The sequence below is a fragment of the Mustela erminea genome, chromosome 14, assembly GCF_009829155.1.
Source record: "Mustela erminea isolate mMusErm1 chromosome 14, mMusErm1.Pri, whole genome shotgun sequence".
In the NCBI taxonomy this organism is placed as follows: Eukaryota; Metazoa; Chordata; class Mammalia; order Carnivora; family Mustelidae; genus Mustela; species Mustela erminea.
In genome coordinates this window covers 66,216,425-66,783,454 of record NC_045627.1, presented here as the reverse complement: position 1 = coordinate 66,783,454, position 567,030 = coordinate 66,216,425, and the positions used below count along the sequence as shown (strand labels likewise).

General features: G+C 42.5%; 10 protein-coding genes, 2 long non-coding RNA genes and 2 pseudogenes across 35 annotated transcripts; 6 read left to right on the top strand and 8 right to left on the bottom strand.

Moving 5' to 3' along the window:
- The first annotated feature begins 16,606 nt into the window (after positions 1-16,606).
- On the top strand, positions 16,607-47,928 carry PCGF6 (polycomb group ring finger 6). Of its 5 annotated transcripts, XM_032311881.1 has the most exons (10): positions 16,609-17,200; positions 17,979-18,078; positions 18,169-18,265; positions 19,085-19,140; positions 19,241-19,300; positions 20,177-20,285; positions 25,153-25,180; positions 33,904-34,002; positions 41,560-41,646; positions 46,720-47,928. In XM_032311881.1, the coding sequence occupies exons 1-10, from the start codon at positions 16,670-16,672 to the stop codon at positions 46,774-46,776; spliced, it is 1,224 nt and encodes a 407-aa protein (XP_032167772.1). In that variant the 5' UTR covers positions 16,609-16,669; the 3' UTR covers positions 46,777-47,928. The 5 variants fall into 5 exon arrangements, with proteins under 5 accessions (XP_032167777.1, XP_032167776.1, XP_032167773.1 ...); XM_032311886.1 differs by lacking the exons at positions 41,560-41,646; positions 46,720-47,928 and adding an exon at positions 30,899-30,948 and having other exon boundaries at positions 16,607-17,200; positions 33,904-33,982; XM_032311882.1 differs by lacking the exon at positions 33,904-34,002 and having other exon boundaries at positions 16,608-17,200.
- LOC116573573 lies at positions 21,160-25,140 on the top strand (annotated as a pseudogene).
- A 9,183-nt stretch (positions 47,929-57,111) lies between the features above and the next one.
- Positions 57,112-70,135, bottom strand: INA (internexin neuronal intermediate filament protein alpha). The gene is made up of 3 exons (XM_032313341.1): positions 68,937-70,135; positions 60,497-60,621; positions 57,112-59,147 (listed from the first exon to the last, which is right to left on the bottom strand). The coding sequence occupies exons 1-3, from the start codon at positions 69,999-70,001 to the stop codon at positions 58,835-58,837; spliced, it is 1,503 nt and encodes a 500-aa protein (XP_032169232.1). The 5' UTR covers positions 70,002-70,135; the 3' UTR covers positions 57,112-58,834.
- Positions 70,136-81,464: 11,329 nt separating this feature from the next.
- Positions 81,465-103,271, top strand: LOC116573711. The gene is made up of 3 exons (XR_004278946.1): positions 81,465-81,499; positions 88,658-88,660; positions 103,203-103,271. It is a non-coding gene; the product is annotated as an uncharacterized LOC116573711 (long non-coding RNA).
- A 15,459-nt stretch (positions 103,272-118,730) lies between these two features.
- Positions 118,731-205,503, top strand: NT5C2 (5'-nucleotidase, cytosolic II). Of its 6 annotated transcripts, XM_032313649.1 has the most exons (19): positions 118,731-118,834; positions 132,317-132,441; positions 163,802-163,875; positions 188,195-188,312; positions 189,123-189,218; positions 189,548-189,571; positions 193,990-194,081; positions 194,222-194,279; positions 195,333-195,426; positions 196,380-196,433; positions 198,398-198,481; positions 199,522-199,563; positions 200,621-200,728; positions 201,017-201,083; positions 201,945-202,115; positions 203,485-203,536; positions 203,661-203,721; positions 203,851-204,027; positions 204,759-205,503. In XM_032313649.1, exons 2-19 carry the CDS (start codon positions 132,341-132,343, stop codon positions 204,993-204,995), a joined length of 1,710 nt encoding a protein of 569 aa, XP_032169540.1. In that variant the 5' UTR covers positions 118,731-118,834; positions 132,317-132,340; the 3' UTR covers positions 204,996-205,503. The 6 variants fall into 6 exon arrangements, with proteins under 6 accessions (XP_032169540.1, XP_032169541.1, XP_032169542.1 ...); XM_032313650.1 differs by lacking the exon at positions 189,548-189,571; XM_032313651.1 differs by lacking the exons at positions 118,731-118,834; positions 132,317-132,441 and adding an exon at positions 150,036-150,322.
- On the bottom strand, positions 204,184-359,104 carry CNNM2 (cyclin and CBS domain divalent metal cation transport mediator 2). 6 transcript variants are annotated; one of them, XR_004278842.1, is made up of 9 exons: positions 357,260-359,097; positions 241,091-241,234; positions 238,145-238,282; positions 236,002-236,171; positions 225,013-225,106; positions 221,812-221,877; positions 218,099-218,283; positions 215,591-217,433; positions 204,184-204,676 (listed from the first exon to the last, which is right to left on the bottom strand). XR_004278842.1 is itself a non-coding variant. In XM_032313646.1 (8 exons), the coding sequence occupies exons 1-8, from the start codon at positions 358,878-358,880 to the stop codon at positions 204,650-204,652; spliced, it is 2,445 nt and encodes an 814-aa protein (XP_032169537.1). In that variant the 5' UTR covers positions 358,881-359,100; the 3' UTR covers positions 204,184-204,649. The 6 variants fall into 6 exon arrangements, 3 of the variants coding, with proteins under 3 accessions (XP_032169537.1, XP_032169535.1, XP_032169536.1); XM_032313646.1 differs by lacking the exon at positions 215,591-217,433 and having other exon boundaries at positions 357,260-359,100; XM_032313644.1 differs by lacking the exon at positions 204,184-204,676 and having other exon boundaries at positions 206,602-217,433.
- Positions 359,105-363,063: 3,959 nt separating this feature from the next.
- On the bottom strand, positions 363,064-392,306 carry AS3MT (arsenite methyltransferase). 5 transcript variants are annotated; one of them, XR_004278619.1, is made up of 12 exons: positions 391,401-392,306; positions 391,067-391,107; positions 390,653-390,780; positions 389,139-389,289; positions 388,039-388,175; positions 387,228-387,297; positions 385,805-385,886; positions 384,120-384,251; positions 383,626-383,768; positions 381,049-381,183; positions 374,138-374,244; positions 373,961-374,040 (listed from the first exon to the last, which is right to left on the bottom strand). XR_004278619.1 is itself a non-coding variant. In XM_032313005.1 (11 exons), exons 1-11 carry the CDS (start codon positions 391,666-391,668, stop codon positions 364,330-364,332), a joined length of 1,293 nt encoding a protein of 430 aa, XP_032168896.1. In that variant the 5' UTR covers positions 391,669-392,306; the 3' UTR covers positions 363,064-364,329. The 5 variants fall into 5 exon arrangements, 4 of the variants coding, with proteins under 4 accessions (XP_032168896.1, XP_032168894.1, XP_032168897.1 ...); XM_032313005.1 differs by lacking the exons at positions 373,961-374,040; positions 374,138-374,244 and adding an exon at positions 363,064-364,335; XM_032313003.1 differs by lacking the exon at positions 374,138-374,244 and having other exon boundaries at positions 372,996-374,040.
- Positions 392,307-398,248: 5,942 nt separating this feature from the next.
- Positions 398,249-427,359, bottom strand: BORCS7 (BLOC-1 related complex subunit 7). 3 transcript variants are annotated; one of them, XM_032312712.1, is made up of 6 exons: positions 427,317-427,359; positions 425,443-425,528; positions 422,293-422,373; positions 422,093-422,173; positions 401,701-401,763; positions 401,565-401,585 (listed from the first exon to the last, which is right to left on the bottom strand). In XM_032312712.1, coding segments are annotated over exons 2-6 (255 nt in total). In that variant the 5' UTR covers positions 425,471-425,528; positions 427,317-427,359; the 3' UTR covers positions 401,565-401,583. The 3 variants fall into 3 exon arrangements, with proteins under 3 accessions (XP_032168601.1, XP_032168603.1, XP_032168602.1); XM_032312711.1 differs by lacking the exons at positions 401,565-401,585; positions 401,701-401,763; positions 422,093-422,173; positions 422,293-422,373 and adding exons at positions 409,064-409,224; positions 409,439-409,472; positions 409,738-409,785; positions 425,200-425,332; XM_032312710.1 differs by lacking the exons at positions 422,093-422,173; positions 422,293-422,373; positions 425,443-425,528; positions 427,317-427,359 and adding exons at positions 398,249-399,498; positions 400,573-400,593; positions 408,903-409,210 and having other exon boundaries at positions 401,542-401,585.
- LOC116573069 (steroid 17-alpha-hydroxylase/17,20 lyase) lies at positions 424,406-430,766 on the top strand. 2 transcript variants are annotated; one of them, XM_032312709.1, is made up of 9 exons: positions 424,406-424,794; positions 426,158-426,296; positions 426,523-426,752; positions 427,414-427,500; positions 428,095-428,310; positions 428,642-428,811; positions 428,973-429,061; positions 429,353-429,456; positions 429,977-430,111. In XM_032312709.1, exons 1-9 carry the CDS (start codon positions 424,498-424,500, stop codon positions 430,022-430,024), a joined length of 1,380 nt encoding a protein of 459 aa, XP_032168600.1. In that variant the 5' UTR covers positions 424,406-424,497; the 3' UTR covers positions 430,025-430,111. The 2 variants fall into 2 exon arrangements, with proteins under 2 accessions (XP_032168600.1, XP_032168599.1); XM_032312708.1 differs by lacking the exon at positions 428,973-429,061 and having other exon boundaries at positions 424,410-424,794; positions 429,977-430,766.
- Positions 430,767-431,068: 302 nt separating this feature from the next.
- On the bottom strand, positions 431,069-436,435 carry LOC116573411. The gene is made up of 3 exons (XR_004278783.1): positions 435,133-436,435; positions 432,778-433,574; positions 431,069-431,869 (listed from the first exon to the last, which is right to left on the bottom strand). It is a non-coding gene; the product is annotated as an uncharacterized LOC116573411 (long non-coding RNA).
- Positions 436,436-439,885: 3,450 nt separating this feature from the next.
- Positions 439,886-499,033, bottom strand: WBP1L (WW domain binding protein 1 like). Of its 2 annotated transcripts, none has more exons than XM_032313934.1 (4): positions 498,870-499,033; positions 454,116-454,218; positions 442,983-443,144; positions 439,886-441,667 (listed from the first exon to the last, which is right to left on the bottom strand). In XM_032313934.1, exons 1-4 carry the CDS (start codon positions 498,957-498,959, stop codon positions 440,928-440,930), a joined length of 1,095 nt encoding a protein of 364 aa, XP_032169825.1. In that variant the 5' UTR covers positions 498,960-499,033; the 3' UTR covers positions 439,886-440,927. The 2 variants fall into 2 exon arrangements, with proteins under 2 accessions (XP_032169825.1, XP_032169826.1); XM_032313935.1 differs by lacking the exon at positions 498,870-499,033 and adding an exon at positions 476,190-478,616.
- A 5,003-nt stretch (positions 499,034-504,036) lies between these two features.
- SFXN2 (sideroflexin 2) lies at positions 504,037-528,340 on the bottom strand. Of its 2 annotated transcripts, XM_032313937.1 has the most exons (13): positions 528,211-528,327; positions 515,836-516,007; positions 514,243-514,427; positions 513,903-514,073; positions 512,152-512,250; positions 511,114-511,189; positions 510,727-510,812; positions 509,366-509,426; positions 508,928-508,994; positions 508,134-508,183; positions 507,749-507,798; positions 506,027-506,074; positions 504,037-505,285 (listed from the first exon to the last, which is right to left on the bottom strand). In XM_032313937.1, the coding sequence occupies exons 3-13, from the start codon at positions 514,401-514,403 to the stop codon at positions 505,186-505,188; spliced, it is 969 nt and encodes a 322-aa protein (XP_032169828.1). In that variant the 5' UTR covers positions 514,404-514,427; positions 515,836-516,007; positions 528,211-528,327; the 3' UTR covers positions 504,037-505,185. The 2 variants fall into 2 exon arrangements, with proteins under 2 accessions (XP_032169828.1, XP_032169827.1); XM_032313936.1 differs by lacking the exon at positions 515,836-516,007 and having other exon boundaries at positions 528,211-528,340.
- A 64-nt stretch (positions 528,341-528,404) lies between these two features.
- Positions 528,405-564,602, top strand: ARL3 (ADP ribosylation factor like GTPase 3). Its single transcript, XM_032313938.1, has 6 exons — positions 528,405-528,637; positions 535,232-535,375; positions 541,474-541,590; positions 553,774-553,824; positions 555,357-555,542; positions 564,292-564,602. Exons 1-6 carry the CDS (start codon positions 528,635-528,637, stop codon positions 564,337-564,339), a joined length of 549 nt encoding a protein of 182 aa, XP_032169829.1. The 5' UTR covers positions 528,405-528,634; the 3' UTR covers positions 564,340-564,602.
- LOC116573692 lies at positions 548,052-549,230 on the bottom strand (annotated as a pseudogene).
- Positions 564,603-567,030: the final 2,428 nt, after the last annotated feature.

Below are 567,030 nucleotides of genomic sequence, written 5' to 3'. Positions count from 1 at the left end.
GTGTGTGTGTGTGCAGGTTTTACCTTAGTAAAAATAAACCAAGCTACACGCTTGAGTCTTGTGAACTTCACAGCATGCATGTTACAATTCAATAAAAAGTAAGTACCTCACAGACCTGTACCCCTGGGGATAAAAATATATGTTTATAGGGGCGCCTGGGTGGCTCAGTGGGTTAAGCCGCTGCCTTCAGCTCAGGTCATGATCTCAGGGTCCTGGGATCGAGCCCCGCATCGGGCTCTCTGCTCAGCAGGGAGCCTGCTTCCTCCTCTCTCTGTGCCTGCCTCTCTGCCTGCTTGTCATCTCTCTCTGTCAAATAAATAAATAAAATCTTTAAAATATATATATATATGTTTATAAAAAATAAAAAATTTAAAAAAAAGTAAGTACCTACATTTTGTCATTATGAAATGTGTAAGTTCTGTATTTGTGCTGTGTTATCCTTTATTACAAATAAACTGCGTTTTAATTGTATATTTTAAAATAGCATGTGCCATTTTGGAATACGCTTCATAGGTTATAAAACCTTGCTGCATATTATATTGCATTTGGATCTCAAAATTCTGGGGATGGGTGCAGACAAGAGAAGTGAGCCTGGGGAGTTGGGAAGATCTAACATAGTTATTCCTGTTGTTGGTTTTTAAGTCCCACTGGTTTCTTTCAACTCTGTTTAGTAGCTGAATGACGTGGATCAAGTTACTTAACTCCAGTTGCCCAATTTCTAAAATGGAGATAATAATAGTAACAACCTCACTGAGGTGTGTAAGGATTAAGCGAGATAATGTATGTATGATATACCTAACACAAATTAAATAGCTGTTGGTTGTTTTTCCTTCACCATAAAAGCTGTTCTGTAAATGTTTGATAAAGTCCAGTTATGATGTTCAAGGTGATCACAAGACTGGAATATGAAGCTAATCTAACTGGATAACTAAAGTAAAATTATGGAACATGGTGGAAGTGGGGGAGAGTGGAAGATGACTAAGAATTGGTTAACATCTTTTTTAAAGATTTTATTTTTTTTAAAGCTTTTATTTTTTTTTTTTTTTTTTTTTTTTTTTTAATATTTTATTTATTTATTTGACAGAGAGAGATCACAAGTAGGCAGAGAGGCAGGCAGAGAGAGAGAGAGAGAGAGAGAGGAGGAAGCAGGCTCCCTGCTGAGCAGAGAGCCCGATGCGGGACTCGATCCCAGGACCCTGAGATCATGACCTGAGCCGAAGGCAGCGGCTTAACCCACTGAGCCACCCAGGCGCCCCAAAGCTTTTATTTTTTTATTTGACGAGCACAAGTAGGCAGAGCAGCAGGCAGAGGGAGAGGGAGAAGCAGGCTCTCCACTGAGCAGGGAGCCCGATGTGGGGCTCGATCCCCAAACCCTGGGATCATGACCTGAGCCAAAGGCAACTGCTTAACCGACTGAGCCACCCGGGCACCCCCAAGATTTTATTTTTTTAAAATAATTTCTACACCCAATGTGGGGTCTCAAACTCACAACCCCAAGATCAAAGAGTTTCTTGCTCCATCAGGTAAGCAAGCCAGGCAACTTTTTTTGTTTGTTTGTTTTAAGAGGACTTGTTTAGCATTTACCCAGCTGTGATCAATAGAGAACCTGAATCTCATGTGCACGCTTATGAGGTGGGGAGCATTTGTCCTTTTCCTTAGGATCATTGCACTGATTTTTCTGATTCAGTATTTACTAAATAACTTGATAATTAATTGGTAAATAATTGAGCACCTAGTTGAGAGAAGCCATGGTTAGCAAGCTTGGGCACGCTTATTATTCCCTGGAAGGTTGTTTTATGCCCTTACAAAAGTATAGGATCTACCTTTCCTTCTGTAGGGTCTACCTTTCACCTACCTTTGTTTAAGTTCCAAAAAGTCTGGGTTGGTATGTCAGTTACTTACTCCAGGTAGAATGATTTTCCTGTTATACCATGTAGAGATAAGTATATTGAGTAACTGCAAGGCCAACTTTTTAATTTTTGTTTCTCTTTTCCTCTTCCTTTCTTTTTTTTTTTTTTAAGACTTTTTCTTTGTTCATTGGACAGACAGAGATCACAAGTAGGCAGAGAGCAGGCAGAGAGAGGTAAGCAGGCTCCCCGATTAGCAGAGAACCCAATGAGGGGCTCGATCCCAGGACTCTGGGATCATGACCTGAGCCAAAGGCAGAGGCTTTAAACCACCAAACCACTCTGGCACCCCTTCCTCTTCCTTTCTAATCCCTACTCCCATTCTCCTTCTACTCTCTTCTTAGGATGTTTTAAGAAATCTAGTATCAGTCTGTATCTTATTCCTTTACAGGAGAGCTACTCTTTCTCTCTGGATATTTCTCTTTCTCTTCAATGTTCTTTCATTTTGCTCTAATGTATCTAGGATTAGATTTTTCTTATCTTTCCTGATTGGCCCTTTATACACCCATTCAATCTGAGATGTTTTTTAATTCTGGAAATTTAGAAGCATTATATCTACAGATATTTTCTCCCTTTTATTTTTCCTTTTCTTCTTATATTCTTGGGATTTTTTAAAAAGATTTTTACTTAATTATTGAGAGACAGAGAGAGCATGAGCAGGGAGGGATGGGGAGAGGAGAAACAGACTCCCCAGTGAGCAGGAAGCCCATGTGGGACTCAATCCCAGGGCCCTGAACTCATGACCTAAGCCGAAGGCAGATACTTAACAGACTGAGCCACCCAGGCACAACTCTTCTTGTATTCTTATAATACAGATATTGATATTTACACTTCTATCTTCTAGGTTTGCTTTCATATTTTCATTCTTACCTCTTCCTAATACATTCTAGCAGGGTTCCTCTATCTGATTTTTCAGTGAAATCATTCATTCTCAGCTTACATCCATATTGCTACATAACCTATTTATTAAGTTACTTACTTCAACCATTATATTTTCCATAGTATTTTTATTTAAGATTTTATTTATTTAGTTGACAGACAGAGATCACAGGTAGGCAGAGAAGCAGGCAGAGAGCAAGGAGGAAGCAGGCTTGCCACTGAGCAGAGAGCCTGATGCGGGGCTCGATCCCAGGACCCTGGGATCACAACCTGAGCAGAAGGCAGAGGCTTTAACCCACTGAGCCACCCAGGCGCCCCTTCCATAATACTTTGAATTGGTTCTTCATGATTTATTATCTTGCTTCAATCCAGTTGGGAGATTTTTGTCCCCCCCTAGGGACATTTGGCAATATCTAGAGACACTTCTGGTTGTTACATCTCAGGGTAGTGCTTCTGGCATCTAACTGATAGAAGCTTGGAATGCTACTAAACTTCCTACAATGCACAGGACAGCCCCGTCCTACCACAGCAAAGAACTATCTGGCCCAAAATGTCAATAGTGCCCAAATCGAGAACCCCTGATAAAACCAATATGAATTCTTTTCTTTTTGAGGATGTGTATTTATTTAAATTCTATTTCATTGGATGTATTTAATCTGTTATCTCATCCCTCCTATATCTCATTACTTTTCTCTATGAGTTTGTATTTCACTGAAGGTATTAGCTCCTTGGCTAGTATGTATACCCAGAGGGAGAGGCAGAAGCCCAGCATTGAGAAAAGGTGAAGGATGCACCAAAAGGTGGAAAGTCTGTAGTGTCACTGTCTGGGCTCCATCACTCCCTATTTGCCAACTCCCATACACGCATGTGCACCCACACGTATCCTCAAGATTTCCACAGTTTTTACAGCTCTATCAATTTTGGTGCCTTCTCAGGTTTGGTATAATGGGGCGCCAGACACCAGTGTGATTTTACCATCTTGTTTGGTTCCAAAATTAAAAGTCACGTGGGGCTGGGGTGCATGAGGCTGAAAGTTCTAACCATCCCATGGTTGGTTCCAGACCTTATCCTGAGGCTATCCTGGTGTCCTCAGCCACCAATCATCTCATTAGCATTAGAAAAGACACTACTTAGGAGACTCCGTGGGTTTTAAGAGTCCCATGCTGGGAGAGGGAGGGGTCAGAGACCAAATGCATATTTCTCATCACATCACAGTTTCATTCTGTCCTTTCCAATCATGTGCCTCTTATTTCTTTTTCTTGTCGTATTGCATTAGCATTTTATATTATATATGCATTAGCATATTATAGCAATATGGTGTTGAATATGAGTGGTGAGGTGAAAGTGGACATTCTTCATTTCTTATCTTAGGGAGAAAGTACTTAGTTTTTTATTGTTAAGTGTGATGTTCACTGTGGGATTTTTATAAATGCCCTTTATCAAATTAAGGAAATTTCTAGGCTGTGGTATAGCTTGTATACCAAGTACCTCAATTCTTAAAACCTGTGGAATATTGATTAGGCTCAGATCATGCATATGCAGCTTGAGGATAAACCCAACTTTATGGGATCATTTTATTGATCTCCTTAATCTCCCTAACACTTCCCTTTCTGGTCCTTTAGCTAGAAAAGGGCTTTAGTTTTCTCTGTTGTGTACCCTGAAAATCCAACTGTTGTGGAACCAAGAAGCAAGAAGATATACAATGAAAACTGTAGCAGAGATAACCCCTTGCTCTTAGCATCAGTGTTTTCCCCTCAGAGTTTTAGGTGCCTACTTGGACTCCACTGCCATACCCTGTCCTTTGCTACTATGGATGAGCCTATGGACTGGTGTGGGAGAGAATGGAAAAACAGAAACAAACTTTGGATTTCCATCACACATTATGACCTATAGAGGCCCCCTTTCCTGGTCCTCAAACCATGATAGAGGATTTCTCTTGGAGTTCTCTCTGACCACACTAGGTATACAGTTCTGGGTTTCAGCTTATGTTTGAATCCGGGCCAGGAGATACCACAGGAAAAACAAAATGGGAAATGTATTGATGAGTCAATTTTAGTTGAGTTCTGGTTGCCTTCCCCAACCTGCCTCTTACCATTTGCATTCTAGAGTCTGTAGATAGTTATTCCATGCATTCTGTCCAGAATTTTTACCTGTATTAAGTGGAAAATACAGAGTAAAGCACTAATTATCTTGACCTGAACCCCAGTAACCTCAGCCACCTTGGTCAATATGTATTTTAGTTTATGTTTTGTCTTATCATTAGAGAGTTTGAACATCTTTTCACATTTTGGCTGTTTTTATATTACTGTGGGGGGATTAAATGTTATCTTTTTCCTCTAATTTTTTAAGTTTTTTTAATCTGTTTAGCATATTAGTTCTTTATCTGAGACATGTGTTGCAAATACTTTTTCCTAGTTTGGTCAAGTTCGGCCATTGTCTTTTGATATTGTTTATATTTTGGGGGCCATGCACATGTTTATTTTTTAGATTTATTTATATATTTGAGTGAGAGAGCACAAGCAGGAGGGGCAGAGGGAGAGGAAGACAAAATCTGAAGCAGACTCCGTGCACAATACAGAGCCCAAGATGGAGCTCCATCTCATGACCCTGAGATCACAACCTGAGCTGAAACCAAGAGTTGGATGCTTAACCAACTGTGCCACTCAGGTGCCCCCAGAAGTGTTTTTTAATGAAGTCAAAGTTACAAACTTTTATTTTATTGCATCTGGATTTGAAACCATAGCAAGATTTTCCTCTCATCTAAAGAGGAATTCACCCATGTTTTCCTCTAGAGCTTGAATAATTTCCAGTGAGCTCTCTAATTGCTTTGGGATTGAATCTTGAATATGAGGTGAGGTATAAATCTATTTTTTTTCAAAAGTGATTCAGAAATCCTACAAGTAGATAAAGAAAATCTTTAAGGAGAAAAATAAAGGGGGGGATTCCTAGGTGGCTCAGTTGGTTGAATGTCTGCCTTCTGTTCAGGTCGTGATCCCAGGGTCCTGGGCTTGATTCCCACATCGGGTTCCCTGCTCATCGTGGAGCCTGCCTCTCCCTCTCCCTCTGCCTGCTGCTCACCTTGCTTGTGCTCTCTCTTTCTCTCTCTGACAAATAAATAAATAAAATCTGGAAGGAATAAAGGAAGGAAGGGAATAAGGAAAAAGGAAAGAGAAAGAAGGAAAGAAATCCCATAACTGGAGTGCCTGGCTGGCTCAGTTGGTAAAACATGTGACTCTTGATCTTGGGGCTGTGAGTTCCAGCCCCACATTGGGGGGTATAAAGATTACTTAAAAATTAAAAAAATATATTTTTTTTAAAATTCCAAAACTTTCTCAAGTTTGACAATTCACTAAAGGCATTCATAAGACTCAATTACAGGTTAGACTCAAGGCTGAGGTTTATTACAGCAAAGGATGCAGAGCAAAGGCGGCAGGAAGATAATGTATTGGCAGAGTCCAGAGTCCAATGCCAAACCCAGGCTTTTGCATCTTTCCCATCCAAGCCCACACAGACATGCTTTCTTTCTACCATCAAATTAAAGAGACAAATGTGATATGTTGTGCCCAAGAAATCTTGTTTGAGTTTTGAGATCTGAGTCATTGGTGGGAGGGCTAGTCATATGAGAGGTCTATCCTGCCAGCCCTGGCAACCCACATTCAGGACCCCACCAGTGAAATCAGATGCATGCAAATCATCAGTCTTGATGTCGTTGAAAGTAATCTGACAATCTGGGACAGCAGCGTCCATTGCTTTGGGTGTACACAACAAAATCATCAGTCACTGACACACACACATACACAAAAATATTCTGAGGGCCATATTCCCAGAGGTTGACCAAGGGTCAATCATGGTTCTGGGTTCCCACGAAGACAGGAGACAATGAACAACAGACCTGCTATTTTAACTCTTTCCTCACAAAATCACTTACTAATTTTCCTAAGCACCTTCATGGAAAAAAATCTAACTTTGCCCCAGTGATTTGAGATGCCACTTTTATCATATACTGAGGTTCTATATGGACTTGCATCTATTTCTGGATTTTCTATTCTATCTCTGGTTTATTTATTTGTGTAGTAGTTAGTAATGCAATGTTTTCATTAGAAGGGTTTATATTGTGCTTAATATTGTAGAGCTTGTCTATCCTTGTAGCTTTTCTAGTCTTTTCCTGACTATTCCTGCATGTTTATTTTTCCATATGAAGTTTAGCATCAACATGTCAATCTCCATGAAAGCTTGTTTCTACCCAACTTTTCTTCCTTTAATAAGGAAATATCAAAATATCATTTTTTTCTACAAAAATAAACACGTTACAGAAAGATGACAAAAACTACATTAATCCCAATACTCTAACATAACATGGATATCATTGTGTTTCTGTTTCTTTTTATACAATTGTAATTTTATATATATAGATATATATTTTACTATGTTATTACAGTCTTCATAACCGTCATTTTAATGACTGTATAGTATTCTAATGGAGACTGTCATAATTTTTTTCATGACTTATTTAATCATTCCCTCACCAAAGAATATTTAAGTTATGCCCCAGTCATACCATAAGCAATGCTAAATACTACTTTTATGTTTATTTATCTTCTTAGGTAGTGACTCCCAGAGTAGGACTGCTAAAAGGTAAAAGGTATATACATTTTTTAGTATCTTGATATATGTTAACAAATTGCTTTGTTTAAAGTTGTACTAATTAAACTGTCACCAGCAATAAGAGGGCCTATTTTCACAGCATCCTTATATTTCATTGTTTACCATGACTTAAAATAAAATAAGAACCACAAGTGTGACTAAAATGTAACTGTATATACCTTCTGACTCACTAATTCCACTGTTAGAATTATGGAAATAACCATGGGGCACCTGGGTGGCTCTGTGGGTTAAAGCCTCTGCCTTTGGCTCAGGTCATGATCTCAGGGTTCTGGGATCAAGCCCCACATTGGTCTCTCTGCTCAGCAGGGAGCCTGCTTCTCCCCCTCTGTCGGCCTGCCTCTCTGCCTACTTGTGAGCTCTATCAAATAAATAATTAAAATTTTTTTTAAAAAGAATTATGGAAATAACCATCTGCTGTGCATGTGCAAGGTTGTCCACTATAGAATATGGCAGTGTGATATCAGGCATTTTTATTTTTTAAGATTTATTTATTTATTTGAGAGAAGGAAAAAGAGGGAAAGAGTGTGCATGGGGAGGGAAGGGCAGAGGGAGAGGGAGAGAATCTCAAGCAGATTCCATGCTGAGTGTGGAGCCTGATGCAGGGCTCCATCCCAAGACTCTGAGATCATGACTTGAGCCAAACTCAAGAGTTGGATGCTCAACTGACTGAGCCACCCAGGTACCTCTCTACATTTCTTTTGATGATTCTCCAGCATCTTAAACACAGTAGTTCCATAAGTGAACTCTACACTGGCTCCTTCCCTGTTACAGGAATTAGCAATACCATCATCCTGGTTTCTTAGGCCAGAAACCCAGGCCTCATTAGCTCATGTTCATTCTGCTCCAAGTCCTTTTGAAACAGCCCTTGATTCTGACAACCTGTCTCCCTCTTCACTGCTATCATCCTAGGCCAAACTATGAGCATCAATCATCTGGATTATTGCAGTGGGCTCCTACTAAAGGGTCTCCTTACTTCTTTTCTTATGCTATGTATTCATTTCCTGAAACCGTTATAACAAATTATCTTACAATTGGTGGCTTTAAGCAACAGTAATGTATTTTCTCAGAGTTCTAGAGGCTAGAAACCTGAAGTCAAGTTGTCAGAAGGGCAGTGTTCACTCTCAAGGCTCCAGGGAGTGAATGCGATCCTTGTGTCTTCTACCTTCTAATCATTGTTGACATTCTTTGGTGTTCCTTGGCTTGTGACCACACCATTACAATGTCTATCTTCACACCACCTTCTTTGTGTGTTTGTGTCTGTATCTTTTTCTTTTATATGTATACCTATGTGTGTGTACATATATGTATGTGTGCATGTACATATATATGTGTACGTATATATACATATATGTATACACACACATATATATATTTTAAGATTTTATTTATTTTAGAGAGAGAGAGAGAAACAGCACGAGTGGGAGGCACAGAGGGAGAGGAAGAGAAAATCTCAAGCAAACTCCATACTGAGTGTGGAGCCTGATGTGGAGCTCCATCCCAAGACCCTGAGAGCACGACCTGAGCCGAAACAAAGAGTCAGACACTTAACTGACTGCACCAACCAGGCGCCCTAACCTCTGCCTTTTTCTTTTGAGAACACTTGTCTTTGGATTTAGGGCCTACCTCAACAATACAGGATTCTCTCCTCATCTCAAGATCCTTATTTTAAGGGTGTCTGAGTAGCTCAGTCAGTTAAGCATCTGCTTTTGGCTCAGGTCGTGATCCCAGAGTCCTGGGCTCAAGTTCCATGTCGGGCTCCCTGCTGAGTGGGGAGTCTGCTTCTCTGCCCCCCACCCCGGTTCATGCTCACTCTCTCTCTCTCATATTAACTAAGTAATTAACTTAAAAAATCCTTATTTTAATTGCATCTGCAAAGGTCCTTTTTCTGAATAGGTGCATTCACAGAATGCAAATTTGATGTGGATATCCTTTGGGGTGAGCCTTTTTCAGCCTACCACCTCCCCTTTTTCACCTAGTAGCCACAGTGACCTTTTGAAATATAAATTTATTTAAAATCTTACATGCATGGGGCACCTGGCTGGCTCAGTCTGTCGAACATACAACTCTTGATCTTGGGGTCCTGAGTTGAAGCCCCACATTGCAGGTAGAGATTACATTAAAATATTAAAAAATAAAATCTTTAAAATTTTACATGCCTCAGTGTCTTCCTACTTCAATCATCATAATATGTAAATTCTTTCCCTTGGTTCACATCTCCTGCCTGAACTGAAGCCTATCTCTTCAACCTCAGCTCCCATTCATCAGTGGCACACTTTGCCTAAGCAGCTGTTCCCATCCACTAACACCTGCTATACCTTTTCTTTTTGCAGGTTTGACTACCAGCTGGTATGGTAGTTCATCTCTAATGCTAAGACATTAGTTGTTCTATGGCTGGGGTCAGCACACTATAGTCAGTGGGCCAAACTTGGCCCACTGCCCTTTTTATAAATAAACTTTTATTGGCACAAGGTCAGTTATTTGCCTGTGTATTACCTCTGGCTGTTTCTGTGCTAGAGCAGCAGAGTTGAGTGGCTACAACAGAGGCTAAATGGCCCACAAAGCCAAATATATTTACTATATGCAACTTTCCAGAAAAAAAATTTGCCAGCCTCTATTTAGGCTATTGGTTTCCTGTTTAGTGCTCTCAGATCCACTATTTGGTTTCCTCTTTTCTCTAGATAGTCAACTTCTTCCAGGTGCTATTGCTATCTCCTCTAGTAAATTCTCTAAATTTTCAATGATCTGTAGTTGTAATAGACTGCATTGTCTGGTCTATTAAGTGTAATAGGACATGGTGTGACTTATGGAATAGGTAGCAGACATCAGGCAGCAATTGGTCTTCAGTCAGGCCAAATGAGCCTCTCCTAATGAAGAAAAGGAATAACCTCCTCCATTTTGAGGGAATTTAAATGACTATCACATTTTTATTTTATGAATATTTATTTCCCCACTCCTCCAGCTCCTGTGTCTGGGCCAGTGACAAGCCTTGACATATGAACATGAATTTTCTTGTTCATGATACTCAGCAGGTGCCTATGCCCAGTGATAATTACAGACTGGCTAACTTACATCAGCCTCTCTCCCTCCCTCTCTCTCTCTTTCTCTTCTCTGCTCTACCCTTCTCTCCCTGTCCAAATATGCTGTTCTTCGTGGAACAAGATGAGTATGATCCATTTTGACAACACTGGACCCCTGACCTGTCTCTCCTGTGGGAGACTGTGCTTCCTGGGGTGTGTGGTTGGCTGATGCTTTATCCCCTCCTGTGTGAATAACCTGTAGGTCATGACCACTATACTCCAAATTGCAAAGCCCTTCTGCCACCTGTGAGCATTTGCAGGACTTGACTTGAAAAGCTCATAGCCTCCTTTCAGACATGGCTTTGGCCTTTTCTGACCCTACCAGGTAGAGGGTTTGCCTCAGAATTCCAGTATTTCCAGTGGAAAAGCATATTATTTCTCACAGGGAAAAAGTGAAACAAAAACAGCCAACTCTCAGGTCTGAGAAATTGTTGCCTGAAGGACTTAGACAGGATATGCAAACGTATTCACTTTTCAGCTATTGGCTAAATGGTTCTCTACCTCTGTGGACCCACACTGATCTTAGGGAGATTGTTGCTCTATTTCAGTATCTTCCAGTGGTTTGCCACAGGCTGGTTCCTTTTCTTTCTTCTGTGGGTACTCCTCATAGTAGTCTCAACCAAGAAGAAATGGGTTGCCTCATTGTGCAGAATATCTGGTCTGAATTAAGCTAAACCAGCACTTAGGGCCTACTGATATATCCATACCCTTATCCCAAGTGACAAAATTTGCCTTATATACTTTAAAAGATTCAGAGTGCCTGGGTGGCTCAAGTCAATTAAACATCTGACTCGATTTTGGCTCAGGTCATGAGATCAGGGTCATGAGATCAGGCCCTGTGGAGCCTACTTAAGATCCTTTTTCTCCCTCTCTGTCTATTCCTCCCCTACTCTCTCTTAAAAAAAAAAAAAAAAAAATTTCAGGGCCCCTGGTGGCTCAGATTGTTAAGCATCTGCCTTCAGCTTGGGTCATGATCTCTGGATCCCGGGATCAAGCCCCACCTGGGGCTCCCTGCTTGGCAGGGAATCTGCTTCTCTCTCCCCTTCTGCCTCTCCCCCGTTCATGTTCACTCTCTATTTCTATCTCTTTGTCTCAAATGAATAAATAACATCTTAAAATATAATTTGGATCTGAGAACTATCAATCAGGACATTGCATTAGCACAATAACACATATAAAAAACTCTTTAATTATTATTTCTTTTTAATTTTTTAAGGACAGGAAGGACTTTTTTAAGGACTATCTAACATTCATTACACATAATGGTGATGTGCACCAGACATGTATCTGTGGGTTCACGAAAGCATATCAGAAAAACTGTGCTTAATCTTATTTAGTGTTTCTTGGGTCCAGTGTCATTTTACATGAAGACTTATTATTATTATTATTCAGGAATTATTTCCATTATACAATTTTATGACCTCTTTTTTTTTAACTTCCGGGTCTTTGAACTGAAAAGAAAAAATAATGGAATCATTTTCCATAACCATAATATACTATTTTCATGTCTGCTAATGTACTCTCACTTTTTTAAGCTATTACATTTAAGTCTGCGATCCATTTAAGCTAATTTTTGTAGATGGTAAGAGGTAGAGGCCCAGCTTCATTCTTTTGCATGTGGATATCCAGTTATCCCTGCATCATTTGTTGAAATTCTTGCTCCTTTAGATGTTTTGGGAAATTTGTGAAGAACCTATTAGCTACAAATGTGAGGGTTTATTTCTGCACTCTCAATTCTATTCTGTTTGATCTGTATGTCTGTCCTTATGCTAGCACCACAGTGTTTTGATTACTGTAGCTTTGTAGTAAGTTCCCAAATCAGGATGTGTGTGTCCTCTACCTTCATTCTTCTCTTTCAAGATGGTTTTGGCTATCCTTGGTCAATTTTTTGTAGCAACAACAAGAAAAAAATGGATGTATTGATCCATTGCCTTTAATCAGATTTAGTATCATTCCTACAAACCTCTATAATGGAATTCTAAGGAGGGTGTTTTGGCATGAGGTGTTTGGGAAAACATGTTTTAATTTGGGAAAGGGACCATGATACTTTAAATCTTTGGAATCTGACTTGTTTCAGAGGGCTCTAAAGTTTTATTTTCTTTCACAAATACAATTGTATAACATCAGAACACAGACGGTAGGACTTGAGCAGTAGTACAGAATTTTAGATCATTAACCATGTGATCCTTGAAATCAAGACAAAGCTGTGTTTCAGGAACCCTCATTATGTTAGCAAATCAGCACAAGAAATAGCACAAGGTCAAGTCTTGACCTTGATTGGAGTCTGTATTTTGCTCAGTATTAGTAATTATATATATATATTATATATATATAATATATATATATTATATATATAAAACATATGCATTCGATGATTTGAAACTGTTTTCTTTTTAAAGATTTTTATTTATTTATTTGACAGAGAGAGATCACAAGTAGGCAGAGAGGCAGGCAGAGAGAGGAAGGGAAGCAGGCTCCCCGCCGAGCAGAGAGCCCGATGCGGGGCTCGATCCCAGGACCCTGGGATCATGACCTGAGCTGAAGGCAGAGGCCTTAACCCACTGAGCCACCCAGGCGCCCCTGAAACTGTTTTAATAATATTTTTTGAAGTGCATATTGATACCATAAAGTCGTTTGTTGGTTTTTTTGTTGTTGTTGTTAGTTTTTTTTATTTAAGTAATCTATTTAGTTGGGTAAATGTACTTGGGTACATGGGGCTTAAACTCACAACTCTGAAATCAAGAGTCACATGCTCTTCTGACTGAGCCAGCCAGGTGCCTCAGCCCTTTGGTTTTTTTTTTTTTTTTTTTTTTTTTTTTAAAGATTTTTTATTTTATTTATTTGACAGAGAGAAATCACAAGTAGGCAGAGAGGCAGGCAGAGAGAGAGGAAGGGAAGCAGGCCCCCTGTTGAGCAGAGAGCCCGATGTGGGACTCGATCCCAGGACCCTGGAATCATGACCTGAGCCGAAGGCAGCGGCTTAACCCACTGAGCCACCCAGGCGTCCCAGCCCTTTGGTTTTTAATCTGCTTTTAAAAATTAAGGTTTTGGGGCGCCTGCGTGGCTCAGTGGGTTAAGCCTCTGCCTTCAGCTCAGGTCATGATCTCAGGGTACCGGGATCGATCCCCTCATTGGGCTCTCTGCTCTTCAGGGAGACTGCTTCCCTCTCTCTCTCTCTCTCTGCCTACTTGTGATCTCTGTCTATCAAGTAAATAAATAAAATCTTTTTAAAAAATTAAGGTCTTCAGTGAATTATTTACTTACATCAAAGAGTACCAGGAAATCACTCCAAGTCCCAAGGAACATTTATGATTTCTTGATTCCCCAGCTTGTCCCACAATATGTTCATGGATCTGCTTTAAAAATTTCATACCCAGGGACGCCTGGGTGGCTCAGTTGGTTAAGCAGCTGCCTTCGGCTCAGGTCATGATCCCAGCGTCCTGGGATCGAGTCCCACATCGGGCTCCTTGCTCGGCAGGGAGCCTGCTTCTCCCTCTGCCTCTGCCTGCCACTCTGTCTGCCTGTGCTCGCTCTCTCCCCCCTCTCTCTCTGATAAATAAATAAAATCTTAAAAAAAAAAAAATTTCATACCCAGAAACTCACTATCCTTCACAATCAACCAACCTCTGCCATCTCCCTGTGAATTAATGTGTGAAACTTTCGTAAGTTTTTAGATATGATTTTTTTTTCTAAGTAGGCTGTACACTCAAGGTGGGGCTCAAATTCACAACTCCCAGAACAAGAGTCACATGCTCCACCAGTTGAACCAACCAGGCACCCCTAGATATGATTTCTGTTTGAAATGTCAAAGCAACACCTCCTCCCTTCAAAAAACCAACTCTATAGCATCTCTCTTGGTCTAATAATCATACAAGGAGTACAAATACTGTTTGTGTTAGATCCACTTTTGCTGTTTTACATTTACACAATTTTAACTAGTTAGCATCCAGGGTAAGAGTGAAGTTCTAGCTCAGTCTAGAATATGATTCAGTTCTGATGCTTTGTCAAAATGTAAAGTCCCTGATAAGTGCTAAAATATAACTCTGATGTGGAAACACACTTGGATCACAATGGAGATGCAAGAAATTCTCATTTTATGAAATAGATACATCCCGGAAGTCCTTACATATTTTTAAATACCACATAATTTAGCCATTTACCGTATGGGTTAGTTGGTCTACCATAGAAATATAACCAGTAGGATATATATATATTTACTAATATACTTATTACAAGGAACTGTTTTACACAATTATGGTAGGTCTGAAATCTTGTAGGGCAGGCCAACATGCTGGAAACTCCTGGGAAGGATTAATGCTGCAGGCCTCAGGAAAAATTTCTCTTCCAGGAGAATCTCTCAGTTTTACTTCTCAGGCCATTCAACTGATTGAATAAAATCTGTTCAGATTATACAGGATATCTCTTACTTAAAATCAACTGATTGCAGCGTTAATTATATCTACAAATACCTTCACAGAACACCTAGGTAAGTGTTTGAATCATTGGGCAGTATAGCCTAGCCAAGATGACACATAAAACTACCTTTTATACCATAGGACTAACAAAGCCTGCAGATATTTCTGTTTACCAGCTAAACTGACACGACCCGGTAGCAGTAATACAAATTTCCTAATTCCTCAGCTTGCCAGCTTTGAAAATGTGCAATTCTTGACTGTATTTTTTTAAGTTTGGGGATTCTCAATATTTTACATTTTTGTATTATACATAAAGTAAAACTTTGTTACTATTAATAATATTTCATATCATACTACAAAATTTTATAATTAAAGCTCATGGCACAAGTAATTCTTTTTCATCAGGTAGCTCTTAACAATGCTGAAAGGTTAGAAGCTATATTCCTTTATCCAATGTAACCATGTGGAAGCGCTTACAGTTTTAGAGCCCGGTAAGGAGAGTATCTCAGGTATTGTGTATGTTTGTCTCTTTCAATCTCTCTCTCTTCAGTGTCCTCTTTCAATATCCTGGTCTAAGTTCTCATTCCCCTCCCTTGAGGCTTTATACTCCTCCGTGTAGAAGGAGACATTTCCTTTCTTCCACTTTTTGGATCTTGCAAATTTCAGTATCTTAGGCTTGACCAGAGTTTGGGAACTGCAGAGAGAAAGGTAGAGGCTAGTGCAGGAGCAATGGGGACACATTAAATCTGATTGTTTTTCCCAAACAAGCATAGTGACTTCATTTCCTCACCATTCCCTAAGAAAAATGTACACCACTCCCACATGAGCATTAATTTTACTCAGTGACAACCCAGTCTCTCTCAGATATTTTTCCCCCAGCATTTTTTCTTGATTTCTTTCTGAATCCAGCTTGCAAGCATCATGACATTAGCTGGCACTATGTTAGTCAGCAATTCCAAATATCTTTCCTAAAAAAATTGGGGGTGGGGGTGGGAGTGCCTGAATGCGTCTCAGTTCCTGCTACAATAGACCTTCCATAAATGTTTGTTGAATTAAATATAATGGACTTTCCTCTATGTGTTGGGAACTCACGGATGGTCTTCCAACGGCGATTAAGTTTCCATCCTGTGGCAATACAAGATTTAATTGCTCTAAGTAAGTAAACATATATTTCAAAAATAGAGACGTCATACTTCCTAATGGAAATAATCTTGGATGAAAGAAACGCACAATGGCTCTTTAAATTTAAGTCGTTATTGTTCATAATACGACATTACTTTAAAGCCCATTTAAGTGCTCCGCGCATCAACTGATGCAGACAGAATACTGCTGTCTGGAACGGTACCAATTTTTTCATTTTTGAAAGGGAGTGAAGAGACGGGCGGGTTGGCTCAGTCTGTAGAACCTGCGGCTCTTGATCTCAGGATGGGGAGATCGAGCCCCACGCTGGGTACACAGATTACTTTAAAAAATTAAATCTTAAAAAAATAAACAAAGGGAAAAATAATGAATACTGTTATGCTGGAAATAAAAAAAAATCATTAAAAAAAAAAAAGGATTGCATGGAGCACGGGGTGTGGTGCAAAAATAATGAATACTGTTATGCTGGAAATAAAAAAAAATATCATAAAATAAAAAAATAAATAAAAAATAAACAAAGGGGAGTAAAGACAGCGTCAGCCTTACAAATAAAAAATTCTAATACGACCCTCAGGCCCCACCCTATATGCAAAGAGGCTCAGTGCACGCCCGTCCAGGTTTAGGTGAGGGGCAGCGAACCACATTTCCCAGCGGGCCCTGCAGGTCTCCCGCGCCTGCGCACTGGCCGCCTAGGCAGGTAGGCAGAACTCCCGCGCTATCCAGCCGCCGGGTCTCGTCTCCCTCGGTCTCTGCCCCCGGCATGGAGAGGGTCTCGGTGGCCGCAGGGAGCGCGGGCGTCGACAAGGCCGAGGGAGCTGCAGCCATGCGGCCGCCGCCTGCTGTCTCCCCGCCTGCTCTCACCCCGGCACCCGCAGCGGGTGAGGAGGGCCCGCCGCCTTTGCCCGAGGCGGGGGCTCCAGGCTGCTCGGGCTCCCGGCCCCCAGAGTTGGAGCCCGAGCGCAGCCTGGGCCGCATGAGGGGCCGCTTCGAGGACGAGGACGACGAGTTGGAAGAGGATGAGGAGCTGGAGGAAGAGGAGGAGGAGGAGGAGGAAGAGATGAGCCACTTCTCGCTGAGGCTGGAGGGGGGTCGGCCGGACTCAGAGGACGAGGAGGAGGTATTTATAGCCGGTGCCCGACCACGCGGGGCCGGAGGGGCCTGAGGGTCCAAGCCAGCCCTCCCCAGTAAGAGCCGGGCCGCGTCCCCAGCTCGCCGCTGCAGCCTTTGGCACTCGCGTCGACCTCCACCCCTCCCTCTCAACCTGCCTAGGCATGTGGCGCGGACTGGTCCGCACCCGATTCCTTGCCGACTCTTTTTGTGAGCTTCCTGCCAATCACTTAGGCTCTCCTGGTCCGACTCTGTTATTCTGTAAATAATTATTAAATTATGCCAGGCGGGTAGGGGCCAAGGGTACAGTGCTCCTGCTTTCCAAGAGCTTACGGTCGGACAGGGAAACAGTCCCTTTCTACAGGGTGTTCAGAGGATGGTAAACCCCTACCTCATAAGTTTAATTGGGAAGGGGTTTTGTTCGTTTTTTTTAATGTGGTAGCGCATACTTTATAAAGTTGGTAAGACCTAGCCAGTCGGAATTGATATATTAAACGTAAACACCAGTATCTGGAAAGTTTGCCCATTTTGTAATTAATTCATAAAGTAAGATGCCCCTCATCTGGTAATATAAAGTATATCTAAAAGAATGAGATCTTTTTGAAACATTGGTTTATATTGTGTTATTGTAACTTCGATTAGGATTTTGAAGGGTTGGAGGTACTGTAACATGTTTCCGTGTTGCAAATTAAGTTACACATTGTTTATAATGAAATGTGGGGATTATGGTTTAAGAATTTGGGAAGACAAGTACTTGTATTTTACAACTATTTGCATTGCATTTCCAGCGCCTGATTAATCTCTCTGAGCTGACACCATACATCTTGTGTTCCATTTGCAAAGGTTACTTAATAGATGCAACTACCATTACAGAATGTCTTCATACGTGTAAGCATATAGTTCACATTTCAAACTAATGCATTGAATTTTTGAAATGTCTCTAAAGCATCCTAATTTAAACATTTTCTTTTTCAACAGTTTGTAAAAGCTGCATTGTAAGACATTTTTACTATAGCAACAGATGTCCAAAATGCAACATAGTAGTACATCAGACACAACCTCTTTATAACATAAGGTAAGACAAATATATAAGTAAAATTTGTATTTTAAATATACTTTTTCTGAAGGCTTCTAGTTGTATAGTTGGGAATAAACTCTTGACCTCTTTTGAAAAGGGAACTATGTATTCTCTAAAATACATATAGAACACTTACTCTGTACCAGGCACTGTGATATCTGCTGGGGACAAAAAAAAATTTAAAAAGCACAGGCCTCTCTTTTTGAGGATTTTAATTCAGTCACTCAAGTTAATGAAACTAGTTTAGGCTTGTCATTTTGGGGATATTTAGAATACTTTTTAAAAAGGAATTTTTAAAAATTTATTTTGAAATTACTTTTTTAAAGTAATGCCTGAGACAGCTGTCCTCTTTAGAAAAACCTGTTTCTCATAGGTCATTTTGGGTTTTTTTTTCTTTTTTTTTTTTTTCCAAATTTTCCATTCATACTCCGTCTCCTAAGGGAAGAAAAATACTAAAGGTGGATTACTTTCATGTGTTCAGCAAATACTATTACGTTTTTACTCCTTCATAGAAGAATGCTTTGTAGATGATGCACAGAAGTTCAAAATACAGTCTCTGCAAGGGAGTAAGACCAGTACACATGGAATAATTGAGCAAACTATTCAAGAGTCTATGATTACTTATGATTACTTAGAATTAATTACTTGAGGTCATCTCAGTGAGAGCCAGTGCTACCTAAAAGTAATTCACCTCTGAAAAAGGAGATAATCCACTCCCAAGAGAAAACAGTTACAAAGAGCATCATTCACTCTCACTCTGTACCATAATGCGTTTTGCTGAATTCTGAGGTATTCTCCATCCTTTCCTTTTATTAGGTTGGACCGACAGTTACAAGACATAGTGTACAAATTAGTGATCAATCTAGAGGAAAGTAAGTTTGTTTTATTACATAGTTGTGAATCCCAGAATCTCTGCTGACTCTACTAGTTACATTTTAAGTGTAATTTAGTCTGTGTTTTATCATTTTTTAGGAGAAAAAAAGCAAATGCATGATTTCTATAAAGAAAGAGGTCTAGAAGTACCTAAACCTGGTAAGTTTGGGTGTATATCATATATATTTGTAGCTTTAAGAATACTAAATAAAATTTACTCCCTTTGAGGTTCTTTTTGGTGATAGCCAGTTATTTTATGATCAAAGAGGGAGAAAGATTATGAAGGTAAAGATGTAGTATAATCCAATTTGATTATTTGTAAAAATTAAAGGACACAGGTTCTGTAGCTAGACTGTCTGAGTTTGATCCTAGCTCTGCCCCTTCACTATCTGTGAGACTTCAATATCTCAGTTTCCTCATCTATAAAGTAGGGATAATGATAGCGCTTCATAAAAGTGTTGTAAGTATAATACAAAGCACTTAAAACAGTGCCTGGAACATAGTAACTGTTCAGATAGTTTTTGTGATGATGGTAATGTCAGAGTATAGAAGTTAGATAAATTTCTGTTTAAATCCTGGTTCTTCCACTTACTACATATTGCCTAATCTCACTTAAACAGTAATCTCAGTTTCTTTGTAGTTTTAACTGTTAAAAAAAAAAAGAGTAGCGGTATACTTAGGGGATTATAATAAGATTAAACAAGAACGTGCATGTACAGGGCTGAGTATGAGCCCTGAACTCTGGCACGCAGTAGTGCTTGTTAAAGATTACGTGTATCTCTTGTGTAGTGATGAGCTCTCTCTGTGACCCTGATAAACCAGCCACATATGTCTGCTTTCCATTGTGAAGTGGTCCCCAGGTGCAATTTCACTGGCTTTGACAGATTAGTTAATGTTATTAGAGAAAGGGAGTTTGAGTGTTTTATGATCTTTTAAATAGTCAACATAGTTATAATATGTGTAATTATTTTTCAAAGATCTCAATTCATGAAATTTTTATTCTAACTCAGCTTTTTTCCTTTGGCTGTTAAATAGCTGTTCCACAGCCAGTCCCTTCAAGCAAAGGAAGATCTAAGAAAGTCTTAGAATCCGTGTTTCGTATTCCACCTGAACTTGATATGTCTTTATTACTAGAGTTCATTGGGTGAGTACCCTAAAACTCTACCTCTTAACTGTAAAATAAAGAACTTGTTAAGTCCCAGCAGTTACAAAATCATCCTGAACTCAGGTATAATCAAGTTCTTCTGATATCCTTTTAAAAAAATTAATCTTGAAATATTCACGACTTAAAGAATAGTACTATAATCACTTGTATCACTATCATCTGGCTTAAGAAATAACCCATGCTAGTATGCCGGAAGCCCTTCGGCTACCTCTTCCTGTTCACCGTCCCTTCTCCCCCGCTTAGAGGTTAATAACCACTCTCCTAAAAGTAATGATTGGTATTCCCATGATTTTTAAAATATGTTTATCTCATGTATCAATGCTTAAGTAATATGTAGAATTGCTTTTGTCCATTAAAAATTTCATATAGTATCATATGTTGTAAGTGTTCATAAGTTGTGTTTTACAACTTGCTTTTTTTTTCCCAACTTATTTTTTTCACTCAGCATTCTGTGATTTATCTGTGTGGAAATGTGTAGCTCTAGTTCATTCATTTTCACCATTGCCATACCATAATTTATCTTTTCTTGTACTGTTGAACATTTAACTTGTTTCCAGGTTTTTTTTTTGTTATTATTAACAATGTTACTTTATGTATTTGTATACATATCTCCATATATATGTTATATATATACACATATACATATACAAGATAGTTATCTAAGAGTATATGTTTGCAGAGTCTTAGCATATGTTTGTTTTTAACTTTTCTTGGTTTTGCCAAATTGTTTTTTAAAGTAGTTGGATATCCTTTTAATTCGTATAAATTGCTTCTTTCAAAAGATATATGTAGCATATGGTGTACTCTGTTATATTGCAACGCTGTTAAACACTGTCCTGATCACAGAGTTGGCATGTATCAAACTGCAGTTTTCAGAATACTTAGTTTGCAGAATAAAGTAAAGTGCTTTTCTTTTGAAAATATGGATTTCCCATTTTATGTCACTGATGATTACTTTTTAATTATTTCCACCTTATAATGCTAGGTTGCCTATATCACTTACTAGTATTCAGCTTGTACTGTATTGTATTTATCTTTTTATGTAGTCACTCTGTCATCAGCTGATATTAAGGACCTCTAAGAGGCCAGAAACGTTTCTCCTGCCTACATAAATCCCACGTAGTAATGGTTGATAATGAAATAAACATCCATTTGGAAGAATGAACAGAAACTATGTAATACCAGACTTTAAACCAGCAATTTCTGATAATAAGGAGTGTGTTTCAATCTAAATGTCCAAAAGGGACCTGGTTAAATAATGGTATATAGCACATGAGTGTTAGCGTGTGTTAGCTAACACTGTGTGTTAGCCTGATAGTGTACGTGCTAATATGGACGAGTCTCCAAAAGAGACTACATAGTGTGTTTCTGCTTACTTATTTATTTTAAAGAGAGTGATGGAAAAGATGTGTGTAGACATATGTTTTGCATGCACAGACCATTCCTGAAAGGATATATAAGAAAATGTTAATGGCAGTTAGTTGCCAGAAACTAGTATGTGAGTCTACGATGGGAAAGAGTCTTTCTTTTCATTGTATTTGAATTTTTACAATGTAACTTGATTTTTAATAAGTAAAATTAAAATTTGAAACCTGAAAGGAATTTATATTTCCAAAAAATATTTTGGGAAATGTAACATTTCCTACAATGCACGGTAAGAACTGATGGTTGGGTTTTTTAATACATTTTTTGAAAAGTGGCAAGGATGCAAAGATAGCAGATATGTGATGGATGTGCCACCATTGCCTCTTCTTTTACCCACCTGCAGAAATCAATAATTAATCATGGCAGGCTCTCCTAATGAGTGAGACTTGACCATAGTATTCAAGGCTGTCATTACCACTTACCAAACTTACTATATTATTAGTACATCCCGTCCTATAGAAAAAAGAGCCCTCATGCTCTTTCCCTGCTGCCAGTCGCCAGGAGGCTGAGGATTAGGTGGACTCAGTTTAGCTTCACCTGAAACCCACCGCCAAGGCTGAGAAAAGCATTGCTGCTGGAAGTATAATGGACATTAATACTGCTTTACAAGAGGTGCTGAAGACCGCCCTCACCCATACTGGCCTAAGCATGTGGAATTTACAAAACTGCCAAAACCTTAGACAAGCACCAAACCCATCTTTTTGTGTTTGCATCCAACTGTGATGGCCTATGTATGTCAAGTTGATGGAGGCCCCTTATGCCAAAAACTAAATCAGCCTAACTAAGGCTGATGACAGAAAGAAGCTAGGGGAATGGATGGGCCTCTATAAAATTGACAGAGAAGGAAAACCCCATAAGTGGTTCGTTGCAGTTGTGTGGTGGTTAAAGGCTATGGCAAAGAGTCTTGGGCCAGGATGTCATTGACGAATACTTCAAATATAAGAAATGAACAAATAAAAAACTTGGTTCTTGTTCCAAAAAAAGAAAAAAAAAAAAAAGAGCCCTCACTTGGAATAAAGGATCTAGATTTAAATCCTCGCTTCTCTATTATCTAGCTTTGTAATCACTAACAAGTTGCTTTTTGTTTATTCATAAGATGTTTGTTAAGGTCCTGCTATATGTACCAGCACAGTCTTCTGCTAGTTGTTGAGAATACAGTTTGAATAAGTCAGCCATGGCCTTGGCTCTCATGGAACTTTTAGTTTTAACTTCTCAGAGCTTCAGCTTCCCTATCTGTAAAAAGCAAGAATTGAGCCTTTTATGTGGCTGATTATGATGAGTAGTCTAACTTATAATATAGCTCTTTATCTGTTTTCAACTGGTTGAGGGGAAGAAAGCTTCCAGTGTGGCAAGGAGTCCTTTTGAAAGAAAGCTTCCAGAGGCAAAGAATCCTTTTGAAGTCACCAGTCCCCCGAGTTCACTACATGGAAGAGCTTTTATGTTACCACAAAGTCAGGCTCCTGAGGGTAGCCCATAGACAGCTCTTTCACGGCAGGGCAAGTGGCAGAGGAGTTTTAACCTGATGCGAGTACAAAAGCAAATTTGGTCCAGCTTTTGAGCCCACTTAAGTTGGAAGAGCAAAAAAACTGAGGTAGGTTCAGCCTGTGAACAGTGTTTTTTCAACTATTGGAATGTGAAGTTAGATTCCCCACCCCCCCCAAACTGGGTATGCTGTGTTTTGTGATCTTTAGATAGTCTTGTACTTGTCCTTTTTTGTTCTTTAGTTTCTGTGAGAAAAGTAGAAGATGATCAGTTTCTGAATTTCTGAATTGAAGATTATAATAGCAACTAACAAGATTGTTCTAAGTATCAACTTATGGTATTCCTACCATGTCTAAACTATTATCAATATGTGAATATTGAAATAATGCAGGGTCATTCAAAAATAAAAGTTAAAGTAGTCTGTGGTACTGTAATTTGTACATGTGTCTAGTGTGGAAAATGGACTCACATGACATACATGTGATAGAGCAGAAATTTCATGCAGTCTTAAACTCAGTAGCATTTAGTGAACCAGGGAGGTGATAGCCAACTGTATGCTGTATTAATCCAGCTAGAGTATTATGTTCAACTCTGTGCACTACATTTTAAGAGAGATGGTAAGCCAAGGTGTAACCAGAACAGTAAAAGTTTTGAAAACCATGGCATACGTGGTAAGGGAAGGAACAAAAATAATCTGAAAAAGAGAAAACAGTCATAAGCCCCTTAAGTTCATTTCAGATCTTTAGAGGGTTATCATATAAAAGAAAGATTGAGTCTAGTTCATAAGACTACCAAAAGGCAGAACTAGGATTAGCGGGCGTAAGTTACAGGGAGAAACATATTTGCTTCAGTGCAAGCAAGCAATTCTAACAAAGTTGCCCACAAATGGAACGGACTGACTTGTCAGATAAACTCTCTATCTCTTTAGATGCCTAAGCAGAAGCCAGATGACCATATATCATGGATTCTATAGAGATAATTCTTGTAAAAAAATAGAATATTACAACTCTAAGCTTATATATTTTAGGTTTCTAGTATATCCACATATATAACATTTATCTTAATGTAATATTTTATAATATAGCTTCTATGTTATATTTTAATATATTTCTTTATTTGTATTATAAGAATATGCCATAGCTGATGCAATTGTGATCTGGCCTCCTCTTCACAACATGATAGGGAAGAGAGAATGCGGGTTTTGTTGCTAGATAAACCTGAGTTGGAAGCTTTATCACTTAATAGCTCTGTGACCTTAAGCAAGTTATTAAACCTCTCTGAGCTTTATTCTCTTCTATAGAAGGGGAATACTAATACCTGATATGCAGGGCTTTATGAGGACTAAATGAAAAACATGCATCCTATTATGAAGACCTACTATAATGCCTGGTACATAGTAGATGCCCAACAAAAATTAGTGCCCCTTGTCTCCTCATGACATAAACATAATTGATTTAACCAAGAAATATCTTTGTACTTCAAGGTAAAGAGCAAACTGAGTAAATCATGCCCATTATTGCTATAAGTAAAACAATAGGCAATCTAGCAGACTTCTTGTAAGAAATCTATTTTGTAAGGGTTACTGTAAAGAAAAAGACACATTAATTATAATAGAAAGAAGTTTTACTTTAAATTGGAAAATGTTAGAATGCCACATGTGTGGAAAATCTAAATATTAAGGATATACTTTTAACTCCTGGAAGTATACAAAGTAGTGTAACTCCTGGAAGTATACAAAGTAGTGTAAAATAGTAGGTAACACTGCCTTTGCCTTACCAGTAGATGGCAGAAATGACAACTACATTTATTTGTTTCGTAAAGTGTTAGGTTTTAAAATTAAACTGATGTTCCTCAAATATTTATATTGATGTTATTTTTCTGTGTTATATGATTTAATGTATAGTTTAAAATGTTGATTAATTTTGCTTTCGTTTTTCAGTGCTAATGAAGGCACGGGACATTTTAAGGTATTTTATTTTTATTTACTTCACAGGAGGACCCTGTAGTCCACAATTACAGAGTCAGATTAGCAATCATGTGGAGAATGTTTTCGATTACAATACAGTTTTGTAAATAAAAGTTGTAGAAATGTGAAGTACATTTAATAATGCTCTCATAATAAGTTTATGAGAAAAGAGTTATTAAGTAGGGATTTGTTATTAATTCAGGACAGTGGTCTAAGTAAACAAGTGAGAAATTTTAAGAACTCTAAAACCAAATACTGTGATAATTTGGTGACTTTAAAAAATATTTCAAAGTGGGCGCCTTGGTGGCTCAGTTGTTAAGCATCTGCCTTCTGCTCAGATCATGATCCCAGGATCCTGGGATCAAGCCCTGCACTGGGCTCCCTGGTCAGCTGGAAGCCTACTTCTCCCTCTCCCAGTCCCCCTGCTTGTGTTCCTTTTCTCACTGTGTCTCTCTCTGTCAAATAAATAAATGAAATATTAAAAAAATATTTCAAAGCATTTTTTGCATAGTTGGCATTTAGAGTTAAATATGAGCTTAAATTTTTACTTGCATGTAACATTTTGGGCTCAAGGTAAACCTGCCCGAACTTGTTGCTTCAATCATTTACTAAAATTTTAGAGGTAAGAATGAAGTCCTTTGTTAATGTACCTAAGTTCAGAGTTTGTCTTAAAGCCTCTATTATCACAGGCCCCATTATACCCAGTGTTGCTCCTGTAGTACGAGTCATTCAGGAAGAGGTAACGTTTCCTTTTTTTTTTTTTTTAAGGTAACTTTTTGAAAAGGGCTAAATCAGGCCTTACAGTTACTTGGGTCTGTAAATATATAGGAAATAGCTGGCTTTGATCTGTATAGATTTTTTGACACTTTTTCAAAGTCTGTACTAATATTTGGGTGAATTATACCTGGGTGGGTATACTGTTTTATGAATACAATATTGGCTTAGAGATGTGGATTAAAATGTAGGAATAGATGGGTACTTCTGTGGATGAAGTATATTATAGAGGTTTCCCAGAGATCAGTGGGATGGAGGGAATGCAGTGTTAAGTTTGGTAACTTTGAATTTATTCTAAGTTGTCAAATATCAGATTTATGGTGATAAGGGAGTTCTTTCCCTAGTAGTATGGTGGGTGGGAAAATAGCATATAAATTTCTCGTATGGGACAAGTACAGTGTCATAGGATCCTAGAGTTTGCCAAAGATGTTTGTCAAATGACCTGTAGTAGCCACACAGACCAACAGAGTATAAAAACTTCGTGAAGAAAGAACTAGACATTAATTTGAAATATTAACCTGTTGCTTCCACAAAAGCACATATGGACCTAGAATATTTATGTAGTTCTAATAGTCACACATTAGAAAAATATGACAATACCACCTGTGAAGTATTCTTGCCAAAACAAATGTGCGGCTGATCATACTCCCTAGATTTAATTACTAATTTACAAGAAATCCAGGGGACAAAGGAACATGTTAAATGACACCGTAGGAATATAATAAGCCAAATCTAAACAGTGGGAAGCTACAGCACAAACAGTTGTTTTTTTGGAATAAAAGGGAGAGGTGAAGAGGAAACATAAGTAGAACATATTAAAAGAGACTCAAGGGACATAACTCACTACAGTGTATGGTGTTTATTTGGATTCAAGTTGAAAAATAAACATTTATGAGAGAATAACCCCAAATTGGAAACAACCCAAATATCCATCAATTGGTAAATGGATGAACACAGTATGATATTGCCACACAGTGGAGTATTATTTGGCAATAAAAAGGAGTGGAGTACGCTAAATGCTAAAAAATGGATGAATTTTGAAAATATTATGTTAAGTGAAAGAAACCAGGTGCCAAGAGACCACATAATGCATGATTCCATTTATGTTAAATGTCTAGAGCAGGTAAATTCACAGAAGCAGTAAATACTATAGATGATGGTTGCCAGCGTCTTTGGGGAGTGGGGGAAATTGGGAGTGATTGCTCTTTGGTGTGGAGTTTCTTTTTGGGTGATGAAGATGTTCTGAAATTAGGTAGTGGTGATGAGTTGTACAACCCTGCTTAAATAAACTAAAGCCATTGAATTGTATACTTTAAAATGATGAATTTAATGATACATGACTTCTATCCCAGTAAAGCTATTAAATTTTTTAAAAGTAACTAAACTAAGATCCAGTGGGAACTTTTTTTTTTTTTTTAAAGATTTTATTTATTGGGGCACCTGGGTGGCTCAGTAGGTTAAAGCCTCTGCCTTCGGCTCAGGTCATGATCCCAGGGTCCTGGGATCGAGTCCCACATCGGGCTCTCTGTTCAGCAGGGAGCCTGCTTCCCTCCCCTCTCTCTCTCTGCCTGCCTCTCTGCCTACTTGTGATCTCTGTCTGTCAAATAAATAAATAAAATCTTTAAAAAAAAAAAAAAAAGAGCTATAACTAGAATTGTTAAAATGACAGAATAAAAAGAAAAACAGTAATATTGCCAGTCTATTAACTAAGAAAGTTTAAGACTGTTTCAGCAAAGTAAAAATCATCACAAAATGCAGAATTAATAGAACCATTTGTTTCTGAAAGAGGTTCATCTCACAGATATAAGGCCTTCAAATTAATAGCTGTATCATCCATTAAAACTGAAAACTTCATGTCTCAAAACTATGGGAGAATAGTATAATCAAACTCCTATATACCTATCACCTAGCTTTATCAACTCAAGACCAAACTTGTTTTAAATATACCACACCCATTTCCCACTGCAACTACTTCCTAGCGGCCATTCCCCAGATTTGTTTTGGCGCAAACTCCAGACATATTTCATTTGTAAACACTTCAGTATATAGCCCTAGAAGATAAGAGATCTTTTTAAAAAACATGATACCATTATCATACTTTGAAATTCCTTGATACCAGAAAATATCTAGTAAATCTTCAAATTTCACGAATTGCCTCCATTTTCTTACCCAGCAGAAAATGATTTCATTGTTTTTAGGGCTGTCATTAAAGAAAGAAAAATAAAACAAAGTTTTTGTGGAAAAAATAAAATAGAGGGAGAAAGAATCCTAAGCAGGCCCCTCATGAGCTGGATCTCATGACCCTGAGATCATGATCTGAGCCAAAATCAAGGGTTAAGTGCTTAAACTGACTGAGCTACCCAGTCACCCCATTAATTGTGAAAAATTTTAAACATAGTGAAAAGTAGAACCTCCCTGTGTCCCATCACCCAGCTCTCCCAATTAACTAATGGCCAATTTTATTTCTTCTATACCTCTGTCCATTTCCCTTCTAGTATTTTTCTGAAATAAATCCCCAGCATTTGCCACTCCATTTGTAAATATTGCAGTATTCTTAAAAGACGAGTCTCTTTTTTTATGACAAAGTGTCATAACCAAAAAAAAAAAAAGTTACTTAAGTGTCAGTAGATAATAAAGTGATAATAAAGTGGCAGAGATAATAAAGTGGAGAGATCAGAGATAATAAAGTGGCAGAGCTATTCTAGATTAAAGGAGATTACAGAAACATGACAACAAAATGCAGTGTGTGAGCCTTCAGGACATAAGAACAATTTTTAAAGGATATTACTAGGGCAATTTATAAAGGAATTTGGACTTTTTAGATGATTGCGTTGTATTAATGTTAAATTGCCTGAATACTCCTTATACTTCCTGTTAATTATATTGTAGTTATATAGGAGAATCCCTTTATTCTGAAAAGATAATTGCGAATATGTTTGGGGTAAAATACCTGTCTTCAAATAATTCTCATGTGGTCCAACAAAACATTAACATGCACTTATACATACATACATATAAATTCAAAGAGATAAAATGAATATAGCAATATACTAACAGTTCACAAACTAGGTGAAAGCTATCTGGGTTTTCCTGGTACTCTTACAATGTTGTAAGTTAGTCATTTTTCAAAAGGTTGGGGATGGTGAATGAAAAAGTTTTAATGATTTCTTACTGTCCAATATCTACCCAGTGTTCAGAATTTTAAATTGTCTCAATCACAGTGGGTGTTTTCTCTCCCTTTTTTCTCTAACACTTTAAATCAGGATCCAGGTAAAGTTCACATATTGTGATTGGTTGATAAGTCTTCAAATCTATAGGTTTTCCATTTCTTTTTTCTTTTAATTCATTGTTGAAATTGAGTCTTTTTGCTACAGTTTTCTACAGATTAGGTTTTTGTTTTTTTTTTTTTTTCAGATTGGGTTTTGATGTTGCATTGCCCCAGTATAATTTAGCATGCATTTCTGTCTTCTGTATTTCCCATAAACTAACTGGTAGTTAAGTCTGAGTGTTGATCAGAAAGGTTTGATTTCAGGGGAGCAAGGCTGCTTCATAGCCTTCACCAGCCCAACTGGTGGTGTTTCTTTCCATCTAGAGTCACAGAATATCTGGTTGTCTGGGCGTTTTTATAATGTTAGCAGCCATTGGTGCTCAATGACTAAGCCCATTAACTAAATAGGGTTTGGAAAATGATGCTATCATTCCTTCTTTTTTATTTTTAAGATTTTTTAAAAATATATATTTTTTTAAGATTTTATTTACTTATTTGACAGAGAGAGACACAGTGAGAACACAAGCGGGGGGAGTGGGAGAGGGAGAAACAAGCTTCCTACGGAGCAGGGAGCCCTATGTGGGGCTTGATCCCAGGACCCTGGGATCATGACCTGAGCTAAAGGCAGATGCTTAACGACTGAGCCACCCAGGCCCCCCAGATTTTATTTTTAACTAATCTCTACACCCAATGTGGGGCTTGAATTTACAACCCCAAAATCAAGGATCACATGCTCCACCAACAGAGCCAGCCAGGCGCCCCTATCATTCTTTCTTTTATTAGTTGAAATACTTCTATAAAGAGAAACTTCCCTTTGTCTGTTTGGTTAGTCAGTGGTATAGTTTATATAGGAAAAGCAGGATAGATGCTTGATTCTTTCCCTTTACTTACCAAGTCCAAAGTAGTGAGTTGGTTCATTAGCATACTGTAGTCATGACCACGAATAGGTTTTGTTGTTTTTGCTTTTACTTTAATATGAACTCATGAATTTAAAGATATTTGTGATTTAAACCCATTTCATTAAGCCTTTCATCGACTCCCTGCTCAGTGGGGAGCCTGCTTCTCCCTCTCCTGGCTCCTGTTCTCTGTCGCTATCTCTGTCTCTCTCACTCTCAAAAAGACTTTAAAAATCTTTAAAAAAATTTTTACTTCTAAAAAAAATAAATAAGCCCATTTCAGTTTTTTCCTTTATTGATGTTCAAATTGTCTTTCTTCGATATCATAGTCTGTAATATTTTCTTGCTATCTGATATGACGAGGTGTTCCATGCTCAACTTGTACCTCTGTTGACCCCCAGACATGGAATTAGTCCTTTCTCCAAGGTGTCCTGGTTCCTTTTGGTGGTTTTTAAAAATCAAAGTCTGGCTACCAAGGGTTCATCCAGCTACTGGGTTCTTAACTGTTTCTAGGCCTTTTCAGTTGACAGAGATGGAATTTTTTCAAAGTAAAATGTAATTATGAGTTGATACCATCTTTTTAAAAGCTCTTTTTAGGAGTATGCATTATCTAAAGCAAGAAAATAACCAGATGTCTTTTAAATCTCCCTACAGATCCTAAACTATCTTACTCAACTTTATCAACTTGACCTTTTGTGCTATAGATGGCAGGGAAGACTGCTGTCAGTTAATTTCAAAGAAGTGTAATTCTGTGGATTTTTTTTTTCTTATTTATTTGCAGATGGTAGGAGGCTGTTAGGTGTAGCAGAAAAAAATAAGTTGACTATGTAGGTAAGAACTGGTTTTAGAGCCTTTTTTTTTTAAGAGTTTATTTATTTATTTGACAGAGATCACAAGTAGGCAGAGAGGCAGGAGAAAGAGAGGAAGGGAAGCAGGCTCCCCACCAAGCCGAAGGTGGAGGTCAATCCCAGCACCCCGGGACCATGACCCAAGCCAAAGGCAGAGGCATTAACCCACTGAGCCACAAAGGCACCCCTGGTTTTAGAGCTTTAAATGAAAAACAAAGCAAAAGACAAATTATTTTCTTAAAAACTGGATGTGAATTATATGGGGGGAAAATCCAGTTACCTTCTGAACCTGGGGCATGAGGACTAAGGTTAGCCACCCTAGCTTTGAAAGCCCAGACCAGTTTTTTTTTCCAGGTATTGGCACATGTCATACTTCTGTTCTGGATTATATAAACAGTACAGTATTTATAACTTTAGCTAAGATGGATTAATTTTAACGAACACCTGGGGTAAGGTGCTCACCAGGAATTTAGAAATAAGGGAAAATGGACTGTCCTCTGCTGGTATACCAGAGGTAAGCCCAGGAAATTAACCTTCAGAAATGCACCGGTTGCCAGACAGACGTAGTTAGATAATTCAGTAGCGGCTTCCTAAGGAACTTGATGGGATTCTCATTCTCATCAGGCACTGCCACCTGCAATGAGGTATTTTCTTGGGGACTGCACCGGTGGGATGGCTCTTCCTCCTCCTCAGTGAGACTGCCTTAGCTTTGTGAGATGATTCCTGTACCTCCATTAAAAGAACATGAAACTTGGCCATTTTTGTCTAGTTTATATCAATATCCCATGGTGATTATTAAGCCCTCTATAAGAGTCCAGTTCTTTTACATTAAGAGTAAAATGGTCACAGTACGCAGGTAGTAACTACATGTCAGGAATTAATAGGTATCTGCATCCATTAACTCACTTTCCTCTTGATAAATATAAGAGATGTAATAGATGCTATTATCTCTTTTACAAATGGGGACAGAAAGGTTCCGCAGTTTGCATACAGACTTATAGCTAGAAAATGGCAGAACCCCAAGACCTATAGCCAAGCAGTCTGTTTCTGGAATGTCTGCACTAAACACTCAGGCTATCTGCTACATACACTGTGGTAAGAAGGGATAGCTTTATTGTTTATTTGTTTGTTTGTTTGTTTTTGAGATAGCTTTATTGTAAGGAAAGATCTTCAGAAACCAAACTACGTGTAGGAAAGCTGAGCGCTGTTATATGGAGCAAGTGTTTGCCTGACCTGTCTAGGTCCTCTGGTAGTCATTCTGGGCTCCATCTCCTTCAGTTTTGAAAAACACTGCTCATGTTTTCCTAAAAGGTAGCCTTTTAGTTCTGATTACATCAGCTTTTTGTTTGTATTAGATAGTAGGCTCCTTAAAAATTGCCTCAGAGACAGAAGTAGCTGGGTAAGCATTAGTTTCTGCTCTAAAACCCCGATGCCTCTCTACCTATCACGTTAGACCATTGAATCAGACTCCAGCCACATATGTCTCGATATTAATCTTTTTATTTTCCACTTAAAAAAAGAAAACCCTTGGCGCATGGGTGGCTCAGTGGGTTAAAGCCTCTGCTTTCGGCTCAGGTCATGATCCCAGGGTTCTGGGATCGAGCCCCACATCGGGCTCTCTGCTCAGCAGGCAGCCTGCTTCCTCCTCTCTCTGTCTGCCTCTCTGCCTACTTGTGATCTCTGTCTGTCAAATAAATAAATAAATCTTTAAAAAAAAAAAAAACCCTTTACTAAAAAAAAGAAAACCCTTTATTATGGAAAATTTCGTACTTATACAAAACTAGACAGAATAGTAAAATGAATGCCCATGTATACAACTCTGCTTCAGTAATTATAAACTGATAGCCAATCTCATTTCATCTCTATCTTCACCACTTCTCATGCTTTTATTTTTTATTTTTTTTTTTAAAGATTTTATTTATTTATTTGACAGACAGAGGTCACAAGTAGGCAGAGAGGCAGGCAGAGAGAGAAGAGGAAGCAGGCTCCCCGCTGAGCAGAGAGCCCGATATGGGGCTCGATCCCAGGATCCTGAGATCATGACCCGAGCCGAAGGCAGCGGCTTAACCCACTGAGCCACCCAGGCGCCCCACTTCTCATGCTTTTAAATCAAACCCCAGACTCTGTATCATTTTTGTCAGTAAATAGATTTATTTCTAAAAGATATGGACTTTTTACAAATATAATAATGATACTCCAATTTTAAAAATGAACTTAATCAAATTCCTTAATCAAATATGTGCATACTACTTAAATTTCCAAGATTATCTCATGAAAATTGTTCTATAGATTTGTTTTTTTTGGTTTTTTTTTTAAGATTTTATTTATTTGACAGACAGAGATCACAAGTAGGCAGACAGGCAGGCAGTGAGAGAGGAGGAAGCAGGCTCCCTGCTAAGCCCCAATGTGGGGTTTGACTCCAGGACCCTGGGATCATGACCTGAGCTGAAGGCAGAGGCTTAACCCACTGAGCCACCAGGCGCCCCTATAGATTTGTTTAAATCAGGACCCACGTAAGATGCATACATTGTAATTGGTTGACATATCTCTTAGTTATATTCCTTGTATCTTTTTTAGTCTAGAAGTTTGTCCTCCTTTTTTTTTTTTCTTTGAAGTTTTTTTGTTGAAGAAACTAGATTGTTTCAGACATAATTTAGTCTTAGGTATTCTTTCTCTGTCACTAAATTTTATTCTAAGTTTTATTTTTGATGAGGTATTAAAATAAACCAGTAAGCCTTTCTATTAAAAAGTATTTATGTACTTTTCAGAGAGGGGAAGCTAAGCAAAAATTCTTTTTTTCTTTGATAGGTAAATTAGCTCAAATTTCATAGTAGTTTTTCTCATAAATCTGTTAAACATCTTTGCTATAAAATTTGTTTTATTTATATGTTTTATGCATATTTATTCTGAAAATATTTATTTATGTTTATTTATGTAGCCCTTGGAGAAGAAGTTTGTCCGAGTTTCAGGAGAAGCAACTATTGGGCATGTAGAAAAATTCCTCAGAAGAAAAATGGGTCTTGATCCAGCTTGTCAGGTAGAGTACATGTGTGTGAAGGGACAGATAAAGTTGTGAGATCACCTGTAGCATATTGAAGAAAGAGCTGTCTCTAGGATTTCATGCCAAGGCTTTTGTTTTAGGATATGTAGATATTGTAAATGTTCATCAAATATTGGTACAGTGATTCTAGCCCCTATTGAATCACATTTGACTGCTTCTCGCTGCTACTGATAACCACCTGTAAGTGTCAGAGAAAAGCTGAAGATAGGAGCCTCAGTTCCCCTCTTTGGTACTTGCATAACAGATTATCTGTTAGTCATCCACTTCTCTTTAGAGGGCATCTTTTTTTTTTTTTTTTTTTTTTTTAACGATTTTATTTATTTATTTATTTATTTTTTAAAGATTTTATTCATTTATTTGACAGACAGAGATCACAAGCAGGCAGAGAGGCAGGCAGACAGAGAGGAGGAAGCAGGGTCCCCGCTAAGCAGAGAGCCCAATGTGGGGCTCGATCCCAGGACCCTAGGATCATGACCTGAGCTGAAAGCAGAGGCTTTAACCCACTGAGCCACCCAGGTGCCCCAGATTTTATTTATTTATTTGACAGACAGAGATCACAAGTAGGCAGAGAGGCAGGCAGAGAGATGTGGAGGAAGCAGGCTCCCTGCTGAGCATAGAGCCCGATGCCGGGCTCAATCCGAGGACACTGGGATCATGACCCGAGCCCAAGGCAGAGGGTCAATCCACTGAGCCGCCCAGGTGCCCCATCTTTAGAGGACATCTTTACAGAAACTGGCTCCAAGACACCTAGAAAAGTGAAATAGCTGTCTAATATGAGCCCTATTTGGTTTTTGAGCAATGGAAAATAAGCTCCCTACCCACCCAAAAAAAAAAAAAGAAAGAAAGAAAAGAAAAGAAAATAACCTCCCATTCTGGCTATGTAATTTGTTCTTGTTTTAAGGTGGGAACTCAAACCTCATGTATTGTTGAACATAACATAGAATGAGGGCCAATAACAATGCACATAGTTTTCCTTTTTTTTTTTTTTTTTAAGATTTTATTTATTTATTTGTCAGAGGGAGAGAGCAAGCACAGGCAGACAAAGTGGCAGGCAGAGGCAGAGGGAGAAGCAGGTTCCCCGATGAGCAAGGAGCCCGACTCGGGACTCGATCCCAGGATGCCGGGATCATGACCTGAGCCGATGGCAGCCGCTTAACCAACTGAGCCACCCAGGTGTCCCTAGTTTTCCTTTTATTTATTTATTTTTTTAAAAATTTTATTTCTTTATTTGACAGAAAGAGATCACAAGTAGACAGAGAGGCAGACAGAGAAAGGTGGGGAAGCAGGCTGTGGCTGAGCAGAGAGCCTGATGCGGGGCTTGATCCCAGGATACTGAGATCATGACCTGAGCTGAAGGCAGAGGCTTAACCCATTGAGCCACCCAGGCGCCCCCCTTTTTTATTACTTAAATTTTAAAGGGGTTTTTCTTATTATCCATTATGTGTAAAATTTCATAAAATAATTTTTATTTAAAACCCCTATTTGCTGTTAATTCAACTAACATATTTTAAAATTGGCTGAAAATTTGATAGTGTTTTTAGTACTGGTATTTGTAGGTACGAAATAAATGTCTAATCCAGAGAAATATGACTTCTCTTACTGAGTTTGACATAATGCTGACAGTATCTCCTGGCAACTAAAAACTGGAATGACTTATCTGTAACTTTGTAGCCGTAACTTGCTTGATTATTCCTCATCTTTTAGACAGAGAAAGGTAGCTGCTTAGAGACCTCTGGACAAAGAACTGTGAGTGATCCCATAATAGTCTATTATTTCTAAAAACAGAAGTCAGAAGACTTGCACCTGATTATATAGAATATCTAAGAAGAACTACTCAAGAGGGCTTTATTAGGATATAGATGATTTCTTCTATGGCTAGATACTGATCAGTACACAATTAGCATTTAGAAAAGTTTCACATTGGTGTTTTAAGAAATGCAGTTGCAGGGCGCCTGGGTGGCTCAGTGGGTTAAGCCGCTGCCTTCGGCTCAGGTCATGATCTCAGGGTCCTGGGATCGAGTCCCGCATCGGGCTCTCTGCTCAGCGGGGAGCCTGCTTCCCTCTCTCTCTCTCTCTGCCTGCCTCTCCATCTACTTGTGATTTCTCTCTGTCAAATAAATAAATAAAATCTTAAAAAAAAAAAAAATGCAGTTGCAGGACACCTGAGTGACTTAGTTAAGTGTCTGACTCTGATTTTGTCTCAGGTCACAATCTCAGGCTGTGGGATGAGCTCAGTGCTGGGCATGGAGCCTGCTCTGTGGGCTCATTGCTGGGCTCTGTGCTGGGCGTGGAGCCTGCTTAAGATTCTCCTTTGAGGAGCCTGGGTGGCTCAATTGGTTAAGCATATGCCTTCAGCTCAGATCATGATCCCAGGGTCCTGGGATTGAGTTGGGCCCTGGGCTCCCTGCTCAGCAGGGAGCTACTTCTCCCTCTACCTGCCACTCCCCCTGCTTGTGCTCTCCCTCTATCTGTCAAATTAAAAAAAGAATAAAATATTTTAAAAAGAAAAAAAAAAATTCTCTCTCCCTCCCCTGCCCCTCCCCTTCACCCCCTCTAAATTGCCAAATTGGCTTTACTATGTAAAAATGTGGGGTTTTTTTTTCATATCATAGAATTCAAGGCTTTTAGCATTTTGAGATAAAATTATATGAAATCTGTTTCAACATTTAATTTTTTCTGTCAGTTCTTAGCTCTCTAGGTAAATATTTCTTTCCTATTCAGGTAATCTACTAGCTGATAACATTCATAATTTACTGTTTCACCAAAATGTTGAAATAATGGAACAGAGAATTATCAGATATGCAGATATTGTGAATAAAGTTGTTTAGACTTTCCAAATCCAAGAGAGAATAAACAAGAGTTGAACTTCTAATATGAGCAGAACATTGAACTAGTTAGCCGTTAATCAAAATAAAATGCTCGGCCAACCCAGTCACTTGAGCCTGCTGTGCTGACCTTCTTTATTATTCCCAAGTAGGAAATGTGTGCTTTGTTTACAGATATGTGACATTCACTTATGGTTATTCACCAGTGGGTATGGATGGGACTATAGAACTGTTAAATGCTAAACTACCTTTAAAGTTATTTGTGGCACATCAGAATTAAAAAGGAAGATAATTCTGAAAAATAATAAAATACAGATCATGTATTCTTAAGAGATTTAAGTTAGTTCAAAATTACAAATCAGTTATTGTCTGAATAGATTGCATCACTTAGAGATCTCAGTGCCTCTGGATTAACTGTGGTTGAGGTAGTGGTGTTTTGAACTCATTTATGTCTTTTTTTTTTTTAAGATTTTTTATCTATTTGACAGGGAGAGACACAGCTAGAGAGGGAACACAAGCAGGGAGAGTGGGAGAGAGAGAAGCAGGCTTCCCGCTGAGCAGGAGAGCCCAGTGCAGGGCTCGATCCCAAGACCCTGAGACCATGACCTGAGCCAAAGGCAGAGGCTTAACCCACTGAGCCATCCAGGCACCCTTATTTTTATTTTGTTTTATAATTATTCTTGTGTTCCTTTGTACATTGTTTGGTCTTAGATCTTACTTTGCTTTTATGAAATGAGACTTAGAGAATAAACATCATATTGATCACTAAAAATTCTTTATATAAAGGAAGTGATACTAGATTTTGTTTTTAATCCTGCCATAATTAATTATATCTTAAAAGATAGGTTATTATTATTATTACTTATTTACTATATGACTTTAACCTTGCTATTAAACTGTTTCCAAATCAATTTTCGAACAGACTGTAATGTATCATATGGTGTATCCCTGCCATTTACTTATTACCTATTGATATTAAACTGAGCATCAATGTACTTGGCCGTAAGAATACAAAGATGAGACAGAAAATTGATGCCACCTAGGGGTTCGGTTGTGTGGGAAAGATGTACAGTACAACAACTGAAAGAGAGTAGGATATGGTGAGTGCAACGAGAGCACAACAAGAGTGAACGATTTAACTCTGGAGGAGTCAAAGAATGGACTTGAAGGGTACATAGGAATTTACTAGACAACGAAAAAAGAACTTTCTAGAAAAGAAAAGAACAAGTGTGGTACTAGCTTATTCAGTGAAAAATCCTATTCTGAAACCTGTAGTGTGATCTTGCTTATAAAAACAAAACAAAAAACAAACGAACAAAAAACAGGTTTTAAAAATAAATAAATAAAAAGATACAGGTTTTTCTTGCCTTAAGACTACCCTCACATTCTGATTTCTGCTCTGAGATTCAGAAATATTATAGTTATCCTTTCTGAGAGTTGATATGCCTGAGGGTAGAAAGATTGTACAGGAAAAGAGTTAATAAAGCCAGCTTGAAGCTGCTGTCTATAGAAGGACCTGCTTACACATTAGCCCTTGCCTGGCATCTAGGAACTTGGCCTGCAAAAAGTTCACTACAATAACAGGGAAAGTGCCCTAACTGATAAGGGTGTTACTCTGTGCCTAGACTGTATAAACAGTGGTCTGTGATGAATACGAGCTTTCCTTTGGGGAGTCTGGTTGCTAGGCAGAGAATGCCAACATGAACAGCTCTCAGTAAAAATCTATACTCCAAGCTTCAAATGGGCTTCCCTGGGTAGAAACGTTGTACAAGTTGCTTGCATTTCTAGTGCTGGAGGAGTGCTGTGGATGTATCTTTTCCTAAACTGAGGTGACAGTGGGGTGTGCATAGCAAGCCTGTGCATGAATGTGCCCAGACTCCACCTACATCATTCACCCTTACTGATCTGGCCATGTACCCTTGCTGTGTTTCATGAGTCCATCTAGCAGATTACCAAAAATGTGGATCATGTTTGTGGGTACTTCAGAGATCCAACTGTTTGAGAGTGGTAATTTATGAAATATTTACAGTCAGGTGACTTTTAAAAATCAGTCTGTAAAAAAAAAAATCAGGGGTGCCTGGGTGGCTCAGTGGGTTAAGCCGCTGCCTTCGGCTTGGGTCATGATCTCGGGGTCCTGGGATCGAGTCCCGCATCGGGCTCTCTGCTCGGCAGGGAGCCTGCTTCCTCCTCTCTCTCTCTCTGCCTGCCTCTCTGCCTACTTGTGATCTCTCTCTGTCAAATAAATAAATAAAATCTTTAAAAAAAAATCAGTTTGTAAAATTGGAATCAATTTAAATGTTTATCTAGGGAATGGGTACATAAAATATGATATATTCATACAGTGTAACACTATGTGGCTATTTTTTTTTTAATTTTATTTATTTATTTGAGAGAGAAAGAGAGCACAAGCCAGGAGGAGAGGCCGAGGGAGAAGCAGACTCCCCACTGAGCAGGCAGCCCAACACAGGACTCGATCCCAGAACCCTGGGATCATGACTTGAGCCAAAGGCAGGTGCTTAACCAACTGAGCCATCCAGGTGCCCCCACTGTGTAGGTATTAAAGAGAGAGCTAACTGTGTACTTCAAAGATATCCATGGCATATGAAGGGTTTTTGTTTTGTTTTTTAAATAAGTTGTAGAACAATCTGTGTGGTATAATCCCATTAAAAAAAGAAAAAAAAAACCCACATGGTCACATAGATCTAGGGCTGTGCACATCAAAATGTTAGTAACTGGCCAACTTCTGGGGGTTAAGATTAAGTTGAAAAATATAGTAACCAAACCATTAATGTGGTTTGACCATATGGTGAAGCTCACGAAGAGTGATGGCCCCTGGGTTGCTGAATACTAAATCAGAACATGGCGATCGTTTCCAAGTTCTTTAATTTTTCGTGGACCTAAGTTCTGTGCTCAAGCTACACTATCACTGCTTTTAAGTCATTTTGCAAACAAGTATTGCTCAGCCAATTTTGAAACTACTGAGTGTGAAACACAAAAGTTGATACTAACTGGTGTTTATGCATTATGATATATAGCTTGGGTGTTGACAAACTATAACCCGTGGGTCAAATGTAGCCTGCCATCTGTTTTTATAAATAAAATTTCACTGAACACAGCCCAAATAAGCTGTTGTCTTGCTGTATAGTGGCAGATCAAGTAGATACGACAGAGATCCTACAGCCTACAGAGCCAAAATATTTATTATCTAGCCTTTTATAGAAAAAGTTCACCAACCCCTGATACGCACGTAGGCTTTAGAGAAGAATAGACCGGGGACAGACCTGGGTTTAGATCCGGACTTTCCTAGTTGCTAGCTTTGTGACCTTAGGGAAGTTAAATGTCTTCACCTCTTAGTATTCCTGTCTGTAAAATGGGAATTATAATACCTAGCGCATAAGAATGAAGATTAAATGAGATCACATGTCAGGTTATGTGGTATAATATACGGTATACATAGTGGCTTCTCAGTGAAATGCAACTGCTTTCACTGCTCTTGCCATCCATGCTTAAGGTTTTAGGAAGATTAACGTGTTGGCAGTATGTGCGATTTTTAGAGTAAACAGAATTTGAAAGTAGAAAATCTGGTTAGGAGGTGGTGTGGTTTCTGCTTTAAGCCTCGGGGCAGCAGCTGAAAGGATAATATGAACTCTAAGAGGTGTTGGAGGGTGGGGAGCCGTAAGGACTTGGTGACTGATCGCATGTAAGAAGAAAGGGAAAGAAATAAAAGGCAGAGGTGATACTCTATTCAGGGTTAGAGGACAAGGAGAAATGTCATGTCATAAACTAAACAGGGGTATTAGGAGATGCAGCCAGTGAAGGGATCTATGCTAATAAGACATTGAGGACCTGACCCCATTTTAAGGCAATAGCAGGACAAAGAAAGACTGAAAATTGCATTTTTGCCTTAGGAAGTAAGTATACTAGAATCTTTCTAACATATAGCATATAACTATACAACAACATTATTTCTAGAACATCCAGTGTAAAAATAGATTTATCTTGGGGCGCCTGGGTGGCTCAGTGGGTTAAGCCGCTGCCTTCAGCTCAGGTCATGATCTCAGAGTCCTGGGATCGAGCTCCACATCGGGCTCTCTGCTCAGCAGGGAGCCTGCTTCCTCTTCTCTCTCTGCCTGCCTCTCTGCCTGCTTGTGATCTCTGTCAAATAAATAAATAAAATCTTAAAAAAAAAAATAGATTTATCTTAGAGCTTTGATATTACTAAAGGACTAAAACAATCCTAAGATATTGCATCCATAAGATAGATCCCTCAGTGTGTACTTAATGTTAAGGTTAGACTCTCCATTGTTGGAAAATTAGATATTCCTTATAAGGGAATTATTCAAATAACTAGAGATTTTCTTTTTAAGTATTGTATACCTATTTAATCATTTTATCATAGAACTTTAAAAAAATGTATCTTCCTGTGCCACCTTTATGCTGAATATATCAAATGTGATTTTACTTGTTCTCAGAGTCAAGGAAATCATTTTGAGTATCTGCTGTACTGTGCTATTGTCCTGCAATGTCTCCTAATGCTCCTTCCATTTTATTTTTGTAGCAAGTTTCTAAAATCTGTCTTGAGAGTGTTTTATCAGTCTAAAATAAAATAGCAAAATCTAGTCTGGAAATAATTACATTGGTTTTTCTTAATTTTTTCATGCAGTTTTTTGAAGCAGGAAAGCAATTTGATACTCTTATTTGCCCATAGGTAGATATCATCTGTGGTGATCACTTGTTGGAGCAGTATCAGACTCTAAGGGAAATTCGACGTGCAATTGGTGATGCAGCTATGCAGGTAGCCCTTCCACTTTATCATGCCTATGCCCGCAGAGAAGCTATTCAATGAAAAATATGTTAACAGCATTGCTTGGACTGTAAATAGTAAAGCTAATATTTATCAAATGCTTCCTGTGTGTCAGGCACTTTTCTAAACAATTTATATGGTTTAGCTCTTTTGTTCCTCCTATTTCTACCTTTTTGCGTGGCCATGTTTTTATCTCTCTTTGGTGTTCATCTAGGAGTGGAATCACTGGGTTGTATGGTAACTCTGTGTTTAACCTTTCAAGGAACTGTTAAGACTGTTTCCAAGCAACGTCACCATTTTATAATCCCACCAGCAGCGTATATGGGTTCCAGTTTCCCTCGATCCTTGCCAGCACTTACTACCTATTTTTTTTATTACAGCCATCCTGTTGGGTGTGCAGTGATGTCTCATTGTAGTTTTGATTTCATTCCCTGGTGACTAATCATGTTGAGGATCTTTTCATTGTTTATTGGCCATTTTTCTATCTTCTTTAGAGAAATTTCTATTTAGATCCTTTGTCCATTTTTAAAAACTGGGGTTTTTGTCTTTTTATATCGAGTTTTAAGAGTTCTTCATATGTCCTAAGTACTAGTCCATCACTATCAGATATGATTTGTAAAACTTTTCTCCCATTCAGTGGGTAGTCCTTTCATTTCCATTGTGGTGACCTTTGAAACACAAAAGTTTTTATTTTTTTATTTTATTTTTTTTAACACAAAAGTTTTAAATTAGAATGAAGTCCATTTTATCTATTTTTCCTTTCGTTTCTTCTGTGTTTGTTGTCATATCTAAAAACCATTGCCTAACCCCAAATCATAAATATTTGCAGCTATGTTTACCATAGATTAATTTTTTTTATTCTAGAATGTCATATAAGTGGAATCCTAGAACATGAACTCTTTTGTGTCTGGCATCTTTCATTCACCATACATTTTTTTTTTTTTTTAAGATTTTATTTATTTATTTGACAGAGACAGAGAGAGAAGGAATCCAAGCAGGGGTAGTGGGAGAGGGAGAAGCAAGCCTACTGCCAAGCAGGGAGCCCGATGCAGGGCTTGATCCCAGGACCCCAGGATCATGACCCGAGCTGAAGGCAGACGCCTAACGACTGAGCCACCCAGGCACCCCTCATTCACCATGCATTTTTTTTTTTAATATTTTATTTATTTATTTGACAGAGAGAGAGATCACAAGTAGGTAGAGAGGCAGGCAGAGAGAGAGGGGAGAAGCAGGGTCCTGGCTGAGCAGAGAGCCTGATGCGGGGCTCGATCCCAGGACCCTGAGATCATGACCTGAGCCGAAGGCAGAGGCTTAACCCACTGAGCCACCCAGGTGCCCCTCACCATGCATTTTGAAACTTATCCTGTGTCGTTGCATGTAGCAATCATACTACATGCTACTTGTTCCTTTTTATTGTTGCAAAGTATTTCAGTGTATAATATGCCATATTTTATTATTTTCCTATTCATGGACATGTGGGCTATTTCCAGCTTTGGGCTAATACAAAGGAAGTAGCTATAAACAGTCTTATACAAGTATATAATTTTTTTCTTTTCTTCCTCCTTGTCATCTTTTTTTTTTTTTTTTAATAAACATATATTTTTATCCCCAGGGGTACAGGCCTGTGAATCGCCAGGTTTACACACTTCACAGCACTCTCTTGTCGTCTTTTTTAACTAGTTTTTTTTTTTAAGAATATATGCTTTCACTTATTTTGAACAAATAATTAGAAGTGAAATTACTGGATCATAGGAAAGGTGTATGTTTTTTTGGTTTTTTTTTTGTTAGGCAGAGGGGCTGGCAGAGGCAGAGAGAGAAGCAGGCTCCCCGCCGAGCAAGGAGCCCATGTGGGACTCGATCCCAGGACTCTGGGATCATGACCCGAGCCAAAGGCAGTGGCTTAACCCACTGAGCCACCCAGGCGTCCCTGAAAGGTGTATGTTTTGTTTACAAGGAAACAACTGTTGTTTTTTTAAGATTTTATTTATTTATTTGACAGACAGTGATCACAAGTAGGCAGAGAGGCAGGCAGAGAGAGACGGGGAGGCAGGCTCCCTACTGAGCAGAGAGCCTGATGTGGGGCTCAATCCCAGGACCCAGAGATCATGACCTGAGCCAAAGGCAGAGGCTTAACCCACTGAGCCACCCAGGCGCCCCCTTTTTTATGTTTTGTTGTTGTTGTTTTAAGATTTATTTATTTATTTATTTGACAGACAGTGATCACAAGTAGGCAGAGAGGCAGGCAGAGAGAGAGAGGAGGAAGCAGGCTGCCCACTGAGCAGAGAGCCCAATGCAGGGTTCGATCCCAGAACCCTGGGATTGTGACCTGAGCCGAAGGCAGAGGCCCCAACCGACTGAGCCACCCAGGTGCCCTACTTTTTTTAATGCTTTTTAAAATATTTTATTTATTTATTTGACAGGAGAGAGAGAGAGTGTATTTGCACATGCAGGGGGAGTGGCAGTGGAAGAAGCAGGCTCCGCCTGATTCAGGGCTCAATCCCAGGACCTAGGATCATGACTTGAGATGAAGGCAGACACCTAACCAACTGAGCCACTCAGGCGTCCCTATTATATTTCATTTTTTAAAGATTTTATTTATTTATTTATTTATTGAGAGAGTGTGTGTGTGCAAGGGGGGAGGGAGAGAGGGCACCTCAAGCAGACTGTGCTGGCACAGAGCCTGATGCAGGGGTCGATCTCACAACCCTGAGATCACGTCCTGAGCTGAAATCAAAGGGGGGACACTTAACCAGCTGAGCCACCCAGACATCTGGAAAATTTTTATCATTTTAAAAAGAGATTTGAAACAAGACAAAGTGTTAATACTCAATAAAACTGAGTACTGGTTACAAAGGTGTTACATTAATCTTTGTACTTTGAAAATTTTTAAACTTTCAGAGAAGTCAGGAATAGTACAGTGAACATCCATCTGTGCTTTACCCAGATTCACCTGTTTTAACAGTTAGGATTGAATCTGGGAAACAGAGCCAGTATGAATGGGATAAGGAATTATATCTTAAAACATTTGTAGGGGCTGGTGAAGAAGTGTGTGAAAAGATAACTGCCTGTGCATTAGTAGTCATTGTATATCAAGAGGGCAGCAGTTTGTAGAAAAGATAGACAGAAAGTGGGGAATAGTGAGAATAAATTGGAGCCTGGAAGGAGAAATGGGCATGTGTGTCTCATCATTTCCATCTTCAGTGATATGTGGGATCTGAAGACAAAGCTGGTGGTTTGGGCCCAAAATTCAGAGAGGCTGAAGCTGGAGCTCTTGTGGGAGCAAGAGGAGTTAGCTGCAGGCGTGGCTACTGCCCTCTACCTACAATTCGAGCCAGTGTACCCCGAACGCTGTGTGTAAGCTGGACAGGCATCTGGTGCCCTGTGTTGACCTGAACGTAATGGCTTCTGCCTCCTTCCACTCTGCAAGTCTTGTTCAAATCTCTGCTGGCTAACTCAAAAGGGAAGGGAATTCTGGGACATATAGTTCCAGTTTGGCTAAATTGGCATACCAAAATGCAAAAGAACCAGCTAAAATGAAAAAAAGACTCAGAGTTAAGTCAGTGTAGATGTGGAGTGACTAGAATTTATATACGTTGGTAGTGGGATTGTGAACTGACCTCATCACTTTCGAATTCTGCTGGTAATATCTACTAAAGCCCACTCCCCCAGCAATTTGATTCCTGAGTATAGATCTAATAGAAATGAATATAGGGGTGCCAGGGTGGCTCTGTGGGTTAAGCCTCTGCCTTTGGCTCAGGTCATGATCTCTGGATCCTGGGATTGAGCCCCACATCAGGCTCTCTGCTCAGCAGGCAGCCTGCTTCCCCTCTCTCTGCCTGCCTCTCTGCCTACTTGTGATCTCTGTCAAATACGTAAATAAAAATTTTTCTAAAAAAAAAAAAGAATATTATGTCTACCACAAGACATGTACAAGATACTTTATAATACCTTTATTTGTGATAGCCACAAACTAGAAGCAACCCAGATGTGCAACAAAGAATGAGTAAAAAATTGTGGCATATACACGCAATTGAATACAGCTATCATATGCAGCAACAGGGAGGAATTGTACAGACTTAACAGTGAGCGAAAGAATATACAGTTGGTAATTATTATTCATGGATTCCATATTTGTAAGTTTGCTTACTTATTAATGTTTTATTTTAACCCCCAAATTAATACTAATAGCCATTTCATGGCCACTCACTAAGTTTTTCATAACTTTTTTTAATGGTATTTGGATTTTTTAAAGAAATTGCAAGTCTTATAATTTTGCTAATAAAATTTATATGTAATTGAGTATTGGAAAGATGCTCCAAGGCTGATTGTTCTATGTTGCAATATTACAGGTTATAATTATCCTTCCGTTATATAGGTACACTATAGGTGTGGAAAGTTTGTCAGAGTAGCAAAAGTAATTGGCAATACAATGATTAGGGACCATTAGTTTTTCAAACGGCTATCATTATTAACTTGAATTTTATGTGTGATTTACAAAGAAGGAAGAGGACTTAGTCACCTTTCTGTTTCTTTGAAAAAGTAACTGGCTTTTCCTTGAGCAACAGTTCTCTTATTTCCAAAAAGAAGATGAAGATGTATGAAATGTAATTATTTTTGCAATACAGCCAGCTTAGTGATGGAACGAAATGGTGTTAGGAATCAGTGGGGAAAAAAGTCTTGAAGTGGTTTGGATTGGAAAGTGAGAAGAAAAAAGGAAATCCATTAATCAGCCTGCCAGGGTTGTTGAGGAACAATACATATATGATGTAGAATCTCAGAAAAAGACAGTAACATTTCTCAAGCCCTTACTCAAAGCTACTGTATTCTAGGTGCAAAAGAGCATGTGTTACATACTGAAAAATCATTAAAAAGGCACACTGACAGGGAATGTTTGGTGATGAGGTGAATATGAATGAGCAGGTTTATTTATCTTGGACCCTTTATTTTTTTTAAACCAAAGAATTTCACATTAGTGTTGGGCTATGAAAAATAAGCCATATCTGACTTAATCATTTACAGACCTGGTTTTCAACTAACTGCAAAACATTTTTTTTTTCTTTTCAGGATGGTCTGCTGGTCCTTCATTATGGTCTTGTAGTTTCTCCCTTAAAAATTACTTGAAGATTCTAGCAGCATTAGGAGGAGGGAAACAAAATAAGGAGGCTTCTGCAGGATTGCATTTCACCAAAGATTTCCACAGAACATGTAATTGCGACCACTTTGTGCTGTTGGAGACATAACTTACTTATTTTCAGCACCAAGGTTCATAACATTTATAAGTACAATTTGGAATGACAGAATGCATCTGTTTTACTAGAGACTATATATAAAAAAGCATCCATAGCTCAGGGGGAAATTTTCAAAGCATTAAATTTTTAAATTCCTTGTGATTTCAAATACTTTGATGTTGATTTTGCTTCCTAATCTTTGAGGTAAATCGGTTACTGTTTTCTTCTTTGTTGAGCCATATTCCTTTCAAGTTGGTGGTTAGGATTTTGCCCTCTGGAATGGTATCGGTTGGATGGATGGATGGTCATCCTTTCGTACTGAAGACTCAAAGCCAGTCTTTGCTGAACTACAGAGTTTACCTCTCAGACAAAGACCAAAACTGTTGACCACTTTTGTATGTTACCATCATATTTTGAACTTGTATCTTTCATTTACCAGCAATACTACTACAGAGATGATATTTACTTCTAAAAGGGATGAATTATCATTCTGTGTGAAGAGACTATCTCCTGCAGGGTTTATTACCATAAGCCTTCAGTGTGCTAGAGACTTCTTTAACAGATCTTACAACAAGGGGTGCCTCTTTGAAACATTATTTTTATTCTTTGAATGTTAACTTGATTAACATTCATTTTATTTGAGTACATAGTTTGGTTGTCAGTACCTTGTAATGCCACTGCTTCTGAAAGTAATAAACTTGAGTGAATTTGCAAGTTTACAGAATACTTATTCATTGTTTCCTCAGTCAATTTAATGTTCATTTTCCCATTACTTTGTCACTGGGATAAAAAATACGGGTGCTTGAGAGTTCACTCACATGCAAAGATTTCAGTTTTAAATGTTATTTTGCCTAAAACTAGCATTGTGATGCTTTCTAAAAAATATATTTTATAGACCCTATTTCACTATAAAATTTCCAAGTCTGCACAGAAACAATTACAAATGAATAAGGTTTGGCAATTGTTTTGTAAAGAATTTGTGAATTGTATATAAATCTCTTCTAACATTTAATAAAAATTTTTAATAAAAATTTATTTTAACCTATTCTGAAATGTTTATATTTATTGTGGATTGAAGGAAAAATAACCAAAATTCTTTAAGAGGTGAGGCATCCAAATTAAAGTTAAACTGCCATCAAACAGATATTTTATAAACATCTTCACTGATTTGTTCCCTGAGAGTGGACAGAATAGCAACCATGGAGTTCATTGCCTCTTAAATGTTTCTTGCCCAAATTACTTACTATTTTTATTCTTGTCCCGCGTTAACATATCTGTGTCAGGGATCCCCAAGACTACCTTCAGGTTTAGTGGTTCACTGGAAGGACTCATTATATTTATCCTTATGGTTTATTACAGTGAAAGGATAGAGATTAAAATCAGCAAAGGGGAAAAGATGTATACTGCAGAGTCCAGGAAAAACCAGGCACAGGCTTTCAGTTGTCTTTTCCCCGTGGAGACACGGGGATGGTGTTTAATTCTTTCAGCAGTGATGTGTGACGGGATAAACTGTTGCCAACCAGAGAAGCTTACCTGAGCCTTAGTGTCCAGGGTTTTTCTTGGGAATCCTGCAGTGTCCATGATTGACTCAGCTTTTGAGAGTCCAGCACCCACTCAGTGGTCAAACCGATACAGCATATCCGGGGGCCCCAGGTATACAAAAATAGTCATTCACCATAAGTCACATTGTTAGGATAAACCGGTGTGGCCCAAGGTTTCAGGCATACAGACAGGATATTCCAAGGGCTCAGTAACATGGGAAAATACTATATATATATATATACATATAAAAATTTGTTTTTGGTAGATGAGTTTTTCTAGTAAAGTAGAATATTAAATGTAATTATTTGATAAACACTTATGCAATGAACAAAAAGAATTGATAAATTCTTGTTAGATGTGTGGATAAGATTAAAATTAAAGGGGTGGTCTGCTTCAAGGAAATCACAGCTTATGGCTACACACAGTTCTCAGAATCTTAGTAAAAGACAGTTACTGGTAAAATACTATAGGAGTCAAAAGAGGCACACCTGGGTGGCTTGGCTGAACATCTAGCTTCAGCTCAGGCCATGATCCCAAGGTCCTAGGATCAACTCCTGCATTGGGCTCCCTGCTCCTGGGGTCCAGCCCCATATGGAGGGCAGTGGGGTGCTCAGCAGGGAGCCTGCTTCTCCCTCTCCCTCTGCCATTCCTCCTGCTTGTGCTCTCACTCTGTCAAATAAATGAAATCTTAAAAAAAAAAAAAAAATTCACAAAAGAGCTCTACCTCTTCTAATTTTGCTCCCTCCAGACTTGACCTCCAAAACCCCAGAGAATTAAGTCATACATGGTTATGTCTATTTGACTTATTGCTACTACTAGGCAGTAAACCAAGATTGCTGATTGATTGGCTTTCAAATCTGTACTCCCTAAAATCAGTACAATCTTGGGCTTCCATCAACAAAAATACAGTTTCAGATCAAGGGAGTTAATACTTTAAATATCCACTTAGTGTCGTGTCCAGTTCTGGGTAGCATACCCAACTACAGAGAGATGGGAGGGTAATGGGACAGAGAATCAAGAGAGAGACCTAGGGCAGAAACAAGAGTGAGGGTTAAGCAATTGCTTAGGGTTAACTCAGAGAAGCTAAAACTTATGGATAAGACAAGACAAGGTCTCTGTCTGCAGATGACCGAGGGCCAAAGACTTAGATGTGGGAAAAACACAAACAAGGGCTGACTTGTTGCCTTGGGTTAGCTTGGCTGCCATCACTGGCAGCATGCACTTAGTTTAGATGAAATAAGGTCAAAGTTTTTTTTCAAAAGTAATTTTTATTAGGAACAAGATTAAATTCCCAAATCTGCGTGAGTAAGGTATATGAAGGACAGATTCGAGAGCCCAACTTCAGTGGCTAAAAATAGATTCATTTGGCATAGCTGCAGGTCCCTTTGATTTTGCCTACACCCTGAGCTGACACTAAGCAAAGATGCCCAGATGGATAATTTGTGGTGGTTGTAGTTTGGCAGAACATGTGCTTGGCAGGTTTCCCAGTTTCTCCCTTAATTGCCATCCCAATCTTTTCTTTCTAGGATAGGCCAAAGTCGTTTCCGATGACCTTGGGTGTCACTGAGCTTCCCCTCTGTTTCTACTGCATTGCCCTTCCCTCTTTTTTTTTTTTCTTTTTAAGATTTTATTTATTTATTTGGCAGATAGCGATCACAAATAGGCAGACAGAGAGGAAGCAGGCTCCCCACCAAGCAGAGAGCTTGATGCGGGACTTGATCCCAGGACCCTGAGATCATGACCTGAGCCTAAGGAAGAGGCTTAACCTACTGAGCCACCCGGGCGCCCTTGCCCTTCCCTTTTGATTGAGATACATTCTTATCTCTTCTCTGACAATTCCTTCTCTCGACTTCAGACTAACACAGATCTTGCATACACACACACACACACACACCTCTTCTCTGACAATTCCTTCTCTCGACTTCAGACTAACACAGATCTTGCATACACACACACACACACACACACACACGCGCGCGCGCGCGCGCGCGCGCGCGCGCGCATGCGCACACACAATGACTCTCCTGCAATGACTTTGAATTCTTAAAATTAATACCTCTGACCCATTTATCTGTCCTATATTTCTTGCTCAAAGTATATCCTCTGTGATTCAATCCTAGATGAATATTCTTGTAGGATCACCAAGTTATAACCGACTTATCAAATGTATGTGTGACTAATTTTACATTTTAAAATTTTCTCTTTAGAATTCTAATAGTTGCAACCTCTGTGAAGAGAGAAGTTTCAAGCAGATTCTGATTCTGAATGTTTACCTTTGTTTTCTTTAAGAGACCATGACCGGAGTGGGTCCTCATTTTTATCCCTTTTCAGTATGTTGTGCACATGAGTTTGATTATTGGCCTCTCTTCAAAACTGGACTGGTGAAATATTTTATCATCTATTGAGCTTAATAGTCATTTCATAAATGAAATGTCATATTGATCTCCTGAAAGCTTGCCAAACATTTACTTACATGGAATGGAAATTATGGTTTAATCTTTACTACATTTTGATTTTGTTCTGATGGTGTCTGTGGTTTCCCAGAGGTTCTTATTGTGATGCTATTTTCATTTAAATGAGAACAGATTCTTTGTTTCCTTCAGAGGTTTCTTTTTTTTTCTTTTTTTTTTTTTAAGATTTTATTTATTTATTTGACAGACAGAGATCACAAGTAGGCAGAGGCAGGCAGAGAGAGAGAGAGAGAGGGAAGCAGGCTCCCTGCTGAGCAGAGAACCTGATGTGGGACTCGATCCCAGGACCCTGAGATCATGACCTGAGTCGAAGGCAGAAGCTTAAACCACTGAGCCACTCAGGCGCCCCCTTCAGAGGTTTCTAAGAAAATGTTTTCCCAAGATTAAATAATATTTAATTAAGATTAAATAATATTTCAATTTAGAGGTTAAGGAAGCCAAAGTTTTGCCAGGACAAACAGAGTGGTTAAGGACATGAAATTTGAAGTCAGACTGCATGGTTTTGATTCCCAGCTTTGCTCCTTGCAAGTTATATGATCTCAGACATGTATAATTTCTCTGAGCTGTAGTTTTTCTTACCTGTAAATAGGGGCAAAGGAACCTAACTCACAGAGCTGTTATGAGAATTAATGAATATGTAAAGCATTCAGGACCACAGCTGGTATAAGCCTACTACCAAGTTCAAATGTGGTCCCTATGTAATCACTTCTTTGATTACTTTGCTGAATTACTTCCTTTCTAATGAGTAAGGGGGTCCACTAATATTAAAAGATTGTTGTTGAACCATTTATTTTCCCATCTTCTTTCCTTACATATTTTCTTTCTTCACATCCTTCTACAGATAACTGGCTCAGGGGTAGGGGGGACACAGGCTCTGAAGTCAGACGTGGATTCTGCTTTCACCCTAACTCTAGACTTGGCTCTGCTGCTTATACTTTGCAGACTAGGTTAGTCCATAGACAGTTTCAGTTGCCAGGAGTTCCTTTTGTTGAGCTCCAGGCTGACTTGAGGTGAAGCTCAAAGATTGTCTAGCCCTGAAGGACATCAGGAATTGTATATCCCATGTATGAATCCTTATGCCAGGAAATCATGGGAAATGGAAGTTACACTTCTCATTTATTCATACTCCCAGCATAAGAGATGAACCTAAGTGTGTTAAATTTGTTTTGTTTTGTTTTAATTTTAAGTAGGCTCCACGCCCAATGTGGAGCTTGAACTCACAATCCTGAGATTAGGAGTCATATGCTCTACTGACTGAGCCAGCTGGGACCCCTTAGGTTTGTTTTAGGGACACCTAGGTGGCTGGCTCAGTCGGTAGAGTGTGCAACTCTTGATCACGGGGTCTTGAATTTGAGCCCCACATTGGGCATAGAGATTACTTTAAAAAATATGTAATGAACACTTCCAAGAAAAAATACCTTTTTGCCCAGCACAATAATTAGCAATTAACTAGACCTGCTACTGATTGTATTCAAAACTCCAGCCCTTATGCTAATGACTCTGGCTATGCTCTGCTGGCATTCTATACCCCTATTAATAAGAGATATGATAGAGCAGGAATGAAGTGTCTCAGACCTACCCAGCAGAGACCACTTACCTCACCAGGGAGAGAGTAGCCATGGAGTGATTCACGATAATTAATCGATGAGGAAGGGGGCCTGGAGACCCCTCCAAGATCAATCTCCATTTTCCTTTGTATCCTGAGCTTTCTCTATTTCCTATTATTTGGAATCATTGAAGAATTGTAGAATCATACATGTTTAAACATCTGCAGTGTGACTCACTGTGTCTTATTACAATCTTGGGATATGTGTGTGTGTGTGTGTGTCTGAGTGTTCCAAGGGATTGTAAGAAAGAATTTATACATTTTAGCTACTCACAACCCCTACCTAGTATGCTTCTGGAACATAAAAACATGAGCTCAAAGCATCTAAGAGATCAATAGAGGAGGAGAGAAGTCATTTGATCTACATAGTAACTGTTTTTTCTCATCTTTTGATGATTTGCAGCAGGGGATGGTAATTTAATAAAAACAATCCTTTGGCAGGATTCAGGAGCATACACCCCCTTTTTTTAAATGGCATATCCATTTAAGATATTTGAAAATAGTAAAGGCATGATGACCAATCTAAACTGTACATTAAATTTGAACATGCTTCCAAGCCAGTAGTAGTGTATGTTCTATAAAGAAAAATAAAATTTCTGATATGAGCTCTATTTTAAGATCTTACAAAGCCCCTCTCAGGTTTTTTTCCATTTTAACTTACTGTGCTTTCAGGCACACCAGCTTATTTGGTTCTCAGGGGGAAAAAATGTATTCTTATGAGTCAGATGTTTTCCAGGACTTTAGAAATTTCTGATGATATAATAATAAAAAAAATCTCAACTGGAAATCAATGATGGGTGCTCATAAACAAGCAGCCTTTCTAGCTATTCTTTCTTTTGTTTACATCCAGCCATTTCTGGTGTTTTTCTCTAGGTCCCATTTTGGAATCAATACTCTTATTAGATCTGGCTTATGTTGTCCTAATAGAATTCCTTCTCACTGAGATTGAACCAGCTTGGCTGTACATAGTGGTCTCAGCTGGAGCAGAAGGTATAGTAGACTTTGTAATTATATTTTTCTGCTCCATAAATTCTCTATCAGTGGATTTTTTAAATTGAGGTGAAATTTACATGTTATAAAATTAGTCATTTTAAAGTGAACAATTCAGTGGCATGTGCAGTGTTCACAATGCTGGGCATTGTGTCCAAAACAAAACCCCAAGCCCCCTGAAGAGTTACCCCCTATCGCCCCCTCTCTTTAGCCCTGGCAACTGCCAATCTGCTTTCTGTTCCAATGAATTTTTTTTAAGATTTATTTATTGGGGCGCCTGGGTGGCTCAGTGGATTAAGCCGCTGCCTTCGGCTCAGGTCATGATCCCAGGGTCCTGGGATCGAGTCCCGCATCGGGCTCTCTGCTCAGCAGGGAGCCTGCTTCCCTCTCTCTCTCTCAGCCTGCCTCTCTGTCTACTGTGACCTCTCTCTGTCAAATAAATAAATAAAATCTTAAAAAAAAAATTCTTTAAAAAAAAAGATTTATTTACTTATTTTATTTTAAAAGATTTTATTTATTTATTTGACAGACAGAGATCACAAGTAGGCAGAGAGGCAGGCAGAGAGAGAGGAGGAAGCAGGCTCCCTGCAGAGCAGAAAGCCCGATGTGGGGCTTGATCCCAGGACCCTGAGATCATGACCTGAGCTGAAGGCAGAGGCTTAAACCACTGAGCCACCGAGACACCCCTAGATTTATTTACTTATTTTAGAGAGAGAACATGCACACACAAGGTGGGGGGCAGAGGCAGAGGGAGAGAGAGAGAGACTCGAGCAGACACCAGCACTGAGTGGGGAGCCCAACACGGGCCTCAATCTCAAGACCCTGAGACCATGACCTGAGCCAAAACCAAGAGTCAAATGCCCAACTGACTGCTTCATTCAGACACCGCCCAGTGAGTTTAAAAAAAACATTTTCAAACTATTTCATGTTTGCCTTTAGAGTCATGAATGGTGGTTCTGGACTCCCTAGTTGGGTTCACAAGTAAGTTCTAGAAGTTTACCTGCAGGACTATATGTGACTTGCATCGAGTCTGGAGCTAAAATTTGGACTCTGGTTTCTAGACAGTTGCTCAGATCTTGCCCCCCTCTGTAGCCAGTGCAGTAAAACGAATTCTAACTATCCTGGATTTATTACCTCCTGAGGAATTGTCCCTTCTGCAACATCCCATCATTTCCAGGCCCTTTGATACTGAGCTGCAGAGTTCCTTTGCAAAATTATTTTTTAAAACTCATTTTTAGGGGCACCTGGGTGGCTCAGTGGGTTAAAGCCTCTGCCTTCAGCTCAGGTCATGATCCCAGGGTCCTGGGATTGAGCCCCACGGGCTCTCTGCTCAGCAAGGAGTCTGTTTCCCTGGCTCGCTCTCTGCCTGCCTCTCTGCCTATTCGTGTTCTCTGTCAAATAAATAAATAAAATATATTTTAAAAAACCCTCCTTTTTAAAAATTAGGTAAAAGCACACAATTCTATTTTGTTTTTACTAGGAGGTGACTCAGTTAGATGGGCTCAGAACCCAGGTTTGAGCTGTCACGACCTCATGGCAATGCAGGAAGCTAATAGGTTCAGGAAGTCTGTAAAGTGTAGCAATTTGCCTGTGGGACTTGGTGTTGTCAAAGGTTTCCAGGGCAGAAAAACCATAAGTAAAACCCAGTGGGGAAGAGGGGAAAAAGAGGAGAAAAATAAATATTTTTACTCCCTCGAGTGAGAGAACTTTCTTTTATGTAGAGAGGCAATATAGGAAAGAGAAGCAGGCACTGCAGTCTGAAGACGAGGGTTCAAATCCCAGCTCTCTTATTCTGTGACATTAGACAAAGGGTTTTAACTTCGTCATTCCCAGGCTCTATATCTTTATTTGTAAAATGGATCTACAAATACTAACTAAAGAGTGGTTGTGAGGTTTCAATGAGATAATTCTGTTTACTGCCTACTACAGTGTCTGACACATAGTAGACAGGCACTGAAGAAATTAAAGCTGTTATTAGTCTCAGGATGCAGGAGAACCTCATTGTCTAAAGAATCTGAAAGTCGTCTTCGGTTATCACTAATGTGCTTTATGGACAGGCTTCCCCACAATCGCACAGACTCACTGTGGTGTCCTGTTCTGTCATTAACCGATGGGGTTGCTTCCTTCCCCCCTCCCTTCTCTTCCCTGCCTTATGATTCTGAATGCTATGTTTCCTTGTTACGGAAATTGTCCCGATTTAATGATTCATCAACTCCTTAAGATGCTTTTAATCCTTTATAAATGAGCTCATGGCAATTAGTGGCAACTCACTGAAAATAGGAGATGCCAATTAGAGCTAGAAATTATATAAATGTAATAAAAGCCTGGCAGTTTTGCATCCAGAAGAACCCATTAATGAAATAGTATTCTTAGAAGTGGCAACCAATATCTGTATTTCAAACCCATGTATTGATGAGACTATTATCATTCCTTAAGAGGTCCTCAAAGATGTTTAATTGTTATAAAACTCTCATTGTGGGACTAACATCCCTTTTCCCAAAGCAGTACGATCCATGTATCTTTGCAAGGCATGCAAGCACTCTTAGCCAGATGCACTGAGAATGACGGTATCGATCAGGATTCAGCAAGCTCCGCTTCATACCTGCATCAGTGTATTCCCCTCATTTAGTCTCTATCCCGGAACCTAACATGACATTAGGGGATCCCAACATGGTAGTCCATGGACTTCTGGACACCAGAGGCAGATGGTTCAACAAGAAACCCCAAGCCCCTTGATATTACAGAGCTTTGTGTGTGGATTTTTCTGGGAGAAATGTCCATAGCTTTCTACAAGGGGTCTGTAATCCATAAAGGGTTAAGAATCATTACAGTAGAGGAAAATTCTATTACTGCTGCCAATGGGCTAATTAAACATATGGGTTCTGCAGAAATATAAACCCATCTTCAAAAAAAGAGACAAGATACTGTTTTGAATTACCTTTTACCATATGTGTTCTGCCACTTCATTCTCAGAAATGTTCAAGTTAAGCTAGTTGAATCATTATCCAGGCACAGAACGTATTGTCTTGCATCATTTGTTTGATTTCTCCACTCCTTGCCATAAACTGACCGCTTAGTGCATTATGTGTTTGAGACAGTGTGAACACACACAGACTATAGAACTCCAAAGCCTTGGCAAGGGAAAAAAAACCAAAACTGTAAATGTGGATGCTTAACCGACTGAGCCACCCAGGCTTCCCATGTAAATGCAGATGCAAAAGCAGAGAATATACAATTCCAAAATTATTTGGGGTCCAGCTGTCTTACTGAACCAGAACAGTGCTTCTCTCTCTCTCTTAAAGATTTTGAGAGAGAGAGAGCATGAGCAGGGGCAGGGGCAGAGGGAGAGGGAGCAACAGACTCCCCACTGAGCAGGGTGCCCATCACAGAGCTCAACCCCAGGACCACGAGATCATGATTTGAGCCAAAGGTAGATGCTTAACTGACGGAGCCACCCAGGCATCCCTCTCTCTTTTTTAAGTAAGCTCTAGGCCCAATATGGGGCTTGAACTCACGACCCTGAGATTGAGTCACATGCTCTACCAACTAAGCCAGCCAGGAGCCCCCAAAACAGCACTTTTCTCTACTGTAGCCGCAAAAACCACAGAACACATGTTGGTGGGATTCGTGTGACTTTTAATTCTTATCTTACTAACGTGTTACAGTAAGTGTGGGGAGTAAAGACAGGGATGGAGTGAGGGAAAGGAGGAAGAGAAAGTATCTTTCCAGTTCCTTGAACTGCTGAAGCAGGTCCTAGGATAAGAAAGTTCAGGAACAGCATCACGCCCTATCACAGCAGCACTTGCAGCAGAGGTGCGTGACAGACACGGCAACTCTTAGGTCTGGCGGAAGGGACTGCAGGACAGACTTAGCCCTACATCAAACTTGGCACATGTGGAAGGTGGGGCAATGCGGCTGCTACACGGTCGGGCAGGTGAAAAGCGGACTCTCCAGAGTGTCCTTTCTCGCACACGAGTAGGAGCACGTGTGCCCTTCTCTAGCCTGAGCGTCACTGCCTCTCCAGCAGGGAAAGGAGACCCCACCAGCCATGCAGCAATGGGAAAACCGTGGGGGCAGGGCTCTTTTAGAAAAGAGAAGGATTTCATTTTTATGTTTGCTGGTGGTGGTGATTGACCAGAAGCGATTCCTGTTACTTTTGGGCAGTAGCATTGCGTTCTGGTGATAAAGTAATTACACTCAGCACTCTTACAAGGCAAAGGAGAGTGAAAGCAAGGCCTCTTTAGGACCGAGACAGTGAGAAAGGGGCTATGTGTGTTCTAAGGGTAAGGGCCTGAAACAGCTAATTCTAGATCACCACAAATGAACTCACACAGATCAATGAGACCTCAACTTTTTCCATTCACACAAATATTCACCTCTTCTAGCTTCTACTACTAAATCTAAGGTCAGCTTAATCACAGCTTGGGGCACTATGACCGTGTTTCTAAAGTTAAAGTGAACAACTACATTCTTCATACTTTTTTTCTCCCTAAATTAAGTGGATTTGAAGAAGTTGAAAGCCTAAAATCTAGGGACTCTTTTCATTATTTGTTAGGGACAACCCTTAAAACTCATCACTGCCATTTTTCTTCACTTACAGAATTGGAAGGACGTGAAATGGGTAGGGAGAAGTCATTACACGAATCACAGAAATGGTCAACATGCATCTAATTTTACCCATTGAACAAAGAGACCTAAAGGGGGTAAATTAAGTTCTTTTGAGAAGAACCTAACTGTTTTTAAGGGGGAAGAATACTACACTAGCTTTTTTTTTTTTTCTTCCTGAATGGAATAAAAGGATAGATGGAATTTCGAGGGGAGGGAGGAAGTTTCTATTAAACAAACACCTATCACTTGTGAAGCAGTTTCGTCGGAGTGCTGTTGTTGGATGTGGACCATTGGTTTATCTTTGGCAGTGATCTTATGTTTTAGGTACCTAGAATGAGACTATAGGGCCGGGTGAGGTCTGGGTATAGTGAGTGAATGTAAGTTTTAATTTCAATTCACAGCAAATGACGATGATCACAGATTTAGCACCTTAGTTTGTACTTCCTCTGTACCTGAATCATCTAACGCTGTGAAGCCTGAGCTTTAAGTGAGAAAGCTGAGTTCTTAGATAACTCCTCTGTTATTGGCGCTAGGACTGCACTTTGCTCCAACCTAAGGGGTGGTTGTCTTATTAGAGAAAGTGGAGTGTTCGATGCTAGGTAGGAGACTGAAGCCTTGAAGACATTTTCTAGTGGTGACAGGTGTTTTGGTTCAGGAATAGGCTCTTTAACAAGTCAAATGCATATTATCCCCTCTTAAGCATTAACTTTTTTTTTTTTTTTTAAGCGACAGAATTATATTTTTTGGCTTGAAGTGGTGCTTTCTTCTATAATTGATTTCTCGGTTTTCTTAGTAGATATTACGGTCTCCTCTAGTATTTCTTCAAAACTTTCCCCTATCTGGGAGGTTTTCTTAGAGGTTGCCTTAGAAGCCTCCTCCTCCTCCTCCTCCTCTTTCTTAAAGGACAGCCCAGTGGATGAGACTTTGGAGGTTGTAGAACTGAGGATTCTAGGTGGGAGCAGATAAGCCGGATTGGGGGGTGGATTCAGCCCTGAAATGCTTAATCCACTGGTGCTAAAACGTGTCTCCTCACCTTCCAGCAGTTTCCTGTAAATCCAACAGAGAAAAAGTCTTAGGAAGTCAACTTGTAATTAAAAAAAAAAAAAAAGAAAGAAAAAAGAAAAACAAAAAACAACTTAACCCTCCAGCCCCTATTCATTTTAGAAAGATTCCAAAAGACTCTGCAGTTTCTTTGTGAGGTTGAGACCAATAAATATTGTCTTCCAAGGTTCAAAGACTTGGGAGTTGATCTAGCACATGCATACATATGTTCACATACATGCACACGTGCATGTGCACACATACACACACTCACACACCTTTAGCATCAGCTGTGTTTAAAGCACCATCAAAGGGAAACCTACCCTATTCATGAATACATTCAAAAGGGAATTTTTGTACAATTCCCCTTGGCCTCATCACACCCATTTCCGGCACTTTAGAGTTTACAAAGCTCTAAGGAGAAGTAATTTTACTAATTAGAACCTTAAGTGCAACAGGGATAAGGAGGTGAGAAGCCCACAGAGGAAGAAGGAGATGCCTCATTTAGCCTGAACTTGAGATTTGTACTTTTTTTTCAATGTAGAGGAGTACAAAGAAAAGGGAAACAGCAACTTCAAAAACCAGTGAATTCAACTGTTTCAGATACCAGATTTTTTCTCAGCTTAGCCTAATGAGCATCATAGCAATGGGCCCAATGCCTTTTTTTCTTATCTCTAATACTGCTTATCATCTTTTCTTTAAAACCAGAAACTCAAGACACTATCACATACTCTTGGAGTTTTGTTTTGAAGAAGTATATATAATGTAAAAGAAAAATAATTCTCAGATCAGGGTTGAAGCTGAGCTCTTCCTTTTACCAGCACCATGACTCAGAACGAGTTACATGGTCAGTCTGTGGTTCAATTTTCCTTGTCTGCAAAATGGAAATAATATGACCGGATACTAGATCATTTAAATACAGTATCTAATAGTGCCTGGAACATAGTAGCCATTCAGAAAATAGTAGCTACTGTTATTACCTTTTTTTAAAGGCAAATGTTTGCTTGAACATTGAGAAGAAATTCAGAGCGATACTTCACCTGTTAGGATGTTCTATGTTGTGTAAGCCCTATTTTTTTAAAAAGTTAGAATCTTTAAAAATGAATACTCAACATTATCTCCTTCAATCCTAGCAGAGGCAGGTAGACCACTCCAGGACTAGTAGGGTGGAGTTGGGATATAAACAAGTTGAGGGACAGAGGAGTTAGCTCCCCTGCAAGGGGCCGGAGATGACTTTCCTCATCCCTTCTCACCCATTAGAAATTGGAGAGACTATAAAACCACTTATCCACTTATTTGGGGGGTGTTGCCCCAGGTGGCTGGATCTGCTTGGGGGCGCATGCTCTTTGAAATACCTGTAAGCGGCTATCTCAATATCAAGAGCCATTTTGACATTGAGCAAATCCTGGTATTCCCGAAGGTGGCGGGCCATCTCACTCTTGGTGTTCCGCAGGTCATTCTCCAGCTGCCCGATGCTATCCTGAAAAGTGACATATCCAGCATCTTTGAATCAGCTGCAATGCAGTGAGATTTCCACAAAACAAGGATTCTCAACCCTGATGACACATTAAAAATCTAGGCCTGTCCCCCGGCCCAGATTCTGATTTGCTTGTTCTGGGGTGAGGTCCCTGCCTCTGCATTGTTTCACAAGGTCCCCAGGAGACTCAGATGCATGGTAAGGGTTGGCAACTTCTACTGCATTTGTGCTTCTCAAAGGCACACCAGGGAGGTATTTTCTCTCTCTCTCTTGTTAAACAGGCACCTGAAACTGATACCAGGCTGTATATTAACTGACTGGAATTTAAGTAAAAACTTAGAAAAAAAAAAAAACCCAAACCCATAACTTACTTCTCCTCCCTCCCTTGCTTATTGTATTGCTACTGAATAATTCAGCTGTTGTATGTCCTTTCCAAAACCCAAAGCTTCAGGTTAGGAGTTTAGACTCCGAAAATTCCAACTGTGAAAAGCACAGAGAAGATAGCAAGTCTTCTCTGCCTCCATTCCGTCTGGATGGTTTCCTGGAAGTCTGCTGCTAGATCACCTTACTGAAAGCATTTTATGCAGCAGGCAAGGAGGAAGCAGAAATACTCCACAGAATTTAAAAAATCCAAATGGCAGGCTGAAATTAGAAATTTTTTAATTTCTGAAATTTCTTAAATTCTTTTAAGAAAGAAACTAGGGGGCACTTGGGTGGGGTCAGTCGGTTGGGCAGCCAGCTCTCCATTTCGGCTGAGGTCATGATCTCGGTGTGGTTAAGTCTACCCCTGGACTGGGCTCTGCACTCAATGCAGAGTCTGCTTGGGATCTGCTCCATCTGCCTCTCCCCCCACTTGCCGTTTCTCTCTCTCTCCCAAATATATAAAATCTTTGAAAATAAATTAAAAAGAAACTAGGTCCATATAATAGTTTTGCTCCAAATTCTTTCAGGTGCAAACCCAGAAGAAAAATAGCTTAAAATTTTTTTTCTTAAATTTTATTTATTTGAGAGAGAAAGAGAGAGACTACAAGCAGGAAGGGGAGGGGAGAAGGAGAGAGAAACTCAAAGCAGACTCCCCTCGGAGCCCAGTGTAAGGCTCTGTCACATGATCCTGGCTGAGCTCACCACCTAAGTGGAAACCAGAAGTCTGAGGCTTAACTGACTGCACCACCTGGGTACCCAAAAAATAACTTTTTTTTTTTTTAAAGATTTTATTTATTTAACAGACAGAGATCACAAGTAGGCGGAGAGGCAGACAGAGAGAGAGGAGGAAGCAGGTTCCCTGCTGAGCAGAGAGCCCGATGTGGGGCTCGATCCCAGGACCCTGAGATCATGACCTGAGCCGAAGGCAGAGGCTTTAACCCACTGAGCCACCCAGGCGCTCCCAACTTTTTTTTTTTTAAAGATTTTATTTATTTACTTGACAGAGATCACAAGCAGGCAGAGAGGCAGGCAGAGAGAGAGAGGAAGAAGCAGGCTCCCCACCGAGCAGAGGGCTAGACTGGATGTGGGGCTCCATCCCAGGACCCCGGGACCATGACCTGAGCCGGAGGCAGAGGCTTTAACCCACTGAGCCACCCAGGCGCCCCCCCAAAAAATAACTTTAATCTTTGATCCTTGAGCAGCCAGAGGGTCTTTTAAACTTTTTTTTTTTTTTAAGATTTATTTATTTGAGAGAGCGTGAGAGAGAGAGAGAGAGCACACATGCGTGCACACTCGGTGTGGGGGTGGGGGGTGCAGCAGGAGAGAATCTTCAAGCAAGCTCCCCACTGAGCACAGAGCCCAGCTCTGGGCTTGATTCCATGACCCATGAGATCACAACCTGAGCTAAAACCAGGAGTCCGCTGCTTAACTAAATGAGCCACCTAGGCGCCCCCAAAGGGTCTTTTGAAAACACAGCAGATCTAGTCGCTCACCTGTCTGAAACCCTCTAAAAGCTTTACAATAAAGTCCCAACTCCTCAGCATGGCCTGTACTATTCCCCTGGCTCAAAGGGTTTCAGCGACCTTGGCTTTCTCTTTTACTTCTTATGCTAAATTCAATTCTGCTCCAGGCCCCTCTTTAAGCTAGCTGTTTCATCTGTTTGGAATGTTCTGTAGTGGGTCTTCTGTGGCCGACTCTCAGTCACTGAAGATTCAGTTCAAATGCCCTCTAGTCAGTCTTCCTTTGTGTCCAAATTAAGCAGCCCAGTTTACCTCAAGCCAGGGCAGTGGCTAGCATGGGAAAGGACATAATGAAAATGAGAAAAAGGCACCTCCAGTGGGAGGACAAATTAAAAGAAAGCACATACTTGAACTGGCCGCTCTGCTTTATCATTATCTGAAATTCTTTCATTTATTTATTACTTTACTAATTTATTTTCTGTCACCTTCCTCTATCTCATGGTTTTTCCACCTAGACACTGTTGACATTTGGGGCTGGATTGTTCTTTGCTCTCGGGGGCTGTCCTGTGAATTGGAGGGTGTTTAGCAAGTACTCTCCCTCCTGGTTGTGATAACCAACAATGTTCCCAGACACTGCTAAATGTCCCCCGGAAGGCAAGTCACTCCTATCAGAGAACGACTGCTCTAGAATGTACTCGATGTGGAAATGGGGGCTGATTCTGTATGGTTCACCACTGAAAGCCCAGAGCCTAGCGCAATGCACATTGTAGATGGCCTGTGAGTCATCATCGTTAAATGAATGAACCGTGCTACACCAGCGCCTCTTTTCCTCTGCCCTGAAAAGATGTGAGCAAATAACCCATATAATTCAGTTGCAACTTTGTCGGCATGAAGAACACAGCAATTCAGAGTAAATTCTGTGAAACAGTGATGCAGATAAACATGAGAAACCTCAAGAGGTAAGTGGTGAGGGATCCTTGTAACTTCCTGTGTGGGGATGACGAAGTGATGGTGGAAAGCAGGGCTGGTAACATTGGGAGGTGCAAACTTCCAAATCAAAAGAATCTGCAGAAAGAATGAAAATTCATACCTCCTACCTCTTCTCTAAATATTGATGGGAATGCCACAAGGGAGAAACTCAATTAACCAATAGGTACAGAGCAAGGAATGACAAGCAGTGGGGAAAATATATATTATACGGACAGTGATGGAAATATTCCAAAGTGTGTTAAGAGATCATAAGGGCTTAAAATGATTTTTACCAAACAGTTTACTTGATGGTTGTTAGTTGAGGTTAAACTAACCTACAAGCAAGTCTGCTAGTGCTGCACTGGGGTGGGGGGTAAGAGAAGCGATATTACTGTGGGAAAGGGGAGAGGGAGGAAGACCTCTCATTAGGCAAGGGACAGGAGAAATGAAATCTGAGGAAAAGAGGAGGATTTCATCAGGATCTTGGGGTTGCGTTTCTTGCCCTGCCTCAAATAGCCAACACGCCCCAGTCAGTTTTCTATATTCTAGTCTCTTCAAAATTTCCATTTCTATATATGGAAAATTATAACATTCTTTTCTGAGGTGTTCTGAGATCCTCAAGTTGGGAGTTCAAATTAAGCACCTCACATTGTTATATGAGTCCATTATCTGTTAAATTAGGTAACAGGTATTAAAACAGAACTTGTCACGTAAAAATTGGTCAATAAATTATTGTTAGTATCATACCATGCGAGTCTATACCCTTTTAAATCACATGGATGAATTAATCATGAGGCCTCCCTGCAACCTCCTGGATTACCAAGGAAAACAATGTATAATAAGATGTTAATATTAGATAGTTGAAGGCATATTCCTTAAAGCACCAGATTTTTTAAAAATAATGATTTTGGGGAAAAAAAGCCTTCCTAAAGGGGTTTGTACCATTTTTAAAAATATTTTTTTATTAAAGTACTGTCTACACCCAACATGGGGCTCAAACTCAGGACCCTGAGATCCAGAGTAGCATGCTCCTCCGACCGAGCCAGCCAGGTGCCCCATAGGGGAGGTACCGTTCTTAATGAGGACATAAACATAATGCAGCCTTTCTTAGCAACTACAGGTTATGATAATGAGCAATTATTTTTCTATAATTCTATGATATCTTTTTCAACTGAGGTCAGATTATTTGGGCCCTAAATGGCCCCAAAGAGCAGTGTTTGAATTAGTGCTTGCTATTTATTGGTTTTCTTTGTTCTGAAAGTTGAACTAAGCTACTCTTTCTCCATGATGGCTGACTCCATTGGTCCCTCTTCTCTATCTTGCAGCATGCTTCAAATTCAAAAGACAACATCCTTTAGAATCATGAAAAGTAAGAATTAGTAAGTTAGGAGCATCAGAGGGGTCAGCTTCCCAATATGTGATTTGAACATGGACGTTTTGTCTCATCAGCAGATTAGTAAGGTCCTTTCTAAAAACAACATTTTTGTTTCAGAGCTGTGTTTGCTGAATAAAAGGTTGTTGGGAGCTGAGTTCTAGATAGAGATTTTCTTGAATTTTTATGTTACACATTTCACATGTCTATTTTATGGATCAGAGTAGACAAAAAGCATGACTCTGCTCCTTTCAGAAGGAACTGGGCTGACTGCTGACCATTGCTCTTCAACATCTAGTCCCTTTGTTTGTGCTGTCTTCAGCCCACACCAGACTGTCTTGCATTGCCCTTCAAAAGCCCTGCCAAAGATGGCCTCCAGCTGGAAATCTGAGCCGAGCAGCGCTGCAGTCTGCCCCCTCCCCCAACAACGCAGCTGCTGTTGGCTTAGCCTGAGGAAATGGCAGAGGCACTCCCAGTTCCAGCTGGGGTCTCTCCTGGAGTAGTAGCTAAAACAAGTGCTGAGCATCTTCCCAAGGACTGGAAGGATGCAAGGCCTGGAATAAGAGAAAGAATCACGCCATACACACATCTGCAGTGGAGGAATGGAACCACAAATAGTGCTATGGATTTCATCACTTTTGGGAGCCCTCAGCCAGGTGAGCAGTAGTAGTGAGCGCAGCAGCACAGTCTGAATGAAAGAGCCCCTCCAGAATCACTGGGCAAGGAGAGAGGATTTTTATAGGTGGACTACCCATATGCCTTCTTCTCCCTCCTGTCTTGGCTTGCTTGCTTGCTTCCTTTCTTTTTCCCTATCATACTTTGAAATCTTGCTTTCTATGAGCTGGTTTATATTGTGAAGTGTGGTTTAGGTTAGTGCACTGCCAAATCAGCCCAAGGACAATAGGGTGCATGGCTTTTACTGAAAATGCATATTCCTGGGCCGTACCTGTGAACCACTGAATCCAAATCTTTGGGAGTAGGCCTGAAAATCTTTTTGTTAAGCCCCCAAGTGACCTTGGTGGATCAATGGGTTTAGGAACTGCAAGTTTAAATTTATTTCTGTAGAGGAGCTATCAAGGTGGCTTGGTTACAGTAATACAATGAGGCAGGGAGGGGCAAAAACAAAACTAAAAACACATGGAAGAGTTAAAAGGAAAAACAGGAACAAATATAGTTTCTTCTTGGATTCTAGTTTCAGAGATAAATCTATCAAGCCACAGATTTATAAGCAGCCAGTGGCACGCCCAACCTCCAAGGGGCCAACCCCTTTTTGCTATTTCATTAGGCTGTATTCCAATCTCATACTAAAGAGAAGAGGGCAGACTTGGCTTTTCTCCCTGGGGAGCATTAACTAATGGTGAGTTTGACTGTTCTACAAGGTCTTTCAAGGAAAGCTCCAGCTTTCCAAGACTGACCAGAGTACAGGGCCAGGGCCTCCTGCAAAAATATCCTTACGCATCTTTGGGAGAGCAGGGCCTCTAATGGTGGTAAAGCAGCTATGCAGGAACCAGATTCACCCTGGGTCAGAAATGGAAAAGGGTTCAAGCTATAGAGGGTGGCTACATTTGGCTTTTGAAGACAATGGCCCTAGCTCTTCATAATTTCTCCTGTCACCTGATTTGGACAATCTCATATATCATTGTGTACTTACTATGTCACCTTGAATCATTCTTTACCCTTTCAAAACTGTAATAAGCTTTCTATCCTTGAATAGCCTGTCAGCATTCTAGGCAGGGAAAATGTCACTTTAATGGGGCTTTCCTCTGCCTCTTAGAGGGTGGTAAGCTTGCAAAGGAAAATGGGCCTATCACTAATCTCTGAAGCAGAAGAAAGAGAACAGCCTCCCATTACTGCAGCGGAAGGGGAGGGGGGAGAGGGCAAGAAAACAATGGCTGAATTTCACTGTGGAGAAGGAGGCTTTTCATCTTGGCCGGCACTGCTAAAATTGTTAGAGAAAACAGCCAAAGGATACCCTTGTGACTTCAGGCCTTCAGGTTCGGCAGGTGAGGATGTGAGCCCCTCCTCAGCCTGAAGTCCCAAGGGGTAGGAAATAGCTTTCTGTTGTCTCAGCTGGTCTTCTATTCCACCAGCAGGTCCACTGAGGCTCTGAAGACCAACGCGGACAGGGGCACACTGCAGAGACGCAGATGCTGCAGTTTCTGGAGGGTTTTTGTTTGCTTCCTGCAGACCGTGTCTGGATGACCCTCCTATTGTCTGACACTGAAAGTCATTTAAAGGAAACAAAACAAGTCAGACAATACTGTCACTATTTCTTAGGGGGTAGGGCTAGACCAAGCAAACAGAGGGCATGGCAAAGACCAATTCAGATGGCAGTTGTAGTTGCAGGTAAGTTAGCCTTTTTGTAGAAAGACTGGGCTAGCCCTTCAGAAGACCCCCTAGCTCATCTTTTGAGGCTTCTAGAAGAATACATGAAATCTCAGTTAACTAAATGTGATTAATTCAGGCCATGCAGGAGCTAGGCCATACAGTGAAAAATTCAAGTTACAGCTTTTGAAGCAGAATAGAAGTATTTACTTGAATAGTACTGTAATTCCAAATGACTCAAACAAATGCTCCAGACAAGCTTTCTTCTTTTAGCAAATGGAGCAGTTTTAATAGACAATAAATACCTGCACGCCAATAATAATTCTTCAGCTATAGACTAAAACAGTACTTTTGAGGTTTTACTCCTCTCTTTGTTCTTTTTTATTAATGTTTCCAAGCCCTATTAATTTCATCAAATGTAAACTTCGATTTCGGCCAGAATGAGTTATTGCAAATTTCTGAATTAGTACCATTCCACCCAATGGAGCTTTAATTGGACCTCGAAACTGAAATACTATTTAGATTCCTTTCTTTTCTCCTGTCTCTGTACTCTTTGTGGTCATAAGATGCTGTGGTCTTTGTTTGGAGAGAAAAGGAAGAAAGATCCAATTAACACCTTCAAAGGAGCTTAGGAGACATGGAAAGATGGAAAAAAAATAAGTGGCCTATAACAAAGATAGAATCAACCATCTCTGTGATTTATCACATACATTGAGGATGGAAAATTGTTAAGGAGATGTGAATTTTCAAGTGGGACCTCACTGCTGCTGAGCAGATTATGTGTTTTTTGCTAAGTTGTAAGCCATCCATGACAGTGAAAATTGATGCTATGAGGTAACCTTTGATTGCAGGTAGCTAAGACTGATGTGATGGTGTTGCAGAAGAAAAAAAAGAACCCAACAAAGCAGTTAATTACCTAGAGAGTCATAACTAGGGCATGATACGGGAGACACATCATTTCTGAGATGGAAAGCACTCTAGATCAGCACCTCGGACAGCGCCCATGCCATTCCTATTTGCTAACTGGTATAAATAAAGCTTTCTTTAGGAAGAAATACCAGCAGCACATCGACAAGGAAACTCGTGTGTGTGTGTGTGTGTGTGTGTGTGTCTGTCTGTCTGTCTTGGAAGGAGAAGAGGGTAGAGAAGGGCGGTTGTAACTAGCTCAATCTCTCAGCTCCTTGGTTCCCAATCCCTACTCTTTTGAAGGCAAAACTCAAGAAAATGATTGGGCAGAAACCCTCCCGAGAAGGATCCAGCATTCTTCTCCCTAGTACATACCATAGTCAGTCCAGCATTCTTCTCTCTAGCGCAATTCCGGGCACACAGAAAGCCTTCCAAAGTCTACCTAACAATCCAGACAGCCGAAACAGCACTGCCAACATGAGAGACTGTATCCCAACCGCATTGGGTTCACCTCTACTTTGGATGGGGGACTGTTCTTCAGGTCACCAGGGTGTTTATGTCCACTTGCGGACAGAGAGGAATAAATTAGATTTCTGGATTCTGAAAAACATAAGCTTAAGGGTTTTTTCTAAAAGGGCTCGGACAGGGACTTGACGGGCAAGGAAAGAGAGTGACCGGGACTCTAGAATGAATAGTGTAGACTCCTGGGCTTTTGTTTGTCAGCACCTCCAGTTGGGGTCCCCAACTGGAGTTGGAGTAGTTCCCGTTCCTCTCAGTTCCTGGGCCCCAATTGTGTGGGAAGGCATAGGTAGGTGGGGGGAGAGGTCAGGGCGCCCCTCCCTTTGCAGCGTTTCAGCCCTTACCTGGTAGCTAGCCACCTCTGCACTGTGCCGCTCCTCCAGCTCCAGGATCTGCCTCTCCAAGGACTCATTGGCCCCACGCAGCCCCTCAATCTCGATAGTGCGTGCCTGCAGCTGACGCCTGTACTCGTGAATCTCCTCGCGGCTTGCCCGGATGGCCTCCGTGCTGCGCGCTGCCTGCTCATTCAGGTTGGCAAACTTGGACTTGTACCACTCCTCGGCTGACTGGAGGTTCTTGGCAGCCAGGGACTCATACTGGGCGCGGATCTCCCTCAGCGCCGAACTCAGGTCTGGTTTGGCCACAGCCACGTCCACCTCGGCCGCGGCCTGCGACGATGCCTGAAGCGTGGCCAGCAGCTCAGCCACCTCCTCGTCGTGCACCTGGCGCACAAAGGCCAACTCGTCTAGCAGCGACTCCACCTTCTTCTCCAGGTCCAGGCGGGCGAGGGTGGCACCGTCCACGTCGCGCTGCTGCGCCTTCAGCGCGCGCTCGGCGCCTTCTCGCCCTCGACTCTCCTCCTCGCACCGAGCCCGAAGCCGCTGCACCTCCTCCGCCAACCCATCGCGCTCCAGCAGGGCCTGCGCGCGCGCCGAGCTCGCCTCCTCCAGCTGCGCGCGCAGGTCGCGCAGCTCGCGCTGGAAGAGCTCGCCGACGCGCGACGGTTCGGCGTGGCGCTGCCGCAGCGCCGCCAGCTCGGCCTCGAGCGCGCGGTTCTGCGTCTCCAGCTGATGCACCTTCTCGATGAACACGGCGAAGCGGTCGTTGAGGCCCTGCAGCTGTTCCTTCTCGTTGGTGCGGATGATCTTGTACTCGTTGGTGCGCGCCGCCGCCTGACTCAGGTCGAGCCCGTCGGACGCGGGGGGCCGACGGTAGGCCAGGCCCAGGCCAAGCGACGAGGCCGAAGAGCAGGCGGCCGAGGAGGCCACATTGCAGCGGGACAGCGACTGCGAGCGGAAGCTACCCGCGCCACCGGCGCTGGAGAGGCGCGAGGACAGACGAGAGCCATCTCCAAACACCTTGCGGTAGGAGGAGGAGGCGCATAGGTAGTGCTCCGAGCCGAAGCTCATGGTGCCGGGACGAGGGCCGGGAGAGCGGCTGCGACTGAAGATACAGAGGAGAGGAGAGGTGCGCCAGACGGGGCGCGGCTGGGCGGTGTGCACCGGGTTTTAAAGCGCCGGGGCTGGGGCGGCGCGTTGGGGGCGGAGCTCCTGCTCCGGGTCTGGTGGAGAGAGGAAAGGGGGGCATCCAGAAGCGGGGGCGGGGAAGCGCAGTGACAACTGCAGCTGCGCGCGCGGCGGACCTAGGACGCGGAGACAAAGCGATTTGCTTAGAAGCCGCTCCCTGCCCGCGGCACCCCTCCCCAAGAATTGTCTGGTTTGGGAGTGACTTGAGCGGAGGGGTGCCTAAACGACTGGGGTTTCCCATCCGCAGATCACCCGGCTCTGTCGCTGCCCTTGACCCTGTTCTCCTTGCCACCTTTAGCCCACCCAGAGCTAGGGTTTTCTGGGAGGGGTCCCGTACGCCCGCCCATCCCTCCCCGGGAGCTCCTGAGGGTGAGGCCCTGTTTTTTCAGTTAGAATGGGGACTTTGTCTCCTCCCTCAGGCTTTGTCCCTTTCCTCAGCCAGTTCGGGGTTCCCAGGGGGTAGAGTGGGTCTACGTCAGAGAGCATCTCATCAGCTATTCCTCTGCAGCTCGCGGAAGCGCCCAGGGCGGGTGGCTGGGCGGAATGTTTGTGACGCCCTGGAAAAGATGGGAGATAGATAAAGAACACGAGCCTGAGTTGCGGATAGTAGAGGGACGCGCGGGAAAGAGCTGGAACGCTGTAGTGGGCAAAACTGAAGTGCTAACGACATTTGTATAAGTAAACGGCTTTCCCATCCGCAGACCACGCGGCTCTGTCGCTTGTCTTGACCCTGTCCTCCTTGCCTTCACCCTGAGTTAGGGTTTTTCTGGGAGGTGGCCTGTATGCTCATACCCGCCCCGGGAGCTCCGGATGAGGATGGGTTCGCCACAGACCCCAGCACTCTCCATTTAATAACGCCCACCACCACCTTCTTCTTCTTCTTCTTCTTCCTTCTTCCTTCTTCCTTCTTCCTCCTCCTCCTCCTCCTTCTCTTCTTCTCCTCCTCCTCCTCCTTTTTAAAGATTATTTATTTGTCAGAGAGAGAGAGCGAGAGCGCAAGAGATCACACAAGCAGGCAGAGTGGCAGGCAGAGGCGGAGAGAGAAGCAGGCTCCCTAGTGAGGAAGGAGCCCGATGCGGGACTGGATCCCAGCACGCTGGGATCATGACCTGAGCGGAAGGCAGCGGCTTAACTGACTGAGCCACCCAGGCGTCCTTAACACCCACCTTCTTTTTTTTTTTTTTTTTTAAAGATTTTATTTATTTATTTGTTTTTTTTTTTTTTTTTTAATATTTTTTTTCTTTTTTTTTTTTTTTTTTATTGACAGAGAGAAATCACAAGTAGATGGAGAGGCAGGCAGAGAGAGAGAGAGAGGGAAGCAGGCTCCCTGCTGAGCAGAGAGCCCGATGCGGGACTCGATCCCAGGACCCCGAGATCATGACCTGAGCCGAAGGCAGCGGCTTAACCCACTGAGCCACCCAGGCGCCCCTTATTTATTTATTTGACAGAGAGAGATCACAAGTAGGCAGAGAGACAGGCAGAGAGAGAGGAGGAAGCAGGCTCCCTGCTGAGCAGAGAGCCCGATGCGGGACTCGATCCCAGGACCCTGAGATCATGACCTGAGCCGAAGGCAGCGGCTTAACCCACTGAGCCACCCAGGCGCCCCAACACCCACCTTCTTAATTCATTTAGTTTACCTATGTGGTCCTGTAGGTATTAGCGATTTCAGGTTGTGTAAATCCTGGTCTGGTTTAGGGGTGCCCTTCCTGTGGACATTTCTCTTTGAACAAAAGAGGCGTTAAACTCCAGGAGTGGAGAAGAGTGCTGGCCACAGGGCAGGCCTCGTTGGAAACACAGGGTGGAGGTGGGGGTTGTCAAAGACCGGGATCTGGAGAGATGAAGGCTTGGAGGAATCAGTGTAGGCTCTGTAGTGTGCACTCACCTTCTAGCTTATCCTATCTCTCCGGATGTGGCTATGGCTTAGGAGAGGGAGTTAGGAAGAACTTTTTAGTAGACTCCAGAATTCCAGACTGAAGTCCTTTTTGATTTGGATGTAGTTCTAGGACAAGGTTTTTTGTTTTTGCTTTGTTTTTTAAGATTTTATTTATTTATTTGACAGATGGAGATCACAAGTAGGGAGAGAAGCAGGCAGAGAGAGAGAGGAGGAAGCAGGCTCCCTGCGAGCAGAGAGCCTGATAGGGGGCTCCATCCCAGGACCCTGAGATTATGATCTAGGACAAGTTTTAACTTCACACAGGGAAATAGTACCTGAGACAGGCCACTAGAGGAAGGGAGAATAGGAGTCCTATGGGACTTTGGAATATAATTCTTGGCTTTATGCTTGATGTCGTGGAAGATGGTCAGGCCATGCCACAGCCTGTACCCCCGGTTCCTTATCACAGACCAAGACCTGAGCTTAATTCTATGTTCACGGGGCTCAGAAATACCTGGTGAGGTGAAGGACGGAAGAGTGCTCGCTAACACTCCTGAGTGATTACTCTCTGCTGGCCATTGTGCCAGGACTTTTGTATATAGGTTTGCTTCCTTCTGGCCACTCTTCAGGGTGTCCCTTTACCCCCATCTTAAAGATCAAACACCAGGGCTCAGCTGCAGCACTCTGCATAAGGTACTAGCAAGCAAACATACATTGTTTCCTCACTACATAATTCTACTTCTTACAGCAATGAGGCTCTTGTCTCATTAATTTCCATGTGGTCAGTGTAATGGTAATAGTGGTAATAGTGGGCTTCCGAAGAGTTTTGGCCAATAACAAAGTAGCAGCTTGTTTTATAATTCAAAGAATCAGGGTGATGGGTTTGAATTGTGGCTTCTGCACTTACCAAGCTTGTAGGAATAACAACACCTACTTCCCAAGGTCATGAAAGATTGAGCTGATGCGTGTGAAGGTGCTTTGTAAGCTGTATGGGTATAAGGGATTCTCGTCATCATTGTCCTCTTTCAAATAAAGGGACATTGCTTCCCATCTTCCATCAAAAGGGTATGAATTGGGGTTAGTGATGGGATTGCAGAAAACTGTCCACCATTTCGTTGCACAGGCCTTGAGGCTGCCCCTTGGCAAAGACAATACATCCAACCTTGTTTGGGGTAACTGAGGCCAGCATGACTGCGTGGTGAGTAGAAATAGCTGCAGAAAACTAGATCTTCTGGGCTCTAGTTCCAGTCCCATTTCAACTGAGAATAACTCATGAGTATAACTCCTCTATTATTCAGGACTGAATAACTAAGTATCAGCAAAATGTCCTAGTTGGAGTTTTACCTTTCTTTCTCTTTCCATCCTCCAATAGAAGTAGTACCCCAAAGGTTAAACACACCCAAAGCAGAGGTGAGGCAAAAGGCCTGAATAATCCAACAAAGGGTTAATGGTCTGGAAAATCTAGAGTGGGCTGCATTTTGTAATTTCTAAACAGTCGATCTTTGATTCCAAATTGAGATTTCCCCATGGAGCTTGTGTACCTCCCCTTTCTTGGCATACTACCCCATAGCCCAGATGTTTGGCTTTAATATTTTTAGCACAAAGCTCTATTACCAAGAAGTGATCTTGGCTGAGCCTCAAATGACAATTTCTTTCAGCTGGCCAGGTTTCTTGAGGGAGTGCCCTGCCCTATGCAAAGGCCATATCTTGATCTTCCTGTAATGGCAGACCCAGGCGCTGCAGACGCATGGACTAGGCATCCCCCGGTCCTCCCCCATGCCACATCCTCTGTGGCCTCTCGGTGGCATTTGGCAGTGCTCACTACTCACCTTGGTTTCAAAGAGCCAGTTTCTGGCCTTCTGCTCTTCCCTCACAAACTCTTTTTTCCAGATCTTATGTCTCACAGAGGCAAGGAAGCTTGTGGTAAAATTCTCTCCCTAAGGGATCTACTTTTGTATCACGGCTCTTTCCAGCCATGGGACTTTGAATCAATCACTGTTACTTGCTGAACCTTAGTTTCTTTATCTGTACCATTTCAATGGAACTACGCACCTGAGTGGTTTCCAAGCCTGACTGCTCATTAGAAGTCACTGGGAGCTTCAATTCAGATCCTTGGGCCTTCCCTCAGACCCTGGAATTTAGTTCTGAGAAGCCTTGACCTGCCTCTCATAAAATTTCTGTGAGGTTTCAATGAGATTATGTATACAGAATTGGTATACTGTGTCTGCCATGTGCCTGCTCAATAAATGGTGGCTATTCGAGCTATCTCTGTATTCTTTCAGCAAATATTTCTCTAAGTGCAAGGCACTGGACTAGGTCCAACGTATAAGGTAGATATGGACTCTCTCCTTGAGACTGGAATCCTAACAAGACAAATAGAGATTAAACAACTAATTACACAGTGAATTATTAATTATCACTGGGACAGGTGCTTTGAAGGAGAGTACGGATTGCTGTGGGGTGTATAACAGAAGGCCTGACCTGTGCTGATGATGCTCAAATCCTTATTTCCAATGTCCAACTTAATGTTTTTTTAAGGTTTTCTTTATTTACTTGACAGAGAGCGATCACAAGTAGGCAGAGAGGCAGGCGGGGTTGGGGAGCAAGCAGACTCCCTGCTGAGTGGAGGGCCCAATGCGGAGTTTGATTCCGGGACCCTGAGACCATGACCTGAGCTGAAGGCAGAGGCTTAACCCACTGAGCCACCCAGGTGCCCCTCCACTGTACAAATTTAATCTCACATCTCCACCTGCCTGTTGGACATCTCCTCATCAATCTTGCTGGTCTTCAAGTCTTGTATATCTAAAAGTGAACTCATCTAGCCTTTAGCCTTCCCACCCCTGCCCACTTCTTGATGTTGACTTTTCTGTCCTACCCCTGTTTTGCTTCACGTATGTAATTCTTTCTTCTTGGTATTTTCTCCTCTGCCTCTATTTCAACTCTTCAAATCCTTAAGGCTCAAATGCCACCTCCTCCATGAAGACTTCCCTGCTATTTCAAATGTAAGATGATGGTTCCCTCCCATGAACTCAACTCCTCCTACCCATATCCTTTTCTTTTCTTTTTTTTTTTGGAAGAATTTTATTTATTTATTTATTTGACAGCGAGCGAGAGAGAGAGATCACAAGTAGGCAGAGAAGCAGACAGAGAGAGAGGGGGAAGCAGGCTCCCCACTGAGCAGAGAACCTGATGCGGGCCTCGATCCCAGGACCCTGGGATCATGGCCTGAGCCGAAGGCAGAGGCTTAACCCACTGAGCTACCCAGGTGCCCACGCATAGCCTTTTCAATACTCACATGACTCATAATGACCTACCATCTTCTGCTTTTAACTGTTTGCTTGTCTAAACTTAACTGAAAATCCCTTGAGCACAACTCTTCTATATCTGTGAATCTCTCTCAGCCTCTAACACAGTATTAAACACATGTAAGGTGAAAAAAATGGCTGAAAATTCTTTTCTGGGTGTTGCCTGGTTGCCTCAGTTGGTTAAGCCTTTGCCTTTGACTCAGGTCATGATCTCAGGGTCCTGAGACTGAGTCCCTCATCAGGCTCTCTGCTCAGCGGGGAGTCTGCTTCTCCCTATTCCTCTCCCTCTGACCCTAACCCTGCTTGTACTCTCTCAAATAAGTAAATAAATAAAATCTTTTTTAAAAATTCTTTTTTATACAACCACTTGGGAAGAATCTTCAGCATGACACCATGGGTGCAACCCACAAAAGAAATCAATAGATTTGACTTCATCAAAATTAAAAAATGTTTGGAAAAGACCTTATTAAGAAGATAAGAAAATGATGATGATGAAAAGATAGACCGTAGACTGGGAGAAAATGTTTGTAAATCATATATCTCACAAAGGATTTGTATCCGTAATATATAAAGAACTCCAAACACAGCAGTAGGAATCATTCCAGTTAGAAAATGGACAAAAGGGCGCTTGGGTGGCTCTGTCATTAATTGTCTGCCTTTGGCTTTGATCATGATTCCAGGATCCTGGGATCATGCCCTGCATCAGCCTCCCTGCTTGGCGGGAAGCCTGCTTCTCCCTCTCCCATTCCTCCTGCTTGCATTCCTTCTCTCGCTTTGTCTGTCTCTGTCAAGTAAATATATAAAATCTTAAAAAAAAAAAAAGATATAAAATGGGCAAAAGATTTGAATAGACTTTTTCCCAAAGGGAATATACAGATGGTAAATAAGTGTATGAAAATATGTTCAAATCACTAGCCATTAAAGAAATGCAAGTGAAAACCACAATAATATATATTATCCACCTCCTAGAGTGGCTGAAACAAAATATTGACAATACAAACTGCTTACAAGAATTCAGAACATCTGGATCTCTTATCTGTAGAATTGTAAAATGGTACAGCCCCTCTGGAAGACACTTTAGCTGTTTTTTATAAAGTTAAACATATACTTACCATATGACCCAGCAATCTCATTCCAGAGTATTTAGCCTAGAATAAAATGAAAACTGGGCACCTGGATGGCTCAGCCAGTTAAGCAGCTGCCTTAGGCTCAGGTCATGACCTCAGGGTCCTGGGATTGAGACACACATCAGGCTCTCTGCTCAGCAGGGAGTGTGCTTCTCCTCCTGCCCCTCCCCACCCAATGCATGCTCTCTCTTTCTCAAATAAATAAAATCTGAATAAAAAAGAAAAATGAAAACCTACAAAAAATCTGTACATGAATATTCATAGCAGCTTTCTTGATAGTAGACAAAAATAGGAAACAACCCAAATGTCCTTCAACAGGTGAGTGAATAAGCCAACTGTCCAATGTAATACTACTCAGTATTGAAAAGAATCAACTATTAAAACAATTAAAATAAAAAAATGAATCAACTATTGATGAATAATTCTCAACAACTTGGATGAATCACAGGGCATTGTGCTAATCTCAAAATGTTACATAATACGTGACTCCATTTGTGAAACATTCTCAAAGTGACAAAATTATAGTGAAGGAGAACAGATTGGTGGTTGGTGGATTAGGGTTTGAGGGAGGATGTCACTATAAAGGGGTAACAAGGTTGCTGTTTTTTTCATGGTAATGGAGCAGTTGACACTCAAATCTATACATGTGAAAATTTCATAAATGAGAGAAAGAGAGAAACTGGGAAACCTAGTGAAATCCAAATAAGATCTGTAGTTGAATAAATTTGCTGTGTCAGTGTCATTTTCCTAGTTTTGATAATGTACTATAGTTATATAAGATGTTATCATGGAGAGCAAGCTGAGTGAGTGATACCTGGGAACTTTCTGTACTATTTTTGCAACTTCTTGTGAGTCTTAAACTATTTCAAAGTATGTAATAGTTCTTTGGGAAAAAATATATAAATAGGCAAATGTTCTTTGGAGATACATGCTGAAGTATTTTGGGTTGCAGTGTCATGGTTTATATAACTTACTCTCAGATGATTTAGCAAACACACACACACACACAGGGGAGATAAAGCAAATGTGACAAAAAGTTAACAGTTGGTGAATACAGGTGTTTATTTTATTAGCCTTGCAACTTTTCTCTCGGTTTGAAATTTTTCAAAATAAAAAGTTAGGAAGAGGGGTGCCTGGGTGGCTCAGTCATTTAAGTGGCTGCCTTCGGCTCAGGTCATGATCCCAGGGTCCTGGGATTGAGCCCCGCATTGGGCTTCCTGCTGAGCAGGGAGCCTGCTTCTCTGTCTCCCTCTGCCTGCTACTTTGCCTACTTGTGATCTCTCTCTCTCTGTCAAATAAATAAATAAAATCTTTAAAAAAAAAGTTAGGAAGATTGGTTAATATATAGATGGATAGGCATATAAAGTAGGAAAAAAATGGAGGGGGGCACCTGGGTGACTCAGTTTGTTAAACATCCTGATTTTGGCCCAGGTCATGGTCTCAGGGTTATGGGATCAGGCCCCACATCCAGTTCTGCACTGGTTGTGGAACCTGCTTAAGATTCTCTTTCTCGGGATGCCTGGTTGGCTCAGTCAGTTGAGTGTCTATGTTTGGCTCAGGTCATGATCCCAGGGTCCTGGGATCAAATCTTGAATCAGGCTCCTTGCTCAGTGGGGAGCCTGCTTCTCCCTCTTCCCCCCTGCTCCCCCTGCTTGTTTCTCTCTCTCTCTCTCTCTGACAAATAAATAAAATCTTAAAAAATAAAAATAAAAAAGATTCTCTCTCTCCCTCCCTGTCTGCCCCGCTACCCTTCTCAAATAAGAAATTAAAAAAGAGAAAGTGTCACCCAAATCTAGGATTGAACTGATGACCTTCAATCTGATGCTCTCCCAGCTTCATCTAATTTGAAGTCTTCTCCTCCCTCCTTTTGCCCAACAATAGGAAAATCCTGCTTTTTCTAGTGTAACAGAAAAAGATCAGAATTCACACTTTGTTGGGAGTATTTTAAGTGCTACTCTGAGTGCTTGGCGCTATCCTAGTCATTTAACAAACATTAACTGAACCTTGGCCCTATGCCAGCTGCTAGAATTATAGCAATGAATATAGAAGTGATAAAAAGTAGTCACTATTCTTAGATTAAATTTTTATAAGTATAGAATCATATGCATCTTATATACTGTTCTGGAGCTTTTTAAAATGTCATTAATTGTGGCCATTTTCCCATAGCAGGTGTCCGGATCTATTTACATCTTTCTACAATTCAGTGTAGTGCATGGATGTGCCATAATTTGTTTACTCAGTGTCTTGTTGGACTTTTATGTTGTTTTTAGTTTTTCCCTATTAAAAACACTTTAATTTTTCAAAAGAAAGAAAAACAAAATACATCACCTGAATAAAATCCAGCTTCCATTTCTACTTTGCCTTAAGCAGTCAAACTGACCAACATTTATTGAGAACCTACTATGTGTCCGGCTGCATGTTTGGTGCTGTTTGGGTCTGTGTAGAAGACGTGAGACATGGTCGCTACTCCTAACGAACTTGCGATTAGTTGGAAAGTTATGTCTAACTTCAGTTCCTAACCCAAGGACTAACATTAGGCAGTATGTATTTGACTGCAGACCATAAGTGCTGGGTACTCAGAGGGAAACCCATCCTCTCTCTGTGTCTGGTTTTAGACTAGTTATTTTTTTCAGCAAAGTTTCTTTAGCCTTGATGAAAAGATGCTTGCTTGAGCATATAGTTAAGGCAGGTAAGGAGGATCATGCTTCAAACTTCTGGAGAAGGGTGTATGTTTTTAGCAAAGACCCTTGAAATAATGTGACATCAGGATAGGTCATACTTCCAGTTGTCTTCTTTTCATAAAAATACAACTTTTTCCATCTATAGAAGATAAAAATAAAGAGCTATGTGTCCACTGGTATGGCTCAGTTGATGGCAACACATCAATCTATGTGGTTGTAGTTTTGTTTATAAATTTGTGTTTAGATGGCTTTGTGTTGCGTTTTTTTGACACAGTTTTCTTTTTCCTTATCATTTGTGCCATATTTCTGCTTAAGACATTTGGCCTATCTTGGTAACCATTCTTTTTTTTTTTTTTTTTAAGATTTTATTTATTTATTTGACAGACAGAGATCACAAGTAGGCAGAGAGGCAGGCAGAGAGAGAGAGAGAGAAAGAGGGAAGCAGGCTTCCTGCGGAGCAGAGAGCCTGATGCGGGGCTCGATCCCAGGACCCTGAGATCATGACCCGAGCCGAAGGCAGCAGCCAAAACCACTGAGCCACCCAGGCGCCCTGGTAACCATTCTTATTTAAAAATAAAATGAAAATAAAAGTTTCTAGGTTAAAAAAAAAGTTTTCTATATTTTGACCTCATCAGTCTCTCTGTGCTTAAACCTATCTGAAAGTATGTGAATTTGTGTAATTCTCTCTCTCTTCTCCTTTCCCCTTCCCAGAATTATCTGTTCATCCACCTCTTCTAAATCTGAGTTAAAGACGAACCAGTGTTGCCAAGGGCCCCCAGAGCCTACAATTGCTGCTCAGTTACACTTCAGCACCGTGGACAGCTCTTCAGCCTTCCTAGTGTGCGTGCCTACTTACTAGACTTCTTACAATGTCAGAACGGAATCAAATTTGAGAAACATTTAGTCCACCGCTGCCTTTTGCTGATGCCCAGAGAAAACATCCCAGTCAGCAAATATTTCAGGATTATTAACAGCCTGGCTGTGGGAGATACAAAGGGCTTGAAGGCCTCTCTTTATTCCAGCATTTCTTACACCTAAATGTCCCTGATGCCTAAAAAAAATTTTTCAGTTCAAGTCAGCAAACTTAAACAGATTAAGTTTTTCCCTCTGTGGAAAGAGATATGACCTAAACACAGGAATACTCTGGGAAGGAGAATAAAGGGACTTCAGTTTGAATGAAAAGAAAATTCTTCCTAAGGGCTGGTCTCCATAGGGATTGGAGGAAGGGAGACCAGCAGAGCAGTGGGGACCCAAAAGGGGCTAGAGAGGAAGCAGAAGAATGAAGTGGAGAAGAGGGACATTCAGTGAAGTCTGGTCCTTGAAGGCAGACATGGTGAGCTTCACAATGTTCACACCAGTGTGCCCTGAGCATATAAAGGAGAAGCCTCACTCTTTCCTAAAATGAGAATACACTTTCTTAAAATGAGAATACAGAGACCTGTTGTCTCCACTTCAAATATGCATCGCAAGTAACTAGACCGTTTTCAAAAGATGTTTCTGTAATGATTTAATACATTTTTCTTCATTGTTCCTCATAACAAATTTAGAAAGGGTTTTATTATCTGTTTTTCAAATGAATATACTAAGAAGATGGGTAACTTGACTAAAGTGACCCAGGTAGAAAATGGCAGAACTGAGTCTTGAACCCAGTTTCTCTGACTCTATTCTGCTGTTCCTTCCATCATACTGCATCCCTAATGGATTTGTGTATGTGTGTGTGTGTGTGTGGTAAAATATGCATTACATGAATTTTACTATTTAAACAATTTTAAAATATACAATTCAGTGGTGTTAAGTACTTTCACAATGTCGTGTAGTCATTACCACTAGATAGTAGCCACTATTTCTAAAACTTTTTCATCATTCATCATTCAACAAAAACTTTCTAAACATTAAGTAATAACTCTCCAATTCCCCCAGACCCCAGCCCTTGGTAACTTCTATCCTACATTCTGTCTCTTTGATTTTGGTTATTCTACGTACCTCATGTAAGTGAGATGATACCATATTTATTCTTTTGTGTCTGAATTATTCTATTTGGCATAATGTTTTCAAGATTCATCCATGTCATAGCCCGTATTAGAACTTCATTTCTTACTATGGCCTAACAGAGTCTTGTGACTGCAAAGGACAGATTCACTCAGGCCACCCAAGTAATGAAGGGTGATTGTAAGCAACCTTAGAGAATTAAGGAAGACAGAAATCTCAGCAACAGGGCTAGAAGTTCAGGAATAGCTCTATGACTGAGCTTATTGGGGACTTAAAAGCAGTTTGGAATCCAATAGTTTGCATTTTTTAAAAAGATTTATTTATTTGACAGAAATCACAAGTAGATGGAGAGGCAGGCAGAGAGAGAGAGAAGGAAGCAGGCTCCCTGCTGAGCAGAGAGCCTGATGTGGGACTCGATCCCAGGACCCTGAGATCATGACCTGAGCCAAAGGCAGCGGCTTAACCCACTGAGCCACCCAGGCGGCCCTAGCAGTTTGGAATCTAATCAGCACAACTCTAGGGACCCAAATATCTCATTGCCCCCTTAAGAGCAGGAATTTGCTCGTTTTCTGATACTCAGCCATTTTGCCAACTCAATGATATTCTGCTTCCACAGCTTCTGTGTGGTCTGGCACTATGAACTACCTACTTCTCTCACTCTTTGAGAAGCAGCAACACTCAGGCTTTTGTTGACTTCATATTTCTACTACTTCAAGGACATGCTATCTTTCCCCTGTGCCCTTCATTTCCAGACTATCTTCAAAAATCTCTTTTTCTGATTGGCCTGGTTAATCTCCAATCATCTCCTCTCATACCACCTCATAAGCCACTGGCCTGCCTAAGAAATTAGCTGCCCTCGAGTCAAGCATCTTCCTCTTCTCTAATCAGTGGTGGCCAGAGTGATAAGTCCTATGCTATTGAATCTGGCTTTTAATGGTAAAGGCCTTCTTCTCTCAGAAAGAGGTTGGGATCATGACAGGGTGGTGCCCAGGGAGTCATTGACTTCATCCTTCTAGATCAGCTCTCCTGTGCTTTGTGGTGAGGCTGTCCATTGTCTATTATGGCCTGTCTCTACTTCTGTGACTTCACAAGTCATGGAGCACAGGTATATATTCTGAGTTGATGTGTACTATGCAGATATTTCTGCACATATTTTTTAAATTGTGTGAATAATTGCCATATGGTGATATGTAGTTTGGAGTTGCTTGAAATATCCCCAGCTTATTTCAAGCTGCCTACTTACAGTTTCTGAATGAGGTTGTTTCTCTCAAGACTGAAAATCTGTTTTCAGTTCTCTTGCCAAGTCTACAGTAACAAGAAGATAGAACACAGGTGTGAGCAAATGTATGCAGTGGGTTCCCCTTACCATAAACTGTCATAAAAAGGACTGGATTATGGGGATAAGGCCATTCCTACTTCTGTGACTGTGACAGAGACTGTAGTGCTCACCAAACAGCATGTAAGTATCTCATGCCCACTTTCTTCCCACTACATTTCTCAAACTCTTTTGCAGTTAGGCTGGGACATGTGTCTAATTCTGGCCAAAGGTTGTGAGAGGAAGTGATACATATCCTACTTTCTCATCCTGGAAGGTATGAGTTCAGTTGGCAGAACCTACAAGAGCAGACTGGATCCCTGAATCATTGTTCAGAATGGTGCTACTCTGGGGAGCCTTCGGGCTCACAGTGAAATTTTTGTGAGTTGGAAATAAACTTCTGTGGTTTTGGCCTTGGAGACTGGGGATTGACTGTTAGTGCAGCATAACCTAGAGTTACCTTGACTAGTACAGTTGCTAATAACAGTGTGAGCTTGGGCAAGTTAACAGTGTTCTCAGTTCTCATCTTCCTCTTCTAAAACATAAGAGTTGTCCCAGATAATCTCAAAGGTCACCCTCTAAGATTCTCTGATTCCCAATTGATCATGTCCTGTTGCAAGGTTTTCTGTCTACTTCTTTACATTCTTACTGCCATTGATGTTTATTATTTCTCATGTGATCATTCTAGAAGCCTTCTGATTGCCCCCATGTACCTAGGCTCATGCATTTCATCCCTTCCGCTTCCTCCGTATGGATTACGTCACCTTCCTCCTCAAAGGCCTTTCTTTGTCTGATATTTGTCTGATTTGTCTGATATTTGAATTCCTTGATAGGAACGCTTGGGTGGCTCAGTTGGTTAAGCATCTGCCTTTGGCACAGGTCATGATCCCAAGGTCCTGAGACTGAGTCCCACCTTGGGACCCCTGCTCAGCAGGGAGCCTGCTTCTCCATCTGCCTGCTGCTCCCTCCACTGTGTGCTTTCTCTCTCACTGACAAATAAATAAATAAATAAAAACTTGAAGTCCTTGATAATCTATGGTTGTTTAATCTGTGCAGAGCTCTCTTCCCTCACCTGTGCTGTGGGTTCCTGGAGGTCCAGTGCCATGCCTTCCTGATTTAGTTTAGAGCCTCCCACACAGCTAGTTCCTATCTCCAAACCAGGAATGAGGCTCTAACAAAATGATAGAAACCATCAAATGAATTTCATTGATGACGTTTGCCAGTAGTATGCCTGTTCTGCACAGTGGTAACAAGCAGAATATGTGTATGTTAAAATGCAGAATATGTGTTAAAATCCACATCCAAAGATGATTGAGGACTATCTGAAGGGCATTGTGCAATAAGGGAGGTGAGGGAGTTACAAAGATTAAGGCAAGCTCCCTGTCCTCCAGGCAATGAGAGCTGGGGAAATGTGTGCTGGAAGCAGACTTCTTTGAACCGCAAAGAAGTCCTTAAAGTGGCTTCTAGGGGTAGTGGCAGAAGGAGACTGGTTATTTGGGTTGGCCCTAGAAACAGCCCTTCTTCAAAGAAGTGCTGTGACTCAGACCCTACTGTTTTCACCCCTATGGTGCCATGGAGGACATCTGCTGGGCCTATGTCACAGGCAGAGGAGAAAACAAGTGGACTCAGAATGGAGGAAAGAAAGAGGAAGAGAAGAAAAGTGAAGAGGAAATTCACTACCGAAGAATCTAACATCTACATCCTTCTTCTCAGTTCAAACAGCATTTTCATGAGAAGACTGTGAGGTGGCTGTTGGTATTTTTATTCTGCTGATGAGAAAAAAGTGTGAGAGGTCAAGGGACTTGCTCAAGGTCACAAATTGAGGTTTCTAACTCAAAACCTTGTACTGTGTTCTCATTTGTCTCTCCAACAAGAGAAAGTACCACAATTCCCATACCATGAAGTAAATGATGATGGTTATGATACATAAATAAAATTATAATACATAAATATGATAGTGCTGGATTATGATCCAAAGAATAAATAAATATCTGTGAACCCATACTTAGTTTTTTATTTAAATTCAGTTAATTAACATACAACATATTATTAGTTTCAGAGATAAAGTTCAGTGATCCATCAGTCTTATATAATACCCAATTATGAGCCAATACTTGCATAATTAAAAGATTGAATAAATAAATGGGAAAGAAGGGACAAATCTCCCTTATAGAAAGATTTCAATTAATACATGTAAAAGAGATGAGAGAAACAAAATCACTATTAGAACACCACAGTAATGTGAACCATGAGAGACTATGGACTCTGAAAAACAATCTGAGGGTTTTGAAGGGACGGGGGGTGGGAGGTTGGGGTACCAGGTGGTGGGTATTATAGAGGGCACGGATTGCATGGAGCACGGGGTGTGGTGCAAAAATAATGAATACTGTTATGCTGGAAATAAAAAAATAATAATAAATTAAATATTAAAAAAAAAAAAAAAGAAACTGGTAAAAAAAAAAAAAAAAAAAAGAACACCACAGTAATAATTGCTGCAAGCAAGATCTGCTGATGAAGCTAATATTAGTGGGCAAAACTTTGAGAAACAGGATATTTGCATAGCTTTAAAATAGAGTCCCCCAAATATTTATTATCTTTTTAAAACATGTGTCTAAAAATGCTTTGATATTCCTTTCTCCACAACCTAGACCTTAATTCCCCTCCCCTTACACGTGGGCTAAGTTTAGTGATATGCTTCTAATGAATATAATTGGAGTCAACAAAGAGCCAGGTAGGATCTGTATAAGTCTCTGTGAGCCACACAGTCTCTTTTGTAACAGTTCACCTCTGCTATTGTAACATGAAAGCAGTCACAGAAAATATGTAAGCAAATGAGTGGCTGTGTACTTTATTTAAATAAATAAAGTTAAACAAAATTTATTTACAAAAACGGGCAGTGGGGTAGATTTGGCCTTCCAGCCATAGTTTGCTGACCTTTGGAATAGCATAGGGAAAAAGAAAAAAAATAACTTTGCAGTGGAGAAACCTTGCAGACACTACCTTCACTAAGTGACCAGGTTAATATTGCCAATAATAACTCATATTGAAGTCCCATCAGCGAAACAGTAGAGTAAGGATCTCCAAAAGTTCATCCCTTCATAATAGCAACAAAAAAGATGGCAAAACTGTCAGAATCAACTTTTTCAGAACACTGGACACTAATAGACTTATAATAAGTAATGAGATTAAATCAATAATAAAAAACTTTGAACAAAAACGACAAAAGTCCAAGATAAGTTGCTTTCACTGGTAAATTCTATCAGATATTTGAAGAAGAATCAGCAGTAATCCTTCTCAAACTCTCACAAAAAAAAAATACAAGAAGAGAAAACACTTTTTTAAAAGATTTAATTTCTCAAACTCTCACCAAAAAAAAAAAAAAAAAACCAAGAAGAGAAAACACTTTTTAAAAAGATTTTATTTATTCATTTGACAGAAAGAACAGGTAGGGGGAGCGGCAGAGGGAGAGGGAGAAGCAGGCTCCCCTCTGAGCAGAAAGCCCAATGTGGGGCTTGATCCCAGGACCCCAGGATCATGACCTGAGCCAAAGGCAAACACTCAATCAACTGAGCCACCCAGGTGCCCCAAAAGAACACTTTCTTAATTCATTATATGAGGCCAGTATTGTCCTGATACGAAAGTCAGACAAAGATAACACATATAAAGAAAACTACAGGGCGCCTGGGTGGCTCAGTGGGTTAAGCCGCTGCCTTCGGCTCAGGTCATGATCTCAGGGTCCTGGGATCGAGTCCCGCATCGGGCTCTCTGCTCAGCGGGGAGCCTGCTTCCTCCTCTCTCTCTGCCTGCCTCTCTGCCTGCTTGTGTTCTCTGTCAAATAAATAAATAAAATCTTTTAAAAAAAGAAAAGAAAAGAAAAGAAAACTACAGGACCAATATCCCTTATGAATACAGATGCAAAAATCCTTAACGAAATAAGAGGATTACACCTCTTGACTCAGTGAAATTTACCCTAACAATGCATTGGTGGCTCAGCATGTGAAAATCAACACAACACACCATCTTAATAGAACAAAGTGTGAAATTACACATGGTTTCATTTCTATCAATGCAGAAATATTGCTCAACAAAATTGAACACCCTTTCATGATAAAAACACCCAACAAACTAGAAATAGAAAGGAACTTTCTCAGGACCCTTGGGTGGCTTGTGGTTAAGCATGTGTCTGTTGATCTCAGCTCAGGGCTTGAACTCAGGGTCTTGTTTTTTTTTTTTTTTTTTTTTTTTTAAATAAAAGAAAGTAACTTTCTCAACCTGATAAAAAGCATGTACAACAAACCCATAGTTAATATCCTAATGGTAAAAAATGGAAAGCTTTCTTCCTAAGATCAGGAACAAGGCAAAGATATCCACTCTTTCCGTATGTATCTAACATTGTATTGGAAGTTCTAGCCAAAGAATTAGGCAACAAAAGGAAGTTAGAAGGAAATAAAACCATTTCTGTTCACAGATGACATGATTTTATATAGAGAAAACCTAGAGAATCTGGAAAAACCTATTGATGTCAAGTTCATCAAGGTTGCAAGATACAAGATTAGTGTACCCAAACCAGGTGTACTTCTATAAACTAATGATGAATGATCTGAAAATTAAAATTTAGAAATTCCACTTATGGGGCTCCTGACTGGCTCCGCCAGTAGAATGTGTGAATCTTGATCTCAAAGTAGTGAGTTCAAGCCCCACGTTGGGCATGGAGCCTACTTAAAATAAAAACTAAAAAAAATAAGTAAAATGAAAATTCTACTTATATTAGCATTAAAAAGAATGAATACTTAGAAATAAATTTAACAAAAGAAATTCAAGACTTATACACTGAAAACTACAAAATATCACTGAAAGAAATTAAATATCTAAATAAATAGAAATATGTCCCATTGTTCATGTATCAGAAGACTTAATCTGATGGCAGCACTCCCCCAAATTGATCTGTAGATTCAGTGCAATAATTACCAAAATCTCAGTGGCTTTTTTTTTTTTAATAGCTGGACACAGACCAACTGATTCTAAAATTCATATGGAATTACAAGGTACCTTGAATAGCCAAACAATCCCGAAAAAGAAGAACAAAGTTGGAGGACTCACAGTTCTTGATTTCAAAACTTAACTACAAAGTTATGCTAATCAAAACAGTGTTGCGCTGGCAGGAGGATAGACCTGTAAATCAATGGGATAGAATTAAGAGTACAGAAATAATCCTGTACATTTTAGGTGACTTGATTTTTGACAAGGGTGCCAAGAACATTCCATGGGGGAAAGAATAGTCTTTCCAACACATGATTTAGAGACAACTGGAGAGATGACTGCAAAAGAATGAAGTTGACCCTGTATTAATTTGCTAGGGTTACCATCATACTATAGACTGAAATGACAGTATTGACTGTCATTGACATGACAGAAGTTAATTTGCTCACAGTTTTGGAGGTTAAGCATCTAAGATCAAGGCATTTAGCAGAGTTCATTTCTTCTGAAACCTCTCTCCTTCGCTTGTTGTTGGTCATTTTCTCCCTCTGTTTTCACATGGTCCTTCCTCTGTGCATGTCTGTGTCCTTATCTCCTCTTCCTACAACGAGACTGGCATGTGATGGTCAAGTATGTGGGAGTCACCTCAGAGCTGGGAGGTCCAGCTCAGAGCATCAGAGAGATCTAGAACAGCAAGCTACCTGCAGGGAGGGACAGAATGTTTCGGACTGTGCATGGAGGGTTTTCATCAGCTGCATGTGTGGCAGAGAGAGAGGCAACAGCTCCCCGAAACTGGTTCTCTGGTGAATGGAAATGTGTCTTCAGTTCTCTGTCCTTAAATTACTCAGAGATAATATTGGCCCCTTTGGTTTGAGTAAAACTGGGGGTGTTGGACAAATTAAGGGGAGAAACAGATACTGGGCTTTCTCTGCTAATCCGGCGTATTAGGTGATAAGCTGATTTTGTTTTGAAAAGTAGAAGAGATGTGACCATATTTATCCCCTAGGCTAGTGGTTCTGGCTGTTTCTGGTCAAGCTGGTCACATAGATTAAAACTGGGCTTCTGAGAAACAGTTGCTTCATATCTTGTCATTACAGGTATCTCCTACTTTTCCAAAGTTTGCATTATTACCGCTTTGTTTTTAGGAAAGACCTATATTAATTTCTGGTCTCCCTAACCAGAAGGAATCCAAAGAGGATTTTGGCTTTTATGGGAAAAAGGCGAGATTCGAAAGTAACATGCAGGGTTTGTTCTGCAGCGAGCCCCAGAGAGGCAGTGTGCATTCTGGGCAACAGGCATGGCCCACGTGAACTCCTTCCTGGGGAACCACACTCAGCAACTGAGCGTCAAGCTGTCTATGAGCATGCATGCTTTATCACAACTCCTTTTGTGCATCATTGGCAAGATGTGTCCTAAGGTATCAGAAAAGCCTAAGAGAGGTTATTTTGGGGGTCTGAGAACTCTAAAAAAATTTCCATATAAATGAATGGCAATTGCTTCTTCACTCTATACCATTTAAAATCTTTTTTTTAAAGATTTTATTTATTTATTTGATGGAGAGAGATCACAAGTAGGCAGAGAGGCAGGCAGAGAGAGTGAGAAGGAAGCAGGCTCCCCGCTAAGCAGAGAGCCTGACGCAGGACTCGATCTCAGGACCCTGAGATCATGACCTGAGCCGAAGGCAGCAGCTTAAACCACTGAGCCACCCTGGCACCCCGACTCTATACCATTTTAAAAGGTTTCATAAGGATGCTCTAATTTTTGATACTGGGAAAAATCTGTATATCTTTCCCTGTTTCTTTGGAGAGCAGGATAAGGATAGTGGAAAACAGGAATCCTGAAGTGAACAGAAGGACCCTTATCCTTCAGAGAAGGCTGTCTTGGCACCAGTCTCCTACCCTCTACCCCCCACCCCTGTGTCTTAGTGTTCTCTGAAACAGGACCATACCCCCTTCCTGCTCATCAGAGCTACATGATTTTCTCATCATTTGAGACAATTTGCTTCCCAGCCTTTCCATTCTTGTTGCTGCCTCTCTGTCCCCTCAGGTGGAAAAATGCTAGTGTTCCGTTATGGCTATTTACTGACCCATCATTGCTCAAGTAAGTTCATTTTTCAGAAGATTTTATTTATTTATTTATTTGATAGCGAGAAAGAGAGAGTGAGCGTGTGCATAAGCAGGGGGAGTGGCAGGCAGGGGTTGAGGGAGAAGCAGATTCCCCTGCAGAGTAGGGAACCCAACAATGTGGGGCTGGAGGCTGATGTGGGGAGCTCGATCCCAGGACCCTGGGATCATGACCGGAGCTGAAGGCAGATGCTTAACCGACTGAGCCACCCAGGTGCCCCAAGTAAACACATTTTTAAGAAATTAATTAGGTTAGGTTATTCCTGCTATAAGAGCTTGTGATTAATGATTGACTTGGTGCTTCGGAATGTTTCCTGGACATGCAGGCACTGTCAGGACCTAATCTGAAGGCTTCTTTTTTTCCCCCTCTGTTTCCTGATTTAGACGGATATATTCTCTCTCTCATAAAAATAGGTTCAAAGTAACAGGTAGCTTGCAGCAACTCCTTCAGAGATTCTCTTGGAATTAAGGCTCTTGTGAAAAAGAAAAATTAAAAGTTCTTGTGATAATTAGAGAAATAAGTCTCAGAGCTTCTGTTCAGCCGTGTGAAAAGAAAAAAAGGTTTATTTTTTCCTCCCAATTTTTTGTTATAATTCTGTATTCTGCTTCTTAAAAATTTAATTTTTATCATGTATTTATTGTGTTCATATAGTCTTCAAATATTTTTAAAATTATTCACAAATTTTACTTTTTTTTTTTTGTAATCTCTGCATTCAGCATTGGGGCTCAAACTCATGACCCTGAGATCAGGAGTCACATGCTTTCTTGACTGAGCCAGCCATCAAAATTTTTTACTTTTTTTTTTTAATTGATTTATATCTTTGAGAGAGAGCACCTGCAGCTGCACCCGCACAGTGGGGAAAGGCAGAGGGAGAGAGTGTCTGAAGCAGACTCCATGGTGAGCACAGAGCGTGACACAGGGCTCTATCTCATGACCTTGAGATCAAGACCTGAGCTGAAACCAAGAGGTGGACGCTTAACTGACTGAGCTGCACAGGCGCCCCATCAATGCTCTAATATATATCCATATTCAGATTTCCCAGTTGTCTTTTTAGCTGTTTTCGTGTTTTGTTTTTGGATCACACACTGCATTTGGTTGTATCTCAGTTTTGTTCTCTACGAATTGAAATATGTAATGTGCAGTAGCGTTGCATCACAGTTACCATGAAAAACAAAAGCATGTTTATAAAAGTACCCAGTGCCGTATATCGAAGCATGTACCTAGGCTCTCAGAAATGTACGGCTTTTAAGAAATCCAGTTCATCCCTTCAGTTCATGTTCTGAAAACCCGGGAAACATTAAGAAAACCAGGAAATTATAACAAGGAACCAAAGTGTGGAGAGAACTACACACCAGCATATAATCAAGTATAGACTATGAGTTCTGCAGAGGTTTAAAAATAGGGTTGGGGGAGGAGGTCTTGGGTGGCTCAGTCCCTTAAGTCCAAACTCTTGATTTTTTTTTTTTAAGATTTTATTTATTTATTTGACAGAGATCACAAGCAGGTAGAGAGGCAGGCAGAGAGAGAGAGAGGAGGAAGCAGGCTCCCCGCTGAGCAGAGAGCCCGACGCGGGACTCGATCCCAGGACCCTGAGATCATGACCCGAGCCGAAGGCAGAGGCTTAACCCTCTGAGCCACCCAGGCGCCCCCAAACTCTTGATTTTGGCTCACATCATGATCTTAGGGTTGTGAGATTCCAGCCCTGTATGGGGCTCAGTGCTGGGCATGGAGCCTGCTTAAGATTCTCTCTCTCTGGCCTTCTTCTCTCTCTGTCTCCCCACCTCCTCTCTTAAAAAACAAAACAAAACTAAACAATAAAGGATTGAGGGAGAGGACTCCAGGGAGGCCTTCTGGAGGAGGCAATGTTTAAGCTGGTCTGAAGATTCAGGATTTGGGTGAGCCACTGGTGGGGAAGTGTAATAGCATGAGCAAAAGCAGTAAGAGAAAGTTAGGAGTATGGAAAGAAGACCAGCCCTTTTGGAATGGAGAGTGGAACCTGGGGAATGTCTGGGAATAATGTGTGTGTCTAGGCGAAAAGGAAAGGCCCTTTGGGCATGGAACCTTGGGTTTCCCTCCAGTTCCCAGTCCGCCCCTGATCTTACCCAATCAGCCCCAAGAGTACCCGCGAGGCCAGAGACGCTGCACCTTTCTTGGATACCACCAGGGGGCAGTATGACCCAACACCTCGGAATTTACCTGGTTCCTTAAGAACTTTTTTCTGAGTTCCTATTACGTGCTAGGAGCTGAGCTAGGAGCTTAAAAGTAGGATCTATCCACCAATCTAAAGACCGTATGTTGTGGAGTGCTTTGCATGGAGGATGCAACGTACTTTTCCTCTGATCTCTTCCGATACTAACCACAACACTGTGTGGGCTCCCTATATGCAAGGAGGAACTGGTGTTCATAGATTTACCGCGATTATTCAAGTTCAAACGGACAGTGAGGGAATCTGAATCTGAACCCAGGGTTGTAATCTCCATCCCGCGGTTAAGAAGATAGGAGCATAAAAATATTTAACGTAAGAGTTATGTGAGTAGTTACTGAAAGCTGATGGCAGAATTTAAGTTTGAGAAGACGTCAAAGTTCTGGAGATGGTTGGTGTGATGGTTTAACAACAGTGTGAATATGCTTGATGCCACTGAGCGGTACACTTAAAAGTGATTAAAATGGTAAATTTTATGTATATGTTACACAATTTTTTTAAAAAGATTATTTATTTATTTATTTGACAGAGAGAGATGACAAGCAGGCAGAGAGGGGGGAGGAAGCAGGCTCCCCGCCGAGCAGAGAGCCCGATGCTGGGCTCGACCCCAGGACCCTGGGACCATGACCCGATCGGAAGGCAGCGGCTCAACCCACTGAGCCACCCAGGCGCCTATGTTACACAATTTAAAAATGGTGACTACTGGGGTACCGGGGTGGCTCAGTCAGTTAAGCTTTGGACGTTTGGCTTCAGCTCTGGTCATGATCTCAGGGTTGTGAGATTGAGCCCCACATGGGGCTCCGGGCCTAGCAGGGAGTCTGCTTGATATTCTCTTTCTCCCTCTTCCTCTGCCCCACCACCACCCCAGCCCCCGGCTCTGCCTCACGCTCTCTAAAACAAATAAATTTTAAAAAATGGCCACTACTAACAAAACAAAAAAAACCCAAAAAACAAAAACAGCAAAAGGACCAAGGCAATGCTCAATTCTCTAAACCAAGAGAAACCAGGGGTATAATAAAAGGATATATAAGGGAAAAAAAAACAAATAATAAATAAAAATGGCAACTGCTGGGGTGCCTGGGTGGCTCAGTGGGTTAAACCTCTGCCTTCGGCTCAGGTCATGGTCTCGGGGTCCTGAGATCGAGCCCTGCATCGGGCTCTCTGCTTTAGCAGGGAGCCTGCTTCCCCTCTTTCTCTGCCTGCTTCTCTGCCTACTTGTGATCTCTCTGTGTCAAATAAATAAATAAAATCTTTTTTTTAAATGGCAACTACTATATAACATTCATTAACAATAGTAAGTTTTTATTTACTTTATTGATTTTTTTAAGATTTTTTTCTTTAGTTATTTGACAGACAGAGATCTCAAGTAGGCAGAGAGGCAGACAGAGAGAGGAGGAAGCAGGCTCCCTGAGGAGCAGAGAGTCCGATACGGGGCTCGATCCCAGGACCCTGGGATCATGATCCGAGCCGAAGGCAGAGGCTTAGCCCACTGAGCCACCCAGGCACCCCTACTTTATTGATTTTTAAAAAGGTTTTATTTAATTTGACAGACAGCGAGAAAGCACACAAGCAGGAGCAGAGGCAGAGAGAGGGAGAAGCAGGTCAGTCAGGTGCAGATCACGGCCTATACTGGAGTTGTTGGGCTAGGGAGGGGGGAGTCAAGACAGACCAAAGGACAAAACGACTTTTAAGGTTTATGTTTTTTTTTTAAAGATTTTATTTATTTATTTGACATAGGGAGTGTGCATTAGCAGGGAGCACTGCAGAGAGAGAGGGCAAAGCAGGTTCCCCACTTACCAGGAATGATGCAGGGCTCGATCCCAGGACTCCGAGATCACAACCCAAGCCGAAGGCAGATGCTTAACTGACTGAGCCACCCAGGCATCCCATTAGTAGCTGTTTTTAAAGCATTTATGGATTTTTAAATTATTTAATTGAATCCTCACAACCACCAGTTGAGGTAGGTACTATCATTATTCCCATTTAACAAGTCATTTCGAGCCATCTGGGTGACTCAGTGGGTTAAGCGTCTGCCTTTGGCTCAGCTCATGATCCCAGGGTCCTGGTATCCAGCCCCACGTAGGGCTCCCAGCTCAGTGGGGAGTCAGCTTCTCCCTCGCTTTCTGCAATGCCCCCTGCTTGTGTGTGCAAGCACACACACACACACTCTCTCTCTGTGTGTCAAATAAGTTAATAAAATCAAAAAAACAAAAGGCCAGGGGCGCCTTGGTGGCTCAGTGGGTTAAAGCCTCTGCCTTCAGCTCAGGTCATGATCTCAAGGTCCTGGGATTGAGCCCCACATCGGGCTCTCGGCTCAGCAGGGAGCCTGCTTCCCCCTCTCTCTCTGTCTGCCTCTCTGCCTACTTGTGGCCTCTCTGCCTACTTGTGATCTCTCTCTCTCTGTCAAATAAATAAATAAAATCTTAAACAAAACAAAACAAAAAGCCCAACAAGTTGTTTTGTCCTTTGGTCTGACACCCTAGTCCCGGCCCCAACAACTCAAGTATAGGCTGTGATTTGCACTTGGCTGACCCTTGGTCGACCAGCACTGTGAAGTGTAATGGACCCAGGTCTTTGGCCCTAGAGCTGATGAGGACTCCACAGCTTTACCAGCTGAATGTTCTGGGGCAACTTACTTAATCTCTCTGGCCTCGCTTTTTTCATTTGTGAAATAGATATAATAGTGCCCATGTCATAGGGTTGTTGTGGTGAGCAAATAAGCCCTCAGAAAATAATAAATTAAATAGATGGGTTCTTCTGGAGAGTACCCGAAGCAGCTCCCTGGGTGCTGGAGGGCAACCAGCAGACGGTATTTGGTCTGGTCAGCTCAGCTCAGGGAAGGCTAGGACTGGCTGAAGTTCTTTGAGTCCAACTCCGTCATTTTACAGAAGGAGCTGAAGCTGAAGAGAGAGAGTTGTTTTGTGTCAGGTCCCTGCCATTGGCGCCAGTCAACCAGGAAGTTCCCCTAAAAAGCCGTGTGGTGTGGTGCGAGCCTCTGGGAGCCAGGCCTGGGTGGTGAAGGGAGCTTCAAGTCAGCCAGGGGCCCTCCCAGGGAAACAGGTTGTCTGCCCTCACGTCCCTCCCAGCCCCAGATCCGAGAGCTGCTCACCTTTGCCCTTTTGCGGCAGAGTGGCCAAGAGGATTGTGAAACTGGGCAATCAGCAGCTAATTCTAGCATGGGGAGGGGTCCTGGGCACCCAGCTCTAGAAGTACCTTTGGTTAATATTTATTTTTTCTCCTTGCTTGGCCTGGAAACCACAGGGAAGCCAAGCAGCAGCTTGTGAAGCAAGATCTCAGGGGCCCCCGAGAAACTCGTTCCTGTGAGGGATGACTCAGCACAAGCCTCAGCACCGCAGGGAGCGTCCGTCAGCCGGTCCTGGAGTGGGCCCCTGTGCAGTTATGTGGGCCACGGTTGCTGTTACTGCTCTCTGCTCAGGGGAGATTGTTGTCCCCTAGGAGCCTGATGATGTCCCTGCAGCCCCCTGCTAATGAGTGGTATCAGGATCCTGGTTGTGGTTTGATCTCTGATTAATGCATGTTTCCTGAAGAAACCCCTCATGTCTTGCTGGGTGTAGTGACCCTCCTTCCCTCCAGGTTCTAGTCAGTACTGCCTGGGACTCTCTGTTCCTTCATCAGGGTTCACCTCATATATCAGCTCTTCTGTGCTGCTTCCCCCAAATCTAGGTCCCTTTCTTTGTGTTTACATAATCCCCCTGCACTTTCTACCTACCTCTGCTCTAGAATTTTCATGTTGGCTTAGGGTTGGCGCCCATACTTGTTTGTAAGCTCCATAAAGATCACCGATGACTCATTTTTGCATCCCCAGGGCTTAGCAAAAGTACCTGGCAGAAAGAAGGCACAGTTGTTGGATGCATGCGTAAATGAGTGAGTGAATGAGTAGAGACCGGTCCTTAGTCTAACTCAGAAAGGTAGATTTAACTCATTTTGTAGCTGGTGGAGCCGTGATTTGTCCCGTAGATTCCTGCTTCGCAGGAATCCCGTAGATTCAGGCTTCGCAGCCTGAATGTTTGGTCTACCCTTGATGAAGCTATCCATTTACATTTTGGCAAGAGGTAGTTAGATCAGCCATAACTGAGGTCTTGGAATTATGTTTTTAAATCTCTACATGTGATTCTGTGTCAGGCTGAGGAATTGCTTTCTCTTGATCTCTTTGAGAATAGAACCCAACAGGCTTTTTCTTTTCTTTTTTCTATCTCAGATCTGTTCCTGAGGATAAGCCAACTCATAATTCTTGACCTTTTAACTCCAGGACACAACTGCCACCTCAGCCAGCCACACCCTGGACATTGTCACGACTGTTCCAGCTCAGAAATGCTCACCTACAGTTCTCTGGCCAGACTCCATCGCCCTCAGTTTACTCACTTGCCCCACTCCCAGTGCACTTGCTCTCTGACTGACATCATGGTTCCCTGGATCTCTGTTCTCAGGCCCAGCCCAGGAGTGGCCTCCCTACTTCTTCCCCTTCAACCAAACGTGCCCCTCCTCCTCCGGTCCTCCAGACAATGCCCTCAGCACCACCTGCACCGTCAGGATCCCCTCCCTTTCCTCCACCCTCAGTCTCTCTTCTGGTTCTCCTCCTGCAACACAAACACAGTCAGGTGTCTTTCATCTTTATGGCTGCCTTCCTCTAGTACTGGTGTGTTCGGGTTCTAGGACCAGTCCAAGGGGAGGGGGTCTCCTCACCCCATCAAGCAATTCTTGGATACCAGCTGGGGATCTTACATTTCAACTCAATTCTGATGGTGTCTACACAGAGACAGCATCAAATGCCACAGGTCCCTATACCCCCATCCCCCAGCTTCAGATGCAACTCACCAGTCCAGGTCCCTTCCTGTGCTTCTGACCAGCTGGCTGTTGATCAGAGCTTCCCACAATCCTCTCCTTCCTCAGGTTTGATTAATTTGCTAAAGTGGTGCACAACTCAGAGAAATGTTTTACTTGCTAGATTACCAGTTTATTACAAAAGGATAAAACTTAGGAACAGCCAGATGGAAGAGAGGCATAGGGCCAGGCATGGAGAAGGGGAGTGAGGAGCTTCTGCATCCTCTTTGAGGGTGTCCCCGTGTCTCCTTTGGGAGGGACTCCCCAAGTTTCCACGTTTGCTAACCTGGAAAGAAGCTCTTTGAAACCCTGTCCTTGTGGGTTTTTATGAAAGCTTAAGTAAAAGGCACAATTGATTCAGTCACGGGCTGTTGCTGATTGATTGAATCTGTAGCCCCCTTCTACACCCCAGAGACCAGTGGGGTGGGACTCACAAGGTTGGTTCCCCGACAACCAACCTCCAGTTAAGCATGGTCCAAAAGTCACCTCATTAACATAGCAAAGGACACCTAGGAAATTCCAAGGGTTTTAAGACCTCAGTGCCAGAAAGGGATAAACTTTTTTTTAATTGTTTTTTTAGTGTTAATTCCAGTTATATTAGTTTCAGGTGTACAATATAGTGACAACAATTCTATTTATTTATTTATTCTGAGAGAGAGAAAGAGTGACAGCTTGTGAGGAGACAGAGGAGCAGAAGGAGAGGGAGAGAATCTCAAGCAGACTCCATGCTGAGTGTGGAGCCCCACATTGGGCTCGATTTCATGACCCTGATAATGACCTGAGCCAAAACCAAGAGTCAGACACTTAATCCACTGAGCCACCAAGTGCCTTGAATCAACAATTCTGTACATTACTCAGTTCTTGTCATGATAAATGGGCTCTTAATCCCCATCTCCCCACCTAGCTCCTCTCTGGTACCCATCAGTTTGTTCTCTATAGTTAAGGTTCTGTTTCTAGATTTGCCTTTTTTTTAAAAATATTTATTTTAGAGTGCCTGGGTGGCTCAGTTGATTAAGCAACTGCCTTCGGCTCAGGTCATGATCCTGGAGTCCGAGGATTGAGTCCTGCATCCGGCTTCCTTCTCAGCAGGGAGTCTGCTTCTCCCTCTGACCCTCCCTCCCCTTTTGTGCTCTCTCTCTCTCTCTCAAATAAATAAAATCTTAAAAAAGGATTTACTTATTTATTTTAGAGAGAGGTAAAAGAAGGGGCAGAGGCAGAGAGGGAATCCTGAAGCAGACTTCCTGCTGAGTGACGAACCCACTGTGCAATTCAGTCCTAGGACCCTGAGGTCATGACCCGAGCCCAGATCAAGAGTCAGCTGCTTAGCCAACTGAGCCACCCAGGTGTCCCTCTCTCTATCTTTTTTTTCCCCTTTTGCTCATTTGTTTTGTTTCTTAAATTCCATATATGAGTGAAATCATATGGTATTTGTCTTTTTCTGACTGGCTTATTACACTTAGCATAATACTCTAGCTCTGTCCATGTCATTACAAATGGCAAGATTTCATTCTTTATTTGGTTGAATAATGTTCCATTGTGTATACATACAACACATGTTCTTTATCCATTCATCAATCATTGGATGATTGGGCTGCTTCCCTGATTTGACTATTTTAAATAATGCTATAAATGTAAGGGTGCATGTATCCCTTTGAATTAGTGTTTTTGTGTTCTTTGGGTAAATACCCAGTAGTACAAATGCTGGATTATAGGGTACTTCTATTTCTAACTCTTTGAAGAAGCTCCCTACAGTTTTCCACACTGATTGCACTAGTTTGCATTGCCACCAACAGTGAATGACAGATCCTTTCTCTCCACATCCTCTCCAACATCTGTTGCTTCTTGTGTTTTTTTATTTTAGCCATTCTGACACGTGAGGTGGTATCTCATAGTTTTGATTTGCCTTTCCCTGATGATGAGTGATGTTGAGAATCTTTATGTGTCTACTGGCCATCTGTTTGTCTTCTTTGGAGAAAAGTCTGCTAATCTCTTTTGCCCTTTTTTAAATTGGATTATTTGTTTTGGGGGTGTTGAGTTGTATCCATTCTTTATATATTTTGGATACTAATCCTTTATCAGACGTCATTTGCAAATATCTTCTCCCATTCAGTGGATTGCCTTTCAGTCTTATTGATTATTTCCTTCATTGTACAGAAACTTTTTATTTTTGTGTAGTTCTAAAGTTTCTTTTTGCTTTCATTTCCCTTGCCTCAGAAGACCTATCTAGAAAAATGTTGCTACAGCCAATGTCAGAAACATTACTGCCTGTCTTCTCTTCCAGGATTTTTTATGGTTTCAGGTCTCATATTTAGGTTTTTTGTTTGTTTGTTGTTTAAGTAAGCTCTATGCCCAATCTTGGGCTTGAATTCACAGCCCTGAGATCAAAAGTCACATGTCTTATCCACTGAGTCAGCCAGGCAGATGTTTAGGTTTTTAATCCACGTTGAATTAAGAAAGTAGTCCAGTTCCATTCTTTTGAATGTATCTGTCCAGTTTTCCCAACACGGTTTGCTGAAGACTGTCTTTTTCCCATTGCATATTCTTTTCTCCTTTGTCAAAGATAAATTGACCATATAATTGTGGGTTTATTTCTAAGTTTTCTATTCTATTCCATTGATCTGTATGTTTATTTTTGTGCCAGTACCATACTGTTTTGATTAGTACAGATTTGTAATACAGCTTAAAGTCTGGAATTGTGATACCTGCAGTTTTGTTTTCCTTTTTTCAAGATTGTTTTGGCTGTTCGGGGTCTTCTGTGGTTCTATACAAACTTTAGGATTGTTCTAATTCTGTGAAAAATGCTGGTGGTATTTGATAGGGATTGCACTAAATCTGTAGATTGCATTAAATCTGTAGTATGAACATTTCAACAATATTTATTCTTCAAATTCATGAGCAGGGAATGTCTTACCATTTCTTTGTGTCATCTTCCAATTTCTTTCATCAGTGTTTTATAGTTTTCAGAGTACAGGTCTTTCATCTCTTTGGTTAAGTTTATTCCTAGGTATTTTATTATTTTGGGTGCAAGTGTAAATGGGCTTGTTGTCTTAATTTCTCTCTCTGCTGCTTCATTATTAGTGTATGGAAATGCAACAGAATTAGTGTTTTTGTATTTTGGCTGGCTCAGTTGGCAGAGCATCCAATTCTTGATCTTGGGATTGTGAGTTTGAGCCCCATGCTGGATGTAGAGATTACTTAAAAAAAATAAAATCTTAAAAAAAAAAAGAAATGCAACAGATCTCTGTACATTGATTTTATATCCAATGACCTTACTTTAAAAAAAAAAGATTTTATTTACTTATTTATTTGATAGGGAGAGACACAGCAAGAGAGGGAACACAAGCAGGGAGAGGGTTAGGGGGAGAAGAAGAAGTAGGCTTCATGCTGAGCAGGGAGCCCGATGCGGGGCTTGATCCCAGGACCCTGAGATCATGACCTGAGCTGAAGGCAGACACTTAATGCCCGAGTCACCTAGGCACCCCTCCAATGACCTTACTGAAGGTCATTTATCAGTTCTAATAGTTTTTTGGCAGAGTCCTTCTGGTTTTCTATATATAGTAGTATCATGTCATTTGCAAATAGTAGAAATTTAACTTCTTCCTTACCAGCTGGATGCTTTTTTTTTTTTTTTTCCTGATTGTTGTTGTCTTACTGCTGTGGGTAGGACTTCTAGTACAATGTTGAATGAAAGTGGTGACAGTGGACATCCTTGTCTTTTTCCTGACCTCAGGGTAAAAGCTTTCAGTTCCTCCCCATTCAGGATGATGTTCGCTGTGGGTTTTTCATGAAAGGCCTCAATTATGTTGAGGTATATTCCCTCTAAACCTACTTTTTTGGGGATTTTTGTCATGAATGGATGTTATACTTTGTCACGTGCTTTTTCTGCATCTATTGAAATGATCATATGTTTGTTATCCTTTCTCTTATTGATGTGATGTATCATGTTGATTGATTTGTGAATATCGAACCACCCTTGAATACTGAGAATAAATCCCACTTGGTCGTAGTAAATGATTTTTTTTAATGTATTGTTGCATTCTGTTTGATAGTATTTTGTTGAGGATTTTTGTGTCTATGTTCATGAGAGATATTTCTCTTTTTTTTGTTGTGTCTTTGTCTGGTTTTGTTGTCGCGGTAATGTTGCTCTCATAGAATTAATTTGGAAGTTTTCCTTTCTCTTCTATTTTTTGGAATAGTTTGAGAAGAATGGTTATTAACTCTTCTTCAAATGTTTGGTAGAATTCACCTGTGAAGCCCACAGTTCCCAGATTTTTGTTTGTTGGGAGCTTTTTAAGTAGTGATTTAGTTTCATTGCTGGTAATTAGTCTGCTCAAATTTTCTATTTCTCCCTGATTTCGTTTTCGTAGCTTGTATGTTTCTAGGAATTTATCCATTTCTTCCAGATTGTCAGATTTTCTGGCATATAATTTTTCATAATATTCTCTTACAATTGTTTGTATTTCTGTGATGTTGGATTTTGTTTGTGATTTTTTAAAAGATTTTATTTATTTATTTGACAGATAGAGATCACAGTGAAGCAGGCAGAGAGAGAGGAAGGGAAGTAGGCTCCCTGCTGAGCAGAGAGCCCGATGCGGGGCTTGATCCCAGGACCCTGAGACCATGACCTGAGCCGAAGGCAGAGGCTTAACCCACTGAGCCACCCAGGTGCCCCTTGTTTGTGATTTTCATTTGTGATTTTGGATTTTGTTTGAGTTCTCTCTCTCTCTTTTTATTTATTTATTTGTTTTTGATCAGTCTGGCTAGAGGTATATCAATTTTGTTGAGCTTTTCAAAGAATCGCTTCCTGGTTTCATTGATCTGTTCTATTAGCTTTTTTAGTTTCTTTATCATTAATTTCTACTCTAATCTTTATTATTTCCTTCCTTCTCCTGGTTCAGGGTTTTATTTGTTTTTCTCTTTCTAGCTTCTTTAGGTGTAAGGTTAGATGGTTTATTTGAGATTTTTCCTGCTTCTTGAGTCAGGTGTGTATTGCTATAAACTTCCCTCTTAAAACCATTTTTGCTGCATCCCAAAGATTTTTGACCATTTTTATTTGTTTCCATGCAATTTTTAATTTCTTCTTTGATTTCTTGGTTGACCCATTCATCGTTTAATAGCATATTATTTAACCTCCATGTATCTGTAATCTTTCCAGATTTTTTCTTGTGGCTGATTTCTAGTTTCATAGCATTGTGGTCAGAAAAGATCCATGCTACGACTTCGATCTTTTTGAATTTGTTGAGGTTTTTTTGGGGGTCTGATATGTGATCTATTCTGGAGAATATTCCATGTACACTTGAAAAGAATGTGTATTCTGCTGTTTTAGGAAGGAATGTTCTGAATATATCTGTTAAATCCTTCTGTCCAGTGTGTCATTCAAAGATACTACTGTGGGGTGCCTCGGTGGCTCAGTGGGTTAAGCCCCTGCCTTTAGTTCAGGTCATGATCTCAGGGTCCTGGGATCGAGTCCCGCGTCGGGCTGTCTGCTCAGCAGGGAGAATGCTTCCCCTTCTCTCTCTGCCTGCCTCTCTGCCTACTCATGATCTGTCAAATAAATAAAACCTTTAAAAAGAAAAAAAAGACACTGCTCCCTTATTGATTTTCTGTTTGGATCATCTGTCCATTGATGAAAGTGGGGTGTTAAAGTTCCTTACTGTTATTGTGTTACTACCGGTTAGTTCTTTTATTTTTGTTATTGTTTTATGTATTTAGGTATACCCATGTTGGGTGCATAAATATTTACAATTACTATATCTTCTTAGATTTCTCTGTTTATTATTATTACTTTTAAAGATTTTATTTATTTATTTATTTGTCAGAGAGAGAGAGAGAGACAGAGAGAGCACAAGCAGGGGGAGCAGCAGGCAGGGAGAAGCAGGCTCCCCGCTGAGCAAGGAGCCCAGTGGGGGACTCAATTCTAGGATCCTGGGATCATGACCTGAGCCAAAGGCAGATGCTTAACCAACTGAGCCATCCAAGTGTCCCCATTATTATTTTTGTTAAGATTGTATGTATGTATGTATGTATGTATGTATGTATGTATTTAGAGTGTACAAGTGCAAGTGTGGTGGGATGTGAGGGAGATGGGGAGAATCCCAAGCAGATTCCCTGCCCATCATAGAGTCCAGAGTGGGGTTTGATCTCATGACCCGAGATCACGACCTGAGCCAAAATCAAGAGTTGGGCACTTAACTGACTAAGCCACCCAGGAATCTTGTCCCTTTATATATTTTTTATTTTTAAAATACATATTTTTAACATTTTATTTATTTGACACAGAGAGAGAGAGACAGTGAGAGAGGGTACAGAAGCAGGGGGACTGGGGGAGGAAGAAGCAGGCTTCCCGCTGGGCACAGAGAGCTGGATCCAGGGCTTGATCCCAGGACCCCTAGGGATCATGACCTAATTTGAAGGCAGCCGCTTAATGACAGAGCCACGCAGGTGCCCCTTGTCCCCTTTATTATTATATAGTGTCCTTCTTTGTCTCTCGTTATAGTCTTTATTTTAAATTTTCTTTTGTCTATGTAAATTTTTTTTTAAAGATTTTATTTATTTATTAGAGAGAGAGAGAGCAAGCGAGCATGAACAGGGGAGAGGCAGAGGGAGAGGGAGATGCAGACTCCCCATTCAGCAGAGACCCCAACGCAGGGGCTCGGTTCCAGGACCTGAAGATCACGACCTGAGCTGAAGGCTGATGCTTAATTGACTGAGCCACTAGGCACCTCTGATGTGAATATTGTTACCAGAGCTTTCTTTTGACATCTGTTTGAATGATAAATGTTTCTCCATCCCCTCACTTTGAATCTGCAGGTATATATATATATTTTAAGATTTTATTTATTTATTTGACAGACAGAGATCATAAGAAGGCAGAGAGGCAGGCAGAGAGAGAAGGGGGGAAGCAGGCTCTCTGTGGGGCTCGATCCCAGGACCTGGAGATCATGACCTGAGCCAAAGGCAGGGGCTTAACCCACTGAGCCACCCAGGCGCCCCTGCAGGTATCTTTAGGTCTGAAACGAGTCTGTTGTAGAAATATATAAATGGTCTTGGGTTTTTGGAGTGTGTAGTCTGTTTACATTTAAAATAGTTATTGAGAGATATGTCTTTATTGCCATTTTGTTACTTGTTTTGTAGTTTTTCTCTGATCCTTTCATGGTTTGCTGGCTTTCTTTAGTGATATACTTGGATTCCTTTTTCTTTATTCTTCGCCTATCATTGGTTTTTGATTTGTGGTTACCGTTGGGTTTGTATATAATATCTTCTGCATAGAGCAGTCTATGCTGTATGGTTTGAACTTATTCTTTACGTCTCCCCATGTTTTAGGTATATGGTGTCAAAGTTTACATTATTTTATTTTGTGAATCCCTTGACTAATTTTTAGAGATATACTTACTGCTTTTGTGTTTCTACTTGGTATGTATATATGTGTGTTTCCTAGTTTTTCTACTCACTTGTGGTCTTTTTCTTTTTCCCTCTCAAAGAGTCCCTCTTAGTATTTCTTGTAGGGCTGGTTTAGTGAGCATGAACTCCTTCAGTTTTTGTTTGTTTGAGAAACTCTTTATCTCTCCTTCTATTCTAAATGATAGCTTTGCTGGTTAGTGTATTCTTGGCTGCAGAGTTCAGCACTTTGAATGTATCATTCTACTCTTTTCTGGACTGCAAAGTTTTTGCTGAAAAATTTGCTCATAGACTTTTGGGGCTTCCCCTGTGTGTAAATGTCTTCTTTTTCTCTTGCTGCTTTTAAACTCTTTTCTTTCTTTCTTTCTTTCTTTCTTTCTTTCTTTCTTTCTTTCTTTCATCTCTATACAGGGTGCTTGGGTGGCTCAGTCAGTTGAGTGTCTGACTCTTGATTTTGGCTCAGATGATGATCTCAGGGTCCTGGAATAGAGCTCTGTGTCAGCCTCCACACTCAGGGGGAGTTTGCTTAGGGATTTCCATTTCCCTTTGCCCTTCCCCTTCCTTCTCTCCCTTTCTCTCCCTCCCTCTCTCTCCCCCCCTCTCTCTAAAGTAAATAAATAAATCCTTAAAAAAGAAAAAGTAATCTCTACACCAAACATGGCGCTTAAACTCACAAGCCTGAGATCAAGAGTCAGATACTATATCACTTAGGCTATCCAGGCACTCCTCCATATTTTTTTTAAGTAATCTCTCTACCCATGGTGGCTTAGACTCATGACCCCAAGATCAAGAGTCACATGCACCATCAACTGGCTAGCTAGGTGCCCCTCTGTTGTTGCTTTAGAATTTTTTTTTTCTTTATCGCTGCTTTTTGCCGTTTACTTTTTTTAATTTTTAATTTTTTTTAAGATTTTATTTATTTAACAGAGAGTGATCACAAGTAGACAGAGAGGCAGGCAGAGAGAGAGAGAGAGAGAGGGAAGCAGGCTCCCTGCTGAGCAGAGAGCCTGACGCGGGACTTGATCCCAGGACCCTGAGATCATGACCTGAGCCAAAGGCAGCGGCCTAACCCACTGAGCCACCCAGGCACCCCGCCATTTTAATTACTTTGTGTCTTTGTATGGACTTCCTTGGGCTGATTTTGTTGGGGGAGCTCTGTGCTTTCTAGGTTTGGATATCTGTTTTCTTCCCCAGATTAGGATGTTTTCAGCTTTTATTTCTTCAAATAAATTATCTGTTCCCTTTCTCTCTTCTTCTTCTTCTAGGATCTCTGTTATTATATTTGATGGGGTCACTGAGTTCCATAAGTCTGTTCTCATTTTGCATATTTTTTCCCTCTCTTTTGTTGGCTTGATTACTTTCCTTAACTCTGTCATCAATGACCTTAACTCCAGGTCATTAATTCATTCTACTGCTTCTTCTAGCATGCTATTTACGCCATCAAGTGTATTTTTTTTTTAAGATTTTATTTATTTATTTGTCAGAGAGATAGAATGAGCACAGGCAGGCAGAGAAGCAGGCAGAGTCAGAGGGAGAAGCAGGCTCCCTGCGGAGCAAGGAGCCCGATGTGCGACTCGATCCCAGGACACTGGGATCATGACCTGAGCCGAAAGCAGCTGCTTAACCAACTGAGCCACCCAGGCGTCCCATCAAGTGTATTTTTAATTTAAGTTATTGTGTTCTTCATCTCTGATTAGTCCTTTTTTTTTTTAAAGATTTTTTTAAATTAATTAATTTATTTGACAGAGAGAGATCACAAGTAGGCAGAGAGGCAGGCAGAGAGAGAGAGAGAAGGAAGCAGGCTCCCCGCTGAGCAGAGAGCCTGATGCGGGACTCGATCCCAGGACCCTGAGATCATGACCTGAGCCAAAGGCAGAGGCTTAACCCATTGAGCCACCCAGGAGCCCTACTTTAAATTTTCTATCAGGCATATTACTTATCTCTGTTTTGTGTAGGTATCTTGCTGTGGTTAGGTATCTTGCTTTCATTTGGGACATATTTGTCTGTCTCCTTGTTTTGCCTAATTCTCTGTATCTGTTTCTCTGTGTTAGGAAAGTTAGCTGCTCTCTTGCTCTTGAAAGTATTGGGTGAGGTGCACACTTTTAACAAGGTGGCACTGGTTCTTTTCCACAGACATGTAGCAGCCACTGTGGAGACTGGGCCAGCTGGGCCTGCTCTGTAAAGCACATGCTGGCTCGGTGAACAGTTTTAAGAAGGTGCCTGTCTCCTCCACAGGAGGTTGGGAAATGTAGTGTTGACAGTGTTTGCATCATTCTTCTGGGGGAGGCACCCACAGTGCTGGGACTGAGATAGGCCCAGCTGGAGGGGGTGGGGTGTGGTGTAACCAAGTTAGGAAGTCAGTGCCAGGTGCTGCACTGGTTCCAGCAGGTGGCCATGTGATTATGCTGGGGGCAGAGGGAGGAGGAGGGAAATGGCACCTGCTAGGTCTTTTATTCCTGGAGGAGTCCCTCAGGGAACTCTGAGATTAGTAACTAACTCTCCCTCCCACATGCTGTAGGCATTTTTCAAACTTATTTCCAAACTGTATCTCTAGATTATTGTGCTATCTTTTTAAGGACAGAGATTCAGTTTCTAATGTAGGCTTTAACATCTCCAATCCTGAGGTTGTGGGCTTTGGGAGACAAATTCTTGCACATAAACCTGTGTAGGTGCAGGGCTGGAGAACAGGTCCTGGGGCTCAGACACTGAGTCTCTATGCACTTGCTCTGCAGTCTGTGCCAAGATTCCCCACTTGGACAGCGGGGAGGAAGATGATATCCCTTTTCACAGAAGGGTAGGGAGATGTGAATCTATTTCAAGAAGTTATTATTTTTTTTTTAAAGATTTTATTTATTGGGGCGCCTGGGTGGCTCAGTGGGTTAAAGCCTCTGAGCTTTAAAGCCTGAGCCTTTGGCTCAGGTCATGATCCCAGGGTCCTGGGATCGAGCCCCACATCAGGCTCTCTGCTCAGCAGGGAGGCTGCTTCCTCCTCTCTCTCTCAGCCTCTCTGCCTACTTGTGATCTCTGCCTGTCAAATAAATAAATTTAAAAAAAGGATTTTATTTATTTATTTATTTATTATTTGAGAAAGAGCTTGAGCAAGGGTGGGTGGTAGAGAGGTAGAGGGAGAAGGAGAAGAGTTTTTTTTTGTTTGTTTGTTTGTTTTTAAAGATTTTCCTTATTTATTTGAGAGAGAGCACGAGCAGGGGGTAGGAGTTGAGGGTGGGGGAGAAACAGGCTCCATGCTAAGCTGGACCCTGGAACCATTACCCAAACTGAAGGCAGACACTTAACCGACTGAGCCACCCAGGTGCCCCAAGGGAGAGAGAGAGAATCTTAAGCAGGCTCCACTCCTGACCTGAGCTGAAATCAAGAGTCAGACGCTTAAATGACTGAGCCACCCAGGCACCCCTGAAGAAAAGATTTTTTAAAATCATGGTCACACACAAAAATAATAATAATAATAAAATAAAATAAAATCACGTTCACTTTTTTCCTAGAACTTCTTTTTAATTAAAAACATTTTTTTTAGGGGCACCTGGATGGCTCAGTCGTTATGCAGCTGCCTTCGCTCCAGTCATGATCCCAGAGTCCTGGGATCGAGTCCAACATTGGGCTCCTTGCTTGGCGGGAAGCCTGCTTCTCCCTCTGCCACTCCCCCTGCTTGTGTTCCTTCTCTCTGTGTTTCTCTCTGTCAAATAAAATCTTAAAAAAAATGTTTTCTTTTAATATTTAGTTTATTTTTTCCCTAAAACTTCTCATGTTAAAAATGAGACATGTTCATTCTAGAAAGCTTGTAAAATATGGAGGGGTGTAATAAGGAAAATAAAACTTACCTGTAATGTCATAATATGTTAAATTTTGTATGGCAAAAAAAAGAACTTCATTGCTTCTGTCTTTTTTTTTTTTTAAGATTTTATTTATTTGAGAGAGAGTGAGAGAGAAAGCATAAGCTGGTGGGACAGGGCAGAAGGAGAAGCAGGCTCTCTGCTGAGCAGGGAGGCTGATGCAGGACTCGATCCCAGGACCCTGGGATCATGACCCAAGCTGAAGGCAGATGCTTAACCCACTGAGCCACCCAGGTGCCCCTGAACTATATTACCTCTTGAGAGATCGAGTAACCTTTTATTCTTCCTCCATTTTCATGTTTCTGGCTGACACAATGGGGTATTACTGAACAACTAATATTTAAATAATAATATTTTAAAAAATAATAATATTTTTACCTTTTTTTTTTTTTTTTTTTAAAGTAAACTCCACACCCAGCATGGAGCCCAATGCAGGGCTTGAACTCAAGACTGAGTTGAAAGCAAGACTTGACCTGAGATCAAGAGTTGGACACCTAAAACTAACTGAACCACCCAGGCACCCCAATAACAATAATAAAAATTAAAAAAATAATAATAATGATAATAAAGTTTTAGGCTTTAAGTCCCACTGATTGTGAAAACTCACAAAATTCAGCACCTCTGATTTTCAAAGCCAGATCCTGCGGGAACTCATCTTCCCCAGGCAGATAGACTACTGGGTGCGGCAATCTGTTTCTTATTCTTCTCAGCACCCAATGGCTCCCTCCCCCTGGCAGCCAGGCCTGCTGGGTTTAGCTCCCCACTGTGTCTCTGCTCTTCCTACCCTCTTCAGTGTGGCCTCATGTCTACATTTTTTTTTAAAGTTTATTTATTAATTTTTTTTTTAGTAATCTCTACACCCAGTGTGAGGCTCAAACTCACAACCCCATGATCAAGAGTCCCATGGTCTACTGACTGAGCCAGTCAGGTGCCCCTTGTCTCTATATTAGATGTGGAGTTTGTTCTGCCAGTCTTCAGGTAGTTTTCTGGGTTATTTGCCCTTACGTGAGTGTTATCTAGTTGTATCCAAGGGGTGAGGTGAGTTTAGGGGCTTCCTACTTGCCATTTTCCCTCAGAAGTTTTTAGTTTTGATATAGGCCACTTTTTTTCTTCTGTTGCCTGGGCTTTTGATGTCTTATCCTTCAGTAATCTTTTAAACACATTTATATCCTTTCATTGAGTAATTTATAATCATTTGATGGTTCCATTTTTCAGACTTCTGAATGATCTGGTCTCTGTACTTCTTCAATCTCACCGCTTACTCTTATCTCTACCCAAATGGACTTACCAGGTCATTCTGAATCACTACAGAGTTCTGAGCATCCATGGAGCACCATGCTCTCTCACGTGTCATGTCTTTGCACTTGCTACTCCCACTTCTCTCCTTTCTTTCTTTCATAAACTACTTTTCATTCACCTTTTAAGACTTCTGCAGGTAACTCCTCCTCTGAGAAGACTTCCTTGACTTTTCCCAGAGTTCGATGGGAACAATGGCCTTCCATTGTTTACTTTTACTATCATGCTTATTAAACTGTTTTAAGCGTTGACTCACCTTTTTCCTCTTCCTCCAGATAGACTATAAGTTCCTTAAAGGCAAAGGCCCTACCCCTGTCTTGTCATCGCCTCTCAAATTTGGTTCAGCAGTTGAACAGGGATCTCTGCTGCTTTAGTTGCTTTGACTCTGAGCAAACTAAACCTTTTGGGCTTCAGTTTTCTCATAAGATGATTGTGCTGGCAAACTGAGATTATGTTTGCAAAGTGAAGGTTGCTTGCCAGTAAATGCTCCACAAAAATTAGCTGTTATTATCATCAGCCTATTGAATTGACATTTCAGGCTCCAATCTGTTGTATGAATTTGGACAAAATTATTTTTTTTAAAGATTTTATTTATTTATTTGACAGATAGAGATCACTGGTAGGCAGAGAGAGAGGAAGGGAAGCAGGCTTCCTGCTGAGCAGAGAGCCTGATTTGGGGCTCGATCCCAGGATCCTGGGATCAGGACCTGAGCCAAAGGCAGAGGCTTTAACCCACTGGCCACCCAGGCACCCCTGGACAAAATTCTTAAACGCCCAGTAAAATGAGCTGTTTGACCTGGATTATCAATAGCAGTGGTTCTCAAACAAGGCTGCATATTTCACTCGTCTGGGGAGCTTTAAAAATACTGATGTCTAGGTCCCTCCCCAAAAGATTCTGATCTAGTTGGTATGAGTTTACAGCCTGGCATGGTATTTTTTAAACGCTCCCCTGGTGATTCTAATGTTCAGCCAGAATAGAGAACCACCGATCTAAAGTTTCTTCCAGATATAACACACGAGGAAGTCCAGCTGCCAGGATTCCGTGGAGGCAGGGGAATGGAATGTCTCCCGGCATTCTCCTGCCATCACCCTTTGTTAGTTTAGCAGGAAGCATTCTTGGACAGGCTCACTAAGCTGGAACTCCAAGAGTATTTGTGGACTCCTGGAGTGTTTAATACTTAGGAGCTCATTCCCTCCTGGAGAGACCTGGTAGACCAGGGCTCTGAGAAAAAACAAATCAGCTCTTCCCTACCACACTGCTCTAACCTCAGAGTCTCCCCTGGAGTGTTGTGCTATGGAGTCCTAGTCAAGCCAAAGAAGAGGGTGGAGGGGAGGATCCTTGGTATCCTCCCCTCAGTAGATTCCCTAAACTCAGTAGGGAATCTTGGGGCCCTGACCAGAAGGGGTGGGGCCCGAGAGTTAGCAAACACCCATTCCTTTATAATGCTTTAACACCATATCCGTAGCCATTATTTATTTCATTCCCAAGACAAGCTTGAGGAATGCAAAACAGGTATTACTGCCTCCATTTTGAAGAAGAGTAAATTAGGTCTCTGAACGGTTGAGGGCCGCACCAAAATTACACAGTAGATTCGCAGCAGCATCAGCATGCCAGCCCCTGCCCCTGACTCTCCTTCCTGGACACTCTCATTGTGTCTGGGAAGAAAAACTGCACACCCAGCGTGAGATAGTAGAAAATAGACATGGTCTCTTTCCCTGGTTCCTGGTAGAGAGCTCCTGAAATCCTTGGCACTCCCTGGGTGACAGGCATGTCTTTCGTTCTAATGAGGTGACTCTTGTCGAGTCATAGATGAGGGCTGGTCACTGGAAAGAGCAAGCCGTGATTAGAAGCTCAGCATTTTCAGTCCTCCCCTCACCCCATTCTCTTAAGAAGGGCAAGGGGCTGAAAATGGAGTTAATGATCAATCACGAGTGATGGCAGAACAAATCACGTGTTGAAGCCAAAATCGCGTGATGAAGCCTTCATGAAAGTGTGTGGGGTTCAGAGAGCTTCCAGGTTGGTGAACACATCCACATCCTGGGAGGGTGGCCCTCCAGCTTGGTAAGGACAAAAACTCCTGTGCTTGGGACCCTCCCAGACCTCACCCTCTGTATCTCTCCATCTGGCTGCTGACTTTTATCTTGTCCTTTACTGAGCTGGTGAAGTCAAGTAGGTGTTTCCCTGAGTTCTGTGAGTGGCTGTAAACAAACAATCAAATCCAAGGGGGAGGTCATGGGGACCTCTGATTTGTAGCCAAGTCAGACAGAAGTTGTGGGAAACCTGGGCATCTGTTACTTTTGACCTCTGTCTGTAGTGAGGGACAATCTCGTGGGACTGAGCCCGTACCCTTGGGGATCTGACCAGACAGTGTCAGAATTAAGCTCAACTGTTAGCACTCAGTTGTCCCAGAGAATTGCTCTGTGTGGGAAAACCCTCACGCATTTGATTTCAGAAGTGTTATTGAGTGTGGGAAAGGTATGAGAGTAAAGAAGGCACAGAAGTTCGGGGAGGTTTTTCTGAAACACCCGGGTAGCTCAGAGTCCTTGACTCCTTGGAATTAGAGCCAAGGTTCTAAATTGCCCCATTAAGTGCTACAGGGAACAACTGAAAAAGCTCCTCCAGTTGCGGCCCCTCTACCTCTGAGCACAGCAGTATTCTCTGGGATTATTAGCAAATGCCTTCAGTTTTGTTAAGTGTGGGGTGTTCAGGACTGCCTTTGAGAGGTGGAGAGGTGTTTCACTATAATGTCCAGTGTGCCCAGGAACACTCAGAAAGGCTAGGTAGAGTGTTAGCCAACTGCTGGGTCTTAGACAGGGGTCAGCTCTTAGGTCCTGGCTCAAGATGAAATGGAAAAAAACAGAAAAGGGCATCAGTTTTTTACCAAGTTCAGTTTAATTTAAGGCCCGCCTTTTATTCTGAGATTATGTTTTCCCTACCTTTTTTGGTGTTAAAATTGTTTTTCAAAAAATAGTAATGGCGGGGCACCTGGGTGGCTCAGTCAGGCTTAATTCTGACACTGTCTGCCTGGAGACAGTGTCAGATCCCCAAGGGTACGGGCTCAGTCCCACGAGATTGCCCCCCACTACAGACAGCGGTCACAAGTAGGCCTCAAAAGAGATCATTGACAGCAGCTCAGTACAGATCAGGCCTCTGCCTTCAGCTCAGGTCATGATCCCAGAGTCCTGGGATCAAGCCCCACATCGGGCTCTCTGCTCGGCAGGGAGCCTGCTTCCTCCTCTCTCTCTGCCTGCCTCTCTGCCTACTTGTGATCTCTGTCAAATAAATAAATAAACAAAATCTTAAAAAAAAAAAAAAGAAATAGTAATGGCAGTAGATGGCAGTTTATTTTATTATTATTTTTATTTTTAAAAAGATTTTACTTATTTGCAGGGGGTGCACACAAGGAGGGAGGGGCAGAGGAGAGGGACAAGCAGACCGCCACTGAACAGGGAGTCCCATGTGGAGCCAGATCCCAGGACCCCGGGATCATGACCCGAGCCTAAGGCAGACGCTTGACCCACAGAGCCACCCAGGCATCCCAATGGCAGTTTATTTTAACGTCCTGAATGGTATAGTCCAAAGATGGCCACCCTACATGAATGCCCACATGTGCTATTGAAATATCACTGAGTGAAGGAATCCCGAATCTGGTAACCACTTACCATTTCAGAGGGCCTTGTGACCCCAATTCCTCAGAGGTGGGGGAGGCCACAGAGAGCCTCCCTTGACAGCAGTGGTAAAACATCAAATAGTAGAAGACTTAAAATGCCTGGATTTGGGCTTTGCCACCCATAAATTCATAAAAAATGAAATGCACTGTTGCCACTTTGGTTTGATTTAACCAGTTTATTTATATAGTGCTTACTGGATGCCCAGCCCTATCTCAAATGCTGTACAAATGTGATCTCATTTGATCCTTATCAAGCATATGAGGTAGATACTATTATTATCCTCATCTCCATTTTAAAGATGGGGAAACTAAGACATGAGGGCATTGAGACACCTGTCTCGGGTCACAACTAGTTAGCTGCGGAGCCAGAAGTTGAAGCCAGAGAGTCTGGCTCTGGAATCCATTTTCTTAATCCCTACAGCATGCTGCCTGGTTAGAAGCAATTTAGAACTTTAGTGGCATGTAATGATCTATTTTCAGCCTCTGATTCCATAGACAGAAGCTGCCTGTGGACTAAGCTGCCTGATCTGTACTGAGCTGCTGTCAATGATCTCTTTTGAGGCCTTTCCACACCACCACTGGGAGAGTCAGAGTGGGAAGATGGCCCTTTGAAAGAGCCTGGCAAGACAACAGTGGCAAAATCAATGAACTTTGGTTAAGATCAGCAAGCCCTTGTAGCATGGAGCCTTGAGTCCATGCAAAGGTCTTCTGAGAGGTCCTCCAGAGCTTAGAATGCTAAGTGTGCTTTCAAACACACTTAAAAAAAAATTTTATTTGTGAGAGAAAGAGAGGGAGAGAGCACACACACTAGCTTAGGGAGGGGCAGAGGGATAGGGAGAGAAGCAGACTCCTTGCTGAGCTGATGTGGGGCTCAATCGCATGACCCCAAGACATGACCTGAGCCAAAATGAAGAGTCAGATGTTTAACCAACTGAGTCACCCAGGTGCCCCTATTTCTTTTGTTTTTATTTTTATTTATTTTCATTTTTTGGAATCTTTTTTTAAAACAGGTAAAAGTAGAGTTGTGTTGAAACAGAAGTGGGGATCCGGGGGTGCCTGGGTGGCTCAGTGGGTTAAGCCGCTGCCTTCGGCTCAGGTCATGATCTCAGGGTCCTGGGATCAAGTCCCATATCGGGCTCTCTGCTCAGCAGGGAGCCTGCTTCCCTCTCTCTCTCTCTCTGCCTGCCTCTCTGCCTGCTTGTGATCTCTGTCTATCAAATAAATAAATAAAATCTTAAAAAAAAAAAAAAAAGAGAAGTGGGGATCCGGCTTACCTTATTCTTAGCCTTTATGCAGTATTGAGTCACTATCAGATAGTGACTCATTTCCGGCCTTTGTACCTACTGGTCCCCCTTTCAGGACTCTTCCAATCATCCAAGCAAGCCCATCTCTTTCGCTTAAGTCCTACTCATCCTTCAGGGCTCAGCTGAGATGTTATTTCCATAGGGAAATGTTCCCTGAGCCTCTCCCTACCCCAAAACCTAGCCCCTATTTTGTTTTCTCTCACAGCATCTTTCACTTTTCCTGCATTTCTCTTTCCTAAAATTGTAGTTAAATAATTGTTTATTTATCTAAAGCTCATCTTCCCAAGCAGTTGGAAACATCCAAAAGGGCAGAAACCCATGTCTCTGTTGATGAGTGTTGGGCACAAGGTAGGAGCTCACTGCATAATTTTGAAGAAATGTCCGTGCTCCTGAGTCTTACATGGATATCCTGTCTCTCAAGTTGGAGTGGACATTTCTAACTAGACTAAACATTTTCTCATTGTCTCCTTTCATAGTGCCTGTGCTGGCACTAATCACCCAAGTGCTGACCCTGTGCTATCAGAGAAAGAAGGACGAAAAACAGAGGAGACACCTGAGAAGGCGGATTGGATCTAACACTGAACACTTCCTGGGAGAAAGAGTTTTGGGCAGCCGGAGGCTGTTTCTAGGCCCCAGGCCAGGGTGTTGAGCAATGTTTTCATTTCTCTGAGAGCTTCTGCCAACGAGAAGAAAACTGATGAGTGACCTGTGAATGCTGCTTACATTCTGGGTGACTCACAGTTTATGGTATTCTGGGGGAAAAATCATGTTGATCAGAGGAGTAGGACAGCCATGTGGGTACTGGGCAGAAAGTTTGGTGAGAGGCCATCCAGTGCCTCGGTAAGATGGCCTCTCTTGCTAAGCACTCACTGCCCAGGCCTTTCAGCCAATGCCAAATCAGAGACCCCAGGCAAGCCACATAAGGCCCATTGCTTCCTTGGGCTCCCCAGTCTTCTGTTGGAAGGTTCTTTCATAGTTGATATGGCTTCTCTTTCTCCAGAAAGTCATAAATCCAAATGTCCTGCCCTTTTCCTTTCTATTGTAATTAAAACATTAATTTCTGGTTACAAAAATAATATATGAATACATTTATCTTCAGAAACAATAAAATAGGGGCATGTAGGTGGCTGTCAGTTAAGCAGTTAAGTGTCTGACTCTTTGATTTCAGCTCAGGTTGTGATCTTAAGAGGTCATGAGATGAGCCCCAGAGCTCCGCCTTGGGTTGGGTACTGGGTATGGAGCCTGCTTAAGATTCTCTCGCTCTCTCTTCCTCTGCCCCTCCACCCTACCTCCACATACATGCTCTCTCTTTCTCTAAGAAAAAGAAAAAAAAAAAAAGGAACAAAAAACTGCAGTAAAATGAAGCTAAACTCCCTTTTACCCTCGCACTTGGCCCTTTACCTCATCTTCAGAGATAGCTTTTTTTTTTTAATAACTTCTAATAAACATTTGGGATGTCGCCTTATGATCTGTTTTAAAAATCTTTTACAAACAATGTGTGGTTTTCTTAGTTTGGGCAGCTATAGTGGTATACCAGAGACTTGGTATAAGAAAATTTTCACAGTTCCAGAGGCTGGGAAGTCCAAGGGCAAGGCACGAACAGATTTGGTGAAGGCCTGTTTCCTGGTTCAGAGAAAGCTATCTTCTTGCTGTGTCCTTACAAGGTGGAAGGGGTAGGAGGATTTCAGGGTTCTCTTTTATAAGGGCACTCATTCCACTTATGAGGGCTCTGCCCTCATGACCGAATTATCTCTCAAAGGCCCTACCTCCAAATACCATCACGTTGGGCATTAGGTTTCAACACATGAATTTAGAATTTGTCTATAGCAGTGTTGATAAGAAAAAAATGGTATTTATGTCTGTGTTTTAACATTTTATTTTGAAAATAATTTTAGATTTACAGAAGAGTTGCAAAGTGCCTTACCATTTTATTTTGAAATAATTTTAGATAGAAGAACTGCAAAAATAGTAACGGGCACCTGGGTGGCTCAGTCATTAAGCATCTGCCTTAGGCTCCGTCATGATCCCAGGGTCCTGGGATTGAGCTCTCTGCTCAGCGGGGAGCCTGCTTCTCCCTCTTCCACTCCCCTGCTTGTGTTCCCTCTCTCACTGTCTCTCTGTCAAATAGATAAATAAAATCTTAAAAAAAAAAAGTCACAGAAAATTCCAGTATACCCTTACTCAGCCTCTCCTAATGTTAATGGGTCCCATAACTCTGGTTCAGTGATCAAAACTAAGAAATGAACACTGGTGCAATGTGCTGATAATTAAACTATAAACTTTATTAGAACTTCACCAGTTTTCCCACTAATGTACTTTAACTGTTCCAGGATCCTCTGTTACATTTAGTTGTCTTGTCCGTTTAGTCTCGTCCAATCTATGTTTTCCTTGGCTTTCATGACCTTAACACTTTTTTTTTTTTGAAGGCTTCCAGTTTTTAAAAAATAGTCCACTTATTTATTTATTTTTAAGTAATCTCTCCACCCAACATGAAACTCAGACTCATGACCCCAAGATCAAGAGTCACATACTCTCCCAACTGAGCCAGCCAGGTGCCCTGACCATAACACTTTTGAAGAATCCAGGTCAGGTATTTTATAGAATAGCCCTTAATTTGGGTTTGTCTGAAGTTAAGCATTTTGAGGAAGATTTTAAAAAATATATCAATTATATATATATATATAATATTTGCATGTTATATATTATACTGCAACTTGGGTTTTATATTCAACTATATTGTGTATTTTTTTAAGCGAGAGGGAGCAAGTGAGGGGGGGGCAAAGGGAGGAGGGGGAGAGAGAGAATCTTAATCAGGCACCACACCCAGCATGGAGCCTGAGGCAGGGTTTGATCTTAGGACCCTGAGATCAGGACCTGAGCCAAGGCACCTAACCAACTGAGCCATCTCGGTGCCTCTCAACTATAGGACTATAGATCAAGGTCACTTCTCTTAAATTCTCTACAGAATTGCATTATGAGTATTGTGCATTTTCTTTTAATTTAATTTTTTAATTAATCAATTTATTTGACAGACAGAGATCACAAGGAGGCAGAGAGAGGCAGGCGGAGAGAGAGGGGGAAGCAGGCTCTCCGCCAAGCAGAGAGCCCAACACGGGGCTCGATCCCAGGACCCTGGGACCACGACCCCAGCCGAAGGCAGAGGCTTCAACCCACTGAGCCACCCAGGCGCCCCGAGTATTGTGCATTTTATTTATCTATTCCCCTATTGGTGGGTACTTAGGCTGATTCCAAAATTTATTAACAACATCATAGGAATTATCCTTATATACATTTCCATATGCACATGGAGTACGGTAGATAACTAGAAGTGGCACTGATGAAACATGGATTTAATAGATGTTGTCCTATTGCCCTCTAAAGTGGCTGTGCCAATTTATATTCTTTTGATATTATGAAGATTGAAAATTGTTGCCAATCTCAGTTTCAATTTCCATTTCCCTGGTTACTATTGAGATTGCATGTTTTTGTGTGCTTATTAGCAATTTGGGATTAGCAACTTCCTTCTGTGAACTGCCAATTTATATTATTTGCCCATTTTCCACTAGATTTTTTTCTTATTGATTCGTTGAGTCCTTTGTATGTTCTAGATACAAATCTTTATTTTATGTATTACAGATATATTCTCTTCATCTGTTATTTCTTAAGTTTATTTCCCAATTTTTTAAAAAGGTTTTATTTATTTGTGACAGAGAAAGGGGGAGAGAGAGAGAAAGAGAGAGAGAGAGGGCATAAGCAGGGAGGAGGGTCAGAGGGAGAGGGAGAGGGAGAAGCATTCTTCCGGATAAGCAGGGATCCCAATGCTGAGCTCAATTCCAGGACCCTGAGATCATGACCCCAGCTGAATGAGGTCCTTGTTCCCCAATATTTTAAGTTATTACATGTCCCTGATTTTTATTTTTTTAAGAATTTTATTTATTTGACAGACAGAGATCACAAGTAGGCAGAGAGAGGGAGGAAGCAGGCTCTCTGCCGAGCAGAGAGCCCACTGCGGGGCTCGATCCCACAAGCCTGGGATCATGACCTGAGCAGAAGGTAGAGGCCTCAACCCACTGAGCCACCCAGGCACCCCACATGTCCCAGATTTTTTAAATTATTTTTTCTGACTTTTGGAGACAAAGTTCTTGATTATACAAGTAGTATAAATGATGTAGAAAATCTGGGAAATTTATGGACAAGTATAAAGAAGAAAAGAAACTACCCCGAATCTTATCACTGAGGAAAAAAACAAAACAAAACACTCCTAAAATATTCAATTACAGGGGCACCTGGGTGGCTCAGTGTGTCCCTTCTGAACCAGAAGGGATCTAAGGTCTGTTTGACCAGGAGATAAAGGATGCCCCATCCCCTTAAGGGAAAGTGTTGGTGTATAGACACAGGCAAGGTGGTGGGGCCTTGCTGAGGGGCCAGACACAAAGCCAAGGGATGGAGACCTAAATGACATGTAAGGGTTGTCAATGTACCTTATCCCACAGGTCGTCAACGACTGCTGTTCTGTTATTTGTGGGTCTCGAAAACCCGCGCTAGGGCCCCAGGCGCACGCCCGCAACCGGGCTCCTCTCAGTCTGTGCTGCTAGGGAGCGTCGCGGCGGCCTGGTTCTTCGGCGGAGCTGCGGAAAGAACAGCACGCCGGTCCCTGGCCGGGCGCGAGCTGGGGGCGGCGCCGGGGCGGCGGGGGCGGGGAAGGAGCGCGCCCCGGCGGCTGCGGCAGTTGCGCGTTGGGATTGCTGCCGAGCGGCGGACCGGTGAGTGCGGCGGGACTCGCGGGAGGGCGGGGAGGGAGCGGGCGAGCGAGAGAGAGAGCGAGCGAGAGAGGCAGGGAGGGTGCGCGGCAGAGCGCGCGACTTGGGACCGGGAGACGCCGCCTGCCCCTGCCCCGGCCCCACCCGGGCCGGTGCACCCCTCTGGCCCCTCTCCTCCATCCCAGCGCCCGCGGACTCGACACCCTCGTGGCCGCACGTCGCCCCCCACCCCCAAACCTATCCCCAGCTGGCCCCCGCCTCAGAGCAGCCCCAGCCACCGCGGCGACGCCCCCAGCCCCACGTCACGCTCGCGCCATTGTTTCTGCCGTCGGCTCGCGGGGACCCGCCTTCCCCTCGGAGCGCGGCCCTTGGTCTCCTCAGAGCCAGCCTCGCCGTGTCCTGTCCCCCCGCTTTTCTCACGCCCGTGGCAGCCCCCATCTCGCCTCAGGCGGACCCTTCTTTACTGAGTTCCGGTTATTTTTTTCCGGAGGACGCCGCCTTCCTCCCGTAGGCAGCGGAGGCCAGTCTTTCCGTCCCCCTTCCAGGGCTTCACCCCCTGCGCGTTCCGGGTGGCCCCCAAGGAACTAGCGGACCGCCGTGGTAGGAGGCGAGGCTGACAACGTTTTCGCCAGAGCCGCAGGAAATTGCCGGCCTGATAGACCACATTCCAGTTGTTTTGTCGTTTGCAGCACTTCCTGGAAAGCTCACGTTGAATCGCGAGCCGCCACAAAAACCAAGCTCGTTATTTCTAAACGGCTCCCAAGTCAGGCGTCAGCTGTCTGGGGGCGGACCGTCCCCCCCGCTTTTTTTTTTCTTGGGGTCTCCTGAAGCTGGTGAAAGCCGAGGGGAGATGCAGATCTGAGGCCTGAACCATTCGTTGTAAGCAAAACGTTTGGAGGTTTTGACGCCAGTAGGCCTCAGCTTTTAAAAGCAGTGGGTAGAGCTGTGGGCGTTGGGGCCGTTATGTTTGACGATGTAAAGTACAGTGATCCGCAGCGACTGGTCACCTTTGTAGGGTTGTGTGCGTGCGTGCGCCCTTGCGTGTCCGGGTGCAGACAGGTTCTTGATTGAACTGTGCTTGTTTTGTAATGTCTGCACACTGTTCATTTTGCCTCTTAAGACAGCGGATGCAAATTCTAAGTGTAATCCACAAGGAAGAATGTTGAAACAGTACCGTTTACCGTGGAGACTTAATGTGATTGAAGTCCTTTTAAATAGTTACCACGACACACTTTTTTTCCTTAATTTTCTTTTAGTAGGCTTCACGCCCAAATGTGGGGCTCCAACTCACAACCTTGAGATCAAGAGTCGCCTGCTCTACCCCTGAGCCATCTAGGAGTCCTTACTGGGACACTTCTCAACCATGGTTAGAATTTATCCAGATGAAGACATCCAGGCCTCTGCATGATGGCTTGATGGTAGCACACACGGACTACTTCTGAAATGCATTTCTTTTGCAGTATAAGCTGCTACAATTTCAGCTCTTATAGGTTGTTGCTGCATTTAGATTTAAGAATTTAGCAAATCAGTCTGTAAAATGAGAGGGCTGAAGGAGAGTTCTGCAAGGTTTTTTCCAGTATTTTGGTTTGTTTTTGAGGATTTTATTTATTTGTCAGCACACAAGCTGGGGAAGAGGCAGACAGAGAAGTAGGCTCCCGCTGAGCAAGGACCTAGATGGAGGGCTTGCTCCCAGGACCCTGGGATCAGAATTTGAGCAGAAGGCAGAGGGTTAAGGGACTGAGCCACCCAGACACCCGGGTTTCTTTCAGTACTAAAATTTGATTCCATGGTATGAAAATTTACAATTAGCTACAGGTTTCCAAAAGTTTATTATTGTAGGAAGATTTGTATAGAGAGATATTTACTGATGGTATCTGCAAGCCTTAGTACTGACAATAGGTTTATCTTCCTAAAGAAAGCCAGATTATAGTGGAACGTTAGGGATGTTCATTTGTCTGTCTCTAGGCTGTTTTTTTTTTTTTTTTTAAGATTTTATTTACTTATTTGACACAGAGAGAGAGGGATCACAAGTCAGCAGAGAGGCAGGCAGAGGAAGAGGGGGAAGCAGGCTCCCCGTTGAGCAGAGAGCCCAATGTGGGGCTCGATTCCAGGACCCTGAGATCACGACCTGAGCCGAAGGCAGGGGCTTAACCCACTGAGCCACCCAGGCGCCCCTGTTTTTGCTGTTTTATGGAAGAAAGCACTTAAGCCTTTTTTCTTTAAATACATCTTTTCATTGCTTAGCTTTTTTAACAAAAAGCTTAATTCAATGAAAGAGCAGAACAGGAAACAGATCCCAACTTTATCATATGATGTATAACTAAGTTCTTTTCCAATTCCTATTTAAACATAGTTTTTATGTAGTTTCACTTGCTATGTACATATTTTTAATTTTCATTTACCCACTTTCTGGGATGTCCACGTATCTGAAGAATTCATCTACTTTTCATTTGTAAAGGCTCTGTAACATATTTTTATACCCAGTGGTCAACATTGCCTGGCGTACAGGCTCTCAGTAAATTTTTGTTGAAGGAATGTAGTATTTTGAGCCACTTGGACAACATTTGGGAACACAACATGTTAAATATCACAGGGCATATGCTCAGTGACATTTGAGCAATAAAGCCCTTCAATACTTTGAGCCAGGAGGTAGCATCACGTATGTTTAAGAGTGTGGTTTTTGGAGTCTGGGTTTGAGATCTGGCTTGCAACTTAACCAGCCATGCAACCTTGGAGAAGATGGAAGACCTCACTTAGTTTGTCTCACCACGAAAAACGGGAAAATAGAACAAATTTCACAAGGTTGTATGGATTAAGTGGGATAATTCCATTGAAGCAATACTGGCATACATTAAATTATAAATGTTAACTCTCACTTTTTTGTTCAGAGTGGGGATGTTACTGCATGTTGGTGGGATCAGAAAAGCACGAGTGATGATGACAGGAGAGTAAGAAGATGCGAAGGTGGATATATTGAGGGTTTAATTAATAGGTTGCTCTCACTAAAAGTATGTGGTAGAGTAATAGTATGAGATAAAGCTAGAGATAGAATTTCTGATAAGCTGCTTACAAGATAGGCTATGTAGATTTTTGGAAGATACAGCACAATGAAGTAAGATAATTTTTTTTTTTTAAATAAAGGTTTTATTTATTATTCTAAGAGAGAGAGAGAGAGAGAACAGGAGCAAGAGTTGGGGAGAGGGAAAAGCAGGCTCTCTAATGAGCAGGGAGCCTGGCTTTGGGGCTCTATCCCAGGATCCCGGGATCATGACCTGAGTTGAAGGCAGATGCTTAACCCACTGAGCCATCCAGGTGCCCCAAGATAATTTTTTGTAATGAGTGGTAGGTGTTTGTGTTGTTTTTTAGGTTCAGAACTAAAAAAGTTCTTTCCTTTAAAGATTGATTTATCCTAGAGAGAGAGGAAAAAAAAAAATATGTGAGTGGGGGGAGGGGCAGAGGGAGAAGATGAGAGAATCTTGAGTAGACTCCCTGCGGAGCTGGTAGCCCAATTCAGGGCTCAGTCTCACAACCCTGAGATCCTGACCTGAAGCCAAGAGTCAGATGGTCAATGGACAGAGTAACCCAGATGCCCCTAAAAGTTCTTTGCTTTAAGGATGTTGATTGCAAATTGTTATAGATTACTGAATTTCTTGTCACCTGACACAGTAAATCTTTTTTTTTTTTTTTTTAAAGATTTTATTTATTTATTTGACAGAGAGAGATCACAAGTAGGCAGAGAGGCAGGCAGAGAGAGAGGAGGAAGCAGCCTCCCTGCTGAGCAGAGAGCCCGATGCGGAGCTCGATCCCAGAACCCTGAGATCATGACCTGAGCCGAAGGCAGCGGCTTAACCCACTGAGCCACCCAGGCGCCCCCTGACACAGTAAATCTTATATGACTTTTTATTATTTGAAATTTGGTTGTGTTCTGTGATTGGTTACCAGAGTTTGCAGTGGCTTTTTGTTCATTTTTTTTTCAAAAAAGATTTTAGTTATTCATTTGACAGAGAGAGTGTGTGTGTGTGCATGCACAAGCGAGGGGAGGGGCAGAGGGGGAAGCAGACTCCCCACTGAATAGGGAGTTCCAGGTGGAACTCTGGGAATATGACCTGAGGTGAAGGCAGACACTTAACCGACTGAGCCACCCATGTGTGTCTCATTCTTTCTTAAATGGAAAACAACTTTAGCAATAAGCCAATGAAAAACAATAAAAATAGCAAAATTGTCAGCAGAGCAGCAAAGCTGCCTTCTTTTTAGGTGGAATACAGAATCAGAAGGATTAAATTGACTTGGAGAGTGTTGAACTATTAGTTCCTACCGTGTGTGTGTGTGTGTGTGTGTGTGTGTGTGTGTGTGTGTGTTTTAAGTAGGCTCCATGCCGAGCTTGGAGCCCAGCGTGAGGCTTGAACTCACAACCCTGAGATCGGGATCTGAGCTGAGATCGAGTTGGATGCTTTACTGACTGAGCCACCCAGCCACCACTAGTACATATACTCTTCTTATTTAATACATTATACATATGATTTTGCAACTTTTTTTTTTTGCTTAGACATTTTAAAAAAGATTTTATTGGAGAGTGAGTGAGCAAGAGAGAGCATGAAGCAGGAGAGATAGAGGGAGAGGCAGACTCCTGGGGAGCCCAACACGGGGCTCAATCCTAGGACCCTGAGATCATGACCTGAGCCGAAATCAGGAGTCAAGTATTTAACTGACTGAGCCACCTGGGCACCCCAGTGTTGTTTATAATATGTGTCCATGTTGATAAGACTTTAGTTCATTCATTTTAATCACTTTGTAGTGTTGCATTATATGAATAAACCAATTTGTTTATGGTGTTTTAGGTGTTTCTGATTTTTTTTTAAAAGATGTTATTTTTACTTATTTATTTGATAGAGAAAGAGAGATCAAAAGTAGGTAGAGAGGCAGGCAGAGAAAGAGGGGGAAGCAGGCTCCCTGGTGAGCAGAGAGCCCAATATGGGATTATGACCTGAGCTGAACGCAGAGGCTCAACCCACTGAGCCACCCAGGCGCCACCCGCCCCTTTTTAAAATATTTTATTTTTAGTCTGATTTTTTTTTTTTTAAGTAGGTCTGGTATGGACCTCAATGCAGGGCTTGAACTCACCATTCTGAGATCAAGAGTCAGACACTTAACCGACTAAGTTCTCCAAGCCCCCCCGTCTCCTGCCCCAAATGAACTTTATAGTTATTCTCCACTCTAACCCTTGGTCCTGGATCTAGTGAAAGATCATGAATTGCATTTAGTTGTCATGTCCCTGTAATTACTTTTAATCCACATCAGGTCCAGCTTTTTGTTTGTTTCCATAATATTAATATATTTGAAGAGCCCTGGTCAGTTTTGTGGAACAAAACTATAATAAAAGTTATGTGAATGTAATGTCTTCTAAATTATCTTCTTGTACTGCCCTCACCCTTCTTGTGATGACACGAGATGATAAAATATCTACGTAATAAGATGAAGTGAATGACGTAGGCATTGTGACATAACCTTAAGCTACTATTGACCTTCTGCCTATATGGGCAGAAGGAGGATCATCTGCTTCTGGGGACTGCAGCTGACCATGGGTAACTGAAACCGTGGAAAGGGAAACCATGGATAAGGGGCCGGAACTACTGTTCTACATTGTGCAGAAGCTGCAATGTAGAATGTTGCAGAACATTGTAGAACATTGCAGCCTCTACCATTATAAATAATAAATGATTAAGCACTATGTATCAGCCATTGTTCTTAGTACCTTGCACTTATTAATGGATTGAATCCTTGTTCCAACTCTCACCATTTTGGAGTGGAAGAAGCTGAAGGGATTGTGTAATTTGCTCAGTCATAGAGCTAATTAGTGTTGGAGTTACGTTTTGAACCCAGGCAGTGTGGCTTTAGAATCTGTACTCTTCATCACAAGTATAATTCTATGACATAGGTCAAATTATTTAATTTCAGTATGCTCTTTTCTTCTTTGTATGACAGAATAGCACCTAACTCACATGGTTGTGAGAAGTCAGAAAAATATGTATAGTGCTTAAAATAATATGTGAAAAAGGTGAACACTTAGTAAATGTTAAATGTTAGCTGTTAAGTTAGGGTTATTAAGGCATTGAACTTACACATCTCTGAATTTTTACCAAATAAGCAGACTAATCCATAAATGTGAATTTATAAACCAAGAAGTAGAAATACTGTGATTATTTCTGACTTTCTGATTTTTATTTTTATTTTTTTATTTTGTGAGAGGAAAGGTAATAGGTACAACAGTGTAATTGTGAGCCAGGAAATCATCAGTAAAAATTCATTCATTTTGAAATTAGACTTTCTTTTTTTGCCTCCTTTTTAAAAGAGTATTTAAGAATCATTACTGAAGGTGAAAAATATTTTATATTGGCTGATTGTAAAAACTGTTAGGCTTCATTACCTTTATGCTTTTGAAAGACCATAGTTAATTATAGCAATATTTTGAAGAAATAGATGGCATACTACATATCCTCCTGCCCATTCATTTAAAATGTTTTCTTTACATACTTGTTCTTTGTGTCAATGACCATTATTGTAGAAGGTCTTATATTACTCAAAACATTTAGTTAGAATCAGCCTTCAGGGGCGCCTGGGTGGCTCAGTGGGTTAAGCCTCTGCCTTTGGCTCGGGTCATGGTCTCGGGGTCCTGGGATCAAGCCTCACATTGGGCTCCCTGCTCAGCGGGGAGCCTGCTTCCTCCTCTCTCTCTCTGCCTGCTTGTGATCTCTCTCTGTCAAAAAAAACAGCCTTCATATGCTGATATAGAACAGATAGATAGCCTTCTGTGTGATAGGGCTGAGGTAACAATTCTAGGAGTAGCAGCAGTAGAATGGTGAAGAGAACATTAACAAAATTCAGGTCTTGTTTGTATATATTTAGGAACTTTAGGAATAGATGAAATAAATTTTTACTTTCCAGTTTCAGACTAGAGATTGGAGCATGTTATTGCTTGAAGAAAAACCAATTGTCAAGGCAACAGGTACTGCATTTCTCACTTGACAAGATCTCCTCTCAGTTTTGTTATTTTCCATCAGAGAACAAGGAACCTTTTGTTCCAAGGCCCGATGTCGAAATGTTAGCAAAATATTACGTTAATCAAGCCAAGAATCTTGTGTTTCTGAACCAAAAGATTTCACAAAGACTCATTTAGAGCATTAAAAGGAACTTGTGCAGTATTCTTGTATTTTCAGACTTATACAAGAATTAACTTCTAAAAAGCAAAGACTTCCAAGTGTAGAGGTTTAGGAGTTCCATTTGTTTCTGCCTGTCTGTATCAAGTCTACTGTTAAAGGAACTGGGGTTACAGCAACAAATGAAACAAATCTCACCCTTACAGAGCTTACATTTTAGAGAAAGGGTCTGACTCTAACTGTCAAAATATATCATGTCTGGAAGTGTTAATGTGCAAAAAAAAAAAAAAGAAAGAAAAAGAAAGCAAGGTAAGAGGATAGCAAATAATACGCATGGATAGGTGTGAGTTTATTAGTTGAAATTTGTTAGCTGTGTATATCACTTGGCGTGCAAACTATGAATGCTTGCCTTTTCCTGAAATGTATAGTCCAGGGCAAAAGTCCATTCAGATAGAACTGAATGAAACTAATGGAATGAAAAATGAACAAAAAACTGTCATGAACTATTCAAAAGGCAAGAAGTTAATGAAACATTTAACACAGTTTATATACAGCAGTTTTAAGAAGTCTCACTTTGGGGGAAAAATTGACTACTACATCTTAAAATACTTTATGTGATTATTTTCTTCCGTGTATTACTTTTAGTATTATTAGAAGGAGCAAAAGTTACAAAAATACTTTTAGAGCTATAGTTTCTTTCAAAGCGCAATTCTTTGGATTATAGATGACACCATTTTCAGGAAGGAAGAATTTTCTTTGCCCTTTAGAGTCCTAGCTGGATGAAGAATCAGATTGACATGAGACAAATTAACAGGAGGAAATCAAACTTAATAGCATACATAGGGACAATCCACACAGACATACAGATTCCAGAGACAGGCAACGTGATGCTTGTGTGAGCTGAGGAGGGGGCTAAGGGCCTGAGGATACAAAGGGCAGAAAGACTCTTAGCAAGGACTTGAGAGAAAATGGCTGGGAAACAAAGATTGCCTTATGTATCTAAGCGTCTTAGGGGAATCTCTGTTAATAGCTCTTCTCTTGGTGCAAGTAGGCAGTTGAGGGAGAGGTAAAGAGCTTTCCTGAACCTGCTGGGTTTTGATTGCTTTTTTTTTTTTTTCCCCAATTTTTAAAAAATGTATTTATTTGACAGACAGAGATTACAAGTAGGTGGAGAGGCAGGCAAGAGGAGGAGGAAGCAGGCTCCCTGCTGAGCAGAGAGCCCAATGTGGGGCTTCACCCCAGAACCCTGAGATCATGACCTGAGCCGAAGTCAGAGGCATTAACCTACTGAGCCACCCAGGCGCCCCTTGACTGCTTTTAAATCAAAATAATGTTCATGTCAAAGAGGCCCATCTTGGGGCAGCCAGCCCTTGGTCTCTATGCTATTAATTATAGATACTATGATTTAGATTTTTAGTATTTTTAGATGAATTAATCTAAACCTGGATCTGACTTCCCTTGTTTTCTAGGGAATGTATTTGTAAGTTAGTTTATTTGCGGTCATGTTACAGAGGGGATGCTAAGCCACACATACTGTTATAAATAACTGACCACGGGGGCTCCTGGGTGGCTCAGTGGGTTAAAGCCTCTGCCTTCGGCTCAGGTCATGATCCTGGGGTCCTGGGATAGAGCCCCGAGTCAGGCTCTCTGCTCAGCAGGGAGCCTGCTTCCCTTCCTCTCTCTGCCTGCCTCTCTGCCTACTTGTGATCTGTCAAATAAATAAATAAAATCTTAAAAAAAAAAAAAAACTGACCACTATACTTCCTTGGTTTTACTTGCTCATTGGTCAAGGGATAGGGTTTTCAAGGGCTATGTGTAAAATGTGCCTCTTTACCAAACAGATGTCCATAGTAGAGACTTATCAAGGATTGTCAGCAGCAGCTTGTAAAGCTGACTGTACATATGTGCATTTTCCTCTTGGTAGAAATGGTCCATAGCACTAATTGGTAAGGCTTACTGTATAGTCAGTATTCTCAGTATCTTTCAGCTCAACATACCTTATAGTTCGTATATAACCTGTGTTAATTATATGGATTGTACATTTAAAGCTGTTAACAAGTTGCTGGAACATAAGAGCAGAAATAAGGTCATATCAGTTATTCTGTTAAGTATCCTTTGTATCACAACAAAGGAAATGTTTTCATTTGTTTTTTTAAAGATTATTTGAGAGAGAGTGAGAGAGTGCTCTTAAGTGGGGCTGGGGGTGCGTAGAGGTAGTGGGGGAGGGAAAAGCAGACTCCCCATGAGCAGGAAGCTCCATGTGGGGGTCCATTCCAGGATCTTGGGATCATGACCCGAGCCGAAGGCAGACACTTAACTGATGGAGCTATCCAGGTACCCCACAAAGGAAATGTTTTTATTTATTTATTTAAACAAAATTTTTTTTGATTTTTTTTTTTTTTTTTTTTACTTTGTTTGAGAGAGAGAGAGAACGAGATAGTGAACAAGAAGCAGACTCCTTGTGGAGCAGGGAGCCTGACATGGGACTCTGTCCCAGGCCCCTGGGATCATGACCTGAGCCGAAGGGAAATGCTTAACCAGCTGAGCCGCTCAGATGCCTGAAAATGTTTTTAAAAAGTCAACTATAATAAAGTGATTTTATTACTTTATACACGTGTGCGCACACGTACACAAACACATGTGCCTACTTAGTTCAGAACCAGGCGTACAAATGGAGGATGTGACTTTAACTCTTCTTTTTCTATAAACTAGTTTAATATGCAACTCAGTTTGTATTTTTGAAGCTTAAAATAAATTTCAAGCTGGTGAGAAAATTTTAAGAAACCATTCAAAGTGATCCTTTTTACTCAAGTTTCAAAGCAGTGTTCTTAGAATGGTTGATTATAAAACTTAGCAATCTCAAGTTTTATATTTCAAACAGAATAAATTCCAGTCAAGTTTAGTAAAACTCTGAGAGTTCATATTTATGTACTGTTATCATTACCTATTATCTGTTGAAAAATAAGTATTTGGTTCAATATGCAGTGTAAAACACTTTGCCGAATAGGCTTGTGCTACGTAATGTGTTTAAGTGCTGCTACTTTTTTTTTTTTTTTTAAAGATTTTATTTATTGTGAGAAAGCATGGGGGGTGGGGAGGGGCAGTGGGCTAGGGAGAACCAGACTCATCCCTTAGCAGTGAGCCCAAAGCGGTGCTTAATCCCAGGACTCCGAGATCATGACCCAAGCCAAAGGCAGATGCTTAACTGACTGAACCACCCAGGTTCTCCTCAAGTGCAGCTCCTTTCTGAGTGAATTACTGATGTGATCTGAAACATTTAAAATGGTTTTGCTACCCAGGTTTATCCTGCAGTTTCAGTTACTCTTTGCTTCCTGTTTTTCGCAGTTGCCTGGAGCTGTTGGGGCAGCTGGTTTCCCTTTTGGTGGGGAGGGTGGTATTAGTGGTGAAAGGAGTATGTTTTGCCTGAAATATTTTTAAAGCGTGAAACTCTTGTATTTCAAATGCTTGAAAGTTTATTTCTCTTGTTGCTATTCAGATTGTTTATTTTATGTTGAAACAAAGAATATTTCTAACTACCATATTTTTTGAAAGGAATTAAAATTTGAGGTTTTTATTTGGTATTAGTCATTGCTGTACCTTAGTGAAAGAAACTACTCGAGCTTGACACTGTAAACAGGTGACAAATGTATATTTACTTAATGTATCTTACTTAATAGAAATCTCTCTTTTTTTTTTTGGCCAGTTGATAAAGCATCTTCATCTTTACTTTTAATATTACTATGAAAAATAGTTAAGCATTAGATAGATTGATTCTGTGGATAGAGTTCAAAAGTCTGTCATGTAATGTTAAGATGTATGATAAGATCATAGTAAAATTGTCATATGTGAGGAATTGTTTGAAGATGATGATTTAAGACAATCTTACCCCCTTACCTTCACGTAACTGTATAGACCATGGCAGATTTTATCCCATATTAATGATAGTCATTTTATGTTTACACTTTAGTTTTATGTTTTTTTTTTTTAAGATTTTATTTATTTATTTGACAGAGAGAGATCACAAGTAGGCAGAGAGGCAGGCAGAGAGAGAGAGAGAGGAGGAAGCAGGCTCCCTGCTGAGCAGAGAGCCCGATGCGGGACTCGATCCCAGGACCCTGAGACCATGACCTGAGCCAAAGGCAGCGACTTAACCCACTGAGCCACCCAGGCGCCCTAGTTTTATGTTTTTTTTTAAAGATTTTATTTGAGAGAGAGTGCACTCACAGCAGGTGCAGAGGAAGAGGGAGAAGCAGACTCTCCACTGAGCAGAGAAGGCCAATGTAAGGCTCGATCCCAGGACGCTGAGATCATGACCTGAGCCAAAGGCAGCGACTTAACTCACTGAGCCACCCAGGCGCCCTAGTTTTATGTTTTTTTTTAAAGATTTTATTTGAGAGAGAGTGCACTCACAGCAGGTGCAGAGGAAGAGGGAGAAGCAGACTCTCCACTGAGCAGAGAAGGCCAATGTAGGGCTCGATCCCAGGACGCTGAGATCATGACCCAAGCTGAAGGCAGAGGCTTAACAGACTGAGCCACCCAGGCACCCCTGAAGTTGGATGTTACCTTTGCTGAGAGTGTGTAACTTGAATTCTTAAAATAAAATATATTTTGTTTAGTCCATGATTGACCTGAGAGTGCTTTGAATTTTTGCTACAAATAATTTGAAGAAAGTAATAAAATAGTTAAAATACTTGGGAGATATCTTTCTTAGTGTAATTACAACCTTTAATTTTTAAGGAAAGGAAAAAAAAAAAACCCCGAATTTTAAAAAAGTTTCACTGAGGTATAAATACATACAGTAGGGGCACCTGGATGGCTCAGATGGCTGGGTGTCTGCCGTTGGCCCAGGTCATGATCCTAACGTCCTTGTGGGACCTGGCTCCACTTCAGGCTCCTGGCTCAGTGGGGAGTCTGCTTCTCCCTCTTCCTCTGCTCCTCCCCCTGCTCATGCTCTTTCTCTCCGTATCTGTCTCAAATAAATAGAATCCTTTAAAAAAATGTATTAAAAATATATACAGTAAACTTCACAAATTTAGAGTATACAGTAAGTTTTGACATATATACACTCATGAAACAGTCACCATAATTAATATAATGAACATATCCCTCCCAAATGTTTCCCTGGGTCCCTCTTTGGCCTTATTGCTTGCCCTAGGGAACCACTGATCTTATTTCTGTCACTGTAGATTAGTTTGCACTCTCTAGAATTTTATGTAAATAGGATCATATTATATGTCTTGTCTGCTTTCACTCAGCATAATTTTGAAATTTATTCATGTTTTCAGTAGTTCATTTCTTTTTATTGCAAAGTAGTATGAGCATACTACAGTTTATTCTTTCACCTGTATAGATATTTGAGTTGTTTTTAGTTTATGGGTATTACAGACAAAGCTGCTGTGAATATTTGTGTATAAGTCTTTACGTGATACATGCTTTCATTTCTCTTGGATAATTACTTAGAAGGGTTGGGACATAAGTAGATGCGTGTTTAACTTTTAAAGAGATAGGAAACTTTTCCAAAGTGCTTGTACCATTTTTATAGTCTTAGTGGTGGTGTATAAAAGTACTAGTTGCTCTGTTTCCTCACCCAAGTTTGTCATGGTCAGTCTTTTTAAAATTTTAAATATTCTAACAGGCATGTAGTGGAATCTTTTTTTTCTTTAAGATTTTATTTATTTATTTGACAGAGCACAAGTAAGGGGGGCAGCAAGCTGAGCAAGAAACAGACTCCTCGCTGAGCAGGGAGCCCTATATAGGGCTTGATCCCAGGACCATGGGATCATGATCTGAGTTGAAGGCAGACGCTTAACTGACTGGGCCACCCAGTACTACACTATACCACACTACTACTGTACACCAGTACTACTATACCCCCATGTAGTAGAAACTTATTGTGGTGGTAATTTGCATTTCCTTGATGATAAATGGTGTTGAGCATCATTTCATGTGCTTATTTGCCATCTGTATATCTTTATTGATGAAACATCAGTTCGGATCTTTTGCATATATATATATGTGTGTGTGTATATATATATATATATATATATATATATATATATATATATATATATATTTTAGAGAGAGTGCGCGAGTGTGAGGGAGTGGGTGCTGAGGGAGAACAAAGAGAATCTTAAGCAGGCTTCTTGCTCAGCACAGAGCCTGATGTGGGGCTCAAGCTCATTACCCTGAAATCATGACCTGAGCTGAAATCAAGAGTCAGATGCTTAACCAACTGAGCCACCTGGTGCCCCTAGAATTTTTCTAATTAAAACAGCACAACAGTAAATAGATACTAACATTAAGCCACTAAATTACTGATTTTCTTTTCTAGAATTCAGCATACAATTGAAATAAAATGACAACCTCCTGGAGTGATCGGTTACAGAATGCAGCGGATATGCCTGCTAACATGGATAAACATGCCCTGAAAAAGTATCGGCGAGAAGCCTATCATCGGTAAGTATTTTGTCTATTTAATCCTCAAAACATCTCTATAAAGTGGGCACATATTATCTTCATTTTACAGATGATGAAGTTTTAATGTGTAGAGAAGTTAGGCAGTTTAATGATCATATAGCTAGTTCATGGTTCAAACCCAGTCCAGAGTCTGGACCTTTTTTTTTTTTTTTTTTTGATATTTATTTATTTAAATAATCTCTACACTCACTGTGACCTTGAACTCACAACCCTGAGATAAAGAGTTGTACGCTCTACTCTTCCAACCGAGCCAGTTAGTGCCCCCAAGAGTCTAGACTTTTAACCACTAGTATATCAAACTGCTGCATTTTAAGAGGAGATTTCTTATTTCTTACATCTACTAATAAAAGTCCTTGGGGCACCTGGGTGGCTCAGTGGGTTAAAGCCTCTGCCTTTGGCTCACGTCATGATCCCGGGGTCCTGGGATCGAGCCCTGCATCGGGCTCTCTCTGCTGGTCAGAGAGCCTGCTTCCCTTCCTCTCTCTCTGCCTGTCTCTCTGCCTACTTGTGAGCTCTCTCTGTGTCAAATAAATAAATAAAACCTTAAAAAAAAAAAAAAAGTCCTTAACTGAAGAAAGTCTTCAGATGCTGAAAAATTGTACCTTAATTGTAAGAATGAAATTCTTTTTTTTATTTTTAAGAATAAGCTTATTTGACATTTTCCACAAACTGATAATAGTGTTTTGTTTGTTTTTTAAAGATTTTATTTATTTGATGGAGAGAGAGAGCATAAGCAGGGGGAGCTGCAGAGGGAGAGGGAGAAGCAGACTCCCCACTGAGCAGGGAGCCTGACACAGGGCTTGATCCCAGAACCCTGGGATCATGTCCTGAGCCAAAGGTAGATGGTTAACTGAGTGACCCAGGAGCCCCGCGATTATAGTTCGTAAATAGATTTTTAAAATTGTGTCTCCTGGCTACTTAATTAGATTGAATATGGGTAATACTAGGTATTAGCAATATTTTCTTATATTAAGACTTCAACATTTTCTCTGAATCATTTTTAAAGTTTAAAATGTGGGCAACCCTCTTGGGTCCCCTCCCTCTTTGGGAGCTTTGTGGCCATTATTCTGTAATTTTACTATTGCTCAAAACCTTGCTTTGCTGTCCACCAAAAAAAAGTTTAAAATGTGACTCAGTCATGGGCGCCTGGGTGGCTCAGATGGTCAGGCATCTGCCTTCAGTTCAGGTCATGATCCCAGCATCCTGGGATCGAGCCCCACATCAGGCTTCCTGCTCAGTGGAAATCCTGCTTTCCCTCTCCCTTTTCCCCTGCTTGTGTTCCTGCTCTTGCTTTCATTCTCTCTGTCAAATAAATAAATAAAATCTTAAAAGAAAATGTGGCTCAGTTAGTTAAACACCTTATTCTTGGTTTTGGCTCAGGTCATGATCTCATTGATGGTAAGATCAAGCACCACTTCAGGCTCCATGCTCAGGTCTGCTTGAGGATTCTCTCCTGCCCCTTCCCCTGCTCACGCTCAGTCTCTCAAATAAATAAATATTTAAAAGCTTAAAATGTAAATATTTTAAATTTATTTGTCACTTTTTTTTTTTTTTTAAAGATTTTATTTATTTAGAGAGCACAAGAGAGGGGAGGATCAGAAGGAGAAACAGACTCCCTGATGAGCAGGGAGCTGTATTCGGGACTGCAGGATCATGACCCGAGCCAAAGGCAGTTGCTTAACCAGCTAAGCCACCAGGCACCCCTATTTGTCATTTTAAAAAATATTAATGTTAAAATGCCCATATTTTAAACTTTAAAAATGATTCAGAGAAAATGTTAAAGAAAATGTTAATACAAGAAAATATTGCTAATACCCAGTATTACCCACATTCAATCTAATTAAGTAGCCAGTAGACACAATATAAATTTTTTAAAAAAAGTTTATTTACTTTTTAGAGAGAGAGAGAGAGAGAGAGAGAGCGCGAGCTGTGGGGGTGAAGCAGGGACAGGGGAGGAACAGGGACAGAGGAGGAAGCAGATTCATCAGGGGATGAGCATCTAAGGCAGATGCTTAACTGACTGAGCCACCCAGGTGCCCCTTATTTGTCACTTCTAATAGTTTGAATTAAATGTCTATTTCTGCCTAATCTTAAGTAGCTAAGATTTGTGGAAGTAGGTACTGCATTTAGAAGTCACTTGTTTTTGGACAGAAATTAGAGGCTTACACTTCCCATAAGTTAATAAGATAGAAAGACCTGGGCCCTATTAAATATTTCTGCTTCCCATGTTGGGAAAGCAAGGGATAAGTAGAAATGCTGGTGTACTGGTAGTGCTAAAAAGTTGCATGGGAACTCCAGGAATCTACAGCAACTTACAATTACTCATTTGTTTCTAAGCTAGAGGAAGGAGAAAATATTTGGTATTTTATACTCATTCAGTTATTTGTTTTTATGCTACATACATTTGGCTATGATGTAACATATTTATCAATGGAAACAAGGGCTAGAATTATGCAATGAGGAGAGATCATCTAGTACACATCAGGTATCCTAGTTGCATTTAATATGTCATAACCGGAGTCCTTCTGACTCATTTAGAATGATATTTCCTGGAAGACTGGCTCTGCACCCTACATTCTTTATATAGTAGAGTACACTCTGAAATCATAGAAACGGTGGGAAAAACACCTCCAAGGTTTAAATTTTTAGATCATTTGAAACTTTTTTCTTTTTTCTTACTGTGGTAAAGTATATATAACATAGAATTGCTATCTTAACTGTTTTTAAGTGTACACTTCTGTAGTATTAAGTATATTCATACTGTTGTGCAGCCATCACTGGTATCCATCCCTATAACTTCATTTTGTACAGTTGATACTATATTTGTTAAAGAGTAAGTCCCTGTTCTCTCTTCCCCAGCTCCTGACAACCAACCACCATTATACTGTGACTTTATAATTTTGGCTACTCTAAGAACTTCATAGAAGTGGAATTATACAGTATTTTTCTTTTTGTGACAAACTTGTATCTGTTAGCATAATGTTCTCAAGGTTCATTCATGTCATAGTGTATTGCAGAATTTCCTTTTAATGTAAAATTTGGGTTCTTGAATTCTTGCAAGTATTAGCTTTTGTTAATTAAAAAATTTTAATAGAAGCCATTTAAAAAGCATTTATCTTAGTTTTTCAGTTAAGTCAGTTTGTAGAATATTCTGTTTCTGGGGTTTTTTATTAAAGGCATTTACTGGAGTGGGTAATTAAACATTGGGTAAATTAGGCAGCCTATGATGATCATTTATCATAAACTACCTTGTATGTGATGCTTTAGAATTTCCTTTTTAGAAGAAGCTAAATATTTTTAGTTAAGTAAATAAACATCTAACTTCCGGCTTTTTTCTTGCTAATGTTAGTCTTTTAAAAATGATGGTCATGAGTCATTATTAAGAAACTGGTCTCCAGAAGGTATGCCTGTTGATCTTCTTCTATTTCCTTATAATGGTTGTTGAGTCTTCTAGGCTGAGGATAATCATCAGGCCAAACCCTTTGGAATAGTTTTACTGTGTGGTCAGAAGATAGGCTGAGCTGCTCAGATGTTACAGTGGCTTGAAGGAGGCAAATTAGATAATTACCTCTTAAATAGTCTCTTATTTAACACCTAGAATCTGAGAAGGGATCAAAATAGATAAGAATTTGTATCTACTATATCCAACAATGGAGCAATTCGATTTTTCATCTGCTCTCCATGTTTGTGCTCAAGATGCTGAAATCAGGTATTTGTTTTTTTCTTTTAAAATTTTGATGATTAGAGGTGCCTGGGTGGCTCAGTGGGTTAAAGCCTCTGCTTTGGCTCAGGTAGTGATCCTGGGGTCCTGGGATTGAGCCCCGCATCGGGCTTTCAGCGGGGAGCCTGCTTCTCCCTCTCTCTATGCCTGCCTCTCTGCCTCCTTGTGATCTCTGCCAAATAAATAAATAAAACCTTTAAAAAAAATAAAATTTTGATGATTATAGTATAGAAGATTTCTGTAATTATAGTATGGAAGAAATTCTGTAAGTGAATTATGAAGACAGCTTATGAATTCAGCAGTGGTTTTATCACATTGAACTGTAATTTAGTAAGCAGTTGAGCATGTGAATTTTTGGTTAATCAGTCTTTTGCCTTATTTTAAAAGACATTGCAATCACTTTTTCTTTGAATTTCTTTATGTATATTTATGGCCCCAAAAATTTTAATTGAAATTTACACTTCCAAAGCCATACCAGTAATTATTTAAACTTGTTGAAAAATAGTTTCTTCTTCAATCAAAGCTTTAAAATTATTATGTATGTTTAAAGAATAAAAAGGAATTTGTACATATATAAAATCATTTTGTAGTACCTGTAGCTTGGCACACTGATAGAATTAGAAGTGGTTATGATTTTTTTTTTTAACTTCAAATAAAAAAACAGGTATGAGGTTTTATACAGAGAGAGACTGCCAGCTTGATAAATTTTAATTTCTTTGTCACTTAACCACTATGGATATCACATGAATGTCATTCAGCTTTTTAGTTGTATCATTGATTAAGCTGAATTAACTTGTCATTTTGGTTTGGATTCTCACATTCAAATGGCTAAGTTAAGATTTTAGTAGCCATCTTACGAATTCAAAATCACATGGAAAATACAGGTCCTTGGGAATGTCAAGGAGCTGTGTTCCTTAAATAATGTGTAGATGGCATATATCTTGTCAAAATAAGAGTGAGGTAGAGTTATCGGAACTGTGTTAAACTTCTTTTGCTATTATTTCATTCTAATGTTTTGATTAGTATTTCATGTTCCTAAGGAGTGACAAATGAAGATTCAGGGGCTGGTAAGTTTTTTGTTTGTTTGTTTGTTTGTTTGTTTTTTAGCCTATTTGTTTTGCTTAAAACATTAGATTTATAGAATACTATTCAACAATAAAAAGGAATGAACTCTCGATACATACAACTTTGCTATACCAAGAAAATTATGCTTAGTTAATAAGGCCAGTCTCAAAAGGTTACCTAGTATATGATTCCGTCTCTGTAACATTATTGAAATGAGAACATTCTGGAGATTGAGAGCAGAGTAATGGTGGCAAGGGTTTAGGGGTTGGGGTGGGTGGAGGATGGTGGGCGTAGCTGTAGAACAATGGCACAAGGAATCCTTGTGATTGAAACTGTTTTGTCTTGACTCTAGTGATAATTACATGAAGGCTATACACACATGACTGCATGTAAAATTGGTGAAATCTAAATAAAGTTGGTGAACTAGGTCAATGTCAGTTCCTGGTTGTGATACTGTACTATATTTATGCAGGATATTTTCATTGGGGGAAACTAGATAAACAGTAAGGGGGAATCTTTCTGTATTATTTCTTATTACTGCATATGAATCTGTAATTATTTAACATAAGATAAATTCAGTCACACAACTTTTTTTTTTTTAACATCATAGGTATTCCTTGCATCTTCTAAATATAAGTGCTTTTTGTAATTCAAGGTGATATTACTTTATGGAATACAAATTCTCTAAACCTTGTTGATCAGAAGAAGATACTGGATCCTAAATTCTTTGTTTGTTTCTCTGCCACCATTCCCTATATGCTCCTTCCAAATACCTGCCTTAAAGTAAAATAGAAAAGGGGTGGTCGTGACAAGGGAGAGAGAAAAAAAGAGATAGCAGATCTTTGATTTAATGAAATCCTGTGATATGAAACTATATTTGAGGAAATATTACTCAAATTTAGATAGCATATTTCACCTTCAAAGACTCTTGTGTATAGCTTCTTTTATTCAAAGTAATGTCTGAGAGGTAGATTCATCCATATTTTTGTGTGTATCAGTAATTTGTTCTTTTTTATTACTATGTGGCATTTCATGGTACCAGCATACCACAATTTATTCATCCATTTTCTGTTTATGAACCTTTGGGCTTTTTTTCAGATTTTAGCTAAGTATAAGGCTGCTACAGACTGAGAAAATATTTGTAAATTATAAAATGATAAATGATAAAAGACTTGTATCCAGAATGTGTAAAGGAGTTTAAATTCAACCCAGTGAGGAAATGGGCAGAAGACTGATTCTTCCCTGTAGAGATATGTGGATGGTGTAAAAACACATGTGTAATAATATCAGTAGCCATTAGAGAAATGCATTAAAGCTACAGTGTATATGCCTATTACAGCGGTTAAAATAAAACAGTACTTGATATTACCAAGGATGTGGAGCAACTAGAACTCTGATACATTGCTGGTAGAAGGACAAAATAGTATAGCCATTTGCAAAACAGTTTGGTAGTTTATTTTGAAGTCAGAGACACATATGACCCAGAAATCTTACTCCTAGATGTTTGGCCTAGACAAATGAAAACTTATGTTCACACACAAAAAACTATGTGAATAATGTTTATAGTATCTCTATTTATAACTACCCCAAACTAGAAACAATCAAATATTCTTTAGCAGGTGAATATATAAATAAAATGCAGTATATCTGTAGTGAAATATAACTGAGGGAAAAGGAAGAGACTGTTGATGACACAGCAACTTCGATGATTCTCAAGGACATAATGCTGATTCTAAGAAGCCAGTCCTGGGACACCTAGGTGGCTCAGTAGGTTAAACGTCTGCCTTCTGCTTGGGTCATGATCCCAGAGTCCTGGGATTGAGTCCCACATCCATTTTACAGATGTATCACATTTTGTTTCCTTAGTGGACATTTGGGTTGTTTCTGTTTTTTTACTTTAATGAATAATGCTGCTGTGAGCATTTGTATACGAGTTTTTTGTACATACTTTTTTGACATGAGATATTTGTGATTGTCCCAGTTTTTGTCTTGGCTTTTATTCTCAATTATCTTTTGATGAACAGATGTTCTTTACTTTAAAAATGTAGTTTTTTATTGAGCTAAAATTCACATACCATAATATTTACACTTGTAAAGTATACAAGTTATTGGTTTTGGTATATTCACAAGAATGTGCGATCATCACCACTAATTCCAGAACATCAATCAATCAAAAAAAAAAAGGGGGGGGGGACGCCTGGGTGGCTCAGTTGGTTAGATGACTGCCTTCGGCTCAGGTCATGATCCGGGAGTCTCGGGATCGAGTACCGCATCAGGCTCCCAGCTCCATGGGGAGTCTGCTTCTCCCTCTGACCTTCTCCTCGCTCATGCTCTCTCTCACTGTTCTCTCTCAAATAAATAAATAAAATCTTTAAAAAAAAAAAAAAAGAATCCCTTACCTGCTGGAAATAACTCTTCATTTCCTCCTTCCTTAGCCCTTGGCAACCACTAATCTACTTTCTGTCTGGAATTGACTGTTCTGTATGCTTCATATAAGTGGAATCATATATGGTCATTTTCGTATCTGGCTTGTTCACTTAATGTCTTCAAGATTCATCCATGTGCTGCATGACTCAGTACTTAATTCCTTTAATGGCTGTGTAATACTCCATTGTATGCATATACCACATTTTGTTTATTCATCTGTTGCTTAATATTTGGATTGTTTCCATTTTTTGGCTGTTATGAATAATGCTACTGTGACCATTGTGTACAAGTTCTGCATGAACATAATTTCAGTTTTTTAGGCTGTATTATCTAGCAGCGGGATCTGATGGATCATGTGGTAACTTTAACTTATTTTGAAGGATTGTCAAACTGTTTTCCAATGTAGGTGCTTCATTTTACATTCCTTCCAGCAGTTGGTGAGCATTCTAATTTCTCCACATCCTCACAGTGACACTTGTTATTTGCTATTTTTTAGAGCTGTCCTAGCATGTGTGAGAAGTGGTAGCTCATTGTGATTTTTTTTTTTTAAAGATTTTATTTATTATTTGACAGAGAAGAGAGCACAGTAGACAGCAACAGGCAGAGGGAGATGGAGAAGCAGGCTTTCCACTGAGCAGGGAGCCCAATGCCAGGGATCACGACCTGAGCCGAAGGCAGCCACTTAACCAACTGAGCCACCCAGGCGCCCCCTCATTGTGATTCTGATTTCCATTTTCCTTATGATTAATGTCGTTGAGCATTTTTTAGTGTTTTTATCATTTGCATATCTTCTTTTGAGAAATGTCTATTTAGATCTTTTGTCCATTTCTTAGTTTTTTTTTTAAATTTCTGAGTTTTATATGTTCTTTTTTTCTTTCTTTCTTTCTTTTCTAAGATTTTATTCATTCATTTGACAGAGAGAGATCACAAGTAGGCAGAAAGGCAGGCAGAGAGAGAGGAAGGGAAGCAGGCTCCCCGCAGAGCAGGGAGCCCGATGTGGGACTCGATCCCAGGACCCCGAGATCATGACCCGAGCCGAAGGCAGTGGCTTAACCCACTGAGCCACCCAGGTGTCTGAGTTTTATATGTTCTTCATGAATTCTAGATACCAAACCTATGTCTGCTACATGATTTTCAAATATTTTCTCCTTCTGTGGATTGTCTTTTCACTTCCCGGGTAGAGTCATTTGAAGCACAAATTTTTTTTAATATTGATGAAGTCCAGTTTATATTTTCTTTTGTTGCTTGTGCTTTTAATGTTATATTTAAGAACCATTGCTTAAGCTTAGGTCACAAAGATTTACACTTATGTTTTCTTATGAGAGTTTTATAGGTTTTTTTTTTGAAAGATTTAATTTATTTTTTTGGCATAGAGAGAGAACAAGCACACACAGGAGGAGCGGCAGGCAGGGAAGAAGCAGGCTCCCCGCCGAGCAAGAAGCCTGATGCAGGGCTTGATCCCCGGACCCCGAGATCATGACCCGAGCCAAAGACCACCCAGATGCCCCGAGAGTTTTATAGTTTTATGTTTTATATTTAGGTTTTTGACCAGTTTTTTTGGGTACAAGATGGGGGTCCAAAATCATTCTTTTGCATGTTAATATCCAGCTATCCTGGCACTATTTATTGAAAAGACTATTCTTTCCACATTAAATGATCTCGATACCCTTGTCAAAAATCATTTGGTCATAGATGTGTATGTTTATTTCTGGATTCCCACTTGTATTCCATTGATCTATTTGTCTATCCTCAGGTCAGTACTATAGTCTTTATTGTTGCGGCTTTGTGTTAAATTTTGAAATGATCATGTGAGTCCTTCAGTTTTGTGTTTCTTTTTCAAGATTGTTTTGGCTGTTCTGTGGCCCACCTATGTACATAAGAATTTTAGGATGATCTTGTCAATTTCTATAAAAAAGCTAGCTGGGATTTTGATAGGGATTATATTGAATCTATATATCAGTTTGGGGAGTATTGCCATCTCAACAGTATTAAGTCTTCTGATTGATGAATATGGGCTATCTTTCCATTTATTTAGATCTTCTTTAATCACTTTAAACAATATTTTGTAGCTTTCAGTGTGGAAGTCTTCTATTTGTTGTTACATTTATCACTAAGTATTTTATGATTTCAGGTGCTATAGTAAATGGAATTGTTTTTTTAATGTCATTTTTGGGTTATTCTTTGCTACTTTATGGGAGTATGACTAGTTTTTATATACGGATTTTGTATTCTTCAACTTGGTTTATTGCCTCTAATAGTTTTTTTGGGTTCTTTAGTGATACTACAGATAAGATCATGTCACTTGCAGATAAGGATAGCTTTACTTCTTTACCAGTTTGAAGGCCTTTTTTCTTGCCTAATTTTGGATAGACTGTCCAGTACAGTGCTGATTAAAACTATTAAGAGTACATCCTTTTCTTTTCTTTCTTTCCTTTTTTTTTTTAGGATTTTGCATATTTTATTTTATTTTGTAAAAATTTAAGTTCAGTTAACATAATGTATTATTTGTTTCAGGGATACAGGTGTGTGATTCATCAGTCTTATAGAATACCCAATGCTCATTACAACACATACTCTCCCTAGTGTGCATCACCCAGTTATTCCATCCCCCCATGGCCCCTTCCAGCAGCCTTCTGTTTGTTTCCTAAGATTAAGAGTCTCTTGTGGTTTGTCTCCCTCTCTGGTTTCATCTTGTTTCATTTTTTCCTTTTTTCCCTATAATCCTCTGCTTGTTTCTTAAATTTCACAGGTGAGTGAGAAAATGATAGTTGTCTTTCTCTCATTGACTTACTTTGCTTGGCATAATACCCTCTAGTTCCATCCAAGTTGTTGCAAATGGCAAGATTTCAGATTCCTGATGGCCATGTAATAATATTCCATTGTGTATATATATATATATATATATACACCACATCTTCTATATCCATTCATCTGTCTGTGGACATCTAGGCTCTCTCCATAGTTTGGCTATTGTGGACCTTGCTGCTATACACATTGAGGTACAGGTGCCCCTTTAGATCACTACATTTGTATCTTTGGGGTAAATACCCAGTAGTGCAATTGCTGGGTCATAGATATCTTTCTCTTTTGCCTCATCTTGGGAAGAAATCTTCCAGTCTTTCATCATTAAGTATGATGTTAACTGAAGGTTTTTCATAGCTGTCCTTTATCAGGTTGTGGAAATTCCTTTTTATTGTTAATTTGAGATTTCTTTCTATTCCTAGTCTGTTGACTGTCTTTATCCTGAAAGGGTATTGGATTTTGTCACATGTCCTTTTGTGTCTATTGAAATGATCATGTAGTTTTGTACTTCATTGGATTTGGTTTGCTAGTATTTTGTTGAGGATTTTTTGTATCTGCAAAAAGGATATTTTCTTGTAATGTTCTATCTGGCTTTGGTATCAAGATGTAATACTGTCTTGGGGTACCTGGGTGGCTCAGTCGGTTGAGCATCAGACTCGCGGTCTCAGCTCAGATCTTGATCTCAGGGTTTTGAGTTTGAGGCCCTTGTTGGGTTCCAGGCTGGGCATGGAGCCTACTTTAAAAAAAAAAAAAAAAGATGTAATACTGGCTTCATAGAATGATGTGGGAAGTGATCCCTCTTCTTCCATTTTGGGAAGAGTTTGATAAGGATTGGTGTTACTTTAAACATTCGATAGAGTTCACCAGTGAAGCTATCAGTTTTCATATTTGTTGGAAGATTTTTTTATTACTGACTTAATCTTTTTACTTAATTATTGGTCTGTTCAGATTTTCTATTTCTTTTCGAGTCAGTATGGCTGGTTTGTGTGTTTCTAGGTAGTTGTCCATTTTATTTGTTACCTATTTTGTTGGCATACCCTTATATTTGTTTTTATTTCTTTAAGGTCAGTAGTAATGTCTCTGTTTTCATTTCTGATTTTAGTAATTTGAGTCTTTTTTTCTTCATTATAGTAGCCAAATATTGTTAAATTGTTGAAAGCAGCCTTTGTTTCACTGATGTTATTTGCCAGTGTTTTTCTGTTTTATTTATCTCTGCTCCAATCTTTATTGTTTACTTCCTTCTGCTCATTTTGAGTTTAATTTGCTCTTTCCTAATTTCTGAAGGATTAAGGTTAGGTCATTGCTTTGCGATGTTTCTTCTCCTTCTTCTTCTTTTTTTTTTAATAAAGATTTTTATTTATTTATTTGTTTGACAGAGATCACAAGTAGGCAGAGAGGGAGGCAGAGAGAGAGGAGGAAGCAGGCTCCCTGCTGAGCAGAGAGCCTATGTGGGGCTCGATCCCAGAACCCTGGGATCACGACCGGAGCCAAAGGCAGAGGCTTTAACCCACTGAGCCACCCAGGCGCACCCCCCCCCTTTTTTAAGATTTATTATTTATTTTAGAGGGCATCTTTGAGCAGGGCGGTCGGCAAAGGGAGGGAGAGTATCTTCAAGTAGACTCCTCATTAAGCTCAGAGCCTGACGTGGGGCTCAGTCCCAGGACTTTGAGATGAGGACCTGAACTAAAATCAAGAGCTGGCTGTTTAACTGACTGAGCCACCCAGGTGCCTCTCTTCTTTTTTAATAAATGCATTTTAAAGCTATAAATTTAGCTATCAGTAAGCTTTTGCTCTATCCCCTAAATTTTGATAGGCTTTGTTTTTGTTTTGAGTGGTCTCTTCGTATTTTCTATTTCCTCTTGTGATTTCTTTTTGATCCATTGGTTATTTAGAAATGTGTTGTTGAATTTCCACCTATTTGTGAATGTCCCAGATGCTTTTTGCTATTGATTTGTACCTAATTCTATTATAGTTTGGAGAACATATTTTGTATGATTCAGTCCTCTTAAATTTATTGAGGTTTGGTTTATGGGCTAACATGTGGTCTATCTTGTATAATCTTCTGTATGTACTTGACAAGAAAGTATGTTCTGCTTATTTTGGGTGGGGTATCATAGAGATGTCCTCACCCCACACATAAGATTTTATTTCCAGAGAGAGAGAGAGATAGCACAAGCAGGGGGAACGGCAGGCAGAGGGAGGAGTAGGCTCCCTGCTGAGCAAAGAACCGCAGGATGTACTTGGTCCCAGGACACTGGGATCATGACCTGAGCTGAAGGCAGACTCTTAACTAACTGAGCCACCCAGGCATCCCCATAGAGATATGTTTACCTTTGTCAGTTATTTTTACTGAATACACGTTCTTACACATATTTTTGGAATCATAAGTTCATGCTATTGCTTCTAATTCCAGTTTATCCCAAGATTCTTTCTTGTTTACTTTAATTCCATGAAATTACCTGTTCTTCAGCAAGAACCCTGGCTCTTCACGACATCAACATATTTACTCATTTGCTCAATCTAATAATACATCTACAGTAGTTTCATAATTGCTTTGCTCATACCATAACAAAACAGGATTTTTTTGCAGTACTTCTTCTTCCTTACTTACCTTGCCCATAAATAACAGTATATAATCAAGTAGTTTGTCTGTTTGTTCGTTTTTAGTTATTTGGATTATTTTTTGCTGTTTTTCTATACAGTGTGGTTAGAGTTGTTGTATGCAGTATAATTAGGTTCATTTGTTTGCTTTGTAATTGTTTTTTTTCTTTCCATTACTGATTTAATTGTATTATAATTTAGTATATATAATATTACATAATAATATATCCTGTTTCATCACATTATATATGTTATTAAATAAACTAGTAGTGAGCTTTCAAAGTTAAAATGAAGCAAAAGACATATCGAAAGTATCACTCTCATACACATTCCTTCTCAAGTTAGAGACTAATAAACTTTAGATTTGTTTTATATATCTTGCTTGGGATTCATTTGAGTTCTTGATTCTGTACTTGTCTTTAATTGGTTTTCTAAATTTTCAGTCATTATCTTTTCATATATTGTCCTTCCTCTATTGTCTTAGCCTCTCCCTCTGAACTCTAATAAACATATGTTAGACTTTAGCACTGTCCTCTCTTCTCTCATTCTTTCTCTTGTATTTTCTATCCTTTTTTCTCTCCATGTTACATTCTGTAAGGTATTTCAGACCTGCCTTTCAGTTCACTAATTCTCTTTTTAGTTGGGTCTGACCTGAATCTATCACATTTTAAATTTTGGTTTTTATAATTTTTTTGTTTCAGAGTTTCATTTTGGAATCTTTTATCAAATATGCTGTGTTACTTTTTATAGTTTCCAGTTATATAGTAAACATTTAAATCTTTTTTTTTTTTTTAAAGATTTTATTTATTTATTTGACAGAGAGAAATCACAAGTAGATGGAGAGGCAGGCAGAGAGAGAGAGAGGGAAGCCGGCTCCCCGCTGAGCAGAGAGCCCGATGCGGGACTTGATCCCAGGACCCTGAGATCATGACCTGAGCCGAAGGCAGCGGCTTAACCCACTGAAGCCACCCAGGCGCCCCGTAAACATTTAAATCTTAAAAGAACTTTGGTTTAAGAGTCAAAAGATCTGAAGTATATCCTGGCTCTGTTTCCAACCCCCTCCTTTCAGTACTTTTTAAAAGAGAATTTTTATTGTTAATGTATCATTCAGAAGTTAAACCATTTTAGTTCAAAACGATAATCCCAACTTTTAATCTCTTAATTATTATTATTATTTTAAAAGATTTTATTTATTTGACACAGAGAGAGGGAGTGACAGCAAGAGAGGGGATACAAGCAGGGGGACTGGGAGAGGGAGAAGCAGGCTTCCTGCCAAGCAGGGAGCCGGATCAGGGCTTGATCCAGGACCCTGAGATCATGACCTGAGCCAAAGGCAGAGGCTTAATGACTGAGCCACCCAAGCGCCCCTCTCTTAATTATTATTTTTATTTTTTAAAGATTTTATTTATTTATTTGACAGACAAAGACCACAAGTAGGCAGAGAGGCAGGCAGAGAGAGAGGAGGAAGCAGGCTCCCCGCTGAGCAGAGAGCCCGATGTGGGGCTTGATCCCAGGACCCTGGGATCATGACCTGGGCGGAAGGCAGAGGCTTAACCCACTGAGCCACCCAGGTGCCCCTCTTAATTATTTTTTAACGGTATTTAAAAATATTTAGATGACATCCAAATAAATTCTTATTGTATAATATTCAGGAGTATAGAGGTACAGACTGAAATGTGAAAATTCCCCTTCACTTTCCGTTTCACCCTCACTCCTCTCTCATAGGTGAGCACCATTGGTAGTTTGGCGATCATCTTTGTAGTCCCTACTCAATACGTTTTTATTTATTTATTTGCTCATTTATTTTTATTTCTTTTTTTAAAGATTTTATTTACTTATTTGACAGATCACAAGTAGAGAGGCAGGCAGAGAGAGAGGGGGAAGCAGGCTCCCCGCTGAGCAGAGAGCCTGATGTGGGGCTCGATCCCAGGACTCTGAGTTTATGACCGGAGCCAAAGGCAAAGGCTTAACCCACTGAGCCACCCAGGCGCCCCTATTCATTTATTTTTAAAGATTTTATTTCTTTATTTGAGAAGAGACTGAGAGCGTGTGCCCTGTAAGATTTGATTCTTTTCTTTCCATTTCATTTTGACCAGTTCCCTTCCTCAACTCTGTATTTCATTACCTCTGAACTGAGTCTAGATTTTTTTCATACGTCATAATGTCTGCTGTGCTGCTTTTCATTCATAGTTACTCCTTGTTGAAATGTTCTCCCCCTCACTCTTTTCCCTTTAGCCTGATTAACACTTGCTAATCCTTTACCTTGGTGAAGAGCCTGGGCCTTAGGTTAGCATTATTCCATTTAATTTCTTCTTCTTCTTCTTCTTTTTTTAAGATTTATTTATTTATCAGAGAGACAGTGGGAGAAAGTGAGCAGGGGGAGGGGCATAGGGAGAGAGAGAAGCAGACTCCCTGCTGAGCAGGGATATGGTCATGAGGCTCCATCCCAGGACCCTGGGATCATGACCCAAGGTGAAGGCAAATGCTTAACTGACTGAGCCACGGGGGCACCCTCGGTTTAAAAAAACCCAGTTTTTTGTCAGTTTAAAAAAACAACTTGGGGGGTGCCTGGGTGGCTCAGTTGGTTAAGCCGCTGCCTTCAGCTCAGGTCATGATCTCAGGGTCCTGGGATCGAGTCCCGCATCGGGCTCTCTGCTCAGCAGGGAGCCTGCTTCCTCCTCTCTCTCTCTCTGCCTGCCTCTCTGCCTACTTGTGATCTCTCTCTGTCGAATAAATAAATAAAATCTTAAAAAAAAAAAACAAAAAAAAAACAACTTGGGAGGCACCTGGGTGGCTCAGTGGGTTAGAGCCTCTGCCTTCGGCTGGGGTCATGATCCCAGGGTCCTGGGATCGAGCCCCGCATCGGGCTCTCTGCTCAGCGGGGAGCCTGCTTCCTCATCTCTCTGTCTGCCTCTCTGCCTACTTGTGATCTCTGTATGTCAAATAAATAAATAAAATCTTAAAAACAAAAAAAAACCCAACTTGGGTACTTTGCCCTTCAGTAAGACTCAGCCAAGAGAATATAGATACATCTCTCTGTTGTGTATATCTCTAATACTATAATTCCACACTGCTTTTAAGCTTTGTGAGTGGGGGGGCAGCTGGGTGGCTCAGTGGGTTAAAGCCTCTGCCTTTGGCTCAGGTCATGATCCCAGGTCCTGGGATCGAGCCCCGCAGAGGCTCTCTGCTCGGTGGGGAGCCTGCTTCCTCCTCTCTATCTGTCTGCCTCTCTGCCTACTTGTGATCTTTGTCTGTCAAATAAATAAATAAATAAAATCTTAAAAAAAAAAAAAAAAAAGCTTTGTGAGTGGGTCTACTCCATTAGACTTCAAACTCCTTAAAACCAAGGACTGCCATGTTCATCTTTGTATTATAGGTACCAGGCACATACAGATTCAGTGAATATTTCTTGACTATATGAATGGAGTTTGAAAGATCTAATCATCTCAGATAGTGCATTATCATTTGCATAGGAGACTTGGTAAATGTGTATACCCTTTTGTTCAAGTGAGAATTGTTGTTTTCCTTTCTTTTTGCAAGTGGTAAAGCCTTAAACTAGCCTTAAACTGCTAATTACATTTATTTCCACAACACTGAGCCACATGCTGAAAATCCCAGGAAGCCATGGGAAATTGGCAGTTTTCAGGATTAGATTATTTTTCCATATTGTTTGTATTCTTATATTTATGGAATTTGGGTTGAGGAGAGTATGTGAAAGTCCTTCATTTTCATGTAGAATTTGAGAATGGGGTTTAAAAAAAAAAATATTTCCCAAGAGATATTTTGGTGAGATAATGCTTGACAAGCCACCCAGTTGCTTTCCTGTATCCCCCACACCTGAAGTTAAAACAGTTCTTTGAATGCTCAAAAATGACAGACAACAACCTTACCAGATGTAACCTGTCATCTGTAGATAAAAAATCTGAGGTTTAGAATAAGTAAGTTTTTCAAGGATCCAGAGCTAGAAAGTGAGGAAGCTAGAATTTAAACCTAGTTGATCCAAGGTTCATTCTCCTTCCATTATGCCCAACTGCTTTTCTAAATAAACTGAAAAAAATTCTAGCTTGAAATTTATACCATTTAAGAGGGCTTTATTTAAAAATTTTTTTATTCAGGTATACTTAACATACAGTGTTATTTTAATTTCAGATATACTAAAATATACTTTCAGTTATTGATGACTACACATATTAATAACTAATAGAAACCTTATTAGTAAGATATTTAGGTAATACTTAAAGAGAGAATTTTTTTAATTAAAAGTTTTAATTCATGTAGTATTTCTTTAAGGTATGTATATTTTTAATTTGAATCACCAGTAGGAGGATATACTTGTCATTTCAGTGTTCTTGGAGGTTAGCACACTTGTTTATTTATCCCCTTGTTGCATAATCCCTATACATTATATTAGTCAGGAGGTAGGAATGTTGCACATGTTTTTCTTTAAACATTCCAATTTGCTCTAATATTTGGAATTAACCTTTAGAATGTTCTGGATTTATCCCGGATATGCCAGAGATCTGTAAATTTCTTTCCACATGAGCTGAAATTTTCAGGCAGTCGAGTAAAATATTTGTGAACACAGATTTTTTCCTTAAACGCAGTTAATGATCAGAAAAAAAGACCTCAGTTTGAAAATACTTTATGTTCCTCCCGTAATATGATCGGTATATAAATACTCCCCTTTTTTGTAGTTCACATTGTTCATTTTCTAAGGGAGGAAATAACTAAATTGAGAATTAAAACATAGTATTATTTATCCTGTTAATTTTTTTTCCTCTCCCAGAGTAAACTAAAAATGATTTGGACTGACTAGGGCCGCTCCATTCTGTGAAACTCACATTGTTTGCGTACTATTGGCAGGCCTCATTAGGGGGTAAATTTGCTTTTTCTGTGTGTTTGCCAGTAATGATTTCTGTCTCTTAGGGGAACTTGCCATTTGGATTGTCGCCTTTCTAAACTGGGCAGTCTTAAACATTTCAGACCATTAGTTATTTTTTCTGCCCTCCAGTTTTTTTTTCTATTATTCTTAGGTTTTCAAGTATTTAAAGCTGAGGTTACTGGTCACTGAGATATTGCCTGGTTAGGGTTCGGCATTGTGCCCGAATCTGTTGGGCCTCTCAGGGCCCGAGTTCTCTGTGCTTTAACAAATGAGCTACAGTTCTCAAGAGATCAGTGAAGCTTGTTTGTTGATCCTGTATTCTCATCCAGAGGAAGTAGATCTTTGGGAATGTCTAAGGAAGGGTAAGTGAGTTTATTATTCTTTTTCCTTCATTTTTTTCCAGCAAAGAGATGTTCTAGTCAGTCGTCTGTGAATTGGAAGATTAATAAGCAGTGTTACCAGTCCACCAGGGAAGGTAGAGGGAGAGAGTAAAAGAAATTTAGCTGAAAGCTTTGATTGTTCATGTTTTACCTGTAATCTACTGTAAAGTTACTATTTGCTGTTTTTTGAAAGACAGCTTTGGGGATGGATACTCTTTGTAGGAATTTAATGAGCTTTAAGCATCCTGTTTGTGGTAAACTCATTTTGTTTTTCTGTAGAACGTGTTTATGAAGATTGGAAACAAATAGTGATGTCTTACCAAAGAATTTTACATAGAAATGAGTGAAATTAAAACTCAAAGGCATTTTCAAATAATTTGTACCTTTGGAAAATGGTGTGAAAGATTGAGTGAAACACAGCTTGTGATTTTGTTTCTTTCGGGGAAGTGTAAGCAAAAAGTAATTTTGAGTAGAATCCTGTATTCTTCTTACTTTGCAGTATAGAATAGTTTTTTATTAAGGTTTTTATTGTTTCTATATTACTGTCTTTTTAAGAAAATTATTATTGTCTCTTATGCCTGAGTTTGAATTGTTACGGAAATTCTTTTTTTTTACCACTAATTGGTGACATGTAAGTTAATGATTGAATAGTAACTATCTCGTTCCTAACCTTCAAGCATAACTAGACCTGGTTAGTTTCAGAGAGCCATTCCCTTTGATTAAGTAGTACAGAGATCTCAAAAATTTTTTCAGAAGTCAGTAAAATTTTAATTTTTATTTTCTGGAAGCTCTAACTTCTTTTTCTAGTCCTTGGTTCTATTAGAAGTTTTGAAATAGTTTCAGAGTCCATTTATTTATTTATTTATAAATTGACATATAAGGTTTTATTTGCCCCAGGGCTAAAGGTCTGTGAATCGTCAGACTTAACACATTTCACAGCGCTTACCATAGCACATACCCTCCCGTATGTCCATAACCCAGCCACCCTATCCCTACCCACCCGTCGCCCCCCAGCAACCCTCAGTTTGTTTTGTGAGATTGAGTGTCTCAGAGCCACATTTTTAGGATTTATTTTAATCTAATTATTGATTGTGAACAAAACAAAATTGGCCATTTTCCTGCTATTTTAAATCTCATTATTGAATGAAGAGAACAACCATGGACATAATAATTCTGTATTATTTTTAAACCTCTCATGATAGCACTAGAATCTTGAGCTTTCTTTAAATGTAAACGTCATGAAAGGGCTCTCTCTTTAGGGTTTGTATGTTTTCTTTCCTTCTGGCACTGGCTATAAACCTGTAGTTGTTGAACAGTTTTTTTCAAAAGGTTATCACACATGCTGGTAATATTTGTCAGTCTTGTACACATGATTGTTTATTTTTTAAATTTATTTTTATTTTTACTTATTCATTTAACAGAGAGCCAGTGAGTACAAGCAGGGGAAGTGGCAGAGGGAGAGAGAAAAGCAGCTGCTGAGCAGGGAGCCCAATGTGGGGGTTGATCCCAGGACGCTGGGACCATGACCTGAGCCGAAGGCAGCTGCTTAACTGACTGAGCCACCCAGGCGCCCCCACATGATTGTTTATAAAGCTGGTTTGTAGATTTAGGAACTATATTTCTAGGTGCAGTCAAAATTCTTAGAAAGTAATTAGTATTAGTTTTTCCCCTGTGGTAAAGTATGTGTTAGAATTGGTTATTTAGAAAGAGATATGTATAAACCAAAGGATACTGTAAGGGCTAAGATACTCTTTTAGCTTTATTTTTAGGAGCAACTGGGACAATTCCCATACTGTCTGAATAGATAAGTGAGCAAGTTAAATTTTTTTTAAGATGTGCATTTATTTTTTTTATTTTTTTATTATTTTTAAAAGATTTTATTTATTTTATTTGACAGAGAGAGAGAGATCACAAGTAGGCAGAGAGGCAGGCAGAGACAGAGGGGGAAGCAGGCTTCCTGCTGAGCAGAGAGCCCGATGCGGGGCTGGATCCCAGGACACTGAGATGGTGACCTGAGCCGAAGGCCGCAGCTTAATCCACTGAGCCACCCAGGCGCCCCAAGATGTGCGTTTATATTTGCATTTATAATGGCCCATGCATTTATTTTTAAAAAAAAATTTTTTTTTTTTTTAAGAATGAATTTATTTATTTGACAGAGAGAGATCACAAGTAGGCAGAGAGGCAGGCAGAGAGAGAGGAGGAAGCAGGCTGTCCGCCGAGCAGAGAGCCCGATATAGGACTCGATCCCAGGACCCCGGGATCATGACCCGAGCCGAAGGCAGTGGCCCAACCCACTGAGCCACCCAGGCGCCACCATCCATGCATTTATTTTTTAAAAGTAAGCTCTACCCCTGCTGTGGGGCTTGAACTCACAACCCTGATCAAGAGTTCCATGCTTCACTGACTGAGCCAGCCAGGTACCCCTGAGCAAGTTCATTTGAGATGCATGGGTCATATACATGAAGTCAGTTAGATTTCATTTTCCTTTGCTAGCTTTAGAAATAAATGGATACATTTTGTACTTTGTATGAAAAGAATTCTAATATTCACAATTTTTATATGTGTGGTATTTGGACATGTAGATAGTCTTTCATTTGATATCTATGAAATATTTTTCTAATAGTAATAGGAAAAGTTTGTTATTACAGTTAAACTACCAAAAACTATACTTGAATATAATGTAAACCAATGGTAATGGTGACAGTGTGTGGTATTACTGTAAGGAGAGACATATGTGGATCGTGAAACCTAATAGTGAATTCATAGACCCATATATATATATAGTCAATTGATTCTCAGCAGTGAGGCCAAGGTATTTCAATGGCTGGAAAAACTGAATATTCATATAGGAAAAAAATGCACCTCAACCCTTACCTCAAACTATATATAAAAAATAACACAAATAGATCCTAGACCTAAATATAAAAAGTAAAAAGTAAAGTATAGGTGAAAATCTTTGTGACCTTGAATTAGGTAAAATACATAACATGAAAGTCAAAATTGATCAATTGTTTGTTTTCATCAAAACAACAACAGCAATAATAACAAAAGCAAAACAACTCTATTTGAAAGACACCATTAAGAAAATGAAAAGGCAAGCCACAGACTTCTCAGTGGCTTCTCAGTATTCTCAGTACATATATATCTCAGGTATTCTCAGTACATATATATCCTAGTAAAGGACTTACATCCAAAATATATAAAGAATTTGTACAGCATAATAATAAGACAAACAAACCCAGTTTAAAATGGGCAAAAAGAGGGACACCTGGGTGGCTCAGTGGGTTAGAGCCTCTGCCTTCAGTTCAGGTCATGATCCCAGGGTCCTGGGATCAGGTCCTGCATTGGGCTCCTTGCTCAGCTGGGAGCCTGTTTCTTCCTCTGCCTACCAATCCCTCTGCTTGCACTTTTTCTCTCTCTCTCTCACAAATAAATAAATAAAATCTTTAAGAAAAAAATGGACAAAAGATTTGAATGGATATTTCACACAGAAAAAGATGGCCAATAAGCACTTGAAAAGATGCTCTACCTCCTTCTCTTTAGTCATTAGGGAAATAGGAATTAAAATCACAACAAGAGGGGCGTCTGATGGCTCAGTGGGTTAAAGCCTCTCCCTTTGACTTGGGTCGTGATATCAAGCCCTGCATCAGGCTCACTGCTCAGCAGGGAGCCTGCTTCCTCCTCTCTCTCTGCCTGCCTCTGCCTACTTGTGGTCTCTATCTGTCAAATAAATAAATAAGTCTTTAAAAAAAAATAAACACCACCACAACAAGATACCATTGCAGACCCACTAGAATGACTAAAATTAAAAACACAGACAATATTGAGCAACCTCGTACTACTATTGCTGATGAGAATGCAAAAGAGAAAGGAGTTTGGCTAGTACTTTTTTTTTTTTTTTTAAGATTTTATTTATTTGAGAGAGAGTGTGAACCCCGGGGGCAGAGTGGAGTGGGGGGAGGAGGAGCAAGGGGAGGGAGAGACTTAAGCAGATTCCACACCCAGTGTGGAGCTCCAGACAGGGCTCAGTCTCAGGACCCTGAGATCCTGACTTGAGCTGAAATCAAGTATTTAAGGCTTAACCAACTGTGCGACCAAGGTGCCCATGTTATTGTTTATACTTATTCAAGGGAAGGTATTTGGGGAAATACAGATGCTTTAGGTTATGAGTTTTATCATTAGCTTTTATTTTAAATTCTAGATTTAAAAAAATTATTTATTTTAGGGGTGCCTAGGCAGCTCAGTTGGTTAAGCATCTCCCTTCAGCTCAGGTCATGATCCCAGGGTTCTGGGATGGAGCTCCATGTCGGGCTTCCTGCTCAGTGGGGAGCCTGCTTCTCCCTCTTCCTCTGCTGCTCCCCCTGCTTGTGCACAGTCTCTCTCTCAAATAAATAAAATCTTAAAAAGATTCCTTAATTTTGTATGTAGAGAGAGAGTACATGAGCCCTGAGGAGAAGGAGAGAAGCATAGAAACTGACTCCCTGCTTAGTGCAGAGCTTGTCTGTCTCAGCGCTGGATCCCAGGATCCCTGGGATCATGACCTGAGCTGAAACTGAGGGGTGGAGCCTTAATGAACTGAGCCACCCAGGCTCCCCTAAATTCTAGATTTTGACCTGTCTTTTCCATTAAGGGCACAGTCAGTACAGTTGTTAAGTTGGCCTAATGATAACATTGGATAATCATACTTTCTTTTCACTTTTATTCTGCAAAATTCAGCTTTTGTGTTTTGTTGCATTTTATAAATTATCCTCTATACACTGGTACCATTGGTCTTTACTTTAAAAATTTGTGGCTCAGTTGGTTAGGCTCCAACTCTTGGTTTTGGCTCAGGTTATGGTCTCAGGATCCTGAATTATAGACCCACATTGCATAGGGCTTGGTGCTCAGCAGGGAGTCTGCTTGTCTGTTCCAGTCCAGTTCTACCTCCCTCTTGAATAAATAAATAAAATCTTTTAAAAAAATTGTGGAGAAAAAATGAAAAAGAACTTATTGGAAAACAGGAAAAAAGGGTTTGGAAAAACCTGTATTTAATTAGACCAGGATTCTAGAACAGTAAATTTATATTCAGAGTACTGATACTGTCTTTAGTTTCTCTCTTAATTTGTGTATTTTTCATTTGCTAGTCTTTTCTTTTATTCCCTGCCATCCTGCTCTCATTACTGCAGTTCCTTCATTTGGGAAAGAAGGTGAAAGGAATTTTAATGTCTTCTTCCTTAAAGTCTGCTTTAAAAGCTTGAGTGGGAAGATAGTGTAATCAGTACTTTTCGTATTTTATATACATTTTTAAACACTTAAACATTTCTGAAATGGGGCTGCATCTAGCAGAATACCACCTAGAATTAAGACGAGTTCTTCCAAATAATTGTATTTCTTTTAGTCACCTAGTGGCGATATTAACTATCCTAGTAGTGTAAATTCAGATCACAAGCCAACTACATGACTCCTCAGATCCTCAAGGGGAGGTTTTCCCCCCGTCCTTGACCATGCCAGGGCTGAGATGTACAAATTTTATGTGTTTCTTCTATGTTGCAGATTTATTTATTCTTTTTCTTCATGTTATGGGTAGCCCTGTGAGATTCTAGCTTTATGAGGCCCTAAATTTTCTTGGGCATCACCCCCTTTTAGTGGCATATAATATGGGTGAATGACAAGTGATGGTATCTCAAATTTTAATCGTCTTTTATTTTCTGTGTATGTCATCATAGTCACATCTTTTCACCAGAAGATTTTTATATTGAATATTTGAGAAAAGTGAATATTATAATTAATTCATGTTTTATTTTAGAAATGATAACGTGCTTATTGTTCAGACTTTTATTTATTTATTCATTAAAAATATATATATTTTTTTTTTTGGAGAGAGAAAGAAATCATGAGCTGGGGGAGGGTCAGATGAAGAGGGAGTAGCAAACTCCTCACTGAGCATGGAGCCTGACTCTAGGCTCCACGCAGGGGTGGATCTTAGGATTCTGAGATCATGACCTGAGCCGAAGCCCCATGCTTAACCCACTAAGCCACCCAGGTGCCCCTGGTGTTCAGGCTCTAAAAGCACAGGCTGCTGTTCTCTTGGCACAATGTGATAAATTGTATCCCTCCTGAGGGTGTTCTTCAGAGAAAATATTCAGACTTATTAGTAAATTATTGGCTGAAGTTTATGAAAACAAAAACTAATGCTACTTAAATCATTTTTTCTTTTATAAAATCTAGTCCAGAATGTTTTATTGTGTCTGTATATCCATGGTATTTGAATTTCAATTTTTAGGAATCCATTTCATAAATTAGAAAGTTCTTACCTATATATTTTTATATCACCAAGCATACGTTTTCCTGAAGAATAGGGACATAAAGGCAGAATGAGGTCTTGCAATTATGCTTTTTAAATAACAACTTTATAGAAATATAGTTTCCATACCACCTAATTCACTTTTTAAAGTGTCCAGGTCAGTGGTTTTAGTATATTCACAGAGTTGTGCAACCAATACCACTGTTTAATTTTAGAACATTTTTACTACCTCCAAAAGAAACCCAGTACTCAACTAAATGTTGTGTCTGCTCTATATAAGTCATTATGGTAAGTTTTGGGAAGGCAGTAAATCCTGGCCTCGAAGTTTATAATCCAGTAAAGAATAAAAGAACTACCTGTGTATTTTATGTATGTGACAAAATATACCACAAGCCAACATAAAGGATTTTGAATATTCAAACTTCTCAGATGGATCACAACTCTATAATACTCTTTCATTAAGTAGAAAAGTAATCTGAGACCCAGAGGCATCTCTGCCTGTAGTTATGTGGCACAGCCAGAGTGGTTTCTTGAAGAAGTCAGGTGAGATTGCTGTGTCTTGAAAAATATAACTAAGGAGATAGCTTAGTATAACTGAGATAACTGAGGAGAACATGTCAGGTATAGGGAACAGTGTAAACGAAGCCTCAGGGTACCTTTAGGAAATAGTGAGTAGTTCATTTTGATTATTGGAGCAAAAGGTGCATGATATGGAGCAATATGAGATAAAACTGATATTGGAAAGATGGTGAAAAGCTTTGAACTCCTTGAGTTACAAAAACTTGTATAATTTGGGTAGGTAGTGGGGAATGTCTACAGGTTATTAAGTAGGAGAGTGGCATGGCTGGAGCTGGGCTTCAGGACGGTTCTTCTCAAACTATCAGTGATGGGAGATTATTTGTTTTGTTTCATCCCAGTCTTTTCAAATTGATGCATTTACAAAATATAGTAAAAATGAATTACTAGGAAAATGAAGAGACCTGGGTGTCTCTATATTTTTTTAAGTTTATTTAATCTCTACACCCAACATGGGGCTCAAACTCATGACGCTGAGATCAAAAGTTGCTTGCTCCTTGGACTGAGCCAGCCAGGCACCCCTGCATTTTTTTTTTTTTTTATTCCAGTCAACAAATGTAAAGTTTCACAATTGCTATGAGAGTTTCTGAATACTTGCAGTTTCTCTATGTATCATGTTATGGATTTGTCACAACCATTCACAGAACAGTATTGGTCTGTGGACCACACACCACACTCTGAGTAGCAGTACTTCAAAACAATCAGTTTGGCTGTTAGTGCACAGGCAGAACAATTGGAAGGTGATTGCTGAAGAGTTAATGAGTTAACAAGGACCTGGACAAGTTGATAGCAGTATGAATTAAATGGAAGATTTGGTTTTGATAGACATTTGGAAATGTATTTTTTTTTTAAGATTTTATTTATTTATTTGAGAGAGAGTGAGAGAAAGCATGAGCAGAGGGAGGGATAGAAGGAGAAGCAGGCTCCTTGCTCCCCAGGACCCTGGGATCATGCATGACTTGAGCAGAAGGCAGACGCTTGACTAACTGAGCCACCCAGGCACCCTTGACATTTGGAAATTTAAATGAAGGCAAATGAGATGATGTGGATTTGAGGGAGAGGAACAATATTTACGTCAATTTTAGGGTTGAGTGGTAAAATGAGAGTGTCAAAAGTAGAAATAGAAACTTCTAGTTTGGGGAGAAAGATACTAAATTAGATATTCAACAGAGATCCACATTATGGCATATTTTTATTAAGTAAACACACATACATACAAAGAGACATTGTTTGGTTCATAATCTAAATTTGTACTCTCGATCTGATCTCGAAACAGCACTTGTAACTTTTCTTTCATTGCAACAAGCTTTGAGTATATTATTACACAAACCCATAACCAAAACATGCCTAAGAAGATTTTATACTTGCATCTTTAGTCTCATTTGTTGTTGCAGTAACTGTTGCTGGGCTCTTGGCCAGGAAATTGTGACTCTAGGCAGGGGGAGGAGCTAGGGATAAAGTTCACCATCGCCAAAGAAACTCTATTCCAAATGGATTTGTGTGGAGCAACAGTGATATCCAATGACAAGTTAAATTAGACACAGAAGTGTTTTCTCCAACAGTCTCAGAGATACATGCTGTTGAGGGGCTTGGTTCAGACTAAAGCAGTCTTTTTGAAGTGAGGTTAAAGTTACACAGAAGCAAATTATACTAGGAGCTTAAAGAAGAATTTTGTTATGTGACTTCAAGAACTCATTGACTCAGATAGTTTCACACACTGCAGAACGGCAACCAGTGACAGATGAGGTAATGCTGCTTTGAATTACGATTTAAATCTCAAAACCACTAAGAGTTTGCTACTTACAAAATTCCAAATTTAGTAAATTGCATGTTCATGTGCCTTAAATATGAAGATATTAGATCCCTATTCTTAAAACACATAGTCTTACTTCTTATGGTTAATATGTGTATTTACTTGGATAGAATTTCTTTAAATTTCATGCCTTACTGTGGTAGGATATGATTGTAAAAGCTGTTATATTTTTCTCTGTCTAAATCTGTGCCTGGTTTTATAGTGCCAGGTTTTATGTGTTGTTTCCTAAAGATTGTTTCTCTTGTTAATGCTTAAATCTGTATCAAATGCCTTAATATGTAGGAATTTCTGGCTGATAATTGCATTTTAAGGTTGGATGCTTAGATCAGTCATGCTTTTGGAGACTTCGTGCTTTATTTAAAGTAAGTTTTGGAAAGTTAATTTCACAAATGTATTCAGATTCTTTTGAAGTGGAGCTCTATAGTGGAGTGTGTTCCGCTGGTTAATAATTTAGAAAAGTGACACAAGTAAATTGGCATTGGCAAAGACAGAGTCAAGGCCCTGGGACCAACAGAAATTTTTGAACTCTCCAAGCAGATATGATCTTTTGTTTTAAATGTATGGTGGGACAGTGAGTCAGCCTTTTAACCGATAGAGTGCCTAATACTCTCTTTTGTTATAACAGGAAAGAATAGTGATTAGTTTGAGGCCAAGAGATTGTTTCTCTTGAAGACTGTATCCTGGAGACATGATATTTCTGGCCCCAGGCTGCCTCTCTCCTGAAGTCAATGCACACTTTCAGCCTTTGGATGTTTATTATCTTTGTAAATCTTCGAGTATGTATTATTGCAGTTATCTATGATCCAGCTGTTCCCTTTTGTCATTATAGGTTTACTTAATACACTTTAGATATTTGCACACAGATTAGATTTAGTTGCCTATTGCCCTTCCCTCCCATGTTTTATAGCAAAAATTAGGGAAAGAAGAGATGAGAAAACATATGTGAGATTTTTCTTGTTGTTTAGTAATAGGAATGAGAAGAGGAGACAGGAGTGATTGCTTCTTTCTTAAATTCAGGAATTGCTTCTGTGGATGAGGTTACTTATTTTGAATGAAAATGAAAAGAATATTTAGTTGAAGGTCTTCATAAGACAACATCTTATTTCCTTAAGTTAGGCATCTAAAGAGTCTTTGCTCACTCAGTCTAATCCCTGAAACAAAGTGGTATGGGCTTTATAGTAGGCTTTCAACAAATGCGTTGATTTAATAAGGTGACAACTTAATCAGAGGGGAAGGAGTGCAATTTGATGGATATTTAGCAGTGATAATTTTGGCAAAAACAATAGATTTTCATAATCCAAACATATGTGATTCCAAGAGTTTCTATGGATAATACACCTAAGGTGCATTATAATCTTCATATCCTTAAAATAATGTGAAAAAGGAGTACAGGCTTAAACTTTCTTTCTGACCAAGAGAGAAACTGGCAAGTTATCTTGCTGGGTCTGTTGATAGTTTCTTTCAGCCTTTAGCACTGATTGATAGATATTAGCAAAGTCTGTTTTTTACCCTGTGATTTGAGCTGTGCCGAAAACCAGCTCACATCATTCTATCAGAAACAAAGCTGTTTCTTTTATCATATGATCCCAGCATATATCCCTCCTGGGTTGTATCACAAGAATCTTCCCAGTCATTCCTGCCTGAATTCCCATAGAATATTTTAGGCATGTCAGCTGTTTGGGCTCTGATCAAGGATTTGATCCAGTTGGCCTCTAGCCTGAATTGAGAGTGTGTTTGAAAAACATAATCTTCAGTGGCAACATTTGGTTTCCAGAGTTAGAACCATTGCTTTGTGTCTTACCCCTCTTGGCCTTCAAAAGGATTTACGTAACTGAGAAAAGGTTTGATAGTAAAAGTAGATGCTTTTATCAGTGAAAGGAGGGTGAAATTTGATGAAGTGGTAGAAAGATCATGGTGACATATTTGGGTTTGTGGGTGTTTAAAAAGATTTGGGTGGGTGTCACTTAGCTTATAGTTCCTTGTGTCTTTCAGCTATGCATTAGGCTTCTCTCTCCCTCCCATCCATTAAAAAGGACCTATATTAGGGCAACTTAAAATAGGAGACCAACAGGTCTAATTAAGGGAAAAAGAAGTCCCAAGAAAAGGGAAGAAAAAAACATCTATCTGCATAGGAAGCCAAAAATCCTAAGGACTGTTCCTACAGTAATTTGAGGGTAAGAAGAATTATAAATATAAATATATATAATATAAAACATAGTCCACCGTTAGTCGGTGGCAAAGCTAATACACAAGACTCAGTATTACCTGGATTCTAAACATTGACTTTCATATATAGGTCATCTGTACTTAGTAGATAAACTGGTTAAAGCATAATTGATGTACATAATCCCATTAGAAAAATAAAGTGTTAATCTACAGTATTACAGAGATAAGGAGCTAAATACCAATACTGGCATTAATTCTCAGGATTTAGTTCTCAGGAACTAAGGGTTTTATAGAGCTAATCTAGTGTGCATAACACACTAAGATAAGTAGTGATTTTCATATTTTTCAGAAGATTAATCATTCTTAATTTAAGGGTCTATTGATTTTTAGTCCTTGATTAAAATATTTCTAAGCAAATACTTGATTTTTGGTCTGCATTTAAAATTGGTGCATACATTCTGAGATGAGAGGAAAAGTTTTCTGTTAAAATTTGAAATAATAAAAAAAAATTTGAAATAGTAAATGAGTTGCTGAAGAGTCATTACCCAGATTAGTGGTTCCCAAACTCCTCAGTATTCCATCAGTTAAAACGTAGAACATTCATCCCTTCGTGTACTGTTGTCCTTATTTATATATAGTAGAAAACATATACAAATTAGGCGTATTTAAATGATGAAATAAGTATCAGTAAAAGTTCTGATGTCTTCTTTTTGTACCCAGTGACGACATCTGCATCTATTGGTATAGTCACTCCTCTTTGGAGATTAGTGACCTACATCATGAATAGGAGCCCAGCTCAGGCATCTTATTTTTTAAAGAAGTTTTCTAGGTGACCTGTAGCATTCTCATTTCTCATAGTTACTTCTAAAATGAAGGCAAAGAAAAGGTTTGGTAATAAGAGGATAAACCATTCAATAATTCTGGCTGTCGAGCTGAAGATGAGTTGGAAAGGATGTGTGTGAGTGTGTTTTTAAGAGAGGGGTGAGGGTGCAGAGGGAGAGGTTAGGAGGGAGAGAGAATCCCAAGCATGCTCCATGTCCAGCACAGACCCTAATGTGGGACTTGATTTCATGACGCTGAGATCATGACCTGAGACGAAATCAAAAGAGTTGGTCACTTAACTGACTAAGACACCCAGGTACCCCAAAAGGATACTTTTGTTTTCAGAGATGATTAAAACTTAGCCCCAAACATCATCATTTGATGATTTACCATTCTGTTACACATTTAGTTTTCCCTGAATGTATAATGTATCTTCAAAAGTGATCTTTCTGAAATTTGAATCTGATTATTTCATTTCTTCAAAATCTGATAATTTGTCCTTGCTTGCACAATAAAGTCCAGACTCTAATGTGGCATACAGAGTCTTCATGATTTTAACTCCTATTTAGCTCCATAGCTTTTATTGCCCCTTCTCCCTACCCCTGCCTTCTGGAAAACCTCCTTTTGCAGAAACAATCAGAAAATCAAAACCAAAGAAAACTCCTCAGCTCCAGCTGTAGTAAATGTTTTATAGTTCACTGTAAACCTTGTCCTTGCTTGGTTATTCTGCCTGGATTGCCTTTGTCGCTTTGTACAGTTGGAACACCTTTTTTCTACTGATTGCTTAAGATTCAGCTCATACATCTCTTCTAGTCTCTAAGGAAGTGGTATTCTTGCCTCTGTCTTATTTTGTAACATTTATTGAGTTGTTAAAATTATTCGTGTGTGTGTGTGTCTCTCCTACTAGGCTGAATTCCTCAAGGACAGAGATTGTAAATGAAAATAGAAGTTCCATAGCTGGTGCTCTTGTTCATTCACTGCTGTATCATGTACCTTGTCTGGGACATAGTAAGCATTCAGTGTTTGAACAAATCCGTTTATGTTTATGTGTTTAGTATCTGGCATGTTCTAGGCTTTAAATGAACACTGTTTAAATAAATTATAAATGAATGAATATATTATAAAACCTCAAAAATAAGCTTGTCTTGGGGCTCAGACTTAGAAAAAGAGAGCTGATTCTCTGAAGTCTTTAGCACATGGCACAGTAAGAAAATACATATATTTCCATATAATATCTGATTTCATTTATAAGAAGGACTTGAAGAATTCTAGTTATGAATTTCTTTTAAGATTAAAAAAATTTTATTTGTTTATTTGTCAGACACAAGCAGAGGGAACAGCAGCTGGAACAGGCAGAGAGAGAAGCAGGCTCCTCGCTGAGCAAGGAGCTTGATGCAGGACTCTATCCCAGGACCCTGGAATCATGACCTGAGCTTAATGACTGAGCCACCCAGGCGTTCCTTTTTTAAAAATTTCATTTATTTATTTGAGAAGGAGAGAGAGGGCACAAATAGGAAGAGGGGCAAAGGGAGAGGGAGAAGCAGACTCACTGCTGAGCAGGGAGCCAGAGCCCTGATGCGGGAGTGGGGGCTCCATCCCAGGATCCTGAGATCATGACCTGAGCCGAAGGCAGATACATAACCAACTGAGACACCCGGGTGCTCCTGTTATGAATCTTAATATTGGTATTTAAATGAAAAAAATCTAGAAAGATAACCAAATAATTACATTAAACTTAAGAATTTTGTGGAGGATTTGCTTCAGTGTTAATTGAGAGACCATTTTTTGCTTCTTTTTTTAGGGTGTTTGTGAACCGAAGTTTAGCGATGGAAAAAATAAAGTGTTTTGGTTTTGATATGGATTATACACTTGCTGGTGAGTAGCACTTTTTGACTGCTTAAAAACTGCTTTAAGTATAACACAGTGAGTCTACAGGAGGCAATTCAGTAAACATTTATTTAATCTTATACTTAGCTACTAGAAGCTCTTGTTATCAAAGCTCCTTCTATTGATATTTATGAATATTGAGATTACCAGATATCCTTGAGATTTACATAAAATGCGTAAGTGGAACAAGTGCTAAATTATTTTAGGTCCCTAGTAAGAAATAGTATGATGAAATTATACATTAATGTGTATATCAGGGCACTTTTGGCTTTACTCTTTAAAACTGTTCTTCAATGATGGAGTTTTGTATCTTTTGTTCTACCCAAGGAAAACTATTTTTTTTTTTTCCAAAGGAAAACTTTTTTATCAGTTAAAAATTTTAATGTTATTCTTAAGACAAATGGAAAATGTGTTTATTTCCATTGAAATGATTACAAATACACTATGTAAAGACTTTTTAAAAATTAGAGCTATTTGCTTTGTTCATTATCAGATAGACTTTAAACACAACGCATACTGTTTTTCCCTTCCTGTCTCTGAGATATATTTGAAATCATCAATGGGTTAGCTAATATTTGCAAGATCTTTTTAGAACTTATGAAGTTTTTATTAAAAATTCCTCAATTTTGATGTGAAAATGTCACTTAAGTAGTAGAGGTGAAGGACTGAGTTGAGTGCATGTGTATATATGTATGTGCATGCATGTGTGTATTGTCATGACACTTGAAAAAGAATCTTTCAGAAATTTTCTCTAAAAAAATACTGTCTTTACACAAAAATGTTAAAATGTATAAATTTACTTATGTTTAGAAATCTCTTAAAACAATATTAGAAAACTGAGACCATCTCAAATTAGATCTCAATTTGATGTTCAATTTAGGCTAATATAATAATATGCATTATAACATATAAATGTATGTAAATATGTATTATAATAGAATAATGCAAAAATGAACACATGCAGTTTATAGGTCATTGTCACATAGTTGTGGCCATGCTATGTACCAAACAAGTTATATATTAAAAATCTACACTGACTTGGTTTACATTTCCCTTTCTTCCCTCCGTACCCTTTGTTGTTTATTTCATTTTCTATTGCCTTAAAGTTGTTTTTGCTGCATTTTTATTCTTACATATTTTTCTAATTGGACACAGCCACTTTTAGGACCACTTCTCAGAAAGGAACTTGGAAGTACTGTACTTTCTCAGGGTAGATCTTTCCAGATTGGGAGAAAATCCTACAGTCTCTCTCATTTGTAGAATTTTACCTCTCCAGTGAAAGGAATGGTAAGATAATCAGCTGAAAGAGATACTACCTAAAGCAGAAATAGAAGTTAATGGGAAGAATAAGTTAATGGGAAGAAAAATAACCCCTTATTAAGACAATCTCATTATATTGAGGTAGTTGTTAGTATTTACTGAAAACCTGTGGTGTTCAGGCACATTTTGTTACTGAGCATTGAGATAACTACATGTTCCTGCAGAACAATGAAAAAATGAGTTCTCTTGTTTAATGAGAAACTCACTGAAAAAAAGTCTCTAAACTTTAAAGATACCTTATGATTGCTTCTTTTCACTTGTTTTTTAAATCCCACTTCATATTTTAATACTTATTACTCTTAGTGAAGATACTAATATACTTTGCTTAAATATAAATATAATTATTAACATTTATTAAGTGCTTATTATGTGCAAAGGAAGTCCTGTTCTAATAATAGATTATCTCACTTAAAACATGGATTATCTCATTTATGCTACTTAATTAATATTTACAAAAACTCTGTGAAACAGATATTATTGTGGTCTTCGTTTTACAGATGATGCTAGGACACTAAGAACTTTGTCCAAGGGTGTTTAACTTTGATGTAGCTGAACTGAGATTCAAATCTAAGTATACATTTATATGTGTATGTGAGTATATGCACACCTGTATATATTTTATATATATGATATATATATTGAGATTATACCACACTATAAACTGTCATTGTTCAAAATGATAATTTAAACTTACCATAATATATATAATTATGGTAATATTTATAAATATGGTATTATAAATATATAATATTTAGAATTCTGGTAATATGGTAATATATAATATATATTATTATGGTAAGTTTAAATTATCATTTTGAACAGTGACAGTTTATAGTGTGGTATAATTTCAAAGTACTGAGCTCCCTTCCTTAAACAACCAACCAGGACTTAAGCACTCAAAAGGGTAATGCCCTTTAAAGGAGTCCCCCTTGAGAGACTATACATTATTTCCACAAATAGTGTTGGATGAAAAACATTGTTAGTCCTCTTATGGTACTACTTTCACTTTATAAAGCACATAGGGAAACAAGTTTATTGGCTTATACTCTCTCCTGTTTCCTAGAATAGTATTCATTAAATTTATCTGAGAATAACTTTTGTTATTTAAAAAACAAACCACACCCATGAAGTGCTAAGGACTTTTCATCAGAAAATGTGCCGTGAAGTACAGAGACAAGATTAAAAAGTGTTTTTTGAAAGCTTTGAGTATTTGGAATAACCATCCCTGGAATAAATGTAATAGCTTCACAGGATAAGTTCTTGGAAAGAGTCTGTATTTGTTCTGAAGTCTCATGTGAGACATTGTCTTCTCTGCAGTCATGACACCTTGGTACATCATTTCCTGATAGCAATTTATAATTTTTTTTTAATAAACATATAATGTGTTTTTATCCCCAGGGGTTCAGGTCTGTGAATCACCAGATCTACACACTTCACAGCACTCACCATAGCACATACCCTCCCCAATGTCTATAACCCCACCCCCCTCTCCCGACTCCCCTCCTCCCAGCAACCCTCAGTTTGTTTTCTGAGATTGAGTCACTTATGGTTTGTCTCCCTCCCAATCCCATCTTGTTTCATTTATTCTTTTCCTACCCCCCAAACCCCCCATCTTGCATCTCCACTTCCTCATATCAGGGAGATCATATGATAGTTGTCTTTCTCCAATTGACTTATTTCGCTGATAGCAATTTATATATCATTTGCAGCTTTTGTTTGCTTGCCTGTCTCCACATTGGCCTGTGAGTTCTTCAAGGGCAAGGGCTTTCTTTTTCACTTTTATATCCTATGTGTTGCCTAAAGCATGGCATGTAGTAGGTGCTCAGTATATATATATTGAATGAACAGTTTGGGTACCTAAGTTTTAATAAATCAGTGTAAGAATCACTATACTTTATTAAAATAAAAACTTAGATGAATTAGTTAAAAACCGTAAGAAGAATAAAGACTTTAATGTGAGACCTGAAACCATAAAAATCTTAGAAGAGAGCAGAGGCAATAGTTTCTTTGACATCAGGCATAACAACTTTTTTCTAGATAGGTCCCCTGAGGCAAGGGAAACAAAAGCAAATAAACTATAGAAACTACATGAAAATAAACTTACGCACGGGGAGAAAACAGTCAACAAAAGTAGAAGACATTCTACTAAGTGGGAGAAGGTATTTTCAAATGACATCTGAGAAAGGGTTAGTATCTAAAATACATGAAGAATTTCTGAAACTCAACAATCTTATTAAAAATGGGGAGAACAGCCATTTCTCCAAAGTAGACAAAAGATGGCCAGCAGACACTTGAAAACACTTGAAAAGATACTCAGCATCACTCATCATCAAGGAAATGCAAATCAAACTACTATGAGATATCACTTCATGCCTGTCAGAATGGCTAAAATCAAAAACACAGACACAACAGGTGTTGGCGAGGTAGTGGAGAAAAAGGATCCCTTGTGCATTGTTGGGGTCAATGCAGACTGGTGCAGGCAGTGTAGAAAACAGTATGGAGCTTTCTCAAAAAATTAAAAATAGAATCAACCAATGATCTAGGAATTGCATTACTGGGTATTTACCCAAAGACTACAAAAACACTAATTCAAAGGGATACTTGCACCCCTGTGTTTATAGCAGCATTATTTATGATAGCCAAATTAGAGAAGCAGCCTGACTGTCCATTGATCGATGATTGGATAAAGAATATGTGATACACATACATACACACAATGGAATATTATTCAGTCATAAAAAAGAATGAAATCTTGCCGTTTGCAGTGAAAGGGTGGAGCTTGAGAGTACGATGCTAAGTGAAATAAATCAGTCAGAAAAAGACAGATACCATATGATTTCACTTATGTGGAATTTAAGAAACAAATGAGCAAAGGGGAAAAAAAGGAGAAAGAGAGAGAAACCAAAAAACAGACTCTTAACTGTAGAGAACAGACTGCCGGTTACCAGAGGGGAGGTGGGTGAAGGAATGTAAAATAGGGAGTGGGGGTTCAGGATTACACTTATTGTGATGAGCATCAGGTCATGAAAAACTTAAAAATTAATTAAAAACTATTTAAAAAAAGAATCGCTGTATTTGACTTTAGCTTGTATAAAATATGCACTGTTCAAGTGAAATACTTCAAAATATGAACTTATTTTTAAAATTTTAATAAACATTATTGAGGGGTAAGTTACATACAATAAAACATGCATTTTAAGTACATAGTTAGTTGGACAAAATGTATACACGTGTGTAACTACCACCACAATTAAGATAAGAAATATCTGAGGCGCCTGGGTGGCTCAGTGGGTTAAGCCTCTGCCTTCAGCTCAGGTCATGATCTCAGAATCCTGAGATCAAGCTCCGCATCGGGCTCTCTGCTAGGCAGGGAGCCTGCCTCCCTCATGCCTCCCCTCCTCTCCCCCGCCCCCCTGCCCCATCTCTGCTTTGCTTGTGATCTCTCTCTGTCTCTGTCAAATAAATAAATAAAATCTTAAAAAAAAAAAGATAAGGAATATTTCCATCATTCCAAAAAGTTCCCTCATTGCCTCTTTGAAGTCCGTTCTCCCTTTTACTCCACCTTTGCCTCAGGGCTTTTTGTCACTGTGGATTAGTATAGTATGCCCTTTTCAGAATTTCATATAAATGGAATCATCCAGTATGTATGTACTCTTGTGTTTGGCCTCTTTTGCTCAGCGTAATGTTTTTGTGATTCGTTGATGTTGTTCCGTCTGTCAGTAAATAGTTCATTCACTTTTTTTTTTTTACCCCTAACATTTTTAAACTATAAAAAGTTATGAAATAATTTTAGACCTATGGAAGAGCTGCAAAAATAATATTTGGCCTCTATTCTCTTCTAATGGTGACCTTGTACCTGACTGTAGTTGACCACAGTACAATTATAAGAACTAAGAAATTAACATTCGTGTAGAACTACTAACTTAACTACAGATGTTCTTTAGTTTTTACAAATTTTCCCACTAAAGTTCTTAATCTAGGATCCCACATTGCATTTAGTTGTCATATTTCCTTAGTGTCTTCTGTAACAGTCATGTCTTTTCATTGCTTTGACACTTTTGAAGAGTACTAGTTAGATATTTTTGTAAACTCTTCCACAATGTGGATTTGTCTGATACTTTTTCACATGATTGAAGTTTTATGCATATTTTTGAAGAGCACCACAAAGATGGTATACTCTTCTCAGAGCATAATACCAGAGGTACATAATGTTGGTAAGTCTTATTACTAGTGATGTTAACTGGTCAGCATTATACAATTATCACATTTTTCTTTAAACTATACTTTTTTTGGAGGGGAAGTCAAGCAGTAGTCCATTGTATGGGTACAGGTTTTTCTTTGCCACTATCTGAAAGTAAAGCGTTCCTATGAAACTGTTTGTGAGCTGAAATGTCATAAAGCAAAGAAATAATTACCATTAATTTACATGGAAAAACTTCTGAGGATTTCTAGATTGCCCCTCCCCCTCTTTCTTAGGGTTTTCTGATGCCTTGAAACCCATCTTGCTAATGGATACACAAAATAAGTTGAGGTAAAGCACAGTTGGTTACAGACATAATTTAGAGCCCTGATGGCTTGATGCTGAGATGTTGAGTGTAAGTTCTGGGGAAGGAGTGTGGCAGAGCCACTCTTGGTGCTTGTGGTGCGCACTGCCTTTATAAGGGCTGCTTACAAAACAAATGCTGAATGCCATTTTTGCTTTTCATCTTTTTTTATAAAAGCAAAAATCCTCTTCAGATTTATTTCAGTTAGCAAAAACAAGTACTCATGTAGGTCTTTCATCAGTTAAGTGGTATAACTTGAACTTTCAAAAAGGGGGGGATACTCTTTATATCACAATTTGTTTATGCATTTATCTGTTGATGGATGTTTGAGTTGTTTCCCTTTAGGGCTATTATGAATAAAACTGCTATTGGTCTACGTATTACTTACAAGTCTTTATGTGGATGTATGTTTTTATTTCTCTTGAGTAAATACTTAGGAGTACAATTGCAAGATTTTATATTTACCTTACAGGAGATAGACAAATGGTTTTTCAAAGTACTGATAACATTTTAAAGTCCCACCCACCAAACATAAGAATTGTACTTGATCCAATCCTCACCTATGCTTGATAGCATCAATCCTTTGAATTTTAGTCATTTTAGTAAATGTGTAGTGTTATTGTGATTTTTTTTTTGTACTTCCCTCATAACTAGTGATGTTGAAAATCTTCATGTGGTTATTGGCTATTTATATTTCTTTTGTGGATTGCCTGTTCAAATACCCTTGTTTATTGGCTTGTGTTTTTATTGTTGAGTTGTAGAAGTTCTTTATGTATTCTGAGTACTGGTCCTTTCTCAGATATATGTCTTGTGAATCTGTTGATCAATATGTGTTGGTCTGTATGTTGACATTCTCTTTCATTGGTCAAACTGAATATCACATGGTCTTGATTGATTATTGTAGGTTTCTGTTAATCTTTAAGTCAGGTAGTATAAATCCTTTATTATTTTTTTATAATTGTCTTAATATTCTGTGTCCTTTACATTTCTATATAAATTTTTAAATCAGCTTATTAAATTTTCAAAAATGCCTCCTGGGATTTTGATTAGGATTGCCTTGATTTCTAGATCAATTTGTAGCGAATTCACATTTTTGCTACATTGAGTCTTCCGGGAACATAAAACATTGGGCCATTTACCTGATCTTCTTTAGACTTTCTTAGTGTTTTGTTATTTTTGGTGTAAAGATCTTATATATATTTTGTTTACATTTATCTTTTAATTATTTCCTAATTTTTATGTAGTTGTAAATGCTGTTTGGAATTGCATTTTCTATTTTATTGCTAGCATTTAGAAATAACAGCTCATTTTTGTGGATTCTTGAATCCTGTGAATTTCTAAAATTCGCTTATTCATTCTAGTAGCTCTTTTAGAGACTTACTAGAATTTTGTATGTATGTGATCAGATCATCTGCAAATCACTTTTTTCTTTCCAATCTATAGATCCTTTTTTTTTTCCAATTTGTATATCTTTTTTTTTTTTAAGATTTTTATTTATTTGACAGACAGATATCACAAGTAGGCAGAGAGGCAGGCAGAGAGAGAGGAGGAAGCAGGCTCCCTGCTGAGCAGAGAGTCTGATGCGGGACTCGATCCCAGGACCCTGTGATCACGACCCGAGCCAAAGGCAGAGGCTTTAACCCACTGAGCCACCCAGGCGCCCCTCCAATTTGTATATCTTTATATCTTGTTAGAAAAAACATTTTTTTCTTTTTGCCTTATTGCAGTAAAACCTTAGTACTGGGTTGAATAGCGGTGTTGAGAATGGACCTCTTTGCTGTGTTCTTGATCTTAGGGAGAGAATGTTCAGTTTTTCACTATTGAGTATGATGTTATATGTAGGTTTTTATAAATTTTTTTTTATCAGGTTGGAAAGTTCCCTTTTATTCTTAGTTTTCTGGGAGTTTTCCTTTTAACATGAATGAGTGTTAAATTTTCACTAAATGTTTTCCTGCCTCTATTGAGATGATCCATATGGTTTTTTTTTAGTTTGTTAAAAGGATGAATTACATCCATTGATTGCTGAATGGTAAACCAACTTTACATTCCTAGAGTAAATCCCACTTGGTTATATAGTATTCTTTTTATATATTGGCAAATTTGATTTGCCAGTGTTTTGTTGAGGGTTTTCGCATCATGTTCATCAGATTTGTATGTGTATTACAATGTCTGTTGAATTTTGGTTTTAGAGTAATGCTGATCTCATATAATGAGTTGGGAACTATTCCCCTTTTCTATTTTCTGGAAGTGTGGGTAGAATTGATATTATTTTTTCCTTAAGTATGTGACAGAATTAACAAATGAAGCTATCTGGGCCAGGAGTTACTTTTGTGGAAAGGTTTTAATTTATGCATTCAGCTGTTAAATATAGAGCTAGTCAGACTTTCTGTTTCTTCTTGTATCAGTTTTGATCATTTGTGTCCATTCCACTGAGTTTTAAATTTATTGGCATAATTTTTATAATATTTTAATTATTCTTTTGATGTCTCTAGGATCTGTCGTGCTGTTCTCTTTTTCATTCCTGAAATTAGTAATTTGTGTCTTTTTTTCCCTTCATCAATCTAGCAAGAGGTTAATCAGTTTTCTTGATTTTTTTTGTTTTCACCTGCTAAGAGCCAGCTTTTGGTTTCAGTGAATGAGAATAAGGGGGATTTAAATTTAAAGATGATTTTAGAGTAATTATATGTAAGTATGAAGTTACAACTGGGTTTTATGATAATTGTGGACTATAAAAAATAATTTCTTATAAAATTAATATAATAAATACTACCTAAATACTTCAAGCACCCTTATCTTTATTTGCTTTATATTTTTTAATATAGGTAGTGGCAGTAACCACTTTTACTTCTGATTATAATTTTTAAGTTTGTTTTCCTTCTGTGTTCTTAGTATCATTAACATTATGTTGTGACCTACTTTCTTGCTTCAAGTGTTTATGGAAAATCCAAATTTCTGTGCAGAATGAAATGTGGCACTGTGTACTTTCCTTCATTTTTTTCCTCCCTGTGTATTTTTACTTCAGAATTTGGAGGATACAGAGAGAATTGTTTTCTTAATTTTTTTTGAAAATTAGGTTGTTTTGTATTAGGCGCTTAATAAGTATTAGCTGTTTAAATGGCTGTCTTCTTAGTATACTACTATTTTGAGTGTAGAGAAGACATTTAATAAGCATTTGATTTTTTTATTGAGGGAAGGAATAATTTTATCTGAAATGAAATTATTAGATGTCCTATAAATCTGCATATCTGGCATAATCTGTGAATTGACTGGCAAACATAGATGGATTACTTGTTTTCATAGACTATAGTGAAATTGATAGTGAAGCTAGGATTGATGCTTCTGAAGTGTCTGGATAGGACATCACATTTTGAATGGCAGTCATGTTTTGGAATGGTACATTTGTTGAGAGAAGGTGGCTATTGGTTTAGAGCCTACTTTTTCACACTGTAAACTTCGCCTGAATTCGTTCTGAGAAAAACAGCTATTTAGGTAAAGTTGGTTTTTTTCCCCCACTGTGTTTTCAAATATGGGAAATGTATATGACTTTTTCATGGAAATTGTGGGGGATGGGATTTAATTCTGTCTTTGGTTTACTAGAAAATGTCTGTAGCAGACCTTCTTTGGTGGGAAGGGTGTCATGGTTTTGTTTGGTTTTGATTATTCACCTTTTTTAAAAGTTCATTTTGATAAGAACATTTGTTTGAAATCTGATGTTTTAAAAGTGCTGTTCCTCATGTCAGATGTTGAGATTGATAGATTTAGTGGTAAATAATTTAAAACTTTGATTTGTCACTGATAAATAAGGAAGAGGACAATTAAGGCAAGAATACATACATGCATTCCAACAATGTTAAGCTATATTTATAACAGTTCTAAACTTGTAATTTTCCAAAACTGAACTATATAGATCTTTGGTAGAATGAAGTTAAGTTGAGGGATTGTTGGGGTTTTTTGTTGTTTGCTTGTTAAAAGAGAAATTACTGGCATGACTTGTGTTATTTGTATAAAGAATTTTATGATTTTGCTTACAGTTTGGTACATTCATTCCTCTGAAGTGTGCCACAGTGTTCAGTAACATCATCCATTCTCTAGGGAACCTCAGTATCTTCGTTTCCTCTGAATGCCAGCCTCACACCTCTAAGTTTTTCGGAAAAGATCTTCTTTATCATCAGCTATCACTATAATTAAAGCAAGCTATGTATTTTTTGCTTTTATTAGTTTATTTGCTGGATTTCTATGTAAGATTGTCATTTTTATATAAAATTTTAAAAATTTCAAAATAAAGAACTTGCCTGTTGACATAAACTAATTTTTCCTGATTGTCTTGGACCTAAATCAATTTTAATCCTCAAATCTCTTATGAAACTAATGTCAGTTTTTCTCTGTAATACTGTAGATTAACATTTTATTTCTCTAATGGAAGTATGTACATTAATTATTCTTTAACCAGTTTGTCTACCAAGTATAGATTAGTTATATACATGAAAGTCAATGTTTAGATTCTAGGTAATACTGAGCCACTGACCAGCAGTGGACTGTTTTATATAAAAAATGCACATGAAAAAACATGCACATGATACATATCAGAGAGTGATCCTTTGCACTTTTATCTTCCTCTGCAGATAAATGTTTTTCTTTTCTCTTCTCCTGAGACCACTTTTTCCTTTATTAGACCTGTTAGGTGTCCTGGTTATCTGTTTTACTAAGTTGCTTTAGTGTAGGTGCTTTCTAAACAATGAATTTTGAGTTTGTGGGTCTCTATTAGAGAGCACTCTTTAGCCTTTTTCTGCTTACATGGAACAGGCAGATGGATCAGACTGATAAGTGCATTTCCCAGGACAAATCAAGCCAAAAATCTTGACAGTCCACCTAAGATTAGGTCTTTGGACTTCTGAAAGAGCAAGACAGTTGTTTTTAACCCAGCTACTTCCTCTCCTTAGACTGAAGGGAATAATCTGTACTATTTGTTAATTTCTTGCCTTTTGTTGTGTTAGAGGACTGTTAAAAATGTTACATTGCTGAATTTATTGTTACAGTGTATAGTAGAGTGAAAATGGAAAACAATTGTTGTTTTTTCCGTTGTTTAGTGCTAGTTCATTTTTCAAGTGGCAAATAGGTGTAAAGAGACCTGTTGTTTCCATTACTCTTCTTATATATGTTACTTAGTTTTATAATATTATATCCAGAAATTTATTGCTGAGGTTTCAAATGAGAAATTCTTTTCTGATTCAGTGAGTGGCATAAAGTATTTAAATCACCTCCTCATTATTGTAGTTCAATATCTGACAGACTGGTGATCTGCAAAATGTGGTTTCTTTAATAAGCAAATGTTAGTTAACAGCTAGTAACTTGAGAGTGACTTAAGAGGAAAACCCTGGAATAATCTATTTCTGTTTTGAAGTTTAAGTCCTATACACTCCGAGTTTAGGCCCAGTCTTATTTTTATCTTTACCTTAAAGGTTCTGAGGTTGTAGAAAAAGCAGAACCCTCTGTGTGTGATTGCTCTGGTTTGGATCCCAGCTCTATCTTGTACTGGCTCTTGGCTACCAGCATCTTCAGTTTCTTCATTTAATTAAAAAAAAAAAAAAAGGTGTGTATGTTGGGGGTGGGAGGGTACGGCAGGCAATAAACTATTGGTATAAGGTTTAAATGAAATAATGTATATAAAATGATGAATGCAATGAAAGTAGTTCTCTTGCTCTAACTGGTGGTAAAAGTATTGATACACTGAACTAGAGTTGTAAGGGAAAATCTAAGGAATAAGGAAAAAAATATCAACCTTAAACTCATTTACATTCCTATATGCTGTAGAAAAATCTGGAATACTAGACAATGGACTCTTTCATCACTCTTGTTTTTGAATTTTCTTTTTAAGCACTGCAGATGATCATGAACTTAATAGAAAGTTGAACTTTTTTTCTGAATAGATTTTTTTTTTTTAAAGATTTTATTTATTTATTTGACAGGCAGAGATCACAAGTAGGCAGAGAGGCAGGCAGAGAGAGAGGAAGAAGCAGGCTCCCTGCTGAGCAGAGAGCCCGATGTGGGGCTAGATCCCAGGACCCTGGGATCATGACCTGAGCCGAAGGCAGCGGCTTTAACCCACTGAGCCACCCAGGCGCCCCTTTCTGAATAGATTTTTAATGTCAAGTAATTTGGCTTCAGATTATGTTTCCACAGAAATTACTGTTTTTATTGAAGAGTTATTTATTAGCAGGATCATGGTGAAGGAATGGATTTCTGAGAAAGGGTCCTTATTTAAATTTAAAATTTTTTCTTTATGACAAAGGTATCACTGATAGGTTTCTAATAACTGCAAGGGGGAACAATTTTTTGAAACAATAAAGAACTCTTTTACATGAAAAGAAGTAGTTGACCTTTGTGGTTGCATGAAAGACATAAACATGCAGTAAGTTCCATGGAATTAACATCAAAATTTTATACATACGATTGTTAAATTTTCAGAAGTCTTTATCCCAAGGGGGACAGTAGAGTGGGAAGAGGGTTTGTTAATATTACTTAATGTGTGGTTTAAGGAAATGGTCCAGTTTCATTTTTCTACATGTGGCTCTCCAATTTTCCCAACACCATTTGTTGAAGAGACTGTCTTTTTTCCATTGGACATTCTTTCCTGCTTTGTCGAAGATTAGTTGACCATAGAGTTGAGGGTCTCTTTCTGGGCTCTCTATTCTGTTCCACTGGTCTATGGGTCAGTTTTTGTGCCAGTACCATACTGTCTTGATGATGACAGCTTTGTAATAGAGCTTGAAGTCTGGAATTGTGATGTCCCCAACTTTGGCTTTCTTTTTCAACATTCCTTTGGCTATTCAGGGTCTTTTCTGGTTCCATATAAATTCTAGGATTATTTATTCCATTTCTTTGAAAAAATGGATGGTATTTTGTTAGGCATTGTTTTAAACATGTAGATTGCTTTAGGTAGCATAGACGTTTTCACAATATTTGTTCTTCCAATCCATGAGCATGGAACATTTTCCCCTTACTTTGTGTCTTCCTCAATTTCTCCCATGAGTACTTTATAATTTTCTGATTACAGATTCTTGGCCTCTTTGGTTAGGTTTATTCCTAGGTATCTTATGGTTTTGGGTGCAGCTGTAAATGGGATCAACTTCTTAATTTCTCTTTCTTCTGTCTTGCTGTTGGTGTAGAAATGCAACTGATTTCAGTGCGTTGATTTTATATCCTGACACTTTACTGAATTCCTGTACAAGTTCTAGCAGATTTGGAGTGGAGTCTTTTGGGTTTTCCACATAAGTATCATATTATCTGCAAAGAGTGATAGTTTAACTTCTTTGCCGATTTGGATGCCTTTAATTTCTTTTTGTTGTCTGATTGCTGAGGCTAGGACTTCTAGTACTATGTTGAATAGCAGTGGTGATAGTGGACATCCCTGCAGTGTTCCTGATCTTAGCGGAAAAGCTCTCAGTTTCTTCCCATTGAGAATGATTCTCGTGGTGGGTTTTTCATAGATGACTTTGATTATATTGAGGTATGAACCCTCTATCCGTACACTTTGAAGAGTTTTGGTCAAGAAATGATGCTGTACTTTGTCAAATGCTTTTTCAGCATCTATTGAGAGTATCATGTGGTTTTTGTCCTTTCTTTTATTAATGTATTGTAACACATTGATTGATTTGCAGATGTTGAACCAACCTTGCAGCCCTGGAATAAATCCCACTTGGTCATGGTGAATAATCCTTTTAATGTACTGTTGGATCCTATTGACTAGTATTTTTGTGAGAATTTTTGCATCTGTGTTCATCAAGGATATTGGTCTGTAATTCTCTTTTTTGGTGGGATCTTTGGTTTTGGGATCAAGGTAATGCTGGCCTCATAAAATGAGTTTGGAAGTTTTCATTCCATTTCTATTTTTTGGAACAGTTTCAGGAGAATAGGAATTAATAATTCTTTAAATGTTTGGTAGAATTCCCCTGGGAAGCCATCTGGCCTTGGGCTGTTCTGTTTTGATATAGTCGTCTTTTAGAGAGAAAGAGAGAACTTAGAACTTATTTTGGAATAAATCTACTGATCCTTAGGTCAAAATGCTTGCCTTCTTTATTTGTTTTCTTTAACTGAACTTAGCTTTTTTTTTTTTTTTTTAAAGCTATTGTTGATGGCATCCCCATTTAAAAATTTTTCTTCCATGTTTACACTTCTATTTTCTTTGGCCCAACATATCACCTTATATGTTAACTTTGATTTCCTCAGAGTATTAATATACGATGATACTAATCAGTCCTTTCTTACCAAAAGAGCAATGCTTTTGGTAGAACTGGTTTTCTCATCAAGATTCTAAGATTGGGATGCCTGGGTGGCTCCTGCCTTCAGCTCAGGTCATGATCCCGAGGTCCTGGGTTTGAGCCCCACATCTAGCTCCCTGCTCAGTGAGGGGCCTGTTTCTCCTTCTCCACACCCCCATGCTTGTGTTCTCTATCGTTGTCTCTCTCTCTCAAATAAATAAAATCTTAAAAAAAAAAAAGTCTGTAAAATTGAAAGACTTAGTGTAGTTAAAAGATTTCTGATCACTCCTTAATTTAGAAGGTTCTTATTATAACTACTGGCGATAAAATACTGTTTTAGTATGGCACTGACCTCTAAGTGGGGAGGATATTTAAGCAGTAATTAAAAGATCACCCAAACTAGTTAATAATTTTGCTTGTGCATGTATATGATAACTTGTGTATAATAGTACTATTTCAGTATTCTATGAAAGATCGGTTTAAAAATGATCTGATAAAAGTAATTAAATCGGAAGAGAAATGATTAGGAATGTTAAATGAAACAAGAATTCACAATACTGATGCACCTGTCAGTTGGTGGCTCAGTCAGTTAAGTGTGTGCCTTCAGCTCAGATCATGATCCTAGGAGGTCTGAGATCAAGCCCTGCATGGGACTCCTTGCTCAGCAGGGATCCTGCTTCTCCCTCTCCCTCAGCTTGCCACTCCCCCTGCTTGTCCCTCCCCCTGCTTGTGCTCTCTTTCTCTCTCTGTCAAATAAATACAGTCTTTTTATAAAAGTCCAGAATACTGATAATTGTTAAAGCTTGGGTGATAGTTTTAAAGCAACTGATTTAATATTCTCTGTATTTTTATATATGATTAAAAAATATTCTTAAAGTTAAAAACTAGATAGAGGGGGTTCCTGACTGGCTAAGCTGGTGGAGTCTGCAAGTTTTGGATCTTAGGGTTGTGAGTTCGAGCCCCATGTTGGAAGTGGAGCCTCCTTTTAAAACAATACAGTTCCATAGAGGAAACTGACAAAACGCCAATGAAGTGATTTATTTTTATTTACTTTTATTTTTTAAAGATTTTATTTATTTGACAGAGACAGACACAGTGAGAGAGGCAACACAAGCAAGGGGAGTGGAAGAGGAAGAAGCAGGCTTCCTGCTGAGCACAGAGCCTGAAGTGGGGCTCCATCCCAGGACCCTGGGATCATGACCTGAGCTGAAGGCAGATGCTTAAGAACTGAGCCACCCAGGCGCCCCTGAAGTGATTTTTTTTTAAAAAGGCATTTAAATCTAAAGATTTTTATTCTTTATTTTTATTTTATTTACAATCTTTATTTTTATGTATTCTTAACTGCTTTTTCTTAAACTTAAGGATTTCATACAGAAAACGAAGAACTGTTTCTACAAACCAAGTATGCTTTTGAAGTGGTCTGTGTTAGGAAAGAATTTTAAAAGAAATAGTACTCCACTGCATTATATTACTTGTGGATAAAAGCTTTTTATATTAGCTGAGATATCCTCAAGACTATCATTTTTAGATACATACTTATATTTTATATATATTATTTATATTAAGATATATATTACTTTTAGGCATTCCTATTATAGATATATGGGTCTACACTTAATTTCCAAGCTCTTATTCCATTTATGTCATTTCAGTTTCCCATTTAGGGTTTTCACTGATTTTAAATTCATCTCTCTGATTTGCAATAATGCGTGGTTGGTTCTTCGATCATTAGAAAATTTAAAAGGTTGCTTAATAAAATCCAATTCCATCTCATCCATTACAAGGTGATAGAAATAATCACTTGTCAGTGTTTCTGATCTTTTCATTACCAGTCATAAGAGCATTCAAATGTAAACCAGATTGTTTTTTGGAATAAGTGTCATGTATTAGTTACTTCAGGAAAATTACTGAGATCTTATTTTTTAAAAAAAGATTGCCTGCTATTTTCAACAAGGATGAAGTTGTTTTAAGAGTCTTAACGTTGGGGGTGTCTGGGTGTCTCAGTGGATTAAAGCCTCTGCCTTTGGCTCAGGTCATGATCTCAGGGTCCTGGGATCGGGCCCCACATCAGGCTCTCTGCTCAGCAGGGAGCCTGCTTCCTCCTCTCTCTCTCTGCCTGCCTCTCTGCCTACTTGTGATCTCTGTCAAATAAATAAAATCTTAAAAGAAAAAAAAGTCTTAATATGAACTACAATGGAATTAAGAATTTTTTTAAATTAAAAAATTTAAAGGGTCCCTGGGTGGCTCAGTCGGTTATGCATCCAACTCTTGATTATGGCTCAGGTCATGATCTCAGAGTCATGAGATTGAGTCCCTTGATGCGTGGAGTCTCCTCGAGATTCTCTCTCCCACTGCTCCTCCCCCTGTGCATTCTCTCTCTCTCAAATAATCTTAAAAAAAATATTTTTTAATTTAAAAAGAGTCTTAACATAATACTTATTTTTTTTTAAGATTTTATTTATTTATTTGACAGACAGAGATCACAAGTAGGCAGAGGCAGGCAGAGAAAGAGGGAAGCAGGCTCCCTGCCGAGTAGAGAGCCCAATGTGGGACTCGATCCCAGGACCCTGAGATCATGACCTGAGCCGAAGGCAGCGGCTTAATCCACTGAGCCACCCAGGCTCCCAACATAATAGTTATTTTTGATCTATCATCTCTTTTCTGTGTATACGTTCTCTGAATGTTTGCTTTATCCTGGGGTTAATGGTCACTGAGAAAAGGACAAAATGATAATGGAGTCAAGCTGTGTAATGAAGATTGAAGGTTAAACCTTGTGGATAAAAACCTTCTGGGTCAGGGATCTCTTAACAGTGAGTGTTATCTAGGCAGATCATGAGGTGTTTCTGATTCTTTGAATCTTTGGGAACATTTGTTTGGCTTGACAGTCATACAAAGGAATCAAATTCAGGTAATTACAGTTCTGTTGTAATTGTTATGGCACTGTGGTAGGGGACCACATTAAGTGACTACATAAAGATTCTTATATTTTCCCAAGTTTGTTTTATCTACCCTCTCAGTTTTCTTTGAGATGAATAGAATAACAGGATTATCTAGGATATTCTGTGGTTATTGAAGAATGAATTTACTTCCATCTGGATTTACAATTCAGTAAGTGCCTAAATTCTGTTTACTTCAAGACGCTGAGGAGGCTAGTCAAAACATTTCAATTAGGTGGGAAAACCTATGTGGAAGTATATGACCTAAGTAAGGTCTATGCTAGACTTCGCCTACTGGTGGTTCATGGACCCATTTCAGACCACAGACTATAGTTGGCTCAAATAGAGTTTGTTGGTTTTTTAAATTGAGTCAGTAGTTAAAAATTGAGAGCTAGAAGTAAAAATTTAGGCTGGTTGTTATCACACAATTGCCAACATTTGCCTCTAGTTCCCATAGGGTAGCTGAATATGAGTAGCAAAATAGCTACTTCCCCTTTAGGTAACATGTGCCAATGATTAGCCCATTTTGCATGATAATTAAACACCGATGGAGATGTTTGGAACATATTACTGAATCTGAGTCTCAGAGAGTCTGTTAGGTGAACTTTAAAGTACCTTGAGATACTGGCTATAAAAAGGAACTATCTGTTTAAGGTTGAATAAATCATACATAGGTTATTTTTGTTTTTTTTTGTTTTTAAGATTTTATTTATTCATTTGACAGACAGAGAGCACAAGTAGGCAGAGAGGCAGGCAGAGAGAGGAGGAAGCAGGTTCCCTGCCAAGCAGAGAGCCCGATGCGGGACTCAATCCCAGGACCCTGAGATCATGACCTGAGTCGAAGGCAGAGGCTTAACCCACTGAGTCACCCAGGCGCCCAATCATACATACTTTTTAAGAAGACTTCCTCTGCTGGGTTAATTGGCCCTTTTTTTGGGTCCCTCTGTATCTCCCTAGTCACATTATGGAGTTGGTCTTCTAAAATTTATTATAATTACCTAATTGTATATCCCTGTAGTAACCTTTTAGCCCTGTCAAGCCACTGACCATGGGTTGTTTTTTGTTCTTAGCATCTAGTACCTGGTACACGGTAGGCATCCAAATGTTTGTTGCATTACTGTAACTTCAGTACAGGTGTTTTTGTTTTGTTTTAGTAAAAGCATTTGAGTGTGATCTGTTCTTTTGGTGAAAGAAATTACATAATAGCTCTTTCAATTTTAAAATTACAAGCACCTCCCTTGGTTAAAGAGGATATTTAAAGTTACTGTCTCAATTTTTCAGTTTTTCTACTTTAAATTGAAAACCATACTTTCTGAATGAAAACTACATTTATTGTGGTAAGCACTGGGTAATATATCTGTTGTGCATCTGACACTAATATAACATTGTATGTTTTTTGTTTTATTTTAAAATAGTAATTTTTGAACAAATCCCTTGCTTACCATTTAATTTTACTTTTGCAGTGAATTGAAGTTGGCAGTCTTCCAAATTCCACTTATTTATTTACATTCTTTAACCATTTGGGAGTTGGTTTTACTTTATATTACTCAAAGTGTTGCATGGCATCTAGTTTTTGTATTTTAAGTAAATTAAAATTAAGATCATTTTTAGAAAATTTCAGAATCTTTTTAGGATCATTAGTGATCTCTTGGATTAGAGATAGAAGTTTTTACTATGTCTGTATTATTATGTTAGGGTTTTCAAATAGTTTTGAAAAGTGAGAAAAGGCCTCTGTTGTTTATATGAGAATTGAAAAGGTTTTATTTTAAAATCTTAATGAAAATATGAATCAATTTGCCTTTTCTAGTTACAGTCTCAGAAAACCAACATTGCATAACCTTAAATAGAGAATGTTGATGTTAATCACATGCACAGCATAAAAGCAAGTAACTATTCTTGGGTGGTTGGTTTGGATATTTGTTTTTCATAGTGATCTGTGGTGGTGGTTTTTCCTAGTTGTAATGTTTTAGGACTTTTAGACATTATATTTGGTCATTCTTGCTCTTTTATTTCTTTTATTATTTTATACCACCTTCCTTTCACAAAAAAGTTGGAGAGTCAAACCATGTGTTTTTAAAAACCTAAATGTCTCTAGGGAAAGTGACTCCCTATAAAGTTAAACATAACGCATATCTTAAAAGTGTCAATATCTTCTATGTATCTTCAAGTTTTTTGTTTTACTAGACTAGATAGTTTCTCTAACTTTATGAAAGTAGAAGAGTAAGACCCTGCTTACTGAGCGCAAATACCACTGATAGAATCAAAATAAGTTTTCCTTCTATTCCACATTTAGACATCTGGTTAGATTTTTAGCAGTGAAGTTGGTTCTTGTCTGTATCAAGATGACAAATTTAGGTGTTGGAAGGGTAGAAAAGTAGGTAGTTAGGTACAAGTAGACTTACTTTAAGTGGGTGCTTAACAGCAAGATTTAGACTGCTCTGGTTTATTCTCGTATCCATTATTTAGCCTGTTCCCTTACTGTAGATCAATTTTAAATATTGTTTACCAGCTGCATTTAGTTTCTGTCATATAAACCTGAAATGTGCTAGAGAAAATACACTAAAAAAAGATGAATTTATTTTTCTGTTTATCTAACTTAAGAATTCAGGATTAGACTTGGCTTCTATTCCAGGCTGAGTGTCAGAAAATTTAAATAATGCACAATACTTAGGCTAATCTTCAATACCCTTGTTTTGTTATGGCCGTTTAGACTAATTTTAGTGATGGTCAGAGGCTTCTAAATAGGAGGGCAGTAACTCCTGTAAATGCCAGTATCCAAATGGTGTCTCTCTGTTCCAGCCCATCGCAACAGTTTTAAAACCAGTTTTTGTTTTTGTTTTTGTTTTGTTTTGTTGCTTTGTTTTGTTTTTTTAACAGGAGAGCCAGTGTAACTCCTTCAAGACTGGAGTGACACTCTACATCTGCATCTGCCTCATGTGAGTTCTCATTTTGGCAGCAGCACTCTGCTAGGCTGGAACCTCTGTAGAGGTTTGCCCTTCCTTTTTCTAAAATCTATAAACTACTATACACAGTGTGTCTTGGTGGCAAAGGTAACAAGTGCATGAGAATTTTAAACTTCCCTGCAGAATGATTTTGGCTCATTTCAGAGACGGTCTCCTCTAACTTAGGTTCTATCTTGTGTGAACAACATTTCTCAAAACAGAGCCTGTAACTGTCATCCCCACAACCCATAGTTGATATTTTTTTGGAGAACTGTTTTTTCCTTACAGATTATGGAGGAAAGAATATCTTTAAATGCTCTCAGTAGCTTCAGCTTTCAAAGCTTTGGTTGTTCTCTTTATAGTCTAGTTATGTAACCTGAGAACACCGTGTGCTGCTCTGATGGCTGAAGCACTCCTCTTTTTTGGACTCTGGCCCTTGAAATAACTTCTTCCTTTGTCTTTGAACATTGGGTAAATTAGGTTAGGCCTGAGGACTTTGTTGAAGAAGAAATAAGCAGTGAATGTGTGAGGTTATGTTTACTCTGAATCTTTTGGTTGCGTTTTGGGAAGTCAGTTGTAAGAATTGAGCTTGAAGTTACGCATCATTTACTCACCAGTTTTGCAAGAGAAATTGAATTAGAGCTTTGCAGCTGGGGAGAGGTGTAGAGCTCTACAGTTAGAGGTGATGCATATGGTTCCCCAGAGATCAAGGCTGACTTTGAAGGGCTTGGTAATTTAAAAAAACGGAATTTTACTTTTATTTATTTATTTCTCAAGGGATGGCGATACTTTTTAGGCTTTGGGACTAGTCATTTTTGCTACCAGATCAGAACAAAGTGTGATTATTCAGTTCATTCCCAAGGACATTTAGAACAAAACATCTAAACTTGTGGTCTGTGCAGCTACAGTTGCACTTCTCCAGCCTGGTTGTACTGTACTAGTGGATGATGTAATGACCTGGGAATTCGTGTTACTGAAATGATTATCCGGGAAGCTATGAGAAAATGTCAATAGCTTGTAGGTCTTACTGATTAATAGAGAGCTTAGTGAAATAGATAGTGTTGTCAAAGTGGAATTTGAACTCTCTTTGCTAAATCCATTCCCACCTGTGACTAGAGCAGTTTATTTTGGACTAGGTGAAAGAAATTGGAGGGAGGGTAGTGTATTTCAACACCTAGGCATAAGTTTTGATGGCCGATGTAATCTAGAAATTGATTTTTAACAGTGGGAGTCTATCCCTCCGCAGAGTTTTGGGTGAGACTCAGGGAGACCTAAATTCTGGTTTAAGTTTACATTTGTACTTGCTTATGTAACTTCAGGTCAGCAAATGGGGGAAATACATTGTATTTCTGGAAAGTACCCTAAATTCATTAGGTAAAAGGAAGTTTAAAGTATTTATTTCTGTAGGGGGAATGACTAGAAAGTCACCTGAGTTGAATGCTTGGGAAGTTCTGTCCTGGAATAAAGATAAATATGGCAAGTGTGTAGTGCTTCATTTTCTGCTGTTTTAGGGTTTGTGCTGGCAAAATGGGATTTGAGATATCTACCCCTCTCCTTTTTTTTCTTCACTAAAAATTCTGAAAAATTAGATTTGGGTTTCAATCCAGAGTGTCTCCTAAACACAGGTTTTTAATCACTATTACTCCATCATTATAATGACCTGATCTCTAACCAGGGAAAATGGCTCATTTTGGGGTGAGCTTGGGTGGGGGAGGGTGATTAAGGTTTGTTTGTTTTTGACTCCCATTTTTAAGGTATAAACAGCAAATTACTCTGTTTTATTTTGAAAAAATTAATAATTGAAAACATTTTTATATGGGCCAAATCCTATAATAATGAATGTCAGTGGATTAGCCAGATTGCTTAACAGTACTGGGATTTTGTTTCATTAAATATTGTTTGAAGTAAGTGGGGCTTTGTTAGTTAGGATTGAGAAAATTTTTGTTTAATGGGAATTTGTTAAAAGAGATTTACTTCTCAATTGGAGAGGAAGCACAGTGTTGGGTGAGAGAGATTATTTTATATTCTTAGGATAACTCAGATTGACATCAGTCAGTACTACTTTCCTGGTTTTATTATAATACACCAGCTCTTACTCTTTTAGTATGTGTGAATATACAAGCACTTCCTTTACCACAGCGTATATCATTTAGATTTAAGAATTCCACACTCATGGATTCCAAAAGGTTTTTTTGTTTTGGTTTTTGTTTTTTTGTGGGCGAGGGTAATAGTGGGGATGGAATTGAACAGAGAAAATAAATAGTCAGTATTGAGAATATTAGTATTAGCATTAGCATTAAATTATTTTTACCCCTGAGACGATAAAAGAAATGACAGCTGTTTTTGACACTGTTCTGAGGAGGTAAGACTCAGGGGCCCTCCTTCTCCTAAAGGGCCTTAAAAACTTTAGGCTTTTTAAATATGACACATGTTTATTAAAAGATTTTGAAAGCCCATCCTGCTTTTTATTTTTTTAACATTTCAACTTTAATAATAACAGCTATATACAGATATATATAGTAATATGTTACAAGTTATAGAAGTACAGAAGGTAAACGAAAGTGTACTTCTTCCCTATCTCTTAGCTGCTCAGTTCCCTTCTGTGGAGATGACCAGTATTACTGGTTTCTTTTATGTATTTCTATTTATGTATTCCGGAAGTATTCTAAAAGATTGCTTTTGGCAGGGAAAAGTTGAATAGTACTCATTAATATATTAGCACTAATTTGGGTCAACAGACTGATTGCAGTGAAAAATCAGTTTGAGCCATAGGGTGTTTATTAATTGTGGATGGAAGAACAATAATAATATAACAACAACAAGTGCATTATTGTGAGATAAGAATGAATGGATTTTTTTTTTTTTTGCCTCATTTGGCATTTAGCGAGGTTGAAGGTCTTTTTATTTTTCTTTTTAATACAGCTTACTCACTCCTAGAGACTGATGGAAAGATACCTAAATATTGCATTTGGAGGAGACCTATTTAAAGGAGCACCATTTCCTTTACGCTGAACTGCAATGATGATTCTAAAAAGTTTTCTCATTGTAGGAGCTTTTAGAGATTATAATAGTAGAGAGAAACCCCCATATTCAAAAATCCATTTTATTTCACCTGTAACAAACTCCGTAGGCTTCTTTGGCACTTAACTGTATATAGATAGATAGATAGATACACACACACACACACACACACACACACACACACACACACTTGCATATACCCATCCTCCCATAATCACATCTCATAAAATGAGTCCTAATTCTTTTTTAATGTGTATTTCCAGTTTTATTGAGAAATAATTGATATGTATCACTGTATAAGTCATACAAAGAAAATAAGGCATACAGCATGATGGTTTGATTTACATATATTGGGAAATAATTACCATGATAGCTTTAGCTAACATCCATCTTATGATATAGATAAAATGAAAAGAAAGAATAGAGGGAACATTTTTTTTTCTCCTTGTGATGAGAACTTTTAGGATTTACTCTCTTAACCACATTCCTGTATATCATACAGTGAGTGGTGTTAGCTGAAGTCCTCATGTTGTCCACTATATCCCTAGTACTTACTTATTATAACTGGAACTTTGTACCTTTTGATCACCTTCCTCCAGTTCTCCCTGCCTCTGTGCCCAGTCATAATTCTTTAATATCTAATTCCCAGTCTACATCCAGATTTTCCTAATTGTCCCAGACATGTCGTTTTATGGTTGGTATTGCAACAATAACTTAAAATTCAATTTTGATGGCTTTATATTATTGTTAGCGTTGATAAGAAAAGAAGTTAATCCTGATAAATAGAATTATATGCTAATTAGAGAAGGAGTTTAAAGCAACTACCAAGCCAAATAGGGATTGCAAAAATAGACTGGGTGTTTTTTTTAAGCTTTTTTGAAGAATTCCTACACCAATTGTACACATCAGTGAAACCTTTAAAGTATATAGACCTCTCTACCTGGTTAGTATCACAGCTGTGCATATTAGTTCCTTTTTCTTCCTTTAGATTGTGGGCATGAAAGAACAGATAAAGGGAAAAACATTAAGTTTCCTAAGAAATTAAAGAATTATTCTGAAATGTCTGGTAATTCATCTTGTTGCTCTTACTCCTACGAAAATAATGATCTGTTTTCACAGACCAGCAGTTGAGTTCTGTGGCTTTTTGGGGCAGTACAAAACATGGAGTTTGAGGAGGAAAATGGCTTATTTAGGAAGAGGGAGGAGCTGGGAAAGAGTAGAAATTCACTCGTTTGCCCTTTGTTTTCATTGACTATTATTATAATGAGAACCTCTTCTTTGTACAGTGTACAAGTCCCCGGAGTATGAGTCCCTTGGCTTTGAGCTTACTGTGGAGAGATTAGTTTCTATTGGCTACCCTCAGGAACTGCTCAGCTTTGCTTATGATTCTACATTCCCTACCAGGTAATTTTTAAAAGTTTTTTTGGATTAAAATCCTTCCTTCTATCCCCCAGATTAATAATTCCAAATGCATCTCTGACCATGCCCACCTTCAAAGAAAAGAACCAAAAAAGATTCTTTGGTTTGTTTCTAGTTGTGGTTTTTTTTTTTGGTTGATGTTTATTCTAAAATTACCATGGACTTTTCTTGTGCATCGTATCTTTTGTGTTCTTGAATTGAGCTTAGTTTATTGTTACTGAAGATCTATTTATGGGAAAGGGGAAAGATGATTAAAACTTATGGGCAGTCATCACAGATACTCCTACCTTTTGCTCTTGGAGAGCAGTTACATGCTTTACTATATAATACACTTCACTTGGTCATCAGGAGCCTTCTTGGCAGTTTGTGTTTTTGGATTTGATAGGGAAGATTTACGATTAAGAAAGATGGTGTTTGAGATCCTATCACGTATGTCCCACATATAGCATCTATTAGAGGGAAATATAAGCCAGCTCATTTGTACAAGCCAATTAAAAGACTCTTTTAGAATGGAACCACTGTATTAAGAGGAGCAGTTCAACCTTGTTTAAGCTCTTATTCCTTACAAAAAACACTTGTGATTATTTGGACAGAGTAAATATTTTTTAGTTGCTCTTTGTTTAGTTTATAAGAATTTATTTATTCACTTCAGCCAATGGGAATATATTGTTTTGGGGACATGGTTGTCATAAAGCTTGAATAAGATGACATTGGTTTATAATGATTAATAATACTACATAAGATTGTTGCCTCTGTTATTTTTGGATTACTGATGACATCTTCATTTTCACATAGGGGACTTGTTTTTGACACACTATATGGAAATCTTTTGAAAGTTGATGCCTATGGAAACCTTTTGGTCTGTGCACATGGATTTAACTTCATAAGAGGGTGAGTATAGAGGACCTTTAGCCTCTTTCTAGTGTTTTTATAGTGAAACAATATGAAAATCACCTTGTCTCCCTATATGTAATATACTTTCCTGTTCCCTCATCATTAAAGAACAATTCTTTGCATAAGGATACTTAACATTTATTTGTCAGGCAGTTAGGACCCAAACTGACTTATAAATATAGTTAGCATTGCATTTTGTGTAAATTAAGTGGTTTCTAAATATACAGCATCCAACAAAGCTAATCTTGAAACTTGCCCAAAAAGAACTGTAGTGGCTTTGACTTATTTGAAATTCTAAGATTTTTATTTTCTCCTTTTTAATACAGTTCTCAGGTAGCTGCTCAGAAGAGGTATGTATATAAAAGTGCTTTGAAAAATTTAAAACTACAACAGCGTAAATGACTAAGATTTTTAATAGCTAATATATTATTTTTTAATCTAATGAGTAGCTTCAGATATTTGGTCACATGATTAAAATTTTTGAAAGCATGGGTTAAAAATGAATAAGGGTGATAATATTTAAACAAGTAAGAGTAAGCTTTATTTTAATAACCAGTATATTTCCACTATTCGCACTAATTTGGACTTCCCACGCTAGTAAACAGCAGATAAAATTTGGTGTCTACTGTTCTGGCGAAGCATCCCAAAGTTTTCTTTAAAAACCACAATATTACAGTTTGTCACTCTCTGTCACTGTGGCTTGACAATTGCACATTTTCTCCACTATTATCCTACCTAATTTACTACTGACACTATAATAGGGACAGAGCAACTTTTTTTTTTTTTTTAAGATTTTATTTATTCATTTGACAGACAGAGATCACAAGTAGGCAGAGAAGCAGGCAGAGAGAGGAGGAAGCAGGCTCCCTGCTGAGCAGAGAGCCCGATATGGGGTTCCATCCCAGGACCCTGGGATCATGACCTGAGCTGAGCGCAGAGGCCTTAACCCACTGAGCCACCCAGGCGCCCCTGGACAGAGCAACTCGTAAAACTGTAACAGATTATGTGTCAGTCTCTCATAACTCTTCTATATGTTATTCTCAAAGTAGTAAAAACCACAGGGTCTGCATTGAAATTTTTAAAGAGACAATATCTTTTTTTTTTTTTTTTAAGATTTTATTTATTTATTTGAGAGAGGGAGAGAGAGCATGAGAAGAGAGAAGCAGATTCCCCAAGGAGCTAGGAGCCCGATGTGGGACTCGATGCCAGAACTCCAGGATCATGACCTGAGTGAAGGCAGTGGCTTAACCAACTGAGCCACCCAGGCATCCTGAGACAATATCTTTTTGGTAAATACTTTTAGTGACTGTATCAGAGTATCCTTTAAATCTGAGGTCACAGCAATGCCCTATTTGGAAGTGAAGCATCTGATACAGGACTTTCCAGCTTGAAGATTTCCAAGTATACATAATAATAAGAACAGTGTGAAGTAAACCCCCCACCTTGGCACATTAGCAGGCTAGTGATTATATCTGCCTTTCTTTCTTTCTTTCTTTCTTTCTTTCTTTCTTTCTTTCTTTCTTTTTTTTTAAAGATTTTATTTATTTATTTGACAGAGAGATCACAAGTAGGCAGAAAGGCAGAGAGAGTGGGGGAATCAGGCTCCCTGCTGAGCAGAGTCCAATGTGGGGCTCAATCCCAGGACTCTGAGACCATGACCTGAGTTGAAGGCAGAGCCTTAACCCACTGAGCCACCCAGGCACCCCTCTGCCTTTTTTTCACTATTCCTCTCATGAGGGGTTTGTTCAAGATTCACGAATATTAGGAGACAGGATTTAGAATGTGAAGCTATTGCAAATAATGCTAGCAAGCTAAGCTATTTTATATTTGGATATTGTACCATAATTCAAAATCCCAATGAAGATAAACCGAGGTTGTATTTATTAATGTCTGAAAGGGGTTTTTGTGTTGTGAAGAGGGGTAGAAGAAAAGGAAGAAAAGGAAGGGAAGTTCTATCAATTTGTATTGCAGTTAGATTTACTAACTCAGGATCCACAGACCTTCTTTCTTTCCTCAAATAAACCGATAAAGTTTCCAAATAGTTCCTTTGGAAGTACATTTAGTAGTGTTTCAAAAATAAGTCATTTGTGGGTAATGCAGAATCATTCAAACAACACGCACTGTACTGTCTTCAGAGTCAAAAGGAAAAGCCTGTGGAAAGGGAGAGGTTGAGGATGGACGGAGAAGGAAAGGGAGCCATGAAGCGTACTGGTAGATAAGGCTGGAAGGAAGCTTAGGGCTGCATGAGGCATAGCTTACCTGCCTTGCCAATGAGTTGGGACCTCTTTTTTGGACAAGGCAAAGGCCTTTCAAGTTTTAGAGTAGGTTAATACTGAGATCAAAACTTTACTCTGCAAATCATAGAAAGTTAGCAGTACTCTGTATTGTCACTATGTTCCTTCCATCTTCCTAGTCTAGCATTCCCTCCTTCTTCATTTTAAATATGTGCTAGCCTGATTTGACACTTAATTTAAACAAAATGCAATTGCTAGCTATATTTATAAGTCAGTTTGGGTTCTAATTGCCTAATAAATAACTGTTAACTATCCTTATGTAAAGGAATTACTTTAACAGTGGAGGGAATAGTAAAGGATATCCAGGGAGACAGTGTCATCTTACTAAACCTGACTGAGGAAAGCATATCATTACTATTCCCTTCCACCTTAATTTTCATTATAGAAAATATTAGAAGGCTAGAAAATGAGATATTCTACTAACTTATTCCTTATTGGGAACTCCTATTTCAGAAGGGTGACTAAGCCAGGGAGCTAATATGATTTTATATTTGTAACTAGAGTTTATGCCACTGGTAGTTAACAGACCCAAGTAGGAATTTACCCAGATTGATAGGAACTTTAAAGTTGATGACCTTTATGTAGATTAGTTATATATTCATTGTGAGAAATGTGCATTTTTAAAATATTTTATTTTTAATCACACTCTACACCCAACATGAGACTCGAACTCAAAACCCCAAGATTCAGAGTCGTACACACACTGAACCAGCCAGGCGCCCTGAGAATTGTGCCTTTTTAAATTTTAGTTTTTCTGTTTTTAGGTTTCTTTGTACTGTTTTTGTTTATTAATTCTATCCCCTTCCTCTTCTTAGAGTGTTTCATTTTACTCTCCAAGGTTTTTGGGCATCTCTAACAACTTTTTTCTGTTTTGCTCCTTAATGTTCTCCATGGGTCTATTCTGTCTCCACCCCCGCCCCCCACCACCACTGCACTGCAAGTGGCCTCATCTACTGTAACAGTCTTCATGACTTCATCTGTTACCTGTGTGTAGGTGACCCCAGTTCTCTCTGAAGTCTGAATCTCTGTTTTAAGTTCTTGACCTTTACTACACATTGCCTACAAAAATATGTTTACTTTGAACTTAATGTATTCAAAGTAGAATTCCTCTTGCAGCTACTTCTTACCCAGTTTTCATATTTCTCTTAAGGGTACCACCGCCCTCTCACCCTCTCAGAGGCACCTTCCTATGAGCATCATCATCTTTGACTCCGTGTCGCTCATCTGCCACAGCCAGTTGCCTGGTCTCGTTGATTTACCTTGGCAGTCTCTCTTGACTAATGCTTCCCTTTAAGCTTTAATGTGCTACCACTCTAGGACAGAACCCACCGCTCTCATCTGGACAATTGCAATAACCACTTAACTGATTTCTTTGTGTCAGTTAGCTTTTGGTGCATAGTAAATTATTTCAAAACTTAGTGTCTTAAAACAGTACCCATTTTATTTAGCTCAAAATTCTGAGAGTCATCTGGGCAGTTCTGGGGCTGCTCTGCTGCTCTGACACAGCCTCACTCACATGTGTGGCATTTGGCAGCCTGTGGCTGGTGGGCCTCATTTCTGTGTGTAGTGTTTTAGCTTCTAGCAGGTTATACCACTCATTCACTCAGTAGTCTCAGAGGTGCAAGGGTAGCAAGAGAAGGCAAACCCGAATATGCAGGTGTTTTCCAAGCCTCTGCTTGGATCCCTGTTGCTACTACTCAAGCCTGTATTTGAGGATGGAGAAATAGACCGAGCCTCTTAATCAGAGGAACTGCATTGGGAGACATTACAATGCATAGGAAGAATTTGTAGCCACTTTTGCAGTGTAATCACATTTCTTTCTACTTTTTATCCTAAAATCATTACTAGTTGAATATTTTTATAATTCGGCTCTGATAGTTTTTTCGCTCTGCTTAAAAACTGTCTGTGGCAAAAACCAAACATAGACCAAAAAAACCAAAAAAACCCCATAGCCTATCAGTGGCACTCTGTTGCTCCTGAATGAAAAATAACAATAGCATGATCTGCCTCAATTCATCTTTCTAGTTTTATTTTCCTCTGCTCCCCTCTTTCTTCTCCAGCTGGACTAGTTTTTGAATTGGTCTACCGAGCCTTTAAGGACCAGCTCCTGTTGCCACCTTTTTTATGAATCCTTCCTAGACTTTCCTCTCCTTATTCCCACATTTACTTTTTTCCTACCCCATTAGTTGAAATGATTACCTCTTCCTCCATTTTCTCATAGCTCTCTGCACCTTTCTTGTGGGAGTTGTGATTTTTTTTACCTGGTGATAACTGTGTATGTGACTCACCTCCCTTACCAGACTGAGAACTTAAAGAGCTGGAACCTGAGCTACTCATATATAATATTTAGAACCCTTCCTTGAATATAGCCACCGACATATTTGAATGAAGTTTTGAATGTTGCTTATTTCTCATAGCTATTAACAATGTTCATTTCTTGAATGTCAGTTAATTTAAAGTTTTTTTTCTTTCAGACCAGAAACTAGAGAGCAGTATCCAAACAAATTTATCCAACGAGATGACACTGAAAGATTTTACATTCTGAACACACTTTTCAATCTACCAGGTAGACTCATTCCCTGTGCCTGTGTATTACGGATGCTTTCCCTTCTTTTCGTGATCATTTGTCCTTGTCCAAGGGAAACAATGAGATCACTTCAAATTATCTCACTTATAGCTTATGAATATCTATTCTTCATTTTTCAGAGACCTACCTGTTGGCCTGCCTTGTAGATTTTTTTACTAATTGTCCTAGATATACCAGGTATGTATATGGTATAACTTTATTTTTCCGATTGATTTTTTTGAAATTAATGTACAGGGTTTTAGAGAACTGGCCATTGTAGGTCTTTTCTGCTTTTCTGAAGTGAATTTAGTGCTAGTGAGAGATGCCACATTGCCAGCCCGAGAGATGGGACAGCGGCAGCAGCTCCATGCAGGCTCTCAGCTCCCACACGGCCCCTCTCCTTGCCAGTGTGCTGCAGCCATGTTTGGAAGGGACCACTTCTGATTGGCTTCTCCTGGGAATGAAGACGGCCAGCAGAGGTGCTAATTGTGACAACTGAGTGGGAGGTTTGTGTGATGATTATCTGTCCAAGCAGAATTACACTGAAACCCCCAACTCATTTCACAGCAGCAGCCCAGGAGCCATTCAGGGGTGGTGATTTAGTTTTATTTCTAGGCCCAGTGAGATTTGATTGAGGAGTGAATATGGTGTATCCTCCCTGAAGTAAAATTTTGTTTAAGTCTGGAACAAGTTATCCTCTCCTATTTTAGGGAAATTGTATAACTACTGCTAAAAGTTCAGCCATGTGTGTCAGAGTTTGCTAACTTCTTATCCTGTCCAGGCCTTGTCTGCTTCAAGGCACTAAATCTGGTGGAGCACTAAGTCATAAAGTTAAATAGAAAATATGCCATACCTTTACCTAGAAACAACATCAGAAAAGTCAGGATGAAGAGAACCTAAATTACCGATTTTAAGTTTTAAACGTTTCTTTGATGGGAACCTGTTTCTTGAAAGTGATGAATGAAAGAACATGATATTTTTGGAACTGACCTTTTAGCTTCCACTTCAGTATATTATTCTATCACATTATATTTGTTCACAATTATTGTATTCCATTGAATACAATATACTATATGGTCAATATACTATATGGTCAAAATGGATTTTCTTTAGGGAGTAATTATTTTCCTAATTAGCCGCAGCCTTTATCCATGTGATAATGGAACCTTTGGGTCCCCGGGGCAGTGTTTGGTGTTCATCTTATTTACTCTCTTTTGGAATCCCTGTCATGTTCTTTTCATCTTTGTATAGCTGTGAAACAGGATTTAAAGATGGGGACCTCTTCATGTCTTACCGAAGTATGTTCCAGGATGTAAGAGATGCTGTTGACTGGGTTCATTATAAGGTACCTAGGAGCTACTGTTTCACCTGTTCACTCAATGGTGTGGGTTTTATGGTCTAATGTTACATTTTCAAGTGCAAATACAGCAGAATTTTTCCTCCATTAAAAAGAAAAAATTGGATTTGCCCCCTAGTGACTGCTCTCTAGAATATTTTTGTTCTTGTCTTCTAGTTTTTTTTTTTTTTTTAAAATGATTATTTATTTATTTATTTATTTGACAGAGAGAGAGATCACAAGTAGGCAGAGAGAGAGAGGAGGAAGCAGACTCCCTGCCAAGCAGAGCCCGATGCGGGACTCAATCCCAGGACCCTGGGATCATGACCTGAGCTAACGGCAGATGCTTTAACCCACTCAGCCACCCAGGCGCCCCAACTTAGAAGAGATTTTAGTGTTAAGATTATACTTAACCCTACTCTTTGAGGATGATTAAGGACTTTTTTTCCAGATACCTCCTGCTTGACTAGTAATACTAATATTACATTTACTATAAATTGTACTGAATAAAACAGGAAATTCCTTTAGATTTCTAGTTCAAAATAAAAAGAGTTTTAGATTTTAAACACATTTTGGGGCGCCTGGGTGACTCAGTGGGTTAAGCCGCTGCCTTCGGCTCAGGTCATGATCTCAGGGTCCTGGGATGGAGTCCCGCATCGGGTTCTCTGCTCCGCGGGGAGCCTGCTTCCTCCTCTCTCTCTCTCTCTGCCTGCCTCTCTGCCTACTTGTGATCTCTCTGTGTCAAATGAATAAATAAAATCTTTAAAAAAAAAAATAAAAAAAAATAAACACATTTTGGAGGCAGAGTCCAGCAAATCACATCTGCTGCTTTATCATGGCCCTGTCTAGTTTATCTACTTTTGCCTTTTGGTAAATACTTAAGAAATGCATTTGGTTGATAGTAGACATAATTTTTCTTATAAACTGTTAATAACTGAGTTTTTTTTCTTTCCTTCCCCTAGGGCTCTCTTAAGGAAAAGACAGTTGAAAATCTTGAGAAGTATGTAGTCAAAGATGTAAGTAATAAAGGGGAAAATAGATTTGCAAATCATGGAAATGAATAACAAGCCTATTATAATGAAATGGACAAGGGAAGATACTTCTTTGTCTGCATATAATATGCATCAAGTATAATCACGAGAAATTTTCAGCCAGAACATAGGTCCTAATACAGTTTTTCCTATTTGTTCATAGGCAAAAAGAGCTAGTATTTCATTTATCCTTTTAGCTCTAATGATAAGAGTAGCTAGAGTAGTTACTATGTGCTCATCACTGTACTAAGTGATTATATGCCATTTAATCTTCCATAGAACCCTGAGAGTAAGTATTGTTACCTCTGTTGTATAGTTAAAGAAACTGAGTAACAGAGGTTATATAACTTGCCCAAGTTCATACAGTTGGTAAGGGGTAAGGCCACAGGTCACACCTGAATGTGATCCAAATCAAAATCAGAGCACTAGATAACCTAAAAAATGTACATATATGTGACCATTATTTAAATTAAATCAGTAGGGAATAATGAGGAAAGCTTTAAGATTTCTTGGAAGATTTTAAAAATCTGTAGTTTGTACCAGTGTTAATTTCTTAGTTTTGATCATTGTGCTATGTTTATGTAAGATCTGAATATTAAGGGAAGCTTGATGAAGAATATACTGAATGTACTCTTTTCCTGACTTTTCTTTAAGTCTGGATTATTTTTGAAGATTTTGTTTGTTTGTGGTAGTGAGTGAGAGTTTGTGTCCACAAGCTGGTGGGAGAGCAGAGGAGATGGGAGAAGGAGAGGGAGCCCTGTCTGGGGCTCGATCCCACAACCCTGAGATCATGACCTGAGCCAAAACCAAAAGTCAGCCACATAACCTACTCAGCCACCCAAGCACTAATTATTTTATCTTATTTTTATTTTATAGTTTTAAAAATATTTATTTGTCAGAGAGAGAGCATAAGCAGAGGGAGTGGCACGCAGGTGGAGAAGCAGGCTCCCTGCTGAGCAAGGAGTCTGATGTGTGGGACTCAATCCCAGCACCCTGGGATCATGCCAACCAGGCTCAGGGAATTATTTTAAAATAAAAAGGAAACATACATAGCTCCAAGATGAGATACTTCTTCCTTTTCTCACAGAGTAACACAATGCAATATTTCTTCAAGGTACTTTGGTACAGATTTCTAAATTGTTTTCAGTCTGTACCTCCTATTTACCCTCTACTCCCACTTCCACTCTGTTGTTTCAAGAGAGAACATTGAGGGGTTCAGGAGAGTACATGCGATTGTGCATGCATTCTCTAACATGAATATTTAAAATCAGCTTTTCCTGACCCTTTACATACTTCATTCAGGTACTTTGAGATTACAAGGTAATTTAAACTCTTTGCTGAGGTAGACATGAGGAAGGTAGAGATGTTTTTGTTATTTTTAAAGAAATTTTTAAATTTTTTTTTGTTTTTTGATAATCTCTACACCCAGTGGGGGGCTCAGACTCACATCCCTGAGCGCAAGAGATGGGTGCTCCACTGACTGAGCCAGCCAGGTGCCCCAAGGTGTTTTTAATAAGCATATCATCTGTATAATTTTATAAATAAACCTATACATTATATATACCATGTATACTATATATATTAATACTTAATTCATGCATAGTGATAATGTGGTCTTTTAAGATTTTATTTATTTGACAGAGAGAGAGAGAGATCACAAGTAGGCAGAGAGGCAGGCAGAGAGAGGGGGAAGCAGGCTCCCCGCTAAGCGGAGAGCCCGATGTGGGGCTCGATCCCAGGACCCTGAGATCATGACCTGAGCCAAAGGCAGAGGCTTAATCCACTGAGTCACCCAGGTGCCCCTAATGTGATCTTTTAAATATAAAATTCTGAAACCAACCAACCCTTGAAGGGCATCCTCTGTTCTTATTCCAGTGGACAAAAGTCCAAGTGTAAATGAGTATGTATTTGTGTTTTAGTGTTTCACTCATAATCATATTACATTGCAGGGAAAACTGCCTTTGCTTCTGAGCCGAATGAAGGAAGTAGGGAAAGTGTTTCTTGCCACCAACAGTGACTATAAGTATACAGATGTAAGTGCTTAATATTCCTATTTGTCTTTACAGAAGAATTATTTTGGCCTAAAGAACTGTGAAGATACTGAGGACAGTAGTTTGTTAAGTGAGGGTAGTTTTTTGCCATTTCATTTTGAGAGCAGAGTGAAAAAATTTCTATAGTATAAGGGCTACATCAGAGTGGTTCTCCGATTTTTCTCAATGTTTCATTTGACTATTTTCCCTGATTACAGTTGGCTAACTTAAAGTTTTAATTTGGAGGTTATTTAAAACATTTGTGCTGATTAAAATGGCTTCTCTGTCTCCGTGGTACAGCATTTATATAAATTTGAGAAGTCACACATTTATTTATTGTACATATGTAAATGCCCTCCCTGCTGTTGGGAGCCAGACAGCAGTAGATGGTGCAAAGATGTTTTGACTCTTAGCCATCAAAATTTACTACTATATAACTTAAATTTTTTTTTTTTTACCATGATTAAAGCATGTAGAAAAGCTGCTTTAACTCCTTGCCCTCATCTTATTTTTGCTAAAACTGTCACAAGTTTATAGTACTAGCAGACAGCTCCATGCCGCCTGATTCACTTTATATAAAATCTTGATTTAGAAAAGTGATCTGGAGTAAGCAGTCTTACAAAGCCAACAAATCCAATGGCTCATTGGCTTGGTTAATCTAGGAACAATAGTTAGGCGGCCAAGGTATATTATTCCCATGAGTCAGCAGTTTTCTCAGTGCCTTTACCTCAGATACCATTCCAAATGTATGTTCCAGCCCTCCAGGAGAATATCGGGTAAGAGTATGTGGACGAAGTATACAAAAATACATCCCAGAAGAAGCCTACGTCTTACCGACAATGTCCGTTTTGTTTGATGAAGCAGTAATTTCTGGCTTCAGTTGTTACAGTTTCATAAACTTAGAGGAAACAAGAATGTGATGAGTCCTTTATTGAAAAAGACATGTCTCATGAAAAACTTGGGTTTGATTTTTTTTTTTTAAGGTGCTTTTTATCTTTTGCAAAAGTAGTATATGGACCTTACGTTGGATTTCTTTTTTCCAGAAAATTATGACTTACCTGTTTGATTTCCCACATGGCCCCAAGGTACTATATATAACTTAATAGATCATTGCTTATAGTACTAATACGTTTAGTCATCTTGGAATATTGAGAGTAAGGGAATTCAGAACTCATCTAGAAATCTTGATTAACGTTAGAAATAATGTAGGAGCTAGTATAGTATAACATTGCTAGAGTTTTGAAAACCAGGCAGACAGAAATAAGAGGGAGAGATATTTGTGTTCTTTAGTGGGATGGGAGCAGAATAACATTATGCAGCATTGTTAAGTTTGTGTGGCGAAGATAGGAATTTTCAGGTTGAGGAAGACATCTGATTAAAAGAAACAGAAAATATATATATTCTTGAAAGCTTCTGGATACTGGTCTTAGTTATTGCTGAGTTCTGTGCCAAGAGAACAGTTAGCTTTGATATTTAGCAGAGAAGTCTTTTTTCCTGCAGTAGGACTACACTTAGATTTAAGGAAAACTCATTGCAACTTAGTCACATGCTTGAGGGATTTTACTACTAGGCCTGAGTAAATATCAGTAAATCTGTTTTGAGATCGCCCAAAAGCACAGTATGCACTGCTCTTCAGTTGACCTTAAAAGTTTAATAGCATGGTTCTGTTTCAGGGTGGAAATAAGGTTAATGGGCATAACTTCTAGGTTAGTGCTGTGATAAGCCTGCAATATGAGCCATTATTCTGAGAACATAACCAGTAAAATTTGCTAGTAGTAGTTCCATGTTAGTTTGTATACTTCAGTTCTAATGCTGATCTGCCTCTTTCTTAATCTCTCTTGAGTATTAATTTGCATCTGTCCTTGTCCCCTTTGTGCCTCTGTTAGCCCATTTCAGAGTGTGAGCACTTTCCTTCATATGTTAAGTTGCTGTGAAAAAATTAGTAGATAAAATTTATGTTTTTACCTTGCTTGCTTCCAAAAGAATGTGGCTTATATTAGAACATGCTGTTTTTAACAGAAGAGTGGGATTTTCTGGGTATACTTAATATGTCTACACTCCTTACATCTGAGTGAGATTAAATACTAGTGCCTCAAGGTTAGGAGTGATGTTTTGGCTTCTGCTCTTTCTCATCTTCATCAGCCTGGGAGTTCCCATCGACCGTGGCAGTCCTACTTTGACCTGATCTTGGTAGATGCACGGAAGCCACTCTTTTTTGGAGAAGGCACAGTACTACGCCAGGTGGATACTGTAAGTCGAGGGGGTGATCTGTCTGCTAGCCCCTGTCCTTCGTATTTCTCCTTTCCCTACTCTTATTCTTCCTAAGGAAACAGGTATGTTTAACTGATTAGCCATATCTTTTTTTTTTTTTTTTAATTTAATCTAAGTTTTAAACATCTTAGTTGAGAGAGCCAAATAAATCCCAAAGAATATAATTCAAAAGTGCTGTTCATTTAGCTGCCTATCCAAATCACATTTTGGGTGGCAATTGTGACTGAACAATAAATTATTACAAAGTCCCGTCTTCTCTCCTCACAGAAGACTGGCAAGCTGAAAATTGGTACCTACACAGGCCCGTTACAGCATGGCATCGTCTACTCAGGAGGTGAGTCACAGATTTCCCTTTATTTAGTTTTAAGTCTTTGTTCAGACTCCTTTGTGGAAGCTTTGGTGTCCTCCTGGCATAGTGCGACCCATACTTTTTAGCATCCTTAAGATATTGTCTGCTGGAGGTAAATGCTTTGGTCCCCTACTCATGCAAAAGGAGTCAGGGAGAATGGGTTTGAGCAGCTGTTAGTATGACCTAAGGAGTTTCGTGGGGGTTTTTTTTTGGTTTTAAGATTTATTTGAGAAAGAAGAGTGTGTGTGCACGTGAGCAGGGGCCGAGGGAGCAGCAGACTCCCCCCTGAGCAGGGAGCCCGATGCAGGGCTCCATCCCAGAGACCATGACCTGAGCCAAAGGCAGACACTTAACCAACTGAGCTACCCAGGTGCCCCAACTTAATGAGTCTTTGATTTTCCTAAAAAGATCAATTTTTCTTCATCCTTTTCCCTATTTGAGGCAGTTCTCAAAGGGATCCTCAGGGAGCCCTTATGGACACAGATATGCAGATTTTGTTTCAGTGAGAAATAGTTGAACGAAGCCACATTGTCAGATCTATGATGAGAAAATGGTGGTACTTTTGGAGGGATATAGTCACTAAAACTGAGACGTAGTTGTTGCTCTTGGATTTGGTAACTGAGAGGCCTGGTTCACACAGTGGAACTGAAGGCCTTGCCTTAGAGGCAATAAAAGGAATGATGAAAAAAAATAGTGGTAGGTCTTTAGGAAAAGTGAGCCCTTTTTCTAGTCTGTTCCTTGCATAAGAATAAAATTTGTACAGTATTTAATGGTTATGGTACCTAAAATGCTGGTTTTTAATGTGGAGACATTTTTGTCTTCCCATTGTTCATTCCATCGTTTCAGGTTCATCGGATACAGTCTGCGATCTGTTGGGAGCCAAGGGCAAAGACATTTTATATATTGGAGATCACATTTTTGGAGACATTTTAAAATCAAAGAAACGGCAAGGTTGGCGAACTTTCTTGGTGATTCCTGAACTTGCACAGGAGCTCCATGTCTGGACTGATAAGAGTGGTAAGGAGCCATTACTCTTACTTTTATATCCTGAGGACCAGCTGTGTATCAGGCCTCTTTAATGAACTCATTACTTTTTATGTGGGGAGAAAGGGGCAGAGGTAGTCCTAAGATATTTGAATACTTCCCTCTAGCCAGGTGTGGTGTAGAACTCCAGAATTTGAGGAAATAGGGGAGGTTATCTTGTTCCGCCTTCTTGAATTCCTTCCTAGTTAAGCATAGAATGTTGCTATCCTGAGTTATATTACTGTAGCAACTAAACTGTGAATTCCACTTTCCTCTGTGGTCCCATATTTTCCAACCACACCTTCTAGTTCCAGTCTCTGTCACGAGCCTGTATCAGTGATTTGGGGGCATTGATGGCTCTGAGTGGTAATGTCTTTTTTTTTTTTTCCCCTGCTCTTCTGAGAATGAGGCCAAATTGTATTCTCTGAACTGTATGCTGAATTGAGGTGTAGGTCTAGTTATGTAAAGATGTTTGACATGTAAGCTCTCCAGCTAGTCCTTGCTAGCATCACCCACAGCATGTGGAAAGGTACTGCCTCAGGTCCTGACCCCAGCTTTACTACTTAAGATCTTCACGCCCTTAGAAGTTTCTGAAACACCTTGTGCTTTAGTTTCCTCAGATGTGAAAATGAGGATAATACCTACTTCGTTGAGACTTAACTGGGGTGTAATGTGTGTAGAAAGAAAATACAGGTAACAGCCATGAGTTCCTCATCTGAGCCACAGAACCGAGAAGTTGATTTGCATGATTTTCATTTCTCCCAAAAATGATAAAATTTGTTATATACAGTAAATCCATTAGGGCTTAATTCTCTTTGGAGAAGCCAGGTTGAGAAAGACTGGAACACCTCGAAAGCATGCAACAGATACTGGCTGTTGCTTGTCCTTAGTGGCATTCTTGGGCTAGCTTTTCATCCCCATTTTCAACTTTCCACCTAGGAAATTCTGTAGATCTAGTTGATTTGGTTCTATTTCCTAGACTTGTGACTCCGGACACTTCATTTACTCCTCATTCTTTGATCTGAAAATGGAACGGCTAACAGATGTTTGCTACACACCAGAGATGGCATGTGAATTAGCACTTTGTAAGCTCAGAGTCTGCGTTCACTTGGAGAGTCGTAGCCAGCCGTGTTGAAATAGGAGGAAAGGCAGTTAAAGAAGAAATCATGGCTTTTATCTGCTGCCAGATCCCATACAGGGCAGGAGTGGGTTTTCCTGAAGTAGGAGAAGGAAGTCATTTTGTACACTCACCTGTAGCTTTACTTTTCCATCCTATCTGCAGCCTTTTAATTTAGTTCTAGCAGAAGTTTTAAACTGAATGCTTCTTTCCTTAAAACATTTTTCTTTTCCTTCCAAACTTTAGCACTTTTTGAAGAGCTTCAGAGCTTGGATATTTTCTTGGCTGAACTCTACAAGTAAGTTCTACACTTTCAAGACAAATATTTCTTCCCTAAAACCCCTCTACCTCTTTGGGAGTTAGCTAGGTGTAAGAGACATCTTTTCTAGAGATTTTTAGTGGAGTTTTCTTTTCATCTCCAGGCATCTTGACAGCAGCAGCAACGAGCGCCCAGACATTAGTTCCATCCAGAGACGTATTAAGGTATCCAAATGGAATTTGGGAGAAAACTTGGAAGATCAAGTTTTTCTTTTTATAGTTCTGTTATATATAGGGGTTGGCACATAGCTGGCACTCAGTAAATATTTGAATTCAATCCTTTCTCTCTTTTAGAAAGTAACTCATGACATGGACATGTGCTATGGGATGATGGGAAGCCTGTTTCGCAGTGGCTCCCGGCAGACCCTCTTTGCCAGTCAGGTGATGCGATATGCTGATCTCTATGCAGCGTCTTTCATCAACCTGCTGTATTATCCATTCAGCTACCTCTTCAGAGCTGCCCACGTCTTGGTGAGTTAATAGAGTCTTGGGCCAGTTATAATTAAGATACACTCTTAAGACTGAGATCTGCAGCCGGGTTTGTGGGGTGGCACAGGAGAGTTTGGGTCTTTTTTTTTTAATGTCTTCAAGTTTTATTTGTCAGAGCACAAGTAGGGGGAGCGGCAGGCAGAGGGAGAAGCAGGACCTTGGGATCATGACCTGAGCCGAAGGCAGATGCTTAACCAGCTGAGCCACCCAGTTGTTCCTGGGTCCGTCCTTTCTACTGCACAAAAGCCCATGAATAGGTTACATGGTTGCACAAAAGGCATCTCTGAGAAAGTAGGATCAAGATCAGATGTTAAAGGATATAACTTTACTCTGCAACGTACTACATTAAAAGTTTGAGTAGGGAAGATGTTCCTCTTTCATTAGCATTTATATAAAAACCGTGTTTCTCTTATTAGTGCTACTATATATGTACTGATCTGTAGTTTAGGACTTCTGTTTGCTGTGAATTATGAATCTTCTATCCCATCTTTTCTTGTTTCCGGCTGTAATGATCTGGACAGTTTTAAGGGTGGAAGAGGAGAAGGCGGCAGCTTGAGGTAGTTCTAGGAAGATGCTTCAGTATCGGAATGGGCTGGGCCTTTGATCAGGAGACACGCCTCTGCACAGCCACCTAACACACAGGAGAAGGAGGGGTGAGGATTTAGGAAACTGTTTTACTCCACTGGCTTTCTGAACCTCTGACTTTGTTCTAGATGCCTCATGAGTCAACGGTGGAACACACACATGTAGACATCAATGAAATGGAGTCCCCTCTTGCCACTCGGAACCGCACATCGGTTGATTTCAAAGATACCGACTACAAGCGGCACCAGTTGACGCGGTCAATTAGTGAGATTAAACCCCCCAACCTCTTCCCACTGGCTCCCCAGGAAATTACACACTGCCATGATGAAGATGATGATGAGGAGGAGGAAGAGGAAGAAGAATAAGGAGGAATAAGAACCAAAACTGAGCACCCATTAAACAAGCCTGGCAGGACTCACAGGAGCAAAGGATGGGTTCTAGCGGTGGGTGGGGGAGCTCTGTCAAAGGTACATCTGGAAGGTTTCTGAAGACTTTAAAATATTCTCATCATAGAGAGATACTTTTTAGTTTTGTTTGCACTCTTTGCAGATGGTTCAAATTGTAATGGAGTCTGTATTGAAAGCAAGCGAGGGGAAAGCCGGGCAGAACTGCATGAGGATGGCTCCATCGTGGCTTGTGACACCGTTTCCTTGTCTTGTTTCCTCAGTGTGCGCTGGATACACCTGGGGTGGTGGAGAGTCTCGGAGTGGAGCAAGGGTGATGGGAAGAGGTGATCCAAAATGATGTTGTGTTACAAATTGTGTTCTTACTCCAAAATCCATCCTGAAATTTTCAGTGCATCACATAGTATTGTATATCAGTGGAGAAATATATTGTTTCCATTATCAAATGTAGTCTTCTGTTAAGGCCAAGGTTCCTTTTATAAGCTTTGAAGCGTCCTCTGTGCCTCTGGGCAGACTGGGGGCTTTAGTGGCCTTGTGTAAGTATTTGGTTTGCTGTAGGGCTGGTCTGGAAGGCACTGCAGCGAGTGATTCTGTTTTGAGGTACAAGTCTTCATCTCTTACATTTTTTTTCCTTACATTTTTTTTGATAGCAGAAATGTATCAGAAACTGTCTTTTTCTCATCTGGGATCAATCTATAGAAAAAATTTAGCTGCAAGAGGGCAAAGGAGCAAGCCCTGTGAAAAGAAAAGGAGGAACCTCCTTCCATTATGAGTGAATTCCTTAGTTTGGGCCAGGGTGGACTGCTGAGCTCAAAGTCTAGCTTGAGAGGATGGGAAGAGGGCTCTGTAAGGTTAGAACCTTACTAGAGCACAGGGCACAATCAGTGTGAGTAAATTCCGAATCCCAGGAGAAATCACTTCTTGTTTTGAACCAGAATGGATCACTACTGTGTTCATTAGGGTATTAGTCCCACAGGTGCAGAGTGGCCTACAGCCGTTCCCGCAGTAGTGTAGACTTGTCCTTGACCCTTCAGACCTTCCTTCCGTTCTTACTGGTGAACACAGAGTGTAGATTAGCTGCTCTAGAATTCAATAAAGTATAATATTTCTAATACTGACTTTGACCCCTTCCTGTAGCAGAACTGTAGTAACTGTTGGTCTTCAGGCGGGTTTAGGTTTGGCTAGTGACACCAGGTTTGACATTCTCATAAAGGAAATAGTCTGGCATGCCTCGTAATGGTAACAGTACCTAAAGAGGTCTCAGCTTTTCTGTGGAAAGTTTTTTGGTATAGGACTGAGGTAAGGCTTTTTAAAAATGATTTTATAGGAAGGGAACACAGTTCAGTAACATAGCTAAGACTGTATTACCTTATCACGTTCAGTATATGGGCTTTACATTTAGTTATGTTAAGAAACATTCTAACTACTAGCCCTTAGGAATGTATACTACTTTAAAAGTAAATTCAGTTACTGGGGCACCTGGGCGGCTCAGTCGGTTGAATGGCCGCCTCTTGAGTTCAGCTCAGATCCTGATACCGGGCTGCATGCTCAGTGGGGAGTCCGCTTGAGATTCTCTCCTTCTGCCCCTCCCCTGCACTTGCATTGTACGCCCTCAAATAAGTCCTAAAAATAAAAATAATTAGGTTACAAATGCTATTACAACTAGCACTTAAATACTGTCCCCATTTTAGAGATTATGTTTGTGGTTCCCCCAGCTATTATTCAAGATGGGGTTGTTGCTCAGGGCCTAACTTCTCATAGTACATTTACATATTTTCCCTTTTAGAGCAAGGACCATCATGAGCACTTTGCTTTTAATTTACCACACTTTTCATATTGTGTTATCCACACAAGATCTTATCTTTTAAGAGTTTCTTTTTAGCCACATGTCTGACAGTGGATCCAAAGATCGAGAAGTAAAAAGCACCAAATTGGAAGAATTCTACTGCTGGTCACAGCTTTCTTCAGGACTACCTAAATCTATTTTCAAGAGCTAGGATTCCATAAGTATCTAAGAAATCAGAGCAGGGTGTTGCTTCTCTGCATATTATTCCTGTTAGAAGAGCATGCTAGGAAATTAGGTGGTCCAGGGGCAGGCATTCAGGGCAGTGGTGTCGGGTTTGCTAAAATATGAAAGGGAGTTTCTCTGTTGCCAACAGTTATGGAAGCGGAACTAAATGTCTCTGTTTCAGACTGAGTCCATGTTAGACTATGAGAACACGGATTTTCCAACTCTTCAAAATCTCTTCCCTGGGCATTTGAAAAGCACCAGACACCCCTTCTGGGGTGCTAGACTCAACTCTCAATCTTAGGCAGGTACAGGGTTGACAGGGACCCTGCCATACCCAGCAGGTGGCCACAGCCCTGCTGGGTTCCCTTTGTAAGAGGACTTAATGCCAGTTATCTCTACAAAGATGGTCAGTATATTTAGAAAAACTAAAGCCAAGAAAGTTTAGTATTCTGTTAGACCTTAAATTTTCACCAACTATAAGCATATAGCTCTACTGAGACCTAAAATAAGAAAGCAAGCCCTTTGAGCTACCCTTTCTAAGGTGCTTTTAGAAGTGCTTCTTAATAGAACTAGAATAACTTAGAGCTACAAATCCCTTAGTCCTGTTACTGGTTCCAAGCAGTTACTTTAAAAAGCCACTTGCAGTGACATGTCAGACTTAAAAGTACTTTGTTCATGTTTAGATATTTCTAAATCAGATTTATTTATTCAAGAAATATTTTGTCAACAACTTTAAAGCCCTGAAGTTTTTCCAAGGCTGCCAGAGCATTTAAAAATACTCGTATTCACCACAAATAGCCTGAGATAAGTAAGTGCATATCTAAGTCTGCACAAAGGGTGGGAGCCTTGTACACATTCCGTGTTATGGAAAATATTTAACCTTTCTTTGATGGTGGGAAAAATGTTAACTGTGGTCCAGCTATTGCCTTAACCATCAATGGCTCAATTCCTCACTTGGCTTAGAAGTTTCTGTCTCAGTACTTGGGTTTCTCATGATGTTTTTATCTTGGTGACTGGAGATGAGGGCACTTCTCAGCATTTTTTCTCAAATGGAACAACTTCGAATGATACACAACTTTGGGAGGCCCTTAGAATGAAATCTCTACCATGGAGCTACCAAGCAGCCTTAAAAACAGAAGAGAAATGACACACTCCCACCAAACAGAAGGGGGGACTCGCATAGCAGCCAGGAAGCAGAACCAGGTGACTTCCAGTAAAACCCACAGCAGCCCATCCTCCACCTCCACTAACGTCACCCAGCATTTCACACTGTCCTCTCACTACCGAGCATGTAGGAAAAGAGCAAGTCCTCTAAAAAAAAAAACAACACAGCATTCGTTTAGAGTGAACAACGCATCTTTTTTCTGTAACCGGCAATCTCACCCATTTTTTTCCTGTCATCAGACACAGTAGCTTCATTCCAAAGCCACAGCAGTCTGACTTGTTCCAACAAAGATATGCCATTTCAAAAATATATGCAGTCTTTTAAAGTTCCTCTGAAGACCTCTTGCACAAAAAAGTCCTCCCAATGAAACACAACATTTTATCTCAAGCTTGCTGACTCTGTTACTATAAGTCTAAGTACTTTATATTTTCTAATTTACACCAGTTTTTGGTCTGGTCTGTGTTTCTTCCTACAAAGTAAGATCCCTTTGCCTTATTTTGTTACTAGGAAAAAAAAAAAGATTAGACATTGTTTCATGAATCATATTAGCACAAAGAGGTCCCCAAATGGTCTGCTCTCCCATTAAGCTCTTCCCAAATCCATGCCTGGCGGGGCCTATAAACAGGCCTGAAGAGTCTGGGCCAAGATAAACTTCACCAACAGGCACTGGAGCCCAAGTGGCTGAGTGCACGTTCTTCCCGTGAAAAACAGCAATAGTCCTTCTGAGTCTCACAAGTTCCTGAGATACTTGGAAGTATGTCCAGCAAAACTTTCCAACACCAAAAAAAAAAAAAAAGAAAGAAAGAAAAGTAAAGTTCATCAAGTCTTTCTTTGAGGGAGGGTTCTCACCAGAGGTAATCGGACTTGTGGGTATGGTATTTTGAAGAAAGTGACTTCATTTTTGGACTCACTGCCCTCAAGTCCATGATGCAGCAGAATTGTAGAAAGGAAGCTCACTCAGTCTAAACATTCCCATCCTGTGTTGGCCTACTGTTGAGCACTTCATGATCCCAAATCTCGCAGGAAAAGCACTTTGACAAGTCCTGCAATGTCACCTTGTATCCTTAGGCCTTAGAGTCATCCACTGGGGGGCGGCATGCCACCAGAATGTCAGAGGAAGGGTCCCATAAACCATTCCTTTAGTTTTGGGATATAGGAGCACAAATGTGAGGATCTTGAGGGGAAAATGGTGAAACAGCCTTACGAAAAAAACCAAAAACAAAACGAGTTCATCAGCCATCTAATCTAATTCAATTTTTTTGGTTCTGCTAAAGAACTGTCCCTCTTAAATAAACTGCATTACTTTAAAAATATATAAAAAGTTTTCGGAATTCAACTCCAGGTACCAGTCATTTTCTCTACAAGACTCTGGTCAGTCACACTTCGCATCCTCAGAAGTGTGGAGTTGACAAGAAGTGCCGGGAACACAACTGGTTGTATCAAATAGGAACCCCAGAGCTTTCTTCCTGATAAAGCTTAGTGAAGAACAGACACATGGGCACCCCACAATACAGATGGAAAGCTTAGGAAAATCTCATCTTAAACAGCAGGAAAAATCACCTCTACTTGTCTTGGGGAATTTTCTGATTTGAACTCAGGACTCATCTGGACAAAATGAATAAAGCAGGAAAAACAACAAAAAGAGGCACGGTTAGGACTTGATGTGTTGGACAGAGAATTCCTTCCCTGGCCCTGCTTGCTGCTTTCTTCTCGGCTTCTGAGGAAAGCAAACAGGCTCCTAAGAAGTTAACACTTGACTGGAATACAGATCTCTACTCCATTCTACTTTCAAGAAATGGGGGGTAATGATGGGAGAGGGGGGCGTGATGATTAGGTCAGGCATGTCTCAAAGCCAGTCTTGCCCGCAGTTCTTCACTGAACTGTCTCCATCCACAGGGCAAGTGTAAGTCAACCAGACTGCAGACATCGTGGTTAATCCACACAGCAGGGGAAATAAGGGACCAGTCACCAAGAGCGCGATCCTCTGCGGAATGTAAAATAGAGACAAAGAGTGGAGGGGAAAAAGGATTCCCGAAAGACGTGATCTAGGGCTACATCACAAAGGGGCTGGGAAGCTACACCAGAAGATTTGCAGGGTCTGGTAGCACCGGAGGGATGCAGATAAGAAGGAACCCAGAAGACTTGAAAAGCAGTGCTGACAGAAGAGGAAGGGGACCCCAACACTGGCTCATCGGGGAAGGTGGATGCCCACCGCGTCCTCAAGAGCATCTCAACACGACTCCCCACACCTGGGCCGACGTGTTTAACTTGAGAGTGAACCCACTTTGCCGGCTACCACACCCATCTCCTAGGCTTCACAGAGCAGGGGACCTACAGGGCCGAACTCCTCTTCAGGAGCCAGCGGAGAGGCTGGAAGGAGGCCTCTGGTCTCGCCTAGGAAAAAAACAGCTTGGCTGTTTGCCCAGCTGATCTGTGTGCTGTTAGTGACTGAGCGGCAAATGTGGGACAATTTGAGGGGATGCCCTCAGGGTCCTTAACTAAAATGCTTTGGCAGGACTCTCATTCTTGCAAAGGAGAACACCCCCCAGGGAACTGGTGGTACCAGACTCCAAGGCAGAGGTGGAGGCACAGTGCTAGCTTCCCTCTCTTGCTACAGAAGACTCTATGGTGTGTGTCCGAAGAGACACCCTGCTGTGTTGCCATGCCGACAACCAATCCCAGCCTTGTCACCAGGACAGCCGTGCTATTGGGCAGGGGACTGAGGTCGGTGGGGTGGTGTATAGTGGGAAGGGGGAAGGGAACACACATCCGCTGGCAGGGTGAACAGAAAATCATCCTTTATCTAAATAGAATAATAGAAATGAACAAAAAAACCTTTTAAAACAATCACAAAATTTACAAATAAATTGGTACAAAATAAATAGGAGAGATTGTAAATCTACAACATCATTTGAATTATAAAATGCATTCATTATGACAATCAGCTCATGAAACCTATACATGTCATTTGTGCTTCTTTAGGTTTATGCACACAGCTCTGAATACTGTGTTCGGGAAACTTCACTGCTGAAAAGCATGAAATGTACACTATGACACAGTAAAGGCTGAGGAGGAAGAAAATCAGACACAGAGCGGGGTCTTATCTGAGGGCCAAGGCAATGCTGGCACTGGGCCTCAAAACCATGAAAAGGCCTCTTAGAAGCCCTGATGGGGAGGCAGCTTCCATGGTCCCGAGAGATGGATTCTGTAATCCAAGGTGGGAATTTAGAGGCCATCACTGTTGTGGGGCCAGTTTGCCAACCTGGCTTGGGAGGCTGGGAGTGAGGAAGAAAGGTTCTGGTCTCACAACCATGCTGTACCGTTACAGAGAATAGACCCCGTGACCAGGAAGCAACCTCTAAAGTATTTCACGGAGGTACTTGAGAGCCCTGCCATAACGTAGGAGACCTGCCTCCATCCTCATCCCAAACACTAGTCCGTCGGGAAGAGTGGTGCGCCCAATAAAAAGGGGCCAGGGATGCTAGGATCGACGTAAGAGCAGCAACCTCTTTATGACAAAAACAAAGAAAACCACTGCCTTCTCCCCCACTTTAAGGGACAAGAGAACCCTAGGCTCCATAGATGAGGGGCTCTAGGAAATACCTTCGTCACAATGTACTAACAGTAGAGGCATATGTACATAATAAATAATAATATAAAATAAAGCATATACATTTGTAGATTTAAAAGACTCCAGAAATAAGAGAAGTCAACGGACTGATAACACTCCACCTTCACAGTAGACTTCAGACATGGACACACGGAATAACAAATCAGAAGCTAGGCTGGAGCTCTCGGGGGAATGAGAGTCCTGAGACCTTATTCCTTCTCACTCCTTTCTGCTCTGGGAGCCTGAGACCAGCTCTGGATACCAAGGGGCCTGGACCTTCAGCAAAAAGGGAAGGCACCAAAACCCCACTAGGTCTATATAAGAATTCTCTCCAAGGTAACCCTGAAGAAGAATCTGGCCCCCAAAGCATCACTTCCCAAGGGAATCCGTGCTGGTCAGATGTGGGCAAATGCCAGAAGATACCCTGTCAGGCAAGGCAAGCCATTCTTCCAGTTCATGTTTAAATTCTACCTAAGTGGGTATTCAAACTCAAAGACCTGTACTAACTCAAGTCTTTCTTATAGTACATGTTGGAGCTGTGTACATAAAAACCTTGGTATACAAAGTCCTAGAACTTCACTCTCTTGCTACTAGAACCTTTATGTCTCTGTTGCTTCAAGTACAGTCTGGTATTTCCCATCAAAAGATATTTACAACAATTCTAGTGAAAGGAGGTCAGTGGCTCTAGCACACAGAGATAGAAAGCTTACTTGTGCTGAGCCAACCGCAAAGGTCTAAGAAGCCAAGAAAGTCCCCAGTCCAAGATGGCGGGAGGAAAGCTGTTCCAAGCCCTGCAGTTGCTAAGAACTGCCATCACCTCCTTCTGTCCCTTGGACTGACCAGGGACTCTGGAACCTTCAGACAGGGCAGGACAACCAGCAAGTAAGCATTCACTGCAGGAAAAAGCCTTGAGGGACAGTGACATCAGCAAACTTGGCAAGGGTACACCACTCACCCTCAGATGGAGGCAAATGAACCTCATCTTAGAGTTCTCTGAACTCATCTCTCTTCAGCCCACTTGAATACAAAAGAAATACAAAAAGATAAAACATCTGTAAATGGCCCTGAGATATAAAAATCCACTGAGTAGGTTGCTCATTGATAAATTTACATCGGAAAGTTTCTGACTCATCCCAAACCATTTTCATACTTAATTCTCTAAATCCCTCCTAATTCTGGATTAATCTACAACTCACACCGAGGTCCTTCCTTGCTGGGCAGAAACGCCACTAGCCCAGAGCCTTCAGTGGAACCAAAGCCAACCCAGAAACTGTGTCCTCAGAAACCACATTGGCGCCCCAGAAGCCTCCACACCCTGACTTGCCAGCTCCATCAACCCCCTGCAAGAAAAGCCCGTCTCTGGGGTCAAAACCGACAGGGCAGTTGTTCCTGTTGCTCCCACCGTCAGAGAACCCGGGTCATGCAGTGTGTGCTAAGCCAGGCAACCCTGGCAGCTGCTGCTTTGTTAAGCCCCCTTCTTGCCCCAGCCCAGGTCAGTCTTTTGCTGGGGCTCCCCACTGGCAAACCCTGGAGGAATCTTGGGAGCCTGGCCCAGGACAGGCAAAGAGGGCCACAGATCGCTGGCGGGTTTTCAGAAGATGCGGGCGTTAGGATTTGCTCTGATTTCTGACCACCTAGGACAAAGGCTCCAGCCGCCAGGGCCTCCTTCAGTCTGCTCCTCAACCTGAGAGAGTTTGAGAGCAGAAGTCTGTGGTCCCTGCTTAGCCCAAATTCCTATTACTTCCATTCCTAGCGAAAATGTAGTTCTACTTGTCTCTACCAGTATCTTCCTGGACTTGGAAAAGCTGGTTCTTCAGTCAGATGGTACTGGGGATAGCACAGGTAAGTAGTCTATTCACAGTTCATGTTCCATATTCATGTGGAGTTCTGCATTTAGCCTTTGCACAGAAGTTCCTTAAAATAACATTAGAAGATGGCATGGTGCCCTACTTCCTCCCACGTGGGGAAGGAAGAGAGAGCACCAAGCTCTCCTCCGTTAGGTGAGGGAGGGAGGGAGGGAAGAACAGAGTAAAGTGGTGTGCCCTTTGAAATGCAAATCATGTAAGAGCCAAGACTTAAACTAGTTGACTAGCACCCCAATATCCATGTACATACAAATCTTAATGTTGTTTTCCTAAAAGTTTAAATATATGATTTTTGATTTGCCTGAAGAATACACAGAATAGAAAGAACCTGTAGGGAGTAGGGGGGAAAAAATCCCCTCACTTATAAAGACAGAGCCCACTGTCCTCGGAACGTATGGATACTAGGGACCCAGTTTCCGGTGGAACCTTTGGAATGCTACAGTGGCCGGAAGCAGGAGGAGGCCCTGTCTGGTCCCACAGAGCCAGGGTTCAAAGCAGGGGCCACGGAAGCCACTGCAGACAGGCGCTGGGTGTGATAACGGGGGGGCTCCAGCAGCATTCAAGACCCCAGCACCCGCCTCTGCTCCACAGCCCAGCCGCCTCCACACTTATAGAGCCAGCAGCTCCAGGACAGGATGATGGAGTCATGGTGCAATTTTAAGAACTGGCCACTGCACGTGGAGATCTCAATATTTGATGGGCTTTCTCTGCCGGACCCCACCCCCTTCACAGACACAGGGCTGCACAGAACTTCTAAGCCAAAGTCATCGTGCTGCCCGGTGAAGCCACGAGCCAGCATTTCTCCTTCGACGGCCTGAAGGTAGTTCCAGAGGGAAAGTAGGGCCTGGGAGAAGAATCTGATCAACCTGTTCACTCAAGACAGTGAGTGTGATCTGAAGGGTCTTGAGCTTCCCCCAAAGTGGATGGAATTACAGCCAGGAATTGCTTTCAATTCCCTGTTGTTATAAAATATGAATAATCCAAGGTAAAGAGTGGTGTGGAGAAAATAAATACCATCTTGGGAGGCTAAAATTTCGTCCTCTAGGAGTCCCCCTGCCAGCACTTCTCAGCAGACATCTCCAAAAGCCGCCACATCGAGTGGGTACAAGCGTGGGGACGAGTTCTCGGCTTCGCACTCAGGTCAAGGAGCCAGCAGCTGGAATCCCTGCCTCTCACAGAGCTTTAGGATTCACAAAGGAAAGGGGGAGGGCCTCTGAAAAAGATCCAACACACTAACTCTGATTCCAGAAGCTCCTTCCAGGAGCAAGGCACCGTGAGATGGCCATGTATGGAAAAGCAGATCAGTGGAGAGAGGCTGGGGGCAGGGGGTGTGGAGATCCTGCAAGTCAGAGGAACCACAGTGTGGCAGGCCAGGCTCCACCAAACCACCAGGAAGGCCAGCGTCATCCACACCCGGAGTAGGAGTGTGGTTGTTGGGGATCACTCCTCTTGCGAGACCCAGGGTTCACTTCCTTAGTGGGAACGCTCGTTTCTAAGCGCCCTGGGGATAGTCCCTGTTCCCACGCCGCATGGGGGCTGTGCTCAGCTAGATGCATCTTAGAAGCTGAAAACTTTTAACTTGGATGGATCTGTTTCTAGAAGGGGAAGCTCGCTGTGTGGGGTCTCACTAACATTAAGCCACGGAACAGCAGGGGCTCCATCCAGTGCACGCGGCAGGTGGGGGGCCAGCAGCTTCCCACTCAACACCCTTAGGGGGTGACCCTGTGACCCTCTCTAAGGGGCATGGCACCCGATGAGGAAGATCCTCCAGGATGGACATCCTGGAGCAAATACTGTGGTAAACGTGCCTATGACACTGGAGCCACCAAGCCCGGCATGTTGTTGGTGACTCCCCAACCCCAGCTCCCGTCCGCCCAGAGCCCAACCTGGGGGACACATTCCTACCTTGAGGAGGGAGAAGGAAACTGCTACTTGGTCCGGGGCCTCCCCTCGATGAGTGAGCCCCAGTGGAGAAAATGCTATCTTCTCGGCCAGTGACTAGAGGCGGCACGGAGCAGCCTTCCTACCCGCACAAGGCGGCCAGTATGACCTCAGCTCAGGAATTCAGTGTACCAACGACCGCTGCCAACAGAATGCACATATCCCTCGGGCTAACGCTTCAAACAGGTAAGAGAGTTAAGAACTCGGTCACTCGAGAAGTACCGCCTGACATTAATTTCACTACACGTGATGAACTTGGTATTAAAATAAGGCGGAGACACACACGAAATGGCCACAACACACATTTGGTTTCTGAATCCCTGTTTGGGGCCAAACCGACCCGGGGCTAGACAGGCAGCCTCCCCGGCGTGGGCTGCATCTGAGGTGGGAGGCACAGAGGTCCTCGGGCGAGGAACACAGCACAGCCACCGCTGGGCCCTAGGAGCCCAGGGACAGAGGGGAAGAGGGACAGTGAGCTCCCTGGGAGGAGGGGCAGGGGCTGGCAGTCCCCAAAGTTCCCTCCTTTAAACACCTGGGTCTGGAAACGCCTTCTGGGCTCAGAGCACAGCTGGCCGGGCCCAACTCCTTTCTGGACAATGACAGACTTCCCAGTGGGGAAAGGGAGGAGCTTGAACTCCGTACCACACGGTTACTCAAAGGCCCTGTGGAAGATTTCCATTTGGCATCTGTGTAGCAGCATCCTGGGTCAACAAGAGCAAGGACAGGGAGGTGGGTGGCAGCGCTCTGGAGGCTGGGGCGCTGGGCTGGGGAGGCGGCCTGGCCGGGCCGGAGAATCCAGGCTGGAGGAATTGCGGGATGAAGTCACCTTGCCTCTTGCCAATGATAAACCATGGGTTTCAAATTCATTAACATTCATTTTGGTGATAAAAATTCCTTAGAGTAGGAAGCAAAAAAAAAAAAAAAAAATCACATTCCAAGCCAATGTTAAACCTTTCTGAGGGAAAGGGACACGGTTAGACATTAACTTAAAACAACACTGAGCTCACGGAGGCGACGAGGCCCCACACAGGCTCCGCCCCACAGTGGGACAGACTTGGCAGGTCCGCAGCCACAGTTTTCCTCATTCATCCTTCAAGTTCCACAGCGACACCCACTGGGCACGGAGCAGGCGTGCCCCTCCCGGGGAGGCAGCGAGTCCCTTCAGGTCCCATCACGGAGTCACGGCAGAGTTCAGACAGAACAACGTAAAACTCTGCAAAAGACACTGTTTGAAAACATGATCTCTTGGGGAAAAAAATTAATAAACGGCCACAATTTCCAACTTCATGCAAACTGAGGAAGGAGGAGAGTGAATAAAGATAAAAGGTACAACTGAAAAAATAAACATGATTCTATTTGGGTGGAAGAAGTTCATCTCCAAAAATCTCGAATGCCACGCCCGAGCCGTTGATGTCACACCTCTCGTTTCCGCTCCTGCCCTCACCATCCTCCGCCGCTGCTTCCGGGAAGGGGACAAAGTCTTTGGTCTCAGGATGTTGCGGGAGGCAGCATGGCACACAAGCTCACACTAATGGGATTCACGGTCAGCTGGCCTGGGGCCTTGGGAGTGGGGGGTGAGGGGCTGCGGGGGGGCGCCCTAGATGGCCCCTTCGCTGTGCAGGCTGTGGTTGGCTTTGCTGTGTGTCACACAGTTCTGTTCGTTGAGCAGGTTGGCGGTCTCGTCTGGCAACCCGTCGTGCAGCTCCGTAAGAGTCAATTCAATTTTAGTGTTTTCACTGTCTGAAGACTGAGGAGTTTTGTCCATCCGGGATGCCATCAAGGCATTTTGGTATTGCTGTCTCGAGATCTGGGGCCAGAAGATGGTACGGAAGACAAACCAAGAGAACGCTTATTTTTAGAGGTTCCTGTCTCGACCTCGTATTACATATTAAAGTCCCCCGGAGGGCCTGCTTCGTTTTTCTAGGAAAATTTCACTCTCAAATATAAACTGAGCCACTTTTCAAGTTCGAGTGGACTCTGGCGAACAAGTCAGTTTTCACTGATAGAAGCCATGCCCAAGTTTTCGTCCCGCAATCTCACAGAGACTGGAAGATGGAGATAGGCTTCCATCAGCTGAAGCTGGCTCGTTCTTCGGTTCAGAAGATGTCTCTATTCCAGACTAAGACAAGAACCCTGTCTCGGGGGTCCCCACCTCAGCAAGTCTTCAGGGTCTCGGATCTTAGCCCTTCCGGACTGCCCCGACTCAGGAGAGTCAGAGCTCATGAAGACTTGCTGAAAAGGGTTTATTCTTTTTCTTTCTCCAGCTCTCACACCTGACATGGCAGCCATTCTGACAAAGCCAGAGAGACGAATGTTCTCCCGGGCCTACGTCTCGGTTGGGTGCAGGAGCCGGAGGTGGGACACCCAAGTGACAAAGGGAGAGCCCGGGGCAGGGCTGGGGCGCCGGACAGCTTGCTGTGGAAGGTCACCCCCAGCAGCCAGGCCCAGCCAACCCATGCGCTCTCCTCTTACCTTCACAAACTGAAGGTCGGAAAGGGCCCGCACGGAGTAGTCAGGGATGTAGACTTGGAGGAACGAAGAGTTGAGCTGATTATTGCTGCTCCCCAGGGTCGGCGTTACGGCATCAATCCGGTCACTTCGGCTCAGAGAGTCTGAGTGGTTCAAAGCACAGGGACGAGGAGGCGACTTGTTTTCACCTGGAAAAGGAGAAAGTGAAGCCCAGAACCTATTAAGTGAGGTAGAGAGAACCAACAATGTCGGCTATTAACTTTCCAAATAATAAAAAGTAGTAATTAACAGACCAGTTCAATCAACTTATACCAGACACCCGAGCACCGGACAGCTCACCACCTAGAGGGTTCTGCCCCCCAAAACCTCGTCAGCCCGGGGTCTCTTCAGTTCCTCGGGACACAGAAAGAACTGAAGAGACACAGAAGCTCCCGGAGAGAAAACATGGGGCAAGGGAGGGCAGCACTTTGTTATTTTGCCAGAAGCAAAAGCAAAGTACTCTGGAGAATGTCTGTAAATCATTATGTGTATTAAAGGGATCAAAAGAGTTCTCTAAAGAGTTCTGTCTGCTCATTCCATAACCCACCCGCCAGCTGAACCTATTATCTTTGTCCCCGACCCCCACGAAATCCCCAGCAGGCAGCCCGGGGGTCTCAGCAGATCAGGAACACCAAACTCTTAAAAGCTCTTAAAAGGCTTAAGGGACCATCGGTGCAGGGGGAGTCCTTGACGGGATGGACCGTGTCCGTTTGTCCGTTAAAACAAAGTGCAAGGAAACTCAATGAGTCTAGGGCTGCTGCTCTCAGAGGCAGCTCCTCACACCCATTTTTGTTGAAAATAAAACTCACCCCACCCTCGTCAAAGCATCTTCCATTTTTGCTTTCCCAATTGAATCTATGCCACATATATTAAGGGGGTGTTCACACTGGACAGGCGCTGGCCTGCATAATGTCACAGGACTGGAGGGAACCAGTTCTGATGGAGATCAGGCCCATCCGTCTTCGCAATACGCCCCTGACCGATACACCCACAGAGGAGCTGGCCCTCGGCTGGTCCTGCCCTTCAACTCCTCTACATCGCTCATCATGCCTGTGAAAATCACCGCCTCAGACTGACATGGCTGGCGGTCCCTCCCTCCCCTCAGACTGACATGGCGGTCTCTCCCTCTGCTCCTAGAGTTCCACTGAGGGACCACCACTCCTGCGCTGCTTGAAGGAGCCCTGAAAAGCCTGGAGGTAGCTGTGTTCTCCTTCGGCCTCTTCTTGTCCAGCCAAATACTTTGGCATCCTTCCTGTCATAAATGTCCCTCTTAAAATAGGACGACCAGAACAAAACATGGTAAGTACTCCGTGAACTTCACAGGGAGCGCTCCCTTTCTCCTAAAACTGCCACAGCACAACTTCTACTATCTTGTCTGACTTTCTACTGCTCAGAATTAAACTCAGAGTAGCCATTCCTCTGGTTGCTTCCACTTATCTTCTGAGAGAAAAAGGCAAATGAATAATTTATCACGTTTTCTCTTGGCAGAAGGGAACTTTGATCAGATGACCCAACTCTGTAAAACATCGGTATTAGTTCCCGCCTCATCAAGTCTGAGGAGGATTCCAAAGGGGAGAACGTATAAAGTGCTTAGCACAACACCTGACACCTCACAAATATCCCATCAAGAAGCCTCGTTAACATTGTTCTACTTCCTGTTTGCCTCATCCCCGTCTCTCCACTAGGCGCCCACCCTCAGGTCCGAGCCTTTCTATATGTGTGAGAGCATCACTCTGGTCGACAGATGGAAACGTTCTTTGAAACAAGGACCCCACTGTATCCCTGGGGTCCCCAAATCACATCACCATTTCTATGGACAGTGTTTACTTCTGTGTGTTACAATGTAAAGGTTTAAAAACCCAAACGTTCCAAGGGCTCTCTGCTTACTAATCAGACTACATCTGCACGCAGACGGCAGACGCCTTACTTCTGAGTCTCCTGCTCTTTCCTCCCAAATAGGATTACAGGGTAGTTTCTCTGGTTTCCCCAAGGTATCTAGACTCCTAGTCTGTTTCCTCTCAACCCACTGCCCTCTGGTTTTGCGAGAGGAGCCCCTGCCTTTGCCAGGAACCCACAGCCCAGCATTCCAGCCACAGTCTGGGGAGGCAGACCCTGTTTTCTGGGACCCCCTTCTGCAGCAGTGAGTGTGACAGGGACCTAGTGCGACCAGCCTTTTGTCGACACACAGGAAGACCGAGGAGAATAAAGACTTTAAGTGGCCAGCCCCCCGTTCGGGTCATATTTTGCAGCCAAGTTAATGTGCTAAATTTTAATAATAATTATAATTTTTAAATGTCCAATTTTAATTCCTCTTATGCCTTCTTAGCATGTTTTTTTCCTGCTTTTTAGTTACTTCACCTAGGAATGCTTCTTTTTTATGAGTAAGCCAGAAAGATACTGTAAAGAAACATTCCCAGCCCCCTCCATCGGAACCACCAAGCATCGTTTGGAATAGGCTGGAAATCACCGGTTTTGTTCAACCGCCACTTATTGTAATGCCAGCATCTTGAAGGCCTGGACCTAAAAAATTGTTTATTTATTTATTTATTTGGGGATCAGAAAGAGAAATCTAAGAAATCTCTAGTTCCATGGAAAAAGTAAAACACAAATGACATTTCATGAGTGTCACCCAAAAGCCACTCTTCTTCAGCATCTGTGATGTTTTAAACGGGTAGCAGATACCGGCAAACCGAACGGGGAGAAAAAACACCAACATACCTACGTATACACAAATGCGTATTTCTGTGCATACGTGTGTGTGTTGTGGGCACAGACAGGTCTGCCCCACCAGCTGGTTTGATTCACACAGGCCTATAAATAAGATCTTATCCCCACACCCCGCAAGCTTTTTCAGAGCAAAGACTTGAGGGAACAGTAGCTTCTTTCTAGGGAAAGTCTTGTCTGTTTTACAAAATATCAGCATTCGAGAATTCTGCTGAACCTGGATTAGGAAACGCCAACTTCATGAGATGTGAAGATAGAAGCTGTGTGGAACATAATAAACACAGAAAACCTGTACCACCGAAAGCTCGGCAATTTTAATTAAAGAAAGATTAAACCTTTGCCTTTCTTTCTGGCTGGTGGACGTTATTAGGCAGGCAGGACCCAATCCTCGTGCAGGGTGGGCACCCGACAGCCGGTGGCAGGGAATGTGCACAGCACCAGGTGGGGGGTGCAGGAGGAGTTGGGGGGGCCCCCTGCCTCATGAGGCATGGACGCAAGTACCCCATTCACACGGCTGCTGGGACAAAGACTCAAGGAGCAGAACCAAGAACATCGGGGCCTCTGCAAGTGCTGGACGCCCTGACTTGGTGGAGGTCCAAGAACCTAGAGCAGCCCCCTTGTGCTGCCCTGGAAACCCCGAGCTCAGTGGTATGGGTGCACCGGGGAGGGGGCAGTGACGGCCCAGGTCACCATCGCGTGGGCTTTCTGGGGGGTCGGCGCTGCTCACACCCACAGGCCAGTCGCCTGCCAGGCTCCGGAGTCTGCCCCACGCCTGCTGTGGGCTTCTCCAGACCGCGCACAGCTCAACACCGTGTCTGGGAACGTGCTGCCTGAGCCCTGAGCAGAACTGCAGCCTGGACCACATCAAAGGACCAGATCTGGCCAGCCGGGCTTCTGCGGGGTGACAAGGGAGGCAACCAGAAGAATTACGAAAAGGAAACATGCAGAGTTACCTGGAGAACCTGCTGCTAACAACTCTGTTCTGCTGACAACAAAGGTGCGAGACAGGGACAAAGGAACTGAAAAATGGAGAAGAGCAGGGTGAGACCACGTCGAAAGGCAAGGAAGGAGACCTCTGCCCTCGGGGCACAGGAGTGCATACCTGTTCTACTACTATGAGCATTCAGTTCCGGAAATTCCAGAGCCTATAGGATATCATGGAAATTAAAAAGGAACACACAGTGCTTTCCAGGAAGAGGAATCCAGGGAGCCTGAAATCAGAAGAAATCCTACTCAAATGCTTCTCTACTAACCTAGAAATCTCTTAAGCCATTAATACTCTATGGGGGCTTATGGCTCAAAAACGTGCTCTTCTTAAGGATTTAAATCACAACGAGCCACAGAAAAGGGGGGCTCAATTAGTCAACTAGCCCAAAAGCATGATCCAAGCCACCCGCGCCCACAAGCCGGCAAGCAGTCGGCTGTTCAGCTCGCGGACATCCTTAGTCTCACTGTCATTTTAACTTGTCATTTTGAATTGTCTGGGAATACTTCGGAAGTTCAAAGTATCGGAGGAAAGTAATTAAAGAATGTTATGCACAGGTCTCTCGGGAATGACGGACCAAAGGCATCCTCATCGCTGCCACCCAGAGAGCTGCAGGCCGGTCGGATTGAAAAGTCCAATCAACTCTGCCCTCCCTGGCAGGAGTCCTATTTCCTGGGCAGGTTTTTTGGGGGGGAGGGGGTAGGAGGAGGTTCTTTTTTTTTTTTTAATTTTTAAAAATTTTATTTATTTACTTGAGATAGAGAGAGCACGCATGAGCTGGGGTGGCAGAGGGAGATGCAGACTCCCCACTGAGCAGGGAGCCTGACTCGGGGCTGGATCCCAGGACCTGGAGATCATGCCCTGAGCTGAAAGCAGACGCTTAACCCACTGAGCCACTCAGGCACCCCTCTGCTTTTGTTTCTAAACTGCAGGGTAATTGACTCACAATTGGGCAGGTCTTGAAACTGATTACTGTAGGATTCTTCTAGGCAATCAACATTAATAAACAGAAATACTATCTTGAGATTAAGGCACTAATTGTATCTCTCAATGAATACACCCAAATCCTACTTGTCAAGTAAAATACTGGGCTTTGTAATAAGTACGATGCTATTAATGACATCCTGTTCCTTCCTGGCATTTCCCGAGGCCCGGCTGCTGCAGCCCCACAGCTTTGCTGCAGGGGAGGGTCTGCTCCTCAGCTCCTTTTCTGGATGGGATTTGCCTTTATGTGAACCCACAGGTCAGTATACACTGGGCTAATGTTTAAGTTTCAAGAACCAGTGATTGCTAAGATTGTATCCTTACTCTTCTAACCTTTCTTTCAAAAGTCGCCTTCTAAATCGGACTCTGCTAACCTGGGACTGATTTGAGGTTGGCTGCCACACAGCAGTCCCCAGCTCAACACTCAGCTCTCCCACCGACATTTCCTCTGTGCTCTCAAGCTTACAGAGCACTCGCAGGGGGAAGTATCACCACATTCTCTTCTACCAAGTACACGAGGTAACCTTATTATGTCTTTTCGGTAAGGAGGAAGCCAAGGTCTTCTCTCAAAGGCCGCCGACCACACGCACTGAGACTGCTGCTGAAACCCAGGGCCTCCCGGACCAGTTAGGACCCTCCCTGCCTCCTCACCGGCAGCGAGAACAGATCACCTTCAAGTTTACAGAAGCCACAACTCAGTGGGGTTAGACAGGCCCACGTTCACACCGACGTTAGTCAGCAGCTGACAACAGGGAGGCTGGCGACTGTGGCTGAAAACCCCACAGCAGGACAGTGAGAAGATGCATCTGGGGCAGGGGAGGCTGAGGGACAGGAAGAGAACCCTCGGCATTTCCCTGGCTTCCTCACTGTAGTAACACCTTTGGGTTCCCGGGACACTGTGTGATGTGGCAGATGAAGCCTAAGGTCACAAAACCAGATGTGTCTGGAGGTATCCCCTCCCCTTTTGAGACTGGTTTCCAGAAGCCACCTCGGTTGTTTTAGGATGGGCTTTTTGAAAGTTTGGGTTTTAAGTTTCCCAGCACGGCATGTCATTTGGTATGGTGGCCACAAGGTGGCACTCAAGCACCTCTGTTCACCTGTCGGCACTGCTCCAGCCGGAGGCCGGCAGCGGCACATGCACCCTGCAAAGCAAGCAATGCAGAGGGACCGTGTGGAGTCCGGAGCTAGAGCTCTCGGTGCTCCCCGTTCCTACTAGATAGCACCTGCTGGCCTCTGGTGCTCAGCACACTGTCCATACCCTAGGGCACAGCCATCCTCAGCTGGTAGCCTCACCTGACCGGCCGTCTAGACAAGAACTGGCTATAAGCAATAAATATCCATTAACAACCTTGTGCATCCTCAGAAAAATGCAAATTTAAAAACCTTCAGAACAATGAACATTTAAAAGACTTGACATCATCTAGCAGTGGATGTAGAGCAAGCGGAACCCCTGTCCTCACTGGCAGGAGTGTGAACCCCTCCGGCCTCAGTGGCCTGAGGCAGGGGCGGGAGCTGCCCGGGCCACGCCCACACAGACTCCCGGCAGGAGCAGGTACACACTCACACATGCTCGCACATGCTTGCACACACACACACACTTGCCGGAAGACGTGCATGAGGGCATGCACAGCCACGCAAAGCAGGGTAGCCCCCAAAGGAACACTACCCCCATGTCCATCAGCAACAGACCAAGCACACTGGTACGTATTCATACAACGCAACACTGCACAGCCATGAGAAGTAAGGTGTAAGCACACATAGCAACAGTGACAAATGTGACAAGGACAACACTGGGTGAGAGGAGCCGGGCTCAAGAGAACACATGCTCCTTCAGTCCATTTATACCAAGTTCAAGAACAGCTCAACTAGTCTATTAGAAGCTAAGGCGGAGGTCTGGGGGACAGTGACAGAGTGTGGTGGCGGTGGGGTCTGTGGGATTAGTGACGTTTGTCTCTTAAACTGGGTGCCGCTTCACAGGGGAGCGCTGCCTTTGTGCAAGTTCACAGGGGCACAGGCTTATGATTTGTGCAGGGGTCAGGGAGGTACTGGTATACATGACCAACTTCAATCAAAAGTTCAAGATGAAGATAAACAGGAGAGCTGGCAGGTACAGAAAGGTGACCATGGAAGGGCATTCTGTCCTAAAAGCCAGCCCTTCCCCGAGGGGTGGAGGAGGGCCGCTCACCTGGAGAGGCTGTGAGAGCCATCACACCGTAGTAGGAGAAAGCGCTGGCTTCGAATTTCATACCTTCCTTCCCAGCTTCTACTTCCACTTTCCCCTGTGGGAAGAAAAGGGCAGGGTTGTTTTCAGTCCAGTTACACCAATCCCTCAGCAAACTCTTTTCAAGATTTATCCTCCCTCAGATTGTCTGAATTCCCTTCCCAACCATCCCCAGGAAAGAAAGCCTCTCATACCCTCCCACTTAACAGAGAGGGTTCATCTAACATGGAAACTGGACTTGGCTGGAGATGCACAGAGGACTGTGAATATGTGAGATTTAATTTCTGTAAGTCTGCTTAGTATTTTCCCAGCATCCCTCGTTCATGCATGGATTCTTCGGGAACCCTCCAGTAATAAAAAGACGGGGCTCCCGCCCCATCGATGGGACAAACACTGAAGATGGGGTCTTGCAGGAGCCCGAGCTGGAGCAACATCAGAGTTAAGGGTTAACACGGTTCATGGCCATGGACTAAAAGGGCTCCAGGGACAGAACTCACTCTGGTCTCGCTAACACAGCGTCCCGTGTCTGTAGGTGGGGCCCCTTGTTGCCCAGACCCACCACGGGCACCACAGCTCCTCTGAACTTCCTCCTCGCAGCCTTGCATCAGGACAAAACCTCTCCCTGAAGTCCTCCCTCGCCTTCTCTTCCTCTAACTCGTCCACAGCTTCACGCATTAGTTCCTCGGGGACAGACTACGGACGGATGCCTCATTCACCCTGCTAGCCTCAGGGTCCACCGCCATCCCTGGTGGTCGGTGCCCAACATCCGTTTTCCAGGCAACCAGACTATCCTAGTAAGTTCCGCTTCTGGATTTCCAAGCCGAGCACAAGAATGGCTCTCGTTTTCTGTACCTGGAGCTGCCTCTCCAGTGATGGGGCACCTTCATGGCACATCCTTTAGGATAGGTAAATAAAAATTACGGCACCCCTTGTTGAAGGGGAATGTGCTAACACATCAGTGCTCTTAACTCCATGAAGCAGACACAACTGCCACCCCCTCCACAGGTCAGGAGAGGGGCTCAGAAGGACTAAATAAGCGAAGAACAAGCTTTGGACCACCATGTTTGCCACACCGCCCACTAACGCAAGAGTGAATCATTTCTCATTAAAAAAAAAAAAAGATGATTTTGATCATTTCAAATTCCCTGTTATGGAAAGCTTTCCCCAAATCACTTCTTCAGAAAACCATCTACTGCCTCTCTTTCAGCTTTTCCTTTATTCAAATATCAGTCTGGTCACTCTCCAACCAACTCTCCTCCTGTAGGAAAGGAGGCAACCACCACCACCCCCCCATAAGGTAAAGCCACCCTGCCAACAATCAGGGGCCCAAAACCCTGACTGCACAGCGCACAGGGCCCTAGAGAGGCCGTGGGGTCCTGTGCGGAGACTGTCCTCGCCACCCACAAGTTTCCAACACACGAGACAGATGAGAGCAGGTAGAAGACTGATGGTCCAAAGCAGTCAACAAAAACCCTCCATGAGGAAAAAGATGGTAAGGATCTAAGGAAATGGGAGAAAAAAAAAAATACTTCCTGTTCTCCTACACATTCTGTGCAGGAAGGAAAATCCAAGGAGTAGGATTTGAGCCAAGAGAAGGGAGGGCAGGTCAGAGGTGGGAGAGAGCAGGCAGCCGGGCTCACGGGGTTTGTGCAGGAAGGCAGGGGGAGATGGGGCGGGGCGAGCAGGGCGGAGAGCTGGGGAGACCGTGGAGCTCCTGGGGGGACGGACTCGTGAGGCAGTGCTCGTGCACAGGGCACAGGGGCTCGGCTCTAGGAAGACACAGAGTCTCCCCACTGGGCTAGGAACCACGGGGCTGGAAGAAGGTGGCTCGGGCAGAAGCTATGGATAACGGATCCACACGGTTGGGTGGAAGCAGAAGGGAGAAGGAAGCGTAAGGAGAGCGGGGGAGTCACGCGGCAGAATCTGCTCTGAGTGACCGGAAGACGGGCAGCAGGAGCCCCGACAGGAACACTGGGCAGGCGCTGGTGCATCAGCGCCGGGGACAGGGGGCACAGGACATCTTCCCTTCCAGAAGAGTCCATCAAGAAAGGGTCCATCCAGAAAGACTGAAGCGGAAGAATGAAGGAAGGTGAGGAGGAAGGTCAGGATGGAGATCAAGGAGGGGGAGAAGACGCGGTCACGAAGGGAGCAAAAGCCGGACGCTGGCAGGAAAAGAACAGATGAGAGGCAGCGATCGGCTTCGGAGGCAGGGTCCCTAACAGAGGAGGGAAAGAAGAGGGCGGCAGGGAAATAACACACAGAGTGAGCAATAAAAACCCAGCGCCAGATGGAACCGATCTTTGCAGCTGCTGAACCATTTCTTCCTGCACTAACCCCTGACCTTGTATCGGGTAGTTCTATGTACGCTTGTGGCTTCTCTGGAATCAGAAGCCCAGCAGCGGCTGCAGGACCATCTCATGACTGGGAATTTCTATGCAGAAAGTCAAGAGGAAGCATCGAAGCTGACATCAGGCTCATCCTGACTTCCATCTTTATGGGTCTCCAGTGGATCCGGAGCATTTGTTTTACAAGCTACGAGGCCTTTGTATTCTGTGTCCCTGTAGATGGGCGGCCCTTCCCAGTTCTTTATAATTACCGTCAGAACCAGCAGGGTAACAGCTACTTCCCAAGAGACTGTCCGTAACAATACGGGGTCTGCCTCTTGGGAAGGACCTTCTCCCAGAGCAGGGCACAGACCTCAGCCGCGCTCGGAACCCCTGCCACGTCAACCCAAAGGCAGAGATTCCCAGCTCTTGCTGTGCACTGCGAACACCTGGGGATTTAAAAAACAAACTGAATACCTGATGTCTGGCTCCCACTCCCAGGCATTCTGCTAGAACTCGCGTGGGTGTGACTTGGGCAGGAGGATTTGAATAAAGCTCTCTAGTTGATTCTAGGTTGGGGCAAGTTTGGGATCGTTGCCACGAGGCTCTGTTTGCGAACAATGGCCCCAGCTCCGGAGCCTCTGGGTACCCCAGTCTCTCAGGAAACTCCCCCGGGAGTCACGGTGGCTGTGAGTCCGCCAAGTGAACAAGGACAGCAGCACAAAGACTCAAAGCTCTGGACCCTGGCCACCTTAGTCCATCTCTCTCTGACCCTCGGGACACGCCTGCAGGTGGGGGAGGCTCAGCCTTCTCCAGAAGCCCACCTAGTGAGCGCACATCACCAGGCTGACAGCAGGTTCAAGGGGTCCCCAGCTCCTCGTGCGTGGATTCCCAGAACTAGTAAAATATACCTCCGGCCTCAGAGATGGCATTGCCGAATTTGTGATTCACACCGATATTTTAAAAAACTCAGCCATCTCCTCTAACCACCGTTTCGCATCGGACCAGACATCTCTACCCCCAAAATACAGAAAATATGTAATTTTAGAACAGACAGGTCTTTAAACTGAATATATGTAATTTCAGGAAGTTCTTGCTGCGGCTGTCTTTATTTTTCTCACTTTGTCTCCAACCGGTGAAAACTTTGTTGAGCATCAGCACGAAGGAACCACTGCGCCGCCAGATGCCTTTTCCTTCATTTATAAAACTGCAGCAGATTATGGGATCCTGTGGTTCTTTCGATTCTAACTTTATAGGATTCTTCAGTTCCACATTTTGAAAACTGCCCAGCCCTGTACTTCTCTCTACACAAGTGAAGCTTTTCTGACAGGCAGGTTTTAGAAACATCCAGTAAACGTTTTTTATTCCTGTTTGTGCGTTAATGGCTCCCCAAAGTGACCATGTCCAAAGAAACCTACCAGTCTGAAAATCGAAGCTGTCCCCAGGAGGAAATGGCTTGCATGGCCTCACGACCAATGTCCTTAGATAAGGACTTCTGCCATATAATGAGCTACAAACCAATTTTACCTCTGAAACATCCACAAATTTACTCTATACTCTAACAGCTCTCTCTCTTCACACACACACACACACACACACACACACACACACACACCCCAGCACAGGACATGACAGGGTCCCAAACGAAGAGCCCGGGCTTCAGGTTTAAGCTGACAAACAAGAAGGCAGGCAACCCTGCTTCAAGCAAAGCTGCCTTCCCAAGTCAAGTCACCATCACAATCGCCCTGAACTTTCTCTGGAAGAAGGTCCTTAGGGAACTCTCCTCAAAGCTCCTAAGCATCCAGAAAGCACTAAAAGCAGTCTCGTGCTGTGACTGGCCACGAGGTGGGAGCCTGTGCTAGCCTCACTGGCACAAACAAGATTGAATGGTCAGTCAATGGCACAGACTCAGGAGACCAAAGCCTCCCTCGGGCCATACACGCTGAGCATCGACATGGTCTCCTGTTCACCTTCAAGTTCTTTTTTTCCTTTCCTTTTCTTTCTTTCTTTTCTTTTCTTTTTTTTTTTTAAGTATCACCATCGCAAAGTATTCCATGGGGCTTGGTACCTGAAAGGAGGTGGCTGAATCCCAGAGGTGTGGACGCCAACCCAAGTTCACCAGCACTGCCCCGTAAGAGGGAGAGCACGATCCAGAGAGGGTCTGTTCCCAATCCGGAGTCTAGAGATGTAGTCTGGGCATGGCACGCTCCCTTCATGAATGTTTCGATTTTTTAAAAAAGCTTTGGATGGTGAAAAATTTACACATATTTTGGACCATCTGGTTGACCTTCTTCTAACCAAGTGCCACCAGTAGAGGTCAGCGCCAGGGCCTTAGGGCTCCGGATAGCGGCGGGAAGTTGTGCTCACGACCCAGTCATCATGGCTAAGCCTTGCTGCTCAGTCAACCAGGTGTTGTGAGAAAGAAGCAGCATTTCAGACTCCTCCCCAGCCCTACGGAGCCTACACAGGGACTGCTCTGCGTGTGAAAGCGTGAGGAGCCCTGAACTGGAGAGACGGGGACACAGGACGACCAAACAAGCCAGTCACACCCAGTGGGTGCCAGATAACACAGCATTCTGCACAAACATCCAAAGGAACTTGGATTGAACCAAGGGGTGAGGGGTCAGTCAGGGCTGGGCGCACGGAGACCCAAGAATGCGGAGTGCAAAAGGGCCTGCAGCAGAGCCCCCGGCCCTACTGGGGCCTGCGGCGCCTCCCCAGCAAATGTCCCAGACACATTTAAAATCCCAGGGTCCTGGGATCGAGCCCTGCCTCCGGCTTCCTGCTCAGCGGGAAGCCTGCTTCTCCTTCTCCCACTTGCCCTGCTTGTGCTCGCGGTCTCTCGCTGTCTCTCTCTCTCTTAATAAATCAATCAATAAATTTTTAAATAAATAATTACAAGTCTGGGTTTATACCAATTCTAACTCCCAAGAGCACAAAAGGAGCTTATACCTAGTTTCTATTTATGCATATCTGTGTATAATTTGTTAAAAAAACAGGGTCAACACTGGGTGTCCAAGTAATTTTTTTTTCCTTTAAAACGGGTGCTAGCTGTACTTGACTCGGGATTATAGATCTGTTACTCACTGGGACACACAGACCCTGTAACTCAAAAATCCCCAAGAAAGGATTGGTATGGAAGGCTTCAAGTCCTCTTCCAGTAACAGGTGAAACGGTTTTAAGTAACGTCATGGGACAGGTAAGCTCCAAGATGCTACCTGCCTTGTCCACAAAGGAACAGACTTCATTCTACAGGGAAAAGCCCTTCTGAAGTCCTGTCAGAGGCCTTGACGAGAGAGTGGGTGGAACAGCGGAAAAGCCACCACAAAATCTGAGGCAGGAAATCAAGCAGAAAAATTAACGCCGGGGTGGGGGGGGAAGTGCTCCTTTTACTGACTCTGTAATTGGCAAAGAAAAGAGCTATTTGTTTTCCTAGTATTCTATTTCTTATTTTTCAAAAAGTCAATCTGGCTATGTGCTGTGGAGGAACTATATATATATATAATTATATATATGTCTATACATATGTTTATATATATATGTTTATACATATGTGTATATATATATTTTTTTGCTTAGACATTTTATTCCCCAAAGGACCAAAAAAATCCTTCACTGTAAAATACCAACTCTGAATTAGGAAAATGGTTTATAGTCGTTATAATTATTGTGCACAGACTCCTGACATTTTTCTCTGTGCTTTCCGCTTCTTTCATGACTGTATGACGGCCACATCATATGGAAATACAAGTGGTTGAGACATATGTACTACTGCTACTTTGTAATTAACAGATTTGCTATAAATATGTTTGCATCGATTGCCTGAGCACATAATTTCTTCAGATGTGTGTGCATGAGTGATTTTATGGACTCCCAAAAGGAGGCTGTCAGTTTAAGGATAGGATTGGTTTTGCGGCACTTTTTGTTGTTGTTGTTCACTATTCATCATGGATTTTTACAAAGATTTTTTTTCCTTTTTTTTTTTTTTTTTTGTTTGTTCTCTAAAATTTAAAAAATGGATGCTTAATTTTGTCAGTTGCCTTTCTGCTATCTATTGGTAGGAGCATGAGGGCTTTTTTTCTTTACTACTTTCCTAATTAACACGGCCCATTTTGGTTCTGTTGTTCTTAAACTAGCCCTGCGTTCCTAAATAAACCTAATTTGGTCAGTCACAGTGAACAACTCTTTGGCGACGCTGCTCGTCTCTAACTGCTACCTCTTTAGTTGGGAAATCTGAAGATCGTACCATCTCCGCCCATTTGTATCACAAAGAAAATGAGCTCCTCCAAGTTTCAATTTTTTTTTTCCAAGTAATTTCTTTGAATCTAGCTGTTTTATTTTTTTTATTATATTTATTTATTTATTTTTTTATTTTTTTGACAGAGAGAGAGATCACAAGTAGGCAGAGAGGCAGGCAGAGAGAGAGAGAGGGAAGCAGGCTCCCTGCCGAGCAGAGAGCCCGATGCGGGACTCGATCCCAGGACCCTGAGATCATGACCTGAGCCGAAGGCAGCGGCTTAACCCACTGAGCCACCCAGGCGCCCCTGAATCTAGCTGTTTTAAAGGAGAAGAGAGAACTTCTTGTTTTATTGTTTTTCTCTTTTATCACATTAATTACATCAATAGAATACTGATTTTGTTAATCTCTTAAAAGAACCAAATCTTAATATTATTTATGGGTTTTAAGGCTTTCTCATTAACACTTTTTTCATGACTATCTTTATTATTGAATTTGTTCTTTTCAGATTGGTGCTTTGTTCTTTTTCTAGATAATTACACATTTTTTCCTTGTGTAAGCACTCAGAATAAATTTCTTAAAACTTTGACACTGCTATAAGGCATCATTTTTTTTTTAAAGATTTTATTTATTTATTTGACAGCAAGAGATCACAAGTAGGCAGAGAGGCAGGCAGAGAGAGAGGAAGGGAAGCAGGCTCCCTGCTGAGCAGAGAGCCCGATGTGGGGCTCGATCCCAGGACCCTGAGATCATGACCCGAGCAGGAGGCAGCGGCTTAACCCACTGAGCCACTCAGGCACCCCTAAGGCATCATTTAATAATGTCTCTAATGTGTTCTCTGTATTTTATGATATTCTATATATTTTCTAATTCAGTCACTACTTAGAGTTTATCAGTTTGAATGTTAATTATATTTCTGACATTTCCTTAATAGGTAATCTGTATACATGGTAAGAAATTCAAATTCAAAGGGAGAAGTAAGTCTCCCTTCCACATTATGCCCAGTCCTCCAAGTCTCCCTCCTTAGAGGTGACTCCTGAGTAACCTTCTGGAGAGATTCGTTTATATGAAGACACTCAGGAAACCCATGATAATACATTATAATGCCCTGTTCTGAGCCTTATGTATAAGCCTTTGGAAGAGAACTGGTCACCATTTAAAAGTGGCTTAGTACTTTTCAATGATATATTTTTAGGTCCAATTTCATTTCACTATGAGCTATACAGGTAGTTCTAGAAATTTCTGAGTTTAGTAGAACTTACATATGACATGGCAAGTCATCAGCTTTACGTTGAAGTCACATAAAACTTTCTAAAAAGTATTTCCCTGGCTTTAAATTTTCCTCCAAATTCCTATTAATTGTGTTAGTTAAAACATTTTTTTTTCTTGGTATGTTTACTCTTTTATGATGGTGGAATTATTTTCTATCAAAATTATATTCCTTTCCATTTCCATGGATACACACATCTATGAGTACTCAATAGGTTCTTCAATTTACATGAGTCCAGCAAGGTCCCAAATTATCAAAAGGACAATTGAGGTTTTTTATTTGAAAACAGCTCAATAAAAGGTATGATGTATTTGTTTTGTTATTTAAGACATGCAGAGCCAATAAACTTTTGTGTTGTACTGTTTTTATCACTGTCCTTACTGATTCTCACCCAGTACATTTTAGTTAAAAAATCTAACTTCTTCAGATAAAACTTTAGGTGGCAGCCTTTTTATACTTACGGAGTGGGAGCTATGTGCCCAGTAACTTAAAGAATCATTCTTTTAATTAAGCTTAAATGGCTTACTTCGAATAAATTCGATCTTATTTCATTTAGAGTTTAAACTCAGAGCGATGGGTTTCTATTTATAATTACATTCCAAACATCAATGACTTAATAGAAGAATTTTCTTCCAGTATCTACAGAAGAGGGCTGCTCACTGGCTTTGGGGCCAGGAACAGAAGGCACATAACCGCAGCTCATTTCTGATTTAATGCTCTAGCAGACAGGGAAACATGCCCAATAACCTGGCACCAATTTCCCCAGCTGGGCTGGTGACATTTCAGAGAGGAATATACTTTGTAAAGGTGACAGCTGGATTGACAGGGATCATCCTATTTCATTTTCTTATACTCCAGGTACCTTGGGTAATTGGCTGGCCTACAAGAACCTAATTTTCATTGAACTCCATAGTTCAAACACCTCCATAAATCCTCTTAATCCAATACATACACTATTTATAAAAAAAAAAATCTCCATGACATCATCAGTTCAACAACTCAAAAAAAAAAAAAAAAAGTCCCCATCTCTATAAATACTTAACATGACGTAGGGATTCAAATACAGGTAAAATACAAACAAACCCTTTATCAAAAATTGACTTAAAGGGGCGCCAGGGTGGCTCAGTGGGTTAAACCTCTGCCTTCGGCTCGGGTCATGATCCTAGGGTTCTGGGATGGAGCCCCGAATTGGGCTCTCTGCTCAGCAGGGAGTCTGCTTCCCTTCCTCTCTCTCTCTCTCTACTTTTGATCTCTGTCAAATAAATAAGTAAAATCTTAAAAAAAAAAATCACCTTAAAGATTTACTTGTAAATTAATGGGGAGTATAAAGTCCCTCTTCCACAAAATCTCTCTTTAGATCTTTCAGCCAGGAAACGGCTTTGTCATACACCAACAGAACATTCCCGAATCGCACTTCATACAGGCTAACTACGTAAAAGTCGACAACCGAAAGACACATAGTTTCTACTATTACTCCTGAAATTCACCATGTCAATCCTTTAAGTCTTCCTAAGCAAAGTGTAATCCAAAATTTAGTGTAGTCCCAAGTTTCTCCAGGTTTAAGGAATATTCCCATCTCACTTTTAGAAGAAGCACCAATGTTTTATTCTTTTGCTACAGTACATTAACTCCCTGAAGCCCCCTCAGAGGTTCAAGTGTGTGTATCTCCAGAGAAAAAGAAAACAAACAAACAAACAGTGCAGGACTGAATGAGACTAAAGTTAAGACAAAAATCAGGGTATTGAATTAGAAAACCTGCCAAGAGAGGTTTCCACGAAAGAATATATGAAAGTGGCAGGTGACTAGATAACACACGGTTTTTTTCTATAGTTTCTTCTTTCCTCCTCCAGACATCACGACAGCATCCAAACAGGGACATGAGCACACCACTTTGCAGAGTTTCCCTCATCTGGACATCTGATAAGAGTTGCTTTCAAATAAAAAGAACTTCTTTAATTATCCTTCAGGTAACTGGGACCTTGATGGACTCACGTAAATTGTAGGCCCTACCAAGTCCTCAATATACTTTTTTTTTTTTTTAAGATTTTTATTTATTTGACAGAGATCACAAGTAGGCAGAGAGGCAGGCAGAGAGAGAGAGAGAGGAGGAAGCAGGCTCCCCGCTGAGCAGAGAGCCCGATGTGGGGCTCGATCCCAGGACCCTGAGATCATGACCTGAGGCAAAGGCAGAGCCTTAACCCACTGAGCCACCCAGGCACCCCATCAATATACTTTTCTAATAATCCCTCTAATTCATACCTAGGAAATCACCAGAAAGTAGGAGAATGCGTAAGGGGCTAGGACTCTTTTACAAGAAATCGGTCTTTACTCAGTGTAAGCAATTCTTCAGTAAGGAGGCATAAGCAGTCAATAAAACCAACACTTCGTCCATTGTACTGCTTGGTTTCCATGTCAACGATGGTGTTCTATCAAATGAAACTGGGATAGAATAAGGGCCTCCCCCAACTCAAGCACCAAAACCCCTCAAGGACGGTCCAGAATGGATGGACCTTCTCACCTGATAGAGTGGATTATGTTATTACTGAAAAGGAATGAAGTTTTCATTGCCATGAGAGGCTGTGATGATTACATTAGTTCCTCTGTAGAACAGCCTGGTTAGTAACCAGGAATAAAAACAATAATAAATGGACTGATTTGATGTTGTTAAGGGAAGAGATAGTATGTTACCTCTAGGAAGCTGTAAACGACCAAGTCCTAATGAAGAGTGGAAAAAAGAAAAAGATGATAAGAGAGACCCCAGGAAGTCACCACATTTAAATTTCAAATACCCAATCAAGACTTGGGTGTGTACAGGGACTTCTCCAAGCTCTTCAAAAAAATATAAACAACTGAATTCACCCTTCTTTACATGAATGCCTCCATGCCTCAGCAACCAGTCAGTGCCCTTCAGTATTGGAAATTGAAGTAACTAATGACATTGCTTTATGTTGAAATTATTTTACAGAGAGGAAAACAGGGGGAGGAAATCCTCCCACATATCACGTGACCCCGGAAGTTAGGTATGTGAACCTGGACACCCGTTCACCTAGAGAAAAGTCTCCTCAGAACCGGAAGGACAGGTACGCAGTGAGATCAAACAACGACTGAATAATTCTTCTGACCTGCAAAATGAGAACGAAGTAGTCTACAGGTTTGTTTCGCTGGTAGAGGTAGTATTCTGGGGCCTTCTTGTTCTTCTCATCATACTTCAGTTCCTGGATGACATTGGGGTGCTTTAGCAGCCTTAGAAGGATCTTCTCTGACATCTGGGATGGGCTAAATGCTTCTACTTCTATAGATATAAACACAACTTGATATTACACTTCCAATGGATGGAAAAAAAAAATCATACTAGTGTTTCAGGAGTTTAGAATATAAGAATATTCGGAACCAAAGCAATACAATATGGATTAAAGACACTTCCGTTTGGTGATCCACTTGGGGGGGGAGGTTACCTGAGAGAAATTAGAAAATACCAACGTCTCGTATTTGTTTAAGTAATTCCTTTTCAACCCGTCATTGGTTTCAGTTCTTACAAAATTGCCCTAAATTTTCTGATACCAATCGAAGTCTACCAGAAGCAGGCTCCCGACTGCCAGGACACCCTCTGACAGGCCACCATAGTCGGACCGTCCAACAACAGCCGAAGGAAGAAGCAAAGGTCAGGAAGCATGTAGGTGTGGGTTAGTACCAGGTGCCCCGACGAAAGGCTCCACCTCTCCTTCTCCCACTCCACTACCCTGAGAGAGTCGGGGAACAAAGGCAGGCGGAGATTCAGAGGAGAAGCAAGGCACGTGCACACAGCGACATGCACTCCAACTTGCTAACTAAAAAAAATTAAAAAAAAAAAAAATGTGTATCTGTATCGGCAAAAGGAATCCATTTTATTTCCGGTACCCAAATTCTTCCGGAATTACTGGCTTAGGGCTGCTTGATTGAAACTGGACTTCCCGGCACCTCAGAGGCAGAGTGAGAGAACATTTAAAGTATGGTTCCGCAATGATGAACAACATTACCAGAATTTGAAAAATTAAGTTAAAGATACTGTTTATATGTTTAAAAAACTGCTGTCACGAGGTGAACCATAAATTCGATATTAGCTTCTGTACTAGCTTTCGTAATAACGAAATGAGGTGGTACCCTGTAGAAGTTTTGCAAAATACAGAAGATAAAAGAGGAAAAGAAAATCACCTAGGAACCCACCGCGCCGTCCCTCTCAGCAGCGGACGAGCACATGTGCCTGTGTGATCTCAAAGTTTTATGTGTGGTTTTTTTTTTTTTCTCACCTCAAATTAAATTATGAATAACTTCCCGGCTCATAAATATTGTACTCTGAGCATTTCTAGGTATCTGAAAACAGTGTCTTAAAGAGTATATAACATCCATTGCATGGCTACTGTTAGCCTTCTTTTCGAAATCTTTTAAGTATGCTCCATACAGCTGAAGGGCACTGGTCGCCCATCTTGGACACAGACGTCTTCTACAGGCCACTGGGTACTTTCAGATTTTCTCACGTTTCCCCTGGCCCACAGAGCTCACCCTTCACCTAGACAGCCACTTGGGGATGTGAGAAGGGTTAGTCAGTCTCTTAAGTCCATTCAACCTTGACCTTTCTGGAGCAGTCAGTGCCGGCTGGATTGGTGGTTTTAATAATGTGAACGCTTGCCTCCTGGAATGGGCCCAAGTTAATGTGACTTGAAGAGGCCCCGAGAAATCCACGTCAAAGCGCTTAGAATTTCTGATGTCACGGACATCCTAAGAGACAGATTTAATTCTGAAAATCTATTTTTTCTTCTTTGCAAATCAGAGCACCCGTGTTACCACTGAGGTCCGGCTGTTCTTCCAAGGCAAGCTGGAGAGAGAATTACTCCAGGAGGTGGTGTCTGGTCTGCACGGCCAGTCTACGCCACCAGCGGGCTCTCCCCGGCACTGAGCTGGAAGCAGATGACCTGACCTACTGTTCACATGCAGTGTGCCACTAACATTCATCCTTACCTTTCAGACCAATTTTAAGTTACTGGTCCACCCCTGGTAAATGTCTCAGAGGGTTCATGCCGACACTGAACACAGGAGAGGAGAGAATTTAAAAAGAAAAAAACAAAACAAAACAAAACAAAAACAAAAAAACAAAAAACAAAACACAAAAGTGGCATTACTTATCACCCCATTTCCCCGTCCCCACCCCCAGCCCACCCCAGTCAGCGGTGGGTGAGAAACACGGTCCAGGGTTCGGAGAGATCGCAAACTGTGATAAGCTGCACTTGCCTGTTGCTAGGAAACGGTGCATGGCCAGGAGAAGCTGTGGTGATATTTTAACCTTCATCTCGCTGTCTGTCTGCTTAAAGGCAGAAAAATCTTGTTTTCTTTCCCGATGGGCCACTTTCTTTTTCGTTCTGTTATCAGCTGACCGAAGAACGAGAAAAGAGAAAAGGAAATGCATTCGATTACATCAGGGCACTTTTTGAATGCAAAGGACACAATCCACTGGAAAGGCTAGACTACCTCCAGGTCGCCGGCACTCTAGGCACCAACGCCCCACAGAAAAAGGAGGAGAGAGAATCCTCCACAAATCAGTGCAGCACAGTCATGGCCCAATTCAAAGCAAGGCGACTAGGACCAACGGGAAACATTCTCCACAAAGATCTTCAGAGCCCTTGTGAGTACACGACAGGGACAAAACCCTCACACAAGCCATGTAACCCCACAGTGATGGCATGCATCTCAGGGCCTACACAGTCTCCTGTCACTCGGTGTCACCACACTGCGGGGAAGAACAATCACCGGGTGACAGAAGACACAGCGAAGGGTGCCCTGCCTTGCAGAGGCTTTTAGCCTCCACCGAAACAGGGAAAACAAACATCTGAACAAAACCTCTTCAGAAACAGAAAAGAATGTTTTCATAGAACATTTTAACAATAATATCTGTTAGCTTCATTTCTACCCCAGACCCGGAGACCCTCAAGGTCAAGCAAATACAAAGAAGGTCAACCAGAAGAGAGGTCGGCATACTTCCTCTGTCAAGGGCTAGGTAGTATTTCAGGCTCTGGGGGCCACACGGTGTCTGTTGGATCTGCTCAACCCTACTGCTGAACAAAAGCAACTATATGTGAAAGAGCTAACAGGGCGTGTGCCAACAAAACTTTATTATGGAGATGAAATTCGAATTTCATAGTATTTTCTCATGTCTCTAAGTAATTATTCTTTTCATGTTTTCAATGATTACCCAATGTAAAAAACAAACAAAAATTCTCAGCTTGGGGGCTCTCCAAACACTGGCGGCCACTTGTGGGCTGTAGTTTGTTGTTGTTGTTGTTGTTGTTGCAAACCCCTGATCTAGACGGTGTCTAATACAAAACCCTTTTCCAGTACTTTTCTCAACAGAGAAATGATCAAGAAAAAAGTTGGTTAAAGACAAGACCTGAATCGCTCACTCCTCTCTCAAGAATCCTGAGTCTGTGCGCTATTACCATTTCATGCCTAGGGCCAAGCAGACTTAATTACCAGGCTGGTCCTGGGGTGAGGGCAATCGTAACTTATCATTTTCTTCTGTCTCGAATTCTTTTCAGAATCAGACAGCATAAATCAACACCATATTTCCAAATAATTTTCTAATGGCAAACATAGTCCTCAGAATCCTGATCGCCTCTCGACCTCAAGGATATCCCTAAAACCATGTGGTCAGCATTCCATCCAGCCAGGCAGGCTGGGCAACACTTCTGTGTGAAATCAGTTTAATTGAGGTATAAGAGACTTTAACTGGAAAGCAAACATAAGATCTCCTATCTCCTAAGTACTTTAGTTATCTTTCTTATGATGAGTACCACCCCCGAAAAAACAAACAAAAAATCTATCTCTCTCTATATATAGATATATAAAGAGGCACACTTGGTATTAAATGGTCACTCGAAGGAAGGATGAAAAGACTGTCAACACACAAGTAACAATATTCTTTATTATGTGATCTCTGACTACTCTCCAAGTGTCAAGAAGATAAAACACAAAGGAAATGGTGATTTTAAAGAACACATTAATATATAGATGAGAAAAAAGACACATTTTCAGAAGCAAGTCATTTCCTAAATATCAAGTTTATCCTTCCAAGGGTACATGGAAGACTCTCATTATTAAAATGAGGAACGTTCCCATCTAGCAGGACTAAATAAAAATCGCTCTGTTTTAAGCAAGGCAGGCCCCATCCCAGGGGCCCCAGGCCATGTGAACAATCCATTTCCCTTTTAAGTCATGCTTTAATAAGCCAAACAGAACAAACAGAGCCCAGATACTCTTCTCTGGCCCACCTCTGAGAGCCCCAAACATCTCCGGGCAAACACGCCCCTGTCTCGTTATTAATCTCTTGAAAGAGATTACTAAGATTCTACTAAGAATGAGGCTGAAGAAGGTTTACACCCCACAGTCCAACAATCCAGTTGAGGACTTCAGTGAGACAGGATTCCGCTTCAATACTCAGCCCAGGATTGTTTACCTCACACTCAAAGACCAGCGGATCTTCCCCTCCCTCTACAAACAAGCCAAGAGACTTCTACCCCCTTCACCCATTTCCCCCCTGTCCCCCCAAAGAAGACAGAGTAGCACAGAAAGGGAAAAACACATTCCTATTGTGTACCCTACCCTGTCCTGCTCCCCGTCCCTCCCAGTGAGCACTCCTTACCACAGCAAAGCTATGCTCACAAACCTCACCTCTACCCTGGCCCCTGGGTTCTAGAACAAGGACATTTAAATGGTGGCAATCCATCCATTTAACAAATCCTCCTCACAAGCACTTGAATTTGGACCTTAAGTAGAAAAAGAAATTTATCTGAACACAACTGCCTAGCTGTGGAAAATAAAAATGTAGTGAAGAGCAACTCTTTTACCACACCTACAATAAAAGTAAAAACCAAGAAGGGAGTTTTCTGTTCAGGGCAAGTAATGCCCTCATCCCTTGTTAGAAGAAGTTGGCTTTTCAAAAAAAAAAAAAAGACAAACACAAAAATGAAATACTGCCACTCTACACCACAGGCCCTGCCTCTCCTTTCCCCACTCTGATGAAGGTTCTGGAACACACCGCTAAGTGGTGTGTTCCACATACACATAGACACAGCACGTCATGAGAGACAGAGGCAAGAGGCCACTGGAGACGAGAGCGGACTCACAAACGAGATGACAGAAAACAGCGAAGGTTTTGAAAAAAATCACACTCTGACTACTCACTGTATAAATCTGTTTCGTCTAGAATCTCAGATTTGATGATTTCTTCAATCACGTCTTCTAATGTGACAATTCCCAGAACTTCATAAAACGGGTCCCCTTCTCCCTCATTGTTCACTCGCTGCACAATGGCCAAATGAGATTTACCTTTAAAGAAAAGAAAACAAAGTTGAGGAAGCAATTCTCTGACTCTCCGGAAGGAAGTCTGGCACGGGAGCATGTTAAGAACAGAGGCGAACGCAGAGACCGGATGATCCAAGTCTGCATTTCGGCGTTTAAACACGGGGTGGAAATGGCACAGGCAAATGGAAAAGTTTCCCGAGTCATCGAAAGCAAGACGACTGAACAGGAAGAGCCTCGACTTCTACACATGTCAGCCTGCGCCCCGTTACCATTCGCTTCCTCATGGGGTGGGTCTTCAATCATGTCGGCCCTTCCTCTGTGACCTTATAGCAACCGCCTTTTTTTTTTTTTTTTAGGAGAATGGTTCTCCAAGTGTGGTCTGTGGACCCTTAGGGATGCCCAAGACCCTCTTAGGAGGGCAGCGAGGTCAGACGATTTCCAGTGGAACACTCAACGTTCCCGACCTTTTGCACTGTCCTGGGGTTTGAGCCCATCAGGCAAAGCTGCCCGAGCACAAAGCGAGGCAGTGGGGGCAGACCAGGTTCTCTGCCACCACACATGCTCAGGAAATGGGAGGAAAGTCCATTTCTCTTCAGAATGTCCCTAGTGAAGATGTAAAAATTAATTTCGTTAAATCTTGACCTTGAGTACTTGTCCTTTAATACTGTACGTGGCAAAAGGAGACCCACCCTAAAACACTTGAGTCACATCCTGAGGTATAATCATTGTCTTGAGGAAAGGCACTTACACAACTGTTTGCATGGGCAGGTTGCACTAGCCACGTTTTTCACTGGACGACATTTTTATCTGAAGGGTAAGTACCCAATGGATGGTGTTTAGACTTGTATATCTGGCAAATATTTCCTTGAAAATGAACAAAATGAGCCTGCAACGTTAAGGAAAACAACAGCAGCATTTGCTAGTGATAAAATTTGAGCTTTCACAGGAAAATTGGGATTTGGGGAAACTTGTGTCCACCACAGGCTTGAGAACTTCTCGACAAGGAGTTTTCTGATGAAGTAACGAGTGGGATTTTTAAAAATACTGAATAATGAAATGGGTCAACATGTCAAAGATCTACAGGACTCTCTGAACCAGTATTTTCCAAATGGCCATGGGAATGGTGCTACCAAGTCATGCACAGGTAAACAATCTATTCAGAGTACAAGACAGAACAACAGATTCTTTTTTCTTCTCATACCCAATTTTAATATTTTTTAAAAGATGCTTTTATTTAAATTCCAGTTATTTAACAGACTGGGTACCATTAGTGTCAAGTGTACGATTTAGTGACTCAACAGCTCCATGCAACACCCAGCGCTCATTGCCACAAGTGCCTTCCTTGATCCCGGTCACCTATTTCCCCCATCTTCCCGCTCACCCCCTCTCTGGTCATCATCAGTTTGTTCTCTACAGGTACAGAGTCTGCTGCTTGGTTATACCAATGGATTTCTTTTCTTTTTTCGTTCTTTCTTTCTTTTTCTTTTCTTTTTTTTTTTTTTTTAAGATATTTATTTATTTATTTATTTGACAGACAGATCATAGGTAAGCAGAGAGGGGAGAGGGGAAGCAGGCTCCCTGCCGAGCAGAGAGCCTGATGCGGGACTAGATCCCAGGACCCCGAGATCATGACCTGAGCTGAAGGCAGAGGCTTAACCCACTGAGCCACCCAGGTACCCCTAGACCAGTGGATTTCTTAAAATAAACTATTTATTTGGAATAATTTTAGATTGACAGAAAAGCTGTAAAGACAGTACAGAATGCCTGTGGAGCCTCTCCTCAGTTGCCCCCATTGTCAACACCCTGCATTACCACAACATATTTGTAAAACTAAGAAATTGACCATTGATACAATAAATTCCAGACTTATTTGGGATTTCACCAGTTTTTCCATTAACTCTCTCTTTCTGTTCTAATATCCAGTCCAGAGTACCACACTGCATTCAGGTGTCCTGTCTCCTCTGGCATCTGACAGTTTCTTAGTCTTTGTTTTTTTTATGACCTCGACAATCAAGGAGTACTGGTCAGGAATCCTGTAGAATGTCCTTTGATTTGGGTTTGTCTGATGTTTTCTCGTGATTAGACTGGGGTTCTGGGTTTTCTAGTTACATCACATCAGGGCTTTCTCGACAGCCACATGACATTTCGAGTTTCTCTACTGTCCAGTTACTCATTTTTCTTCTTTCTCCAATTCTATCCCTTGGAAGCCGGTCATGAAGTCCAACCCACCCTCACGGAGTGGGGAGGAGTAGAAATGAAGCTCTCCTTCCTGGACTGGGAGAGTACCGACATATAGTATGCAGAATTTTTCTATAAGGAAGATTTCAGACCAAAGGATTTCAATTTAACAGTGTACCCAAAGTCCACTGGAATAGTTTCAGATTCTACATGACAACTAACTTTTAAAAAACTACCACTTGGGCGCCTGGGTGGCTCAGCGGGTTAAGCCACTGCCTTCAGCTCAGGTCATGATCTCAGGGTCCTGGGATCGAGTCCCGCATGGGGCTCTCTGCTCAGCAGGGAGCCTGCTTCCTTCTCTCTCTCTCTGCCTGCCTCTCCAACTACTTGTGATTTCTCTCTGTCAAATAAATAAATAAAATCTTTAAAAAAAAATAAAAAATAAAAAACTACCACTTGTGGAGTTTTGGTAGAGTATCAAAGGAAGATATTCCCAATCCCCCAAAATGGTTGTTCAAATACCCTGTCCCTTTCCAAATATCTGTGGGAGCTCAGATTTTCTTCATCTATTTCAATTAAAACATATACTGCACAGACTGAATGCCGGAGATGATAGATGGGTTGCTATTTTTGTTTTGGAAAAGTTATTTTTAATAAAAATGTTATTTATGTTTATGTAGTGTATCTATTACTGTCCTTCAAAAATTAATTAACCAGAAATGAATTAAGGTGTTTTATATTACTCCACTTTAATTTCAAATACAGTGAATATCAAAAGACAGAACCCACACAAAGTTCAAGAGTCCTCAGTAATTCTTAAGAGCTTAAAGAGATCTGAAGACAAAGTTTTTGTTTTTGTTTTTGTTTTTAAGACTTTATTTATTTATTTGACAGAGACAGGGGGAGAGAGGGAATGCAAGCAGGGAGAATGGGAGAGGGACAACCAGGCTTCCCGCTGAGCAGGGAGCCCAATGTGGGGCTCGATCCCAGGACCCTAGGATCATGACCTGAGCCAAAGGCAGATACCCAACAACTGAGCCACCCAGGCAGCCCTGAAGACAAGAAAGTTTAAGAACAGCAGCCAGAGGAGACGGCCAGAAGGGTAAGGGAGGAGCAGGTGCCCCAGAGCTGAACAGTCCTGGATTGGAATCCCAGCACGGGCCCTTCCTCGCCATTACTAGCTGTGTGATCCCGAGCAAATTACAGAACTTTCCTGAGCCTCAGTCTCCTCATCTCTTAGAACCAGGTTCATAATAACTGCTGCCACACACAATTGCCCTAAACATCAGAGATCGTGTTGGGGCCAGCAAGGACAGTGGCTGGGAGTCCCTAAATGATCAGGAAATGGGAACTCTCATTCTCTTTTCAACATTCTTCCTCAGTTCTAAGACACCATCAACTTACTACCAGCTTATTCAGAGACAAGAAAACCCTCTATATTAAAAGTACACCATGACTAAAAGATGCATTTCCCTTTCAGAAAAAAAAATCTTTTAAGATAATAATGCATCTCTCAAATACCGATATTGGTTTTCCTAATCCAAGGCATGCGAGGCATCCGAAACAGGTCCTTTATTTAAGCCAAGAAGACATGATCTGGAAATTTTGTGCTCTGTTAACATGTGTACTACTTTCTTTAATGACCGGGTGGGGATTCTTTGGAGCAGGGGATGGTGGGGGGGGGGGTTACTTAAATAAAGTTTACCTAAAACGTCAAATCAGGTGAGTTGACTCAAACACAACCAGCTAGACAAACTAAAAAATATTCTCTGGGGGGTCAGAATGTGATCGAGCTCCCAGCACTTACTCAGAAACTGGCTCTGGTTTTATAGGTTTGTGGGTCCTTTCCTGCTCTGCTTCAGACCCCTTTACAGGCATCAGGGAAGCCTAGAAGCTTAGATTGTTAGACGATTAGGCATCCTAACAATTTTCATCCTTAGCGTGCTCATGCTCAAAGAATGAAAATATTTTGAGCAAATGAGACGAGGAGGGAAACTTATCAGCAATAGATATAAACACACATCAGGTCACGTCACTGCTACCCTGGTCCATTCAGGCCGGTCACTTTCTCACATCTGCTTTCCCAAGGACCCAAACATAAGCAGTTAAAAATTCTTGGTGAATGCTGTCTGTCGAAAGTTAAATTCTTTTGCTATTCCCAGCTTGTGATCATTTAAAAGGAATTTTCCAAAGCAAGGTCTAATATTAGACTCAAAATGAAGTTTCCATTCCACTGAGGCACTATTCTCACCAAAGTAACTACCGCATAATCAGATTGTCTTGGAGCGATTCGTTTAAATGCAGATGGACATACTTGAAATACCAGCTCGAAGGCACCAACAGATCTGAGTGGAAAGGGCCATACTCGACGAGAAACTATTCGTGTGAGTTAGGTTTCGTAGACTGAAAAATCACTAAGTTTTCTTCCAAGCTCACTTGTAGGCTTTCATCCCCCTACTTCCAGTGTTGAAACTCCTGCAGCTGCCCCAGAGCCACATTCTTTTAGCTTTGCAATTCCTGGTGAGAAGTCCTGTTTTCTGAAACTTTTTTCCAGGTAAGCAATACAACAAAACAAAACAAAACAAAAACGTTCCTCCTGTCGGATCACGAGATTGTATCCCCCACATTTAACCATTTGCCGCAAGGAATGTGGTCTTCACTTTCAGCCACGGAGCAATCCAAAAGAAAAGGTAAACTTGTTGATGGGAGAAATTTTAAATAACTGAGTTCAAATAACATACTTTTTAACCCAAGTGTGGGGAGAATTAAGTCAGGATTAACAGCAGAAAAGCAACTTTGGGGAAACTCATGAAAGCCAAAGTCAAAAACTAGAAAAGATTATGAACTAATGGATACTTAGCTTCCAAAGAGATGAAAATACAGCCATCAGCAAAATATGTAATTACAGGCATTAAATAACACTAGAACTTTTTTAATATCAATAGATTAAGTGAACTCAATAAAGTGTGTGTGTAACAAAGAAAGCATACATGGCTGTCACTATTAGGACCTGGAGAGAACCCTTTCTGGCGAGTTGGAAGGGATCTTGTGGTGTTCCAGTCGCTTCGAACCATCCTGAAATATAAACCCCTAGCCTTTCTTCCTCCAGCTCTGGTCCTAGAAATGGAGGACAAACAGATCACCAAGTCAGGCTGAAGAGAACCCAAGCAGGCCTGTTTTCAGACTATAGGGTTCTAGGAGACATCTCAACTCAAATCCAGAATTATAAGCAAGTTATTAGAAAGGAGTAACCTAGATTGTTCATCTTTAACTGTTGTGTGCTCAGGGCAAGGCACCTGCACAGATGACTTCGGAAGAACCGGTCTCCATGATGAGATGAGCTCAGTGACCATCTGACACAGTAAGGCGGGCATCAACTTCCTGCCGCTGCCTGTTCCCACCTGGCGTGTTCTCTCTGGACTGCTGATCCAGCCCAGCACAGGGGCCAGGTGGCAGCCCTGCACCTTTTAACTTTGCTACAATCCCAGGCTCAGATTTTAAAAGACAGGTACCGGCGGTATGTTGATGGAAATAATCAGGCAGGACAGCGATGAGGCGGACAGAGGGCACCCAGAGAAATTATGAGCTCGGTTGCTCTTCTACAAATTGGATGTCAGGGAGGGGCAATGGAGCAGCAGACAGACTAGCGGACAGAGCCAAGAAAGCAAGCCAAGAGACCAATGAAGAAGGATGGAACCAGGAAAAACTGGACACCGCCGTGCTAACCGTGACAGCGAGTAGTCCAACAGACCCATTAAAGTAGCCATGAGACAGAGTCCATGGGGCCCGGAGAGGCCACTCAAACAGCAGGAAGAACACAAGCAGGAAGATTCAATGCGGAAAAAAGCCAAACATGGTACAATCATCGTTACTGCTACGTTGCTCAACTCCAGGGGCGTGGCCAGCAGAGAGCACATGGTCTGTTCCCCCCACGCCATGCCGCGCGGGAGTCCCTCACTAACCAAAGCTGGGGCCCAGGAAGCTTGGGGAGGCCTTCATTTTAAAAAGATTCTCAGGGGTAACAAGTTCCCAAAATGGGATGGAGGAGATCTGAAGGGCCATACTCAGGTTCTCCCCAAGGACATCAGTTTCGATTACTGGCCAAGAAGTCAATCAATAATACACTTGGAGCAGAAGGAGCCTTGTTTTACAAAATATGAACACAACGGATCACGTGAGATGAAGTGTATGAGCATAATCGGTGACCCATAAAACACAGGGCCGTGTAACTGGTCGGGGAGAGAGACACTAGGAGGGAGAGACAACAAAAAAGCATGTCCAGCTGGGGACCAGGAGCCATGGAGAACAAACAGCAGGGGCAGAATTATTTAATACAGGATGGGCAGGGCGGGCCTCACTAATGAGGGGACATCAGAGCGAAGCTGAGGGGCACAGAGGAGCCCGATGAAGCAGGTAAGGGACCAGGGCGGGGGGTGACAGGCGGGAGGAATAACAGGCCCTGAGGAGGGAGAGGCCGGAGGAGAAGGCAGGGAGGCTGGTGTGGAGGGAGCAGAGCCAGCAAGCTGGTGGAGAGGAGGGGCAGGTCATATAACCAGTAGAAAGGCGGGAGCTTCTGCTCTGAGACAGGTGGTCAGGTGGTCATTGGAAGGTTCTGAGCCAAAGAGTGACATGGCCTGGATGGTTCTAAAAGGATCTCCCTGCCTGTGGAGGTGAGAAGAGGCTTGGCAGCTGGTAGGAAGAGTTCGGCAGTGGGGAAGGGCTGAGGCCGGGAAAAGGGAGAGTCGGAAAAGTTATGTCAGGAATCTAAGTGAGAGGGGAGGGTGGCGTGGAGCAGGTGCTAGCAGTGGAGGTGACAAGTACTTAGATTCTGAGTATGTCAGATAGAGCCGGCAGCTCTGGCTGATGGACTGAATGTAGGGCAGAGGCGAGAGGAGTCAAGGCCAGTTCTAAGGTGTTTCCACCCGAGCCAGGGGAAGGAGAGAGTCGCGGCTACTGCCAAGGGCTGCTGGAAGGCCCGCATCTGAAAGGGTGACATCAGTCCCGTTGTAGACAGGCCAGCTGAGAGAGGCCAGAGGGAGTATGCAGAAGAAGGACAATGGGGTTTCGAAAGCCAAATTTTTAAAAAACGATTTTAAGAAGCAGAGAGGACTGGAAATCATCAAATGCAGCCTAAAAGGTCATGAAAGCTGATTACGGGGACAAAAGACCCTCAAGCGTGAAGCATCGAAGCCTGCGGTCCGTGGCCAGAGTCCGGGGGACTTCCATTCCGACCCTTCTTGCTAGCGGGAGACACGAGCTGCTTCTGCTGGGGGCCTTCGCCACAAAGACCTGTGTCACTAGAACAGAACTAGGCTTTCCTCTCCAAAGCAACACGCCCCCCTCCAAGTACCCACTTCTAGAAATGACACCATTAGATTTCCAGTCACCCAGGCTTGACGCTCTGAAACTGCCTTTGCCTCTCCTCTCCCTGCTCTCACTTTTTCCTCCTCCTTTTTCATGACGCGTGAATACAGAGCATCTAAGATGCGCAGACCAGTGTCTCCACAGGTACGTATTCCTGCAGAACCACTGCCCAGGAGGACTAGCAAGGTCACAGCAGAACGACGGACCAAAGGGGGTGAAAGAGGCAGGAGGCTAGAGGGAAGCCCAGAGCAGGGAATAGGGAACAGAGGGGGACAGACGTGCCTAAGTAGGATAAACTCACTTCTGGTTCCAAGGCAGGTAGAGGCCCGCCTGTGGTCTCCCTGAGAAGACCTCCGTTCCCCAGCCCCTTCTGTTTGTTGACAAAGGATCCTCCCAAAATAGAAATCCCAGTGATCCTGCAACATGCAAGCTCACGATGATTAAGTGGGAATACAGTCTCCGAAGAAGGGAAGAGATGCTCCTCCTGTCTTCAGTCACACCTGCATTATTGTGTTTGGGGCTGGGTTTTGTAATTTACCAGAGGCAAACTGAGGACAGAACTACCAAGGTCCTTGAAAATGTACAAACCATACCACATGGGGCACAAATGAAAAGACCAGAGACTTCTAGAAGAGACTGCTAGAAGAGACACCTGGGCAGGGGTGGAACTCAACAGAAGCCTTCAAGTCTCTGAAATGGAAAGCCATCGATGGCGCCTGTGCCCTTCACCCAACAGCGTGCTACCTGCACTCCTTCCTCCATCTTCCCTGATGAGACCGTCACCTCCTTGAAGACAGGGGCCTAGGCTTTATGCATCTTTGTATTACCCTCCTCCCAGCCCCCACAACCCCGCCAAGTCTAGCACATCCCCGAACTCCTGTCTCTTTTCTGCTCCTGGAAACCTAAGGCTCACTGGATTGCAACACGCTCATGTCATCCCTTCTGTGGTGTTCACTTCCCATCTGCTCAGCGAAGGAGAAAACCTGGCAGAGTAGGGCTCAGAGGCCATCAAAACCTGGCCACATGGCCCCCTCTTTCCACCTCTGTCTCCATACTCCTCCTACATGCTCACAAGCCAGCAGGTGGCCCGATTTCCTCCAGTTGTAACCAGGACAGCTTTACTCCAGCTCTCCTCGAAGTCCCAATCCTGGCAGTCCTTGTCATTGCTGCCCCCGCGTGGAACGCCTCTCCAAATGGCCCCTTTCCCAGGATGCCCTTCCTGGTCCCCAAAGGTAGAGACGGTCCTTTCTCTTTCTCAACCCCCACAGCGTCCCCTACATTTCTCATCAGGCATGGTCACTGGCTGCCTCCTAGTAAGGCTGTCATCTTCTCTGCTGGACTGAGCTCCTCGGGTCACCCCCCTCTCCCCCAGCACCTGGCTGAGGCCCACCCGACCTCACCCAACAGGTAGGAAGAAGCATCTCTCAGAAGGGGTTGGTCCTCACAGTACCCGAACCCCTGCACTCACTTCCACGACACACCTCTCTGGGATCGCAGCTCCCACCACCATCCCCCAGCCCGAGCGCCTGCATCTCTGCACCCACATTACCCTTAACTGGACACAGGTCCTCTCCCCATCCATTTCCCTCTCAATTCAACAGCTACCCCCCAAAAAAAAGAAGGTTCCCCTGAATTATAACCCACATTACACAAAGCCATTTTCTCATAACTTTTGTAAGTAAAACATGGGTGAACTCTTACACATGTCTTGTAGGTCTTGTACTGACTAACATGGTAACAGGTATCATTGTAACATGAGAACAGCAATTCAACTTAAGGAGAAGCAACAGAATTTCTTTTTCAGGAGCTCTATTGCCCAGTGATTTCTGTACCATTTAAAGCTAAACTGGAAACAAATTCGTGTGTGTGTGTGCATCTGTGTGTGTGTAAGTACTTATTTTACCTTACCACCCCCACCAGAGCTAAATGCATTTTTTCCAATTGAATTTTCCCACCATAAAATACACCAGAAAAATGTGACACAGATCTTAAAATAGTCCTATATAAACAATACAGGAGTATATATATAGAAGCACTTGCTGTATATAGAAATCAGTGGGCTTAAGTGATGATAACTGTTGCTATTCTGGGAGACAAAAGCCCCCTTTTACCAAAAGTTTTACTACTTCCAAAAATTCTTGTGGCCGACCAGTAAGCAGCTGCCTGAGCTCTCTCTGGCCGGACAGCTCCTCCAGCCCAGACATGCGGGGTCATCTCAGTCACCCACAGCCTCACTCCCAGTTAGGTCATGTCTGCCCGGGGTGGGGGCGGGTGTGGTTTACTGGGGTTGGCCATGGAATCATGGCTCCCTAAAATCTGAGTTGGGAGGGCGCTGAGGGGAGAGTTTTGACACAGATAACATTTCCTAACAGGACCACTTCCTGAATAGAACTCTGAAGTTATCTACTACCTCCGATGACAGAACTTTTGGGGAACCGGCCTGCTATTCAATGGTCACTCAAAGAGTGAGGAGGCTGTCACTCACTGAGGCCCTCGGCCCCCAGAGGACTTTTCTTCCCCTCCCAGAAGCAAAGCAAATGCCTTCCCAGAAGTTGACTGCAGGGTCCTGGGCACTGTGCAGAGCACCAGCCCCCACCCCCAACCGCCACAGGTTAGATCCACCAGAGCCCAGCTCCAGTGATGCACCGACAGCGGCCCTCCCTGTGTGTTATCCACATCTGCCTCTTAACCTCTAAATGGAGCCTGGGGCCACCTTCCCATTCATAACTGTAGCTTCTTATCCTGTATCCCTAAAATCGCAGTATCAGAGAGAAAAAAATTAGGTTGTCAATATCTTTTAAGACATTTTAAAAGGAATTAGGTCTGTAAGATATCTTCATAGTGCTACTACTGACTGGTTGGATTTCGTTGTCCGCACCAATCTCTCACGCAGTCAGATCAGAAACCGCACAGGCTGAGAAAATCCAATCCATGGGGTTCTCAGAACTTGACGGCTGTATCAGTGGAGACGGGAGGAAGGTATGGTTGCCTCGAAGGACAACCACCTTTACATGTTAGGAAAATTCCTGAAGTATATTAAAGCCACAGACAACTGCCTGGCCAATCACAGGCGCACAAATATATATGGAGTAAAGCCACAAATTTATCTAAATCCTTTGGACATATTTTTTATTTTCCATCTATACAACTCTCTGTGTTTAAAAAAAAAAAAAAAGGAAAGGAAGAAAGTTATTTCACCTGTCCTGAAACTATAACTTGCATTTTTAAAGGTATCTTCTGGGCTCACTCAGATTTTGTCCATTAGTTTTTAAGTTATATCCACATCTCGCTCAGTCGTCACCATTGTAGAGACACGGTCTGTTTACAATATGCCCAATAATATTCCATCTAAGCATTTAATCGTGATTCTTGAAAAAACTTTATATTTAACACTACACACTCACCTGTCCCCTCCAATTTTCCCATCAGGCATATGCTCTTCTACTCAACAAATCTATGTTGAGAATATACTTTATTCCTGGCAGAAGACCAAATATATTTAGGTGTCTACATTCTTAGGGAAACCATTTTTTTAAATGATTAGAAAATGGATTCTCATTACAAAAAGATTATTTGCTTTATAAAATAAATTGTTCTATTAGGATTTCATTTTGAGATAACTGTATATTCATACATAGTCGTAAGAAACAAGATGCTGAGTGTTTTTAACCCAGTTTCCTTGATGGTAAAATCTTGCCAAACTATAGCCCAGTATCCCAACCAGGGCACGGACACTGCCTCAGTTACCACACAGAACAGGTCCGTCCCCACAAGATCTCATGGACTTCCCCTCCCCCTCCTCCAAACAGGCCATTTTAATAGTTTCTCTGGTGAAATAAAGACTTAGTGTTCTACTGGCAGTGACACTTGTAAGTTCAGGCAAATGTTAAAAAGCTCACAAAATGGTAATCAATAGGAAAACATTTTTTAGTCCACAAAAGCTTGGTTGACAAGGTAACTTCTGAAAACATAAGAGCAGGGGGTTCGGAGGGTCTAATCCTGATGAGATGAACTATCCTGAGGCTTGCCCTTCCCGGGCTGGCCAAGGCACACTGTAGGCAGTTAGGAACTCTTGAGTGCTCAGATAGGACTGTTTCTCAAGATTAGTAGAGAAATAAGCCTGAATTTAATAAACATCTGTAGAGGTGCCTCAACGGCAGTATCATTTTCCAGAGAGCTCTTCCTCGGTTTCTCTAGATGGGATGGAATTTTCATGTGTCCACTTGGGGAGGGAACTAACCGAGGTGCTGCGGGAAGGGATTTCACAGATGAATTAAAATCTCTAATCGGTTAACTTTGAGGGTAATTATCCTGGGTGGGCCTGACCTGATTAGCTAGAAGGCCTTAAAAGCAGGGTGCAGACTTTCTGAGAACTAGAAGTTCCACATGTCAAAAACAGCTGCAAACCATGCTGGCGTGCGTCCTTTCCTACCGACTCAGGACTGCCTTAGCCTCCACAATGATGCATGCCTGTACCTTCTAACAGATCCCTTAATGAATACTGTGTCTGTCTGTCTGTCTTCTGCTGGTTCTGCTTGTTGGACAGACTCAGGATCCGCACCACAAAGGGATTTAGAAAGCAGATAGCAAAACAAAATTAGGATTAGATGAAGTTTTCATGTCTCAAACCCAAGACAATGGACGATTGTCTACAAAGACAAAGTGATGTGGATGCTGAGCCAGAGCAAGATGCTTAATGAACTTTCTGGTAGAAAGAGCAAATCAAGTAACCTTTTGGAACAACAAAAAAATTCACCTAGACTAAACTGTAGTTGTATCTAGAAGAAGCTAAATCCTTTCTTTCAATCCATCCAAACGGACCCCTTCCATTAAAGACCGCCATCTGGTCCTTCCACCTAAGTTCGGATTCCAGGCTGAAAACAATAGATGGGCTTGCATTCCCATGCCACCACCCACTCGGGGTTCTCTTTTGCTTGCCTTCAGTTTTGCTGCCAGATGCTTTAGCGAGAAACCCAAAGTCAGGCAATTAATATAAGATTCCAGCCATTCTGTGACTTAATGGCCCATCCAAATGATTTGTGAGAAACTCTCCTGAATCAACAGAAGAGAAACTGAAGAGTTTTTTCCATTATTCCTCTCTCCCAGAGTATTTAAAGACTTGGGATTTTCCCATCTTTTGGGGAAATATTTTTATTATAAATAGTGAAGCATGCCGGGCATCTCCGCTTCATCTTTTTTGGTGGTAACACTCACTGTACAGTCACTGGAATGTTTTCCTAGTAAATGATCAGCAATGGAAAACATGGCTAAGACAAAAGACGGCTTTCGGGAGGAGAGAATGGGAACCTTCTCATCTTTCCCAAGAGACAGGTAGTTCTTCTATAGAACTCTGGTATTTCTTTTAGAACTAATGAGTCTATTTCTGACTCGTAGCCTTTGGATGATGAAGACTGGCCATACCAGTAAGGTAAGAGTTCAACAGATTCACAGCAGTCCATCAAACCCAGTAGGAGATTCCAAAAAGAGAAATGCATTTCTGCTGCTAAGGCCAAATGCCACTGTTTTTCATTTAATGATTTTCTCTTCTGTCCCTTCCTTGTATCTTACTTTTCTGGACCAATCATCATTTAGAACTCTGTTTTGTAGTCCAATCCCCCTCTTGATTGCAACTCAACTAAATTTCCTGGATGATTTCTATAACACAAGTAGGCAAGACTGGTAGGGACAGACACCAAGTCATACATAAAAATTCAATTCTCTTTGTGATGTTCAGAATGAACAAAAATTATCTCAGCCTAGACAAAGTGTTAAAAAACACTGCAGATCAATCAAGCCACACCATTTCCTGCTTTAGAAGCAGGCATTTTAAGGAAAGGCCTGAGCAGGCACCCATTCTTTTTAAGCCTGCTTAAAGGGGAAACTGAGGGCTGATTTTGTTCAAGAGACACCTATCGCCTTTCCCACTCAAGTTTCCTTTTGTAAAGTCCTTCCTGAGGATCTCAAGTTGGAATGAGGAGGGGGGATTGTTATTACTGTACAGTTAATATAAGATTATCGAAAGTCACTGAGTCCTAAAGTTGAGGGAAAACTAGATCATGTAGTTTAATTTCTTATCCAATGTATTAATCCTGCAAGGAAATTTTATGCAAATAATCTACTTGGAAAAAAAATGAAGGCAAAAATAGTTTGACATTTTCCTTATTGTCCTGACATAGCAGAAGTCCTAGCATCTTACTCTTCTGTTTCCTGTTCCTGGGAACCTCAAGCACATCATTGTGTGTTGTTTTTGGTTTTTAGATTTTTTATTTATTTGACACAGAGAGAGAGAGATCATAAGCAGGCAAAGAGGCAGGTGGAAAGAGGGGGAAGCAGGCCCTCTGCTGAGCAGAAAGTCCGATGCAGGGCTTGATCCCAGGACCCTGAGACCATGACCTGAGCTGAAGGCAGAGGGTTAATCCACTGAGCCACCCAGGTGCCCCTTCACATCACTGCTATTATAGAGGAGAAAAAAGATGGGATTTGACAACTTTAAAAAACCAAACATTTTCTGGGATGCCTAGGTGGTTCAGTTGGTTTAGAGTCTGATTCTTGGCTTTGGCTCAGGTCATGATCTCAGGGTGGTGATATCAAGTTCAACACCCAGTTCCCCACCCAGCATGGAGTCTGCTCAAGATTCCCTCTCCCTCTGTCCTTCCCCCACCCCCTTACTTAAGAGCACACTCTCTCTAAATAAATCTTTAAAACATTTTTTTTCTATTATAAATTCCTTCATAATTTCTCCTTTTCACCATCCCCATTATCTAGCTCTCCCCCCATATTGCTGAAAATCGTGCTGGAGATAAGAAGATTTTTCCATGAGGAAAGCATCACCACCTAAATATTCACCAGTAGAAGCCCAATTAAATAAATTCCAGTTCAACCACACAATGAAATTACTATGCATCTATTTTAATTTTTTTTTTTTAATTTATCAGAGAGAGAGTGGGGAGAGAGCGAGCACAGGCAGAAAGAATGGCAGGCAGAGGCAGAGGGAGAAGCAGGCTCCCCACTGAGCAAGGAGCCCGCTGTGGGACTCGATCTCAGGACGCCAGGATCATGACCCAAGTGGAAGGCAGCTGCCCAACCAACTGAGCCACCCAGGCGTCCCTATGCAGCTATTTTAAAAAGCAAAGTAGATCTACATAATTATGAAAAGTTATCCAAAATACATTAAGGGAAAGAAAACCTGGAGTATTAGCCACAGTATGATCCCATGTGCATAAATTGTGTCTATATAGGAAAGTTCTGGGGAGAATCAGGTAACAGCGTGCTGCCTGGAATTTGTAGTAATAGAACAAGTTCGTGTCCTACAGTAATTCTGACAAAGTCTATTTTGTGTAATTCTTACCAAAAAGGTAAAGAGATTTATAATTGTATGTGGTACATTACTATGTGTAATCCAAACAAGAGTGAATGTTGGACAAGGAATGAATGAGAACAGAATCCTTTGCTCACATTAGATCCCCCTTCGGTGTTAACTTCACCATCCTGTGAGCCCCACTGCTTACTCCGTCCGCTGCCTGGGTGGCCAACACCACACAGATCCCCACTGGCTGTCAGACACCATGCTGTCATCCGACTCATGGGACAGCCTGATGCGCTGCTCACTTCCACCGTGGGACTTCCCCCACAGCCTACCTGCAGTTGTGCACAAATCCAGAATGGGGAGGAACCAGCGCCCACAGGAGGAGACTTCCTCCTTTCGTACTCCAGCACAGTTCCAGGAGCCTTTCCTAAGGTCTCTCTAAATGTCTGAGGCAGGAGAGAGCACCTGTTGCCTGCAGCTGTGCCCAATGCACTGTTGTGTCCTTGTACTTCTTCCCTCCTCCCCATTTCACTTCCTCTGTCCTGAACTCCCGCTCCCAGGTGATCCCATTCCAAATCAACTTCTCTGTACGCAAGCCTCTGTATCGGGCCCAAGTTCAGGCTAAGACATCATCAGATGTAGTGGGACATTTTCCTACCCATCAGTCGCAGACTTCATTCACTTGACCCTTTTCTTTGTCCATGATGCCAGTGCCAGGTGTGTTAGGACACATTTGTATCTTGACAGTGAATGCCGGTCTGGCTTGAGTGTGTCACAAAGGGCAGGAGTATTTCTCCATGTCATTCCCACGCTGTGTTGGCTAGCAGTAATTTACACATCGGAGAGACTGCAAACCCAAACGAAGTGGCTCCCCAGCTCACCCTCCCCAAAGATGAACTCAAAAAAAAAAAAAAAAAAAAAAAAAAGCCTAGGACCACTCCAGTATCGCCAGATGGGAGTGCGGGCAAAGGTAATTCAAAGAACCAAGAGAACAATTCTGACCAATTGCAGTTAACGTATCTGGACTTTGCAAAGTTTTACAAAAACACATGATGGTGTAAACACATTTGCTAGAGCCCTTCCCAGGACCCTGCTTGTGAGAAGCACTTAACCCTAAGCTTTGATGGTCAAGCTGCTTTCCACCATGTAGTCATTAGGTAATGGTCACAAAAGGAGACCTAACCCACAGACCGGAAACTCTTGAATCTACATACTACCACCATGCCCAGTCTAATCTTCTCTCCTCGACCGCAGATAGAGACATAAAAATAGCCCAGTTGCCTACTTGATTCTCTTCACTTGCCCTCCGGACATCTCAAGTCCAACACGTCCGAAACGGAATCTACCTCCTTCACCAACCTGTTCCTCCACTTCCATTCCTCTCGCTGACTAATGACACCACAATTTCTATCAAAAATAAAACTGGGGGAGTTGTCTCAGAGTCCCCCTTTTCTTCTGGTTCCACGCTGCTATGAGAAATTGGTTGCCAAATACTGGGCTGACTTCTAATTTTAAGATTGCTTCTAACTATCCACGGAACCCCTCCAATAATCTCCAACCCCGTCACTAGCTCCCCTGAGTCACAGGTCCTCACTGTGAGTCTTCTGAAGGCAACAACCTTCTAATGTCTTGTACAAACCAGATCTGAACACATTATTTTCTTGCTTGAAATCTTCAATGGCTGCCCGTTACGCTGAAGACACTTAAAATGCTTTACGATGGCTCCCAGCACTCTCGATGACATGATTCCCAGCTTTTCCTCTAGCCTCACTTCCAACACCTCCTACACCTTTTCTCATTCCCCATCAGAGCACAGTGTTTGCCTTTCTCCAAACCAGATGTGTGGTTTCATGGTTTCCTCTGCCAAGAACACCTCCTTCTTCCCTTGGCTCCTTTCCTATTCCTCTTCCTCCAAGATACAATTCAAGTATCCTCTCATCCTAGAAGTCTTGCTGACCTTGCCTAGGCCAGCTGGGTTTGGCTGTCTTGTCTGTTTCCCCAGAGCCTTCGCTAGTTTCATCCACTCGCTTATCCTATATTCTAATTCTCGCTCCTCTGCTATACTGCAAGATTCCTCAAGGCAAGAGTTCTCTTTCATACTGAAAGCCTCAGAAGCTAGCTAGCACAGTGTCTAGTATAGAATACTTTCAATAAGAGAAAAAAAAAGATCAAATTAATCATAAGAAAATGGGAGGGGAGATAATAAGGATTATGGGAAAATGGCATTGTCTTTGCAAGCTCTTGTCCTAAGATTGTTTTTCTTCCTAGGACACAATGGAGTAAATGAGATCAGTGACTGCTGGTCAATCATAATTTTAGCAACCGTTTCCCAGAAAAGTGACTGCTGACTGTTGTTAACTGATCTAAGGCCTTGTACATAAAAGACTCATTTGGTATTTAATTTAATTGAACTGATTTTATTATTTTAACTCCTACTGGCACCAAGTTCTAGAGAAGATACAATAGAATTTGTCCCCAGATAAAGCCAGCTTAAAAAACAAGCAGAAATCAAACCCTGTTGAGTTTGAGACTATCTTCCCGTTGTCTGAGAATCTCTTCAAAGAATTTTCATTGTCTTCTTAAATATACAATATGAATTCAGTCTGGAAACCAAGATTCATATTCAAATATGATTGTAAGAAATATGCATTTAGCTTACTGAATGAATGTTCAAAAGAACTCGACATTCATTTGCCTGTATCTTCAAAAACAGACCATCCTTCTAAGGGATGTGCCCTTGAGTAAAAAGGACAACAAACATGCCTTAACATGCCCGGGAGAAGATACTACAACTGCCTAATAAGAACATCACCATGGTTCCTGACATAAACTTCAGAATCCCTAGGTCATCCTCGGTCACTGATCCTCCCTGTAAGTCACAGATTTTTAGAGTCCAAGTGTGGATAATGGGACCCCAGTGAATCCCATTAGTGCTTTCAGGGTCTTAAACTAAAATTGGACAGATCTGGGTTTGGATCCTCTGGTGCTGGTATGACTAATCATGTGCAAGATAGAGAGAAGTCCTAAGTTCACTTTGAAAATTGAATGATAAAAATGTAACATTTAGGGCACCTGGGTGGCTCAGTTGATTAAGCAACTGCCTTCGGCTCAGGTCATGATCCTGGAGTCATGGGATCAAGTCCTGCATCGGGCTCCCAGCTCCACAGGGAGTCTGCTTCTCCCACTGACCTTCTCCCCTCTCAAGCGCTCTCTTACTCTCTCTTTCTCTCAAATAAATAAGATCTTTTTTAAAAAATGTAACATTTAACACAGTGCCTGGCACATAGTAAGGAATCGATGAATGATAAGGAGTGTGTTACTGACAAACTTTCTCCTGGTTCTGGAAGTTAAAAGTTATCTCAGATGTGCCTGTTTAATACCTTTTAATAGCTACAGAAACAGACTCTTGGGATCACTGGGATTATTCAGCTACAAGTAGCTTTTAAAATATAGGTTATGGGCTTCTATCAAAGAGCATAACTTCTAGTACCTGAGCATTCAACCCTCTGCAGGTTCTTCTTCAAGTTCTTCAATGTAACTCTACAGGCTGTTCACTCTGTTTCTCAAAACCAAAATTTTGCAGCTGGGGGGGATCAAATGAGTTCCGGAGATGTCTTCCCTCCCCTCTCACCTCTAGAAGTAGTTGCTCCCGCTTACTGGATGAGGCAGTGGGGAGGGCGGCCCATGAAGGAAGCTTGTACAGCCACTGCCTTTGTCATATCTCCTCTGTGAAGAAACAGAAGACTTCAGTTCCTGGGATTGGTTAAACCCTAGATTAGAGAACTAAGGAACTACTTTGTATTTTCCTCAACATCTCCTCTTGCTTTGTGCATAGCACCACGGCAGCAAAACCATCATACATTTTTTTTTTTGCATCTTTGTCAGGAAACGGGAACGATAATAAACACAGGTGGCTTGCAATACACAATGAAAGTCTAGGAAGCTGGCACAGAGCGAAGACTCAAAGACTGAGGGAACGAGAAGAGGAAAAATCGACGAAAGACTAAGTTACACGCAGTGACCCCACCAACCCCGATGTTTGCAAAGATACTGCCAAGATGAGATCAGAAGTCACCAGAGATCCCCTGTGGTGCTGGTCATGGATTGGTTCATCCAAAATTTTTACTGAGCACTCACTGTAGGCTAGGCACTATACTGAGCCCAGGGACTAAAAAGGAAAAAACATACAAGTAAGACTAGTCTTTACTGCCAAGGAACTGGAAGTCTAGCGGGGAAGACAAGGCAAGGAAAATGACTACATGGTCGACGCTCTCTTAAGTTGACCTCCGCACAACAACTTGCTGATTAACGGACTCACTCCGTTCTCCCTGTGAAGCACACTGACGGGGTCCCCAGCACCCTGAATGCTTCCGGCTAGTATGCTACTACTAGTACTCTACATCCTCTACTTCCAGAGATTAACAAGAATGTTTATGAAGAATTGGTTAGTTTTGCTCCCAAACCTGTTTGCGACATCGGTACTTACTTGATGCTACAACTATGTAACTTAAAAATTACAGAAACTGAGGACAATAAAATGAGTTGTTGTTTCTATGGCAACTATGACGAATCCTCTGGAAAGAATCAGCAAAAGCAGGTTGCTTTAAAAAAAAAAAAAAACTGGAGTGGACATAAAATTTAAAAATTAAGGGGGGAAAAAAAAACCCTCAAAAAACAAGAGTGAATGATGATGCGTGGCCAAGAGAATTACATGAGGAAAAACCTGGAAAGAGTCTGCATTGGTACAGCTTTGAAAATGCTTGTATTGCTTGTCCACTTAAAAAGACTACTCAAGTGCAGAGAAGATCGAGAATTAAGAGAAGATGAATTATAGATGGGGCTCGTCCACCATTACAGGAAACACCAACCCGTGAACCCACACCCAAAAGAAAATGCCTTGGATCCGTATCAGAAGAAGAGCAGTTCTATTTAACAGGGCCTGCTGCAATAAATTGACTCAGGCAAAGAACATTAATGGCTGCTTAAACCATTAAGGGAAAGGCTGATGGAGAACAGAATATTCATTTGGTGCCAAAGCACTGCTCCAAGGATTGCTGTTAATCTCAAAGAGGAAAGCCCATATATACAATGGAGACAACTGGCAGTCACCACCTTAGTCAAGTGATCAAATGTAACATCATTAAGAGTGGAAAACCAGGGGCGCCTGGGTGGCTCAGTGGGTTAAGCCGCTGCCTTCGGCTCAGGTCATGATCTCAGGGTCCTGGGATCGAGTCCCGCATCGGGCTCTCTGCTCAGCAGGGAGCCTGCTTCCCTCTCTCTCTCTCTTTCTCTCTCTGCCTGCCTCTCTGTCTACTTGTGATCTCTCTCTGTCAAATAAATAAATAAAATCTTTAAAAAAAAAAAGAAAAAAAGAGTGGAAAACCAGACTTTATGGGCTACCTGATGCGATGAGCTCTTAAGTACTTTTCATCCTCTATAAAGTATTCCTGCCTAAAGTATTTAATCAAAACCTGGAATCTAATCTCCAGTGTATGGGAAATACAGGATAGAAAAATGAAATGTTCTCGCAAGGAAACGATCATAGAAACCCCAAATCGAGGACACTACCAAAGAACTAACCTGGTTTCTTTAAAAAGTCAATGCCATTATTAATTCCCTTTGGTGTTCTGTAACGACGAACTTGGCTACATAGGAAAATGTATTTTTTAGAGTTAGCGGGGGGGGGGGGAGAGGGAGAACACAAGGATGTCTTGAATTCGTTTTTAAAATCTTCTGGTGAAGAATCAAGATAAATGAGGCAAATGTGGCAAAATTCTGACAGTCCCTGAATTAGTGTTGGGTATATTGTGGTTTGTCGTCTGTTTTTTCTCCTTTTGTACACGTTTGAAACTTAGAAAAAGCTGAAAACAGTCAATGTCGGGGAAAACACTGATTGGGAGAAGAGGGTTATTCAAGCTTAAAAGAAATACGAGAACAACCAATTCCAACATACAAATCTAGATTGAATCCTTGTCATAAAAATCTATAAATAGGGGTCCCTGGCTGGCTCAGTCAGTGGAGCATGAGACTCTTGATCTTGGGGTCCTGAGTTCAAGCCCCACATGGGTATTAAGATTATATAAAAATAAAATCTAAGACAAAACAAAACCACTGTGAATAACATTTTTAGAAATTGACAATTAGAAAAATAGGAGTAGGAACTGGGGACAAAAATGATGGTGGAGAACTATAAATGTCTTAGTGACGATGGAATTAGGATTGCCTAGAAGTATGCTCACCATTTCAGGATGAAGTTCAAGAAAAAAACATTAAGAACTAGCAAATCTAGGAAACAGGTATACGAACAGTCACTATACTAGTTTTTCAACTTTCTTTAATCTTTGAACATTTTTATGAACTAAGTATTAAAGTTTGTCAACTGATAGCAAACTTTTAAAAAAAATCATTTACTTGGGGTGCCTGGGTGGCTCAGTTGGTTAAGCCGCTGCCTTCGGCTCAGGTCATGATCTCAGGGTCCTGGGATCAAGTTCCGCATTGGGCTCTCTGCTCAGCGGGGAGCCTGCTTCCTCCTCTCTCTCTCTCTCTGCCTGCCTCTCTGCCTACTTGTGATCTCTCTCTGTCAAATAAATAAAAATAAATAAAATCTTTAAAAAAAAATCATTTACTTAAGGTATGTCTATGTGGTTTTTAAAAATTCCATCCTTCAGTTACCTTTAGCTGGCTCATTAAACAACAAAGAGGGGAGAGGATCCAGTGGTGTGTTGATAAACATTTAACAACAAAATGTTGATAAACATTTAACAACATTCTGGAAAGAATGGCCCTGACTTATAGCACTGGCCAGTTCCCATGGTGTAAATATCCCTACTATGATGGATTCCAAGTTACGAACAGGAGGTCACTGAGCATAGAGCTGGGAACCATCAGTCTTCCAAGCGGACAGGAGCTACTTCCAACACACCACTGGATCCAGATCCTAATACAGGGACATTTTAGCAGTCACAGGGGAGGAGAAGATGGTCTGCAGAAAAAAAAGAAGCTAAGTTAAAATTGGCTCACAAGGATGGAGCAGAAAGATGTTTGAGCAGAGAAGATAAACCATGAGAGATAAAGGCAAACAATTCCTCAAAGGATTGTTACAAAGCTTAATTTACATGGAAAATATTCTGCACAATGCTCGGTAGACAACAAGGACAAATGCCCTAAGCACCTCCCATTCTAATTTCCTAACCTGATCCACCATCTGAATGGTCAGCTTATTGTCTATGACGTCACACCACGGCCACCTCTAGGAAGGGGGAACTCAATGGCTCGCCAGGCAACCTGCCAACAGGGGTGGGAGGGGGCGACTGGACAGCTTTGAGCCTTCTAAGTTTTGAAGAACGTGAATGTATTACTTGGTCCAAAGATAAATGAAAAGATCTCAATTTTAGGACACGAGTTCTTAAAAGTGCTCTGCTCTTCTCTTACCTTCAGCCACTACCCTGACATGTATCCAGTCAGGTACTCTTCCCGACACTCCTAACAGAAGAATTTCCAGTCAACTCCCACAAACCCAGTAAGAACGGTCCACCTCAGCAAGCCTGGCTGGCCGGGCAGAGACCCAGTCTCACAGGTCCGCATGTAAGTCACTAGCTTGGCGGCCTCAGTCCCCACAACAAAACACACACAAAGGCTTCAATCACTCTGAATGCCACATTTTACCTCAAATACATTTACTCAACAAATCTTTACTCAGTGCCTTCTATGTATTTGGGTCCAGGAACACCGAGATGAGTGGTGTTCTAACTGGGCCTCGGAAAGTCTCCTTTAGAAAGAATTGACCTTAGTCAACTCTCTTTAGGCTGAAATTAGTACTAAAATAAATATCTAATATATACATACATAAAATAAACATGCACATATATACATAGATACATATAAACAGTGGAAGCAATTCTTAAAAGAAAGGGGCCAGTATTTTCTAGTCAATTTGCTGGAAAACACATTCTGTTAAATGAATTCTGTTTTGAAACCGTAAATTAGGTATATTCTTCTGGGGGAAATACATTTCTGGGGGAAAAAAAGTCCCTAGGAAAAGGATGACATTAACATGGTTCTTAGAGGGTGAGTCCAATCCCCCAAAGGACTTCATGGATCCATCAGCAGGAGTCAAGTGAGGCAACAGGTCAAGGGGGGATTTTAACTCTTAGGAGTAGGGCAATCCCCTTGCAACCTCCTCCATCAAGGTCAAGTGGGAGCTCCAGAACTCTTAGAGCTTTGGCAAGATGTTCATGCTCTCTGTCCCCCACACGATACTCACAGACTGTCCACCACTCTCCCCCTGGAAACCAGCAGGACTAATTCCATCATGTCTTTTATGCCAGTCACCACAAACAGCCCAGGACTCCAAGATCACCCCTTATTTTTCATCAGCCTTGAGTGGCTTCCTCATGCAGGTACATTCACTAGTACTCTACTGAAGGGACTCGGAAGGACCCCCGGCAGATCTCTGGAGCTCGCTCAAGTTTTCCAGTATTCTAATGAATTCCTGTCTCTCTGACCTCCCTGAAATCTCAACTTTGTCCCCACATCACAGAGACTGCGAGGCCCTGTTCAGGCTCCCCCTCCTTGTACTATGACCTCCAGGTAGTAAGCTAGGGCAATCTCAGGGATCATTTTCCTGTATTACATGTTGTCCATTGTCTGAAAATGGGTATTTCAATACAGCTCGTATAGTTTTCTACTTGTTTAAGGAAGAAGGGTAGGGGCTCCCGGGGGCTCAGTTGGTTAAGCACCCGTCTTTGGCTTAGGTCATGAACCCAGGGTCCTAGGATCGAGACCTGCATGGAGCTCCTTGCTCAACAGGGAGCCTGCTTCTCTCTCTCCCCCTACCCCCACCCCACTAGTGCTCTCTTATCTCACCCTCTATCTCCAATAAATAAAAATTTTTAAAAAAGGAGAGTAAAAGTGGTCCCCATTATTTAATGAAAGACACCAATGGAAGTCACTCCCCTCCAGTGTTCTTATTGTCCATCTAACTTAGTCACTTTCTTCCATGATCATTCCCTTGAACTGGTCACTCATCATTACTGCAACCCTGCGGTTATCTTAATTCCAAACATCTGTTCTCTAGCCTCTTCCCATCTATTCACATCACTTCTGTTAGCACCCCAATTCCAACAGTCCTTTGCCTCACTTCTAACCTAACATGCCTACCACCCATACACCTACTTTCCCCTCCCAATCTAGCTTTAGTTCATTCCACTGTCCACCATTTTAATGAGACCCTAAACTCCCAGGTCCCTCTCGCTCCCTTGGACTTGCTGAGCTAAACCACAACCTATGATCAATCCAACTCACTAAGAGATAATACACATTTTGCATTTAGTCTTGTTTATTGTCTTCTATAAAGCTCCATGAAGGCAGGGATTCTCAGCTGTTTTGCCTACTGCTGTACTCCCAAAGCTGGATAACAGTCCCCGACACAGAGAAGATACACGTTAAATATTTCTTGTCTGGTTTAAAATCAAACCCAAAGCTCAAAGTAAGTGTTCAAATAAAAACACTAAAAGTGAAATGTATCATCCTATTTAGAAAGCTAAACTGCTTTTTGTGGTGCAAGAGGTCATGATTTAAAAAATAGGAATAGGAGTATATACACATTCCAAGTCTTTTTAACCTCCTGATTTTTTTTTTTTTTAAGTGTTATGCACCATTTTGACAAGATGGCAAGCTAGGATGGGCTTCCAACATGATTTTGGAAATTCCAGACATGTTAATGAAACATAAAAGCTGTGAGAAAAACATTAGGCAGCAGAAGGCCCAGATTTCAGCTGGGAGATGAGGCCCTCACTAGGCCTGAGCCAGGTGCTCGGGAGAAGCTTGGGTAGGCGAGTAGTTTCTTTAGCAGTGATGCTCTCTCCAGATCGCCCCCACTCACAGCCCTCTGGCAGCAGCGGTAGAGCGGCATGCTCAAGGGGATATAGGTACAAACAACTACAAAGCCTGGTGTGTACCTTCCACTTCCTACCCACTCTCACAGCCAAGGCAGGGGATGGCTAATCATCAGAGACTGCTCTCAGAGGCACAAGCTCGGGAGACCGGGCAGCCATTAACAGAGTGGACGACTAATGCTCCAGAAAAAAAGGAACTCATAGACAAATGGATGAACTTATCCCAGGGGTTTAACTGCTACAAGAGAAAAACCACCAAATCAAACCATCTATATCAGCCAAAAATCAAGTTCATGGATCAGTACAGAAAAGAACAGATTAGCAAAGAGCTTCAAAGAGGGATCATACCTAGAAACCTGTAGCAAGAACAAGTGGCATTAAAAATAAGAACCGAGTACAAGTTATTGGTATGTGAATTCTCAGAGGGGAGATAAAGAACCCAAGAGCTGGGCTATGCAGCAAAAGATTCGGTGAAGAAACTCTCCTAGAAGACAGGAGGAAGGGACCAAAAGCTGGAGCATGTGAAGAAACATGGACCGGCCGAGGATTGCCCTGGAAAGGTCACTACAGCTGTGTCATAGGAGGCCTGGCGATGGGAAGGGAGACAGGAGGAGAGAGTATCTCACGAAACAGTAATCGACAAGTCCCAGATTTAGACAGAGATGCAGGACTTCGGATTGAAAGGATTCGAAGAGCCAAGAGAAAATTGGGGGGTGGGTTTTGCAACTAGTTACAGTGTGATGAAATGAAAGAACAAAAAATAAAACTCCAAGAATTTTTAGAAAAAGTAAATCATTTATAAAGGATAAACGAGAATCAGACTGACTCCAGAAGGCTCAAAGGCAATGCTGGTCCTAAGAAATTGATGGTTCTTTTCAAAGAACCCTCCTTGAGGGGAGAAAACTTTCAAAACTTAAAATTTATACTTAAATTACCATTTAAATACAAGGGTAAAATAAAGATATTTCAAGCATACAAGGTTTTAAACATACAGAAGTTTTATCACACAGACAGCTTCTCAGGAATAGTCTACAAAGAAGAAATACCTATTTTGGAGTACACTAGAAAAATGGCAAGTAAGGGTAAGTAAATCATGTATTAAGTTTACTGTTGTCTAAATAAGGTCCAGTGGATCCACAGCAGTTCCAGAATTGAAATTATTTCGAAATCAAAATACTTTTATTGGGTTGTGGGGACATGGTGGTAAGGGGGTAGTAGAGAGGAGCGGGAGAACATCTAAGATTCTTGTCTTTTTTGAAGTATGTCGGGGCCAATACATAAATTTAAAGGTTTAAAATTGGAAAAAGATTTTTAATAGGAAAAACACAAGTATGGGATGCCTGGGTGGCTCAGTCAGTTAAGCCTGCCTTCAACTCAGGTCATGATCCCAGGGTCCTGAGGTTGAGTCTTGCAACAGGCTCCCTGCTGAGCAGGGAGCCTACTTCTCCCTCTGCCCCCTCACTCACTCCTGCTCCCGCGTGCTCTTCTTGCTCTCTCAAAAATTAATAAAATCTTTAAAAAACAAAAACAAGCATGTATATTATCAAATTAGGAGCTAAGGACAACTACCAAAAGACTAAAAAACAGCAATGCCTGGATGGCTCAGTTAACCACCCAACTCAATTTGGGCTACGTCATGATCTCAGAGTCGTCGGATGAGCCCCAAGTCAGGCTCTGTGTTTGGCAGGGGGTCTGCTTAGGATTCTCCCTCTCCCTCTTGTTTTGTCCCTCCCCTACCATACGCACACACTCTCTCTTTCATAATAACTAAACAAACCTTTAAAAAAATAGAATGTGTAACTTTCAACACAAGAAAATAATGGATTTGTTCAATAGATGATAGGAAAAGGGTAAAGCAAAAATCAATAGAAAATTTGAAACAAAATGGATTAAAGACTCAAAATATAGAAATATTTTATGACTTATATAAATGGGTTCAGCTCGCTGACATACTCAGAATGACTTCTAAACAAGAAGATATAATATATACTCACTGGAGAAAACATGAAGTTATCTGGAATACAATTAGTCTAATGAAAGAATTAAAAATCACCCATAATCTTACCTTTTAGACATTGTTTTCTACCAAAGTGTATGTATTACATTTTTCCACAAAAATACTTTTGCACAGAAGTCTTATTTTCTCTAATATTTACCCAAAATATACAAAAACACTTATTTTAAAGGATACATGCATTTCTGTGTTTATAGCAACATTTTCTGCAATAGCTAAATTATGGAAGCAGCCAAAGTGTCCACTGATAGATGAATGGATAAAGATGTGAGATACAGGGGCGCCTGGGTGGCTCAGTGGGTTAAAGCCTCTGCCTTCAGCTCAGATCATATCCCAGGGTCCTGGGATCGAGCCCCGCATCAGGCTCTCTGCTCGGCAGGGAGCCTGCTTCCTTCTCTCTCTCTCTCTCTCTCTCTCTCTCTCTCTCTGCCTGCCTTTCTGCCTACTTGTGATCTCTGCCTGCCAAATGAATAAATAAAGTCTTTAAAAAAAAATAAAAAAAATTTTAAAAAGATGTGAGATACACACACACACACGCGCGCGCGCGCATGTGAGAATATTATTCAACTGTCAAAAAGAATGAAATATTGCCATTTGCAACAACATGGAGGGAGCCAGAGAGAACAATGCTAATTGTCCTCCTAAGAAATAGAAGTAATCCGAAAAAGACAAATACCATATGATTTCACTCACATGTGGAATTTAAGAAAACAAATAACCAAGGGGAAAAAAAAAAAGAGAGAGAAAGACAAACCAAGAAACAGACTTTTAACTCTAGAGAACAAACCGATGGTTAGCGGGGAGGTGGATGGGGGGTGGGGGGGGTGAGTGAAATGGGTCATGGGAGTAAGGAGGGCACTTGCCGGGATGGGTGATGGATGGAAGTGTTGAATCACTATATTGTACACCTGAAACTACACTGCATGTTAACTGGACATTTAAAAAATGTCTCCATATTAATGTATAACCTTATAATGATTTTTAGTGGCTAAATAGTTCTATGTTGTACCACGATTGTTATACATCCATTAGACACAATTGTTACACAGCTGTTAGACATTTCAATTCTTCCCAATGTTTCATCTTTCATATAACATTTGGTAATTCCTCCTAGTAAAATAACCCTTCCCAGACTGCCACCTCCACAGGATTTAGAGGAGGCCCACAGAGGTGATGCTGGGGTAAGGCTAACCCCTCCATCACTGGGCTTTCCCTATCTTTTATCTACTGGACAACTCCTATTATCACATTAAAAGCCTGAACTATTTCCTACCTTTAAAACCAAAAAACCTTCTCCCAACCCCCCTCTTTTCTGCTATCGCTCCATTTCTTTACTTCTTTTCTTTTTTTTTTTAAAGATTATTTATTTATTTATTTGTCAGAGAGAGAGCGAGCGAGAGCGAGCACAGGCAGACAGAGTGGAAGGCAGAGGCAGAGGGAGAAGCAGGCTCCCTGCCGAGCAAGGAGCCCGATGTGGGACTCGATCCCAGGACGCTGGGATCATGACCTGAGCCGAAGGCAGCTGCTTAACCAACTGAGCCACCCAGGCGTCCCTCTTTACTTCTTTTCACAGCAAAACTCTTCAAAGAACGGTTTCCATCCATTTTCTCCATTTCTTCCTCAAGATGCTCTAAATCAGTGCTGTTCAATGAAACCACTCATGAAGATCTCCCAAGACTTCTCATTTGGTTTGATCCAATGATCAGTTCTAAGCCCTCATCTGTTTCATGATCACTTCTCTCTTGAAACCATCTCTTCACTTGGCTTCCACCACACCTCCCTAGCTTTTCTCCTTCATGGCCATTCCCCCTCATTCCCTTTTGCTAATTCTTCTCTTTCCAGTGACCTCTTGAAGCCAGAGACTCTTGATCTTCATTCTTAGATCTCTTCTCTTCTCCCTGGACACTAACTCATGTGAGCCATGATCCCATTTAGTCTCAAACTTTTCAGTATCATCATAAGCTGATGACTCCTATTTGTGTCTATCCCAATCAGGGCTCTGCAGTCCAGATTTGCATATCCAAATGCCTCCTTAACATCTCCACCAGCATGTCTACCAAGTTTATCAAGCTGTAAATAAGTCTCAAAGTCTGTTCCTCTTTTATCAAGGTAAGGGATGTATCAACATTCACTCAGTTGTTCAAACCAAAAACCTAGGCCTGATCCTTAACGTCTCTCTCACTTCCAAACCTCTGAAAAATATCCAGAATTTGATCCTTTCTTATCCTTATCCTCTCACTCTACCCCCTTGGCCCAACCCACCATGTTCTCTCATCCAAATTGCTACAATGGCTTACTAACTGGCCTTTCTGCCTTACTCTTGCTTTCTATGACCAATTCCTTGCAGAGTCACCAAAGTAATCCTTCAAAAAGAGACAAAGACGGTCACTTCCCTGCTCAAAATCCTCCAAAAACTCCCCTGTCATACCTAGAGTAGAAACAAATATCTCACCACAATCTGCAAGACCTGACAGATCCCTGCCCATCTTTGGGACCTTATTCCCTGACCATTCCTGGCCTGGCTTACTTTTCTTGGGACAGGTCATGCTGATCCTTAAATATGCCAAATACATTCCTGTCCAGGGATCTCTGCTCTCCCTGCTTCTACCACTCTACCCTAGATTTTCAGCTTCTTTACTCTCCTACCTCTTTCAGGTCTCTACTAAAATGTCACCTCCTTATGAGGCCTTCCCTGCCCCATCCCATCTTAAACAGCTCCTCCCTACCACAGTCCATACGCCCTCTTTCTGTGCTGCATGGAGCACTTACCAGTATATGATACTGTATTTCACTGCTTTTCATTTGTTTTTTTAAATGATTTTATTTATTTATTAGACAGAGAGAGAGATCACAAGTAGGCAGAGAAGCAGGCAAGGGGGGGGGGGGAAGCAGAGAGCCCCATGGAGCAGAGAGCCCGACACCGGGCTCGATCCCAGACCCGGAGATCATGACCTGAGCTGAAAGCAGAGGTTTAACCCACTGAGCCACCCAGGTGCCCTGACACTGTATTTCTTATTTAGCTGCTTAGTCTGTTCTCCACTTAAGCTACTGAATGCACCAAGGCAGGGATATGATCTTTGGGACACTATAGCCTCCATGCCTAGAACACGGACTGGCACACAGCAGGGGCCTAAGCTTCTTTGAGTAGCACGGACTGAACATTCACATATCTGTCTACTAAGGGCTAATGATCCATCTTATCCTACCCCTCCAAAAATCAAGATACTCAGACAACAAGGCTATAAAAACAAAACAAAGCAAAACAAAAAACCCAAAATATTTCAGACCTAAGTATAAAGGAAAATAAAACCTTCATCCATGTACCTATCACCCATTTTAAGAAGTAAAACATCATGGGTTAAAGCCTCTGCCGTCGGCTCAGGTCATGATCCCAGGGTCCTGGGATTGAGCCCTACATTGGGCTCCCTGCTCAAGAGGGGAGCCTGCTTCCCGCTCTCTCTCTGCCTGCCTCTCTGCCTACTTGTGATCTCTGTCTGTCAAATAAATAAATAAAATCTTAAAAAAAAAAAATAAAGAAGTAAAACATCATACAGTTTAGTCCCATGAATACCTATACCACTGAGGCAACTTAATATCAGATTTACAGAAAACCTGAAGGACAGAAAAGTGTTTTATGATTCACCCATTATTTTTCATCTGAAAATCAAATTATTTCCAAAACAGAAAATAAAATTTCCGGAACAGAAACAGAAAATAAAATTATTTGACAAAGGACTACACAGAAAATAATATTTTCCAAAACAGAAAATGAAATTATTTGACAAAGTACTCTACTAAACAACACAACACAAAACAAAACACAAAAATCATGGTGCAGTGAGATTCAAGTTTTTGGATGGAGAAAATAAATGGGAAGCAGCAAACCCTAGCAAAGTGGGCGGAAAGGAGAGACCTGGTTAGGTGGGTACACAAGGGGACCCCAAGAACAACAAGCAAGGGAAGGTGGGCAACTGGGTGCTCGTCGCCTGCCTTCCTTACGCAACACGACTGCAGAAGGATTACAGACAAAGCCTGGCTGAAGTGGCAGGTACCAAGAAGGGACGCATCCAGTGACATCACAGGACGTTTAGACAGTCCTAATGTAACCACCGAGTTTGGCCTGGGAGCACCCATCGAGGTTGGTAAGGAAATGTGGTTTGTAGAGGATGGAGGAGACACAGCTGTTGACTCAGAAAGTAGGAGACACAAAGAAAGCTGAACAGGAGACAGATGGAAAATCTTTTCAATTAGAGAAATACTTCGAAGACTTAAAAAAGTAAAACTGGAAGCACCATGACCCTATAAAGATAAATCTTTCGGAGTTTTATCAACCTAAACCCCTTTCTAGTGACGGGACTATCGAGCAGTAGCAGTAACACAACAGACCTTCACACGCCTCCAATCTCTACCCTAGCCATAGTCTCTAACACTGCTGTGCTGCAAAAGCTACTGGCTTCTGAGAGAACATCGGATTCTAGTCAAGGGAAGTGGGGGGGATCAAGATGGAACTGGAATATTCTGTTTTTGCCAGAAAGTTTAAAAAGGAGCCAGTGTAAAAGGCCAAATAACAATTTTACCATTCATTCTGTGAAAATTCACGAGTCTTTTAAAAAAATATTTATTTATTTATTTACCTGAGAGAGAGAGAGAACAAGCAGGGGGAGTGGGAGAAGGGGAGGCAGGCTCCCCGCTGAGCAAGGAGCCTGATGCGGGGCTCGATCGCAGAAGCTTGGGATCATGACCCAAGCCGAAGGCAGATGCTTAACAACAGGCACCCCAAAATTCCTAAGTCTTAATGGTACTCCAAAGGGGGGAAATCTTCTGAACTATACGGTACCTGTGGTGAGGAGGGCAAGGGGAAGTTCAAATCCAGCCCGGTTTACCTAGCTGCCCTGAGGCCTTTTTCCTCGTTGTTTCCTCTAGAGAGACACCTTTCTCTTCATTCTCACAAAGATACTGTTTGTGCTAGAGATGGTCTGTGGTGAAGGATTACGGGCATATCATTTTCCAACAATATTTATAAAAAATGTTCTGTATCGGCCAACTCAAATTATAACACAGGACTACCAGACAAATCTCTACCCCTGCAAATGAGACAGGACACGAGGCAGCCCAGGTGAGGTCCGCAGAACGCAGCCATCTCTCAGGTAAAGCAGCTATGGTCAAAACCGGGTTAGTACAACATACAGAAAGAGGCACAGGCTTGAACAGTCCCATTACTATAAAGGGGTTGAGGCTAATAAAATCAGCCTGGAATTTTTTGTTAAGATTTTATTTATTTATTTGACAGAGAGAGATCACAAGTAGGCAGAGAGACAGGCAGAGAGGGGGAAGCAGGCTCCCTGCTGAGCAGAGAGCCCAATGTGGGGCTCAATCCCAGGACCTGGGGATCATGACCTGAGCCGAAGGCAGAGGCTTTAACCCACTGAGCCACCCAGGTTCCCCAGCCTGGAATTATTGATCCAGACCTGTATTTCCAACTTAGAACCCTATGGTCATTTTGAAATGGTAGTTATCTATTTGGGTTGGGTAAAGAGATTTGTGACCCGTGAATGAATAGAGAGTAGTAATATTTTTGTGTAAGTCGTATTTATACAAATGTAATAATAACCTTTATGCTCATTAGTGTAGGCTCCTAAAATGTTCAAAATTCTTGAGATTAAATAAAATCATACCCCTAAAACTTAGAAGTTTGAAGTACTTGAAGAAACCAGATACACTGGGGCACCTGGGTGGCTCAGGTGGTTAAGCAGCTGCCTTTGGGTCTGGTCATGATCCCAGGGTTGTGGGGTCAAGCCCTGCATGATGCTCCCTGCTCAGGGGGAAGACCGCTTCTTCTCCCTTTCCCACTCCCGCTCCCCCTGCTTGTGTTCCCTCTCTCACAGTCAAATAAATAAAGGTTTATCTAACAACCTAGTTTATTTTAAAAAAAGAAACTAGATATATTATATCTCTAAGTATAGTTTGAAATGTTTAAGGAACTCTTCTCAAGGTCATAAATGGCATTAATAGAGTTTTCTGTTAAATTTAAGATCATTTGCGCACTGGTTGAAAAACTAGCAAATCTGGGGCGCCTGGGTGGCTCAGTGGTTTAAGCCTCTGCCTTCAGCTCGGGTCATGATCTCGGGGTCCTGGGATCGAGCCCCACATCGGGCTCTCTGCTCGGCAGGGAGCCTGCTTCCCCCTCTTTCTCTGCCTGCCTCTCTGCCTACTTGTGATCTCTCTCTGTCTATCAAATAAATAAATAAAAAGTCTTTAAAAAAAAGAAAAAGAAAAACTAGCAAATCTTTTTAAAGTTAACAAAATACAGTAAAGCCACTAAAAATATCTGTAAGGTATGGGTAAATGTTTGAAGAGTAATAAGCTTTTGAAGTCCTAATTTTAATAAGCTAAAGCTGGACCAAAACATAAGTAGCTCTCAGGGCTGCCTGGCATAACGGAACCAGAGAGCTTAGGAATTCCTGCCCTGCTAACTCACTTTGGGCAACCTCCCTGAAGTTTTGTGCCTCAAAGTCTTTGTCTGTAAAACCAAATAATAGTACTTGCATCAGAGCCCTTGGGAGAATTTATATATATATATATATATATATATAGAGAGAGAGAGAGAGAGAGAGAGAGCGCGCACGCACTTAAAGTTAAGCAAATTTTAAGTTGCTCTACAAATGTTAGCTTTGATGCCTACCATCATCATCATTGACTGGGATCACCTGACAAGACTACGAATGCCCTGGGGACAAGAACATGTCCTATTTTTCTCTATCATTCCTAGCATTTAGCACACTGCCAGATATCCAACAGGTACTCAAATACTGCCTGAATTTAACCGACTCATCTAAAATTCTAGCTATTAGGTCATGGGTTGCAAGCTGGAATACATAAAGAGACCCAATGGCAAATGGTAGGAGCAAAGATAAAAGGGCCAATTAAAAAAAAAAAAATTATCCAGGCAAAAAAATACTGTTTCTTGGAATTTTTTAAAAACTTTTTCTAGGAGTTTCTCAAGGTCAAGACTATATTAAGAGAAATTCAGTTGGGACTGGGGAGTGATTGCTGAACCAAAGCTAGACCCTAGATCAGAAGTAGAGATTCAATATAGAATTTGAGATTTCTCCCCAATAAATCTAATCTAACCATTTCCTGCAGAATTAATTACTTCAACTTTTTCCAACCACCGAAATCTGTTTCTGAACTAAAGGACAATATGGTCTTAACCCATTCAATACGGGCACCCTTTTATTTTCCACTGCTCTTACATGTTCCAGTTTAGTCTCATTTGGGGTAATTACTAGTAGTCTAGATGGAAAAATTTCCTGGCAGGTTGTTCCACTCACAGCCATTTAGAAAGGACTGCTTGCGTCAGACTCTTGTTTTCTGCTTGGATAAGGGGCTGTTACTTCAGACCCCAATCTTTCTTGGTGTCCCATAGTCACACTCCATTGAGTACACCCTGTGCCTGCTTCTACTAATAGCCTTTCAAAGCAAAAGGTTTTGTCTACCCACCAAGTTAGCAGATGCACCTTTCAAGTACTGAATAAGGCCAAAGAGGCCGTAATTCCATCAAGAGACATCACATGACTGCAGTAATAGTAACAGTAATTTACAATTACTGAGAGCCTGTGCATGCCAGGCACTGTTTATTTATCTTATTTCATTATCCAAGAACCCCATGAAAAAAAGATTAACTCCCATTTTATAAGCCACAAAACAGAGACTTAAAAAGACTAATGAACATTCCCTGGGCGTCTGTCCTCCCTTCCAAAGATCCAACTTACCCGAAACAGTTTCCTCTTACAGAATAGGGCCTTCTGAACTACTGTCCTCTTTTTCTAAATTAAGAAATTAAAGATCAGAGATTATACAGCTAAGAAGTATAGAGACAGACCTGAATTCTAGTTCTGATTCCAAAATCTGTATTATTGTTTTACTACGCTGTCTGTATAATTTAGCAAGGTCTTTTGTAGAACACTCTTCTACTCCAAGCTAAAGATGGAAAAGTCTGCCTGAAAAGACTATTTCGTATTGAATTTCTCTTCTTGTCTTTGAAGAAAGATGGGGAAGGAAAAAGAAGAAAGGCTATGGTAACTCTCCTATCCAAAAACGTCCTAAACTCTTAAAACACCAGATGATACCAAACTGGCAAGAATCACAGTGAAAGGTTAAATACTGAGTCCTTTCTGGAACATTCTCCAATGTTTTCAGAACTTCAGTAAACTGCTTGACTTGTAGGTAAATAAATTCAACCATTTTTCTGCAGTTCAACTCAAGATTTTTAAAAAAATAGATGTAACAAGTTTTCTTCTCTTAAAACCCAACTACAACGAGATATTCTATAACCTGTATCACATGGTAATCATTCAGCTCAGTTTGGATTGACGGACTTGTACTCACTTGTTTTCAGAGGTTCTTATTTTAGAATTTTATTTTATTTTTTTAAGGTAGGCTCCATGCCCACCACAGAGCCCAGGGCAGGGCTTGAACTCACACCCCTGAGATCAAGGCCTAAGCTGAGATCAAGAGCTAAACACTCGACCAACTGAGCCACCCAAGCCTCCCTTTCATTCTATAATTCTTACTTATAATTATAATTCTTATAATTCTTAAAAAAAAAAATAGAAAGGTAAACCAATGAGGATACATCCACACAATAAATACTGGGATACAACAAGAAAACCATGAGCATGTTCTTTTCGTACCAATACAAAACTCTAAGAAACACGGTGAGGAAAAAAAGCAAGGCATAGCAACATGCATACAACACAATATCATATGTAATGAAAAGGGACACAACACACATTTGTGTGTTTATGGAAAGATGTACAAGTAGTGCTGGTTGCCTCCAGAGAGAGCGTACTGGCAGCAAGAGAAAGGAATTTCACTATATACACATTACAAGTTTTATATACTGTGAATATATTGACTATGCAGAACAAAAAAGTAAAGAGTAACGTTTACTAGTTGTTTTTTTTGCATGCGCTTTTAAAATTTATTTTTACTTGTCAATTACGCCTTGTAGGCTCTTCATTTAATTCTCACACTTTTTCATAACCTCTCTGGCTTAGAGTAGCTTATTCTACTTTGCTTAATAAAAGCATTCTGTGGCTATTGGCAAAGAGGAGATACCTACCAACCCACACCTTTTGTAAGTATGTGCAAATATTAACTAGGTGTTTTCCATGTGCCAAGCGCTGTACTGGATGTTAAGACATAAGATATATAGTCTCTGGTCAAAGCTATGTCACTATTATAGTTTTAAAAATGAAAATAGTTTTTCACTCAATTACAAAAAATATAAGTTCATTGCTTTAAAAAAAATGGAAAACAAAATGAAAACCATGTTTAATTCCACTATCAAGAGACAATGAATATTTTATGTTTATCTTTCCAAAGTTTGTTGTTGTTGTTGTTGTTTTAGTTCACATTTTTAAGACTAAGTTATCTCTGCACCCAACATGGGACTCAAACTCATGACCCTGAGATCAAGAGTTGCATGCTCCTCCCACTGAGCCAGCCGGGTGCTCCCATATATATTTAAAAAAAAAAAAAAAAAAAAATGAAGGGGCACCTGGGTGGCTCAGTTGATTAAGCATCTGGCTCTTGGTTTCAGCTAAGGCCATGTTCTCGGGGTCATGGGATCAAGCCCTCCCCCAGAGCTCAGCACAGAGCTGGCTTGAGATTCTCCCTCCCCTTCTGCCCCTCCCCCAACTCCTGGGCACTCAAACTCACTCCTCTCATAAATAAAAATCTTTAAAAAACAAAGTGAGGAGGGGCGCCTGGGTGGCAGCTCATGTCTTGATCTCAGGGTCTGAGTTCAAGCCTCACACTGGGCATGGAGCTCTACTTTAAAAAAAAAAAAAGTGAGGATATTCTGTACATTTGGCAATATATATTTTCTAGAATATATAAGAACATTCCTACCTAAATACAGTATTGAAGTATTAAAGTTTTAAATTTTGTTTTAAAACAAAGAAACATACTTATGATTAAATATCTTACTTTTTCTTCCAAAATGTTCTGACACATTTTTTAAGTAGTTTCTTTGTAATTTCTAACTGTTCCATCATTATTTTTGAACATTTAAGGTTTTATTTATTATTATTAAAGATTTTTTTAAAGATTTTATTTATTTATTTATTTATTTAAAATTTTTTTTTTTTAAGATTTTATTTATTTATCAGAGAGAGAGGTGGGGAGAGAGTAAGCACAGGCAGACGGAGTGGCAGGCAGAGGCAGAGGGAGAAGCAGGCTCCCTGCTGAGCAAGGAGCCCGACGTGGGACTCGATCCCAGGACGCTGGGATCATGACCTGAGCCGAAGGCAGCTGCTTAACCAACTGAGCCACCCAGGCGTCCCAAGATTTTATTTATTTATTTGACAAACAGAAATCACAAGCAGGCAGAGGCAGGCAGAGAGAGGAGGAAGCGGGCTCCCCGCCGAGCAGACAGCCCGATGTGGGGCTCGATCCCAGGACCCCGGGATCATGACCTGAGCTGAAGGCAGAGGCCTCAACCCACTGAGCCACCCAGGTGACCCTATTATTAAATATTTTATTTATTTGTTGACAGAGAGAGAGGGAACACAAGCAGGGGGACTGGGAGAGGGAGACGCAGGCTCCCCAATGAGCAGGGAGCCTGATGCGGGACTCCATCCCCAGACTCTGGGATCATGACTTGAGCCAAAGGCAGACACCCAAAGACTGAGCCACCCAGGCGCCCGAAAATTAAGATTTTAAAATAAACTTTATAGTGAAGTTCAAAGAGATCCTCTCTTGTTAAAGAAACAAAAAGCCGAATCCCTGCTGTTTGTGTACAACTCCAAAGCCTGACACAGGTGTGCCGAATGGGTGACAACAAATACCTCAAGAGACTTGGCAGTAAACGCTGCAAGCTTGGAAAAAGGGGACCCGCTCTGGTCACAATTTGACTTAGCGCCCCTTTAGACACAGTCTGTGGACTTGTACTCATTGTGGCCCATTTTCATCACCTCCCACCTCAAGTCCTCCCTTCTTCCAATGTACTTTTTACCAATACTTGCCCATTCTTTATGGGTTACGCCTTTGTAACCATAATGTAATTATACCTTCATTTCATTTTCTATTAAGTATAGACCATATCCTTTCGCTTGCCCCTTCTAAGATAGGATACTTTCCATTTACTTCTCTTCCTCTCCTTTCTCCTCTCAACTGCTAGAATCTAAATCCACTCTTCTGTATGGGAGAGTTAATAGCCTTCTAATGGTTGTAACCAATTTCCACTTATGGATACACTCTAATTTACCTGATTAGACATCTATGGAATGGACAGAAGTTGTTCCCAATTTTGCACTCTTAAAAGCTACACTGTAATAAATGTTTTTGTGACCACCTTGTCCCATATATAAACTTGTCCCATTTCTTCTTTAAGATAAATTCTTAGAAGCGGAACTTTCTGGGTGAGAGGTACTTTGTTAAGGCTAACCTATCTTGCAGAAACATTTACCAGTATGATAAAAATGGATTAAAGACTAGTTTTGAAAATTGATCAGAAAAATAATCATCTGTAAACTTCCATCTTTTTTTTTCCCAAAATTAAGTTTTATTAAGAGGTCTGGTTCTCATCAAATGTAATATAGCAAAATTATTCATTTACATATATGTGCATCTGAGTAATTCCTCTATCCTGTAAACAAAAACCACAGAAATTTGAGTATTTGGGCATACCTACATATTCATAAGATGGTGCTATTTATTGACAATTTATATAGAAAAATAATTCAACTCTGCTTATTCTGACATAAGGTATAACATAATTAATGCCCCAAATCAGTTTCTAGAAGCAAGCTAGAAGGATACACTTCTAGAAGTAAATACACAAGCTAGAAGTAGAATACACTTCTCCAAATTTCAAAGTTGATTATTAAAGCACACATATACATCCCCCCCATAAGACCATGTTTTTTTTTTTTTTAAGCTTAATACATATATTTTCCCCTAAGGATATTTTCTCTTTAAATATTGTCCCTAAAATCTAGTTGCTGAGGAATGCACTTTTCTGGTTCCATCCCAATTTTAGAAAGTCTACTCAGATATCATAAACCAACAGGAAATTTGTCTGAAGATTTTCTAACAACTCTCAAAATGTTTCTGTACTTGAGCATACCAGGTTGTCTAAACTGACTGGCATTTATCTAATGTTATAAATCGTATTATAAGTGGAAATGTGAAAAACCAGACTTTTCAAATACTTAGAAATCTGCATTTCAGAGTCCACACTTTGAGAACTACAACCTGAGTGCTTGAAAAATTCTTTTAAGAATTTCTCATTTAATAGTTCTAATTTACAGCTAATGTAAACACACTGGTGACCAGCAGAGCTGACTTCATGAGATGTGACCTATGCCACTGCACAGCGCCCCACACTCTATTCAGTGTTCTGTCTGGTCTTGAAACGGTTCATTTTTGAGCAACGTACCCTATGTTTTTATTCTGCTCTGGGCCTCAAAATTATACAGCTGGTTCTAGTTGACAGTGAGGCCCGTCCCCCCAATAATGTGAGGCTAAGAGAAATAAGGTTTCTCTCTAGAATGAAACATGGAAACTACTAAAAGCCAGCACAAGAAATTGTACGTATATAACCAAAATATCTGAAATGTACAAAACTAATAACTTGGCATTTAGGAGCAATCTCAGAGAAACAGGACAATAATGTGATTATTTTTGTTTAGAGAAATTATATTCAGATGTATGAACACAGCTGGAAGGGCAATCCCTTAAAAAGGAATGAGAAAGGAAGCAACACACACACACACACACACACACACACACCACAGTTACGCAGAGCTATCCATGGATTGTTCATAAGCAAGAATGCCCCCACACTCCCATCTCTATCATTGAGGATTCATTGGCTTATCAGCGCTTAAAGCCTCAAGAATCAAAAATAATATAAATACCTACTCCCCCTTCCCGCACCCCACCCCCACCACAAGAGCGTTGAGTGTGCAAGATCAGGGGAAGGAGCAGAGATAGAGACAGAATCAAGAGATCTCATCACCGTGAAATCATGACCCAAGCCAAAATCAAGAGTCAGACACTTAACTGACTGAGCCGTCCAGGTGCCCCATATAAATACCTATTTACAATAAAAAGCTAATAGGCCATATGACAAGTTTCAATACATTTCAATGGATTAAAATCTTAGAGGAGTATTTTCTCTGATCACAGTGGCATAAACTCACAGAGCAATAACAAAAAAGGTAACTAAAAAAATCCGCAATACAGTTCTGAATTTGTAAATGTAAAGGAAACCACAGGAAGATGTATAAAAACAAGCAAACAAAAAACCCTGTAAAATGCAGCTAAAGCTGTGCTTTAATGAAAAATGTATAGCCTTAAAAAAGGTGGCTGGAAAATGGGGCACCTGGGTGGCTCAGCGTGGTTAAGTGTATGCCTTTGGCCCGGGTCATGATCCTAGGGTCCTGGGATAGAGCCCTGGGATCGAGCCCCGAGTCGGGCTCCCTGCTCAGCGGGAGGCCTGCTTCTCCCTCTCCCTCTCCTGATGCTTGTGTTCCCTCTCTCACTCTCTCTCTCTCTCTCTCTCTCTGTGTCATATAAATAAATAAAACCTTCAAAAAAAAAAAAGTGTCTGGAAAAAGGAATTCAAGGACCCATCTCAAGAAATCAGGAAAAGAACAGCAAATTAAACCCGAAGAAACAAGGGAAATAGTTAAGAGAAAAAAAAAAAGAAAAAAAAAAAAAAGAAACAGAACATACAATAGAAAGATTCAATAAAATCCAAGTTGGAAAGATAATGTAATTGATAAGCAAGATGAAACCAAGGGGGAAAAAAAGAGAGAGGGCTGGGGGAGAAACACTACCAGTGAACAGCAGGAAAGAAAAGGGGCCACAGATATAGGTCTTATAGATATTAAAAAGATAGGTAAGAACCTGTTTTGAATAATTTTTCAAGTACACATTTCAGAATATTTTCAAAAGGACATTCATCTGTAAATTTAGATAGAACGGGTAAATTCCTAGTAAAATATGGAGCACCTGGGTGGCTTAGCAGATTAAGCATCCAACTCTTTTTTTTTTTTTTTTTTAAGATTTTTTATTTATTTGACAGACAGAGATCACAAGTAGGCAGAGAGGCAGGCAGAGAGAGAGGAGGAAGTAGGCTCCCTGCTGAGCAGAGAGCCCGATGTGGGACTGGATCCCAGGACCCTGAGATCATGACCTGAGCCAAAGGCAGCGGCTTAACCCACTGAGCCACCCAGGCGCCCAAGCATCCAACTCTTGATTTCAGCTCCGGTCATGATCTCAGGGTCGTGGGATGGAGTCCCACAGTGGGCTCCACCATGGGCAGGGAGTCTGTCTTACTCTCATCCCTCTGCGCCCCGCCCCCGGCTCACAAAGCTCTCTTGCTAAAATAAATAAATCTTTAAAAAAAAAAAAAGGCCCTCTCTTTCCCTCTTCCCCTCCCTACCTCCTCTCAAGTAAGAATTAAAACGTATTTTAAAAAAGAGTGTAGTCCCAAAGCAATGAAATTCATTAAATCCATAACTAAAAACCTTCAAAGGAACTCTAGGCCCAGTGGCTTTACCAGTAAACTTCCAAGCACTCAGAGAACAGGAACTACCTTACATGAACTCTTCCAGAGACAAGAAAAAATGGAATATATTCTTCCCATTTTATGAGATCAGCATAAAATATGACACGTTGCAACAAGGAATATCCTACCCATCTCCCTCATTAACAAATATCAGCCGACCAATCCAAAGATTTATACAAAAGGGGTAACACACCCCAAATTCCCAGGATAAAAGGTTGGTTTAACAACAACAAAAATCAATGTAATTCATTGGAGTAACAGAACAAAAGGAAAAAAGTCACATATAATCGCGATATTAACAGGAGAGATCACATTTTTACAATATTCAACATCTACCCATGATTTAAAAACAGAACCAGAGGTGCCTGGATGGCTCAGCTGGTTAAGCATCGACCCTTGCTTTTGGCTCGGGTCATGATCTCGGGGTCGTGAGATCCCCCCACCCCATGTAAACCTCCTCACTTCAGTGGGGAGTCTGAGAGTCTCCTCCCTCCTCTCCCTCCACCCCCTCCCCACTCTGAAATAAATAAAAACTTTTTTAAAAATCTCAAATTTAGGAGAAAGGATCTCTTAATCTGATGAAAGGTATGTACACAAAATGGAATGGTGAAAAACGAAAGCTTTCCCTGTGAAATGGGCAAGACGACAAGGACTCCTACTAGGACGTTTATTCCACATTATGCCGGAGATCCTAAGCAGTACATTTAGGCAAGAAAAGAAATTACAGAGTGTTTAAGGACACGACTGTGCTGGCAAAAAATCTATATATCAAAAATAAGAAACACCAAAAGAATTTGCCAATTTGCTTGATTAAAGTTCAATATAAAAAAATCATACTTCTCTATATTAGCCACCAAGAATTGTTAAATAGAACACTAAGAAATAAAACTGTTTACAATAGATTTAACAAATGAAACACTTGAGAATAAACCATCAAGATAAAGTCATTACAGAGAAAATAAAACCTCCACACACTGAACGAAACAAATTCAAGACCACATCAATAATCGAGGGCTGCCGATATGCCATGTTCAGATATTTGGACATTGTAGAGATGATAAGTTCTTCAAGTTGATCTAAAGATCCAATACAATCACAACAAAAACTCCAGGTTGGTTTTTTTTTTTTTGGTGTGGGAAACAGATAATTATAAAATTTAGATTAAAATGCAAAAGGTCCAAGGAAGGCCAAGACAATCTTGAAGAAATACAAAGCTTGAAGACTTCTGTGAGCAGCTCTCACATCTTACGCAGCTACAGTAACAAAGGCTGTGGCATTGGCACGAACAGAAATAATGATCAATGGCACAGAACACCGAGACCCGAAATGGACTGATGCGTACATCAAGCAACCTCATACGCTGTGGGAGAGAAAGTGGACAGCACTACTCTGAGAACTGTGCATTATTTACTAAAACTGAACTTAAACGATGCTGGGAACTTGCTACTCAAGTGTGATCCAGAAACAGTACAAGGGCGTGTCCTGGAGCGCATTGGCAATGCAGTGCTCAGCCCCATCCCAGATCTACTGAAGTAGGACCTACAGTTTAACAAGGCCCCAGGTGACTGATGTGCACTTGACAGTGAAAGAAGCACCACCCTAGGACCCAGCGATTTTACTCAGGGATACACACCCATCAGAAATGCATATAGAGGTGGCGCCTGGGTGGCTCAGTGAGTTAAGCCGCTGCCTTCGGCTCAGGTCATGATCTCAGAGTCCTGGGATCGAGCTCCGCATCGGGCTCTCTGCTCAGCAGGGAGCGTGCCTCCTCCTCTCTCTCTGCCTGCCTCTCTGCCTGCTTGTGATCTCTCTCTGTCAAATAAATAAATAAAAATCTTTTAAAAAAAAAAAAAAAGAAATGCATATAGAGGTGACACCTGGGTGGCTCAGTTGGTTAAGCCACTGCCTTCAGCTCAGGTCATGATCCCAGGGTCCTGGGATTGAGCCCCGCATCGGGGTTCTTCCTCAGTAGGGAGCCTGCTTCTCTCTCCGCCTCTGCCTGCCACTCTGCCTGCTTGTACGCGCTCTCTCTCTCTCTCTGACAAATAAATAAATAAATACAATCTTAAAAAAAAAAAGAAAAGAAAAAGGCATACAGAGGTCTATTGATATCATCTGCACAAGAGTCACAGTAAGACTATTAATGAGAGCCCCAACTAACTACCCCAATGCTGAACAAGATTAAGAATCCTACAATCACAAAAAGCAGTATTCTACAACTCAAAATATAACGCTATATAAAAGCAGCCCAAAAGAATAGACCTTTTATGCTTTAATTTACATGAAGTACAAAACCAGAAAAAACTATCAGTGTTAAAGTCAGAGCAGTGGCTGTCACCCGTAGAGGACACACTAACAGGGAGGGAGACTCTTATCTGATGGGAAAACCCATCGAGTTGTATGCTTGCATCTTGTGCACTTTTCTGTACATTATACAGTAATAAACAAGTACTAGAATGCTAAATGTATTAACTGTATATGAATATTTCAATAATTTTTTTTAAAGTACTAGAATGAGGGGCAGCTGGGTGGCTCAGTGGGTGGAGGCCTCTGCCTTTAGCTCAGGTTGTGATCTCAGGGTCCTGAGATCGAGTCCCACATTGGGCTCTCTGCTCACCGGGGAGCCTGCTTCCCCCTCTCTCTCTGCCTGCCTCTCTGCCTACCTGTGATCTCTGTCAAATAAATAAAATCTTTAAAAAAAAATAAAGTACTAGAATGAAATACACCAAAATCCTAAAAATAGTTCTTTCTGGGAGAGAAGATTTATAATGCTTCTTTTCTTTTGTTTACTCTTGAGTTTCTCATTTTCTACCACTAAGGAAACAAATTTATTTATTTATTTATTTATTTTTCACAAACCTTTGTGTAGGAAGATGGACAGATGCCTAGTGGTGACCTCCCAAGGGTTTCAGAGAAATGTCAAAGGACACTGGGGAACCTTTCAACAACTAAATTCTAATTTTTTTTTTCTTTAAAGGAAACTTATGGCACCTACATACTGGGCAAATTAAAACAAAATTTTTCTGTGAATTAAAACTATAATGTTTTCCAGTTTTCAAAGAGTTCCTAAGGGGAACACAGCCGACCTAGCTTAGAGACAATGCAAACTTGCCGTGCCTCTAGCTGAATTCTGCAGGGTTTGCAAAGAAAATGTAACCAGAAATATATATTACTTGTAGGTTAAGCTACAGATATCTTTTCATGTCCATATTTTTGAAAACCTTATCTCCCCCAACCACATTTTAAGCTGCTCAAATCTAATTCACATACATTTTACTCATTTAAAGTATGTAATTCAACGGCTTTTAGTATATTCATAGTCCAACCATTATCATGATCTAATTCCAGAACATCACCACCTCAAGAGGAAAACCTATACCAATTAGCAGGCTCCATATCTCCCAGTTCTTTACCCCCACCATTAGGCAAGCACTAAGCTGCTTTCTGTCTCTACAGATTTGCCTGTTTGGGACATTCAATAATTTTTTGTGGTTTGCAAAATACAATTTTTACAATTCTTTTGTTAAATGTATTCCCAAGTATTTTGTTGTATTATAAATTAAACGGTTTTCACTGCCAATGTAATGGAAATACAAGTGGTTTCAGCTTATTGCTCTTGGACCCTCCTGTCATCCCACCAAACTCACTTATTCTAACAGCTTTGTAGTAGATTCCTCAGCATTTTCAACATACAAGAGCCCATCATCTTGTAAATAAACTTTTTTATTTCTTCCTCTCCAAACTCAGTGCCTAGCCTTCTCCCTTTTTAAGAGCTATATATTATTCATTGTTATAATCACACTGAGGTTTTAAAGACCACCCTGCCTAGAGGCAAGCAAGTATTTTTCAAGTTCCTCAAATTTGTTCCCTTTGAATTAGCATATCTACGTGGGGAAACAGGTTATTTTCTGTCTAACAGAATGTACATGTTATTTTTTATAACAAAACAAGAGCCAGAGAATAATACATTTTAATACTTACATGGAGTTACACTTGATAGCCAAAGAAAAGAGTGGAAAGTACTTATCTTTTAAAGTATTGAATAGCTTGTCAATTATGCATATTGATGTGGTCAGCCAGGCCATTCTAATTGCCTTCACCACCATACTACATAAAACCCAGAGGGGCTTACTCGCTCTAGATGCAAGTAAAACTATCCTCATATAAGAAGTATGCATTCACTGAGCTCGCACCCTGCTGCTGGAAGTCTCATATGCAATGAAGAAAGCCACAAGTATGGCTTTGGTACAAATAAGGGACTAACCCAGCTTTTACAAAGCTGGATACAAGTGTCTGAAAAGGTCTTAGGCTACTTAGGTGGGTACAATTTAATGTGGTGTCAACTTACAGGTATAGAGCATGGAGACTACATAGTTAATAACAGTATTTTAAAATTGAAAGTTGCTGAGTAGATCTGAAGCAATATGGCGGGGGGGTACGTAATGGATGTGTTAATTACCTCTATCTCATAATCATTTCATAGTAAATAGATCTATCACATCATCACGTTGTACACTTCTGATATTACAAGTGTATTTGTCAGTTATTCTTCAACCAGTAAAAAAAAAAAAAAAAAAAAAAGATATAAAATAGGGGTGCCTGGGTGGCTCAGTGGGTTAAAGCCTCTGCCTTTGGCTCAGGTCATGATCCCCACATCTGGGCTCTCTGCTCAGCAGGGAGCCTGCTTCCCCTTCTCTCTCTCTGCCTGCCTCTCTGCCTACTTGTGATCTCTGTCAAATAAATAAGATCTTTAAAAAAAAAAAAAAAAGATAAAATAGATCTTTATAAACTCCAAGTTAGATACCTGGAAATGGAAGGGTGGGTGGGTAGTGGGAAGACCTTGAATGCAGACATAGGACTATAAATATGACAGGTGTCCTATCTAGCACAAGCCATGTTCAACATTTTTTATTCTCAAGGAGGCATTTGTTCTAAACCTTCATGATGTCTAGAGGTGCTATTTTCATACTAGAGGTTATTCTTTCCATGTTTTATTCTTTAGGTTGGTACACATTATGAAATACTCAGTCTTTCTTAAAGGGGGAGGAAGTAACTATAAAATCATGTTTAGAAATCTACTTTTCTAAAGGAAAAAAAAAATGTGTTCTTCTTGCTTAATATCGTAGCTTTATCTCTGGATGGAATATAAATTACATTGAAATATACTGAATATAGATTGAATATAAATATGTATGTTGAAAAAAATACACACACACACACATTACATTGTTTGGCTTCTTTTTAAAAATTATCTTTATTAACCTATAATGTATTATTTGCCCCAGGGGTACACGTCTGTGAATCATCAGGCTTACACATTTCACAGCGCTTACCAAAGCACATACCCTCCCCAATGTTCATATCTAACTCTGTTTCTAAGTACAGAGAAACTTCATATAGGACCACACAGTGGTACCTCCCTTCTTTACTATTTGGGTCTTTCTCCCAAACTGCTTTTTTGTAGAAATTCTACTTTACAAATATTTAATAGACTTAAATATAGCTGGTTTATAGTAAAATTTATGTTTTAGATAGATCCTGAGTATTAAACCCCAAACCTACATTTCACATCTATAGTCCCATTATATTTAAATCATTCACCAGAATTTGAAATAAACTTATGTATATTCAATATCTAGGTTCTAAGCAGGTTGTAGCACAAAATAAGTTTCTAAATCAGAAATTTTCCCACAGAAATGAAGTCATATGATTTCATAAAAAGCTATTAGAGTTGTTAAAGTAGAATGCATTTTTTAAAAATTTTATTTATTTGAGAGAAAGAGTAAGCAAGCATGAGAGAGAGGGAGGTGCAAAGGGAGAGGGAGAAGCAGACCTCTGCTGAGCAGGGAGCCCTACAGGGGGCTGGACCCTAGGGTCCTGGGATCGTGGACCTGAGTTGAAGGCAGACACTTAACCCACTGGACCACCCGTTTGCCCTTAAATGAGGATATTTTAAAAAAGAGTACTGACTCAGCAATAATATGTAATCAAACTTCTGTGGGCGATCCTAGTAACCTAAGAATTGTGTTAAAGCATAAAGTATTTACTATGCAAAAAAGCAAAGGAAGTGGAAACTTTAGGAGCAAACTTTCTCCTCTTTATCCCCCTGGCTATTGCTAGGACCTTGGCAAGAGATTAACAAAACTGAAGAATGCCCTTAAGCACATTATGGTAACTTTCATGTAAGGTGTTCACAGGCCATGGTGTTTCCCCCACACACATGCACAGTGCTTTTCATACTTCATTGAGTGCCCACAGAGTATTTTTTCAAATGGTATTTCAAATTCAAATATTTTAAAAAATCTCTATTTTCTACTTGAGGATATAGAAAATACCAATGAATTAGTTGTATATAGTCAGATAAGCTAAATGTTTCACTATGGTGAATACACTCATTCATCCTTCCTACTCTGAAGACAATTATTTGCCTAATAAGTCTACATTTCCAGATGTTCACTGAGGTTTTCATTCAAATAACAAGATTTTCAGTCATCTTTGTTCTTGAAGAAACATTAGGCATCAAAGAAAGGCAAACATAGGTCAACAGAACCTGAAATCCATTGCATGATCACCACTGGCATTAAGGAACTTCGAGTTGCCTCGGTAATGATAGGCTACAGAGCGAACATTGTGCAATGCTCCCTAAATGAAAAAGCCAATCTCCAGGCCAGGAGATGTCTCCTTCTAGAGCTTATGTTAGCACACTCTGCACCCTTTGATCTATGAAGGGACCTATTGCTACGACAGCCCTTCAACTTCTCCACAACCACTTACTAAACACTCAGACTCACTTTCTCACTCTTGCCTGTATTTAGCCTTCACACAGTTTTATTGCTGGTCCTAAGTGAACATTTGATCATCTAAGTTTGTTTATATTTTACTACTGGTTGTTTTCATGAACAGGCTCTAGAACTAGAAAATACTCTTCAGACGTAAGGATTCAGCTAGTGGTAGCATCCAAATTTAAATGTTCCAACACTGCAACAGGTATTACTTTTCACGTGGTTACAAGAGAAGTTCAGCACTGTGCTGTTTATCTCCTTCGTAATGGAGTGATATGGAATCTAATTCCTTTCGCTTTGGGTCTGGGCTGATCCTACTAACTCACTAATAACCAACAGAATGGAGCACAAATGATAGGATTTCTTAGACTAGGTCAGAAGAATGCTAACTGTGTCGCCTTGTGCTCTCTTGCTTCAGCTCTGGCCACTCCATCTCCAAAGGCTCCCTGTCCAGATTCTCCCTCTCAGAATACAGCCACAGTACTGTGAGATTCAAGTGACATAGCAAGACCATGTGTGTGTATTCTAGTCAACAGTCTCAGTGGAGGCCCACCTTCAGATACCCTCGCCCAGTCACCAGACATATAAATGAGAAGTCTCCAGATGATTCTAGAACCCCAGCTGTTTGAGTCATCAGCAACCTTTCAGGTGCTCTGCGCAGACGCCCCAGACTTGAGGGTACAGAGCAAACCATCCCCGCTCTGTTCTGCTCAAAGCCCAGGGGATCTGTGGGCATGAAAAAGTAGAGGTGTTCAAACCACTAACTCTGGGGTAGTTTATGACACAGACATCACTAACAATAACAGAGTTCTCACAGTTAATTTTGAGTTCCAGAAAAATAAAAATAGAGAAAACAAAGGAGAATACTATCAAAGTAGTATCTGAAAAGAACATGGGTATTCAAACTAGATTTGCCCACCACTGACCAATACAATAAATTTTAAAAGGCTCCACGTCAAGACCTATCACTGCAAGCAATCTTCCAAAAAAAAAAAATTTTATATATATATATATATATATATATAATATCAGTCTCCTACAGTGGATAAATTAAGGTAATACTGGTGTTGTCATCAGTAGGACTTAATGCTAAGCAAACAATAAAGCAATCCATGAAAATTCTCAGGGAAAATTCTTTACATCCTAGAATTCCATGCCTACCCCAACTAGCCATCACATGTGCAGTATGAATAAAAGGACCCAGAAAGCACACTTTCTTCACATTCTTCCATACCATGGTCCTTAAGTACATGTCCCACCAGAATCTGGGAATATGGCAAGAAAGGAGAGGACCCGGGATTTAGTTAACAATCTAACACTGAAAGGCAATCATGGGAATTCACAGGATGATAGCTATAAAAAAGGCCTAGAGAGTAGTCAGTCTAGTTTGGAGCAAAAAAAAAAAAAAAAAAAAAAAAAAAAGGCTCTAGGGAGGGGAGGGAAAACAGAACTCAAAAGTAATGGGGGGGGGGTCTGAAAATAATTGAGGATATAATAAAAGGCAAAGACCTCAAAGAAGAAAAGCAATTAGAACCAAAAAAAAAAGGCTGTACAAGAAAGGAAATGTAATTAAGGTGCAGTACTAGGATGAAGGAAACAATGTTTATATACCCATAATGTGAATTTAAGATTTCATTTTTCAATGATCTCTACCCCAACAAAGGCCTTGAACACACAACCCCAAGGTCAAGAGTCACATGCTCCACAGACTGAGCCAGACAGGGACCTCCGACTCAACCTTTAGATTCAACCTATACCCTAATTAAAGTATTAACTGCATTTACAATACAGAAGAAAATCTCACCAGTTTTGATAATATAAAAGTTCTTTACTTTTTATAACAAAAAGTTATAACAAAAAGTAAAAGAAAAATACTTTTTATAACAAAAAGTAAAAGAAAAATGACACAAGTTTGCAATATAGGAAGGGAGAGGAAATTAAAAGGCACTATTGTTCTAAAACTGGAAACAGAAAAACAAGAAAAAAAAATCAATGGAACCAAACTTTGGCTCTTTGAAAAGGTCAGTAAAATTGATAAATCTCTAGCAATATGAACAAAGAAAAAGAGACCTGACACAAATTACAATATCAGGAATGAAAAAGGATTTCATTTAAGAACCTTAAAAAGTGACTAAGATATTAAGAGGATAAGAGAATCCCACAAACGATTCCACAAATTCAACTTAGTTTGGAGTTTTTAAAGAATTGGTTCATCTATCAAAAGTCATTTAAGGGCACCTGGGTGGCTCAGTGGGTTAAGCCGCTGCCTTCGGCTCGGGTCATGATCTCAGGGTCCTGGAATTGAATCCCGCATCGGGCTCTCTGCTCAGTAGGGAGCCTGCTTCTCTCTCTCTCTGCCTGCCTCTCTGTCTACTTGTGATCTCTCTCTGTCAAATGGATGGATAAAATCTTAAAAAAAATAAAAAAAGTCATTTAAGATGAGATATGTAACCTTAACAGTCCTAGGACTGACAAAATTGAAAACCTTCTGAGAAAAATCTCCAGGCACAGATGGTTTCACTAGTGAATTTTACCGAATGTTTAAAAAGTAAGGGACACCAATTATATACAATCTCTACTAAAAATAAAAGAGGAATGCACACTTCTCAAATCATATTATGAGACCAGCATTCACCTGATGCCACAGCCAGAGAAAAACACTAAGTAAACTACAGACCAATTTCCCTTATAAAAATCTATACAAAAATTTCAAAATATTAGCAAATCAAATCCAGGAATAGATGATAATGTACCATGACCAAGTGGAGGTTATTCCAAGAATTTGAGACTTGCTCAATAATGGGGGGGAGGGGTGCGGGGGTAGTACTCTACCATGTTATCAATAAAAAAAAAAAAACACATGTTCCTACTGGATGCAGAAAAAGCATGACAAAATCCAATATATATTCTTGATTAAAAACTCTCAGAAAACTGAATGTAACTGAGAACTTCACTCCATGAAGGGGCATCTATAAAAAGCTTACAATTAATGTACTTAATGGTGACTAAATGCTTTCCGAGATGCCAAACAAGGTAAGGATGACCCTCCAATTCCACAGCATCCTGAAAGTCCTACTTCAACAAGAAGTATACAAATTGAAAAAAAAGATTTATCCCTATTCATGACAACATGGTTGTCTAGGTAGGTAATTCCCTACCTTTTAAAAGAAAACAAACTAAAAACCAAACAAACTAGAACAGATCACTGGTTGCCAGGGGTTGGGAGAGATGTGGGGTAGGACTGCAAAGGGACAGCACAAGGACGCTTTTCAGGGTGATGGGAGCATTCTGTGTCTGGAGCACAGTATTAACCAAATCTCTACATTCATAGTACACCAAATAAAGTCAATTTTACCTATTTTAGAAAACAATTCTATTCCTTCCTCAATGTTACCATTCAATCATCTTGTCCTAAAGAGATCAGTAAAGTGAATTGTGTTCCAAAAACTTAAAATCAATGTAATCCTTACCATTTTTCCCCAACCTTCTTCCCCATCAGATGTAACACATCTCTGAACAAATTACTAAAGAACGTTATGGTGAATTAGTAGTCGCGAGCTATGCACATCTTATTCTGAGAATATAGGGTATACATAACCTGCATATTTGCTTAAAATTTTCTGCATCCAACAAACACTATTTTAAAGGCATAAGTGAGCTAGCAAGGAGAAAAAAAGGCCAGAAAAGCAGAGAGAAGGAAACACCAGGTGCAGGTGAGCCGCTGCTCTCCTCAGCTGGGATGACGGGTAAGGAACAGGGTTTTAAACACCAAGTGGGAACAGGCAAAGTACACTGGAGGTGCTGGATTCAATATCCATTCCACTTCCCTTGTAGGATACCTACTCTGCCCTGGAGAGACTGGAGAACGAAAAACTACGTTTCCCAGACCCCCTAACAGCTCGAGGTTCCTGGTGCTACTTAGGTTCCACTGACCACACCCACTAATGTGAATATGAGAAGTGAAACAGGTAAAAAGATTCTGCTGCTTCGGCAAAAGGACACAGCCAAGGCCCTTGATTTTTCTGCAGCCTCATGAGCAGGGCTTTTTTTTTTTTTTTTTTTTTTAATTTTTTTTTAATTTTTTTTTAAAGATTTTATTTATTTATTTATTTGACAGAGAGAAATCACAAGTAGATGGAGAGGCAGGCAGAGAGAGAGGGAAGCAGGCTCCCCGCTGAGCAGAGAGCCCGATGTGGGACTCGATCCCAGGACCCTGGGATTATGACCTGAGCCGAAGGCAGTGGCTTAACCCACTGAGCCACCCAGGCGCCCATGAGCAGGGCTTTTGAGTGTCTAGTAAACAGCTTCAGGAGTATCAAGGGGCAAGTTATGAACCTTGGTGTGAATCAAAAAAGAGAAGCAGGATTCTGGAGCCTTAGCGGAGGCTTCCTGCTCGTGGTGGCTTCCCAGACACCACAATATGGCGAAATTCTATCTGGTCTTTACAACCCCAACTGAGGAGCACCCTTGTTGGCCCACTTTTGTGGTGTGGCTTTGGGAACTGTTCTAAGGACTCAACCGTACTAGAATATTCGTAAGTTCCAGAAGGGCGGGTAACCTCTGTTTTGTTCAACAGTGTGTCTGCCAAAAACCTAGAACCGTGCCAACACAGAAATGTTCAGTAAATATTTGCTGATTGAGGGGCGCCTGGGTGGCTCAGTGGGTTAAGCCACTGCCTTCGGCTCAGGTCATGATCCCAGGGTCCTGGGATCGAGTCCCGCATCGGGCTCTCTGCTCAGCGGGGAGCCTGCTTCCTCCTCTCTCTCTCTGCCTGCCTCTCTGCCTACTTGTGATCTCTCTCTGTCAAATAAATAAATAAATTCTTTAAAAAAAAATATTTGCTGATTGAATACAACTAGAATCTATTTCTTCAACCCCTCCATTTTGCAGCCATTTAATATCTTAGAGTAAACCCTCTCCTGCTTCAACTGCTTAAAGCTTGTGTTTGCAACTTCACCGCTCACATAAGGTGGGGAGTAGTAGCTGATACCTACCTAAAGCCAGAGCCTGCGACGGGATGTACCTTTAGGAAGACTTAATGCAAAAAATCTGCTCATCAAGCAAAGTGAGAGGCTAAGGACATTGGTCTGCCTCTAGGCTCTACATAGTTCTGAACTACCCTGAAAAAAATTTTAAGTAAGGGACCTGCGCCTCATAGAGGTTTGAAATTTAACTTTTTATTACCTGAGTGGTCCTGGAACCTGGAAGTCAAGCAATTAACAACAAAAGACACATTCCCAACCAAAGCCACACAGGATTCTCATAAAGCTCTCCTGCAAACAACAACAAAAACTCACAAAACCATAGTAACAATAGACAGAAACCATCTACTTACAAGCAAGAGGCAATAAACGAAAAAAAAGTTCAAATTCCAAAATTCAGATAACAGAATATTCTCCGAAAGAGAAACAAAAGCTGCAGTAGTCTAGAATCAGATAAACTAGCCCCCGCTAGTGTATAAAAACCTGATCTCTCCTAGGTAACAACAGAAGTCTTAACCTTCTTCCTAAGAGAAGACCAGCTTTAGGAAGTCACACAGCAATCCGGAGGAAGTCAGGCAACAGATGTCCAGCCAAAGCAACTCAGCAATCCACCCTGGCCAACGGAAATGTGTAAGACACGCCATCCTAGCAAACCTTATGCCGCGGGAGTTTCTCAATGCAGGTAAGAAGGAAACATAATGATCAGAAATCCAAATACTAGGGTAGGTTCAAGGGGAGTGTGCATCATGTACTCAGTGGTCATTTCCTGAGCATCAAGTTCGATAAGCTAGTTAGAAAAATGATTAAGACAGGACCATGTCCTAGAAGAACCTACCACCTAATGAGAAGATATAGACATGTGGGATATACTTTTAGTCCAGAAGACCTTTTTTCATAAAGACTGATTACCCTCTGTCTTGCACAAACTGATCTACCCATCCGTAAGGGCAGGAACCACCCATTTTCCACCATCAAACATCCTTCCTGGAGCACATTCACCTGGTGAGGCTGTAATTAGGATTCCCATTTTTCCACATCAGGAAACTGAAGCTTAGGGAGGTTAACTTGATTTGCTCAAAACAGATCCCACAGCTGGGGAATGACAGCATGGAGGGTCAAATCCAGGACTGATAACAAACCCTCTGCTTTTAGCTGATGGCACCCCTGTGGCAGGCCTGAGAAACAGCGACCAGCAAGGAATCCCACTCCTGCACAGAACTATGGAGGCAGTACACCACTTAACCTCCCTGGCCACCCCTTGGCACCTACCCACCTGCCTGCCTGCCCGAGCCCCCTCCCCAGTGATCAGTATTCTGAAAAGAAAGGAAAACGTAACTTGTTCCTGACAGAAGGCTGCCCACCAGCCAGGTCCGTGAGCAAAATCTTTAACAAACAGGTTTATTTTGGGAGTAAGAATGCCAAGGTCTGTGATTCTTGCCCTCAGCTTAAGTCTAGCTTATACCCAAAGATGACTTGCTCAAATTGTCCCCATACATGTGGCAGGTTCAGGGACTGTAATGCTTACGCACATACATTTCAGTGTGGATGGTAGGTCTGATAAACATGGAAATGCACATATGCACAGGAAAAGTTGTAGGACTTCTCAAAAATAGTCCTAGTATTAATAATACTAGTAATTAGTTAATATACTATTAATAATAGTATTAATAATGTAATAGCTCATATAGCTGAGCTCCATGTACCCTTACCTGATCTAGGAAGGAAAAAATAGAAGGTCTACTAAATACAAGGACCAGTGTAACCAAGACTTTGAGGGTTACTGGCTCAACTATTAAGAACTCCTTTGAAGTAGCCTCAAGCACTTTCAAATATCCATTTACACACAAAACCTGGCTCAGGTAATTGCAAATTCCTTACGGATCATACTAAGTAACACACTGCATTTGGAGTTTTTAATGTACATCTACGCAAATGATAATAACATACCTTGAAAAAATACCCCTTATATAAGATTTTAAGACTGCCCTTCCTTCTACTCCCTCAAACATTCCGAATTAGTATGGCTTTATTACACACAAAGGAATTTAAGAAATAAAGGAATCAAAATGCTAAGAGTTCAAGCTAAATATTAAAAAGTGGGAGATCGATGGAACGGAGACAATTTGATGGCACGGTTCAAACCCTGACACCACGCAGCACCGTGTAAACAGTGAGGAAGCAATCCAAAAGAACTATTAATAAATATCCACTTTCATCAAGGTCTTATTTTCTCCCATTCTTTCCATCCCGTTTTAGTTAGGAAGGATTTCATGAGGGGGACAAAGGAAGGAAAAGGAACACACTCTTCTTTTATAATTAAAGTTTCCTAGAACCACAATGTAAAATATAAAAACTGGGTCTCGATCCTGGAGAGATCTCCTTTTACTCAACTATAATGAAGGTTCTCCAGTTCTCCACGTAGACCATGTAGACAAGGTCAAAGAAATGAGAAGGTAGATTTACACAAAAGATCTTTAAGGTCCACTCTCTCAAGTAATATTCAAGGCACTTGCAAGTTAAGACAAAAATGCTCACCTCACACCTCACGAAAGGGAAATAGAGAGTATCATATCACAATTACACTAAAGATCACCCTACTCCATCACAGATCTATATGAAAGATCAGTGAGGAATGTTCTAGATGAAAAAGTGGGCTTGTTCCTTCCTCATCTCTTTTACCAGCCATGTGCCCTCTCTACTTGAAAGCTTAATGGACAGGAGGTAGATTGTTACTATTGTGATTATTAAGGAATACTGTTCATATAATCACAGACTACCTTTTATGAACCAGGAGCCCCAGAGTTTAAGAAATGAGTTGAAGAGGACATTAAAAATCCCCAAAGTATCTTTAAGTTTTCATTTTTTTAGTGTAGTCATGACTCACTTCCATTTTAAGAACCCACATAAAACCAGTTTTTTTCTTCCCTAACATCCCAGGTAAGCCTAAACAAAAAGAAGGTTTTACTTGCTGAAATAGCCCCACAAAAAAGGGAAAGTCGGGGGGGGGGGAGATGAAAAGAAGGAAGATCACAGCGAAGTTTTTAAAAGAGACAAAAGTCACTCACTGAATGAGTACTTTTCTTCAGGAACTATTGAGGATGGGTGAAGATACTAGAAGGTTCCCCTGCTCACCCTAACAGTTTTGCCAGGGCTTTAGCAAAAGGGAGTTCTCTTACTTATACAGACACAAGTGAAGAGGGACTGTCACACTTACTCCTGTCTACCTAATAAAACTCAATACTCAGAATTAAAATCGAACCAGTCTAATGTATTAAAAAAGAGAGAGAGAACAAGAGAAGAGCTGCACTGTACAAAATGAATGGCACCTTTTTATAAAAACCAGCATAAGTTGACAACCAGGTAGGGTTACTGTACGGTATTTCTTATTCTAACTCCTATACCCAGGACCCCAATCTGTTTACTCTTTTAGAAGTCAAAAGCCATCCTGTTTGAAAAGACATTTGCAAGGGACTCCTGGGGCAGTTTAGGAGAATGAGCAAAGAACCCTTGCTTCCTGGAGTGCAGTCTCATTGACTGAAACTGCACGATGGCTTCGGTGCTGGATTCTAATCCTGGATCGGACAATTGCTTTCCTTAACACTATTTTTAGGTTTAGTTAACAACTGCTGGAAACAAAAGGGGGAAACTTACATTGGAAGGAAGAGAATCTCCATGCACTCAAGTTGCTTTGGGGAAACGAGCCAATAATGAGCTGAAGCCACCAGGTGCTCCAGGTAGACTGTGGAACCCGGATGGTCCCTAAGATTACATGCCAAACCGTACTTATCCGATAAGCACTTTTCTGGTGAAAAGGTCCAAACATAGAATTCTCCGAAGGATATACACGTGTTTGGTTATTGTCATTTGGATCAGTAAACATTCACACGCTTTCTTCCAAAAGTTGTTATTGCCACCGACTCCAGTAAAGGTTCGGGGGCCCTCTGTCCAACAGCTTTTCAATTTTCTAAGTCAGTTAAGTAATCTGGTGCACACAGTGCGTTCATACCAATGGGCATCCAGAATTCTCTACAGCCATAGTTCAGATCTTCACACCAGTGCCTCACAGAGAAGCCAGGGCAATCCACTGCAGCCCCGTTGTCATGCGTATTTTAAGGGAAAGAAATAATAATACCTGTAACACATTTTATACAGCTGTTGGGAGTGACTACGTTGAACTAGAGAAGCTAATATTTGCAATACACTGGAGCTGTTCTGATGCCAGCTTTAGCAGTGATGTAGGAACACAGCCAATACCTTGTCCCCACAAAATAATGAAGTTAAAAAAAAAAAAACCAGCACCTCCTACAGGAGCCTTCTTATGAAAGTCTAACACAACTCAGGACACCCGTACCTAGAAATGCTTCTTCTAGACCATCCCATCTCTCAAAGATACAGCCACAGATCTCATTCTACAATTCCACCCCAACTAATCTATCCCTTCCTCCCACTCAGCTTTTTCTCCTCCCCTAGAGTAGAACATTCCTTTCCCAGCCTTATCCACCCTGCTTTTCTAGGTCATTCTCCATAAGCTGGGTCTGAGATCACTTCCCTAGGTAGGAGAGAGAAGAGGAAGACTACCATATACTAATCAACTTTTACTTTTGCTTTTCACCGGTCACATGTATATGGCAGTGATCTTTGTAAACTCCTAAAGCACTACAGAATTATAGTAAGGGCAACAAACACCAGTTAACTGACGAATCCCAATAATGAATGGCCTTCCGTCGAGACTCTCCTTGTCACGGAGACAAAAATTCTGCACCAAGTAACCAAAGATTCTCAAATCCAGTCATGACATTACTCCAGTTTAAGGAGTCAGAGGAGGCTCTCCTTATCATTTATCTGGTAAGTAAATCCTGCAGCTTATTTTCAAGATTCTTCAACTCTGACACACACACACACCCCTTCTTCTAGGGGTTCCTTCAGTTCAGCCTTTTCCCCTCAGTCCACACTCTCTTTACTCAGTCCCATCTGTGTATGCTCATGCTGAAGCCCTACCCTATCATTCCAAACAAACAACAACAACAACAACAAAAACCCCTTTTCTTTTCTCTAGCACTTGTTTACACAGAGATGTTCATATCCCCTTTCTCAAGGGAAAGTCTCTTATCTTTGAATCTCCAGCATCTGGCATAGGCAGGTACTCTGTGAAGTAGTGAAAAAAATGTCATCCACCCACCTCTAAGACACTTATTCATACCTATGCTCTCTGTCAAGACTTTGCTCCAGATTTAGGTTTTCTCTGAATTCATCTCTGCAGCACCTCTCCCGCACAAGCTCTGTTCACTCCTCTTACCGGCTCAGCAGGCTTTCCTTCCTTCAACAGATACTCGGGGGAAGCTCCTATCACAAACCAACCACTGCCCTTGACCCTGGGAATAAAGCACTGATTAAAACAGGAAAATCCCTGCCCTCGCGGGACACACGCTCTAACTGGGGAGGACTGGGGTACACTGGACATCTCATTCAGTTTGAACCTTATTATAATTCACTTCTTTTGACTCTTTATGGATTCAAGTGACTGGCTAGAATCCTGTGGTAAATCACCTGTAGAATAGCCACCAACACTCCCTCTTATCCCTGCGGGCAGAGGGCTGCTCCTTCTATCAAAAGATGGAGTTTGTTTCCTTTCTACCTGAACCTGAGCTGAGCTGACTTGTTTGTGACTGGTTTCGATCAAGAGAACCCACAGAAGGGATTGCGCTGCCAGTTCTGGGCCTGGGCCCGAGGTCTGACAGCTTTTACTCCCCTTGCAAACCAGACACCATGAGAAGTCCAGGCTATGCGGCTGGGCAGAAAGGGCCAGAGGATGAGTGACCACATGGCAAGAGAAGACACCTGGAGGAAAACGAAGGCACTCCAGCCGCCAGCTAGCACCAGGACCTCAGCCATTCTGGCCCTGTCCAGCCACCAGGTAAACACAGCCACATGAGTGAGCCCAATTAAAGCCATGTGGAGCAGAGATAAGTCATCGCTGTCAAATTCTCTAACCGCCATATCATAACCAATAACTGGTGCTGTTTTAAGCTTCTACATTTTGACATGGTTTGTTAGGTAGCAAGAAGGAAGAAAGTACCTTAGTAAGACTATGATTTTCACCGAAGTCAAAAATGCTAGCTCCTACATTTTTATGACCCTTCAGTAGGTCTATTATGGTTAGGCAAAAAGTAAACATCAAGCAAAAGTACGTGATGAATTTTGTAAAACGAAATAGAGAAGATTCTAGAAAGACAGAAGAGTGTGTAGCCACAAGAATCAGTCTCCATAACACTTGTGGTATACAACATAGAGACCTGTTGTACCACTCAACTAGACTCATAAAAATTAAATCATTTTTAACATTAAAAAAAAATTGGGGTACCTGGGTGGCTCAGTGAAGCACCTGACTCTGGATTTTGGCTCACGTCATGCTCTTGGGGTCCTGAGATAGAGCCCAGGGGGCTCTGCACCCAGCACAGAATTGGCATGAGATTTGTTCCCTGTTCCTCTCCCTCCCCCTCTGCCACCCTACTCCACTCACCCATGCAGAGTTTCTCATACTTCTCTCTCAAATAAGTAAAATTTAAAAAAAAATCTATTTCCCTACCTGGATAACAACTGCACCCACAGAATGGCACCTGTCTGATGTTTGTATTTCCAAACTCTAAATCTCGAAAGTTTGCAACTTCTAGACAAAGACTCAGATGGCAAATTTCTATTAGTTTCAGTCACTTTTAGCTCTTAGTACAGTAATACCTACCAATCCTCCACCCCTAGACCCTTGGCAGGCAATTTGGAGGGTTCTTTGAAGACAGGGTCCTTCTTGCCCACCCTAGTTTCCATAAGCTGCATGCAGGCTGTTCCAAGTATCAGGAATCTCTGCTCTGAGGCAGATCACAGCGGTGTAGACAAGGAGGTGAGCAGCCCTTGTAGTTGTACCTCCCTTCACTGTTACAAGCCCCTCCCCTTCTGGGTTAAAGGATTGCCAGGGAATTTAAAGGGCCCAAGCCTTCCCCCCCCCTTCGTTTTTTGCTTTTTCTCCCTTTTTGGGAGCCAGACATTAAACAACAACTGCCTACATGGAATAAAACTAGGAAGTGACTGCATGTGTAGGCAAAAGCTCAGAAAAAACCTGAGTAGAGCTCAAGTTTATACCTCTGGCTGATCCTCAGCACAGAGACAGCCTACAATTTTGAAAAACAAAATAACCCAGAAAAGAAAATTCTGGGAAAGGAGAAAAATCTGCTTTCCAGATTACCACATGAGAGGATTCAATTGTCCAGTGTTCCACGAAAATCATGAGGCATACTAAAACAAGAAACCTTGGCCCAAAGCTGGGGGAGGGGGTATGAGAATGGAAAATCAACAGAAATGGTCCCTGAAAAAGACCTACTGGCAGATATACTTGAGAAAGACTTTAAAACAACAGTCTTAAAGATGCTTAAAGAACTAAAAGAAGATATGGAGAAAGTCTAGAAAATGATGTGTGAACAAAAGGGAAATAAGAGACAGAAAACCTAACACACACACACACACACACACACACACACACACACACATACATACACAAAATCTACAGCAGTAATGGAAATAAAAAACTCACTAGTGTTATTCAAAGGCAGATTTGGGCAGACCAAACAATCTATGAACTTGGAAGACAGGACGATGTAAATTATCAAGTCTGAAGAACAGAAAAAAGATGGAAGAAAAACTAAGAGAACCCAAGGGAACTGTGGACACTGCCAAGTGGACCAACATGTGTAGCATGGGAGTCCCCAGAAGAGAGAAATAGAACATTGAAAAAATAATGGCTGGGTGCTCAGTTGGTTGAATGTCTGCCTTCAGCTTGGGTCATGATCCCAGGGTCCTGGGATTCAATCCCAGGTCAGGCCCCCTACACAGCAGGGAGTCTGCTTGTCCGTCTGCCTGCTCCTCCCCCTGCTTGTACTCTGTCAAATAAATAAAATCAAATAAATTAATTAATTAATTAAAAAGAGAAATAATGGCTGAAAAATTCCCAAGTTGGAGTGACATGGATATGAACATCCAAGAAACTCAGCAAATTCCACATAAGATAACTCCAAGAGATCCACACCAACACAGGATAATCAAACTTTCAAAAAAGACAAAGACAGACTCCTGAAAGTAGCAAGAGGGAAGAAAATCACTTACAAAGCCCTCTCAGGAAGATTATTAGCAGATTTCTCACCAAACTTTGGTGGTTAGCAAACAGTGGGCTTATAGAGTCAAAGTACTAATATTAAAAAACGAAACCAAAACCAAAACCAAAAAACCCTATCAATCAAGAAAACTATATCCAGCAAAACTGTCCTTCAAAAGAGGTATTAAGTCATTCCCAGATTAACAAAAGCTGAGAGGTCTTAGGACCACTAGAACTGCCCTGTAAGAGTCCTGAAAGGTGAAATGAGAGGACATTAGAGAGTAAGTCAAAGCCATATGGAGACTTTCTCAATAATGCCAAATACAGGGCAATTTTAAGAGCTAGAATTATTGTAACAATGGTTGTTAATGCACTTTGTTTTCTACCTGTGTTAAGAGATTAATACATTTAAATAAAAGATAATTTTTAGTATATTACTAAACTTTGGTTTGGAACCCCAAATCTTAGATATTACATATAATTTACCAGTATCTATAAAGAAAATAGCTATTAAGTACACAGAGGAAATGAGAAAGGAATTTTAATACTTCACCACACACATCCACATGCAAAATTATTTATGTGTGTGTATGAAAGTGTACACACACACAAAACACAGAAGACAGTAATGCAAGAAATAAGTGGACAAAAAGCCCTAAGGCATACAGAAAGCAAACAGCATAATTACAGAAGTCCCCCCTTATCAGTATTTTAAGTGTAATGGATTAAACTCTCCCATCAGAAAGACATTTTAGGGGGCACCTGGGTGGCTCAGTGGGTTAAGCCGCTGCCTTTGGCTCAGGTCATGATCCCAGGGTCCTGGGATCGAGTCCCACATCGGGCTCTGCTCAGCGGGGAGCCTGCTTCCCTCTCTCTCTCTCTCTCTCTCTCTCTCTGCATGCCTCTCTGTCTACTTGTGATCTCTCTCTGTAAAATAAATAAATAAAATCTTAAAAAAAAAAAAGACATTTTAGCAGAATGGATAAAAACACATGATCCAACTCGATACCATCTCGGAGAGACTCACTTGTGATCCAAAGACACAAACATGTTGAAAGTAAAAGGATGGAGGGGCGCCTGGCTGCCTCAGTCATTAGAGCACGTGACTCTTGATCTCAGGGTTGTGGGTTCAAGCCCCACACTGGGTATAGAGATTACTTAAAAATAAAATCTTGAAAAAGAGGGGCACCTGGGTGGCTCAGTCAGGTAAGTGTCTGCTTTCAGCTCAGCTCATGATCCCAGGGTCCTGGGATGGAGCCCAGTGTTGGGCTTCCTGTTGGGCTTCCTGCTCAGCACAAAGTCTGCTTCTTCCTCTCCCTCTGCCCCTTCCCCTGCTCACGCACTTTTTCACTCCCTCTGTTGTTCTCAAAATTAAAAAGAAAAGAAAAGAAAAGAAAAAGGATGGAAAAGTTATCCCTTGCTAACAGCAACCAAAAAAGTGAAGATATGCCTATACTACTCTCAGACAAAACAGACTAAGTCAAAAAGGTTATGAGAGACAAAGGATATTATTAATGAAATATTCAGTGTAGCAAGAAAATAGAACTATAAACCTTTCTGCACCTCATGACAGACTATTAAAATTTATGAAGCAGGACCACCTGCTCAGTGGCTCAGTCAGTTAGGTGTCCAACCTGGTTTTGGCTCAGGTCATGATCTCAGGATTGTGGGATCGAGTCTCATGTTGGGCTCCATGCTCAGGGCAGAATCTGCTTGAAATTCTCACTCTCCCTCTACCCCTCTACCTGGTCAAGATCTCAAAACTAAATCTTTAAAAAGGTTTATGAAGCAAAAACTGAAAAAATTGAGGGGAGAAATAAACAATTCTACAAGAATAGTTGGGCACTTCAGTACCTCACAATAATGGATAGAACCAGGCGGAAGATAAGGAAATGCAGGGCTTAAAACAAATCAACTAGATACAACAGATATATACAAAACACTATAAAACAATACACAGCTTCTTAAGTGCACATGGGACATTTTCCAGGGAAGACTCTATGTTATGCCACAAATGAAGTCTTAGTAGGTTTAGAAAGACATAAAACAGTATCTTCTCTGACTATAACAGGACAAAGTTAGACATCAATAACAAAAGGAAAACTGGAAAATTGATAGAACAGTGGAAATTAAAACACTTTTAAACAATGCATAAAAAGAAGTCACATGAAAAATTAGAAAATAGGGCGCCTGGGTGGCTCAGTGGGTTAAGCCTCTGCCTTCAGCTCACGTCATGATCTCAGGGTCCTGGGATCAAGCCCCACGTTGGGCTCTCTGCTCAGCAGGAGCCTGTTCCCCCCACCCTCTCTGCCTGCCTCTCTGCCTCCTTGTGATCTCTGTCTGTCAAATAAATAAATAAAAATCTTTAAAAAAAAAAGAAAAATTAGAAAATAGAGACAGATGAAAATGAATACACAACATACCAAAACTTGTGATACTCAGTGAAAGCTGTGCTAAGGGGGTAATTTACAGCTAGAAACATTTACATTAAAAACAAAGATCTCAAACAACCTAGCTTTACAACTTAAGGAACTAGGAAAAGAACAGACTAAACCCAAAGCTAGCAGAAGGAATGAAATGAAGATTAGATGATAAATGAAATAAAGAGGGAAAAGTTGGTTCTTTGAAAAAGAAATTAAAGATTTGACAAACCTTTAAGCTAGATGGATAAGAAAAAAAGAAAATGAGAGATGAAACAGGACACATTACTACTGATTCTATGGAAATAAAAAGAATCAAAACCAGTACTGTGAACAATTATCTGCCAACAAATGGGGTAACCTAGATGAAACAAACTCCTGGAAACCTAAAACCTGCCAAGACTAAATCACAAAGAAGTAGAAGGTTATCTGAATAGGCTTGTAACTATTAAGGAGAAGGAATCCCTCGTCAATCTTCCAAAACAAAAAAGCTCTGGACATGGCTTCACTTGTGAATTCCATCAAACATTTAAAGAACAGTGAAAACCAATCCTTCTCAAACTTTTCCAAAAACTTGGAAGACGAGGGAATGCTTCCAAACTCATTCTATGAGTCCAGCATTACCTGGATACCAAAGCCAAACAAAGACTCTTCCGGGTACATGCTCCCTTGGCAATCTCATTTTGCTCACTGACTACCATCAGTAGAAATCTTCTCAGCTTGTTCTCTTTCTCTGCATCTGTCTACAACTACCGGTCATGTATACATAAATCTCAAATCTCACCATTAATGTATCATGTAGCTCACCCTACTCATTCTTCAATGCTCCCACGAAAACCCTACAAAGGCTTATCCAGCTTCTGTCAGATACCACTTAGTAATTGAACTAATATCTGAGGGCAATACAGAACATCTCAAACAGTTCTACTCTATCTACTGTATCTACTTTCATTAAGCTATAATGGACTTCTCCTTAACTTCCATATTGGTTCTGGTTTTGGCTTCTGAGGTCTCAAACGCAGATCATCTCCCACACTCAAAAGGCATGATGATGTTTTCTCCAACTACAATAAGCCAAATATAGTAGTTCAGGTCCCATCAACCAAGGCAGGCCTTGTACACTCCAAGTAAATTAAGGCAAACATAGAATAACATCCAGGATATAAGGCACAGGAGATAAAGAGATACCACCACATATTACAAAATTGTGAGTCTCCAAATTCATGGAAAATATACCAAAGTCTGGACATGCCAACCATCACCATTGGGGAGGCTGCTCCTCAGTTGGAAAGGCATGTTCACTCTGTTCAGAGAGGCAGGAAAGTCCTCCATGCTCCCAATCCTGCTTTTAGTAATATCACTTGATGAACTGTTATTAACAGATTATGTTGTAGCTCAAAAACCTGTTCCATCAGCCTGATGTGGTCATTTGAAATCCAAACCACTTGTGAGCAAGTGCTCACCTAACCACTAGGAGCTTCTAGGGACTCACCAAATTCTCAGTCATGATGTTGGAGGAGTTGATGTCTATAAGGAACAGGAGTAAGCAGCCAGGAAGAACCCACAGGGAAAATCTTAATTAACAGATGACATTGTCAGTCAAGAATATACCTAGAAAATCCCAACAAGAACTCAAATGAAACTGTGGGGGCACCTGGGTGGCTCAGTGTGTTGACCTCCCAACCCTTGATTACAGCTCATGACCTTGGGGTTGTGGTACTGAGCCCCACCACTGGAGTCCACGTTCAGTAGGGAGTCTGCTTCTCTCCCTCTGCCCCTCCCCCTGCTTGTGCTTGCATGCAGGTGTGCTCTAAAATAAATAAATCTTTAAAACAAAACAAAACAAACAACAGAACAACTGACACTGTGGTCTTCTGGCCTGTTGAGGGCCATTTAAGTTTGGAAACAAGGGACCACAAAGACTTCCTGTCCACTGGTAATGAAGAACTTGGGAGGGAAAAAATGCTTTGAGAGTTCTCACTGATGTTTTAAGTAGGATTTTGGTTTTATCAGACAAAATAAAAAGATTTAGAGGAAGAGTCATAACTAAGTTAAACATAAGGGTAAGAGGGAGAAAAATGTTTCAGATGGAAGGAAAAGAAGATCAACTACTCAAATTCTTTTGGGGAAAAAAAACACAACAGACTAAACAATCTGGAGCAATTTAGAATTCAAGGTCTGCCAACATTTCCTACACCAGGCAAGAATTTTGTTCAATTGTTAAAGAAAGAAAACATTCCTTTTCATGTTAGAGAATATTAGCAAAATTCAGTCTTTGTGTGTTAACAGGAACTATAATTCAAAGAGAATAGTGGTAAGATTACCACCATGATTATATTTAAGTTATATTCTGGACTTAGACCGTCAGACATCTGATTGTAGAGATTAGTTCTAAGCCTGTGAATACCTAGTTCTTCAAAATCAATAATGACATCAAAAAATGTTTTCCTGCAAAACACTATACAGAGCCTTGGAGCCATTGTTATAGCCTAAAAGATTATAATACCCCTCCTTAATGCTTATTGGGAACTATAAAAAATTACATCCAAGTTTCTGATTCTCATTCTACTAATATATTTTTTAAAAAGATTTTATTTACTTACTTGAGAGAGTGAGAAACAAAGAAAGAGCACATGTGTGCACACAAGCAGGGGAAGAGGGAGAGAGAGAAGCAGACTCCCCACTGAGCAGAGAGCCCGATGTGGGGCTCAATCCCAGGACCATGAGATCATGAGCTGAGCCAAAACCAAGAGTCAGACATTTAATTGACCATACCACCCTGGCACCCCTACATAACATGTTTTAAAATCTTCTTCCCCGGGGCGCCTGGGTGGCTCAGTGGGTTAAAGCCTCTGCCTTCAGCTCAGGTCATGATCCCATGATCCTGGGATCAAGCCCCGCATCAGGCTCTCTGCTCGGCAGGGAGCCTGCTTCCTCCTCTCTCTCTGCCTGCCTCTCTGCCTACTTGTGAATTCTGTCTGTCAAATAAATACATAAGATCTTTAAAAATAAAATAAAATCTTCTTCCCCTTCAGCTTTCTTAACTTGGCCAATTCAGCTTTGGGTCTTTCATTAATTGTACGAACACACAAGTTTTTAACTTCTCTGCCCCCCCTTTTGTAGATTTTATTTGAGAGAGAATGAGAGAGAGAGCACGAGCAGGAGGAGGGGCAGAGGGAGGAGTATGCTCCCTGCCGAGCAAGGAGTCTGATATGGGACTTGATCCCAGGACCCTGGGATCATGACCCAAGCCGAAAGCAGATGCTTGACTGATTGAGCCATCCAGGCATCCCTAACCTCTCTACCTTCATTCTTTATCTATAACATACATTCATTTATTCATTCATTCAACAAGTGTCTACTGAGCAAATAATGCCAGTCAACAGCAGCCTCAAAATTTATCATCTTAAGTGCTGTATAAAATGACAAGGTAGATAAAGGTACTGTCCTTTTAAGGTCTACAATTCCATAATTATTGTACACTTTCTACTTACCTGGAGGAAAGCAAAAAACAAGTTTGTCATTAGTAATATAAGGAACACATGGCTGGCTCAGTAGAACATGTGCCTCTTGAGCTCATGATCATAAGTTAAACCCCCACATTGAGTGTAGAGGTTACTTAAAATTTATATTTTTTCTATATATCTATTACATATAAATATGTTTTACCCACACATACACACACCCCACACTTGAGCAAGATCGGTTTCAATCCCAGGAGCAAATTTTTAGTTCTAGCACAAGTTCCTGCCCTAATGATCAGCCAATAGGCAACTGCGAACCAAGGTCAGCAAAGCCCTAGCCAACCACCCAACTACCACATGTGACCAAAACACTTATTGTATGCAAATGATGTTTCTCAGTTGTCTGTTATGTAATAATACTACTGCAATAGCAAACTGATATACAGGATTTTTTTTTTTTTAACCATTCCTATGTCTTTTCTCTGGAGACTAATGAAGGAGCTGTTCTCCTAAGTGAGTAAACCAAAGAGGACTCAGATAGGGGACCCTGAAGTGAAGGCTTTAACACAGGAAAAAAGATGAAGAAAATTCTTTTCATTAATTTGTAAAGATTCAGAGCAATAAGCCAGTACCATTCTAAGAGAAAGCCCTCCAAAAACCACTGAAGAACTGATTTATAACATGATGTATCTTAGAATTCTGGTGAAAACGATGGTGATAAGAAGCTAGTGAACACCCTGGGGCGCCTGGGTGGCTCAGTGGGGGAAGCATCCAACTCCTGATTTCAGCTCATGATCTCAGGGTAGTGAGATCAAACCTCACCTGGGAATCTGTGCTCCATGCTGGGCATGGAGGCTGCTTAAAATTCTCGCTCTCCAGACGCCTGGGTGGCTCAGACAATTAAGTATCTGTCTTCAGCTCAGGTCATGATCTCAAGGTCCTGGGATTGAGTCCCAAGTCCAGCTCCCTGCTCCCTGCTTTGTGGAGAGCCTGCTTCTCCCCATCCCTCTGCCTCTGCCTGCCATTACCCCTCCGTGCTTTCTCTCACTCTCTGTCAAATAAATAAATACAATCTTTAGGGAAAAAAAAAAAAAAAAGATTCTCGTTCTCCCTCTGCTCCTCCCTCTCCCTCCTTAATTTAAAAAAAAAAAAAAAATTTAAAATGACCAAGTGAAGAACAGTAAACAAAGACCTACAGAAAATTCCGGGGTAGGGGGGATCATTATATTATGATCACAGGTCTTTTCTTCCATTATTTGGCACAGAGTGAACAATCTTTACATGTTCATAATATGTAACCACTCAACATATTAGTTTGATATCAGAAGTTAGGGAACACTTCCAAGAAAGTGACATCTAAAGACATCCGAAATCAGGTCTTAAGTTTTTGATAATTACACTGGGAGGACAAAGGAAGAGAGAAGTGTGTGTGTGTGTGTGTGTGTGTGTGTGTGTGTGTGTGTATTTGCACACGTGCACACACGTGCATGTATGGAGGGAGGAAGTATAGACAACAAAGAGCCCATCTCCCAGAGTTAAGTCATTAAATGAGAAACTGACTTATTTCAGTTTCAGATAACATCAAATTTTATAAATATCTCTTAAATACCATAAAAAACAGCTAAGTGTGTTGAAAGAAGTTAACTTTGGGGAATAGAAACCAGGAGGAGACAGCTGCTATTTTTAATCATAAGCGCTCTTTTTAAGCTTTATTAATTTGGATAAAAATTAAGGTTTTTATCACTTTTTAACCTCATCAGCCTTCTTTCTGTTCTCCCCAAATTTCTATTTTCACTGTTTAGGTCTATTACAACTACTTACTTGTTCCTTCAACTATTTACTAGGCAACGATTAATACCTGTTGTTTTGATAAGGATAATACCTGTTGGTGTTGATGAGGATACAACAATGAGCAAAAACCCAAGTCCTTGGAACAAAAGGGGAGACAAATTAATAGTAGATCCTACAAATAAGATGTACTTTAGAGCTCTTAAACATACAGATATGTCCAGGAATACGTGGTAAGAGGAAAAATGCAAAATAAAAGGGACAGAGATAGATAGCAAGGGCTATTTTACTTACGTCGGTGACATTTAAGCAGACACTGGAATTTAAGAAGGAAGCAGGCCATGCAGATACACAACAGAACAAAGGAGGTAGAGGGAGCATTTAGTACGAAGGCCTAAGACATAGGTACTAATATTTGCTTACCATGTTCAAAGATAAGTAGGGAGACCAGGTTCTAGAAGCTTTCTAGACCACTATAAAAACTTCAGCAGTCATTCTGAGCCAGTTGATAAACTGCCGTTGGGTTTCGAACAAGGAGTGACAGGAGCTAACTTTAACGCTAGAAAGTTCACTTGCTGGGTACGACCACTTAGGAAAACTGTTTGCTGACCTATGCAGAGGCTGAAGCTCCACGCAAGTCTCACTTGAAGACACAGAAGCAACATAAACGCATACTGGGTTTTCCAAAAGACACGTACCAGTACACTCACAGCAGGACTCCTAACAGCCAAAAGCCAAGGACTATCTGAACACCCATCAATAGAATGAATTAAAACAAAACCAAAAACAAAACCTGTAGAGTATTAAAACAAAATAGTATCTAGCAAAACAAAGAAACCATTCACCATTTCATGCCACATCATGGATGATTCTTATGTGCATAATGTCGCATGAAAGCCAGACTCAAATTACATATTGTAGGTTTCCATTTATATACAGTACAACATCAGACCCAATCAAACTGTGCTTTTAAAAGTCAAAACAGGTTATCCGCTTGGGATCAATGATTGGAAGGGAGCTGAAGTTGCAGGTGACATTCAGTTTCTTGTTCTGGGTGCCGGTTTTACAGGTGGAATCAGTTTGTGAAAATTCACCAAAAAATTCTCAAATTCCTAACCTGCCCAGTTTTCTGTTTATCAATGTCAGTCAAGTTCTTTTTTAAAGCTCAGTCTGCCTGCTGTGTGGAAAACGGGTCCTAAGGAGGCAGGAACAGTAGGGAGACCAGGTAGGAAGCTAATGTCACCGGCCAGCCTGAGATGAAGGTGACTTAGATGGTACAGACAGAAGTGGTGTGGAGCGACCATCCTCTGGAAATATTCTGCAGCGGACTCAGTAAGGATTTCTTGACAGATTATGCAGTAAGAGGGAGAGAAACAAAGGAGGGAAAGAGAATACTGACAGTTTTACCTCAACAGCTGGAAAAACAGGAGTGGGAAAGATGGCAGCAAGTACAGATTTGGAGGACATGGGGAAACCCAGAGGCTAGTTCTGAACAGCTGTTGTGTGAGAAGGCTCCAAGTGGAGCTGTTGAACATGCAACTGGATTTAGGAATCTGGAATTCAAGAAAGTTGGGGCTACAAAAATCAGTGTGGGAGGGGTCAGCGAAACCACACAGATGGTTTTAAAACCAAGGACTCCCGCAGCCCCGTGATGAAGGTTAACAACGGTGATTAAGTCACGTTGACAGTATGCACCCTTGTTTTAAGGGGAGGAGAATGACATTTTACTCTGTGGTTTTCCTCCCTAAACCTTTAACTCCTGACAGATCGCTCTATAAAATAGCTGATCAGCACTCCTTAAAATGGTCAAAATCATCGAAAACTAAAGAGTATGAGAAATTGTCACAGGCAACGGAAGCCCAAGAAGACAGGTTTACTTTACAGGATGCAGGATCCTGACTAGATACATTAAGTAAAAGCTAATGAAACCTCAACAAAAATAGGGACTTTGGTTAATGAGCAAGTGGCAGGATTGGTTCATCAGTGTGGCAAGTGCACGATCCTAACAGAAGAGGTTAATAGGACAAACTGTGCAGGACTGGGTGGTGCCAGGGTACGGGAACCCTATTTCTTGGCCATTTTTTTTTTTTGTAGACCTAAAACTCCAACAGTTTATTGAAAAAGCAAAATGGGGGGTACCTGGGTGGCTCAGTGGGTTAAAGCCTCTGCCTTCAGCTCAGGTCATGGGCCCTGGGATCGAGCCCCATGTCGGGCTCTCTGCTGCTCAACGGGCAGCCAGCTTCCCCCACCCCCCGCCTCCCTCTTTGCCTACTTGTGATCTCTGTCAAATAAATAAAATCTTAAAAAAAAGAAAGAAAGAAAAATGGGGGACACCCAGGTGGCTCAGATGGTTAAGCATCTGCCTTCAGCTCAGGTCATGATCTCAGAGTCCTGGGATCAAGCCTCGCCAGGGAGCCCACTTCTCCCTCTCCCTCTACTACCCCCTCTGCTTGTGTGCTTTCCCTCTATCAAATCAATAAGGAGGTGAACCATGAGAGACTATGGACTCTGAAAAACAATCTGAGGGTTTTGAAGGGGCTGGGGGTGGGAGGTTGGGGGAACCAGATGGTGGGTATTAGAGAGGGCACAGACTGCATGGAGCACTGGGTGTGGTGCAAAAACAATGAATACTGTTACACTGAAAAGAAATAAAAAATTTAAAAAAAATAATAAAAAAGAAAGAAAGAAAGAAAAATGGGCCTGGAGGAGATCACCTACACGGGGGAGTGTAGGCAAAAAGGAGGTCAGGAGGAACCAAAGACCAAGGAGTGTTCTGGAGACCATTAGTCTCATTCCTCCTGTTCCCCTATTTCTCTCATTTATTCCTTATCACACTACCTTTCAATGGAGTGAACTTATTTCCACAGTTTCTCCCTCTAGAGCAGCACTGTCCAAGAGGACTAGGCACACGTGGTTACTGAGCACTTTCAAAGCATCTATTGCGACTGAGGAAATAAAATCTTCTAAAAAGTTCCATAAATTAAAAATTTATTTGATAGAGAAAGCACGAACAGGGGAAGGGGTAGAGGGAAAAGCAGGATCCCCACTGAGCAGAGAGCCTGTGGGGTGGATCCCAGGACCCCAGGATCATGACCAGAGCCAAAGGTAGACACTTAACCAAATGAGCCACCCAAGCATCCCTGGAATTTTTTTGAGATTTTATTTATTTATTTTTAGAGAGACAATCCCAAGCAGACACCCTGCTGAGCACATAACCTGAGGTGTGGCTTGATCCCACAACCCTGAGATCATGACCTGAGCCAAAACCAAGAGTCAGCCCCCCAACCAATTGAGCCACTCAGGCACCTTTAACGGAACTTTAAGGTTACTATTAGGACAACAGAACTCTATAGTTCAGGATCTCATATTTGGTCCTTTTCCCTGCTCTTTTACAAGCCATGATATTTCTGACTCTCCACTCTCGATTATCTTGGCTCCAGAACATCTTTAAACAATGTGTGAAGCCAGACTTCACTCAGTCAGGGTCCCGATCTTTCTACACCTACACAGTAGGGACTGTAAAAGGATAGAAGCCTCCCAGCTGAAATGACCGCCCTCACTGATCTGCCTGTAATTCAGGCCTCAAAGTTCATGGAGTTGTGTCAATTTAAGGAAAAGGTTTCTCAAGGGTGATTTTTTTTAAAAAAAACAAGACAAAGGGGAAAAAAATTCCCCATGTTAATTATAAAAGCAGCTATTAAAAACTTACAAATTAAATACAAAACTATGAAAATATTCAAATTAATGATTGGATTATTGAGATACATCAGGTCATTCTTCTAAAATTACACCGCTATTCACAATGTAACTCACAGCACACAGTCCTACCGCTTTATTCAAGCAATTGCAAAAATCTCTATTTGTACCCTGCATCTTTACAACCATTAGGCATGAAGACAGCATTCAATTAAGTTCTTTTCTCATTCTCATCATGGTAGTATAATCTGCTACTGCCCCCCACATTAAGTGGTAGGACTTCAATGATAATGTAATCATCCAAAAGATCTAGAGTATACTTATATTAATTTTCAAAGGTGACTGAAATAAATACAACTTAAAAAAAAACACACACACACACAGGCAACTCAAGGATCTGGAGATTAAATCCCCAAGCCATTAAGGAACTCCACTTGGAGAAACAAACTACTCCCAGCGGAAATACAAACATCCAGGAGAGAGTAATAAAAGCTTCTCATAATTTAACTATCAGAGGCTTTCCATCTTGCAGTCACATGAGAACAGCTCTTCATAAAATAACTTTCACAGAGGCTAAAGTCTTTTTTAAAAAAATCTTGGAAAGAGGGGTGCCTTGGTGACTCAGCTCATTAAGCGTCTACCTCTTAATTTGGCTGAGGTCAGGATCTCAAGACTGGGAGACGGAGCCCTGCATCAGGCTCCACACTGGATGGGAAGCCTGCTTACGACTGTCTCTCCCTCTCCTGCTCTCGCCACCTCCCCCCACAAAAAAAATCTCATCAGAAAGAATCCTATGATGAGCGTCTCTGCACCAATACCCACCTCAACCTTTGCATGGCTGATAATTGGTCAAGTTTTAATAGTCAAGACAAGTTGTGTGATGAGGTTACCAGCAACATTTCAGAAGGGCAAGGCAAGGAAAAAGGGCAAGGAAAGAAGTTAAAGGGACTTATTTATTCAGCCAACCGGCATTTACTAAACCCTCACCATACAGCCAACTCTGTGGGTCCCAAGACACAAACATGCTTCTGTCTTCCTGAAGCTTAGCCTAGGGAGACTAAGCAGTGTAACTCACTACATAACAGGCAAGGTCAAGTACCAAGCTAAGCACCGGACCCAGACTTGAAGGTGGGGTAAGGCTGAAACATGACAGATGAGTACCACGTTGCCAATGGCAACATTTCTGCATTGCTCTGGTCTCAAATCTATGGTCACTAATCCTAAGGTTCATCCACTGTGTTTTCTCTTTTTAAAACCACTACTCCTCCAAAGATTTTACTAAACTGAAAAAGAATTTGTATAAGCATGAATTTTTAGTTTATCCTGGGCACGGAATGCTTTGAGATTGTTCCTTCCTTTCTAAACTCTTAGGTCTGCTCACCGACCTTGCACTTACCAATTATTTTCATTGACTGTGCTCTTCCAAATTTCTCTTTCCTCAAGAATGTCGACATTTCTCAACTGAGAGGACCTAGTGAGGTTCTCTCAAGAGAAGGGAGAATTTAACTTTAAATGGAAAGGGGCTCACAGAGCCACTAGAGGGGCTTAACACAGGGAGATGCTCTTCTCCGCCATGGTGAGAACGTATTTCAAACTGCTGACTTCACTGTAATTATAACCCCAAAGCTGTGACTCAACTCCAGAGGGCCCAATTATAATCCACCTAAATTTTCTTGTAATTTTAATTGGCTACGCTTCTATTACTTTGGAACCCTAAACCACTGCCTAACATTTATTACAGGATCATATACCAAAGACTTCTGCAATTGGAAGGCATCCTGAGGGATCCTTTAGTGCAGTGGTTTGCCAAGTATCCCAGAGAAGGGCTTCACAGGCCGTGCCAACATAGACACTCCAAATTTAACATACAAAAGAATTCATTAATTTGGTTTTAAGACCTTAGCATGAAGCTCCTCCTGCCTTTTCAGGGCATGTATATCCACAGGTTATTAGAATTGTGTCAATAATAAGAGAATGTGACTGATGGAGGGCTTTTTAAAATTTCAGCCCACATAACCCACTCAAGTAGGTAAGTTCTCTAGTTCATGGTCCCCATTCTGCTCAGTTCAGTACCAAGGAAGGCTGAAGTGCATCTGCTTGGCCCTTGCCCTCTCAAAGCATTACTGTCAGTTGCAAAATAATAAATGACCTTAGTAACATGTGTGGTCATGACAGTATATTAAAATTCGAGTGCCCAATTGAACTTTGGAAGTCTAGTGCCTTTTCAATGGGTGATGAGGAAAAGGGAGCAGCTGGTAATGATTCAATGTAAAGTCCCTAAAACATGGTCAACAAATCCCACACTCCTTCAGCAACATGACATTTACTACCGCCCACTCAATCATCAAACAGCCTCCATGGTCAAGGACTCCTTAAACGGAGCTAGGTCTTTCTTACTGGGGCTTCCATCTGGACTTGGGTCTAGACCTTGAATACAAAGGTACAAATCCTCTTCCTTTAGAAATATTTGATTGTGGCCTCCCCCCTACTCCAAGTTCCATCCTCTCCAAACCCAGTATTCTTTCCATTATTCTTACACATGTGGCTTCAAGTCCTTTCACCATCCTGTATACTACCGCTGGACAGATTTCAGAATCTGTGTCCCAGAATGGACCTAGACTTTAGATTTGCATCCATCCCAGTACAGGAGGATGTTCATCTCCCCTTCAGTTCTAGATATGGTTTTGAAATATTACACCTGAGATTTGACTTTTCATTGCCACATCTGACTCAAGTCCAGCTGTCAGTGTCCCAAAGCACTGCTTTACACCACATATCCCTCTCATCATCCTGTGCTTCCTTATGCAATTGGTTTTTATTGACCAAAACAGGGTAAATTTCATCTTATTATAACCACTGAATGATCTTAGTTTCACGAGATGACTGAAGTCCAACTTGGACATGTGCCCATCCTCTAAACCTTAGATACGTGATCGGTGCCCTTCTCTCCCCCATCCTTTTGGAGTCAAAGCCTGAGCAGGTTACCTAGCTTCAGGCTCACACATACTAACTTCCACATTCCTTCCAATCCTTCTGTCTCAACCTAAAAAGACGTTTGTAACAAATCTTCACCTAGGATTCAGCTCTCCACCAAAATCACAGGCAGCAGTAGGAAAAGGGGAGACAAGATAATTACCTGGTTGTTGGATCTCAAGACCCTGAGATCATGAACTGAGCAAAAACCAGAAGTCAGATGCTTAACCGCTTAACCAACGGAGCCACGCAGGCTCCCCTTACCTGGTCTTTCTTAAAACCCCAGAGTTGCTACACAATATCCCTGCTCCTCAATAGTTCCCTGAGCTGCTGTACCATCAGCAGCAACAATTGCAGGAAGGACATGGAGGACAGAGGCGCAGCTATAAGGCAAAGTGGGATTTAAACAAGCAGAGATGTGTAGAGACAGTGCGGAGCAATTCCAGGGAAAGATTCAATAAGCAGATACACAGAAAATGGGAAAATGCTATTTATGAAAGATTCTGTTAGCTTAGTGACTACAAGTTGGAATAGGTGAATAAAAGGTTAGAGGTACACTAGTATTGCCTTCAAAAGATCTGAAAGGCCACGTTAAAACGTCTGAACTTTGTTTCAGTTGTTTGCTATCAAGTTATTGCATAAAGTAGTGATTTAATCAGAATCCTAGTTTGAGAAGATTAATCTGACCACAGTGTAGAAGACTACTTAGAGGAGAAGAAACACTAGAGAAGAAGGGACCACTCAGGAAATGAAAACCAACACACACAAACCTGCACTGACGTGTCCAAGAGACCAGGGACAGTGGATTGCCGCCTAATTTCCACAGAACCCAAGACGATTTGAAGACACACCATTAATTTCTGTGTAAGAAACAAAAATGCTGCCGAATGAACTGTAACACACAATCATCCCAATTCTATAGATGTGAAAACGTGAAAAAGGTGTTTTATTATCAATGAAATACAACCAATTTTTGGTTTTAACACAACTGGCTCAAGAGCAAAAAGTCTGGTTATTTTCAGGGTATTAGATACAGCAGTTTTCCTGCTTACCAAATGCATGAAATCTCTTCTTACTAATTCTCCAGACCCGTCATAGGAATTCAATGAGTGCAGGTGAAAGCAACCAACTCCCATCACTCCCTTCATTCTCTCAAAAACAAACAAACAAACAAAAAAAACCACCATGGGGGGCTGAGGAGTGGAGCCTGGGTGGCTCAGTCAATTAAGCATCTGACTCTTGATCTCAGGGTTGTGAGTTCAAGCCCCACATTGCGCTCCATGCCGGTGTGGACCTACTTTAAAAAAAAAAAAAAAAATTAAAAACAAGTCTGCTTTACAAACTATGATTTTTAACTAGGATTTCCTCAGGAGCTTCCTCTTCAAGTCCCCCCCTCCAAAACAAAACATAACTGGACCCCTATATCTGATCTACTGACTAATAATACCTTAGCTGGAAACCACAGGATCAGTATTGAAAGGATATTCCCTAAATTATTTGATTCATCTCTGGAGAGGAATCATTCAAAAAGAGTTACACTCAAAATATTAAAGCACAGAAACTTCGTCTAAGGGTAACGCCAAACCAAAAAGTTATAAATGCTTGGCAAATATGACAAGATGAAAACATGAAACTTGTCTAAGAAAAAAAACTCCACCACAAATGGAAGAAATGATAAATTGTTCATGTCTAGAATATATAGGAACTTCTAAATAGAACATAACGAACAACCCAAAAGAAAAATCTGAGCAAAGCAATAAGCAATTCATCAAGGTACAAATGGCTAGAAAGAAAAATGTTCAGTTTCATCAAAATGCAAACTGTAACAACGAGCTATTTTTCACGTATCAAGTAGGTAAAAATGCTAGAAGATGAAAAATCAGTGTCAATAAGGCTAAACTAAAGCATACGAGTGATTTAAACATACAAGAACCTAAAAACTCACCCAAAGTTATGGTTGAATCATACAAGGAATGCTATGCAGCAGCTAAAACAAAGCAAATCTGTATGTATCCATGTGGGAAAAGGCCCACCATATACCACACCAAAATTAAAGACATTTTTTTGAATTTCATATACTTCTGTCTGTATTGAAAAGGGTCTAGAAGTAAAGAGACGAGGTTCTGACCAGTGATAGCCAGTCAGAGGCTGAGAAGGGGTGAGAGATGGAGAGACTCAACTCCTCCTTTATACACCTCTCCCCTGTTTTACTTTTTACAAGGAGCATTCTTGAAAATTTCTCAGTAGATTGGGGCACCTGGGTGGCTCAGTAGGTTAAGCCTTTGCCTTTGGCTCTAGTCAGGATCCCAGGGTCCTGGGATCGAGCCCCACATCGGGCTCTCTGCTCCATAGGGAGCCTGCTTCCTCCCCCTCCCCCCACCCGCCGCCTACTTGTGATCTCTTTCAAATAAATAGATAAAATCTTTAAATTAATTTAAAAGCATCAGTCGCACATCATCACTTTCCAGGCTCAGTACAAACCATGAGCATGGCACCTTTATTCCCAGAAGTTCCATTCCCTTCTGGTGCTCCCCTCATTTTCTGGGAGCCTTTCCTACAAGATCCCAGGGACCAACCGAACCCTTCCCAGGGGAGCCACTGGCCAGAAGGGAGCTGAGCGCTTCTGCATTTCAGTCTCCTCCCCTCCCAGGAACCTGTCTGCAAATGGACTTGGGGTTTCCAGCAACAGCAAACTGGAGAGCCAAAGCGGTAAATGAACTAAATGGGCAGGTCAGTAGTGAAATCTTTTGAGACTAGGCAACACCTGGAATAGGTGAGAGAGAATTTAGAGCAGGAGCCAGCAAACATTTTCTATATAGGACCAGAGTATTTCAGGCTTTGCTGGTCATACAGCGTGTCTCACCTGTGCGGCACCAAGGCAGCCAGCGAACCTATGTAAATGACTATGCATGGCTATGCTCCAATCAAAATCTATTTAGGACACTGCAATTTGAATTTCATGTCACTTTCACAAGTCACAAAATAGCACTCTGATTTTCAACTATTTAAAAATGAAAAAATTTTTTTCATCTGCAAGCATCAGAAGCAGGCGGCAGGCCACAGGCAATAGTTCACAGTAATAGTTTCACAAATCTCAGAGTAGAAAACAAACACAGAAGTTCTCATAAGTAACGTCTGGATTTTTTTTTTTTTTAAGAATTTATTTATTTGCCAGAGAGAGAGAGTACACACAAGCAGGCAGAGAGGCAGAGGCAGCGAGAGAAGCAGACTCCCTGCTTAGCAAGGAGCCCGGTGCAGGACTCGATCCCAGGACTCTGGGATCATGACCCGAGCCGAAGACAGCTGCTCAACGAACTGAGCCACCCAGGCGTCCCAATAACGTCTGAATTCTTAACATACAAAGTTCTTTCACGAGCTTTAAAAATATGTATTTAGTAAACGACAGTACAAGCTGCGACTGTTTTAAAGGCAGCTTTCTGGGGCGCCTGGGTGGCCCAGTGGGTTGGGCCTCTGCCTTCGGCTCAGGTCATAATCTCAGGGTCCTGGGATCGAGCCCCACATCGGGCTCTCTGCTCAGTAGGGAGCCTGCTTTCTCCTCTCTCTCTCTCTGCCTGCCTCTCCACCTACTTGTGATCTCTCTCTGTCAAATAAATGAATAAAATCTTAAAAAAAAATAAATTAAATAAAGGCAGCTTTCTCTCAAAATAGCTGATAAAATTTACAGTATTAAAAGGGATCCCTAGACTTGAGAGAAATGCAAATTAAAACCATAGCAAGAGGGGCACCTGGGTGGTTCAGTGGGTTAAAGCTTCTGGCTTCGGCTCAGGTCATGATCCCAGAGTCTTGGGATTGAGCCCCACATCGGGCTCTCTGCTCAGAGGGGAGCCTGCTTCTACCTCTCTCTCTGCCTGCCTCTCTGCCTGCTTGTGATCTCTGCCTCTCGAATAAATGGATAAAATCTTAAAAATTAAATAAAATTAAATTTTAAAACCACAGCAAGAGAGCACTACACTCCCACAAGAATGGTTTTAATGCAAACCCAGTGATACCAAGTATTGAACATGCGGAAAAACCAGAACCATCAAAAACCACCGGTTGATAAGCTGGTAGAGCCACTACAGAAAGCAGTTTGGCCGGGGGCGGGGGTGGGGGGGAGGGTTGTGCTTAAAGGTTAATATAAACAAACAAAAACCAGACTCTTAAATATAGAGACCAGACTGGTGGGTGATAAAAGGGAGATGGATGGGGGTAGGGGGGCTGAGTGAAATAATTTTTTTTTCTAAAGTTAAATAAATACTTCCTAGATGACCCAGCAATTTCATTGCCAGGCACCTACCCAAAAGAAATGAAACCATAGGTCCACATAAAGACATGTGTACAAATGTTCACAAAGATATTATTCACGATGGCCCCAAACTCAGAAGCGGTATCAATACACGTCAACTAGAAAACAGATCAACAAGATGGTTTATCTATACAGCAGAATCCTTTAATCAAAAAACCGAAGAGGAGAGTCTGGCTGGCTCAGTCGATAGGGCGAGCGACTCCTGGCCTCAGGGTTGTAAATTCGAGCCCCACACTGGGTGTAGAGATAACTAAATAAAATCTTTAAAACAAAACAAACAAAAAGGAGCCAACTATTGATAATGCTACAAAACGGCTAAGCCTCAAAAGCATTATATATTACAAGGAAGCCAGGCATAAAAGCCCATATATTATATAATATTCTACACTCAATTCTCGTATGGGGTTCCCCTGCCCCCTCTAACCGACTTCCAGATACCAGCTGGGGTGTCCTATGAATCCTGCCATTATCCATCTGGAGAGACCTTTAGATTTCTCAGGTGAGGGGGCTCAGTCATCTCAGATGCCAATCACAAGTCCAGGTTGTCATCTGTGCTTCTAACCGAGGGGCCATAAATCAGAGGTTCCTTCCACCCCACCTCCTTGGGTTCCATTAACTTGCTGAAGCGGCTCACAGAACTCTGGAAAGCAGTGTACTCACTAGATTACCAGCTTATTACCAAAAATATGAAAGGATACTTATCAACAGGCTGACGAAGAGGCACATGGGGTGAAGTCCTGAAGAAAGCAGCTTCGGATCCCGCAGAGTTGGGAGCCCAGCACGGACTCACACGCAGACTCACCAACCTGGAAACTCTCCCAACCCCGTCCTTTGGGGGTTTTATGGAGGCTTTAGTACACAGCATGACTGATTAAATCATTGGCAACTGCTGAGTGAACTCAATCTCCCATCCCCAGAGGAAGATCGAGGGGACTGCAAATTCCAACCCTCCAGTGGTCCCCCTAGCAACCAACCCCCATCCTTAAGTGTTTTCCAGAAGTCACCTTGTTAACATAAACTCAGGTGTAGCGGAAAGGGGTTTGTTATGAATATCAAGACACTTATGTTGTTCTGGGGTAACCTAGGAAATTCCAAGGGTTTTAGGAGCTCCATGCCAGAAATAGGGACAAAGACCAAATACAGATTTCTTATTATACATCACAGTATCATATTATATGATTCCGTTTGCATGAAAAGGGAAATCATAGAGACAGAATGCAGATCAGGGGTTGCCTGGGGCTGGAGGCAAAAGCAGGGACTTAACTTTGGGGAAGAGAGCAAATATTCTCTAGCTAGATCGGGTGGTGGTGGCACAACTTTGTAAGTTTACTTTAAAAATCATTGATCTGTACACTTACAACGGGCAGGTTTTATGGTCTATTTAAAGGGCGGGGAAGGAGAACCCAGAGAGCTCACTGGACCCATCAGTCTGCTCACAACTCCACCTGCCCAGGTGCTTCCCCATTCCGTGCCTTCGCTCTGGGCCCTAGAAGGCCTCCTTGACTGAGTACATCTTCTGGAAACTTCTCCATCCCATCTCACTCCCAGGGAGACTGCTCCTTCCTTTGAATCTCTCCAGCACTTTTTATCTTGCTCTCTTCCATCCCAACCTCTTAATTCTGTGCTAAATTCCTTGAGAGAAGAACTATTCTTTATCACACTCTATATAACAGGCACTGACTCTTCATAATACCGAGCTACAAAATCAGACGGCTTGGGCACTGTCTAAACACAACCCTCTTCTACCTGGCATGAAGAGTGGCAAAATTCTCAATCTTTCAATGAGACAGAAAACACAGCTCCATCCACCCCAACCAAAGACAAATTTCAAGCAGCATGAAGTTCCCAAACTGGAGGGAGTATCATCTCTCAAAAAGCCTCTCTGGTAAAATCCTGGTTGAGATGAAGATGCAGAGCTGTGATAAAGGCTACCTTTTAACATGTGTTCATCCTGCCCACAGACATCAGGAGACCTCAATGCTTACACAATTCTAGCAACTCAAAAATTTCTCAAATGCTGGACTTCGGGGTTTGGGGTGTTTTTTGTTTTGTTTTGTTTTGTTTTTAATTTCTCAAGCCAGTGACTCCTGAAAATTATTCTCTCTTATTTTCAAAGAAGGTAAAACAATGCAATTTCTTTTTGAAATCACAGTCTGCGTCAGCTGGAATTTAACCCTCCCCGAAATGATTCACGGAGATAGAGTCCATAAAGGCCAAACACTGATAAGGATAAGAAAAGCTGACTCAAAACTTCAGAAAAACAAGTTTTAAACCACCGAAGCGGACGCTATGGGAGAGTAAGGGCCGTCTATCTACTGGCAATGTTCATTGAAGAAATCACTGAGATTTTAGTAAGTTCCATTTCGAGGGAAACACCTCAAACGACTATAAGTTCACACCCTTGGGACAGAGGCATCTGCAGAGAGGGAAGAACGGATTTGCTACTTGTCTTTTGACTCAGACCTGCAAAGAAGAAGCCATCTATCCAGGTTAAACATCTATGATCTTATTAAGTATAAATCTTCTGATAGTCCACATCTATATTTATTAAATAAATATAAACCATCCCAATGTGAGAGTAAGAGGTTCACCTCCAAGGCGGGGGGGGGGAGCAAACTGAGCATTTGTAACTTTTTACCCTTAAATGGCTGACCCTCCAAACAAGCCCAGACCAGGCTGGAGGAGGGGGGGTGATGGGGCGGTGACAGAAGCCTCATTTGTCCAGGGCGCCCTATGTGTCAGGTGCTTTACCTAGAAGATCTCATTTCCTCCTCGCCAGAATCCTCTGAGGTATCTTAAAATACATGCAGACTGAGGAACAGAAAAGCCAAGCAGACTTAACAAGGCCCCAGCTAGCGAGCAGCTGACCCAGCTCCCGTTTTCCTGCTGTATCATAGCCCCTTCCCAGGCTGGGGGGGTCGGGGGGCGGGTGTCTGCCTCTAGCTCCGACTGCCAGTTAATTAATTACAGGCCATCTGACGCCAACACCATTTCTCCACTAAGAACATCTATATAGCCCAATTAAGTGAATAGCTTTCTAACTTTGAATATTACTTTATTTTATGCAGAAATTATATTTCCTTGCACTTGGCAAACTGCAATCTCCTTGAGGACAGGCTCAATAAATACGTGTAGAATACTTTTTAAAAACTTAACATTAAGCCACTCTGAAGTTCATTATTTGGTATCCAAACATTTTCCTCTTTCCTCTATTAACCCTAAAGTAGAATAAAGCCTATAAACAACAGTTCCTTCATTTCATTTCTAAAAGAGAGCTCAAAAAACATGAGTCCACAACCAGAAATAATTGCTTCCTTTGAGTGTCCACACACTTGGTGTCTGTCTCTTTAAGCACTTCTATGTGTATTAAAATGATTTCTGTGCATGCTTTATCTTCTCTACGAGACTTTAAACAACTTTAATATGCCTGCGGCATCTAGCCCAGTAGATGCTGAATAAATGTTTAAACAAAGAAAATTATTATTTTTTTCTGTATGTCTGTCACATAGATGCTCAGAATCAGTGTGGTTAATAAAAGAAAAGATTCCTACAATAATAATGAGATTCTCAGGGAACAATCAGCCTTGAATCAAAGTTGATTTCTGTCATCAGGTTCTAATTAAGAACGGCAGATAAAGCAGATGGAGAACAGCTTTAATCTTCATGCTAAGTTGATCCTACTCTGGTGAAAACACAGAAAAATTGTTTGGACAAGCCAACTGAACAAACATGATATTGGATGTCTAGAGGAAAGTCATTCTTAAAGAGTCTTCTTTCCACTAGATGGCTATCTGAATTTTTACCAAGAGAGTTAGTCAAAGGGAAAGGATCACTTAACATTGTGCATTCCAGCTAGGCCAAGGAAAGGGGTTGGTGGTAATGGGGGAGGGGGGGGAATCAAACACAGGGAGGGGTTTTTTCCATTTTGAAAAGGTTTCCCCTTTTGGAACTACTTACTTAGTCCTCTTCCCATTTTACTTACTTATATCACTTACTAAACAATGTAGACGTATTTCCATAGAAATTATGGAATCGTGCCAAGGTTCTCAACAAAGAAGTTTAGAGTTCATTTAAACTGATTTGCCATTTCATTTCTAGGGTGAACTCTTAGGACTTTGTTTTGCCCATCTAAATGTGGACATTTACCTGCTTGAAATATTTTAGGTTTTTGAGGAATGGTGAAACGTGAATTATAAAATGCAACCAACTAATGTTTCCATTAAAGTATACCGTGTTGTGATCCATATAGTAAAACTTTACCTGAAATCAACCACTTAGGCCATTCACTCAAAGTCATTATTTTATACTAATGTTTACTGACTTCTTTCTGATGACAGAATAAAAAGCCCATCAAGAAATTTTGTCATTATTTTATACTAATGTTTACTGACTTCTTTCTGATGACAGAATAAAAAGCCCATCAAGAAATTTTGAAAAAAATCTATGAAAACATCTTTTTTTGTTTCTCTCCAGTCTTTAAAAAAGGTTTTTATACGCAAACATATTCATTATTTTAAAATTGGTATACTACTGCAATATATAAGGGCGCCTGGGTGGTTTAGTCAGTTAGTTAGGTGTCTGCCTTCGGCTTGGGCCGTGATCTCAGGATCCTGGGATCAAAACCCGTTTTGGACTCCCTGCTCGGTGAAGAGTCTGCTTCTCCCTCTCTCTCTGCCCCTCCCCAGCTTTGGGCTGCCTCTCTTTCTCCCTCCCATTTTCTCTTGCTCTCATTTAAAATCTTTTTAAAAAATACTGTAATATACAATGCACATGATATTGTGAGAATTTTCCCATGTTGATTATACTTTGGAAGCATCATTTTAATAGCTATTTAACATTTTGCCATTGGATGTAATCCTGTGGGACATTTGAATTTCCAATAATTTTCTGGTATGAATAATACTCTGATAAATGTCTCTGGACATACTTCTATGTCTGAGTTGGACCATGTCCTCAGGAAAGATGATAGAATAATCAAAAGAATCCCAAATACGAATGCTTATCAGAAAAAGTGTATCAATTCCCACCAGCCAGTGATAGTGCCCATCTCATACCCAGGTCAACAACTGAATTTTACCATTATAATTTTTTTTCCTTATTAGTAGACAAAAACTGGTATCTTGCTGTTTTAATTTCCATTTCTTTTATGGCCAAGGTGGAATTTTTCTTCACTTTTTAAAACTTAAGTGACTCGGGGTGCCTGGCTGGCCCAGTCAGTAGAGCACACAACTCTTGATCTTGGGGTTATAAGTTTGAGCCCCATGTTGGATATAGAGATTAGTTAAAAATAAAACCTTTAAAACTTAAGTGGTTTATTTCAAGTCAGAAGTCTGTTTTTCATTACTATAATTAGACAGCCTTCTTTTAAACCTTGTAAAATTTTCAGCTGGCTCTCAAAGGCTTTATTCTATACCACAACAGATTTGGTTATTCTTAGAGAGATGAACACTGCAAAGAAAGTGTAATATTTTTAAAACAGAAGTTTCATATAATCTAAGTTAACTTAATTTTTAAATTTTACCACTGAATTTAAAATTAAAATGCTAGCTTGTTATATAGTGCATTAAATCCAGGAGCTAAAAACAATGTAAAATTCCTCCTTTTATGGGCTGTGGGTGGCTCAATTGGTTGGACATCCAATTCTTGATTTCACCTCAGGTCACAATTTCAGAGTCTTGGGATAGAGCTCCACATCCAGCTCTGCACTTGGCAGGGGAGAATGTTTGAGGATTCCCTCCTCTCCTTCTGCCCCTCCTCCTGCGCGCTCTCTCTCTCTCTCTCTCTCAAATAAATAAATAAGTCTTTTTTTTTTTTAATCCCCATTTTCGGGAGGCGCCTGGGTGGCTCAGTTGATTAAGCACCAGTTTTTGGCTCAGGTCATGATCCCGGGGTCCTGGGATCAAGTCCCACATGGGGCTCCCTGCTCAGCCAGGAGCCTGTTTCTCCTTCTCCCTCTGCCCCTCTCCCCAACTCATGTGCTCTCTCTCTCTCAAACAGATAAGGTCTTTCTTAAAAATTCCCCCGTTTACAGGAAGAAAAACATTTCATTAATGTTTCCTTTGTAAAAATGTAAATATTTTTTATAAGACATGTTCAAAGTGAGTTACTAAGTAGCTTCAGTATAACAAAAAAATAGTTAATCATTAAAGTTAATCCTTGAGTATAAGTAAATGTTCTTTCTTTTCATATTACCAGCTTTTTATATTACGGGAGAGATTTCCTGGCTCATCATGAACATATAAATATCAGTTAAAACAGCAGAATCAAATTATTCAGTGTTACAGTACCAGAGTATGGTGTTGCCTATTTTGGGTTTAGCATTTGATGGAGAAAGGACAGGAAAAAGGTACGATCCGGTCTGACTTATTTGCTGGGATGTTTCTGTATAACTATTTAAAATTATGTTGAGTTTAAGACATAACATTAAATGAGGAGAAAAAGATAAAACCCTGTAATCTCAATCGTGTTAAAAAATAAAAGTAATGTGTGCTGCAGGAAAAAGATACATCAAAATGCTAACAATAGCTTTATCTTCGGGCAAAAACACAGATGAAGAAAAATAACATTGATTTCAATAGTTACATATCGGGTTTTTTATTGCAATAACATTAGGCGTTCATGTAACAACAATGAAAGTTTAATTCCTGCCCCTCCAATAACCTTCCAGTCACGATCTGCATACGTACTGGGCATCAGTCATAACAGTATTCACATGACAGCTGGAAAATGAAACTGACACACTCAACATACGAAGCACCCACCAAGTTTTAAATGAAATGCAAGTGAAATGAAAGGAAGGGCTTTTTTTTTTTTTCTTTTTAACTGCTTTTACTGAGAAATGATGTGTCAGGCACTGTGTTGAACTCTTCACAGGGATTGATGAGTTCATTTAACCCTCTCACTACCCTCAAAGATAAGACTGTTCTCATCATAAAGATGAGGATGCAGAGGCTTCGAGGTAAGCTAAAGTCACTTGCCAAGTGTCAAAAGTTCCGAAGAGGAGGAGACAGGGTTCAACTTTAATACTTCCTGAGCAGAAGTAAGAGAGGTGGTTTACTTTTCATCTGCATTAATATTGGTGAATGTACTCAAATGTACTCAAATGAGCCCAAAACTTACAAAACCAGGACATGCATCTCTGCCTCTGAAAGCACACACTGAATTCTGGCTATCATCTAAAAAGGATTTTTAAAAGCATCAATATGAAACAGCTATTGCAAGCCGAAACATAAAGTCCAATTTGTGAAAAACAAACAGAATTTCCTAGAAATCAGAACAAGTCAATTCAGATTCAACGTCTGTATAGGAAAAGGGAATGGCTTTAAGATGAGGCCATGCCCCAAACCACCCAACTTAGCTTCACTTTGGATTTCTTTGCTTTCTATTTAATATTGCTTTCTGAAACTAAGTGAAGAATCCCGAATTCAATGCAGGAAGAAAGAAATGAAAAGCAGACTTTCTACCTTCTACCTGCATACCTTCAGTACATACGTGGAATTTTCTGTCCCAAAGATACTGCTATTTAGTACTGTATTCTGGGTAGAGCCCTATAGCGTAGAACCCTAAAAATGATAGTTTTCTGATTTCTGATTGAGGTAGGCTAAGGATTTATTACAGAGAAGCAAAAAGTAATGTCAAGGTGAGCCGTCTACTAGTCTAACATAGTTCAAAGTGCCAGATTAATTACTATACAGCACCTTAAACCATATCAAAACTAAACAGAGAGGCGTGCCTGGTATCTCAGTCGGTTAAGCCTCCAACTCTTGATTTCCACTCAGGTCATGATCTCAGGGTCATGACATCTAGCTCAGGGTCTGGCTTTGCACTGGGCGCAGAGTCTGCTTGAGATTCTCTCCCTCCCTCTGCCTCTGTCCCTCCCCACCACCCGGCTAGTGTACTCTCTCTTTTAAAAAAAAAAAAAAAAAAAAAAGAGGCAGCTGGGTGGCTCAGTCATTAAGCATCTGCCTTTGCCTTGAGTCATGGCCCCAGAGTCCTGGGGTCAAATCCCACATAGGGCTCCCTGCCCGGCGGGAAGCCTGCTTCTCCCTCTCCCACTCCCCCTGCTTATATTCCCTCTCTCGCTGTCTCTTTTTGTCAAATAAATAAATAAAATCTTTAAGAAATAAAAAATAAAAAGAAACTAAACAGAGAAACCAGTCAATGCCTTAAAAAGATGGTTTTCTTCCCTTAGTGCTTAATTCCAAGGCAAGTCAAGACCTTAGACCTGTACGAAATCCTGATCCAAATAAAGGTTATCAAAAGAGACATCTTTAGTGAAAAGAAAAGCCTACACCCCTAAATATGATAGTTTCAGATTTCCTAAAAACAGTAACTGAGCATAACTGATGATAAACATTAATGAAAATATAATTTCCTAGTGGATAAAGTTCATATTACTTGTCCTCACATTCAAAAACTTTCACTTCTAGACCAGTTTACCTTTTCAACCCCATCCCCACACTCTCTCCCTGGCCCTTCTCACACTCCTCCTCCCAAGAGGAAATGGCCTCTCCCACCCCACCTCTACCAGCAGATATCCTACTCATCTTTCAAGGTCCTCCTCAAAAAGCCAAATACTCATTTAAGTCTCTTGCTCCCCCAAATGGTTTTTTTTTTTTAAGATTTTATGTATTTATTTGACAGAGAGAAATCACAAGTAGATGGAGAGGCAGGCAGAGAGAGAGGGGGAAGCAGGCTCCCTGCTGAGCAAAGAGCCTGATGCGGGTCTTGATCCCAGGACCCTGAGATCATGACCTGAGCCGAAGGCAGCGGCTTAACACACTGAGCCACCCAGGCACTCCCCCCAAATGGTTTTTAACAACATTCTTTTGTCTATCTCAAAACACAAGCTTCTCTAATAATAATCAGTAATGTCTTTCTCTTTGGCTAAGACACTGCTGCAAATCCCTGAACCAAACAGGGAAGGGGCCAAGATGCCCTCATCTCTGCCTGTCCCCAGAAGCCTAACAGCTGCATGCACTGCACACAGTCAGCTCCATACTTTTCTAAGCAGACTCCCTGTAGAGCAGGGAGCCCAACCCAGGGCTTGATCCCAGGATGCTGAGATTATGACCTGAGCAAAGGCAGATACTTAACCACCTGAGCCACCCAGGCACCCCTCCATACATACTTTTCAATGGATGTAATAGGAGACAGTGAAGATTGGTTTCTATCAGATCCCTCACTGTCTTGTAAATATTTATTCATTGATTTAGGAACCAACTAAACCCAAACTGTTAAACAAAACTAACAATTTTCCATATAAAATAGCACAGGGGATAAGCGTCTTTCAGCAGTTGGAGATTTAATTCCTTCTCTGCCTTTCTGCGCTTCAGCTTCCTGACTTGTAAATTAGGAATCCTAAAATTACTTCATTGGGCTACTAAAATTAAAGAGCACAGTACCTGGCACATGGTAAACACTGAAGAAATGGAGTTACGGTTACTGTCATGTGAAAACTCTCTCTTTGCCAGTAAAGTTTTAGGTCAAAATAAAAATAAAATCTAAAACCACCACTTCCTAGGTTTAAAACTTTATTTCCCATAAGTCTTCCCTGAAGAAATCTCAAGTCAGTGTCCATCAGGTTCCATAATATAACTGGGAGGGTACGGATGTTTGAAAGCTCCATAAATTGACCCAATTCGATACACACCAAAGTCCTATTTCTTCACATTCATCGGTAAGTTTCCATGTAATATACTGGTAGACCTTACAATGATATCATCAACATACAGAGCTATTTGTGGTCCGGTCGGAACACCCTGTGTGTTTCCAGCACAGAACCACTGAGGATTTCTGCTCAAGTAAAGAAGCAGAAGTACTTTTTAGTTACTGCAGCATTAGACATAAGAGAGGTAAACGACCTCTCCCATGGGGCTTCTACCAGAGGGCATGGGCTACCATGCTGCCCTAACACTGAGGTTCCTCGGGAGACAAGCCTGGTATTCCCCAGCACCATGCAATAAACCCCAACAAGCTTATCTGAAACAGTACTTATGTGACATTTTCTAAAAAGAGTATTAAAATTGGTATCTAAAAACTGTAGACAAATAATCACAAAATGCACAGCAAAACAGAGGTAGATTCAGTCTGACAAACTATTAAAAGCACGTAGGCATGCTCCAAGCCCACAGAATGATGCGAGCATGAAAGCAATAATTTTCCATCATTTCCGGGAGGAACTAATATTACAGAAGGTGAAAAGAGGCACAAGTGTATCTTGCTTAAAGAGATGTGTTCTAATAAAATTTCTGTGAAACAAGCTGCTAAGTGACTTTTACGACTCCCGCATTAAAACCATGTTAATGAAAAAAAAGGAAGTGTCCCCTTAAAATTAGTTTTCCTGAATCCATTTCAGAGGCAAATAAGAATTTTCTGATAAAATATTAATACCACACCAAATAATTATATGGTGCTAACTTAAAAGCACATTAAGTATTAGCTTCAAAAGTGCACAGTAAAAAATACGGTAAGACTCTAGTTTTCATATTATTTCCACAAGGTAATGCTTACAGCAATTTAGCTAAGTTCTTTACCTGAAACTTGAGCCTTTATAACTTAAAAACTTTTCACTGTTAGCTTAACTGTATTTTCCCCTACCAAATTAATCAACTGACCACTTTCTGGACACACTTGCCTGACAACACCTCTAGCCTCTTCTTGTTCAGGAAACAGGACCATGTAATGAAAGCAGTGACAGTACTGACCTCACACTGACTCTTGGCCCAGAGTCCTTCCTCTGGGCTCCCACAGGCATGGCACGTATCTCCACAGGAGTTTTCACACTGCAGCCACACGCCTGAGGCCTTTCTCCCCTTCGGCAATGGGCACAGAGTAGGCAGCTTTCTACAACTAACCCTAAATTACTACAGACTCAGTAACTAAATATTATCAAGCAGACTGCCTATATTGACAGGCCCGTTCTCAAGCAAATGGTTGGGGTGGGTGGGTTCCCTCATAGAAGGTAGATGAGATTTAGTGAGCCGGACAAAGCACTGTTCACTGTTTGTTGCCTAAATTTAGATCTAATTCCCAAGAGCTGAAAATTTTAGTTGGTGTGGTGTTCGTCAGAAGATAACTAAATTCCCCCAGCGAGTGGTGGGTTTCTGCTGGAATACCTACCCCTGGGGTCCCACGTATGCTTCTGCTCACTGATCACGTGGCCTTTGATTCTTCAGGCCTCAGTTTCAGAGATAGTCCCCATATTTTGTCTGTCTGTCAGTATCAATGAAAAGGAGTTTGGTCAAGTCCTGTCTTCTTCGGCATCTCCAGAACCGGCCCGCCTCTCTCCATCCCAGCCACCACCTCGGCAGGCCCAGCGCACGAGCTCTCACCAGACTTCTGCAATAGCCCCCAAATGCCAGCCCCTCTGCGTCCTTCCTCACTGCTCTCCAACGCATTTTCCACAGAGAAAACCGTGATGTTTTCAAAATGCAACTCTTACCACGTCATATTCATACACCCTCAAAGCTCCAAAGACAAATTACTGCCCGGGGAGAAACGCTAGAACGCTTAGTATGGCGTCCAATGGCTTGACGGGCATGGTGCTGCTCACTCCTCTGGCTGCATTTTGGGCCATGCCCGACCTGCCAACACATACAAATTCTCTGTGTTCTAGCCACACTCATCTTCTTCCAGTTCCTTGAATATACAATGTTACCTCCCACATTATCACATCTCCCTGTAATAGTCTCTTCTCCACACCCAGATTTGCCCTACTAACTCCTACTGATCTGTCAGATCTCAAGTCACTTCCTTCCCTCACCTGCCAATGTTCTCTCAAGGCACCAAGCACTTTTCCTCCTGAGTACATCCTGTGATGGCAGGTTTATCTGCATGACTGTTTGAGTCCTGTCTGTCTCTTCCACTAAATGGTAGGCTCCGAGAGGACTATGATAGTCTTACTCACCAAAAGAAATACAGTATAGGTTTCAAAATTGAAGAGATCTCTCAAAACTTGGTGACAGAAAATGATAAGAGACCGGTGTTTTTAATTGTGTATTTTCAGTGTTTTCCAACATTTCTTCTTTATAAATATGTCCAAATATTTTTAAAATCCTAGTATGTAGGATTGTAAAGCCAGTATGTAAAACCATCAGGATCTGAAACACTGGAAATCTAGTACATTTTTCTAAAACGTAGAAACAAAGGCATTCCGCATCCAAAGCTTTTTGCCTGCCTGAACTTAGTCACTGCTTTGGAACACCATGAAGTAAGGCTATCAAATATAAAACTGAACCTTTTACAGGTTTATTTTAAAACCTGGAAACTCTACAGGGATTAGAGTACCTACGAAGCAGTAAGAAAACGATTAAAATGTATGCCAGAGAAGGGATTACAAAACATATGACTGGAGAATTTATGGCAACGAGGTTAGTAACTATAATCTTGTTCAGAGTAAGCCGGTATTTATAAGAAAAAAACCAGTTCTTTAATGGTTCCCATTTCCGGTCTTAGCAACATTTAATGTGAGCACAGAATTCTGGCATTTGATTAAGAGTTGTTCAAAATATAAGCACAAGAAGATTTTAAAGGAAAAAATGGACACTAACACATTAAAAATGCATGATTTAAAAAGAGAAACAGACTCACAGACACAGAGAACAATCTGGTGTTTGTCAGAGGGGAGGTGGGTGGGGGAATGGGGAAATAGGAAAGGGAATTAAAAGGTACAAATTTCCAGTTATAAAATAAGACAAGGGGATACAATGTACAGCATAGGGAATATAGTTAATAAAAGCTAACAACTTTGTATGGTGACAGATGGCAGCTAGATTTATTATGGTGATTGTTTCGTAACGTATGTAAATCTTGATTCACTATGTTGTACACCCAAAACTAATATAATAGTGTAGGTCAACTAGACTTTCAATTTAAAAAAAAAAAAAAAAAAAAAAGGAAAAGAAAAAAAATGTGTTTTGTTCTTCCCCAGGACACAATATTATTGTCCCCAAGTTTGTACCTTATATTGGTATGTTGCAGGGGTTTCTCCTTATTTGAAAAGTAAATAGCTGGAAAATAAAACCATGTTGAGGTCCCCAGCCCTTTCTCCGTGGCATCTGAAGTCCTATCCCAGGTGTGAAGCAGAGGAATTAAGTCACACCTTCAAGCTACAGAAAACACTGAAAATTCAGAATTCAAGCAGTAATGCCTCATGGGTTTTCAATGATTAATCTACTTCCTCTGAGGCTTAACCAATCTAACCTAGAACCACTGCCTCAGCAGTGGAGAACAGACGTTTAACAACAGTACTTTGGCTGGAACAACAGCTACCACAAGGGCTTTAAAAAGTCTTGCATGGTAGAAATTGCCCAAACAAGAGACTTTTCTAGCAATATATATGTTCAGTTAGTATCAATAAATGTACCCTAAAAGCAAAGTGGAAAACACTAAGGACAGCCAATCAGTATGTACAAAGAACGATCTATGTGTATACGATACAGACAGAAAAAGTCCTGAAAGCTAGTCAAATCAACAGCTCAAATTCTCCCAAACACAATTTCTCAGATTCTGTGCCTTTCTCAATATGGTTCCTTCCAACTGAAATGTTCTGACCCATACCTCAGCCTTTAGCCTCCTTTGACACAGCCCTAAAAACACCTCCATCCTCTTATTGTTAAAGCACGTCATAATATTCCCTCTAGCACTGATTATATCATTCTTTCTTTTTTTTTGCAAAAGAGAGAGTGAGAGCACGCATGCACATGTGCATGTGAGGGGGGAGGGGCAGAGGGAGAGAGAGAATCCCAAGCAGATTCCCCACTGAGCACGGAGCCCGACGTGGGGCCTCGACCTCAGGACCCTGAGATCATGATCTGAGCTAGAACCAAGAATTGGAAGATGGACACTAACCCAGGCACCCCCCCCCGCCCCAAGTTTATAATGGTTTTACGTAACATGTGAGGTAGCTTTCCACTTTCTACACTGTCCTCCACACAAATATTTAGGGAAGCTGTTAGAACTTCAGGGACATGGAGTCTGAGTCTCAACCATATCTTTATGGTAAAGCAATCAATGACCGCAGAGCTGAAAGGCCTTCACTAAGCAAACCCTGACTGAGCACTCTAAATGGCAAGCCCAGAGATGAATTAAACAAAATTCCTGATCTCAATGAGCTCACAGTCCAGCAAAAGGAAATATAACTGTAAACAACAATTACCAAAAGAAAAAAGAGAACCACATGGGATATATGAGGTAAGAACAGGGTCCTATAATAACAAAAGAGGGTACCTAACTCAGCCTAAAGATAGGTAGGTAAAGGCCTCCTCTGCAGAGCTCAACTCAGTTCACGTAACAATAAAAAAAAAACAGAAGGTAAGTAAGAGAAAGCCTCCTTGGCATCAGTCTTGGCAATGACTTTTTGGAACTGACACCAAAAGCACAAGCAACAAAAGCAACAATAAACAAGTATGACTACGTCTAACTAAAAGGCTTCTACACAGCAGTCAACAAAATAAAAAGGCAGCCTATGGAATGGAAAAGAATTTTTGCAAACCATGTATCTGATGAGGGCTTAATAATAACCCAAATAATATATAATAATCCAAATATATAAGATAATCCAAAATATATAAGAAACTCCTACAACTCAAGAGCAAAACCCAAATAACTCAATTAAACACACACACACACACACGCATGCATGCTTAAGTCATTTTAGGCTTTTTTTTTTTTAAGATTTTATTTATTTATTTGACAGAGAGATCACAGGTAGGCATAGAGGAGGAAGCAGGCTCCCTGCTAAGCAGAGAGCCTGATTCGGGGCTCGATCCCAGGACCCTGAGATCATGACCTGAGCCAAAGGCAGAGGCTTAACTCACTGAGCCACCCAGGTGCCCCAAATAACTCAATTTTTAACATGGGCAGAGGAAGTGAATGGACACGTTCCCAAAGAAGACATCAAAATGGCCAAGCGGTATATGAAAAGATGCTCAACATCCCTAACCAGGGATAATAAAATCAAAACCATCATGAGCTATCCCCCTCATGCCTACTGAGGGCTAGTATCGCAAAGTCAAAGGATAACAAGTGTTGGAGAGGACGTGCAGAATAAGAGAACTCTTGTGCGCTGTTGGTGGGAATGCAAATTGGTACAGCCAGCATGGAAAACAGTATGGAAGCTCCTCAAAAAACTAAAAATAGAACTACCTTATGATCCAGTCATCTTACTTCTGGGTATATATCCAAAGGAAATAAAATAAAATCATAAAATCACAATCTCAAAAAGATACCTACACTCTCAAGTTCATTGCAGTTTTTTCACCATAGCCAAGATATGGAAACAACCTAAGTGTCCATCAATAGGTGAACAGAGAAAGAAAATGTTATGCAGACACACATACACACACACCAGAATATTATTCAGCCTTTAAAAAGAAGGAAATCTGCCATTTGCAACATGGATGAACCCAGAGGACATTATGCTAAGTAAAATAAGCCGCACAAAGAAAAATCTTGCATGATTTTACTTATATGTGGAATCTTAAAAAAAAAAGAAAAGAAAAGAAAAGAAAAATGGAACTGTTGGTAACAGAAAGTAAAATGGTGGTTACCAGCGGCTCGGGGTGGTAAGAGAAAAGGGAAGATGTTAATCCAAGGTACAAACTTTCAGTTATAAGATAAAAAGTTTTGGAAACCTAATGTACAGCATGAATCCCTACAGTTAATAATAATCTGTTCTATAATGAAATTTGCTGAGAGTAAATCTCAAGTGTTCTCAACACACACACACACACACACACACACACACACACACACACACACACGAGTTAACTATGGGAGATAATAGATATGTTAATTAATCTGATTGCAGTAGCCACATCACAATGCATATATGTGTCTAAACATTACACTATATACCTGAAACGTAAGTGATATGTGTCAAAAATAAAATCTGTCAGCAAATAAAAAATAAAATACATAAAATAGAGAAGGTAAGGAAGACTGTTACCAGCCAAAAGAACAGCACATAGGAAGACAGAGGTGAGAGAGAACAGCTCTACCTCAGTGTGGCTGGAGCTCCATATGGGAGGGACGGGCTGGGAGAAGAGGCTGATTTCCCTCTATGGAATAAATGAATGAAAGAATCCATGCAAAAGAAAAATCAACATATGCTTTCTTTCTACTTGCAAAAAACTTATACTCTATTTGAGATAGTAGATATTTGTTTTATGTTTTGTATTATTGGGTAAGTGTCACTAAGAGGCAGGTCTAAAGAGGACTGGTGTAAGAACCAGAAAATGTAGGTTCTAGTCCTAACTTTGTCACTGCACAATTGCTCTTGGGCAAATCACTTCATGTTCCTTTAGAAAATAAGGTGTTTGAACTGGATTCACTATAATCTCTTCCTACCTCAAACACCCATGTTCATGCTAGAACGCAAGGAGGAACATACTACTATATACAAAGATGGACAAAGGTGACCTTGCAGAATTACACACTTGGAAAGGAGTAAGATGCCAAAACCAATGGATGAAAGTCTGGGGGGTCCAGGATATGTATACAATCTCAAAATATCACTCGACAGATTATTCATTAATTATTAAAGGAGAAAGGAACTTTACAATGCTGTATTCTTGGGGAAAAAAAAAAAGAAAGATTTAACCTTGATTCTTATTATGAGAGGGAAAAAAATTAGACAAATCCCTTTGTGGAACACTCTACAGAATCAACTACCCTGGACTCCAAAAATGTCAATGTCATGAAAGAAAAAAGGAAAGGGAGCTATTCTAGATGAAAGAACACCAAAAAATAGGACAATTAAATGACTATGGACTGAATATTAAACATGTCTGTACTGATACTAAGTTTCCTGAGTGTGATAATGGTATTGTGATTAAGGAAACTATTTCTTTTGAAGAAATACATGCTGAAGTATTTCAGAGTGAAGCAGCAAGATATCTGCAACCTACTTTCTAATGACTAATGGTTCAGGAAAAAAAGATACATATATATGTATACATACACAGATACAAATACATTCATATGTATACATAGAAAAAGAAACACGTGGCAGCTTCCGCAGCACATACATTAAACTTTTTCTGTGCTGCAATTCTTTTCAAAATAAAAAGTTGCATGGAAAAAAATGAGTGGAAATTACATAAGCAGAGAAAAGCAAGGTGAATCTTCTAGACAGGCAGTGTTAAGAGATACAGAAGTAGCAATCTGGAGACTGAAAAGAATTAAGAAATGAGATATTAATTCTGGCACATAATTATCAGCAGAGCTTTCAGGAAAAAATGAAAGTTTAACTATGTATTACAGGCAGAGAAGTTTTAAGTGGGCAGAACTGTCTTTTAGGAGAGGGATGAGATCAGAAGTACTGGCTAGGGCATAGGTACACACAAACACATGTATGCTGATACAGACACACATGTGTATACATATACATGTGTTACATATGAAGTTATGAGATTAGCCCTTTCTGACTGAAGGTACAAATGTGGACTAAAGTCAAAGTATAAAGACCTCAATAAACTCTGGAAGGGCTTCGTTTCTTTTTCTTTTTTTTTTAAAAGATTTTATTTATTTATTTGACATAGAGAGAGATCACAAGTAGGCAGAGAGGCAGGCAGAGAGAGAGGGGGAAGCAGGTTCACCACTGAGCCTAGAGCCCGACGTGGGGCTCCATCCCAGGACCCTGAGATCATGACCGGAGCCGAAGGCAGAGGCTTAACCCACTGAGCCACCCAGGCACCCCTAGGGCTTGGTTTCTATACAGTAGATAATGGGGACTCTCATAGGGTTTTTGTTTTGGGTTTTTTTTTTTTATTTTTACTCTAAATAAGTGCAATGCTTATGTAATTTAGAAAACACAAAAAAAGTATTATTATTAATATTTTGGTGTATTTCCACCAATTTTTCTATAGTTTTCAAAACTTAAATGAGACCCTGTCACTCTTTTCACTTAAAATAACCCATGTTATTATAAAAACCTTACACATGTTACTCTACGGGTACCTGGCTGGCTCAGTAGGAAGAGCATGTGACTCTTGATCTTGGGGTTGTGGGTTCGAGCCCCATGCTGGGTGTAGAGATTACTAAAAAAAATAAACTTAAAAAAATGTGGGGGCACCTGGGTAGCTCAGTCAGTAAATGTCTGACTCTTGATTTCTGCTCAGGTCATGATCTCAGGGTGGTAAGACCAAGCGCTGTGTCGGGCTCCCCACTCAGCATGGAAATCTACTTGAGATTCTCTCCCTCGGCCCCTTCCCCTGGTTTCTCACTCTCATTAATTAATTAATTAATTAATTTTAAAAGACTATTCTAAATGGCTGTATCATGTATACATACCCAGATTTGCTTAACCATTCCTCAACTGGATTTTTAGATTGCTTTGCTCATAATTTTTTTTTTTTTTTGCTATTTTCTTTTAAAGGTTTCCTCTTTTTAGAGGTGGGGGTAGAGGGGCAGAGGGAGAGGGAGAGAATCTAAGCAGGTTCCCTGCGCAGCATGGAGCTGGGCAAGGGGCTGGATCTCACAACCCTAACCCTGAGGTCATGACCTGAGCTGAAATCAAGATTCCGAGGCTTAACAAACTAATCCACTGTGATGCCCAGGAGAGAGAGAATCTTAAGCAGGCTCCACACCCAGCACAGAGATCAAGGAGGGGCTCGATCTCACAACCCTGAGATCATGATCTGAGCTAAAACCAAGAGTCAGACACTTAACCAACTAACCCACGCCCCTAATTTTTTGCTATTTTAAAAAATGATCAGTTTCTTAAAAAATTAGAAATAGAATAACCATATCATCCTTCAATTACACTTCTGGGTATATATCCCAAAGAACTAACACACGAATGTGAATGGATACTTGCACACCTATGTGCACAGCTGCACTATTCACAACAGTAAACAGGAAGCAACACAAGTGTCCACCAATGGATGAATGGATTAAAAAAAGATAGTATGTACATACAAAGAAATATTATTCAGCCTTGAAAAGGAAGACTGTCCTAACACACACTGCACCTTGGATGAACCTTGAGGACATTATACTAAGTGAAATAAGCCAGTCACAAATGACAAACACTGTATGATTCCATTCATACAATGTTTCTACTGGAGTCAAATTCAGAGACAAGATAGAATGGTGGTTGCCAGGGCAGGGGAGGAGAGGGACTGGGGAGCTATTTAATGGGCACAGAGTTGCAGATGAAAAGGCTTCTGGAGATTGGTTCGTGCAACAATATGAATATAATTAACACTACTGAACTGTACAAATAGAAATGGTAAATTCTATCTTGTGTGTACCACAATTTTTAAAAAATTAGTAACAGTTAAAAAAATTAATACATTTACACAAGCATCTCTGCATTTTAAGTTTTGTGTGCGCTTCTGATTTGTTCTTGCAGCCAGGTTCCTAGAAGTGGAGCGATACGGGGACACACAAAAAGCAACAGGTTCTTCAGCACGTTGCTAAGTGACTTTCCAAAAGATTATACCAATTAACACTACCACTGACGTTATAGAAGAGTACTTGTATCACACCACGCCCACAATAATATTCATTTCAATCATTCAACAATATTTATTGAGCATCTACGTGCCAGGACCTGTTGTGGAATATGGCAGGGAATAAGACAGACACAAGTTCCTGCCCTCGTGGGGCATAAGTTCTGGTGGGAGAAACAGGCAAAAAAAAAAAAAAAAAAAAAAATTTAATGTAATAGTAAGCAAAAGATATAGTATAGGGCATTTGAAGAAAAAAGAACAAAGGGAAAGCCGGCAGGTATTACAGGGGACACACTGAAATTTTAGGTTGGAAGACCACAGACACTGCCGGCCTCACTGACACGGTGAAATGCGATTAAAGATCCGAAGGAAGGAAGGGAGAGAACCACAAAGCTGTCTGGGAAATGGCATTCCGGGAAGAGGGAACCACAATCACAGAGGCCCTAAAGGCTGGAGCATGCGTAGAGCGCCTTCAGCCCTCAAGAACAGCCACTAGGCCAGTGAGGCTGAAACGGAGTCGGGAGGAAGCAGTAGGAGATGTAATCAGAGAAGGTCCACATCTCCTGGGGTTTTGATAATTGTATATGATCATTTTTTCCAATGTTTTTTTATTATGGTAAGAGTGCTCAACGTGAGATCTACCCTCTTAAATTTGTAAGTATACAATATAGTATTGTAAACTATAGGTACAGTGTTACTCAGCAGACATCTAGAGCTTACTCATCTTGTTTTTATCACTTTTTCATCCTATTTGGATAGGTAAAAAGACAATGTACTAGCCAGGCTGCTGTAACAAAATACCACAGACAGCCGGTGTCAACAACAGACGCTGTGAAGTCCAAGATCAAGGTACTATCCGATTTTAATGCATGGCCAGAGCCCTCTTCCTGGCTTAAAGGTGGATGCCTTCTCACCGTGTCATCCCGTGGCAGAGAGAAGGTGATTTCTCTTCCTCTTCTGATAAATCTCACTAACCCTTTCTGAATGCTCAATTAGAAATGGAAGGAAGAAATCAGAAGCTAAAATGAAGAAGTCAGAGAGAGACAGGAGGAGAATCAAGGTTGGGCTGTATCATGCCACCAGAGTTAAGCTGGAAAGAAGAGGGATCCTCGCCTTAGTGCCAAAAACAGCAAGGGAGGCAAGGAGCCTGGGAAGGATGACCACCAAGATGTAGATCTGGCAATAAAGGAAGTCACTGGCTTTGACAGTTTGAAGCCATATTGTAGAAGATTAAAGATGAATCCATCAGGGGCAAGGAAGAGGAAATACCTACTCTGCCTTAGGAAATCCTGCAGTAAAAGCAGAAAAGAAAAATAACCAGGTAATGATTTCCCAAGACACAAAACTCTGCCAGAAATGCCTGCATAGCCTCTGAATGTGTGCGGAAGCTGAGCCAGCCTATGGGAGTATTCACGAACGTCAGCCCTGCTGGGAGCCTCAAGCAGGTGGGCTGAATGAATACAGGAAGATTCTACCTATGCTGTGCACAAAGAGGCAGCAAGTCTTCACATTGGCCACTAATTGCTGGTTTGGTAAGTAGTCTTAAGAGGTCACCAAGAAAGTAATACCCATAGTAATAACTGCCGGTTTGTTGGATTTTAGCTAATGTGAGCTAAACCAGCTTAAGTCAATTAAGGTTCTTTTCTGTTTGTTTAGTCTCACTATGAAACTATTGGAGGCTCTCCTCAAACATCCAGAGATGTCTGGTGTCCATTCACATTTAAGAGGCTTGTGCTTAAATGCTGGCTGGACGTTCCAGGGCAAGTGATGAGCGTCACTGCAGAGGAACCCTATCAAAACGTTTATGTATTTTTAAACCTCAAGGAACTGAGTAAATAACAGATTTGTCTAATATGCATGGGACTATTTCAGAGCAATACTGTTCGTAAGTAAAGCAAACATCAGTTTCTCTTCCTAAAGTGCTTTGTTTCCTTGGGTAGTTAGGTAAAAGGAATAGAGGCAAAATCCATCATCATTATTTTATGTCATTCAAAAACAGACTTCAGGGTCTCCTGGGTGGCTTAGTTGGTTGAGCATCCAACTCTTGATTTCGGTGATTTGGGCTCAGGTTGTGATCTAGAGGTCATGGATATAGCCCTATGTCAGGCTCCCCACTCAATGGAGGAAGGGGGTGGCTTGAGATACTCTCTCCCTCTTCCTCTGCTTCTCCCCCTCATACACGCTCTCCCTCTCTCTAAAATAAATAAATAAAACTCTAAAAAATTAAATGAAATTAAATTAGGGGCTCCTGGGTGGCTCTGTAGGTTAGCATCTGCCTTCAGCTAAGATCATGATCTTAGGGTCCTGGGATCAAGCTTCGCATGGGGCTCCCTGCTCAGTGGGGAGCCTGCTTCTCCCTCTCCCTCTGGTCCTCCCCTTGCTCATGCTCTCTCTCTCTCAAATAAATAAATAAAATCCTAAATAAATTAAAATACATTAATATTTAAAAAAAATAAAAACAGACTTCAGGGGATGCCCTTCCAGCTCAGTCAGAAGAGCATGTGACTCTCAATCTCGGGGTTATGAGTTCAAGCCCCACATTGGGTACAGAGATTACTTAAAAATAAACTCTTTAATAAATAAATAAATAAAATAATAAAATAAAAACAGACTTTAGGAAAGACACCTAAATGACAGCTAACTTATTCTATAAAGTTCCCGTACACATTCAAAAAAAGAAGATCACACCTTTTTATCTGTCTGGGATAAATGATGTATAATAGGTGTTCAATTTTATATGCATATAATCAAAACAAAACAAAACCTTGATCTTCCTCAAAGTTAAAATGTCTTTGTTTTAGCAAAATGTGTAAGACTGGAAACCACTGAGCTTCAAGCATAAGTGCCTCCATAACATTCCTTTTATTTTTTTGTCTCCTTTTAATGACCATCACTGTATTCACAATGATGACTTCTACAGATAAAAGGAAACATCAGCTTTCAGACTCAATCTCCAAATGAGAAGTGTTTTGAGATTATAAGCTTTACGCCCAAAGCACAAATCTAGGTGAAACTGAACGACTTCACCAATCCTTGATTTACTAAGGGCAACCAAGTATCAAACAGCTTCATTCCAGGCAGTCCAGACACAAACCCAAACAAACTCTATTTTGTCACGTAATAATATGCTTTGAAAACAAATGTGACACAAAGTTAATTTTACTAAGCTGCTTGCACACACATGGGTGTGCAACGCACATGTGCGCGCACACACACACACACACACTCACACATACAACTTATGAGGTTTAAAATGCTATTCATCTTTCGCCCAAAGGTTAAGGATTCTGATAAGGGCGATAAATGGCACAAATGACAGCATGACTGCATTATGACAAAACACTCCACATTTCCTAAAGAAAAAAATATGAATTTCACCCAAATATACTATCACTTAATATCTATATTAGTGGTTCATGTTACAAAATTTACTTTGATAACATTTTAACAAATTTTATTCCCCAAAACATTACAAAATACATACTCAAAAAAAATGGGAAGCAACACAGAAAAATATACGTCCTTCCTTAAAACCCACCGTTAAGAGGTAGTCAGTGTTAACGTTTTGGCAAACATTCTTCTAGGTAAAGGTATGTATACAGGAGCAAGGAAATACAAAGTTTAAAGAAAGAAAACCTAAGCAGATGGCCCACACACTATGATTACAAAAATATTTTACGGAAGTGACTTGCCTCCAGCAGAACCTCACCCTCCCAACCCCAACCCATTCTATGCCCCTAAACTTTAATAACCACTGGAGCAAGAAAATATCTCTGCTCAGGAATCAACTCTGAGGAGACCAAATTACTCCTGCCACTCACTACATCAAGGAGTTATACTAGTGACTAAAGGACTAAAGTGACTAGTGACTAAAGGAAACAAATATTAAAGGTGAGAGCATGCTCTTTTGTTCTAGCTGTTTTTAATGTTACCTCTTAAAACCTGCTCAAATATTTCCATCTCTTGCATGATTCTCAGGACTGCCTAAGCCCTACATGCCATTCTGCAGAAGCTCCAAGTTGAGTCAGCACATTGTTTTTAATGATTGTAGATGGGCAAATGGAAAAACTGAGGCTTTGCACACTCCCATAAAGATCAGATGATGCCCTCACTGTGTCTTTGCTAGCATGGGAAAACATTCTCCCTCTCAGATTACCACCCCTTCACCCCACCCCCAGCACCTAAAAAGAAAAAGAAAGAAAGAAAGAAAAGGAAGAAAAAGAACAGAGAGTTTCATTTTGTTTCTTCTGGTTACCTGGTACCCCAAAACCTCACAAATTATACTGATGATGGCAGCAGAAAATGCAGAGAGACTATATGCCAGGATTCTCCTTAGTCTCTAAAAATGACTCAAAGTAAACCCTTGGTAAAATGGCCTGGAAAAGAAAGGCACTACGAAGCCCCTTAGATATTAAGCAAACAAAAACAGCCTTTTCTGTGCTCATCTCCTAGCCCAGATCCCAAATCTGACACAAAGGTACTCTAAATATTAGACAGATAAACTTTAAACTCCCAAGCTCTAGCCAACTGTATTTTTGGTCTCTTTGACACATTTCATGCAGCCTTTTCCCCCAACCTGTATCTAACCTGAAAGAGGAAAATTTACTCTTTCTTATCAAACTTCCCAAAGAATGGCATTGTCAGTAACCCATAGAGGGTCCTTCACTCTACACATATGAAAGTGGCAAGTAAAAATGACTAAAATTTTTTCTAGAAAATATAAAATTCACTACAATCAAATGAAACAAACATTAAAAAAATCCCAAAACACATGCTTTTAAAAAGCACTTATATACTTTTTGAAAGAATTATTTATTTTAGAGGGAGTGCATTCAGGGAAGAGGGCCAAAGGGAAAGGCAAAGAGAGAATCTTTTCTTTTTCCCTCTTAAAATTTCAGTTAAAATTTGTTTTCCATTTTATTTTATTCTATTTCTTTTCAGGTGTTCCAGCATTCACTGTTTATGCAACACACCCAGTGCTCCATGCAATACGTGCCCTCCATAATATCCACCACCAGGCTCACAATCTTAAGCAAACTCCCCACTGAGCATAGAGCCCAACACAGCACTCGATCTCAGGACCCTAAAATCATGACCTGAGCCAAAACCAAGAGTCAGATGCTTAACTGACTGAGCCACCAGGTGCCCCACTTTTACATTTTAAGAATAATTTGTTAGCTAATAAATGAGTTCAGCAAAGTGGCAGGACACAAGATCAAAAATGAATTCTATATATCAGCAATAAATAATCTTGAAAATGAAATAAATAAACAATTCCATTTATAAGAGCATCAAAAAAAATAAATTTATTCCTAAGTATTTTGTTTAACAAAAAGACTGCAAATACACAAAACACTGCTGAAGGAAATTAAAGAAGAACTAAATAAATGGAAAGACATCCCATATTCATGGATGAAATATTTAATATTATTGACATTGCGATACTCCCAAAATTGATCTACAGATTCAGTGCAATCTCTATCAAAACTCCAATTGCCTTTTTGCAGAAATGGACAAGATCCATGAAAAATTCATATGGAAATGTATGGGATCCTCACAACCACAACTATTATGGAAAAGAAGAAAGTTGGAGAACTCATACTCCCCAGTTTCTAAACTTACTATAAAACTACAAGAACCAAAACACTGTATTGCTGGCATAAGAAAGACACACAGATCAGTGAAACAGAATCTAGAATCCAGAAATAAATCCTCACATTTATGATCAATTGACTTGTGACAAGAATGTTAAAATAATTCAATGAAGAAAGAATAGTCTTTCAAGAAATGGTGCTATAACTTACATGGTATCAACACAAAAAAGAATAAGTTGGACCCCTACCTCACACCATATATAAAAATTAACTAGGATTAATTTAAAAAATTAGAAATTAATTAAATTAAAAAATAAAACTATGATTAATTAAAAATTAATTAGGATTAAAAGCCTAAATATAAGAGCTAAAATATGAAAGTCTTAGAAGAAAATTGAGCCATAAATCTTTGTGACCTTGGATTAGGCAATGGATTCTTAGACATGACAATAAAGACAAAACAACAGAAGGAAAAAAGGGATAAACTGGACTTCATCGAAATAAAAAACTTTTCTGCTTTAGAGATTACTACCAAGAAAATGAAAAGACAACTCAGAATGAGAGAAAACATTTGCAAACCATATATCTGATAACTATACATGATGTAGTACTCAGAATACATGAAGAATTTTTGCAAGTCATGGGCACCTGGGTGGCTCAGTTGGTTAAGCATCTGACTCTTGATTTCCGCTCAAGTCAAGATCTCAGGGTCCTGAGATCAAGTCCTGTTTCAGTCTCCATTATCAGCAGGGAGTCTGCTTAAAATTCTTTCCCTCTGCCCTCCCCTGGCTCATGCATGTGCGTGCTCTCCCTCGCTCTCTCTCAAATAAATAAATAAAATCTTTTAAAAAAGAATTCTTACAATAATAAAAAGATAAATAATCCAATTTTAAAATGGGCAAAGGATCTGAAGATATGCAAAGGGCCAATAAGCACACACAGAGATGCTCAGGGCCAATAAGCACATGAAGAAATGCTCAACACCATTACACAACAGGGCAATAGAAATCAAAACCACAATGAGATACTATTTCACACCTGGATGACTATAATAATAAAAAATATTTTTTTAATTTTTTTAAAAGATTATTTATTTATTTATTTGACAGAGATCACAAGTAGGCAGAGAGGCAGGCAGAGAGAGAGGAGGAAGCAGGCTCCCCGCTGAGCAGAGAGCCCGATGCGGGCCTCAATCCCAGGACCCTGGGATCATGAACTGAGCCGAAGGCAGAGGCCCTAACCCACTGAACCCCCCAGGCACCCTATTTTTTTAATTTTTAAAAATATTTTATTTATTTGACACAGAGAGAGTGCGCACAAGCAGGTGGGGAGGGGCAGAGGGAGAGGGAGAAGCAGGCTCCCCACTGAGCAAGGAGCCAGATAGGGGGCTTGATCCCAGGACCCTGAGATCATGACCTGAGCTGAAGGCAGATGGTTAACCAACAGAGCCACCCCGGAACCCCTATTTTTTTTTTAATTTTAAAGTACAGCAAAAGAGTTGGCAAAAACATGGAGAAATTAGACCCCTAATATTGTTGGTGGGAATGTAAAATGGTGCAGAGACTGGAAAACAGTCTGGCAGTTTCCCAAACAGTTGAAAATTGAGTTACCACATTACCCAGCAATCCTTCTCCTATGTATATATATACACAAAAGAACTGAAAACAGATGTCCACAAAAACATGTATACTAATATTCATAGCAACATTAATTATAATGGCCGAAAAGTAGAAAAAGCCTAAATGTCCCACAACCGGTAAATGGATAAACAAAATGTGGTATACATATACAGCCATAAAATGGAATATTATTTGACTATAAAAAGGAATTAAATACTGATACACACTACAACGTGGATGAGCCCTGAAAACATTATGCTAAGTGAAAGAGACCAGCAGAAGGGGCCACATGAATTGGTTTCCAGGGACTGTTGGGAGTGGGGAATGGACAGTGGCTGCTAATAGGTACAGGGTTTCTTTTGGAGTAATGAAAATGTTCTGGAAGTAGACAGTAGTAACAGTTGCACAACCTTATGAATACACTGAAAACCACCAAGTTGTATGATACGTGAATTATATCTCAATTTGAAAAATTTTTTAAAGTACCATTTGTTTCAGCAGTAAAATGTCCCTAAGGAGAAATGGAACAATATGGTTTCCCTAACATGACCAAAGGTCAGTTTTCCCAAGATCAGGATTCATAATGGTCTCAGCAAACTTAAATTTCTCCTAAGTATGTTACTGTACAAAGTTAACAGAAAGATTTTTTTGCAAAGACTGGCTATGATCACCCTATCCTAACATATCAACCACTCTTCTTATTTCCATGTTTCCCTTCAGTCCGCACACTGAATATTTTTGCACGCCTATAATCCATGCAAAATGTCCTGTATTGCTTTATTATCATTAAATAGTTATAATTAGCTGACATCTATAATTTTCTTAACTCCCTCTCCTCCATGCCTTGCCTTGAAGTGTTAGACATTTCCAATTTTTCACTATTTATAGATAATGTTGCAATATACATGCAACATGAAAAGCCAACATAGCTTTTTTTTTTTCTCTTGAATTATATCACTGAATTAAGATTTCCGGAAGGGGAAAAATTACTAAACCAAAGGGTAGGACACTTTAATGACTCCTGTTTGCGTTCCAAAAGTATAACAAATTTACATTGCTATAAACAACAAAAATTTGCTATAGTAGATATTACCATTTTTTACACTTTTGATATAATGTCAAAAGATTTTATCAAAGTAATTTGAGATCTTCCTTTTAGGCTTCAAACTTTGGTTATTCAAGGGCTTCCAAAATCCGTGAGCACTTGTTCTATTTCTTTTAAACCCTGTAGTCTTTTTTAGTCACTTAGTCAAAGAGATTGAGGATTTTTATTATTATTATTGAAGTATAGTTGACATTATATTAGTTTCACGTATACAACAGAGATTTCACAACTCTATATACATCATGCCGTGCTCACCACTAGGGTAGCTACCACCTGTCACCATACAACACAATTACAGTACCATTGACTACGTTCCCTAGGTGACACCAATCATCCCTGTGACTCATTCATCCCATAACTGGAAGCCTGTACCTCCCACTCCCCTTCACCCATTTTGCTCACCCTCCCAGCCCCCTCACCTCTGGCAACCACCAGTTTGTTCTCCATATTTATGGGTCTATTCCTGCTTTTTTGTTTGATCATTTGTTTTGTCTTTCAGAATCCACATACAAGTGAAATCATATGGCATTTTTCTTTGACTTATTTCACTCAGCATTCTACTCTCTAAATCCATCCACTGTGCTGCAAATGGCAAGATTTCACCCTTTTTTATGGCTAAGTAATAGTCCATTTTACACACACACACACACACACACACACACACACACACACACACCAGATCTTCTTTATCCATTGACTGGTCAACAGACACCTGAGGTACTTCCATAATTTGGTTATTAAGTAATGCTTAAGTAATGCTACAATAAACATATGGTGCTTATATCTCTTCAAATTAGTGTTTTCATTTTCTTTGGGTAAATACCCAGTAGTGGAATTAGTGGACCATACGGTATTTCTACTTTAACTTTTTTGAAGACCCTCCATACTCTTTTCCACAGCAGCCACCCCAATTTACATTCCCACCAACAGTGCACACGGGTCCATTTTTTGCAACAACCTCACCAACACTGGTTATTTCTTATCTTTTGATACTAGCCAGAATGATGTTTTAATTCAGCATCCCTAACTCTAAGAAGGGTAAAATGTGTAATTGATCATTCTGTTTTCCTTCAAAATATGGATGCATGTGGCCATCTTGTCAAATAACAGCAACTGTTAGACAAGTAACAGAGGCTGGAATTAATTCACAATAAAAGAAAAAACCTCCAATAATTAGCCACTTTCAAGATTCCATAACAACTATGAGCACACATGGCTCAAGGTGTCTCCTGACTAGCAATACCTAGTACAAAGAAACACCAAGAACAAGGAGGAGCCAATAGCATCATCATCACAAAAATAATGGTTAAATGAGCACTAAGTACCAGGTACTATTAGAAGCATTTTTATGTTTATTACCACGTTAGTTCTTACTAAGCATCCTAGGACTCAGGAAACATTCCATTTTACTATGGAAAGAACTGAGGCTTAAAGAGAGTAAGTTACTTGATCTACTTGTCCAAAGTAGATCTAGGAAGAGCACGTTTTTCTTAACCTTTGCATTAGCAAGTGGTATCTTCCTCACGGGATGTAAATTCAAAGACAGAAATAGTCCCATCTAGGTCTGACAGTAAGGGGCCTCGTTAAGTATAAAGAAATGAGGATCTCACCATCATTACAGCAGTACTTATAGTCAGTGGTAGTATTAATATAAAATGGGGGGGGTCGGCACCCCCATTATCTCCATCAACCCCTAAGACAATCTAATAAACATATCACCTACAGTGAGTGCTTGTTATTAGTCCCCTAGCCCCCCCTACCAAAGTGTGCTATCCCTAAATTCCCTCTGTATAAACATTCCAGAGTTGCCAGTGTATGTGATTTTGAAAGAATGCTTCTTAGTGTCTCTTTCCTTTTTTAAGATTTTATTTTTGGGTTGGGGGACACCTGGGTAAGTACAATTGGTTGAGCCTCTGACTCTTGGTTTCAGCTCAGGTCTTGGTCTTGGGGGTGATGGAATCCAGCCCTGAGATGGGCTCTGCACTCAGTGCGGAGTCTGCTTGGGATTCTCTCTTCCCTGACCTGTGCCTCGCCCCCTTGCTCTCTTTCTATCTCTAAAATTAAACAAAAACAAAACAAACAAACAAAAAAAACTCAAAAAAAAAAAAAAAAGATTAGGCAGTCCTTCCTGCCCCCACAGTTTCTGTTCCCATGCTTTAATAAAACCATCTAAAAACAACAACCACAACAACAACAAAAAAAAATTTTAAGTAATCTCTACACCTAAGGTGGGCTAGAACTCACAACCCCAAGATCAAGAGTCAGATGCTCTACCAATTGAGCCAGCCAGGCGCACCTAGTGCCTCTCTTTTTCAATATTGGTAGGATTTCTGATTTTTTTATGTTGGTGGAGTTTCTAATTGATGTCCTTGGAAAAAGCAGGTGAAAAAAGAATACTAAAATAAATTGTATTTAATCCTACTCATCCATTTCCATGTATTTAGTTTAATAAACTATTCCAAGCAAGCTTACTGGAATTGAAGTTTACTACTAAATATATGTGTTTAGAAGATAGGGCCCCCTAGAAAGAAATATACTACTTTGTACAGAATTAAAGTAAATATCTAACTGGAGTCCAGAGATTTGTTTTTTAAAGTCTAAATATTTCAAGAACAAATAAAACCACAAATATTATGTTGGCTCAGGCTATTTTGTGGGTTTTCCTGGTTAATGATATTTTAAATTATATTTAGATTTGCTAGTAATTAAAATTAACTGGTCCCTCCCAGTAGTTTGGACTGTTTCAAAATTTAAATAATTCTGGGCCACCGTGGGGCAAGGTTGGTAGTATGTAATCCCCACAAACACCAAGAGAAAAGCAGAACAAGGTCCTTCCCTGTTTCATCCAAACCATACCAAGTCAGAGCCAGTATTCAACTATGGTATCTCCTGATCTAAAAAGCTATGCTCAAGCTTCCATGGTCCTATTATCACAAACAACCTCCCAAATCAGGCATGATTCTTGGTAAGAAATTAACATATTATTTTTTTTTTAAAGGGACACAGACAGATGCATGAATGGGGCACATACTTCAATGCTTTGATGAATATTTCAATGGAAAATTTACAGTCTTGTATTGTGAACAAAAATTTAAAAAGCCAAATAAGTTTTGCCTTAAAGTCCCAAATCCGATCTTAGTTACACTCATAGAAGACACAATCGAAAAGAAAACACATCATTCATGGATACCCAAAACAAGTGAACTCAAATGAAATGTCTAATATTTAACTACTAAGGCTTCAAGCTATCTCAAGATCCATTTCCTAAAATACCTTGCTAGTCTGACTTCAGCAAAGTAAAAAATGCAATCAAAGCATTAAGCTAAAATAAAACGAGCTCACACGTTCAGATTTATTTTCTGTGTAACAACACGCCTGTCAACTATGGCTTGAATCTGGGATGTCAAAAATATTGGCATCAAAATGGCTGGGCCAAAACCAACGGCAAACCTGAATATTGCTTTTTCAATGACAAAGATACCTTTAACTCTGACCAGTTACTCTGGTAACTGGGGGCCCTATCTTCTAAACTCTGCCTTTAACTTGGGACCAGAAGACCTGCTTGATGGAATGGAAAGAACTCCAATCTAGAAACGGACATGGATTCTAGTCTCGTTGATGGTATACCAGGTGGGTAGTTCCTAAGCCATCACTTAACTTTCTCTCTTTCTCAGGGTTTACTTTCCTTATTTACAAAGTTGACTAGACCAACATTTTCTAAACTCACCTGACTGTAGGGTAACTGTTAACAATATGTGTCCCAAGACTCCTTCCCTAGATTCTGTTTCAGGACACCCCTGCATGAGGCCTGGGACCTTATTCTTAATAAGTGATCCAAGTGGTTCTCATCATCTGGTAAGTTTTGCAAACACTGGAGGAAATGATCCTCAACCTGCCTGCTTCTACCTCTGATTCTACACTAGCTGGATAGTTCATAGTGATGACCTAAAAACATACAAAATTATAGGGGTTTAACATCGTTACTGTACAAAGTTACTAGAGATACAAGATCACAGAAGCCAATACATCCACCCATCCATTCCTACCATCATTCATGCCTTTAAACACCAAGAAAGGGGCGCCTGGGTGACTCACTGGGTTGAGCCGCTGCCTTCAGCTCGGGTTGTGATCTCAGGGTCCTGGGATCTAGCCCCGCATCAGGCTCTCTGCTCAGCGGGGAGCCTGCTTCCTCCTCTCTCTCTCTGCCTGCCTCTCTGCCTACTTGTGATCTCTCTCTGTCAAGTAAATAAATAAAATCTTTAAAAAAAAAAAAAACACCAAGAAAAACATCCTTCTAGATTCTAGGCAAGTGGAACACTTTATTTGGTGAGGAAAAAAAGTTTCAACATTAAACTCTCAGCACACTGATATGGAAAGACTTGTGTTAGAGGAAGAGAGAATTGTACACCTAATGTTTTAAGTGAAAAGTACACATCGCACTCTTCCCTTAAGGACCATTATCTGGTGATCCTACCTGTTCCTAGTTAAGGAAAAGCTAGAAGATAGCCTGGCTAAGTCCCTAGTAGCTATAAAACCACATGTTCTGCAGTACTGGAAGGCAATTGTTACAAAGTGAAAAGAAAAAAAAGCAAAACAAAACAACGATAACTGGTTACTAATTCTTCAAATTCAACCCTAGTGGCCAAGAGTCCACAATGTTTTACAAAGAAGGGTTTGTCAGGTCAATGGAGAACCTCTGGTTTCCTTTCTGCATACAAAGGCAGCAACCTTCCATGTTGTTTCCCCTCCTCTCCACAATTTCGCTTCAGGGCGATTTTTCTAGAAGTCTCATAGTCTTCTACTGGGGTTTACTTTTATTCTCTTATTTAGATTTATTAGCAACTGCAAAAGTAACAAAAGAAAAAGAGAAAAACTGCATGGAACACAGAGCAGCAGAGCTGTCAAGGATACTCATTAGCAATCAATTACTATATAGGTGACAACAAAAATGCAAATAAAATCAAGATTAAAACGCAAAACTGAATTTGAGTCCTCCTTGCAACAGGGCAGATAAAAAACAAGAGTGAAACATTACTGCATGCTTCAGCTATTAGAAAAAAAGCTGTAGAGTATATCAGTAAAGCAGCATACTAGTACATTATAATGTTAGTATAAAACATTTTCAAAATGAAACTTGATGCTTGGCATGGAAACAGAATTCTTTAGATTCAGGATCACCCAGGCCAAAAAACTGATTTGTCTCAATGGCAAAAGTGGGGAAACCAACTGTTAAGTACAGTATCACAGAAGCACTGGGTTGAAAGCCACCTATATGTTTAAACACATTTCTGTGAGTGTTGCCCAACGAGCTCTGAAGCAATGTTTTGACAAAAGACCAAACTTCACACTCATTCAAACCAGAAATATAAGATCATAATCCAGGGGACCAGTGCAATGGTGAAGCCTAGAGTGGTAAAGAGCTCCAGTTGGGTTGTCACACGGACCTGAGTTAAAACCCCAAATCAACAAATTACTGTGTGACCTTGAACAAATCATGTAACCTGAGCCTCAATTTCCTCATTTGTAAAATGGAGAAAAGGCTTCGCTTGGCCACTAGGAGACTGAAACAAGGTAATTCGTGTAAAGCATTCAGCTCTGGGCCTGACACAGTCAATAAGCAATAAGCTAACTGTAAAATGAGTATGATGACTTCTTCCAACCTCAAGGCAAGCTGAGTTTCCAAGTAGCCAGGCTAAAAGTTCTAATCAGTAGAAAGAAGACGTTCACATATGCTTATAGAAAGGTAGCTTTTCATGTCTTTCCACATCGCGAACCATTCCCCTTGGTGGTAAAGCAAAACTCATGCCAATGATGTACAGCTCTATACAGAGGACTTCAAGGCAGGCATTCTTAGTTGGGAAGGGCAATTTTCAATGAGATCTGGATTAATGATCTAATAGTTTAAGGGAGTTACAGGTGGTATTATTAGGAGAAGGAAGGAAACAGAGGAAGAAAAAGCCTTCACACCATCCCACACACCATTATTCAATAGAGAAAAAACAATAAAGGTTGACTGTTCACAGTATTCCAAATTGAATTAGAAAATAAAGAAAACAATATCTGGTGAAATATTATAACTCACAGGGAAGAAAGAACTAACACAGCTGTTCATAAGGTTAAAGTGGCCAAACTCATCAAAAAAAGATCAAGAAAGGGAAGGTGAAAAATCAATGGTTCTTAAAGTGTAAGAAACAAACACCCACTCTATCCTTTTAAGATCATGGCTGACATTTCTCACTTGTAACCAGCTGTCCTTACCTGCTCTTCCAAAACATGCCACTAACTTGAGTGTATCTTTAACTTGTACTACCTCCTTAACCAAACATATCACTTTGGTTAAGGAAAAAATAAAGTCCTGTGTATTACTATTTTTCAAAAATTCATGGGAAAATATTAGTAACTTAGTTATCTACTGTGAGAGGTAACATTGGGGAGAAAAAGTTGCTCCTGAAAATAAACCACAGAAAATACATAGGAATATTGTTCAAGGACAACCAAAAACAAGTTTCAAAATTATGCAGATTTTGAAATTCTGAGGTAGGGGCAAGAGTCTTAAGCTGTCAGGTGAAGAGCTAAATTCACGGAGAACAAAAGATATGGAAGTGAAGAAAAGGCTTCATTCAGCAGGGAGAGCACACTAGTGTTTCAATCCACCAGGAGATAGGCAAGCATTCTGATTTAAAAAAATCATGGGATACATTATCTGTCTCAATGTTGCAAAACCTAGCAACAGAAAGTATTTCAGAGGCATTTTTCAAGCACTGCAAGGTATCTTTCTGTACTAGAGAGATTATTGCAAAATGAAAGAAGAGATGGGTCAGATGCTCTAATTAACAGCTTAGCGGTGAAAGGATAATGACACCCGGGATGAAGCTCTCTCACCTAGATAATGGACAGTTTCTTTTTACTGTTTAAGAATCCAGAAGAATCTCCTTCTGCTTTTAAATGCAAATTGCCAATCACTGAAGCACATTCTGCTCTATTCCTTTATCTGAAAATTACTGCAATGGGATCCTGTTCCAGAGCGGACACCATTCAGCCAGGAGAATGGAATTAGGGCAACCACACGCTCTATGGGGATGTTCAGCTCACCACGTCCATGAGCTGTCACTGCTTACACACAGCCTTTTTCGGTGGAGAGACCGCTCTGAGTGCTCAAAATTCGATCTGAAGAAGGAAAACTTTGTTTTGAGGACTATCAAGTCATTAAAGCTTACACACACATTTTAATACCTGCACTGACACCACAGCAATTAAACAGCTCAGAGGCCCCTGGCCTTCAAATGGCAACACTGTTTACTAGAAACTTTTTTTAAAGACAGAATTTCAGTAATAATAGCGTGAGTTGTTATTTGCCTATTCATTACATAGTGAAACAAACAAAAAATACCACCGTGCAAGACAGGTGAGCAAATCAGACTCTGCAGGACTCTCCCCTGTTAAAATTCCCCAGAACAGTGAGCACTGACTTGAAGAGAGGCTTCAACTTAATATATCAAGTGATCAAGGTCAAAAAGAACACTTATTAACCAGAAAAAAACTCAAGAAAGAAATAAACCACAATAGAGGGCATCATCCCACTGTTAAATGTGCAAGATTTCTGCCAAAACCACACTTGGCTTGGTAAATTTTGTCAAGTAAATATAAGCAAATGGTGAAGAAAGCTAGACAAGATAGCCTCACAAAAGGTTAACTCACCTCTAGGCTTTCCAAGTCATACATTAATAATTAACTTTACTTTAAAAAACACACACACACAAAACACCTCTTTTCTAGCTAAGGCAAGTCACACCCTAATGAGTGACTCTTTTTGGTGGTATTTGTCTTAACCCATCCGCTCTCCTCAAAGGCAGACCTCAATCTGCCCCACAGGTGGCCTGACAACCAGCAACAGAGCTACTGAAAATGCACTTCCAATCTCTGAAATGTCAGTGAATGTTAAAGGAGGAGGGAAAGGATCGCATTGGGTTTAGAAAAACGATTTAAATGTTTTCCAAACGCCTGAGTTGAGTATATCTCAGTCAGATGTCAGAGCCTGGCATTCGCTCCTATTTGCACCCACCCACTGAGTGGGGCAATGAACTGCGGCAGACCCCTCAACACGAGAGTGCCGGCAGTTATCATGCACAGAAAATAGAACGCCTGCTTTCTGAAATGCGAAAATGCCAGTGGCGTTAGCCTTATGCTTTTAAAAAACCTAGAAGCGCTTACTAGTTCAATCCATCCCCAAATCCATGCCACCCTTTGAACTTCGCAATTAAGACAGAGGAGAAATTCCGGTCAACTCGCCTTGGGGGGTTGGTCTGAGGGTAGAGGGCTCAAAGAGGGAGGAGGACGGAGAGAGAAAGGGCAAGCCAATGAAAGATACGAAAATTTCCCACCTTTCTTAAATTCTTCCAGCATAGCGTCCAACTTGGTGTCATTGAAAACAAAGTGCAAGGGGTGGTTATAAAATTTAGTGATGGTTTTCAAGGGAGTACAGTCATCTGGATCCACGAAGGCCAAGTCTTTGACGAAGAGGAGGTCCACGATGTTGGAGCGCTCCCCCTCAAATACTGGAATACGGGTGTAGCCGCTCTCCATGATCTCCGACATGGTGTTGAAGTCCAGAATGGCTTCGCCGGTGATCATGAAGCAGTCCCGGAGCGGAGTCATCACGTCCTCCACTGTCTTGGTGCGGAGCTCCAGCGCCCCTTGGATGATGTTCAGCTCCTCCTTAACGAGGTCGTTGTAGGGGTCGGTGACCCGGAGCATCTCCAGCAGTTTTTCCCGGTTATAGACAGTGCCTATCTCCTGGCCCAGGACGCAGTCCAGCAGCTTGCTAACCGGGTAAGAAGCGGGGAAGGTCATCATCATGAAAAACTTGGTGAGGAAGATGGTGTTGGCCCCTACAGCCAGGCCGTGCCGGGAGCAGATGGCCTGGGGCACGATTTCCCCGAAGATGACGATGCCGATGGTGGAGACCACCACCGCCACGAGGCCTGAGCCGGCGATGTCGTCGAGCAGGATGGTGAGCGTGGTGTTGACCAGCACGTTGCCCAGCAGCAGCGAGCACAGCAGGTAGTTGCCCTGCCTGCGCACAGGCTCGATGCGCTTGGCGTAATTCTTCTCCTTCTCCGTGCCGCAGTTCTGCACGATGCGCAGCTCCATCGGGTCCAGGGCCATCAGCCCCAGGTTGAGGCCGCTGAACATCCCCGACAGACACAGGAGCAGCGAAATGAAGATCACCTGCAGCCAGAAGGGCAGCAGGAACTTCTTCTCCTCGCCCACAATCATCTTGGTGTCCTCGCCGTCGTGATAAATCCAGGTGGTCTCGGCCCACGGGGGCGGCGGGAGCCCGGCCACCCCGGAGCCGCCCTTGCCCCCGACGGCGCCCCCCGCGGACCCCGGGCCGCCGGCGCCCAGGGCTGGCGTGGAGAGCGATGTGCACAGGTAATAGGACTTGCTCTTCTCCATCTTGCGCAGCGGTTTGATCTCGATCTCAATGATGCCCGATGTACGGCGGTTGAGAATGATGTGGGGCAAGATGATGATATCGGAGGTGCGGATGCCGCAGCGCTGGGGGCCGCTGTCCGGCTCTGGCGGCGCGGGGCCCCCGAGCCCGCGCTCGCCCGGGCTGTGGCGCCGCCGCTCATGCTCCGTGAAGGCGATGCGGGACCACGTCTCGTTGTTGATGTTCTGCCCGTACACCCGCAGCTTGACCCGGGTCCGCTCGCTCACCCGCAGCGCCCCCCCTTCCATGAACGACACGTCGTTCGTGTCCTCCAGCCGCAACCCGATGATCACCGTCTCCTCGTTCTCGCCCGCTGCTGCGCAGCCGCCCGCGCCGCAGCAGCAGCTCAGCAGTAGCAGCGGCAGCAGCCGCCCCGCCGCTGCCTGCAGGACCCCCCGGCCGCGGGCGCTGAGGCTGCGGCGCGCCGCCATCTTCCAAGTGGGCAGTGCGGCGGCTGCCTGCCCGCCCGCCATCTTTACTTCGGGTTCACAAGCGCCACAGCCAATCATAAGGTGGCTGCTCCAGCTGCGGCTTCATCCTTCCCACCCGGCGGCGCGAGCGCAGGCACCGGCCCCTGGGCGAGATTGCAGCGGAGCGTCCGCACACACTGTTCAGCAGTCTGGCTCCCTGACTGACACTGACTCGGCCTCTGCTAGCTGAGGAACCTGGAGACTCGCGGGAGGGGGCAAAGGGAGGGGGAAGAGCCAGCCGCTCCAGCGAGAGGCAGGCGGACCAGCCAATCACGCGCGGGTGCCCGCCCTCCCAGCCAGGGGGCTGGAATGGGGGCGTGGTCATGAGTGGAGCCGCAGACCAATAACAAGGTAGGTGGGTGGGGCGATGAAGGCCACCGTGCCCCTCAGCACGCCAAGTTTCCAAGTGAAAGGCGCGTGACTCTTGTGTATGTGCGAGGGGAGGAGGTGTGGCCAGCTGGGGCCCGAGAGCCAGTCATAGATGAGAGCTGTACGAAAGGGGGCGGGGCCTCGAGTCCAGCTACCAATGAAAAGGGGCCGTCTGTGGGTCTGGCTCTCCCTGAGGGGCCTCGGTAGTAGATTCCCGCACCTGGCTAGACCGTGTGGGGCTGACGTCCTGGGGCGCTAGGCGGTCGGTTTTCCCTGCACCGCATTGCCGTCTCCCGCAGTGCTCAATGTTCGCGCGGAGAGGAGCTGCCCCAGGAGTCCGAAAAGCCGACCAGGGAGGTCCTAAGATGCACATTTGCCTGAAAAGCCGGGATACCGGCTGCGCCTCCCACCTCTACTTGTCCGCGCCGCTCTGCCCGGGATAAGTGGCGGCTCGGGGGCCCCGGCACCTATCGACCCGCTTCTTCTGGAGCCACTCAGTTCTCCCCATGGGATGCGCTCACTCTGCAGCTTGTGGTCACCTGGCGCCACCTGCCGGCCACTTGGACACCCTGCAATGCTTTTCAGGTCTGCAAACCCCCAAAGCTGTGCCAGAGGTGAAGAGGTTACCCTGAAGCAGTTTCCCCACCTTACAAGTCAAGAATCCCCTTATTATACCACAAAGCTATCGTAATCAAAACAATATGGTGTTGACATGAAGAAGGCACATAGGTCAATGGGAGGGAATAGCGAGCCCAGAAATAATCCCACGCATACATGGTTAATTGAATTTAGGACAAAGGAGTCAGGAGTATACAATGGGGAAAGGACAGTCTCTTCAATGGGTGGTGTTGGGAAAACGGGACAGCTCCATATGAATGAATGAAACTAAGCCTCTATCTCACAATACATAAAAATTAATTCATAATGGGTTAAAGACAAATGTAAGCTCTGAAACCGTGGAACTCTGAGAAGAAAAGGTGGCAAGCTCTTTGACATTGGCTGTACTGATTTTTTAAAAAATTCTGGATCTGACTCCAAAGGCAAAGTAAACAAAAGCAAAAATAAACACATGGGACTATAACAAACTAAAAAGCTTTGGTACCCTGAAGGAAACCAACAGAACAAAAAGGCAACCTACTCAATGAAAGAAGATATTTGCAAATCACATATCTGATAAGGATTTAGTATCCAAAACATATAAAGAACTCACATAACTCAACAACAACCAAAAAGCAAACAACCCAATTTTAAAAATGGGCAAATGATCTGAATAGACATTTTTTTTCTGAAGAAGACATGCACATGGTCAACAGACACATGAAAAGATGTTCGACATCACTAATCATCAGAGAAATGCAAATCAAAACCACAATGAAATATCACTGTTACAATGACTATTACCAAAAAGACAAGAAATAACAAGTGTTAGACAGGATGTGGAGGCAAGAACCCTCCTATACTGTTAATGGGAATCAACTTGGTGCAGACACCATGGAAAACAGTATGAAGATTCCTCAAAAAAATAAAAAATAAAATTTCCATATGACCCAACTATCCCTCCTCTGGTTATTCAGCCAAAGAATACAAAAACACTAATTTGAAAAGATATATGCACCCCTATATTCATAAAAGTGTTATTTACAATAGCCAAGATATGGAAATACAATGGATTATAGTACTCGGTCATTAAAAAAAAAAAAAAAAGAAGGAAATCTTGCCATTTGCGGTAACGTAGATAGATGTTGAGGGCATTAGATTAAGTGAAATAAGTCACAGGACAAAGAATGACACAGTACAATTTCACTTATATGTGGAATCCAAACAACAAAATGAACAAAAAAAATGAACAAAAAAAGAACCCAAAAACAAACTCATACAAACAGAGAACAGACTGATGGTTACCAGAGGCAGGAGGGGTTAGAGTTAGGCAAAATGGGAGAAAGTGCTCACCTGAATGGTGCTGATGGTAACTACAATTATTGTATGGTCACTTTATAGACTCTACAAATACCAAATTTAACACTGTACACCTGAAACTTATATAATGTTATATACCAATTTTATCCCAATAATTAAAAAATAAGGGGCACTTGAGTGGCTCAGTTGGCTAAGCATCCAACTCTTGATTTTGGCTCAGGTCATAATCTCAGGGTCATGAGATGGAGCCCTAATCTGGGCTCCATGCTGTGCATGGAGTCTGCTTGAGATTTTCTCTCTCCCTCTCCCTCTGCCACTCTGCCCTCATTCACACTCTTACTCTCTCTAAAAAAAAAAAAAGTAAACAAAATAATTTTAAAAGACGATAACTCGCGGGGCACCTGGGTGGCTCAGTGGGTTAAAGCCTCTGCTTTCGGCTCAGGTCATGATCCCAGGGTCCTGGGATCGAGCCCCGCATCGGGCTCTCTGCTCATCAGGGAGCCTGCTTCCTCCTCTCTCTCTGCCTGCCTCTCTGCATACTTGTGATCTCTGTCTGTCAAATGAATAAATAAAATCTTTAAAAAAAAAAAAAGAAGAAGAAGATAACTCGCATATTCTTGCTGAAAGTATATATGCCTGGGCCCCATTCCATGTTTACTGAAGGGGCATGACTCAGGAATCTGTATCTCTAACAGGCAGCCAGGCAAGTCTGGGCAATGGCAGGGGGCAGACATCCTAAGAGAACCATAAAGCGTTCTTTTTCTTTTTAAATATTCATTCATTCATTCATTCACTCATGAGAGAGAGAGTAGGAGGAGGAGCAGAGAGAGAGGAACAAGGGGACTCTGCGCTGAGCAGAGCCCGACACTGGGCTTGATCTCAAGGCTCTGAGATCAGGACCTGAGCCAATATCAGGCTTCCAACACTCAACCAACTGGCCCACCCTAAGTTTCCTAATCACACTGAGCAAACCCTGCTAGGTCCATGGGTTGCTCAGGAGAAAAAGATCCTGAGGGTGCCTGGCTGGCTCCGTTGATAGAGCATGGGACTCTTGACCTTGGGGTTTTGAGTTCAAGCCCCATGTTGGGCATAGAGGTTACCTAATTAAAAAAGAAAAAGAAAACTTAAAATCCAGGAGAAAAAAGCCCTGAAAACCCAACTCCCCAGGACGCCCAAACCACTGTGTACAGGAGGAGTCACTGTAGCAAAGTAACTGCCAAATTGGTCTTTTTGTTGCAACTTAAACATCCAAAATACAATTGCTATTTTCCTTTTCTTTTTTTTAATTCTGCAAGCACATTTTCTTCCCTTTTCGTAAACAGGTCAGATTTTTCTGATTAATTTCTGGTAGGGGTGACAGCAATGTCCTCCTAATGGTTCCTTCCTCTTCCACATCTGCGTGTTTCCCTTCTCAGCCCAGCAGCCAGAGTGGTCTTGTTAAGTCAAATCCTGTTGTTCCTTTGTTTGAAGTCCTCATCTGACTTCCCATTTCATCACATAAAAGCCACAGTCCCTACAATATCCCACAAGGCTCAGAAGGGTGTGCTGCCGCCTCCCCTGATTTTTCCGACCCCATCACCTGCTGCTCCAGCCAGTTTCTCCTAGCCCTCTCTCATTCATTTCAGGGATGCTCTCTGAGGAGCCTGTGTACCTGCCATGTTTCCTGTTCCTGGGACTCTCTTGTCCCCGATGTCAGCATAGCCCAACATCCCCCCCTCAAGACTGCCCAAAGGCCACCTTTTTTTTTCTTTTTTAAGATTTATTTACTTATTTGAGAGAGAGAGAACATGAGTGGGAGGGACAGAGAGAGAGGGAGAGAGACTCTGAAGAAGACTCCGCACTGAGCACAGAGCTGGACATGGGGCTCATCATCATGGATCCTGAGATCACCACCTAAGCCGAAACCAAGAGTCGGACTCTCAACCAACTGTGCCACCCAGGCGCCCTAAAGGCCACCTTTTTCTAAACTCACGAACACTCCATTCACTCCGTCTCTGCTTTATTGTCCTTAATTTTGTTTATTATCTGTCCCCTTCCACTAGGGCTTGAACTTCGTGAGGATAAAGATTTTGTCTCTTTTGTTCACGGCTATATCACCAGGGCCTAGAACAACAGTAGATGTTGAAAAGAGAATCCATAGAATGTTATAGAAATGAAAGAATTTTTATTCTGATTGTTTTCAACTAATGGCCCTGACTCTACTTTCTAGCCCTTCAGGTTCTGGCAATCCTTCCCCCACCACCAATTCACTGACTGCTATATCTGAAAAATAAGTTCAGATGGAAAAAACCCAATTCACAAACTTGGCATGCATTTATAAAAATAACACTATCAAAGTGTAGAATCAAAAAAAGTTGAGATTTTTAGGGATATATGACAAAGTTAAATATAGAGATGGTCTTTCGAAGTCAGCTGATTGAAAATGAAACTGTTTTAACTTCTCAAAAAAGTGTGAATTCAAGTGTGTTTAAGGGAGCTAAGAGGGAAGACCATTAAAGGCTCACAAATGCTGAAGATACACTTTAAAAATAAGTGTGGAGAAGGGGGGCAGGGGAGAGCTGGCCAAACGTACAGATATTTCCTGTGCATTGCAGAGAAAGCTAGAACAGTCAGGAAAACATGGCATTCAGCAGTTTAGAAACAAGTTACAAATTCAGGACTTCAAAGCAAAGAATATAAGGAAGGACCCACTGGAACAACTTATAATATAAAAGTAACCAAGCTCAGGGGCGCCTGGGTGGCTCAGTCAGTTAAGTATCTGACTCTTGATTTCAGCTCAGGTCATGATCTCAGGGAGATCAAGCCTTGAGCTGGGCTCACACGTTGGGCGTGCAGCCTGCTTGGGATTCCCTCTTTCCTGCTCTCTCTTGCAGCCCCCCACCATAAAAATAAAAAACAAACCAAGCTCAAATTCACACAGGGATCACTAAGTGATTTTTATCCTGAGTGGTGCCGGGGGCAGGGGGGTTCATATATTTCATGTAGATCCAAGACACAGACCAATCTAGACACCTAAGCCAGGCACATTTTCCTCAGAAAGAAGGATCTTCCTTCCAGTTTGGAGGCTTGTTAGCTCCAAGAATGACCCTCTCCTTAGAGAGGGGCTTCTGGTACAGGCTTCTCGTGACTTCCAGGGGCTTTCCAGTCTGCCCATCTGTATGAATGGAGGACAAAGGCAACACTTGCTTCTAGGGATGTCATTTTAAATCTGGAAGAAAACAAATACAATGAAACTTTGAATTCTCATCATATCTCACCTCCGAAATAGGCTACAAAAGGCCCGAGATGGCCAAGTGGGTGCCGCAGGAGTCGAATCCTGGGTGGTTCTGACTTTGACCTTAAGCAATTCATTCAGGAAAAGCCAGAACTTTCTAGTAAACACCTTTTCCTACCTAACCCTCTCTTGCCAGAGTGCTTCACTGGCCACTAAAGGGGAAGAATGAATATTCCATTCCCTCAGCTGCAAAAGAAAAGCTACCATGTGTGTGGATTCCAGGATTTGGGAAATCACTCCATCCAGAGCTAAAGTCATTTTGAGGGGTGCCTGGGTGGCTCGGCCATTAAGTATCTGCCTTGAGCTCAGGTCATGATCCAGGGGTTCCGGGATCGAGCCCTCCAGGAACTGGGGAAATACTGGAGTTACCCAGACTTTCCCTACAATGAAATCTGTTTCCCCTGAAGCAACATCATTCACTTGTTTAAATAAAAAGACAAGAGATCTTTTAGTTCAGATGAGAACTCGGCATAACAGTGGGCCAAAAACAAACAGAAGAAGCCAGAATCAAGAATCGCATCAAGTCAGCAATGCCATTTACCTGCTCTAGAGGAAAAGCTTTCTTCAGGCTTTACTTCCCACCTTTTCTAGATATTTTCTGGATGTAGTCAGTGGAGTAGGAAGAGAAAGAAAAAAGCAGCTTTTTGATGGAGTTGGGAGAAACCTTCCTCCCTTGATATGAACCCAAGATCCTTGGGTGCAGCCTCCCTGGGAATCCTGAGTCTCCTGTCAGGCACTCAGAGGGGTTCAAGGGAGACTCCGACTGCCCCTCCCACCCCCACCAAAGGTTCTAGGCCCCTCCACAATGGAGCCTTGGGAGCTGGGCAGCACCCTACGTGGCCACTACCCTTGTCCCAGGGGACCTGCCCCTCCCGACCCTTCTATGGGGCAAAACCAAGGGTCTCCTGGGCTCTGCACAGTCACCTGCTTCCTTCCTTCTCAGCCCCTTGACCTGGACTACTCAGAGAAAGGTGTTTCTGGGCTAAAAGTCCACTGTTGGCTCTGCTCCAGGACCCCTGTCCTCCTGACTGCCAGGCCTGCAACTGTAGGATTTTCTAAAATCTCTTAGGATGTTCTTTCTCAGTGCTGTTCCATCTCAGTTCCAGCTTCCAGCTCTGTCTTGGACAAACGCGTAAGAAAGATTCTGAGCTTCATATCCTTATCACTGTGACTAAAACACTCAACCCAGGTCATGATTTGGGGGAAACTCTTCACTTCCATAATTTTAAAATGTTGACCCATGTGAATATCATCTATTTAAAGATCTGAATTTAAAAACCACATTTGGGGAGTGAGGAACAGGTAGTTGATAAGAAAGACTGATAGGAGGCTGGTAAGTAGGAATGGGAAACCAGGGAGAAGAACCATCCTAAATGCCCAATTCTGAGCCCTTCTGTGAGATTGAGACCAGCAGCAGTCTCATACTAGAGCTGGAATTTATTATTATAACTCCAGTCATAAAATGCCAATTTTCCCATACCAGCTGAGCTCATTCCCTTGGTCTTTTTTCCATATTCTCTGAAGCTGGAGCAAGAAATCTACTCCATTAAGTCAGGACCCCTCCCCATGTATAGACAAATAATATGCCAGATCTCAATGGGGCGGGGGGATCTCTTATTTATTTTTATTTTTTAGATGAAATCAAAGAGGGAGACAAACCATATGAGATTCTTTTTTTTTTTTTAAGATTTTATTTATTTATTTGACAGACAGAAATCACAAGTAGGCAGAGAGGCAGATGCGGGGGGGGGGGGGGGAACCAGGCTCCCTACTGAGCAGAAAGCCCAATGCGGGCCTCGATCCCAGGACCCTGAGATCATGACCTGAGCCGAAGGCAGAGGCTTTAAACCACTGAGCCACCCAGGCGCCCTCTTATTTTTAGTTCCTCTGGGATCCCCATTTGTTTTATTTTAAACATCACTAAAGACTTATTTCTCCTCATTTATTAATACATCTCAATTCTCTGTTTCCTCTTTAAATTTTAACTAAAGTTTTATATCTTACTTTTTTCCCCATCTCTTTGTTTCTCCTTTACCATTCATTCATTCGATATATATTGTATAACTAATAAGTTCCAGACATTGTACTAGGCACTGTGGAGCTATATTACTGAATCAGCAGTTACCCCAAAATCCTACCAGTAAAGAGGTTGGGAAACATATGCTACCTAATGACACACGCAGGATAGAACATCAAAAGTCTTAAGAAGTAGTACACATAAAGTGGGAGAATTGACACCTCACGGGCTTTGAGTTGGTCCTTGAAAAACAGACAGGTTTTTAGATATGCCCGTGTTAAGAGCTAGTCCAAGAAAGATGTCTTTGTGTGCTTGGACTACCATAACAAAATATCATAGACTGGGTAGCTTAAACAGAGAAATGTATCTTCTCACAGTTCTGGAAGTCAGAAGCCCCAGATCAAGGTCATGTAGGGTTGGTTTCTGGTGAGAGCTCTCTTCTTGACTTCCAGATGGCCTCTTTGTCCTCACCTGGCTTTTCCTCTAAGTTTGAATGTGGAGAGAGAGAATGAGCTCCCTGGTATCTCTTGTAAGGGCACTAATCTTATTAGATCAGGGCCCCATCTTTATGACCTCATTTAACCCCAGTTACTTCTTTGGAAGCCCCACCTCCAAACATAACCACATTTGAGGGTTAGGGTGTCAACACAGGAATTGGAAGGTAGAGCAAGGGGAGAGACACAAGTATTCAGTCCATGACCAAGGAACTGAGAGAGAAGAAAGAGGGGAGAGGCATCCTAATGGGGAGAAAACTATGAAGTGAGATGGCAAAGGGCGCAGCATTTGGGGGACACTATGTAGTCAAATTTGGTTCTGAAGCCCATAAAGAGGAATAGCAAGAATAATGTTGGAAAGTTGATCTGGCCAGTTGGTGGTGAATTGAATGCCAAGTTTAGAGATTTAGATTTAATTCTGTAGGCACTCGGAGCTATAAAAAGTTGTAAGTAGAAGAGCTGTGTTACAGGAAGATTAACTGACAGCACCAGCGTCCTGAAGCTGGGGTTCTGCCAGTGTAGGAATCTGGGAAACTCCCGACACTCCGAGCAGAAAAAAAACCTTCACGGTTTACAAAGCACTTTCCCATCTGCTGTCTTGACTGACCTTCACAATTAGAACTAAAGGATACACCATTTCTCCAGCCACATTTAGGACCAAAAAACAAACAAACAAATAAACAAACAAAACAAAACAAACAAAAACTAAAAACAAACAAACAAACAAAAAAAACAGATATAACTAGCTTGTGCCACAGGAATCCCCAGAAAATGGGACCCCTGCTCTGGGAGTCCACACCTGAACCACAGCTACTATCACTGGTGTTTGCACAGTAATTACGAATCTTAGAGCCAACATGAGTTTTCCAGGCTGGCCTAGATTCTTGATCATAGGTGAGACTTCCTGATACATTTTTCAAACTTCTAAAAAAAAAAAAATGTTAACATCATAGACGTGCATAAAACATAAATGTAAAGTAGATGACCATAGAATTTATCATCCAAAACAGACCCCGTTTGAGAGTGAAAAAAGAGTGCTATTAATAATTAACCTAGTTTGAGACTTAAACTGGGACAGTCCCAGGCAAAGATTATGTTCACCTTGTGATAAAGGGAACCGCCCCCTAGTTGAGAAAAACCCTCTAGATCCCTTCTAGATCACTCGTCTTCTCCAGCCTAGATGTAACCACTATCCTTACTTTTGTAATAATCACTGTTCCTTTTTCACTGCTGTATTTTTTTTAATTGGGGAATTCCCAAAAGGAGAGCAAGGACAGACCCTAGAACACAACAGGATTGTACTAGACCCCGTTTAGTGTCAGTTCCAACACTTTGTAGGCTCTACCCGCATTGTACCAGTCATTTAAATATCCTCAGCCTTGGTTTTCCCTTGCGTTAAAGTAGAAAAATCAGCATCGTGAAGGAGGCAAAAGGGAGTCATTTTCAGTAAAGACACAACTTGGAGCATGTGGCATAGTTTATACCCACAGTGAATCTTCCTCATTATCTCGAGAAATCACCGTTTTTAAAGGGCTGTATCAGCTTTATGGGCTCCTCTTCCATTATTTAGAAGCAAAACTAAAAATACCTCCCTCGCAACATTTCCCTCGTTAGAGCCAAATGAAAGAAATAATAAGGTTAATAAGAAAAAGAAATAAGGACAGTTAATAAAAGATGAACTACCAAGCCTGGAAGCGGCACGGATCCTTCTGTGCTTGCTGGGCAAACCTTTCCTTGACGTAGCAACTTGACATTTGGAGGCTTTGCTTTCCAGGGGATGTTCATTTAATATTCACAAAGAAAGTTCTGTGATGGAGGCTTGTTAACTCTGGGAACAGAGACTAAACAGTCCAGACCACCTCACCCGACACAATTAGGCTCTGAGTTATAGGTCAAATTACCATATGCAGCCCCAGAACCCCAGTTCCCTCCTGCGAGCATCCCTGAGAAGCTCCGCATGTCCTTCTTGGCTTCTGCTTGTAATGAATTAAATATATAAGTCAGATTCCTAGATTAGGCCACAGATCAGCCATCGTTTGAACAATCCCGGGGAAAAAGCCCTCACTAGTAACTCTGCTGAAAATGTGTTCATTCTAGTCCAAGAGCAGGCCACAAACTCAAAAGCCTATAGGGGTGAGTAAAGCGAGCGGGACAGGGATGGAGGCAAGCAGACAAAAGGGGCACACTCTGGCTGAAGGGGAACCCTTTCCACTCCGGTCATGGCAACTGGGCAGAAACACAAGGCTCGCGTGGCCAACATTTCTACTTTTCCAAGAGAAGTCAGAAATTCATATTTTATGTAAAACCTTCTAATTTATAAATGCAGGCAATGAATTCAATTTTAAAAAAGCACTGTGACCTCCCCAGAACCTAGATCCGTAAATCTGTTTCCCAGCCCGGCCGGGAGTGAAGCGTATACCAAGTTCAACACCCTTCTTTTACAGGCAGGGAAAATGAACTGCCAAGTGGACACAAGGTTTTCCTACGGCCAAGTAACTAGTTTGGCAGCAGAGCCAGATCGAGGAAAGAATACCTGCTTTCGGTCTCCTGCATCACTTCTCATTCCACAGATGAGAAGAGAGTTAATGGCTTTAGGCCTAGTTAAAAAGTTAATAGACCCAAGTCTGGCTTACAGGGCCCCGGAACAGTATCCATACACGTTCTCCTTTACTTTCTTGGGCTTCTGGACAACATAGAGGACGTGGGGGGCTATTATTATGAAGCAGAGAAATATAGGACGTGGGGGGCTATTATTATGAAGCAGAGAGTAGCATTCGAGCAGAACATTTTTGTCCCAAATTGATTTTCCCTCACCTGCAGCATACCAGGCTACATGGCTCTGCTCCATGAAAGGAGGGGCTGGCATGTTCCCGTTGGGGAAGGGGATTGGTACAGTCGTCAGTCCAAGACAAGCAAGGCTCACGCAGCAGGAGAAGATTAAGTACAAAACTTACATTCACATAACACTCCCATTAACCTCAGTGGGAGCTGTGCTTGCAGAAACTGCGGGGTCAGCAGTCGAACGGAGACAGGAATGAGGCACTAAGGCTCAAGTCATAGGTTATTATTAGGACTGTGTAACTCCAGGCCCATATTTGCAAAAGAGTTCATTTTTATTACCTAGTGAGCTCTCCCTCTACTGACTCTTCCAGCAGGGTCTTCGAAAAAAAAAAAAACTCTGTTTAGACCTCATCTGTGCTGTCTGTGCAGTTAAAGAAACTTGGCAAATCGCAGAAGTCAGGAGAGGTGCCAGCGTTTAGAAAATAGGCTTAGCTGTTTTGGTCCTGCTGGCCCACGGGGTTCATCATCTTTGATTGTTAGTGATCTGGGCCTAGGACAGTGCCTGGTACAGAATAGGTACTTAATAATAGTTAGTGAATAAATGAAAGACTGAATGGATAGCTTCACATTCCTTGCCAGGCTCATTGAGCAAACCTCCCAATCTAATAAGGCAGAATTAGTCACTCCTTTGCTGCTTCCTAGGAGCCATCCAAGGAAAGGCCAAGAATCAATACGAGAAGCAGGCTCTGCTGCTCTCTTGGCGTAGAGCCATGCCCTTTTCAGCCGTGTGTGGCTGGAGGTGGGGGGCGGGTGGGATTCTGTTTAAGCTACTGCTGGGCTCTGTCTAGTAGGTAAGCTGCAAAGCCTCTGCAGGCTTACCTGATTTTTAAAAAATATCTGTTTGTTTTAGAGAGAGAAAGAAAGCATAAGCAAGGGTGGTGGGAGGTGCGCAGAGGGAGAGAAAGAATCCAGAAGCAGAATTCCCAACTCAGAGCTCCATCCCAGGACCCTGTGATCATGACCTGAGCCGAAATCAAGAGCCGGCTACCCAACTGACTGAGCCACTCAGGCGCCCCTTACCTGATTTTTTTTTTTTTTTTAAAGTCTGGGCATCTCATCTTTTTTTTTTTTTTTTAAGATTTTATTTATTTATTTGACAGAGAGAGATCACAAGTAGGCAGAGAGGCAGGCAGAGAGAGGGAAGCAGGCTCCCTGCTGAGCAGAGAGCCCAATGTGGGCTCGATCCCAGGACCCTGGGATCACAACCTGAGCTGAAGGCAGAGGCTTAACCCACTGAGCCACCCAGGCACCCCCCTCCCTTACCTAATTTTTAAATGAATTCTCTTCCTATGAAAACAAAGGACTGAAAATACTATGTTTGGTACAATAATCAATTAAGAGAAAATCTGCTCCTTAAACCCATTAAGGCCAATTTTTTCCCCATTAAAAAAAAATTTTTATTAACATATGATGTATTATTAGCCCCAGGGGTACAGGTCTGTGAATCACCAGGTTTACACACTTCACAGCACTCACCATAGCACATACCCTCCCCAATGTCCATAACCCCCAGCAACCCTCAGTTTGTTTTGTGAGATTAAGAGTCTCTTATGGTTTGTCTCCCTCCCGATCCCATCTTGTTTCATTTATTCTTTCCCTATCCCCCTTACCCCCCATGTTGCTTCTCAACTTCCTCATATCAGGGAATTGTTTTTTGGTGTTTTTTTTTTTTTTAATGTAAGCTCTACCACACCCTACGTGGGTCTCCAGCTCACAACCCCGAGACTAGGAGCTGCATGTTCTACCCACTGAGCCAGCCAGGTGCCCCATAAATCCAGAATCTTCTGAAAAGGGTTTGTAGCTACAGAATTAGGCCCCTGTTCCTCTGGCTCTGCTATTAGTAAGCATAACATGTATGAAATGAAGGTGAACAAGTGACCTATGTGGTGGGTAAACAGGCAGTGGCTACAGGCTTTAAAATTTTCTGCATATTTGAAAAGGTGATAACACAACACTGGGGGGAAGGCTGCCCGCTGTCAGAAGAGCTACAGGGAGCTTCTTGAACCGCGCTCGGCAGCAAGCCGGTCTTCAGCTGGACCTGCCATCCCATGCTGGTAGCCAACCATACAGATCCAAAGCAGTAACAATTTAAACCATGTGCCACCTACGCTTTCAAAGAACTTCATGTAGACGAGGAAACAAAGGCACGGAGATGTTAAATAATTTTCTCAAGGCCAAAATGCCAAGTGGAAAAGAACTATTGGGTTTGCCATCAGATTTCGGCCCCTCACCATTCCACACTGTCTCTCGCGCTTCAAGGAGAGACGTCCTCTGTAAGAAGAGACATACGTTCCTAGTTGTCTATCTCGCCTGTATTGAATATTCAAGTAACGGTGTATGGCATTCTTCTGAACAAAACAGTCTACTTTAATTTATATCATCTAGTAAATATTTTGCCTAGATTCCAGATCAAATGCAAGTCTTACGATGTGTGTTTTTGTGGGAAAATAATGTAAAAAGTACATTATTCTTAGGAAAAGCACAACACGAATTTCCACATTCCAGTTCAAATTCATCCCTCAACATCTTTGGGGGAACTGAGAATTCAGAAAGACAAGTAATTGACTAAATCCTCCTCCCTCTAAATTTAGAAAACCCTAATAAACCAAATAACCAGAATGCACTTTCTTTTCATCCTTTCCCCTTCTAGCAAGATGACTCTGGACTCACAGATGATGAAGAATGCTTAATCCCACCTATACCGGCCTAACAAATGCTGTTACTGAAGTAGGTTACAACTGGGTAGATATTGAACTCTAGAACCACAAAAGCACTGTTTAGAATCAAAGTCACAGAGATGAATAGAGCTTAAAAGATACCACCCAGTCCTCTCCTTAGTCTGTAGTATTAAGTCAGGTCCTGTGGTTGAACCCACTCAGAAATCTAAGAATTTCTCCATTTTTAACAGCTTTGTGAAAAGTGGAGTCTGGAACATAGAATCTATTCCAATGTTTTACAAATATGAGAATATTTGTATTCTAATAAAAAAATCTCCTGGGTCATGCCACTCCCACCTTGGTTTTTTTTTTTTTGCACTGAAGTCAGAGGAATTTGTTGAGATTTTTCTCATTAAAACTCTTCAACGCTTGGGGCGCCTGGGTGGCTCAGTGGGTTAAAGCCTCTGCCTTCGTTTCAGGTCATGATCCCAGGGTCCTGGGATCGAGCCCCGATGCTTCCCTTCCTCTCTGCCTGCCTCTCTGCCTGCTTGTGATCTCTGTCAAATAAATAAATAAAATCTTAAAAAAAAAACACAACTCTTCATCACTTGACGGCTGTTATTAAAGGACTGATCAGCTCCTGAAGACTAGGACCATGGCTTATGTATGACTTACACCATTCTGTGTCCCCTAACAAAGTCTTCAAGCGGAACTGGACTTCAATTAAATAATGTTCTCCTTTCGAATGATGACATCATCCTGAAATAGTCCTCAATCTCATTCTTTAACTATGGAAGCTAGAACTAAATCTAATAGTTTCCTAGAAGTTTAACTGGGGTACATTACAAAGAAAAAGAAAACCTACTGTTTTTACATCTCTTACCTCTCTTTATAAAAAATTATCACTCTTTTCCTGATCCGGTAAGGATCTACTATAGATAGTCACTATGGTGTCATTCTTTCGGATTTAATGAGGTCAAAGGGATTCATTATTCGTTTGTTTTCTTCATTCAGTTGAAAAAAAAAAAAAAAACACGTTTGATTTAGAAGTTACCTGAAGAGCACTCCTACCAAATCTGATTTTGCAATTTTTTGGCATGATTAGCATGATTTCAGTAGGAGCTTTGCTTTATGAGCAAACATGGTGAAAGTCCAAAAGGTGCTATGCAGGTCTGAAGGAAAATGTTTTTCCTGAGACCCTCTGCCAGCCAGCCAACTGTTCCTCCTGAAGCTCTTCTTGCTCATTGGCCAGGCCTGAAGACCCCGTCTCAGTTCCATATCCGACCACTAAGTGGCACCAAAACTTTGAATTAGCAAAGAGAGAGGAAAACCTATTTGATGAGCCTTTACGGTCATGTGCTACGAACCTTCAATTAATACCTTATAAAAAATAATCCATTATTTTTATCAATGACCTAGAGTATGGTGACTTTTGTGCCATTTTTTCTTTCATATGGTCTATGCTGTGGAGAAGGGTAGATTAAAAGATAAATGTAAGTCCTTCGCCTTCTGCTCCTTTCTTCCGGTCTCCTGTAAATTAGGGACAGCAGCCTCCAGCAACATCAGAGGAACATCTGGGCTTTGCATCAGCAGACTCTCCTGCAAGCTTGAATGGATCTGTGATTATACCCTGTCAAAAGGAAAGGCAAACCAAAATGAAAGAACAAGTTAAAGGTGTTTGGATGTACTACAACTCTCATATTTTAGTTTGAGTGAGATTGGTTTACCCAGAAGCTAGATAAAATTTTATAATTCCGTGGGATCCTTGGGTTTCAGCTATAAAGGTGGCTGTCTTGTCCTGAAGCTTCTGGTCAAGTTTTTACTACTTTCTTTCCTTTAAAAAAAAAAAAAATTATTTATTTATTTGCCAGAGAGAGAGTGAGCGAGCGCACAAGTAGGTAGAGCAGCGGGCAGAGGCAGAAGCAGGCTCCCCGCTGAGCAGGGAGCCCAATGTGAGACTCAGTCCCAGGACCCTGGGATCATGATCTGAGCCAAAGACAGGCACTTAACTGACTGAGCCACCTAGGTGTCCCAAGTTTTTACTACTTTCAAGGTAAACTTTATTTAAAGCCTCTTAATGGGGTGCCTGGGTGGCTCAGTGGGTTAGGCTGCTGCCTTCGGCTCAGGTCATGATCTCAGGGTCCTCGGATCGAGTCCCACATCGGGCTCTCTGCTCAGCAGGGAGCCTGCTTCCTCCTCTCTCTCTGCCTGCCTCTCTGCCTACTTGTGATCTCTGTCTGTCAAATAAATAAATATAATCTTAAAAAAAAAATAAATAAAGCCTCTTAAAGGTGGTCCTTAGGGGACCAGGAAAGTTTATTTTGTTTCATTTTGCTTTATGGGAGTCCCATCTGTAATGCCTTTTACCCTTCTAGAACTGAATATCAAAATGCTGAAACTTCATTCCTTCCCTTACTCTAATCTCCAGAAACATGTGCGCAAGACAAGAAGGCAAGTCCTAGACACCAAGGCCATTGTTAGCAACTGCTGATGTTCAGATGTTGAGATTGCCAACACCAGCTGGCAAGATCTCAGGGCAGAGTGAGCGGAATTTTCAGAAGACAAGATGGTAGTCTTTATTTTTCCTCCTTTCACCTCCAAATGAGATACCTCCAACAACAGCACCAGCGCGGCCAGAGGAAAACCAGGCACAAAGGCAAGAAATCAAGAGCATGAATAAGCCACCTCAATTAATGATAATTAATTCATTAAACATAAATGCACACTCTCACTATTGATCACTGGTCACTGCAAATAGAAGGCAGGACAAGACAGTTACGGAGCCTACATTCATGAAGGACAGACAGTACTACGGACCACTACCTTCACTGAAATAACCTATGGGGAGCCTGGTCCCCCTGGCCCTCAGTTTCCACTCTTCTAGAATGAAGATGCCTGCCTGGATCTGGGCTCCCTAACAGGTAATAAGCTAGCATCCAGCAGGGGATCTCCAAGCCTAGAAGAGGGCTGGCTGTGCCAGTCGCTTCTGCCAGGCCCTCTGGTCCACTGTTTATTTCCTTCTCTTGTTACTTTGGAATTCCTAGTCATAAAAGTTAGCCTTTTCACCCAGAAAAATGATTTTCCACTCCTCTTCTTCCTACCCCATGACTTCTCTACTAATAAGAGATAATGATATCAGTATCACTTCCTTTTTTTTTTTTTTTTAAGATTTTATTTATTTATTTGTCAGAGAGAGAGTGAGTGAGAACAAGCACAGGCAGACAGAGTGGAAGGAAGAGTCAGAGGGAGAAGCAGGCTCCCTGCGGAGCAAGGAGCCCGATGTGGGACTCGATCCCAGGACGCTGGGATCATGACCCGAGCCGAAGGCAGCTGCTTAACCAACTGAGCCACCCAGGCGTCCCTCAGTATCACTTCCTAATGCATGCTTCCATCCCTAAAAGATCCCCAGACTTAAAGGAAATAAAAGGTGAGACACTTTGATAAATAGTCCTTTCCACCACCAACATCCCGTGATTCTATGAAAAGTCTAGATATGGAGAGCTAGTACAGCATATAGGGTAGGAATGTCAGCTTCAGAATCTGACATGGGTTCAAATTCACCACCTTCTAGCTCTGTGACCTTGGACTAGTACATTAATCTGAGTCTTAAGTTCTTCTTCTGTAAAATGAGGATAATTTTTAAAAATGAATTAGTTAATTTTTTTTTAAGATTTTATTTATTTATTTGACAGAGAGAAATCACAAGTAGATGGAGAGGCAGGCAGAGAGAGAGAGAGGGAAGCAGGCTCCCTGCCGAGCAGAGAGCCCGATGTGGGACTCAATCCCAGGACCCTGAGATCATGACCTGAGCCGAAGGCAGCGGCTTAACCCACTGAGCCACCCAGGCGCCCCGAATTAGTTAATTTTTTAAAATGAGGATAATAAGGGTTATTGTGAGGACCATGTGGCACAGTGCCTTGAATATCTCACCTGTTCAGTAAAGACTAGCTTCTCTGTATTATTCCTACCTTTGCTCACATTGTTACTACCACTGCTATTAACTGTAGCAGGATAGTGTGTACCACAATCCTACTTGCATCATTTCCGACGCTGCAGTGTTTTACTAATGTAATTTTTTTGGTCGGCCACATGCCCCGTGTGGAGTCCAATGTGGGGCCTGAACTCACGATCCTGAGGTCAATCCCTGAGCTGAGGTGAAGAGTCGGATGCTCCACCAACTGAGCCACCCAAGGGCCCCTAATGTAATTCTTTGAATAGCAACATACACTTTCCTCGTCAGGATTAAAAGAGGAGGAAGAGAAGGAGGAAGAGGGAAAGAGGAACAGGGAGGGAGGGAGGAGGAGTGGGAAGGGCAGGAGAAAAGAGAAGAGGAGGAAGAGGACAAAAGAAAGAGAAGAAGGGATCTCAGAAATGGTTATCACTGCGTCAATGCTCGGCAAGAAGCAGCATTCCGCATTGGCGGCAGCTGTCAGGAAGTCGCCGGCACCAGCAACCCCCCCCCCCCCCCGCCCACGTGTGCCTGCCTGTACTGGGCTCTGGGTCTTTATCGGAAAGGTCTGCCATAAAAAAGATAGGCACGTCCTCCTCCGAGCACACAAGGTTATATTTCTAGGACACGCAGCTGTTTCATTCTTTAAATCTTCCTTCCCTGTCAGTGATTGCCATTTCAAAACCTTGGAACTGATCTAAAGACATTGGCACATCAGCAGGCTGAAAGAAACAAGGCAGATGAGAGAAGGGGCAGGTGGGATAAACCAGTTCAAGTACGTGGCAAGTTATGACTGGTATCCGAGGTCAAGAGCCCTCCTGGACAGCCCGCGTGCGCACTAAAAGGGAGGTCAAGGCGAGGCAGGCTGCAAGAAAGGGGTCTCTGCGGAAGCCAGCCCACTTCACGAAAATTTTTTTACAGCCAGAGTACACTAGAAGTGTTGTGGTTGGAGGAAACACTCCTTTTACTTGTAACTGTAACCTGCCGACAGCTTTTCTAACTAGGATTCGGGAAGCTGGGTTCCAAGAGAACGAGAATGATGAAAACATTTCAATATACACGTTGATTCTCACCAGCAAGGTTTTGTTACTGGTGAACTCCCAAGAGATTCAAAATACCAATATCACATTTGAAAGGTTTCAAGGACAGAAAGGTCCAAAGTCGCGTTTCTCTACTTTCCAAAAGGGCACCTGCTTCGAAAAACAGAAAAGTAACAAAGAGCAGAGTGCTCAAGAATTTGATAAAACAAAACCTGTAGATCACACTTTAGCGTTAGCCAGGGCTCCTGCACTTAGCTTGTGGCTGATTCATGCTGCTAAGAGTGGCCAAATGAGCCCATACCCGGTTTTTGGGCTCCAGAATTCCTGACTCTTGTGTTCCATTAAACTTTCCCAACTAGAGGGGTGCCTGGGTGGCTCAGTGGGTTAAGCCTCTGCCTTGGGCTCAGGTCATGATCTCAGGGTCCTGGGATCAAGCCCACATGGGGCTCTCTGCTTAGCAGGGAGCCTGCTTTCCCATCTCTCTCTGCCTGCCTCTCTGCCTACTTGTGATATCTCTCTGACAAATAAATAAATAAAATCTTAAAAAAAAAAAAAATTCCCAACTGCAAACTGACCATGTTGGTGAGTGATCTCTAAATAAGCTATACCCTTAAAGACTGCTTACTACATAACAGAGGAAGCAGAAAAAGGCCTAACGGTTACCTGTGTGTCCATGTATTCTCAAGGTATCCAAAATTACTACAACATACAAGCCAAAGAAAGCAAAAAATTCATGGCAAAAGATTCGAGAATCTCTGGGCCCAGGAGAAAGGGTGTGTGGAAGAATGAGAAATCCTAGAACACAGTTCCAAGTGACCAAGAACCTTAATTAGCATAAATCCATAACTGTAACGACTTCTGTTTCTTGAGTGTGTATTATGTGCCAGGCAACAGGCTAACATTTCCCACAGAACATCCCCACTGATCCTCACAAGCTGAGGAGAAAAAGTGATTATTACCTTCCTGTTACACATGGAGAAACAGAGCGTGTAGGGAGCGTAGGTTACATACCCAAGATCACACAAGCCTGGTAAAGCCCAGATCTGAGCCTTGCCTATCTGAGTGTAAGGCCTGTGTGTAAACACCAACCCTGCCGCCGTCCTAGCACAGCAACATCAGTATCGTTATTTCCTGGGGCTTCCAACATCCAGTGCCTTGACACATCACTGGTGTGACTTTGGTGAATGCTATAAGTTCTGTCAGCCAAAACAGCCTTGAAATCCATCACTCAGCCTGTTCTAAATACAATATTATAAATTAATGAATGGATCAATAAAATAATTGGTACCATGAATAGGGGGGAAGGATTAAATATAAGAAAGGCAAAGAGTGGGGGTGCCTGGGTGGCCCAATGGGTTGAGCCTCTGCCTTCAGCTCAGGTCGTGATCTTGGGGTCCTGGGATCAAGTCCCGGATCGGGCTCTCTGCTCGGCGGGTAGCCTGCTTCCCCCCGCCCCCGCCTCTCTGCTTTCTTGTGATCTCTCTCTCTCTCTCTGTCAAATAGAGAAAAAAAGAGAAAAGAAAAGAAATGCAAAGAAGGAAGCTATTATCTATTATAACTACCTACCTGCCTTCTTCCTAGGGTAGCTGTAGAGATGACATGAGGTAAAATGTGATAAAATGCTTTAGAAAATGCTACACCAATATTTCAGATACTAAAATAATTCCCAAAAGGAATCTAAAATAGTTTAGAAAATGATCATTTTAGAATATAGTGGCATCCTGGCTCAAGTATACATGGGAGAAATTAAGATATGATCAAAATAAGCCTTTCAAAATGGTGGGGGATTGATTTAATAAGTAAACAGGAAAATTTGAACTAGTTAATATTTGGAGAGATAGTCACACTGTATTTCAACATTTATGTTAAAGTGAATTCCAGATAGTTCAAAATTTTAATGTGAAAAGCAAAGCCATGAAAGTACTAGAAGAATCTATGTGACCTTGGATTAAGCAATGAATTTTTAGCTATGACACCCAAAGCAGAAGCAACCAAAAGAAAAAAAAAAAAAAAAGAAAAATTCAATTTCACTAAAATTAAAAACTTTTGTGCATCAAAGGACAGAGAGTGAAAAGACAACATACAAAATATTGAGAAAGTTTTACAAACCATATAGCTGATAAGGGTCTTATATCCAGAATATATAAAGAACTCTTGCAACTCAACAATAAAAAGACAGCCCAAATTAAAAAATGGGCAAAGGGGCCTGGGTGGCTCAGTCAGTTAAGTGTCGGACTCTTGATTTCATCTTGGGTCATGATCTCAGGGTTGTAAGATTGCGCCCCATGTTGGGCTCTGTCCTGGGCATGAAGCCTACTTAAAATTCTCATTCTCTCCCTCTCCTGCTACATCTCCTCCCTCTCTCTCCCTTTCTTAAAAAGAAATGGGCAAAGGATTTGCATAGACATTTCCCCCAAAGAAAACATACAGATGGTCAACAAACATGTGAGAGGATGGTTAACATCACTAGTCACTAGGGAAATGCAAATCCATACCACAAGGAGGTACTTCACACCAACTAGGATGGCTACAATCAAAACTAAACAGAAAATGACAGAGTGTTGGCAAAGATGTAGAGAAATTGGAAACCGATACATTGCTGGTAGAAATTTAAAATGGTGCAGCCACAGTGGAAAAGTTTGGTGGGTCTCCAGAAAGTTGGATGTAGAATTACTGGATGAACCAACAATCCCACTACCAGGTGTAGACCCAAAAGAAGTGAAAACAAGCGCTCAAACAAAGACACATACATGCATGTTCACAGCAGTACTACTCGGGATAGCCAGAGTAGAAAGAAGCTACTATCAACTTGATGAATGGATGAACAAAATGTGGTATATACATGCAATAGAATATTATTCAGACATAAAAAGGAATTAAATACTGACATATGGATAAATCTTGAAAACCATATGTGAAGTAAAAGGGTCCAGATACAAAAAGCCATTACAGTATATGATTCCGCTTATATAAAAATGTCCACCATGGGAAAATCCAGAGGCAGAAAGCAAATTAGTTATGGACAGAGGCCAGAGGGAGGGGAGATAGAAGAATGACTTCTTAATAAGGATGGGATTTGGGGTGCCTGGGTGGCTCAGTGGGTTAAAGCCTCTGCCTTCAGCTCAGGTCATGATCCCAGGGTCCTGGGATCGAGCCACGCATTGGGCCCTCTGCTCAGCAGGAAGCCTGCTTCTCCCTCTTCCCACTTCCCATGCTTGTGTTCCCTCTCTTGATCGCTTGCTCTCTGTCAAATAAATAAATAAATAAATAAATCTATCTTTAAAAAAAATTTTTTTTTAAATTTAGAAAACAAATACTTGAATAATTTTTTCCAAGGTAGCTCTTAATCTTTTTTGTATCTGGACTCCTTTAAGAATCTGATGAAAGTAATAGACCCTTTCTTGAGAAAATACACATTTACACATAAAATTTTACGGGGTTCATGGATGCCCTGAAGTCCCTTCATGGGTACACCAAGTTGAGAGCCTCTGACTACTGTCCAGATTGGAAAAATAAAGTTATGAAGTTAATTCAAATCATTTTGTAAGATACAAACAGGCTACAGATTATTTATAGCAGCCAACTAAAAGAATAATGATTTCTTATTTTAGCAGTCCGTGTCAAGATAGGGATTGAAAGCCAAACAAACCTTTGATCCTAAAGCACAGGAGGCACTACATGCTGGCAGCTTCTCTCCAATTGGTCTGATCAGAAAATTCTGGGCGAATCGTGAATTCTTCAAGATAGCTGCTGTTTCTTCATCCACTTCAACAATTTCACCTTCCTGAAGGGCAGCAGGAAAAACACACTTACTAAGAAATGCCACTTTAACCTCAATAAAAGAAATGCAAAGGTTTTATTAAGGAGTGACATTTCAGGACAAAAATATGATATGATATTCTCTTCTATTCAGACTCTGCTATTAGTTTCATGCTGATTTCAAAATGCAATTGACCAGTGTCATAATCAGTTTTTCTTTGGTGGCAAAGAAAAAAAAAAAAAGACACTCATTGTTCCCAGAGACAGATATAGAAAATATAGGAAAAAAAATTTGAGTATCACCTTATTCATCATTAAAATGGGGATTTAAATTAATAGTTAATGTGTATTTCTGTGAGCTCCAGTGTGCCTGGGAACACTAATGCTTTGGGAAGCAGGAGTGAGCACAGGAGAGTCTGGGCTATCTAACCCCTGCTCCCTTTAGATAAGCTCTGCATTCACCACTTCATATACTGGGGTTATATAAAGTAACATCTGACACATAGTAAGCTTTGGGCTTTTTAAAATTTTTTTGAGATTTTATTCATTTTGAGAGACAGAGAGAGAGTGCAAGAGAGAACATAAGTAGGAGGAGCAGCAGACAGACAGAGAAGAAGAAGCAGACTCCCCACTGAGCAGAGAGTCCAATGTGGGGGCTCGATCCCAGGACCCTGAGATCATGACCTGAGCCAAAGGCAGACACAAATGATTGAGCCACCCAGATACCCCAAATATTGTTTTTTTGGTTTTTTAAAAAAGATTATTTATTTATTTATTTATTTGACAAACAGAGATCACAAGTAGGCAGAGAGGCGGGCAGAGAAAGAGGGGGAAGCAGGCTCCCTGCTGAGCAGAGAGCCTGATGAAGGGCTTGATCCCAGGACCTGAGATCATGACCTGAGCTGAAGGCAGAGGCTTTAACCTACTGAGCCACCCAGGCGCCCCCCAAATACTGGTTTTTTAAATAAGATATTGCTTTTAAAAAGAATTCTGCTCTTAAAAATTTTTTTGTTGGTGGTGGTTTTTTTTTTTTTTTTTGAGAGCCACTGTATCAGAGCAATGGGTTCAAAGGCCTTTTCCACTTTGATTCTGTGACTCTCCAAAGCAGGCAGTACATCAAGGGGCAGCAGATCAGTGAAAAGGCATCAGTAGTTCCATTGAACCAGGGGGTAGTTAAGAACTGTGAAGGTGCTACTTGGACCAAAAAAATCAGAGGTGCAAAACACTAAATCCTTCTAACTATGGAACAATCATGCTTGTATCTTCTATTTACTGAGTGCCCAGTGTGTACCCAGGTTCTGCTATATTATTACTAATCTTTATTAAAATTTTATTCTTTAGGTAATCTCTACACCCAACATGGGGCTTGAACTTACAACCCGGAGATGAATAGTCATATGCTCTACTAAGTCAACCAGTCAGGCATCCCTATGTTATTGCTAATCTTACAGAAATTCCACACAGTAGGTATTATTATCCTACTCTTGCAACGCAGCAAACTATATCTCAAAGTAGGACTTATTCAAGTTTATCCAAGTAATAAATAAAGGAGCCAGCATTTGAACCCAGGTGTCAGATGCCAAAGCCTATACTTTTCCATATTGAGAGAATAAAGACGGCCCTGCAAAGAGTAATACAGATATCAATGTGTTGTCATTAAACACTAAGAGTTCCTTCATTCGATGATACAAGTGAACCACTGAAATACTGTTGCACAATACTTCTATTCTTTTCCATACCACTTCTCTGTAATTCCATTAATCTGAAGTCTGATGGATGCTTTCTATAAAAGATTTTCGTAGGTATGATAGTGATACTGTGGTTATGTAGGAGAATATTCTTAGGAGATGCATGTTGAAATATTAAGGGTAAAATGTCACGATGTCTGCTTTTAACGGTTCAGCGAAAGCATACATACACACACGCATGTGTCCCAACACCAGGAAAGTGAGAAGCAATGCAAGGTTAAGAAAGGGTACCTGGAGGGCACCTGGTTGGCTCAGTGGCTTAAGCCTCTGCCTTCAGCTTAGGTCATGATCTCACCGTCCTGGGATTGAGGCCTGCATCGGGCTCTCTGCTCAGCGGGGAGCCTGCTTCCCCCTCTGTCGCTGCCTGCCTCTCTGCCTACTTGTGATCTCTGTCTGTCAAATAAATAAATAAATAATCTTAAAAACAAAACAAAACAAAAAACAATATTTGGGGTACCTGGGTGGCTCAGTCAGTTAAGTGTCTGCCTTTGGCTTAGGTCATGATCTCAGGGTCCTGGGATCGAGCCCCACATCGGGCTCTCTGCTCAGCAGGGAGCCGGCTTCCCCCTCTCTCTCTGCCTGCCTCTCTGCCTACTTGTGATCTCTCTCTCTGTCAAGTAAATAAATAAAATCTTTAAAAAGAAAGAAAGAAAGAAAGGGTCCCTAGAGCAAAAATAAGAGTAGAAAGAATGTCCAAAATTATGGAATTTTTTATTTACCTTAAATGTGAAATTTGCATCAAATATCAGTTCTTTTTCGTGGCCTGTGATTCCTCCATTGTAAATCACTTGGCATCTTTCAGCTGGTCCCGTCTTAGGGAGTTTGAAGAGGCGAAATGTTGCAGAAACAAAACGACAGTCACCTGAAACGGAATTCACCCGTGGTTCAGCTCCGGCACCAAATGGCTATTGGTTTGCTTAGCGGATGAAGAGCACACATCATAAAGGTGATTTTCTTCTTTGCATGCCATCAGTTATCTTTCTGGCAGTTCACTTCATTTACTGAATAACTGAAGTGCTTTATTAAATACCAAACTCTGGGAGGTTGCTATTAAACAGAAGACAAGATGGATGTTTCCAGATGACCCAAAGTCTCCTTCAGTGACAGCCATTCAGTACACACTTGCTAAACACCACATTTGAAAAAACACACAAAACCCCACATTTGAACCCTTCAAGGAGCAGTTTTAACATTCCCCACTGCTCTTTCTTACCGATCACTCTTTCTAATTCCTTGTTTTGAACTGTAATGAGATTGGCAGTGACCAAACGCGGTGTGCAGAAACCAATTTTTTGAGCAAGGACGGCAAGGTCCTTCCAGTACAAAGCACCACCCAGGCACTCACCTAAAAAAAAAAGAAAAGAAAGAAAAAGAAAAAAAGAAAAATCACAGACCACAACGAGGTATTCAAGAAATTACTCTGCTATAAAATTATCAGGCATGGTATTAGTTGGGGTTCCCAGCTGCTCAGCTGGAAGAGCATGCAGCTCTTGACCTCAAGGTCATAAGTTTGAGCCCCACATTGAGTGTAGAGATTACTTAAATACACAAACTTAAAAAAAAAAAAAAAGGGATATGGTGTTAGTTAAAATATATATCCTAGAAACAGAAAAGGGACCTGAACATCCCCCCAAGATCTTGAAAGTCACAGTTAAAATGGAATATGCTAGCTGATGGCCTCTGCAAACCATTTTTCAATGGTTTTCAATGGTTCACTAATGTGCTGGTTGCATCCAGCTGCAATCATATTTCTGGATGGATTAGGCTACCTTCCGAAAAGCACTACACTATGTGAGTAAAAAAATATAAAGGATAATTTACAAAGTTGCCTATTAGTTCCAGATTATCATAAATAACCTGCTACTAGAATAATAACTACTAATAATAGTCATAAGGCAATTTAAAGTTTTTAAAATTTATTATATCAACAAATTAGAAAGAACCCAAGTGATTACCCATACAGAAATGGTCAAATAAATGATGGCATAGCTGTACAATACACTATGTAGAATACACACTCGCAAAACACATTTTTAAAGATTTTAGGCTTAGGAAACATGCCAAATAAAATTAGGATAATAAATTCTACAGATTGCACGCTCCAAATTTTATTATACACACACACATACCCTACAAGGATCTATGCTAAAATGTTAAAGAGGTTATTGCCACGTTACATGGTTAAGCAATAATTTTTTTCTTTTTCTTTTTGTATTTTCCAACATTTTAACAATATTCATTTGTTACTGTATGACAGGAAAAAAGTTAACAGAACTTATTCTAAAAGTAAGAACTGTTTGTTTGTTTTAATGGGGTTCTTTTTTTCTTTCTTTCTTTCTTTCTTTTTTTTAGTAATCTCTATACCTACCATGGGGCTTGAACTCATAGCCCTGAGATCAAGAGTCACATGCTCCACTGAAAGAGCTCACCGGGTGCCCCTAAAATTAAGAACTTTTGATTTCACAATCAGACTGACCACAGGCATACATTCGTCTCCTCAACTTCCAGAGACTCCATGTAAGTGACGATAAGAGAATAAATAACATAGTAACACTGAGAACAGAAGGAGATGAAGGAGCTTCAGTCCTCAAAGGGTTGCCATGCTACAGTTTTCAAAGTATTTTTCATATCCACTATCTCATTTAATCTTCATAATAGCCCAATAAGGAAGATTGTATTATTCTCTGCATTTTACAATTTGGAAAACAATGACTCAAAGAGACTAATTAAACTGTCCAAGGTCATACCACTCTTGAGTGGCAGAGGAGAAAGGGGACAGAAGCCATCACACCTAGTCCCACGTGTTCCCACATCACAAAGCCTCCTCCTGGATATTAGCAACTGGAGCCCTACACATGAACAAGTGTCAGCCATAAAACAAAACAAAGCAACACTTACCCCATAAAATTCTGTGTGTCCTGATTTCTTCTGGCAATTCAAGGTTAGCATAGACGTCACTGAAATACAGCTCCCCACCATGCTGAAGAAGCAGTATTAGTCCAAACAAGGTTAAAGATGACATTAGTCCCAGATAGCAAAGAAACGATTGAAGAGATAAAATCAATTTTATAAAAACCAACAGAAGTACTAAGGTAATCCTTGGTGAACAAATCACAGCTGTCTTGCTAGTTACAAGCAATAGATGTGTGCCAAGACTTTTTTTCAGTGCCCTACAGACAATAAAATGGCTTTTCAAGAGTGTTTCTCTCCTAAATAAAGATACTGAGGTGCTGAAAATTTTAGCAAGTCCGAACCAAATGCAGTCCTAGGTGGTTGTATAACTAATTTTAAAAAAATAGTATTCCTGAATTCTTCTCCCTTAAAAATCACATAACTTTTAGGGTACCTGGGTGGCTCAGTCATTTAGCATCTCCCTTCAGCTCGGGTCATGATCCTGGGGCCCTGGAGTCCTGGGATCAAGTCCAGCCATCATGTTCCCTGCTCAGTGGGGGCCCTGCTTCTCCCTCTCCCTCTCCCTTGCTTGTGTTCTGCTGTATCTGTCAAATAAATACATAAAATCTAAAAAAAAAAAAAAACTTTTATAATGGTATTCATTTTTATGATAATAATTATATTTTTATATAAATAAGAATCAGGACTTTCAAGACTGTATTTAGCTAGTTTCAAGGGCTCAGAGTCTAGACTGTAATATAACAACTTTACCTTTTAGAAGTACATTTTGATGAAGATAGTGAACTGGCCCGTAAGATGACGTATTAAATAAGACTTTATTAAATCATTCCTACATATTCTTATTTGAGCTCTACGGCACGCTCTGTAAACCAAAAATCTCAGAATCTTATATCTTCTATCACAAAGATACACATTTCATGATATATGTGGAGGGCCTGGAGCTCCTGAGAGTCTTCCTTTTACAAAGTCGTTGATGTAAAAGTTCCATCTTTTCTATCCCCAAAGATGTGAAATCCTGATAGAGATGAAATAAGCAGCCCTCAGAAACACTACACAAGCTGGAAGAGTCTATCCACAGCAGTCTTCTGGAGTCAGTCCAGAAGTCCCTGCCATTCTACGGATGCTATCCCAGGACCATGCGCAGCAGGGAACAAGAGAAGACACTGCCATAAGGCAACTATTTCATGGCATCCAGTGACAATCAGGACTCTTGGATTTATTAGCTTTTATGACATGAGAGGAAAATAAATCCACATCTGGGGCATCCTTCCACGCCCCTTTTGCCGTCCCTTTTTAATGTAGTGAATAAATGGCAAGACTTGGAACTCTCAGCTCAAGGGGACAAGAACAGGTCAGATCCCATCTGCTCTTACTGACATGGAAAGACCACTTGCCTCACTTCTCTTACCTTTAGCACTCGGCACGCCTCCTGCAGCACAGACTGCTTATTAGGCACAAGGTTAATGACACAATTTGATCTTTAAAAAAAAAAAAAAAAGATGGAATGTCAGGTAAATTCACACACTATTCAGAGTGCCTCAAATCCTTTTGTCCCTAAAGATGTCTTCCGTCATTCCCCAAAGCTACACCATTCTTCCTGCCTCCCTCCTCTCTTCCCCACACTCTACTTTTTCCCAAGAAAAAGGAGATGGATGGAGTGTTTAAAATTGCAATAAATTGTTAGCCAATTTGTGTGGGCAGGGAAAAAAAGTCAGGCACACAAAAAAAGTCAGACACTCCCAATTGGTGTCTGCGCTGATGGTCACCACACAACGGCACGAAGGCTGGTTCCCAATGCCTCCTCCACCATGCATGTCTTAGGCCACATGTAAATTGGCGAAATTCGCCCAAAGCAGCTTCATTAAGGCTGTCACCCGGGTATGATCTGACAACAACTCAAAGGAAAGGGAGGAACACAGACTCCTACACTTTGCTGCGACAATACTGGAGCTAACAGGTCGGTGTGTGTTGTATGAGCAGACTCAGTGGTCCTGCTGTCATTCTTTTGGACTCATCTGTTCACGGTGAAGTTTACAATCAGTTCTCTCCTGGTCTACTGTGTTCTGAGACCGGTGGGCTACAAGGGCCTGAGAGCAGCTCCCCTCCCTTTATTCAGGCAGGCTTAACACCCTAAGTGAGAGTCAGTTCAGCAAAGAGTGGTGACATTTGTGTTCAACAGGAAAGGGGCTATATTCACAAAAATAAGGGTAGAGACCTACATAACAATATCATAACTCTCATTCTTGATTCCAGTCTCCTCCAAATTCTCTATGTAGCCATGAAGAAAAGTCACATTGGGTGTCTGGAAGCCATATTTTTCCATGTGATATTCAATATACTTCTTAGCCACTTCTACCTAAAAAGACAAAAAATAAAAACATATATAAATATATATATACATATATATGGATTTGATAATCATTTTTAAAATATGCTACTTTTTAAATAAAACTTTCCTATTACAAATGGAATATTCGTTTTATATATATATATATATATATATATGTGTGTGTGTATATGTATATGTACATATATATTTTTTTTTCCCCGTAATATATTTTTGGAAAAGTATACAAGGTTCCTCTGGGCATGTAGGATAAATTACAGTCTGAGACAACTCAATGAGAGATAAAGTCCCTGCTCGATACCTGGGTTTTTGTTTAGTTTTGTTATGTTTTGTTGTAATTAAGTAGGCTCCAAATCCAATGTGGGGCTTGAACTCCTGACCCAGAGAGGAAGAGTCACATATTCTATTGACTGAGCTTGCCAGGTGCCCTTTGATACATGGATCTTGCTTGAGTAAACTCTTCACTCAATAACAAAATCCTTCAAGATAGATAGCAGAGAAGTAAAGGAAAAACCAGACTCCTTGGGGTCATCATGATATTCATATATGAGGTCAAACCTCTCACTCTGTTCTCCCAGAAGAGCCCCTAACTGTCAAAGTTCTCAGCCTTCAGGGTGGGAAGCACTAGTGGCACCAATGAGCTTTGCATTCAGCAGCCTTCTTAGATTACTCTTGAAGAGTCACAAAGGAAACAACTTTATCTTTAAAAGAATGCCTTTGAGGGGCGCCTGTGTGGCTCAGTGGCTTTAGCCTCTGCCTTTGGCTCAGATCATGATCTCAGGGTCCTGGGATCAAGCCCCGCATAGGGCTCTCTGCTCAGCGGGGAGCCTGCTTCCCCCTCTCTGCCTGCCTCTCTGCCTACTTGTGATTCTCTCTCTGTCTGTCAAATAAATAAATAAAATCTTAAAAAAAAAAAAAAAAAGAATGCCTTTGAGAAGTTTTTCCTCCTTATCGTCCAGATCACTGCCTCACCTGACTTTCCGTCATGTCTATCCCAGTGACATGTCCTCTCTCACCAACCAGTTGACTCAGGACATAGCAATCTCTCCCACTTCCACTGCCCAGGTCCAAAATCCAGCAGTTCTCCAGACACTCAGGGATGACCAGACCACAGCCATAATACCTAGAAAACAGAAAACACAGCCATGTACCCCTATTTTCCCATTAGAGACCAGAATATTTAGAATCGCTAAATCTTACAAATCCTTCCTTCCTACCTCTCTCCTTCTTTTCTGTCCCTCCTTGCTTCCATCATTCACTGGATTTCTATTGAGGTATTTCTTTTCCCCCACTAACCTGGAAGCTTCATGAAAACAGGGACTCTGGGGGCGCCTGGGTGGCTCAGTGGGTTAAAGCCTCTGTGTTCGGCTCAGGTCATGATCCCAACCAGAGTCCTGGGATCAAGCCCTTCATTGGGCTCCTGCTCAGCAGGGAGCCTGCTTCCTCCTCTCTCTCTCTCTGCCTGCCTCTCTGCCTACTTCTAATCTCTGCCTGTCAAATAAATAAAATCTTAAAAAAAAAAAAAAAGAAAAAGAAAACTGGGACTCTGTCTGCTTTGCTTATCATCGTCACCATTGTTGGACACTGTAGCAGGTACTAAGACAAACAAGCCATTTACAATATTTGTTGAATAAACAGTTAGTGAAGCATTATAGCTGAACATCTACTACAGGTCTTCTCCAGTGCTAGTTACTGGAGAAGAAATGTGACACAAGATTTCTGTTCCCTGGAGGTATTTAACTGGGAAGGTAAAGCATGAGCACAGAAAACATTTCCCATGATCTACTGCACAGGCAGTAGGTGCTATAGTAGTTCAGGGAAGAGGGTGCTCAAGGATGGAGGAGGCTTCACATTGTAGGTAGGACATCAGTGACGTGTTGGAAGGTAGAAAGGAGAGGGAAGGCATTCCAGATCAGTAACGGCACGTGAGGCAGGAGGGAGGGAAATGTCTGGCTAGAGTAGTGTAGTGCCTCGGAGGGAGCTGGGGTTGGCTAGGAAGTGGGGGCCAGACTGCACAGCCTTGAATGTCAAGTCCAAAGCGTATGAATGTATCCCAAGTAAAGGGGGATGGGGTGGGAACGGCGGCCATTGGGAGTTTTTAAACAGAGCTGTAAGATGATCAGTGCTGTCCTCTACCAGTTTTTTTCTTAAGATTATTTATTTACTTGTCAGAGAGAGAAAGAGAAAGAATACAAGAAGGAAGAGCCGCAGCCAGAGGGAGAAGCAGGTTCCCTGATGAGCAAGGAGCCCAATACGGAACTGGATCCCAGGACCTTCCAATCATGACCTAAGCCGCAGGCAGACGCTAAGCCGACTGAGTCAACCAGGCGTCCCATTTGCTTTTCCAGTTTTATGATAGGCAAGGCAAACTGGATGGATTGAAGAAAACGGGTTAATTCCCTAGTGACTGCATCACTATCTTTTGAAAACCTGCTGTCTAGAGTCTCCAGGATGGGGGTATGGGGGAGCAGCACAGGGCACTTTACCTCGAGGATACTTCTTCATGTACATTCCTCAAGGCTTCCCGGATATGCTTGGGGACCAGCCTGGCTGCAGTGACACAGGCACTGGTCTGGAGGTCTGCTGATTTCTTCAGCACCTGCCCATAGTAGGTCTGACCAGAGGTCAAGGGCAGGGTAGGGGTGGGGAGAGAGAAGAGCTAGAACTGTTATCCACAGGCAAAGTCTCCCATAACCACCAGCACCCCCATCCCCACCCATCCAGGCCTGGCTAGGCTTTCCTCCTGCAAAGCTCTAAGCCGAGACTTTGCCCTGCACCCCACTCCCATCTCCTCCCTGATCCTGTGGGGCAAAGGCCCAGGCCGGCTGGGCTTCCAAAAGCCTAGTGCTCCCACTCAACGGAGGCTCCTCCGTGGCTATTCCAGGCCCTTCTGCTGACACCTGCACGTCCTTCCGGATCTCAGCGTCGCGGGGGGCAGCCACTGCCAGGAGGAGAAAAAAAGAAAGCTGAAAGGTGAAGGTGCTGAGCCCCTGCAAGGGGAATAGTAGAGGGCTGGTTACAAGGCAGGCTGGGAGCGCTAGTGGTGGTGATTGGCAGGGGTGGTGACTGCAGGGTCACCACCTGCCTAGAGGGTCCCCCGCCCCCCCCCCGCCCCGCTGCCCCTGCGCCCCAGCCCCATCCCCTCACTCCCCCACCCCACCCTATCTACCCCCCACCCCACCCCCCCCAGCCCGCACTGGGAGCCCGGCAGGAGGCGAGGGGCAGCGCACTTACTGTCTCCTTGGCCTTTGGACTCCAGGACTTGGGCGCGCCCACTTGGGCCGCGAGCTCCCGAGGCCCCGCCCCGGGACAGGCAGGTCTGACCTCCTGAGGGGCGGGCTTCCCAAGCCTGTATGTACCAGATGGTGCCAGCCGGCTTCACCCCACCCCCCGCCTGCCAAGTCCCGGGATGCGGGAACCCGCCACCGCTTCCAGGAGCTTCCAAGGCAGTCTGACCATCTGCCCTCCCGTGGCGCTCTGGTTCCGCTGGGCCCAGTGTCATCTCGGCTGTCTTGAGTCTTTCCAACCAGGAAGAGGCTATTAACTATTCGTTAGTATCTTCGTTTACTGCTCCACAGTGGTTTTCATTTTATAAACCTCCTATTTGGACTTAAATGAACACCCATATGATTTTTGTCCCTTTTGGAAATGAAACTACCTTTTCTTAATTTTTTTTTTTTATTGCAGTCTAGTTGACATACAATGTTACATAAGTCTCAGGTGTACAACAGCGTGATCCTGCAGTGCCATGCATTACACGATGCGCATAACCACAGCTGCCATCTGCCACGTTACTACCTTACTGTGTTCCCTATGCTGTACATTTCTTCCCTGGGACTTACTCATTTTACAGCTGTAAGTCCGAACCTCTTAATCCCCTTCACCACCTTTGCCATTTCTGCCCCTGCAAGCACCAGTTTGTATTTATTAGACTGTTTTTTCAGATCCCACCCATAAGTAAATTATATGGCATTTGTCTTTCTCGGCCTGACTTATTTCACTTGGCATTCTATCCCCTGGGTCCTTCATGTTGTCCCAAATAGCAAGCGCTCATTCTTTTCTATGGCTGTGTGATATTCTAGTATAGAAATATGGAACTGTATATTGTGTGTGCGTGTATACACACATACCACATCACCTCTTCTTTATCCATTTCTTTTTTTTTTTTTAAGCCTTTATTTATTTATTTCACAGAAAGAGAGGGAACACAGGCAGCGGGAGTGGGAGAGGGAGAAGCAGGCTTCCCGCTGAGCAGGTGGCCCCATGCGGGACTCGATCCCAGGACCCCAGTATCACGACCTAAGCCCAAGGCAGCTGCTTAACGACTGAGCCACCCAGGCGCCCTTCTTTATCCATTTCCATGGAGGGACACTTAGGTTGCTTCCATATCTTGGCTACTGTAAATAATACTGCAATAAACATAGGGGTGCATGTATCTTTTCAAATTAGTTTTCATGGGGGGGGGGGGGCGGTAAATAGCCAGCAATGGAATTACTAGATCACATGGTATTTCTATTTTTAATTTTCTCAGGAACCCCCATACCATTCTCCACAGTGACTGTACCCAGTTTGCATTCACACCAACAGGGGGAGGGTTTCATTTTCTCCACACCCTTACCAACGCTTCTTATTTCTTGTCCTTTTGAGTTAACCATTCTGACTGGTGTGAGGTGGTAGCTCATTGTGGTTTTGATTCGCATTTCCCTGATGATGAGTGATCGTGAGCATCTTTTCATGTGTCTGTCAGCCATCTGGATATCTTCTTTGGAGAAATGTTTGTTCAGGTCCTCTGCCCATTTTTTACATAGATTATTTATTCTCAATGTATTTTTAAAGTCATATTAATTGAGATATAATTTATATTCAGGAAAACTCAACTTGCTCTAGCATGCAGTTCTGTGAATTCTGACAAACGTATACATGACAGTCAGGACTCTCTCGTGGTGAAGTTTCTTTGCGCCCCTTTGTAGTGAGTCCCCCTCCCCTCCCCCACCAGCTCCTAAGCAACCACAGATCTATTCTCCCTCCTTATCCAGAATGCCATGGACTCATACCGTAGGCGTGCAGCAGTTCTCAGTCTGTTTTGAATTTTATTTAGGAAAACAACATTGATAAATTCATTTTTAACCTTTGGTAATTTCTAATCAATTCACTTGTGTTTCCTAAGTATTGTCATTTCATCCTGCAGAAAATTTTTTTCTTCTACCCCTATATTGAAAAACATGGGTTTGAACTGCATGGTCCACTTCTATGTAGATTTCTTTAGCAAGGACAGTACGGTAAATATATTTTCTTTTTTTTACGATTTTATTTATTCATGAGGGACAGAAAGAGAGAGGCAGAGGGAGAAGCAGGTTCCCCACGGAGTAGGAAGCCCAATGCAGGACTCGATCCCAGGACCCCAGAACCATGACCTGAACCAAAGGCAGACACCCAACCATTTGAGCCACCCAGGCGCCCTGTAAATATATTTTCTTTCCCTTGCAATTTTCATAATGACATTTTTTCCCTCTGGCTTACTTTATTGTAAATACAGTATATAATACATATAACATATAAAATATGTATTAAATGACTGTTTATATTATTGATAAGGCTTCCAGCCAATATTAGGCTATTGGTAGTTAAGTTTTGGGGGAGTCAAAAGTTATACACTGATTTTCAACTGTGAAGGTGTCAGTACCCTGCCCCCAGTGTTGTATAAGGGTTCACTGTATTTGTCTATCTTATTTCTTCTGTGCTTGTAATAAGCGTTTCTATTCATTAGGGTAGTAAGGAAATACAGAGATCTAAACAGGACATTTACTATGTTACACTCATTTTTCAGTCTCACCTGCTAATAACAATCTTCCCTGATGTCAAATGATGATTAAATATTAATATAAAGATGTTATATTTTAATATTTTTAACAAATTAAACCCATGAAAACAGTCCTTATTAGAATATTTTTATAGCCTAGAATATTTCCAACTATTAAGTAGATAAAAATGTGTTTCTACAGCTATCAGTTTTTTAGCAATTGTATAATGGCAAAAACAAATACTAGTTTTCAATATACTATCTCCATAAAATTAGTTCCTTTAGGAAAGCAGTTACTTTCTCACTCATTGTTAAAATGTTATGTTTATCTTGAAGGCACAGATTAATGGGGGTTAGGGAAAGGGCTTCACTGTTTTCCACTTGTTCGCTCTACTTGCTTTAATACATTATCTTTGATTTGTGGGTATTCATAAGAATCATTTGATAAACCTAAAATCCACATAACCACAAATGGATAAACCACAATAAAGCAAACCACCATCAACTTTAATTGAATGATTCCAAGTTTTCCATCAGGTATCTAGTGTATAGCACTGATTCTGGGCCAGATTGCTTGTAGCCATCATTCATTCTGATTGGTCAGTGTACCAGCCATTGGTGTTTTTGTTTTTAAGATCACCCCCGCTAAATGACAGGCTGTGTAAATCAGTATGCTATGGAGACCACATTAGAGCCCTCATACCAAGTCATATTTTAAATATTAGCAAAACCTAAGTTTCTTAAGATGAAAAATAAACATACATAGAAATTTTCATTATTTTCTTCCCTTACCTCCAAGGATGGCCTTGCGCGTACCTCCACATATCCTACCTTGGAAGCTGCGGGTCTGACCATTACAGAATGGTCCAGAAAGGCTGGTTTGGTTCAGTACCCAGACTGTCTCTAAAGAAGTAGAGCTTTCCAAAATGGCCAGCATCCCTAAGTAAAGGTCCCCCCCTGGAAGCATTCAAGCAGGGGCCAGATGAGCAGCTGGAGGCTCACTTGCTAGAGACGCAGTGGCAGGGAAACACACTGGATTCAGTTACCTCCAAGATCCTTTCTTCTGTACTGTGTTAAATACTAAGAAGGACAAGTAGCACCCATGTTTCTATTTGTAAAGAAAGTAACAGATGATAAAGAGCTAGACTAATACTCAAAAAACCTATCACCAAACTCGGTAACTTTGGGTAAGTCATGTCATGTCCCTGGCTATGTTTTCTTATCTGCAAAACGTGGGGCCAGAATTCAGTCACTTTTGAGGCCTGATACAGAGCTAAGATTTTGGGATTCTGTGAGTCTTTTTCCTTCACCAAATATTCAATATTCACCATATGCTGGTTCTTTAGAAAGATTTTCTTTTTTGTTTTGTTTTGTTTTAATTAGAAATAAAGTTAAGGGGCGCCTGGGTGGCTCAGTGGGTTAAAGCCTCTGCCTTCAGCTCAGGTCATGATCCCAGGGTCCTGGGATTAAGCCCTGCATTAGGCTCTCTGCTCAGCAGGGAGCCTGCTTCCTCCTCTCTCTGCCTGCCTCTCTGCCTACTTGTGATCTCTGTCTGTCAAATAAATAAATAAAATCTTTAAAAAAAAAATAAAGAAATAGAAGTTAATTTTTTCAGGGTGCCTGAGTGGCTTAGTCGGTTAAACATCTGCCTTCAGCTCAGGTCGTGTTCCTGGGGCCCTGGGATCGAGTCCTGCATTGGGCTTCCTGCTCAGCACAGAGCCTGCTTCTCCCTCTCCCCTTCTCATTCTCTCTCTCTCGCTATTTCTCTCTCTCCTTCAAATAAATAAATAAAATGTGTTAAAAAAAAGCTAATTTTTTCAAATGGCTCTTTGGTGTATATTACAGTGATAGATGATTTAATGTTTCTTAATAATGTAACGGGTTTTGTAGCTGTTACATCAACTGCAATTCTGGAATTATTTTAGCAATTCTTCAAAAATATTTCTCTACTCAATTTTTCTGAGATTTTATTACGATTTTTGCATCTATGTTAATGAATAAGAATCTCCTAAATTTTCTTATGCTATTTTGCTTTTCTTTTTTAAAATGATAAATAAAATCTTTAAAAAAAATTAAAAATTTTTTAAAATGGGGCACCTCAGTCATTCAGTTGGCTGAACATCTGCTTTTGGTACAGGTCATGATCTCAAGATCCTGGGATTGAGCCCCACATCCTGCTCCCTGCTCATAGGGGAGTCTGCTTCTCCCTCTGCCCCTCTCCACAACTCACACACACACACACACACACGCTCGTGCGCTCTCTTTCTCTCAAATGAATAAATAAAATCTTAAAAAAAAAAAAATGAAAGTCATTGGTGCACCTGGCTGGCTCAGTCAGTAGAACATGCGACCCTTAACATCAGGGTTGTAAGTTCGAGCCCCATGTTGAGTGCAGTGATTACTTAAAAATAAAATCTTTAAATAAATAAAAATAAAATTGAAAGTCATATTTACTTCAGCAAATGAACTGTGTATCTTGCTCTTGTTTTCTATACTTCAGGAGTATATGGAAGTTCTTTGATAGTTTGGAAAATTCTCAGGAAAGCTATTACAGGCAAATGACTTTTTTTTTTTCTTTAAATAAGCTCTAGGCCCAATATGGGACTCAAACTCACAATCCCAAGATCAAGAGTCACATGCTTTTCTGACTGAGCCAGCCAGGTCCCCCTGGACATATTCTCTTTTAAATGGCAGTTCTGTAATATTATATCGTCAAAGATGCTGGACATTTTGACACTACTAATCAAATCTTTAGAATCAAGCTGACAGGTCATGCTTTTAAAATCTAATTGATTTATTTTATTTGTCTCCATTTCAATTATAAATTTACTGATTTGAACTTTCAGATTGAGCTGATACTTTACCAATTTAATTTTTTTTTTTTAAGATTTTTATTTTTAAGTAATCTCTACACCCAATTTGGGGCTTGAATTTACAACATCAAGATCATGAGTCACACGCTTCACCGACTGAGCCAGTCAGGTGTCCCAATACTTTACCAATTTAATCTATAAGAACCAATTAACGTGAGGTGCCTGACTGGGTCAGTTGATTAAGCATCTACTGTCAGCTCAGGTCATGAACCCAGGGTCCTGGGATCGAGCCCCACTTCAGAAGCCCGCTTCTCCCTCTCCCTCTGCCTGCTGCCCTATCTCTTTGTTTTCTCTCTCTCTCTGTCAAATAAATAAAATCTTTAAAAAAAAAAAAAAAACCAAAACGAATTAATGATATCATATATTTTTTCAAATTTTTATCATTCATTCTTGGTTTTCTTATTCTATTTTGATTTAAGTTCTAACCACAAACACCTTTAAAAAAGAAAACATTTCACACTTTTCCTTAATACAGAGATTTAAAGCATGATTTTTTTTTCTTTATAGTACTGCTTAGGTATTATCACATTAATTTTCTTGCATAGAATTTGAGATTTCACTATTTTTAAAAATACTAGCCTTCAACATATCCTCTACAACCCAGATGTTATTTAAAGAAGTATTTTTTGTTTCTACATGTTTGATCGCCATTTAATTCTACCTAACCCATTTGTTTCTGTAACAGATATAGAATCAAATTATGTATAAATTTCTGAATACTCATACATTTCTGACTATTCTTCTTCCATGTATTTTGGCATTATGTTCCTTAAAATGACTAAACTTAGTACCACTAGGCTTTCATTATTTAATGTAAATTTGATATTTACCAAATTTTGAGGGCGAAATTTATGAGGTATAATGTACGCAGTCACTGCTGCTTTACTATTTGTTCTAGCATGATGAGGGAAACAGACCATACCTTCATTTTAATTTTTAATATTTTACAAATGTCATGTTAGGTATTTCTTTGCATCTTGTATACTTGGATAATTGAACTTCGTTTTGTTTTCTAAATCGATGTCCCTTTTAAAAAGAAATCAGTCCTTGGATTTCCTAAGCAGATAATCCTAACACATGATAATAATTTTGTCTCTTTGTTGCTAATAGCTATTTTTTTTTTAGATATTTATTTATTCATTCATTCATTCATTCATTCGACAGAGAGAGAGTACAAGCAAGGGGAGTGGCAGACAGAGGGAGAGGGAGAAACACCCTCCCCACTGAGCAGGGAGCCCGACTCGGGGCTCGATTCCAGGACCCTGGGATCATGACCTGTGCCAAAGGCAGACAACTTAACTGACTGAGCCGCCCAGGCACTCCATTAGCTATACTTACTTTTAACTTCTGCACTAGACATGGTCCCCATCAAAACGCTGAGTAGCAACAGTGGCAGTAACATCCACTAATAATGCTTCAAATATTTTACTCTTAACGTGACATTTGCTGCCAATTCGTGACCCTTCTTTTTGAAGGTGAATTGAACCCATTTACATTTAGTAACTGTAATGAGAGCTTATGAAATGAATGCATAACTGAATTCCTTCGTACCTATTTTTTTCTTTTGCCGTAAGTTGATGTGTACAGGTATAATGAGGGATAAATACAACCTAATATGATTAGTCGACTTGATGATATACAGTAGGAATTAAATTGGACTCTTACTTGCCTTTTTTCTTTCCCTGAAAACACCATTTTCTTATGTCAGCTTTCTCCTAATTCTTCAGTGAAGTAAGAAATGAACTAGAACACAATGGAGTCCCACTTAAAATTCAAACAAAGACCTTCAAATCATGCCTTTTAGCAAGGGGAATTAGATGAACAAGGGCAAATAACTGAAAACATAAGGTTTTCACCATGGCACAACCCTACACTGCAATCATTCCCAGTAATTCAACTGCCTTTGCACTTGGCAATAATGTTCTACAAGTGAATCTGCTGATGACTAGCAAAATTACAAAATGAATCCAAGGCCAACTAATCAAGAGTCACAACAAAGAAACTAGGAGTGCAGGTCAAGGCAGGGGGTCAAAGCTGGCCAGATATACCATTTGCCTACTTTTCATTTAAGAATTGCTACAATGAATAAAGTATATTTATCCTCCGAGTTAATAGAAAAGAACAGATACTACCTATCACCATTCCACGACCATGAAATTTCCTGAATGTATGATTAAAAGAAAAAAGTCTTTAAAGCAATATTAAGCATTCCTGTTTTCACAACAGAAGCCGTATTTCTGAATTTAAAACATCATTCAGCATTTGCTTAAGAATCACATTTTTAAAAAAGAATCACATTTAGATGATATAGCTTTTGACATATAAAAGTTCTATGGGAAAAAACTAAGACCTCTTTAATTTTGCTTTAACATCAAACTAAAGAGAGCAATTAAAAAATTCAGTAAGAGCATGACTTAGCCTCAAGAAGTACTTCCAAAATTCAACCACTTAGCTTCTCTTCAGGAGAAACTATACACCATCATAAATCTTTTCTAACTTAACTTTTGGAGAAGAAAATGGAAAATCAAACCCATAGGACAGCAGCTGAGTAAAATATTTCCTTCTCAGTGTCCGGCAAAGAAGAGCTTTTCCCTCTTGCAAGCTGTTCTATTTCAACAGATGATTCAACTGGTCCTGTAGGTCAGAAGACTGCTCGACACTAGAAATCAGAACGGAGAAAAAGTTTATCTGGAATGAGCAATAAAGACCTCTCTTTGCACAATTTGTACTTTAACACATAAACACTGCTGAAGCTAAATGCAAATTTATATTGGTCCACTACAGTTCCAGAAGTTTAAACTATGAAAAAAAAAAGGTCTGTAAAGCCAATCAGTGTAACCAGTATTGTAAGGGACCAAGACTGTTTAATGACCTCAGCACACTTACTTAATGAATGTTACCAACATAGAAGGTTTTCTATTTCTTAAGTTTGGCATCTACACACTATAATTTTCAGAAAGTCTTTACCAGCAATGAATTAACTTACTGCCTGCCTTTGAAACATACAGTTGACCCTTGTACAATATGGAGGTTAAAGGCATTGATGCCCCACACAGTCAAAATCTGTATATACCTTGACTCCCCCAAAACTAGACTACTAGCCTACTATTGGCCAGAAGCCTTACTAATAACAGAAATAGTCAATTCACACAAATTTTATAAGGTTATATGTATTATATACTACACTCTTGTAATAAAGTAAGCTAGAGGAAAAAGAAGTTATTAAGAAAGTCATGGGGGGGTCCCTGGGGGGCTCAGTCTTTAAGCAACAGCCTTCTGCTTGGGTCATGATCCCAGGTTCCTGGGATCTATGCCCGCATCTGGCTCCCTGCTCAGCAGGAGGCCTGCTGTCCCTCTCCCACTCCCCCTGTGCTTGTGTTCCTGTGGCCGCTGTCTCTCTCTCTCTCAAATAAATAAATAAAATCTTAAAAAAAAAAAAAGAAAGAAAGAAAAAAAAGAAAACCATAAGGAAGAGAAAATACATTTGTAATACTATACCATATATATATTTTTAAAAATCTGTGTATAACTGGAACTGTGTAGTTCAAAGTTGTATTGTTCAAGGGTCAACTGGACTGTTTTCTCTATATCCCAAATGAGCTGCCCCAGAGTGTGCGACAATTTAAGGGCATACGTCAGCTAGACTTTCACGTTGATCCTGGGCCCAGAAGTTGAATTCCCTATAGCCTGCTTCACTTGGTCCCCCCACTCCCCTACCTTTGGGGCTACTTACTTCTTCTGAATAGCTTCTTGCCTGAATCAGAAAGGGAAAGAGGAAAAGAAAGATTTAAAAAGTCTCAGAAAATTAGTGCAACTTATGGCTAGATATTTGTAGGCAGAACAAATTTCTGGCTCATGTCACATTCTGTAATTCTGTCCCTTCTGGCTTAAGACTGTGCTCTTGAAGCCCTGTTCACTCTCTGAGTGCAGCGTTGCTAAGAAGATGGATTCTAAACCCAAAGAGCTAACAACACTCTACCAGACTGAGGGAGGAGGTACCACAAACTATACGCACGGCTCACATTCGGCCCGGGTATGTGGAATCTAATGGGTCACACACCTGACATGCACACACCCCAAGAAACTGTTTAAAGATCAAGAGTTAAATTCTCAATCGTACATTTCCAATAGGTACATAAGTCATACCAACTATATAAAATATAAAGCAAAATGAAATAGGATGAAAAGCTCATTATAATTTTATGCAAAATTATAACAGAAAGGGCTGTCTGTATTTTGGAACCTCCTGGATCATTTCTACGTAGCTAGGGCTGGGTTAAATGGGGGGACTAGACCATACCGGTCAGTTACACTCAATTCCCCAGTGAAAACACAGACTCCCCAGGAGAGACCTTGGGCACGAGTCGTCAACAAATTCCAATTAAGTGTCTACTGGGCGCCGAGCACTGTGCGAGCATGATCCTGGCATGGGCCTTTCCCTCAATGGGTTCAAAGTGTTTCCCTCTGAGGAGCCCCCAAATGACCACAGAGAGGCTTGCAAAAGGCAGTCCCTGCTCTTGACCTCACCCATACTCCAGCTTCTTCTGCAGTCGCCGCCATCTTTTCCAGAAGGAGCTCATTGCTGACTAACCTCACCTTTACTCCCCACGCCTGCCTTCTCAGGAAAGTGTGCGGAAGTCCAAAGGCAAGAGGGGGCAGTGTGCAAAATGTGACCACACAGCACCTCCAAAGGCATACTCACTGGTATTGAAGATGTGTTGTTATTATCGCCATCTTCCTTAAACTCTGCATTAAAACAAAACAAAACAAAACAAAAACAGACAAAGAGAACATTCCACTTCCCTGTAACCACACCAGTTATGTAAATAAAACCCAAATCACAAAAGAAATTGTTTCTTACATCTTCCGAGTGCAAGATGGCATCTTCCTGCAGGACCATGTTTCGAGCTGCCTGACCGAGCAGCTAGAAGACAAAAATAAAGGGGTCATGATCAAAATCTGCAAACTTCCTGTAATCTTCTCTCCACAGCTGTTAAACCATCACCCCCTCTCCTCCCCACCCCACCCCCACCCCGTCCAACTACAAATGCTCCAAAAGTAACAGAGGATAATCTATTTGTTTAGGTTGAAAATCCACATTCAGTGTCACTCTGGCAGTGCAGGCAGGGGCTCAGCATCAGCTCCAAAGGCTACTGTTTGAGAAACCAAGGGCTCGGTGTCTGCAGAATTAGGAGGCAAGAGGAGATTGACAGGAGGTTTCTGGTCTGCGGTCACACCCTGCTCCTGGCAGACAGACCTGAAGTCCCACCATGGAAGGGGAAGTTACTGTGTGTCCCACCTACTGTCCCTGTTCCCTTGGGTCAGAGATTTGGATGAAAAGGGGACCGATGACCACAGATTCACCAGGAATAGCAGCCCTCCTACAGCCCCCAGATAAACTCCCCTGTGGCACCTGTTATTTATTTCTTTTCATTTTTATGTTTAAAAATGAATAAACCTTTGGGTCCTTCTAATGTTGAAATGGTAAAATAAGACCTTCCAGCCCTGTCCCTTCCCTTCCCCCTTCTCTCTCCCCTCTGCATAAATATTTTTGGGGGGGTGCCTAGTTGGCTCAGGTGGGAGAGCAGGTGGCTCTTGATCTCAGGGTTGTGAGTTTAAGCCCCATATTGGGTGTGGAGCCCACTTAATTTTAAAAATAAATAAGTAAATAAATTTACCTCTCCATGTTGTCTTTTTTAAAGTGGCCATACGAAAAAAAGGAAAAAAAAAGTGGCCATACGTCTATCATCGGACTATCCCCTTCTGTAACCTACTTCCACATGCTGCTATTCTCACTTGACAAGAGATGCTGAAATCGATCAGCAGTGATTTATGCTGACTCTGCGCACTGTTCTCTCATGACTGCAGAGCACTCGGCTGTACAGAGGTAAGACTGTTCAGCCAGTCATCTGCTGCAGACTTTGGGACTATTTGCAGCCTTTGCTATTATAAGTAGTGCTACAAAAAAATACTTTATATATCTTTGTGTCCTTTTGCTATCCTTGGGATAGACTCATGGAATTATGACCGTGATTGTTGGATGAGAAAGTTTTACTGGGGTTATAGCATTTCCCATTCCCATCCACAATGTATCAGAGTGCCTGTTCCCCCCTTGCGGCTAATTTTTTTTTTTTTAAGATTTTATTTATTTATTTGACATAGAGAGATCACAAGTAAGCAGAGGCAGGCAGAGCAGGAGGAGGAGGCAGGCTCCCCACCAAGCCGAGTGCCCGATGTGAGGCTCAATTCCAGGACCCTGAGGTCATGATCTGAGCCAAAGGCAGAGACTTAACGCACTGAGCCACCCAAGCACCCTTTGTGGCCACTTTTAAGTGACAAACTCCAAAGTCCTACAGGAGGGAGATGGTGACTGACAAACTGACAGCAGAAGGAAAACGTTCGAACAGAATCTTCCTCATTCATTCAGTCAGTCAACAAATATTTATTCAGTGCTCACGGTACACCAGGAAGAGACATAGCCCCTATCCTCACAGGGCTCACAACGTGGTGTGACGAGGACGACACAGGCACTCCAGTACCTTGTGGTAACTGCTGATGGGGAAGTACCAGCCGACCAGGCAGCGTGGGGAGTCAGGTGTCTGATCTGTTACAGGGGCGGGTGTTCAGGGAGGGTCTCCGAAAAGAAGTGACATCTAAGCGGAGACCTAAAGGTTGGGCATGATTGGATTTACTGTTTTAGAAGCGTGGCAAGCAGACTAGACTGAAGCGGGGACTGAAGGCAGAGAAACTGGCTGGGAGAACACTGCCATAGTCTAGGCAAGCAATGAAAGTGGCCTGAGCCACCAGAATGGCTGTTAAAAAGGGGGGTGGGGGCGGCCAATCATTTCGAAGATAGACTCAAGGAGACTCGTGATTCCTGGAATGCAGGAGCTGTTGCAATGCTGGGCCAAGGCCCTTGCTTTGATGACATATGTATTCATTGGCAATCTGCATCACTTTCTTGCATAAACCAACCACACACAGCACGTATCATCTAAGATGTCTGGGCTGGGTTTCCTTAAAGTGGAACAACAGCTTGAGTATTTCCCCCTAGGCTTTATTGCTTTGCTCATAAGTAACTCAATAGCCATCTTCACTCCTCATCTTCAACAAGTACTGTTACTACGTTGTTACTGGTTAGCTTCTCATCTTCAACAAGATTTTCTAACGTGGTTTTCATAGCAATACCAACCCTTTTTGTTTTCATTCTAGTTCATCGTTTTCCATATTATTGCATTAAATAATGTAGTTAAAATACAAGCACAAACACAGGCTTAAGAGAACACAATGGACCCTAAAAGAAAAAAAAAAAAAACCCACATCCAACAGATCCTTTACTCAGCACACAACTCGACGGGAGGAGCGGAGAAGCAGGCACGCACAGCAGGAGCATGGGGTCACACGCATTCATTGTGCTGTGGGCACAAGGCTGACATGCTCTTCCCCACTTGGTGCTCCAGCCATACCGGCCTCCTTGCACACCTTGCACACATTCCCATCTCAAGGCCTTTGCATTTGCCATTTCTTCTACTTGGAGCGCTCTGGCTCCAAACGTCCATGTGGCCAGCTCCTTTACTTCATTCAAGAGACTGCCCCAATGTCGCCTCCTTACAGGGCCCTTCCCTGACCACCCTATTTAAGGAAGACCCTTTTATCACACTCTACTCCCAGCCTAGTTTTTCTCCAAGGGATTTCCTACCCCCTGATTTTTTGTTTCATTTGTCTGTCTCTTCACTAAAATGTAAACTTCCTAAGTATAGGGACCTTGTTTTGTGTACCACCCTCTCCTTTATACCTAAAATAGTTCATAGCAGGGGCACCTGGGTGGCTCAATAGGTTAAAACCTCTGCCTTCGGCTCAGGTCATGATCTCAGGGTCCTGGGATCGAGCCCCGCATTGGGCTCTCTGCTCAGCAGGAAGCCTGCTTCCTCCTCTCTCTCTCTCTCTCTGCTTGATTCTCTGCCTATTTGTGATCTCTGTCTGGCAAATAAATAAACAAAATCTGTTAAAAAAAAATTTTTTTTTTCAGGGGCACCTGGTGGCTCAGTGGGTTAAAGCCTCTCCCTTCGGCTCAGGTCATGATCTCAGGGTCCTGGGATTGAGCCCTACATCAGGCTCTCTGCTCAGCAGGGAGCCTGCTTCCCTCTCTCTCTCTCTCTCTGCCTGCCTCTCTGCCTACTTGTGATCTCCATCTGTCAAATAAATAAATCTTTTGGAAAAAAAAATAGTTCATAGCACAGAGCAGACAAAAAATATTTATTAAATGAATGCCGTGGAAAGAGAGCTTTACATATGAAAATTGCCAGCTAATCGAACAAAACAGCCACATTGGAAAGAGAAGCAATGTTCTACAGGCAAAGAAGGATTCAAACTAAAAATCAGGCTCCATGTCCACAATGAGACCAAGAGCTCCCTTTCCCTCAGGACCAACCCCAGGAAGGTGTCCTGTGGCTTTGGGTCAATTTGGGTCACACCAATAACAAATCAAAAAGCCGGAGAAGAGGAAACCTGAGTGTCTCAGTCAGTTAAGTGTCTGCTTTTGGCTCAGGTCATGATCCCAGGGTCCTGCGATGGAACCCCAGTTTGAGTTCCCTGCTCAGCCGGGGAGCCTGCTTCTCCCTTTCCCTCTGCCCTTCTCTCTCTCTCTCTCTCTCAAATAAAAGTTAAACATAGAATTACCATATGAATATGACCCAGCAATTGCAACTGCAATTCAGCAATTACCCAAAATAACTGGAACCAGGGTCTCAAATAGGTATTTATATACAAATGTTGACTGCAGCATATTCACAAAGCCAAAAGGTGGAAACAACACAAATGTCCATCACCAAATGAAGGGATAAACAAAATGTGGTACATACAACGGAATATCATCCAGTCTTAAAAAGGAAAAAATTCAGTACTGCTATATGCTACAAAAAAAAAAAAAGACAAAAAAAGAAAATCAGTAAGACATGCCAAATAATCTAAAGTCTAGTAAAGGAAATGACAAAAATACATAACTAACTACAGAAAAAGGCAATATGGTATGTGATAAGTATCACGTTAAGAGAGCCAATAAAAAAACAAAAGTCAGAGAACTGAGAGATGATATGTAAACCCTCCCAGAAAGCTGGAATGATTTTAGTTTAACTCAATCCATACCATTTACTGGACACCCAGTCTAAATCTACTACGGAAGAATCTCATGGGAAAAATACACAAGGAGGAACAGAAAGCAGCAAGTCACATTATAACAGTCAATGGTGACACCATGGCTTTTGGGCCACTAAACCACATGAGAGGTGGTGCCCAAGATTATGAGCCTAGAACCAGTCTGCCTAGGTTTGAATCCTAGTTCTACCCCTTCCTAGCTACGTTGTAACCTTGGACAAATTAAATTCCTCTTTGTATGCTCTATGTAAGAAATGTACCTCCTCTACTAGTGAGTGCAAAGATTTAACAAATTAAGCTACGTAAAACACAGCAGTGTCCAGCACATAGAAGTTGTTCAATAAAAACAAGTTTATTATGGTGAATATGGATGTTCAATACACACTGGTCATTAACTATGAGCACTGTTTTTTTTAATTTATATATTTATACCTTGTTTCTCCTCCAAAAAGACTGAAGCCAATTTATACCATATGTGCATACACGCACACACACATTTTTTAAAAAATAGAAACAGGGCACCTGGGTGACTCAGTGGGTTAAAGCCTCTGCCTTCAGATTGGGTCATGATCCCAGGGTCCTGGGATCGAGCCCTGCATGTGGCTCTCTGCTCAGTGGGAAGCCTGCTTCCCACTCTCTCTCTGCCTACCTCTCTGCCTACTTGTGATCTCTGTTAAATAAATAAATAAATCTTTTAAAAAAAAATAGAAAATAAAAAATAGAAACAGAATCTAAAAGTCATTAAAAGGAGATGTGTCTACTACTAAAACTGATGTAAGAACTTCTGTGCAACCAAGGCAAAAAAAAAAAAAGAAACACTTGAATTTGCATAATTCTTTTTTTTTTTTTTAAAGATTTTATTTGTCAGAGAGAGTACACGCATAGGCAGGGTGTAGGAGCAGGCAGAGGGAGAAGCAGGATCCCCACTGAGCAAGGAGCCAGACAAGAGACTCCAACCCCAGGATCATGACCTGAGTGGAAGTCAGATGCTTAACTGACTGAACCACCCAGGGTCCCTCATTTGCATAATTCTTATTTTGTAAAAGGCAACATAACAATTCCTCAAAAAGAGAGAAACTTCCCTCAGATGCTGAATCCTAAAATGAATATATAATGGGTGACCTCACACAAAACATACTTGGGATCACCAAATCAGTGACTTCAACAATAGTGTTATGGTAAATGCAAACACCTTCTTCATATGGTTATTTCTTGTAGTCACTACTAATACAAGCTAAGAACATAACATGAGGGCACCCGGGTGGCTCAGTGGGTTAAGCCATTGCCTTCAGCTCAGGTCATGATCCCAGGGCCCTGGGATCGAGCCCTGCATAGGGCTCTCTGCTCAGCAGGGAGCCTGCTTCCCTCTCTCTCTCTCTCTGCCTGCCTCTCTGCCTACTTGTGATCTCTGTCTGTCAAATAAATAAAATCTTTAAAAAAAAAAAAAAGAAAAAAAAAGAACATAACATGAAAGGTGACTCTGTAAAGACAATTCTACTGGATCCTACACTAATATAAATAAAGCTGCTGTGACTATTCGTATACAAGTCCAAAAGCGTGTGGCCATATTATGCTTGTTATTGCAATTATATAACTTAAGGAAACAATATAGAGACTGATGAAATAGAGAAGTTAAAAGAGAGAGAGTTGCTATTATTATGAAAATTAAGTTGAAAATGAGCAATACTTGTTGAAGATGAGCAACTAAGTCACACTGCCACTGAGTTAATTATGAGCAAGAGAACGATAAAGGTCTACAGAAGAAATTCACAAAGATCTAAAAAGACGGTAGGCAGACTGTTTCACAGGTGTATTCAAGATGTTGTTCCACTTTAAAGAAACCAAAACAAGAACACTTAGATAATATGTTCTGTGTGTGGTCAGCTTATGTAACAAAATGAGAGGCATGTTATCATTCCTCTTGGGTAAAAACCTAGGAGTGGAGTGGCTCAGTCATCGGAACCATTTTGTTTGTCCTTTCCCTTGTCACCAGATATTTGGGTTGTTTCCAGTTTGATGCTATCACAGATAATGGTACAAGTCTTTATGTGGACACATAGTTTCATTTCTCATGGGTGAATATCTAAGAGTAGAATAAATACTTTTTTGGGGGGAGACACAGTGTACATATATAAAACTTTTGGTGTGAAAAGCCATCATATAACTCCATTCATGGAACCAGCTAGAGGATGAAGGTGAACTCGGGGCAAAGGAGAAAGCTCATCTAAGAAACAGAAAACCAAGATATGGGCAGAAAGACAAATTAGAAAAGAACAAATCCACAGACGATGCACAAAAGCGTGAAAGGACTCTGAGATGAGGGCAAAACCATGTGGAATTTGGGGGCGAGAAAGGGAGAGATCTTCACTAGAGACAACCCCATGAAACAAATTAGGAACTGGCTAGGACTACTATCTTATCCGCTGTACTGCGGCAATCTCTGCTTTAAAAGCACATAGCCGGGGGCGCCTGGGTGGCTCGGTAGGTTGAGCATCTGCCTTTGGCTCAGGTCATGATCCCCGGATCTTGGAACCCACCCCGAGTCAGGCTCCTTACTCAGCCGGGAGCCTGCTTCTCCCTCTCCTGCTCCCCCTACTTGTGTGCTCTTTCTCTCTCTTTATCTCTCTCTCTCTGTCAAATAAATAAATAAAATCTAAAAAAAAAAAAAAAAAAATGGAAAAGAAAAAAGAAAAAGAAAATAAACCACCATCCCGTTCCTTTCCCTCCCTACATCCCCCATCCCCCCAAACTACACATCCCAGAATGCAACACGCGCCCCTCGCGAACGAGCGCTACTCTCAGGGAGCAGTGACAGCCTACAATTCCCAGGAGGTAATGCGATCCCCTGCCCACAGCTATGCAAGACTCTGGGCCGGGGATCTCGGGCCATAAAGTCCACTCCCAGCTCACCTCGGAGCTCCGGGAGCCTTTCAGCACCTGCTTGGTGAGCGCGATCACGTCCGTACCACAGGTGTTCACCTTCTCGGTGAGGAGCCCCTTCACAGACTGACCGAATCGCGCTTGCGAATCTGGTGTCCCAGTCGCCATCACCTCGTCTAGTGAACGTCTCAGTTTGGGCAACGGCGAGTCGCTGGGGCCAAAAGGCGTCAAGACGGAAGGAAGCGAGTCGGTGTGTCTCCACCGTGGGGTGAGAGGGGGAAAGGAAGGGACGCATGCGCCCAGCGGAGATTGACTTCAGCTAACTTTAAATTCGTTTAAAATATTCAGTTGAGGGCGCCTGGGTGGCTCAGTGGGTTAAGCCGCTGCCTTCGGCTCAGGTCATGATCTCAGGGTCCTGGGATCGAGTCCCGCATCGGGCTCTCTGCTCAGCAGGAAGCCTGCTTCCTCCTCTCTCTCTCTCTGCCTGCCTTTGCCTACTTGTGATCTCTCTCTGTCAAATAAATAAATAAATAAGAAAAAAGATTAAAAAAAAAATATTCAGTTGATATCCTGAGGAAGATAAAGCCCAGGCAGATGTCTCTGGTGGAAACAGAGGACAATTTCAGTATATCTATGGGTTAGAATCATAAGGCCTGGATTATAGTCCCTACTTCTGCTATATAGTAGTGTGACTGCAAATTACTTAAGCTTTGTGTCTTGTGTTCATCAGTAAGAAGTAATAATAATCAAGTCTCCAAAGAATTACGAGAATGAATTAAGGCCATTCAGTTCAATTTTAATAAAATTTCATTTAGTAAATATCAAACTGTGCTAGGCTGAGGGTAGAGAAAGAAAATATACAGACCTTGTCTCTGAGGAGCTCCTGGGGCCATGTGACCAGCCATGTAAACAGCTAATAAATGGAGGAAATGCTCAATAGCTTTAGTAATTTTTTATGATAAATGATCGGTTTTTTTCTATTAAAAACAGCTTTAGTAATTTTTTATGATAAATGATCGTTTTTTTTCTATTAAAAACAAACTTGGATCATCACCTTGGAACTGAATTAATATCTGCAATGTTTCATGTAGCTCTATTTCTTTTTTAGCTAACGCACAAGAGATGAGAATGGTGTTATATTGTAAATTTTGTTCAAATAACCTGTACTCAGTATCAACATTACTTTCTCTCTAAGTGTCTAGATTCATGTCTCTGTTGCTTCTTTCATTTAATTCATGTTCTTAATTTTATTGAGGTATAGTTTATGTACAATAACTATCTTCTTTTTTAGTGTACATTTTGATTAGTGGGACAGAGGTGCACACCTGTGAACTACCACAATTAAGATACACTACCTGTGAACTACCACAATTAAGATATCACCCCCAGAAGTTTCCAAGTGCCTATTTGCAGTCTATGTTGTAAGCAACAACCGATCTGCTTCCTAATACTATAAACTAATTTGCATTTCTAGAATATTATATAATTGGAATGATACAGGAAATATCCTTTTTGTCTAGCTTCTTTCAGCATAATTTGAGAATTATCTGCATTGTAGTGTGTATCACTTGTCTGCTCCTTTTTATTGCTGAGAAATATTCTGTCATATGACTATCTCATTTTGTTCATCCATTCACCTGTGGCTGGACATTTGGGTTGTTTCTACTTTAGGGCTATTATAAATAAAGCTGCAATGGCATTCATATATAAGTCCTTTTCTGGGTTGTTTTCATTTATCTTGGATAATATCTAGGAGTGGAATGGCTGGGTCATATAAGTGTTTAATGTTTCAAGAAACTGCCAGAGGTGCCTGGGTGGCTCGTTGGTTGGGCCTCCAAACTCTTGGTTTCAGCTCAAGTCATGATCTCAGAATTGTAATCACAGAGTCTTGGGATCAAGTCCTGTGTCAGGCTTCTTGCTTAGTGGGTTGTGTGCCGAAGATCCTCTCCCTTTCCCTCTGCCCCTCCCCCTTCTCACTCTCTCTCTCTCTCAAATAATAAATAAATATATCTTTAAAAATAAATAAATAACTGGCGGGGCACCTGGGTGACTCAGTCAGTTGAATGTCTGCCTTTGGCTCAGGTCATGATCCCAGAGTCCTGGGATCAAGCCCTGTGTCAGACTCCCTGCTCAGCCCTGTGTCAGACTCCCTGCTCCCTGCTTCTCCCTCTCCCTTTGTCTGTCCCCCTACTCATACTCTGTCTCTCTCTCTCAAACAAATAAATACAATCTTTAAAAAAAAAAAAAAAAAAACCTGCCAAACCATTTCCCAAAGTTTTTACCATTTTGTGTTCCTGGTAACAGTGTGGGGGACTCCAGTTGCTCTACCCCCACAAATTTAGGAAAAGACTTCTATGTAGCCATGGTAACAGGTAGCCACCTGTTGTAGACAGACTGGCCACTGAAGAGTAGCCCCCGTGATCCCCATCTTATGGTGTTCATATGCTTGTGGGATCCCTTTCTCTTACATGTGGGCAGGACCTGTGTCTTGATTTAACCAATAGAATATGCACAGGTGATGGGAGATACATGATTGTGTATACATAGTTATGTGATTACAGAGAACACAGGCCCATCTTGCTGAAGTCTCTTTCCCCTTTCCTGGCTTCGAAGAAGCAAGGGGCCATGTTGGAGAACTCCACATGCCAAGGAGCTGCTTCTGGTCACTGAGAAATGAGCCTCCAGCTTACAGCCAGCAATAAATAAATAAATAAATAAATAAGAAGCATTCAATCAAACAGCCTAAAGGAACTGAATACTACTAACAGCCAGGCAAGTGGGGAAATAGATCCTTACCCAGTTGAGCCTCCAGATGAGAACCCAGCCCTGGTTCACACCCTGATGGCAGCAGCCTTGTGAGACCCTAAGTAGGTGGCCCAGAAAAATTGTAGTTGGATTCCTGACTCATAGGAACTATAAATGTGTGAGTTTTTTCTGTTTTTTCTTTTAAGATTTTATTTATTTGACAGAGAGAGATCACGAGTAGGTGGAGAGGCAGGCAGAGAGAGAGTGCAAGGAGGAAGCAGGCTCCCTGCTGAGCAGAGAGCCTGATGCGGGGCTTGATCCCATGACCTGAGCCGAAGTCAGAGGCTTTAACCCACTGAGCCACCCAGGCGCCCTATAAATGTGTGTTGTTTCAAGCCACCGTTTGTGGTAATATCATTATACAGAAATAGACTAATATACCACCAGAACTTGTTTGAAATCTGTTCAATCAGTTATTGACAACCAACCTCAGTTAATCCCTTTTACAAATCAAGCAATCACGGTCACTACTGAAAAGTCAGTCATCCAGGAACCAATTCATGCCAAAATTACCCTGAAGAAGGCCAACCAATCAACAACAGTCTCACCCAAGTAACACTTCTATAGATAATATCAACCTTCTTATGTCCATCAACCCCTGAAGTTTATACTTCCCCAAAACTCTGTTATGATCAGCAGCCTGTTCGGCTTAGAGAAACTTCCTGCTTGCCTTTATTATAATAAGCAAATTCAGTTTTATCTTTATATGTCATATATTGACCTATAGTCTTATTGTTTTTGATAATTCTAGAGGTTCCAGCGAGATCATTTTGAAGACCTTCGTTGGCAGCATTCCAGGGATCCTCAGTTCAACAGGTGCACTTGCTGGACCTGTATAAGATCACGAGGCCTGGATCTTTGTATTAAGTAATTAGACCTTTCAGTCTGGAGGTGCACCATTTAGTTATGAAATCTAGGTCTTTGTACAAGGTTATAAGACCTTTTGTTTGGTGGCATATTGTTTGATAAATATTTTTGCTGTTAAACATGATAATTCTGGGGCACCTGGGTGGCTCAGTTGCCCAGGTGCCCCTAATGTCAGGGGCTATATTTATGACTTAGCATGTTCCCCTTACCAGTAATAATAACTTGCTTGAGTCTGGGCTTTTCTCGAGACGATCATCACACTAATGTTACAATTTAGTTTCCCCAAGCTATCACCAGTACAGTCAACTTGAAAAACAACATACCAATAATGGGACCCTTCCCAAAGTCCTAAAGAAGAAGTGCAAGATACACCAATAAATATTTGTCACGACACCCAGAGACGCTATACTTCAGCTCCATCAAGGTTGATAGATTTTCTTGTGTAGCTTCTGAGTTCTGTTTCATATGTTGCAATTAGACTGTCCCAGTGAAAAAGTACCCAGACTCTATACCTATTAAATAATTACTTCCTATATCCCCCTCCCCTCCAGCCATCTATTCTGATTTATGTCACTATGAATTTATCTATTCTAGATGCCTCTTGCAAGTGGAATCATACAATATTTGTCCTTCTGTGTCTAGCTTATTTCATTTAGCAAAAGTTTTTCAGTTAATCCATGTCGCAACATGTTTTAGAACATCATTCCTTTTTATGGCTGAGTAATAGTCCATTTTGTGTGTATACAACACATTTTGTTCATCCATTCATCTGTTGGTGGACTCTTGGGTTGATTCCACCTTTTGGCTATTGTGAATAATGCTGCTGTGAACATTGGTGTACAAGTATCTATTTGAGTTCCTCTTGTCAATTCTTCTGGACATATATGTAGGTATAGAAATGCTAGCTCAGACAGTAATTCTATGTTTGACATTTTGAGGAACAATCATACTTTTCCACATTTTACATCACCACCAGCAATGAATGATGTTTCCAGTTTCTCTGTGCTTTCACCAATACTTGTTATTTTCTGGGGTTTTAAAAAATATAATAGCCATTCTAATGTGTATAAAATGATAAGAGTGTTTAGTTTTGCAAGAAACTGCCGAACTGTCTTCCAAAGTGGTTGCCTTCCCACCAGCTACAAATAAGAGTTCCTGTTACTCCACATTGGTCAGTATCTGGTATTGTCAGTTTTGGGGATATTAGCCCTTCGAATACATGTGTAGTGGGTCTCACTGTTGTTGTAATTTGCAATTCCCTAATTATATATGACATCAAGTATCTTTTCATATGCTTATTTATCATCCATGTATCATCTATGGTGAGATGTCTGTTCATATCTGTTGCCCATTTTTAAATTGGGTTGTTTTCTTATTGCTGGGTTTCAGAGTTCTTTGCATATTTTGGATAGTAATCTTTTATCAAATATACGTTTTGCAAATATTGTCTCCCAGTCTGTGGCTTGTTTCATTTTTCTAACAGTGACTTTCATGATGTGGTTTTGAATTTTAAGAGAGTCCAACTTATCTTTTTTTTTCTTTTATGGATTATGCTTAGAGTATGTATCTAAAAAGTCATCACTAAACTGAAGGTCTGAATTTTCTCTTATGTTACCTTCTATCAGTTTTATAGTTTTGTGTTTTACATTTAGGTCTATGTTCCACTTTTTGATAATAACTTCTGTGGAAGGTGGAAGGTCTATTGTGTAATCTTTTCCTTTCTTTCTTTCCTTCCTTCCTTCCCTGCCTCCTTCCTTCCTTCTTTCCTTCCTCATAAGGATGTCATTGTTCCAGCATCATTTGTTAAGGGAACTAGCCTTTCTCCATTCAATTGCCTCTGCCACTTTGTCAAAGATCAGTTAACTACTTTTAAAAAATATTTTATTTATTTATTCGTCAGAGAGAGAGAGAGAGAGCGAACGCACAGGCAGACAGAGTGGCAGAGGGAGAAGCAGGCTCCCTACGGAACAAGGAGCCCAATGTGGGACTCAATCCCAGGACGCTAAGATCATGACCTGAGCCGAAGGCAGCCATTTAACGAACGGAGCCACCCAGGCGTCCCAAGATCAGTTAACTATTTTCATTCGCCTCTATTTCTGGGCTCTCTATTCTGTTCCAGTGATCCATTTGTCTATTTTTCCCAGTAATGCACTGTCTTGATCATTGCAGCTTTACAGTAAGTCTTGAATCAGGTAGTGTCAGTCCTCCAACTTTGTTCTTCTGTATTGTGTTGGCAATTCTGGGTCTTTTGCTTTTCCATTTTTTAAAAGATTTTATTTTTAAGTAATCTCTACACCCAACATGGGGCTCAAACCCGCAACCCCAAGACCAAGAGTCACATACTCTACCAACAGAGCCAGCCAGGTCCCCCTCTATTACCTTCTATGTAAACTTGAGAATTAGTTTGTTAACACCTACAAAATAACTTGCTATGATTTTGATTAGGATTACACTGAATCTATAAATCAAATTGGGAAGAACTGACATCTTACAATACTGATCTTTCCTATCCATGAACATGGCATGTCTCTCCACTTATTTAGATATTTTAAAATTTGTTTTGTCATAGTTGTCATTTTTATCAATAAAATATAATATTTTATTATATGTGCATAATACATTTTATTCCTAAATACTTCGGGGTTTTTTGTTAATATAAATGGTATTGTGCTTTAAATTTCAAATTTCCAATTCTTCATTGCTGACATATAGGGAGCGATTGATTTTTGTATATTAAAAACTTGGATCCTGCAACTTTGTTATAATGGCTTATTAGTTGCCAGAGGGTTTTTTGTTAATTCTTTGGGATTTTCTATATAATCACATCATCTGCTAACAAAGGCGGTTTTATTTCTTCCTTCCCAATCTGTATACTGTTTATTTTGTTTTATTGCATAGCTAAGACTTCCAGATCTATGTTGAGTAGAAGTGGTGAGAGAGGACATCCTTGCCTTTTTCCCACTTCAGGGGCAAATCATCTAGTTTCTCACCACTAATATAAATATTATATTAACCATAGGGTTCTTGTAGTTGTTCTTTATGAATCTGGGGAAGTTCCTCTCCATTCCTAGTTTGCTTAGAGTTCTTATTGTGAATAGATGTTGGATTTTGTCAAATGATTTTCTGCATATATGATCTTTCTTTTTCAGCCTGTTGATGTGAAGATTACATTGACCGGTTTTCTAATGCTGAACCAGCCTGAATACCAGAGATAAATCCCACTTGGTCTTGATACATAATTCTTTTGATATATTGTTAGATTTAAGTTGCTGATATTTTGTTGAGGATTTTTATGTGTGTATTCATGAAAGATATTGGCCTTCCTTTTTGTAATGTCTTTTTTTAAGGATTTTATTTATTTATTTGAGAGAGAAGGCACACACGAGTGGGGAGAGGAGCAGCAGGAGAGGGAGAATTAGACTCCTTGCTAAGCAGGGAGCCTGACACGGGGCTCAATCCCAGGACCCTGAGATCATGACCCAAGTTGAAGGCAGATACTTAATGGACCAAGCCACCTAGGTGCCCCTCTGTAACATCTATCTGGTTTTGGTATTAAGGAAATTCTGGCCACATAGAATGAATGAGGAAGTGTTCCTTCTGCTTCTGTATTTTGTAAGAGATTGTTGAGGATTGGTGTAATTTTTTCTCCTTACGTGTTTGGTAGAATTCAACAATGAAGCCATCTGGCCTGTTTTAAAGCACTGCTCATTATTGATTCAATTACTTTAATAGATACAGACCTATTCAGACTATCTTGTGTGAGTTTTGACAGATTATGTTTTCAAGAAATTGGTCCATTTCATCTAAGATATCAAAATTTGTGGGCATAAAGTTGCCTATAGTATTCCTTTACTCTTCTTTTAATGTCCATGGGATCAGTAGTGATAGTGCCTCTTTCATTTCTGATATTAGCTATTTATGTCTTCTATCCTAGAAAAAAAAGCCAGGTTTGCCTGGCTTGAGGTTTGTCAACTTTATCGATTTATTAAAGAACCAACTTCAGGTTTTATTAATTTCCTCTATTGTTTACCTGTTTGAAATTTCATTGACTTCTGCTTTAATTTTTATAATTTATATTCTTCTATTTGCTTTAGGTTTATGCTGATTTTCCTTCTGTAGTCCTAAGGTGGAAACTTATATTATTGATTTAACATTGCAGTCTACCCTTCCAGAGATATTTTATGCATATAAACCAAAACAGCACATATATCCTTCCTTTTTTTACAGAAATGGAAGCATTCAATACAAGCTATTCTTATTTCTTTTCCTTTTTAAAAGATTTACTTATTTGTTTGACAGAGAGAGAGACACAAGTGAGAGAGGGAACACAAGCAGGGGGAGTGGGAGATGGAGCAGCAAGCTTCCTGCCGAGCACAGAGCCCAATGCGGGGCTTGATCCCAGGACTCAGATCATGACCTGAACCGAAGACAGATGCCCAATGACTGAGTCACCGAGGCAACCCACATAATATTCTTATTTCTACTTCTTTTACCTACCAATATATTTTGGAAATCTTTCAATAATAAGCACATTTCTTCCTTTTTCTGACTATATTTTATTCTGATCTCCTATTGATGGGGCTTGTATTGCTGGCAGTTATAAACATGAAATGATTAGTTTTGTACATTGAACTCTGTGACACATTCAGGATAAATTCCTAGAGTTGGAATTATTGGTTCTAAAGATACGTATGTAGTTTCAGTTTATATTAGGAGAAGTAGAATACCATGGCTGAGAGCAAAGAGCTTTACACTGCTTAAATCCCAGCCTCTCCATGGGCAAGTCTTTGTTTCCTCGTCTGTAAGATGGGAACGGTCATAATTATAGCACCTTATGGAGTTGTTACAAGAATTAAGTGAGGGAGGGGCGCCTGGGTGGCTCAGTGGGTTAAAGCCTCTGCCTTCAGCTCTGGTCATGATCTCAGGGACCTGGGATCAAGCCCCACATCGGGCTCTCTGCTCGCAGGGAGTCTGCTTCCTCCTCTCTCTCTCTCTACCTGCCTCTCTGCCTGCTTGTGATCTCTGTCTGTGTGAAATAAATAAATAAAATCTTAAAAAAAAAAAAAAAGTATTAAGTGAGGGATACCTGGGTGGCTCAGTCGTTGGGCAGCTGCCTTTAGCTCAGGTCATGATCCTGGGGTCCTGAGATTGAGCCCTGCATCAGGATCCCTGCTCAGTGGGGAAACTGCTTCTCCCTCTCCCACTCCCCTTGCTTGTGTTTCCTCTCTCACTGTGTCTTTCTCTGTCAAATAAATAAAATATTTTTTAAAAAGAATTAAATGAGATAGTACATGTAATACATGGTAAATTCTCAATAAAGTCATTATTTTGCCAAATTGTCAGAGGAGTTGATTAGAAACAGGAGTAGTGATTCTTTCCCTCTAACTATAAAGTAGAAATTATGGGAGATTAAACTTAATGGTCTCAGATTGCTTTTTTTCTTAAGATTTTATATTTTTAAGTAATCTCTACACCCAACGTGGGGCTCAAACTTACAACCTTGAGATCAAAAGTCACATGCTCTGCCTACGGAGCCGGCCAGGTGCTCCAGTGTTCTCAGATTTCTTAAGTAAAAGGTAAGATTATCTGCTAAGCATGAAAGAGATGGAGTTGAGGATGGGGCTTGAAGTTTAGAGGAGTCAGTGAGGTAGAAGTAAGGGTGACGATCTTTGGATTTGAGGAGATAAAGGAACTAGGAAGTTGGGATGTTGGCTGATCGTCCCTCATGGATTCTAAAGTCATGTGGGATGACGGTGGGATTGGAGAGGAAAGATGTGAGGTGGGTGCCCAGATCTTAAATCTTAAATGAAAATGAGCAACAGGAGGTCAGTAAGTAATGGCAATAACAAAGGTTTGAAACTTCAAAACAAGCAAGAACCTGCTCCACCCAACGGTGGAGAACTGGTGGGCTGGAGGCCTTGGGGAGGGAACAGAACGTCAACAACGTTGCCTAACCTGGACATGAGGTGTCTTCACTCGGGAAAACAGCAGGGGAAGGACTGTCCTAGAGAAGGGTCCAGTTTAGATAAGGCGGGAGGTAGAGAAAATATTCTATAGATAAATAAGGAAAACAAAGAAATGTGTGTGTTTTAGAGAGGGACAATACCCAAGGGCTCCGGGGAAAGGTTTTGGAGAGAAGGAAAGACACAATTGGAGGACAGTAGAGAAGAATCATAAAGCGAGATGGGGATGAGCGTAAGGCTAGAGGGAACCTCAAGCCAAGAACTCAGTGTTTTGAGAGCTGGTGAAAGCCGTGGATCCTCTCTCCAGAAAAACATGTATTTATACATACATGCAGAACTCGCGTACAATTTCGGTAAGATCCCGAGTCCACGGACACCCAGTGTTTTAAAGTAAACTTTGTATTGAAGTATAGCACATGTTCAAATAAATGGGGTCCATCTCAAAGTGAATGTACTTGTGTTACCAGCACCCAGATCAAGCAACAGAACACGACCTGAAGCCCCTCCCCCGAAGCCCCACCCTATGTCCTCTTTCAGTCACTTAACCACCCACCAGGGTAATCATCACCTGATTCTAGATCATCACGTGATTTTAGAACCACAGTTTCATTTTATATGTTTCTAAAATCTATGTAAATAAAATCACACACTGCATTCTTAGGTGTCTGGTTTCTTCCCTCAGTCTTAGGTTTGTGAGTTTCATCCACGTTGGTGCACGTGGCTGCCATTCATTGTGTCATCTCTGTCACCCACTGTATGATGCGTGACAATTTATTCACTCAACAACTGATAAATACTTGGGTTTCTTCCTAGTTTGGAATTACTACAAACAGTGTAATAATGCTTTTGAACGTGCCTTTGCTGAAGGTATGCATAAACGCTGTTGTTTAAATACCTAAGAATGAAGGTCCTGGGTCATAAATTCAGCTTATGTCTAGACAAATGGGGCTTATGTCTAGACAAGGAACAAAGGAAAAAAGGAAGACGGGGATTCAGAGGAAATGGAATTCATATGAATTTTCAGTCTGAATTCTGGTATAAGAGTCACACAGGATGTTTTGCATCGGTCATTCATCAACATTGAAACCAAATTAAAATAACAGTCATCAAAGATTTGACAAATAAATCCAAAGGGAGATTCTTTGAAAAGATCAATAAAACCTTTGGCAAATCAAGAAAAAATAGAAAATGCACATTTTAAGAAATACTAATTGCCAAAATCGACTCAAGGAGACTCAGAAGAATTGAGGAGTCCCACACCTATGGAAGAAATTGGAAAATTATGTTAAGGAGTCATCTCTCTGAAAAAAGGCATGGGGACCTGACACTTTTCACATCACCTTGCTTTAGAACTTCAAAGAATAGTTCACTTCCATGCTGTTTAATTTGCTTAAGGACATAGAAAGAGGTGAAAATTTCTCTAGTAACTTTATGAAGTGAATAAAATCATAATACCAAAACTTGACAATGCGTATGTAGGAATACCACAACTCAATTTTTCATATGATTAGAGATGAAAAAGAAATAAAATCCCAAGTAATACAAAGAGAATTCAATTCCGTATTAAAAGAAGATGCTCTAGACAAACCATAAGTGACTCTTAATCTCACAAAACAAACTGAGGGTTGCTGGGGGGAGGGGGTTTGGGAGAAGGGGGTGGGATTATGGACATTGGGGAGGGTATGTGCTTTGGTGAGTGCTGTGAAGTGTGTAAACCTGGTGATTCACAGACCTGTACCCCTGGGGATAAAAATATATGTTTATAAAAAATAAAAAAATTAAAAAAAAAAAGAAGATGCTCTAGATAAGTTATTGCTAATCTAGGAATGGTTAGATACCAAGAAATCTATTAATGTAATGCCTCTGATAAATAAGTCGGTATTTGTCAAAGGTCTTTAAAATATGCATGCATAGGGTGCCTTTGGCTGGCTCAGTTGGTGGAGGGCATGAGTCTGATCTTGGGGTTCTAAGTTCTAGCCCCACATTGGATGTGGAGATCACTTAAAAGAATAAAATCTTGGGGCACCTGGGTGGCTCAGTCGGTTAAGCATCTGCCTTCAGGTCAGGTCATGATCCCAGGGTCCTGGGATCGATCCCCCAGGTTGGGGGGGGGGTCCCTGCTCAGCGGGGAGCCTGCTTCTCGCCCGGCTCCCCACCCCCATTTATTCTCTCTTTTGTGCTCATGTGGTCTCTAATAAATAAAGTCTTTTTTAAAAAAATAAGCAAAAATTTTAAAAAATAAAATCTTTAAAATAAACACATGCTTGGCCCTTGGGTAACAACAGCACTCTTTAGAATCCTATCCTAAGAAAATACTGATGGTTATACACAAAGCTTTCACTACAAGGCTATCACTTAATGTTGTTTAGATGAAGAACAAAGACAAACAGAAACAACCTAAATGTCCAACACCACAATACAGGGTCAGTTAAATAAGCTATGCTAACCGCAGGATATACACACAATGGAACAGCAGACAGCTACCAAAAGTAATGCTGTAGAAAAGTCCTTAAAAAGCGAAAAATAGGGGAGCCTGGGTGGCTCGGTGGGTTAAGCCTCTGCCTTCGGCTCAGGTCATTATCTCAGGGTCCTGGGATCGAGGCCCACGTTGGGCTCTCTGCTCAGCGGGGATCCTGCTTCCCCCCTCTTTCTCTGCCTGCCTCTTTGCCTACTTGTGATCTCTTTCTGTCAAATAAATAAAATTAAAAATAATAATAATTTAAAAAGAGAAAAATATCCATGCCCCCCAAATGCAGTATGACCTCATTTTAGTTAAAAAAAAACAAAACACACATTTCAGATTTTTAATTTATTTTGAGCTGTCCACATTATCCAGATTTTCTGCAATTATCACATGTAACTCTTATAATATGATAACTCTATCTCTCTTAAATAAATAAAATATTTTTAAAAACTCTGAATCAGGGGCGCCTGGGTGGCTCAGTGGATTAAGCCGCTGCCTTTGGCTCAGGTCATGATCTCAGTGTCCTGGGATCGAGCCCCGCATCGGGCTCTTTGCTCAGCGGGAGCCTGCTTCTCTCTCTCTCTCTCTCTCTGCCTGACTCTCCGCCTACTTGTGATCTCTCTCTCTGTCAAATAAATAAATAAAATCTTTAAAAAAAAAAAACTCTGAATCACATTTGAACACTTTTTTTTTAAGTTTTTTTTTTTTTTAATTTATTTGAGAGAGAGTAAAAACAGGGTGAAAGGCAGGTAAAGGGAGAGGAAGAAGTAGGCTCCCCGCTGAGCAGGGAACCCGATGGAGGAATCGATCCCAGGACCCCAGGATCATGACCTGAGCCAAAGGCAGACGCTTCTCCGACTGAGCCACCCAGGTGGCCCACATGGTGAACATGTGGAGTAATGGGCAACCAGCCAGTCTAGCTTACAAGGCTTTGCCAGTTCACCTTCATGACGAGGTCCCCTATCTGCTGCCTTCCTGATTCATTCCAGCAGCCCACACCCTAATTCATACTCCTCAAAGTACAGACACTGGCAGACCACCCCCAGAAATGGGCAGAAATTCCATCTCCTACCTTTGTGAATCTCATTTAGTGGCTCCTGGATGCCTGTCTGCGGGCTCACCTCTTCTGTGATGCCTGACGCCAGGAATGTCCGTTACTTCATCCGGTGATTTCAAATCACTGATCAGTACTGATGGAGCCCCTGAAGGTCCGGCAGAAGAGGAGAACTTTGTCAGGAAGATCTACTAATTCGAGCTCAGAGAAACCAGGAAGCCCATTTGGTACGATGATGATAGGCATAAATATTAGGTGAGCACTTACTTCCTGCAAGGCAACGCTTCCACCTGCGTGATCTCCCTTGAGTCGCAACGACCCGGGAAGTAGATTCCATTCTTAGTCCCACTTTACTGAGGAGGAAACCGAAACTTAACACATGAACATAAACTTAAGTTAATACCAGATGATCCCATGACCTAGCAATTCCACTTCCCGGTATACCCCCCCAAGAATTGAAAACAGAGACTCAAACAGACCCTTGTATACACGTGTTCGTAGCAGCATTTTTAGCATTTTTTTTTTAGCAGAGCAAAAAGGGGAGAACAGCCGAAGTGTCCACAACTGATGAATGGATCAACAAGAGGCAATATATCCACATGACGGAGCATCAATCATAAAACGCAACGGAGTTCTGACATGTGGATGAACCTCGAAAACATGATGCTAAGTGAAATAAACCAGACACACAAAAAAACAATTCCGCAAGACTCCATTTACGTGAAATGGGCATATTCATAGAGACAACGGAGATTAGAGGTGGCAAGGAATGGGAGGGAAGGGGAGATGAGAATTATTTCCTAATGGGTAGTTTCTGTTTGGGGTATGAAAAAGTTTTGGAAGTAGGTTGTGGTGATGGCCTTATAACCCTGTGTGTATATTTAATGCTATTGAATTGTATACTTAAGATAGTTAAAATGGGGGGGGGGGTGCCTGGCTGGCTTAGTCAGTGGAGTGTGCAACTCTCAATCTTGGGGTTCTGAGTTCAAGCCCCATGTTGAAAGTAAGCATAGAGCTCTATGCTTACTTTAAACGTTTTTATAAAAGTAAATAAATAAGTGAATCTTTTTTAAAAAGCGGGGGTGGGGTGCACTTTTTTTTAAAGATTTTATTTATTTATTTGATAGACAGGGATCACAAGTAGGCAGAGAGGCAGGCAGAGAGAGAGAGAGGAGGAAGCAGGCTCCCAGCTGAGCAGAGAGTCCGACGTGGGACTCGATCCTAGCACCCTGGGATCATGTCCTGAGCTGAAGGCAGAGTATTAACCCACTGAGCCACCCAGGCGCCCCGTGGGGTGTATTTTTATAAAAGTAAATAAAGGAGCAGAGTTGCGCATCGGTAGCATGCTGGGCCCATAAAAGTAAATAAATAAATAAATAAATCTTTTTTAAGAAGTGGGGGCAGGGTGCCTGGGTGGCTCAGTTGTGAATCATCTGCCTTCAGCTCAGGTCATAGTCCCAGGGTCCTGGGATCAAGTCTAACGTCAGACTCCCTGCTCAATGGGAAGCCTGCTTCTCCTCCCACTCCCCCTGCCTGTGTTCCCTCTCTTGCTATGTTTCTGTCAAATAAATAAATAAATATTTAAACATTTTTATAAATTAAAATGGCAAATTTGACGTGTCATATATATGTATATATATTGTTTATCTTATAAAATATGTTACATATATTATTATATAATATATAGTTATATTACTTAATATTTATACATCACATTTTATTATTTATATTATATGATTTATATTTGTGTACACTTATAATATTTCTATTTATAATGTTAATGTTATTAATATTATATGTACATATGCATATAATTTTTAAAATAGACTCCATGCCTAGCGTGGAGCCCAATGTGGGGCTCAAACTAACGACCCTGAGATCAAGACCTGAGCTGAGATCAAGACTCAGAACGCTTAACTGACTGTGCCATGCAGGTGCCCCCTTTCTGTCACTGTCTTGTGTGACCTTATACAGGACTGACCTTTGAAGGCTTCACACTCTTTGGCTGTTAAATAAGACTGGATAAAATGTCTTTGACAGTCCCTGCTGGCTGTAACCTTCCTGACAACATCATCTATTCATGGATTTTGATTTTACAACGTGGAAAGTCCCAAGCCTTGATTCCTGACCCAGATAACCACTTGCTGCTGGTGCGTTCTGTGGACATTGATGGATGGGAACTTGCAGGGATGGAGGACCAGCTGTCTTCCCCTTACCCAGCCCCCCTTCTTAGGGGTTTGTCCTGGAGTTGGGCCAGCCCTTGAGGAGGCCTCCACTCCTCCTTCCTCTCCTGATTCTGGGAGAGGGCTCAGGCCTGGCCGGGCTCCAGGATAAATTTCTACAAGGCAAGAGATAACACAGCGCCAAGGTGAAGATCAGGACAGCCCTTAAAAAGGCCTCCTTGCACTCTAGCATTAGCTGCTGTTCTTCCTCTCCGTAGCTGTCTGTCCTGCTTGCCGGCACCCTGCCACCATGTGGGAGCTCCTGGCTTTTTTGCTGTTCGCCCTTGCCTATTTCTTATGGCCCAAGGCAAAGCGCTCCAGTGCCAAATATCCTCGGAGCCTCCCGTCCCTGCCCTTGGTGGGCAGCCTGCCATTCCTCCCCAGAGGTGGCCATCCGCACGTGAACTTCTTCAAGCTGCAGAAAAAATACGGCCCCATCTATTCCTTTCGTATGGGTACCAAGACTACGGTGATGGTGGGCCACCACCAGCTGGCCAAGGAGGTGCTTGTCAAGAAAGGCAAGGAATTCTCTGGGCGGCCCCAAGTGGTAAGCAGTGCTCACTACCTCTCCTCTCTCACCAGCCCCGGGGGGGTTTTGCGGTTGGTCACCAAGACCATGCTTGGAATGACCCTTCTGGCTCCTGTAATTCTTCCTAAAACAGACTAACAGGACCGTGGGTGGGGTTCCACCCCTCAGACCCTACCCAGCCTCTAAACCAGGCAGGAAGAATCAAAGGAAGACTTCATTTTCTGGGCTGTCATATGGAAATGGATGATGTTCTCTCTGAGTCCTGACTCCCCTAATTAACTGAGGTGGTATATGCCAAGCCCTGAGCCCAGTGCCCAGTGCAGTAAGTGCCCCATTAATAGCCCTTAGGAGTGCTACTCTTCATATGGGAAATGGGATTAAAATGATGACTGTCTTCTCTAGGAAGGGGTGAGGGAAAAGTACCCTGGCTTTTGGAAGGTGGGGAATGCTGTTTCTCTGGAGCTATCCCCAGCTGCCCAGGGCCACAGCAGGGCTGACACAGGCTGGCATTTCCAGGATGCTGATGATCTATCCTGCCAAGCCTCCTGTAATGCTCCTAGGGGAGGAAAGAAGGTATACATCTGGGAATACTGCCAAGCCCCATCCCAGCACCTTGCTGCTGAGTATGCCCTTGAGCCCCCCAGGCAGGGCCTCCTAGCCACTTACCTCTGATCAGGGCCGAGGGTTGATTCATTTTTCCTTGGACAAGTCAGCCAGGTCTGCTGGCCAGTGGCCTCACTCCCAACACTCCGGAGCAAAGAAGAAGGAAAATGCTAGCCAGCTGGGGCTTGCAGGTCATAGAATATAAAGAGGGGACGCTTTGACCTTATGCTTTGAAGTCCCTCTGGGAAGAGGTGGCTTGGCTAAGTCCAGACTGCATGCTCCAGGTGGGGCCTTCTGGTGGGCACACAGTCTTGCAATGGAAGGGCAGAAAGAGGAGAGGCTGTTACACCTGCAGCAGCCCCCAGAGGGCCCAGGGAGGGGCAGACATCTGGGCAGTCCTGTCTCTACCAGCCCACCTGCTCCTGCCCTCGGGACAGGCACCATTCAGAGAGCTTATCCCATCCATGACTGCCTTCCCCTGGTCAGAAAGTGGTAAGAGAGAACACAGGCCACTCTGTCATTGAACCCCCAAACCCCTGCATTCTAATTCAGGGTCCCTTTTTTCTCCTTAGTCTGTGTCTCTGATGGAATTGGGCGTAGAGGGGTCTCGGGCCCTGCCCTACCAAGGCCTAACAGTCACGGCAGAGTAGAGCAGGGGTGTCCCCCATGGGGCTCAGCATGACAGGTACCTCCCTTTTCCCTCAGGAAGGGTGTGGGGGGCCCAGGGCAAGGGCAGGTCATTGATGTCTGATTCTCCAGCCTTTTCTACTCTCCAAAGGTGACTCTGGACATCCTGTCTAACAACCGAAAGGGCATCGCCTTCGCAGACCATGGTGCCAACTGGCAGCTGCACAGGAAGCTGGTACTGGCCACATTTGCACTGTTCAAGGATGGTGACCAGAGGCTAGAGAAGATCAGTGAGTGCTGGCTGGCCCCTAGGGCGGCTGGAGAGAGAAGAGACCAGATTTGGGGGTGGGGGGGGCGGGGGAGGGTGTTGCCGGCAAAGGATGGCTCAATCTAGTGCTTTCTTGGCTGCTGCTGCCACCTAGTGGCCATCTGCTCTATGTCCCCAGCTAAGATGGAACTAGGAAGGAGGGATGATGCTGCTTCACTCCCCACCATCTTGCCCCTCTCTCTTCCCAGTTTGTCAGGAAAACAGTTTACTGTGTGATTTCCTGGCCACCCAGAATGGGCAGTCCATAGACTTGTCCTTGCCTCTCTTCCTGGCGGTGACCAACATAATCTGCTTGATCTGCTTCAACTCCTCCTACAAGAATGGAGATCCCGCTCTGAGGATCATAAAGAATTACAACGACGGCATCTTGGATTCTTTGGGAGTGGATAATATGGTAGACATATTCCCCGGGTTGAAGGTGAGGATGAGGCCAGGCCCCACCTTCAGATTCCAGCAATCCTGTTCCCAGTTCTTCTTCTTGCCTGGCTCCAGAACCACTTTTTTTCCCCAACCACCTCAGTCACAGTGACCTCTGTTCACCTCCTCTCTTTTTAAAATCTTGCCCCTTCTCTACAAAAATAGGTCTGGCTTTTAGCCATGCATTTGTAATATTCATGATAATGGCTCTCCTTTATTTACCAATTGCCATATGACAACTATTAAGCACTCCACATGCATTAATCATGTTGTTCCCCTTAAAGGTGGGTTTTATTATCCCCAAATGAGAATACAGGCTGAGAAGTTAAGGAACTTGCTCCAGACTCAAGTCTATCTTCATGCTAACGGCTGGGCACACAGCAGACCCTCTCTCAGTAGACCCCCAATCAGTGCCTGATGTCTGATTCAGTGGGGAAGGGGAGGTGGAGATTCTCCCTTTCCTCTTACGTGAAATTGTCCTCATTGTCATTAATAATCCCATTCTGTGTCCCCTTCTTGCCTTCCATTTTGGCTGAAGGTCTGGGTTAGAGTGGAAACTCACCAAAGACCAAAAGCTGGGGATCTGCCTCCAGGAGGGATTCTGGTAGCTGGAGAAACAAAACAAAAGACGCATGGATTTGATACTTTTCTCTACTTGCCAGATTTTCCCCAACAAAACCGTGGAAAAAATGAAGAACTGTGTTAAAATGCGAGATGAGTTGCTGAAAGACATCCTTAGAAAATGTAAGGTAGGTGTTGGAGCAGTGGCAACCGTGAGTTAGGTTGAAGTGTCATGAAAACAGGGCTAGGGCCCATTTTGGACACTTGGAGTATCCTTAGCACCCAGCAGAGAGCCTGGCCCACAGTAGGTGTTCAATAAAAAGCGACTTAACTCATGAATAGGGGTGAGGAAGTAAGGAACTGCAGAGGATCTGAGAAGGGACCCACTCACTCCCAAAATTTTTTTTTTTTTAAAGATTTTATTTATTTATTTGACAGAGAGAGAGATTACAAGTAGGCAGAGAGGCAGGCAGAGAGAGAGAGGAGGAAGCAGGCTCCCTGCTGAGCAGAGAGCCCGATGCGGGACTCGATCCCAGGACCCTGAGATCATGACCTGAGCCGAAGGCAGCGGCTTAACCCACTGAGCCACCCAGGCGCCCTCACTCCCAAAATTTAAAGAGAGCCCTCCCAGCTCCACAAACTTGTAGGTCCTGCCTCATCGCACCCCAGTCCCTCACTTCCAGAGGGAAGAGGCCTCTGTGTCTCAAGGCTCCAGATGGAAGTATGGCAAATATTCCAGTGGAGTCCCTTCCTTGTCACTGTCCCCTACCTCACCCAATCAGGAGAACTTCAGCAGCGACTCCATCACCAACCTGCTGGACATACTGATCCAAGCCAAGATGAACTTGGACAATAACAACACTACCTCAGACCGGGACCCAAAACTGCTTTCAGATGAATACATTCTCACCACTGTAGGGGACATCTTTGGGGCTGGCGTAGAGACCACCACGTCTGTGGTGAAATGGACTGTGGCCTTCTTGCTACACAATCCTCAGGTGGGCTTCTTTTCCCTACTCTTCACTCCAACCACTCTTCACCCCAGCCAGATCCACCTTTGGCCCCAGAAAGAGGGAGCAGGAATGCCCTCCGCCCTTCTATGCAAGGTGCCTGGGCTGCCTCCCTCCTCACCCAAGCGATAGGTGGCTTTGGCCCTAGGGTGGAGCCACCCCATCTTTTGGAAACAAAGCCTGCACTGCAAAACCACCACTGGGAAAAGTCTGAGCAGTCTGGATGAGTCTGGGTGTAACAATAGGATTCTTCTAAGCCCTTGCTCCTTCTGGGCTTAAGCACGTTGGTCATGTCCATCCATCCCGCTCTGGCCCTCAGTTGCAGAAGAAGATCCAGGAGGAAATTGACCAGAATGTAGGTTTCGGCCGCACACCAACTATGAGTGACCGGAACCAGCTCCTCTTGCTGGAGGCCACCATCCGAGAGGTGCTCCGCATCCGGCCTGTGGCCCCCATGCTCATCCCCCACAAGGCTATCGTTGATTCCAGGTATGCCTTCCCTCCTAACAGCACAATACTGCTTTCCAGCCCACCAGGTCCCTCCTCTACCGCCCCACCCCCTCTCTGCTTGCCGGTTGATCTAGACTCAACCATTGACCATGAACCTACTGATCAGTGTATCCACCACAGATCTAACCGACCTCCCACAGGAACTGCCTGCTCCTCTGGAGTCATGTGGTCTGGAATGTAAGACCAGGTGCTCTGTGCTCCTACCCAATCCAACAGCCACAACGCACAGGTGCGCGCACATGGGCGCACACACACAGGCACCAGCTCAAAATACACACCCACATGCCCTGACTTGAATGTCCATGTACACAAGTATTGATACATAAGAGTCAGTCAGGAATAGGGTTGGAGAAGGGCTGGGTTCATATATGATCTGGCAGAAGCTGGGGAAAAGGTGAGGGAGGGGACATGAGGATGTACAGGGCTTTTTCCCCCAAGGAGGGACTGTGGAGGCGCGGCGCTGGGCAGTTTGGGGAGGGCAGTGTTTTAGACTCCCCTTTGCTCTCCCTCTCTGGAGCAGCATTGGCGAGTTTGCCATTGACAAGGGCACAAGCGTCATCATCAATCTGTGGGCACTGCATCACAGTGAGAAGGAGTGGCACCGGCCAGACCAGTTCCTGCCAGGTGAGTCCCTTTTCTGTCCTGCTCCCAAGCCACACAGCCAGCCTCCCTTCCGTGCACCAGTGTCCCACCCCCATGTTCCCTCTGCTAAGATTCCTACCGAAAACTCCTGGCTCCAGCTACATGAACCTGTTGACAGCCTCATTCTACCCTAGATTTACCCCAACTCTACAGCCGGGTTTCCCGCGTTCCCCTTCCGCCAACTGCAAATGCCCTCTAAAAAGCCCTCTGGGTGTCTGGCTCCCATGAAGTCAGCACCTCTCCCCTGGGATGGTGGCATTTTCAGTCATCAATACTGCCTCCTTTCCATCCTTCCTGAATATTGCATTTCTTCCATGTGAGTAAGGGCTACCCGAGAACTGAGCTCTATCTCTCCTCAGGCTAGGGATCCCCCATGTGAGGCTGTCCACCTCCTCGGGCGGGGGCTCCCTGGGCAGGGCCACGTCTCCCCCTTGGTCAGGACAGAGCCATTCCTCTACTTACCCCTGCCATGGCCCTGGCTGACACCTCCCCATGTCCACAGAGCGCTTCTTGGACCCCACAAAGAGTCAGCTCATCTCTCCATCGCTAAGTTACTTGCCCTTCGGAGCAGGACCCCGCTCTTGCCTAGGTGAGACCCTGGCCCGCCAGGAGCTCTTCCTCGTCATGTCCTGGTTGCTGCAAAGGTTTGACCTGGAGGTCCCAGATGGCGGGCAGCTGCCTTCCCTGGAGGGCAACCCCAAGATGGTCTTTCTGATCGATACTTTCAAAGTGAAGATCAAGGTGCGCCAGGCCTGGAGGGACGCCCAGGCTGAGAGTAGCCCCTAGAGGCTGACTCCCCGCTGTGTGCTGCCCACAGGCCCAGAATCAGAGCTGTAACCCTGCCCTTCCCAACCTGTCCTCCCTCCTCCCGGCTCCCTACTGCCTTCTTACCCAGCCTGCCGTCCCTGGTAGTGATCCGCATAAACAAAGACACTTTTCTTCCTGGTCCCTGAGCAGTTCATTCGTTTGTTCATTTGTTCACTCGTTCTTCACAACAAATATTTATTGAGCACCTGTTCTGTGCCCCTCACTGTCCCTGGACCCTCGAGCTCCCTGGTTTCGTGAGGCTCACACTTTAGCAAGGACTGACCAGAGACTAAGGGCTTTGAAGTCAGTTTGACTGGGTGTTAGGGATGTGAGGAGAGAAGCGCAGAAGTGGAGGGCAGCCACTGCGCGTGCTTGGGAAGGGAGAAAGCAACCCACGCTGAGGGAGAAGCGGGTGGAAAGTTCTCGAGGTGGGAGAGGTCAGTGTGGTAAGAGCAGAGCAGATGGAAGGGAGAGTGGTTCCTGATGACGTCAGATTGGAGATGGGGCCAGGCCCCATAGAGCCTTTGTTAGTAGCAGGAAGGGGTTGAGCTGTTTATTCCTAGTATGATGGAAATCACTGGGCAATGGGGCGGTGGGGTGGGGGGGCTGGTAAACATGAAAGTGGGAAGGTCTGGTTTGTTTTTTTGTTTTTTTGAGAGGGAGGGAGGGAAGAGGAGAGAAAGAGAGAGAAAGGACACACATGGAGGAGCAGAGGGAGGACGAGAGAAAAATTCTTGAGAAGTCTCCATGCCTAGCACAGAGTCCTCCTTGGGGCTCGATCTCACAACCCTGAGATCAGGACCTGAGTCCAAACCGAGAGTCAAATGTTCAACCAACTGAGCTACCCAGGCACCCCTGGTTTGTATTTTCAAGACCACCCTAGTTGCTGAGTGGAGACTGGTGTGAGAGGGATGAGAGCTGGGGAAGGGCGGAGGTGGTTGTGCTGGTCCAGGAGAGCGAGGTCATGGTGGCTCAGCCCCCTTGGCCATTGCAGTGGAGATGGTGAGAAATGGTGGGATTGTCTATATTTTGAAAATGGAGCAAAAGATCTTGTTGGATCCAAACAGGCATCCCTGCCCGTACCTGGAAGGTTTGGACTGGGGTTGGGCGGGGGCGGGGTGGGGGTGTAATCCACAGACTCAACCCACCACTACATTTCCCTCTGTCTTGGTCTCCAAAGACCAGCAGGTCTCCTTTCCCTCGAGCTGTCCTGGAGTAAACACTGCCAGGAGAGGGATCTGCAGCATCTGGCTCTGCCCTGCTCCCCACGCTACAACCCCAGGATGTCTGTAAATGCCTCACTAGAAAATGGCTCCCAGACTTCTCCAAACCTTGAAACCAGCATCCAGACCTTGGCTACTGGCCAGTTTGCAAGTGAAAGATGTCCCAAGACGCCCCCGGGGAAAAACTGACCCTTGCCCGTTAGCCTAGAGAGAGGCTCCAACGCCAGTTGCCTGGCGCCAGCTGGGCCAGGGTCAGATCCTCAACCCAGTCCTTCTCTTCTGACTGAAGGAGGGCTCTGGAAGGGCCAGCAGGGCAAGGCTGAGACCCTGTCTGGCCATGTTTTCAGAAGAAATCAATGGAGCCCCTGCAAGGAAGAAGGAACAACGTTTTCAATTACAGCTCGCCTTCTTCCTTCAAAGAGCTTTGTTAATCCAGTGGTAAGAGACTTCCTTACTGCCCCCCCCCCCAGTTCAGCCCTGGCCTTTACTGGACAGTAACCCCATGGTCTTGCTAAAGAGCCCAAGGAAGAGTTTGTAGGCAGCCGTGGCTGACCAGCTCCCATCACAGCCTGGTGAAATGCTGACAACGCAGTGGTCTGGTGGGAAAGGGTTTAACTGCAGGTGGCCCCTCCCTCTCCCAGGCTCCTCTGCCCCCATCAGCTGGTCACTGGTCTAGAGCCAGACCACACTCAGTTTAAAGCAGAGCGGGGCAAATCGGCTGGAGCAGAGGTGGTATTCTCTCCAACTATTGAATCAGATCATGGAGGGGCAGGGAAATGAGAGACTAATTTTTCGTTTTGAAGATGACAAAACTGAGGGCCAGCTGAGACAAGGGCAGGGGAGGTGACTTGCCCTAAGTCACACAGCTCCTGAGCATCAGGGCTGGGATGAGAACCCAAGATTTCAAGGATGCATGAAGAGAAGCTAAACATGCTTTGTTAACCATCCCAAGTCCATGCAGAAAGGGCTCTGCGGTATCTGGCCCGGGAGAGTACAAAGCTGAAGGTCCTTTCAGAAAATGACCTTCTGAACCCTGACTCCTGCCCAGAATGCCCTCCCCGGGCCTGGAAGGCCTTTTCCCATTGACCTAACTCCTCCTATCTTGAGTCTGAGAGTGTAAGCCATATTGTAAGGCATATCTCACGATCCCCAGACCACCGTGCTTGTCCTCTTGTAGCACTTGGCTTCTGTTCCTTGGTACTGAACCCCAAGGGCACCTGAGCACCTGCTTGGGCTCAAAATGGGTGCAGTGTCCCCCAAAGGCACTGCCCACCCCTATGTCTCCAGAAGTCAAGACTGAATCTTCTCATGTTCCTTATCCTGCCCATCGGTGGCACCTGGCAATAGATTAGAAACAAAAAAGATTGAATCCAATGCTCTAAATTCCTTGGCTAATTGGTCCAGTGATAAACAGACTATCCCCTTAGGCAGAAGGAAGGCCAGACCTTTGACACAGCTGGAAGGTGTTTGTCAAGACTCCCACAGTCACATCTGGAGCCTCAGAATGCCCTTAGTCAATGATATATGGTAAATAAACACAAAACAACTAGTTCTCTGGGGCTGCTGCTGGGGAACAACCATGATTTGTAGTGTCTGCCAATTGCCATGATGTAAACAGTCCCCACTTTGAGCAATTTCAGGCCACCAATGCGATGTCCCAGAATATGGCATTGGGAAGAGATGCTTGGTAGCATTATATGCTATTTGCCATTATGTTATATAATAAACACTATGACTATGCGATACCATTACTAATGATACTATTATTTGCACCATTCATAGATGTAAATAACCTCAAGGGCACAGATAATAGTAATGTAGTGAAATAATTAGGAAATGATTAGGTTTTGAGTATTTATGACCTTTGTTTTTATTATAACGTATTCAATTGTGGGTTTATATAGTTCAGTTTTTTTAATGGTTATTTAATAAACAGCTCATAGAATTCCTGAACATTTAGGAAAGTATTTACTTATCTATTTTAAGTAGGCTCCACGCCCAAAGTGGGGCTTCAACTCACGGCCTGGAGATGAAGAGTCACATGCTCTACGAACTGGTGCCCCCAAATTCCTGAAAATTTAATAATCAGCTCTTGTGAATCAAAACAGCTGGGCCTCCCAGGAGAAATGGGCTGTCCTTGTCCCTCAGAAGGGCGGCTCCCCAGAGTCCCCATTCTGAAGGGAAAGACTCCTTCCCTGGCGCCCCCAGTGTGGAGTAGGGGTGGAGGAGACTGAGTGACTGGTCTGGCGCCTTCTGGTGGCCATCAACCCTGGAGAAAATGAGGAACTTTCTCCAGTCACACTCCTGGGTTTCAACACCCACCTCAGGAGGAGAGAGAGTCAGGGAGGACTAGATGGGAAGACCCAGGTTCTCGTCCCCAGCCGCCCCCCAACTCTGCCCACCTCGGTCCAGGCCCTGGATCTTAGGCCTATGGCTAGCTTCTTGAATCCATTTCCTCATTTGGGGGAGGGTTGGGGGGTGGGAGTAAGCTCTAACATACCACCTGTACTGCCCATTATCTGAGGCTCGGGGGACGGGGAAAAACAGAAAAGGCCAGGTAAGCAGGGGAGCTACAGAAGATAAGAGCTCACTGGGGCACCTGGGTTGCTCAGTGTTTAAGCCTTTGCCTTTGGCTCAGGTCATGGTCTCAGGGTCTTGGGATAGAGCCCCACATCAGCCTCCCCACTCAGCAGGGAACCTGCTTCTCTCTCACACTCTCCCTCTGTGCTCTCTAATAAATAAATAAAATCTTTAAAAAAAAAAAAAAAAAGATAAGAGGTCAGGCTGTGCAAGCAAGTTGTCCCCATGTTGTCATTTACAGACCCAGTGAGCACGGGCAACTTACTAGGCCTTCTTAAACCTCAGTTTGCTCAGCTATACTATGGGTAGCTGAGTGTGTGTAGAAAGAGTACCACCAACCTCATAATGTTGCTGGGGGTCAGATGTGGACCTAGGCAATGCATTGAGTGCCTTGATAAATACTGCCTTTACTGCCATTACCTACAGCCAGATCCACAAAATAAGTCCTTTTCTAAGGATGAAGAAGCAGGTGTTGTTCAGACAGGTCCCTCTGAAGGACAGGACCCCTGGGAACCCCTCTCCCCCGCCTTGTAGCCCCTGATGATCCTGCCTGCTGCCCCTCCCTCCTTCCTCAGCTGGGGCATGCTGGCAGCTGGGCGTGGGTAGAGGGCCCAGAGACAAACTTCTCACAGTTCCAACACAGAGGGAGTTTTGTAACATTTTCCAGTGGGACTGGGTTTCTGTAGACCTCTTGGTAAGAAGACATGCAAAGGAAGGTTATACTGGTGGGGAGTGGGCTTAGGGTGAGGAGAAACTTCAGATCAAACCAAATCCTCTTCTCCCCTCCAAGCCACTGGGAGTTTCTAATTCCTGAGAACTGTACAATGTTTCCCGGGGGACTCACCCTCCCCGAGGAAGTTAGCATTGATGTGCATCCCCTATCCCGGGGTGATGCTATTTCAGCGCTGAGGGGCTCTGGCAGGGGTGCCCAGCTCAGTGGGGTGGCCTCTGGAAGCTTCTGACGAAGCAAGGGGGAGCAAAAAGGGGGATAAAGAAGGCCCTGAGGAAACTGGTTCACCTTCCACTATGCTGCTTGCCTGCTCATTACCTTGCTCTGGTTCTCTCTCCCCTTTGAAAAGAAATCAAAAGTTCTTCATGTGGCTTGGGAGCACCGGGTCTTCGGTGTTCAGTGTTCAAATTCTGGCTCTACCACTTATGTGCTGTGTGATCTTGGACAAGTTAGTCAACTTCTCCGAATGTTTCAACCCCTTTAATAAAGCAGTCCATACCTCAGATGGCTGTTTTGAGGCTAAAATGAAAAAACAAAACAAGATGTAGGTAAGATGGTTGTACACAACCCAATAATGTGCAGTCAATAAATAGAACAATCAAGACAAATTAAAATATTTTTATTACCAGCTTACTACTCCGCATCTCCGCTCACTTCCCAGAATGCAATTATCTACAGAGATTAAATTGCTTGCTGCCTTAGACATTGTGCCCTCCCATGCTTCTGTGGGCTTTTCAGCACCTGGCACATAGTAGATACTCAATAATCTGCAAAACGGATTTATCCAGACCTTCCCTAGAATTCCCTTTACACCTTTCTGCACCTGGCAAGCTCAGCTTAGAGAGGCCCCTGCTCCGGACAGGACACCCTATACCCCCAGGTGGCTCTCGTCCACAGCACCCTGGGCACACAGGCTTCATGGTACTAAATGCTACTAAAGCTGTTTTCATGCCTTTCTTCCCCTTGGGACCATTAGCTCTTCTAAAAAGGAGCCTGGTCGAAGGCATATTTGCATTCCCAGTGCCTGTACATGGTAGGTGCTTGATAAATGATCAGCCTGAGTGAGGCCAGTCACATGCCTCCAGGCTAGGAGCCCACATCCCAAACACCTCCCAGGACCCACTGCCTTTCCAGGTAGGTTCAGACAGATACTCCAGCTGGTTTGGCCCACAGTCAGCCAAACCCACTTTCCCCTCCTTCTTAGTCAAACCCTGTCCCCCACCCACCCCTACACTGGGCTGAAAACAGAGGAAACTGGAGAATAGGGAGCCTCTTGAAATAATTGTTCATCAAAGCTATCCTGTTTTGTGCTTCAGAGCACTGGTGTCATCTCCACCTGAACTCGGTCACCTGGGGATAGAAAATGAGGAACTCGGTGACCCAGGAACCTGGGGTGCAGTGAGGGGCACGGTGAGGTCTGCTCCACAGATCTAGGCATCTAGGGAACTGGCACAGCCTCCAGCATGCAGCTGGCAAGAATCGCACGACTGTTTTTGTGCCGTTCAGACATTAGATTAAGGCAGGCAGGAATGACGTACTCCCCAGTCCTTTCCCGTGGTTTTATTTATTTATTTGACAGAGAGAATGAGCAGGAAGAGCAGCAGGCAGAGGGAGAAGCAGGCTCCCCACAGAGCACGGAGCCCAATGCAAGGCTTGATCCCAGGACCCTAGGATCATGACCTGGGCCGAAGGCAGACACTTAACCACCAAGCCATCCAGGCACCACTTCCATGGCTTTAGAACAGATCTGTCTCTAGATGCTAATATGGTTCCCCTGGGCTTACTTGGAGGAGCTCAACAGGTTAGAGGGAACTAGGCAGCAACCATCCCACTAGAGTCCCTGAGGGGCCAGAATTTTTCTGGCCCAGGGTCAAAGAGGGGGATGGGGGTCTGTCTGGCTTACACTGGGCTCTTAGGCAACAATGCAGACTGCTGGTTAAAGCCAGGGACTAGGGAAGGCCATGCTGTCAGCATCCCCTGTTGGCCCATTAGGGAGAGGTCCACTGGGGGAGGGGCACTGGGAGGGTCCCAAGAGGCACACCAGATCGCTTTGCCCAAGGAGCAGCTGTGCTGGGTGGCAGTGTTCCCCTTCCTGGGCAGAGGGTGAAGCCTGTTCCTTCCCTTAGAGCAGGGATTTATAGCTGCTTGGAAGTTCTAGGAGGACAGTCTCTAGCAGGGGGTAAAAGGACAGTTTTAGGAAGGAATGACTGGCTCACAGTGGGAGAGGCTGGCACACCTGTTGCTCTCCCAAGGCCTAAAACACCAGTTCTCAGGTCCCTGCCTGGTACACAGCCCTCAAACGAGGCCCTGTGATTCCTCAGGATTCCCCACATCTGTACCGTTCACTGCAGCTCAATCTACCTCCTCTTGCTGACCATTTCACACGGGTGCTTTGTCTTCCTGCCTGTAACCCAACTTCCAGAGGGCACGGACCTTGTCTTCTCTACTTCTTTTACATCCTCCTCAGCACCCAGCTCAGTGTTGGGCACAAAGTGGGAGACTCAATAACACGTTTTGTATATTGAATTCCAGGGCCCATCCAAATTTCTATTATTTTTTTCCCTAAAGATTTTTATTATTTTGAGGGTGCCTGGATGGCTCAGTGGGTTAAGCATCTGCCTTCGGCTCAGGTCATGATCTTGGCGTCCTGGGATTGAGTCCCGTGTCGGACTCCCTGCTCAGCGGGGAGCCTGCTTCTCCCTCTGCTCCCTGCTTGGCCTCTCTCTCCAAAAAAAAAAAAAAAATTTAAATTAAATTAAAATTAAGTAAAAATAAAAGATCTCACGGAGTGCTTGCATTCTTTCAAATGCTATTTTAGCTTCTAGGTGTCTAACAGAACTCGTTTCGGCTTTTCTTTGCATTTTTAACCTATTTGTGGGATTTTACAAAGTATTCCAAACCTCAGAAATATACCCTTGGCAGAGAGAGGGTTTGGGGAGGGGTCTCCCCAAACCCTCAGGACAAAGTGTGGCCTCAACAGGACTGCCCCCCAACGTGCCCTGGGCCCCATAAGCTCCCCTCAGGCCAAGGGGCTTGCTTTCCCCTACAAGGTGCCTTCTCACAGCCTGTGTGGAGAAGGGAGAAGGGCCTGCAGTTAGGAATCTTGGGGCACAGACTCCTGAAGTCTGAGGGAAGCGGGGAGAAAAGAACAAGGTGTGCAAGAAAAAAAACAGTCGCGTTTTGGGGATGGATTTTATTTGGGCTTCTCACAGTGGTTACAGCCACTCTGTCTTCAGAACAATCACAGCACAGGAAATGCGTCACCGAGACTGCCCAGAAAAGTCTGACCAGCGGAATCTTATTGCTTAAAATACACATATTCACAACAACTGACAAATGGTGATGTGCCTCACACAGGAATGTGTTAGCATTTGCAAATCTTCCGACTGTAGCACCAAACCCTCGGCCAGACCAAGCCCTTTCTTCTTGTTCACCGGGAAAACCAGATTCAGTCCGATCTCCCCGGCCTCCTATCCAGTCCTCCCGCTCTCTTTCCGTCTCTCTCCTGGCAGGGGAGTCCCGCTGGCAGGGGCCAGACTGCGTGACCGCTGGAAATGAGCCTGGCTCCAGCGGCTGCGTTCACTTGTTCTCATGCCTGGAGGGCAGGAGGCCGCAGTGACCCCAACAGTTAGCACGCAGACCCGCACCCCACTCCAGCCGGGGAAGGAAACTTGAGAGGGCCAGGATTCATCCATGTGATCAGTTAACTGAAGCAGGATTCATTTTGGTAAAACTTCATCCCCTCTGAGACTTCAGTGAGTTGTTCAGGATTTTTATCTTACTATTTTTTTTTTTTTAATTTTTTTTTTTAAAGGTGGAAGGCCAGGCATCCGAGGGCTGCTGACGCACTCCCGCCCATTCTTGCCACACGCCGGCTTACTTGCGTGCACGGGGCCCTGGTAAAGAGAGGTAAGCCCTGTGGCACTGCGGCGTCTGCCAAACTGTCCTGGCAATTCCGGCCGGGGCCAACGGCTGGGCCACAGCTAGTCCCGGATTTGTCACTGAAGATCCATCCAATCCAGCTTCGGAAGGCCCATCTTTGCCTTCTGTGCCGAGTGGTTTTGAACACCCCGTTGGGGGCTGATACTGAGGGCCAGGAGGAGCCGAGGGAGGCAGAAAGGTTCAGGGCACATTTCCACTTACAGGGGAACAGAACACAGGCCTCCGAGTGTCCACGGAGCAATGTGCAAATTGCAGGGCTGGGTAGAGGAGAGAGAGCCTCTACTCCGAGCACAGTTATCTCTGGCAGACGTCAGGGTGGGGGTGGGGGGTCGGGGGGGGGGCTGCCATCGACGATGCTGCTGGATACACCCGAGTACACAGTCAGACATTTGTTCAGTAAACAGTAAATGTGTAAAATAAATTACCTTGAGAGGGCCATATCTGCTCCAAGCGTGTGGTTGACGCGAGCACAATGGCTGCCGTTCAAAGTATATTCACAGGAAAACAGGGCTGGGGGCTCACACACGAGACAGACACACACAGGTTATCCAAAAAGTCATTGTACACAGACTTCACTTTGTTCAACATGGATTTTGGTTTTGTGGACTCCAAATGCAGACACTCGTTCACCTCACAGCCTTGGATTTGTCTATTTTTGTACATATATATATATTTTCTCCCTTTCTTACTGTAACCTCAACGCCTAATGTGAATATCATCGTTCAAGAGTGGGGGGAAAACCAAACTCTTCATATGAACAGCACTGGACAGGGAATGTGAGTTTTAGCTCTTTGCTTTCTCCATCAGGTTATTCCTATCAAAGCCCGACTGGTTATCTGAAGCCAAACCACAGTAATAAGGATCCCACGGTCCTTCCGGACTCCTGCCTTTGCCCTCCTGCCTGGGCCACTCAGGCTCTTTATGGAGGCTACAAAAATCAGCCAGCCCACTCAAAAAGGGGGCTGCGGAGGGGTAGGGGAAGGGCATGAAAGCCACAGATAACCAAGCCATTTTTTCCCCAAGTGGTCAGTTTAAAAATAAAAACAAAAACAATACAACAGAAGGACTTATTCAGAATCAAGAGAAAATACTGTGTAAAAGCCAGGCCATGGGGCTGCCCTTTCTTAGGACCCACAGCCCCGCAGACTGTGTTGGGTGGGGAGAAGACCCTGGTCACCTACAGGCACAGCCCGAAGGGTAGAGATGTGGCAAGCTACACCAGACGCTCCCCCACGGCTTGGGCTCTGCTGTGCTCCCACGGAAGTTCCGAGAGAGCCCCGACCCAAGCCTGCACACAAAACATCTCCTCCCGGCTCAATAGCAGCCAGGCTCTTTGAAGGTCAACTTGGGATAGAGCCACAAACTTCCCTTTTCCAGAAGAGAATTCTTGCCGGCCCGCTGGTCAAGTCCTTGTTTTCAGCTTGCTGTTGCTGTTACTGTTGTTATTGTTGTTTAAGGAAAAACCAAAAAGAAGGTGATAGAATGTTTCACCCTGAACCAGGCTGTGCCAGCCAGAACCTACTGGGAAGGGCCCTCATGAATGCACTGCGGTACATCGACCTCACGACCAGGGATTTGAGGGAGCAGTAGGCCTCCTACCAACCTTGTTAACTGCCTGTCTGCTCTCATCCTACCCCAGGACTAGCCCAGTTCTGTCTCGGCACACCTGGGCAGCAAAGGGTGACAATCCCTGGGCCTCTGCGGGCTTCCTTCTTCACCCAGGGCTGAGCCCTGCCACCTCTCCTGGACTGAGACACAGAGAAGTTCTCTTAAACCAAACACCAGAGCACAAATCCACTCCACCACTAAGAGTCACCTCAGGGCACAGTCTCGGCCTCCTCCGTGGGGGCCTCGGAAACACACATCTCTCTGACCGGGGCAGGTAGCGAGATACGACTCGAAAAGAGGAAAAGGGGACAGGGTCGGGTATGAGGAACGAGTCAGAGAACGAGCCACCCTGTCGGCCCTCCACGACACTGTGCTCCTGTGGGCGGAGAGGCCTCCGCTCCCCAAGCGGTACCTGGAGGTGCGGGAAAACGCAGGACCGGCGGGGAGGGGGCGAAGAATGCAGTGGCGGCACCACTTTCTCTGAAAGTCATTTAATGCTTCTCTCCTGCTGCTCCCCTACCCTGGTTGCTTTGCCAAGTTCTCCGGCACAGGCCGGGCCTGCTCTAGCTGGGGGAGCTGCTGCTCTGTGAGTTCGGGGAGTCCTGCTCATTGATGGTATTCAGCAGCAGGCACGCGGGGGGCCGTGGCAGGTGGGGGTGCCCGGGCTCTCGGGCCTGCTCCTCGGAGGGCTGGCAGAGGCCTTCCTCCTCGTCACCGGGGGGCCGCACATGGCAGCTGTCGCAGAAGTCCAGGGGCCCATCCAGAGCATCGTCAATGAGTGTGTTGAACTCCTTGAGATCGTCGTCGTGGTGGCCTCGGCTGCACACACATACCTCAATGCCCGAGTCACCCGTGAAGCGGCGATGTCTGCCGGGCGTCTTGTCTTTGCTATCCGGGAGGCCGCCGCCCTGCTCTGAGCTGTAATCTCTCAGCAGCTCCTCCTTACAGTCGGAATCTTTGTCCAGGAATGCCCCAGGGTCCAGCTCCCCCAGGCCGGCCACAGAGCCACTGGGCTCCATTCCAGGGGCTTTGGTGGCTGCTGTGCTGGCGGGCACGTCAGAGGGCTCAGGGTCAGCGATGCTCGGAGGTCTGGTGCTGCTTCTGCTGGGCCCAGACAAGGGGCTGCTCTGCGCCCCCTGGGGGCCCCTGGTGGGATCGGCGCCTGGGGGGCTGCCGCCTGGGGGGCCACACTGTGCGGGCAGCTGCTGCTGCTGTAGCTGGAAGGCACTGTACGGTGGGGGAGGAGTCGGAGGTCGGTTCACCACTTCCTCATAAGGAGGTAGTAAATAGTTTGGCAAAAACCCTAAAACGGGGAGGCAGGGAGGAGAAATTACTGCACTGGCAATTGTTCAAGAACAGCCTGCAAAGCTCGCACTCAACATATGTCTCTTCCCACCCCCAGTACACCCACGGGGGAGCAGGGGCTGGCCCCAGCTCTTGCTCATGGGCAGGGCACAGGGGTGTGGCAATTTTGTGCAGAAAGAGGGACAGACTGGGAGTGACCTAATCTAGCTCCATGAAATCCGAGAGCCCCTGAAGCTGCTTCACAGGCAAGACTTCTGCCCGTCTGGAGGTAAAGCAGAGGGTTAGGCAAATGGGGGGTGGCCAGGAGATCATTTCTGCCCAGAGCGTATCCGTTTCCACATGCCCCGGAGTCTCGTGTTTCTTGCTCAAACTGTGTCCTCTGCCTGCGTCCCATAGGCCTCAGGGTTAGGGATCCTAATTTAAGACTCCATGACTGCCTTTTTCTTGCCCCCCCCCCCCCCCCCACTTTCCAGATGTATGAGCCATGAAAAGGCCCTTTTTCTGGGAGGTTGGAAATGTGTTCTGTCCCTCACTTGAGTGTGGCTGGAGATGGTCTGGAAAGACAAACCTAACTTCATCCTGACTCAGATTAGAAGCCAGTGGGTTACCAGTGAAGGGGGAGGGGCCTGCCAAGGCTTATTATCAGCCTTCCAGGTAAGTTATCTTTTGAATGTGCTGAATGTCTCAGGGCACACATGGTCTGGTTATAAGAACTGCTAGCATTTATTGAGCCCTTACTATATGCCAGGCACTGAGCTAAACACTTAAAACCCTTCTAGATGTGGAATTCCAGACCTGTGAGCACTTTATTCTGTAGAACACATGGCAGAATGGTTTTAGGACAAGATGGACCTCCCTGGACCCTGTGAGGGTCATGTGTAAGGAACCCTCAGGGAAGTCAGGTGAGTGTCCTTCAGGGAGTCACTGAAGTTTCTCAGTTCTCAGGACATGCCAGCATTACCCACCCCCAATTCCTGCCCCTTTCATGGCAGCTTTTGCTCAGGGATGTCACAGGGCGCTAAGTAAAATGGGAAAATTTTAGGCCACAGGCATCTAAATCTTGGTTCACTCACATCGTACACCATCTGACCACCTGCCTTAAGGAAAGCATCAGTTAAGCATCAGACACCCGGTCAGAACCCAGCCAGGGTGGGGCTGGAACAGCCCAATGCTTCAGGCTGCCCCGGCCACAGCACCAGCTCCTCTGTGCTACAGGTGAGCACCCCTTGACTCCCCGACCTGCGCGACTCCACACTACGCTGGGCGAAGGGGCCCAGTGGGGCCCACGGTCTGGCGGCTTTGGGTATACATACTGAAATAAAATGGCAGCGCTGAGTAATTGTGGGCTTCCCGGTAGGCAATCAGGTTGATTTCATGCTGCCGCTGCTGGGCCTGAAGGCGATGCTTGGCTCGGCGGTGGTGGCACACGCAGCAGCAGCTCAGGATGATGATGATGGTCCACACCAGCCAGAACCCTGGGGGCAGGGAGGCAGGGCAGAGAGGCACATAGGCGCCATGAGCACCAGCCAGAGCAGCGGCTTTCCCAACACAGCAGTCCCCGGCCGGCGCCCACCTGGTCGAAGCTGGCAATGTCAGGCCTCCCTGGGTGAAGCCACATTTGGAACCCGTGTTCAGTTTCTGGAAATGTTCGTGCCCGAGTGAAAGATGGGATGGGAGAGGGCAGGAGGCCCCCCTTCCCAACGCCACTGAACCTAGGTTTCGGGTTTGGCGAGCATTAAATATGCTCACCTTTTAGGACATCTTCGTCCTCTCTTAAGGGATCTCTGAGAGAATGATTCTGGCTTTCTGGTTACCCATCTCCCACCCCTCCCCCAAGCCCTGCTCAAGACCTTAAGGCCAGCTCCCAGCCTCGCTTCCTGCTGCTACCCCAGGCTGCTCACCAAAAGCAAAGGGCCCCTCAAAATCCCAGGAGATTAGCAACTGCAAGGGGCCTCGTGGGGTCTCCTGATAAAGGAATTCTTAGGGTTCTCTTGATATCACCAAAAAGATTATGGGTTCTTCTCTACCACGTACACTGGTATAACCCAAGAGTCACTCAAGTTACAGGTGGAAAAATTCTAATTGCCTCAGGTCCATCTCTTCCCTAGAGAGTGTAAATGACTTCCTCCGCTCTTGATATAATCTGGTACAATTCCATCTCCTAGAGTTGCAAATAACACTCCCACCTCCCTTTGGGCTGTGATTTCATTAGACTCAGGGCCATTAGCAGGCTGCCCCTCTTTCTTCTTGCTCCAGAAAGGGGTAGGTAAGGGAACAGGGGAGAAGGCCCACAGCCCTCTCTTCTACAGGCAGACTATTTTTTTCTCATTTCCCACTGTGTTCTTGGATCATACTCAGAGAATCTTGACAGACCCCAATACAGAACCCTACTCCAATCTTCAATTGTAAGCAGAAAATACTTTAAAATTTTCTTAAATCAATGAGCAATTTTGCTTTTAAAAAAATACATATATATACATATGGAAGAGACTGGAAGGAAAAACACAAAAAATAGTGACTTATCTTTAAATAGTGGGATTATAAAAAATTTCAGGTTCTGCCTTCAAATTATAAAACTGGAAACAAACTAAATCAAACTTAAAAATACCTATGACTAGAGGCGCCTGGGTGCCTCAGTGTATTAAGCCTCTGCCTTCGGCTCAGGTCATGATCTCAGGGTCCCAGGATCGAGCCCCATATCGGCTCCCGGCTGAGCAGGAAGCCTGCTTCCTGCTCTCCCACTGCCCCTGCTTGTGTTCCCTCTCTCGCTGTCTCTGTCAATTAAATAAATAAAATCTTTAAAAATAATAACAATAATAAATTTCTGGATAGGTTTTGAAATTCCTCTGGGAATGACATGAATCATTAAAATATATTCACAGAATACTACTTCTGACATATAAAGATGTCTCTAGTATTAGAATGAAAAAAGCAAATTACAAAACAGTATAAAATATAATCCTACTTTTTTTTCTTATTAAAAAAAAAAGAGCATATATAAACATCTAGAGGGATGGTTAGGAAGTTAATCATGGGGCTACTCCCGGAAAACATAACAGTAGAGTTTCTGGTACCAGATCCTTTTTTTTTTTTTTTTTGCTAATCTGCATTTCTTTTTATTTTATTTTATTTAACAGAAAGAGAGAGAGAAGCAGGCTCCCCGCTGAGCAGCGAGTTCAAGGAGGGACTTGATCCCAGGACTTTGGGATCATGACCTTAGCCGAAGGCAGATGCTTAACCGACTGAGCCACTCAGGCACCCCCATTTCTAATTTTTCTAAGATGAACATATACTTCTTTGAAATAAAAAGAATACTTTTTTCTCAATAAAAAATTTATCTGAGGAATAATTTTTTTTTAACAAGCAATCAGTGGCAGTTTATTTTTATTTTTATTTTTTTTAAGATTTTTTTATTTATCTATTTGATAGACAGAGAGAGATCACAAGGAGGCAGAGAGGCAGGGGGAAGCAGCCTCCCCGCTGAGCAGAGAGCACGATGTGGGGCTCGATCCTCCCCGCTGAGATCATGACCTGAGCCGAAGGCAGAGGCTTAAACCACTGAGCCACCCAGGCGCCCCAATAATTTTTTTTTTAAAGATTTTATTTATTTATTTGACAGACAGAGATCACAAGCAGGCAGAGAGGCAGGCTGAAAGAGACAGAGGAAAAAGCAGGCTCCCTGCCGAGCAGAGAGACCAATGTGGGACTCGATCCCAGGACTCTGGGATCATGACCCGAGCCGAAGGCAGAGGCTTAACCCACTGAGCCACCTAGGCGCCCCTATCTGAGGAATAATTTTAAGGTGAGTTGTTACTAAGTGAGAACAGATGGTTGCTCATTTATTCTCTATTCCTGAATAACTTCGAATTTTTTTTCCATTACCAATGCTACATGTATTTTTTTACAACCTGCTTTGTAATTATAAATTTGTGGTTAGAATTCAAGTATTTCCACGTGTCTCTTGTCAGAATGAGTTAATATCATTTTTTAAAAAAGAAGAAAAAGCCCCAGGACACCTGGCTGACTCAGTCGGTGGGGCATGTGACTCTTGATCTTGGGGTTGTGAGTTCAAGCCCCACATTGGGTGTAAAGCTTACTTAAAAAATCAAACCAAACCAAACCCACATTTCCCTCACACAGGCTTATATAGGAATAGTCCTCTGATTTTTTTTTTTTTTTTCTGTTTGTACCAGAATACAGTATTCTAAAAGATCGCACTGACGCTTAGGGTGTGGGCTCGGGCAATGGCTTTTTCTGTCCCCCAGGGGTGTCCCTGGAGACTCTCCCCACAAAGCCACCTCTACAGAATGAGACAGGATGGCAGCGCAGCCATCTGGCCCTGGCAGGCTGGCAACACCACTGTAGGGCTCCTACAGTGTCTAAGCCCGTGTCAGTGTGCACTGGAACCTTCTGCAGAGGCCTGGCAACAAGAGGACAGGCAGCAGATTTCGTCCCTTTATCCCCTAGGCAGACAGAAAAACCCCAGTTCCTGGCTGGTTCAGGCAGTAGAGCCAGTGACCCTAGGTCTCAGGGTTATGGGTTTGAGACCCACATAGGATGTAGAGGTGACTTAAAGATAAAATCTTGGGGAAAAAAAAATAATAATAAGATCTGACCAGAGAACATGTACGTTAAGTTGAAGTCAGAACTCTCTCTCCCTTGTGGTTCTTACCAGATTTGCTGCGGACCTTTGCTTAATTTCACCGACATTTCTCTCCTGTGGCTGCTGGCTGACTGAGGACTAGATAAATACTGTCACAGGGGCCCTCTGAAGTGGGGCTGAGGCCAGAAAGGAGCTCTGGGAGCCAAGTGGCTCCCTGTTGCTGTCCTGTAGCAGGCAGCACAGATAAGCACGCTGCGCCCGGCTCCAGATCTGTCTGAGAGTCCTGTCTAAGCGGTTCTGGGCTCACCACTCTTCCATGGTCCTGCATGTCTCTCATTTGCCCAGCATAATCTCACAATCCTTCGCACCTCTGTCGTGTTCAAATTCGAAAAAGTACATTCTCCCGAGAGATGACTGCATCTGACTCGACTAGTTTTTACCTCCCAAGTCATTTTTTTCAGTAGTTTCTTACCTAAAGGTAAACCAACTTTTAACTTTTATGCTGCAAGATAAGCGATCTAGGGGCAATATTTCTCATTTTATAACATGATTTTCTTTTCTTTTTTTAACGTTTTGTTGTTGTTTTTGTTTGTTTGGGTTTTTTTTGGTCTGTTTTTAAGTAAACTCTACCCCCAACATGGGTCTCAAACTCACAACCCCGTGATTGAGAGTGGCACTACTCTCCTGACAGAGCCAGTCGGGATTTTCTTTTTAAACACGCACTTTTGGGGCGCTCTGGGTGGCTCAGTGGGTTAAAGCCTCTGCCTTCTGCTCAGGTCATGATCCCAGGGTCCTGGGATGGAGCCCCATATCTGGCTCTCTGCTCAGCGGGGAGCCTGTTCCCCTCCCCCCACTGCCTGCCTCTCTGCCTACTTGTGATCTCTGTCTGTCAAATAAATAAATAAAATCTTTAAAAAATAAATAAACACACACTTTTAATGAGAAAAAGCTCAGGTACTAATTCTCATGTTGGCCACATATTTCTGGTTTTCCCCTTCTGGGCATTTGGGTAGGCTTGACCTTTGTGGCTCCCTTATGATTGGGCACAGCTTCGGGATTGGTTCTAACTAACGGAACAAGGGTTGGAAGTGACTTCTGTCACTTAGAGACCAGGATATCTCTTGTTTATGTAAGACCTTCCTTCCTATAGTCCTCCTTCTACCGTGACAGTCAGCATTATTCCAGACAGAGATTTCGGGATCAGTCTGGCATCAGGATGATGATTGGGTGGGAACCAAGCTCCCATCCAACCTGCAATGGACAGAGAGTGTGAGAAGTAAACACGTTGTTTCTGGCCACTCCGTTGGACTTCTTTGTCACTAAGCCTGACCTATAACCTATCCTGACCAACACGGTGTCTTTATAGGTTTTTCTGGGGGAAAGGATTGAAGCATTCATTACAGTGTCACTAGAATTCCTGAGAATTCTTGTTCCAGAAAAAAGGCTGAGATCCACCAAACTGGAAGTATAATAGAAAAAGGGAGGTGGTGTTTTGTTTTTTTAATTTTAAAGGAAAAATAAGGCAGGGCAGAAGGAGACTGGGGGAAGAAATGAGACAACTGGAATACACACCCTTGGCAAAACTGTCTTAGTCATAGCTAAGAGAACCACCCATGTGTTCACTAAAACTCCACCACCTTACTTTTTAACACAGTATTATGGGTAAAAAAAACTCTCCCCACTATGTGCCAGTTGTATGATGTTATATTTACCTAAGTCTCAAACTAAGTTCTAATTTCATTTCTTTTTTTTTTTCCTTAAGTTTTCATTTATTTATTTATTTATTTATGTAATCTAACCTCTACACCTAATGTGGGGCTCAAACTCACGACCTTGTGATCAAGGGTCACATGCTCTTCTGCCTGAGTCAGCCAGGTGCCCCTAATTTTAAGATTTTATTTATTTGTCAGAGAGAGGGGGCACACAAGCAGGGAGAGCGACAGGCAGAGGGAGAAGCTGAGCAAGGAGCCTGACCTGGAACTTGATCCTAGGACCCTAAGATCATGACATGAGCCAAAGACAAATGCTTAACTCACTGTGCCCAGGAATCCTATAATTCCTTCATTTCTAATATACTACAACAAAAGTTTATTTGTGTAGAACAAAACTGAGGGAAAACTAACTTGGAAAAAGAATGGGTCCAGTGGCAAGATGGAGTGTTAGCGCAGGCCAGAAAACACCCTTAATGAGTTGATCCCACTTGATGGAGTTAATGTGGAAAGGCAGAAGGCATTCTCATCTGGGTCCCCACAAAATGGACTCTCTTGAAAGCCATTTTGGTCAAAGTAGTGTCCCACCAAGTTTAAAAGGGATAATACCCAGACTGGTCCCCTATGGAGTCCTACAAACTTTTGATCTTTTCCCTAGATCTTACAAACAAGGTACGAAGTTTAAAAAAGAAAAACCTAATGAAAGAGACACACAAAAGCATACCCTCTTCTTCCCCAAACACACACCTATCCAGAGATTACATTTCCCAATGACAACTTTGAACGTTGTGACCTCATGGTGGGGAGGATTTGTCATGTTAAGCAAAATAGAAAACATATTTTGAAAAACAATTACAGCCCACTGTAGGAACTGAGTCATGTGCCCTGAGTTCACTATAAACTTGGGAAAATACCACTCCCCAAATGGGCAGGAAATTCCTCATTAGGAAGCCAAAGCACACTGTGAATTAGCTCTCCTTCTACCCCACAGGACGGCGGGTGACCTCCCTGGCGTCTTGCAGCGCTTAGAGGAGCTTCTACCATTGCCACTATGGAAAAGGCCCCAATTTGGGAAAAGAAGCCCATGAAAGGCTTACAAGTTCATCTCAAATACTGGACAAGCTTCTTAGAAGCACGACTGTAGATTACTAAAGAGAAAAGGCAGTGACCTGGTTCAGATCACAGCTCACAAAACCACTGCCTAGCTTTGTGACCTTGGTCATTTTGTTTTCACTTCCCTCATCTGTAAAACAGGGAGAATAATGATTTCTACCTTACCAGTCGTTGTGAGGTCCAAATGAGTTAATACTCAGAACCACGCTTGGCGTATGGTAAGTTTCCTAGATTGTTATTACTACTGTTGTTACAGGTGTGACCACAGATGGGAAGGGTTTTCTTTCCATTTCTCTTTAAATTCTCCCCAAAAATACTCCATTAAAAAAGCAAGGATGAGAAACAAGTCCAAGTCTGCTTCTAGGTTCTGTTCTTCGCTAAATTCACTGGAAAACCAGCCCGAGCACTACTGATCAACCTATCCTTGTCCAGAGAAGCCTGGACTTTAACCCAGTGGGTTAAAGCCTGGACCTCTGGAACAGAGGTCCAATCACAGCTTAGAAGAAGGCCCCAGCCTTCCACTTCCCACTCTGCTAAGGGTGGCAAATGTTCTGAGCTTTTGTTATGAGCAGCTCAACAATGCACATCTTAGGATAAGCTAAAAAGAAAAAGTTAGCAGGTGAAAAACAAGTGAATTTGTTCACAGTCTGTTTCATGCCACCTCAGGGGAATTCCACTGCCCAACTAAGGCCCAAACAAGGGAAAACTGGTGCCCGAGCGAAGGTCCCTCAGATTATTTCAGGAGCAGAAATTCCCAGCTCCAAGCTCTCCCTGCACAATGTAGTGTGGTATGTGGAAAGACTCCTAGGATGAGAATCAGGAGATCCAGCTTCAGGTTCTTTGGCCTGAACATGTTGGTGGCTTCTCTCAATTTTGGTTTTCATCTTTGCTCAGCCTGTTCCATGAGGGGCATCCCCAGATGGGAATCAAACACACACAATTGAGACCCTCCACGACCAGGGCCCGTCACCCCTCCACATAGAGTGCTGGAGGGGGTTGCTTTGGAGTGAGGCGCACTGACCCAATCCGTCAGCTGACCCAGGTGAACAGTTCCTTCACACCCCCAGGCCTGACACACGGGGGTGACAGGCATTGTTCACAGGTTTGTGCACGAAGACCTTTCTTGGTGTCTCGCATGTAACAGAGTTCCAAGCACATTAGTACCCTCATCTCCCATTCCTTCCCAGACAAGCCCCATGGCCCCAGGGGAAAGGTCAACATCATGCACACTCTGTTCTTTCCCGTGGGGCCCTGGCCTACTGGGTTCCCTTGCCTGTGAAACCAGTCTACCCTTATTCCTATGTTTAAATCCTATCCACCCTTTAGCGCCCACTTCAGATGCCACCTCTTCCATGCAGCCTGCCTAAACCCTGCCTAGCCAAAGCAAACTGTCCTTCTGAACATTCATAGAAGTTCTGGCGCATATGTTCCACTCTCTACTTTGTCTCACCGGTGGGGCATCTTGTCTTATCTCCTCTCTCTGCTAGGAGTCTCCCTGTTGATGGCAAGGATTATGCTCTCTACACTTACGAACACAGAAGGGGTCACAGCCTCAAGCAGGAGTTTTTCAGAACCGCAAATTCATAGGTCCACCTCAGACCTACTGAATAAAAAACTACGAACAGGACCCAAAGATCCGTGTTTTAATAAGCCCTCCAGGAAATTCAGAGGCTTGCCAAATTTTGAGAACCCCTGGAATAAGGGTTTACTGAATGAATAAATGATTGAATAATGAATTAAAGGACAAGTGCCATAAAAATGTATGGGATAGGGGTACCTGGGTGGCTCAGTGGGTTAAGCCTGTGCCTTCGGCTCAGGTCATGATCGCAGGGTCCTAGGATCAAGCCCGACAACGGGCTCTCTGCTCAGCGGGAGCCTGCTTTCCACTCTCTCTCTCTGCCTGCCTCTCTGCCTACTTGTGATTTCTCTCTCTCTGTCAAATAAATAAATAAAATCTTTTTAAAAATTTTTTAAAAATTAAAAAAATGTATGGAATAACAGTAATGATGATGACCAGCTCTGATAGCCTCAGTGATAAAGCAGGACCTTTGCTTCCCATCTGACGCAGGCCTGGGAATGACTACTGCATTGGTTATGACTAAAAAGACATGGAGAAAGGGAGTCTGGGTAAGTGGTGCGTGTGCATGTGCATGCGCATGCACATGTGAGAAAGTCTTCAGTCTACAGAAGACTCAGCGCCATAGAGGTGAGCACGCTGGTGGAAATGTCTTTTTTGCTTTTATCCCCTGAGGCCATCTCTGTAGGCAACTGTGGTTAAAGAGGTACTCTGACAGAAACTCTGCCAAGGATTTCCTGGCAGAGACTTTATTTTCTTCCAAAGGAAAGAAACAAAAAGAGTAATGCAAAGCCCATTATTTTCACATGTCAGGCAAAGTTTAGAGACAATTTGAGGGAAATGGGTTCAAAGTGACCAAAATTCAGTTCTGATAAGAACTGAAGGGGCTGGGGCGCCTGGGTGGCTCAGTGGGTTAAAGCCTCGGCCTTCTGCTCAGGTCATGATCCTAGGGTCCTGGGATCGAGCCCCTCATTGGGCTCTCTGCTCAGCGGGAGCCTGCTTTCCCCTCTCTCTCTGCCTGCCTCTCTGCCTACTTGTGACCTCTGTCTGTCAAATAAATAAATAAAATCTTAAAAAAAAAGAAATGAAGGGGCTTATCCCAACACTCATCTTCCCTCCTATCCAGCAGAGGTCAAGACCCTGAGGAGGAGGAAAACCAAAGAATTCCGGGGCGGGGTGGCGGGGGGGGGGGAACACTCGCTGGGCATCTCCTGACCAAGAACCCATTTCTGGGCACCAGTGAGGACGGTTTTGCTTTGTCAATGTCCATCCCTCCAGAACTTGGAAAGCATGGTCCACCTCAAAGAATGGCGAGTCTTTCCTCCTCATCCAGACTCTGTTCTCTGGCCTCCTCCTTTCCCTGAGTGATCACAACCAGAGAGAGAATTAGCCACCCAACAGCTCCTCCTATGGCTTTCTTTAAGCCCTTGGGTGAAGTGCCTGGTTCTCAGGCCGCCTCCCTGCCATCTGGGTCTTCCAGGCCCCGCTGCCCGGCCCTGCTGCCCCGCCCCGCCCCTGCCCCGGCGACGGTGACCCAATTCTGGTGGCTACTGAGCCTCTGCCAAAAGCCCAGGAGGCTCTGTCAATCTGAGACGAGGCCATCCGCGACACCATGTTTTTGCAACTGATGCCGCCTGGGCTGGGCCCCAGAAAAACCAACCGCAGCTCTGTGGCTTTCGGGCAGCCCAGCTTCGACTTTTGTTTTAACAAGGGGTGGGAGGGAGAATTGGAGCCCTGCAGTTATCTGCATCTAAAAACATTTAAACACAGTCTGTTCACCTGCTTGGCACTTTGTGTCCTCTAGGAAGTCCCTCCACCTGACCGCTTCTAAAACAGCAACAATCCTGGGTTGCTTACATTCACGGAGGACTGGTATAGACACCCCAAGCCCTGTCTTCTCCTTGCAAAGGGCCTGTACACTTGACTGCCCCTGGATTCCTTGGAAAGGCAGACGAGCCAGTCCTCAGTCCTCGAAAGGGAAGGATAAGGAGGAGGAGAAGTCCTTTTTGGAGGAACCACTCCCACTGGCTACAAGATACATTTACATGCAGAGGGACAGACTGCCCAGCCAAGAGTCTAATTTCTTTCCCATACCAAACAAAAGCCCTTCCAGCTGCCTACTGACCACATCACCAGTGTGCAGGGAGTGGGGAGATCAGAGAGAAAAGGGGGAGAAAGGACAAGGACGACGGGGCCAGGAAAGACACACTTTGACGAACCAGCTCAGTTTGTTTCCGAATGGAGGGAGTGATGAGGGCTTAGAACTATCTAGGGGAAGAAGCTACCATTTCTCCTCTCTACAGACAGGTGTGAGAACCAGCGTGCTGCTGGTCACCTGGGGACTCCCTGACCTAAGGATTCTCCTGTCCTCCCATTCTTTGTCCAGCATTCTGTGGTATCTCATCCAAGCTTCGAGAAGATTAGAGTACAAAGCAAGTTAGTGAACTCCTTGAACCTGGCTGGCTCCCTGAAGACTGTGCTGATGTCACCACCCTTGTGCAAGTCTGAAGGTGCATGTTCATGGCCTCAACCGAACCAGTGGTGAGATGAGGACTGTTTCCACACAGCAGTTAGCTGAGAGTAACAGAGGGAGATACACCGGGGAAGCAAACCTCCAGACATGTCAGCTTGAGCACTGGGGAAGAAACAGAGGGGGCTAAACCTCTATAGTCTGCCTCGTTCCAGGAGGGCTCCGTGAGCAGGGACTTAGGGGAAGGTGATCCCTCTGACAGGGACCAGAAACAGAGGCAGCGCCTTGATGCTCTGTAGGGAATTCTGGAAGCCCTTAATGTTCTTACAAGAAAATGGCATTATAGCTATTTACAAAGACTAGCCTAGCATTCACAGTGGCTTGGCTGCTGTGATCTCTCTTTGCAAAGATGGCAAAGCCTGGGTGTCTGGCCTGGCCCAGGGAAGGATGGGAGATGTCACTGCTCAGCACACACTGGAGGGGGCATCAGAGGGAAGCCCAGGCAGGAGCTTTCTCAGCAGACAGGGTAACTACAGCCTCTTCAGAAGACTCAGACCATATTCGTTAGCAGCCCCCCCCCCCTTTTCTTTTTAAGATTTTATTTATTTATTTGACAGACAGAGATCATAAGTAGGCAGAGAGGCAGGCAGAGAGAGACAGAAGAGGAGGAAGCAGGCTCCCTGCTGAGGAGAGAGACTGATGCGGGGTTCCATCCCAGAACCCTGCGATCATGACCGGAGCCGAAGGCAGAGGCTTTAACCCACTGAGCCACCCAGGCACCCCCATATTCTTCAGTCTTTAGCCCACGAGCACTCCTTCTCTACAGAGCAGCTGCTTCCAGACCCAGCAACAGATTTGACTCACAACCTGTCCCGGAGAGGAGAAAAGGTGCCCAGCCCACTGCTTCCCAATGAACAGAGCCAGTAACCGGTAGGACCCTGGGGTGCCGAGACCCCCGGGGGGGCAAGGACTTACACCAGAGTTCATAGTAGTAGTTGCAGCACTGAGACTGTCCACAGCAGTGTCCTGTGTCACAAATGTAGCTCTGATTGTTGGTACCCACACAGGTTTCCTTATCCTTAAAAAAAAATAAAAAATAAAAAATTAGCATATGAAACTATGGCTTTTATTATGTTTTTTAAAGATTTTCTTTATTTATTTGAGAGAGAAAGAGTGAGAGAGAGCATGAGAGGGGAGAAGGTCAGAGGGAGAAGCAGACTCCCCATGGAGCTGGGAGCCCTACGCGGGTCCTGATCCCAGGACTCAAGGATCGTGACCTAGGCCAAAGGCAGTCGCTTAACCAACTGAGCCACCCAGGCGCCCGAAACTATAGCTTTTAAACGCCACTTTTCCTCTCATCCCTTTCTTGCTGGTTATCTGCCCACCCTCCACCAAGACGGTCCAAACCAATGTTCATTCTGTGAAGGGAAAAAAAAAAATTTGAACCCAAAACAACAGCAGATTGAAGAAAACAACAAAGGTTCATGAAAGGGGGAAGAGGATTCCGCACACAAAGACGACTGGTAAGAGCAAAGTTTTCCTCAGACAGGAAACAGATGCCTCACTTTCTTTACGTCCAAGCAGAAACACTCCATGCCCCGGTGTTCCACTCAGCCGGTAAAAAGATGCTGGTTCCCGTGTAATTAGCAGTACGCTTTAAATAAAACCAGCTTTTCTGTGAAAGTTCCTGGAACAATTAACGCAGTACATATTCTAGGATTAGCATCGAGTCAGTCTTCCTGTCCTTCAAAACACACACTGGTCAAGGTGAATTACAGTGTGATTCCAAAGAGGGCCGAGATAACTTGCCAGCAAAATTCTTCACTCTTAAGAAAAGGGGCGAACTGCCCAGCTGACCTCATCTGATCTCAATTTGCTAGATAATTTTTTGCTTATCAAATGATCTTGACTGAACCTAGGATTCACACTGTGCCTTGTCAGGGACAGTTCCAGAACAGGCACTGCTGAGTAACCGCCCCCACAGTCCGCTAAATTCTATTCACACCCCTGGGGGGATGAGGGTGGGGGGTGAAGACGTCTTTCGACATTTCACATTTAAGAAATGAGATAGCCCACCGGCCAACCTGAACTTCAGCCCCAGGTGTACTGTGGACCCCACCATGTTCGCTGAGACCTCTAAGTCAAGAGCTCCATCTGGCTTTCAACGTTTATTCTAAGCCAAAAACACTAATCCATTTACTGGACGTGCTGTCTTTGTGCCAAGCACTGTGTTGGGGTATGTGGGATAAAAAGATGAATAAGTCATTGTCCGCACCCTCAAGAAGCCTGGGGCTAAGAAACGGGGGGGGGGGGGGGGGGGGGTAGCAAAAACAAAAAAACCCTGCTCAGCAGAGAAACTAAAACCACAGCATTGTATTTGCTGCTACTCAGGCTGACCCTGCCCACAGCGTACATCCGGGCGGACGCCTGCCAGTGGAAACTTAAGTCACACGGTCAGTTCCTCCTCTCTGGGCCTTGCTTTACACTCCACTGTCTACTTGGCCAAGGGTATAAACAAGGCACTCCAGCAACCAGCTACAGGGCTAAGGCTGGGCAGAGACCGTTCAGGTGCCTGACGTCACAGAGAGAGGACAAGGTAGAGGGCACAGCTAAAGACCAGATCCTGGGCTCAGTGCCCGTCTCCGCCACACAGGCTCAGGTGTTTCCTGGTCTTTAAGGGCCTTATGGCCTTGTGGAAAGGGATTTGGGAAGAAGGAAACACGGTAAAGGTGTCTGAAAGCTCTGACAGTGAGGGTTTCACAACACTACCAACAGAGTTCCCCCCATCTCTGCCTTCCCACGTCCACCGTAAGCACGAAGGAGGTGCCGGGCAGTGGGGGGAGAGGTTGCAGGAGAGGGGAGGCCTGCCCCGTCGGAGGTCTCCTCTGAGGCCTGGTGCACGTGGAGAAAGCAGATCTGGGCTCAATTCTTTTGCTAGAACACACCCTCCCTGACTTCAGAGCAAAACACTGCTTTCATAAGGACATCAAAAAGTTTCTCCCAAGTTTACCAGGCCCCGAAATGCCATTCTTTTGGCACTGACTCTCAAGAGCACAGTTCAAAGTGTCCACATAGTTTCTAAAAGGGGCTGTGCTGCCCACACTCCAACACATGAAAGAATCCAGTGACACTTCTGCCTCGGGGAAATTCGCCAGATGAGGTCCAGGCTCTGAACACAGGGCAGCCAACTGGTCCTAAGTGAAGCGTGGAATGGAACGCGTTTGAAATCTAAACAAGTGGTATCCTCATGACCCTACTGGTGTCAGCTTTTCTCTCAGCTTTTCCATCCCCTGGCACAGAAGTCTGGTCTACACAGGATCCCGCTCTTTTTCCCATCTCTGCCTCCACTTCCCTAGGGAGAGCTGAACTCCAGAAGCATTATTTAATCCAGTGTTCCTCAAACGCTTGTACCCAGTAAATCTCGACCCCTGTTCTTCTTCCCCTGCCCCTCGACAGAGTACGCAGACTGCCTGGGATGGTCTTGGTGATGGAAACTGTTGTTCTCTGTCACAGGAGAAAGGAAAGCAGGTGGGCGGTTAAGGAAGACAAAAAGTGGACTCATGCACCTTTAGCAAGGAAGGAATGTTGGCGCAGGAGGGTAAGTGAGATGTGAGTCCCAAGGTAAGTTCCTCCAGAAATCTGCCTGTAGGAAAGGAAAATCCCGGAGCCTAGGGTTTGGCCCTGGATCTCTTGGGTTTGGTCTTCACTACAGAGAACTAGGACCTGGACACAAGGGCCCTAGGAGGAGTTAAAGATGCTTTCCCACGTCTCCTTCAATCCTAAGTCTTTATTAGCCTACCCACCTCCCATCCCCTTCCACAGCAGCCTTGGGTTAACATAAGGGCTCCTGAAATCTGTCTCCTCTCACTCAAAGAGACAGCAAAGAACAGCGGTGTGCAAATGCTGCCTGGTGCCCTTCCAGCCTTCTCTGTAGGGAAGGAGCTAATCCCGGATCACCCAGAAGACTCTCAAAGACCTCCAAGACCAATGTGAGGAAGACACAGGTTAAGAGTCAGGTTGAGAGTCCGGGTCTAAAGCACAGGTCTCACACTGGGCTAATTGAATTAACTGTGTGAACTTGGGTCAGTTACTTAACTTCTCTGAGCTCTTAATATCAATGTTATACTGTGAACCATTATTGCTGGGCATGAAAGACCATCTAAACAGCCCTTTGCATTCACTTAGAACTATTTCGGAAGAGTCAAGTTCACTGACAATGTGGGTTGCTCCAGACACATGAAGAACAGAAAAAGCAACCGGAGAGAATGGAATGGATAAAGGTCAAATATGAAATATTCTCAGCACCTTTTAGGAAGGTGATTATTCTCTGCCTTGCCTCCAAGCATCTTCAAGCACTTTACACACATTACGTTGTTCAGCCCAAGTCTTGAAGAGGGGGCAGTAAATATCCCTCCCACACCCTCTCCAGAAAGTGAACCAAGAAATGAATTGCACTCTCCCTATGGGCAGGAGCTCTGTCTCCTCACCTATCTCCCCCACTCCCAATACAAGCACGGGGCTTGGTGCATAATGGTTTGCTAACAAAACATTGGCTATTCAAGCTGGGGGTGAATAATGCAGCTTATGTGGACTGAGCACCTGTTATGCCAGGCACTGTTCTAAATGCCTTACATCTATTCCTTAATCTTAACTTGAAAACAAGTTATGAAGTGGGCAGTCTCAGGGAATAGAGGCCAAGAGAGGCTGAGTAACTTGCCTAAGATCACACAGCTAGGGAGTGTTTCGAGCTCTTTCACTTGGCCCCAGAGCCTGGGCTTTTACTAGTAAGCTTTAGCTGCCTTGGTTGAGGTTACACTCCTTCAGCTTCTTTTTATACTTCAGTTGCAGTAAATTCCCTGAAAACCCCAAACCAAACAAAATCAACATTTGTCTTTGAAGGATGCCCTTGTGGAGCTCTTTGACTTTTTGGGAAGAGTAGCCTTCACCTCCTACTTGGCAGAGAGGACGGGCAACGTGCTCAGGGCGCCTTCCTTTTTTGCTCGAAAGGTGGTTTATTCATATACTAATTTTTTGAAAAGCAGAATGCTGTTTCATCCCAGTGTGGAATGTGGCCACAACGGTCATGATTTCTGTCCTCATGGAGCTTGCAGTCTAGTGAAAGACTGATAAAGCAATCACGCAGATAAAACTACAACTAGAAAGAGAAAAACACATGGTTTGGTAAGAGTTTACAAGAGATTAAGACCCAGGAGTTAGTCATGAAGTTGGTCCAGAAAGCTTCTGTGACAAAGGTAACCTTGAATGGAGATCACCAACATGGCTGGAAAATTAGTAACCAGGGAAGAGGGATGGGGAGAACATTCTAGGTAAAGGAGAAGGTACAAGCAGAGACGTTTAACTAAAAGGACATTGCAGAAGAAGTAGGTAGGGAAGTTAGGTAAGTGGGGACCCATCTGTGCAGGGAGGTGATGAGATCAGATCTGCATTTTAAGGACAGCTCCTTCCCAGCAATGTTTTCATTTGCATAAAATTGCACAGCCAAAAAATTGTTAGAAATGTAGAACTTGTCATAAAGAAACCGTGTGAAACACGTGCTCTCATGCTGAGGTCTCTCATCTCAAGAACGATGGTGGCAATGACCATCAGCTGCCTCGTTTGTTATAGCTATGCGTCTTCAGCCCAGATTTCCCAGCAACTGGCTCTGAAATACAGGGCACACATGGTCCTCAAACAAAAAGCACAGGCACAAAGGAGAACCAAGCAAGACCAACACTGAACTAGAAAGAACATTTTTACAACGGAAAAGGATGAAGAGTATACCTTTTGCACATATGTAAAAAATCATCTCATCTCTTGTGGCAGCATCCACTGTGGGACCAACAGCACTTTCCTCAATAGTTTCCATCTCTTAGAGTTGCTGTTCTCAGCTAAGTCACTGTAAAGGTCAATTAATCAGTATAAGAACTTTCCAAGCACCAGCATAAAGAGAGACACTGGGCAATAACGGTTCCCCAAGGATGGTTTTAATTTGCCAATTTATGGGGTTGGAAAACCCTGCTAGTAACTGGCAACAGCATCTTCATGTCCTTAGGAAAGCACCGAAGTTTTAAAGTCTGAAACTAAAAAATAGGAAAACTGAAATTGTTCACAGGTGTTAAAGTACAGGACACTATCTTGGCTACAGGGTATGAATGAGTTGGGAGAACTACTTTTGGCTTTCCCTACAGGGAGAAGGAACAGTTTCTTTCTTTAAGATTTTATTTCTTCATTTGAGAGAAAGAGAGTGAGAGAGAAAGAGCACGATTTGGGGGAGTGGCAGAGGGAGAAGCAGACTCCCCACTGAGCAGAGAGCCTGATGTGGGGCCCAGATCCCAGGACCGTGGGATCATGACCTGAGCCAAAGGCAGATGCTTAACCAACTGAGCCACTGGTGTCCCGAGAAGCAACAATTTCTAATCAAAATGTCCAATTCCACAAATTAAAGAACAAATATGTATTGATATCCCTCCCCACATGCCAGGCACTGTCCTAGATGCTATAGCTGCAGCAATGAGCAAGGGATTCTGGGAGAAGAGATCCTGCTTCCATGGCAGGAGAGCTAGGTTGGTAACTTTAAAAATTCTTCTTTGTCAAAATTCCTATAAATAGTGGCTTTATAACAATATCCTTTTAATTACACAGCTGAGCTAGCAAGAAAGTAAGGAAAAGCCCAAGGGCTCATAAATGTTGGGGGGAACTAGAAAGTAAAGTGGTAAATGAGGTCAGGCTTTTTCAGTTGCCCTGGAAAAGGAGGCTGTTTATTGCTCTTGGGCCCACCTGAAAACAAGGAAATTGGAAACTGGAAATGACATATACAATTGGAAATGATATATTCAATGACAACCCTCAAAAAGACAGAGAAGGCTAGGAAAAAATTAGCCTGTTGGCACATGGTGACAATAAGAAACCTCTAAACTGAGAGGGAAAAAACCATCTGCTTTAATAGTCCACAACCATAGGTCTTTCCATAAGCTAATTTGAGATCTGAATTGTATTACTACATGGTCTAAAAATCCTCAAGGCAAAAACTGAACACAAAAAGTGGTTTCAGGCTTGCAATGACCCTGTGATATCTGGCAAAAGAAATACAAAACTCTGAGGAGACCTACCCTCAATCAGGGTACTGATTCCCATAAATAAAGCTCTGTTGAAGATGAGCTCACAACAGAAAATACAAAAACTTATGCAGAAATAAGTAATGGTGAACAAGACTTGGGAAATTCAATGAAAGCAGGTTAAGACTCTTGGAAAAAAACTTAATAAAACGATCAGATAAGCTATAATATATAAATGTGTATCAAATTATTGAAACCAAAAAGAAAGAATACAAAATATGAGACATGAACATACTGAAGAAAACAGCGACTGAGCAGATTGGGGGAAAAATGTATAGAAAAATCATTATTGAAATTTAGAAACTCGAAAGATTGGTTACACAGAGATCAGACCAAGTTAAAGAGAGAATTGTTGAACTGGGACACAGATCTGAGAAAATTACTCAGCAAAGGGCTTATACCAATTAAAAGACATAGAAATGGAAAATGAGAATAAGAAGAAGAATACAGAGGAGATGTGATATTTAAAGAGACAGCTGAAAATTTCCCAGAGCTGATTAAAGATGTGGAATTTTCAGACAATAATAATAAACTCATACAGGGGCACACTGTTTGAAACTACAGAACAACACCAAATGATCCTAAACATGTTCAAGTGGGGAAGACTGAAAATTAACATTAAAATAGTAATAATCTCTATGAAAATATAAAACAGGATAATAGGACGAAAGGTTTTATTTTTTTTTTTTTAAGATTTATTTATTTGACAGAGATCACAAGTAGGCAGAGAAGCAGGCAGAGAGAGAGAGAGAAGGAAGCAGGCTCCCTGCTGAGCAGGGAACCCGATGTGGGGCTCGATCCCAGGATCCTGGGATCATGACCTGAGCTGAAGGCAGAGGCTTAACCCACTGAGCCACCCAGGCGCCCAAGGACGAGAGATTTTAGATGGAACAGTCAGGAAAGGCCTCCCTGGGAAGGGGAAGGTGACATGAGTGGAGCTCTGAGTGATGAGAAGGAGCCAGATTAAGGAGACTATAGGAACAGTGTTCCAGGCAGAGGGAATGTCAAGGGCAGGCAAAGATACCAATACAGGAATGAGCTTGGTGTGCTCCAGGAAAAGAAAGAAGGCTAGTGCAGCTGAGTACACCGAATCTCAGGGAGAGTAGTATGAAAACCATCACTGAGAATTTGGAAGAGGCCACGCCTCGTACACCTTGCGTAACAGTTAAAACATAGTAACTTACAAATTCATTGTTGGCTCTAATGTTGCTGGATATATGAATAATACCAAAATATTTTTGCAACTCTAAGATTACGTTTCAACTTGGGACTCCCCCCTCTCTTTTTTTTATCTCCTTGCTTTGTGACTGCTACTACAAATAAGTAACAAGAGCAACTCTCCTTTCAGTCTTGAACCAGGAATGGCTTTCCAGAAAGTAGACCAAATTCTAGCACTATATATCTACTGAACCAGAGTGCTATCTGATTTTGTAATACTCTATAACCAAAGGGCTTCATAAACCAGATAAATCTGAAATGGCTAAATGAGAAAAGATAGCAAGCAACCTTAATTTAGAATCAGCTACTTTCTATCCTATCTTAGAATCTTCCAATTCTGAAAATGCAGCACTTTCAGTCCCAGGTTCTTAAAAAAAAAAAAAAAATTGTAGGGACACCTGGGTGGCTCAAGTGGGTTAAAGCCTCTGCCTTCGGCTCAGGTTATGGTCTCAGGGTCCTGATGCGAGAGCCCCGAATCCTAACACTATTGGGCTCTCTGCTCAGCAGGGAGCCTGCTTCCCTTTCTCTCTCTGCCTGCCTCTCTGCCTACTTGTGATCTCTATCAAATAAATAAATAAAATCTTTAAAAAAAATCTGTAGGTGATCATAAAAAACATTCTTTAAGTTTTTGTGGATTTACACCTGCATTTTTACAATAAGATAGTTAATATCAGTTTTTCCCTAATACTAATGATTTTAAGCTGTTTGAAGGGCTGAGGAAATAAGTAGATTCGTTCAAGGGCACACATTTTGAATTGGATGTAAAAAAGATTACAGAGAGTTGGGGGGTGAAGGAAAGTAAATTCAGGCAGAGAGAAACGATCCCGCAGGAGTCCTAAACTATTGTTTCCTACAGGTTCGTCTAATCTCCCTTTTTATTTATGATAGGGAGTGTCGCACACTACTTCTGTATCCTTCACAATATAAACTATACATGACAATTACTCCTTTAATCTTTCTTACCTAAAAGAGCTCTGTTTCATCCTTTCTGATAAAGGGCAAGTCATTGCTAAATTAACCAAGACTCTGCTTTCTATGCACTGGGATATTAGGAATGAATTTTTATGCTGTTTGGTTGAGTTCAGTAATTTTCCTAGAGGACAGTCAGGCAGGCAGTTTCCCCTAAACAAGCCAATAAATCTAATCTGATAAGATTCAGCCTCATCCCTCACATATGGTAGCATGTTTTACCCCTAGGAGCTCTAGCCTCCAGTTCCCTGGGCTAGAGAATACCCAGTCTCCCTCCCTCTAGGGGTGAAGTACCTCGAAGGGTAAAGCCAAAGACTGAAGCCAGTAACACTGGAGAAAAGTCTAGAACCAATGCAGGCAGCTGCAGCTTCAGGATGTGTGTACTGTGGAAGGGGAGTCCCGGGGACCCCTGCTGTAGCAGCGGCAAGGGTCCATTGACTTCCGCCTATGAGGGTCTCATGGAACAATTCTGTCTGGGGACTCCCAAAGATTGGTATACCCCACGGGGTGAGGAAGGGCAACAGTGAATCAGAATCAATCATGGCATCCCACAAACAGTGAATTTGCCCCAAGGAAGCAATGAACACACTTTGATAATAAACACAACAAAATAGAGACATGTTTCCGGAAGTATGGTCCGTGGGCCCAAAAATCACCCAGTGTATTTAAGAATGTAGGTTAAGAACTTCCATGGCGGGGACGCCTGGGTGCCTCAGTTGGTTAAGCAACTGCCTTCAGCTCAGGTCATGATCCTGGAGTCCCAGGATCAGCTCCTGCATCGGGCTCCCTGCTCCGGAGTCTGCTTCTCCCTCTGACCCTCCCACTTCTCATGCTCTCTCTCTCTCTCATTCTCTCTCACAAATAAATAAAATCTTAAAAAAAAAAAAAGAACTTCCACAGGTTCGGCTTACATATATTGAAGTTTGAGAACCACCGCCCCAGATTTATAAAAATGTACAATATACATAGTTCTTCCCTCTAAAAGTGGAATGCTCTAATGTTCTTTTTCTAGAATCCCAAACATATCCCAAAAGTTACCCCTAAGAGTAGCCACTTAGAATCAAGGCCTATACAATGAGTCAAATGCTTTCTGCTTCACTTCATTAAAAAGTACATGTAATAGATCATAAACATACACTTAAAAAAAAAACAAGTCAGGGGGCGCCTGGGTGGCTCAGTGGGTTAAAGCCTCTGCCTTCGGCTCAGGTCATGATCCCAGAGTCCTGGGATCGAGCCCCGCATCAGGCTCTCTGCTCAGCAGGAAGCCTGCTTCCCTTCCTCTCTCTCTGCCTGCCTCTCTGCCTACTTGTGATCTCTGTCTGTCGATTAAATAAATAAAATCTTAAAAAAAAAAAAAAGTCAGGTACGCTTGTACCCACACTAGTACTGCTGCATTGCAAACTGGATCCTCATTAAACAGCCCCCAAACAGAGCAGCCCAAAAAAAAAAAAATTAAAATCCATTTCCTGTGTTACCCTTAGGAACCTGAATAACAAACTCAGAAAAAGCCACTTGACCCTGGTAGGAAAATCCCAGAGCACAGATCGGAAGTTGCAACATATTCCATGGTTTTATTAAAGGCTACTCGTTGATGTCCTCGCACATGCAGACCTGTGAGGTCTTGCTGGCTACAGCAGCTCTGGACAATGGGTAAATGTGCCATTCTTTAACCCCTGGACACTTAGAAGGAAAAGCAGTCCTGCCTCGAGGTATCCCCAGCAATCCCTCATCACTGGCCTCTTCTCCCCCAGAATAAATGCACTGAGAAGTACGGCATCTTCAGCAAGGGCCAGTGCAGAGAGCTAAGGGGCAAGATATCACCACTCAACAGAGCAGGTGACACTCAGGCAGAGAAGGAGGGTGATTCAACTGACTATCATGTGGTTATAGTTGGTCCCATGAGGGCAGGTTCTTTCCTTCCTAATTGTATCAGCGTGTCTCCTGCCTGAAAGCAGGGATTGCCAACTGGTGGCCCTCAGACCACAATGGGCCCACTAATGAGTTCTATGCCCACATGGTAACTTTGTTTTTCAAATTTTTTTTAAGATTTTATTTATTTATTTGAGAGAGAGACAGTGAGAGAGAGCATGAGAGAGGAGAAGGTCAGAGGGAGAAGCAGACTCCCCACAGAGCAGGGAGCCCGATGCGGGACTCGATCCCAGGACTCTGGGATCATGATCTGAGCTGAAGGCAGTCGCCCAACCAACTGAGCCACCCAGATGCCCTGTTCTTCAATTTTTTAAAATGATTTATTTATTTATTCATTAAAGAAAGAGCAAGAGACAGGGAGGGAGGGGGCAGAGGGAAAGGGAGAGAGAGAATCCCAAGCAGACTCCCCACCAACTGCGGAGCCCAACATGGGGCTCAATACCGGACTCTGAGATCATGACCTGAGCCAAAATCAGGAGTCAGACACTTAACTGACTGAGCCACCCAGGCACCTCTGTTTTTCAATTTTTTAAAAAATGGAATCAACGGGGGCACCTGGGTGGTGTGGTCAGTTAAGTGACCAACTCTTGGTTTTAGCTCAGGTCCTGATCTCAGGACTGTGAGATGGAATCCTGCTCAGGCTCTTGACTCTCTCTCTCTCTCCCCCTCTGCCCCGCCCATTCACTTATACCCTCTCTATCTGTCTCTCTCTAAAACAAACAAACCTTTAAAAATAAAAATGGAATTAATGGTCATTTTTTTTTTAACCAGCAAAACCAGGTTTATTCAAGCAGAGTGGAAAATTATAACTCAAGACAAGCAAGCTACAGCAGAGCCCCTGGCAAGCCCCTAGCTGTCAACATTTTCAAACAAAAAGGAATCATACAGAAATCAGATTTCCAGCTTCTCTTGCAAATTCCGGGCCCACATTCCCTTAGCAGCATATCAGGCTGGCTCACAGATGTACACAGGCTCTGGCCTCACCTCACGCACCACCCACCCCCATCAACAATCCCTGCTGTCCATGAAGTCCATCTGCTTCACTCAAGCTGTCACGGCCTGGCTCCTGTGGGCATCTGATTAGCTCCTCCTGCTCTCAAGTTCAGTAACAGAGGTCCATGCCCTCACCTTGAGGTTAAGGCGAGCTGCAGAGACCCAAACATCAATAGCAGACGTGCACCTTCCGTACTGGGGCTCAAGCAACACACTGCACAAGACATGTAAACAGAGACCGGACAAAGAGGAGGGCCCCTCTTCGCTGCACGAGAAGAACAGCTCTGGACAATCCGGAAAACAAACCTCTTGCCACAACACTCAACAGGCTGCAGAAAACCCAGTTCTTCCCAGGATCTGTGTTTACCAAGCACTTGGCTGGGCATTTTCCCTTATGTTAAGTTTTTCCCACAGAAACCAAGGAAAGCAAGGCCCAGAGTGGCCAGATAGCTAGAACAAGTTGTCTAGACCTAAAGCCCAAATCGCACTGGAAAGTACTGAATGCTTAGGGGTTATCCTAAACTTTCATGCTAGATGCTGAGGGGCACAAAAATGACAGAGAAGATATGGACTTGGCCTTTGAGGAACCCTGTAACAACCAAATTGCTAGGCTAAAAAAAAAAAAAAAAGTTGATGTTTCAGCTCTTGTTGCTGAAAATCTTCCTGAAATATTCAGGTTTATTGTGTGCCTTAATTAAGTACCATCTGATTAACAGGATTCATTCTTTTTTTAATGACTTATAACGTGGCAAAGCCTCAGGATCATAGTTTGGAGCACTGATGATAGGCACACGACACTCACTATTAAAGTAATATACATAAAACACACATTTATATAGGACTCTCAAGGTTTTCAAGCTTCTTTAATGGGCAGCCTCTCATTTGAGCCTACCAGCCAGCACCTGCAAGAGGTCAGAAGGGCTAGGACCCTCGTCTTACAGATAAGGAACTGCCATGTAGTCCAAAGCTAAGAATGACAGACTCCGGACGGTGGACGCCCTGGCCTTCTGACTTTGGGGTCAGTATTCTTTCTAGGACTGGGTTCTAGCTCATCAAAGTCTTTGCTAAATCTTAAAAATGGCTCTTGCTCAAATAAAATACTCACTTCTCTGCCTGGAAAGAAGTATGGCCTTCATAGATATTTGAAATATGGAAGGTACCTGTAGACTTATCACTGATATGCTTTAAAAGAGACTCACCACAGTTTCATTTGACAGAGAAGAGAACATGTGGGATCACAGAGATCATCCTTGCTTTAAGCAAAATTCTAAATTTAACCCCATTTTTTTTCTCAGAAGTTCCAGCCCACTGCAGCAGGCTTTTGTTGGGAGCAAAAGAAATAATAACAGGACTTGTCGTGCCTGCTGTCTGTCTGGAGAACAGAGATTTACTGCCAGTAAAAAGTTCGACACTGTTCAAGGAAACTATTTACTATTTACTTCTACCTGGGACAAAGTGTCACAATAAAAATGGTCTCCCTGGGCATGTGATGTAATGGGCACCGGGTGTTATACAAGACTGATGAATCACGAACTCCACCTCTGAAGCTAGTAATACACTATATGTTAATTTACTGAATTTAAATATATTTTAAAAATAAAATGTATTTTGTAAACGATAACAAACTCCGATATCTACACTACAGAAACTTACTAGCACGGCATTAAGCAAAAATACAGTAGAAAAAAGGAGTTACATATCAAAGATAATGCTCTTAATATTATGAGTAGTCTTTTCCATCTGTCTTGCATCGGGATACACACACTTTATTGTCCATACCCTGCCTATAAAGTTAGAAAAAATTACTAAGCTTATCACAAATTGACTGAATACTGCTAAATACTAGGGGTGCCTGGGTGGCTTAGTCAGTAAGCCCCTGTCTTTGGCTCAGGTTGTCATTCCAGGGTCCTAGAATTGAGCCCCAAGCCAGGGTCCCTGGTCAGGGAGGAGTCTGCTTCTCTCTCTCCCTCTGCCCCAACCTCCCTGCTCGTGCTCTTTTGCTCTAATAAATAGATACAGATAAATATAAAATAAAGGACTCCCCGGTAACAGATACAAGATTTAAAAAAAAAAATCTTCAGAATCCAGAAGCTATGTCTCCAAAGGACTCTGAGTAACTTAAAGAACTTTCTGAACTCTAAGACATGACATTTAGAGATGAAAGGAGGGGCGCCTGGGTGGCTCAGTCAGTTAAGCATCTGATTTTGGCTCAGGTCATGATCTCAGGGTCCTGCGATCCCAGATCAGATTCCGCATTCAGCAGGGAGTTCGCTTCTCCCTCTCTCTCTGCCCCTCTACCACCATCCCCATCCCCATTCATGCTCGCTCTCTCTCTCTCTTTCTCTCATGCTGTCTCTCAAATAAATGAATAAAATCTTTAAAAAATATAAAGATTATGGGGCGCCTGGGTGGCTCAGTGGGTTAAAGCCTCTGTGTTCGGCTTAGGTCATGATCTCAGAGTCCTGGAATGGAGCCCTGCATCCAGCTCTCTGCTCAGCGGGGAGCCTGCTTCCTCCCTCTCTCTCTGCCTGCCTCTCTGCCTACTTGTGATCTCTGTCTGTCAAATAAACAAATAAAATCTTAAAAATATATATATAGGGGCGCCTGGGTGGCTCAGTGTGTTAAATCCTCTGCCTTTGGTTCAGGTCATGATCCCAGAGTCCTGGGATCGAGCCCCACATCAGGCTCTCTGCTCAGCAGGGAGCCTGCTTCCTCCTCTCTCTCTGCCTGCCTCCCTGCTACTTGTGATCTCTGTCTGTCAAATAAATAAACAAAATCTTAAAAAAAAAAAAGATTTAAAAATATATATATATATATTATATACATAGAGAGAGAGAGAGAGATTAAAGGAGACACCTGCTGACTTAGAAAAAGGGGAATTTACTTTATCAGAGATAGAGTACAACAGACCCCAGTCCCAGCAGTAGGCACTTGGCTTAAAATATGGCCTGTTACTGAAATAACTGTAGCCCATTCTTTAAACTATATAAAGTTATTTAGGCACTACTGAGATCCCATCCTTCTGAAAGCGGGTATCCAGATTACTACTATCCAGAGTAAAGGATAAATTACCAGTTCCGGAAGGGCTGGATCTTAGCTACTGGCCATAAAAAATTAACTCCATACCTGCCCTTGACAAGACATAGTACCTGCTAATTAGGGGAAACCATGATGTTAAGATTCTAAATCTTTGGGTAGGTACTTAATACGTATTGTTTGGAAAGAAGCAGGAAGAAGTACACCTATTTTCCCTATATTCAAACATCTCAGTCCACTCTCCCTGAGACCTGTGACTTCTGTGACTGCTCCCTAAGCGGACTGGACATACCACGCATCAGTAAGACCAGCCATGAGTTTCTCTGCCTCAGCTCTACTGTCACTGGGAGCCAGATAATTCTCTGTGTAGGATGTTCAGCACCATCCTGGGTCTCTACCCATTAGTGCTGGTAGCAACACCCCACCTCCCAGATTATGACAATCAACAACCTCCAAATACCGCCAAATGTCCCCCAGGTCAAGGGGCAAAATTGCCTGTAGTTTAGAACCACTGTTCCAACCAAACCGCACTACATGATTTAGTGCAGAGTCGTGTTCTATCTGGTCTTGCTGCCTGATTGCCTCATGGGACCTCCAAACATTCTGTGAATTCCCCAGGAGCAGAATGACGTCCATCTCCCAAGTGCGCCTGCCCTAGCAAAGGATCAGACATGCAAAAATCTTCAGGAAGTGCTGACCCTGCCGACTGACCATCGAAGAACCGGAGGGGCTAGTTCTGCCCCACGCTCCCCTGTGCTTCTCAGCTACAATAGAACAAGCAGTGGCCTGAGGGAAGCCTCCAAGGGTAAGACTGAGGCTGTGGTGATGTGATTTTGCATGACCGCTGAGAGACCTGCCCATTGACCCAGCAATCAGAGCCGGGCCCATAAATCCAGGAGACGGAGAAGTGATAGCGCGTTCTATTTTTGCTGGCAGCTTGCCCTGGCCTATCCTGGGCCTTCCCACCACCCGCCAGAGCCACACCCAGAGGAGTGGGAGGTCACAGGTATTCACACCACTGTGTACATAACCCAGGATTTCCAAATCTCTGATGGAAACCACAGGATCAGATGGGCAGTATGCAAAACCAAGAATGAGACTACATGTCACAGGTCAGTGAAAGACCTTGAGAATGTGTGTGTTGAGCAAGAGAACCAAACAATAAAAATTTCCTGGCCTCCTTGATGCAATGCCCAAGGGAACTGATGTCTGATGTGCAACACAGACCCAGCAAGCTCCACGGCACTTTCAGGAAAAGAAGTCACTGTGCTCTACTTCAGCCATCCTCTGAGCATGGCTCCGTATTCCCTGAAATGCATACAGCTTTCAGCTTTCCCCTGCTGCCCTTCCTCTCTGAGTAAAAGAACAAGACAGCTCAAGCAAGTCACCTCCCAGGACTGAATCACCATTTCCAGCAACCAGCAGGGGATGCCCCAAAGGTCCAGAATTCAAGTTGAGTTGAGCCCAGCCCAGAGAAGCAATGCCTAGAGGCTACAGAGGCGTGCAGAAATGCCTAAAGTAAGTCGATGTGAGGAGCCCCTTTCAACCCACTAATTCTACAAATGAGCAAGAGTCAAGAAGTGCAAGGGGATGAGAACTAAGAAACTAGTATCTCGGGGAGCCTGGGTGGCTCAGTCGTTGGGCATCTGTCTTTGGCTCAGGTCACGATCCCCGCGTCCTGGGATCGAGCTCCACATCCATGCTCAGTGGGGAGCCTGCTTCTCCTTCCTCAGCTCCCCCCCTGCTGGTATTTCCTCTCTCACCATCTCTCTCTGTTATAAATAAATTAAATCTTTTAAAAAAGAAGAAGAAGAAGAAGGAAGGAAGGAAGGAAGGAAGAAATGAACAAACGAACAAACTAGTATCTGGTTGTTGGGAACTGGGACAGAAAAAGAAATTTTCCAGCAGTTTTTTTAAAGTAGCCCCAAATTCTTGTTCCCTGGACTAAAATCTACCTTTTCAAGGAAAAGGGGTGGGAAGGGGTGGATCCAACTCGTGGGTTATCACTGGAGGAAGTGAATGTTTTCTTTGGCTCCATCCTGGATAAAAGTTTCAAAATCAGCAGATACAGTCTTCTTTTCCACTAAGTTACTGTCCAGTCCACTGGTTTCTCTTTGCTTTGATAACAGAAATGTGATGAAAAACAACCCACATTCCTCTACAAAAGTAGCTTCTTGCCACAGAGATGGTTGGGGGCTTACAAATCCATCTGAGGGGCGCCTGGGTGGCTCAGTTGGTCAAGCATCCGACTCCTGATTTGGGCTCGGGTCATGATCTCAGGGTTGCGGGATTGAGCCCCGAGTCAGGCTCTGCCCTGAGTCCAAATCCTGCTTGAGATTCTCTCTCCTTCTGCCTCATGCTCTGTCTCTCTCGCTCTATAGTAAACAAATAATAAATAAAATCTTAAAAAAAAAAATCCATCTGGAAGGGCCAAGGTAAGAATCACCCCCTTCCTACCTTTAGGTGACAGCAGGGAACTGAGAGGTTCTATGGAGCTGTCACTTACAAGACTTTTACACATTAGTGCCAATGAAGATTTTGGCTTTGACCTTGGATAGTACAAACAACAAGTGTTACCTGGTGTTTGCTGCGTTATATACAGACAGTTCCCTTCCAAGCAGGGTCTTGCTTAATTTGTCCCTAACCTTGTAGAGAAAGGCTAAGCACACACAAGGGATAGGTTATGTCGATCAGGACTCAATAGTTGGTCATTAGCAGAGTGCAGGGCACATGGGGGGATGGTCTGGCAGATGTGGGTGCAGGTACTACACCAGAGGATACAAGAGGAGAACAACAGAAGTGTCTCAGCTCTGGCCTCCCGTGCCCCCGCAGCCAACGTTAGCCGTGTGATCCTAAAGAGAAAAGCCTCCTGAGTTTTGGTTTCCTCAAGACAGAAAGGAGCTAAGACCTCCTCCCTCGTGGTGGCTGTCACGACAAAATACCAAATAACAAACAAAATTATCACGTAATGTTGGCCAACATTCAGCAGGTTAGGGGTTAAATCAGAAGTTGGTAAATTCCCTCCTCCCTCTCCCTAGTGATGGCTCCCATCCTGCCCCTTTTGGACGGCAATTTCAGTGTTGTCCTCGTGAGACCCTAAGACCTCCTATCAGGCCCAGGGAGTGGCCAGGGCTCAACATTCTGGCTGCCCTGTTAACATTCAGCATCAGGCCAAGCAAGGGCCTGTAGTACCAGCACCCGCTGTCTCGACTACAAACAGCCCCTGGGGCCAGAAGCCTCTGTCCACGACATATTCCGACACGGGCAGGAGCACCCCAGTTTTGCTGGAGACTATTCATTTCCAGTATCATGGATCATCTCACTTGGGTGAGGACAATTTGGGGGACAGTGGGTCCCTCCCACAGAGAAAGGCAACATTCTGAGGTGCAAGATACAAATTGTTGTCTTGATGGCTCTACAGCCTAGACTCCATGGGCCAGCAGCTGCCATCAACTGGTCCTTCCACATACCTGCGGTGCCACCACTCGGACTGCTGGACTGTGGACAGTGACACCTGAAGAAAGCCCCCTTCCCACACCTGTGAACTCACAGCACCCTTGTCCCTCTCTAATGGCACTCACCACCACCTGCTGAACATTCCAGTTCTCCTGAGCACTTACTTCCCCTATCTGACTGTAAACCCCTTGAGGGCAGGGATAAAGTTTATGTCTCTTTGTATCTATAGCATGCTTTGAATGAAATACATGCACCATACTTTTTTGATATAGCATGTTAATCCTAAGAATCCTCCTGCATTATGAAATCAATGCCTTCTGAATCAAACATGAAATAAAATTCGTTCAAATCAGCAGACTAAGAGTGTTCTGTTGCAAATCTTATTCTATGAAGGTCAGTAATCCATCTGTCAGGTTTACAGGATGGATTCTCTCTTAACCAGAAAACTCATTTTCTCATCTCACCATTTAATAATAGGATAAGATGCTCAACTGTGGGGTATAGCAAAACCCTGGGCCACGGTCATGCCCAGAAAGTTCTGCAGGTGACTCTCTTCTGAAGTTTAGCTCCTCTAAGCACAAAAGGACTGCTCTTCAGTCAACACTAGCTGTCTTAACTGTCCCTTGCATGGAAGAAAAAATACAGCCTAAAGTTTAACTGCCCTTTGCAGACACTGAATTCACACCACTCTCCTAATGCTTTCCTCCTTCTCTGTGTCCTAAAGGATGCCAGCAGTTGGTGAGCCAAAGTCCCTGTCTTGCCTCAGACATACCTAGCACTAAGACTCATAGATGACAGTTTCCTTTCTCATCAACAGGAGAAAACAAAAACAATACTCCCAACCTGGTCTTTCTGGAATGCTCTTTCCTCAGATCATATGTCTGGTAAACTCCTACCCATCCTTCAAGACCCAGATCAGATATCACCTTCTCAAGAAAGCCTTTCATGCATACCACTCTCTACCCCCACTCCCTTCACCACCCTCGCACGCCCCCCCCACACCCCCCTGCACTTGACTGAGATCCTTTCCCACCCTCTGCGGTCCCAGGTCCTGGGCATTCCTGATACAAGCAGTTTTCATGCGACTATTGCCACGCTACTACTACACCTAGTGGTGCAGGGGGCGCTCTCACATTGTCAGAAACTAGCTCGTCAGAACCACCCGGAGAACTTCATAGGAATGCACATTCCTGGGCTCTGGCGCCAGACCTACAAAATCTACTTTGTCATTAGCCCCACTAATTTTTTTTTTTTTGCATTTTGGTGATTTTTATGCATTTTGAGAACCACTGCATTGGAGTAGGGGCTCCCAGGAGGTTAAAGGTTGTGCTTTACCTATCTCTGCATCCTTTGTGAAAGGTCCATATTCATTATGTGTTCCAATCTCCTTGCAGTGGCTTTATTCAGTAGATGCTGCATGCGTGACAGTCTTCCACAGAGTAAATGCAAATGGGCACAAAGAGACAAGACTGTCTTAGCTGGAACCTGGGCTGCCTATAAAACAACCTTCGGAAGATACACCCCAACTAAAACAATGCTCTTCTCACACAGGCACTGGCCAGAGCAGTCTAGGTGGTGAGAGAAACTCCAGGCTTTAGAATCAAAAGATAACAAGGGGCCATTAAAAATAAACAAGGTGTACCGGGCTGGCTCAGCCAGTTGAGCATCCAACTCCTGGTTTCAGCTCAGGTCATGATCTCAGGGTCAGGGGATCGAGCCCCGCATTGGGCTCCACACTCAGCTCAGAGTGTGCTGGAGATGATCGTCCTCTGCCTCTGGCCCTATCCCTCCCTTGCTCCTGTGTACACTCTCTTTCTCTCTAAAAGAAATAAATAAAATCTTAAAAAAAAAAAAAAAAAAGAGAGAGAGAGAAGAAAAAACAAAACTTCTATTACCATTTTCCTAGCTAGCTGAGCAACTCTAGGCAAACGGCTTCCCTCCCATAAGCCTCAGCGTGCACTTCTGCAGAAACAGAATCACACTACCACTTAAGACACGGTTGTTATGTGGATTAAGAGAGAAAAAGATGTATGAAAGTACATACGTATTATGCATGATAAAGACCAATAGCATAGACATTTTTGTCATTTTTTTAAAAAACAGAATTATCACTAAGTCATCTTTAGAAAGCTAGCTTTCCCATAGCTCCAGTAAAGAATGTAGTTACACTGTCAGACACAGAAATGCTAGAAATACACAAAATTATGTAACCAAAAACAGTCAAAATTTTTACAGGCGAAGGTTTCAAGCACCGAAGGTTAGAAAGGGGCTTTAAGAGGTGTTCCAGTCCAACCTTCTACCAGGGATCTGTTCAGAAACAAGAGCTTAAGGGGTCCGTCTGATTCCTAGTTTCAGCTCAGGTCATGATCTCCAGGTCCTGAGACCGAGACCCCCTGCCCCCCACGCCCAGCTCTGCACTCAGCCTGGAGTCTGCTTAAGATTCTTCCTCTGCCCCTCCACGCACCGCCCCCACTTGCCCCTGTGTGTGCGCACACGCACTCTCTCTCTCAAAAAGATAAAGCTTAAAAAAAAAAAAAAGATTCACCTGTTGTTGATCCTCTGAGATGCTCCCCAAGACCACCAACCCAAGACCACTCAGCTGAGAGGGGTGACTGGACATGGGCCCTCCTCTTCTCACCTCCTCAACAGACAAGATGACCAGCATACTGGTACAGTACGCGACAGTCTGCCAACCCCCAGTCAGCTCACTCTGGTAGGCCTGTCCCCTCCGCCCTCCACCTCGGGTCCTCAGGCTTCTAGTTTCCCTGTACCTCTGCGGTCGCATGCAGTCTTGCATCCCTTAGGGATGAGTACAGAGAAATAATGGTTACATTTTCACTAAATGCCTACTCTCCACCAGCCAGGGTGCTCATGTTTTAAGCACATTCTTTTGTAAAAACCCTTCAGTAACTCTTCCAGTCGGTTTTATTATTTTCCTTTCAAAGATGAAGTTCAGAGCAGTTAAGCGGCCTGTCCAAGCCCCTGGGGGAGCCAGGATTTGTTCACAGGCCTTGCTGGCTCCCCCGCCCTGCTCCTTCCACCCGACCACATGGTCCCCACCTCTCCCCCGACATCTCACATACAAGCATGGGATGCCTCACCCAGCACATCTCCAGCGCTGCTCCAAGTCCTCACCAGGGCTCACTCTGCCCACAGGTTAAAAGGACAGCCTTTCTTGGGGAACAGAGGAGGTGCTCAAATGACCCCCACCCCTCGGCCTATCAGAAGCACCAAAGGAACACTGCAGATGAACAAGAGAACCAGAGGTGTGTAGGGAGGGAGCTTTTCAGAGACACTGACTTTTGAAGAATTGGGGGCAACCCAAGGGAGATTTGGTCCCGCACCCCTTCTCTAACAGCGAGATGAGCCTAGCCATCTCTAGCAGCGTCTCGCTAAGGTTTCTGGTTTGATCTCTTCTATGGCTTTCCTCACCAGGGAACCGGCAGCCAAGGGTGTGTGTGTGTCTGTCTGTCTGTCCCCACCCCCTCTTACAGCCACTGGTTACAGTTACACATTCTGATACAGACCAGCCTCCCAGACCAAAGTGGGTGGGGTAGCCAACTCTCAGAAGCCCTGGAACAAATAGTTGGCAACAGCTGTGTTCTCAGCAGACAGCAGTTGGTCTCTTGCTACTGTTTTCTCATTCCACACTAGGTTACAGGCTATAATTTAGTGCCCCTACTTCAAACAGCAGTTCGTAAAGCAACCGAGACTCTGCCACAGGGGTCTGTTGGCTCTGTAAAGTCTGTCAGGAACGCCAAAAGGGGGCCAATCTGACCCCCCAGCCCTCTGAGATATCCGGGACGTCCCTGAACCCCACAGCCCTGACCACATGCGTACAAGGAGAAAAAGCCTCTGGGAGCCCTACCCTCTAGAGGACCCCCCTCTCCCGCCACTCAGAATCTCTCTGGAACCAGAAAACTGTTAAGAAATCTCTGCTAACGAACCAAATCCAAATGGAGCAAGAGAAAAAGCAGTTTGGATCAAGAATCTCCCCTGCTTCTCCTCCTTCCCAGTCTCTCCCCTCGGCTGTTTCCTCTGTGAGGCTAGGGAAACAGCTTTATGGTATCTAATGGAAAAATCAGAATGGACGGCCCCAAAACCTCAGGGATGTCGCGGGTTAAGAAGAACACGGTGGCCCTGGAAGTAAGGAGCAACTAGCACACAAGAAGAGAAGACTGGAAATTTCTGCCTGGGAGCTGGCCTGCTCTAGCTGCGTGCGAGACATTTTGCTCAAAGGTTCCCTCCACCCCAAGCAGTTAAGTTGTACAACAAACAAGCTCCCACCCTTCTTCCCTGCCCAGACCCGACCCACGATAACCCGTTCAGTTACCTGTCTAAGACCCAAAAGGAAAGGCATCCTGTAAGAGCATCGTCCACACTAACGTTTGGAACAAAGGGCTTTGAAAAGTTAAGGTCTTGGAATGAGCATTTCCCCCAGGTGGGCCTGCGTGTTCCTCGGCCCGGTTAACCCGCCTTCCTGAGCAAAGAAGAGAAAGTAAACAGAGTCCTGGGACCAGGCAGGCGCTCTCCCTCCCGCTGTCCCCGCTGCTCCCCCTGCCTGGCTCCGACCCACCCCCACCTTCTCGTGACATATCTCAGACGCAGCAAAGCCCAAGCTGTCTGCCAAGGGGGAAATGACATCAGTTCAGGCACAGCAGAAAAAACTCCAGACAGCTGCTGTGGAATACTGAGGAGGATGTGCAGCCCTGGACCCTGAGACGGCAGCTCCCCTCGGCTCTGAGCTGGCTGGGGGGGCGGGAGGGGGGCAGCACAGGAGTCAAATCCCTCAAGCTTTGAAAAGAGCTACAGTTCTCTGAATAAGGGCTAGCCTCGGGAGCTCCCAAGGTATTGTCTCTCCTCCCTGGGAAAGGAAATGGAGCCCAGTGATTTGTCAGTTTCACAGAAACTTCTCCGTACCCACTCCCACCAGAGTCAGCACTCCATAAATAACAGTTAAGCCTGGCAGTCCCAAATTTCTCTAGGGATTGAGGCAATCAGCAGGGAGGGCTTGGAGGCACCTTTCCCCCAGCTAAGGTAGGACGTGCTACCTCGGACGCTGACCTCTGGAGCCCTCGCGTCTACAGAGTTTATATTTCATAAACAAACTGTGCATGTACAGGTGCCAATATCTTTCCTCGCTTGTCTTACAAAAGGTACAACAAGTCCCACGGCAGCCTCCAAGTTGCCAGTAAAGCAGATCATCTATATTTAAACCGACTCTCGCTTCTGAAAAGTTCACCACCCTAGGTTTGTCATGCTTTCTTCTCCAAGCACAGTTTATGGAGAAGATGGCTAAGAGCAAGCTTTGCCCAAGAAGCAACAGCCCCGGGGCTGGTGTCTAGGGTAGGCCAGCTCTCCTCTGGCCACCCTCCCCTAAACAGCAGGTCCCCGCCCCTCTCCCTGGCCCTGAATCCTTCCTCAAAGACAACACGAACAAAGAAGAAAAGGTTCATGGTTGGATTTGCACTTGAACAAATGACTCCTTTTGGAGGACTTTATAAATCCAAAGTTACCTGCTAATAAATTCTTAGGCTGCAAATTAATTATATTCCCCATCACTCAAAGCAAGTGTGTCTCATCTTTCTCTTTGTTTTCCACAACAGTTTTCTTCCAGTGATACTCATCGAAGGCCTCCACCACCCAGGGAAATCAGAAATGACTCTTGCAAATTAGTACCTCTCACCCCTGCCTCAGACCATAAATTAGCAGCACACAACACTTACAGCATGGGGACTTGCCAACGGTACCTCTCAATCGTTAGTGAATCCAGCCAGACACACAATGTGCTGGCTGCAGGTCTCCCGCTGATGGTCAAGGTCACACTGACTTTCCTGACAAGGAAATGAATGAGCCAAGCCAGCTGAGCCATTTCCTCGAGGCTCGTTAAAAGAATGAACCTGAACCACAGCCTCACTGCTAGGGGAGAGAGGAGTGATATGTAGAGGGCAGTGGCTTCTGCTGTAGCCAGGTGTTCTGGGGCTAGGGGGCCATTCTTCAGCAAATATGTGTTCTCAAGACGTGGCCACAGAGTCGATCCTATGCCCTGCTACCACTCTCACACACAGGCCGAATCAGCAGATAGGAGGGCAGGAGACAGGCAGGCCCAGGTATCAGGGCACAGCTTTCAACACCCTCCTTTCATTTCCTGTCCCCTGGCAATCGCTGACCACCACAAAATGCAGCACTATGACTTTTGTCGGCCAAACTGGAGGAAAGGGCATCCACAGCCCATCCTGGGCCACACTGGTCTGAACTTAACCTAGTAAGACACAGTGGCAACTGCAATTCTCTGCAGAAAGTCCCATGGCGTAAATGTACTTATTCATTCACTGCACACCTACTGAAGGCCCACAGTGTGCCAGACACCGTCCTAGGCACTAGGGACACTTCCATGAGCAAAACGCTCAAGGACCCTTGCTCCGATGGGCTACAGAAGCATGCCCCATTTCTGAATAACACTCATCAGCAGTGATCTCTGAATAAGTGGAATTGCAGCGAAATTACTAGAAACCCAAAAATAATTTTGTAAAAGTTCAATCTAAATTATCAAAATTGCATCATAGGCTTCCCGATTTTCCCCTAATGAATCATCATCCTTTTATGGATGTAACTCAAAGCAGTGTTTCTAATCAGCAGCTGTCTACTTTTATCTTATAAGATTATAAAATCCTGTGTACAAGGTGGTGGTAAAACTCAATGCATTACTCCTAGCACAGTACCACTGTACTCCAACAAAGTGATTGCTGATAATGGCTGCTTTCTCACTAATCTCCTTGACCCTCCCACCCACCCCTTGGGGATTAACCCTCATTGAACACTGAGAGTTGGGGGAAGTGAGGAGGAAAAAGAGACTCAACTAGAAAATGTAGGCATCCTTAGGAGGGCAAGTTCACTTTTTGCCATGTGACCACAACCCAGTGACAAAGTAGTCAGCTTTGGGATTTCAAAGGCAAGATGATCATTAGCAACTCTACTCATCTGGGGAAAAAAAAAAAGTCCTTTTATGTAAGTGACCCAGGCTCATACTTGATAGACAAAGGTAAGTCAAATCCTTCTACAAACAATGTTAGTCATCTGCCTGACAATGCAGAATTTAATTCGATGCTGAATTCACCAACTTATTAAAAAAAAAAAAAAAAAAAAAAAGGAAGTCACACTATACCAGAATTAAGCAGGATGATGTCGTCAAAATGTTGCAGTTTAACAAATATCTACTGGCCCAGGCAATGTCTAAGCTACCCTTCCACTGACCCAGCCCCTTCTTCCTCAGTTTAGAAAAACCCCAAAGATAGTAATGCTGAAACCCTTTGGATTTCAAATAATTTATTATTTAAGAAGACACACAGTAACAGTGTATATGTTCCTGGCTAACGGAACGTATCCTTACACTGTAGCTGATACAAGAATCTTTTGGCAGTATCTTTCTAGGCACCCTATACATTTATAATCTTTAAATTCAGGGATGGAGGCGGGGAGAGTTATTTTTTTAGCACTGACAATGAGCCAGACTCTGTGCTAAGAACTCCTTTTAACCCACATTGCACGTAACACCACAACAAACTCATGATGTAGGCATTACCCCTGTTCAGCTGCAGAAACTGAAGCGTACGGACAGCTTGCCCCAGGTCACACAGCTAGCTGTGGGAGAACAAGGATAGGAATAAAGCCTCTAGCTCCAAAGACTCTTTCCTTGACAGCAATACAGGGGTCGTAGCATTAGACCAAAAGTTACCAACGAGGCAAACACCAGAACTGAGGGTTCAAGCTGAACACTGAGCAGAGATGCACATCCCTGGTCAGTGTCCCAGAACTCTGTTTTAAAAGACTGCCACTTATACGGGCTCTGAGCGTTGTATTCCGGAGCACAGAGGACAGGCCGTTAGGCCCCAGGACACCCATTCTGACCCACTTTAGAGCCCGAGTTCTATGACGTAAATGATTGTGAAAGCCCTCAAGTTCTCATCCGTTCTCAGCACACAACTAGTCTCCACGCAAGGAGCCGGCTGGAACAGAAAACCTTCCATGCATTGGATCTCAGGTCACTGGGGAACTGTTCCCACACTGTGTCACGGCAAGGTGAGGCTGGAAGGAGACTAGGGCTGAGGGCCAGGGGTTTCTAATTTCACAAGCAAGGAATGCGAAGAAAGGGTCTTGTCAGAAAAGGACAACAACTGCCAGGCTTCTAGGATAAAAGACAATCTCCAGACCCAAGGCCGTTTTTACTAACAGGAGCATTGGAGCAGAGGCTGCTGGGCAGACACAGAACGTCTAAGACGAGAGATCTTTGATCTTTCTCAGGTTGGCCACAGGCACATTTAAATGCCTTCCAGTTTGGACTCAAAAACACCAAAAAAAAAAAAAAAAAAAAAAAAAAAAAAAAAAAAAACCACCACCAAAAAACCCCAAAACAAACCAACCAAACAAACAAACAAAAAACAACAGCAGCAACAAAAACCCAGAAGTACAGATGAACTTCAAACCCCAAACCAAAGTGAATTGCCACAGAAGTCAAACCGAGGCATCCTCATGGCAGGAATGTGATGCCGGGCATCAATAAAACGACCCTAGAGTAATTATTTTGGGGAATGCCATGGGAAGGATTCCAAACCCAAAACAAAGATCCGCAGAACTTTGCCAAGTAGAAATGCTAAGGACTGCTTAGCTGCCAGAAACCAAGAATACTAGCTTATCTGTGTCCTGGGGCTGGACAAAGGCAGACGTGTAGCAAGCCTGCTGGGACAAGAAAACACACCTTTCCTGGTTTCTGAATAGGACAAGGAGTTCTACAAGTCACACAGGGCTTGCAGGGGTGCCTGGCACGATGTCTATGGATATAGGGGTGCCTGGCTGGCTCAGTCGGTAAAGCACACGACTCTGGATCTCGGGTTCTGAGTCTGAGGCCCACACCGTGTGTAGAGAGAACCTAAAACCAAAAGCCCAAAAAACTAAGACTACTTTCCTACTATTGAATCTTCCAGGAAAGACGGCTGGGCAAACAACCCTTAACTGTAGTATGTAATCACTTGCTAAACATCAAACAATACATTTCCATGAGGGAGTACACTAACATATGCTGACATCTCAGTCCCAGCACTTCAAGCAGGCCTGTGGAACTCTAAAATGGTTCAGACATGCATGGAGATGGTACTTCGATATTGTAATTGTCACTTCCCCTTCATCTGTGACCCAGAAAGTCTCGGTCCCATCCAGCCACCCAGGCTGTAGCATGAGGAGGAGGAGTTCAATCACTACTGGATGAACAAGGCTTGCCCTGGAGGATTTATTGATTCAATTGTCCAGTTAGGAAGAAAAGACAGCAGGTACAGAAACGAACACAGCCACTCTACAATAAATGTCGGGGGAGGTGTGGAGACAGTAACTGCAATTAAGAGCTCAAAGAAGGGAGCCGGGTCAGGGACAGAATGGCCAAAGCAAGCTGCATCAGAAGACAGGTACTAAAATAACATGATGCTAGGGACAGGAAGATAAGCATGGTAGGCAGAGCCAAGCAAAGCCCAAAGCCTGGAGACAAAGACATGTGGGGCATCTGAGAAAGACACGAGACAGGGCACAGACGAGTTAGAGGGAGGAGGCAGGAGTCCCACACACTGAGTACCTCTGACCAGCATGTTTGTTCTTTCTGATGACTAGGGCAGCACCACAAATAGCAAGGACAGGGATTTCTAGTTAGTATCTAAGGATTATTACGAGTATCTTACTAAGAGTGTGTGTGTGTGTGTGTGTGTGTGTGTGTGTGTGTGTGTAAAACTAAGTATTATTACTTAGTATCCTAGGCTCTCTTTTTGCTTCTTTACATCTTGGAATTGCTCCTGTTACACTCTGGGTTGGGGGGGTGTGGAGGGAAGACACCTCTTTCAAAGGTCTTTTAAACAGAGAGAAATAAAAAGTAGCAGAAGGTGATGAAGAAAACTCAAGAAAATTCCTTTATGCAGAGTCTGACCCAGCTGTCTTGTCAGAGAAAAAGAGAAAACACACACAGACACACACACACACACACACACACACACACACACACACACACGTAGTAGAAGGTGAAACCAGCTTAAGGACAGCTCGCTGAGGTTCCTAGCTTTCCTGCCCCCTAACAAGAAAATCTTTCTGTGTTGACAATCACTCACTCCACAAATATTTATTACCTTCTGGGACGGACATTTACTGCCTGCTCCAGAAAGTGCAGGGGTCTCTGAAACTCAGCGTGGACAGTGGGCTGTCCCTGAGTTAATGGGCTGCAACTGATCTGCAACTCTAGCTTTATCAAGTACAACAGCAGCCTTGTCTGTTTTTGTACCGAAATGCCAGGTTTGTTTTTTTTCCTGTCCTGAAAACAGTTCAAACCACTCCCCCACCACCAACAAACCAACAAGGAGCCAAGAATGACATGACAATCAGCAAGCTGGACTCAGGGCTGTCCCCTGACACTTTTCACGTCTCCCTCCAAGCTGCTCTCTAAACTGAAGCTTGGAATAAGAACAAAAGGGGGGACACGGGTCACGCCCAGTACATGACCCACACTGCGATGTAACCAGGAAAGAGCACTAACTCTGTTAGGAAAATTAGTCTTCGAGGTCTCCACTGAATCTGATTTCATCTCTCCCTCTTATTTCAACTCGAGCAAGACAAGGAGAGACGTGATCCGCTTCAGGTGGCAGCTCCGGGACAGGGGTGGCAGGCCAATAGTAAGGGTTAACAAGGCCCTCTGGCCACAAGGTTTTTGTTTGTTTGTTTTGTTTTGTTTTAAAGATTTTATTTATTTATTTGACAGAGATCACAAGTAGGCAGAGAGGCAGACAGAGAGAGAGAGAGGAGGAAGCAGGCTTCCCACCGAGCAGAGAGCCCAGTGCGGGGCTCCATCCCAGGACCCTGGGATCATGACCTGAGCTGAAGGCAGAGGCTTTAACCCATTGAGCCACCCAGGCGCCCCGGGCCACAAGGTGTTAAGAGCAATTACGCACCCTGTCTAGAGAGAGACCATCTCGGGTGTGCTTCTATAGGAAAAACCACCCACTCATTTACGTGCTCATAAGCTCAGCAAAATGATTTCTTCTCAGGCCTAACTCTTCGAAAGTAGAATCAGCTTAAGGGCAAGATGTTTAACTTTCACTTGTGTCCCTCACCTTACCAAGCAATGCTTTGCACAAAGGAGGCCCTCAAAAAAGGATAAAGAGATAGATAAAAAAGGATAAAGGATAAAGAGACTGGGTGGCTCAGTCAGTTAAGCGTCTGCCTTCAGCTCAGGTCATGATCCCAGGGTCCTGGGATTGAGCCCCACATCGGGCTCCCTCCTCGACAGGAAGCCTGCTTCTGCCTCTCCTGCTCTCTCTGTCAAAAATTTTTTTAAAAATTTAAAAAATAAAAAAACTTCAAAAAAAAAAAAAAAAAAAGGTAAAGAGACATATGACTGTAAAAGGGAAGCTAATACAGCTGAATCCCCAGACAGTAGTAAGGGTGACATTTTCATGGCCACAGAAACCCGATAAACAGCTAAGAGATAGGGAGAGCACATGGATATTACTGGGAAACCCTATGTGTGACCCCATTATCTGTACACCTGTAATTTCTCTGCCAAGGAATTTAAAGCATTTAAGCCATCTCAGAAGCAAAATTCCCATACTCAAGGTAGAACTGGGATGTGATCTAACCCCATTAGTTTTTCGATTATGGGGACTAGGATGAAGCTGCTCCTGGTTCTGTTGCCGGACACCAACTCACTCCATTAAGCACCACCTAGAAGCTGCCTTTTTTTCTTTTTTCACGTAAAGGATTGTGAAACTTAATAAGGTCTAGCTGGAAACGCAGCTCCTGGCACCATATCTTCCCTCATTTCCTGGATCTTACATAAAATCAAATATTACCTCCTCCCTCCTTTGGCTATTTGATAACCAATCTACTCCAGGTCTAAGAGCTCATGGTCAAAAGCACCAGAAGGAAACATTAAGACAATTTATCCCTCCCATAAGTTATAAGGGGTGGAAAAGCTTCTGGAACACACACATCCACACCCCCAAGTAAAACGATGACAAAGCGTGGTGGAACTGGAGAAGGTTTCATAGCAGATGAATCCTCCGTTCCCTCTGTCATATAATGTCCAACCACAGGCCACACCTGAACCCCATACTCCCAGGCCACAGAGAGTGGGGCAACACAGAAGACAGCAGTAGGTAAACTCTACTTCAAAACAACCCCAACCCAGGGCCCAAATCATGAAGCACTAGAGCAAAGCAGAAGAGGTAGGCAGAGATATGCTACAATACAGGCCTGAAGCTTAGGGAGAAAAAAGCTAAAAGTGCCTTTAAGAAAGCACCTCCTACCACGTCATGGCAAGAAGGGAAGTCAATGCAAGCCATTGGCCCTCCCTGAAAAAAATGACCAGGTACTCGTATCTTTGCACTTATATCCACTGTTCCAAAGCCTTCCATTTTATTCAAGATCCACATTCTGGGCAAGGTGTGCTCAGTACTGCCGAAAGGTAGAGCTAAGCAGCGAGACAATGAATCATCATCCTTGCAGAACTCAAGGTTTATAAACTCCTTTCACATCCGTGTTAGTTGCTCCTTGTATCAGCTGGTGACAGGACTAGAAGTTTTTCCTATCCCCACTTGCCAGACAATAGAGCGAACGTCCAAAAATGTACAGCGGCCTAGGACCAGATTTAGGATTTCTGACTGAAGGGACAGAGGTCTTCCCATGGAACCCCAGTGAGTGACACACATTACGCGCGCCTGGGGCGCTGACATTCTCCCGTGCTACAACCTATCCTCAGGACCGCACTCCAACTGCTGAACTTTTCTGAGTTGGCTGGTTCCTTCTATCAGCATTGCCCAGAGACAGCTCTGAGGCAGCCATTTCTGTGGTATGAGGCCCATGTGGTCAAAAAAGACTGCCATCTCGCTGGGAGACTCACGACGCGGGTGCTTTCCAGGGAAGCCTCTGAGTCGTCTCACAGTTAAGAAGCCTGTTCAATCCCAAATCTCCTACATTTCAAACAGCACAGCCTTTCTTTCTGACTGAACATCTGCTCATGGCATCATTATCTCTATGGTGTCTGTCAGCCTCCAAATGCTAGGTTCCATTTCTCCCTCAGCAGCTTTGTTCATCCGCTGTGACCACCACCCCCCTGCCCCCTACTGTACCTTGAGGGCAAGCATAGTCAGCCAGGCACAGGATGGGGACACGTAGCCGACACCCCTGGAGAGGTGAAAGAGGACAAAATATGCTTCTCATTTTCGCACTTTTCTCTGAACATTTGTGCAATCTCAGATAAGAGTAGGATTTTCCCCCAAATTCTCCCTGTGCTAGAAATTGAGGGCAAAAGTCCCAAGTTAATCTTTCACCTTATACACTGGGGAGTGGTTGGAAAGGGATATCCAACAGGGTAGCCAAGATGACAAAGAAAGTTGGGGGGTGCCGGGATTGAAACTCCACCACCAGACGTGGTCAAGTGAAAGAGAAAGCTGTAGTTGGAAGGGTGCCTCTGGCCTTCACGGGACTGAGAGGTGTTCTTGGGGAGCAACTTTTTTTTAAAGTAGTGACACACTTAGGGTTAATTACTTATGAAAGCTGAAGAAATGTCATAGCGTAGCCACATTTTGCTAATGGTATTTCTACCTTTGGATCTAACTTAACTTTCATAGACAAGATCCTATAACATGAAGCAATTACTGTCCCTTTTTTTAGGGTGTGGTACGGTATGGTGGTGATGCTGAGGAACAAAATCCTTTTATCTTTTAGAGATTCAAACAGAACTATTCATGGTTGAAATGATAGGAAGTCTGCAGCCTTCTTCAAAGTAATGTCGCTGGGCATGAATGGAAGCCAAAGTGGGTACAGCCAGACGAAGAAAGAACATGACAATAAATTGCTGAAGTTGGGTGCTGGGGACCTGGGGGCTCGTTACGCCATTCTCCTTATTTTTATACATGCTGAAACTTTCCAGAATAAAGATATTTAAAGGATTCTATTCCTAATAACAACTGCTCTTGACCCAAAGTAATACTAAGCTGTACAGAGCCCTTGAAGGAACTAAGGAACACCAAAGCTCAAGTGACAGAAGGAAAAAACAGAAAAACGGGACATTCCCCCAAATGAAAAACAATTGTGCTTCAAATGGCACCATCAAGAAAGTGAGAGACAAAACAAAACAAAAACCACCGATAGGGAAAAATATTTGATAATCATTTATCTGATAAAGGACTCATACAGGCTTCTTAACGTGAGACTCCTCAGAGGTTTTCCTGGAAAGCACATGCATCGTGCGTCCTGGAGAGAGACAGCAGCTTTCTTTGACCACATGGGCCTCTTATCACAGAAATGGCTGCGTCAAAGCCATCTCTGGGCGATGCTGATAGAAGGAACCGGCCAATACAGAGCAGTTAAGCAACTGGGGCTCCAGGGTCATGAGGAGAGATGGGAACAAGGGAGAAGGCCAGAGCCCCAGTAAAGTCTAGTTGAAAGGGGAAAATCCTCTGAGCAGTCCCTCACTGGGACTCCATGAGAACACTTCTGTCCCTTTAGTCAGACAAAGGACTTTAAAATGGGCAAAGAATTGGAACAGACATTTCTCTAAAGAAGATACATGAATGGCCACTAAGAGCATGAGATGTTCAACATCAGTAGTCATTAGGGAAATGCAAATCAAAACTACAATGAGATCCTACTTCACACCCGTTAGGATGGTCACGATAAAAAAGACAGACAACAACAGGTGTTGGAGAGGATGTAGGAAAAATTGGACCCCTCGTAATTGCCAGTGGGGGACATGACATGGTACAACCACTTGGGAAACCAGTCTGGCAATTCCTGAAAAAAAGCAGACAGAGAGTTAGCACAGGAACATTAATTCTACTTCGAGGCACAGACTAAGAAAAATAAACACACATGTCCACACAAACACTTGTCTACCGATGTTCAGAGCATTATTTCTAATCGTCCCAAAGCGGTAACAGCCGAAATGTCTATGAGCTTTACCCATCGAATAAAATGCATTCTACCGGGCGCCTGGGTGGCTCAGTGGGTTAAGCCGCTGCCTTCGGCTCAGGTCATGATCTCAGGGTCCTGGGATCGAGTCCCACATGGGGCTCTCTGCTCAGCAGGGAGCCTGCTTCCTCCTCTCTCTCTCTCTGCCTGCCTCTCTGACTACTTGTGATTTCTCTCTGTCAAATAAATAAATAAAATCTTTAAAAAAAAAAAAAAAAAAAAAAAAATGCATTCTACCCATACAGAAGAATATGAACGGAAAGGGAAAAGTGCTGACGCCTACTGAAAACATCCCGCTAAGTGAAAGAAGCCAATCACAAAATACCACACAGTGTTATGATTCTATTTACATGAAGTGTTCAGAACAGGAAAATTCAGAGTAGCAGAAAGTAGATGAGTGGTTGACAGGCAATAGCATTCAGGGGGCTCAGGAAGGGAACTTCTAGTTGATATAGGGTTGCTTTCTGGGGTGACAAAAATGTTCGGGAATAGATAGGGGTGACAGTGGCCCAATCTTGTGAACATGCTAAAAACCAGAGAATCGTATGCTCTAACAAGGGTGAATTTTATGGTGTGTGAACTGCATCTCAATAAAGCTATCATTATTTTTTTTAAAAAGCCTCAGAAACCAACCTCCCCTCAGAACAGGAAGTACAGTACACCTCGGTACAGAACGCTATGTGCTGAGAGTGGACAGACCTGCCTGTGGTCTAGCACTGCAGTCAGAATGGACGTCCAGCCGCAACTCCCACACCCAAGACAAGACACAACTACTTTGCTGATGATAAACCCTCTCTTCCTCACTCAAGAGGGTACGGTGATGTACAGATCAGGGTAACTGTATACATTCTAAATTACCTGCTCTGAAAATAAACAATTTCATACTTTATTATTAGAAAACAATAGCTGGAAAAACACCCCCATCAGACTGCCAAGGCTGGTAATACGGAAAGTCAGACACATACCTTCTGGACTAGGAGCTCACTAAAATTCACCTTAAATTCTTCCACTGGAAACAGATCTTGGATCAGTCAAGCAATAAGGAAGCCTCAAGGCTTCCCCAAAGCTTTAAAAAAAAAAAAAACAAAAAAAAACCCAGATAATTACACAGGCTAACATTAACCAAGTAATTACTATGTGGCGGACACCGCTCTAAGTGCTTTGTGAGTACTAACTCAATTAATCCTTACAATAACTCAATTAAACCACACAATAACCCTATAAGCTGGAAGCTACTATCCCATTTTACAGATGAGGAAACTGAGTCAATTAACTAGCCTAAGGCTATCTGGAGACAGTCTGGCTCCAGAGTCTGCACTCTCAGTGATGACACACTTCCAAGGACTCCTTCTTCTGGGATGACCACCACGGAAGGGTGGTTGGTTAGACCTGTGTGCCACCCAGCAGCTGGCTAACAGCTACACGCCATCTGCCTGACATCTCCCAGGAGCCTATAAACCATCTCCCTCAGCATCTGAGCAGGCACAGCCAGGCTTCCCCACTCCAAGCACACTGTGCGTGAATCCTGCTCCCCACCAAGGGGAACACCAGGGTCACAAAGACAGGGAGGAGACCGAAAGCTAAGTAAGTCAGAGACCTACCTGGCTTTCAAGAAAGAAAACAGAAATGTTCCCCTATGTGCCTGGGTAGAGTCAGAAGGCATATCTTCGGGGCCCCTGGGTGGCTCAGTGGGTTAAAGCCTCTGCCTTCGGCTCAGGTCATGATCCCAGGGTCCTGGGATCAAGTCCCACATTGGGCTCTCTGTTCGTCAGGGAACCTGCTTCCCTCTCTCTCTCTCTCTCTGCCTGCCTCTCTGCCTACTTGCGATCTCTCTGTCAAATAAATAAATAAAATCTTAAAAAAAAAATAAAAAAGAAGGCACATCTTCAAGGATAAACCAACGGCATAGATGAAGAAATGTTGCTTACGCACTGGGGGTAGGGGGGCTGAGCCCCTCAAAAACCCTACTGATGGGGATGTCTGCTGACACAACCGCTTTGGGAGAGCAATTTAGCACCATCCACCCCAAATGTCAAATGTACACACCCACAACCCCACAATCCCTGGTTCCACTTCTAGGAATCTAGCACAACTGCAGAAAGAAATACACAGAATAATGTTCACTATAAAACAGCGTGAACTGGTAAAAACTTTGCTATAACAGACGTTCACCTACAAAGCAGTGGTTAAATAAATCACGGTCTCAAGCAATAACACACAGGTGGGGCTTTTGGTTGTTGTTTTTGTTTTTTTGCTTTGGTTTGGATTTTGTTTGTTCTTGTATCTCTATACTCACTTCTTTTTCTCTCTCTCTCTCTCTCTCTTTTTTTAAGATTTTATTTATCTATTTGAAAGAGAGAGACACAATGAGAGAGGAACAGAAGCAAAGAGAGTGGGAGCGGGAGAAGCAGGCTTCCCGCTGAGCAGGGAGCACGATGTGGGGCTTGATCCCAGGACCCTGGGATCATGACCTGAGCAGAAGGCAGACGCTTAACGACTGAGCCACCCAGGCGCCCCTATACTCACTTGTGAATGTCATTCCTTTCCTTTTGTTTCCTCTTCTTCAGGCTTTCCTAAACTTTGTCAACTCTCCTTATGATTCTCTTACTGATTAATAACCTCATTTCCAAGCTTTTTTTGGGTTTGGTTAGTGTTACCCTTTCTTTTCTTTTCTTTCTTTCCTTCCTCCCTTCCTCCTCTTTCCTCCCCTCTCTCTCTCTTTCTTTAAAGTTTTTTTTTTTTTTTAATTTGACAGAGAGAGGGAGATCACAAGTAGGCAGAGAGGCAGGCAGAGAGAGAGGGGGAAGCAGGCTTCCCGCCAAGCAGAGAGCCCGACGCAGAGCTGAGCCGAACGCAGAGGCTTAACCCACGGAGCCACTCAGGCGCCCCTCTTTAAATAAGTAGGCTCCATGCCCAGGGTGGAGCCCAAATACAGGGCTCGAATTCACAACCCTGAGATCAAGACCTCAGCCAAGATCAAGAGTCTGATGTTCAGCTGACTGAGCCATCCGGGCACCACAACATGCAGGCATTCTTTTAAAAATCAAGGTATATACGTGATACAGAAAGAAGTCTATGAAGGATGAAACAATGCATGTTGTAAAGTCCTACATATATATTATCCTATTTCTGTTTTAAAAACAAACGAAAAGAAAAGAAAGAACTGTATCCATACCCACAATTTTATGTTTAAATATAGGATTTACATATATATGTATATACATACATATGTACTATTACTATATCCATAAATATTCAGCATAAGCAGAAAACCCACCAAAAACAAACACCAAACCACAAACTTTCACTTTTTACTCTAAGCATTTCTGTCTGTATTATATATCACTGTTATAAGCATGTGTTATTTTTGTGTAACGAAAAACTAACGGGTAAAGGTAAAAGGCGCCTTAAAGCTCCAAGAAAAGCAGCCATCAGGTGTATGGAAGGAAAACGGAAAGAAAACTGAAGTGGATCTCGTGCCAAATCAGATCAGTACAGGTTTTCTGCTTTCCCCCAACTCCTGCAGGCACAGCAAAGAGATTTGCATATTTAAAAACAAAGGACCCAAGTAAAAGGAAAGAAGTACACGGGATGAACTTCTCACACAATTCAACTCTACACTCAACTCCCAAACAGCTACAAGGCTCCACTATCTTGGTGTCAAAAGCCAAATATTAACCCTCACCCAAATAAACCACAAAGAGGGAAAAATAACTTAGATCTGATCAATCAACTAAGTTGTGTTTTTTCTGTTGTTTCTGTGTTTGGTCGGATTTTAATATAGCTGGAGTGAACCACCAGGCGAAATTTCAGATGAGGAAGAGTGTTTTGGAAATGGCGAACAAAAAAACACCATGTAGGATTTGGAAAAACGTGAATATTTTCTCCCCGAACGCATGTCTCTGATCTGCAAGGATGTGTAGAAACACTGTTACAACGTAAGATCCGTCTTGCTTATTACTTAAAAATCAGGACATGTTTTTCTAGCTCTACTCTAGGATCCACCCTTCCAAGCCACAAATATCCTTGCAACATCTCACGTTCACTTTTACCTCTTCCAAAACAAGTTTAAATTAAATTCTTTCAATCACCTAAGATTATGAATCAAAACCAAGCCAAGGCACTTTGAGGGCAATGACGGCACCAGGAACGGATGACCCATCGCTCATCTATTTTCCCACGGAAGAAAGTATGGAAAGAAGAAAGCCAAAAGTAAACAAATCCAAGCTATGGGACTGTAGCTGAGTAAGCGAGAGTCTCCCAAAAATCCAGTCCATGCAAGACTGGTGATCTTCAAGTCTGAGACCATGACCTACTTTAATTCCCACACTGGGAAAGCCCAGAATTCTATCAACAAGCCACAGAATTCAAACGGATGAGATCTGCTTCCCCTGTCCTCACCTCCCAGGTTGCAATGCTCTGGATTTATTGGTATTTCTTTGTTTGTGGTTTCCACATTACATGCAGTTTTTTAACCAGACTTTGCTCCACCTAGTGGAAATACAAAGGATGGTCCAAAAGGGAGGTGCCCATAAGCCAGACCTCTCCCTGTCTGTTGTATGCCACCAAGGAGACAGATCTTGCAAAGACCCACTGTCACTGCTCCCTGTTACTCAGTGGCTGCTCTTACTGTCTGTGTGGTTATGGTGGGATCAGTGGCCCCAGGGGTGCCCACAATTGGGGTTATAAGGCAAAGAATGAACCCACATCACTGCACCACCTGGATCCTTGATGGTCCCTCAAGGTCCAACAGGAAAGCAAGAGATGCTCTCAGGTGAATGGATGGCCAGGCATTCAAAAGCACTGGAATTGTTAATCCCAAGTCATCCGAGATACCCACAGTATGCTTAAAGAGTTGCCCACTAATGCCCCAAACCCACAGATGTGCTGCTTCCTGGGGTCTTGAAAGAGGAGACTTCTCCTGAGGTCACACAGCCACCGAGGTCTGGGACAGTCACCTATGGCGACGCTGAGAACACCTCACAGTCTCTGTAGGCTGAGTGTGTGACAAAAAATCAACGTTCATGGGGCCAAAAATGAGAGTAGAACCAAGACTTGAAATGGGGAAAGGGAAATGTTCTAAGAATGTGACTGTTCAGATCAGTTATGGGGCCATGGGAGACACGGAGAAAAGAAAGTAATTGGCCATCAGGCTTTCAGTGGGCTGAAAACAAACATGTTCTTAAAATGAAACCACAAGGGTGAACCAAAGCAAGAGGGAAGAAAGTTCAAGACAGGGTGAATAAGGGAGGCTCACCTGCTTATTGAACCACAAACTAGACGAAAGAAAAAAGTTTTTTTATTTCCAAAATGTTTGATGTTGGCTGACAAAGCCAGGCTGACTGACTGGCAACATGTTGACAAATCTGAGAGTCTTCAAGATTCAGGATATTAAAGCTTTCAACTGTCCCACCTACAATCTGTTGTCAGAGAGGTTATTTCATACCCTTCACAATGCTCTTCATATAGGAAGGCTGACCTCAAACACCGTGATAATTCGCGTGAGCGGATATGGGAAGAGCAGAACCAGCGTCTGTCCACCTCGGCACCACTGACATTTGGGACCAGACGGTTTTTGGTTGTGGGAGGCCATCCTTTGTTATCAGAGGTTTAGCAGCATCCCTGGTCCCAGGCACTGACCAGCAAAAATGTTTCCAGACACTGATAAATGTCCTCTGGAAGGGGCAGAATTATCCCCAATCGAGAACAACTCTAAACATCGGTTCACCGTTTCCTCCAAGGACAAAAATTAAACTCAGATATAGGACAGAAGCAAGGGAGTCACTTTCAAACTCCCCAGATCTCAGCTTCTGAACTTAATCTGAGAGCTGATAATAACTTACCAACAACCAAATGCGCACTGAGGACCACAAATAATAACAGTAGAGATAATCATTATTATACTTCTCACCATTAAATATATTCCAAGAGCTTTACATAGAGGACGTCTTTTCACCCCAGAGCAAACCTATAAGGTAAGTGAGTAGTGATCCCATTTTGGAGATAAGGACACTGAGGCAGAAAGAGGTTAACAACTTGCTCCGGGATAGTAAGTAGAAGCCAGCTTTGGATCTCAGGTGGTCTGCCCCCAGAGCCCAAGACCTCACCACTGTGTTGGACTATATCCCACTATTCCCACACTGGAAAGCTCTTAGATCTGCACTATTAAGTAGCCAGTAGCCACCTGTAGCTATTTAATTTAAATTAATTAAAATGAAATATCATACCAGTCTTAGAAAACTGTCTGGCTGTTCCAAAGTTACTGTATAACCCAGCAATTCCACTGTTAGGTATACACCCAGGAGAAAGGAAAACTTAAGGCCACACAAAAACCTTGTATATGCATATTCATAGAAGCATTATTCAAAGTAGCCCCAAAGTGGAAAGAGCCCAAATGTCCATCATTTGATGAAATGGATAAATTAAATGTGGTACATTCACAGGACATGTTAACTGGCTACAAAAAGAAATGAAATGCTGACTCGTGCCATGATGTACAGATAACATCAATAGGGACGATTCCTGGAAACACCATGCTGAGTGAGAGAAGCCAGTCACGACCACCTCGTGTATGATTCCATTTATAAGAAATGTCCAGAATGGGCAAATCCAATGGGACAGAAAATAGAGTGCTGGCTGCCAGAGGCTGTGGGGAGTGGGGATGGAATAGGAGGGGCTGCTAATGGCTATGGGGCTTCTTTCTGGGGTAATGAAAATGTACTAAAATCAGATAGTAGGGGTGCCTGGGTGGCTCAGTGGGTTAGCCGTCTGACCCTTGATTTCCACTCAGGTCATGATCTCGGGGTCGTGGGATCGATCCCCACATCAGGCTCTGCACTCAGTGGGGAGTCTACTTGTCTCTCTCCCTCTGCTCCTCCCCTCATCCCCACTTGCTCTCTCTCTTAAATAAATTCATTAAACCTTAAAAGCAAAAAACAAAAAAAAATAAAATCGGATAGGAGATAGTACACAATTCTGTGACATACTAAAAACCCATTTCACATACACTTTAAAAGGGTGAATCCATTGGCATGTTAATTATGTCGCAATACAGCTGGGTTTTTGGTTTTTGGTTTTGGTTTTTTGTTTGTTTGGTTTTGGTTTTGGTTTTGGTTTTTTTTTTAAGATTTTATTTGTTTATTTGTTAGAGAGAGAGAGAGAGAGCGCGCGTGAGCACAGGCAGACAGAGTGGTAGGCAGAGGCAGAGGCAGACTCCCCACCCAGCAAGGAGCCCAATGTGGGACTCGGATCCCAGGACGCTGGGATCATGACCTGAACCAAAGGCAGCCGCTTAACCAACTGAGCCACCCAGGCGTCCCTCAATACAGCTGTTATAAAAAACTAAATGTCAGTAAAAATTCAGTTGCTCATCTACCCTAGCCACCTGCCAAGTGTCAAAAGTCACATGTGGCGGAGTAGCTACCAAAACAGACAGTGCAGATATAGATCATTTCTACTACTACAGAAAGTACTAGTGGACACACTGGCTGGACCAACGGATAAAAGGCCTCCTTACCACCTAACCACAGTCTGCCTTTCAAACATCTTCTACTTCCACCTTCCTCTACACACCCCCACTGGAAGCTTCCACCACAGACTATGTACCACCTCCAAACACCCTCCATTTGCACTTTTCCAGGCCGGAAGAGACTTGTTTCCCTTTCCAACCTTCAAAGCCTGGTCCAAATGCCTCTTCTGTGAAGCTTTTCCTAAATCTCACTTTCCCCTGGCCAGAGCAGAAACAATTGCTCCCACTCTCCTTCGTTTGTACATCTGTGCCTCCGGGTTAGAAACCACTGTGTGTGCGATCTGTCTTCGCCACCGGATTACCGCTCCTCGAGGACAGGGATTCGGTTACTCGCATGAGGGTTCCCAGGGGGCACCTGCACAACTGCCTGCAGCAGAGCAGACATTTCAGTAGATGTGTGCTGAATTCTGCTGAAAGGATTTACAGAAATTCAAGGTGTGCGTTGAGACGATTGCTCGCTTTGGTATATAAAACAGACTAAGAAAACAAGGGAAAGGGAATTAAGAGTCCGGATGTTCCATCTCCCACTATTCTGTGAGAACAAATGATGGTGATCACACTGAAATGCTGTTTTTAAGAAAGAAGAGTGAAAAGGCACCTCGGTGGCTCAGTGGGATAAACCTCTGCCTTTGGCTCAGGTCATGGTCTCAGGGTCCTGGGATCAAGCCCTGCATTGGGCTCTCTGCTCAGCTGGGAGCCTGCTTCCCCCTCTCTCACAAGCCTACTTGTGATCTCTCTCTCTGTCAAATAAATAAATAAAAATCTTAAAAAAAAAAAAAAAAAAAAAAAGAAGAAGAAGAAAAGAAAAGTATAGTAGAGCATCTGGACTGAAAACCGGGGCACAGTTGGTGAGTAAGGGGAGGGGGGCACAAGGTACGGTATGCAGCAGCTAGGTAAGATAAAAATACCAGGAATTAAGACCCCTGGGGCACCTGGGTGGCTCAGTAGGTTAAGCCTCTGCCTTCAGCCCAGGTCTCTGCTCAGCAGGGAGCCTGCTTCCCCCCTCTCTCTGCCTGCCTCTCTGCCTACTTGGGATCTCTATCTGTCAAATAAATAAATAAAATCTTTAAAAAAAAAAAAAGGAATTAAGACCCCTATCCCACTCAAAGTTTTAAGCATGGCAGAGGAAAGATACAGATGGTGTCTCTAGAGATTAGGCTAGGTGGCTTAATGGAAAAAGACACTTCTTCTAAAATTTTATTTTAAATAACGTGGTCAGATTGTTCTAGTTGAATCTAAGAAACAACAGAAAGAAAGAAACTCTATGTATCTCATTCATTATTTAAATAGAAGAGACAAATGTACGGCCTCACTGGTGAATCCACTACTTTTTCATTCTTTATGGATTTAAGGAATGACATCTGAATCACAGTGACCTATAGGAGAGTTAAGTCCAAGTTCCCAACCTCAGAAGTGAGCTAGGCTGAAAACTTTCCTGGGCCAGGATGGCAAGAAATAACAGTTCCAAAGGAGAGCTGGTGACAGGGAAAGCAAGCCACTCTGTATTATATAAATACCTGATACCATGTATTTCTGATATTAGATACTTAAGTATAAAAAGATTGTATTTGACAGAGACATTTTAAGGGAAAAAAAAAAAACCCACAGTAAATCACCCACACCATGTTCAATACGGAATGAGTACAGCGAGTCCCCCTCATTCAGCGTTAGCTGGAAGCCCCTTGTTGAAATCAGGACAGTGAGTACTTGAATGGCAGCCTATGTCAAAATGGCCTCTGAATTTTTTGTTCTTCCCTGATTTCTACAAGCCAAAAATCAACAAAAATCCAAACAAAACAAAAAACCAAACTGACTAAACAGGGGTAGATTCAGAGTTAATAATTATATAGTAACTTCCATGCCAAAGGTTAAAATTCAAAACACGAATCTCACTGTAGAATCTAGTACTCCTGGGCAGAAACAGACAAGGGTATGAGGTGGGGACGGGGGTACTGGGTGTGGGGATGGTCAGGAAGAGAGAGCCCACTCATTACCAAACTTTCTCTTCTCTGCAGGAACCGTAACCACATAATAGCGACTGGTCAGTGCTAGCATCCATCCAAATGGAACAAAGTACAAAAGCCACCCTGTCCCCAAACTAAGTATTGGAAGTGCCAGAGAAATGATAAGAAAGCAGCCTGTGATCGATAAACTGCAATTAGGACATGACATTGAAGATCCCCTCCCCCATTTCTCGCCAACTCCCAGGCTTCCGTGACCTGGCGGCAACCTCCACTTTCCATCCTTCCTCTGCCAAAGAAGTGGATCCGGTTCCCACCGTCAATTCAGAGGCCCACCACTGTTCTTCCACTGGCGCAAAGTATCCACAGGCCCAGGGCACCGACCTCCTAAGGCTCCAATGTTCTCAAATCAACCCTCAGGCCGTGTAATTTACTGGATCTTGAGAACGGCCTTTCTTAAATGTAGAAACAGATGCAAAAGGCGAAGTAGCACTTTGTTCTCTATTTTGTTCTGTCAACATCTATACTTTTTTTATGGTTAAGATCGATTTTTTTTTATTTTAGAGAGACAGTAAGAGTGAGCGTGGGGGGGAGAGGGGGAGAGGGAGAAAGAGACTCTCCAGCAGACTCACCGCTGAGTGAGGAGCTGGACGCAGGGTTCGATCCCACAACCAGAGCTGAAATCAAGAGCCAGATGCTCAGCTCACTGAGCCACCCATGCGCCCCAATATCTATCCTTCTTAAGTTCCCCAGTCCTAAGGGTTCTGACTTTTTCAATAAATAAAATTTATTTCTCCTGGCACTTTATGATTTTAACTAGGAAAAGAAGAACCCCAACAAACTCTGGGAGGGTCCCAGCCCTAGAAAAGGGAATATAGTGGGCCAGAAAAATGAGCTCTATCCCTCACATGTTATTTCAAATATACATAAATAGATCGGGAAGGGGGCACAGGGGATACCTCAACAGATAAATAACAAATTGTGGTAGAGCCATACAGTGAGTTTTATTCAGCCATCAAAAAGGAACCAAGTAGCGGTACATGCTACAATGTGGGTGAATCTCAAAAACATTATGTTAAGGGAAGGAAGACAGACACAAACTACCACAAATTGTAGGATTCCATTTATATGCACTATCCTGAAAGGTAAATCCAGGGAGATAGAAAACAGACTGGTGGCTGCCAGGAGCTGGGGGAAAGGGAAATCAGGGAGGAACTGCTTAACGGGTACGGGGGTTTCTTTGGAAGTGATGAAAATGTTTTGGAACTAGATGTAGTGGTTGCACAACACTGTGAATGTACCAAACACCACTGAATCGTTCACTTTAAATGGTAAAAGAGTTTTAAATGGATTGTTACATGAATTTCATCCCATTTTAAAAACGAACTAATTTCTAAAAGAAAGAATACTAGGGGACAAGACAAGACACATATGTGAAAAGGCAGCCCATAAACTCCTAAGGAAAAGATAAGTATTTTTCCTGGCACTCTGCTTCTACTCTTGATCACAACGCAAAGTTCAAGTGCTAAGCTTGTATAGACTCTGCCATCACGCTGTGTGTGAAGTGAGTGTGTGTCTATTCCCTTCTGAAAAGACAGAGAAGAGAACAGAAAGTGAAGAAAATAGAATGGTAAAGCCTTGCCAAATGCAAGGGAAGGAGGGGTGATTCCCCCTACTGCACCCCACCCAACTTGGCACCAGGAGTAACGCTCCTATTAGGGTTTCGAAATGCCAGCCGGAGCTGGAATCAGCACAAGCAAGCTTCTCTGCCTGGATAAAAAGCAAGCCACCCAGCAAGAAAAGCTGGGGTGCTCCATTTGCTGCCCATACTGGCATCAGCACCACCCTTTGCTCAAAAGCCCTAAACTGGCCTAGATCAGCATCAGTGGCTGGCTCTCCCAGGCCAGCCAGCCTAACAGCAAGAGCTTGTTATAGCTCAAGTGTGCCCTCCTCCTGAGGGGTCCCGATCTACTTCATCTCACAGGCCTTCCAAGAGTTCGGCCTCCAACCTCTTGCCTCCAACACATTAAAAAATGGAGCCAAGATGCCCTCCGAACTTCTCCCTGTCCAGCTTGAAATAAATATCCACTCAGCCCCTCCTTCTCTCAGGCCACCTCAATAACCCACGTACCCCTACCCGCACACACGTACGCCCTGCATCACTGCCTCGGAGACCTGCTTCACGGGGGGACTCGAATGCGCCCCCCATGCCTCAGCCTCGCACCACTATCCAGTCACAGTCATCCCAGCCGACCTAACTGCCCTCTCCAAGGGCCCCACATTCGCTGGGCACCGTGCCTCTGCCACTTCCCTGACACCAAAACAGGTGTCCCTCAGCTGAACACCGACGCCCCCTTAGATTCTGTCCACTCCAGGCATGGGAGCCCCTCTTGGGACCCCTTAACTCTTGGCAACAACACTCCTTCAGCCCCTCCAGCCAGGCAGCGACGCCGTCTTCAGCCCCCTCCAGCCAGGCCTCGACGACCCCCAGGCCCCCAGGCTGGCCCGGACGCCCTCTCCCCCTTACCTGCGGGGGTTCAGCCCTAGCTGACAGGGGGCTGGGCAGCGCCTGGAGGAGCAGGAGCGCCATGCCACCCAGGAGCCTTCTCCTCTCCATCCCCCTCCTGCTCCTGCTCCTCCGCCACGGCGCCGCCACCTCCCTCCTCCTCCTCCCTCTCCTCCTCTTCCCTCTTCTTCCTTCTTCCCTTCTTTTCCTGTTTCACTCTCCCCTCCCGCTTCCGGCTCTGCTCCACCCCGCCGCAGCCCAAACACCCTCCCACACACGAGGCAGGCTCTCCAGTTCCAGCGCTTCGTGGGCCCCTGCCCTTCGTCCATTGACCAAAAGAGCTGTCGATCAAATAGAAGTTCCGCCCCCCCATGAAGACGAAAGACCAGAGGGATCCAGCCAATGAAAAGTGGGAGGAAGCCGGGCCATCTTGAGTGCTGCTTGGCAGGGTGAAGGCGTCCCACGCCACAGAGAGTGGCGGAAGTAGTCCGATGGGGGGGCGGGACCATCTGGCACCAACATTGAAAAATCTAATTCGAGTGCAGCCATCTTGAGCGTGGCGGAAGTACTAGATCTCTACACCTTAGCAAAGAAAGGGAAGGGGTATGGTGATTCTAAAGAGTATTGGAAAGCAAGTTGTTTTAGAAGGTAACCGGGCACTCCTTAAATAAAAAACAACTGCAATCTAAAACCCTTTTGACGTTTTTTATTTGAAGCTCAGCCCTGGGTACCAGGGTCCCTCTTCTTGTCTCAAAGTGCCCGGGTGGTAGCTTAGGTCAATTTGAATTCCCTGAAATGGTACCTTTTCCTGAGGCATGGTGCTGGGTCGCCCCAAGTTGCAGGAACATAATTATATTGACTCTGCCTCGGAAACAGCTCTGAAATCCTCTCCCATTGCTTCCATCCATATTCTCATCTTCTTGCTAAATACAAATGGTCTCCCTGCTGGCCCTAGTTGCAAATTCCTCCCTCTCAGTTACTGCTGCACTCCACAGCAAGGATCCTCTATGACCCAAAACCAAACGTCCTTGTCTTAAATCTTTCCCTCTTAAAATACTTGAACTACCTACGGGAACATTTAATCCGAACTATTCAACATGGTTCTTCTCTCTTGTGCCCTGATCCCTGCCTATTTCTTTTTAATCTCGTCTTCGGCCACTACATTTTCCCACACATTCCACTTACACCAAACACTTTAAAAGGGCTCCAGTGTGCTATGCTATAGTACACAATGCACATACAGTTTTCTGTTTATAAATTCCTAGTTTCCATCCCTCTCGTTTCTTCTTCCGGATTCTCATAACACTAACACACACTGTAGGTGATCTGTAATATCTGCCTAGCTGATCTCTCCCACTAAATCTGCAGTTTTTTGTATAGCACACCGTCTTTCTCTCAAAAAAAAAAAAAAATTTTTTTTTTTGAGAAATCCCTACAACATCCTGTATAAGGCCCAACCATGAGCCCAACAATGTAGGTAAAATAAATGAACAAATGAGACCCATGCCAGAAAAGCCAGATGCCTGTAGCTGCCAATTTCCTCTCAAAATCCTGCCAAAGCATTTTGCAGGTTGGCCTAGTCTAGCCCGTAGCTGAGCCCAGAGGGAATTTGTTCTTGGCTTAAATGGTGGCAAAGGGGGAAACAGGTAAGAGTGAAGAAATTGGTTCTGCCTTTTCTTGATCCTGCTTTCCTAAGTGTAACAAAAGGTGACAAGTAGGGTGGCTCAGTGGTTAAGCCTCTGCCTTCGGCTCAGGTCTTGGTCTCAGAGTGCTGGGATAGAGCCCCGCATCTGGCTCTGCTCAGCAGGGAGCCTGCCTCCCTCTCTCTCTCTCTCTCTCTCTCTGCCTGCTTCTCCATCTACTTGTGATCTCTCTCCTTGTCAGACAGATAAATAAAATCTTTAAAAACAACAACAACAAAAGGTGACAAGTATTTTTGCTGATCTCAAATGCCTTGGAAACTGATCCATACCACAATCAAGCTCCCTGGGGAAGAAACAAAGATTCAGTATTAGACAAAGACCAAATTATTTTCACAGCACAGGGTCTCAGTCCTGGCCTCAAGGTTTTGTAAGTCCTCCTTTATAAAAACCATGCATCATCATCATGAGGAAACCCAATAATGTCAATTCAGCAAACACAGATTTTACCCTAATTTTCCTTTCATTCTTTACCTGAGAGCTCAAACTGAGCCACTGGATGGAACAAACTGCCCAGTCTGGATTAGCACTTCCCACATGAAGGCGTTTGAGTCACCCTAACCACTTCGCTTTCCATATCCCACAGGTGCCAACTCAAAGAAAGCAAAGAGGTCTTACGGAATGAAGCTGAGATGCAGTTTGAATGAGTGCTTTTTGAAGTGTCTCTAAAATGTAGCCACCACATATTCAGATTTTTCCAAAAGAGCCACTGCCTATATAGGGAGGAGGAATGCCAGGAAGTTTAAGGAGCTGGGAAGGAAAGGAGAAGTTTGACAGTTCTTGAAAGAACATCAGTGTTGAATTGCTTCCAAGCTCTGGCTAGCTCTGGTAATGTTTTTCCTATTTGTCTTTGGAAATGGGCAAAGCTGAAGCCAGATCTCCTATCCTAAGAAAGCTAGCTCAACGACACAGAGTTTTCTGCTCAAAAATCAGTTCAAATCAAATTGCACATGTTACAGCATGGATAAACTTCAAAAATACTACGCAAAATGAAAGAAGCCAGACACGGAAGGCTACACACTGCATGATTTCACCTACATGAAAAGTCCAGAACAGGCCAATCTAAAGAGGCAGAAAGTAGATTAGGGGTTTTGAGTAGGTGGGGGATGAAGGGAATGAAGAGAGACTGCCAAAGGGCACAGAGTTTCTTCTGGGAGTAATAAAAATATTCTGGATGGAACACTGGACAGTTCAGTTGGTTAAACGTCTGCCTTCAGCTCAGGTCATGATCCCAGGGTCCTGGGACTAAGTTTGGCATCGGGCTCCCTGCTCAGCGGGGACCCTGCTTCTCCCTCTGCCTGCCACTCCCCCTGCTTATGCTCGCGCGCTCTCTCGCTCTCTCTCTCTGACAAACAGATAAATAAAATCTTAAAAAAAAAAAAAACAGTAAAATAAAAAAAATAAAAATATTCTGGAACTGGTGATGATAATTACAACTTTGCAAGTATACTACAAAACACTGAATTGTACTTTTTTTTTTTTTTAAAGATTTTATTTATTCATTTGACAGAGAGAGAGCACAAGCTGGGGGAGCGGTAGGCAGAGGGAGAGAAAGAGAAGCAGGCTCCCCGCTGAGCAGGGAGCCTGATCCCAGGATCTTGGGATGATGACCTGAGCCTAAGGTAAACACTTAACCGCCTTGAGTCACCCAGGTGCTCCTGAATTGTAGACTTTAAAAAGAGGAATTTATTTTATATGAACTATATTTTAATTTCGAAAAAATAGGGAGAAAAATTAAATTGCAGCCAGTACCTTGGCCTCAGGGAAGAGGCCCTTTTTCTTTAGAGCAGTGGTCCTTGAAGTGTGTGCCCCAGACCAACAGAATTGTCCAACATCGCTGGACAATTACTAGAAATGCACATTCTCAGGCCCCGCCCCAGACCTAAGCGTCTGCCCTTGGTCCAGGACATGATCCCAGGGTCCTGGGATCAAGCCCCATATCAAGCTCCCTGCTCAGTGAGCCTGCTTCTCCCTCTTCCTCTGCCTGCTGCTCCTTCTGCTGTACTGTCAAATAAAATCTTTTTAAAAAAAATCTATACATTACTCTGTGCTCATCATGGTAAATGTACTCTTAATCCCCTTCATCTGTTTCACCTATCCTCTCACCGACCTCCCCTCCAGTAACCATGTTTCTTATCCATAGTTAAGAATCTGGGGTTTTTTTGAAAATTTTATTTGTCAGGGTGAGGAAGAGAGAGAGCACACAAGCATGGGGAGCGGAAGGCAGAGGGAGAAGCAGGCTCCCCACTGAGCAAGGAGGCCAATGTGGGACTTGATCATAGGATCCCAGGACCATGAACTGAGCTGAAGGCAGACGCCTAACCGACTGAGCCACCCAGACATCTTTTTTGGGGGGGAGGAGGGGTTGTCTTTTTTTTGTTCTTTGTTGATTTTGGTTCTTCAATTCCACATATGAGGGAAATCATACGATATTTCTTTCTCTGACTGCATTCCCATATAGTGCAAGAGGATTCCTTTTTTGACACATGCTCACCAACACGTTTTTCTCGCTTTTTTTATTTTAGCCATTCTAAGAGGTTTGAGGTATGATCTCATTGTGGTTTTGATTTGCATTTCCCTGATGATAAATGATGTTGGGCATCTTTTCATGTGTCTGTTGGCTATCTGCATGTCTTCTTTGGAGAAATGTCTTTTCATGTCTTCTGTCCATTTCTTAAATATTATTTTTTGTGAATCTCCACACCGAATGTGGGGCTTGAATTCACAACCCTAAGATAAAGATCTACATGCTCTACTGACAGAAATAGCCACTGCCCTTTTTCTGTCCATCTTTCAATTGGATTATTTGCTTTTTTGTGTGTTGAGTTGTAATAAGTTCTTTATGTATTTTGGATACCAGCCCTTTATCAGATGTCATTCGCAAATATCTTCTCTCATTCAGTAGCTTGTCTTTTAGTTTTGTTGTTTCTTTGGCTGTGCAGAAGCTTTTTATTTTGATGTAGTACCAATAGCTTATTTTTGCTTTTGTTTCCCTTGCCTCAGGAGACATAACTAGACCCACAATCTGTGTTTTAACAACTCATCCACGTGACTCTGACACATTCTAAAAACCACTGTTCCAAAGTAAGGGAAACTTTTTGTGTAAAGAGCCAGGGAGCAAATATTTTGTTTTGCATGCCATATATATGGGAGTCTCTGTCATATATTCTTGTTTGTTTTGTTTTGTTTTTTTACCCTTTAACAATATAAAGCATTCTTAGTTCCCAGGCACACAAAATAGGTAGCAGGTGGATTTGGACCCTTGAGCCACTGTTCGTCAACTCCTGCTCTGAAACAACACAGTTCCCATTCTGGAGTGTCCAGTAAAAACAGGTGGATTTTTCCTCTGTAGTAAGGGAAATTGACAATGGCCTCCAGGCCTCAGACAGGTTCCCCTTACTGTTACAATAACCCAAAGCCATCCCAAGGACAAAGCAAGACCAGATCCTGCTTTTCGTCCAGGCTTTATTAACTCAGTCTATAGACAGTTCACTGTGCTCTTTCAAGAAATTTATTTGATTCACAGTGATATCATTTGAATAGTCAGTAAATTCTATCAGACAGAACTCAATACAGACATTGATCCCAGGTAAGCCACAGTGGTCTCCCATAACCACCACACTCGAGCCTGAAAAATCACCTAGAGCAGCCCAGATGGGAAGGGCAAGTGGCTACACTTTGCTGTGTGTCCTTTAAGGCTCTTTGGTCCTGGCTGATTAGTTCTCAGAGGTATCCAGATAAAACGCCCCTTTCCTATTCAGTACATACCAGTCTTTGATGTTTAACCCAATGGGCTGAGGAAGGGAGGCAGCTGGGGAAATATACCCATTAAAATGTGTTATTAATACCTACATACATAGTTTTTACACACAGTTAGGATTTATCTTTTAAACAGATGTAAAATCAGACATGATTTTAGCACAGGAGAACAAAGTCAGTATCACAGGGCTTAGAGCACCACAAAACTTTGTTGCCTCGTGCAGTGGCTGTTTTTTTTAGCATAAGAACTCCTGGGTGCTTGGTCAACCCAAGTTTAGCAGCATTCCCGAAGACACTTTCGGACAAGAGGGCACTGGGGAGGAGAATGGGGAAGAAGAAGAGCCCCAAGGTGACAACAGACTTCTTCCCTCCCCCTTTCTCAGTTGGCTAGAACTGCAGGGGCAAAAGTTTCCATAGTGTGAGACAAGATGAGGAGAAAGGGAAGAAGAAACAGGGGTGGGAGCTTCCCTTTGTCCCAGGGGCTCTTCCCCAGTCCTGGCTGGAACTAGAATCACAAAGGTTTCCTAATGGTTTCTCCCCACCCTCCAAATTTTTCCAAATGGTTTGCTTGAGTATCTCCCCCAGGTTCCAGCAACTTCTCCCTCAGGGAATCTCAGCTCCTGGTCTACAGAGGACGGTAGTTGGGGGTGGGGGGTAGCAGAGAGAAGACTTGGTCTTTGCTCCCCTTGTTCACTTTTATCCCCTGGAATCCAATAACCCAGGTGCCTGGGTGAAAACAGGAGTCTCCCCACCCCACCCCCAAATCCACCCTGACCTTTAGGCCCTGTTGGCAGAGCAATGAGGGCACAGGTGTACAAGGCAGCTAAGGAAGGACTGGTGAATATCAGTACAGACTGATCCTTGCTGGGATGGGCCATTTAGAGGCCCTTATTGAAGTAGACGTAAGGCACAAGTTCTCCGTACTTGGCCTTGATGGTGTCTTGGAGTTCTGGTTCCAGATAAGAAACTGACAATTCACTGAGAAGAGAAAAGAAGGGGATTATGACAAGCAGCAAATTACTGTCAGATAAAATCCAACTCAAATGCCACCTCCAAGAAGCACTATCTGATTTTTCCATCAGAATGGGCTTCTGTACAACATAATGTGTTGTTTTTACTTCTACTCGGGCCTGACTTCATTCTCCCTGGTGCTAAGTTTCCATCTTCTCTGTAGGATTGTAAGCCACAGTGCTTGGAACACGGGAGATGTCTGCAGATGACACTGAAACATGAAGACGAAAGCAGGGGAACCTGGCCTGTTCTCAGTGTACATCCAAGCTACACCTAGTCTCCTGGAGCTCGTCCTCTCCCTTCCCCCAGTCTGATGCTTTGTCTCCCTTTTCCACCATCGCTTCGCACACCCCTTCCCTGCCAGGGCATACAAGGGAAGTAGAGTGGTCCAAGTCATCCATCCCCAGGCAAACACAAGCCAGAATAAGTACCTGACCGACTGGGACAGAAAGTCTCTTGTGGCTCCCCCACGTCTCTCCAGGGCGGCCCTTACTCCACAGGGAGGGAGCAACTCATCCCTCCGCCCCTTAGAATTCTGTTCTGGTTTACCATCCCCCAGGGTTAAGAGGCTCAGAGTTTAAGCTGGTAGGCACTTGGCCTTGGACAACTGCTGCCCTTCCTGCCCCTCTTTGTCTCCTGCAGCAGGCAGGTCAGGAAGAGCAGGGAGGGACAGGGCATTCGGTAAAGTGAGGACCAGAGAACTCTTACCATTTCTGTGGGAAGAGCCCACAAGCCACTGGCACCATGAAGATGAGGCTGGAAGGAAGGAGAAACAAATGTGAGGGACATCTCCCCCCAGGCCTGTTCACACCCCGTCTCTGAGTCCCACAAAGAAGCAGGGAGATAGATGCCTTCCCCGCTGCCACCTGGCTCCCCTCCCTGCAACTCTCCTCCTGGTCTCCAGGGCAGGGTACTCATTCCGGCATGGCATGAAATTGGCCCCCTCCACCTCCCATCCCTCACCCCCCAACCACCCATCCTTCAAGCAGGTGAAGGTTACGAAGGCACTGGCAGTGCAAGCAGTGGCCCTGAAGGCCACAAGCACCAAGGAGGAAGGGTATGAAAGCCAAGGGCGAGTGCCCGCAGCCACAAGCCCTAGGTTGGTAGACAACAGAACACGGCAGTTTCTCCAACCGCACTGCAAACACAGCAACTCGAGGGGCTTATTAAAAAGCGACACTGATGCAGGAGGCCTGAGGAAGGGCTGGAGAGGATTTCTAAGGTCCTCGGGTGCTTCAGGGCTGGGGCACTGTCTTACAGCACGTGGGACTCCGACCGACCAGGGTTCGGATCCCAGCTTGGCTACTCACTCACTCGCTCTGCAATCCTGGGCGAGTGAGCCCTGAGCCAGCAGAGGGAGGACATGGGGGCCTACTCTGCAGGGCTGTCGCCAAGCTCAGAGGAAATGACCCGGCGATGGTGCTCAGCCCGGGGGAACCACTCACGCAGTGGAGACTCAGCTGGCAGAAGGTAGCGTGGCGCGGGAGACTGCCGGGGACTTGACCCGAACTCCAGCAATTATGAGCTACAGAGCCTGGGGTTCTTCATTTGTAAAAGGAGATGATGACAGGACCTAGACCTCCAGGGCTGAGGGGCTTAAGTGAAATGATAGACATGGAGCATGAGCACCGTGGGGACACACAGGACACACTCCACACGTGTTGGCGGTTACTGTTGTCATTAATTAGCACCATGGCCTCGTAAAGTGTGCCTGATGCTAGGATGTGGCCAGTCGCTGGCCGGAGCATGCTGCCATGACTTATGGTGTTTTCCTTTTGTGCAAGGTTGGGATGCTTGACAGCCCCAGCTGCCCTCTCTTTTTTTATGTCTGAGCGTATTTATTTATTTACTTAATTTATATTGAGACATCGGGGCCGGACGGCATTGTGGGCAGGCAAGGTGCCTGGCCCACTGATCTGATACATTGATATGCTGCAATGTGACTGTTGGGCCATTGGCTAACGTGTCTGTCACTGTCACAGTTATCATGTCTTTCTTTATTGTTATTTTTAAAAATTCTTTATTTTTAAGTAATCTCTACACCCAATGCAGGGCTCAAACTCACAACCCTGAGATCAAGAGTCACAGGCCCTCCTGACTGAGGCAGCCGGGTGCCCCTAGAATTTTTATGGTGGGGCTGTATTGTGGTTTTCGCCTCTTCTCCGGTCTGAAGATCAGAGGCCACACTGGGACAGGAGGGTACCCAAGCACTCTGCTCTCCACGTGGTTCTGGGCACAGCACCCAGCCAGCCTGATGCCCTCAACAAAGATGGGGCAAGAACTCCCCAGATGGCCCATGGGTGTTCCGAGCTCAGGCACTATGGAAGTGACAGAAAAATGTACATGTCCCCCAACATAGGCAACACAAGAAGACAGGTCTTAGGTGCCCCAGCTATCACAGAACCCAAACCCAGAAAACACGTTACTCACAAGCAGCCAGACAGCAAAACTTGCAATGGGGCGTGCAGGACCTTGACTTTCTGCACAAAATCGAAGGAAAGATGACATGAGACTTAGAGATCTTAACGCGAATCCCATGCCTGCCCTACCCCTGATCAGCCAGTTTGAAACCCACAGGCACAAAACTCCTAGCCATGAAGGAGAGGAGAAGGGGGCTCTTCTTCCTCTCTGCAGACAAGGCCACACAAGTGGCCATGACCTCTAAAGCAGGCAGCTGGCGGGGACTGGAACTGACCCAATTTGAGCGAGATGAAGGCCCGTAGCTAGAGGGAAGGACAAGGATCAGAAGCTCTGAAGTGTAGGTATGGCTGGGGGAGCTCCAGGCAAGGCAGATGCAAAAGAGGACCCCACTCACCTTCATGAAATGTAGCTTTTCCAGCCTTTCCATGATGATTGGCAGCAAGACTGCAAGAGACCAGGGAGAAGTCGGGAGAAGGGCTGTCAGACTCTTCCCAAGACCCCTCTCCAAAATCAGTCCAGTGACCCACCTCCCCTGAAGTTCCAGAACGTACTTTTGGAATGGAAGACTGTGTAGACATGGCCACCCCTAGGCTGGCCCCCAAGAGCCAGCAGAAGGGTGCTTCCCAGACTTTTCTATCTGCACACCTGTAATAGGACACGAGCCACAGGCCCAAAGTGTCCTTCTCAAAATTCAAATCTTTAAAGGCTCATGCAAACAAATCTCATATCCCACTCTGTAACATATCCCTGCTAAGGGCAAAACTACGCAGAGGATTTCTTTACCACTGTCTCCCTGGCACCCTGCACTGTGTCCAGCACACTGAAGGGACTTAAGGTGTTATTGTGGAATGAAAAGAACTTTCTTCGCCAGATCTCTGATTAACTGATGTTCCTAGAACTACAGTGTGGTTCTCTCATGGGTTTCAGCATTCAGCACTACATAGAAGTAAGATGTGTAACGTGCGGATCTGGTACATTTATATATCGTAATAGCACTAGCCCTGTAGCATTAGCTACAATCTCTATCACATCAAGGAATTATCATTTTTGTATTGCAGTGGGAAAAGCCAGTTTGAGAAGCACGGCTGTAGAGGCTGGGGCCCCACCACCCACAAAAGCTAAGTGTGGCTGAGGCCTCCATCACGTGTTCCAGGGTCCCCCCAGGAAGGTAGGGCTTCTCTATCTTACTCATGCCAGGGGCAGCCATGGTGATCCGAGAAACAACCACTTGGGTGATGCCGATGGCTGCAGCTCTCTGAGGGCAGAAAAGAGTAAGTTGTCAGGAATGATATCCAGTAGCCATGGGCTGTACCAGAGGGTGAGGTCAAGGCTCAGGGTCAGGGTCAAGTCTGAGATGATAAAGGGGGAGGGATGGACCCACAAAGGGCTGGGTCCTTACCCAACCCTCTCTCACCTAGCTAGACCTTTACGGCTTCAGGACCAGAAATGATGGAGAAAAGACATGACAAGCCTGTTCTGAACAAGAAATATAAGGAAATCGAGGAGAATGAGAATGGAATCAGGGAGGTCTTGTAACAGAACCTGGGCCTGCTCTGACTACTAAGAACAGGACAGGGTAGAAGACAGAATGCCCTCCTCCCACCCCAAAGGGATGCCTCTGCTCACCCGGGAATGACCGATCTCATTGTGATTCCTGTCCTTCACGCAGATCCCCTGGATGAGTTCCCTAAACACAGACAGGAGTTGCTGGACTTGGGAAAAGAGTGCTGGAGGCCTGCCAGCAATGGGACACAGCAGGGGACCAAGGCCAGCACACTCAAACTCTGGAAAGCCAGCCCCCCGCAGCCTGCAGCCTGGTCCTTTGATCTTCCTTAGGCATTCCAGAGAGTGGTATCTCAGAAGTGATCTAGGGCCGTGGCTAAGAGAGGTAGGCCTGGGCTCAGATGGCCTAGGTCAAATAAGTTTCCGAACTTGAACAAAAGTTTCCTGATCCTTCTGAGGACTCAGTTATCCTCATCCGCAAAATGGGGCTAATCGTGGCACCCACTGCAGAGGGCTGGTGAGGATTAAAGGGGATGACGCCGGCAGAGAGCTTAGTCCAGCACCTGACAGAGTGACTGCTCTACAAACACTAGCTGTACTGACTTATTCTCAGGCCAGCTCCTGAGAGCACTCATCCCCAGACCAGGCAGGTGGCTGGGGCTCCTTCGTTGGTTGGGAAGGAGCCCCTGGATGGGAGGGAAAGAGGAGAGGAACGTGTACAACTGACTATTCTGGGATTGTGCTCTTTCTGCAACAGCTGTTGTGACAGTGCCCATTTGCTGGCAGTTCCAAGAAAACGTGGCTTGTATACATCATGATGGTGATGGCGGCGATGACGATGACCAGAGCATTAACAGCATACACTTAGGCGGCACATGCTACCTCCCAGGCGCTATCAGGGAGAGCCTGAGTATACTACATCATTAGGTCGGACAACAGAGGAATAGCCATGCTTTCTTTCGCCAAAAAACAAGCATTGCAAGACACACGGGTTTCTCCTTTTACCTTTCCTGCTGCAAAGCTTAGAGCCTGGTGCCTGGAAAACATCTATCTACTCTTCTGGCTTCTTTCAAAGCTTCTTGGCTTTGTTCTACCTTTGGACACCTCGCTCTGCTACATTTCATTCTGTAAGCCAGCCCCAGGGCTTTGGAAGTAGGGAGAGTTCACAACTGAAAGCCAGTTGCAGTTGAAAGGACATGATCTTGGATGAGCCCCCACAGGTCTACCCTACTCACCTCACCGCCATCCCACACCATCCAAACAATGACTCCCACAACACTCCTCACAGATTAAACTTAAGTCAGCTGTCACTCCCGCGGCCATCACCCTTGGAGCAGCCTGTCCTTTGGGACCCTTCGGAGGTATAGCCCAGCAGCCCTCCCCACACCCACCTCGGTCCCCCAAAGCCACCCACTGCCTTGGTTTCCTGCCCTTGCCCCGCTACCCTGTGGTTTGTAGGGAAGAAATGGGATCCCCATACTCACTGCTGTCGCATCATTGGGATGTTGACACAGTTAGCAGCAGCCACAGCGGCAAAGGGCACCCAGCGGCCCAGCAGGGGTGGAGCTCTCTGTTGGGGGAAGGGAACAACAGGGCTCACACCAGAAGATGGGAGGGGAGGGGGCTGAAGGACTACAAAATAAATCGGAGCTTGGTACTGCCACATTGATCCAGACGCTTGGTCTAGGAACCCAGATTCCCTCAAAGACCCGAGAAAAACTAACCTGGGGATATTGCCCCCTAGCTGGCTGGGCTCTGGCCATACCGGACTCACCCAGACAAGGACAACAGCGCCAGGCCTGGGGGATGTTTTCCCTAGGACTTTGCTGCCCCCTAGAGGCCACCATGCCCCCAGCAGCCCCAGACAGTACCTTGGTCAACATGTTCATGCTCACAGCGGTGGCCACCGCCGTGGTTGTGGCTGTGATGTAGGAAAGGGCCATCTGCCTAGTAGAGGAGAGACACGCTTGAGAGTGGGGAGCCCTGCTGGCTGAGGGCAAGGCATTGGTGTGACTGAGAAATTCTGGAAATGAGGCTTCTTGCCTGAAACTTGACCTGTCTCATCCTGTGACCTTCCCCATTCTCAACACACATGCACTGTTCCAGTCCCCTCGGCCTCCTTTCGGTACTTTTAACACCCCGAACTCTTTTCTGCTTCAGAACCTTCAACTGCTGCTGCTCCCTCTCTGGGGAATTCTTCTGTAGGCTAAATCCTTATCCTTCAGAAGTCAGCCGAAATATGGGCCCCACAGAAAAGACCCGCAACGAGCCCATCCACACAGATGCCCCTCTGCTGTTTGCCATCTTGTCACCTGTTTGTTTCCTTAAGGGCAGCAGTCACAACCTAAACTTGCTGTGCTTGTTTGCTTAAAAGACCCTAAATTCCACAAGAACAAGGACCCTGGAACCATGCCTGGCACTTAAAACCTACTCAAGAAATAGATGAGGGGGTGTCCAGGTGGCTCAGTGGGTTAAGCATCTGCCTTTGGCTCAGGTCATGATCTCAGGGTCCTGGGACTGGGTCCTGAATCGGGCTCTCTGCTCAGCAGAGAGCCTGCTTCTACTTCTCCCTCTCCCTCTGCTCGCCACTCTGCTCATGTTCTTTCTCTCTCAAATAAATAAATAAATAAAATCTTTAAAAAAAAAATAAAATCTTTAAAAAAAAAAAAAACAACTATTTGAGAATGAATGAAGGAATAAACTTTGAATTGGTCTAGGAAGATACTTTCCTAGTCAGCCTCAGAAAATACTAGCAAACCCTAAAAAGGGGGACCTGGTCACCAGCCCCGTACAAGCTTCACCCAGAGAAGACAGCCCAAGAACCCTTTAGAAGGGCTGTTTTCCTGAAGACAAGAGGACAGCCACCTGCTCCAGACCCACATGGACAGCCTGGGGTTCAAGTCTCCTACCTGAGGGACGTGGGGGAAGCTGCATTCCTGTTGGTATAGTTGACTAAGGCATTGAAGGACTGGTTCACCCACTGCCAGAAGATCACCGCCGGCATCGTCCTACCATAAGGGAGGCCCAGGGAGGCAAAGAAGAATCCAATGGAAGGGAGGGCTTGATGCACACCAGTCAAACCAGACGACCTGCTGTGTCCCAAACTGTTCCCATGCTGTTTCATGCATCAGGGACTTTGCACAGGTTGGTCCCTCTGCCTGGAATGTCTACACACACACCCCCTTCCATCCATGGCTAAATCCTGCTCTGTTGAGAGTCGCTGCTTCTTCGGGAACCTTCCTGACCCTTCCCCTGCCCTTCTGGAACAGTGAGTCATTCTATGCTCCCTGCTCTCACAACCCCATACTCTCCCTCCGACCTACCACTTAGCAAGCTGGACTACAACTGTTTGTTGGTCTGCTGAACAAAACTGAAAGTTCCTTGAGGGGAGGGGCTGAGTCTTAATATTCCCCACACCTGGCCCAAGGCCTGGCTCACTAACAGACAAATGGATGCATGGGGGAGGGGAGCAGAGGAAGGAGAGGAAGAGGGAGGAGTAAAATTTCCAACAGCTGAAGAGAAAGTTTGTTCTCTCCCCGCTGGGCTGAAAGGGTCTTCCTATTTTGGGGGTAGCGGCAGGTGGGGGGGGTCATCTTCCTGTATTTTTTACTAAGATATTACATTATAAAAATACATTAGAGGGGGGCCCGGGTGGCTCAGTTGTTAAGCGTCTGCCTTTGGCTCAGGTCATGATCCTGGAGTCCTTGCGATCGAGCCCCACATCAGGCTCCCTGCTCAGCAGGAAGCCTGCTTCTCCCTCTCCCTCTCCTACTCCCCCTGCCACTGTTCCCTCTCTCACTGTGTCTCTCTCTGTCAAATAGATAAATCTTGAAAAACAACAACAACAAACAAACATTAGAGGCACCTGACCAGCTCAGACAGTTAAGTGTCTGACTCTTGATGAGATCGAGCCCCCAAATCGGGCTCTGCACTGGGTGTGCAGCCTGCTTGGGATTTTCTCTCTGCCTTTCCCTCTGCCCCTCCCCACTACCATGGCCCCCTGACCCACTCATGTACTTTCTCTCTTTCTGCAAAAAATAAATAAAATAAATAGACTTAAAAATAAAAATACAGGGGCGCCTGGGTGGCTCGGTGGGTTAAGGCCTCTGCCTTTGGCTCAGGTCATGATCTCAGGGTCCTGGGATGGAGCCCCACATCAGGCTCTCTGCTCATCTGGGAGCCTGCTTCCTCCTCTCTGCCTGCCTCTCTGCCTACTTGTAATCTCTGTCTGTCAAATGAATAAACAAAATCTTTTAAAAAATAAAAATAAAAGAATAAAAAATAAAAATACATTAAAATTTCATTATTAAATAAGTACTTTCTAAAGAGGGAATTAGGATGGCTTATTCATTGAGAGTTCTGGAGACAACTGCCTTGGCTAACATCCAGGCACCCATCTTTTCCGGCTGTGTGAACTTAGGTTACATAACCTCTCTAGACCCTCAGTTCTTCACTTATAAAGTTGAGATGACAGTAGTACTTCTCTGTAGGGCTGATGAGAAGATTGAACGAGGTAATCCACGGAAAGAATTTAGCACAGTGCCTGGTATTAGGTAAAGGGTCAATAGAAATGTCTATTACTATCATCACCACAGGGGTCCCTGCCTGGCAGACCCAAGTGGCCACACTGCCCACCGCGTTACTCCCAGGCTCTCTCTACCTGTAGAACTGAAGCATGAAGCCCGTGATAATCATGCCGCCGGGGACCTGGAAGGACATCCGGCCAATGACGTTCATCTTCTCCCCGGTGTCAGGGTGGAAGGCTGAGTCATACAGCTTCTTGGCATACAGCAGCTGCTCCACTTGAGTGCCTGGGGGCACAACCCCCATTCTGCCCCCCAAGGACAACAGAGTTACAGCCCAGACTCCTTGCCCCAAGTCACTCTGCCGCCTCCTGCCTGAGAGCTCTGTCCACTCCCCCATATTCAGTTTCCACCTCCTCCCGAGGGGATCCACCTGTGCAGCTCCAGGGCCTCGAGTCCCTTCCGCTCACTGCTCACCTGCTCTTCTCCACCATCACCTTGGCCCAGTCCAACTCCCGCTCTGGTACCAGGACAGTGCGTGGGTCTGTGATATTGAAGAAGTATTTCACCCGTCCCAGGAAAGTGCATTGGTCCCAACGGGGTTCATCGATGTTAAAGCCAGACAGATCAGCCTCCATCTCACTCACACACAAAACTGTGGACTTAAGAACAGAGAGAAAATGAGGATTGCCCTCCAAACCAAAGTCTGCCCCCGAGTCCCTGAGCTCCTCTCTCTCAGTTACAAAAGGCCTGCTTTCACCAGCGACTAGCAACATTTGACCAGGCTCGGGAAGGTCCCAGTGAATGGGCACCAGACTGAACAACCAGAGACCAACATGGATTTCCTGAGGAGCTGTTGGTAGCCAGCCCTGTGCTTGATCATGCTGGGGAAGACCCTGGAAACAGGGACAACATGGTGCCTATCCTTGGGGAGCTGAGTGTAACAGCAGAAGAACCCACCCAGGGAACAGAAGATAATATATGCAGCAACAGTAAGTACAGGAGATGAGAGAAAGCAGAGACGGTGGGGCACCGTAAGGAAAGGGGGCTTCCCAGAAGAGACAGAATGCGAGCTGCAGATAACAGATTTATCTGAAGGACGCAGAAGACATGGATCACATTCAAGGTAGAAACAATTACAGAGAAAGGTGGAAATGAACATGGCACGTTCACTCTCATCATTTCAGCGTGCGCGTGCAGTGCACGTGTACACGGTGCACACAACCCTGTGAGAGATCCCATGCCATGGCTGCGAGCGAGGCACCACGCCTGCCCTCAAGGACTTACAGGATGGAGGGTAAAAGACAAGGAGAGCACACGGACAGCAGTGTGAACAATGATGTGAGCAGACACTGGGGGCAATGGAAAACCAGAGAAGAGGCATCTAAAAGGGAGATGACCAGATCTCCCCGTTTTCCAGGGACTGCTGTCCTAGAGTAATTATTAATAGCGCCCCCTTTCACTATCAAAAGTGTCCCAGACTAGGGGCAACTGGGTGGCTCAGTTAGTTAAGCAACAGCCTTTGGCTCAGCTCATGATCCTGGAGTCCCAGGATCGAGTCCCACGTCGGGCTCCCAGCTCCATGGGGAGTCTGCTTCTCCCTCGGACCTTCACCCCTCTCATGATCTTGCTCACTGTCTCTCTCTCAAGTGGATAAATAAAATCTTTTAAAAAAAATTTTTTTAAGTGTCCTGGACTTGGATGATAAATTATACAGTCCCCTTATCTGAAAGGAATAAGGGGTCCTGAACATGCTTTGTGAACAGAAGAAATAAACAATGTTTTGAAGGATGGGTAGAATCAGATAGATAGAAGAGAGGTGTCCCAGGCAAAAAAAAAAAAAAAAAAAAAAAAAAGAAGCCAGCGGTGACCGCACACAGGATGCGTGGGGACCAGATAATGTGATCACAGCTAATGCTTACTGAGCTGTGACTCTATGCTAGACATTTTGCTTGGGGCTCAACGTACATTTTTCTGACTTCGTCTTCACAGCAATGCTATAAAATAAATACCTTTAATCTAACCCCATTTTATGGATGAGAAAACCAAGGCACAGGTAAGTAACTTTACCAAGTCATATATATTAGCCAGTGACAAAGCCAGGATTTTAATTCCACTTGATTTACTTTAGAATTCTTGTCTCTAACTGGGTTCTGGAATCCATGTCTTGAAAAATTAAGGCAGGCCTGACATGTAAGGGGCTTGGAAACTGTCGCTCCTGTTCTTGCAACAAGAAAAAAAGCTGAAAGAAAACAAAACATCAACAACTCTTCTTAGATGCCTCAGTGAACTGAGGACCCAGGGCAAACCACTGCCCCCAAGCCTGGAGAAATAGGCAAGCACAGAGAACCACGGCTTACTGAGAACAGAAGCCCTCCGCTGGGCAAGTACCACTGGAAAACTTAAACGATAATTGACCAATTGCTGGAAGCTCAGTGTGAACAAGCTTGCAAATTCAAAATTCCAAGGGGATTTAACCTTGAGTGTGGGGGCTCACTTTTGAGTTTACCTTCAAGCGTCTACCAGGCTCTCAAGGTGAAGACCAGAGAAAAACCCCCTTGAACTTCTGACACAGAGATGGGAAAAGTAGTCATTCTGAAGTATACCCAGAGGTGTTCTTCCTAATAAAGCATGTCCTCAAAAGAGCCTGTTTTACCAGAGCCTAGCCATTTTGGGTTTTCCTAGAAACTAACCAACTTGGGAAAAGGTAAATACCCAACTCCAGCCCTTTTTGACCTTCCTATCTCATTTAAAGGGGGTGAGAAGAGCCTAAGGAGCACTCTTGAAGGTCCGGGGGCACAGGCTCACTCCAAGGCCAAGAACTAATCACGGGACTATAGAACACTCTCTCTTCCCTTGCACTTGACCACTGCAGGCGGTACAATGCTCCTATGTAGTAACAGGGAGAACCGAACAACCACAGAAAGAATTGGAAGTTTCAGAATTTATTTAAGAAGTCTCTAGAAACCCAAGGACAACAGGAGAGACAAAAACAAGGACCAAAGAAAATGTTAATCTCTGATACCTACAGCTTCAGCAAACAGTAAATACAACCCAACATCTCACCAGACAAAGGTAAAATGGCACACACATCCGGCTCCTGACAAAAGATTACAAGGCATACTAAATGGCAAAAACATAGTCTGAAGAGCGAGCAAGTGTCAGAACCAGACAGGAATTCAAGTAACTATGATTGATTTGCTAAGGACTCCAGTGGGAAAGTGGACAACAGGAAAGAAGAAATGAATAATGTAAGCAGAGAGATGGAATCTCTAAGAAAGAATCAAAAGGTGGGGCGCTTGGGTGGTTCAGTGGGTTAAAGCCTCTGCCTTTGGCTCAGGTCATGATCCCAGGATCCTGGGATCGAGCCCCGCATCGGGCTCTCTGCTCAGCAGGGAGCCTGCTTCCTCCTCTCTCTCTACCTGTCTCTCTGCCTGCTTGTGATCTCTCTCTGTCAAATAAATAAATAAAATCTTTAAAAAATAAAAAAAAAAAAAGAAAGAATCAAAAGGAAATGCTGGAAATTAAAAAACAAAAAAACAAAAAAAAACAAAGGTTCTGGGGGCACCTGTGTGGCTCTGTCAGTTAAGCATCTGACTTTGGCTCGGGTAACAATCTCAGGGTCCTTGGGATCAAGCTCCACATTGGGCTCTGCACTTGGCGAGGAGTCTGCTTGGGCCTCTCCCTCTGCCCCTCCTCTTGCTCGTGCTCATTCTCTCTCTCTCTTTCAAATAAAAAAAGTCTTTAAAACAATTTCTGTTACAGAAATGAAAAATGACTTTGATGGGCTCATCAGTAGACTGGACATGGCCAAGGAAAAAATTCTATGAGTGGGGCGCCTGGGTGGCCCAGTGGGTTAAGTCTCTGCCTTTGGCTCAGGTCATGATCTCAGGGTCCTGGGATCAAGCCCCTCATCGGGCTCTCTGTTCAGCAGGGAGCCTGCTTCCCTCTCTCTCTGTGCCTGCCTCTCTGCCTACTTGTGAATAAATAAATAAAATATTTAAAAAGAAAAAAAAAATTTTATGAGCTTGAATGTGTGTCAGCAAAAAATTCCCAGACTGAAAAGTAAAGAAAAAACAAAAAAAACAAAAAAAAGAAAAGAAAAACAGAGTAGAAAATCCAAGAACCTTGGGGCAATTCCATAAGGTGTAACATGCACGTAATGGGAATGCCAGAAGGAAAAGAGGGAAGGGAAGAGAAGAAATACTTAAAGCAATAATGACTGAGAATTTTATAAACTAATGACAGACACCAAACCACAAGCCCAGAAGGCTCAGAGAACACCAAGGACAACTACTAAAAAATCTACACCTGGATGCAAACGCAAACTGGTATAGTTACTGTGGAAAACAATATGGAGGTTTCTCAAAAAATTAAAAATAGAATTACCATATGATCCAGTAGTTCCACTACTGTGTATTTACCCAAATAATAAGAAAACACTAATTCAAGAAGAAATATGCACCCCTATGCTTACTGCAGCGTTATTTATAGTAGCCAAAATATGGAAGGAGCACAAGTGTCCATGGATAGGCGAATGGATATGAAGGATGTGGCATATACGTAAAACGAGATCTTGCCGTTTGCAAGAACACAGAACTAGAGAGTATAATGCCAAGTGAACCAAGGCAGAGAAAGACAGGAAAAGACAAATACCAGATGCGTCCACTCATATGTGGTATTTAATAAACAAAACAAACAAACAAAGAAAAAAAGATAACAAACAAAAAACCAGACTCAGGGCACCTGGTGGCTCAGTCGGTTAAGCATCTGCCTTCGGCTCAGGTCATGATCCCACCAGAGTCATGGGAGTCCGGCTCCCTGCTAGGCAGGGGAGCCTTCTTCTCCCTCTCCCTCTGCCCCTCCCCTCACTTGCTTTCTCTCTCTCAAATAAATAAAAAAAACCTTTAAAAAAAAGAAAAAGAAAATCAAGGAAGAAATCTGAGGGAGGGAAAAGAAAACACCTTGCCTAGACAGGAACAAAGATAGGAACTTCATTGGCTTTCTCCTCAGACACCACACAAGCAAGAAGAGCATAGAGTGAAATATTTCAAGCATTGAAAGATAAAAGCGGGACGCCTGGGTGGCTCAGTTGGTTAAGCAGCTGCCTTCGGCTCAGGTCATGATCCCAGCGTCCTGGGATCGAGTCCCGCATCGGGTTCCTTGCTCGGCAGGGAGCCTGCTTCTCCCTCTGCCTCTGCCTTCCACTCTGTCTGCCTGTGCTCGCTCTCGCTCGCTCTCTCTCTCTGATAAATAAATAAAATCTTTAAAAAAAAAAAAAAAGAAAGAAAGAAAGAAAGAAAGATAAAAGCAACACATACTTAGACTTCTACACCAGCTAAAGTATGCCTTACAGTGAAGGAGAAATACAGGCTTTCCCAGACAAAACTGAGGGAATTTATCACCAACAGAACTGACTTGCAAGTTGTTAGAGTTCTTCAGAGATGAGAGGTCATAAAGTCAGACCTACATAAAGTAAGTGTCAGAAGGAATAAATGAAAGTAAAATAAAATATTTTTCTTATTTCAATTGTTACCAGTTGAACAGAGTTTTTGTTCAAAGCAACAGCAGCAACAATGTATTTGATGATTATAGCCTATAGGCAGTGATATGAGAGACAGTAGCGCTCTACCAGCTGCGAGGGAGGACCTGGTAATACTGGTGTAGGTTACCTGCACTACTGGACAGGTGCTTTGGTGTTATTTGAAAGTGGACTTGGATTAGTAAATGGGTACCGCAAGCTCTACGAAACCACTAAAAAATTTCCAGAGGGAGTATAACTGATATGCTAACAGAGGAGAGAAAATGGAGTCATAAAAAAGCTAAAGCTTTTGGGCGCCTGGATGGCTCAGTTGGGGGAGCACGTGACTCTTGATCTTGGGGTCATGAGTTCAAGATCCACGTTGGGTATAGAGATTACTTAAAAAGAAAATCTTTGGGGGTGCCTGGGTGGCTCAGTGGGTTAAAGCCTCCGCCTTTGGCTCGGGTCATGATCTCGGGGTCCTGGGATCAAGCCCCGCATCGCCCCGCATCGGGCTCCCTGCTCGGCGGGGAGCCTGCTTCCCCCTCTCTCTCTGCCTGCCTCTCTGCCTACTTGTGATTGCTGTCTGTCAAATAAAAAAATTAAATCTTTAAAAAAATAAAATAAAATCTTTGGGGTGCCTGGGTGGCTCAGTGGGTTAAGGCCTCTGCCTTCGGCTCAGGTCATGATCCCAGGTCGTGGGATCGAGCCCCACATGAGGCTCTCTGCTCAGCAGAGAGCCTGCTTCTCCCTCTCTCTCTCTCTGCTTGCCTATCTGCCTATTTGTGATCTCTGTCTGTCAAATAAATAAATAAAATCTTTAAAATAAAATTAAATTAAAAATAATAAAATCTTTGAGCGGGCACCTGGGTGGCTTAGTAAATTAAGTGGCCAACTCTTGGTTTCAGCTCAGGTCATGATCTCAGGGTTGTGAGATGGATACCCAGGGGGAACTCCGTATTCAGCAGGAAGTCTGCTTGAGATGCTCTCTCTCCCTCTCCCCCTGCTCCCTCTCCTGCCCCCGCACATGCACACACCCTCTCTCTCCAATAAATAAATCTTAAAAAAAAAAAACAATAAAAAATAAAAATTTAAAAAAAAAAAAATCTGGGGCACCTGGGTGGCTCAGTGGGTTAAAGCCTCTGCCTTCGGCTCAGGGTCCTGGGATCAAGCCCAACATCAGGCTCTCTGCTCAGCGGGGAGCCTGCTTCCTCCTCTCTCTGCCTGCTTCTCTGCCTGTTTGTGATCTCTGTCAAATAAATAAATAAAATCCTTAAAAAAAAAAAAAAAAAAAGCTAGGAGCACTTGGGTGGCTCAGTGGGTTAAGCCTCTGCCTTCAGCTCAGGTCATAATCTCAGGATCCTGGCATCAAGCCCCGCATCAGGCTCTCTGCTCAGCGGGGAGCCTGCTTCCCCCTCTCTCTCTGCCTGCCTCTCCGCCTACTTGTGATCTCTGTCAAATAAATAAATAAAATCTTAAAAACAAAAAAAGCTAAGGCTTTTGAATTTTTCCTTGAGAATTTCAGGAAGCCATTAAAAGATTTTAAGCAGAGTGACAAGATCAGATGTGTTGTTTGAAAGAAAACTCTAGACACCTGGGTGGCTCAGTCAGTCAAGCATCTGCCTTCGGCTTGGGGCACAATCCCAGGGTTTTAGGACTGAGTCCTGAGCCTGGACTCGTTTGGCCAGGAGCTTGCTTCTCCTTCTGCCTGCTGCTCTCCCTGCTTGTGCTCTCTCTCTGTCAAATAAATAAATAAAATCTTTTAAAAAAAAATAGAAAGAAAACTCTAGGCAATGACATGAAAATAAACTCGGTGTGGTAGGACCTCAGAGGATGCAGAGAGATCAGCTGGACAGGAACATCAGTAATCCAGGCAAGAAGAGGTGGAGCTCCTGTGAACCCCAATGCACCAGGAACAGAGAGGAGGGACCAAAAAGACAGAAACTTTTAAAGCAGCAGAATCTTGGCATTTACTAAGTGATCAGTTATAGGAAGATTACTCTGTAAGTCAGCGTTCAAGCACAGACACAGAATCAACAGGATATATACATCCTTTATAGATATTCACATAATATTTAGAAATTTATAAAAATGGATTTAGTACAAGGAATTAGCAAACTGACTTATGTAATTGTGGGAGCTGGCTAAGCAAGCCTGAAGCCATCGGGACAGGGAGTTAGCAAGGGACAATCCTGGGGAGGGAAGGAGAGCCATGCCTGCCCAGCCATGGCTGGAGTCTGTGACCCCAGGGGATGCCTAGCCCTCTTTTAAGGGGATTCCATCTGATTAAGTCAGGCCACCCAGGATAATCTCCCCTTAGATTAACTCAAAGCTAACCAATTAGGACTTTAATTACATTTGCAAAATCCCTTCATCACCGCACCTAAATTTGTGTTTGATCGAATGGCTGGCCCTCCTTGCCCACTCTAACTGGAAGCACACCAGAAGGGGATTAGGAGGATGGGGGAGTTGTTTGGCCTAGCTAAGTTGACACATCGTAAGTATCTAGAGCGATACCCGGGGTTTCTGATTGAGGCCATTATGTACAGAGACAAGTTATATAGAAATATAGGCTTTAAGGAGGAAAACAGGGAGCTGGATTTTCCATGTGTTGAGTTTCAAGTACCATGGCACTTTTTTAAATGCAATAAACTGCCACCTGTCTCAGGTCCTTTACAAACGCCCTTCCCTGTCCGGATACTATTCCTTCCCCCGCTTCACTAATACCTACACATCCCCGCCCCGCCCCAGCCATGTTTCAAGGAATAATTTTCTAATTTAACTCTCAATCTCCTACTACTAGGCCATTTTTTTTCCCCTTGAAAAATATAACCCTGAGGATTTTTCATATATATTATATCACAAGCTCATAGACACAGCTGGAGTAAGATGTAAAGCCATCTCGAGTTATGCCATTACCAAAATCCTAAAGCACTCACAAAACTGAGCAAACAGGGGCGCCTGGGTGGCTCAGTGGGTTAAAGCCTCTGCCTTAGGCTCAGGTCATGATCCCAGGGTCCTGGGATCGAGCCCCACATCGGGCTCTCGGCTCCGCAGAGAGCCTGCTTCCTCCTCTCTCTTCCTGCCTGCCTCTCTTGCCTACTTGTAATCTCTGTCTGTCAAATAAATAAATAAAATCTTTAAAAAAAAAAACAACAAAAAAAAAACTGAGCAAACAAAACCAGTATTTGAGTATGCGAGAAAGGAAACATATTGCTGATGGAAGCCACAGGACTAGTTTAAAAAAAAAAAAAGTTTTATATTAAGTAGTGGTAAAATGAAAGGAGAATTCTACCCAAGACTTCTGCCTCAACAGAGCCCCATGGGCCACTGTACCTGGAAGGGAAGCCACAGCAAAGCTGCCTCAGAATAAGTAGCAGCCTGAAAAGCATCTGTTTTAGCACATAACATCGGGGTTCCACCCTATCCCTCAAAAAGTAGCCTTATGCTCTCCAGAACAATCTAGAGTTATTTGCAAGGAAGCACCCACTCATCTTTCAGATCTTGGCTAACCCTTTCCTCAGGGAATCCTTTGAAGGACCCTTGGCCCCTCTCTCTCCCCAACCACTAGATCAGGTGCTCGGCTTAAGCCCTCTCAGGGTCACAGCCCTCAGAGCTGTGCCAGTCTGTCCTAACACTCTGTGGTTTTATTTTAATGAACACCGACCATCCCCTCTAGGTCATAAGCCCTCGGACCCAGGGAATATGCCCATTTTGCTCCCCACTGCTACTCCAGTGCCTAGCCCAAGAATTCAAGTATACGCTGAGTGAGAGGTCCAATGTCAGCACATGGATATTTAGGCTTAAAGGAAAGTAAAAGGGGCGCCTGGGTGGCTCAGTCATTGAGCGTCTGTCTTAGGCTTGGGTCATGATCCGGGGGTCCTGGGATCGAGCCCCGCATCGGGCTCCCTGCTCAGTGGAGAGCTTCCTTCTCCCTCTCCCACTCCCCTGGCTTGTGTCTCCTTTCTCACTGTCTCTCTCTCTCTGTCAAATATACAAATAAAATCTTCTAAACAAATAAATAAACCAAAGTACAGAGGGGCACCTGGGTGGCTCAGTGGTTAGGCATCTGTCTTCAGCTCAGGTCATGATCTCAAGGTCCTGGGATTGAGCCCCACCATCGGGCTCCCAGCTCAGGGAGGAGTCTGCTTCTCTTTCTGCCCTTCCCCGGGCCTGCACTCTCTCTCTCAAATAAATAAATAAAAATCTTAAAAAAAAAAAAAAAAGAAAGAAAGTGCAGAGATCTGAGTTCGAATTAAAACAAGTCAGCGGCATCAAGGCCATTTCAGAGAAAATTTTCCAGTGAGAATACACAGAATGGGAAAAATAGAGTGCTGAGGGCATAGTCTGAAAACCACGACATTTAAGAGGCCAGCCCCCCAAAAAAGGAAGCCCAAATAGATGAGAAAGAACCACCAGAGAAGGAGGAGGCTTCAGGAGCCAACAAATGCAGTAAAGAGAGAGATGGTCGGTTTTTAGATTTTTTTGTTGTTGTTGAGGTGGGAGAGACTTCAGCAAGTGACATGCTGAGGTTGGGTCATTTCCCAGGAGGAAGGAGCCAGGACAGAAGGGGAGGCCCCCATGGAGTCTTCATGGCACCCTCCCCTGGCCCTGAGGCCGCCACTGAGTGGCGACCTCTGAAGAAGTCAGAAGCCAGACAGTGAGTGTCCACTGTCCACTGCTAGACTTAGGCCTCTCTCACTCCACCACAAAGCCCAAGGGAAAGCTCTGGGCTTTGTCCTCTGGGGACAGGCTGACTAGGCCTCTTACAGGCTGGTTCAAAGACCAAAGCTATTTCGTGCAGTCACAACTGAACCCAAGAATGGGAGAGAGACAAGAATTTACCTTCCCTGACTCTACATGGGGCTAAAATAAAAGGAGTTGTCAGCCTGGCCGGCAGATCACACAGTGCCTTGGATTATAGAGCCCCAAGCTGGGGCTCCAGCCCCTCTGCTGGAGAAAGCCAGCAAAGAGCAAAAGATTTTATTTATTTGAGAGCGAGAGAAAGAATGCTCATGTGCACAGGGCGGGGGTGGAGGTGCATAGGGAGAATCAGACTCCCCGTGGAGCAGGGAGCCCCAAAGCAGGGCTCAATCCTAAAACCCTGGGATGATGACCTGAGCTGAAAGCAGACATTTCACGGACTGAGCCACCCAGGTGTTCCGAACATGCTATGCTTCCTTCTTAACACACACAGCCTGTCCTTGGACATCTCTTTCCACCCTCAACCCAACACTGGAGTGTCCTCTGCCTTTCATAAAGGAAGTATTTTACCATGAAGGGGTAATCATTTGCTAAACTATTCAAGAAACTTTCCCCTCATTACCCAGGTCAGCATATGAGTTGCCCAGTTCCTGTCTTACAAAAAACATAAGGCCAGGGGCACCTGGGTGTCTCAGTTGGTTAAGCATTTGCCTTCAGCTTGGGTCAGGATCCCAGGGTCCTGGGATGGAGCCCTACGTCAGGTCAGGCTCCCTGTTGGCAAGGAGTCTGCTTCTCCCTCTCCCTCTGCCCTGCTCATTCTTTTTCTCTCTCTCTCTTGCATACACACGTGCACACTCTCAGATAAATAAACAAAATCTTAAATATATATATAAGCCCCCCCCCAAAAAAATCTAAATTCTATGTCTAAAACATTTCTCCCAGGTGCCTAGGTGGCTCAGTGGGTTAAGCCTCTGCCTTCAGCTCAAGTCACGATTTCAGGGTCCTGGGATTAAGCCCCACATCAGGCTCTCTGCTGAGCAAGGAGCCTGAGCCCCCCACCCCACCCTAACATGCCTCTCTGCCTACCTGTGATCTCTGTCAAATAAATAAATAAAATCTTAAAAAAAAAAAATTCTCTCCCCCACAATATCTGCTGCCCCCCAGTGGGCACAGTTCCATGACTCCAGGGCAAACTCAAACGCCTGCGTCATATACCCTCATAGCATCTTATCCTCATTTGTAACACACTTGGCTTTGTAATCATCACTTTCTCGTTACGTACAGTTATTTGCCTAAAGCTGGCCTCCCTTGGCAGATCGAAGATTCATGCTCCCAGGCCCTCTAAAGATACTTAGTGCCTGCCTGAAATGCATTCCATCTTATTCTTGGGCTCCTTGGGCATCAAGGAAGTCACTCTATCAAGTCATTCATAATCTATCTTGGTTACAGAAGAGGAGGCTTTGGGTCACAAAGCTGCACCTCCTATATTGAGACCTATCTGGTCTCCAGGTTTTCTCTGGAACAGTTAGTCTCCCTCTTCCCACATCAGCCACATCTAGTATTCCCTAAAGAGGTCACTACCATGTCCAGGGTGGCCTCAGTTCTGAAGGAATATGGTTCGACTACTGGGAACAAGGGGGAAGCTGGAAATCAAACAGGTGACTGACCGAAAATTCCCTTTGCTTATAGGATAGGAGGATATCACAGCTCAAAGATGTGAGGATCTTGGGGCGCCTGGGTGGCTCAGTGGGTTAAGCCTCTGCCTTCGGCCCAGGTCATGATCCCAGGGTACTGGGATCGAGCCCTGCATGCCGCTCTCTGCTCAGCAGGGAGCCTGCTTCCCCCTCTCTCTCTGCCTACTTGTGAGCTCTATCTGTCAAATAAATAAATAAAATCTTAAAAAAAAAAAAAAAGATGTGAGGATCCAAGATTATCAATTTACCGAAGAAGAAACTGATGTTTAGAAAGATTCCCATCAACTGAGTCAGCTTGCTGAACATTACACACAACTCTGAGCTTACCACAGCTCCAGTCCTGTCCATCCGTCCAACAATCTGACAATAGCTAGGGCCTACTCTCCCAAGGTCACAAGGCTTGGGGTCACTTAGATGGGTCCTCCATCCACAACAGGCCAAAAGAAAGAAAGAGAGAGACAGAGAGAGGAAGGAAGGAAGGAAGGAAGGAAAGGAGGGAGGGAGGGAGAAAAGAGAAAAAAGAAAAAAAAAAAAAAAAACAACCTATTACCTCTCCTGAAGTCATCTTTCTCAGACAGAGCTGAGTTTTAGGGCACCTGACTGGCTCAGTTGGTAGAGAATGCAACTCTTGATGTTGGGGTTTGAATTCAAGCCCTATGCTGGGAAAAGTTTATTTTTAAAAAAGAGAGAGAGAGAGTTGATCTTCTCTGACAAACAGTATCAGAGCTCAGAGAACAGGCTTCCAAACTCCTTCTGGGCATCCTCTTGCAAGAAGGGAAAGTACTTAGTATTTCCCTGTTTGGATCCCCAGGTAGGAAGAAAAACAAAACATCATCGTTGGTACTTGCGATTAGAGGAAGATCAAGGCAGCCAGATTCAAGAAGACCAAACACAAAGACCACTTGAGATAGGCAAGGGTTGGTGCCAAAGCCACCTAGAAAAAGCTGGACAATGAAACTAGTAATTACACAGGCAGGCCCAGGTACACTCCTGTGACTCCAAGGCAACCATGATGTTAGACACCAGACAACTCAGAAAGAGAAGCCTGCCCTGCCTTTTTCACAAAAGAACAAACAGGCTAGAGACAAGGAGATTGTAGTAGTGCATGCTCCGAATTAGCCACTCATCTTGCATCTACTTACTCAAAGTTCTGTACTGAGTTTTCTCTCCAAGGTTCTGAAGAAGGTATGCCGTGAGCAGATTTTAAAAACACACTTTAGGGGCGCCTGGGTGGCTCAGTGTTAATGCCTCTGCCTTCGGCTCAGGTCATGATCCCAGGGTCCTGGGATCGAGCCCCACATCGGGCTCTCTGCTCCGCAGGAAGCCTGCTTCCTCTTCTCTCTCTCTCTGCCTGCCTCTCTGCCTACTTGTGATCTCTGTCTGTCAAATAAATAAATAAAATCTTAAAAAACAAAAAACACACTTTAGCTGAATGCATAAATAGTTAAGGACCATTCAGGGAAAATCCGCCTTCGTTCCAGTGATGTTAAGTGGACTGGAAAGCCTGCTGGTAAGAAGAGGGGCAAAGCCCCAAAACCTAGACGAAGCAGTAAGAGCTAAATCCTATGTAGCACTTTCCATATGCCCGGCAATATTTTATGTACTTGACATACAATAATTCCCCTATCTGCACAAGAACCCAGTGAAGGAGGTAAGAGGCGCACACATGACTGCAAACAGGTTTATCACCAGTGCCAACACTCTACCAACTCTTAAAAAGTTGAGCTTACAACACAAATATAAGCCGTTCCTGTTCCACCAACCTAGACAACACATGAGTGTTAAAATCACTTCCTCCAGGGGCTGAACCAGGTTCAAGTCCCGACTCTATATTGCTTAGAACAACCAATTTCTAGGGCTGTGAGAATGAAAGGAAATCTTGTGTGAAAAGCATTCCACTAAAAAGTATGTAATTTCCATGAGGGCAGATTTTGTCCCTTGCTGTGTCTCCTTAGTCTAGAACAGGACCTGGCACATTATGGGATTAACTCCTCTACCCGCTCTCTGCGTGGGGGAGGGCTGGGAGGTAGCGTCTCTCAACCCACCCAGAGTCCCTTTCGCTCTCGCTTGCCTGTAAAAGCGGGCCGGTTTTTTGCCTCCTCCGGGGCTGCAGACAGCGCACCATCTGGTCCAACGCTGCTTAGCAAAACCTGGACATTCCAAAACGCCTTTCAACCCTGCTGTCTGCTCACCTCAGTGTTCAGAGCCAGTCCCCAGGCTGCTTCTTGCCCTCCACAGGCAGCCTCCCCCCTGCGGGACTCCTCCATCCTAACACAGAGATGTGGAGATAGATGCACAGCCCATAACGCCCCCAACACCTCCGCTGGGCCTTATGGCGCCGGGACCATATGATAGCGGTCACTGAGCAGCCCCAGGCCACCATTCGCGCCACGTGGATACAGCAGGTGGAAGCCCAGACCCCGCAGCAGCCCTGCCTGGGCAGTCAGGACAGAAATCCAAGCTCCTCCGCGGGATGTGCGGTCTACAGGAAGGTGTGGCAGGCGGCCTCCTCCCAAGACCCCTTACCTGGTCCCAGAAGAATGCACTGAGACAACTGCCAAAAGAAGTACACTGCGTCGGAAGCCAAGTCTGTACTAACCAGCGGCCTCGGCCCGGGAACCGCCCCTCGCCCCGCCCCCGCCCTGCTCCTTCCCAACCAATCACAGGCTGGGCGGCGCCCACCAGCCACGTGGGCGAGCTTTAACCATTCGCGGGGTCTCCACCCGCCGGCAGCCGGCTCCAGTCGTTCCAGCAGCCCGCCTGGGCGTGGGCGGGCACTTTGGCGCGCTTGCGCACTTCGGGAAAAGCGGAGCTGGACCCCGCCCCGTACGGCAGCTTTGCTCCTCCGCTGAGCGTGCGAGGGACGTCGGGGGCGGTGCCGCAGCAGTTGCCCCTGGTAACCGGGAGGCAGGAGGAGGAGGAGGAGGAGGAGGAGGGACTCGGCGGGAGGATGGTGAGTGTGGGGGCCCGGGCCCCTCTGGAGATGGCCGGTCACCCCCCTCCCGTCCTCAGGCCCAGGGCGGGGCACTGCGCTTGAAGCCAAGGAGGGAATGGGACGGCGCTCAGCCTGCTGTCTGGGTTCTGGATTGGTTTCGGGGGGCAGCGGGGAGCCCGGAAGGTGGGCCCTTGGAAGGAGACCTGGGCCTGGGGAGGAAGGCGGGGCTTGCAGCCGGTCCGAAACTAGGGAAAGGGGCTGGAAGGTTGCGTGGCTATCCCCGTACAGAGCTGGGGCTCCATCATTACTAGGGACTGAGGCGAGGGCGGATCCGAGTAGCTGCGGAAAGCAGCCTCCGCATGCAGGCTTAGATTGTCCTAGGGAATCGGCCTTCCCGTACCGCTGGAAAGTGGGTCCACCGGGGTCCCGCCAGAAGCGGGGAGAAGGGTCAGGGCTACTGTCTTTGGATAATTTGACCAAAGGTGCATGCATGGAAGAGGTGCATGCAGGGGAGATGGCAGCCTAGCTTTCCTCTTCCTCGAGATGTGCCTGCCTCTGGGGGGGAGGGGTGTAAATCCCAGGACACAAAGAGGTACCGCTTGCACTGGGTGCCTGGTGGATTTTACGCCGTCTTGGTGTCTGCGTGGCAGGCTCACTTCTGCAGCAACGAGTTATTTGCTGAGAGTTCTGTAAAGTCTGGTTGATGGTGATGACCTGTTTTCCCTTCGATACTTAATCCGTATCGAAGGAGGCAAATTTGCTGCCCGGTCCTTAGTTAGTATTTGATTTCAAACCTGTTGCAACCTTTTACATATGACCACACCAGAAACAAAGATCTTAATCTCACCTTGGGATCTCCAAACTAAAAAGAATGGGACATTAAAGCTGGAGTGGCTCTCAATTGGGTTTTCTCTGTCAGACTTAAAGCTTCCCCAAATTGTGAATTATGATGTGTGAAACATTTGACCGTTGACACACTGTTTCTTGTTGATTTCTGTGCAGTTAGTTGGAGGGTCTTGACATGGAATTAAGTAGTTTTAGAGCAAGTCAAAGCAAAATTAACTTTGAAGCATTTAGAATAGGTTAGTTGGCTTATCAGCTGCACAGAGCCAGGCACTCAAACTTAGAGTTACTTCCCCACCCTGCGGTCTTTTTTGACTTTAGAAATGCCCAACCTCTATTAATTTATGAAGAAAAGACTAGATGTCTGCAAGGAGGAAAAAAAAAAAAATGCATGCACCTTTGGTCAAATTATCCAGTGAGTAAATTTTGATAGGAAAAAGAATTGATTTTACATTGTCAGATTGTTAAAGAACTGGAATTATTTGATCTGAAGTTGCCAATCACATTTCACACTTGCTACATTGCAGTTTTATTAACCTCAGGCTAAACAGATTTTTACATGTTTTCTTTTTATTAATCATTTATACATGAGCTGTCCATTTAAAGGCTAAGTTTTTCTCAACAAATGAGTACAAACATAAATATTTACACAGAAAATAACTAGAATTGGAATGAAAAAGGCATGCCAAACCAACAGAGAATGAGATGTCATCATAAATGAGAAACGCATGAGACTTAGCTAACTTTTCCCAGTTTGTTATCAATTAAGTGGACTGTGTAATTTCATGATTGCTTAATTTATAATTACAGGCCACAATAAATTAACCACTGCTCATGTGTCCAGTGCAAATTAACACTGTAGATAGCAAGTTGACAGTGCGGCAGCACTATTGTATACAACTGTTGTGTTCATTGATCAAGACAGATTTTGTTTTTGTTTTTTGCTTTTTCTTTTTTCCTAAAATGAACAATATGAAATTAGGGCAAATCATTCTGGATTCTTTATCTGGTTTCCCAAATACATCTTTTTTTTTTTTTTTATCTCCAAAAGTGTGAGCTATTCTTAGAACTGAAAGTGGAACATAGAATTTAAACCATCAGTGGTGTAATTAAGTGTGTCACATCTGGTGTCCCACCCATCCCTGTGATAACTGTACAACTGGAGACTGAGTCCCAGGTTTTTGCTTCTGCTTTTTAAACAACTTCGGCTGTGACTAATACATTTTATTTCTTATTGAAAAGCCCAAATGTTTTCTCTGAACTTTTGGTCAGCTATTTTAGCCCTGCCTTTTGATATCAAGTCTTCAGTGAAATACTAAGATAACGGTAATGTTAGTGCATTAAGTCATCACTATTTAACAGATGACTCCTTCATTCAGAAATTATTTATGGAGTACTTTCTACATATATGAACCTAGCGGTAGTTAGCATGTTCAGCATTTGAAGATCGTTCCTAAAATTGTATTTTGGGGTCAGAAAATGGTCAGTGAAAAATTAAAAAAAAAAAAAAAACACAACTATGGCTTTGAGTGTGTACTATGCACTATGCTTTACATTCCTCATCTCACTTAATCTTCATAGCATTTTTTCCTTAAGATATAAATATTGTTCCTGGTTCCCGTTTTCTAGGTGCCAACGGTTATGCATGTAAGAAAGATGAATTTAAGTGTATGAAATTCCAAAACCCATAATGTTTTTGTTTTGGTTTTGAGTTTTTTGGGGTTTTTTTGTGTTTTTTTTTTAAATTAATTTATTTATTTGACAGAGACCGCAAGTAGGCAGAGAGGCAGGCAGAGAGAGAGAGAGAGGGAAGCAGGCTCCCTGCTGAGCAGAGAGCCCGATGTGGGACTCGATCCCAGGACCCTGAGATCATGACCTGAGCCGAAGGCAGCGGCTTAACCCACTGAGCCACCCAGGTGCCCCTTGTTTTTGTTTTTTAAGTAATCTCTACCCACAGTGTGGGGCTTGAACTCATGACCCAGAGATCAAGAGTCACTCAGCCCGCCAGGCACCTCCCAGCCCCCAATGTTTGTTTGTTTGTTTGCCCCCAATGTTTTTAATTAGGACTCTGGTGAGGTGGGTGCCCACTCTTCCTGAGGAAATGCCCATGTGTTGCCCCCCTCAGGAAACATTGTATTTATTCAGTAGAGAGATGAGGAGAAAGAACAACCTTGGGTGAGGTTCTCCCTATCAAAACTATAGGAGTTCCTGAAGTTAATAAGGGCTCCCTTAGCAGCATAATTTTTTTGTTAAAGAGGTAAAGATACATGGAAGTCAGTTCCATTTAAGCTAGTTATGGGGAGTGCATGTTCTTGACAGTCGGATTACTTAATATTTAAATTCTAACTGCTCCTCAAGGCCACATACACTTTCCATCCACCATCACATTCCTCTCTCACCCTCCACCACCCCAGTTTCTCCTAATGACCTAGTTTGTATCATTTCAGGTCGGGGCACCTTGCCTCTGCCAGTAGTTGAATTGAAGCTGCTTTGGGGGCAGATAAAATATCTGTAGTCAATAGCACATCTATTCATAATTTGCCTGTAGAAAGTTTGTTTAGATTTTTTATGACTGAGTCAGACCACTTCTGTCCACCAGGGTGCAGATAACTTATATGCACACATGCTGATGATAAACTTTATACAATTAACTAAAGCTCTGATTTCTTAAATCACCTTTAATGTCAAAGGAGTGCAAATCCTACACAGAAATCATGTCTGGTTTGCTCACTGTTGTACTTGGGGCACATTGTGGATATTTAATGTGAATGAGGGAATGAATGACTGGGTATTTGAACCAAAAATGCACTTTAAAAATTTGTTTCCTTGTATTTATACTGCAAAATTCAGCCCCATAATAAAATTAACTTCTAATGGCTATCTCCCTTCATTTGACATTTAAAATAAAGTATGGACTCATGTTTAGAAACATAGACTTACTCTGTTCTCTTTCCTCCAGCCTCTTAAATCAGCTTACTTTGTACCTTTCAGGCAGAACTCTGATATCTATAAATATCCTCTTCCCTATTTAGCAAACCCCGATAATCCTGTGATCCCCTGTCCTCGGTAGTTGGGTTAATATGATGCTGTACTGTATTTGCATCTGTCTTCCCTAGACCATGCTTCACATGCCATTTATCATTTTGATAGAAGAAAATAGTAGCTGAACTTTTCATTTCTCTGTAATTTCACTTAAAGGTAAACCATATGAAGTCATTGTTTCCTGATAAGGAAAATCACTTATTAGAAATGTATAAGTATCATTTTTTTAAAAGATTTTATATATTTATTTGACAGAAATCATAAGCAGGCAGAGAGAGAGAGAGAGAGAGAGGAAGGGAAGCAGGCTCCCTGCTGAGGAGAGCACCGGATGCGGGGGGATGCGGGGCTCGATGCGGGCTAGATGAGGGCCTCAATGCGGGGCTCGATTATGCATGTAAGAAAGATGAATTTAAGATGTGGGGCTCCATGCGGGGCTCCATCCCAGGACCATGAGATCGTGACCTGAGCCGAAGGCAGAGGCTTTAACCCACTGAGCCACCCAGGCGCCCCAATATAAGTATAATTTTTTGATACCTTTAGGTTAATAAAGTCCAGGTATAGCTAGAATGGTTTTCTCTTCTGTGCTTTGCTTCTCTCCTTTTTTTTTTTTTTAAAGATTTTATTTATTTATCAGAGAGAGAGAGAGCGCAGGCAGACAGAATGGCAGGCAGAGGCAGAGGGAGAAGCAGGCTCCCCGCTGAGCAAGGAGCCCGATGCGGGACTCGATCCCAGGACGCTGGGATCATGACCCGAGCCGAAGGCAGCTGCTTAACCAACTGAGCCACCCAGGTGTCCCTGCTTCTCTCCTTTTAAGATGAATAGAAATTACTTTCTCTTCGTTGTTCAATTTTCAAATATAATGAGTGTATAAAAAGTCTCAGTCTGCAGAAAGCAGTATTTTTATTTACAGATTTGTTTTAAAAGAGGAGACATGTGAGGAAAAACCTAAAACGTTCATTTTGAACCTTGAAAATGTTTTATAGAAACAGCTTTCCTGATTTCTGCACTTGCAGATAGTACATGAGAATTTTACCTGTACTGTCATTTCATGTACTAATGTGATAAATTTTGGTTATTTTATAATTTTATTGGAAGAAGTAATGAGGACATCTAATCAAGAACTCAGGATGAGTAGTACAATGTGTTTCCCTGTTCTAGCCTTTTTATATTACCAGTCCCCTGAGGATCTCAGAATTCTAATTTTAACTGCTCTGAAAGGTGGTATTATAAATGAATGATTGCAATGTAGCTAATAGAAGCCAGGGAGACTTCTCATAAATACGGTTTAAAAAAGGAATGGTGTCAAGAGTATTCAAGGCCAGATAAGATAAAAACAAGAGAAAAATGTCGTGCCAAAAAAAATAAAAAATAAAAAAAAGAACTGCCTATCTTTTGGTTTGTTTGAAATCAATCACTCTTGCCTAAATCTTTTGGTATAGAATTTGTCTTTCTGTCTTAAGCTAAATCTTCCATCTTATTGTGGAAAAAATTGAGGCACAGAGAGGTTAATGTAATCCTTTGCAAGTCGGTGCAAATACGGAATACTGGGAGTGGTAAACAAAGAATCTCTGAGGCAGAAAGGAATTCTTAATAATTATGCGTATTTGCATATCATTGTCCAAAGACTCAGTTGTTGAGAATTATTTCACAGAATGGTTATTTGATCTTAGTGAACAGGCTGGTTTGAATTATTGCCTGGTGCAATAACAATAAAAAAAATAACCATTTTATATAATTCTAAGACTCAGCTTGAAGGAATTTCTGCTTGGGCTGGGAGATTAGATTATATGCCCTTTAAACTCTGGAATTCTTTGATTCTTGTTGTAACTCATTGGAACAAGACTGTCAGCTGCAGGACAGAACAAATAACTATCTTACACGATTTTTCTTATGTTTGTAGCTAAAAAGCAAAGTGGTTTATTTCTAGCCATTAAAAAATAATAAAAACAAGAAACAAATATTGTATTAAATTACTAGTCAAAAATACCCTGGTTAAATTGTGATTGTTTTTATTCTTCATGACTGACTTTGGCAATGTTCTAACCTTTCTGTTGTAGCAGATTCTTCATCTGAAAAACATAATTTATACCATGCATTGGAGTTTTTTTAGATCATGATAGAGTATTTTTAATGCTGAAATCTTAAACGTAAACTGAAATAAAGTGAAACAATTTTTTAAAACTTTTTTTGTATTTTGTGTGTGTATGTGTGTAGCACTGTAAAATCTTGCACTTACTTGGGTGATAACTGTATTAAATTCAACAGTTATTATCTAATGTCCGTCTAATAAGTACCAGGCATGGTGAGAGACCAAAGCTATAACTTCAGTCTAGGAGTGAATACACTGTAGGAGAAAAATACAAGAATCAATTACCTATAGTCTGATAGGATGCGTGCTCTACTCTAAGTGTGTATGAAAGGCTTTAGGAATATGAATTGTAGTGCACACTCCCAGAAGATTGGGGGTGACTGCTAAACTAGATTAATAGGAGGAACAGGAATAAGCCATGCTATTTATTGAGTTGCTAAATTTGCTGAAGTATTTCTGCCAAAACTTAGGAGGAGGAAGCAAAAGGAATAAATGACATTGAGCAGGAAAGTAATACTGTGAGCTCTCCACAACCAAGAACCTTTTTCAAGGAGATATTCTCAAGAAGATAATCTGGTATCTACTAATGTCAAAGTCAGTGCCCCAAAAGTAATCTCTCTTCTTCACGGTTGTTTAAGGGCTTGCTCTCAATTTTGCGCAAATTGAAAAGTGCACCAGACCAGGAGGTGAGGATCCTTCTCCTGGGCTTGGATAATGCTGGCAAGACCACTCTTCTGAAGCAGCTTGCATCTGAAGACATTAGCCACATTACACCTACACAGGTAAGCGCTGCCCTGGCCCCAGGTGCTTATGTGACATATGGAAAGTGATCATAGCAATATGGAAGGCAAAATGGGAAATACAGTTTTGTCCACCCTCAAGTTTTGCTACTGAGAAAAGTCTATACAATTTAAAAATCATCTAAGATTTCAAAAAGAAATCAAGAGATTCCATAGCTATGAGGTACTTAGAGTAGTCAAATTCATAGAGACAAAAGTAGAAAAGGGGGCTGGAGACAGAGGGGATTGGAGGGGTCTGCTTAATGGGCACAGAGAGTCAGTTGTAAGATGGAAAAGTTTCTGTGGATGGCTGCTGGACGGTTGCTCAACAGTGTAAATGCACTTAGTACTACTGAACGCTACTCTTAAAAATGGTTAAAATGGTAAATTTTATGTTATGTATATTTTACCAATTCTTTTTTTTTTTTAAGATTTTATTTATTTGACAGTCAGAGATCACAAGTAGGCAGGGAGGCAGGCGGTGGGGGGGCGGGGGGGGGGGGAGCAGGCTCCCTGCTGAGCAGAGAGCCCGATGTGGGACTCGATCCCAGGACTCTGGGATCATGACCTTAGCTGAAAGCAGAGGCTTTAACCACTGAGCCACCCAGGTGCCCCTATTTTACCAATTCTTAAATAAATCATTTAAATAAGCATGTATAGGGGCGCCTAGGTGGCTCAGCTGGTTAAGCGTCTGGCTTGGGCTCAGATCATGATCCTGGACTCCCAGCATCAAGCCCCTCATCGGGCTCCTGCTCAGCAGGAACTCTGCTTCTCCCTCTGCCCTTCACCCCACTCATGCTGTCTCTCTCTCTCTCTCCCAACTCAAATAAAATTAAAAATAAATAAATAAGCATATATATATTCAAGACACAATTAATTCCCTCAGCTCTAAGTGATTACTTTGAAAAAAATAGCTTAATCTTCTCATAATGAAATTAATATATGCAGAAAATACAGAGAAGGGGCACCTGGGTGGCTCAGTCCGTTAAGCATCTGCCTTTGACTCAGGTCATCATCTCAGAGTCCTGGGATCAAGCCCCACGTTGGGCTCCGTGCTCAGTGGGGAGCCTGCTTCTTCCTCTCCCACTGCCCACCCCCATGTCCCTTGCTTGTGTGTACTCGCTCTCTCAAATTAAGTAAATAAAATCTTAAAAAAGAAAATACAGAGAGAATATAAAAGAAAAAACCAGAGTACTATGAGAAAAACTGTTAATATTTTAGTGTATATTTTTCAGACTTAATAAATACAAATATATATGACTTTTTAATTTAAAAATCACATATATTTTTTAATCCAGTCTCTTGGCTAGGGCTAATCAGCAAAATACAAAGGAGAAGGCAACAGCGGTGCTGGCAGTGTGGAAGTTGAAAGACAAATCTAAGTGGAACCAACCCTCCTTCTTTAGACCTCCTTCCCAGTAGGAAAGCCTGAGAAAGCTTGACCTTTGACCAACCTGTCGGGTTTCCTAACTAGAGGACAGCCCGGTTGGTCTTAGTCACTTTAAAGTGTTTGAGCATTAGAGGTTTTAGCAAAAGCAGAGTTTTTTAAAGCATTTTCCACCACTATACTGTGATATGAGTTTGGTGTCAGGTTTGAATGGCTGTGCTGGTGTGTGTACTTCACAGCTTGTGAGTCTTACTGATCTGCAACTTTTTGCAGAAAAGTCATTTCAATTGCTACCAAATGAGCAATTTTACAGCTTCTGAGCAAATTTAATGTATAGCCTAAGGAGGAGCAAATTACAGTAGTCTAGCCTGGAAGGGCTAAAAACACATATTACTGTGTCAGGATTTCTGCCAGAAAAAGAAAAGTCTAGGGTTTTTTTCTTTTTAATTGAGTATTAGCAGTAGGCTGTATCTCTTAAGAGTACCAGTAAAATGAGGGCATCCAGCACTGTGAACATGGAAATGAACTCTTAGGTAATGGACTCAAAGTTCCAATTCTAACTTTCAGGCTTTATTTGGTATGTTATAGGTGACCTTGTTATTATATGATGTCAAGTTTTCGTATTTATTCTTTTTTAAAAGATTTTATTTATTTATTCGACAGAGAGAAAGAGATCACAAGTAGGCAAAGAGGCAGGCAGAGATGGGAGGGGGAAGCAGGCTCCCTGCTGAGCAGAGATCCTGATGCAGGGCTCGATCCCAGGACGCTGATATCATGACCTGAACAGAAGGCCCCAGCGCCCCTCTTTCTTTTTTTTTTTTTTAATTTATTTGAGAGAGAGCGAGCAAGCATGTGTGCAGGCTGGGTGGAGGGAGGGCGAGAAGCTCAAACTCCCCACTGAGCACAGAGTCCAATAGGAGGCTGGATCTCATAATCCTGACATCATGACCTGAGCCAAAATCAAAAGTCCAATGCTTAACCATTGACTGAGCCACCCAGGCACCCCTTTTTCTAGTTATTTTTAAGTAGGCACTACACTCAGTGTGAACCCAACAAGGGGCTTAAACTCATGACCCTGAGGTCAAGACCTGAGCTGAGATCAAGAGATAAATGGCTGCTTAACCAACTGAGCCACTCAGTTGCCCCCATATTTATTCTGTAAAAACAAGCCTTCAGGGTGCCTGGCTGACTCAGTCGGCAAAACATGGGACTCTTGATCTCAGGGTTGTGAGTTTGAGCCCCACATTAGGTGTACAGATTACTTAAAAATAAAATCTTTAAAAAAATTTTAGGAAAACAAGCTTTCATTGTGTTTTGTTTTATATTAGAAGAAGTAGGAGCACCTGGGTGCCTCAGTAGGTTGGGTTTCTGCCTTTGGCTCATTGAGCCCCCCATCAGGCTCCGTCCTCAGTGGGGAGTCTGTTCCTCGCTCTCCCTCTCTCTCTGTGTACATATGCCCTCTCTGTCTAGCTCTCGTGCTCCCTCTCTCAAATAAATAAATTAAATCTTTTAAAAAAAAATAGATCCTTTGTTTCTATGCATGTATGTGATAGGTATATTTAAAGATTTTATTTTCTTTTTTAAAGATTTTATTTATTTTACAGAGAGCATGAGCAGAGAGAGAGGGAGGGGAAAGAATCTTAAGCAGACTCTGCATTGAGCATGGAGGCCCATGTGGTTGGATCTCAAGCACCTGAGATCATGACCCCAGCCAAAACCAAGAGTCAGATGCCCAGCCAACTGAGCCACCCAGGTGCCCCTAAAAGATTCTATTTTATTTAATCTCTACACCTGACATGGGGCTCAAACTTAAAACCCTGAGATCAAGAGTCGCATGCTCTACTGACTGACTCAGCCAGGTGCCCCTATGATGGGTATATTTAAAATAAAAAATAAAAATGACAGGTGCCTGGGTAGCTTAGTGTGTTCATAGTCTGCCTTCAGCTCAGGGCATGATCCCAGGGTGCTGGGATCAAGCCCCACTTCCAGCTCCCTGCTCAGTGGGGAGCCTGCTTCTCCCTCTCCTCTTGCCCCTCTCCCTCATGCTCTCCCTCACTCTGCTCTCTCTCTCTCTCAAATAAATAAAATCTTGGGGCACCTGGGTGGCTCAGTGGGTTAAAGCCTCTGCCTTCAGCTCAGGTCATGATTCCAGAGTCCTGGGATCGAGCCCCGCATTGGGCTCTCTGCTCCACGGGGAGCCTGCTTCCCCCTGCCCACCTCTGGCTGCCTCTCTGCCTACTTGTGATCTCTGCCTGTCAAATAAATAAATAAATACATCTTTTTAAAAAATAAATGAATAAAATCTTTTCTAAACAAGTAAAATAGGGGCACTTGGATGACTCAGTAGTCAAGCGTCTGCCTTCAGCTCAGGTCATGATCCTGGGGTCCTGGGATCTAGCCCTGCATCAGGCTCCCTTCTCTGCGGAAAGCCTGTTTTCCCTCTCCCACTCCCCCTGCTCGTGTTTCCTCTCTCACTTGTCTCTCTCTGTCAAGTCAATAAATAAAATCATAACAAAATAAAAAAGTAAAATAAAAATGACTCATAAAGAATATACCATATTATCATTTTCACTGAATAATATATCCTGAACATCTTTTTACATTGTTAATGTATGTAAATACTTATGTAATACCCATCTCTAAATGCTCGCACCCATTATTACTTCCTTCGAATAATTTCTTAGATTTGTCGGTCTGATGACTTAATAGAATTTTTTTTCTTTTTTTTTTAATTTTTTTAAATTTTTTTTTTAAAGATTTTATTTATTTATTTGACAGAGAGAAATCACAAGTAGATGGAGAGGCAGGCAGAGAGAGAGAGGGGGAAGCAGGCTCCCTGCTGAGCAGAGAGCCCGATGCGGGCCTCGATCCCAGGACCCTGAGATCATGACCTGAGCTGAAGGCAGAGGCTTAACCCACTGAGCCACCCAGGCGCCCTAGAATTTTTTTTTTTTTGATGACTTACAGAATTTTTTTGGATGACTGCAAGAATTTTAAGGCAGTTGACACATGTCAAATTCCAGGAGTTACTCTTACTCATCTCCTCCTTCATTCTAGATTTGACATTATTGGCTTTGACATTTTTTTTTTTTTAAGATTTTATTTATTTGACAGAGATCACAAGTAGGCAGAGAGGCAGGCAGAGAGAGAGGAGGAAGCAGGCTCCCTGCTGAGCAGAGAACCTGATGCGGGGCTCGATCTCAGGACCCTGGGATCATGACCTGAGCTGAAAGCAGAGGCTTTAACCCACTGAGCCACCCAGGCGCCCCTTGGCTTTGACATTTAATATTGTAGTTAAGTGTAGAATTTTTAAGCACACAAAAGTGGTTTTGTCAACGAGTCAGAATGAAGCTGCCTTTTACAAAATAAGCTGAAGCCACTTCCCTTTAGAGTTCTTCAACTTCTAATTTGTTCAGTCGTCGGCATCTTACAGGCACTGGAGTCAGCATCGTCCCCAGGTATCCCCTATAGTCTGTTTATCCTCAGTGGCAATTGGGTAGCAGTGTTCCTGCGCCGTCACACTGTGCCTTATCCTTCTGCACGAGGCGAGTAGTACTGGCTGGCTGCCAGATGGGGCAGCCCCAGGCCCACTTCACTCCAGTTATCCTGGATGAAATGTCACTTCTGTGGTAGCAAGCTGTTGATTGGATTTTTCAAGTCCTGATTTCACTATATCCTTCTCAGAAAAAGATTTATTTTTTAATTACGGCTCGTGAAATGCCTTCTCTCCAAACCCCAGAGGTCTTGTTAATTTGTTTCTCTCCACACCAACTCCCAGCTCACAGTTCCACCTGCCCCTGATTTGCTCACCTTCCTCAGAGTTCCACCTTGAGTCACTGTCCTGAAAATGAATACTTTCAAGTTCATCAGAAATGCTTATGAAAGAACAGTGGCCAGTGCCTGCTTGTTTATTTGCATCACTTCCTATAACTGAGGGCCCCACTTCAGAGTTTGAACATGCTGTTCCCGCAGGCCATCCCTTCCTCGTGGGGCTAAGAGCCCAGTTACAAATCGGCTTCTCCCATAGCATCGTGACTTCAGCTCCCTCCTTTTCCTGATTAACCCATACGAAGAAATTTCTTAAAGAATCCTATCTTCCAGATTGTAGCTCTTGCTTCTTTTTAAATTTGGAATTTATTCTGTTCTATTTAGGAGTCTTCAGATTCAGCTTCTGTTTTTGATAGTTAAATGTAATAATCTGTTAGTGTTGATCATCAGAACTATTCTCATTCCAAGTTGTCCTCGGGTGTGTATGTGTGCACACGTGTGTGTGTGTGCATGTGTGTACACTTATTACAGAAGGTGTCATGTTAGCCATGACATTAATATTGACTCCAAACCCAAATATAGTAAGTGTGTAGAAACACATTTCTTTCTTTCCTATCATAACAGACTATTTTCAGTATTACCAGTATCACATTTGGCAGAGTATCTCACAACTAATAAATAACATAGCTGTAAAATATAACTTTGTCAGAACTATGACCTCAGGGATGCCTGAGTGGCTCAGTGGGTTAAACCTCTGCCTTCGGTTCAGGTCATGATCTCAGGGTCCTGAGATTGAGCCCTGCATCAGGCTCTCTACTCAGTGGGAGCCTGCTTCCCACCAACCACCCCCCCACTGCCTACCTGTGATCTGTCAAATAAATAAAATCTTTTAAAAAATTATTATCTCAAAACTTAATAAAGCTTGGTGTTTTTGCCTCTGTTTCAGGGATTTAACATCAAAAGTGTACAATCACAAGGTTTTAAACTGAATGTATGGGACATTGGTGGACAGAGAAAAATCAGACCATACTGGAGAAATTATTTTGAAAATACTGATATTCTCGTAAGTACTCCTTCTGATGTACTAATTCATAGTCTTTTCTACAGTGTGTGAGGAATATTAACACTGTAATGTTCTTTCTTGTCAGTAATTCCACTGCTTAACATGAGTCACTATGAATTTAGGGCTAGCAGGAAACTACAGATTGTGAGAGAGAAACATCTTTGTATAATTTGTATATGAGTTTTGCTTTTGCTAAGTACAGCCTTGTGCCTGCACTCACCTTGACAAAATAAAGTATTAATTACCACAGTGATTTGAACATCAAAAGGGAAATCAGAAGATAGTGCCACTGACTTCACCGTCCCAAGGAAATCAGTAAGAGTATCCTGAAGAGGCAAGCAAGATGATGAAGGTCCTGGAGATAATGATGCATAAGGAATGGTTGAAAGACAGATGTTCTTCCCAGAAAAGAAACTTGGAATTGTTTTCAGTTGCTTCAAGAGCTATGCTAAGTCAGAGAGTTGTGCCTCGTCATGAATAGTTCTAGAGGACGGAATGAGGCAGTCTGGGGAGTATTAGGTGGCAGAGTTTAACTCAGCATAAGAAGTCTCCTATCATTGTCACTGTCCAAAAGTAGAAGCAGCTGCCCTGTGCATGGGGGACTGATTCTCTGGCTCAGACAGCATTCGTTCAGGAAGGGGCCGAGATCTTAGCTCCCAGCCCACTGTCACTTTCTGGACGACTACTGTTTCGGAATTCTTGGAGATTTCACCTATCCTCGTACTCCATTTCTCCAATACGTGAGCCTCTCAGTTCATCCACCCTACCTTATGTACTTTGTGTCATGATCATGGCCTAAAACCAGGGGGTCTCATGAACTTGGGGGGGGCAAAAAAAAAGCACTGCATATTATTTTCGTTAAACTCTACTGGAAAGTTTGCATTTACTACAATTCTGCCCACAGACAAGGAACTGCCATAAAGTCAGCCATATTGGTGCCTTCATTACCAATAGAAACCATCTTGCATTTCAAATAACTTCACTCTCTGCTTTTGCTTCCTATGTGTCTTTCTACTGGATCATTCTATGGGCATGCACATAGCCTGTGGTTTTTCTTGTTTAAAAACAAGAAGCTCTTGCCCTGGCTGGATATCCCATCCAGATACAGTCCTAGTCCTCAGTTTCTTTTTAAAACAAAACTCTGAATTTTCTGAGCTCTCTGTCTTCACTTCCTCCTCCTGTTCTCTCTTGAACCGTCCATTCAGACCCACGAAGAATTCCGGATTGCTAAGGTTTTCCATCGTCCTCTTACTTGACTTAGCCATGCAGTTAAGGAAGTCAGTGTTGCGGTCATTGACACATTATCTTCCCCTGTTTTCCAGAATACCATTCTTTTTTTTTTTTTTTTTTTAAGATTTTATTTATTTATCAGAGAGAGAGAGGGAGAGCGAGCGAGCACAGGCAGACAGAATGGCAGACAGAGGCAGAGGGAGAAGCAGGCTCCCTGCCGAGCAAGGAGCCCGATGTGGGACTCGATCCCAGGACGCTGGGATCATGACCTGAACCGAAGGCAGCTGCTTAACCAACTGAGCCACCCAGGCGTCCCTCCAGAATACCATTCTATCTTGGATTTTCCTCTTATCTCACTGGCTATTCTTTCTCAGTCTCCATTGCTATTTTCCCCCTTGTGTCCCTCCAGATGTTGGAGTGCTCCAGAGTTCAGGCCCGTGCTTTTCTTCTCTAAGTTGTGGCTTAAGTGACCTCATCCAATTTCAAGGCATTGATTACCACTTACATGCTGGTGAATCCCACCCCGTTATCTCCAACTGGAAACTCTCCCCTGAACCTCATTTGATATATAGCTAGCTGCCTATTTGACATCTCCATTTCAGCAGCTAGTAAGTCCCGTCATCCTCAGCGTGTCCAGAACCAAATTCCTATCTTCATCCACCCTTCGCCAGACCTGCTTCTTCTAACTTCTTCTCAGGAAATGACAGTTGCATTCATCCAAAAGCATTGGAGTCATCCTTTTCTTCTCGCTCCCCATCTCTGACCTATCAGCCAATCTTGTCAGTTCTACCTTTAGAATAGTTCCAGAATCTGACCACTTCTTTCCCACCCACTGCTACTGTGCATTGATTTTTGCAGTGTCATCCTGTCTGGTCTCCTTGCTTTTGCCTTTCCTCCCTAACGTCTCTTCTCAGTGCTATATCTATAGTGATCCCATTAACACAGAAGTTTCCCATCTCAGAATAAAGCCAAAGTTCTTACACTGGCCCCCTGCCTTCTGGCTTGTCTTACCTGTCTTCTCATTCCCCTCTTTAACTTGGTGCCAGCCACACTGACCTGCTTGCTGTTCCTATAGCACTGGCCTAGTCCCACCTCAGGGCCTTGGTCATTGCTATTTACAGTGCTAGGATGCTTTTCCCTTAGATATCCTCATGGCTTATTCCCTCACCTCCTTCAAGGCTCTGCTCACATGTCACTTTACCACTGAGACCTTCTCTGATTACTATATTTAAAATTGTGACTCCTATCCCTACCCTTCTGGCACTGTCATTTTTCTTTGCTTCTTTTTTCTTTTCTTTGATCAGATCTATTGGTACTCATCACCATCAGAAATGGTTTTTTTTGTTACCCTCCTCCCCCAGAATGTAATGTCTACAAAGACAGGGACTTTGTTGTCTTTGTTTTGTTTTCTTTCAACTTTTGTATCTCCAGTGCTTGAAAACATGCCAAATGAAATGGACAAAAATGTGTAAGATATACTGTGTTAGAATTTAAAACTTCTGCTCTGAGAAAGACACTATTAAGAAAATTAAGAGATAAGCCAATATTTGAATAAGAGATATTTGCAAATAAGAAAATATTTGCAAAACACACATGGGATAAAGTACTTGTATCTAAAATATACAAAGAGGGGCACCTGGGTGGCTCAGTTGGTTAAGCATCTGATTCTTGATTTTGGCTCAGGTCATTATCTCAAGGTTGTGAGATCAAGCCCGTCAGTCTCCACACTGAACATGGAGCCTGCTTAAGATTCTCTCTCCCTCTCCTTTTGCCCCTCTTCCCCTAAAATACACACACAACACACACACCTCTTAAAACTCATAAAAATCGGGGCGCCTGGGTGGCTCAGTGGTTTGGGTTGCTGCCTTCGGCTCGGGTCATGATCTCAGGGTCCTGGGATCGAGCCCCGCATCGGGCTCCCTGCTCCGCAGGAAGCCTGCTTCCCTCTCTCTCTCTCTCTCTGCCTGCCTCTCTGCCTACTTGTGATCTCTGTCTGTCAAATAAATAAATAAAATCTTTAAAAAAAAAAAAAACTCATAAAAATCAATAGTGAGAAAACAAAAAAAAAACAATTAAAAAGGGGACAAAAGACACCTCACCAATGAAGATACACAGATAAGCTTATTTAAAGGTAATCAACATCTTAGGGAACTGAAAAACAATGAAATGCCATTACATACATACCAGAATGGCTAAAATCCAAAAAACCGATAATATCAAATGCTGACAAGGAGGAAGAGCAACAGGAACTTCTATTCATTGCCCGTGGAAATGCAGAATGGTACAACTACTTTGGAAGACAGTGTGCAGTTTCTTACAAAACTAACTATAATCTTACTAAACTGTGTGATCCAGCAATCACTCTAATCTACCCAATTAGATGAAAACTTATATCCACACAAAATCCTGCGTGTGAATGCTTATAGCAGCTTTATTCAGAATTATCAAAAATTGGAAGCGACTGAGATGTCTTACAGTAGGCAAATGAATAAACAAACTGTAGTACATCTATATAATAGCATATTATTTCTTGATAAAAAGAAATGAAAAAAAAATTTTTAAGGGGATCTCAAGTCACAAAAAAACATGGAGGAAACTTAAATGCATATTACTAAGTGAAAGTCAGTCTGAAAAAGGATACATCCTTTCTTTTTCCAACTATAAGCCATTTTTAAAAAGGCAAACTATAGAAATCGGTAAAAATCTCGGGCACTTGGGTGGCTCAGATGGTTAAGCCTCTGCTTTTGGCTCTGGTCATGATCCCAAGGTCTTGGGATCAAGTCCTGCATCGGGCTCCCTGCTCAGCAGGGGGTCTGCTTCTCACTCCCCCTCTGCTCTCCCTGCTTGTGTTCTCTCACTCTCTCTGTCAAATAAATAAATAAAAATAAAATTTAAAAAAAAAAAATCTCTACAAGTAAAAAGTTAGTGGTTGCCAGAACTCTAGGGGAGAGTGGACGGATGGATGAATAGGTGACATTCAGGGGGCTTTTAGAGTGACGAAACTATTCCGAATAAAACCATAAGGTGCATACATGTTAGTACAGATCAGTCAAAATCCATAGTTTAGGGGCACCTGGATGGCTTAGTGGGTAAAGCTCTGCCTTCGGCTCAGGTCATGATCTCAGGGTCCTGGGACCAAGCCCCACATGGGGCTCTCTGCTCGGCGGGGAGCCTGCTTCCCCCTCTCTCTCTGCCTGCCTCTCTGCCTACTTGTGATCTGTCAAATAAATAAAATCTTTTTAAAAAAAAATCCATAGTTTAAAATACAAAGAATGAACTGGATGTATCACTCACTATTGGTTCATGAATTGTGAGGAGAAGTGCACCACACTAAAGCAAGAGGTTACTGGGGGAGGTAGATGTACAGAACTCTCTGTGCTGTCTATCCAGTTATTCTGTAAATAAAAAACTGCTTAAAAATTGAAGTGAAGGGGGAAACACCTGGGCGGCTTGGTTAAGCATCTGCCTTCAGCTCAGGTCATGATCCCGGGGTGTTGGGATCGAGTCCCACATCAAGCTTCTGTCCTGTGGGGAGTCTGCTTCTCCCTCTACCCTTCCCCCCTGCTCATGAGCTCTCTCACTCTCATTCAGATAAATAAATAAAATACTAAAAATATTGGTTCAGGTCATGACCCAGGGTCCTGGAGCCCCGCATCAGGCTCCCTGTTCAGCGGGGAACCTGCTTCTCCCTCTGCCTGCCTCTTCCCCTGCTTGTGCTCTCTCTCTATCTCTCTGACAAATAATTAAATAAAATCTTTTTTCAAAAATTAAAGTGAGTTAGGGACGCCTGGGTGGCTCAGTTGGTTAAGCAGCTGCCTTCGGCTCAGGTCATGATCCCAGCGTCCTGGGATCGAGTCCCACATCGGGCTCCTTGCTCCTCATGGAGCCTGCTTCTCCCTCTGCCTCTGCCTTCCACTCTGTCTGCCTGTGCTCGCTCTCACTCTCTCTCTCTCTGACAAATAAATAAATAAATAAAATCTTAAAAAAAAAAAAAAAAAATTAAAGTGAGTTAATTAAACTGTAGATTGAAGTCAAATCATTACCCTATACACCTTCTACAGTGCTGTATGCCGATTATACCTCAATAAAACTGGTGGGGCTGGGCTATAGATTTCTCATGCTTTCTGAGTCAAGAGTTAGGGAAAAGCAGGTGGCTGAGAGAAGTAACAGTTCATTCTGTTCATCTGCTGGATTAAGGTACTTTGAAAGAAATACCCAAATAAGAGGAATATAGAAAGACATTAATGACCATGAGGCTCAATAAGGAGGCCTCAACCTTTCTGGTCTACTTTTAAATCACAGGCCCTAACACCTTGAGGGGAGAATGCAAGGTAGTTGTAGTATGACCCAGACTCCACATTTCTTACTAGCTGAGAGTGCCCAGGAATTTTCAGACACTCCAGTAAAAGTCGGTCTGAGCTACCTGAGAGGAATTTCTTCCCACTACCTTAGGCTGCCGTTCCAGACAGTGTTTTGGATTCCAGGTTACCCTTTCATTATTTTCTGGAGCCGTTTGAGATTAAACAAGTCTGGGGGTGCAGCTGAATCCCCAGAGTTAGATTCTAAGGCCTTGTGGCTCAGCACTGTCTGCCAGTTTTAGAAGCAGCTTGGAGTGGCAGTGGGTGATGCATTATATTAGTTTGTCTGTATTTAATAGTCTTTCATTGTTGGTTGAAAAGACCTATTACCCTAGTCTCCACACTGCCTAGAAGAGCAGGGTTGAAGCTCGATACTTTTAGTTACCTGGTTAACTCTTTCCATTTATCTCTAGAGTGTAAAAAGAAATTCTTTCTTTTTTTTTTTTTTTTTTGGAAAAACACATTGAGCCTGGTGATCAGATATTACATTGAGCAGTCAACAGCATGAATGCAAAAAAAATAAATCTACGTTAAAACCCTCTGTTGGAATGCTTTATACTTTCCGTGGAACAGAAACTGAAATAACCTGTTATACAATTAGTCACAAATACAGTCCTCGAGTTTTTTGCCCAGGCACAGGAGTATTGTCTAAAACATGTCTTCAGGGACTCCTGGGCGGCTCAGACAGTGAAGCATCTTGCCTTCGGCTCGGGTCATGATCCCAGGGTCCTAGGATCGAGCCCCACAGCTGGCTCGCTGCTTTGCGGAGGCTTCTCCCTCTCCCTCTGCCTGCCACTCCCCCTGCTTGTGCTCTCTCTCTGTCAAATAAATAAATAAAACATGTCTTCTTTGTAGCAGCAAGGCCCTGCCACCACTGTGCTTGGCTGAGGTCACAAATCTGTTGTAACCTATAGCTTCCCTGTCACTTCTCTGGCTCTCCTCTCCTGCTCAGCTTTGTTTCCTGGCAGTCGTGACAACCCACTGCCACTGCCATAGCCACTGCTGCTGCTGGAACTGCCACAGTCACCTTGGTTTCCTGGTTTGGCAAAGTATTGGCCTCCACCACTGTAGAGGCCAGAGCTTTTGCCTCCAAAATTTCCTCCTTTCGTGAGTCTAAAACGTGAGGACTGATTGTTATAACTGTCAGTGAATTATTACCAAATCTTTTAGAGCCGTCCCCACTGCCGCCATAGCCACTACCACCTCGACTGCTACCAATGCCACCTCACCCACAGAAGTTCCCTCCATGATCAAAGTTGTCATTCCCACCAAAACTACCTCCATCACCATCACCGTAGTTTCCAGAATCATTTTAGCCTCTTCGGCTGGATAAAGCACTAACCATCTCTTGCTTAGACAGGGCTTTCCTTACTTCACAGTCATGGCCATTCACATTACGATGTTTTTGAATGACAGTTTTATCTACAGAGTTATGGTCATCAAATATTACAAAAGCAAAGCCTCTCTTCTTGCCACTACCTCAATCATGATTTCAGTCACTTCTGCTTTCCATACTGTTCAAAATAATATCTTGGATGATGTTCTCCAGTGTCTTATTTGATGCCACCAACAAATCTTTTTCACACTTAAGTGGGCACCAGGCCTTTGAGAATCTTCTCTTGAGACAGCCCTGTTTGGTTCCATAACTCTTCCATCCACCTTATGTGGCTTCAAGTTCATGGCTGCATCCATCTCTTCCACTTTGGCTTCCATGACAAACCCAAAGCCTCTAGAGCCCTTGGTGTTTGGATCTCATTACCATACAGCCTGTAAGCATTCCCCATGGCTCAGGATGGCTCCTCAGACTCTCATCGGTTGTTTCGAAGCTCAGCCCTTTGATGAAGAGCCTCCACAGCCCTCCAGGCTCTTTGGGAGACTCTGACTTAGACATGACAGCGGTGGGAGGGGAGACTTTAAAGATGCTTACTTGGCGGCGCCCACGGGCAGAAAAAAATAATCCCAAGAAATTCTCACTTTAGAACAGGTGTTGACAAACTGATCCAGCCTGCCTCCTATTATTATGTAGCCTGTGAGCTAAGAATGGCTTTCACATTTTTAAGTGGTGGGGGGGGGGGGTCAAAAGAATCAGATTTCATGACACATGAAAATATTATGAAATTTAAAGTTCAGAGTCCATAAATAAAGAAGGTTGGAACACAGCCACGTCCACTTGTTTATGGATTTTCTATGGTTGCTTTTGGACTGCAACAGCAATGATCAATAGTTAGGAAAGAGATGGTATAGGCCACAGAGCTTAAAATACTTACCACCTGACCCCTTACAGAAAAAGATTGACAAACCCCAGTTTTGAGCATTAAATGGTTCTCTAGAGGTTTGAAAGAGTCAAGGCAACTCCGAAAAGTGCCAGTCGTTCTCAGGGAAAACGATATTGAGGACAGCCGACTTCAGCTTTAATAATTTGGAGGAAATGACTAAGAAATAAAACTTGAGGTGTCATAGAAGGGAGGGGAGAGAATGTCTTCCATTTCTCTTAGACCAGAAGATAACAGCTTTTTGATAGATTAAAAATACAAAGTGTTTCAAGATATGGTCATATTACTTCTAAACTCTGTTTACTTTATTATCAGTTTTGTGTTCAGATGCAACATAATATAAACAGATTAACTATGTCGTTTCCATATCCGAAGTGTAGAACACCCAAGTGAGGTAGATCTCAAATAGTCATCTCTTGTATGATTTCCGTGATGTCACTCACACTTGAGCCTCAGTACTTCTAGAGCACAAATAATTGAAAACCACGTTACCCAGAAACCTCATTTGTTAGTTTCAGCTTCCTCTTAGACTTTTGCTGGAGCTGCCATATCAAGCCCACTTGTAAGTGTCATCCTTCTTTATCTCTGCCTACCCCTCTTGGGGAAAAATACTTAGGAGCAGTAAAATGGCCAAAAGGTGGCAGCAGGAGGGAGGAGGACCAGAATCAAGAGGAGAAACAAAGAACCCTCCACTCACATGGTTGGATGACTATCTAGTCTCTGGATAATCTACAGTTGATTGAACTTTCCTCAAGAAAAAATACTCTTGTCTAGCTCTTCCTCCCCCAACCAAATAAAAATTTCAAAGCAACTGCCACGAAAGATATGAATTGGCTTTGCTTAGGTAAAGCATCATTCCGAGTGCCATGGATTATAACTTCATTTTAGAATAGCTTTATGAAACTTGATTTTTGAAAGTCCACAATTTTTTTAAAGATTTTATTTATTGGGGCACCTGGGTGGCTCAGTGGGTTGAGGCCTCTGCCTTCAGCTCGGGTCGTGCTCCCAGGGTCCTGGGATTGAGCCCCGCATTGGGCTCCCTGCTCTGTGGGGAGCCTGCTTCCCCCCACCCTCTCTCTGCCTGCCTCTCTGCCTACTTGTGATCTCTGTCTGTCAAATAAATAAAATCTTTAAAAAAAAAAAAAAAAGATTTTATTTATTTATTTATTTGACAGAGAGAGAGAGAGAGATCACAAGTAGGTAGAGAGGCAGGCAGTAGGGGAGGGGGATAGCAGGCTCCCCGCTGAGCAGAGAGCCCGATGTGGGGCTCCATCCCAGGACCCTGAGATCATGACCTGAGCCGAAGGCAGAGGCTTAACCCTCTGAGCCACCTAGGTGTCCCAAAAGTCCATAATTTTTAAAAAATATTTTATGATTTAAGTAATCTCCACTCCATCTTTGGACTTGAACTCACAACCCCGAGATCAAGAGTCACAGGCTCCACCGACTGAGCCAGCCAGGTGCCCAGTCCATGTTTTAGGATCAGTCAGAAACACTAGAAATGTTTAACTTTCCCTGATAGTTTCAGAGTGGCTTTTTTTTTTTTTTTTAAGATTTTATTTATTCATTTGAGAGGGAGGGAAGGAGAGAGAGAATGATCGAGCAAGAGCACAAGAGCAGGGGGAGGGAGAAGCAGACTCCCTGCTGAACAGGGGGCCAAATGTGGGGCTCAATCCCAGGACCTGGGATCCTGACCTGAGCTGAAGGCAGATGCTTAACCGACTAAGCCACCCAGGTGCCCCAGAGTTTGTTTGTTTATTTTCATTAATACTTTGTTTTTCGATAAAGTTTCTAAAAAAAATTTTTTTACTTCACTAGATTAATAGCTATTACAAAAAAAAAAAAAAGAGATAGGTTAACCTTTTTCTCAGCTATTGACCAGAAGAAAACAGATCCTTGGGTGAAAACATGAAGACACTAGATAGCACTGGCTTGGCAGGTGACAGGAAGAAGAGAATGCCACTGCAGAAAAACAAACTTGTGGGATCACCAGAGATTGGCTTGTCTCTGTCTTGACTTTTTCACTTGGCCCTTATAATAAATGGGGCTGTTGTTTTACAGACTCTCTCCTAGAATTATTGAATAGTAATTTTCAAATTTTATACAAGTTATGTGAGAAACATATTAAATGATAGAATTTATGTGCAGTTTAGGAAGATCCTCTTTTTTAATCTTTTTTTTTTTTAACTAAATTCTACCCCCAACATGGGGCTCAGAATCATGACCCTGAGATCAAGAGTCACATGCTCTCCCAATAGAGCCAGCCAGGTGCCTCCTCCGTCTAAAACTTTTAATGAAAATGTTTCCATGAAATTTCTTGTCAAAGCAATAAGTAGCAAGTAATTTAGCAATTTTAAGTTAAAAATGTCTTCTCATTCACCTTTGGACTCTCGTATTTGGTGATCTTTCTTGTCTGTCATTAAACCACCTTTCTACTCCTCCTTTCTCTCTAATTATGTTTTGTCATATCAAACATCAATTTCTTTTTTTTTTTTTTAAGATCTTTATTTTTATTTGTCAGAGAGAGAGGGAGAGGTAGGCAGAGGGAGAAGCAGACTCCCCACTGAGCAAGTAGCCTGATACAGAACTCGATCCCAGGATCCTGGGATCACGACCTGAGCCAAAGGCAGATGCTTAACCACTGAGCCTCCCAAGCATCCTATTTTGTGTTGTTTTTAAGTGAATATGCTCTTTTAAAAGAGTATTTTCATAATACCATTAGTTTAATAGCAATTTTAAATTCTTTAAAGAAAGTTTGCAAATTTGATAATTTTTAAGAGTAGCAACTGGGAAAACATTTAATATGTTGTTCAATGGAAAAAAAGGGGGGGCCTCCAAGGGGCACCTGGCTGGCTCAGGGTCATGAGTTTGAGTCCCACATGGGGGTACAGATTACTTAAATAAATAATATTTTTTTAAAAGGCTGACAAAATTATATCTATAATTTTCTTTTTTAATTACGAAGAAGAATTAGAAGGGAACTTTCACAAGAAATTAAAATAATTAATGTGTTTGAGTTCTATAACTATAGACGATTTTTCTCCTTTGGTCTTACTTCATTTCCCTTATTGTTATTATAGGATGTTATTTATGCAATTAATAAAATTCAGGGATGGGGAAAAAAAGCTTGGGATTTATAATTTACGGTGACTCTTGAGACTTCTCTTATTTCTGGCAAAGCCTATGCCCTTGCTATCTCCAGTACTTGATCTTAACCTCCCAGGAAGCCTGAGAAGGTGGGAATGGAATGGAGATCAGGGAGTCTCCTACCTTGGCTCCTGAAGTCAGCGTACAGTTAATACTTCAGAATGTACTTTCAGAGCCTTGATGCTCCAGGACTACAGTATTTGTAAGTGCCTCGAGACACCATCCCTTCCCGACAATTTGGGAAGCAGAACAGCAGAGTGCTCAAGAGCACCTGTGGACTTTACTCCCAGGTAGGCCTGAGTTTGAATCCCACGCAGATGCCTGGGTGAATCCCAGTCTTATTAGAACTTGGGCAGAGGGGCGCCTGGGTGGCTTAGTGGGTTAAGCCTCTGCCTTCAGCTTAGGTGGTGATCCCAGGATCCCTGGGATTGGGCTCCCTGCTTAGCGGGAAGCCTGCTTCTCCCTTTCGCACTCCCCCTGCTTGTGTTCCCTGTCTCACTGTCTCTCTTTATCAAATAAAAAATAATTTTTTTTAAAATAACTTGGGCATAATACTTAATTTCTTTGGCTTATGTTTATGTATAAAATGGGAAAATAATGAAATCTCTCATAAAGTCATAACGAGAATTAATAGAGTAAATCTGAGCAAGAATGTTCAGTGAGGGGCGCTTGGGTGGCTCAGTGGGTTAAAGCCTCTGCCTTCGGCTCAGGTCATGATCCCAGGGTCCTGGGATTGAGCCCCGCATCGGACTCTCTGCTCCGCGGGGAGCCTGCTTCCTCCTCTCTCTCTCTCTGCCTGCCTCTCTGCCTACTTGTGAGCTCTGTCTGTCAAATAAATAAATAAAATCTTTAAAAAATAAAATAAAATAAAAGTAAAATAAATTTAAAAAAGAATGTTTGGTGAATACATAATAAATATTCCTATTTTTATGCTTCTTGGCTCTCCTGACATCTACTTTGGAGCTTTGCTGGAAATATTTTCTGGGCAGCCCCCTTTAATCAATCCATCAATCAATCAATTAGTGTATTTTGCATCCAGGGATGAGGTAAGAGTTTTCAGCTCAGTTTCCGTTTGTTGTGCTAATGAGAATCTGCTTGGGGATCCTCTGCTCCTTCTGCAGAAGCTGCCCTGTCTTCTCTGTTTATTAAAGTAACCTTCTCCTTTTACTTTACAGATCTATGTAATTGACAGTGCAGACAGAAAAAGATTTGAAGAGACGGGTCAGGTAAATAATTCTTCTGTTGAGATGTTTTCCAAATAACTAGGTATTCATTAATCTACCCTGTAAATGTATGAGAGCAAAGGAGGCATTTTTTGTTTAACCTTTGCAGTTTAAACAAAAAAGTCGTTCTGGCAAGCAAGCAAAAATAGCAGTTGCCCAAAAAATAAATAAATAAATAAATAATAAAAGGTTCCCTTCAAGGAAATTAGTTGAGAGTCCTTTAAACTATTTTTTTGATAACAGCCTTTTAGTTTTAGTCAGATAAACAAGATATAAGCAAATGGAATTTACCACCATGCTCAAAAGTTCAGGTTTCTTCCCAGGCCACTTAGAAATGAACCCAGAGGAACAATTCACTTGTCATTTCTATGCACATTTTCAACAGCCGCTTAATTGATCCAAGGGTATCTCTGAAAAATTTGAAGGGATGGGAGGAAATATGCAAGCCAAGACTAAGCCACCCTTGTTCCCGAGCCAAGAGATAGACTTTGAACCCAAATATGGCTTCACACGCACAGTACATGTCAACATGATTACACGGTGAGATTTGCGTACATGGTTTTAAAGAGAGAAGCAGTGGACATCACCATTTTACCCAGATGGAGTATACTGATAAGAAGCAAGGAGTAGAATGACCTCTTTAGAGAGGTGTGCAGGGGCTTGGCCTGTCTCCTCAACTGCCACAGGTGGCCTTCCAAAGGTAGCATTCCCCATGTTTATGTCCCCTTTCCCTGAAAATTAGTTTGAGAGCTCCTTTCCATACCTCGATGACTTCTGTATCATCACTCAGGTGAAGCAATGCCAAACACAAGCTTAGAGGTAAGGGGTGTTAGTAGGATGATATGCCTCTTGAACCCCCAGTCCCCTTTGACAGCTCAGGTGTCCCAAGCAGCAGAAATGTGAGTTGAATAGGGAAGAGGTGGGTCCCCATAAGTAAATACACACCATCTCCTATGCTGATTGCAGACGGAATTAACATACAGCTAGGACCCCAAGCAATAACTGAATATCAGACACTTGGACAGACAGACTAAAGATGGTTATTTTAGGGTGTGAGTTTGATGACATGCATTGCACGTGCATGCATGGTTTGAAGGTACAGATTGATGAAGCAGCATTATAATCTCCAGAGTCATTGTTATTTTCAGTGTAAAATGTGTGTGTCCTATTTGTGTGTGCGCGCATGCATTGAAAGTCATTTGCAGATCCCAACCTTGAGTAAGTTTTAAATCTCTGTCCACAACGTATATTCTCCTTTGAACAGTGTTTCTGAGGGTATGATCTCTGCATCCATGGCAGAGCCATTTGTGGAGTGTGGCCCTTGGCCCTACCTCAGACTTTCCAAATTCAGCATCTCTGGGGTAGGCCCAAGAATCTGCCAGGGAATTCTTCCCCAGGCTCAAGTTTGAGAACCATTGCCCTTAGAAGTTGCTAGTTGATCAGCTTAACACTTCTGTGTTTTTCTAGTTGGAAGTACATGGTTAAATATCATAGATTTCATCCTTCCCTTCCCATCCATTCCCAAAATGATCCAGGAACTAGCTGAATTACTGGAGGAAGAAAAGCTAAGTTGTGTGCCAGTGCTCATCTTTGCTAACAAGCAGGATTTGCTCACGGCAGCCCCTGCCTCTGAAATTGCAGAAGGACTAAACCTGCACACCATCCGCGACCGCGTCTGGCAGATCCAGTCCTGCTCAGCTCTCACGGGAGAGGGCGTTCAGGTGAGATTACCAGAAGGCTTGGTTACCTGGCAACATGGCACCCAACCAACGTAGTCTGTCTCCTTGGTTGAGCTGAGCTAGATAGAAAAAGATATGAAACCAATAGCCTTTGATTGGCAGACGAACCGCTCCAGGATGTGAAAGGCATGGAGTTTGGTTCTTCTTTACTTAGCAACCAATCTGATAATCATTAACTATTCCAGGAAAGCAGCTGATGAACCACCCCACGCGAGGGACAAACTACCCCCCTGGGTAGGAGGTCAGAACAGAAGACCTTCGAAGATGCTTTCTAACTAGGATTCTTTGATGACTGGGTTGGGGGTTTTGTGTTGTGTCTAATATTATGGATGCTAAGTGCTTGTGCTCCCAAGGTAACAGCCGTCAACAGTCGTGCACACCAGTTATCCTAGAAGTGTTTTGATTTTTCTCTTGGCTAACTCCCCTGCCCTCAGGGCTGGTGTCTCTTTCCTGCTACTTCATGTTGGTCTCCCACCGGGAGGCTTCTGCTGACAGAAAGCCCCATGCTTTATACCAAGGAACTATAAACCAGAGGAACAGTCTCCCCCCTCATTTGATATTAATTTAGGGCAGAAAATGGTTGTATCCCAGCTACCTGAGAGCCTGCATCCTCAAAGAATGAGAAACCCTTTCAGCTCTGATGCTTCCCGCCAAGCAGCCTCGAACCAGCTGACACGTGGGGCTACTTCTTTATTCTGGAGCCTCAGCATGCCAACATGCCTCAATTTAAACATCTGGTGTACCTGCCAGGGAAGTGGCCCGGTGCTTCGAGAAGCAGACAGTCCTGCTCCAGGGTGCTAGAAGGGGATTAGCAACATCTGAAGGGACGGAGTCTTCCCCCCACTGCCATATGGCAGATGTCAGAACCACATGGCCAGTTTGCTTGTCTCCCAACTTGGTTCGGGCGATTTGCTTCTCCATTTTTGTCCTGCAGCCTCTTTCCATTTCCCTTCTAATGCTCTTCGTCCCTCTCTCCTAAGACATTTGACATTGATTGGTCTTAAAACTGCCTGACTGCTTTTATCTCAATCAAATAATCACTTCCAAGAATTATCTCAGTTGTTCCATCTGTTTGCCGCTTTGGCTTTTTTCTTTTTGTTACACAAACAGCTGGAGCCTGCTTCTGTGCTTGGCCTCTAGATCCGAGTCCACACTGGCCTTGCGCCTCCTCCTCCAGGCTCCTCAGTACCTGCACCCGCAGAAGCTCTCGGTGCACGTGTGCGCGTTATGGGGCTCTCAGGTAGCCAGAGAGGTGCTCGGCTGCGTCCCCAGAACAGCTGGAGCTTTGTGGGTCTCTGTGAGGTTTAGGTTCAGGAAGGGTCAGGCCTTTGTATTTCCTTCTGTCCTAGACTCTGGCTATAAAAGTAATATACTCTCATTGTGAATCATATACAAGTATATAAAACTAAAAACTGAAAAGTTCTTTCCTCTCTCCCCTAATCCCACTCGACAAAGGAACTGATCACACGAGTAGTTTTTTTCTTCTCAAGCCTCCTCTCTAAAATTGCAGTCACATATGTGATTATATTTCTACCAGGTTTCAAATTAACTGCATTTTTCAGCTTAATTTACAAGCTGGTCCAACGAGTATACTACAGCCCAGCATGTTTTTGATAGGTAAACTCTCATCTTTTTATTTAGCTTCTCACTTAAAAAAAAGAAACCCAAGTTTTGCCTAAGGCAGCTCCCTGGATTGTGCATAAAATGGTATTCATGAGGCCTGAGGTTATTTTGGTGAGGAGGCGGCCCAGGAAAGGATAATAGCTTTCTTGTGTTCGTACAAACTACTTCAGGAAGAGGATTCTGCTTCTCTAAATGGTTTAGAACACAAACACAGAAAGTAGAGAACAGGGGTGCCTGGGTGGCTCAGTTGGTAGCGTGTGGGACTCTTGATCTTGGAGTTGTGAGTTTGAGCCCCATGTTGGGTGTAGAAAACTTAAAAAATTTTTAAAAAGCAAAGTAGAAAATGTCTTGAGTTGCAGACTCCAAAGGTAGTACTAGAGAAAATACGTGTTTTGTGCATACTCCTGAGAAAAAGGGACTTGACAGCTCTGTAATCTTCTTCACTGGACTAGAGTGTTGAAAGGAAGAAAAAGCAAAGCTGAAATTAACAGTGAGGCTCTTGTTTTCTTCAGCCAGCCTTAGGGATGTCAAAAGGAGGGCTAGAGTTATCTAGAATCAGCATTTACAGTGTTGGCATTCAAGTCAAGGGTGCTTCTTCAGAGGAGCCTGGAGATTGGGAGGGAGCACTGCTCATTGTCTGCCCCAAGTGCAGGCCCCACTGCCCCACTCCAGTTTGGCAGAGAGTAGGAGGGTGGAGAGATCTGTGTTCGTGGCTGTGTCACCCACCATGGAAGTGGAGTCCCTTCATGCCAAAAAAGAGGCAGTGAGCTCTCAGACTGAGGGTGGGGGTTGGCAAGGGAGGGCTTTAAAATCAACCAGTTTGAATCAAGTGAGATGTCATGTGTGGTTTGATTTTGTGCAGAAAGTTCTTCTCAGTTCAGGGCCTTCAGCAACCAGGTTTACAGGAAGTGATACCAAGAGAGATACAACAAAGAACTGTGAACAAGAAAAATAACAATTTTATATGGAGGAGAAATAGTTTGAAGGTCACTTAATTAGTTTAGTAGATAGTACCATGGTGTATAGAATTGGGTAGTTAAGACTGGGATTTCAAGGTTAATGAGATTAGATTATGGTTAATAGAATGATATAAATTTAGAGAATTTAACCATTATTTGAAATGGGTTATTTAATAAAAATGTTAATTAAGAAGGGAATCTGCCGTCTATTGTCCTTTAATGGTAACCTTTGGGGACTGGAGAAAGGTCGGCGAGTTTTCTGTGGAAATGCGTTTTTCACTGTGAGGCACTGATTGACCATGTCCATCCCTCAGGTAATGCCTCTGACCTGAGGTCCTGCCCACTCAGCCAGTTTCTTACTTTTCACTTTAAAAAGAGTCACTTACTTGGAATTCTTTTCCTGCATTGCTTAGTTCAAGTGTAGGCCTTTAATGACTCGGATTAATTAAGGCTTTAACTATTCCTCAGAATGAAAGACGTCACTCGAAAAATGTCCATAAGATTACTTTCAGGCATGGATACTGTGTAATAATTACTAGGATTCCCTTATCCCTATTTCATCCTCCTACTCTACCCTCCCACTCTTCCACCCACCGCCCCCCGAATGCTGGTCAGTAATGGGAGACCCTCCCAAGATGATCAGACATTAAATGGGTCAGGTAACATCTGGCCCCACCGCTCTAATGAGCCTGAAAGAAAATGTACCAAGGTTTTTTAAAAAGACCTGGGATTTCTGTTACAGTTTCAGGTGTTCAGAGACAGTGTCCCTGTTTGCATTGTGTTTGGGCCTATGTGTTCCATCTAAAGTTTGCATTTGTGAGATGGGTCTCGGACCGCTCCGTGGCACGGTCAGGCGGGTGAGCGGAGCAGCGGCCACGGGTCCGCGCGATGGTGGGCCAAACCCTCTAGACTGAGAGGATACATGCGTCGCTTCTCCTTAGCGGAATAGCTGCAACACAGGATTTCAGGTTATGGAAGTTTGTGATTCTGGGCAATGATCTGAGGTTCTTGTTCTCCCGGCTCTTCTGAAGGCAAATAAGTATATGTGGTCCGTGTGTTTCCACAGCCCCTGCTCTGGGTGTGGAAAAGGGCTTCTGAAGGCTTCGGGAGAGTTCAGAACAGGTCTTTGTTTGGCTGATTGATGGTGAGGAGGAGGCCAGCCATATGGGATTGAAGCAGGTTTTCATAGGAAACTGTCAAGAGCCAAGCACAGCTAAATGGCACTAAAAGCTGGAGGAGTCACCAGTCTTGGAAACTCTGTCCTGCTGAGAGGTCCATAGTCCAGACGAGTGATCAGAAAAGACCCAGTTACGTCAAGTAGCTGAATGCAGAGAGGAGAAACTGAAATACATCTGGGGAAACCTGCAGCCCCCTCGGCTAGACTGCCTTCCAGACACAGAGCAGCCGCCCTCCGGCCCCTTGGGGCTCGGCCCTGCCCCAGTGCATAGCATGTAACTCCAGGACGCTCTTCTTTCCCCTTCGTTTAGAGAAAATGATGAACAAAGCATCTGGCTCAGAGCCAGAGAAAGATAGAGGAATCGATCCCTCTTCCACTTACAAACCCGAACTGGAACCCCTTAGCACGGCTCTCCTCTGCTCCCGCAGTTTCAGGTGGCTGGAGATACTCCTTCTCTACAATCCCCATGTGTTTAATTACGATTATACTGGATTAGAATTTCCCTTCAAAGCAGAGATCGGCAGTTTCGGCCTGGCCTCTAGCCTCAGTCATCACAGAGGCCTGCCCACCCCAGTAGCTCTGAGCTCGCAGGTTTCCCTACGGATTGCTCTCTGTACCCTCCACCTGATGCTCACCCTCTCTCCCACTTCTCTCCACATTCCCCATCTTCCTGCTCCAAACAGGAGGAAGCCGGCGCAGTCATCTCACCAACACAGAAAGGACCCCCAATAACCTGAGCCCCACGAGCGCTTTGCACATGGCCACTAAACAGTCACTAGCCAAGTTTTTGGGTTTTGTTTCTTTTAACCTTGATCTAGGGGACTTTGCCCTTAATAAGCCAACAGGATTTCAATATTTTAAAAAATGACATTCACCACTTCTTTCTAAAGCCTGACGTCAGTTATTTTTGACTCCAGTGTACATGGAACTGCTTATCTACAAGTCAGACCTCAGGGTTATTTTTAAATTTTCAAACCTCTCTGTAGACTAAGAAAGCAAACTCAGAACATGTGACTTTGCTACCTCTCTGGTGCAGTACCTTTGTCACCAGAAAAAAAGTATTAATAGTGAGCAGTATTTTACGTCCACTGCCTCCAGCTGCTCCTTGACCCTGGAAGCCCCGTGGCATGATGGGATAGGCTGTGATGCTCAGCAGGGGTCTGAGCACCTCGTCATCCTAAAGCAATTACTCATGTGACCATGTGGTCCTCGTGGCATTTAAAACCAGGCCTACCCAACTATGGCTACTGCTTCTTCCTTCCAACCATCCACAGTGATGGATGCATGGTAGAAAGACCAAGTTCAAAGGAGCAGTGTAGTCAGAAGCCGCTCTTCCCATAGAAAGGGGCATCGCGGGGCACCTGGGTGGCTCAGACGGTTAAGTATCTGCCTTCAGCTCAGGTCAGGATCCTGGGATGAAGCCCTGCATTGGGCTCCTTGCTCAGTGGGGAGCCTGTTTCTCCCTCTCCCTTTGCTCCCCGGAAACCACTACCACCTGCCCCCGCTTGTGCGCGCGCATGCTCTCTTTCTCACAAATACAGTTAAAAAAAGAAAGGGGCATCGCACCTTCAGTCTTGGACGGGACTCCTACATTTCCAGCCAGATGGTTAGGGGCAGCCTTGTATTTTTCCCAGTGTTTATCATAGGGAATAATATCAGGACACAGTAAAATGTAAGATTTTTTTCCTTTTGCCATGATGCTAAACAAAGCTCAGTATTTGAGGTTCAAGGACTCTCTTTAGTCTCTATTATTGAATTGAAGCTAATCAATTCAAATTGGGTTTCAGCAAGGTTGATGAGGAGGGGGTGCGGGGGAGGACTGCACCTGCCCTAAGATGGTCATCCCAGGACAAAGATCAAATGTGCGGAAATTTGGTCAAACAAGTTTTTAACAATAAAGGTTCAACCACTAAACAAACCTATGAGTTCATTTCCTTCTCTGGAGGCAGAGACAGCAGTAACCTACTTCAGGTAGACAGTCACCTTTCCTCCATCATCTGTTTTCAAAAAAACAAGGCCTTGCCAAATTCAGGCAAGGGCCATGGGGTGCACCGGTGAACTTGTGGAGTGGAGGGTCCCTCGTCCCTTTCTCCGAGGGGTGCGGCCCCTGCAGGCGGTGGTCTGGCAGACAGTCATCTGTGGGGATCTCGCAGCAAGGGACACGCGTGCAGGCTTCCACCTGCAGCTTGGGAATCTTGAGAGCTAAGTGACCAAAACAGCCTCTGAGACCTTCCGAGCGGCCGCACAGCCGTGCAGGGTGCCTGGCTGGGGGTTCTGGCCCCGTATCAGCAAGAAGCCCATGAGGACAAAGCAGGATTGCTCCCTTTCCCACCCAGCCACAGGGCAATGCCCGCCTTGTCTCGGGCCGCGCGTTCGCCGAGCTGGGGCACTAGCTGCAGAGCGCGGGTGCGGGAGCTGTGGCCACGTTCATGGCCTGCCTCTGCCTCCCATGATTCTGTGTCCCCACTTCCTCCTCCGAACTGTGGATGTTATAACAGTACCTACTTCACAGCGTTGTTACGAGGATTCATTTCAAAGATACAAGTTCATTGTCTGCTCTAGGCCTGGCAGCCGGATACCAAACTAGGCTCTGTAAGCACAACCTCAGGCCAGTCCGACCCGGCCCCCGTTGCAGGGCTCCCGGACACCACCATTGTCCTTCCTTCCCAGGGGGCAACATGGCCCAGCTTGTCCCTGCTTTGACTGAAGAGGCCTCATCCCCGGTAACTACAGCCTCCCCGACACCGCTTACCTCCAGCTCGGGTTCTCGGGGTAACGACAGGAAAGGGACCACTCCCCAACCTCCGGACACTTCGGACCAGGGCAGCCTCCGAGAACCAGCGCAGCCACAGGCCTCGGGCCCTGTTAATCTCCCCAGGCCTCCCACACTCCTTCAGGTTACAGTCGGCAGCTGTGGAGACCCAGGGCCCGGCAGGTCAGCTGGTGGGGACCGACCTCTGAGCGCCCTCTGTTGGCCAGACTGTGTCGGGAAGGACTTTGCCACCCCCCCGCCCTTGCTCACATCTGGAAGACACTGCCTCGCAGCAGGGCTCGGTGGTTTAAATCCCCTCCACCCCCATCACAGATACCCAGGAAGAAGCTGCCCCTCACCCTCCACATGCTGCTTTGGGTTCCTGCAGCTGAGTAAATATTTTTCCTATCTCTTTGGCTGCATTCATGTTCAGTAACATATAATAAAAGAACCCCCCCCACCACCACCAATAATCAGTCACAAACCAAGAGGAAAAATTGCCATTCGTGTAGTGTGGGAACACAGTTCTCGATTTCTCTGAGTGGACGATTTGATAAAATCTGCAAGTCTCTTTAGAGGAGAAAATACCGAGGTGCACACCTTGGATAGTGTTTGTCCGGGTTCCTGAAGGTGGAAAGGGCTGCACAAGTGCTGAGCTGTTCAGCTTCGAAGGCAAAGGGAAGATGGTTATCTCCTTCAACCCTCTTTTATTTGTAAAATCTTTTTTGTCTCCTGGCAGGTGATCATTTTTTTTTTCCTGGAAACCAATTAGCTACTAAAATTAAACATGCTTCTCTTTAAATTAATCCTTTTCATAAAATGGTCTTAAAATTGGCCTCCGCTTTTCACAGTAAGTAGCTGACCCAGTTGTAACTGGAGACGCTTTGGGAGTCCACCTTTCTCCCACCTCAGCATCCTCCTACCCTTGCCCCCACTGTTGCCAGGTGCTGTCCACCTTTGGGCTTTGGGCAGTGGCCAGCCACATCTTGGCAAACGCCCTAAGGTCTGCCCTGGGACAGCCAATGGATTATCTGGTTCTCCTGCCCAAGTGCTCTGATGGCAACTGGCAGAGTTTTAATCACTGTAAATTCAGGTTATGGTCAGATTAGCCAGGAGATAGGATGCCTGCTGGTTGTTTTGCAGTGATGTATTGTTTACGGGATTAATGCCCCGAATGGCCAAGGGTGTCAGCTGATATTTATTACTTTAAGCTGTCTCAGCTGTTCAGGTTCAACTCCTAGCTCCATGGTCACAGGAAATGTGGGCTCTGCATGTCGTGTATGCCCTGAGATGGGCACATGCAGCCGGGACCAACTGCGAGTAGGTGTCACAGATGCAGAAGAAGGGGATTTGCTGCGGAGCCTCCTTTGATTTTGTTCTGGGCTTCCAAGGGAACTCCGCACACCCCTGAAGGTCGGAGAGGCTCTGGGGAAAGGGAGAGCATTCAGGGATGGCTCCAGAGGGGGTTGAAAAGGAGGTCATCGCTGGCAGGCCTGGCATCCATGAGAAAGCATGCTGCCTGCCAGGTGGCTGTAGGCATTGTGTGATTTTTTTACCCCCGTCCCTCTCCAGCCTTCTAAGAGAGGACACTTTCAAGGTCACTGTGCCTTTAAGGGAACCTTCTCCCCAGTCCCTCAGCTTGGTAGTGCTTAAAGCTTCAAGAATCAAGCCAGCCCTTTGAAACCTGTGTATAGTGCTGCACGAAGAGAAATAAGGCGCATTGCCCCAGTGTGTGTCTAGTAACACACACTGCAGTTGGTTTGTTTTTCCGAAAAAATTTAATTTAACCCAAGTGTACACTGTCACACTGTAAACACACTGGGGCACCAGAAGGGTGGCTTATTGAATTTAATGCCCTGGCAAAGGTCAGCTTTTAGAAAAAGCCAAAAATGGCTGGAATCTCTGATAGCTCTTCAATCAGGCCTTGGATCCAGGCAGATGTGTTTATTTTTTCAGAGGGAGTTCCTGAGGACCCATCTCAAGTTCACACACTGGGCACTCCCCCTCCCATCTTCTTCCTGTGCTCTCAGAGGCCCCCCTTCTCCTCCCCAGGAGGCCACTGTCCCTGGTCACCCAGGTGGGCCCCTGGGCCAAGCAAACTCCCTGGAGCTCGGGGTTGGGGTGAGAGGACCTAGGGGCCCCCCACTCCCCACCCCAGCTTGAGTGTGTGGCGCCTTTCTTACAACTAACACTGCCTTTCTCTGCTCATTTCCCTCTAAGGACGGCATGAACTGGGTCTGCAAAAATGTCAACGCAAAGAAGAAATAAAATCTAGCTGAACGGAGAGACGCAGGAGCTGCGGGAGCTGAATTCTGTCCTGAAAAACACTAATTTGCTGCTTTCTGACCAAATGTTTTTCCATCTGTGTACAGCTACAGCTGTTTGAAGAGAGGGAACAACACAGTTTAAAAAGAATCCCCATTCCAGCAGTAGATTTAACTGATCTCTGAGGTTCAGTATCATTTTTCAAATAAAGGAATTATATTATTTCCTCTGCATAATTGAAATAGTATTAAATGTCTCAAAGCACATGATTAGAAAATGAGATCTTTTAAATGAGCAAGAGATTACATTGCAGTTTAGACAATTCCAGTGGGCTTTTTTCTTTCGGAAAAAAAAAAAAAGAAAGAAAAGAAAGGAAAAGAGGAAGAAGCAGCTTATGGTGCATTCATTTATTTCCTGACCTGTCCCTTATATCCCTGCCTACGCATACCCCCCTCCCCCGCCGCCATGGTTCTGAAACCACAGACCATGTTTGTTGGGTGTTTTTACTGGTGCTGGGCAGTGATTTTTACCATCACCAACCAAGCTAGGCTGGGAAGCGGCTGGTGGGGGGAGGGGAGGGATAGCAGATGATTAAACCATCTTGTCATGCAGGTAGGAGACTGTATATGTAATCCTCACTCTTGGTGGGGGGGAACCTTTCTTATAAACAAGTCACCACAGAAACATACCTCGTCCCCACCCCCTTACCCCCCTGGCCAGCCACACAGGGAAGCAAATTCTTATGACTTTTGACAGTAATGACATCTGGAATGTAAGGAGAGGTGGGAGGTTTAATTCCAGAAAAATTACAAGGTCCTTAAAAAGCCCTCACATCGAGGGCTCAGGCTAGCGTAAACAGGCTTTCTCCAGTTCAGTGAAGCAGTGAGCCTCCGACTCTGAGATTAGCTGGCTTCTCCATGGCCGTCCTATAGAAGGGATTTCTAAAGCTCAAAGAATTCTGTTTAAATGATCACAATAGGCCGCTGCTATCAGATTTTAAAAATAAATGCGGCTTTACCATGAACCTGCTCCACCGAGAAAAGGCAGGCAGATCGATTTTTAGAAGAGATCAATTTTTACAGTGCTGGCAACTTGGTGGTGTGGGATGCTCGTGGGTGGAGAGGGCTCGCTGCTGGGAAGAACGCAGCAGAACTGTGTGTGATCGCTGGGGCCATGCCCAAGGGAGCGTCTCCCCGGCCGCTGGTGTCCTCTGCCTCTGAGGGCGGAGTGGAGCAGAAGGGCAAAAAGAGCTTGTTTCCCTGAGCCGGAAGGACTCCCCGGCTTCAGCTTCAGGCGCAGGAAAGCAGGCCAGAGCCGCGCTGGGCTCCTGAATTGAACTCTGTTCTGGTGCCTGAGCTCAGGGGTTTTCCGAGTGTGAATAAGAGACTGTTCAGGGCTAGTGGGTCTCAGGAGGCCAGCTGCCTTCTCATCCTGGGAGGTGGCCCTTCCCCAACCCACCAAGGCATTGGAGCAGACCCAAGGGGCCACTCCAGCCCCTGGCCCTCCAGCCCCAGCTTATTTTTGGAGGTGGGGGTTGGGGGCGTGGAGAAGTTGTGCAGGGGAGGCTGCAGTATGGCCAGCTTCAAAGACGGTCTGGGGTGAAAGCCATTCCCAACACCAGACACGAAAAGGTGCCCTGGGGTTGCCATGGACAGACCAGTAAGGACTTGCAAAACAAAAGAGGGTGAGGTGTTTTGTTTTGTTTTGTTTTAAACCACTGAGCTAGCTGCTCCCTGCCGTCTCCTCCTCTGGCCTCCCCGGCTCACCCAGTTGCCTCTCGGGCTTTGAACAGAGGCAAACAGAACCACAAGGAGCCCGAAATCCCTCTTCTGACGGGCTGGCAACGCGGCTCCAGCGCTTGAAGATGGTTTTTCCCTCCGAACAGCGCACCGGGGTTGTTACCTGAGGGGCAAAATGCTTGCTTTGAGCTGGGCAACTCGGAACACTGTGACAGGGAACTTTGACTTGGCAGTGGACAGTCCGTGAAACATGCTTGTTCTTCCACCACCGGCTCGGGGAACTGTTTGAAAGAGCCGACCCCGGGCCCCGCCAGCCCGCAGAAGCCACTTGCCCTCCTCTGATAACAGCCTCTGTGAAGGCTCAGATTGGCTTTGCCGCTAAAGACAGAGTCATTGCGGATGTCACAGGCTTTCATCTTCCCTCCGAGCCCCACTGAACCCTCCAGGGGCTCGTCGGGGTAGATGCGCGAAGCCCGAAAAATGCAGAGTTTGAAAGCTCCCGTTTGTGGAAAACAAAACGCTTCTGAAGTCCTCTCGGCCCTCCCCGCCCCGCCCCACCGCCGCGGCCGGGGACCGAGGATGGAATTGGAAGCCAGAGACGGGCACCCCCCGGTCTGGGCGTCCTCCCGCCCGCAGCGGGGGCTCCGCGAGCGTCGCCGGGGCCCCGCGACGGCGGGACAGGCCCCCCCCCCGCGGCTCCCCGCGCCCAGCGCCGCACACCCTTTCCCCTTCACTCTCCCTTGGTTACTATGGAAACAAGGGTGTCATTGATGTGGGCTGAGCCCGGGAACATGTCGGCGCACAGCTGAGAGTCAGCGATTGTGCCGGCGGGTAGAAATGTGCCGGGGTGCAAGGAGTGCGCGGCTCCCGAAACTGCGGGAAGGACGCGGTCCTGCCCCCTCCCTCCCTCCGACTCCACTTCCCTCTCTCCGGGCTTCTGACAAATGTCTTCATT

Excerpts from the sequence above, each read along its gene's own strand:
- CNNM2 (XM_032313644.1), bottom strand. The coding sequence starts at position 358,880 with ATGATTGGCTGTGGCGCTTGTGAACCCGAAGTAAAGATGGCGGGCGGG. Across the intron at positions 241,235-357,259 it reads GCTGGAAGAATTTAAGAAAG|GTAAATCTCATTTGGCCATT; the intron begins GTGGGAAATTTT and ends TTTTCTTTAAAG. Across the intron at positions 225,107-236,001 it reads ACTTCGTTCTCATTTTGCAG|GGGAAAGTGGAAGTAGAAGC; the intron begins GTCAGAAGAATT and ends TTCTTCCCACAG.
- ARL3 (XM_032313938.1), top strand. Across the intron at positions 535,376-541,473 it reads GCCACATTACACCTACACAG|GGATTTAACATCAAAAGTGT; the intron begins GTAAGCGCTGCC and ends CCTCTGTTTCAG. Across the intron at positions 553,825-555,356 it reads GATTTGAAGAGACGGGTCAG|GAACTAGCTGAATTACTGGA; the intron begins GTAAATAATTCT and ends AAAATGATCCAG.
- SFXN2 (XM_032313936.1), bottom strand. The coding sequence starts at position 514,403 with ATGGAGGCTGATCTGTCTGGCTTTAACATCGATGAACCCCGTTGGGAC. Across the intron at positions 508,995-509,365 it reads ATGAGATCGGTCATTCCCGG|AGAGCTGCAGCCATCGGCAT; the intron begins GTGAGCAGAGGC and ends TTCTGCCCTCAG. Across the intron at positions 505,286-506,026 it reads GGGCTCTTCCCACAGAAATG|TGAATTGTCAGTTTCTTATC; the intron begins GTAAGAGTTCTC and ends TTCTCTTCTCAG.
- WBP1L (XM_032313934.1), bottom strand. The coding sequence starts at position 498,959 with ATGGAGAGGAGAAGGCTCCTGGGTGGCATGGCGCTCCTGCTCCTCCAG. Across the intron at positions 454,219-498,869 it reads CTAGGGCTGAACCCCCGCAG|GATAAGGAAACCTGTGTGGG; the intron begins GTAAGGGGGAGA and ends TTTTTTTTTAAG. Across the intron at positions 443,145-454,115 it reads CTACTACTATGAACTCTGGT|GGTTCTGGCTGGTGTGGACC; the intron begins GTAAGTCCTTGC and ends CCCTGCCCCCAG.
- LOC116573069 (XM_032312708.1), top strand. The coding sequence starts at position 424,498 with ATGTGGGAGCTCCTGGCTTTTTTGCTGTTCGCCCTTGCCTATTTCTTA. Across the intron at positions 424,795-426,157 it reads TCTCTGGGCGGCCCCAAGTG|GTGACTCTGGACATCCTGTC; the intron begins GTAAGCAGTGCT and ends TACTCTCCAAAG. Across the intron at positions 426,753-427,413 it reads ACATATTCCCCGGGTTGAAG|ATTTTCCCCAACAAAACCGT; the intron begins GTGAGGATGAGG and ends TCTACTTGCCAG.
- INA (XM_032313341.1), bottom strand. The coding sequence starts at position 70,001 with ATGAGCTTCGGCTCGGAGCACTACCTATGCGCCTCCTCCTCCTACCGC. Across the intron at positions 60,622-68,936 it reads CAGAGGTGGCTAGCTACCAG|GATAGCATCGGGCAGCTGGA; the intron begins GTAAGGGCTGAA and ends GTCACTTTTCAG. Across the intron at positions 59,148-60,496 it reads ATTGAGATAGCCGCTTACAG|GAAACTGCTGGAAGGTGAGG; the intron begins GTATTTCAAAGA and ends TTGGATTTACAG.
- PCGF6 (XM_032311881.1), top strand. The coding sequence starts at position 16,670 with ATGCAAAGAGGCTCAGTGCACGCCCGTCCAGGTTTAGGTGAGGGGCAG. Across the intron at positions 18,079-18,168 it reads TACAGAATGTCTTCATACGT|TTTGTAAAAGCTGCATTGTA; the intron begins GTAAGCATATAG and ends CTTTTTCAACAG. Across the intron at positions 25,181-33,903 it reads AAGGCACGGGACATTTTAAG|CCCTTGGAGAAGAAGTTTGT; the intron begins GTATTTTATTTT and ends TTATTTATGTAG.
- NT5C2 (XM_032313649.1), top strand. The coding sequence starts at position 132,341 with ATGACAACCTCCTGGAGTGATCGGTTACAGAATGCAGCGGATATGCCT. Across the intron at positions 199,564-200,620 it reads ATTTCCCACATGGCCCCAAG|CCTGGGAGTTCCCATCGACC; the intron begins GTACTATATATA and ends CATCTTCATCAG. Across the intron at positions 202,116-203,484 it reads TGTCTGGACTGATAAGAGTG|CACTTTTTGAAGAGCTTCAG; the intron begins GTAAGGAGCCAT and ends TCCAAACTTTAG.
- AS3MT (XM_032313003.1), bottom strand. The coding sequence starts at position 391,668 with ATGACACTGGGCCCAGCGGAACCAGAGCGCCACGGGAGGGCAGATGGT. Across the intron at positions 387,298-388,038 it reads GAGAGTTATGATATTGTTAT|ATCAAATTGTGTCATTAACC; the intron begins GTAGGTCTCTAC and ends TTTTTTTTAAAG. Across the intron at positions 374,041-381,048 it reads CCTGTGCTTTAGGATCAAAG|GGTATAATCACAGATCCATT; the intron begins GTTTGTTTGGCT and ends TCCTTTTGACAG.
- BORCS7 (XM_032312710.1), bottom strand. The coding sequence starts at position 409,040 with ATGGCGACTGGGACACCAGATTCGCAAGCGCGATTCGGTCAGTCTGTG. Across the intron at positions 401,586-401,700 it reads CCATCTTGCACTCGGAAGAT|AGTTTAAGGAAGATGGCGAT; the intron begins GTAAGAAACAAT and ends GTTTTAATGCAG. Across the intron at positions 399,499-400,572 it reads CAAGAAGCTATTCAGAAGAA|TGTCGAGCAGTCTTCTGACC; the intron begins GTAAGTAGCCCC and ends TCTGATTTCTAG.